This window comes from Eulemur rufifrons, chromosome 8 (assembly GCF_041146395.1).
Source record: "Eulemur rufifrons isolate Redbay chromosome 8, OSU_ERuf_1, whole genome shotgun sequence".
Taxonomy (NCBI): domain Eukaryota; kingdom Metazoa; phylum Chordata; class Mammalia; order Primates; family Lemuridae; genus Eulemur; species Eulemur rufifrons.
In genome coordinates this window covers 57,120,815-57,697,530 of record NC_090990.1, presented here as the reverse complement: position 1 = coordinate 57,697,530, position 576,716 = coordinate 57,120,815, and the positions used below count along the sequence as shown (strand labels likewise).

The window sequence follows — 576,716 nt, the reverse complement described above, 5'->3', positions numbered from 1 at the left end:
AGAACTTCCATACCTAAGTCCTGAGACTCGATGGAGAGTTGGGTTAGTTGGAGAAGGCATCCTGGAGGGAGAAATTTTGGAGAAGGAGGAGAGAGACATAAAATAATATATTTTGAAACATTTTAAAATAGTCAAAAGCATTCTTTCAAAACATGGTATAACTTCAGTCATCACTGCAGCAGCCCATTATGACTTTGAAAATGTGAGAGGAGACAGCAGCATTGCTTGTTTATTTAGGTGACACATTCTCAGGGGCAGGCAAGGATGCTATAAAACCAAGTGAAAGCTGGCCTGTATGGAGAAGTTAAGACCTTTAATTTGTTTTTGTTTTTAGGTTCTACTTACTATGTCTTGCTCAGTTTTTGGAACCTTGAATAGAACACTAACTGTATATACTAGGGTTTTTCTGTTTTAATGAAACAATATTTGCCTTCCATTTTAAGTCAGAAGGTAATTTCAGATTTACTTATGATCATCTAAACATTTATAAAAATGGGTTTGAATATTTTCTTTTTCCTGGAATTAATAGTTGGGAATCTCTCTCTGTAACTGCAGCAAATGACCATTTCACCACAATTCATAGGGATTTGCATCAGATTATCACTGTTGAATTCTTCTTTCCTACAATTCTTCTTTCCTTTCAGTCAAAGTGGGGCCTGTAGCTTTGACTCGGGCTGCAGTCTTCCAGAACAAAAACTTAGGGAGTTGGTGGCAGTGGCTTCAGGCCACAGTGTGTGAAGAAGGATATTGAAGTTTCAGGCTTCAGTGAGGAGATTGGCTCAGGAAAATAAATGGAAGGTCTGAAGTTTCAGGGTCAAATGCAACAACATGGAACACGAATCAAATTCGAGAACACTGTGGCAGGCAGCAGGAGAGCTCACTCAGGCAGGGCAGGTGGGAGACAGGGCCTAAAGAAATTCAGAGAGTATAGTCAGGAATGTGGACAGAAGGCTGGAACATTGCAAAGGAGGCATGAACAAGGGTTTGAACTCTCTGAAACTCATCTTTCTTATTTTTTTCTCTCCCACTAAAGTAAAAGGACTGATATTCCAAAGAGAAAATCAATGTTCCATAAAAAACGAGATAAAGATGCAATAGCAGAAAGAGGATTATTTTTGGAGTCAGAAAAGATGTCGGTTTGAGTCCCAGTGATGCCTTATGTGAACTTAAGAAAGTTAATTTCTCTGTGCCTCATTCTCCTCTTTCAAAATATGGGACTCATAAATACCTCCCTTGTAGGAATATTGGCACATAATATGAACTCAATGAATGGCAGCTATTGTGTATTTAGTCTTTATGACTTAACTCTTAAGGTACCTCAACCAAAAATAAATAAAATATACAGCTCAAATATAAGCAGAGATGTCCCAAACCAATTGGGAAAGAGGATGGGGAAGATGTTTCCAGTCCATAAATCAAATTCTTGTTCAATTAAACTAATCACTTTTAAACGACAACCTGTTTTTAGATTCATGAATTTTTAGAAAGAAAATTAACTTGACCTACCAATTCATGACCTCCATAATGAGGTTGCCCCTTTAAAGAAACCATGCTCTGGACAACTGAGAATTTTAGTAAGAATGGAAACTATGATCCAGAGCATTTATTCTTCTCCAGCATACTCACTCTTGTTATATTTGGGAATCTAAGGCAAACTCATGAAGCTGCATCATTACTTTGACATTGACAAATGGTAGAAAGACTGGTGAAAATCATATGGGTATTTTTTTAAATGGCTGAACATTTAAAATTTAGTCAAGCTCTTTAACCTTTGACCAGATGTCATTACCATTTTAAACCTCAATACGGCACATACGAATTACCTTTTAGGGGAATGAGAAGGTTTTAAAAGTGGTTGATTATGTTTCCCTTCCCAACACACACAGTAATTTTGTTGGTGTTGTCCTCTTTGAAAGCTTGTTGTTTTTGCTTTTCTTCCTTTGTTCTCCTTTCCTTTATTTTCTTTTTTTTCTTTGTCCCAGTGTATCACTCTGTGGGATCATTCCTGAACATTTTTTTTCTATTGGACATTGAAACAGTAATATTGATTTTGATTTATACTGAAAAAACATGTGAGGGATTTTTTTTTAATTTGCCAAGTTTTATTCAGATGGGCAGACCCTATAACTTGCCTTATAGAAAAGTAGTGGGACTCATTGAGAGCATTTGTGGAAATACACAAAGACTAGAGAGGAACTGAAAATTATATATATATATAAAAGTATGTGGGTGTGTGTATATATTAAATGTATTGCTCTATGCCTGTGCATGTGTGCACACACACATATATTCAGCCTTCTTATAATTAGGGGATAGTAGTTTAAAAAGTTTAAATGGGCTATTTGTAACTATAAGAGACTGTATTACAAGATCAAATGTAAATAAAGTGATCAGATTTCTAAGCCAAGAGAGCCTACTAAAGTACATTTGACATAGAATGTGTAACTGCCTAAATTGATAATTTAATAATACTATAAAACTCAACTCCCTTTTATTATATGAATTTTATGGTAAAAAGCCAAGTTCCTACCTGGGTGCCAAGAACTTGTGATCTCATCCTCTGGGACTTTGTGCATGATGTTGCCGCTCCTAAGCATGAGTCCAGATGGACCTCCACCCCCATCATCACCCACACAAATTTTACTCCTCCCCTCAACACCTGGCTTGTCGTTTGGGACCCAGTTTAGATTTCAGTTCTTCTTGGATACCTTTCTTGTGTGGGCATACTTCACTTCTTTGTAAAATGGGATAATAACCTGATATATAGGGTGATTTGATGATTAAATGAGATCATGCATGCAGAGCACAATAAATGGTAGCTGTTATGATTGTAGCACATCAGACTGTACTGCCATTATTTCCTTTGTTTGGCTGTCAGTTCCTTGAGGGCATCGACTGTGCTTATACAGCTTTGTAACCTTGGGACAGCACAAATCCAGGCACCTAGTAAGCACTCTGAATTTGTTGCATGAAATAACTGTACTAATCTCCTTGTGTCTGGTAGCAGACATGCTGACTGACCACCTTCCTCTCAGTTTTATCCTCTGGCCTTTGAAACACAGGGGGGGTCCTCCATACTTCCAGTGGGGGCTCTGGAACACACACACACACACACATGCGTGTGCAAGAGGGGTGAAGACGGGAGTGCCACCTGTGGCAAGAGTAGGTTCTAACAAGGGAACAGGGTAAGGAAGAGAACCATGGAGCTCTCCCTTCCTTGGGCCTTTGTGTACATTAGTCCCTCTTCCTAGAACAACCCTAATGTAAGTTCTCTTGCCTCCCCCAGACATGGCTGGGCACTTACTCAATTTCCCTCTATGGGCTCAGACTTCATTTCCCTCCTGAAATGTTTAAATTATCCCCCTGCTCCCATATCTCCATGATGCATTTCTTTGTGATACTGAAGCATGGCATATTTTCCCCTTTCAGAGTACAGGCAAATGTATATGTGGTTCATTTAAGAATAAAACATAGCTAGTAACACTATAGCTAAACTATAACTCACAGTGCCACTCACAGTGCTAAGCTCTTTACTTACATTATCGTATTTAATCCTGGACAGAAGCTGTATGACATAAGGCATTATTATTTCCCTCCTTTTACAGATGAGGAAATTGAGCTTAATAGTGATTAAACAACTTGTTGAAACTCACAGAGTAGAAGTAGCAATAGAAGATTTATACCAGATCTTTCTGATTCCAGAGGGTGGCTGGTGTTAAGTGAAAAATCACACTGATAACATGGTCTCAAAAATGAATAGAGACAGCATGACTTTTTAAAACAACCAGCTCTGTGAAACTAACTTAAACTTTGGTGAAAAAAAGAAGACAGAGACGTTTGAATAAAGCTCTTTAGTACAATTTTAATTTTTTTCCTCAAATGATATACTCAATAATACATTCAGAAAATGTGGCCTATACAGCACCATTTTTTGCTGAATGCACAATTGCTGGTAGAATCTACCCATTAGGTGTTTGTTGATTGCTCGTTGACAGGATGGCCAGGATGCTTAGTGTTGCCTTCCATGGTTATCCTTAACCAGAAGTGCTGAATATTAAAGGTGACAGTAAAACTAGTTTTGGGAATTAAGGACATCCAGAAGCACATAGAATCAAAGTTTAAAATTCTTTTAGTAAATTTGGATTTTGTTTAGAAGTAAATTGAATGAGAATGATCAAAGAAAATTTTAAATTGCATTATGAGAAAGGAAAAAAGAGAATTCTCAAATGTAAATCAGCTATGAGATTAAAGGTTAGCAATATTTTGTACTACTTGGTGATATTTATTACCAAAACTTAGACTAATGTGGTTAAAGCAATCAGGATCTTTAAGAAATGGAGAAGATGATTGTCTCTATATTGGATTTCAGAAAGCATTTCCTGCTCCCAGAGTACCTCTCTGGCATGGTTTCTGATTCTTAATATATTATAATCTAAGCTTGTGCCCTGGACTTAAGGCTTCAATCCTGTCAACATACAAATATCCACGTAAGAGGGGATGCATTGCTGTGACTGACCCTGAGATGTGCCATCCGGACCCCCCTTCATGGAAGAGCTTGCCGCCCATCTGTGGAGATGTCATCTATTGATGCTCCAGGACTTAGCATCTTCAGGGTCTGCCTCAGCTCAAGAGTACGCCCTAGGCCAAGGTCACATCCTTCCTGGGCAGTCCTCACTGGTGACTGAACATACACAAGTACAAAGGCCTCGCCATTCAGACTGACGCTGGGCAACTAAGAGGAGCAATGCTTGCTCCTGAATTCCCTGGTAGGTTGGCCAAGGCTTTGTGTGGTCTGCGTGCAGTTTACTTCTCCCTTTGCTCTGTCCTGCTTCTGCCCTTTTCCTTTCACAGGTGTTGATCTCTAATAACCATCTTGTACCCCCAAACTGGCTTTCAGAATGTGTTCTGAACAATTCTGAGAATTGCTTTCCTGAGAGTAGCTAAGATGGAAGAGGAGAATAAGGAAGCAGGGGAAGGAGGAGAAGAGGAAGAGGAAAAGGAGGAGGAAGACATTGACAATGCCAGATGGCTACTACGTTCAGGAGGGTTGTCATTTAGGAGTGAGAAAGGACACAGGAAAAGAAGGTTGGGAATGTGCAAAGCAATCTTCACCTAATTATCAATTTCACTTAAGCCAGCTCTGGATATCAGAATATATAAGTAGAATAACATGGGGGGTTTTTTGTATTCTTTCTAAAATACTGCTGTTTTCCAACTTTTGAGCTGAAAATGGATATTGACAACTAGAAAAGAATTTGAAGATCTACAAAAGGAATGATATTTATTTGTACATTCAAAAAATATATTCTAGGCATTGTTCTGTGTACATGAAATACTAGGTACTAGTGAATAGGATTGAGTTAACACCCTCGTGGAGTTTATAATCTAGAGAAAAGATAATAAGGAACTTGGTTTTGTAACACCAAGAAGATAGTGCGTGGATTTATGTGAGCCTTTTACTAAAAGAATAATAATCAACTAACCATTCTTTGAGGAATGAATAGTGAGAAATAGATTTCATTTGTAAACTCTTCCAAGGAGGAGTTTTCTGCCCAAAGGGGGGAGTTAAATAAGGGGAGAAGTTGTTCATGGTGGAAGTCTTTAAGGAGTAGTTTTAGCTGTAGAGTATTATTTCAGTTTGGTTATAAATTGGTGATGGGAGAAGGGGCATATACTCAGTAATAACTTCCAACATTCACTGAAGTTAAGTAGTTTGCCCCTGGTCACTAATCAACTAAATAATCTAGTTGAGATTCAAACTCAGAAAATCTCACTTGAGACGTCAAACTCATCTACCGTAAGGTAGGACTCCATGAAGGTACTGACTCTATCTGCCTCCTCAAGACACAGCGGGAGGATTTTGGTTTTAAAAAGATTTAGAAAAAAAAAAAAAGATGCAGAAAGAAGACTTTTCAGAGCTTCCCTTATCTCCCTAAAAGTAGAAACTTTGGGGAATGAGGCTGCAATAGAAGCCAGGGGAGTTTTATGATCGTAGGAAAAAAAAAAAAAAAAAAAAAAACAAACCAAACAACCCAAAACAAGACCTCTCACACCTGCATAAACAAATATCATCACAAATTTTATCTCTCATTTGTTCCCCTAGAAACCCATTTGTAGAAGCCTTTTCCTCCCTCCCCCTCCTATTAAATTAGATATATAAACTCCCATCTTCAGCTGTTTGGAGAGCTACTTCTTTAGTGCTTCCATATATATATGAATAAACTTTGGGGTTTCTTTCCTATTAAAAAAAAAAAAAAGATTTAGAAAGGGGCTGGGTGCGGTGTGCCACACCTATAATCCCAGCACTCTGGGAGGCCGAAGTGGGTGGATCGCTCGAGGTCAGGAGTTCGAGACCAGCCTGAGCAAGAGTGAGACCCCATCTCTACTAAAAATAGAAAGAAATTATCTAGCCAACTAAAATATATATAGAAAAAATTAGCTGGGCACGGTGGTACATGCCTGTAGTCCCAGCTACTTGGGAAGCTGAGGCAGTAGGATCACTTGAGCCCAGGAGTTTGAGGTTGCTGTGAGCTAGGCTGACACCACGGCACTCTAGGCTGGGCAACAAAGTGAGACTGTCTCAAAAAAAAAAAAAAAGATTTAGAATAATCTGGTCATGCCGTTTTCAGGCTTAAAACTTCTCTATTGTTGTCATGAAACCAGTCTTAGGAGCATGAGGCACCCTGTCTTATGGGCCATGCCTTTGACTTTTAAGCAGCTTTCCTTTTATCAGACCAAAACATCCTCCTTTATTTTCACTCCTTGTTTTTTATAATATAATCCTGCCCTTCTTGTCATTGAGCACAGGCCAACCATTTGCTTATCTGATCTCTTCTACATTTTTCTTCCTACAGGCTGAACTCTACAGGGCTTTTCACTGTACCTCATAAAACACAATTCAGTTTTGTGGTTACAGCACAACAGTCCTGGTTTGATCCTGGATCTGCCTTTAAACTAGTTATGAACTAGTTATCTAACCAATCTACACTTCAGTTTACTCATCTATGAAGAGGGAAGATAGCAGTACTTCACAGAATTGTGAGAATTAAAATACGTAGTGCATGTTATATAGAGTATATATTCTATACACTACAAACATTTAAGTAATCGCTTAAAAAATGCTGGTGATGAAAATGGTCTCCAGAACTTTCTCTTCTGCTCACCTTTCCTCCGAGCAGCCTCATTTATCTCTCTTAATTTAGATCTATTTTTCCATCAATGCATATTTTTTTAAGTGGCCACATTTGTTTTTCTGTTCAGAGATATAGCATTCTAAAGAGTAAAGCTTGGAAGCATGTACCATGTCTCATAGGCAACTGATCAACCTTAGTGGGTCCCAGGCCTACCGAACCTCCCATGCCCCGCTTTCCTGCTGCTTCATCTGTGAACACTGCAAAACCATCTTGCCAGCAGTCAGCACAGTTGGAGACCAGTCTTGTTTTTACTAGTCACTTCAAACCATCATATTAAGGCATAAATAAAATAATATTATGGTTCTCATCTGGTTGCCGTGTTAGAGTAAGCTGAGAGAAATTGTAAATCAATATTTAGCATAATTGCTGAGATCTGGCAGGTTTTGATGCAAATAAAAATGAATGAAGAATGTAATATAAAATCATTTATATGATACCAGTTCAATCACCCCCTATAAAGTGGCAGGCTGCAGAGACTCATGGTCTAATTTTAGTTGGCAACAAGTTTTCTTATAAAGGAATGGAAAATAATTGACCCTCATGTCAATTGTTTTGCTCTATTTGTCTTTCTCCAAATTTCCTCAAAAGGATATTTTGCTGCCTCTCTGGGAACTTTTTTTCCATAATGCAATTTGTAGCACACTGCAGAGGCACCATTTGGCCATAAAAACAAAAACAAAAATAAAAACAAAAAGCCCCAAACTAACATTGTTAGTAGGATCATCCACACGGAACATTCTGCATTTAAAAAAAGCCAAAATACATAAAACATGCTTTTGAACCTCTTTTGTCGTAGACTGCTTCTAGTTATTGTCCTGAAGCAGAAGAAAAGAAAGGTTATGGTCCTCACATGTGGACTTTTAAAAATGATATGTAGCAAGGAATTGGGCCAATATATTTTGTTTCCACTAACTGATTTATTGATTTACACAACAAATGTTGCCTGAATTTGTGACAGTTTACTGTGTGCCTTGCTCTATACTACACCTTGTAGGATAAATAGGGGAAAGAATATTATATGCATCTAAAGGGAATAGTTAAACATGGATGTAAGAAATTCCAGTGCAAGGCAGTGATATAAGGACCCGAGGAAAAGGATAGGTACAATTCTAGGGGAACTCCTATGACATTCTGGCATCTTATTTTTGAGGCCTTTGATTTGGGTTTATTGATGAACAAAGCCAGATTTTAGAACCTCAGTTTCCCAAATGTAAAATGAGGGAGTTGGCCAGATCCTATGTGGTTATTTTCACACGTGAGTTTCTGTAATCCAATGATGTAGTAGCTTCAAGTAAATATATTTCCAGGCTAGTAAATTTAGATCACCCATTTCAGGAAGTAGTCCCAACATTTTACTTCATGGTGATAATTGTTAGGGAAAGAAGATTGAATTCTCCAGGGTCATGTATCTTATAAGGGGTAGAATTAGAATTGGACCCCAAGTCAAGGGCTTGTAGAAGTGGGCTCACTCTCTTGCGCTCTTGTCTGTCCACCTTCTGCCATGTGATGGCTGTTTTGTCCCACTGAACCTGTGGCTGGAGTCACCCAAAAGTGGCAGAAGGAGAATTCCCACAAGAGAGTGCCACAAACCATCCAGAGATAGGGCTGGTTGGGATTCCAGAGAAAGAAGCACCAAACGCCAGAGTGATCAGTCTAAAGCATGTATTAGGGGAACAGAGTGCTGCGGCATATCCTTGCAATGGGCAGGAGAGAAAAAGAATGTACTACCTGGGTATGTCCACAGTGAGAGGATCAGGATATGGAGTCTATATGAAGGTTTAGGAAATTTGGCTCAGGGCTGGGGCCAGTTTCTTATCTGTGCCTTGGAATGTTCAAGGCCCCAGTTTGGGTTCAAGCCTGCTGGGAAATCTTGCAGCTGGCTGGGTCACAAAGCAGTCAAGGTACTCTGTGATTTTCAGTGACGACACAGAAAGAAAGAAGGGGAACTGGGGATCCTATAATAACACAGCAAGAAGGCCCTCAACAGATGATGGCACCTTGATCTCGGACTTCTCAGCCTTCAGAACTGTGAGAAAATGTTTTTATAAATTACCCAGTCTGTATTATTCTGTTATAGCAGTGTGAAACAGACTAAAGACACAGCCCGATCACTGTCACATTCAGCGTCCAGTGTTTCTGTTCCCTGGCATCTGTCATATGGGAGAAACCTCACAGTTGGCAGAAGAATGGCCCCCAACAGTGTCCAGGCCTTAGTCCTCAGAAGATGGGAATATGCTCCTTTACATGGAAGAGTTGCAGATAGAATTAAGGTTGCTAATCAGCTGATCTTAATATAAGGAGATTATCCTGGATGAATCTGAGTTGGCCCCATGTAATCACAGGAGTTCCTAAATGGAGGAGAGGGAGGCAGAAGAGCCAGAACCAGAAAGATGGCATTGTGAGAAAGACTTGAGTAGCCTGTTGCTGGATTTGGCAGTAAAAGGGTGCCAAGACCGAAGGAATGTGGGCAGCTTTTAGAAGATTGAAAGGCAAAAAATGGATTCTCCTTTAGAGCCTACAGGGTGAATGCTGCCTTGATTTTAGACCAGTGAGACCCATTTTGGAATTCTGACTTCCAGAACTGTAAGGTAATAAATTTGTGTTGTTTTAAGCTACTAGTATGTGCTAATTTGTTACAGCAGCAATAAGAAACTGATAGAGACTTCATTAATTCAGATGGGCTAAATCACAATTTGGGTTATATAAAACTAACCTGGTTGTACAAAAATTATTTTTTATTTTTCTTTGAACAAGTTTGCTAGGGAAATTTGTAGTGTAAAGCATATTGCAGGAATATATATTTAAGAGGTCAGCTGATTTAAAGATTTTAGCACATTGTTTTTATGCTAGTGATTTGGCTAATTATAAAGGAAAATTATATATTTGTTAATTTAAGCCTATAGGAATTTTCATTTAAAATTTTCCTATCTCTTTTCTGGAGAATTGGTGGAATTACATCTCTTGGTGAATATTTCATGATTCAAATTTTTCTATTATTATACTTGGCATCCTCCAGTTCCCACCTTAGCAAGATTTGATTAGTGATGTTCACTATGATTTGTTGTATATTATCAGAAACAAATTTTAGGTTATATGATTCTTGGCAAGTGACTTAAACTAAGACTTGTTTTCTTCATCCACGAAATGGGGATGATTATACTTTTTCTTATGGACTGCATGTTTGTATCTTTCTAAAATTCATGTTTGAAACCATAATCCCCATTGTGTTGGTATTTAGAGATGGGGCCTGTGGGAGGCAAATAGGTCATGAGAGATTAGTGCCCTTATAAAAAGAGACGTGAAAGAGCCTGTCTGTCTCTCTGTTCTCTGCCATGTGAGGACACAATGAGAAGATGGCCGTTTGTAAACCAGGAAGAGGACTTTCACCAAGAACAAAACCCTGATTTTGAACTTCTAGCTTCCACACATGTGAGAAATAGTGTTTGTTGTATAAGCCACTCAGGCTATGGTATTCTGTCATAGCAGCTCAAACAGACTAAGACAGAAATTGGTATTGAGGGTGGGGTGCTGCTTTAACAAATACCGAAAAATGTGCAAGTGGCTTTGGAACTGGGTAATGGGTAAAGTCTGAAACAGTTTAGAAGTTCATGCTAAAAAAGAAAGCCTAGATTGCCATGAAGGAATTTTTAAAGGTGATTCTGGTGAGTGATCAGAAAAAAAGAGGGAAGCTGGAGAGAAAGACACTCCTCTTCCTAAAGAATACATAAACAATCACATGTAGAATGTTGAAAGGAATATGGATGATAAAGGTCATTCTGATGAGGTCTCAAATGGAAACGAGGAACATGTTATTTGAAATTAGAGAATAGACAATCCTTGTTATAAATTGGAAAAGAACTTGGCTGAATTGTGTTCATGTCCTAATGTTTTGTGGAAGGTAGAACAATTGAGACAGAGGGAGGTTAAGTCACTTGCTCTCACTTACGGAGCCAGTAATGTTGGCGCCAGGATGGAACCGGAGCTGGAGTTGTAACTGCTGTATCCCTTTCCCTCCCCAAGGGTCGACAGTGTGGAATGGGCAGTATAGGGTGAGGAGGTTGGGGTTAAAGGTGCTTCAGGACAGAAGAAATGATCTATCCGTGTGATGCATGAAGAAATGTGGCCTTAATTAGGTTTTCCTAGGCCTGATTTACATTAAGCAATGATCTTGTTTTGGAGCTTTTCCATTTCAGGAAGCTGGAAGGCTGTGATAGTTAGATATTGTTCATATTACAAAGGCCTAAAAGAAATAAAGTAAGACTATGTATGTGGAAGTGCTTTGTAATCTTCAGAATGGGATATGGATATCATACTTCTTCCCCAGCTAAGGGCACCCTGTCTGACATGGAGACACTCCGTAATTATTTGTGAGTGAATAATCTTATGGTTAAGGAAGAAATAAAGTATATATACACATACACAGTATGTACATGTGTATTTCCCCACTAGATTGTGAGCTCCATGAGTGCAATGTCTGTGCCATTTCTACATCCCCAGTGCCTTACAGAATGACCTAAAATAGTATTTAATAAATTTTTGTGATTAATGACTATTATGGTGCCTCTTGTTTTAGTTGGGGTCTTTATGGGGCAGGCTTTCTCTCTTTGGGGCCAGATGGAGGGATTGGTAGGAATTACTGACTTATTACCACAGACCGTGTTTATATATTCTACATGGTGGGAGGCAAGGGTTCGAGGGTTAAGTGCTGAAAAGTGGCAGCAGGGAAGGTGACACTCCCCGTGGCTCAGCTGCAGCTCCTCTAATCCGCAGGCCCTGAAGGGATTGGGGTTTGCATTGAAGTGGGCAAAACAGGAATCAGCATAGAGACAGGGTTGCTTTGTTTCCTGGGGGACTGTTTTCCACAGTCCATGGAGCCAGAAAGTAAGTCTTTCCCCACCCAGTGACCAGGGGATGGGTAAACAGTCTTGTCCATCATGTAAAGAAGCAAACATGTTAGACTGGTCTGGCCAGGGAGTTGTGGGGCTTGATGTGAACAATGCGTCCTGTGAGTAATATAGTCACAATGGCATGGTGGTCACTGTGACCAGTGGAGTTGTCGATGGACAGGGAGCAGGGGAGGATCACAGGGCTGAGGCTGTGTGACCAGGAAGTCCAGCTTTGACAACAGACGCAGAGAGTAACATACAAAAGGAATGGAGTGTTCAAGGTGCAGCACAGTCACCCAGCCCAGAACAAGGTGACCTGATCTGGCCTATGGTTATGCCAAGTGCAAGGGAAAGAAAAGTTGGGGGCAGGAGGGAAGTGGCAGTGAATGCAGCAGCCAAAGGCAGAAACTTCAGAAAAGCTCTACTAACCTAAGTTTGCATCTGGGTCAGTAAAGCTCTTATCATCGAGTAAATGCAAAGGGAGGCTACGAGCTCGCACCACACACACAGGAGGAGGACCGCAGCAGAAAGGATCAGACAGACAACGGTGTGGTTGAGACACTGGCCCACTCTGACCATCTCCCTGGGAATGGAGTCTTCATGGTCAGAAAGAGGGTGACACATGTATACATTGGGAATGTTTGTATTGACCATTTTACCAAATCTGTATGTAATTTACTCTAGTGCAATTTATTGCTCCCAAACAATTTATTAATTAAAGTTTCAGTTAAAAAAACTGTGGGCATTGTCTGACAAAGAAATAACTGAGCCCTGGTGGACCTGCTGGTGGACCTGCTGGCTATTATTCATCCGTGTTAGCAAGGCCAGTCGTATGATGGTAGCTGTGGAAGGAGTTGCTTTATAAATGGCATCTAACCAGGGACCTGCATTTATTCCCAAATAGGAAAAGGAGAGACAACTGGTGTGTACAAAGGTTTCAACCCAACTGGACCCACTGGACCTTTCAGCAAGGCTTGAGGGGCTTCATGCACACGTCTTCATTTAGTAGGAGCCCAAGAGAGTGGAATTAAAATTAGGTGGTGCCAGAACATTGTTATTAGGACCTAGATATTAAAGAAGTTACAAAGCCTGAATTAAAAAAATAAGATAATTTATCAGTCATTAGGAAAATTGAGGTCCATGTTACCCCAACTTTTTGACCCTACTTCGTTTAATTAGGATTTTAGCACTCCCAGCTATTCCAAAACTATTGACTTTTTTTTAAAACTTGAGCCTCAGAAACAGACAAGGACTATATATGATATCACTCTAATGATTTATCTTAAGAATCTGTGAACTGTGGAATTATGATTGTTAGGACTGAGAGACACCTGCTCACCTTTCTGAAATAAGGAGCTGAAAAGATATTCTGAGATTTAGAAAGGGTAAGGTATACAATGTTGACCTTTTGGAGACAGGAAACCTTTGATGAACTATAGGACACCAAGACAGTTCATTTAAAAGATGGTTTCAAAGCGTTATCTGGGGCTGGTTTTCTATGTGCTTTACTGAAGCTCTTGGGTTGTCTTTTTACATAAACCCAGCGAAATAATGGTTTCCGCAGTTGTTCATATGTCTGCAACCCTCATGTGGCACCTTGGCTTCTAAGCTTTGTAACTGCTTTTCAGTCTCTTTTGTGGACAAAATTAAACTTTTCTTAGCATTTGACAGCATGGAACTTTCCTGCAATGGGTTGTTAGGGAGAAAAGAGACAGGAAGAGGTCACCAATACCATCTCCATGTAATTAAGGCAGTGCAAAGAGCTAAATAAAATTGTTGCTAATGACATATACTCAATTCTGTAATATGAGTCCTTGCTCTGGTCTTGGAATAAGTTAAGGATCAGCTGCTCATAAAACGTACAGATTGTAAACCTTTGTTGCAGGTAACAGGGTATGCATTTTTTAAAAAGGCAGCTTTACTTTAGGGCTGTGTTTAGGCTTGCTTGCTCTCTTTTTCTCTCTGCCTCTTTCTGTCTCTCTCTGTCTGTCTCTGTCTCTCTCTATATGTATATATCAAATATATGTACACAGTAGTCCCCCTTTATCTAAAGTTTCACTTTCTGTGTTTTCAATTACCTGTGGTCAACTGTAGTCCAAAAATATTAAATGGAAAATTCCAGTAATAAACAATTCGTAAGTTTTAAATTGCATGTCATTGTGAGTAGCCTGATGAAATCTCATACCCTCCCACTCCGTACTGCCCAGGATGTGAATTACCACTTTGTCGAGTGTATCCATGCTGTACACACCACCCACTCCTTAGTCATGTAGTAGCTGTCTTTGTTACTAGTTTGAAAAAGCATAGAAAATATAGGGTTCAGTACTAGCCATGGTTTCAGGCATCTGCTGGGGATCTTGGGATGCATCCCTCATGGATAAGGGGGAACTACTGTATATACTAACATTTATGTATATGTATTTGTATGAATGTATGAGTGTACAAGCACACATGTATCATACATATATGTATATCTGTTTTTGTAAGATACAGAATAATTAATAAGGAATAGGTTAAAACAGAGAAAATAGAACTCAACATGGATTTATAGACTTAGATTGACCATCTACAAAAGTATAGCATGTATTCAAGGAACCAATTTATCCTCCTTTATCTCTTAAAAGACCCTAAAAATCAAAATAAATCTATTAATTATTTTTTTTGGTACTGGATGTGGAATTAATGAAACTGTCTTGATATATATGAGAAAGTTAACCCTTCAAAAATGCTGAGCTTAAACTTAGAAACATAGACCAGTAAAAATAAGTCCCAAACAAAATTATGTTTTTATTTACTGGACACATTATTATTTAGGTACACAACAAATAACATCAGTAAGGATGCACTACATTGGCCTTCAAATCTAGCAGAAGAGGCTAAGAAATAAACAATTACATGTTGTGTGATGTGAAATGTAAGTCAGGATCTTATGGATGTAGAGTGGAAAGCAACACAACACACCCAGTACAGGTCAGGAAATGCTTGCTGGGAGAAGAGATGCTCATGCTATCCACCGCTGACAGGTGAGCAAAGGGCCTTCACAGCAGAGGGAAGACTGTGTCATATGCTGGACATGAGAGAGAGCAAGTAAGTTTGAGTTACCAGAGTTTAGGTATGTAATGAGAGGCTGAAGAGTTCATTGAAGGAGCCACTACTTTTCCAACAGGCCTCGTTTGTGAAGCCTTTTCTGACAACTGGAGCTGGCAGTTACCTTCTCTGTGTTCCCAGGACTTTTTGGATATTTCTATTATTGGACTTTTTCCACCCAATTTAATTGTTCATGTCTGATTTCCATACTTGCCTGTAGGATAACCAATGTCAGAACTGTCTCTGGTTCTTACCATAAGACACAGAAAATAGTAAGTGCTCAATACATGTTAATTAAACACATTTGTGAATGACTAGCTGGCCGGATGAGTGAGTGATTATGCACAGTTTGGGCATGAGAAGGTTAAGAATTGCCTTGGTTGTCAAGCACCCTTCATAAAACCTTCATGCTTCTACTTTTCTATTTCAGATTACTTGCAGCATATGATAGCCTTACAGATAAACACCTGGCTGGATATTTTAACAATACAAGGATAAGGCGGCATCTCTTGAGATCAGGGCTGGTAAGATTTGGTTTACTTTCTACTCACTTTCTTGTTTCATTAAGTCCAGTAATTTCCTACCTTTACAGGTTTCCTCTTTGAACTAATCAGTGACATCTTTCCCCTCCTCATTTTAGAAAAATCCCTTCCTTTCTAAAGTTCTGATTTATCTATTTGAGGCTGTTTCAAAAGATGGGAAGACAGGTCACACTGACTACTGCTAAGGAAACGTGTAAGTGATTGAGGAAAAGGCCCTTTAAGTTTCCAAAAGCATATTTCATTTATTTGTTTATTCATTCATTCACCACATATTTATTGGACACATTCTGTGAGTGAGAAACTGTTAGGGATTAGAGATCAAGAAGACTATGGTCTTCAGAAAAAATATTATTTTTAATGTTCACAGAATATGGTGTGGAAGACATGAACAGTTCAACATTTCCCCTTGAATTTTTAAAAGTTTTTATTTCCTGTGATGGTTTATTGATATAGCTTCAAAACTGTTCTTTTCACAAAATTTCCATTCCCCTAAATGTATGTCACGTGAAAACCTTTTAAAAATATTATAGTTTTCCACTGAAAGAAAGGGGTGTGGTTATACAAAGCAGTTAGCTGTTTAGCTTCTTGAAACACAGTGGGTTTCCTTAACTATTGTTGCCATGGTGTTGAAAGGACATGCATTGAGCTTCTAATTGTTGTTTATGTGCTTGGCACTCTAGCGGATAGATCTCAGAGAGCTTGCTTTTCCACTCCTGAGGCTTTGTTATTAGACAGAACTGGCTGACACCTGGCTCTGCCATTCATAAGACTTAGAATCTTAAGCAAATCACTTTCTTACTCTCTTAACTTTTTCAGCCCCAACTTCCTAAATTGTAAAATGAGGATAATGATACCCAGTCCTCAGGATCTTTTTTTTTTTTTTGGAGACAGCGTCTTGCTTTGTCTCCCAGGTTGAAGTACAGTGGCGTCATCATAGCTCACTGCAACCTCAAACTTCTGGGGTCAAGCTATCCTCCTGCCTCAGCCTCCTGCATAGCTGGGACTACAGACGTGTGCCACCATGCCCCGCTAATTTTTATATTTTTTGTAGAGACAGGGGTCTTGCTATGTTGCTCAGGCTGGTCTCAAACTCCTGCCCTCAAGTGAGCTTCTCACCTCAGCTTCCCAAAGTGCTGGGATTACAGGTGTGATCCACTGTGTCCAGCCCCTCAGGACTGATGTGGCAGTGAGAGGTGTGCGATAAATGGGCGTTGTAATTATTGTTACTATTAACATCACTGCTTTGGATAACGGTCTGCGAGCTTCATGTACAAATGAGAAGGACTTTGTATTTACTTACCAGCATCATTAACAAGCACTTAATGAACACTGGTTATGTGTGTGGAAACTCAAACAAGAAAGATACAGTCCTTTTTTTTGAGCAGTAGTTCAAATATAGATCCTCAACCAGCATCGCCTGGGAACTTGTTAGAATATACAAATATGAGAGCCTTACCCCAAACCCACTGAATCAGAAGCTCTGGTGTGGGGCCCATCAGTTTTTCAACAAACACTCCAGGTGATTCCAATCCAAAGTCAAGTTTAAGAACCCCTCCCCTATAGGAGCTTCCAGTCCAGTTGGGGGGGATCAGGCGTAGTCCCAGAGAAGAGATAACAATGATAAATGTCCACTGCCAAGGACGTGGCAGTCAGGACTTTATAACATTTTCCCCTAATTTGACACATGTGACATGACAATCCATGGATAACACATTCAAAGACTAACTAACTGGTTTATTTGTAATCCCAAGCACTTTCTATAACCACACCTCTTTTTTCCATTGGAACAATGTGAGAAAAGACTTATTTTAAAAAGACTATCAATAACTCATAACTTGTAGCACAACTCTAGGGGATCTCAATAGTCCAATATCTTGCAACAATAATGTTATAAAAGTATAGTTAGCAAAATTAAGAATAAAATTATTAAGAAATATATAGCTTGCATTAAACTTCAAGAAGAGGAGCAGGGTTTAAATAAGTGGAAAACAAGAAGATGAACCATTCAGAAGGATAACACCTTTTGCTTATAGGAGATAGAGAAAAATATAACAAATACACCCATAAGAAAGATTAAAAGAAAAGAAAAGTAAGTAAATAAAAAACAGAAACTGCCACTCCTGGGACTTGCAATGATGCCAATTGAAACCAATATTGAATACCTTCTATCTATAGTACTGCATAATATGTAAAATTCTGAATCACAACAAATTAAATCACATTCTGGGCTGGAGAGCGGAAGAAGAAAAAGCAGTGGGAAAACAAAATAATGAAACCAATTATTTTTAAAACAAACTGATAAGATTCTCTGCAGCTCGCATGTTTGCCCTTCAGAGCATTTCCTGTGGGATCATCAGTCCTGTGATCACTGCTCCTGTCCATTGTTCCAAGGTAGCACCCCACCCTCGTCTCCCCAAAAGTGTTCAAAAAGAGAAACGAAAAGAACACCTGGGTTCCATCAGGGGAAAATTGTTACTCTAATGAAAACCTTGTTTTAAACGTCAAGTGCACCACCTGCGTGTGTTTTCACCATGATGGGTATATGAGACTGCCTTTCTCCTTTTTGCCTTATGAAATATTCATCAAAAAGGAAAGTGTATCAGCCATAGTGGTACACCCCTTCAGGCTCAGAAGATACTGCTACCTTCTCCCTCTCCCTCTCCCTTACTTCCTTTCTCTCTCTCCCCTTCCCTCCCTGCCTCTCTGCCTCCTTTTTTTTCGTAACTAACAACACATTTCTACATTGTATTTCTATGTATGTTTTATTTATTCATGACAGATCACAAGAAGTGGAAGAATACTTTCTGAAAAAGAATACAAACTAAATATCATGAAGCGAGATCACCAAAAATATATCCGGGAGTGCTTAGCCCAGGCTATTTTCCATAAGGTTCTTGATATGGAGGTACAAATATTTACTATTTTCTTTATAATTGATATTTTCTAATATGATAATTAATAATGCTTTTGTACCCAGAAGCAGAGGAATTTTTTCCATATTTCATTAAAAAGGAAATGAAACAAAGAAATACTGTGTATCTCTCTGGGTAGCCAGCAGCCAGGAGGCTAGTGTAAGCTTTTCTTCATTTCAGTTGGGGAAAAATATGGACATCATTATATATTTTGTGGTATTTAATTCTCCAAATGTAGATTTTTTTTTTAATCCACAATGGCTACTCTAAAACATACCAGCCCTCACCATCTGTACCTCAATTTTCATTTGCTAAAAAAAAAAAAAGTGACATCTGTTTAAATATCAGTAATTCCACAGCCATGAATTATTTCAGATCTGTTATTCTTTTAAGGCTCTGCAGCTCAGCCGTATGTTAAGTTTCAAGGAATAGGCATTTTAACATCTGCTGTCCCTCCTACGTTAGGACACAATGGTCAACACAGATTCACAACCCAAGCATCAACAATTTTTTTTTTTAATCTGACCGGGCATTTTTTATGGGATATCTAGCTAATTTGATAAATTATTTCAGCCTTGCTCCATAGAACTTGTAGTTTCAAGCATCAACAGGATTTTAATCTCTGTGAAAAAATATGTCACTTCTTGGCTTGACTATACAACAGTAAATCAGAAAACTTGGCTCGTAAAACCATTGACCTGTAAGTGCAGTAAACATTTATGAACAACTGTAGGATCATCAGTAAACCAATACTAAGTGTAATGCCACTGAAAATATTTATTATTGTGTTACCATTAGAGTGAGCAAGTGGAGTGTTCACTGAAGGTGTGTATAATCTGTTAATTTAGGAATTCATTTTGTGTTTTATATCATGTGCATGAATAACATAGAATCATCGTTTATGCACCCCCAATTCACTTGCTTCTAAGTCTTTAGTTGCAACTCTTCTACTCTGCTAAAAAAATAAATAGTACAGTGTAAAATTTATCTATACCTAGTTTCAAACATAATCAACAGGCACTGAGTTCAGTATTAGCCTTGATCCTTGAAGTTCAGTTTTCCAAAATTTCATGCAACTGAAACATTGTAACACATCATAACTGTTAAATATGCTATGATTTATGAATCTTTGTGCATTCTTAAAATTTGGAATAAATATCCTAGATAATTGTTAATATGTAATATACTAAGTAACATTTTATATATAATAGAATATATAATAATTATAAGATATCTATTAATATAATAGATCAAACAAATATTCAGTTGTCACACTTGTCTTACATTTAGTTTAAGCTGATGCTGTTTACTAATATTGTTGTGTTAATAGTCATGTATTCACTCATGCAGCAAGCAGTAATTGCAAGCTTGTCATGTGCTAGCATGAGGCTATGTGTTGTAGCTGTGAGATACAATTTTTAAAAAATACTGTAGAAAGTGATTGAGTGCTAGAAGAAAGGAACAAACAGACCAAGCTCAGAAAAGAAGGGAAGGATGACTTTCCCCTGTGTGAGTCAGAAGAAGCTAAGAGAGGTCCTGCTGTTTGAACTGCTCCTTGAAGATAGCGTGAGAGTTCCCTGAAAACGCATAAAAGACATTCCAGAAGTATGAAGTTGCAGAGGTGTGAAAGGATATTGCAAATGGAAAGGAAAGCTCACTGAGGTCAGACTGCACAGTAGATTTGGTGGAAGGAGTGGCAGGAAGTGACGCTATCCAATAGGGTGGGACCCAGTTTCTGGAAAGCCTTAAATTCCCAACTAAGTTTGGGGTGTAGGGGATGAGGCAATGAGACACTTTTCAGCAGGGGAGTGAAATAAATGAGCAGAGCTCTTTTAGAAAGATGATGTTGCTAAAAATGTGAAAGATGGATTAATGAGCTGGAAAAGATTGGAGGTGGGAGGTCAATTAGGAAGCTATTGCCAAAGGGTGAAGGCTAACAGCAGCAGCAGTAATGCTGGGAGATGCAGCTGTCTACAGAGAAACTGGAGAGGGAGAAAGATTGAAGCTGACTGAGGAGGGAGCGGCGAGGGAGAAGGGGCCCAGAGCAACTAGGTTCGAGCCTGGTGGGTCAGTTGGATGTGCACCACAGGAGATCAGGAAAACAACATGGGCTGGAAAGAAACCTTCAAGTGGTGAAAAACATGCCTGATAGAATAGTGTCCTAGAAGCCAGGAGGCTCTCACAAGCTGCAGTGGGTAAATAAGGTGAGCACTGGGAGCAATGGAAATCGAGGTTGACCCAGAAGACAAAAATATTGGTGGCAGTGAGAGTAGTTTCAGTCATGGTGAAGGGTGGGTCCCTGGTGGGGGGTGACTGCAGTGAGTTGGGGATAAATGGAAGATGGAAAGTGGTGGATAGTGAATTTAATAGTTTGGTGATAAGTGGGTGAGCGATCAGAGGAAGAGGGAGAGAGGAAAGGGAAGTGTCAAGATGCGGATTGATGATACTTAGAGGAGAAATGATTGAGTCTGCAGGGTCCCAAAGGCAGCAGGAGGGGAATCAAGAATGGAGGAAATACATTTTTTTCAAAGGACCAATAAATAAAACACTCGCAAATGTGTCTGAATACTTTCAAATTGAATTGTAAGCAGATTGTTTTTACGTGAGGTTTATTTTTAAAGTATATTTTATTTTAAAGTATAGAATAATATATTACAGAAAATCTGGAAAACACACAAAAAGCATTAAAAAGGAAAATAGTCACATAGAATTTCTTCTTTCAGAGATAACTGCTAACACTCCAGGTTCAAATTATAGCTGTACCACTGATGGATGTATGACGTGGGGCAAGTTTATGATTCCCTGCCTCAGTTGTTTTGTTTGTAAAATGGGACTGCTTTGGCAGTTAGAGTTGTTCAAGAGAAATGAGCTAGCAAAGAGCCTTCCTAATATAGGGACAGACACAATGTGAGCCTGATCAATTAAATTGTGTTTCTGTGAAATTCTGGATCCTGCTTTTTTCGTGCATTATGTGCATCTTCTATTTTTAAACAAAATCTTTATGAACTTTATTTTAAGGATTTATTATATTTTATTTCATCCACGATGTGCCAAAATTGTAACCATTCTCTTCAAAGTTTATATGTATCTGCATATCTTTGCTTTAAAGAAAAAAAAAACTTTCAGACAGCAACTTTGTGCATAAAATATTTTCTTAAATTATTTTTCAGATTATCCCCCAGGTTTAGAAGTGAAATTTACTGGTTAAAGGTCATAAACACTTTTAACTGCCTAATATATGTTCAGAATTGGATTTCCAAATAGTTGCACATTGATGCTGGTGATTCTTGTCCATCTCAATGACAAGAGGGGTAATTGAGAGTACAGTTAACTATTGGACTTATTTTCCTCTAAAAAGTTCTTTGCTGTAGCTGATATGATTGTCTTCTTTATTCTTTCCTATATGCTTAGCGTTACCATCAACTTGAAATAAAAAAGAAATTGGAGACCTTAGCTAGGAAGGAGAGAATTCAGAGATTTAAGGTAAGGAGCCATATAACTCTCTTTTAATTCATAATATTATTTTATGATTTCAAAAACTAGTGGTACTATTATTCAAGTTCCCTGGGGCACCTTACTTTTGGGTAACATGTAGATGAGGTCAAATGATGGTTCCACCAAACCTAAATCTTGGCCGTCATCATTATAGAGCGTCATGACAAAAATAGGAGCTATTTGTGGGAAATAAATTTTAATAAGGCACAAACCTTTCAAAGACAAACTTGAAAACGTTCAAGTTTAAAACTTTACTTTTATGTTTTCTTGTGATAGAGGCTACAGGAATTTTATTTGTCTGTCCTAAGGTAAAAATAGATGATAATGTTCCCAGTGTGACGAAAAACAGGCTTTTTAAGAATTATTGTAGGTTTTTCAGAGTGCCAAGATGGGGAAAAAAGGAATTATACAATGGCACATTTTCACACGAATATGATCCTTGAAAATATGTAGTGGAAAGGACCTTCTTCAGCAAAAGAAAGCATAAGACATTTTAAAATTCCTTGTTTGGTTTCTATTTATTTCATATCCATTGTTTGTAGTGAACTTACGAAATACATAAATTTGAATCCAGAGATAGATTCAATATTTGATGGATTTCAGTTTAGGTTGGCAGTTTTACTCAGTTTTTTGTGCCATTCAAACTCAGATGTTTTTCTTAATTTTCTGTATAGTGTAGTGTTACAAATGTGGGGCCTAAGACATGTTTCACAAACTGATATTTGTAAAGCTTCTGCAGAATAACTTGTCATAAAAGACAGTAATTTTCCTCTCTTAACTGATAGACTCAAATCTGTTTTATCAGGGTCAAAAGATAATCTTGTTACAAAAGTATTATTAAATGACAGAAGATGGGTCAGTTTTTCAAGATCAAAGGGTTGGTGCGTAGAGATTTGTGGTTAATTCAACTTTGCTGATACTATCCTACATCAAGGACTGAGTCACAGATTCTATAATTTATCTGCTTAAATGTTGATGGAGAAAAATGGTGGCTGGAAATAAAGGCTGATTCGTATCACCGGAAGCAGTGTGAGCTGTTATGTCTGTGCTCTTCCCATGCTTGCCCAGGTTACCAGACACACTAAACTAGGTACATGGGAGTCTATAGCATTGGCAGAGATTTTCTATAGACACTCCTGTTCCTTCTCATATGATTTTTATTTGTAACAATTTTCACTTTATAGCTGCGATTGATGCAAGATATGTTTTAGGTCCCTTTATTTAATATGAAGCACTTTTTGCTTACTGGCATTATTTAATTATTTTTTAGATAGAAAATCACTACTTTCTTGTAGTCTACTGATGATAGTAGTGAAGAGTATTATGCTTTTTCATAGTGATTGTCTCAAGGCAGATTAATGAATAGTATTACTAAAACTGAGGATACGCTGCTTTTGTAGGTATTTCTTTTAGCACAGTGAAAGCGGACTCACTTTCCTGCTTTTTACCAGCCTAACTCTCTAACACAGCTGTGGAAACTTTCCTAATGACCAGGGTAGTCCTCAGATGGAACATTCTTGAAAGAAATGAGAAAAGAGTTCCTTAGTCATATACTATCTCTTACATGTCAGGCACTAACCAAACCTCGATTACTAACTATGCATGTATTCACTAAATTGCTTTCTTATTCCAGGGAGAGCACACAAGACGATTTATTGAAAATAACATGCCAAGCCTGTCTCCCCACCCCCCAGTTGGCCCAAGGACTAATCGTGGCCATAGTGTTCTGGTTGATGAAGGGCATTCCAGTCCATTAGCACTGGTGAGTCATATTAAACACTTTGTCATGCAGTTTCTCAGCTAATTAATTTATGATTTCTTATTAATCTCAGAAAGAATGCTCTCTGGGAATATGTCTGCATAATCCTGTTAGTCCTACTGAATGAAAACGTAGTCTTATATCTGCTCAACTTCATCTCTACCGAATGTCCCATCTCCAAATCAATGTCACTCCTGCAAATCCATTTTGCTTGTTGCTGCTAGAATAGTTTTCTTCAAGTGCAGATTACTTATGTCACGTACATGTCCAAATACCTTCCCTGGCTTTGTATTACCTACAGCAAAGCCCAGACTGTTTCACAGAACATTTAAGACCCTAACCCATATGACCTCAGTTTAGCTATCCCTGTATTTTTCCCCACAATTACCCTTTAGTACCCTACAGTGGAGCACAGTTGAACCACTAGTTGTTACATACACTTTCTATATTTTCTGACCTCTAAATTTTGTTCTTGCTATTCCTTCTGCTTCTACCTTATCTGTACAAATTCAATGGTACTGTATAGCATGTTGGACTAGATACTAATATCTGAGCTTCTTTCATTAAAATTATGTGCCAAACTCTGAGATAAAAATAATTAAATGTACAGAAATTCTAGTTGAAGAAGTTACACACTGATATTTTATTCTAGCTTGATTCATTTATAACCTAGAGGTGGTATTTGCTTGAAGGAAGGGAAGGTACCTTGAAATAATACAGGTACAGGAAAAGATTTGCAAAATATTTACTGGAGGTTGATAGTTTAAGTTCTAACTGAATTGCTTGATTACATCTTTATTCTTGCTTTGAACAGTCTAATATATTTCCTTGTAAGCATGAACATTTTTTTGAATTGCAAAATATTTGTGGAGAAATTGCAATGCTTTCACAGATTGTTGAAGTAGGTTCATCACATATAATGTTAAGCTTTTACATTTTTCAAAGGGTAAATATGTTTTGACATTTCCTGATGAACAGCTCCAAGTGATGAAAAGCAACTGTCTTCCCTTTGTTGTTACTTTATTTCCAGGTTTGATCTGACTGTATATGTATACAAATTCTTTTATTGGATGGCAAATTCACTAGACTCCCAAAAGCTTAACTTGGGTGAAACAAAAGAAACAATCAAGTGCCGTTTTCTGTCTTCCCACCTGTTTCAGAGAGGAAAAACTCTTGAAAGGCTTTCTTTTCAATTTTCCAGCTGAACACCCTCAATAAATAGTTTATGATACAGCCAGGAGATCTTAATGTGACAGGAGTGAGAAAGTAATTTAAAAATTACAGGAAATACTGACACCAGCATTTAAAAAGCTTTTCTCTCTGGTAAGCCAGGATTCTTCACTTGGTCACCCCTGATGGTGCTTTTGCACCTTAAGGGATACCTATTGTGGTCTTGGAATTGTAGTTACCATTTTGCAGAAATTCAGATTCCTGGTTTTGTTTTGCCAACCTGGATGCATATCCTTTAAATTTGACTCCTAACCTCCAAGTGCTACCGAGATGAAGATAGTAATCCTTTTGGGGTATTGCCATTGACTTTTTCTTTTTTAATTTTCTTGAGTGAATAAGAAAAGCATGCAGTGCAATGTTAGTGCCCTTGGTCGCTAATTGCACCTAAACTTTCAAAATAGCACACAGGCTTTTAGCTGCACTGCTCCCATTAAAACTGTGGAAAGTCATTTCGACTAATTCTGCATATGCTTGGAAAATTCACCCCCAGAGATCTTCTACTAAGAATTAGAAATGCTCAGCTAAGCTGAGTAATCACCAGGTAGTCAATTTCAATTCATATTCTGGTGCAGTTTTGAGAATGTTAAGCTACAGTGCCATATTTATTCCAAGAAAATATAACAATTTAAAATACAGCAAATTTAAGGTGGCTTCTGATGTGAACTACAACAGTTTGTAGCTCACAGCTGTTAGTTAATGGTGTAGATTTGTTTTTAGAGATAAACGTAATCAGTTAAACATTTGACTGCCACATTCATCTAACTGAATGATATCTGTATGCAAATTCAGGGAAGTAAAATTTAGAGCACAACAGCCAATAGATCATGTTCTAGTTTGCAATAACCTGCTTTCTTAAATTTCTACATTAGATTTTTCATAGTTTTGTCTTCAGTCCAGTTATTTGACAGAGAGTCCTAAAGGCATGTTTGTTTAACAGAGTTCAAAAGAATTCTTTTGGGTGATCCAATTCCCTTGATCAGAAACCTCTAGTTTAATTTCTCTTTGTGGGTTTTAAGACCTTTCACCTTTTGGTCTATATAGGCTTATCTCCTCTTTCCTTAAATCAAATGCTGCTCTAGTCAGTCTACTTGGTTTCTTATGTTGGTTGTGATATAGGTTTATGTACAGAGACCCCAAATGACAAGGGCTTGAATATTAGGGCCCTCTCCCTGTCCCAGCACAAATATATGAATCTCAACTGGTATGTCATCTCTGCTCTATGAAGTCATTAAAAGCCCAGACAATTTTTGTGTTATTCATTTTCCAAACTTAGGGTATTACCTTCATCCACATAAGCCAAAATGGTGTATCACCATGTGGATATTTTAGCCAGAGGAAAGGGGTAAAGGGGAAAGTGAGAGCACACTTCTCTCTAAGGGCATGATCTGGATGCTTCATGTATCACTTCTGCTCACATCTTACTGGGCAAAAGTGAGGCATACGTCTACACAGAGTTACAAGGGATGCTGGGAAATATAACTTTATTTATGATAGCCATGTTTCCAAATAAAAATTCTATTACTAGTAAAGAAAAGAAAACAGATATTCAGGAATATTATTTTTGCTTCTTTTGTCATGTCTTGCTTATAAGGAGCTCTCTTATTACTTGGATGTTCAAATTTACCATTCTTCTCTGTTTATCCATTTTCTTCTCTTGTTTACCATTTGGATAAAATCTAACTGCTTCTGTGAAAGTTTAATCTGTATTAGCCTCATTGACTTACTCTAAAGATTCCAACAACTTTTAGTTCTAAGCTCTATTCTCAGGTATTTTGTTGTTATTTTCTGTTTGGCAGTATTTGTGTGGTTCATTTGATACTAATTGTCTTGTGTTGCCATTAGATGTTAAAAATTACTTTTTATCCCCTCACAGGACCATGATGATAAAACAAAATCAGAGATTTAGCAACATATGACATGCTTCTTAAGATGGTGCTAAGACTAATTTTTGGTAGTAGGAGCTGCCTTATTATCATTTTTTATGTATTTACACACACTTTCTAGAGCTGAATATTTGTTGTGCACCATTCTTTAGAGTCAATGTATTAAGCCTTATTCATGAGTCATTTATACACCATCCTTCTCACAACCTTGTTAGGTAGGGATGAGTGGCAGGGCAGGTGGTTAAGACATGCAGGTGGCAGGGCAGGCAATAGGGGGATATGGTCAAGGGCTGAGGGTCAGGACCAATAAAAACAGAAAAAAGAAACCACAACAGCAAAGACTTGAGGTTGGGGACTTTTCCCAACTGGAAGCATGTGTAGAAACTAGGAGTTTAGGATGTGACCTTTCCCTCATTAACATAATAAAACCCACACCTCCTAGCACCATGACAGTTCTGGAGTCAGCCATACAAGGACAGAAAATGGGAGGGTACATGATTCCAGGGATCTCCCAGTGAGCAGAAAAGCGGTAGAGTACATAGGGGGTTTGTATTTTATCTTCCACTCTGATGATGGAGATAGAAGAAAGAGAGAAACAGAGGTCCTGACAATTCAGGAAGAGCAGAGTGAGTGGCTCTGATGTTAATCAAAATCAATTTGCTTACCTGTACAGAGAGAGTTACCCAAGCCTCTTCTATTCTGGTGTGATGGAGTTGAGCTTGTTCTGAAGCCAAGCTCTGTCCATCAGACTGAGGTAGTCCTAGAGGGTCCATGGATGTGGACGATGCCGGCACAGAGAGGCTCTGCCAGTTTCAGAATGCAAGTGTGATCTCTCATTTTAGGAAGAAGGCATTCGCTCTCCCAGCGCCCTTCCTTTTTATAGTGAGAGCAGGTGGCAGGGCAGGCGATAGGGGGATATGGTCAAGAGCTGAGGGTCGGGACCAATAAAACCAGAGAAAAGAAACCACAACAGCAAAGACTTGAGGTTGAGGACTTTTTCTGACTAGGAGCATGCCCAGAAGCTCAGAGTTTATGAGCAAAGGTAACCTTTCCCTCATTAACATAGTAAAACTCACACCTCCTAGCGCCATGACAGTTCTGGAGCAGCCATACAAGGACAGAGAATGGAGGGTACATGATTCTGGGAATCTCCACCCAATTCCCCAAAAAGACACAAATATTCCAATTCCAGCTTAACATGTTGTTATGGATTAGCATAAAGGGCACATCCTAACCTGGGATGATGCTGTTCCTTATTGGAGCAGTCTGCTCTCTACTGACCTTGAGAGTGTACTATACTTTCTATACTCTGTCTTTAAACTCAGGGTCATCTCCACTCATGGGGACAGACCTGTTTCTTTCTCCGAAACTAACTTTGCTTTGCAATAAAAGCTGCTTGAATGGAAGTGGTTCATGTCTGTCATGACTCCGTAGCACCGAGCCTGCTTGCGATTCTTCCAAGCAAGGAGCCAAAGAACCAGGACAACACCTCTCAAAAACCACACTTGACACCCTCTTACCCAAGTATGTGTGTACTCTTCTTGACAGGTTTTCTATTGTCTTATGGTAATAGAATAACTGGATCAAAATCTCCATTTTTTCCCACTTTCAGCACATTGCTAATCTATATACTAAAGTTACACAATGTTCTGTCGGTGCCCCCAAAGTCACTTCTAATGCTCCCAACTGGCACTTTTAGTATTTGCTGTAGTACAGCCCTTGACTGATGGAAAATGCATCAGTCAGGGGCTCAGCAGGAAACAGATGGCTCACACAAATAGGGTCATTAGGAAGTGTTTAATAAAGAAACTATTTACAAAGATGCAAGCAGAGTTAAGGAAAACCAACTAGGGATGTTAAGCATGCTAGGGTCAGCACATCTGGAAGCCACAGCCTAGGCCTAAGGGGGAAAGACAGGAATTGGTTATCAGAACTGGCAGCTAGTACCTGTAGCTAGGGAAGGGCTTCCCAGCAGGAGCTGTGGACTTGACTATGGCAGAGGGACCCAGCTGGCCCATTACAACCCTGAAGGAGAATAAGGACTCCAATTTCATTTTCCTCCTGTCCTTTCATTTTTGGCGAGTGCCTTTCATTGCTGGGCTCCAACCACAATCCTAAGGTTAGTTGGTATAGGCTTGAAAGGAATAACTCCCAGGACCCAGAGCAGGGCAGAGAAGGTGAACAGTAGCTCTTGAGGGGCACATAGAAAATACCCAGCACGGAAAATATATCCATTTTTACACAGTATTTTCCAAAGTTGCCAGTTACAATTTTTTATTTTTGTGTTCTTAATATTTCAAGAAAGCAGTTGAATAAATGATAATGCATTATGGTTAAGCATCTGCCTTTCCTCTTTTGTTTATATTAAATATCATGTTGTCTGCTTTTACTTCAGACCAATCTTAAGGCTTAAAGGGATTCAGAGAAGAGTTTATGTTGAAAACATTGAAACAGAAATGAGTCCATTCCAATAATATCCCTTTGCACCCCTAAAATAGGAACATTATTCAACTTAACCTTTAACTGAGCAAAGCCATTCTATGTACAGCATAAATTAAGTGTTGTCTGTGAGTTCACAGTATGAATAAAAATACAGAAACATCATAGAGGACATCTCCTTTGTCCAGCATACTCTGTAATTGTGGCGTTTAGTTATGTAGAGGACTTCAACACCATATGTTTTAACAAATACTTTGGGTCATAAGGGTATGTATAATGGAAAGACATAATTAAAGTGTAATCTGTTCAGTAAAAAGGTACCATTAATTACTGTAGGCAATTTATTGGGTTATTAACTGGTTCTGGAAACATGTCAAGATACTAATTTAAATGGAATTTTTTTCCCTAATTGTCTAGACAGCCCCTCGACCATATACTGCCCCAGGAAATATGCAGCCTCCAATTCGATTACAGCCTCTTCCCAGTAATCCTGCAGTGGGAACTGTTCCAAAGATAACTTCGGGGTCCAGATCAAAAAACTCATTGCTGGAAAGTGAAGCTCCATTTCCTGTTGGGGTAAATGTTATTTTCTTCAAGAAATATATCTTAAGTCTTCATTAGAATATTAGGGTATCAGTTTTTAAGGTGCTATATTCAATTAATCTGCACAGTGAAATTTATATTGTGCATTTATGAAGCACTTGCTATGTACTTTTGATTAATTATATCTTAGTCAAACTGGAAGGCCTATAAGTTTCTGTGTCATTGAGCAAAAAAAGTGAGAAATAGATTTGTAATAATGTATGGTGATTTCTCATTAATTTGAAAGGCTGATTGAAAAACAAAGACTTTTCTTAGCCAGATATGACTTCCATCAGAAAAGACCCAGTATTGACTCCTTCCAGATTCTAAATGCGTGAAACCTAGGAAATGAAACTTTCCAAGAATAGGTTTGCATTTGCATGCCGACTTACTTTCCCATCAGTGTATGAAATTGCTTCAAGTTTGACTTTTAGAAGGTTGAATGTAGAAGGAAAAGAATGTCCATCTTTAAAAAAGGCAGAATTAATCACACATAGGTTGACTGTTCTTCCCTTTCAAGGTCATGTCTCAGGTAATTTTCACTTATTTTAATAAAGCTCAGGAAGGAGATATGGTAACCATGAAATATGAGTTACTGAAACAGGGAGGAAGAATTAGGACATTCGGTAATAAGGAGGGTATTGTTTGCATTTCTAACATGAAGACAAAACATTTGCCAGCTTAAGAAAGAACGTGCGTCATGAATACAATTGTCATTATGTTCAAAGGGAGTGCATTATGTTCCATTTCTTATTAGGAAACACAAGACATATGAACCTGAGATATTTTTATCCTTAACTTACAGATAATCTTGATGCTGAGAAATTAATTCAGACAAATAAAAATTATTGTGTTTCACAGTAAAAGTATAAATATAACTCTAAAAATAATAACTAATATTTTAATCCACTTAATGTGTTTTTCAGCTTGTGAAGCACTTTTTGTAAGCCTTATATCAGTTAATTTAATGGTAGTTTCCCAGAAAACGGGAGAAATTAATCCAAAAGTGGTGGTACTTTGTCTAGGGTGGACTTCCTAGAGCTAGACAGGAACTTGTTGGGTCATATGTCACTTAGTTGGACACTTTCTAGGATCTGGTCTTCACTTCGAAGGCCCAGAGATTTCCTGTTTCAGCCAGTGTCCAGGAATGGACACGTCCTGAGTGGTTGTCTCAGGCTAACTTGAATAACTCACAACAAGGTCATTTCCCCCCTCCATAATAAACCAAAACAGAGAACTAAATCTTAATAAGAGGCCATTAAGTCACCAAGAGATATCAAATAGTCAAAGCTTATATAAGAAAGAAGTGCATTCTCCCCTCGTAGGTAGACCTACATGAGAAGCCAAATCATAATGAGAATGTTGCCTAGTGAGCATGGAATCAGAATGAGGGGATGTAGTGTAATGGAATGTTGATGGCATCAGGGTAAGGTGGCCTGATACACCCATTAGGAATGGGCTTGAAAAGGTACCAGAAATCTCAAAGATCTTTGGCTAACACCCTCTGTATCCTCCAGGGATACCTTTACCATTAGGACTGTAAATATTCAAAGTCCAATGGGTAGAATTTCCTCTCCCCTAGATAGCACTCGGATGGGTACTTTCCACATTTGCCAAGGTGATTGATTATATTCCTTTCTAAGTTCCTATAATTATTAATTATACTTTGATGGATACATTTTCCTGTTAATATGTGAATACTATCAATCAGGTAATATTCAAGTTCTGCTGGCTGGGAAGCATTTTTTTCCTTTCAGTTGATTTTCCAAATCTTCTGTGAGCCACTGGATGGATTTACTAATTGAATCTAGACAGGGCCTTTTCTTTTTCTGTTTCCAAGTTTTTGGGGTGTGGATTATTGAAGGATAGGCACTTGGTGGTAGTTCACAGGTGCTGACAAGATTGGGATCAGTTCCATGTTAATTTCAGCTAGCTAACACCACTTTTCATCCAGTAAATATTTATTGGACACTTACTAGGGGCTAGGTACTGCTCTGGGCATCAAGACAGACAAAAGTGACTTATTGGAGCATATAGTATAATTTACATAGGCAAAATATAGTATGATTATATGTCTTTACATGTATTTTTTCAGTGTCATTGATGAAAATAATTTAATATAAAATCATATAAATGTTTTCAATCAAAATTTGAGCTACACATGCCTTTATTTAATTTGTTTTTTACTCATTTAGCAATGAGAAATATTTAGAGAATAACTTTCCTTTCTTGAAAATAATTTTTCACTAATAAGCATCTCAAAATAAGGACTTAATTTGTTGAAAATTAGAGAATTAAAAAATATATAAATACAATTTATATTAATATTATATAAATATAAAAACATAAATTGGCATAAAACAGCTAAAAATGTTTAAATATTTCTTAAAGTTTGGAAAACTACCTCTGATACACAAAAATTACCAATTTGTGAAAATTCGGGGACTTAAATATACGTACTTGACAAATGTAATATAATATTGATTATATTATCAATTATATTATCAAAGGTGATATTGATCACCTTTGATGATATTTTTTTCCTATCCCCAATCCCGTGGTGTTTTTTAATAATTAGGGTAATACATGTTGATTAAACTTTCAGAAAATGTGAATATATACCTCTAAAGGCAACCTCACATTTAAATTCTTTCATTTTTGTTTTTTAATCAAAATCCACATATAAATTATTTAAAAGGAATGTATGGTCATGTCTCATGGTCTTTTAATGTCAGGATAAATAGATTTACATCATTTTTTATAAACTTAGTGAGACTCTGTTATATGAACAAAGAAAAGTTTAAATATCCTCCTATTTATGGACTTTTAAGATGTTACATTTTTTGATGTTTTGACTAAATGTATGTGTGCATGTTATCCTTATACACATTTATATTGGTGAACTTGTGTAGTTATCTTTGTAGAATTAATCTCTACCAGTAGAATTTCTAAGTCAAATAGTATACATCTTGAAATTTTGATAAATATTCCAATTTATCCTCCATAAAGGTTGTAATAATTTACTCTAATTAGTACATGAGATTACCAGTTTGTTCACAGCCTTGCCAACCTTAAATATTCTAATACCCGGATGGGTGAAATCAGGATATGAAAAAAGTACTAACTCCTCATTGCTAAGCGAACTATTCAGCCCTGCTTTAAAGTATAAAACTTCAAACTTCTTGATTTTAAATTGTTTAGTTGTACTGGGTCCCCATAGATTTAATCAGTTGTTGAGGAAAAATCCCCCAAAGTACTATAAAAGTGCCATCACTGTATGTTTGTTAAAAAATATACTACTTAAGTTTAGAAATTTATGAATGTTTAATTTGCTATGGATAAAGCAAAGTGCCATCTTCAACAGCCTGAAGTGTTTTGAGTTTGTCTATTGATACCAGTTGTGTTTGCATGCAATGTCAATCATACAGGCTAGTCTTTAATTTTGGGTGACATTGGGTCACTGATTTTGTTTTTTTGGTTCTTACGTCATGAAATGTGATTACAGGGCAAGAAGGCAGTGATGAAGTTCAGGAACTCCACAGGCAATTCACAGAGAATGAATCCATATCGACTTCCAAACATTAACAGTTACCTGATACCTATTCCTCCTCCACTTCCTCCCCCAAATGGAAAAATCACAAGAGAAAATAGATCTGAAACATGGAGAAGAAGAACATTTCGTCCAACCACTGCTCCAAATGGCTTAGAACCTCTCTTTACCAGGGTGATTATGGAATAAATTTTTCTGTTATTAATTTAGCACAGATTGCATTGCATTATTAGATTTCTAGATTTGCAGTAAAAGAAATTAGGGAAATCACATGCAAAATGCCTTGCATAAAGAAATATAATAATTTTATAAGTGTAATCATAAGCTTGAATGAATCTGAAACCAATGATTTGAGTAGCTCATTTGAGTAACAAATTTATTAATAGCACCGTTGATAATAAAAGAGTCAGTAAATCTTATGGTCAAATTTAATTTGAACTACATCCATTTCCAAATTACTTGCTTCTTTTAATTTACCTATACAATCACATGTTATTGGAAGTATCTTAACATTTAATTTGTAAAAATTTAGAAACAAATATATCTGAAAAACAATATATCTTATTAAAGTTTATTTTTAATGATTTATGGCAAATTTCTGTGTAATACCTAGAAAAATTTTTCTTTCAGTGTTCTTTGAAAGTATTGTAGTTTGTTGTACTCATTTCCTCAACATACTGACAAAGAAAATAGTTCTGTGGCCAGTTGGACTTTATACAGATATAGGCTAGTAAGAAGTCAAAAGATCTCTTCATTTTTATTGTGTAAATATACAAAAAATAGTAATTACATGTAACTTTTTTGATTACTAGCAAATAGCTGGGTCAACATTTCACTGATTGAACATGAGGGAGTTAAGTACCAACATGCACGTAGACTCTGTATGCTGGTTCTGCAAATCCAACCTCACTCTCAGAGACCTTATACACTCTGTGTCCCCATCTCACCCCCGGTGGCTCTCCTCACTTCTAACCCTCTCAAAAGATTGGGACCATCTCCCTCCTGCTTGCTTGAATTTCCTCTTTTCAACTCTGTTTTTACCAAATTCACTCCCTTCATTGCTGTCTTTGACAGAGCATTCTCTCCCTCTTCCCTGAGGCCCAACCTTACCCTGTGTCTTTGATTATATACTCTTCCTCTGCCTGTGGTACCTTGCACTGTCTGTCATTCTCCTCTCCAATTTGGACTTCTGGCCTTCCTCTAATATTCATCTCTGCCTCTCAACACACACAGTATTTAGATAGGGAAACCCAATCCTTTCCTTATATGTTGTAACCTTAGACTTCTATTTTCGCCTTTTTTTCATGGCAGAAGTCCTTTGAAGAATAGTTTACTGGAGCTTGGTCTAACAAATAACCCCAGGCAACTTAGCTTGCAGCAAAGGTTTACTTCTTGCTCACATTAGTGTCTGTTGTTGTTCAGCTGCAATTCTGGGACCCAGACTGCAGGAACACCTCAGAACAGAGGAGTCTGGGGTGTGTTAGCCTCATAGACAGCAAGACTATGGAATGCTTTTAAGGTTTGGCTCAGGAGTGGCCCATGTCACTGACAGTTGGATTCCATTTGGCAAAGTGAGTCTGTGATCAAGGCTGATCTCAAGGATGTAGGAAGTATCAGTTTCTCACAGAGAGGCCCAGTGAATATTCAGAGCAATAGAATCTTACTTTTGAATTCCTTGCATGTTGGCATTGGTTTCCACCAGGCCAAACAACATGCTTTCAAAGGGTGTGGCTCCCATTTAGTAAAAACAGTGATATCCTCAAACACTTGGGTGGTATGATTTTGATTTCTGATGTTAAAATGTATTAGTGGGATACACTCTACTTGGTCACACTCTTTAAAAAAAAGTTTAAATGTCTCCCAAACTATAAGAATGTATAAAATCTATATATATAATACAAGTTAAACAACAATAATCTAGTAAGCACCCATGACCACACCACTTCTTCATGAAGTAGAACTCTACTATCATATTTTGCAGAGCCCTCTCTTTCCTACCCCATCACATCCCATAGCCCTTCCCAGAGCAACCACCATACTGATTTCTATGTTAAGTGTCTCCCTGCTTTTCTTGAGAGTTCTGTCACTTATACGCATAAAACTTCATAAATGAGCTCAAACCTAGTATTGTAATGAAAAGACAATAATTCCAGGAAAAAATAAGCTGTAAAGAATCTTTGGGTCAGAGTCTGCGTCTGGTTTATTGGCAGTTTATAGAGTCCTTTCTGGGGAAGTCAGAAAGGTTGGGGAACAAGTAGGTCATGGGAAACGTGGGGCCCTCCAGAGTCAGGGTATCTGGTGAGGTCCTAGTGTGGACCAGACATGAGATGTCCAGCAGGAAGACGGTCAGGGGAATGGGCTTCTGTAGCTGGGCATGGAGGAGAGAGCAGCAACTGCTTCATCCCAAGGTCATGACAAGTGAAGCACAAATAAGCATCTGAACTGGATTCCCCTGGGATTCTGCATTCAGGTTAGAAGCACCGCATGTTGTCAGCAGGCATCCTGGCTTTGACAGAACTTGTCATGTCTGTCTCTTGAGTCGCAGGGCTTCAGTCTGACTTGGTCTTTTTTTTAAAAAAAAAAAAAAAACCTATGTTCTCTTTTTGGAATTCCTATTTTAGGCATGATAGAACTACTAGACTGAGGTGCTAATATTCTTAGCTGTTCTCTGCTACTTTCTACTTCTTTGTCTTTTTGTTCTACTTGCTGAGAGTTTTTTTTTTTTCAATTTTATCTTCCACACATTCTACTGAGTTTTTTCTTCTGCCGTATTTCAATTCTAAGAACTCCTTTTGTGTTCACTGAATGCTATTTTTTAAAAAGCATCTTATTCTTGTTCTGTATGATTTTAATTCTTTGGTATTTGTGGAGACTTGCTTTGTGGGCTAATATATATTCAGTTTTTGGAAAGAATATAATTCTTTAAATGTTGGAATCACGGTCTATAAATGTACAATAGATAAATTTTAATTATGTCACTCATATTTTTACATCCTTAGATTTTTTTTTTAAATCTACGTGGTCTCTTAGTTCTTGAGTTGTCACAATAATTCATTCTCTGTTAACTAAGGATTTGCCAATTTTTCTTTGTAATTATGCCAAGTTCTGTTTTGTAAATGTGTAGAAAATCTTGTTACATGTTCTCAGGTTTAGAATTATTTTATCTTACTAGTGAAGTGATCCTTTATCATTAAAAAATGATCCTTTTTATCACTACTTTTTATCTTAAAATTAATTTTTCTAGTAGTTCTTCTCCTTATTTAGATTAAATTAGGATTTAACTGGTGTGTATGTGTGTGTGTGTGTGTGTATGTGTCTGTATAGTTGAACCTTAAACAACACAGGAGTTAGGGGTGCCAACCCCTGCACAATTGAAAGTCTGCATATAGCTTTTGACTCCCCCCAAACTTAACTCCAATAGCCTGTTGTTGACTGCAAGCCTTACCAATAACATAAACAGTAGATTAACATATATTTTGTATGTTGTATATTATCTACTATATTCTTAAAGTAAGCTAGAGGAAGAAGAGGAATCATAAAAATTTCTATTAAAATATTAATTGAAAATATTAAGAAAATCATAAAGAAGAGAAAATACATTTATGATATAGTGCTGAATGTATGATGACATAAGTCTATGTCATCTGTTTACAAGATGAATCTTCTGTCTGAAATGGAGGGCGACCATAGCTGCAGACCTCAATCTACAGTACATACTGAGCAATTCAGCTTTTTCTTGTAATGTTATGACTTTTCTTTGCTTCTTGGGAGCACTTCCAGCAACACTAGTGGCATTTGGTGTGGGTCTTATGATGTTATTCAAGGTTTACAATATTGCACTAAGCACAATGAAAAATATGCGAGGACCACGAGAGATCACTTTTTACTATGATAAGCAATTTACTGGGGAGATGAATTATTTAAGCAGAGATGATTACTGTCACATGACATTTTAAGTGGATACTCACAACACTTGAGCTCACCACAATAGCAATAGGAGATGACTAGGAAATTATAACAATAGTATAGTATATACTGTAGTTAATTTTATGCAGTTACGATTTAATATTGCATCTTTATCTTTGTTAACATTTCTCTTGACTGCAAATGGTTCCATGTATAGTATGTGTTTGTATGCATAAAGTTTGATAAATTTTAATTTTTAATAATAGATTTGTATATTTTTATGGTCGCAAATAATAAAATACACTCATATCTACATATATTTTATGCATTCATGATATACCTAACTTTATCTTGATTTTTTGATATTTATAGGCTATGAAGTTTGTGAATTTTTTTCAAATTGTTCCAGATTTCAAAAAAATTTCCAATATATTCATTGAAAAAATCTGCATATAAGTGGACCCACGCAGTTCAAACCCATTGTTAAGTGTCAACTCTATGTATACACATTTGTGTGTGTGTGTATGTGTATTCCTTTTACTTTCAGCCTTTTGGTGTTTTTAGGTTGAAACTTTAGGGTTTAAATGTGTTTATGCAGCATATGGGTAATTTGTGTTAAATTCAATCTGAGAATCTCTGTTCCATTAATAAGTTTAGTTTTTTCCAATTACATTTATTTTACATAGTGTTATATTAGACTTACTTCTACCATCTTAGTTTGTATTTTCTATTTATCATGATTTTTCTTTGATAGCAGTATTGTGTGCTATTAATTGCCTGTTCCTTAAAACTTTCCTCTCTTGCCTTCCGTGCCATTTTACTGTTACAGTTCTTTGCTATCTCCCTTTATCACTTGTCTCACTTCTTTGTGACTCTTCTTTGTCTTCACCCCTAAATCTAGCCATTGCCATAGGTGTCAGCCTTGACTCTTGTTTTTCTATTGAAGATGTAGTCATCTTCCCACATGATTCTGATAATTTTCTGGATGTCTCTTGGATTTGACTCTAGCCCTGAGTCCTGTGATATAGAGTAAAATCAGCTCAGTGGGAAGAGTCATGCACTTTTACATTAGTACTTGAATTTATTTTGTTTAAATACAGAAAAGATTCATTGAAAGGGAGATGGCTCTTTTGACTAATTTGCACATTAAATTCACTCTTTCATTTTATGACTACTACCCCTCAAAGCATCCTTAAAAGGCTCCTAAAAGGAAGCAGAGGTAAAAGGCAATGAAATATGGCTTGCTGCTAGCCCATCGCCTATTCCTCTGTGAGTGTGTAGAACAACATGGTCCCTGGCTTCTATGATTTGTGCTTCTGGGGATGATCAGTGGAGCCAAATAACAAGGTGACAGGATTCACAGTCACCTCTGGACCCTGTTGCTTTGTCCTGTTTTGTTCCAGCACCTTCAGAATTTTATACTGCATTTACAGAATCTTTGAGATTAGTTAGATTCTGCCCTGAAGTTTACCTTACCCACCTCCAGACTTTTATATTCTCACTCAGGATTGAGAGACCTTGACCTTACTAGTCACCTGCACTACTCAGAAGCCTACTGAAAATGTGGGTAGTCCCATCAATAGCTTCTATAAATGTGAAAATACAGGCTTTCAAATAAGATCCTGCTTAATGGTTATGTTTATCTATTAAAAAAATAACAAAGTTTGTTTTTATTTCTTATATGTGTTTTGAAAGAGAGGGCAAAAAGCTTCTCCAACTATGATGCTAATCTAGGACTTTCCCAATATCCCATCAAAGCCCTATATCCAACTCTTAGGCTCCAAACGACCCTGGTGCAATTTCAGATGCCTGACTGATAGATCCTGCTGCCCCTTAAATTTGACATAGTTACAACTTAAGCCAGCTTCTCCATACAATTGCCTTATTTCTTTTAAAAAACCAGTAATTTGGTCTCAAAATCTAGAATTTCTTCTTTCCTCTGCATCACACATCGAGTTAATTGCTAAGCCCTCTAGATCAGAGATGTTCTGTAGAAATAGAAGGCAAGCTACACATACAATTTTTAAATTTTTCTAATAGTTACATTAAAAAGGTAAAGAGAAACATATAAAACAAATTTAATAATATATTTTATTTAATTAAATATATCCAACATATCGTTTGTACATATAATCAATATGAAAAATTTCAATGAGATATTGAATATTTTGTTACTATGTCTTTGAAACTGAGTATTTTAAATTTACAACACATCTCATTTGAATGAGCCACCTTTGAAATGCCCAACAGCCAAATGGAGCAAATGGCTCCTGTCTTGGATAGCACAGCTCTAGATTCCACCTTGACAATGGCTCATGTACCTGATAATCCTTTTCCATTTTCACTGCTACATCTCTAGTTCAAGCGCTTGCTAACTAACTCTTAATGGGATTATTGCAATCATCTTTATACTTATGTCCTGCCTCTAAATGAACAAATAGCTCATTCTGGCTTTTATTGATTATGACAATAATCAGCTAGGTGCTGAGGTTGCCAAGATGGGTAAAAGTAAATCTTTGTTCTCAGAAATATTGCAGTTTAGCAAGGGAGACAAATATATACAATTAACCATGATATATTGTGATGAGTACTATCATTGTGATCTAAATAAAGCACAATGGGAACACAGAGGACAGAAATACTAGTTCTGACTGAGGAGATTAGAGAATGCCTCAGAGAGAAAGTGGCATTTGAAAGGGGCTTTGAACAATGAGTAGGAAGTTAGCAGACAGAACCAGGGAACTGAGGGTGAAAGGCAAGAAGGAGAAAAAAGAGTAAGCAAAATTCATCTCAGTTTTGGCAGATTCTCATAATGATACTAAATTAAACTTTGTAGAAAAGCTCCCAACATGTTCCTCCACTGCTTAACACCTTCACTGGCTGCCCCTTTACTAATAAAATCAGGTGTATTCTTCTGCCTGGCTATTTTAAAATGTGGGTTTTATTATTATTCAGCTATGCTGAGATCTACAGATTAGGAGACAATTGCCACTGAAAAGATAGTCTGTTATTCACAGTTCCCAGGAGGAGGCGGCGCAACACGTGCATGAGTCAGAGTTCCATCCAGAATAATGTTTGCCCACCAGTCTAGGTACCATGGTCCAGCTAAGCTGACAGATAAAATTAACCATCACGCCATACTGTACAACACCACACAAGGAAGCACCAGTGTAGGTTAGAAGGAAGAGGGAGGCTGGGCGAGGTGGCTCACGCCTGTAATCCTAGCACTCTGGGCGGCTGAGGCCAGTGGACTGTTTGAGCTCAAGAGTTCGAGACCAGCCTGAGCAAGAGCAAGACCCCGTCTCTACTAAAAAAATAATAGAAAGAAATTAGCTGGACAACTAAAAATATATATAAAAAATTAGCCGGGCTTGGTGGCACATGCCTGTAGTCCCAGGTACCCGGGAGGCAGAGGCAGGAGGATTGCTTGAGCCTAGGAGTTTGAGGTTGCTGTGAGCTAGGCAGATACCACGACACTCTAGCCCAGGCAACAGAGTGAGACTCTGTTTAAAAAAAAAAAAAAAAAAAGAAGGCAGAGGAAATGGGGAGGAAAATGTGGGCAAGAGCCTTTATTATGATTTCCATGGGAAGAAATAGGAGAAGCAGATATTCAAAATCTAGAGCTCTGGTGCCTCTAGAAGGATTGCAGAGTTTCTGGGCATGTCAGGAAAAAGCATGTGGTATGGGTTACACGGTGTCAAGAATAATGAGCAGGAGGACTGTGAAAAGGGAAAGCATACTAAAAGCAAAGGAGGGAGGAGGAGAAAACAAGGCAAAACCAGCAGGAAAGAGAAGAGAAAGGGAAAGAACCACTGAGTGTAGTGAGAAGAGGTTTTCATGACAACCAGCTGCTTTTGTAGCCTTTAGGATGTGAACACTGTTCCTCTGGCTTGTGTCAGCTTTTCTGTCTCTGATGCCACCGGCATTCAACATGGGGACTGTTGCTCTTTATGGTCAGTCTGGCTTCTGTATCAACCTTTATCAAAGAACAATCACCAAAGTTGCTGTTTAATAGGACACTGTGAATCAGTTTTTATTGAGTTCCTATAAATGTAGAAAGCTTTCACTTTAGGGTGGGGCCAACCTACTGTATGTTTTGTCTCAGCAAAGGACAGAATGTAAAATGCCTCATTGTTCCATGTCTGTATCCAGTCAGATCAACGTTTATGAGGTCCTTACTAGGTGTCAGTACTGGCAAGACTCCTGGGGGCATAAAGATCAGTAGACATCACCCTTATCTACTGGGAGAGAGGAATACATTCTGATACCCAGGGGGAGAGAGATTTTGAGCAATATCAGACTAGATGTGGGGAGACTAATTAGTAGGGTGACCATACATCCCAGTTTTCCTGAAACAGTTCAAATTTCTGCTCTTTTTTCCCTCTACTATAATTACTAGTAACATTTCTTTCTCTATTTGTCCCAGTTTGGATGCTAAATTCTATGGTCACCCTGCTATTACAGGGATCCAGCTAGGACCTTATGATGTCCAGAATTCACTGGGGCTTAAGTAGAAGGAGAGGAGTTGCTGCCCAACACTTCAACAAGAGCAGGCATTGATACCTCTACTGTCTCTTAAATCTACTCCTCACACAGGCCTGGGCAGGGATAAAAGAAATCCCAGTGAAAACTTAGTATATCAATGGAATGCTAAATATTACAAATTTATAATGGCTGACTGGTTAACCACTCAATGGGTTTGCTGTTTATCTGTTAGCTCAGATTATTCTTGCCTGAGAAATATGAAAAGAAATGAGAAGGAAAGTCAGAAAGATAAGCCTTAGTTGTATAGGGGGTAAGAGGACTTGCTCTTGTTCTTGAAATGGAACTTTTTCATGGAAGGTTTTGATACTTGCTAGAGGACAGCAGAAAGGGCTGTGAAATCCTGTTAAAGTTTCATCTGTCTGAGGTCATTATAACCTTGCAAGATGGTAAGTATAGAGGCAATTTAGTGAACTGAAAGAAACAATTGTTTGGTTCCTACTGCATGTATTTAATAATGAGCTATCGCATGGGCCTCCTGTTAGAACCCAGAAAAGTTTACTTGGCGGCAATAATTGGGGAATATTTTTTGAAAAGAGAATGAAATAACTAAACTCAAGAGAAAAGAGATGTCACTATCAGAAATATGCTTTAGCAGAAAAAAATATGAATAAGAGGAAATGAAAAGGGTGAAGAGCTGCCATTCCTTTTATTTTACTTTTTAAAGTTTCTCCCTCTAGTTTCTCATTTCCTGCATAGGATGCAGGTCTTTCTCCCACTCTAATCCCACTATTACCTTGTATTTATATAGTGCTTATCTCCTGGAAGCTCACAGGCCTACCTCTAAATCCATGCCACTTTAGAAAGTATTGCTTGACAAAAGGGAGATGCTTTTATTTAATCAGTCACTTCATTAAATGTGCGAGCCGCAGCTTGGAGCTGGATTTGCTGTAGGTCTGCTGATTGTGCAGTGGGCTGCACGTGTGCGTGTCACAACTCCGCCGTTGCCCAGGCAAGAGGAAACATGAGATTATGATTTTGCAAGTGGGAGCCAGGCCTGCCATCATCCCTTTGCTTCAACTGTGATTCAGGGAGATGTTTCTAATCTGCAAAGAATTATCCAGTGTGTTGATTTACCTTTGTGGCTCTCGATGCCCCTAAAATATGTCTGTTGATTATCTCTCTATTTGGGAGCTCTTATTTCCAATAGGCAGGACAATTTGCTTGAATTTTAACTCTTGGATTTTCTCCCCCATTTATACTTTTCAGACTGTTTGTATAATTTCATTTCATCAGATTTATTTCCTCTGGTTTTTGCTTCGGAACAACAGAATTGAATAAAAAAAAAAATCCTGTGAGGTGGAAGGAGACGGTTTTGGGGATGGAAATATTTTAGTGGCTTCTTCAAAAATTTTTGTTGCAGCTTTGTTATTCTTAAAAAAATGCATGCTTCCCATGCATCCATAATCGATGAAATCAAACTCAAATAATTGCCTTGGATCCACTAAAAGTCATTCCTTCCATATTTTTCTTTTAGCTAAAAATTGATTTTTAGGAAAGTGAAGATGAGAAGCAAAGCCTGGCCTCTTAATTCTAGAGGTCTGCAATGTTCTCACTAGGCCTTTGTAATGTCTCTTGACCCTCCCAGCCTTCCCTATTTCTCTGCCTCTTCCCTCTTCCTCCTTTTCCATTTCCTGCTTCGCCTCCCCTTCCTCCTCCTCTCAGAGGTTAAACTAACACTATACTCATTCACTGTTATGAAAACACTTCAGACTACCAATTAGGAATCAATGCCTAAGACATTTCTTTTACTTTTCAGTATATAAATTTATTGCATATTTTATAAATAATTTAAATTGGGCAATGCCATAGAATATCAAATAGATTTATCAGGTAATTTTTAGGACTTTCTTGGGCATATTGTTTTGATATTAAAAACAATATTAACAATATTGTTTTTTTCTCATTGAACTGAATGCCTCACATGAATCTGGATAATCCCAGGCTCGTAACATACATGATCCCTAATCCTCAGAGTGACCGTAGAAGGAATCAAATGTGTGTATCTTCCTCTCAGATGGAATAAGGCCAGGGAAGGATATGTTGTCAGTGTTCCTTGTAAAGATAAAGCATTCAATTACAAAAACTATTGCTAAATCATAATCAGTGTCAATTCAAATTAGAACCAAATGATGTCACCAATATTTATTTAATTCATTTGTTTGAATTTTTATTTGAGAACCAGCTAAAAGAACCAAAAGCAGTTTCCTCTTACCATCATTGATGTTTTATGTATGTAACACATACACACTTAAAATAAAAAAAGACGCACTTTGAATCCCTAGTATTTACATTAAAAATACAAAGCCAAAATTTATATTTTATAGTTATTTAGAAGGATTTATTTTGTAATGGGCTTCACTTTTTTTGCAGTGTGTAAATTGCCACTTTATAAAGGTTTTGTTGGTAGGGACATAAAAGTACCCTTTTTAATTCTTTATATTATAATGTCATGTGAGAATAAGAACTCTGATTAGAAAGTAATTAGTTAATAAACCTCATTTTTTTGTTTATTCTAGGATTCAAGAAGTATTTATAAGACATCACTGCATAGTAATGCAGCTATTACAATGATCTATTTGGGGAAAAATGTACACCTATCTTGTGATAACCCAGACTTCCGGGATGAAATACAAGTTTATCAGCAGCACTGTGGTGGGGAAAATCTTTGTGTCTACAAAGGCAAACTACTTGAGAAAGGTATACATAAAACGTTAATTTGTTTTAATTGCTTGAAGTTGATGCTATAGATAAGCTGTTGTTGATATAATATCAAAATGACTTCAATCACTTTATGAAATTATGCATATCCAGGGACTTATAAACCAGCTGCCTAGAAGTAAATCTAAATTTACTGCTCCATGATTGAAACTGAAACAGCAATTACTCTTGCAGATTGTGGAAGAAAGGATTTGGAGTGATTTAACCTGGTAACAGATTAATTTTGGGATAAAGATATATGATCATTAAAATGTTGCATGAATAAGCTGTCCCCCAAATTACAAGTTAACTGTTTGGCTTGCCATAGTGAATTATATCATGCATTACTCTAAGAGAAAAATACCAGATCGGCAATTTGTTCTTTAGAGGTATGTGATAAAATCACAAATCCAATAAACTTCAGGGTGAATCACACCTAAATAACTTGGTGCAGAATTTTGCTAAATAGCTTTTTAATACATTTCTGCTTTCCTTTGATTGTAAATCCATGTTTGTCAGCATAAGATAATTCTTACAGCCAGTATATGTTTTTACAAATTATACTGTAGTGTATTTATTCAACATTTAGGTCAGAGGAGCAGCAATGAAAAGAGAGTGTGTTTATAGGATATTTGTTACTGCCTTGCTTAAGAAACTGTGTTTAGAAAGTAATATTATTTTTACTAATTAAAAGAAATGTTTATGCTTGGGTAGTCTTGAAATAGACTTAAGAATTAAGGGAGGAGTTGAGGGCAAACATGGAATTTTTACTTTTGGTCTTTCTAATTTCCCTCATCAATCAAAAACAGTGAGTATTAATTTAAAAAATTTCAAATCCTTAAAGAGAAACTGTAACTACATATAAAGGAATTACATATTTAAAACTTCCTGACATAAAAAAGAGTAAACACTTGAATGTTAGTTTTAACTTAAAACATAGTATGATGCTCAGTCATGCTAGAAATTATTTTTCCCATTTTAGATTTCTGGTGGAAATGTAATTTACTTTGTCGTATTTTGTCCTAGCACTCCAGAGTTTGTGCCTTCCATTTTGTAGATGAGGAAGATGAGACGATTTCATAGGTAGAATGGCTCCCCAAGGTCACACTCTGGGCAGTCAAGCGCAGACCCTGGCCCCCTGACTAGGTGCAAGGCCCTTGCTAAGTTCCGTGTAGCCTCATTAGCTATTCTCAGTAGCAAAGAGTTTCCTACATTTTCATAATATGACTGTGCAACCCTAATAATAGTGGCATAGATACGTATTCTTAGTTTTTAAAGGTATAACTTTCAGCTATTAATTTAGGAGAATGGCAAAATTAGCTAAGGCTAAAATTGGAATTGACATAATGAAAATTGTCCTGGATTTTAAATCACATTTCGTTCAACAAAATGTATATATAATGTCTATTTGACTGCTGGAAAAAGTGGTAGATACAAATAAAAAAAAAAAGTTTAGCTGAATGATTCTCTGGTAGGCAATATACATTCTGTGATGAGAGTGCAAAACCAAAGGTAATGGGAGAAAGGGTGTTACTTGGCTCTGTGTTTATTTTGCATACATATTGGTGCTAGAACTTTTGGTTATGGCATTGGACAGTCTTGATTAATAGGATGGAGTGGATTGATTAATAGGATTAATTGAATCCTGTCCGCATGATAATTTCATCTCAGCTTACCCTTGATTAACAGGAAAGTAATTGTTCAAAATTGAAAAGTTGGGTGGCTCAGAGTTGACTTGTGGTTCAGCAATCTTACTAGTTTAGTTGAACTGAAAAGAATCTGCCCTTTCTACAAATCAAAGCTGTGCATGATTCAGTGAAATGTGAATAGGTTTTTAGAAGATTTCTATTGAAAGAAAAAAAGATGGCATTTAATATTATTCTTGGAGCAGTAAACTCATTAAAATGTGGCAATTGTTAATTTGTCTTGCTTCTTCACTTGAAATAATAATAAAATTAATTATTTAGGAGTGTAGCAAGTGGATCGTTTATTCTTATAGTAAATCATAATGTCTTGCAGTTTGGTTTTAGACTTCAAGCTACAAGCTGTTTATCACATACACCTATGAAGTCACTGAATATTTCCTGCTACTTGTAAAGAGTACAGTTTCTTCACAGACATTTTTATTTGCCATGTTTATCCTTTCAAACCAGACATACCTTGGCTTCTTGGGTTCATGTAGATGCCAATAATGAAGTAACATTGTTTTTCTGGCCCTCTTTTAATTTCTTCCTTTTCTGCCCCATTTTCTAGTATTTTCATAACCTGATCCTGTTGTACCCATTTGCATTCCTCATGACTCCCCAAACGCAGCTTTTTTGCTGTTCCATTCATGCTGTTGTCTTGCCCTTGGTTCTTCTATTTCCTTTGTCTGAAATGCTCTTTCTTTCCTCTTTTTAAAATTCAAATCTTTCCCATCTTTTAGGATTCATATTAAGGCTGTGCAGCTGACTCAGCTGACTTCTACTCTGGTTTATCCCAATGGACCATGGCTCTCAGTCTACGCTCAAAACCGAAGCATTTCATTGCACTCTGACTTATATTAACTGTTTTTTTTTTCACTTTTCTTTTACTTATTATAAATGTATATATAGTTTTTAAAAAAGCTTTATTGAAGTACAAATCAAATGCCATAAAATTTATCCAGTGTAAGCGTATAATTCAATGACTTTCAGGAAGTGTGCAGAGTTGTGCAGCCATTATCACAAACCAATTTGGGAACACCTTCGTCGCCTTGAAAATTTCCTTGTGCCCATTGGCAGTTAGTTCCTACTCTCATTGTCAGCCCAGGCAACCACTGGTCTGCTTTCTAACTCTACAAATTTCCTATTCTGGACATTTCCTATAAATTAGGTCCTACAGTGGTAGTGTTTTGTCTTGCTTCTTTCACTTAGCATGATGTGTTTGAAAGTCATGCATTTGTACTGTCAATAATTGCCCTCTCCTTATATTGCTGAATATATCCCATGATATGGATATATTTAACACATATTCTTAAAATTCATTCCCCAGTTGTTGAACATTTGTATTATTTCCAGTCTGGGACTATTAAAAACAATGCTGTTATCAACATACGAATACAAGTTTTTGTGTAGACGGAAGTTGTCATTTCTCTTTATTAAATTCCTAGGAATAGTTTTGATTTTTTTTTTTTTTCTGAGTGGGTCACACTTTCCTGTTTCTTTACATGTCTTTAGGGTTTTTATTGAAAATTTGATATCTTAGATAGGGTAGTAAAGCTACCAAAGCTACTATGAATTCTGGATTCTGATTTTTCTCTATCAAAGGTTGTTGTTGCTGGTTTTTTAATTTTTTTTTTTTTTGTAACTTATCTAGAATAAATCTGTGAAATTCAGCCCCCAACACCCTGGTGTACAGTGAATGATTTTGGGCTCAGATTTTAAAGAAAATTCTATTTTTTTTTTTTTTTTTAGTCTGGTCTCTTAAGGTTGTGTCTGTGCTTTCATAGTTTAGTGATCATCCAGTGGTTTGCCAGAGGTTGGGCTCAAACACCTTGAGCCAGTAAAGCCTCCATTTACTACCAACGGATCTGCTTGGGGATATATTAGTTTCCTGGGGCAACGTAACAAATGTCCCCAAACTGTGGCTTAAAACAACAGAAATTTATTCTCTCAAGATTCAGAGCCCCGAGGTTTATGATGGAGGTGTTGGTTCCTACCAACACTCCCTGAAAAGCTCTGGGGAAGAAGCCTTCCTTAACTCTGGCAACTTCTGGAGGCTCCTGGCAATCCTTGGCGTTCCCTGGCTTGTAGCTCCATCACTCCAATCTCTGCTTCTGTCTTCATGTGGCATTCTTCTTCAGGTATCTCTGTGTGTCTCCTCTCATCTTTTTATGAGAACATAGGTGATTGGATTTAGGGCAAAACTTAAATCCAGGATGATCTCACTGTACCCTTCATTAATTATTATCTGTAAAGACACGATTTCCAAACCACATTCTGAGGTTCTGGGTGGTCATGAATTTTTGGAGGACATGATTCAACCCACCAGAGTGGGTTGAGTACATTCAAAGTTCAGGCAGTTTTCAAGTCTGCTCCAACTTTTATTAATAATTTCTACCAGGCTCCCTTATGTTTCCTCCATGCATAGGGGGAAAGTTCCTAGTGGGCTGGGGATGTATGAATAGGCTTCCAGTTAGCCGGGGGTATGTAGAGAGCTTACTGAATGCCTCTATGACTGCCCTATTGCTTACATTTCCCTATTAAATTTCTGGTTAGTCCATTGGCATGTTGCTTGCCTGAATGAGAACTATAGTCTCAGGTTAGTAGAACTTCTGACCTTTCCTGTTAGCTTGCTCCAAGATTGCTGGTTATTACTGGTAATGCCACAGGCCCAGAGGTTTTCATCTTCTGCTCCAAATCAAGTCAGCCCCCACTGACAATGAAGCTGCTGCTAATTTATGGCCTGCCCTGCCCTATCAGAACTGCTGTGAGGAGGTAGTGGCAGGTGGAGGGGGGTGAGAGCAGTCCCAGGCAAGAGTGCCATAGATTTCTACTGTTTACTTAAAATTCAATAATTTTTCATAAATAAGTGCTGCTCAGTTTGTGTTAAGTCTCCATTCCATTTCTAGAGATAATATTTTAAGGGGACAGGATTTGATGATCTCACTCCAGAAGTCTGGTATACTAATTTTGCCTCTCCTGCTCAATTATAACTTCTTGAGAGAAAATACCAAATTTGATATTTTTCAGTATTTTTGTTTCTATTTAGTGCCTAAAATAGTGCTGCTGACCATCAGTGAACAACAAATAACTACATTGTACAGCTATTATAAAATGCTTTCTAATTTGTACATTATATAATCTTTAAGACTGCTCTGTGAAGTTAATAGACTAGGACACAGTCCCCTATCCCCATCTCCATCTTATAGATGAGAATTCTGAATGCAACAAAGTTAAATAACTCACCAAGGGACACTCAGCTGGGTCATGGAACAAAGTTTTCTGATTTCTGGTCTATATTCTTCCCACTACTCCATGAAGAAACCATCTAGTCAAGGTTGGGAGGTGTCACTATATTTTAAAAAATACAAAATTATAAAATACTTATCAAAGAAGTAAAGGCAGAGGTTGTCAATTCTTGTTCCATAGCTTAAAAGAAAAGAACAAAATGGAGTAATAGCTGGGTGTGCTCTCCAGCCACGTGGGCATCAAATGGAAGGGCAGTCACATGGAGAAATTGATTTTCTGTGCCCATTCTCAGCATTTCCTTGACTGCACTCTCTTCCTGGACTGGTATTTAGGGAGTTATGGGGCGTGATGCTGCAGCAGAATGGATCATATTGCATGGATGCAGGATTCCAGTTTCTGTAATGAAAGCAGTCAGACTTGCTTTCTAGTCACCACTTGAAGAGTTCATCCATCATTAAGACAAGTGGACTTGTATCTTAGTTTCCCCAGACTCCAATTTTATCAGTTTTTTCTTTCCTAGTTTGTTTACTTCCATTTCACAAATACTAAGGAATAAATGATAGAATTACCTTTTTAATAACTCTATTCTTTAGAATGAATCGCATCTGATTTAGAAATACTTTTGGGGGCAAAATGTGGTATATGCACAGTGTTTCTGCATGACTGTGAAAGAAATAGTTTGTAGTAATAATTCTCTAATTATTTGGGGGGAGCCTTCTATGCCATTGCCCCTGGACTTGGGGAAACGAAATAAGACTAACTTCAGCCTTCGTAGATTTCACAAATATGCAGGGCAGCAAACATCTAGATCAGGGTTCTCAAAGTACCTGTCCCTAGACCAATAAATAGCATCAGCATCACCTGGCAAACTTGTTAGAAATGCAAATTCCTGGGCCCTACTCCGGACCCACTCAATCAGAAATTCTGGGGTGAGGCCCAGCAATCTGTGTTTTAATAAGCCCTCCAGATGATTCTGATGCACATTAAAGTTTGAAAACCACTCATGTAGCTATATTTTAATACATCGTGGTAAGTGCAACAATGGAAAATGTGTACATAATAGAGAGGAGAAAATTGTTAACTCTATTATTGTTAGAAGTGGAACAGTCCAGTGAAGCTCCTTGTTTTTGTAGGAAGTGACATAAGAAGTGTTCAGGAGAAGCAGGGTTTTGAGTCACTCTGTAGGGAATAGGGTATATCAGACTTAGGGTTTAGAACTTCTAGGTGGGACCTTTTCAAAGAGCATTGTAAGACTTGGAATGACTATAAACTATTAATTTTAGGCAGTGGTTCTTAATTTATTTGTGGGACTTTTGGGTGGTTGGGGGAGAAAGAAGAGAATCTCAAATCTAAACTGAATTGAGTGTGGCTTAGAGATGAATAGTTACTTCATTCATATGTGTATTAGGGTATTTATATTCACAACTAAAAATATAAAATTTTTAAAAAGCATTACTGAGCTCACAGTAGCCTTTTGTCATTAAGTACTTTATTAACAGATAGTATAACAAGATAGAGGCATGGAATCCAGAGAGATGTTTGGATTCAAATTATAACTCTCCCACTTACTATATAATCTTGGGTAAATTACTAAACTTCTCTAAGCCTTAATTTCCTCATCTAGAAACTAGTGATAGAAATATTCCCACTTCATGTGACGGTTGAAAAAGAACATACCAAAGATAATCAGGCATAATGCCTGGCCATAGTGAGTGCGCATATAACATTACATATTATTATTTTATTACAAATCAAGGAGTTTTATAAAGGCTTGGAGTATTTATTACAAATAAAAGTAATAGAATACATTTTTATGATTAAAAATTGTCCTCAAAAGATGATCTAGATCATAATATTGTACTTATGTACTTATGTAACTTTAAAGATGTTAGTTGATTCCACTAATATATTTCTTTTTTAATTCCAGAGACCTTTCAGTTTATTTCCAAAAGGCACCATGGTTTCCCCTTCAGTCTCACCTTTTTCCTCAATGGGATGCAGGTGAATAGGCTAAGCTCCTGCTGTGAATACAAGCACCGAAAAGGTTCCAGACTTGGAGGCAAACGAGGATACTTTGGATTTGTGTGTGTTGAGAGATCATCTCCTTGCTACAAGTATGGAAACAAATGTCCTTTGGTAGAGGGCAAGTTTTGCTACATTTTTCTTCTAATGCTTTACTAATGCATTTGTCTGCACAATTTGTTAAGAAAAATTAACATAGCTGAGCCTAAAATATGTAAGTTAACAGTTGTTTGTTATAACCCTGAGTGTCAGATTTCCAGATGTACTATATAACAGAGAAAAGCTGGTGGCATTTTAAATTATTCTACTTTCTATGTCTCTCTTTCTTCATACTGCTTTAAATTCTATTTCTGAAGAGAAGGAGAGAAGGGGTTTTTGTTTTTTTGTTTTTTCGCATTCCTCTGAGTAACTGGTTTTGGGCTGAACCCTGAAGCTTGTGCCAAACATCTGACTTACATGGTTGAACATAATAGGTCATGCATATTAGAAGTGTGCCTAAATGATGGTGTGGCCCAGTTTTCCCTCTCATCCCCCTGGTTTCAATCTCCTGCGTAACAAAATGCATGATAAAAGGTCAGTTTTGACTGGTATCAGCTCACATATTAGATGTTCGGTTTGACATTGGAAGTCTTGCTTGTGGGCTTTCTTTCATTTTTTCTGAAAGTTCTCATAGAGAGTTGTCTAGATGACAAACTAGAACACAGGAGTGAACCAACTAAAGTACATGTCTCCATGGAACTTGTTCTAATGGGGAAAAGGCAAATAACATCTCAATAAACCAGTTAATGTATGTCAGATAGTGAGCATGATGAACACAAGACAGGGTCAGGGAGATATGGGGAGAGAGGGGGAATGAGGGTCATAAGGCTGTGTGTTATATATGTAGGATGGTCAGGAAAGGCCTCTCTGATAGAATGTCTTTGAGTAGAAATAAGGAAAAAAAAGTCTCTTCCTCCAAATAGCTTTTCAGGTAGAGGAAAAGCATGTAGAGAAGGGCAGGAGGCAGGAACATGCTTGGTGTGTCTAAGCTAGTGTATGGTCAGAGCAAAAGTAAGGAATAGAACAACAAGGTAGGAGATGAGGTCACAGAGACAATGATGCCAAGTCATGTGGAGTCCGAAGGTCACTGCAAGGACTTCAGCTTTTGTTCTGAGAAGGATGGGGAGCCTCTGAGGTAGGTTTTCAGCAATGAGCTATCATTATTTGACAGTAACTCCTCTGGGAAAGATAAATTAGAGGGATGGGAGAAAGAGTGGAAACTGCTTTAATCCAGGGAAGAGATAATGGTGAAATGAGTTAGTAATTGGGTTCTAGATACATTTTGAAAGTAGAGCTTACAGGATTTACTGATGGATTGGATGCAGGGCATGACATAATGAGCAGAATCAAAGATCATTCAAAATTTGTGGGCTCAACAACTGGAAAAATGTCCAGTTAACATGTACCTAAGACGGAACTATAGAAGAAGCAGTTTTAGGGGTAGAATAAAGGGGTTTTGGTTTTGGAGCCATTAAGTTTGAGACATCAATGTGATATGCAAGTAGAGACGTTGAGTAGGCAGTTGGATATGAGAATCTGGGGTCAGTTGAGAGGTACAGGCTAGAGATATACATTTGAGAATATTTTGCATATAAATGGCATTTAAAGTCATAGGATGGGATAAGATTGATTAAGAATTGAATGCAGATAGAGAAGATAGCTGAGTAATGAGCTCCATGTCACTCTGTTTCAGAGGTAAGGGAGATAAAAGGGAAACATCTGAAGAAGGAAAGCCAGTGATTAGAAAGAGAACCTAGAGAGAGTAGTATCTTGGAAATGAATAAAATCTTTGAAGAATAAGTTCATGTTTAACCAGGTTGAATATATGGATAGGTTAAGTAAAATGAAGACTGAGAATTGAACACTGATTTGATAGTGTGTTGCTTATTGGAGATCTTGGCCCAAGTTATTAGAGTAGAGCAGTAGGGAAGTGAGCTTTATTGGAGTGAATTTAAGAGATAATTGGAGAAGAACTAAGGCCAGAGACTACTTTTAAAAGATAATTTTTAAAAACGGTTTTTGTTATAAAAAGTTGTAGTTAGATGGTAGCCAGGAGGGAGAGTGTAGGGACCCATGGGACTTTTTATTTTTTAAGATGGGTAATGTTATATTCCTATGCTAATAGATAGGATTGATATCCTAGAGAAGAAACCAAATTGATGAAGTATAATATAAAGGGGGAAAGTGCTTGAGTAGACTGAAGAAGATGGGGTCTAGGGCTCAGGTGGAGGTGTAAACCTTAAGAAGAGGAGAAGTGTTTCTTCCATAGTAACAGGAGGAAAGAGGGCATACAAGCTAGAGACAGAGGTAAGTTGGTGGATGTGCTGGGACCAACTACAAGTTCTCTGCTGATTGTTTCCAAATTCTCCAACAAGAGATAAATCTATCAGGAGAGGTTAAGACTGAGGGAGGAGGCTGTGGAGGTTTTAGGAGAGAGAATATGTATGATAGAATCATCCAGAGAGTGGGAGAGTGAATGGCCTAAGGCAGTGTAGTACCAATGCCCAGCTGTACTTAGGTTCCACCTGAACTGCCTTCCAGGTCCAATCTAAGTATGCTATCTGCTTATTTGTGGTTAGTTCATTTAATTCATTTTTGCTGTAGATCAGGTAAGAGTCAAGTCGGCGTGGTTTAAATAGGACGGGGATAGATGGGTAAGTGCTGGAGCCTTGCTTGTCTGGCCTCGTCCCCACCTGAGACTGCTTTGGTCATTTCAGAGGCGCTGATGCTGCAGAACTCCAGTGGGAGTGGAGAACTACCTCTGAGGAGACTGTTAGCACTTATATTGCATGATCTTTTTTTTTGTTACATCCATAATGATATTTTAGTTATTTTAAGGAATATATGTTAATTCTTCCAGTTTATTCAAAGTGAAATTAGTTTTAATTCATTTAAAAAATACCAGTCCCTGAAATTTTTACAATGAGAAAAAGAAGAGGGTGGTAAAATAAAACAATAGGGAGTTCTATCCCTAAAAATGATTAGGAATTACCTGCTCAAGACCCTTGGAAAACAAGAAAAGCTGAGCAGTGGTCACTTCCAAAGTGTGAAGTTCCACAATTGTACTCACCCACAATCTCGGGAACTGTTTGAAGAAGCGTAGTAGTTATTTTTAATTGCTAGAGTGAAACACAGGAAGAAGGCTTGCCTAACCAAGGAGAATGCAGGCTGCTTTGAGCTTCAGTCATCAGAATCACACCTCAAATTATATTCAGAAGTCAAATAGGTAGTCAGTGACGGGGAGAGCACAGATGTTATTCACTTTCTTTGTCCAATTCTCCCCAGCAGATGGGCAATAAAAAGTCTGTACATACAGTAGGGAGACATCAAAGCCTTTATGTAGCCACAACATAAACAAAAAGTAACGGCATATCAGAGACTCCAAATCAATGCATTTGGTGTTGCCATTGAAAAGGGAAGAGCAGCTTGAACAGAAGGCACTGCTAGTCATCATATTCTGTGAAGATTCATGACACCTTTATTCCAAGGAGAGCAATGTGCTAAGCACATCGTCATTACAGTCAGGAAATATTTATCATGCTTAATATGGGTAAGATAAGTATATTATTATTATCTCATATTTTACAGCCTGATAGTTACTTTGAGTGCAAATCCTTTTTGCTTCATTTTAGAATGAGATATTGAAAAGTTAACTGATATAACTCAGTTCTCATATTTGCTTGTTGGAAGAACTTATTAAGATTGATTCCTATGCTATTTCTAGACCAGAGATGGCTAAAATTCAGTGAAATCTTAAGTTTAAGAAATTCTCATTGGATTTGATTCAGATTTTATATATTATTCCTATTCTTCCTGGACTGACAAGTCTTGCCTGCATTCTGATCCCTTTTCACTCTCCCGGTATAGATTATTCAGTTCTCCAGCAGTTGTATAGAACGGAGAGAAGGGGCATAAGCAGTGCTCGAGAAGCAGGAATGTGGAGACTGATACCTTCCAGATGCTTTGTTTGGGTCATGGATTGTCTCCAGGCCTTGCCAGAAACTTTTCCAGATTGTGTTAGTTTTTGGTGAGAGAGCGTTGAGTATTTTCTCTGATAGTAAGCCCAAGAGTGTAACTAGTCTGTGTAACTAGTCATCTTTGCTGGTTATATCATAACTAGTAATTACAGGGCTACATTTGTAATAGAAAAATATGGTTGAGCTTCAGTGTGAGGTGATGTTGAGCTGGGGTCCAGCCCCATCACTCACCTGCTGGGTGATCTTGGGCTGCTGGAACCTTTTAAGCCTCAGTTTCTCGTTTGTGAAGTGGTGACGATAGTTCTTAATTTATTGGTCTTTGAGGTAATGAATTTCTTCAGATAATGGATATAGAGTACCCAGTGAAGAGGTTGGCACAAAGGGAGTGCTTAATAATCTTATCATTATCATAATCATCAGTTTTATTAATGTATATATTACCTTATTGTAATTCTTATTTTGATGTGAACTTGAGAGGTAGAAAAAAAAGCTATAGAAGACAATTTGTTCCCATTACTTTTATTATAATTGATTTAAAAAATTTTTAATGTCATAATGCATTCAGATTATCTGGGTGGTTCACCAGATTTGACTTGGAATGACTTTGTAACCTCTGTAAATTATTGCTATTTTCAAGGAACAAAAGCTTATTGCCAGTAAAAATTACCAGAAGATTGTAATACAGGCTTCAAAAGGCCATTCTAAAGGCAATAATGGCAGTACTATTAAAATAAGGCTGCAGACTCATGCGTTACTTACTTAAAGGATGTAACAACATTTGACTATATATGTTTCTTAAAAAGATAAATCCTATTTATTTAGAATCTTGTATGTAAGTCCTTTGTTGTGTTATTGGAATAATAAATTATCAAAGACTGAATAGCATTTTTCTCTTCTGATTATTTTTATATCTGTTTTCCTGTGTTTATAAACCAGAATTTTTTTTAGGCACATAATTCTCATTTAAAGAGTTGAAATGTATATATTCACATATCTATAAACACATATAAAATTATCTATTTATATATCTATATCTACATATGACTGTTTGTTATAAGGCCAAAAATGAGTTGTAAGGCACAAGTTTTAGTTTGACACTATAGTTGTTAGTTGATGAGTTGTTTTCTTTCTTTTTTATTATTGTGGGTAAAATTATTAAGAATGTTCTGTGTTCATTTATAAGATTTTAGTATCAATAAAGAGAAAATAATTTATTTTTAATTAACCTATGTGTACTGTAATAAAAACATTTTTTGTGTCATCTCTTACTAGAATAGGAAATAAGTGATTTAAAAAGCTTTGAGGTTCCACGGTGCTATATATAAGGGTTAATAAACATTTTATGTTCATATTTTTCATAGGTGCATTATTGCAATGGGCCTTGATAAAAAAACATCTTTACCAAAACCTCGGAAAGAAAAGAGCACTGAGAAAAGAGTGGAACCAAGGAAGGGTGAGGGGAAATCAAGGAAGGATGGAGAGTACATGACACCAAGAAGGAATGAGATGGAGAGGGACAAAACCTCTGTCTCAGACCGTTTTTTAGCTCAAGAAATAAAAACTGGGGTCAGAGAAGTGAGAACTGCCGTGGAAGAAATGGAACGTAAAGGAAAACCAGGTCAAGATGTTTGGGAAGATGACCTGGGAAATACTTTAAAATATGGTAATCAATAACAGGGTTCTTTTGTTGTTGCTGCTGTTAAGTCTTTAAATGTGGTTATCAAAATTTGCAAAAATATCCCTTAAATGTTGTTCATCAGTTGTGGGCTTTAGGCAATTCTGTGACATGTTAGGCATCCCTGATCACCTTCCTCTGCTGTTTTGTACGGAGTCCTGTGTTGCCTACCTTAGAGGAGGGTAGACCTAACCTCAGAAAGGTTGAAGGTTCTTGTTGTGGGAATGAGGGAGGGGAAGAGGAGTTGATGTCTGTGTGAGCTCTGTTAACTTCTTCTGCAGAGACCCTTTTGACCACATAGAATTTTGCCTATCTTTTTAGTTTTTGGCTGTACTTGCTTTGGTGAAATTGATGAATTGCTTTGGCATCAGGTAGCTACAACCTATATGATTATGTGGTGATAGCATATTCTATAACTAAAAGCAGTTGACATAGGCTTAAGGTCCTGGATTTTTTTGGCTTTTCTCTTTTCTCTGTTTTCTTCTCTCTCCTGCCTTCTCTCTTCCTCTCTCTCTATCTTTCCACACACACACAAACACGTACACACACAGACACACACACACACACACACACACACACTGGCATACCTCATTTTACTATGCTTCACTCTGTCGCACATTGCAGATACTGTGCTTTTTACAAATTGAGGGATTGTTGCAGCCCTGCATTGAGCAAGTCTGTTGGTGGCATTTTTCCAAAGCATGTGTTCACTTTGTGTCTGTGTCACATACATTTTGGCAATATTTTGATTTTAGTATTATTATATCTGTTATGGTGATCTGTAATCAGTGATCTATGATGATACTATTTTAATTGTTTTGAGGTGCCACAAACTGCACCCATATAAGATGGCCAACTTAATGTTGTATGTTCTGACTTCTCCACCAACTAGCTATTCCTTCATCTCTCTCCCTCTCCTTGGGCCTCCCTATTTCCTGAGACACAACAATCTTAAAATTAGGCTGATTGATAACCCTACAATGGCTTGTAAGTGTTTAAATGAAAGGAAGAATCGCACTTTAAATCAAAAGATGGAAATGATAAAACTTAGTGAGGAAGGCTTATCTAAAGCCAAGATAGGCCAAAAGCTAGGCCTCTTGTGCCAAATGGTTAGTCAAGTTGTGAATGCAAAGGAAAAGTTCTTGAAGGAAATTAAAAAAAAAAAATGCTCAGTGTCACTAATCATCAGGGAAATGCAAATTAAAACTACAATGAGATAGCACCTTACCCCAATTAGAATGGCTTTTATTAAAAAGTCAAAAAACAATAGATGCTGCCGTGGATGCCGAGAGAAAGGAACAGTTAGTTATACATTGTTAGTGGGACTGCAAATTAGTACAAACTCTATGGAAAACAGTATGGAGATTTTTCAAAGAACTAAAAGTAGACCTACCATTCAATCCAGCAATCTTGTTACTGGGTATTTACCCAAAGGAAAAGAAGTTATTTTGTCAAAAAGACACCTGTACTCTAATATTTACAGTAGCACAATTCACAATTGCAAAGATGTGGAATGAACCTAAGTGCCCATCAAATCATGAGTGGATTAACAAAATGTGGTATATGTATACCATGGAATACTACTCAGTCATAAAAAGGATGATGCATTAATGTCTTTTACAACAATTTGGATGGAACTGGAGACCATTATCCTAAGTGAAGTATCTAAAGAATGGAGAACTAAACACCACATGTATTTGCTACTATATGGAACTAACCGATGAGCACACATGTGCACAGAGGGAAGTAAAACTCAGTAGAAATCAAGCACACGGGAGGTGGGGGAAAGGGCATGGGTGAATACCTACCTAAGGGGTACAGTGAACCCTATCTGGATGATGGGCACACTTATAGCCCTGAATCAAGATTACAAAAGCAATCCATGTAACCAAAAACATTTGTACTCCTGTAATATTTAGAAATAATAAAAAAAGAAAGTAGCAGACTACAATTTATACCCAAGTTTGTTTAATTTCCAGCTCAGAATTTCAAACACTGTACAACCTTCTATTCTGTATGAGGTATCCTAGATACTCCATGGTTGTGGGTGAGGTATCCAAAGCATCAGAGAGAGAGAGCTCCCGAGTGTCCTTATTCCCAGGAGACAAAGCCTGGATTAGAGGAATGGTAGCCAGGAGTTGGGGTGAGCTGTGGAAGAGCTGGCTTCAGGAAAGGGGCAACTCCTAGGTATCTTCTTCTTTATCTCATATTGTTGCTACTCAAGAGTTTCAGAAATCTAAGAGAATAATCATAGCACCTGCGAAAGCACTGGACTTTGTGTTTGTTTATTACAGAAATAATATGTCTATCTTTAAAAAGATTTCACTCATAGCACTTTTACCCAGTTCATGTCTCTCTAAGATCCCTTCTAGTCTTTATTCTTATTTTGGACTGAGAATTTAAAAATATCTATTGCAACAGCAATCGCAGAGAGATTGACAAATGGGGTGTATTTTCCTGTGTTTTACCTTTTAAGACATGAAGGTTTATTAAAGTTAGGTTTAATAGAAGCTTTTCATTTTCTTCTTTTTTTTCCCTTAAACCAACATGGCTAGTGTTATATGTGACATACTTTATAGCTATGATAAAGCTTTTCCTGTGGTATTTCTTCTGTGCTGGCTAGTTAATGGACTTTAAATGTCCATTTCCATTAATAAAAAGCAGCAGCAAGGCTTTAGCTCTGCAGAATAGCTGCTATCAGCTATCAGTAAGGGCAGCAAGAAGCTTGAGTTGAGGTCAGTGAGGGAACGCTGTAGCTGGATTGATTTTGACCTGGTGTTGACTCACATCCTCATTAGTGAGGTTGGTAAACAACAGGCTAATTAAATTCTCTGGAAGAAGGCAAACGGGATGGGGGGTGAAAAGAAGAAATTATGAAAAAGATTTCAGAAAGCATGACACTTTTTTATTTGTAATTTTTATTTTATATAATTTTTATTTTAAGTTCACTCATATTGAAAACCTGAGTGGATGACACAAAGGTGATGTGCTTTGGGCTACGATGCTAATGGAAGGCTCTTGGTTAACAGAAGGCTGATCTTGAGATATGATGATAGTAGGGGTAGAACACAGCCAGGAGAGCCTTGAATTCCATATTTGAAAGAAAACACAGGAGCTCCTGAAAATGGGATGCAAGGACTGTTCTTGTGGTTCACTACATGTTCCTTCAATTTTGTGCTTGCTTCAATTATTTAACTGTAATTGTGTCCTAATTATGGACACTTGTACTGCTCCAAGTTTAATCAGGTGCCTCCATTAAAGTGTATTGCTGTCAGTGGAGCACACATTATGTGTGATTAATCTTGTTCTATGACCAACTCCCTCCACTACCCGATCTCAACCACTATTCCTACTAATCCCTAATATTTATTAGGCACTTGCTGTTCATGGCACTGTGCTAAGCATGTTCCATCACTTTTTGCTTTTAATACTCACCACAGTTTTGTACTATCCATGTTATGGATGAAAAAAATTAAGCTTAAAGATGGTAAACACATTGCCCAAGGTCACGTAGCTAGTATGTGTTTTAACTGGGTCCTGGGCACGGGACTGGCTGACTCCAAAACCCTCACATTTCACTACTATATAATACTATAGAAGGAATTGCAGCAATGCACTCATATTCTGTCTGGCCCTCTGCTTATCTTGTGACCAGTAGCAAATACTTGTAAAATTGTGTGTGTGTGTGTGTGTGTGTGTGTGTGTGTGTATTTTGGAGCTAACTTCACCTCCTCCTTTTATGAAGTCTTCCTTGAACCCTTAAAATGACTTTCCATCCTCCTCTGATTCCATTCCACTTACTTGACCCTACTTCCCATAATTAATCTTGAGTCCTATATAAAACTCCATAGCAATCGAGCCCAGTATTGTTGAAACTAACATTATTGCGGGCCATGCATAAAAACTACTATAAAATCAGTGCAGTGTCTCTAGTGCACCTACACCTTATTTCTTCAACAGAAACTGGAAATTCCTTGATGGCAGGTGTTGTCTTATTGTGATGTCTTTTATCTTGCAATTTTATCCTCTTCTGCAGAGAAGGCTCTCAATAAAGGCTCATTGATTGATAGTTAACTGGGCTGAGTGAGGAATTATCCTATAACTTAGCCAGAAATACTTGGATCAAAAAATGTTTGTCTTTATTAGTATTTCTTGTTTCTGTCACACCATATAAAGCGAATTCTTCCTCTTCTGGCTTATTTTATAATTTTATTTGACTGATTTCACATTTCTTGTTTAAATGTATTAAATCTCTTGTGAAAACATTTTTGTGATTAATTCTCTTTGACTTCCTTCATTACAGTTTTTGATTTCACTTTTCCTCTTACATCTCCCTTATTCGTTCTCTGCATTTACAGAGGTTTCTTCATATACACAGAGCATACATTTCTAAATTAAGTTTCTTTCATTGGAGTGCGTGGACAACTCTCAAGTAGATTACCCGAGAGGCCCCCACCACTGGAAGAGAAGCCAGAATATCTAATAACTAAAACACACAAAATTAAAAAAACGTTATTTTCCCTGTAATTTTTATTTTAAAGATAATTGTTTATTTGCTTAATTGGTTCTGCATGAGATCCCTTTGCTCTTTCTCTGTGGCATGTTGTCACTTCAAGATTTTTAGTTTTTGGTGGAAGAAAAAGGGGAACAATTAAATATGAAAGGTGAAAAATTATAACCACAGGAGACAGCTGGGGTTTATCTGATGTGACAATTTCCTTTGCCTGCTACAGATTTGCTGCACCTCTGTAGGGAATGAAGCAAATTTGTGGCCGTGACAGGAATATTCTATTTTGCATGAAGTTTTATCCTTGGAATGTAATCATTTCATTTATTGTAGGAATGCATAATGCATATGATTTCAGTTCTGGCCTAGGTATAGAATCCTTCATAATGCCTTTCTCAATGTCCATTTGGTTCCCAAAGAATGTGCTATTCACAGTGTTACTTCTCAGGGCCTTTGGACTGGATTAATTGAATTTTTCCACTTCACTATTCATTAACTTGATATCCAAATATTTTGAACATTTTTCATATGAAATATGACCTCACTGGGTATTCAAATTAACTTTCATTATTATAATCCTGTTCTCTTCATTTTTAATTTATTTCTAATTTATTGTTTTATATCAAGTTTTTCTCTTTCCATTTTGGTCATTGTGGATGACGATGTCCATTTGTAAATGAACTTTTATTAGGCTTTAGCCTTGTCATTTGGAGCTTCATTTCTTTTATGCTTTTGTATATGTAACTGATGGCAATCTTTGATCATTTGCTATTCATTTTCTGTGTTCACTAGTTGGGTGAAAAAGCAGAAGCAAAGAAAGTCTCAGAAAAGAGAGGATAATGGAGTCAAAGTTCTCATTAAAGTCAAATAGGTTAAATATTGGGGATTCTATTTTCATTCTTATAGTGGAAGTTTTCTTTTTTTCAGAATATGAAGAAGATTTTGAAGGAGATGAGGAGAAACACTATGAGAAAGCTAATGAAGAAGGACAGGCTGATGATCAAATGAATGGAATATCAAAGTCACCCTCAGATGATGAAAAAGATAATTTAGATGCTGAAAAGGAGAGTGAAACCTCATCAGAGAAGGCACCAGATGCCCATGACAATGTGAGACATGAGGATGATGCATGCTCGGAGAGTGACTCGGAAAAGGGTAAACAAGGCGAGTTGTTTAGTTTATTATTATGACAGAGACTGTTTAGTGAGTGTGCTTACCACATTTCTCTGTTTTCTATTTAGTGAGATAATCCTCTTTTAAGGGAATCTTTAGAGCATGGTTCCCTAACCAGAGGATTCCAGTCAATCAACCTCCCACAGATACCCAAATTATAGAGTCATTCTTTAATCCTTTTTCTTTTCTTAGTTTGCTGAGATTGTTAAGTAAGGTGTCAGATAAAGCTTGTAGTGCCTCATCGTCTGTTTACTTAGAAAGTTACCATTTTTTAATCCCAAACTATTTCCTTTTACATACATACACATACACACACAAATACACACATGCACACACACCTTTTTGTGGCTTTGGAAAAATAAAAAGTAATTCCTACTCAATAAAGGAAAAGTTGAGATTTGTGCCTTAGGTTTCTGTTTTTTGTTGTTTTTTTTTTTTCTTACCTTGAACATAAGATGCTGGCATATTACTAGTTTTATAGAAAAGTTACTTGCTTCCTCATAATCTTTGACTCTACATTGACTTGTATATGTTCACAGGGAAGATACAGAGTTTTTCAGGTAGAGAAAGAAACCCTTATTATCTGAGGCATACTTTAAATTTTTCAGACCTTTTTAAAGACCTTAATTTACCTAAGTTCTGTCCCAGTGAAAGAAAGAACCCACTTTCTGCTTTATCTTATAAGAGGGTTTGGCCATGGCTGTGTGGTGCCTTGGTGCATCTTGGGCATTTATCAGTAATACCAAAAACCCTCTCTTATATTCATGTAGGTGTATGTCTTCATAATTTGCTTTTAACTAGAGAACAAGATTGGTTACATTATGATGACTATTTGAGTTGCTGTTTTTGCCACTGTTTTCACCTCTCAAATATTTTGGGGTATGAAATCTCAAAATTTCAAATTCAAGATGTATATTATTAATATAATATAAAACAAGAGTAAATTAAGCAATCAGGTAATCATAAGAGCAACTGTGTAGTTTATGGTTCCACTCTCTTCAAAAAGAATTCAAGTAAGCCTATTCTAAAATTTCATGCCTGCATATACAAGGCTATAAAATAAAGAATAGAAATTATTTAGAGGAAAAGAGAAGATAATTTTACTAGCCAGAGATGGGACCATGATGCTCTGAGAAAAGAGCTTATATATTAGGCATGTCTAATCTAAGAAACATAAAATATAAGTATTAAGAAAAACTATAGAAAAGGCCTGGTTTAGGACTTTAAAAATTTCCACTGCCTGACCATTACTCCTGAGTAATTCTTTCAACTGTAATAAAAATGATGGTAAATATTATTTTCAAATGTAGCAGTAGTTAATATCATTCTAACTTTTCACATTGTGCTTTACTCTTTACTTTGACTGTCAGGAAACCCAAGATTAAATTTTTATCTTGTTTTTAAAAAGAAGAAAATTAAAAGGGAAAGTTTCTAATTTTACCTTTCTCTTTGCTGGATGGACTTCCCTACCAACTCCCAGGCCTTTTGCTTAGTTCCAGCTTGTCTTCCTCCTCTCCCATGACTCTCTCCTACCTCAGCAGCCATCACTGGGCTCTTTATTTTATGAAAACCTATCATTCAATAGTTTATTTTTCACTCATTGTTTATGTGTGTTAAATTTTGCCCCTCAAATTAATGATACAAGTTAATAACATAAAAATTAATTATACTCTGAAAGCTAGGACTGTATGTTGTTTTTGTTATTTCTCACAGAGATGATTTCCTGAAAGATATTTTATAAATATTAAGCAATTATTATACTTGGATGTCAACACCAAAAATACTCAGGTGCTTTGGTTAGTGCCATGATATCTAGTTACAATTTAGGCTACATGATTATTATTGAAATTTTTATTGAAAAAATTATATAGTTAGTAGCATTGTATAGATACAGAATATATAATATTTAAAATGGATATTCAATGAAAGTTCTAAGAACATGTAGCTAGTCCACAACTGTTGGGAAATTTAAGAGGCAGAAATTAAAATAGCCAGCTATTTTCTTTTGATGTTTCAATAATGATGTTATAAAGCTATCCTTTTTAAGGGCTCTTTCGCATCCTTGGTGTTTATGTTAAACCAGTGACATTATTCCAAAATAAAATCTCATTGCTTATTACTGTTTCCTCCACATCCAGCCTCTCTTATTTTCCATCCTTTTTTTTCTTTGATAACCTGCCCTTGTGTTATTCAAAAACATGCCTTTTCGCATGTGGAGTATCAGAATTAGAAATTTCACCCAGCAGACAAGTAGCATGTATTAAAAATGATAATGACATGATAGATTCCTTGGAACACTCTGTTGAAAAGCCAGGCAGCATTTCATTTTCAAAAGCGTAAAAGGCGTATTGTGACCACTGAATCCCAGACGCCAGTACATCCTTTTTATTGACATGATTAAGAATCTTGCTGTTAGTATTTGGATGTGTTTCATTTGAACCTGCCTGCACCTGTTCCCAGAGGGCAAACAATTGCCCAGGCTGTCACTCTTGTGACAAGTCGGCCCCATTTAAACTGCCAGCTAACAATTGCGTTGGCCCGCCTTGATGAATACACTGTGCGGAGCCGCTGGTGAGTGATAGAGTGCTACCAGCCGAAACTGACTAAGAGAGGACCCTGGTTTAGGAATGATGTGTGAGAGTTCCTATCATTTAAAAAGAACGACAGCTTCCTTTTCTCTGCATTTGTGTTGGCAACCCCAGGCACTAATTCACCAGTTGAAAATATATTGTCATAGATGAATGTTATAAGATTGAGGGGAAAAGTATCATGTCACTGAGAATATACTTTCATGAACAGTTTGGATGATAGTGTGTATGAGTAAGAGGTCAACGGGTACAAAGTTACAGTTAGACAGGAAGAATAAGTTCTGGTGTTCTAATACACAGCTGGGTGTCTCTAGCAAATAGTAACATAGCATGTATATCAAGACAGAAGAGAAGATTTTGAATGTATCAACAAAAAGAAATGATGTATGTATAAAGTGATGGATATGGTAATTACCCTAATGTGATCATCATAGAATGTATACATGCATTGAAACATCATACTGTATTCCCTAAATATGTACAATAATTATTTGTCAATTATAAATTTAAATATTAATTAATAATGAAAAAAGACTAATTAGCTCCTGATGAGAAAGAGTAGAGGTAGAGATAGAGAGAGAAAAAATGTTTCCCAGAATATAAAGAAAAGATAGCAAGACTTGAAGCAATTTTTTTTCTAGTAAGAAAGATAATGATTTCACTTGTGTTATTTTCCAGTCTGTTGAAGAAGTAGGCCTATGGACTTAAAATCCCAGAGTCACAATAATATTCTACTTACTTGACTTGCTGACTTCAAGAATCTCATTATTTTTTGGCCTGAATAAGGGCTTGAAGAGAAGCATGTGGGTGAAGGCTTTTCCTTCTGTATTGAAATTATTATGTGCTTTGAAACCACACCCTTGGATTGCAGTGGAACTTGCCTGCCCCTTGGATCAGAGAGGACTATGGGAAGATTATAGGCAGCATTTGTGTTGACAACCCCAGGCACTAATTCACTAGTTAGAGACTATATGTGAATTTTGCATGGCTAGTCAAACTTTAATTTTCTTAATGGCAAGAATTCCTCAATCCATAGTCACTTTTTCATTGTTGAAGTAAGAAGACACAACTTTCAGCTGTATAATTAAATGCAGCACTATCGAGTTCACATAAGATACTTTTATGTGAGGTATTTGTCTATAGTTTTGAATCTGCCTTGTACATAGCAAAATCACAACCTAGGCACTCAGTAAAGCCTTGTGAATAATGGGCTGATTGACTAGATTAATGGATAAATGTAAAATGATGCACACAGCACAAAGTGTCACATGGTTTGATTGCATTCTCAATATTTTAACTCTTACTGTTTAGAGAGTGAGATTAAAGGTAAATATGGAGGAAATTTTCAGCTTTATTAATGTTTTATTCTTCTGCTATATCTGCATTTACCTGTAGATATGTATTTTTGCAAAGTAAGATATATATATATATATATATTTGTGTCATCAATAAATGAGGCATTTTAATTCATGATAATAATTATCAGTAGGAGGTCATATACTCTCTCTTAAGGCAAAAATCTAGTTAATGTTTGTAGCTGGAATTTAATGATTTATACTTTTATTTTCATTAAGCACACATTCATTCTACAATATTTATTGAGTATAAAGCACTTGTCTAATTAGTTATTGTACATGAAGGATTTGACTGAGCTATAGTGTTTGATATAAAACATAAACAGATTTTTATGAACTCATGAGTATAATCAAGACAGAACTATTAATACAGGTAATAGTAGGATATATAAATTCATGTGTCATGGCTAATTTGAAGAAAATAGGAACAGCATTTATGCAGATTTTGCTGTGAGCCCTTGGACTAAGGAACAAGAAAGAGACATTTGATTAGTATTAGAGTTCAGAAGTGTACTGGATCCATTGGGTTGAAATCCATGGTGTGTCGGGATGATCTAAATTTTTAATTGAATTTTCCATTTTAGTTTGTGCACTTAAATTGAGGTATCTGTATTTGCTTCCAGATAATAAACCAAAAACAAAGTAGATAAAATCAGGACACTAATTGAGGAAATGGTAAATTTAAACTGTAGTAAAACCATGCTCCATACTAAGGGGTCAAAAAATGATTGAAAACTAAGGTCAGGACTTGTCACTGGTTTAAAACAGACAATGTGGCTACTTGTGGCAGTAAGAGTATGGCAACAGCTACTGAGAGAATTGTCCAGTCACTGTTAGGAGAATGAACGCACCCTTTAATGAACAGGTGCAGTTGATCTATTGTCCTCATGCAAAAGGAGGCATATAACTAGTTACTCTCTGTTGAGAGTGTGTAATCTACGTGGAAGCTGGGACCTGGGCTTCCTTTTTCTTGTAGTACATTGCCTGGCACATAGGAAGTTCTCAATATGCATTTAGTGGACAAATGAATCTATGTGAGCGGGTAGGAAGGTGGAGGACAACTCAGAACCTCAGTTATGAGGAGGGAGAGCAGGGCTCATCCTGAATGTTCTGGGCTGGTGTTGACTGTGGTTATGTGTGTGACTGGAGCCCTTGGTCAGGCATATATCAAGCTGGCAATCAAGCAGTATAGACAGTGGGGATTCCTGGCATACAAGCATACACACACACATGCCATCTTTGTGAACGTCCACACAGTGTTCCGCAAATATCAGTTAAGTAACTGTATGGCATGTATATGTTCATACAAATAGCATCATGGTCAATGTTATATTAATATATAAACCAGGGAAGGTTTTAACTGCTATTTTTTGCTTTGTATTTACATTGCATGCCTCAGAGTGTTCTGAATGGGCTGTGGACTCTAGAGTGGTGGACAAAATGCAGAATGACGACTAGAGAGATAAAAGAGAGGACAAACTATGTATTTCGATCTTGGGGAGAGTTTTGATCTTGGGCAGAGAACTATTTCCCATTTGTTATCTTTGAGTGATAACAGTGGAAAGCTAGCTAAGGGGAGCAATGGTGAGTCCATGCTTCCTGATTGAAGGCCTTTTAGCAAGTAGAAGGGTATTGGTTTATCATTACAAAATAAATGTTTTCGAAAACTTGCTACTTTTATAGCTAATGGACATGGTATTATTTAACCTCTTTTAGTAGTAACTTCTTTAGACCTTACTTTCTGGATCTAGAAAAAAACCGTAATAACTATTCTGTAAGATTAAATGAGATGTTTATAAAGTGCTTACCTCATTGTTTATTACACAGTAGGTGCATAATCATGATCAAGTCTTATCCTTTTTTCTCAATGGTAGCCATGATATCACTCTTAATAACACAAGAACGAAATTACAAGGAAGAAATTTATTAGTCTATACCACATATATGATGTCATAGAAGAAAAAAGACTAATTTATAAAGAAATGATTATTCCATTTGATTAGGTTAAAATTTTTCTTATGAAATTTCTGCAATGACTTATGGAAAGCAAGTAAAGTTGTCTCCATTTTACTGCCAAGAAAACAGAGGCTTAGAGAAGTTAAGTAACATAACCAAAGTCAAACCTCATAAGTAGCAGAGTTGTGATTGAGACACCTAGGTTTGTCTTACAGAAGAACATATTATTTGCTTTCAATGTTATGTTGTGTGAAATAAGATTTTAATTGTAGTGATGCAAAAGGAGGAAGAGTTATCAATGACTAGTTATCAATAACATGAAAAGGGAAGAAGGGTCTTGGGACTGATTGTGGGGAGAGAAAAGTCAGAGGCCCTGCTTAGGACATGGAACAATGGCCCCAAACCTGCTGGCTTTGGCCAAGGCCTCTGGCAATGAGTGCAGACTTTTTCTTTGCCAATAAGATCAACGGCAGGTCCTTTAAGTGTCGGTACCAGGAGGGAACACTGGAGGGACAAACAGAATTGGATAGGAAGCAGAATTGTTTACCAGCATGCTTTAAATATACTTTCCCCCTCCTAATGACAAAACAGATTTATGTATGTGCTCTCAGAGTTACTTTATATAAACATGTGCTTTGTTTCTAAAAGAATAAATAAAATTAGTTTTGAAAATCTTATTCCATGGCCCTGAAGCTTTTGGAGCTTTTTTGTAGGCAAAATCTTGCCCCAGTGTCTGTATGAAAATGAGAACAAGAAATGAGAGTGAAACTGAATTATATCATGAGGTTAGAGAGAAATTTGAAAACTGAAATGAATTTATATGGAGGTCAGGTGCCCTTGCCACTTTTAGGCCATTCATTCTCCTGATCTTTCTTCTCTGAAGGACTGACTCAAAATTGAACCAGAGTGTGTTTCAGCCCTTTGAAATAAAATAATACAATTAATAGAAGCTAGTAAAGAAAGATAGAGGAGCACTCATTTTTTTTATTATGTGAAAAACTCTCAGAGCCAAAAGTGGGAGTCATCGTGTTCATATTCAGATGGTAGGTATATTTTTGGAAGCTCAGAACAAGTATAACACTGTTTTCTAGCTAACCGTGCAATTAATGAAAACTATTGATTAAACCACAAATAACAAAAATGATTGAATAAACAACTTATGTTGCTTTTTTCAAAAAAAAAAAAAGCATAAGATGCTTAAGGTTGGGGGAGCTCATAGACCCTAAAGTTTCTGAATTGATACAGATAAGATATGGAACAATTCTCCTTGATCTGCTGTTCCCTACAGAGAGACAACATATCCAGATTTTACAAAATAGAGAATGAAGAATGAGTGGCTAGAGTATGTGATTTCTTCGAAAAATAGTGGTCATCTGGTGTTTGTCAACGTATCGGGAGATAAGAACAAATGGAATTGTACTTAAGGGGTTCTGTTGCTTAAAGGCTTTTTTTGAGTTTGTGTTTTACTGCTGTGTAGCATCTCTCGAATTTTTGTGGAAATTCTAATATGTCTCTGAGACTATACTTAAAATACCAAGGCCTGTCATGTAGCGCTGGTGGGGCTGGAGGGATGGAGAGAAGAGGATAAGGGTAAAGACAGGTGTTTCTTCCCCGAAACTGCATTAGCTGCTACGGCCATCTGTGTAGCTGCTGCACAGAAATGAAAGAAACATAAAGAAGAGTGAGGAGTACAGAGAAAACAAGAAATCCAAGCAGCATTTAAATGTAGGATATTTTATTTGAAAATGTATTCTATAAAAAACAATTATAAACACAGAGCTATTGGTTAAAAAAGCAAAAGCAAGCTTGTATTTCTCTGGCTCATAACAGTGTGTGCAGTGACTTTTATGCTGTGCCTCTTGCTCTCTAGCCAGTGCATATGTTACTTTCTTGGAGTTTGTTAAAAGATTTTTGGGTAGTACATATACCATTCTGGGCTACTGTAAGTTTCTAGACTGCGTAGCTGTAGCACCCCATCAGTATGCTGCCTAGACCTCCTAGAATCTCTTTTACCGACTGTGTGCCCAACCCCCAGCTTCTGCACCCTCTGCCCTCTTCAGAGAACTGCCTGGGCTACCAGAGGTGCTTCACCCTCCTGCACAAAGAGCCTGGAAATGCCAGAAAGTTGACGTCCTCCTATGGTTGCCCATAGCCAATGTCTGACTGATCCAAAGTACGAAAGCCCAGCTCCTTCCTAATATAAATGATAGCCTTCTAATATAAGTTACACTTCAGAGGCCCCTGTGGGATCTGGTTGAGGTTGCGATGTTGCTTGAAATAGCTTCCTTGATTGATTTCCTTGCCTTGCTTCCCCCACTCCCTTAAGAGATTCTCCTGGCACACATCCTTAATACATCACTTGCACATGAATCTTCACCTCAGTGTCTGCTTCTGAGGAACTCGAAACAAGACAAAACCTCTTTCTATACACACAAACACACATGCACAAGTATCATCCAAAAATATTTATTAAGTGTCTAGGTACTGTGCAAATGCATAGATCTTACTATACCCAGATGTCAGGGTATACTATCAATAGGATAGAGGATGTTACAGTAGGTAAAAATTTGTTTCATGCACATAAAATACTGTGGTTATACCAGGAAATAAGTGCTCTTGCTGTACAAAGGATTATTCAATTTTTTCTATAACAAAGTAGATATTTACAAAGGTTTTCCAATAAAATGGCATTCAAAAAACAAAAACAATAGGGTTGGTTTTCAGTTAAATGTGATCTCCTATTGGAAACGTCTATAGACTCATAGATTATATAGGTTTTTCTTTACCATGACAATTATGTAGACTACATGGAGAAAGGGTATCAAATCTATACTAAGCTATATTTTTAAAATTTTGGTATGATTATTAACATAATTCTTACAATTAAACTGATTGCTTTATGAAACAACAATGATGTCATCATTTTTATTTTTTGTAGATATAAAAACTACTTCATTATCCGCATTCAGAAGTCATCTCTATTCTAGTGGCAGTGAGGATGAATCTGCAGTAGGAGACAGGGAAGCCCACACTGAAAACAGCGCAGAAGAAAGTGCCAGAAGTTCATCTGTTCAGGAGCTGAGTGAAAATGATGAGCCAGGAAAATCCCACCTTCTGACTGAGGAATCCTTAGAAATTGAAATTGAAGAACAAAAAGTAACAAAAGCAGATGTGGAGACCAAACCCCTGCCAATAGAGGCAAGCTTTGAGAACATGCTTGAGGAAGAAATGGAGAAGGAAACCCAAGGGATTGCAGAGAGTTTATCTGAGAAGTCCAGGAAACATGTGTCCGAGGAAGAAAAGGAAAAGGATGAGAGTAAGCTGTGGGAAGGAAGCACTGCTAAGGTGAAGGACAAAAAGGCAGGTTTCCCTGGGGTGGAGAAAGGTGGTAAGTATGGCCATTGAGTTGACCCACCATTGTCTGCTCGCATGGAAGCTGTTTGGTCATTGCATTCTGCCAAAGCTCGGGAAATCCTATTGTGATGATGCTTTAGGGATTCAATATTTTTCTGTTTCTCTCTTTGTCACATAATCATACATGTATTTTCAGCTTGCTGTTTCCCTTCTATTGCATTTAAAAAATTATCTGATAATTCTTATATAGCCTGTTTCCTATTTTCTGTAAATTTCTTCTATGGTAATTCTATCTCAAGAATCAAATAAAGCACAATATATGTCTGAAGGCAAGGATATGTGTGGCTTTCTAGAAGTTATTTAATACTAGTAATGCCATTTGTTCTTTGCTATATATGAATTTATATATACATAGCTAACATTGATAGATGCTTAATATGTTCCAGGCATGGCTCTAAACACTTTCATATATTAACTCATCGTATCGCATCCTCACAACAGCCCAATCTCCCAGTCAGTTAGGTCCTATTATCATCATCCCTTTTTGACAGATAAAGAATTGTGTCTTGAGGAGAATAAGTACATTGCCAAGGATTATACAGTTAATTAGGGGCCTTCCAAGGATTTGAATTCAGGCAGAGTGGTTCCAGAGTTTGTAAAGATTTCCTACTGTATCTGTGTAATAAGAAATTAGATATAGTTAAAAAATATGAAAATGTTATAAGAAATCCTGAACTTCACTTTGAATTCTTCTCTGAAACTGAGTTACTAATACTTTCTGGTCCGTGGGGCTCCTGAGTGTGTACGATTGTTCCATTTGAAATTGGAAGAGTGAGGATGGTCAGGACAGTCAGGCCTCAGGACCTTAGAGATGTGGGAGGTCTGATGCTTTTCTCAACTTTAAGATGACAGTGAAAGGCGTGGGTTGTGTCCTGTGGACAGCAGTTGTGCCTGCCAGATACCTGGCTCTCACATAGTATCCTGTGTCCTGTAACTGGTTCATGGTCTTTCTACTGCTCTCTCTCCTCTGTCTCCCCTGCCTGTGCAGTGAGTATTCTTGATGCCAGGATACAATTTGCTTTCATGTTTTATTATTACTAAAATCCATCTGTGTTTTAAAAACTTATGAATACTTTAATGCTTATATTTCTTTTAGGCCCTTAAAAGCTATTATCAAACCAGTGGGACCTACTTCTAGGAACTGAGGATGTTGAATAGTTATCTATCACTCCAACCATTATTATTATTAACCTTCTACTACGTGTGCAATGCAGCATAGTCAAAAAGAAATGTGTAAGAGCGGGTTCCTCCCGTAAAATGTTAAGAGGAAGGCTTGGCACACTACTGGACAGAGGTTAGCAGTCATACGTAAAATCAGAGAAGGTACATACAAAATGCTACAGGGCTTCAAAGAAGAGAAGACCCATATTTCCTTGGAGGCTTTAATGAAGAAAAGATTTGAGAGACTTTAAGGTTAGATAAAATTTGAAAGGTGGGATACAGGAGGATAAAAACATTCCAGAGAGTCGGGTATAAATAGCAAGGAATATGACCTTTGAATAAGTCTTCAAAAATAGCTCTAGAACAGAGTTTGACAAACTTTGGCCTGTGGGGCAAATCTGGCCCACCACTATCCATATATATATATATATATATATATATATTTTTTTTTTTTTGCTTTGTTTTGCCTGCAAGCTAAAAATGGTTTTTATATTTTTAAATGGCCCACAAAGCCCTCAAAAAATTTTAACTGGGCCTTTACAGAAAAAGTTTGTCAACCCCTGCCCTAAAATTACAATACAAAGTCTCCCAACATTTTCAAAAGGATTTTGCCATATATGAATTAAGACTCTTGTTAAAATATATTTGTCACCCTTTTATAAAATAATTCAAATCTGTGATCTCATTATTAAATTCTGGTGCATATGAGGTATAATCTAGAAAATTTATACAATGTAGCAAGCTGCTAATCAAAAAGATAGAGGTGTTAAATTTCAGTAGAAACATTGATGTTATTTTTATTTATTTTTTATTTTTACTTCAAAAAACTAGATTGTTTACCTGGATTTACATAAGTAAACATCTTTTTGTAAAGTAGGATGTACATAATAGAAGTTGTAATTAGATGATTGATAGCAGAGATGTTGGATTCAGATCATGTTTCCTGGAAGATAGTAATTTTTTTTTTTTTCTAGATTTGTGAAATGAAAAGGGTATCAGTTTATTATCTTTCTCAAATACATTGAGAAACTTATGTTACTGACTTGATAACATCTATAATTTCGAAACATTTTGTTATTATCTTTTTATTAAGGTGGGTTCAACACTAGATGGTAAGGATTGGGACTGTTTATCTTCGTTAAGCTCTAATATATGTGCAAAATATTTTTATTAATTTTTTAATAACAGTAAATACACATGGAATGACATTTAGAAAATAGAGAAAAGTAGTTTTGAGAAATCACCCATAGGTTTATCATTCACAAAAAAAATCACTTCTAAAATTTGGTCAGGCATTTTATTTCTAAACTTAGGGTTTGCAAAGTTATGTTGTCATATTTTTATAAAATGTATTCTGCTTTTTATTTTAACAATATACCATAATCACTTTTTGGTATTTGTTGTTATGTTATTATGTGATCTTTATAAACATGTTTAATGTCTGTATATTATGTTTTTTTTGTGATTTTCTCATAATTTAACCATTTGCCCATTGTTGGACATTTATATTTTTTTCCTATTTTCACTATTGTTATTAGTACTTTTGTGAGTATCTTGTTACCTAAGGTAATTTCAAATTTATAATTATTTTCTTGGGATAGATTCCAATAAATATAATTTCTGCATCAAAAGTTACATTTTTTTAAGGTTTTTGATACATTTTTTTCTCACAAAAGATTGGTATAAAAGTTTAAACATTACAAAACAGACAAGAATAAAGTGAAATTTAAAGTCTTCCTTGCCCAATCTCTACTCTTTTTCCCCAAAGATAACTGTGGATACCACTTTTTTTGTGTATGATTTCAGAAATTTTATATGTATAGGTAGAGAAAGATATAGATACAGATTTAGTGATATATCACATATGTACATATACACATTATTTTTATGTATAGATGGAAACATAGATGATACATTTTGTTCTGTTACTTGATTTTTTTTCACTTAACACTGTATCTTTGATGTATTTTCACGTCAGCAAACATCTCTATTTTATTCTTATTCACCTTACATCTTGTATTGCCATCGTATTTTATAAGATTTCAAATTTTCTTTAAAGTGTGTTGCCTTCTGTGTAAGAACTCATAGTTTTGTTCTATGACTCATCTTCCACAAAACAATAAAATTCTGGGGTTATGAAGCCCAGAGGCAGGGAATATAAAGCACACTGGAAAAGAAGCCATTAATAGGTAAAACAAAACAAAGACTATGTAAAATTTTCAGAATCATATAGAAGGATTAATGTTATCAAAACCTAAGGATGAGTAAACCATAACAGTTGGGTGTTCGTGTCTTTTAAATGTAAACATTAATACTTGGGAAAATGATGCAGTAAATTTGTAAATATTTTAAACAACAGATTTAAAACGTCATAAATATTCTCAAAGTTTTTTATATGAATAAAAACTTCTAAGAAAACTGCAGATAAAATCATTCAGATCCTGCATAGATCATTATATTGATATTGATGCCAACCAAAGATGTTACAGCAAGTTCAACTTTCTTGAGTCTTCAGTGAGACGGCTCAGGAAGAGAGGGATGGAACCAAGTATGTTTGAAATGAAGGACCATTTAAGTGGCTACTGTGCAAAACACAGTTCATGTAATTAGACCAGAAGGCTGGTGAAGTCATAAGATTGAAATGTGGTTATTTTACTTAGATCCCTGACTTGACTAGAACCTTAGGTCGAAATGAAATGAGGGCTGAGATGATATATAAAAGAATATTTCTCATATATGTATGGTACTGAATTAATCATTTTTCAATTAGACTTAGAACAAAAACTGTGATTATGTTAAGGATAGACCTATGAGCTAAAAAGTTATATACAATTAATGATATTTTATAGTGTCTAAGCTAATACAATTTAATCTGAATTGTTTTTACTGAAGATCATAGCACTGGATAAATGAGTAAGTACAGTCATTGCCAATCATAACTTTTAGGTTGAGAGCATAAAGATGATATCGTCCTTCTTTTTATTTTATAATGTTTCATTTAATTGGGCTTTGTACAGTCCATCAACAAGTCAGATGAATTATATAAAATCCACTGTACGCAGTGAAGTGGATAAAGTAAAAGATTGTAATTTCTAGCTATAATGAGACAGTGTCCTTGGGAGTTAATTTGGTGTTATAGGGCATAGTTTTAATATGTTTATTTTTTTCTGTTATTTTCAATTTAAGTTGTCATAATGCATTGTGACACAATCTTGGCAATATGTTCTAAGGGTAGAACAATTCAAGTGCATTTGTGAGGTTAGTATGATTTATACATTGTAAATATGAATAATATAATAGTGTATTTCAATGTAAATTATAATGTAGAATGTATTTGGAAGTAGGCATTTTATATTTTTATGTGTGAATCAGGAAAAGGCATAGTGCTTAGCCAAACCTAAATAATGTTATAACTACAGTCAAATGTAATTTTGTCATCATGCAAGCAGGATAAAATGGTCCTGATGAAAGGACAAGAAAATCATGTGTCATGAGTTGAGGTATAAAATACATTTTCTGAATGATCTGTGGAAGGATGTAGTTGTTTGTTCCAATAGATTTTTTTTTTTGTCGATAAATATTTGTTGAGAAATATCTGTTCTCAGTGTGAGCATAACAAAGTCCCTGTCTATATGGAGTTTATATTCCAGGAGGGAGCTATGAGGTATCTGGGCTAAGTGCTAGAAGGAAATAAAACAGGTGAGGGAAAAGAGTGATGGCTTGAGGAAGGGTGGTATTTTAGGGATGTCTTCTCTAATAATGGGACACTTGAACAGACACCTGAACGAAGTGAGGAGGCAGAGGTGCGGGGAGGGGTGCTCTATCATCTGTAGGAGCAGCCCATGGAACAGAGGGTCCAGCAAGTCCAAAGGCTCCAAGTTGGGGGCATAGTTGCTGAGTGAAGGATTTGCAAAGGAGGCCAGTGTGATAGGAGTGGAGTGGACAAGTTAACGAGTAGCACAAGATGAGGTTAGAGCGAGAAGAGCGCAAGTCATGGGGAGAAATTTATTTTGAGATAGGAAATTTTTCCCCTGGAAAGAGTTGAGCAGACAAATGACATGAACTGAAAACTTTGAAAAGATTTTCCTGGCTACTACATAGAGGATACACTAGGTTTTTGCAACTGTCTTTGAACAGCTGTGGTCCTGAGTCCATAATTAATCCTGGTTTTTTTGTGGGCTATGTTTCAATGTCAAAGGTAACACAAGAACATCTTTACTGTGTAGGTTGACGATGTTAGTCATGAACTTTATCATGGTGAGTTGTTGGGGAGATAAATGACTGGCTACACAAGGAATGATCAAAGCACAAGGATACTTTTCAAGGTGACCGGGAACTTGGAATAAACTTGGATATATCTTTACTCTTATGTTCTTAAAATTCAGATGAAATTCTCAGCAAAATTTTCTTCTGATATTAAATTGCTCAGGATTTTAGAATAGTTTAAGATGGGATGAGTTTGTTTTGTTTCACAGGGCGCATAGGAGAGGGAGTGACTTGGATGTCCCCGAGGACACAGGATAGGAAATGTAAAAGATGTAATGTGTACTAAATTAGAACAGTGTTTTGACATATGGGAAGCTGGGGAAAGGAACTGATAGTGAAGATTAAAGTAAGTATTACAGAGAGTAGACTGCCATTTTTGTTTTATGGCTTAAACCATTTTTTAAAGTTATATGTATTGGTGATTCTACTTCCCCTCACTTTTCTGCTGCCCAAGCCCCTCAGACACTATTGGCTAGAAAATACTCACTACTGTAGTCCCTCCCTTACCTGTGATTTTGCCCTCTGCAGTTTCAGTTACCTACTGTCAATTGCAGTCTTACTGTGCCGTATAAATTGTTTTATTATAGGTATGTATGTATAGGAAAAAATAACATATAGAGAGTTCGATACTACCTATGGTTTCAAGCATCCACTAGAAGTCTTGGAACGTATCCCCCACAGATAAGGAGAAAAAACTGTACTCTAAAAAGAAACAATCAAACAATAAACCCCTAAAAAACCCATGATATATAATAAATTGAAATTCTTGGATGATTTCTTAGACTTTCCTTCTCACTTCTCTGCATATTTTTCTTTTCATCTGAGCTGGCCAATAATGACATCTAAAACCTTACCGTAGAGAACAGTCCATTACAGGAAAGAAATACTGTGGATTCATTCTGACCCTTTTTGCATTATTTTTAAGAAGAAAAATGGCCTAGAAGATCTGTTAAATTGTGGGGAGGAGAAAAGGAAAGGGATAGAAAGGAAAGAAATGAGCACAGAAGAATCACCAAAAAATCAGAAGAGAGGAAATTCATGCTACCCTGCAGCTATGTCCAGCCTGCACGATTACAACCCTCATCATCATCATCATTCTAAATATGTTTATTCTTTCTTAAAGTCAAAGCTTATGGTAGGGAAATCTCTCAAAGTTTCCAAATTATCCATTTAAACCATGTAAACAAACAATCATTCAAAAATCATCAGAAGAATGTTGTTTTTTATTTAGTAAATATTTATGACTTATAATTCCATTTGCATCTTGACTAATAGATATTAAAGAATCAACTTTTACATGCCACTTATGATAGTCTGAATTTTAAGATGTATTGATTTGATTTGTTTCCACAAAAGCATTTAAATTATTGCAATGAGTTTCTAAGTTTCTGCATTAACATAACAGCAAGTAATAGGAAGGCTATAAATCAACTTTTAAGGAGAATGTAAATAAGAAAAATTCTGTGAAATACCAGTCAATTGGTGATATGCACTCAGGTACCTGACATCTCCCTCCCTCTGATCTTTCTGAAATGAGGAAGAGTATCTAAAAGAAGCAGTTTAAAAGTTTTAAAAAGTTTGTTCTTTAATCTAGAAAAGGTACCATCTAGATGTTACAAAATTCAAGGAATTTTGTGGGTGTATTTAGAGAAAGACATCGGAATGTCTTTCGGAAATTTATTTTCCCATGAAAAGGAAGAGTGGCCTCATGGAAATTAAAAGATAATTGGAGACTTCAAGGATTAGAACCTAGAGGCTGGAAGCAGAGGTGAGCTGTGAGGAAGCAGAAAGACAGTGTGGCAGCCCTTTAATTCCTCTGGGTTCTTCAGTGTTGCCAACTTTCAGGAAAAGCTTGCAAGGCAACACCAAACAGACAGCTGCACTAGCAGAGAGTCTTCCCTCTCAACTCATAGAGTCTCTTCCCTAACAAAGAAGATGGCAATGCCAAGAGAGAGTGTGTGACTAAGCCTGGCAGCTCCTGCAACTAACACGTAGGAAACTAACACGTAGAATTATGTTTCTGCTAAGAGGGTTCAAAACTTCACCTTCCTTTCCTTTTTCTCTAGCTCTTGGGTCACTGAATCGGAATTGGAAACTACTCCTGCTTAACATTTGTGAGGAAGATATGCATCCTACTGGGATTTAAGAGAATCCAATAAGTTAACCTCTCTCTTTTAAAGGAAAATACAAAACTAACAACTAACAACTCTCATTTTTATATAAACACAAACAGTCCTTTTCATGATAAATAAGAAAATAGAAAAGAGGATCAATATCATTTAGAAAGTTGTTTTATCAGATAATTATTATTCTCTATGTGCCTACTTTTTTTTTTTTTTTTTTGAGACAGAGTCTCGCTTTGTTGCCTGGGCTAGAGTGAGTGCCGTGGCATCAGTCTAGCTCACAGCAACCTCAAACTCCTGGACTTAAGCAATCCTACTGCCTCAGCCTTCCGAGTAGCTGGGACGACAGGCATGCGCCACCATGCCTGGCTAATTTTTTCTATATATATTTTAGTTGGCCAGATAATTTCTTTCTATTTTTAGTAGAGAAGGGGTCTCACTCTTGCTCAGGCTGGTCTCGAACTCCTGACCTCGAGCGATCCACCTGCCTGGGCCTCCCAGAGTGCTAGGATTACAGGCGTGAGCCACCGCACCCGGCTATGTGCCTACTCTTTTCCAGCATCACAGAAGTTGTTGAATCCACATTCTATGATAACAGTGCAATAAAACTAGAAATTATTCACAAAATATTATTGACTCCCACCAAAAAAACTGGAAATTTAAAAGCAATACTCTAAATAATTTTGGGGTCTAAGAAAAAATCAACTCCCTAGATAATTTTGCAATTATTGGAACCAATAAGTGGTATTTGTCAGGTGACCAATTTCAAACTATAGCCTCAAACAACCACCCCACACAAGCTATAACAAAAAAACAGTAATGAACAACAATAGAACAATACCTATTATTACATTACTTTAAGAGATGTATAAGAAAGAAAAGCATAACACACATGGATTGAATAAGAAAAATATGATAAATGGGAAATCACTGTAAGTATTTATTACTTAGAATAGAAAACTAAGTTGAAAGATGCTGATATTTTTTGCCAGATTAAATTCTAACTTTAATGTCTCCAAATCCTAAAAATAATATTTGGGGATTTGAAAAACAACTTTAAATTAATTTGGAAGAAAAATAGTACCAAGTAATAGAAAATTCTTTGCAACAGCAACAACAACAATGAAAACATGCTATAGCAAAGGAAAACTGAAACTCTGGAGAAAAATCTGCAACATTTATATAACCAGGGTTGATGTTTATAATACAGAAAGAGTCCTTACAAATCAATAAGAAAAAGGCAAATACCGTTACAGAAGAATGTACATTATATAGCAGGAAGTTTACAGAAGAAAAGCTTGCCTACTAATATTGAAAGCTCTATCCTGGTCACCAGTTTTCAGTTACTCAATTATCAAATACAGAGAGAATTGGTAGAAATTGTGACAATAGTGCAGAGACATAGGCCTTTCAGTCATTATGGATGAAATTATTAATTGATACCTTCTTTTTTGAGTAACATTTAGAAACGTGTCAAAAGCTGCTAAAAAAGTTCATGCTTTTTGACCCAGCAATTCCAATTCCAGGAATTTATTGTAAGGGGATAGTCAGAAATATATACAAAAATAATTGTAAGTGGTATTTAAAATAGCTTTATAATCACAAAGAATGGAAATAACTCAACATCCAACAATAGACAATTGGTTAATCAAATTTTAGTAAGACTTTATTAGACTATTCTACATGTTATTGAAGAATTTTTTTTATTTAGTGATATGGGGAAATAGTCACACTATATTGCTAAATGAAGAAAGTGGGATACAAAATACTATCCATAGTAAGAATAGAGTAAAAATCTACCAAAATGTTAACTAGTAGTTCTCTCTGAGTGGTAAAACTATGGGTAATTATTATTTTCTTCTTTGTGTGTTTTTATTTTTTCAAACTTTAGATAATGAATATATATACTATTTTTATATTTAGAGAAAATACAATATATATTATTTAAAAATGCATTTTTCATAATAAAAAAACTAAAATTGTAATATTAAGCATATTTTGGTATTTAAAAAATACTTGAAAGTATCCTATATCATTTGAGTAGTAAAAAGTGATTTTCTAAGAAATTCTCTGTATGAGACTATTCCATTTTGCTACTAATGCTGTGAGAACTGACAATTACCTTTGCCTTTGGTGGTCACCTTTCTAGAGAGGTAAAGGACAGGAGCCTTAAGGGATGAAGGGCTAAATCGATAGAGGAAACAAAGTGATGTGTCACATTGCTGAAATGGGAGTCTCAGCATGCACAGTCCTCTCTTACTGTGGGTGGAAAACAGCTGAGGTTAGACCCCGACCAAGTTCTTGCTTTTAAGTTTCAGTTTCAGAAGAACATCTGAGAAAAAGACTGACCAAGTGAAGCCTTTTCTGGTTTGACCCCTAATAAGTCCTTGATACTTAGGCCAAGGGTCCCAATTCTTGCTGAACCTGAAATAGGCGATACCTAACTATACAGGCTCTCATCTACTTCCAAAGCCTAAATCTCCAGGGGAAGCCAGCAGACGTGGGCAAATGGTGACTGCAGTCCTCAGACAGAGGGACTACAAGCTTCACTATTATTTCTGAGTGAGTTATAATTTATAGATTATACTGGTGTTGTTTGGCTTTTTAGAACAGCCTTTTGGTTCAATAGCTGCTAATTGTTTAATTATTGTTTATTATTATTACTGTAAGTTATATTTCTTTATAGCCTGTAGACTACTTGAAATAAATCTAGATGTCTTGTTAGCACTGATAAAACAAAGCTCCACGTAACTGCTACTAAGTCAGACTGCTCCCCATCCCTTTGTCTGACCCTCCTTGTGATTTCTGTTAGTCAGCCAAACAAATTTCTTGGAAAGATCTAAAGTACTGCTTATTTGAACTCTCTAATGATAATATTAACATTATTATAATAGGTAAAATGATATTTAACGCATATGTGCTATGGTTATAAAGTTCCTAAAATAAAGATTGACTTGATAACAAATCCAACTATTGCATAATTGTCATGAGTTGATGTCATCTCTAAACTTTATTATTTTAAAACACTTTTTGGCCGGGCGTGGTGGCTCACGCCTGTAATCCTAGCTCTCTGGGAGGCCGAGGCGGGTGGATCGCTTGAGCTCAGGAGTTCGAGACCAGCCTGAGCAAGAGCGAGACCCCGTCTCTACTAAAAATAGAAAGAAATTATATGGACAACTAAAAATCTATATAGAAAAAATTAGCCGGGCATAGTGGCGCATGCCTGTAGTCCCAGCTACTCGGGAGGCTGAGGCAGTAGGATCGCTTAAGCCGAGGAGTCTGAGGTTGCTGTGAGCTAAGCTGACGCCACGGCACTCACTCTAGCCTGGGCAACAAAGTGAGACTCTGTCTCAACAAAAAAAAAAAAAAAACAAAAAAAAAAACAACAAAAAAAAAACACTTTTTAATTTGATATATTGGATGAATGAGGAAAAACTGATATTCAAAAATTTTTTAAAGAGAATATATTTGAGCTAGATTACGCTTATCTTTTCATTTCCATGTTTGTCCTCTTAGGATTAATATAGTTAAGTCACCATTTTGCTGTCAAAACCCACTTGAGGCAGATATTTCACTATTTATTTCCAAACACCAAGAGGTCAGTAAGTAATTGCCCCTTAGCAATTCACCTTAAACTAAGCAAGAGACTATATTCTAGTTCTGTTTTTCTCAAAGTAAAGTATTTGGATCAGCTGTGTCAGAATATTGGGGAGGAGAATGGAGGAAGGAAAGGAAGGAAGAAAGAAAGGAAGGAAGGGAGGGAGGGAGGGAGGAAGGAAGGAAGTTAGTTAGTTTGGGAAATATCATGTTCTTACTTCAAAAGGCAGATCTAGGTCCAGTTTCATTTGAAGGAGATTTTGTACCAGGAGGCGACATCATAGGAAATTTCAGGGATTTAGAGACATGGACCATCAGATAAAAAGCCAGAGATGTAGACAGGGAATTGTCAGAAACTAATGACAAACTTAATTGACTTTACAGTTTTGCCTAGAAGCATACCACATTGGCTGATGCTACTTATTATAATAGAAATGCTCATCATGATCCTCCTCATTATCATCCTCATTATCATAGCTGTTATTTATTAAGTGTGTAGGCACTTGCTAATAAGTGGAAAGTGAGCATGTTCTACATACATTACTTCATGGAATCCTCCCAAGAACCACTGAGTAGGTATCTTTTTGATAGATGGATAAACTGAGGCATAGGCTGAGGCCAAAGAACTTGCCCACAATGATACAGTTAATATGGAATATGGGACCTGAACTTCGGTCTCTGTGATCCTGAAGTCTATGCTAGTAATCAGCTACAGATAGCAGGAATTTCTACAACAGCTTTTACTGTCAAATTTATAGGAATCATGTGATAGCTTTTCTGCTTCTGTCCACATAGAGTGAGTATTGGGGTCAAATCACTAAATCTACTAATGGATGAAATGCTCACAGTGTAGTCAGCGTTAGTAGTTTTAGCAATTTAAAAGAGTGGTGATGATTGGTGTCATAAAAGCCATAACACACGTTTCTAGAAAGGAAAAGGCAACTACACTGCTTTTTTCAATCATTTCATTGCATGTGCACTTGGCAAATCTGTCACTGCTTCTGGCTATTGTCTTTTTTTAATGCAAGTATTTCTTTGCATGGATTCTTTAATTCATGACCTTCGTCTGTGCATTGTTCTCTTTGTGAAATCACAGCTTGGGAGTTGTTCCATCTTAACAGCTTTTAAAAACAAGGTCACATTTTAATGTGAATGCTTTTAAATTGACCTCACTTGTTTAAAGGATATGAAATAGCTCAGCAATGTTCCCGTGACCTGTTTTTATACCTTTTGATATTTTTTATGATCTCCAATCAGTTGGACAGATAATAACTGAAGCTGTGGCATTGGGCTGCCACAGCCACTATGACACTGAGTCTGGTGTTAGCAGCGCAGATGAGGAGTGGAAGCCCTCGAGGAAGCTGGAGATTGACACAGGTGGAGGTAAGGGTGCATCATTACCTGGGGGAGACCTTCAGAAATCCTCTGCAAAAGAGCCTATTTCCATTTTTCATCCTCCTATCCTTGTTTCTTCTTTCTGCCACCTTTTTTTCCCCTCTTTTCAACTAATGAATATGATGGCCAGAATTGGTTGACAGGCCCTAAGGGGAGCTTTAAAACTAACATCAGGTATGCATGTTGTTATTCTCTTTTGAATACATTAGTGCCTAGGATATGAAAAAAAGGACTTTAGAGTATAAAATCCTGGTAGGGATTTTGAGACCAGTCTTCTTTCAAAGCCTGCCTCTCAGTTATTTGGCCAGGCAGGTGAATTTGCCCTAACTGACCCAATTGGAGACCTCAAGAACCAAGGCCCATTTCACAAGGATTCATTTGAATGTCTGGATTTTTTTCAATTAGAAAAGAATTCATTGCCATCAGCATATGACCTATCTCTTGATGATAAGTATTCCATCTGCAAGAGTGCCAGTTAGAGAGATCCAGTAGACCACGACTCATACATAGCTGGTCAAACTTCCCATGTCCTTGAAATCAGGGTTTCCCATATTTAGTGAATGATTTTTTTAAAAAAAGTCCTGATTTGAATATATGCATGTATGTCAGGGGGAAGATATTCATTTTATTCATCATATGGTCACATTACCCCCACCTTTAATATTAAAAGACAGTCAGCAAGCACTGTCAGGCATTTGAAATTTTAGCCTACTTTTTAGCAAACAACTTAGCTAGCCACAGTTTTATGGATGCTGGCAGAAGACACAAGACTCCTGGCTCAGAGAAAAATTACATTATTATAGCAAATAGCAGTAGTCAGACTAGTTGTATTTATGCTGGTTCCCTGAGCTCCAGTTCTTCCTGGGCAACATAAAGAGGGCCAGGTAACACTTGAATATACAGTGAGCTGAGTTACAGAGAGGGACCCTGAGCTTAGAGAATCCAAATCTTCCATAGTTGGCATTCAACTAGAGAAATTCTAGTGCATTTCCCCAAACATTCATTCTGCCATGCAGACATAGTAGTTATTGCTGATCAAATCTAATTAAGGCAAAGAAAATCTATTTAATTGTAAGCAGTGAAAGGAGAATGTGGAAGAAAGATTTGTTAGGCTTTCTGTATGCTGGCCACTGTGCTAAGCATTTGACGTAAGCTGTCTCATTTACTGTGACGAGGATTCTGTGTGTCCATTATTGCTATCCCCATTTTATGGATAGGAAAACGAAAGGCTTAGAGAGGAGTTATTTCCCAAGTTCATACAGAGCTGGCATTTTCACTGAGTCTGTCTGATTCCCAAGTACATACTCATTCCACTAAATCAAATTGCCACCGTTTGTGAATATTGCTTGCTCTCTTATATTAAATATTTTTTCAAAAGCCCATGAAGTTACCATCAAAAAACATGTCATGTTCCATACTGATATTTCTCAGAAAGGCTTCAATTACTCTTTCTCCCTTGCTTCAGGCTATGACTGACTCCCCTGTAGTGTGCGTGTTCATATAATAGCCCAGCTGGATGCCACTGGCACTTTCTTTCCTAGAATGTAGGCATTGTATATTATTACATGGTGCCTAGGTGATTTTATTCCCACATTTTCCTGAATGTTCTTTAATTAATCCACAAATTTAGAGGTCAGCTTAGAAAAATAGAGGATTCTATTTAAATGTTTGTCATAACTGACTTTTTAATATACTTCATGAAGGAATTTGAATAGCAGCAGATATACTATTAAGACTGGACACATATTATTGTTTCTCATTGTTTCAATTTACTTTTGTTTTAAATCCAGTAATAACCTATAATGAAATAAAATGGACCGTATTTTCTCAGGTGGATTGGCTACTTGTTCTCTGAGTAAACATTTGAGTCTACATTTCTCTTTAGGAGCTTTTAGGTAAAATTTAGAAAATAACTGTTGTGAGGAAGATAACCTATAAAAGTCAGCCCCATGGATAGACCTGAAATATCTATTTTATTCCTTTGAAAGAAGACATGATAAATTACTTTGCAAGTACATTTTTTGAGGGAAAGGTAATATCAGCTATTATTGCCTTACCTCAAAATGGTTTTCATAGTAGCTGGCAAGAGACTGAGGGAACACAAAAAACAGTAGCCACATTTTGTTTTAGGAGAGGTAATGGAATGGTAAGACAGTCTTGGATGGGGTATAAGAATAGGGAAGAAGTAAATAAGATCAGACCATTACGTTTCTGGTAGGTTGCTGATGATGGTGTTGGGGGAAGATGGCTACCCAAAAAGGCAAGCAAGTAAAAAATAAACGAAAAAGACACATTTGCCGAATTCTTAAGTTTATATAATTTAGAAGTTAACATCCTGATATGATAATTTATTTTATAGCATCTAGTCCAGTGTCTCTTTTAAATGAAAATTAAGATGAAATGGTAGAAATTATTAAGATTACTATTTCAAAGCTCCTATCTCCCTAACGACTACTATTCTGCAATTGGGAAATTTAAATGCTTTGTGCATGTGGTATGATGTACCTTTCTTAACTTACTTTGCATGGAGCAGTCCAAAAAAATATGTCTTTGTTAAATAATAAGAAATCCATGTGAAGCCTTTCAAAAAACATATCAAACCTGTATTTATTGAAGTGTGATGACTAGTACACTCAAATTTGCCAGGGAATTATGGATGAGAACTTATAAAATACTTCAAGAAGATTATTTATGTTGATAATTTTCTCAGTCTACAAAGTCCTGACTTGCTCTGTGATCCTGTTTTGCCAAAGGCAAATCAGTTTCTGAATGCACATAAAAGATATTTTGACCTATAATACAAATTGGTGTCTTTAGTAAAAAGTCTTACCTTAAGCTACAAAGTTTTTTGATGACTAAATCTAGAAAAAGTAGCTTACTATATGGGAATAATAATGATCAGCTCACACTGTATTATGAATGTATTGCTAAATGCCCATATGAATACCAAAAACAGAGGCAGAAGATGGACATATTACGGTGCTATAGGGAATAATGATTTTTAAAAAGAAGAAATACTCACTATTTTTCTTATTGCAAGATTTTCCTGCAAGTCTTAATATTTCAAATGAACGTAGGAGGTTTGTATGTGTGTGAGGGAGAGAAAGTTAGAAAGAGGGAGATAAGAGAGAGAATGAGAGGGAGATTTTAGTGATTCTAAGACATGGGGAAATGAGGGCTTTTTTGCTTGCTTATTTTCAACATTTCTGATGTTCAACTTTCCTTTATTAAATTTGAAAGCATTGCTTTTCATAATGAAAAGTCATTATGAAATCATGATGTACATTGATGACATCACAGAACTAATGGAGAAAATGTTTTATAGATAATGTCAATGGCTTCTTGATATCACATAGAAACACCTCATATTATAAATACATGTAAGATTATAAGATCTCCTCCTTTGTCCACTTGGAGTAAAGTAACCTTGTTTTCTAATTTTATTTTTATAGCATCAAATAAGAATTTAGTGGACGAAAGGGCGGCAGTCAACTCAAACCAGGAACCCAAGCAAGTTGCACAAGAAACGTATAGGCTGGAGGAGAAAGAAGCAGTGGAGGAAGATGAAGCTCCTCAGCACAGAGATGCTACAGTAGAGGACAAAAGGGATGGAGCCCTGTGGGGAGAAGCCAGCGTTGAGGAGGTTCCCTTGGGGGAGGGAAAGCCAGCAGCAGAGCAGCCGGCATTAGTAGAACAGTCTGCAGGGGAAAGAGACAGCCCTCCAGCCATAGCAAGTGGGGCCCAGGCAGGGGCAGAAGCAGAAGGGGCAAGAAGGCTGTGTAAGGAGGGGTTAGACCCCACAGGAAAAGCAGCAGCCAGAGACACGGTGGGTCTGAATGAAGATGAGGCTCCGGAAGAGCAGGCCTTGATGCTAACCGTGCTTGAGCCAGCGGAGGCAGCTTCTGAAGGGGAGGAAGGGGAACAGGGTGTGGAGAAGGCAGCGCTTTCAAACAAGGCAGCAGCCCTGAACTTGAAGCATCTTCAGGAGGCAGCAGCAGCCCTGAGAGAGACAGGGACACCAGAGGGGAGAGAGGCTGGGAGAGGGGCGGCGGGGAGCGAGGCAGGGTCCACAAAACCAGATGCGAAGGGAAGTGAAGAGGAAGCATCCACAGACCTAGAGGACATGGGACCCAGGGAAGACACAGCATCCGAAAGAGAGGATGCTTCTGAAGAGGCAGCTCCTGGGGGTGAGGAACCAGCCAAAGAGAGGAAGGAAGTTAGGAGAACAGAAAGGCCTTTGAGCCCCGCAGCGGGAGAGGCAGCGGCCAGCTGGACGCGGGGCTTAGAGGGCAGCCCTGAAGTCCTCTGTACGCAAGATGCAGAAAAGGAGGAGACTGTGACTGTGACTGAGGCAGAATCTAACAGGGAAGATGACAGGGAAGAAACGTTACCTGAGGAATTAGATGTGGGAGGAGAGAGGAGGAAAGCTGAGAGGCCAAAAACACCTCTGAGGGAAACCGAATCTGAGAGAGAAGAGGTGACAAGGGCAAATGAACTTAAGGATGAAGACGATTTAGAAGAGCAAAGACTTAAAGGGGAAGAAGAGAAAACAGCGAAGGAAGAAAGATCTGAGGAAGACACAAAAGCCACCCCAAATGAAACGGAACCTGATGCTGAGAATGCAGCCCCGGAAAAGGAACTGTCTGAAGATTCAGGGCTTCTAGAAGATTCACTAAGAGAGAGAGAGGTTAACATGTTTGAAGCCACATCTGGATTTGAAAAGTCACTGGAAAACATAACAGTGACAGTTCTCAGGAAAGAAGGAGGGGGCAGACTGAGCGAAGCCGGAGACACACAGCGCGAGGGCGGCAGGGCAGAGCCACGGGACAGGGAGAACGTGACCCCAGAGGAGAGCAGCCCCGGGGGAGAGGGTGCCTCAGGCGCTCCTGCCAGTGAGCCGGAGGGACAGGGACAGGCCCCCGAGGTGGAGGTGTCCATCCCAGGTGCGGTGGAGGAGCCTGAGGCCAAAGACCAAGACTGCCTCGCAGGGCTGGAGGGGAGGGACCAGGGAGCACCTCTGCAGGTGCCAGAAGGAGTGGGGGCCATGATAACGACCCAGGAAGATGCTCCCGAGGGAGATCCCATGGTGGCAGGAAAGTCCAGTGAAGAAGGGGTGGATGAGGACTCAGAGGAGGAGGATAAAGAGTGCACTCTGGGGACAGGGGTGATGCAGGACAAGAACACAGAGGGGGCCTGGGGCATGGGAGGAGGATCCGCGGCTGAGGAAGATCTACACCGAGGAGGAGGAAGGGCAGCTGAAGCCGCTGCAGAGGAGAGGGAGGTGTTGGCAGGTTCCCAGACAGCTGAAGGGAAAATAATAGCAAATAAAGCCTCCCACTTTTCAGATGTTGCCGGGGAAGAAACTTGGCACCAAGAGGATGAGTTACTAGGCAAAACAGCAGCTGCAGAGAGGGTGGCGGTAGAGGAGTTAGCGCTGCCGAGCAGGGAGGGGGTGCCAGCGGTGGAGGATGTGACAGTGACATCAACACCAGAGGGTTGGGTGGGACGTCCCCAAGAACTTTTGGCTCTGGAAGGGAAGGCCCCAGGGCAAGGACAGGACCAAGACGGAGGGGCAGCGCGGGAGCAGGCAGTGACCAGGAGTGGTGTTGGGGCGCAGGAGCAGGGAGAGGCGGAAGAATCCCAGTTAAGATTATCACAGGAGAGACAGAGACCACCGAGTAGAGAGGGTCTACAGGAGGTGGCAGCACTTCCTGTGAACCCCGACTTCACTGGAACGCAAGAGAAGCAAGAGCGTATGGTGCAAAAAAGTGAGGATGCAGATGTTTTTCCCTGAGTGACTTGAAGGCGTAGGAGGCTTCCTGGCAGGCGGTGAGTTTAAGTCTGATCTGTTTGCAGGACTGAATGGAAACCCCGCAGTGGGTCTTCTCCTCGTGGGAATGGCATGTCCCCTTTATTGGTGTCTGGGCACACATAAACACATGGGCTTCAATTCCGGGCCACTTGGCCCTGGCCCGGCAGGAGAGGGGAAGATGGAGCAGGGACCAAAACCTAGGCTGTTCCCTGTGTGACCAAGTTATACTCAGAAGCAGTGAGATCCCTGTCTCCCTGACAGGGCCCGGAAGAGGAAATCCGGAGGAGACCGACCACAGAAGTAAAGAATCAAAAGTTAGTCCAGAATTCATTTCCATTTTAGTGTTTTAAAGGATGGGATGAAGGTTGTCTGTGATCATTTGCCTTTAAATGGGCTCTATGCCTTCATTTCTGCAATTTTGTAAAGTTTAATCTATATATACCTTTTTATACATATGACATAAATATTATATATTTGTTTACTATGTAATATTTAAATATACAGACATTGAAGAGTGGAACTAAAAACCAAAAAAAAAAAAATTATTTTTGCATATCCTGGTAGTCCCTTGATGCCCTCCCATCCTTGTTAGGTCTGTCTCGTTCCCTGCTCCCCGGTTCCCAGTGTCAAGAGTGAGTACTGGTACCGAATTGAGCCGATGAAGGAATGATCGCTAACACAAAGCAATCCCACACAAACAGTTTATTACAGAAAAGGAAGAAACTATACAAAGTGAAAGTAAAGAAGGAAGCTACCAAGTGAAAATACGTTCCTGAGAGAGGAACGGGTCAGTCTCTACAAGTGGAAAGGTGGTTTCCTTTTACTGGCCTGGTGCGGAGGCGGCTTACAGCAGGTGTGGGATATTACCAAACGATTGTCAGGTGTTCTGCGTTTTCCCGCAGTCCCTTCCCCTGACTGGTCCGCAGCTTCTCTGCCCCTAGGAACCACCCTTCTGGCCTACACCCACCACCAGCAGATTTGATCCCCACCTAACATCCTTAGTGTCTACTGTCTACTATTTTGAGTGATTGTATCCATAGTACTACTATTCTTTTTGTTATTTTTCAGGATATTTTAAAGATGTCTTCTGGAAGACATAAAGAACGGAGAAATATTCACTCAATCATCTCACCAGGACTTGAGATTTTATCTTTTTTTCTTTCTCTTTTTTTAATCCCTGTTTGTCTGAGGTGGTTCTCAGTCTATCAGAGCTGGTCAGTAGCTCAGTAAGCACTCTGAGAATAGCCCAGGTAGACCTGCAGGACGCTCCACAGGAGCCATGGTTCCTAATGGAGAACGGTGAGGCTGTCCTACATTCTATACGGCTGTATTTGTCTATATTCAAATACAAATGATAGCTTTCAAATGTTTGACTTTTACCAAAGATCACCAAAAGGCCCAGTCCTGATGTCTGGCGTTTGTTTAAATTCCTTTTTATTTTACGATTCCAAGTCTCAGTTTCATAGCCCCAATCCATTCGATAATCCTGATTTCATATATGGGAGTTTTATTTACAACTTGTGGCTCAGGGTTTTAATGACTTGGCCTGTGAAAATGAGCTCTAAAGGTCCTTCCAGGTACACTCAAGACTAAAGATTGCTCCAGAGCTCTAAGTCCTTCCAGAAAAGGACTCCATGGTATGTATATACACTTATACTTAGAAATATTCATTCTTTTTATGTATGCCAGAGAGTAATTTAAAGTAGAAATCTTCACTCTATCCTGGGGAACAAAGTGAGACTCTGTCTCAAAACAAATAAAAAAGAAAAAATAATAATAAAATTTAAATAAATAATTAAAGTAGAAATCTTATTTCAAAATGCCCTTTGGTTTTGTGTGTTTCTATAGTTGTGTTTCTGTAGTTCTGCTTTCTGAGGTAGACTAGAAAAATGGCAGCTGCCATTTTGTCCCTGGGGGCCTTATTTATAGGGCTACTCAAATTTAAATCAAAGTAGTAAATAATTCAGCTAAGTGGAATGAGTATAATAATTATAGCAGGTAAACAGCACATCCACACATACGCCAACAGTCTAGACTCTGTTTGATGTCATTCCTGGCAAAGAAACCTGGATTAAATTAGTGTGCTGCTCACCTCCCCAAGTTCTGTTATTTCAAAGCCATGAACTAACCTTGCACTACACTGTAAATCAACAGTCACTATTACTTTCTAAATTACCCTGATATTATTTTCTAATTGTGCATCAGCCTGCCTCCTAGGAGTTCTGATTTTCTTGAAGACATACCAGTGCCCCACGGGGCACTTATTTGTCTATCTTTTCTCTATCTGAGCAGGTGAAAGAATTTCCTAAACCCGGACCACACATTTGACTTTCTTAAATGGCTCAACCCTTGGCCCCACACTAGAGATTCAGATTTTCAGATTTCATTAGTTTTATATGGGCCTACACACCAGTATATATATATATATACACATTTTAACTTGTCGTGTGATTCTTCTATGTAGCCAAAGTGGAGAATCGCTGCCCTAAATCATCACATGATCCATGCTGGCCACCCTATACTTAATGTCCCTAGGGACCAGGCATATAATTGTTAGAAGTTTTTTTTTTTTTCATTTTGATGAATAATGGAGCCAATCAGTGATCAAAGATATACTGTTTTAGACATAATGAACCAGATAAAGGACTGGTCCCTTGACCAGGAGCATCAGCATCACCTGAAACTTGTTCCTGGCCTCTTCTCCTACCTATTAAATTAGAAACCGCAGGTGGGACCTACTAATTGGAGTTTTAATTGGTTTATCCAGTTAATTATGATGTACACTAAAATCTGAAAACTGCTGTCATGGACTATAATTGTACTGAGGATTAATCTCAGAAAGTGGATTGCAAAGCATTGTGAACTTTCTTTTTGTATGCCTTTGTCTCTTTTTTCTGTCTCTTTTGGTTTATCTATTTTCTCGCTCTTTTTTTCTTTCTTTCTTTCTCCAAGAAATGGTATTCACTATAAAAGTGGTGAAGTCAATCTTAAACTCATTTTTATTATGATTGTATGGATACATATATGAAGTCCTCGTGTTCTACCCCTTATTTAAGGATAAGTATTACTCATTGCACATTATAAATCTCCATCACTCTTATGGTTTTGAGTGGATTGCATCTACATTACAATTAATTTCATTTATTACTGAGCTGTATTACTGTGGAGCTCTATAGTGTCTGTTTCCTGATTTCAACCTCAATGCTACAGAGCACTTTGAATGCATAGCACCTTATAGGACAGATTGTAAACTTGTTAATCCCATTTAAAAATGAGGTTGTACAATGTGCTAAATGGAAATTGCATTGAATTATTTTTATATTTAACACATTCCATCAAATATTCTGTAACATAATTCTACAACCTGCATGTGGGTTCAACTGTGAAATTCAGTGTTGTGATATTTTGACTAAGTGAATTATTTCTCTGCAAATACTATGTTGATAAAATTATTTATATGTTCAACTCAACTGATCTTCCCTTGTTTCTTCAGTATGAAAAGCATAAATAAATCATATTTACATACATATGTGAATGGTTCTTTGTATATTTATTAGACTAGACTTTAAAAATTTTTTTGTATTCTTTCTTTATGAAATTTGAACTCCAAAGGGTAGAAAAGAGAGAATTAGTTTCACTGGGCTGTATTTTCGAGTACAGTTTATGTGTTTATACTGACTGCATTCATGCACATCTTTCACATACATGGGGTAATGTCAGGGAGGAAAGTTACTATCACTATTTTATAGATAAGTAAATAAAAGCTCAATAAAATCAAATAGCTTGTCTAAAATCACTGTCAATCTCAGGTCATCTAACTCCAAACACTGACTTTTTAAATCACACACACTATTTCTAGGAAGGGATACTTTGAATAGATACTAAGATTCTATATGTGAACCTCTACATGGTTTTGTTCACTTGTAGAAGGATAAAAAAATCAAACCTCATTCAAATATGCTCTATGAGAAGGGATTTATATTTCCAGCCAGTGTCAATCAAAGAACAAAGTAGATTATTTCAATAATTTAAGAGAAAAATCAACTATCAAAGGAAACATAGGTAGAATTAGGTTTTCTACTTAAATTTCCTGAGGTTAGCCTTTTCTATGGCTTTATAAACTCTTGTGTTATAAATTTAAAGTGCAGTTGAGTTCCTTAACCCTTATAAGATCAATAATTTTGTCACAATTATTGCCCTTGGAAAAATGATTGTTTGAGAAAAGAAAAGAAAGCCTTAAGGAAGCTTCATCTAGTAAGTGAAATATTCCAACAGGCCCAAGGACAGCCCAGAAGAGGCCATTTCTGACCTTGGGTAATATTTCCTCACAGTCTTCTGTACCACTCGATTATGTCATTTAAAAAAATTCCCTGTCACCATGGCCAGCAGCAAGAGGTACAAGAGAACAGGGAATAAATACAGCTGGAATTCTTTAAAAGTTGCTCTCAAACTCACCCTTCTTTTTTTCTTAAGGTTTTTTTCTTCTTTTTTCTAATATCATGCCCTATGACAAGAAAAGTGTACTCTTCAAAATATCTAGAAACTAACTCTGTAAGATAAAATGCTAGATATTTGAGAATGCACATGCTTTTTGTAATTTCTTCTAGAAGTTTCAGGCTGTTTAATCTGTGAAGCCCTTACAATATTTTGGAATGTAGCAAACCCCAATTTTTATTGGGAAAAATGAATTTCACAGATAATTTTTGGGGACAGAGAAGCTGGTGCCAAAGTCTGCCTCCTTTGTCAAATGTTTCCTGGTCTTTATTAAATATCTACCTCTTATTAAAGGTTATATTAAAGACCCATAAATTATGAGAAAAATCTTATAGTTGTCCAAGAGCTTCGTACTAATGTGACGCAGAGACCTTGAGTGTACCCCTGAGGGAAGATGAAGCTTTTCATGGCAAGTTTGCAGATGCTTGACCTCCATATGCACTTTACCCGAAAATGGACTTGAGAACTAGCTTCAAGCAGTCAAGGTCTTCCCTTTTGCCAGTCCCCCACCTTTCTTCATAATAATGGCCAATTCTTCATTCACTTACCAATTTTACTGTGATACAATGGCCCCTAGAATGACACAAATGAGACAAAGGAACAATGTGAAATATGGTGTAGAGGTTGAGAAAGGCAATGACTTTAATGATTGGGTAACAAATCCTTCTGAAAGCCAGGTAGTTTCTAATCCTTTGTGTTCAACAAAGCTAAATAAATGAGGCTCTGATTGAATAAGTCATTAAAATATTTTTTGGTATTTTATCAGTCTGTGAGTCTTGATAAATCACTCAGAATGAGTTCAAAGAAGAGCATTGCTGTACAATATAATAAATCTACTTCCATTCCCACCCACTTATTGATGTGGCATGCAAAAATACTATGTTTTTATATCTATAAAAATAAAGCAGAATATGGAATAGAACTGATGTTTAACACTCTTATTCCAGCAGTAAATAATATTTGTTCACAGATACACTAATTAAAAATAGAAATAATCTTAGAGATGCATTTCTACTTTTATTTACATGTAATGTTTACCAAAATTTATAATATATGCATGTTGCTTTAATGTGCATTACTACTAATTGCAGTGATAGCTCAGTACAGAAGAAATGTTAACACATAGAGCCTTATGGCCATAAAGGATTTATAAAAATTAAATTTTAATTTGTATAATAATTCAGTGGCAGAGAAATATGACAGGGTGTGTAGTGAAAGACTTTCGACTATAAGATTATACTACAGTCGCATAAAAATATTTGGGCAAAGTGGAACAGAAATGTAAGTTTAAGAAAAAAAATAACATGAGATTTTCTACCACTAAAGAAGAGCTTAGTCATGCACTTTTGAAAATGAACGATTTAGGTCAGGTTCCCCCAGAAAGGCTCTGGAACAGAGGTTTGTGTGCAGAAGGTTTATTGGGGTATGCTCTGGGCACAGCTCTGTGAGGCATGGGAAGCAGAAATGGGTCAAGAGGCAAGATGGGCTATAGCTGCCACAGGGGCTGCAGCCTTTCCGTGGTGAGATCAGGAGCTGGGATGGCCCTGTGGCGGTGAGGAGCCAGGCCTCAAGTCCCCACAATAGACCAGTAGCTCCATGTTGGCTGCCTCCTCAAGAGGGAGCAAAACTTTGAACTAGGTGGTCCCATCTGTCAAAAGCAATTCCTATGGAGAAACTTGGCTATTATAGCCTTCCCCAGGCAGCTGCGGAAAGAACGCATCCACTGTAAAGAGGGTACTAGGGTGGCACCCCACAGCATCCTCTGTGGATAAAGGTAATATCAAATTGCTATGGCATTTTGATTCCATTTGGATACCGTTTTACCTTAAAACATCCTGTTTTATAACATGCTAGAAACGACATCTGTAACTACTGTTTAAACTTATGAAAATTTTTAGATGTCAATAAAAAAAAAGTGTGAGGGGATGCCGACAGTTTTTCAAAACTCTTTCAGAGGTGTGTGAATAAAGATATTCTGACCCACTAGTGTAAGGGACAAGGTGACCAGCACAGGGCCATGTTTCTCAAGCTACATGGCTGGGCAGTCATCCCAAGTGAGTGGCCAAAATTTTCATTAATGTGTAAGGTTTGCTCTGACTACATACTATTAAAGTGATGTCTATCAGCAAAATAAATGAATGGGCCATGCGGCCTCATGTTGCCATAAGGAAGAAGACTCCTAGCATAGTGTGTAGCTGTTTCTAGGCAAGGAAGCACGCACCTCCAGTGCATCCGAGTACACAGGGACGTCAACAGCTGTATTCAAGCAGCATCTCAGTCCTAAAAGGCAGTGCTCTGCAACAATTTTTTGTAAAGGACCAGATTTTAAATATTTTAGGCTTTTTGGGATACGAAGTTGCAACTATTCAACTCTGCTATTTTAGAGTGAAAGCTGCCATAGACAATACTTAAAATTTGAGTTGCTGTGAGTGTGTTCCGATAAAACTTTATCTACGACAAAAGGTGAAGTGCCAGTTGGACCTGAGGATTGTAGGCCTGCTAAAGAGCTATCAAGTAAATAGCTCCATAATTATGTAGAATAATTCCCCACTCCCCAATATGCCACAGAAATTTTAATTTTCAAAAATATGCCTTAAACACAAGTATTTGGAAAGAACTAGAGTAAGGATCTAATTGACCTTTTACCATTTGGTGGCATGGATGATTTATTAGAATCTTCCTCTCTCTTGAAGACTATTACTAAAAAGCTTCATTTTAGTCAGGTTTTTTTTTTTTTCCTTAGGATATACAGAAGTAAAAGCTTATTCATTTCTCTGAGAGAGAAAGAGAGAGAGAGAAAGAATTTTTGTTTTAGTCAGGTTTTCAATCTTTCCTTCCCTTCCTTCCCTATCTTCTCTGTTACATCTGTTAGAATGCAAATGTGAGACATTGTGAAGAAGGGAAAAAGAACTGTAGAATTCTGACAATGGCATTTCATGTTTACAAGGGCTGACTTGTTCTTCAATAGAACATTAGCTCCACGAGAGAAAAGATGTGATCTGTTCTGGTTCATGTGCAAGTTCCTGTGCCAAGAACATTGTCTGGCACATGGCATGTGCTCAAAAAATAAATGGTAAATGAATGAATACATGAATTAACATGCAGATCAGGGTAACATTGTTATATGTTCTGAAAATTGTTTACGTCATTAACATTTGACTGATATTGATAGAATACAGGAAGCATCTAAATTTGTTGACTAAAGAGAAAAATAATTATTTTCATAAAATGTTAGAGTTGGTAGGGACACTAGAGATCCACCTGTCACTCTTTATATATCAGATTGAGAAAGCAGAGGCCCAGCAGGTCTGAAGAGTGGGCTACACATTTGTTAGGGACAAAAACAGGACTGGTACTTCTATCTTTAGTCTAGAGCTTATTTCACTTCAAAATGCTGTTTCTCATTAGTCATATTTTCTTTTCAGAGATACAAAATCTTCAGTGTTTTTTTTTTAGAACAGCTAATTTAGTTCTTGCCTTGCAAACATGGAAATTCATGCTTTCAAATATAGTGTAAGGTGAAACATTTTGGTTGTCTGGATTGTAGAGGTTCTTGAGGTTTGTCACTGCCCTTTTGTAGTCCCCACTGAGACTGTCAAGGTTTATAGTTAGAGAGAGACATCAGAAATCCCATATAGTAGTTATTTACACACACACACACACACACACACACACCCAAACACACACCTGTCATTGATTAATTTAAAGAAAAGAAAACTTCTGAGAATGAATGGAAACTCTCCCTATTGAACTAATCATAATATTAACTGCACCCTACTTAGCACAGAACTCTCCAGTATAATTTCAATAATTTATAAATCCAAGTATATACAAATTAGCTTAACAAACTCAAATCTAAATCACTGATTTTCAACTTTGGTTTCACATTAGAATTTTCCAGAAGAGATTTTTCAAATTTCTAAGCATCAGGACTTAATAAAATTATCTTCCCAAGGTGATTGATATGCACAGCCAAGCCATCTCCATGTCACTAAGCTAAGGGCTTCAAACGCACAGTTCTACTACAGTTACAAGAATAATGCTGGGGTCTTTGTGCTGTCGCCCAAGAGGCAGTATTTGAGTCCTACGCCTTTAGTTTACAAGATGAGATATAGCCTTCCCTTCACCACTGATGCCTCTTCTGGAGTGAAATGTTTCTCTGGTTAATCAGCTTCTGTTGTTTTTCAGATCTTAATCTCCATTTGCAAACTATAGATCTGAAAAGCTGAGTTTTGGTAGATTTGTGGCCAACTTTGCCTCTGGACAGCCATCACATGTTACATCCTGCTTCTCAGTACAAGAAGTCAAGGGATCTCTTCTAAACTGGGCACCTCTAACCTGTGTGATAAATAGCTCCACACTTGTCCAGTACACCTTGAAAAAGACCTGCCTCGGCTGATCTTAAGGAATTGAGGAATGGTCAAATCACAGTGTATATTCATTATACCTCCTAACACTTATCTCCAGGGGATATCAGGGTATAATGAATAAGAAAGGCATTGAAAAGAGAAATAAATTAGCTAAGAGTTGGAAAAGGGTTGGAAAGCGACCAAAGGCAGTCTCATAGATTATACCTGTAAGTATTTAATAGTGCTTTCCACTTACATGTATTATCGCACGTACCTTCCCTTGTTCTCATGAAGTAGATAGAATCTAGCAGCAAACAAAAGAAGATAGGGCAAGTATTTTAAATCCTGTATTACAGGTGAGGCAAAAAAGCTGTGAGATTGTTCTACCCCGTTGCTCTTAAATGTTGCATTCTGTGCAATTTTTTCAGAACTATAGGCCAATTCTTTTTTCTATTTATCTGTGTCTAATTTTCTGTTTAATGCATCCACTAAGCTTGTGCTTTTGACAATTTTATTTTTTCATTTCTTAAAGTTTTATGCTGTCTTTAATCCAAATCCACCTGTTCATTTTTGATGGTCACACACTGCTTATTAATTTTTCCTACTTTATGTATTTCACTTTAAAAATTTCTTTAAATATTTTATATCTAATTATTTGCTGTTCTGAAACTGATTCTTCAAATAATACTATCTGGAATCATTGGTGATTCTGGTTCTGTAGTTTGTTATTTCTGCTGACTCTCATTCATGGTGTTTTTTTCTTATTTGTGTGTATGTATTGAGGTAATCTTAATTTGTGGATAACTCTTTTTGGCTACAGTTTAATGTTCCAATTAATGTAGCAATTACTGTACTAATTTTTAATAAACCTACTTATCCTTATTGTTGGCTTAAGGTTTAATCTCTAATTTCAATATTAATATTCCAATATCCTCAGGGCAACCTTTATTTTTCCTTTGTGCTTACCCAGATCACTGCTGATTTTGGCACACTTTTATTTTTGTAAGAGTTTACATGTTTCCTGCAACTTCAGCAATTAAAAAAATTGTGTTATGTAGAATCTACTTGTATTATAATGGGATGTCCCTTCAAAGTATCAAAATATTAAGTCCCTGCATTAAAAAGGCAGACTTTTGACATAATCTTTAAAATAATTATATCATTTAATTGAAAAGTAAGAGAAAGTATATATTTTTTTCAAATATTCCTAGGTGCTAATATTAATATATTCATTGACACAAGTTCCCAAGAATAGGTTTGGATTGATTATGAGGACGCTAGCAATTGAGATTTAATTTTTTCAGAACTAAAACTTCTTACATTATGGTTTAACACAATTGTCTTAAAATGGTTGTGAAGAGATTTTAAAATTGCAATGCTTTTGTTACTGGCATTTAACATTGTAATACTCTTTTTAGTGCCATTTAAAACTGTAATGCTCTTGGTAGTGGTATTTCTTCCCTTATTTCAACTCCAAGGAAGGGTTCACATATGGGTCAAGGAAACAACTAGGTTGTATGAAACTTTAGAGGAAAGAAGCAAAGGAGTTAAGTATTATGAGTACCCCATTTTTTCAATCTCTTATAACTTTATTGAAACTGGCAAAATAAGATGAGCTCCTACTTAGCAGTGAGTAAAAGATACCTTTTAAAAGGGGAGTGGGTTGCCTTAGTCTGCTTGTGCTGTTATAACAAAATACAGTCATGCGTCGCTTAATGACAGGAATAGATCTAAGAAATGTGTCATTAGTTGATTTCATCATTGTGCAAACATCATAGAATGATAGAGTGTACTTATACAAACCTAGATGGTATAGCCTACTACATACCTAGGCTATATGGTGTAGCCTATTGTTCCTAGGCTACAGACCTGCACATCATGTTACTGTACTGAATACTGCAGGCAATTGTAACTCAATGGTAAATGTTTGCATATCTAAATATAGAAGAGGTACAGTAAAAATATTGCATAAAAGATAAAATATGGTACACATGTAAAGGGCACTTACCATGAATGGAGCTTGTAAAACTGGAAGTTGCTCTGGGTGAGTCAGTGAGTGAATAGTGAGTGAATGGGAAGGCCTAGGACATCACAGTGCACTATTGTAGACTTTGTAACACTGTCACTTAGGCTACACAAAATTTATAAAACAAAATTTTATTTTTTTCAATAATAAATTAACTATAGCTGACTGTAACCTTTTACTTTGTAAAGTTTCAAATTTTTAACTTAGTAACTCTTTTGTAATAACACCTCTTAAAACACAAACACATTGTAAAGCCGGGCAAAATATTTTCTTTCTTTATATCCTTTTCTATAAGATTTTTTTCTATTTTTATTTTTTACTTTTTAAAATTTTTTGTTAAAAACTAAGGCACAAACACGCCCATTAGCCTATGCCTACACAGGGTCAGGATGGCTAAGACATCACTAGGTGATAAAAATTTTTCAGCTTCATTACAATCTTATGGGACCACCATCATATATACAGTTTGTCATTGACCAAAACATCCTCATGCAATATATGACTATACCTGAGACTGGGTAATTTATAAACAACAGACATTTATTTCTCACAGTTCTGGAAACTGGGAAGTCCAAGACAAAGCTGCCATCAGGTTTGGTCTCTGGAAGGCACATTCTTCCTAGATGGTACTTTCTTGGTGTCCTCACGTGGCAGAAGGGACAGAAAGGGAAAATAAACTCTCTGAAGCCTCTTTTATAATGGCACTAATTCTGTCACCTCCCAAGGGCCCCACCTCTCAATACTATCACCTTGAGGGTCAAGTTCCAATATAGGAATTTTGGAGGGACACATACATTCAAACCAAAGCATGGGCCAATATCAATTCCAATAGATCAATGTCAGTGTCAAAACTAATGACTTCGATATTGTACTATAGTAATGCAAGTTGTTCTATTGGGGGAAACTGGGTGATGATACCAGGACCTCTCTATAGGTTATTTTGAATATTCTTGTGAATTGATCATATTTAAATAAAAAGTTTGAAAAATATCAGAGTGAAGCTAAGGTAAGCCCTAAAGGAAGGGGGATATAAAGGATGTTCCACCTGTCTCTGATGAGGCCTTAAACAAGTAGGGGAAAGGGAGCCTTCCAGGTGAACATGATTTGTTCTGGTTCTCCAAAGGTGTTGTGGGCCAAAGCCCTGAGGGGTGATAACAAGCATTCATTTGCCTGCTGTGTGCTGTGTTATGAAATCCCCGAGTGACTCAGCAAGGTGACAGGCTTTGCACCCTATGAGGGTGCAAAAAACCAGTTATCTTCTCCGTGGAGACACAACTAATAGCCCCTTTTAGATGTACAGTGTTATTTGGATAGTTATTAATGCCATGCTTCACAAGCAAACACCATGAATTAGCACCATAGGAAAAATGAACTCTATGGAGTCTATAAAAGTAAGAGAAAACATGACTTTTAAGGCAGATCATTTAAAATCATAAAGGGATAAAGTAAGATCTTTTAACCAGGCTAAGGACATTTGTAAACATTTGCAAACACTCCTGTTTGTTGTACAATGTGGCTGTGAGTAATTGCAATAGATGCTTACATTATGAAATGATTTTCGATACAGTAGTAACATTTGACAGAAAAATTGCAAATAAGGAGGCATGTCTCTGATTCTTGAGCCTTATTAATATTTTAAATCAATTAACAACTTAATGGATAGGGTGGGGGAAAGGAACAAACTAATTTAGCTTAAGCAAGCTACTTGAACGGTTTCTACTACTCACCATTTTACATTATACAGAATTTCCATTTGTATTAATAACTTATTACTTCTATTAAACATGCATTTTCCCTAAAGCTTAATGTTTCTTCGGTGGGTGAAGATCAATTAACTGGGACAGTGTTTTCTTAGCTAGCCAATTATTTTAATTACTAGAATTTTAACAAATGTGCTTGCTTTGCATAGATTTGACCAGTTGAACTCGCCCAAAGAATGCACTGACTTTGTATTCCAAGAGATGGAAGGTTTTTAGTGACTATGTGGATGCCAAAAATACTTTTAGATATCTGGGTTCTACAGAGTGGTAGACTAACGATCCTGTGTCACTATTTTATTATTTCTCATCCTAGTATTTACCTTTAACTTGGTGCCTTTCCAATCTGGCAGTCCTTTGTTCTTGTTTTTTATTCAGCTTCCTTGTTCTCTTTGTGTAGAACTAAGGCTTGAAGGATGGGCAGGCAATTACTGTAACTAAGGAGAACTATTAAATATAATGTGGTAGGTGGGTGCAGCTCCACTGTAGCAAAACTTGAGCATTTGCTTCCTTATTCCTCTGAAACTAGTGCTAAAAATGAGTGAAGCTCATGTTTAATGAATATTGATGAGTTAAAAACAAAAGTAGTGAAAGAGCATTTCATTCATTAGCCCTCCAAGGGGGTGACAGATGCTTAAAATGAAGGAAGGAGAAGCACCATGAAGACAGAGTTTGTTTGGAAGGTTGGTACCCTCCAGGCAGTGCCAGGAAGCCAGTCATTTTCATGCAAACGGCAGAACTTCCTGAAGATCAGGTAAAAAGTCCCTGCCACCTTGCAGAGACACTAAATAAGCGAATAGAAAAAAGAATACCAGTCATTATGTGAAGGTTAAATATTAATATCCTAATAAAATAGGAAAGTTTGTAAATGGATTAGTAAAATGAGGGCTATAACAAAGAAAGAGAGAGAAAAAAATCAGCTTATAGAAATACAGAGCAAAGACAGCAAATCCCTAGTAACACACTGTAGTTTTGCTGGTGATAAGGGTGCTTGCAAAGGGCGTGTAGTGCTAAGCACAACATGCCACAGGCAATAGACTGCAAAACAGGGTGAAAACGGTGAAAACAGAGACAGTAGGAGACACAGAATGGGCTGAAAGAAACCAGGCTAAAATTATAATTTTAGCCAAACAACCAACTGAACCCATTCATTTATAAATTCTTTCTTGTTCTCATTTGAGTACTGATTCATTTACTATTTCATTTCACAAACCTCTCCTTACTAAGCTGGTGGTCAAAATTCAGTTCATCTGTATATGGTCTATCCTAGCTTGGTCTCACCAGAAAGCAGAGCCTGAGGCACAAGCTCACATGCTGCTGCTGCTTTAGGGAGTGCCATCCCCTGGAAGCAGAAACCAGGAAAGTCACAGTGAGGAAGGAAAGGCAGGGAGAGCAAATCCTACCCTGTGTTATTGAGCTGCTGTGCTGTTTGGGATCCAGGGCAATTGCTGGTCAGTCTCTCCAAATTGTCTCCTGAGGCCCTAAGAATGACTGTGCCTCAGGGTAACAGGGTGCTGTGGAGAAGAATGGATTCCCTGGCTTTGGTCTCCCATCGGTCAAAGGTTGACTCCACAGGCCCACAGGTGTTAACTGCCAGCTTGGATTCCAAAGGCGCAGAAAACCTGGCCCGTCTCTCTTCAAGGCAACAGGGCAATGCTAACTACAGAGGAAGCGGCAATAGGACCTGCCCTGCCAGGAGGTGAAGTGTGGTCAGGTTGTGCTCACATGATGCTGGTTATGGTGCTGGTGGGTGACACAATGGCCAACAGCACAGCGTGATGTCGAGAAGATCTGAAGTGGCACCTAAAGGGTATCTAATACACATTCCTTGGAGATATTAGTAATTGTTTAGCTTAACTACATTGCAAATCTGGTTATAACTGTATCCAGATAAAATCATGCTTTTGTGTTATTCTCAGATTCTCTTGTTATATAGCATCAATTGGAGGATCCTGATTTAGGGCTTATCTTACAAACACTCAAACTTTCTCAAGCCGTGGTGCTTTCATTAGCATCCAAAAAAAAAAAAAAAACAACAATTCAACATGATGCTTGGCTGATTCATCTCTCAGTCATGTTGTATCAAGCATGGCCAATTGTTACGGAACATTTCTTATGTGCCTGCCCCTGTGATAAGTGATTTTCATGCATTATTTTACTTAATCCTCTCTCTGTGGAAAGAATCATTATCTCCATTTTATAGATGGGGAATCTGAGGATCAGAGAGGCTAAATGACTTGCCTATGGTCACACAGGTCACACTGTGATGGGGGAGCCAGGCATTCACCCAAGCCCAACTCTCACGCTGGTACCCTTGTGTACTACGCCTGTGCTTGACCACTGTGGTCCTAGGACTAGCAGCATCAGGATCTTCTGGGAATTTGTTAGAAATACAAAGTCTTGCACCCTACTCCAGAGCTTCTGATTCTACAACTCAAGGGGTGCCCAGCAATCTGTGTTTTAACAAGCCATGCAGTGATTCTGACATTGGCTAAAGCATAAGAACTGCTCTATGCTATTCTTTCTCTCAGAGTTTCATACCTGTACAGGACAAATATGTGTCATCCAGAGTCCCGTTCACTTGTATTTTGATCACCTCAAGTTCTCTTCGATATTGACATTGATTCTTATTCCTTAGACCAATTCGAGTTTCAGGAAAGGACACACACAAAAATATCTTTAAAGGAAAGACTGATATTCTTCACTGTGGACTAATTTTTGAAGTGGTGTTAGGCAGACCACAGATTATTATGAATAAAAAACTGAAGGACAAACCAACATTCCAATTATTTTTTATTGCATTTTGTGGTTTTGCTTCAATCTTACCCTTTCCTGATTAGTTGAGACAAAAGAAGAGATGGAGAGCAGTGAAATTAGTGAGCTTAACAACCTTCTTTAATGATGGTAAAGATATCTTTCTTCCACGTATAAGCCTATTGCTTAAAAGACAGATTCTTGAGATAATATTCTTTTTATCTCACTAATTATACATAAAGCTAGGCTGGGAGTGCTTTGGACACGTGTCCTCATCAGCAGGGCCTGGCTCTCGTGGCAGTGTTTTAATTCAAGAAGCCTAATTTAATTATTAGCACCCTGCCACCGGGTCGGTTGCTGTGCTGCCCTGGATCTCTGGCCTGAGGAGAAATGTGCAGCCCCTGCTCTTTTTATTTCCAGTTGGCCTCATAAAAGGTAGGATGTCCAAGGAGAGAGAGGAGCTTTGCTTCTCCGTCATGTTTTGCATATGGTGCTAATTGAGCTGACAGTCTTGGACCGCAGTCTGGTACGGCTGCAGCTGAGTCTTGAGCTGATACCCAGTGAAGGGATTGCAAATGTCAAATGGCTCATCTTTGCCCTTCTGGCTCTTGAACTATGGAAGGGAACTGATCAGGGGGGACTCCTCAGTCTGCATGCTTGAGTAACTGCAAGCAACACAAAACTACGAAGAAATAAGGTATCCAAATCCCACTGGTAATGGCGACACCCACTCCTCACTTTCCCTCCCCAGTGTGCTAATGAGGAAAGGAAAATGTGAAACGCCTTGGCTTCCCTAATTGCTGTGCTTTGCCCTCGTAACTTTTTTGTTCCTGCTTATCATGGTAAGAGTCTTGTTTCTGTCAATCATTTCTGGTTCTTTCTGCCTAGAAAATAACAATGCATGTTTTTTGAGCCTTGAGATTATTCCAGCCCATTCTCTTCCATAATTATAACAGGGAGAATGATAACGATGATTTTCTTTAAATTTTACTTTGCAATAATGAACCATAGCAATCAGGAAAAGGTTTGCTTTTCTGATTCTTCTCCTGTGGTAGTTTCCAAATTTTCCTCAGAACTGTAGAACTGCAGATTTGTTCGCTTTTACCACAATTCTGGATTATGAGCATGTGCTATTTTTCTACCTTTTCCTCTATCACAGTAGATGCAGCACTGTGTAGTGAACAAATCATGGACGCTAGTACAAGACAAAACTAGTCTTGAAAACTGGCTCTGTTATACTAGCTTGGATTTGTTACTTTGCTTCCCTGAGCATGAATTGCCCACTTGAAAAATAAAGAAAAAAATTCCCCCTTTCCAGGGCCATGCAGAAAATTAAGTCAAATAACATATTTTAAGCAACCTTAAAACCATTCCTGTCACATAGCAGATATTGAATAAGTGTGTTCTCTTTCTATATTCACTCAGCATTTCCCTTGCTTGCAGACTTCTTTCTAGTTCTTTTATTTGGCTAAAAAGATTTGATTTCTCTTTTGATTTTATTTCAGGTATAAATAAAATCTTCTGGATCTCGGCTCAAACTGTCTCAGAGGTGTAAGATCGGCAGCTTGCTATTTGCAAAGGTGAAGTTTTTTGGGACTTGGAAGTTGATAGTTACTTTTACAAGGGAGAACAAATCTCCAGCTTCCTCATGCTCTCCTTTTATGGTATAGTTCTTTGGATAGTGGTGATGTAACAGTAACAACAAATACCACCACCTGGTATGGTATGCCAGGAACTGTACTACATACTTTGTATCATTTGAAATCCTCATAGCAACTCCACAAGATAAATTTTATTATCACTACCTTACCGATAATAAACTGGAGCCCAGAGAAGTTAAGTGACTTGCCCAAGATCACACAACTACTATGAGAGTCTGAGGGACTTCAAAGCCAATGCTTATTGTTTAAGAGATAGAGAAAGAAGAAAGGAAAGAAGGAGAGAGAGAGAGGAAAAGAGAGAGAGAGAGAGAGAGAGATGAGACATTTCACTTTAGATGGATTGTCTAGCGTTAGCCTTTTCTCCTACCATAGCACCCATCTTTTTCCTTCCTAGTGAAATGTCAGCTGTGGAAATAATTTAACCCAAATAATCACTCTGTTGGAATAACTCTCTCCTGGTGCTGCTGTAATTTGGCTTACAATTACAGTTAATTGAACATCTTCGGAGTAAGCTTAGTACTGCATGCATGTGGAAAAAAATTTAATGTGCTACGCATGCAAAAACATGATCTTAGAAGTTCATTTTTACCAGCAGAAAAAGAAAGCAATTAGTGAGACATTTTTCAGCAAAGGTGAAAAAAAAATACTAAAAAACCTATGGTCTTGAGACAAGCTCTAAGATGAACCCTGGGCCCCATTAAGAGTACAGTAATGAAAAGGGTTTGTGAGCTACAGGTTGGCATCTGTGAAAAGGTTCTCCTTCTCAGGAATCAAGACACATTAGTCTCATTATTTGCAGATACTTGACAAGACAAGAGCCAGAGGGAAGCAGCAATATAGGAAATGCAATGTGAAGAGAGGAGGTGGCTAATTAGAGGAAAAATAGAAGGAGATCTTCAAAAATCTGTTCTAGAAAATCCCTTTCTAAAAGAGGGCATTTCAGAAGCAAACAGTCTTTCCTGTGGATGTGACCTCCATTCAACAGGAACTTGGGAGACACCTCATTTACCCCAGCACTGCCCACTGTCCTGATTGCAATTATGTATACAGTGACTCTTTTAGTTAAAATTATCTTTTTTTTTTTTTAAACTGTCTAAGGTATTCCTTTCAACTCAACTCATAAAAAGATAAAGTCCCAAAGTATCCCAGGCTAGGTGCTGGCGCATTCCCTAGAGTAGCTCGAGCAAGGGGATAGAAGGAGAGCTATGGAGACAGGTGTTCTTTAATCAGCTCCTTTTTCTCCTCTGTCTTTGCCAGAAGAGTTTATGCCTGAGCCATCACCTCAGGTCCTTGGTCCTGCTTGTTATAAAGCCCTTTGGGAACTTGCTTGGGATAGAGTACCTGTGATTCCAGAATAATTGGGTAAGGAAATGAAAAGGCCGGAGGCAACAAAAAGATAAATCTAGTTGGAAGTACCATGGTTTTAATTTCTGCCTCCGAACCTGTACTGGTCTATCCGCAAACTAATCAGAGCATGCGGGAACTTGCAATTTTGCAACTGTAGGTGGTAAGAAGAAGCTCAAAGGGATTTTCGGGGTTGCTGTTCTGATAGAAATTGCCTTCTAGAAACGTAATTTCTAATTGGCAGAGGTAAAGTGGAGGAGAGAGGAGCTTGCCACAGACACCCAAGGAGCAATCAGTACATCTGCTATCCAGTCCCATTTGTATTGAGTCCACATTACTGCAGGAGGAGGAGAAAGCAGATAAGCCTAAATGCAGCCAGTCAGAGTCAGGCTCGATATTTCTTTCTTTGCTCTTTAGGCCTCTAGCTGTCCTTTTTGGATATAGAGCAGTGGTTCTCAACTTGGGGCAATTTTTCCGCTAGGGCACATTTAGAAATATCTGGAGACATTTTTGATTATCATGACTTGGGTGTGTGTGTATTAAGATTCTCCAGAGAAAAAGAACCAATAGGATATGTTTGTGTGTATACATATTTATAAAGCATTATATCACAAAATTATGAAAGCTGAGAAATCCCATGATCTGCTTGTAAGTGGGAGACCCAGAAAAGTTGGTGATACAGTTCAAAGCCTGAGAGCTGGAGAACTGATGGTGTATATTTCAGTTTGAGTCCGAAGTCCTGAGAACCAGGAGTGCCAAGGGCAGGAGAAGATGGTGTTCCAGCTCAAGCAGTCAGGCAGAGAGGGAGCAAATTCTCCCTTGCTCCACCTTTCTGCTCCATCCAGGCCTTTGATGGATTGGATGACACCTGCCCACACAGAGGAGAGCCATCCATTTTTCTCAGTTTACTGGTTCAAGTAGAAGCAGTCAAATAGTTCCTTCTGGAAACACCTTCACAGACACACCCAGAAATAATGTTTAACCAGATATCTGGGCATCCCATGACAATTTGACACAAAACATGAAGTATCACAGAGTTGTTACTGGTATCCAGGGATCGGGGAGGGGAGAGGCCAAAAAGCTGCTGAACATCCTACAGTGCACAGGGAAGCCCCCTACAACAACGAATTATCCCATCCAAAATGTCCATAGTGCCAAGGTTAAGACACTTTGGTTTAGAGGATGCCCAATCTTCCTTTGCTAATTTTATTTCCCTTGCTGAAGTCAAAAGCAGTGATTATCATTGGAATTTTATGGTTCCCTGCCTGTTTTTTCCAAGTCTGTCTTTCAGTGGCAAAACTATTTTGCCTGTCTTCCTAGTTGAAACTAGAATGGAGGGCAGATTTCTCATTTCTTGAAGGCATTCTCCTTAGGCATTCTCCTATCACATTGTGCCAGACTCTGGTATAAATGGCAGGTTTGCATGAGAAGGCTGGTTTCATACCTGACCTGAGAGCATTTATGAAATCTTGGTGCTGACAGCAACAGGTTGCCTAAGTAGAGCACAAAGCCCTTGATATGACACAGAAAGGAGACTAAATAATTAAGTGCTATATTTTTACAAGCTTCTTGATCTGAAGGTCATTACTCCTTTTTACCAATATGTCTGTAAGAAAGTATACTCAGTGGAAGTCTTGTTGAAATGAAACACACTTCTGAATCAATTTTCTATTCCACCAAAGAATCTTTAATCACAGAGCTGAACATCAGAAGTAATATAATGAGATAAGAAAGTGAACAATATTCTAAGAAATCAAACTCATGGCTCTCAAACCCACATCTACATAATTCAATCTAAGAAAACATAATAATTGTTAAGCATCCACTGCAGACTTAGGCCCTATCTCCAAGTAATAATATAAATCTATTTTTTCATTTTCAAAATTAAAAACCATTCTTCATATACCTTCTGTCTTGGTTCTTTTGCATTTCATTCTTTAGGCACACATCCAAAGCCCAACTTGTAGTAGGGAATTAAATAGGACTAGCATAAACAAGCCAATTTAAGGAGACCTTGGAGGGTAAAATATTATAATTGGAAGCAAGCTAGCCATGATTGGAATTGCTGCTGTCAGTTTGCAGGAAAACTCTCCTTAGGTATATTCTGAATGATGTCAGCTGCTGTCCTCAAAGCTGCCACTATTCTGGCAAGAATGAAAATGCATCGGGCTCATGGGATCAAATACATAGCCTGCATCGGAAAAGAAAAGTTCAGTTAGTTCAGTTATTACTTATTAGCCTTTCATTACAACCCCCTGTTTTTCTTAACCAGCCTGACCCGGTGCAATACTCAGTTCACCGGGCAGCTCTCCCACATAATGTGAACAGAGAGTCTGGACAATGGTTACTGGTGAGTAGTTGCAAAGCAAAAGCAAAATTTATAATGAAAACAGAGAGCTGAGAACAAATGAATATAAATAAACGATGGATTGCTGATTTGGACCTAAGCTGGCCAGGTAGCATCTGGGGTTTGGAGTGAAGAAGGGTACAGTTCAGGAAAGCCGTATGTCAGGATGGCCAAAGGCACACAGGCTTTTATGTTGGGAAAATCTGGTTTTAAGCCCTGACTCCACTACTTGCTGGCTCTGTGACTTTTGTCAACTTTTCTAAGCCTCGGTGTCTTCATCTATAAATGGGAGAAATAATAGTACTTATTCATAAGGTTGGCTGTGTCCATATGACAATTAGCAGTGTCTTACACACAGTGAGTGCTAAACGAATGATGGCAAAAAAAGGAAGGTGAAGGTAGCAATACAGAAAAGGAAAGAGTCTTTCTCTACAGCAGGTTGGCTCTGTTTGTTTTCTTCTCCCTAGTAGCCAGGTTTTTAAGTGTACATCAAGGCTTAGGTCTAAATACCAGGGGCTTTTGAGACCCTTTGAAGCAATAGTCCTGGGTGTGTCCAGAGAATGGACCCCAGTGGCTCAGGATCAGGCCACTGCCCTGGAGAACAAGAGGGGCCTGTGCGGGGCCGCAGGTAGCTGCCTGTTCACCATGAAGTAAGGAAGCCACTCGTTGCGTCTGTGAAAATGGGCACATTTGTCAACAGCTATTGCTGCTTTTGCTCCCCTTTGATAGCTGAGTTTTCAGAACCGACCCAGCCATCTACATTTTCGTTAAGACAGCTAGCAATATGCAGTTGGATAGGTATATTTATTTTCCTAAGAAACGTCTCTGTCAAAATATCATAGGCAGCACATAAACTCTTCTGAGAGGAAACGCCACTGCTGCTGACACTGCTGCCACCCAGACCCTTCTGCTCACCTCTTGCGGGACTGGCCCTGGTCAGAGATGCGAGAGGTTGTGACCGGGAGAGGAGGCAGGACACACATCACTGAATCTTAACCCTGGGTGAACTAAAACACAGGCTACATCCTAGAGCAAAATATTTCCTTTCATCCAGCCTAAAATTGTGACTTCATTTTAGACATAAATGTAAGGTTGGTGGGGGGGGGGGCGTGTAGCCCCCTCCCCTGCTACAAACCCCTCTGCCCTAAGCAGTGAGTCATCTCCACTTTTCTGCTTGAACAAGCACCTGGCCCCACCAAGCCCCAGCCACATCCTGTGACTGGCAGCACACCCAGCCCCCACACTGTCTACCTGACCCTGGAGACATCATGTTGCAGCCCCAGAGACATCCTGTTTACTGAGAATTTGATAATCTACTTGAACAAGCACCTAAAAAACAATCCCCCTCCACTTGTGCCCCTCACCACATATAAGTACACTTGCCTCAGTCCCAGACGACTGCGACTTCTTGAGTCCCTGGTTTCTCCCAGACCTGGGAACCTCGCCTGGGCCCCTCCTTGGGACCCGTTACCCTCACCCGGAGCACACCAATAAAGCCTCCTTGCTTAACCCTTCAACTCTGCTCGTCTTTCTTTCTCTGGTGCCGACCATCCAGAAACCTTACAATAAATAGTTTCTTCAGTAAGCTGGTAATCCTTTTATGACTATAATCAAACTTCCAGTGTACCACAAGCAATGTTCCTGGCCTGTGATGTTCCAGTATCTCTCTTCCCACAGGACTCCAGTGGAGATCTGACTGTGAACATACATCCCACCAGTGTGAGCGGCTCTCCCTCGGGGATGGGGTAACAAAATCAGCAGGGTATTGAGGTTGGCATCTATTATTGATGCTATTATTACCAGACTGTAAGGACAGATGTGTCAGGCTTGTGTGGCCACTTAGTGGAAGGGAGACTCAACTGGATTTTGACCACAGGCTTTAGGAAAAAGACAGAGCTACGTCTGCATGGTTTGTTACTTTAGGGTGAAAGATCTCAGGTAGAGAGAAAACTGTTATGTATTTAATTTTATCTTCATTCTCTACCTCTGCTCTTTGCAGGGAGGAAGAAAGAGCTCATAAAGCTGCTGTTATACCACAATTGGTTTATGAAATGGAATTGAGGGCAATTAAAGCGTTCTTTCTTGTATGATGTGATGTTCCGAGTGGGAGATATTAAACATATCTTCTTTGTCTATATGGACTCTCACTCCATCCAAACACCGTAATGTTTTCTTCTATCCCTGGCACAGATACGCATAAGAAAACTCAACTTTTGCATTATTACATCACATTTGTCTTACTTCTCCATCTTGAGGAATTCTTCTTAAAGATCTATTTCTTTAAGAAACAAATCTTTGAGTTAAAGAAATGCTTCATCTTGAAACTTCACTATGAAAGGAAAGACTTCTGGTCAAAGCACACATTTCAAAGGGCGCCCTATATTTTGAGGTTGTGAAATCGCATCTATAAAGGTTTGAGGAAATGATATTATATCTATTAAAAATGTGATGATGTGACACTTGAAGCACATTTTCCCCTCACAAGAGTCTGTTACTGGACTGGCCAATTACGTTGTAAAGCTGATGATAAAGAGCACTCAGCTGCATTCTAGACACGTATTGGGAGTCAGAAGCACGGAGTTTCCTTTCTTTAATGTACCCAAGTAGTTTGTCTGCATCTATCCAGAACATTGTTTCTTTGTTTCTTAAAAGCTCTCTAATGCCTTAGGTAATGGTACTCGGCAGATGAGGTGAATTGGTGAGGATCCCAAAGCCCAGGGTCTCCGGGGTCTTTGGCCACCTGTATCAGAGAACCAGGCATGCATCATCCAATTTAATCTCCCCCAAACCCAGCTCTTGTAATAAATATGATCTATTTAACTGACAGACATTTTTTCAGTCGTCCATATAGTCAAAGGAAGTTGCAATGAATAAATGGGCCTATTGTGCTAAAATTCCAATTAAATATAGAGCCTCTCAGGCTTAAAGGTTGGAAAAAGGACATCTCAGCCCTAGCACATTGATATGGAAGCTGATGATAAAGGCAATTGTCCATCCTCTGGCTTCCAGAGGCCTGCAAAGAACTTTGTTAATTATTTCAAAGAGCTTTATTAATTCTTTCTGAAGGAGCCCTGTGAAATGGATCCCACCGACTCTCCCCTCACCTCCTCTCCTGCCGTTTGAAGGCATGGCTGGATTTACGCTTCACCCCTGGGTGCCTGGTCAAAGGGGAAAGAACTCTCCCAGCATATTATGTAATTGAGGAAGCTCATGTCTTGTTTCTCTTCTTCCTACCTACACACCCTATATGTGGAGCTTAGAAGTAATACACTCAGTAAGGTGTTGACAAAGTGTTTGGAATGTCACAAGAGGCAGGAGAGGCATATACACACACACACTCACACACATACACTCTCATGCAAGCCCACACACGTGCTCACACACACATATTATCAAGCTTAACAGTAAATGTAGAGTTAAAAAAGACAAACAAGATCCGATTTTGTCCTTGTATAATATAACATTTTTAAAGCATCTGTCATTTTTAAACATTACAATATACAATGATTTCTCCTTTTTTATCAAGTAGATATCACCTTCCTTAGGGTAATTTCCTTAATAAATCTAAACAATCTGTCTACTTACCATATTTGTCAATTGGTGAGTACTGAAGACTTCTTTTCATGTCCTCCAAAGACAGGCCTTGAGAGAAACATTGTCCAGTACTGGAAAATTAATGAAACACACAGTTTCACACTGTGATGATTTGCTAAAAACATTTATATTAAGCAGACTTTATTCACTCAGCATAGATCCCAGAGAAATGCCCAGATGCTACAAAGATGTTTTTATCTTATAAATTGGAGGTCTCCAATCTTTTTGGCACCAGGGACTGGTTTCATGGAAGACGATTTTTCCACAGACCTGGTTGGGGGTGGGCGGGGTGGGGGTGGTGGTGGGGAAGGGCTGAGGTGGGCGGGAGGCAGAGCTCAGGCAGTGATGTGAGTCATGGGGAGCAGAGATGGGGAGAGACTGTAAATAAAGATGATGCTCCACTTGCTAGCCTGCCGCTAGCTCACCTGCTGTGCAGCCCAGTTCACAACAGGCCAGGGACTGGGACTAGGGACTAGTACAAGGATGGGGGGTTGGAGACTGCAGTTGTAAATGACTAGTTGGGGAAGTGTTCAGAATTATTTGGTGTAAGTCAGACCTAAGTGTGAGTCCTGGCTTTTTACATAGGTTACAATTCCTGGCAGTCTAACCTTGGGCATGTCACCCTTTCTGAGCCTGTTTAGTTATCTGTAGAATGGAAAAGGATATAAATAATTTCCAGTTTGTTGTAATGATTAAGTATGCATAAAAAGGGCTATTGAATCTAAATCTGGGTTAATATGCTTTCAATCTTACTTAAAAGAAACTAAGTAATACAAAGAACAACATTATCTTAGTAATAATATAAATAAAACACATCCCAAGAAGTATTAATATTATATTGCTATTATTAGAATGAGAATTATAAAATAGAGTGAAAATAAAATTTGTTGCATGATTCCTGTGTGTTAAGCATTTATATGTAATCATCTCATTTAATCCTTATCACTATGATATCATTTTTCTCATTTACAAATAAGAAAACTGAGGCTGGACAAATAACTTGTCACACAGGTTTGGTAAATGGTCACCCAAGATCAAAACCCAAACCTTTTAGATTCCAAAGCCTATGTATTTATCCACTCTTCAAATATGAATTTCTTCCTGATTCCTACTCTTCATTGATCCTTCTTTCCCCCCCCCAACACCTCCCACTCTCTTATCATTTTGGTTAATGGAGTCACTTCCTTTCTTGTTCATCAGACTCAAAACCTGAAGTTATCAAAGCCCTCTTTCTAATATTTAATAGCATCTGTCAGTTAATTATATATCTATAATCTCTCTTGCATCCATTCATCCTTTACCGTTCTCAAAGCAGCCACCCTAGTTACACCCCGAAGGCCCTCACTATGCCCGTTGAACACTGAATTCCCAGCCCCCATGCCAGTTCTCTGCATTTCAGTTACCAGCAGTATATTAGTCAGTGACTTAAGCCAATATTCTTGGAACCATCCTTGTTAGTACCTTTCCTTCTCTCATATATTTCACTCAATTCAAGTGTTTTTAGCTCTGCCTCCAAAATATAATCCTAATCTAGCCCCCTCTCTCCTCCTTCAAGGTCTAGGGCACATACTCTTTTTCTTGTCTGGACCTCTGCAATTTGTCCCCTAATTGGTCTCCTTGCTTTCACTTCTGTCCCCTTATAATCCATTCTCCATATAATGTCCAGAATGAGCTTTTCATTCCCCTGGCTTCGCAGTTCATTTAGAATAAAATGTAAATAAGTGCTCTACCCTCACCACAAGGTTCTGACCCTGTCTACCTCTCAAATCTCACCCTGTACCTCTCTCCCCATCTTTGGCTAAGCACTTCTTTTAGCACTTATTCTTTTTGTTCTAGGAAGGCCCCAAGCTTTTTCCCAGTTCAGAGAAAGTTTGTTAACTCTGCCTGGAATGCTCTTCTTAATGAACACAAATCCCACTTGGAAAAACCTCGCCCTGCCTTCACCTCTGACTGGCTCCTCCGTCATTCAGACCTCGGTTCAAATGTCACTTTCTCAGCAAGGCCTTTCCTGACCACCATTCCTAAGTGACCATTCCTCTGCCCATGGTCACTCTCTATCACATTACATCACCCTATTTCTTCCTTTCAGAACTATGTAAAATTATCTTGCTTTTTTATATGCTTACTTATACACCCTCCATATTCTTTCCACACAGTGAGGGGAGGGGGACTTGTCTCTCTGTTCTCTGCTATGTCCTCAATACTTGGAACAGTGCCTGGCACGTATGAGAAGTCCAGCTCTTTTTAGTCAATTAATAGATCCCTAAATGATGTCCTTCCCTCCCGTCACTCAATCCTACCCCCTAAACAAGGTCGTACTATAACAAAAATCTTACCATAGCATTCCCCTGCTTTGCCCTGCTATTCCTCCAGCCCGTGATCCAAGCCCTCTGCACTCCACTCCTCCCTGTGTTCTGTGTGTATCTTGTATTCTACAATTCCTCAATACCTTTTTTAAATCAAGTTCAAGCCACACTAATAGACTTTAGATTTTCCAAACATTCCTGAATTTTCTCTTCTCTGTGATTGTGGCTGAGCTGCTCCCACTGCTCGAATGTGCTTGCTGACATCTTATTTATCCCTGACAGGAAGCAGTATGGTGTTAGGGTTAAGAATGAGCATTCTAGTGCCAGATGCCTTGATTCGAATCCTGACTCCATCACTTACTACTCTTCATCTCTGGCAAGTTATTTACCTGCTCTATGCCTCAGTTATGCAGCTATAAAATGGGAATTATAATAATACTTAGCTTATAAAGTTAATAGTAATAATTTATTTATTAAAAAGTTAATAAATTTAAAGGACTTTTAACAGTGCTGGCATTTAGTCAGCATTCAATAAATGTTGCCTATTTTTATTATTCTTCAAGGTCCAGCTCGAAGGCAGTATCTTCTTTGAAGCCCTCATAAAAACCCCCAGTCAGAATTAACCTGTCCCTCTTCCGTACCCCTCTAGAACTTTATACTCCTATTACGGGGCTTCTCAGAGTCTGCCTTGGTATAGAATGATCTGCATTTGTATGCTAGGGAATCCCATCACACAGAGAGCTCCTGGAGGTCAGAGATTCTGTCTAACATCTTTGGACCCCCCATAGGGTTTAGTCAATACTTTGTAAATAGTTAAAATAAAAGTGTGTTGAATGAAATACATTTAAGTTATTACAAAATGTACATTTAGATACATCATATTTTTCTAAAAACTAACATTAATTCACATTGATTAATTCACTTAGCTGCCTTAAAAATGACCGCATTTTTGGCCTCATTTCCTTGAACTACAGAGACGCTGTTTCTTAAAGCAATGATTAAAAAGAAGTTAAAGTTTTGGCTTCGAGAGGGACATGATGTGATCTCAATCAACATTAAATGACAATAGAATGTCACTCAAGATATTTTTCAAAATATAATTTCCTTTATTAATATATGTATCCTCTTTTGCACTCTGGCTCCTCTTAAGAAATGTGCTGTACACAGTAGTCTTGGCAACAAAGATAATGGGAAATAAATATTTTATCACCAAAATGGCTATCTGGTTTCCTATGAATAAAACCCATCTCCAAGTTTCTTTGTTTGTTCTATTGCTGAATGCAATTCATGCCAGGGGACTTAACCTGTTTGCCCAAGAGATACCACACAGGCTGGCTCCAGGCTGTTCTAGGATGACAGACAGATGGAAGCTAAGCATGCCCGGGACAAACAAAACAGAAGAAACCAGATCCTGATCAATGGAACTAGTTGTTCTCAACCCACGTGAATCCAGACTTCAGCAAGTGTTTCACAGATACGCAGAGTTTAAGGTACGTCAGGAACTCTGTTTGCTGAAGTTGTGGTCAGTGAAAATAAGGCACTTCCAGTGATGCAGCTGCCCCATGAATTCAACAAAAGTAAGTGTGAACTAATGGCAGGTAAGGAAAGCTCTCGATTTTGCAGAATTTCAGTATTTCTGGTCAACTAGTAGTCTTCTTTATGCTAAAACGATGATATATATCATAGATAGACATATATGTGAATGATATATAATACCATGTGGGTACTTTCATGTATGAATTTTGTGAGTTTGGAGTGAAATTTTCTCTTATAAAAAGAGAATAAGATAGTCTTTAGGTTAGTTTTTGTATACTAACACATTATGTTAATATATTGTATTTTAGTGCTAAAAGGTTTGTCATTTTAGGCCAAATAATTCAAATTAGCTCTGTGTATATATGTAAAGATAAATATAATCATTAGCCATTGTCTCTTATAAAGGTGCATTAGGAAATGAATAATTTATCCAAAATGAAGAATAGAACCAAAATTTAAAAAATGTATTTCTTATTTCTTATCCACATTTTAGGAGTATAGACTTCCTAGTAAACATCTGCTAATTAGGTCAGTTTGCATCCAGATCCACAATATGTAGTCTATATTTTTCTGTGTGCATGTCATTCAGGCCATGGCTTGTCGGAACAAACTGGTCTGTTTGCAACGGATCACATTTTCTGTGAATGGACTCATAAACCCCAGGCAAAGGCAGAAACCAGGGCATTTAAAACTAATGACAGCAGATCTATGAAGAATGGGAAAAGCGCTAGAAGACAGAACATATGTAACTATAGCCTCAACTCCCCAAAGCAGAGTAAGGTGGAGTCTACAAACTAAACTAGTGAGTTAATGTACATTCCAGGCAAAGCGCCAGAAAGGAATGATTAAAACAGGTTTTCTGCCCACTGATTACTAGATGCTACCGTAAGTTTGTTAAGAAAAGAAAATCATTCTAGATTTGCTTTATTTCTTTCTGATGAAGATAAATACAAAGGGGAAATCAATAGGCTAGAACATACAACTAGATTCTAGAAGGGTGTTGGATAGAGTTGTTCCTGACTGCTTTGTAAGTAAGAAAGAGAGATCTGTGCCAGATGACAAGTGCGTAGATTGAATTGTTAGTGGTTGAATACCCAGAAGTAGTGAAGACGTTCCACATAAATGATATTCCCACAGAGTTAAGTTGTGCCTTAGATATTGACAATAATTAAAATAAAACATCACATTTCCTAAGGTTAGAATTGTCCAAAAATAGATTGAGTTGTTCTAGAAAGGGGTAGTGTCCTTTCCCAGAAGGGCTTAAGTGGAGGCTGGAGGTCCTCTTGGCCCCAGATGCTGTAGAGAGATCTCAGGGTCCACCTGGAGGTCCCATGATGTGACTCCCCAGGTCCCTTCAGTACTTATATTCTGTGATTCTTTAGAAGGCATCCATGAGTCATGTAGACTTGGAGAACCTGGCTTTGGGATGTTGGAAAGGCAGAGTGAGATTACACAGTTCCCACTTGGGCACAAGATTTTTATCTTCCTTATCTGAAGTGTTTGATATTTGGCTGGGGCCGAATGCCTGATTTTCACATACATGCGATAGCATACCTGGCTATACATTATCGCTACTACTCAGAGTGGTGTTTGTAGCTTTTTGTCTGTATACATTTCATCAGAAATGGTAACTGAACCTTGCTATTTGCCTGAAGGAACCGAACTCTGTAGTGCTCAATTTCAAAGAAAGAATCACACTGCCATCTAAGATGAAGCAGAAGAAAGTGCGGAGAAACCATTTTCACTTAAACCTATCATTAAGGATTTGAATGACAGGTTGTGTAAGGCTGGTACTAGGGAATCCAGAAATGCTTAACAAAGGTTTTCACGTAAGATAAATTTATAGGATATTCATGTTGCAATGTTTGAGAGGTGGGGGAACCCTTAAAACTCTATATTATCTCAACCCAGAAAGATAACTTGTTAAGCAAGTCCCAAGAAGAAATAAGAAAAATACTGTCTGAAGAGACTGAGGAATTCTGGTGCCATCTCTCCAGAGTGGTTGGGACCAGGCAGTGTCACAATGAATCCAAACGGCCCCATTTAGAGCCTCGAAAGCAGTTGTGTTGTGGCTTCCAAAATACAGCCTGCCAAATGCTTTTGGTATTGGAACAATAAATCACGGTTTTGGCTGTGGGATTTCATGAATTCTCAGAATATTTGCTAGTGCCATAATTGCTTCTGATAAATTACATTCCAAAGAAGACTTCAGATGGGCATACAGTCCCAAAAGAAACCATTTTTTTTTTTTTTTTTTTTTTTTTTAAATCTCATTCTTCTGAGTGTGGCTTGTGCACAATTGGGAACTTTCATTTGGGGAATTATAGCAGATGTAAACTATTTGACATGACTTGAAAGCAAGAGTGAAATTAAAACAACTGAATAAAAATAAAGAGATGTAAAACATTAAATACATACTAATATAATTTCTTATACTTGCAGAGGGCTTTATAACTTGCACACACTTTTCTATTGATTACATTTTTACAAAATCCTCATGAGGTGTCTGTGAAGGCATTAATTTTACCTTTGTTCTATGGGAATAGAAAGTTAGGCTTGGAAAATTAGACTCAGAAAGTTTGAATTACTTGCATAAACTCACAGAGCCAGCAATTAGGCAGAGCCTGAACTTGAATGGAAGTCTTCAGACTTCCAGTTCATGCTCCTTCTACTAAGACACACTATATTTAGTGGCAGCACATGTCAAACTATTATCCCATGGTATTTGGAGAGCTTACTGAATTAGCTATGAGTTACAGCCTTTGGATTCTTTGCATATAAAGATGAACAACAAATTCCTCATAGAGAAACATCCCTTATCATCATAGCAAAACCAGAATCAGCTTTGTCATATGTTGCTTTGTTTGATCTTTTAAAAATAATACTTTCCCCTATCTAATATTTGCTTGCCTGTTACCTCACAGTGATGCTAAAACATGAGAAACACATGCACTAAAGTTTATAAATGATGTTTATGATTCCTCTAAACTCTCTGATCTTGCCTAAGGTTTCCTAAGCTGCATGCATGGATTCATCTTCCTAAACACAGTCCTGGCTATGTTGAACAGAAAACCGTTAGGTTATTAGTGTGATTAAAGACCTCAGGCAAAATTTTCTTCCCTTCAAATTGTTCCAATTAGTTTTTATGCAGCTAACAATGCCCTCAGGCTACCTGTATCCTGGAAGATTTAGCCATTTGGACCTTGAATAAGGCAATGCCATCCAAGGCTTCACAACTTTGCAAACATGTTTTGAGGTTTATTGCCATCTGCCATAATCATGTTACCTATGTAATAATATTAGTACAAGGATCAATGCCATATGCAACCTTATCCCCTTCTTCAAGACAAATATATCCAAATTAGGCATCATTTCTTTCACGGGAAAGGAAACACATACAGATAACATCTACCCAGAATTTTAGTTCTTTGCCACCAAGTTAAGGAACTAATACAAATAAAAGGTAAAGAAATAGCCTGCTGAGATGCCTAATAAAGGTGTTTACACTAGGAAAATAAATGCTTTGCCATAGTAAAGGCTACTGGAGTCATCTGGCTGATCCTTCTGGCATTTAGCTGAAAACAAATAGATCTATTTAAAACAGATCTGTCATAAGGGATAAATGCCTTTCTATGCTTTACAATATCTTTCTATGCAGCCCACCTTTCCTCTGGCCTAAAGAGTAAGATGACATTTCTATTAGAAATGGGAATAGCTTTGGCCTAACTTTGAAATGGTCCAGTCATATTCTTGTGAATGAGCATTTGTTAATTTATCTGTTAAGTTCAATATGTTTATTTATTCATGATTTCATCCTGGCTGTTTTCGAAGCGTTATTTTGTCTTTGTCAATATTTCCAACTTGACAATGTCCTAAATTAATACAAATTTATTGCTCCCATTACAGTGAATGGGCAATGACCAAAGCATTTAATGGGGCCAGAGGTCAGTGCAAAATATCTCTTTCAGGAAAATCAAACCCATCAGTTTTCTTTCAATGACAAATATCCCCAAGCTATAAAAGGACTGAAAGACTTGGCAACCCGGTCAGGGCTCCCTTTGAGCCATTAGGCAAATATCCAAGGTCTCAGCTCCCCCATTTTTAAAAGAAAAAGCAATTAGGCAAAGAGTTATGAATAAGGAAAAAGGCGGAGAGGACTTAAAGTGTGTGTTAATTCCTTGATGGCTCATAAATTATTAATATCCTCAAGGTAACCTAAAAACACCACCCGCTCCCAATTTACCTACTAATTCAAGCAGGTATAGATGAGTCAGTCGTACAAACCATTAGCAGGTAGACTTTACATGCCTTGACTGCTAAGACTGAAGATCATCCTCTATGCAGCAAAATCTTTAATATCCTTCACCTTCTGTACTCACTATCATCCAAAAACAGGGAAAACATTTTACATATTAAAACTAAGAGATCTTGGCATCATGACAGTTATAAAGCCCATTCCTCACTGCCCCATTTTCCTACCTCTCATTTTACCAAGAAGGAACACTGAGGCTTTGAGAAGTGAAATAACCTACCCAAGTTCATATACATCAAGGTTATAGTGAAGTCAGGAGTATACCATGGAATTCTAAACTTCTAGTCTTCTTTGATAGCTTTTATTATTGTTTTTAAGAAGAAAAGGAAAACTGAAATTTGTTGCATATCTGCTAAGTGCCAGGGACTCTACCAGATGATTTACAAACTTTATTAAGTCCTCCTCACCTAACAACCCACTTTACATGTGGGGACACCAAGGCTCAGAGAGTCTTAGTCTTGTCCAAGATCACACAGTTTTAATTCAAACCTAGGCCAGGCAGTATCCAAATTCCCTTTTCCCCCACTTAACCCTGTTGGCTCTAGAAATGATTCCCCAAATTATTACCATAACCACGTCTCTCTCCCTCTCCCCATGGTTGCTTATCGAGCACAATGACAGGAGCTGTGCTGTGTCCTAGGGACACTGACATGAGTGTGATGGACATAGACCTACCCTCTGGGCTAAACAGAAACGGAAACACGTACAGGTAAACTTCAGCACAGGAGAAGAAGGTACATGCTCTGAAGGACACTCTCCCTATGCAGAGAAAATGAAGGAAGAGCATGGATTTACAAAGAGAGGTGTATCCTGGAATAGGGCAAGGTAAGCACACGTGGAAAGACCTAGGAAATCAAATTGAAAGAGTGAATATATAAACTTTTAAAAAAACTTTTCATTTTGAAACAATCTCAAATATAAAGTTGCAACAATTGTACAATTTTTTCCCTGAATTATATGAGAGTACTTGCCAATCCAATACCCATAATCTCCCAAATACTTTAGTGCATTTCTAAAATAAAGACATTCTCCTATATAACCACAATACAGTCATTTGATTCTTCCATCTTTTCTCAGACCCTATTCAAGTTTTGCCAGTTGTTTCAATAATGTTCTTTACAGCAAAAAGGATCCAATTCAGAATCACATGCTGCATTTAGTTGTCATGTTTCTTTAATCTCTTTCAGTCTGGAACAGTTTCTTAGTCTCTACTTGAATTTCAGAACCTTGATATTTTTGAAGATGACAAGCCAGTAATTTTGCAGAATGCCCTTCAATTTGGATTTATCTGAGGTTCCTAATGATTAGATTCAAATTATGCATCTTTGGCGGGATGTGTCACGGAAGTGATGTTGTGTTCTTTTCATTGTATCTCATCACATTTTGATTTGCCCCATTATTGTGTTGTTAATTTTGATTACTTGATTAAGGTGGTGTCTGACAAGCTTCTCCATTATAAAATTACTCTTTTTTTTCTCTGTAATTAATAAGTATTTTGTGGGGAGGTACTTTGAGACTATATAAATATCTTGTATCTCAGCCAAACTTCAATCTCTTCATTTATTTATATCTATATGGATTTACAGTTATTATTTTATTCATGCTACTGTCATTTTTTATTTTGATGCTCAAATTGTCTCATAGTTGGCCAGCTGGGGTGCCTTCAGGCTGTCCCTTTGACATGTAACCATCTTTCTTTGTACCTCTTTACTTTCTGGCACAAGATGTTTCAGGCTTATTTTCTTATTTTGTATAATACATTCCTTGTCTCAGCCCCGAAATATGCCATTTCTCCAAGTCTCTTGTTTCATTTTGGTGGAGGTTAGAGATCCAGATCCAGGTGCTAGGTGTGCCCCTTGCTGTTGAAGTCCTGCTGCTCCCAGGCCCTCTCCCTCAACAGGCAAAGCTAGAGAATATGTGTAAGTAAACATGCATGTGTAAACACATTTTGACTTCACCATGCTGGGGCTCTGATACCCCATGTGGGGCCACTGCTCCTACCTCCCCTCTCATGGTTGCCCTTGTTGCTGAGAGCATGTCAGCTGAGAGCATGTTGCTGAGAGCACGCCAGCTTACTCTCCCACATGGGTGCCTTCCTTACCATACCTGGGCTCTACCATCTTGGCTGGGCAGCCCCAACTTCCTGTGGAAATCATTTCCTCCTCCTACTCTTGTTCTGACACCCTGTGCCAGATAGTGTCACCTTCCACATGAGCATTCCCCAAAGCTTACTTAGACTCTGACCTCCTGTTCCACACCCAGTAGGGAAATATACCTTGATTAACCTTGTCTAATGGCTTTGGACTAAATCATCCCTGAAGGGAAGGAAGAAAGAAAATAGTAACAAAGATGAACTTTAAAAAATGTTAATCAGATCATGTCACCTCCCTGGTTAAAATCCCTCAGTGCCTGTCCAACACATGCAGAACAACATCCTAACACCCTGTTCTGGCTGATGAAGCTCTCATAGCCTGGCCTCTGCCTACCTCTTGGACTTCATCCTGTACCACTCTCGCCACCTCCTGTCCTCTGTCCACCATGGTGGCCTTCTGTTTCTCCTCTTTGTTCCTGCATCAGGAACCCTGTATTTGCTTTTTAGCTCTGCTCAGTACGTTGCCCAGGGTCTCCCTGTGGCAGACTTCTTTTTGTCATTCACCACCCCATCTAAACTAGCCTTCTAATCGCTCTTTACCCCATCAAGCTGTTTTAATTTTTGGTATAGCACAAAATGAACATTTCAGTTTTCTTGTCCATCTATTCATTGTTTGTCTCCAACATAAGCAGATACTTAGTGCTCTGCTCATATGCCTTGATCTGTTTGGGAAGTCGTCTTCAGAGGTTTCCTTCCATATGTGCTCATGGTTTGCTGTGTCTTTCTCTGTCCACAAAAGGAGAGAGGGGAGCTAAGGCTCTCTCTCACCCACCCAAATGACCTTCAATCAATCATGAATAAGCATTGGTAGATAAACTTGCTCCCCACTGGGACAATCCTGAGACATGTTCTATACCTGTAGAGGGTACAAGATGAGATTAAGACTCAGTTGGCCACTGTAGTGACTTACTCATTAACATATCCCAAATTTACTTCCCTTTCTTCCCTCTTTCTCACTGTGCTTCTTAAGATCATGTCCTAGAAGAGCAACCTACAGCCAAATCCTTGTCTCACTGTCTGTTTTTGAAGGAACTCACACTAAGAATGCCTTCCTCCTCCAACTGGAATGCAAGGTGCATAACAGCAGGGACAGACTTGTCTTTCCTGTTCACCACTGTGCCTTGACCCCCAGTGCCTTAAACTAATTGTCTTCTGCTAGGCACCCAGTAAATATGGATTAAATGGATGACCAAATGAATGAATGATGATTCCTCCCTTGAAACTTTATTCATGTTTATCTTTATCTGTTTACCTCTGATGCTTTGTAATAAAGTAATCATTGGTCAACCTCCTTCCATTTCTTTAGCCCACGCTCAAGGACGAGCTGTATCCCCCAACTATTGCATGCATCAGAGCAGTGGCCTCTGCAGATGGCTTCCTGCTCCTATCCCCTGCATAGCCCATTCTGTCCTCTACACAATTTCCAGAAAAATCTGAGGATGGTTCCCCATTATGGCATCCTGGTCCATCCAGTGGTTCTCAGTACTGTCTACAGATATGAAAGTGAAATGGAGGATGATGGAGAGTCTCTGTTTAAACTTCACCTCATCTGTGATGGAGGTGATAGCCACAGGAAGGGTGAAGAAGCCAGAGTGGCCTCGGCACTGCTCCAGCCATTTGCTCTGGCTCAGAACTTTTCTCACATTGCAGTGAATTGTATTCATTTGTCCCCACAACTGGACTGTGGATTCTTCATGGGGAGGAAGCTGCCTTAGGAGTCCTTTGGAGGCCTGGCATCTCTCACAGCACCTGGCACTGGCTAAAGTTAATACATTGACTTCTTGAAGGTAGTCTTCATATTTTTTCATGGGGAGATAGATTTCCAATGTATACAGTTCAGGGCTATATGACTTGGAAAAAGTGGATTTTTACGTTTTTGGAGCAGAGGTCAGCAAACTTTTTCTCTAAAGGACCAGACAGTAAACATTTCAGGCTTTGAGGACCATATGGTCTCTGCTGCAACTACTCAACTCTGCTGTTGCAGTGCAAGAGCAGACGCAGACAAATATGTAAACGAATGCATGTGTCTGTGTCCCAATAAAACTTCACAGAAACAGGCAGGGAGGTGGATTTGGCCCATGGGCCATAATTTATTAATCTCTCCTTTAGAGCAGCAGGTAAATCCTATATGTATTGTTCTCCTAAACTGCCTTCCATCTTTGGGCCAGACAGTGCAATCTTAGTGAAAGTAGGATGCCCACTTACCTTCCATTTTCCTAGTTTCTCCTGGAAGAGGAATATTAAAGACTAAAATACATGAGCTAATGGCAAAACATAACAAATGCACAGTTTATATTTATTTAGCGTTTACCATATATTAGACACGTATAAATCGTATTCTCACTTTCCCTTCACTGCAACTCTATGAAGGAGGTGATATTCTTGTTTTCATTCTACAGATGAGACATTTGAGACTTGGAGGGCTCAACTAACTTGCCCAAGGTTGCACAGTTCATAAGACTTAGAACTTGAATTTGAACTCAGGTCCATCTGAGCCCAAGCTCTTAACCACTACTTTATACTCATGGCCACTGGACTATTACATAAATAAAAATCATAAAACCAATTTTATTGATAGAAGATGAAAGCAGTTACTAGATAAGAACCTACAGAGTAATACATATTCTTTTCCCCTTTAGGATTGAGGAAAGTTCAAAGGCCACCTTTGTTGATTTTAGATCTCTGGGTTCTTTTGTGTGAATTCAGATCCCTGCAAGAAATTCCATGTTCCTTTGTTCTTTATGACAGGCCAGTCTGAATGGGAAGGTTTTAAAACTCCCTAAACTCTTTGAACATGCAGAACATTGATCTTCACAAACCATTTGAAATACCCCAAGGAGGTTACAAAATTACAAGCAATTTTTTTTTTATTTTGTTTTGTTTTAAGCGAATGTATACTGAACCTCTGGGACCCTCTGCCTCGTCACACAACACCAAAGCTTTCCTCTCCTCCTCTGTGTATTCTTTGCTGTCAGACCCTGAATAACAAGATGGTATTATGTTGCTGGGGTGCCTTGTTCTCATTGAAAAGCTCTTCTCCTGCCAGTAATATGGGGACTCTTACCCCACTCTGCTGTGATGTGCTGCGATGCCTCTTTGAATCCTGGGGCAGCCCAGGGTTTGACATTTCCTGCTGAGCCGACTACTGCTCCTGCCTTCTGTGTTGGCAGGAACATGACTGTGGATTCTGTAAGAAGTGCTCTGTGGCCTTCTGCACAGCCAGACCTCCATGGTCATTTTTACACTGGTATTTATTAAGCTTTGATACACGCCACACCAGAAGCACACTCCCTCAGAACAGCAGCCAGGCTTTAGGATTTATCTCTGTAGCCCTGGCATTTGGGGCCTGGCACAGACTTTACTTGCAACACTTATTTTAAAAATAAATTGGGTTGAACTGAGCTCCTGAGCATTTCTTCAGCCTCATCTCCCAGACTCAATTTTCTGTGCAGGTTGGCCACGTGGTTAGGAACACGGGCTGTGAGCCAGACTAAGCCAGGCTCCCAGTCCTGGCACCTCCACTTCCTAGCTGTTGTCCTTGAGGAAGTTTCTTTACCTTCCGGTGCCTCACACTCCTCTGTGCACCATGAGGACAATGATAGTATGTATCATACACATGGGTCTTTGTGAGGATTGTATGAGATGATATACAACTAACGTGCTTAGAAGGATCCCCACCACGTAGTAGGTGCTCAGTAAACACTGGCTACTTAATTATTGTTGTTGCTATTGTCATTATCATTAACATCTCTGCTTGAAGCTTCTGTCCCTCCCCTCTCCCACTGGATCACGCTACCCATCCTTCAGGCCTTAGCTCCAACCCACCTCATACTCGTTAGGTGCCTTTGCTAGTATGTTCTTTCTCGCACTGTTTCATCATTGTTTCCGTGTTTGTCTGTCTCCCCAGTCCCCAGCTCGTAGCCCACGCTAAGTAAAATATTTATTAGATAATTGAACGAACAGAAAGTAGGTTTAAAAGTGCAAATTAATTGACCACCTTCTCTCCCAGTCCCAAAGTACCTCAGCCAGAGTGATCCTTTTAGAAAGGAGCCTAATCTTGTCGCTGTGGTGTCTGAATCTCTGCAGGGGCACGTGTCTCAGCCTCAGGAGACACCCCAAGTCCTGACAACAGTCTGCCCCCCTTCATGATCTGGCCCTTTACTTTCTACCTCATGGTCATTTGCCTCCATCTCGCCTCCTGGCTGCATTCTCCAAATCCACAGACATGCTCCCACCTCAGGGAATCTGCACTTGCTGTTCCCACAACCTGCAATGCTCTTCCCCAGGGTCCTGTGGTTCTCCTGTTCATCTCGTTCACAGTTTTGTTCAAATGTTGTGTGCTGGGTGAGGCCTTCCCTGGCCGCCCTGTTTAACACTGTAAACCACATCTCTTTCTCCACTCCCTACCCCTATCCCGGCTTTAATAGACCATGTAATTTACTTTTCAAAAAGTTGCCGGTTGCTCCTGTCCTACGTTAGAATAAAAGCTCTATGAGGAGGGATTATGTTGCTTGTTTTATTTGCTGCTGTATCTCCAGAGCCTAGAAATGTGAGTACTGTATAAATATTTGCTAAATGAATGAATTCAATGCCCATGGCTCCCAGAACTGAAAAAAATGAAAAATCTTTTATAAGCCAGAAGAGATTTATGTGGCCTTTTCCTAATGTATTTTCCTACACAATTTTTGAATAGGAAGGTGTCGTGTGGAGGTCCCACAGTGAGTCACCATTTGGCCCTATCTATCCCCCTCCTTGGCCACAGCCAGTGGGATTATGCAACAGCCCTGGAGTCCACACAGTGTCAGAGGCAGAGGGCCTGCACCTTCCTGTTGCATGGGCCGAGCTCCCTCGACTCCTGGCAGGCCCGCAGGGGCATCCCCTCTGCATGTTCCCATAGCCAGCTGAATGGGGCAGAGATCAGGCTGTTAAAATACCCAACAGGCTCTTCTGACTGCCTCCAAATGCCTCTGATGGCTGTTACCACACAGTTACTATGTGTTTTAAGGACTTCTCATGTAGAAGAATTCACTGGCACTTTTGTGGACACTGCCACAAAAACTGTGTTTGTGGCTGGCCACCAGTGGGCTAAATGTCAATGCTTTGCAAAGCACTTCTTTGGCGAAAGCAAGAATTTCATAGTTATCTGTGCCTTTGGAATTGTGGCTTGGCAGAATTGCCTTGTTCTCTTAGATATGTGCACAGCAAAACACAAATATCACACTAGTGATACGGTGATATATGTCATTACAAATCCATAAGTTTCATGGAAGTATCAATTGGGATCATGTCTATAAACATATTTTTTGAAATCATAAGTGTTAGAACATTCATTGCACATACATTCCCTATTTGGTCTTCCCAGAAACTGTGTGGTATAGGTGTTATTATTATATTTTTCCATGAAGAAACTGAAGGGCAGACAGGTCAGGCAATTTGCCTGAGGTCATCTTGCCTGTAAGAGGGAAAGGGAGGGTCAGACAGAACCCACACAGCAGCTCATTGTTTTTCTGCTCCACGGTGTTGCTACATTACAGAAAACTGTGTGATCTGCTGCAGTGAATGCATGGGGTTCCCCCCTCTCATTAGTAACCTGGATTTTTCAATTTCCAGTGGACAGTTGGGCTTGCAGTCAGAAATTTGGGCTTCTGGTCCTGAACCTATTGAAGCTTTAGGTCATGCAGTGCTGGATTTTATGTGTTCACAGTCTAATCTTGAATTCCCTCTACCAGCAAAGTTTCCACTAAAACTGGGGACTAAGGTAAACAGACAACAGATTTTCAACCTAAGAAAAACACCAATGTTGATCCAGATTTGAATTACATAATCAATATTCCAATAAGAAAATGAATTCTGGGAATGCTTCATTGGATAGTTTTCACACACACACACACAAATTTTAGAAACTAGAAAAATGATAACTTACATTTTTAGAATATGTGGTAAAAAGACATATTCCCCCTTTTTCGTGCTACTTTTTAAGTGTATAACACTATTAGGAGTAGGGCTTCCATACGTGTTGGGAGAATTAGTCATGCAACTCTTACTACAAATATTCCCCACGGACCATTCTGGAAGTGTACCCTTTGGTCTACCTTTTAATATGAGACACCGAGCTGAAAGGAAATCCTGTCTAGGGAATGGGTAATCTGAGCTGCTGCAGGTTCCCATAGGAACGCTAGGAACTCGCTTCCTTTATTTATGCACATTTGCAGCAGCTGCCTCCTTTAAATTCTGGCTCTTAGCAAGAGCAAGCAGCAGCTCCAAGAGCAGAACTGCCCTAAATGTCTCTCTTTGAAGCCCTTGAGTCCATAGCCTTCTATTTTGTGTCTGGCTCTGATTCATCACGGGCCTGAATGCTTCACCTGCTATATTAAGTTTCCAATAGAGCCTGAACTAGATTTTTTTTTTTTTTTTTTTTTTTTTTGGCACAATCCCTGGCCAGTGAATCTCAGCATGAGTGCATTGGAAAAGTGATAAGGCAGATAGTAATTACTTCCTGCCGTCTATCATTGGAGGGATGTTGTTATATCTCCCTCATCTGGATTTTTTTGCTCTACCTGGATCTCAGCTGCCTGTTTGGAAGATTAACAACAGCTGCAGGCAGACCCTTGTTCACTGTGGGCTCTGTAGTAGTTGTGATTCACAGCAGAAATGGCATTAGGAATAGACTAGCACCTAGGACAGATTTTAAAGAAATTCTGACTTATTCTCAGGGATCAAAACACTTAACATTATGTAGAAATAGCTAGAAACATTCACTCACCCATTTATCCATTCATATGTTCATTTATTAATCTCTGTGCCCCTTGTATCATAAAATTTATCACATTGCTGAAATGGCCTATTCACCAGCTCTACGAGGATATGGATTGGGTCCACCTTTCTGATCACTGTTTCCCCACTGCCTGAAATATAATGGGTCTTTACCAAGCATTTGCTATACAAAACAAGGAAGAAAGGAAATGAAGAAGATTTCATGAATATAGTAGCATTTAACTTGGAATGTGTACATTGTATATATGTATATATACACACACATATATACATACATGATACATTTATGTGTTTGTATGTGCATAAGATAAGGTAAGGGTTTATTGTACTAGAATATATATTTCATAAAATAGCTAATATTTATTGAGCAGTAACTATGTGCTAGACATTGTTTTAAGTGGCTTACATAGACTGATTCATTTAATCCTCACAATAACCATGAAGTAAGTACCATTATTACCCCTATTTTATAGATGAGGAAGCAAATATAAAGAAGGTAATTAGCTTGGCAAAGACCACACAGAAAATGGCAGTGCCAGAATGTGAACACAGCCAGTCCAACCGGGAGCTTGTGCTCTTAATCACTACTGTACACAACTCCCATATATATCCTAATTTCAGCTCTCCACACCTCTGTGGTGATTGAGACAGGACATTATCTAAAAATGCTGTGAAGTTGAAGCTGAGGGTTGAGCTGTTGCTCAAATGAGAAATACCCATAAGAACACTGTCCAGTCAGGGCTCCCAGAGCACAGAGAAGATGGATCTGTGCACCCACAGAGAGGACCCCAAACTACCACAGAGACCCCGGGGACTATTCAGACTTCTCTTTACCTCTGCTCCCGTGTCACCACTATTCACAACTGAGCAAATTAAAGCCCCAAGCAAGATCCCCACCCCACAATAAATCAGCTCCTTAAGTAACTTCCCTAAGTTTAGTGAGGGGCTTCATCGGGAATCAAGCAGGTGGGATAGGGGAGGAGGGAAGGGGGCAGAGGGGATGGGTAAATTCACACCTAATGGGTACAATGCACTCTATCTAGGGGATGGGCACACTTATCACTTTGACTCAAATGGTATAAAAGCAATTTATGTAATGAAAACGTTTGTGCCCTGTAATATTCTGAAATAACAAAAAATAAAACATAAATGCAAGCATAAAAAAATAACCAACTTAAGGACTTTAAAAATTGTCCTGGCCGGGCGCGGTGGCTCACGCCTGTAATCCTAGCACTCTGGGAGGCCGAGGCGGGTGGATTGCTCAAGGTCAGGAGTTCGAGACCAGCCTGAGCGAGACCCCGTCTCTACTAAAAATAGAAAGACATTATATGGACAACTAAAAATCTATATAGAAAAAATTAGCCGGGCATAGTGGCGCATGCCTGTAGTCCCAGCTACTCGGGAGGCTGAGGCAGTAGGATCGCTTAAGCCGAGGAGTCTGAGGTTGCTGTGAGCTAAGCTGATGCCACGGCACTCACTCTAGCCTGGGCAACAGAGCGAGACTCTGTCTCAACAAAAAAAAAAAAAAAATTGTCCTTTTAAAGTAAGGTAATTTGTTTTAAATTGAAGACTAAATACGCCCTCTTAGAGGATGCATATTTGTAAATGGTGTTTTTAAAAATGCACACTTTACTTACAGAAAAGAAATTATATAACAGCAAAATGTAAGGCTAAAACACTCATATAATAATTCTGAACTTAAAAAACAGGTATTACTTTGAAAACACCATTAATGATGGATTATGAAGCCTCTGTTTTTGATAATAGGTTCCCCAGATAGGTTTCAGGTAAAATACAGAAAGCACAAACTTAGTCATGATTAGTAGAATCCACTAAGAACCCTAAGCAGAGCGTGAGCTACACAGCCACCCTAGAAAGGAGGTATTTTTAGGGAGGAGTGGAAGAATCAGAGGTCCTCGAGATAAGAACAGTGTCTCAGAAGAGAGCAAGAGTCTGTAGTCACCTGTTAGATACATTGGTCTCTGTGGGTAAAGAGGAAGAAGAAAAATGCTGTGGAACTCTTATAAATAAAAACAATAAATAAAGGAAGTGAATGATAGAAGGCTATGCGCAAACAGGCGATAGAAACACACGGAATGTAGAACTCCTCTCAATTTCTATTAATGACCTAATAATTCTTCTAGCCACCCAGACTGAAAAGCAGACTGTCACATCTGACGGCTCCTTTTCCCTCAATCAATCTGCAAACCCTCTCCATCTACTCCACTGGGCCAATATTTCTCAACATCTATTACCATGTCTCTGCTTCTACTTGACTTAGCTGGGAACCCCCTGGTCCACCATCTGTTCTCAAGTACCTTATACACAGTTGCCAGATTAATCTTCTAAAAGTAGTGCTCTGGCCAGGTCATCACTTGCTGAAAAAGTCTGAATCGCTTCCCACTGTGTGCTGACCACAGTTGAAGACTGTTACATGAAACATCGCCTAGATCAGTGGTTCTTAAAGGGTGACCCCTGGATGGTCATCTTCAGCATCCCCTGGGAACTGGTTAGAAATGGGAATTTTCAACCCCACATCACACCTACTGAACCAGAAATTCTGGTGTTGAGCCAAGCAATCTGTGCTTTAAGAAACCTTCCGGGTGATTCTGATGCATTCTAAATTTTGAAAACCACTGCCTTTGTGATTGAGACCGTGAACTCTGGCTTCAGATGACCTAGTTTCAAATTCTCTTTCTGCTTATTAGCTGTCCTCCTCACACAAGTCACCTTATAAGCCTTGGTTTCTTCATCTTTGAGATGGGGCCTAACGGGGTTGCCACTGTGAGTTGGACATAGCAGATCACGTAGAATGCTCAGAACAGGGCCTATACATACGGAGCCCCCCGTAAGCACCACTATTACTAACTATTGTTATTAAAGGCTATTCCTGCACTGATCCCAAACCACCTTCCACATGCTGGCTCAGCTGACACACTTACCATTTCCCAGGCAGGCTTGTACCACTAGCACACTGCCTTGCTCAAACATGGGCTTGAATATTTGACAGTGAGCACGAATGCCAGAAAATTCTTAACACTAATTAAGTGCCCTAGGGAAGGAGCTTAGTTAGAAATTGGATGGAGTGAAAATTCTAATGACTGTTAATGAGGCATTGATTTACTATCTGACCTGAGAAAATATCATAAACCAGTTGTCTTTTATTCCCATCTGTAAAATGGGATTAATGTTATTAACCTTCTTTAAAAGAATTACCCCTACAGATATATCACACAGAGAAAGTGCCTGCAGGTGTTGAGAATGAGTCCTGTGATACCTAATAATGAACAGCATCTGCTGAAATGGGGGTAAGGGGTAAGCTGTGCATAATCTCTACTAACAGAGCTGGGGACAATGATATTTCTGTTGTGTTTTGAATTACTATCAGTGTTTCCTCATAATTCTGCTCATGGGAACACTCACTGTAAATATTTCCTTTAGACTTCTGCCACATTTGGAGAGAGGTTGTTAAAGTAAATATTGTCTATCATGTGGTTAACAGTTGCTGAGATCATTTTTGTGAATCGACAATAAGGATATTTCATCTACGTAGAATATTCTAACACAGGAAAATCCCAGAAGTAAGCTGCCTTAACCTGTCATAATAAGAGTTGGGGGAAAAGTGTGGTGTATGAGGGAACATCCAGTATTACTACTGGAGATATAAAATGTCTGCATTAGTGATGGGGGATGTGTAATGCCATCTACATGTATGATGAAAATACCATGTTATCATCTGCAACGTGTGGTACTCCCCATGACGTGTCATTCCTCTTTTGAACATAGCACGACTCACTAAAGCCTGATTCTGACAGTATTAAAACTGATTTTCTCTGCCACTAGGCAGCCCTTTCCCCTCTCTAGGCCATCTTCAGCAAAGCTCTGGAAATGATCTTCCTTTTAAACACAGCTGACCTTGCCACCTCCTGCTGAGGCCCCCTGGCCCAGGTCTCGAGCAGCAGGCCTGGGTCTACTCCAGCCTCATCACCTGTTGGTCTCACCTCACACAGGTAGGCCACATCCCCAGTGAACTTCTTGCTCGTGGTTTTCCTCACATACTAAGACCCCGAGTAAAAGGACTTGCTCTCCATTATAGCACTTAATGCATTATGTCGTACAGATTTGATAATGCCTTCCTGACTCAACCACTATCATCTCTAGTTGGGAACCATGTTTTGTTTTTTTCCCTTTATTTTCAGCATTTAGCAAAATATCTGGAAATAAAGAATTCCCTCCCCTCCCAGTAAAGTAGTGATTGAACAGATGAGTGAACGAACAAATGGACAGCAGCATTCACTGGCCAGTCTTCAACATTAGTCAGCATGTTTTTTTATGGCTAGTGAGAAATTTCTAAACAAAAAGAAATGGCCAGATTTTTATAAATATTGAGATGCTAAAGTTATTATCAATGAAAATATAGATGATTTGCACTTCAGACCCACATTCTCTGCTGAGTTCCAGCTCGAAGATGCTCAGAGGACAGCTTCACCGGTACGTGTGTCATCTGTTCCTTCCCCGCTAGCGGGGCTCCTGAAGACATCAGTGCTACCCTTTCCATTCCCATTCTTTGCCGGGGCAAGTTCCTCTTTCTCAACGGAGTCAGATTTCCAAATCTTGAGGGCAGAAGGGACGTAACTGGCTCCATGGGGCACCAGGTTGGCAAGGGTAAGGATAGTCCTTTCAACAACCCATGATCTCCAGTCTAAAGAAAGAGCCTATTGAGGAGGACTAGGCTTCTGAAGATAAAAACCTGACGTTCCTTAGATTTTTATCATACCTGTTCTTTGACCTGTTTGCATGTTCTTTTCAGATCCAGATTTTAGTTATTTCTACCAGTGTTCCGCCACCAGCCCTCACCTGTTGTGTCTGCCGCCTCAGACCACAGTCCCTTTGTCTGCCTGCATCAGATGTCAGTCACCTGCCAAACCTGAGTTATGTCTGACCTCAATTACTCGCAGTCTCTTCCTGACTCCTGCCCTAATTAGGCTTGTGGCTCTTGTAGGACTGGTTGCCAACAGCAACCATCAGAGAAACTTCAGTTAAACAGCATACCCTCTCCTAGCGTCCTTGTGATATGTATGGACATTATAAAATGTGAGAATTTCACCATGACTTTGGTTAATCATATATTTATTTTCTGAGAAGGTGCCAAAAAATATCTTTCAAGTCTCCTATGGGGTAGGTGTGGATTTTCTGTACGATCCCAAATAATGAAGAGTAAATAACACATAACAGTTACCCTCATGAAGGGCACCAACCTAACAGTTAGTCTTGAGAGCTTGTTTTCTTCCTAAGCTTTATAAAGCTCTATCAGCCCCCATATTAGTGTCCTAGGGCTGCCATAACAAAGCTCCAAAAACTAGGAGGCTTAGAACAACAGAAATGTATTCTTTTACAGTTTTGGAGGCTACAAATCCAGACTTAAAGTGTCAGCAGGGTTGGTTATCTCTGAAGGCTCTGAGGAACAATCTGTTCTGTGCCTGGCTCCTAAATTCTGCCGAGGGCTGACAGTTCTTGACATTCCTTGGCTTCTAGATGCATTGCTCCATTCTCTGCCTCCATCAACTTTACAAGGCATTTACTTGTGTGTCTCCTCTTCTTCTAAAGATACAAGTCACATTGAATCAAGGGCCCACTCTACCCTGGTATGACCTCTTATTAACTTCTCATATCCGCAAACAACCCTGTTTCCAAATAAGATTACATTTCGAGGTATTAGGGTTTAGGATTTCAATGTATCATTTTGAGGGACACAATTCAACCCATAACATCCTTTCACATTTTTGCTATAATTTTGACCTTGTTTTTATCATAAGTTCCAAACAGAATTTATTATGCTGTCCTGAAAAAAGCACACATGGCTTTGGGTTTAGTTAGACTGGGGTCAACCAGTTTCCTTACTTACTATTTCAGGGCATATTCCCTAACTGACCAGTTTTTCCATCCTCAAAATGGACATAATATCTACTTTTCAGGTAGTTTGAAACATTATATAAATAATATACATACTAGCACATAGTAAGTTCTCAGTAAACTCTATTAAGAATTTCCTTCTTCAATGAATGATTGAGATAGCAGAAAGAAAAATAGCAATTTCTATTAAAATGAACGTTTCGGTCAATGCCTCTCTTTTACTTAAGTTTTCCCCTTGATAATAAACATTTCTGTACAGGTATATATACAGTCACACCAATTGCCGAACGGAGCAGGAAGCCCTTTCAGTTTGTTAGCTTGTGAACCTCTGACAAATACACAGAGTTGTAGAAAAATACTTCAAAATAATCACTCCTAGCATTTTGTTCAGAATGTATTTTATTGACCCATGTCTCATACTTGATTGTGAAAATAAATAAGGGCATAAATGATCTGGCTTTAAATGCTCTATAAAATCTGCATTTCAGTACTCTGTTCTATGATTCATAAAGGAAGCTTCTATTTTGGTGCGCCTGGGTAAATCCGGCTGTGTAAACTTTGAGAAGCCTTTGAATTGAAAAATGCAGTTATCGTTTACTGCCTGACAAACTTTTCAAGGGGAAGAGAGGCAGGCACCGTATCACCAAAGATAACTTTACTTAATTAGTTGTTGGAAGATTAGTTACTCCCCTTAGTCTATAGAGAAACAAAGGTCTATCAGCACCAGATGCATCTGAGTTTTGCAGATGTGGTTGTGGCTTCTGAAATCTTTAAAGATTCATCTAAAATATGCTTTCAGGTCTCCTTTTTGTGAAACTTTGACAGGATAATAGAATTAGATTTGCTGAATTTCACTAAACTGTAAAGTAATGTGTCATCAGCTTCACTTACTTTCCAAAAAAATATTTCTCTCTGGTAATGCTCATCAATCTAGCTTTTCAACCCCTAAACACGAGACTCTGAAACAAAAAGGATGACTCTATCAGTTATGCAAGTGACAAGATGTTAAACATTTAACACTCCCACATAGTAGCACCAGCTGCCTCTGGATAATACAGATTTGCTTAGGTATGGCGTAGAGAAAAGAGGAGGAGGAGAAGGAGAAGAAAGAAGAAAGGAAAAGAAACTACTCTTGCAGTGGGAATGTAAAGTTCTCTGCAGATGTGCAGGAGTCTGAAGCAGGATGCACCCACTGCACAAACTGTTTCTCCCGTGCGAACACTGCAAAGAGAGTTACCACCAGTTGTCAACTCCTGTACCAGTGCCCCTGTGTCTCCACCTGTCCATGGACTTACTCTGGTAAGAGCACTTAGTGAGCTGGAATGAAATTATGAAGGGATTGGGCCTCAGTACATTTCCAAATCCCAATATACTGTTCAACAGATGTCAGTTGAGTAAATGAACCAGAAAAGCACACGTGGATCTCTGGGCCCTTCGAACTCTTTCTCCACAACCAATTCCTCACCTCAGTCAGTCACCTCTGCTGTGATCTCAGGCCAAACAGTACTGACTGGACAAGCTGTATGCTCGGTTGATTCTAACAACAAAATCCTTTGACAAAGGCTTTGTTAACAAAACTAGCATCAGTTTTGAAGAGCCAAGAGTATCCTGTCATGAAAAATGTTAGTGAGATGGCAAAAGTCACTGCAGTTTTCCATGGTGAGCCATTTACCTAGGCGAGAGGCAGAAAAGGCCAACTTGAAGTGCTCATGGTCTGCCCCATCGTGAGGCTTGTTCCTAGGGAAGTTTTTCTGGCTGAGGGAGGCCTGCTGCAGGAAGTGCCTATTTTGAAGAACGTAGTATGAAGCTCCCAACAGTGCAGACAGAGCAGTATAAATAGCACCCCGTCAGTGGTAGGTGTTCGTTCTTTCCCTCAATGAACTTTTGATGAGTAACTACCATGTGCCAGGCGTTATTCTAGGCACTAAGGGCTGAAGGCAGGCAGAGGTGGCGTGGGAGTGCAGGTGCAGGTCAAGAGGAGCAAGGCATGTGGCTGAGATGCTGGACAGTTCACTCAGTAGGTCTCAGATTCATCACCCACCTTTCAATGTGGAGATTAACAAACAACAAGCTATGAAACCTTTGGGTAAATTAATTTCTTTCCTGTTTTTTTTTTTTATGATGACTGGATTCTTTTTTTTTTTAATTTTTTTTATTTCAGCATATTATGGGGGTACAAGTGTTTATGTTACATATATTGCCTCTGCCCCACCTGAGTCAGAGCTTTAAGTGTGTCCATCCTGCAGATGGTGCACACCACACCCATTAGGTGTGTATATATCCATTCCCTCCTCCCCTCTCCCACCTGCCTGACACCCGATGAAAGTTATTACTATAAGTGCACTTAAGTGTTTACATCTTTATTTCCCAGTCCTCACCAGCTAGAGAGACAGACCCAGAAACAGTGCACAGCATCATCAGCACAGGGTGAGTTGAGTCCAAGAGCCACCCCTGCAGTGCTGCCTGGTATACACAGTTCCAGGGGCCAATCTCCAATTCCAAGTGGAGCCCTACTGTGTCTCTGTCACTCAAGTCTCATCTGGATTGCTGCATTCTCTCTATCCCCGTGTTCACTTGAGTCCTTACAATGACTCATCTAAACACAGCTGCAGAATTCATGCTCATTCAGAGTCACCCAGAGTTTTGAGTCATGCCCCAGTGCAATTTCAACAAAGACTACTGGTTGCTATATCCCATCCCACTCAGATCCTTGCATAGTCTCTGCCTGGGTGAAGAGTCTGAGGTTGTAGTGACTGGAAGGGACGCTGCGTAAAGGAAAGATGTTCTCTTTCTTCCAGTTTTCCTTAGATAATGAACCCAATTGCCTCCATATTCTTCTCTTATTTCTGTAATACTTCTGTTCACTTTAAGTCCCTAACCATACCTTTTGCTCTAGCCACACCCCAATTTTGCTGTTCCCCAAATATACCACATGGGTTCCCACTTCCCTGCCTTTGCTCCTGCTGCTTCCTTTTCCTAGGACACTCTTTCTTCTCTTTTCTGCCTGCTAATTCTGCCAAATTCAAGTTAAATAGCATTGCTTTCAGGAAGCCTCCCCTGACCCTTCTCAGGCTCCCAGAACATCCTACCCCTGGCTCAGTACTGATCTTTCTGTTTGCTTCTCTGACCTCCTCCCTACACCACGAATTCCCTCAGAGCTGGGGAGATGTCTAATCTCTCACTGTGTTTCCAATATTTTCTACAGGATCTGGCATGTAATAGATGCTTAATAATTGTTAGATGACTGCATATCCAGTGGGAAAGCTAAAGAGGGGGCAATGGGATCAGGTAAACGATGGGGCTGGAGTAATAAGGAAAAATGACACATACATTGTGTTTTTCTCACTTATAAGTAATATATTGATAATTCTGTAAATAAAGAAAATAAGAGAAATACCAAGACGGATAAAAGAAAAAAAGATAATGTATTCAGTTTGCCAAAAGTGTTTATATAAGACTAGCTATCAACACATTGGGGCTCTCTGAATAGAGCCAGACAGTGCTGTGTACCTGGTAGGGGCTCAACATGTATTTGTGAGTTAGTTGATTAATTCCATGAATTTTCCAGTTCTAGACATACTTAATGAAACTTTGTATACTGTTCAAGTTCCTATATATGTCTTTCCCTAAGATAAAGAGAACTTTATTTAACCAAATGTAACATATAGATCTTGGTAGTTTTGAACCAATTATAGTACAAGGTGCTGGACTAATTTAATGGCCAATAATTTTTAAAAAATTCAAGAAACCTGATAGTCTTTCAATAATTTCTTGTTTTTTCCTTTTATTCAGATTTTTAAAAAGGCTGAGTTGAGTCCAAGAGCCACCTGCAGGGATTGCCCTTTGTGCCCGCCTGAGGAAGTAAAAATCAGGGTGTGGGGGAGTGGGTGAATAATGTAGTCCAACTTTTCTAAGTAGCCTCTAAATTCAGAATTGCCTACCCTTTAAAAAAGAAAGAAAAATAGCCAAAAAATATACAAGCAACAGAAAACTTGTTTATAAAATTGAAATTCAGATAATTCAATACCAGAAAGTAGTGCATAGGTACTTTTCATAATCAACTACTCTATTCCTTAACATATGTAATATGTTAAAAACAACAATCAGCATCTTAATATGGTGTTTTGTCATCAATTTTTATTTATTTCATGATTCCATAATTTATTTTCTTCTATGTTCAGCTGATAAAATATTATTAAAGAGCATGACTCATCTTGCCCTGAACAATCAAGGTCTATTTTTTTAAAAAAATAGATAAAAATCATTCATTTGTTTAAAAGCAGTATATTTAGATTTGCTATTTCTCAAGCATTTTCAATCTTTTCCTTTTTTATGTAGTACTCTACTCTAGCATTTAGCAGACACATTCATAATTAACTACAGTTTTCTTTTCAGGGATTACAGAGGAAAAATTGAAATCCTCAAAAGTCATTTCCCTGATTCCTGTCATTTTTATGTAAATAGATGCTGGGTAGAAAACATCCAGAAACCCTTACATTAATCCAAATGCAACTTGACTGAGGAATGGTCAACATTGTGGAATTTGACAATCAGGTAGTATAAATAAGGGAGGAAAAGCTCTGAGAAATTTATGGGAAAAACAGCTATTTAATGAGGAAAAAGGAGTGTCCTACTATCTCAAAGAGAATAAGTGATAAAAAGAGAAGAGAGTGAATAAGGATCTTGAATTTCAGACAGAGGCAGGCTTTCGTTTTTCAGGCTCAGAAATGTGTTTATCCATCTCTGGATAGAACTATGAAATAGGGGACATTTATCTTTAATTTAAAACAACACAAATTTGCCAGGCATGATATTAAGTGTTTTGTATGTATTTTCTCCAGTCCTTGCAAAAACCAAACAAGATAATAGCATGGTTCATACTTTATTAAACCGAGGCCCAAGTTTACACTGTTTGTGGAGGCAGAAGTGGAACCAGCACACAGATATTTCTGACTCCAAGATGAACACCCTTTTCCAGTAACTCCCACTTCTGTTATCAGCAAAGTGTACCCTTCCTCCTGAGCCTCCCTGGGCTCGGACCCAGAGCTCACTGTCAGGGTTCCCAGTCTGTGTGTAGTCTCCCATACTACTGCTTTGTCACGCCAAGTCACTGCTTATCCTCTGAATGCAGTCTGCCTTCTGGCCTGCGGGCTTTTTTTTTTTTTTTTTTTTGATGCCCTTCTCTCTGCCTTTTGTAAAATTTAGTACTCAGAGCCACCAGTTCTAGAACTACTCTGGCCAGATTCAAGTCCTGCATCAAGCATTTGCCACCTGTAATTTCTTGTACCTTATTTTTTCTCATCTGTAAAATGAAAACCAAAAAATGATAAATGCTTCCTCATTGTTATGGAGATTAAATGAGATTATACATTTAGAGTACCATAGACTGTTATCTGGTACAAAATAAGAACTCAATATAGGTAAACTTATTATGGTTTTTATTAATTCCATCTGTATCTCTTTGTCAAAACTACCTTTTGCAAGAAGGTGTCCACGTGTCTTTAACCTGATGTGATCACTACCTGCCTCTCCTCTAAGTAATGCCTTCCTCTGTTTACATGACCCTAAAGTCATGTGCCTATCATCGTATACATCACATTGTACTATACATTTGGGGTCTATGTCCCATAATAACTACATAAAGGGTGGAAAGATTATATTATGTACTCTTCTGACATCTTCAGTCCCTGGCAAACTCCTGGCACAATGTGGGCACTCTGTACATGTTTGTTGAATGAACACATGATTGACTAATACAGGGAAGAAACAAAAAACTGCTTGAATTTTCAACCTTAGTTATCCCAAATGCATTTGAATTGAACTAGTTGAGGGTATTCAGGCAGACTTCCTAGAGGAGGAGATTATGGGGTTGAGCTTGGTTTCCACTGAATCCTTCATGTATTTGTATGCTAAAAAACTTGGTGTGAAGAAATTTAAAAATTGCTCTTGTCATGTGTGCTATTTGCAAGCTTCTTTGGGTCTATTTTTAAAGGTCTAGACCTTTAAAGAACACTTTGCTCGTGTTTGCCTTGAAATATTCTTACTGGATAATATGGGGTCTTGCAATCAGAACATTATATGATATTTGTAATTAAATTAAGGTAATGATTTGTTCAGCATTCCTTCCAATATGTTTTCTTCAGTGTAATGTACCATGCCAGTTGGTATCACAGATATAAAATTATTTCTCATGGATGGGTCTCTCCCTCAAGAAACTTATTCAATATAAGCATGATACCAAGTAGGAAGTAGTACATGAATTAAGATAGATAAATCTTTTCTGAGAAAACAGGGAATCTTCCCATCAAATATAAGGATGGGATTAGGAATGCTCATAGGAATAAGTAAGACAACGTTGGAAAAGGGGTAGGATCTAGAAAGAGATAAGGGTGAGGTGACATTATAAATATAGTACTCTAAAGCTAGAAGGGTCCACAGAGATTGACAAGTCCTGTGCTTATTAAATTTTAATGTACATTCACAAATCACCTGTTAAAATCTTGTTAAAATGCAGAGTCAGTAGGTCTGGTGTGGGACCTGAGATCCGGCATTTCTAACAAGCTCTTAGGAAATGCCGAAGTGGCTGGTCCATGGGCCACACCTTGAATAGAAAGTGTCCAGTTCAAATGCCTCATTATAGATGAGAATCCTGAAACCCAGGGCAGGAAGGGATTTGCTCATGTCACACAGCTGATTAGTATGGGAGCAGCTCTCTTTTCTCACACTGTAGCAGCTCAGCAAGTAGTATAAGGATCATAGACTTTGGAGTCAGGCTGATCTAGGCTCAAACTTGAATCCTGCTGTTTGCTAGTAGCAAAGCCATGGGCGGGTCATTTATCCTTTCTGTGCTTCGTTTTCTGATTTGTAGAATACTGATGAATAACTCTTACCTTGTAGAGGAGTTGTGATAAGTCAACATCATGACTGGCATACAAAAATGCACAATAGCATCTAGAACTTAGCAGTGGTCAAATGTAACATGTCTTCTATTTTTATTCTTTGGCTGGGTTAGTATTGCCATCAGTGCACTGGCGATATTATCTACATCATATCCCCCCTAGGGCCTAGGCTGTGTTAGCATCCAGTGATACTTAGGGGTGCAGTTAACATTGACTGGCAAATAAGTGCCTGATCAAGGCCAAAAACTGAAAAGGATTTCATTTTTCTCACTGTCTCCTTGGAAAAGGATGCAGTATGGTAAATACATATCCACTAGTAAATTTTTTATACTTGTGTGCAATTGAGGCCTTTCAAACACCTGCTTATTAATCAAAAATGCTCAGCTACTATCACAAATATTAATGGTGGATGCTTTTCATTCCACTTTGGTTAATACAGGAATTATTTTCTTCCTGGCTCCATGATTTTTTTCAGGTTGCCTTAGTTGCCATTACCTAAATAACAAGAAAAAACTTCAACGCAAAGGTCCCAAGAAGATAATAAGAAACAATTGGTTAAGTGCATATTTTAACAGGAAACTTACTGTTTCAAATCCTAGTAAGCAAAAGGAAGAATGTTACCATTTTTGCATATATGAGGGTTAGATTTTGGCCCACATGGAAGGTGCTAAGGGTGAAAAAAAGAAAAAAAAAAAAATCCATGAGGAATTAAACCTGTCAAACTGTGCAGTGCCATTGTAAGAGCTGCTTCAGAAATCTATTTAGAAATCATTGCTCTTGTATCTGAATCATTACAGAGACACCAGCATCACCCACTTCTTATTACTCAAACATAGCAACAGTTGCCATGCTAGCAAGAGATTTGCAACACAAACACTGGAGTCAGGAGCAAGCAGGGCGGGGCTGGAGCTGGAGTCATGGATGTTGAACAGAGCACAGTGCCACCTGTACAGATTTAATTAGGCAGGGTTGTTCTCTTTGGTCCCTGTGCTGTGTCCTGTCAGACATTTCAGGAGAGCAGAAGCAGTCTCAAAAGCAGCATTTTTGGACCAAGTGGTAGTTTCAGTCGTACACAAATGTAACCGCCAAAGGCAGGATCTGTGTGCTTTGATGTGTATTGAGAGTGGGTCTGGGCCCTCCTTTTGTGTATGAATGGAGAGGGTTTCTCTTCATTTCCAGGAATGAAAAACTCATAAAACTCTCATCATTAGAAAGTCAGGCCATTCGTTGTCCCAATATGTCATTTGATTTAATTGAAAACTGAGAAATCTGTCACCATTTATTTAGCGGTTTGCCTCTAGCAAATCTTTGCAGGTTGCCTTCATGTGGCTGGGAATTAGTTAATTAGTATTACAAAATGCTTGAAGAGGGAAATGCACTCTGGCTCGCCCTTTTGGTTAGGAGGGAGCCCATTTCAGGTTGCTAACAAGCACTGCTGAAGGATAGAAAGGAATATGAAATTACAGCATCAGAATAGCTGCAGTGAGAGCTGCATCTCATTCTCTCTCTCAGGTGGATACATTGTAACCTAAATATGTCACTCGCTCACCCTTTTCATGCAAATCTTTTATGGGTGACCATAAATCCAGTTCCTTAAAGCTTACTTTTTTTTTAAAAAAAAAAAAAAAGGTGCCAATTTTACACACATAAGGCTCTTCTCATATCTTCACTTTTATTAATTTCCCATTTTTCATCATTTCTTCTTCTGAATAGAATATTTTGTTTGATGTCCTTTCTTTTACATTTTTCACGGAGGAAGGCTGTTTCAAACTGAGGATGGTTTTAAAAGTCAAGGAAAAGATTGACATTTTTCACATGCTATTCAACTTTGAGGCTGAACGCCTTTGTTCAGCGTGAAATCTCGGAGCCTCTATGCTTAGTACAGCAGTCGGGAGGGAGGGAGGCCCCGCTCGTGGTTTGTCAACTGATTGCTAGATGGCGCTAGAGAGCAAGGCAACTGACACGAGCCGCTAACATGGTTGCTTTAGGTCCCTATCAACCCCATGGGAGTTCTTACATAGAGCCCTGTCGCATTTCAGCACAGTCTGAGTCCAGTTCTGCTGATATGTGAGACATGAGAAGCATGCAATGCAGAGGGCACTAGCAATCAATTTATAGTTTCTTTTCACTTTTTGTGCGTACGTGTGTGTATAAGGGACTATTTGCATATTTCACTATACTGCTTTCCGGATGCGGCACCAAGGGCTGCGGTGAAGAGGTGTGATGTAAATATAAATAAACAGCTGTGTTTAGTTTTTGGACCTTCATGGAAATTGTTTTAACTTCGTGCAAAAACCCGTCCCCATTCTCTTTAATTGTCCCTCTATTTTAGATGACATTCAGGGACATAACGAGAAGGTATACAAAATACTTTTACATTTTCATATCAGGGTGCCTAGCTATATACTTCTCTTCTTAGCTCCATCCCACCACAACATTAAGAGATTTCATGCTTTTGTTAATTATACAAATTTCTTGGCACCTCAAGAAGATTTGCACTTAAAAAGAAAGAGATAAAAAGCAGCTGAAAGGCATCATGTCACTTGCTCAGATTCCAGCTTCTCTCCTTTGGCTTTTATATTTTGCCACTGCAGACCCTTAATAAGCTTGATGACTGACCTTCAGCAAGCGAGTGTCATAAAAATTATAGCTCCCAGAGATGATAACTATCCTTAAAAAAAAGTATGTTGTCCTCAGTTTTAAGTAAGCAGCATCTTATTCTTCTCATTATACAAACAAGGCCCATAGGACTTAAATTACTTGACCAGAATCACTGAGTTATTAGAAAACTCTACAAGCACAGAACACATTGCTGAAGTGAGGGCTAGATACAAGTGTGATGTTTTTATAAACACTGAGGTCTTTTAAAATTTTGTAGATACTATATTTCAAATCAACTATCTTTGAATAAGTAAACAAATAGTTTAGAAAGCCAAAGATCCTATCTTTTCATTTTTTTCTTAAATTTATAAATATTAAAATAATTTCTATGTAGAATCAGCTAAAAAGATTCTGAACTCTCATTACATTTATGAATAAGAAAGGGTATGTTTCTCTTTTTTTCCAGCACTGAAAAACTCATGAAACTCTCCATCACCAGAAAGTCAGGCTATTTGTTGTCCCCAAATGTCAGCTACGTGATTCATTCTATTTTTTAATATAGTGAATACCATTGACTACTGTAGTGGAGAGTACATTTAATGAGGAAATAAAAAAAGCTTAATTTTACAATGTACTTAGTTTAATAAAGAAATCATACTAACATCGAGTTATCCTCAAAACTGGTCCACAAGTGTCCCTTCAGTTGGCAAACTCCTAAAAGGAAGAAGTTTGTTCTTTTATGTGTTCTGATTGATTGTTGCTGCTTTTAGAAATGTGGCCATGGAGTTAGGCTGATTCTGAGAGACATGATTGAAGAAGATAGCTTAAAAAGGTTAGGGTTAGCCCATTCCATGCTGGTGAATGAAGCAGCAGATAAGGAGTTGTGTTCAGGGTGGGTCAATACAGGCTGATGATTATAGTCTGTCATGAAAAGGCATAAACTGAGGCAAAGTGGCTAGTGTCAGTAAGTCAGAATGACAAGGGAAATTTCCCAGTGATCAAAGACTGTATTGGCCATAGATAGAGAATGCACCATGTTCCGTCGGATCTGGCAGGGTTTTAGCGGGAGGTAGTTCAGTACTCTGGATAGCTCCCTGCAGCTTCTCAAAGCTCAAACTTGGTCAGAAGTTTCTGGTTCTTAAAGGTGATTAAAATATGTTGGCCAAGTTTAGTCTCCAGAGATAGCATGTATAATGGAAACACCACCAGACAGGTCCAGGGTCAACTATTAACTACCATTTTCCACTATATAGTTTCATACAAATTACTTGAGTCTCAGTTTGTTTTACATGAAAAATAGAAACCATGAGGCATACTTCACAAGACTGAGAATTAAATGACATCATATTTGTGGGAAGCTATCATGTTCATTCATTCATTGCACAAAAAGGTATTAGCAAATAACTTGTACCAGATACTGTTCTAAATACTGGACATATAGCAGTGAAAAAGAGAGACATTTATGTCTTCATGATGTTTACAACCAGCATAGATACCAGTACAAAGTAAATGATTGGCTAACATTATCATTCCACGTGGGTATGTGTTATGAAGCTCTCATACTAATTCCTGCTGGCATAAAGCCTAAAATTTTAATGGATCATATGGAGAAGACACAGTGTGAGCCCAAGGAAGGTGGGAGATCAGATAAGAAACACCTTTATTAAGCCAAAATCCTTAGAGGACAACACCAACATTAGGTGAATCAGAAGAAATAAAATCCACTCTACGTAGGGAGATGCAGAGGATAAGTGTTCTATATGATCCCTGGCTCCAGGTACAATGAGAAAAACAAAAAAAAAATTAAAATATAATCTTTAGAAGTCCCATCCATAAGTCCATATGCATAGCAGATTTTAAAATACAAGTATTACACAACTCCAAGTTGAAGTTTTAAAGTGTTCTTGAGATGTTAGTGTCCCTAGATGACCAGCAAGAGCAAAAACAAATCATCTGTGAAGTAACTTAAATGAGATAAGGGCCCCAAAATCACCAGAGATAAAGGCCCAAGGAGCATGAGCTAACAACAGAACAAAAGTTTCTAAATATATGACAAAACCAGGTGCCAGGAGCAAGAATTAGTAGAAACAACAGACTGCATAATTAGACCTATACAGATAGCTGAGATTATAAATATCAGATATAGAACATAAAATAAATGTGTTTGAAGAAATAAAAGAATAAAAGTATGTAGAAGGAACAGAGATTTTTAAAACTGCCCAGTAAAATTGCAAATAACATACAACTTCTAGAAACAGAATAGAAATTAGAAGTGTTATTGCTTCTCAGCCTTTTGGCTAAGATCAAACATAGAAGTGAATTGAACTAAAAATGCAATGAACAAAATAAACAGCATCATTAGATCCAGCTTCTAAGAAAATGAGTGAACTCTAAGATAGATCTGAAAAAATTTACCCAGAAAGCAGAGGGTGAGAAATATATTAAAAAAAAAAGAAGAAGAAAAAAAAAAAGAAAGAGACTGGGAAATGTGGAAAATAGAGTGAGAACCTTTAAAATATATCTAATTAGAGTTCCAAAAAGAAAAAGTAAAGAGGATGGGATAAAGAAAGATTAGAAGAGGTAGTGCCTGAAAATTACCCAGAATTTATGAAATATGTCAATTCTCAGTTTCTGGAAGACTAACAATCACATGCAGATAAAAAAAAATAAATTTTTACCTATACACAACATAGTTAAACTGTAAGATACCAAAGACAAAGAGAAGTTCTAAAAGCAGTTGGACAGGGCAGATTGAAAACAAAAGAAATAACAAATGATTCATAGATTAAATTTTAACAGCAACAAGGAAAGTCACAAACACGTGGAATAGCATATTTAATTTATCCTGGAGGTGCAGAGTAAAAAAGTACTTGAACACCTAAAATACCATATCCACTGAATATCTTTTAAGAAAGAGAGAACATAAAGTGTTTTCAATGTTTACTTCCAATAGAGTCATGCTGAAGGAATTTTTTAAGGTGCATTTGAAGAAAAGAAAAATGATCCCGGGCATGGTGGCTCACGCCTGTAATCCTAGCACTCTGGGAGGCGGGAGGATTGCTTGAGCTCAGGAGTTCGAGACCAGACTGAGCAAGAGCGAGACCTCGTCTCTACTAAAAATAGAAACAAATGATCTGCACAGCTAAAAATATATATAGAAAAAAATTAGCCGTGCGTGGTGGCACATGCCTGTAGTCCCAGCTACTCGGGAGGCTGAGGCAGAAGGATTGCTTGAGCCCAGGAGTTTGAGGTTGCTGTGAGCCAGGCTGATGCTACGGCACTCTAGCCCAGGCAACAAAGTGAGACTCTGTCTCAAAAAAAAAAAAAAAAAAAAAAAAAGAAAGAAAGAAAGAAAGAAAAAGAAAAAGATCCTGAGAGAAAGGTTTGAAATGTAAACATAATAAACAATGAAACAGTAAATATGGAGTAAACCCAAATAAACCATAGCTGTATAAAATAATAAAGTAATATCTAAGCTGTGGAATTTATAAAATTATGATGAAACTAAAATACAGAAATGTTATATAAGTCAGGAGAAAATTACTTGTAACTAAAATGGTCTAATCTTCACTTTTGGGGGGAATAGGACAAACACATTAAGAATAGAATTTCTTAAGTTAAATAATATGTTGAATTTTCTAGGATACCCACTAAAAATAGAATAAAACAGAATGCATATTCAAATAATATAAAGGAAAGAAAAAAATAACTAATAGGGTGAGAAAAAAATTCTAGAGAGAATAAATAATATGGTAGCAATTCATACAAATTATTTCACCAATCACAATGAATGTAACTATTAATATCACAAAAAGTATATAAGAACCTCATAGAGAAAATTACAAACTCTTACTAAAAGATATTAGAGAACAGCTAAGTAAATGCAAAAATGTACTATGTTCATGGTAAGGGAAACTTAATATAACAAAGATGCCATATCTTCCCATATTGATCTATAGGTTTAAATATCTATAATCAAAATCGTATTTTTTTGTGGAAAATACAAGCTGATTACAAAATTCACTGTAGTCCCCTTTATCCACAGGGGAATATGTTCCAAGACCCCCAGTAGATGCCTTAAATTGAAGATAGTACTGAATCCAATATATACTATGTTTTTTCTCACAAATACATACCTATGATAAAATTTAACTTATAAATTAGGCACATAAGAGATTAACAATAACTGATAATAAAATAGAACAATTATAAGCAATACACTATAATAAAACTTATGTAAATGTGGTCTCTCTCTCTCAAAAGATTGTATTACACTGTATGCTAGTCCCCCACACCCGTATCAGTGGTTTTGCTTTCCATGGTCTCAGTTACCTGTGGGTCAACCAAGGTCTGAAAATATTAAATGGAAAATTCCAGAAATAGGCAATTCATAAGTTGTAAATTGTGTGCTATTCTGTCCATTCTGAGTAGTGTGATGAAATTTCATGCTGTCCCAGGACATGAATCATCCCTTTGTCCAGCATCTCCATGCTTTGTATGCTACCCACCCATTAGTCACTTAGCAGCTCTCTGGACTGTCATTGCAGTGCATGTGTTTAAGTAACCCTTATTTTATTTAATAATGTCCCCAGAAAATAAGAGTAGTGATGCTGGCATATTGTTATAATTCTTCCATTTTATTGTTAGTTATTTTTATTCTCTTACTGTGCCTAATTTATAAATTAAACTTTACCCTAGGTATGTATGTGTATAGAAAAAAATACAGTATTTATAGGATTTGGTACTATCCTTGGTTTCAGGCATCTACTGGAGAGCTTGGAATGTATCCTCCTTCTATAAAGGGGACTACTGAACTCACCTGTTTTTGGACTGAGGTTGACTGCAGGTAATTGAAGTCCTCTAAAGAGAAACTGTGGACAAGGGGGAGCTACTATATGCAGAAGGGTAAAAAGCCAAGAAAAATCAAGAATAGCCAAGATGGGACATATCCTGCCAAATATGAAAAATTTAATAATGCTGCTATAATCAAAACTGTGTACTATTGACACAGGAATAGACAAATATCTCAATGGAACAGAATAAAGAAACCAAAACCAGACCTATATAAATGTAGATTGTTAATATATGGAAGAACTACTATTGCAAATCAGTTGGGAAAGGAATGCCTATTTTTAGGAAGAGAGGAAGGACAGAAGGAAGAAAGGGAGGCAGGGAGGGAAAGTTCACGATCATTATCTGCTTATTCATTCTGTTCTCTTTATATCTGGCCTATGTCTCCTTGATCTTGCCTCTTCAGTGAAACCTTTCTTAACTCTCTCAACTCAAAGCAATCTCGCCTTTTTTAAACATACATGGAATGAATGTGGCAGTCACTTTTCTCTTCACACATCTCAGGTACCTACAGTCTATCCTTTTGTTTATTAAAAAGAAATGGGTGGATATTTAATGCCCTAATAGTGAGGGGGTAGGGTGAAAAAAAATTTGAATATCTAGGGGTTCATTATTTTTGGACAAGGACAGATTTGAACTTGACAGGAATGTAGGAGTTAAAATAACTGAATGAGAGAGTTTTATTCACTTCAATTTCAATAGTACAAAACATGGTATTCACAGACCAACTAATGATTCCCCTAATTTGTTATAAATAAAAATATTCAACACAGTTAAATTATAAATTAGATGTTGTAGGCACCTGAAGAATAACAAATGAGAAAAAATTTCTGTGCTTAAAGTATTTATGAGCTACTGGGGACTAAGACACATGATTATAAGATGAAATTATGTAAATGCATAAAATGGCACAAAGTACTGTGGCTTTCGGTGAGGCATGGCTGAGGATGGACTAGCCCCATAACAGGCTTCTTCAGGACATGATGAAGTAATTGAGATAATTACTAAAGGTTAATTATATTTTGACAAGTTGGGGACGGGTGGGGGTCAAGGTTAAAAAACCAGAATACAGTGATAGGTTGACAGTAGCTTAAATGAGGAGTTTGTATGGGAAATGGTTGAACTTCTGTTTTGCCTATAGTGTGCCTCACGAGAAATGTTATTGGAATTTTATGCAAGATAATTTTTTATTTTGTAGGATTTTCTGAAACATTGTAGGAAGTTCAACATTCAAATCCCAGCCCATTAAATACCAGTAGCACCTTCTTACTCATTGGGAACACCAAAAAAATAAAAATGTCTCATATAGTTCCCAAAACCCTAGGAAACATTTGAGTAGAGGGAGAGTGACATGGTCACTCTCTGTTTAGAACCATTGGACCATATGATGGAAATGGACATCACTGATGACTTTAGACTCCAGAATGAAATAACTTCACTTAATTTTAGAGGCAACAAAGAATTATTGAAGGTTTTAATACAGATAATATAATCACAGTTCCACATAAGGAAGATTAAGTATGTTGCCAGTAGAAGGTTCAGTGGGTTAGTGCATGGCACAGCTGGAACAGGAGAGAAGTTAAAGATGTTGCAAAGGCTGGGAAGCAGAGAGGTCAAGGTTGGATATACGGACTGGGGGTCAACTGTGTTTGTGGGAGTGTGTGTGTGTATGTGTGTGTGGTGTGAGTTGGAGCCCATGGGATTTATGACATCACAAGAAAAGCCATGGAGAAGAGGGCAGCAAAGTGTGAATTTACAACAGTCGTGAACATGGTGTTGAAACTACTGATTGTGGTGAGTTGGCAAGGGAAAGAAGTTAGGGATGAAAAATGAAGTTAAGAATTGAACAAAAGACATTCTATAAAAAAGACATCTGCACTCGAATGTTTATAGCAGCGCAATTCACAATTGCAAAGGTATGGAAACAAGTCAAGTGCCCATCAATACATGAGTGGCTTAATAAAATGTGGTATATGTATACTATGGAGTTCTACTCAGCCACAAAAAACAATGGTGATCTAGCACCTCTTGTATTATCCTAGATAGAGCTGGAGCCCATTCTACTAAGTGAAGTACTCCAAGAATGGAAAAACAAGCACCACGTGTACTCACCATCAAATTGGTATTAACTGATCAACACTTAAGTGCACATATAATAGTAACATTCATTGGGTGTCAGGCAGATGGGAGAGGGAAGGAGGGGATGGGTATATACACACCTAATGGGTGCGGTGTGCACCGTCTGGGGGAAGGACACGCTTGAAGCTCTGACTCAGGTGGGGCAAAGACAATATACATAACCTAAACATTTGTACCCCCATAATATGCTGAAATAAAAAACAATAAAAAAAAGAATTGAAAGAAAAGGGAACATTTGGGGAGCCTGAGGGAATTCCCAGTACAATGAAGCGTGTGAGAAAGGTGGCAGACTAAAGAGGGGAGTATCTGATCTGCAATGAGAAGGAGGAGACGTGGCCACTGTTAACTAGTAAACATCCTGCTCCACAGCAGCGAATGGACGCGATCTCCTGGCCACTCTCCTTTCTTCATTCCTCCTGGGAATACCAGTTTCACGGTGCTATCATCTTACATAATCTCTATATTCCAGAAAAAACTATGTGTAAATTAAAATTTTATGTTATATTCAACTTTTATAAGTTGAATTGCATTCTAAGTGCACTAGGCAAGCTTTCTATTTAAGGAAATCCTTTGATGGACCCTTTTGTAGTGTGAAAGATTAATTCCAAGTGTATCTCTTTTACAGTTCCAAATTCCGGGTCCCTGGTTTTCTTCTCCTGGACAGCTAACTAGGTCATAGCATTCTATTCTCAGAGCCAAGCCCCACACAAACACTAATTGGTTTTCACATCTGAAAGGTTGTGTATCACTTTGTCATTTCTAAATTTACGTGATGTAATCCATGCACAAGATGGGAGATTTCATACCCTGTGGGAGGAGCAAGTGCCACATGCTTAGTTTTCCAAATATATCTAGAAACAAAATATTTTAAAAGAGGCAGAACTTCAAGAGCGCCTTCCTCAATCTCAGATTTTATCATTTTGTGGTTTCAGTAGGAAATAGCGAATTTCTATTGTCTGTAGAGAAAATCTCTGATACAATTTTCTATCTCTAAATTTATTTTATGAAGAAAAATAATAATTAGAAACAGATATGCAAACAACCAAAAACCATATCAAATCAAGTATTACAAAATTCCAAACTACAGGCTATGAACTTTATAACCAAAAATTGAAAAATAAATGCACCATTTTCATCATGTTGTTGAGGAGCCCCATGTCCATACATTAGTAGGGACTACAGGGCAAAACTTATACCCATTTTTCTAAATCATAATTCCATACTAAAAATTATACTTTAACTGTGTAACTTGAATGAGAGACAGTTAGGAAGTTCAAAGATCAGAGGTTACTGGTACGTTGCAAAGACTTTTGGGAGAGACCATGTAGGTAATCAGCCTTCGTAATGTTCCCCTTTGGTCAGAGCTGCTATTTCACCTTGGCTTTCACTTTCCTCTTCCATTTATCCCATCAGCTGTGTCCCCTTCCTACAGAGTGACTGGCAGGTAGGTTAGCATTGTACCATTCTCTTAATGTTTCATATACTTGGATGTATATTAGAATCACCCGGGAAACTAACACATTCTGATGCCTAGGTGCCACCCCCTATGGATTTTGGGTTAATCGGTCCTGGGAGTTGGTACTTGTGAAAGTTCCCCAGTTTATTCTAATGTGCAGCCAAAGTTGAGAACCACTGTCTTGCAGGCTGCTAAACTTTCCCTGCTGGACTTAGTCCATCAATTCTTGTATCCTTGGGTTCTTTGACTTTAAGAACCTATTGATCATTGGTCTCACTTCCTTTGCCTTCATGTACACAATCTGGAAAGGTAGGTTTGGGAGGAGTAGCTGAATTCATTCCCAGATTTACTTCCAGAATTGGAAGAAGCCCAGAAAATACAAGTATTTGCAAAATATATCAGGCTTCTGGAATATGGCACCTCTTGTGCCAGAGAAACTCAGAAAGCACAGGAGAGTCCTGGGTGAAAATCCAGCTCTGTCTCCTACTTGCTTTCCATTAACTTTGGAAAGTTGCTTACCCTTTCTGAGCCTCAGTTTCTTCAACTATAAAAATTGAAATACTGATTTCCTAAGGCTTAATTAGATGCCTATTCAAAGTGTTTAAAATAGTGCCCAGTATGCTCAGCAGTGATAGTTATTTAAATGGAAAGAATAGAGAAAATAGTTAAAGCCTATTCACTGATTAAGCTCCAAGTCAATAGTAAGTATAATTTATTGAGCCAATTTATCTAATTATTTATTTTTTATATACTAAACAAATATTTTTTACTTATTGACTTTATGCCAATCATACTGCTAGATACGAGGGATATAGTAATGAATAAAACAGAGTTAATTTCTATCTTGGTACATTATTACAGCTTAGCTGAATGCTTTACTTATTCCTGGAGTTGATTTTAAGCAGTCCAAAGGTTGAGCTTTCCAGAGGTATGGTACAACTAACAAACTGACATTCAATTCACTTGCATGGCAAACACACAGGGATGTGCTAGGCTCCCAAGAGAAACTTATACCTGATAGACAAACACTTATCAGAGTTCCATTAACAGTCATGAAAGGCCATAAGGCTATAAAAAACTTAATGAGAATATCAAAAAGAACATCTCAAAAAACCTGATGGGTTTTTCACCGAGTTCAGGCAGGTTTTTAATTAGTAGTGGAGTACCTAGTACCTATCTATGTTCTTGAAGGCCCGAGAAGCTATTCCCTCCACCTCCAATTCACCCAACTGGGAGTGCAGCTGGGCCTCCCATTCTATGTAGCTCTTTTTGTATTAAAAATTCTGTGACTTAACTACATTATTGGAACTGTATTCTTTGCTTGGGTCTGCTGGCATCTTTCAATCAATTACTGTCACTACTATGACAAAAGTGTCTCTCCTTATAACAATCCTAAGAGCTGATATTATTATCTGTATTTTATAGATGAGATTTAAATAACTTGACCAAGGTCATTGAGCTAGTAAATGGCAAAGCCAAGATTTAACCTCAGATCTGTCTGATTCCACAGCTCATTCTCTTAACCTGTCTCAAGTGAACAAACCTCAGGTGACTGTGCTTTAGAAATATCAAAATCTGACTGTTCTGAATTTTAAAAACCACAGGTAGAGAGTAAGAAGACTAGATGGAACCAGAAGATGATGATGTGACCAAACCTAATCTAATCTTGGCCTATGGGCCCCTTATGAAATTATCATACATGAGAGACTGAAATCCAATAAAGATTGTGTCCAGTTTGCCTGGTTATCAATCAAACCTGCTGATACTTAATTTCATGACATTCCATAGATTAAAAGATTCATGATTCAGAGTCTCATCGCTTCATAGCTACAGCGGCAACTCTCGTTAGACCAGTAGAATATTAATAATAACTACAGCTAAAAAAGCAACAATAACAATTTGTATATTGTGTAAAACCCTTGCTAACTCCAGATAATCCTTTCCTATTTTCCAGATATTCAGAACATTTACTTTGCTAATGGAATGTGTGAGCGGGCATGCATATGCATGTATGTGTATGTGAGTGCACATGTGTGACTGGGCCCATGTGCAAATGCTCTGGAGCTCATGTGGAAGGAGAGAGATTTTTAAACCAGTCTTTTCTGGGTTTCTGTGGGTTGGAAAGTGTGCCTTTATAGGGGATCTATCAAACTCACAGTGACTGCCTTTGCTCCCCATCCAGAACAGAGACCCCTGGAAGCCATGTTTACATTAACGAAATAGGACCCCATCCCCACTCCAACCACATTTGCTTAGACGGAGATGGTCATTTAATCCAAAAAGGACTGATCACATTCTTTCTCATGGTAGACTGCATTTTTATTCCTAATTCATTAAGCTTCTGGTATCTATGCCTTTTGCCACATGACTTCTTATCCTTCCCACTATAGATCGAGTATATTTTTTCTCCTGATTGATGTTGGATTTAGCCATGTGACTCACCAGTGGACTATCAGAGGACACAACTTGAGCAAGGCTTTAAATGTGCATGTGAGCTGAGTGTTTTCTTGAGTTCCTAGCCTTTGTCTATGAGAAACATGCCCCAGGTGGTGCGTTCTTTTACGTGCTCATCCAAAAGGGTAAGAGACATGTGGGGCAGATCTGGACACAATCTGTAGCTCAGAGTCAAGCCTACCCCAAACCAGCCCACAGACAAATAAGCAAGAAATAAATGCATATGTTTATATATCCTTGTATTTTGGGGTGTGTTATTACACAGGATTATTATAGTAATAGGTAATTGATATCTCTCTCCTTGAAACTTTACAATTATGCTGAGAGACAAAGAGACTGCTTATTGGGGACTGCAGAGCTGGCTAAGGAAAAATGCTGATCTGTTTTTCTCTTTTCGTGACTTATCCCTTTGCTTAATTTTGTGTGTGTGTGTGTGTGTGTGTGTGTTTCCATTGAGATAAAGCTCATACAACATAGAATTAATCATTTTAAAATGAGCAATTCAGTGGCATTTAGTACATTCACAATGTTTTATAACTATCACCTCTATCTAATTCTAAAACATTTTCATCACACCAAAATAAAAGCTGGCACCCATTAAGCAGTTACTCCCAATTTCTCCTTCCTTTCCAGCCCCTGGCAACATCAATCTGTTTTTTGTTTTTATGGATTTACCTATTTCTATAGACTGGATTGTGTCCTTCCTCAAATTCGTATGTTGAAACTTTAACCTCCCACGTCACTGTATTGGAGGCAGGGCCTTTAGGAGGTAATTAAGGGCCTTTAAGGAGGCAATTAAGGTTAAATGAGGTCATAAGGGCAGAACCCTGATAAAATAGAACTGAGGCCCTTATAAGAAAATGAAGAGACACAAGATCTCTCTTTATGCCATGTGAGGACACAGAGACAAGGTAGAGTTCTGTAAACCAGGAAAAGAGTCCTCACCAGAACCCAGCCATGCTGACATCCTGATCTTGGACTTCCAGCCTCTAGAATTGTGGGAAAATAAATTTTTGTTGTTTAAGGCCATCCAGTCTATGGTATTTTGTTATGGCAGCCTGAGATGACTAATATACCTATTTTGGATATGATATATCTTATATGATATAAATAGGGTCAAAGCTCTGTGACCTTTGTGTCTGGTTTCTTTCACTTAGCATGTTTCCAAGGTTTATCCATGTTGTAGCATGTAGCAGCATTTTATTCCTTTTTATAGATAAATAATATTCTACTGTATGGATACCACATTCTGTTTATCTATTCATCTGTTAATGGACATCTAGGTTGTCCCCATCTTTTGGCTATTGTGAATATTGCTGCTATAAAATTTTTGGTTCTCAGATCCTCAATGCTGTTTCCTGGTTCCAACACAGAAATTCTTCCTTGAATTCCATAAAATATCCCCAGAATACATTCAATAAATTCCTTTTATTGTCTTTGAATAGACATTTCTTACTTAAGCTTGAGTTAATGGCTATGACTTGCAACTGTGAGGACCTAAACTAATAGAGAATAAAATTTCTAGTTTTTGGTCATAATATTATAAGAAAAAGTGGTCTCAAAACTCCCTTTTCAAGTTTTCCGGAGGGGTGGTTAATCACCTGCTGATAGTAATATCAAATCAGGTGACTGTCTTGAGAAGATTCTGGAATATGTTTTTACTGTGACACTGTTGATTAAATTATCACTTACCTTTGGGAACAGGCAGCATAGGACCTCGAATTTAGAGCATATTCCAATTCAAAACGACTCCTTAATGCTGCCACATGGCTCCGGCTAGGCCCTCCCCGGCTCACCAGGCAATCGGAAGAAGAGGAAGGTGAGAGAGACCCGCTGCTGTTACTCGAAGCAGGAGACATCAGCTGAGTGAAGGAGAGGCAGATTCAATCGTTTAATACGTCCAATAGGCAGAAACGCATAGAATGGAATATAGATTTATTTTGACTTTCTATCCTAGGATTTCTCATATTTTAATTTCTATTCATTTCAGCTTGCTTCTGGCTTTTCCTTTTAGCCTCTAATGGCAATACCTGGCTAGCCTAATTTACTTCTTTGACCCAGTTCTATGCTGAAAGCTGGCTTGTTAAACACAGGCTCATCTTTCTGAAAACACAGTAGGCTCAAATCAAATTCATAAAATATATTTAGAAGGTTATAATTCAATGATCAAAAGATTCTTCACTATGGCAATAAGATACATGGCAGAGTTCCTTTAAAATCATAGCTAAAATTATTCCCTTTATATGGAATAATTCCCTTCACATAAAATAGATTTACACACTTTTCCAAGAATATATCCATTTAATAAGGGAAGGATGCTTTAATGTCTGGCAAGTGTTCTCCCATAGAGAACAAGGCCAATCCCTCTGTCACATGATAGTTCTTCAGATGTTTAAAAACAACTGTTGGACTCAGCCTAATTTTATCTCTTCTGTGATAAGCATCCCTCGTTCCTCCAATTGGTTCTCACATTACATGATTTTCAATCCATTAACCATTCTAGTCTCTCTTCCCTAACATGTGTGTCCTAGTTTTAATTATTCTTTAAAAGGATCAGGGACACAACTGGGTACCATTTTGTTTGGCCATCTCAGATAGGAATGATCATAGCTTTTACTCAGTAGCAAAACAGCCCTTCATATTCTAAATCCTAATGAGCTTGTTATCCACTAACATTCATGATGCTTCTAAACCATTTGATACTTTTATTATTGTTTCTTCGGCTCTGGTGCAGGACATTATATTTATTCCTGTTAAATTTATTCTTATTAGACATGTCCTGTTACTTCATCCTCCAAGATATTGTAGAGTCCTGCTTTCAAATGTTTTCTGTCCCTCTCAACTTTATTATCTATACATTCTTGGAGTAGCTCTCTCTTGACCTTGGTCTAAGCCATTGACTGAAAAGTTGAAGAGTAGAGAGGATAGGGCCTTACTGAACTCCATAAATCAAGCCCCTTTAGGCTGAGTCTGGTCCATTATTTAGTGCAACTAGGCCAGCAAACTCTCTTTGCATATAGCCCATTCATCCTCTCTCCTGAGGATGTAACAAGATAAGCTAGTTTAGCAGATCCTTCCATTGTCCCTATTTCTGAAATACACAGCCAGATCTAATGGGATATATCCTCAGGCTAGGAGCAATCTTGGCCAAACACAAAGGTTCAAAGCGAGAGGATACTTTAAATCTAAGCCTTGAAGGCATCTCTTAACACTCAACTCCTCTAGCAGGTGCTTTTGTCCACAGGGACTGCTGAAGCCTCCTCAAACTTACTACTAGGTCTCCCCACTTTCTGTAAGTTTCAGGACCTAAGAGAAGGGAAAGAAGGTTTTATGTCTAAAGTCTGAAGCTTTCTTCTACACAAGAGACCTCCTCTTTAGAAGTTCCAGGAATGAGTCATGAGATAGAGCCAATTTACTGCAGGCTGCAACTGGAGACTTGGAACTCTTTTCCAATAAACTAGTGAGAATTTTTTTTTTTAAGGAAAGAAAACATTCCTTGCATGGTTCCACTCTGAGGTTTAGGTGTGCAATCTCAGGTTGATGCTGTTCCTTCCCCATTGTTACCTCTTCCCTCGATATGTAGATGTGTACGTGATCCTATGTGTGTGTTGTCTGTCTTCCTCCTTCAGTAGCACTCATTTGCATTTGGGAATATATTACTTTTGAATTAGGGCTCATGTTTTAGCTTCCTTGCCTATTTTCAAATGCTCTCTCTTGACCAAGTATATAGAAAATCAAGGCAATCATAAAGAAAATTAAATCAAACAGCTCCTTGATACTAAGGGAAGAAAATTCTATTAGCCTGATTACTAACATATATCACTTTATTCAGCACATGGGTGGTGTAAAAGCCATGCCTTCCAATTAATTTATTCATGTGTTTTAGTGATAATTTTTCCTTTTCTTATTGAACATAAGTAAACAATGGCTTAACATTTTTGCTTAACATCTCTCTGTATGTAGAAATTTCTGTATAGAAAAAAAGTATTTAAATACTTCCTAATATATATGTTATACTTTCAATTGTTACTTCTCAATTTTTGAAGCTGAGCATGACTGTGTCAATTTGCCTGCCTGATTATTTGTTGAAGGGGCCCAAATTCACTCTGAATTTGCCTTTGCCCCTGTAGATGCAGCCAGTTCTGCTCCCCCACTGGGAATTTAATGGATAGGGTAATGTGAATGGAGTTATGGACTCTCCTAGTAACTTTTCATAAGTACTGTCTCACCTACATCCCTGACATCCTTGGATATTCAGGGCTTTTTTATGGACACATTTCAGAAGGTAAAGATTTTTACCTCAATGTTGCAGAGACACTCTTCTAATTTCATAACAACTTCAGAAAACTCGGGTCTTCCCTGTAAATAGAAAAAAGAACTTTTTTTCCCCTAAGAATAAAAGGAAGGAAACTCTCTTTGGATTTTAAAATTGGGTATTTGCATTTGTAAAGAATGAGATTAACAATAAAGTATATTTTTATTTAAAATACACGTGTATTGAAGTGTTAATTGAATGTTCATTTGCTGTTCATGGAGGGATGTTGAGTCTCCCTCTGATAAGAGTTTTAAGTCAGAATTTGCAACTACATTCAGATAATGAAATAGTGGAAAAGCTTTAATTAGCTTTGCATGTTTTTAAATGGCAGGTTCTCCTCCACAAAATGAAAGAATAAAAGTGAATACTAAAAACTATTAACTATCTCAGTGCCTTATAATGTACTGCACAGTGTTTCTGTAGGAAAGGAACTGCTAAAACTAATTTCATAATTATAATAGAGTCACTTTTGAAAAGATCATCTCAGATTCAAAACTAAGATCAAGATAGAAACCTCATGACAATGCCATATTTTAGGGTTTAAGATAAGCTTTTTATTTTCAAAAACTACCATAAATGATATTGTCCAGTATGAACCTCTGTTTCAGATGAGTCTGGTTTTTTTAAAAAAGCATTTATTGTATTCTGATTATATTTCAAGTTTTGTTCTAGTTGCAAGGGATATAAAAATGATTATGGCAAAAATTCTTGGAGTTTTAGAAAGTGTTAGCCTCTTTTGAAGAAATTATATGCCTCCTTTTGTCAGATCCTAAGGACTATTTATCCTACTCATTTCTCCCTTTATGAAATTTTCACTGCCAAGAGGTGAAGAGCCTAATTTAACATTCAGGCACAGTAACCAACTAATTTAGATTCTTAGAAGAACAATTTCTCCCTTAATATCTAGCCTTCCCCCGAGGACACTGCTTCCCCCAGAGCCCTTTCAAGTGGAAGCTGTTTCCTCTTGCATGCTCCTTGTACCTCTAGGGCAACGTCAGTGGGGTGAGCCAGGACCTCTGTCTTTCTTGCTGTCACTGCTACTTCCAGTGGTTTCTCCAGTGAATACCACCAACTTGTCAGGCTATACCACCCATTGTGGAGTCACTCTCCCTCAGGTTTTAAGGACTGGCTCACTGTCATGCACTCTAACCCTACTCTTAGAATCATTAAAATAGCCTGTCCTCTGGAGTCCTTTGCTTCCTCTTCTCCCATGAGCTTGTCTTCCCACCTCCCTTAGTCTCTCAGCTCCAAGGTCGTGCCCTCATGCCCATCACTGCCAATGCCTGCAACCCCTCCCTGTTATCCAAACCCTCAGTCTTCATCAGACCACTCCCTGGGCTCCGTCTCCTTTCTCTCTAGCTCAGCTCTAGAAACCTGACTCCAACAATCTCTAACCACACTGGTGAAAACAAGCCATTTTACCACTTTAAAAATAACAAAAACAAAAACTTTTTACTGTTACATTTTCAAATATGCTCCGAAGTAGATATTATTCTATTGATCTGTCAATCATCCACCATTTCCCCCATTCTTTCTGCTCATCTCATCTTTTCACTGTCACTCACCTCATTTTCTCACTTCACCCTTACCTACCTTAGATTTCACTGGCAATCATTTCCAATTATCACTCCCTTCCACACAGCCTTAACTCTGTTGCCTTATCTTGCATTTTGTACATTTGAAAAAATTCCAACCTTGATTAAATCCATCCTGTCTGGTCTCACTTCGAGATCATGACCTTCTAACCTCAAGTGCACCCTCGGTACTGCCCAGAGAACCTCTTACCTATTCCTAGCCCACTCCCTCTCTCACACTCCAGATGGCTGTTTTGTGCCTTCTCATCTCCCCTCAAACCTCCAGCTCCCACTACTACATTGACCTGCTCACCTACGTCCAAACCTACATAATCTGCCTTCACCTTTGTTTCTATGGAGGAACTTTGCCTGATTCTGAGGCCCACTCCTTCACTTATGTGCTCCACCAACAATTTTCCCTTCTATTTTTTACATTGTTGGCATTCCTTCTCTACTGTATAATCCCTGCCAGCCTACAGACATGCTATACATTCTCCCATCTTAAACACAAACAACAAAATAAAACTCTTGACTCTTTTTCAAGCTATTGCTCCATTTCTCTGTTCATCTTTACAGCAAAATCGCTCTATAGTTGTCTAAATTTGCTGTCTCTAATCCCCTGCTCCCATTTGCCATCCACTCTAATCAAGCTTTCTCCTACAACACTCTGCTGAAACTGCTCTTGTCAAGCTTACAAAGACCTCTTCATTGCTAAATTCAATGGTTAAGTCTCAGTGCTCATCTCACTTGGCATAGCATTAAATACAAGTAATCATTCCTTTGTCTCTCAAACACTTTTTTTTAGTTGGCTTTGAGGTCATCATTTTCTCTTTGTTTTTCTCCACTCTCATTGGCTCCTTCTTAGTCTCCTCTTTTTGTTCCATTGGTTTTCCTTATCTTTAAATTTTGGATTGCCCCAGGACTCAGTCTTTGGGTCTCTTCACTCTTCTGTTTAGAGTTAATTTGTTGAGAAGTTAATTCCATCTCATGTCTTTAAAAAGCAACTCCCAGATTTCTATCTCTAGATCAGTACTCTCCTCTGAACTCTGACCTCACACATGCAATTGGTTGCATATATAGTGTTTCCATTTCAGTAAATGGCAGCAGCCTCCTTCTACTTGCAGAGGGCAAAAACCGCAGGATGATCTTTGACTTTTCTGTTTATCATACTTGCACCCAATCCACCAGCAAATTACATTGATCCTGCCATTCAGTAGCTTGTATTAGATCAACCTTCCCACAGATAACAACCATAAACTCTGGACAAGATGTAAAAGACAGCTACCTGAAGGCACTGGAGAGTGAATGGAAGCAGGTAGATCCTGGAGGAGTGTCTTTTAGAAGAAAGGAAGGGGATGGGGTAAATTTCTTATTTTTTTAATAGTATTTAACCTGAGGGTAGACTACATTTGCCTTTTAGGAAACAGTTAAAATTCTGATGGTTTGCTTGCTTGGAGAACCAGAGAACAGAATTCAAGACAACCCAGAATGTGTTAGTTATTGTTTCATAACGGATTATCACAAACTTAGTGGTTTAAAACAATGCTCATTTATTATCTCACTGTTTTCACAGGTCAGGAGCCCAGTACAGATTAGCTGAGTCCTTTGCTCAGGGTTTCACCAAACTGAAATCAAGGTGTTAGCTGGCACTGTGATTCTCATCTGAGGCTCAGAGGCCTTTTCCAGGCTTATTGGTTGTGGCAAGAACTCATTTTCTTGTGGTTGTATCACTCATGTCTCTGTTTTCTTACTAAATATTGTCCAGGAATCACTCTCGGCTTCTAGAGAATGGTCATGGTTGCCCATTACAGGGCCCCTATAGTCCACAACATGGCTCTTCACTTTCTTCCTGACTCGTGCCTCTGACATCTTCCTTGGTGACCAGCTGGAGAACATTCTCTGCTTTTAAAGGGCTCACCTGATTGGGGCAGGCCCACTCAGGATAACCTTCCTTTTGCCATATGATGAAACTAACAGGTTGTGCACACACTCAAGGGGAGGGGATTATGCATGGCATGTGCACCAGAGTACAGGAATCTTGGGGGCCACCTTAGAGTCCTGCTCATCACAGATAGGCACAAGAAAGTGAGGGGAGATACTGGAAGAGGAAACCCTGGAACTTTTATATAAACTTTGCTGAAATCTCTGGTTGATCCCTGGACCACACATGCATGAGGAACACTCTAACCAGCTGGGTAGGTATAAAAGAAATGAACTGAGATTGGATCAGCTGCCCCACACGGGGCATTGTGCTTACTATTTTCTCAACTGGAATGACCTAACTCTAATTCTCTGCCTACAGACATCCAATGCACTCTCAAGCCAACTCACAAGCCACATCCTTCTTAAAGCATCCGAGTGCTTCCACAAAATAATCATTCACTTTTATTTAGATTTACTTCATTCTTCCTTGTGTTATAGCTATGTGTTTACATATCTATATCTCTAGCTAAACAGTGCTTTGAGGGTAAGTGATCATTTATTTACTCTTGTACACCTAGCCTGTTCCACCAGATAGGTTATTTGAACTCAAATTTGTTAAATTAAATTGCATCATTATAACATTAAATAAAACACCATCCAGAATCTGCTTACCTCTCATCCTTGTCTAAACTGCATCATCTCTTGCTTGTATCAGTACAATTGCCTTCTTACTATTTTTGCTGCTTCTGTTCTTTGCCTATTTAAATGTATGTTCCCATACATTTGATCACAGTAGCCAAAGTGATCATTAAATATATACTTCAGAGCAAGTAATGCCATTCACAAAAGACTCCAATTACTTCCTACTTTATTTGGGTAAAAAGCCAAAGTTCTTTCATTCATCTGTAAGGCATACAACAGCCTGTGCCTGCTATTCTCTGACCTACACTTCCTCTTGGGCACTCCCATCTGGCCATAACTTCCTTCTTCTGTAGAGCCCCCACATCCTCAGGGGCTTGTACTTGCTGTTTTCTCTGCAAAGACTCACTAGTGCCTGCCCCTTTGCCAGCTTTTTGTTTAAATGTTACTTTATCAGAGAGTTTTTCCTTGGCCACCATATTTAGAGCCCCCTAACTAATACTATCTGCCCCTCTTCTTGTTGTATATATTCCACAGCACTTATCAGCATATGACTTAGTACATATTTTCATATTTACTAGTTTATCTTTTCTATCCTTTCACAGAAGGTGCACGCCATGAGGGTAGGGGTTTGTTGTCTGCTGCTCTGTCCCTAGCACCATGAGCAGTGCCTTGCATGCAGAAGATGCTCAATAAATACTTCTAGAATGAATAACAGCATTAATAAATTTTATGTTTTCTTTCATTTTATTTGTTCTCAAACTATCTTATTATATGGATAGAGGGTTTTACTATAATCTGCTTCATCTTTTGGGTTTTTTAAATTATGGAATATTTTGTGTATACGTGGTCTTTTTTGAACATAAAATTCAAATGACGTTCATATTTCATTGGGGAGTTGAAAAAGCATTAAAATAATGGTAAAATTTAACATTTACTAAATGCTTAGAGCATGTCATTTAACTCTTACAATACTCCATACTATAGGCATCTATTATTAATTCTATTTTACATATGCAAACTTAGAAAATAAGAAAAATGAAATAATTTATCTAAGATAGGGTAGTCAGTAAAAAACAGCAGAATTCACGGCTGGGTAGAGCTTGTGCTCTTAGTCTTGTCTTCATACTCTCTCCCTAAGTGTGGCATTTAAATCCGTAAGGAATAATAATTCGATTGTAATTATGTAAGATTCAGTGCCTAAGATTAGCTTCTGCATACTAGAAAGAACACTGGATCAAAATTTAAAAGACTTGGTTTAATACCTACTAGCTATGTGACTTTGAATGGTTTGTTAACCATTTTGAGCGTCATTTTCCTCAGCCTCAAATTGGGTTGCAAAATTAAGAGATCTAAATAAGATAATGTTTGTGCAAAAGCACTACAAACTGTAAAATGTTTTGCAAAGTACCTTAATTTTTTTTAGTATTCTCTAGTAGTGGGTGTGCCCTGGATATGAACTCTGAATTTATAGTCAAATGCTTTAACATTTCAGTTTAAATTCTATGCACGTTAAGGACTGTAGCCATGTTTACCTGGCATTTTATGAGAACACAAAGGTGTTCGTTGAACAGCAGAAATTACCAAAATGCCTCATGAGTTGTATATACTACAGTTAGGGGTAATAAATGCCAACAGTACCATATGCATTGCCCTCTACTTTCCTTTCAGGTGGATGGCTCGCACTCTTTGCTATCATGCAGCGGTTGGTGGCAGCTTGCCCTGCGTCATGTGTGGTGTGCACCAAAGATGTAACCCTCTGTCACCAGCTCACCTATATAGTAGGTAATAAAACCAATAACTCTAAAAAGTGGTGTTCAGTGTACCTGGAAAATTCATTGCCTTGCCTTTCATTGTACTGACTGCTCTCTGGGCTCAGCCTGAAAAAGGTAACCTTCTAAAGAGCCCACTTTTACAGTGACTACAGAGCCTGGTAACATTTTATTTTCCTGTTCCTGGTGGACTCAATCAAAACTATTTTAAGACCTTCAGAGGTAATTGAGATATTTTGCTATGGTAAAAGAATATCACCATTTCAAGCAGCTAAACACTTAAAAAACAGACAACTTTAATTATATTTTTGTCCATGCTTTGTGCAGATTTGAACCCTACCACCACCAGCTGAAAGAAATATAAATACATCAGAAACCTGAACTGCAATTGTTCAGCATTAGTAAGATTAACTGATGTACCAATGAAACAGATTATTATCAAAGTGCATCTCATTTTGAAAGTCTGGTCTTTTTTTATTGGTGGTAAATGAGCTGTAGAAATGTTAACAAGATACACTGCCTGTATTCATTACATATTGCTTGCTTAAGTCAACAATTTAATAAGACACCTTATTAACAAATTTGAGGAGAATGTGATTTACATCCTGATATCCAAGAAGAGATAAACAAGCTATAAGCTCTGCCAATGGAAAATTTCCAGAAACAAACCTGAGTTAAGATAGAGCGGAGGAAGATAATTTCTTCCATTTCTAAAATCCTATGACTCTGTGAGAATGAGGAGGTAGACATTATCTCCATCCCTGACAGGAGAGAGACGGCTTCAAGGCTGGTTGGTGTGTACACAGTTTCTGATCAGTATTGAAAACACTCGAATGCTAAACTCCCACCTTCTAAAATGAATTTCTTGATTTTACTACATTTTTTTTTCTGATCAGAGATGGTTGATGTCTGTATGAAACAAGTATTTTTCATCTACATTGTTGCACCTCTATATCCTGCTTCTCATTTACAGAATGTGAAGTTAGATTTCATAAGCACAGAAATGTAAATGGATGACTTGTGAGCAGAGTTTCTGTCTAGTCCTAGACAAGAAGTAATTGACAGAAATAACAGCCTCTCCATTCAGAGTTGACAAATCCCTAAAGGACTAGGACCCATAAAAACAAAACTCCTCTATCCCATCTCAAAACAATGATGAGAGGAATAAAATGCCAAACTTGCCAGAATTAACAGAATTCAAATAATTAATAATAAATGCTGAAAAAAATCACTATGATTTAAGCTTGCCTGTGCTGTGGGGATGGAAGCCATTCTTCCAAAAGAAGGCACTCTGAGAATTCTTTGTCTTTTACATTTTTTTTTTATCTCTTTGTTTCAGCGATGCAGTCTGAATTTCCTATGGGAATTGTGATTTGCTTCCCCCATGGTTGACTATTCTAATATCACCTGTAGACCTCCCAGTGACAATGGACTCCTCTATCCTTATGACACTGTCATTTGCAGTCAAAACAATTTTAGCATGATAAAGATGTGTTACAATAACTCCTGATTATAATACATCTTTATTGAGTTAAAATGCTTTGATTTCTAATGACAGAGCAGTGATAGCTCTGAGGTGATTATGGTGAAGGGATTTAACAGTTGGAAGCCCTGGGTACCACCTGTCATCACATGATGGACTTCATTGGAGGGAACAGATATTAGACAGGAGGCCAAGATGGCCCAGGCTATAATGAGAGCCCCACTGACAGATCCTCGGGTTGTCTGGAGAGAATATAGATCCTTACCAAGTTGCCAACTTTTAGCCTGGAGCTAAAAAGCACAAACCAACGCTCCTTCTCACTCCTCCCGCCCTAACCCATACCTTTATGTTTGGGAGAAAAGATGATTGACTTCACAGCATAAATATATATTGCTAGTGGAAAACTGGTTAGGAAGCTCAGACACAGGCTCGGCTCTTAGGTGAATCTCTGCTGGAGCTGCAGGGCTAGAGCAGGTCAGTACACGGCCTCCAAGGGAGGAAGTCCAGAGAGCCGCCTTCAAAATCACGTCAATGAAGATAATCCCAAACATTGAATTAGCTTTGACATCTAAACGAACAGATGGGTTTATGTTTCTCAAACAAACATGTCATAGTAACAAAGAATATAAAAATCCATCATTCTTATAAATAGCCAGCTTCCCCTTAAATTTAGAAGTCAGAGAATCATTTTCATTTTGTTTATTGCTCTTACCCAGGTGATAAGATTGCTCAGAGGGTATTGATTCTGTCTGCTCTCCTCTGTACTCCCCTCCCACTCATGTGTATCCTGCTTCCAGTCTGTGCTTTTCTTCCCCACAGCAGCCCCTGTGACCACCAGGGTTTTAATCATCACTGACGGATACCTCTCCTCTATCAAGAGCACGAACCTGTCTCTCTTGTTTAATCTTGCCCTGCTCTCCCTGAGCAGGAATGGTATCGAGGATGTTCAGGAAGACGCTCTGCATGGCCTTACAAAGTTGCGGACACTGTCGCTGGAGCACAACCAAATATCCAGTTCGTCGCTCACCGATCACACCTTCAGCAAGCTTCGCAGCCTGCAGGTGCTGGTGCTTAGCAATAATGCTCTCCGCACCCTGCGAGGGGCCTGGTTCCGAAACACCAGGGGCCTCACCCGGCTCCAGCTGGATGGGAATCAGATCACTAATCTCACAGACAGTTCTTTTGGAGGTACGAATCTCCACAATCTCAGGCATCTGGATTTATCTAACAATTTTATTTCCTACATTGGGAAAGATGCCTTCCGGCCCCTGCCTCAACTACAGGAAGTGGACCTTTCCCGAAATAGGTTGGCCCACATGCCAGACGTTTTTACTCCACTGAAGCAGTTAATCCTCCTAAGCTTAGATAAGAACCAGTGGAGCTGTACTTGTGATCTCCACCCTCTTGCTCGGTTTTTAAGAAACTACATTAAGTCTTCTGCTCACACGCTCAGGAATGCCAAGGACCTAAATTGCCAGCCATCCACCACAGCTGTGGCATCTGCAAAGAGTATGCTGAGGCTGTCTGAGACCAACTGTGATTCCAGAGCCCCCAATCTCACTCTGGTTCTAAAGGACAGAAGTCCCCTCTTCCCAGGGCAGGATGTGGCCCTGCTGACTGTCCTTGGCTTTGCAGGTATGCCATGGAGAAGTGTGTCCTTCTCCTCTCCCTTCTCTTGTCCATATTCTCAAAGTATGCTAAATGACACCTTTCTTAGGCAGTTGGGGAAGTTTGCCAGGGCTGTGGAAGGGAGAGGTTGCCAGTAGATGTGGGAGGATATTAGATTTGGCACAGGTTGCAAGAATTTTTTGTTGCAGAGAAGCTGTCTAACATGGAGGAAGGAGCCCTGGACCAAAATTCAAAAGTTCTAGTCCTGGTATAACTAGCATTGTGATCTTAAGTTAACGTGTTACGTAGACTTCAGTTTTCTTGTGTGTAATGCAGAAACAATATTTGTATTTCATCAATCATCCATTTACCAAAGAGTAGTGGTGCATTTACTATGATACTAGGAGACAGGTAATAAAAAACTGATGGGACGCAGGCCCTTTTGTCAAGGCATTCACATTTGTGTGGCTCTTTATGGTATATAGGAAGAGTCAGTGGGCTTTCACAGATGCACAAGGAGATGCCACTGTGACAATTACATATCTTAACCTTCAGTGTTTGTATAGCACAGTAGCTAAGCATGTGAGCTCTGCAGTTCAATTGCCTAGCTTTGAATCTTGGCTCTGCTTTCACTAGCTGTGTGACTTTGGGCAAGTTATCTTACCTTTCTGTGCCTTTATTTTCCTCCTGTTTGGGAGTTTTGAATTCTTCTATGATTTTTGTTTGTCCAACTCTTTCATAAACTTGGCCCATACCTGGCTATACCAAGTATGGGGAGGATAATATGCAACTTTTTAATTTTTATGGTAATTTAAAATATATTAAACTATGCATATTATCATTAGATCTCACTGGATTAATGATATAAAATGATGCTTGGGGTCATTAGTTCAAGACCAAAGACACATGAGATTTCTTGAGTAATTTACCTTGATGTGTGTTTTTCCCTATATTCTCAGCGTCTGGTGGAATCCTCTGCACCTGTGGGTAACCATGGTGATGAGAAGTGCGTGCGTGTGTGTGTGTGTGTGTGTGTGTGTATGTGTGTAGTGCTCTAAAGCTGGAACGGCAGAGGCCGATAAATGGCGTCTAGGACTGAACTGATGTATTTTGAATATGTGCTATAAATCATTGTTCCATAGCACATTTCCAGTGAATTAATTGAACATTGTATTTTTACCTCCTAACAGTTACACTTTTAATCAGGATAGATGAAGACTAGCATCAGGTCTAGACAATGGAACTACCACCAGTAATCAAACTCACTTGGAAGAAAATTCAAATTTTCTCAGAAAGAAATTGTTTTAAAAACTATGTAACCATGTCAGTGATTATATGTGCTAAGAAATAATTTACCAGAAAAAACAAAAGTGATAGGGCAGCAGAGAATTTTTACTTAAATGTGCTTTTTAGAATACTAGTTCTAATAGATGATAGATATACCAATAAAAACACACGCAGAGGCACACATAAGCAATAGGTGGTGGGTTCAAATAGGTTTGGGAAATGCTACTTTAAACAAGGTAAAATAGGCTTATTTATTGCAGCACTTCTTATAACCTTTCATTTTCTAATGAGCATTATGAATCTCTAAGAGGAAGATACAATGTGGAGCATTCCTTGAACTTAAATAAGCATGAACCTTTTTTTCACAGAAGATTTCATTGAATTCATGTTCTATAGGATATCATTTTGGAAATATCATTATAGGGTAATGTTTAGTATTTTTTAGGTTATCTTTTACATCTATATTCAGAAATATATGTTCATAAATATATTTTGCTAAGTTAACACCTCTCCATTAGTGTAGCAACGTATACAAATTCTAGAGGATTCCAAACGTTTTGTCAAATGATAGGAAGCTTAATATACATGAATGAATTATGCTAAATTATAAATATGTTTACATACATGTTTGGTTTTAGTGTATGAAATTAATTATCATACTAATGTAGTTTCATTGAGTAATTGTTAATATACTATTTTGAGAAAACGTTCTTCTTTAAAAAGACTTATTTTTATATTAATTTGTTCCATTAAAATGCCACTTCTGAAGTAAAAGTATGATGAGTTATTTGTACCTCAGGATTGTGGGGAAATGACTTAGAACTATAATTTTGGCTATGATTCCATTTTCTTCTTCAGCTATAACTAAGTAATCAAAATTCAAAGGAATATAAATAACCATATTCTGTGAATTTAAAACTAATACATGGTTATTTGGCATCAAACACTAATATCCTGACACTTACTCTGTGACCTGGTGGATGAAAAGTTTTCATGAAGCTGTTACATGTTTCTAATGCTTCAGTAAGAAGTTGTCATTAATTTTGCCATTTTTTTCTTTGTCACCTCAGAAAGATTGTTAGAACACTTTTTAAAAATAGAAACAATGCCCATGACAATGAAAATTCAAACATATTCTTAATAGCTTGTTCATCCTGCCTACAATCTTCATTTGCTGCCTTTGCTCTCTGCACTAATGGAAGGTGACCGTACCTGAATGGTTGTGGGGTACAGAAACACCCCAGTATCAACAGCTGGAGAGTGAGTGGGTCCTTGCCATTTAGACACAATTAGAGAAGAAACTTTATCCTATCATCAGATTATGTTTGCTCTCTTTCAATGGCTGATACATGTCTTTAAGAAAACTTTCTTTTCTTTATTACTTGGTTTATATAACTGCTCAGACATATAAAATATTCCCTTAATGATTTGATTTTTGGATTTTTTTCCCCTAACAGCGGAGTTTCCAGGACCCAGTAGAGCAATACAAAATGTAAACAGTAGCAGCAGCAATCATAATCATAACCACAAACCACAATGACCATTCATTGAACTGTACTGTATCACAACACTGTATTAAATATATCACATCTACTATCTCACTTAATCCCTGGGTAGTATTAATTATTCTCATTTGAGAAAGGAGGAATAATAAGGCTCAGAGAGATTAGAAAACACTCAAGTAAAAAGTCAGAACATAGTTTTTGAATCCTGAGTTTTCTTACTCCATATAAGAGATAATAAGTGTTTATTAAATTTTATCATTTTCATATTTTTTTAACATTTTAAAACCAAAATCCTTATTTGGAATAATCTAAACTCTAGAATCTGGCAGTACAAGGATTATAATCTAACTTTCGCTATAAGTTTTAAAAAATGTTATGCCTCTAATAGAGATCAAATTATTTCAATACGGTGTGGCACTTTCTAAGAGTGGATTATTGCCAAATAAATTTAAATGGATTATAAGATCTCAAGATCTGGAAATTATACAATGGTTGGAGGATTTTTATCAGAAACTGCTATTCTCTGCTTAATCTTCATCTTTAACAGAAAAAAAATGAAACAATAATGGCTAACATCCTTCCTTTTCATTCAAGTTTAAAAAAATCATGTTTTCATCAATATTATCTCCAGTTGAGAGAACCAGGCATAGAGCAGCCAAAGAACCCAGAATGCAGAAGTTGCCTCATTCACTATCCTCATTTTCAGAGGAGGAAATCACCCTAGGGCAGACATGGGCTTAGAACACAGATCTCCATACTCAATCTGTACTGACACCATGTCTTCTTAATCACCATTTTGGATATTTGTAAGATCAGACCATCCAGTGCTTTCCATTAGCAGAATTTATAAGCTGAATACTTTTTATTTATTTAAAAATATTCAATAAACATTTCTGGAGTACCTCCTTTGTGCCAGAGTTGTGGGCCCTGGAGGTAGAATGTTGAACAATACTGGCCAGGCATGGTGGCACACGCCTGTAGTCCCAGCTACAGCTACTCGGGAGGCTGAGGCAGGTGGATCACTTGAGCTCGAGTCTGAGATCAGCCTGGGCAATATAGCAAGACCCTCATCTCTTAAAAACATGCTAAACAAGATTGAAAAGCTCTGTTGCCTCACAATGCTTAATTCTAGCAGGGGAGGACAGTGAACAAGCAAATGAATAAATGAACATAACAATATGCTGTTATAAGTTCTAAGAAACAAGGAAAAGCCCTGTGATAGATAGTTGGGGTATGACTCAGAGACTTAGGCTTGAACATGTAGGTGGTTGAAGATGCCATTTGTCAAGATGAGAAAAAGTGATGTAGAAAAAGGTTAGAGTCCACACCTGGGTTTGAGAAATACTGTACCTTACAATTATTTGGAGGACAAACTATACTTATATACAACATGAAATGATAGCACCAGGAGGTCTGAGATTAGATGTATTAATACTTCCCTTGATCATGGGAGTTCATAAAAGAGAGCAATTTTTGTAAGTGGAAAAAACAGCTACGACATCAAGAAATATAGAGGTATGGTGCTGCTGGCTGGCTGCTTTTGCTGCTGCCCCTCCCCTCCCAAAAAAAGAAATTTAGAGGTAATGCTTTAGATTTTAAAGAATAAATAAAATTCAAATAAGCAGAGACAGGAGAAGGTATTACAAGCATCACTAAGGGCATACACAAAGGCAAAGAAGTGCATTTTAAGAGTAATGAATTGCAGAGTTTGAAACATAGTGTTTTTAAGAGTAATGAATTGCAGAGTTTGAAACATAGTGTTGAATGTGAAGAAGAATGAAAAATAAGGCTAGGAAGGGAGGTAATGTCCAGACTACATCAAATCTTGAATGCCAAGGAGTTTGACCTTTTTGCTAATGGGAAGCCAATGAGCTAGAGGGGTAGTGAGTCTTTAGGGATGATTAAAAATATGCCAAGGTAGGATCAATTTTTGTTTTGGGAGGGGGGGTTGGGGATATGAGAATTTTAGGGTATATACTAAATGTAGTCTATTTTTATTGAGTATGAGATTAAGAAATAGGAATTTGAGAATTAAACTGGTTTTCCATAGGCAGAAAAATAATTTTACTGCAGGAATTATTTTATCTTGAATGAATTTCAGTTCATGAAAAAGCCCTTTTTTCTACCAAAGAGATTCCAGATGGTGTTGTTTCTTTTAATTTTAATATGTATAAAGAAAGATCCAAATTGGAAAGCAGAACAATGTCAATGAAATAGCCTCTGTCTGGACTGATATTTTTCCAAATGCTGATAGACATTCCAGCCATTCTGATACCCTTTAAGCCATTAACCTTTATATTTGTGGCTTTCACATTTGGTGATTTATATGTTTCTTCCTATGATGTTATCTTTTAATGGTCTCTCTATTTGTCACAGGAGCTGTTGGTCTCACTTGCCTAGGTTTAGTTGTATTTAACTGGAAACTCCAACAAGGCAAAGCAAATGAACACACATCAGAAAACCTTTGTTGCAGAACCTTCGATGAACCCCTGTGTGCTCATGAGGCAAGAAATTACCACGCTAAGGGATACTGTAACTGCCACTTAACTCAGGAAAACGAGATAAAGGTCATGTCCATTGTGGGGTCCAGAAAGGAAATGCCACTTCTACAGGAAAACAGCCATCAAGCAACATTGGCCTCTGAGTCTGCAGCCCTTGACGGATCATTTAGAAACCTGAAAGGGAAGGAGCGTGGGGCAGACAGCACTTTTTTTTGCCTGGATGGCAGATTGCTACAGTCAGGATGTTCAGAGCCTCCTGGGAATATGGCAGCTTTTAACGAAGCAGGCTTACTTACAAGATATTGTCCAAAGACAGTTGAAAAGCTAAGGAATCTTGAGTCTGGCGAAGTCCAAATCCTGCCACAGCATGCGATAAAAACAATAGGTGAGGTTGTCTTGTTTTAGAAAATCCTACTCTGTTTAATTCTCTCTGAAGGAGGAAGCCTCCTTTAATTTCCTCAACAGGAAATGCTATAAAAATCACTGTAGTACCAGTCTGTTCTTCTAAAGACTGAAAGATGCTGGGCCTGTTTTGTGTGTGTGTGTGGGGGGTGGTATTTGGGGTGAGGTGGAGATGGCGTATCTCCACCCTCAGGAGATTAGAGTGCATCTCCTGTCTGCTAAAAGTAAATTTTGAGACCTAACATCTAGCAAGAATTTTGTTTGTTTGGTTGGTTTTTTTTTTTTTTTAAGCCTCTTAAATAGCAATAGTGCTGTTAAGATTTATGGGACAGTGAGTATCAGCTTTTATTCTAACATCCTTCGAGCTCTAATGCCAATTCTGCAGTAAGCAACCTTCCCAGAGCATGACATGTTAGAATAATGGGCCTTCTAATGCTAGTGATTCATTTCAGGAATGATGTCAAGAAACATACTTTGCTTGCTGAGCTGTCAGGGATGATAACTTCCCAGTTCAGGGAAAGTCAGGACTTAATTCATTGTCCCATGTTGGGAGCCAAGTGAATCTGGCCGTGACATCTACCCACTGTACATGGGCGATGTCAATATTTAGGTGGAGGCAATGAATTAAATGTCTTCCTTTTTCTTCCTGAATAGTGAGGCGATGCTTTCAGGCTCGGCAGTGAAAACTTTGACAGCTGCTCTGTAAAGAGGTTCCTGTCATTTATTTGAATTGGTTTACAACAAGCAGAGCTTTCTCTAAGAATATGAATGACAGAGGTGCTGTACGAAGAATTTCTTACCATGGGGATCTGGCCCTAACGATCGATTTGGGGACAATTGGATAAGAATGAAACTATATGTTATTACATGTATGGCATAAGGAATTGTGTGAGTTTATTCTATTGCATCCTCTGTACTCCCCATTCTTACTAGTTTCTAGGGGCTGATGATTTGACTCAGGAGAGGGATGGCTACTGAAAGAAACATCTGCCAAAGAAATCAGATTAGATTTGCTATATTTTATAAAGAATTAAGTACTTAGCCTTTCAATAGACTCATACCTTAGGCAGATGTTTCATTTTAGCTTTTAGCTTTGTCCAGTGCATTAACTTCTCTGTGGTAAACTCCTACACCAAAGGAAATGTGGCCTCTTAACCATTTCACACCGAAAACATTGGCTTGTCAGATCAATATGATTACTTTTAAACTACCATAGGATCCAGAAATTCCACTACAGGACATATATCCAAAAGAAAGGAAATCAATATATGAAAGAGATATCTGCACTCCCATGCTCATTCACAACAGCCAAAATATGGAATCAACCTAAGGGACCATCACCGGATGAATGGATTGAATGGATAAAGAAAATGTGGTATATATGCACAATGGAATATTATCCAGACATTAAAAAGCATGAAACTCTGTCATTTGCAGCAACATGGATGGAACTGGAGTCCATTATGTTATGTTAAATAAGCCAGGCACAGAAAGACAAATATTGCACGTCTCACTCATATGTGGGAGCTAAAAAGTTGAATCTCATGAAGATAGAGAGTAGATTGGTGGTTACCAGAGGCTGGGAAGGGAGGGGGAGATGAAAAGGAAAATAGGAATACAAATGTATCTATTACCACTAAGCTGTACACTTAAAATGGTAAGGATGGTAAATTATATATGAATGTTTTACCTCAATAAAAATTACAAAAACAGTAAAAATGAAAGAAACACCTGAAATTCTGCTACATTCCAGGCATTGTACTGGAGCTGGGGAGGGCAGGTATTTAAGGAGAAAATATCCAAGGTCACACCTGCTCCAGAATAGATGTCAGTAAGGAGACAATGCCACTCTCATCATGTCTTCTAACTTGGAAACAGAATCATAGATTTGTGGGGTTGAGGGGACTTTAAAGATGATCTAGTCCAATAGTTCTTAATATTTATCTTTGAGTCACAGAACTCTCAGAAAATCTGATAAAGGATACAAATTCTTTCCATAGAATAATTTGTATACTCCCATAAAGTTTTCATCTAGTCCAACCTTCTAATACACAAAAGTATAATAGTTTCTCCAAAGTCACCCAGAAATTGATGGCAGATCTTAGATTAGAATTAGATGCTAGACTGGAGTTTAGTTCACCTCTTCCTTTTTTCCCACTGAATAGAAATACATCTTTCTTCCTCTGGATAAAACAATTTCACAAAACAATAGAAAGCATACTGGTAGGATGTCATTTTAAATTTAATATACATTGTGGTTAAGAGAATAGGGTTTAATGTTAAACAGACCTGGGTTTAAGTCCTGGCCACATCATTTAGCTGATACGTGAGTGGGGGAAAACATTCAACCCCTCTAAACTTGTTCTTCATCTGTAAAAGTTATAAGATAATAGGACTTGTCCAATGGATCGTGTCTCTTGTGGATATTAAAAGAGATAGTGAATGTACAATATTTAAAATAATGCTTAGTTCTTAGCATGTACCCAATCAATGGTTTTACTGTTATTTTTATCATTAATATTATTTAATGTGTTTTATTAATATTATATTAACCTGTATCATTTAAAAGTCTTGGGCAAAGATTGCTATAACACAAACCAGGCCATATTCCAAAATATCTATTCATTTAACAAATATGTGATGAACATTATATTAAGTTATGGGAAATAAAACAGATATGGTTTCTGCTTTCATTTAGCCAATAGTATCACAGTATTTCTCTTTTGTTGTCTATATTGTTCTCTGTTTGAAACCTGAACATTACTCAATATTGCATCCATGTTCTTCTCAATATTAGAGGTCCAAATGGAAAAATGAATGCAGAAAAAAATTACTATGGCCACTGGAAAAGAATTTTGATATTATTCATATTTAAAGCTAATCTAACCAACAACCAAGCTAAAGATGTACCACTATGAATAACATTTAATATTTCTAATACCACAGCTTTTAAGTCAGCATTACAACTGATTGAAATGTGGCCATAAAGAGTGCCATTGCAAACATAGCAAAGTGCCAAATGCCTTTTGTTTGTTTGGTCAAAAATTAGGAAATATTCAAGAATTGCCATAATCAAAGGAGTCATTTATACTCTTTTCATAAGGTTTCTAAGCATCTGTTTGGTTGGGGCAATAAAACTCTGCCCAGTGCTAAATTCTTGCATTTATTGTTCAGCAGATATCGGCAGTGACACATTTAGAAGAAGATATGCAACATCCGCTTCAGCCTTGGCAAGAGAAAGTCTTGAAAAGCATTTAACAAATGAATCATGGCAGCCTCCAATAGAAAAAGAAGACAATGGCTTACAGTCTCACAAGCAGAGACATTTTATTACAAGCTCATCATTCAAGCCTTGTGAGCCTGAGGAACACTACATACAAAAGATCTTACAAAAACATAGATCTAAATATGATGATCCTTGTGGACTGTTAAAACAGAGCAGACCTAGGTATTTACAACCATATAATTCTCTTATCTGTAAATATGTGCCCTATGATCAATTTCAAGATTATGTGACAGAAAAAAAGCCAAATCGTAGAGAAAAATCAAAGCCCGAGAAGGAACAAATCCAAATTAACAGTGCAATAGAAAAATTCCTTATGAGCAGGGAGAACATAGATTTACCAGGGTTATCAACAAAAATCAAGAAACCATATTCCCCAAAGAAGGTTAGCTTCCATGATCCTGACTTAGTTGAAAAAAATCAGTTGGTGATGTTACCTCAAACATCAACCCACCGGAAACAGCAGAAAAATCTGAGTAACCAACTGACTAAATTAGATCTCAAAAAATGTAGCAATCCTGGGGAAAGAAACAAAGGACAAAAATGGTTTACTGATTCACAGATTCTTAAAAAGAAGAGAACCAATCAATCTGACCTCAAAGGGAAAATTAAAGGACAAAATTTAAGGCTAAAATTAAATTTACATCCATTTAGAAAAGTCAGAGTACATCCAGAAAAATCCTTGCCAGAACTCTCGAAGGAATGCAAACAAGTATTGTTACCTCCCAAGAAATTATCCAAAATGTCTGAGAAAAAAGCCAAAAGAAACCTTGTGTCTTCTGCAGATTTCCCTCAACAGCCAGAGAGTAACCATGTTAGACTCGCTTCAAAGAGGCTGCCTCTCAAACATGCCCCAAAGCACGCCCCGCATTACAAACGAAACACTAAAAGTGTCCCTGTGCTTAGTGCTAGAAACGTGTCTATAGTCAACCAGAGCTCTGCGGAAGGCAACTGCCACCCAGCCGGTCCCATTCCTGATGGAAACCCGCCAACACTGCCTCAGCTTGTGTCCACTGACACGGAGCACCGGCACTCACCCCCTCGGTTCTTAACTGAGCAAACGGAAGGTGCAACTCAGCTAGAATGGGAAGTTCCCAGTTATTTACCAACTACTACTCGGGAAAAGACAGAAAATGACGTTTTCCCATCCCAACATTCCAGGGGGGCTACTGACCAAGGGGCAACAGAGCCCACTGAGCACATGGAGCAGAACCTATCAAAGACCAGTGAGCTAAATCGGTTTTCTTTGTCCTCGAGGAATCAAACACAACTTTTAGGTGTCTACAAGACTGACACCTTGAACAAGGAATACACTTTAGACCAAAACCAAGCTTTACAACACAAAGTACAAAACTCAAGTCATGAACAACTTGGAAATGAAGAAAAAACATTAATGACAACCCCCCCAATATTACACCAGATTGTGGAAAATTGTATTACGGATAAGGAAGGAAATGGTGTAGGAAAAAAACTTCCTGAAACAGAAACTTATGATTCCTCTCTCATTTCCCAGACACAATCCAAGAACAACCTATCACTTAGGAAGACAAATTCGATTCCACACCAAAATAGAATAGAGCTTCCCAAGGATATCAGGATTTCTCCTCTTGGTAGTCAAGCCATTTGGCATCTAACCAAAAGTAGTGAAAAAGGAATTGACAGCACAAATGCATTGCCCAGAGATGATGGCACTGAAGCACTAGAGATAAAAATAGTAGCAAAAGAAGAGAAAAATATGCTTTATGAAAGCAAGACAGATTCTAGTATGTTAATTCAGACCACACAAAGGACCTTAACAGGCGCTACAAAAGAAAAGCAGCAAACTTGGGAAAATGGAAAAAGTGAAAAACACATATTTTATGGTTCAAGCTCTGCCGTGGAGAACATTACAGCTAAAGATTTGAGTATCACAAGTTCCCATGAAACCAAAAATAAAATACTTCATAGTGAAATAGATTTTCAAATTAACAGTAATATGCATAATTTGAGAGAAGTTCAAAATATTCAACCAGATAAAGATAACAATGCACGTAAAGAAGGTGCAATGACAGTGGAGACACATGAAGTGCTCTCCCTCTTACCAGAGTTAAGAGATGGTTTTGAGGCAGAAAATGAGGTGCCTCTAATTCCTAGCAGAATAAATGAAGCTGAAAACTCTGCTCCAAAACCTGTACCGTATCCACCATCTGCTGAATATGCTAATACATCACGTTTAGAAGCAGAACAAAGTGAACAAAATAACTCAAATAATAATCATTTTTTACTGTAGCTTTCTTCAAAAGGATAGACAAACACCCACTAGCCTTTGCAAACATTTCAAGTGCATCATTTTGGAGGACAAATCCTCAGGAATTCTTTGTTATCAATAAAATAAAAGCACACAGTTTAATATAATACACAAAGATGGAGCCATGAGATATGTTTGACACAATTAACCGAGTATGCTTTTCTAAGGAATGAAGAAAATGAATAAGAAAAGTTTTTCCTAGTCCTGGAAAAGCAAACAACATGTAAAACAAACAAACAAACAACAAAAACCCTCAAACAAATGAAAGATTAAATAAGAAAAAAGTATTTGAACAGATTTACATTTGATGTTTATTTTATGGAAATTATTATACACATCTCAATTAGTGGTATTACAATATTGCTTTCCACACAGATGATTATATATTCATATTTGTGCCTGATCTGTTTTCCTAATTATAGTATGAAAATGAAAATTCAGCTTTGTTTGTTAACTGTAGTCTATCTGATGTGTATATTGGTATATTTCATCTATTTTCAATTGTTCTGTTGACAGTTATCCTAGATCTTAAGTAGAAGTCTTTAAAACCTGTTATTTCTCTAAGAGAAATAAAATTAAGGATTTCCAGGGATGGGAGGCTGTTTCTGTAAATTCTGCAAAATCTTATATATCCACTAGGTGGAGATCTCAGCTTCAATCATCTTGTAAGAACAAACAGGGCTTCGAGATCAACACAATGGATCCTGAACAAAAGGAATTTTAAGGAGCTTTATTGCCAATTGTCATTAATTTAAGATTTTGAAAACCGAATAACCCATTAGCATGTAGCTTTCAAGGTTTGATCTCTTGAGTTTAGCATGCCACTATTGTTTGGTGTGAGTATACCTCCTTGTGCACCAGAATTAAATGTGCTTGTAAATATTAGATTTAAAAGCAGTAACAGAATAAACATCTCTCAGTCAAAGCCACATTTACGTGAAAAATATAGATATACTCTAAGAATTTTATTATTGACACCCCTGTAAAATGTTTAAAGCATACCTTCGCAATATAGAATATCATAATATTTCACATTTTCTAGTGGGGGAAAAAAAGCTTAAAAAGGAAACAAGCTTCCTCTTCTCCTGTCTCTATATTTGTGTAGGTCTCTGTATCTTATGTCTACATTTGGCTTATTAATAATATTATTATTAAAAAACGAGCTTTATGAAGCCTAAAAGTTTATTAGAACAACATAAATATTGTTTACATGCCCCACCTATGTAGTTTCCCTTCGTATTCAGAATTGCTAAATGATAGAACTTTCTTATTCTGAAAGTCCCTGACCTTATTACCCCTCTTTTTCCTCTTTTCTCACTAAGATTCAACATTTCCTTGCTTTTAACTCTAACTCCTCTTCCCTCTATTTTTGTTCAGACTCTCTGCCTGAGCTTAACTCCTATGCCATCTGTCTACCTTCCCCGATCTCACTTCATTTTGTTAACCGCCTCTAAGGTGAGAAGGGCATCTATACCAACCTCTTGCATGATATATTTATTCTAATTGACAGTTCCCTCAGCTTTGTAGATCAGGTTACTTTTTTCTTGGTAGCTATCTTTCCTTTTCCTATTCCTATTTTTTAAAAGCACTGTGGGGCCCTTAGCTTTGTTCTCTTCCCTCTCACTGCCAATAATATCCCTGACATCTAAGGGCCTAATGAGTTCTTGGTCACTAGCTGACTCTCAGAAGGCAGTGATGACAGTTCTCCTGGACTCTTTTCTCTCTTCTCTTTGTGAAATCCAGTGTTTCACCTGTTTATGATGTACGCTTTGAAATAGTTCTCAGGTATACCCTTGTCCCTAAATCCCCATGGTAACCATTCAACTGGATGACTGTTAGAAGCAGCCCCGCCAGCTGCTCTGACTTTAGTGTCTTTTGCCTCAGTTTCAACAGTCTAGTTCTCTACCTTTATTGGGCACAAATCACCTGGGGTGCTGTTAAATGCATAGTCTCAGGTTCCATCCCGGAGATTTTAATTTAGTAGACTTAAGGTAGGGCCCCCAAATCTTCATTTTAAAAACATTTCAGGGTAATGTGAAACGCAAAGTTTGCAGCCCACACATTAAGAAACAATGCCTAGCGATTCCAATGAACACTAGACAATAATTCAGTGTTTGATTCACTGGAGGAACTATAAAACAATTTTTTGAGTAAGTGGATAAATTCTTCATACCAATCTCAGATGAAATTTCCAAAAAAAAAATTTATTGTATCTTTTCACTGCTTTAGAGGTAAACATAACATATAACTGCCTATAATTTCATGTCCAAATTTCCTATTCTAGTTTTTGAGCTTTCCAAAATTTGATACCACCTAAGTATCAGTACTTTTTTCCAACATTTTCAGGAGGCTGGTGTTGTCACTGTCCTCTATGTTCTATCTTTATGAGTCTTGACTAAGAAGACATGCACTGGAGAAAATACTGTGCTTCAAATTCAAGGAATGAGGTAAAGATAGACATGAAAGAAAAAATAAGTAGTGACGTTGATAACCCAGAAAGTAATGAACAGGATAACATGGTGTTAGTGTCTTAGATCTAAAGATGAACTTGTTTCAAATGGTACCTGGTATAAGAAATTTAATTCCTTAGTGGCTACAGTGTTCCAATGACTAATAATCCTCTCTCTTGGGTCTTTTCTCTCAATGAATTTGCATGTGTTCTCTTCACTAGGACTATTTTTCTCTCTCACCAATCCTTCATTCAGCAAACTCGTATTATGCTTATGATCTCAGCTCAAGTGTCACCACTTCTGGGAGCTACCCTAACTCTTTGTCCTCCAACTTGCTACTTAGTATTCCTTTAGTATGTGTTCTTATAAACTCTTGTCTGCCTTAATCTTGGCATGTAACTATAAATGTGTTTAATTAATTAATCTCCATATGACTACTGGGCCTTAAACTCCATTGAAAGCACATTTCCATTGAATCCCCACACCTACCTGTGGACGCTACCTAGTAGGGACTCAATGAATAACTGGTGAAGAAAAGAATGAAAAATCGCCCATTGTTTTTTTTTCCTCACTACTCAGCCTACTGACATGGTGAAGACCTTACTGGGCAATGTAATGATGACTCAGTCATGTCACGTGCAGAAGCAGGTGGATACCACAGCCAAGCCAGGGCCCAGCTGACTGACAAGCGCAGATGTTGCCAGCCAGCTGAAGACTTTTTTTTCTTAGTAGGCTTTTTCTTCATCTTTATTCCTGAAACTCTTCACCAGAGCAAAGACTCTACGCTGATAAATTATACTGCTTAGCAGTACAACGTTTACACTAAGCAATAGACTTTTGGCCTCTTAGTATGTTTTTTCTCCTTAATAGTACCTTCCTTTGGCCCTATTCAGTTTCTGGTTTTCATTTGCCAATGTTTTGTTTGAAGCATTTGCCCATTCTACCCAAAAAAGTGCTTTTAGAATCTGCCAATGACTTGTTTTTATCTCCAAACTAAAACTTTCACATGTCCCTTATCTATAATCAAAAGAGTCAGTTAATAAATGTGAAAGAGATTCCCTTGATTGTTATTTTATGTTAAACTTTAACATAGCTCACATCCCACAGACAGAAGGAAATTCTGGATTAGGTGCTTGACACACTTATTCTCAGAAAATATACCTGAGGCTCACATTGAAAGATGAGGAAAGGCTTTTCCAAACTATTTGAGGACACACAATATTCAAGAAGGAACTTTCTGGACATAAAATCCAGATGTGGAAATCGGAGGCATGGATAAGCAATAGTGGTATTCATTCATTTACTCAACAAATATTTTTGAGCATCTTCTAGGTATGGTTCTAGGTGCTGGGGTTATAGCAGCAAACAAAACAAAACAAATAAAAATTTTCTGCTCTTCTGGAGCTAACATTTTGGTAATGAAAGAAGATTCTACAGAAATAAACATAAAATAAGTCAGATTGAATGGTCAGGAGAAAATGTTATCCTCTGATTTACTTAATCCATATCCCATATGAATCTTCATTTTTCTTCGTAAGAGTTTCTGCCTACACAAGTAGGATTGGGTATTGACTGGGTCTCTGTTTTGCCTTTAGAAACAGAATGAAAAACTTGTTTTCTCCTTCCAAACATCTGGACTAGGGCTTATTCTATTTTTCCTTTGGTGAGACATTTACTGAAATAAGAACAGCCTCACTGTATCTATTCTTTTGTTGAAGAGAGATTAAGTGGCTAGGAAGGATCAGAAACAAGGTTGTATAAGAAAAGGACAATAATAACTAGGATGATTTGGACTAGACAAATAAGAACCATTAGGCCTTTAGGTATGAGACTCTCCAGTGTGAAGAATGCAAACTAACACCCTCCATTCAGAGCAGAAGAATAGATGGACTGATGACAAAACACAAGGACTTTAATATACAACAAAATATACTGGCAGAGGGATTCTTAGACCCTGGACCAACCTATTATCAGGAGAGAAGTTGTGGGATCTCCTCTGTCAATCTCTGAGAACAAAGCAGACATTAACCTCTCTACAAACTTAAGAATTCTTTCTTACAGGCAGATGGTATGGGATTTTATTCTGTGATTATTTTCTCTCTACTCTCTTAGATCCATGATCATACTTAAAAATTTCTTTTTCATTGTTTACATATCCCACTTTACTTATTCCTTCTGTAACATTGATCCCTCCATTTGAGCCTATGCTGTTATCCACATTATCACTCAGTCACTTAGAGAGTTAGAGAAGGGTTAGGACCCAGGTCTTCTGCCTCCTGCTTGAGCCCAGGCCACTAAAGACCACTTGCCCTAAAGTCTTTGCCTGAAGGCCTGCCTCGTGGTTAAAAGCCAACCCAAATCCACCTCGTGCCAAGTTCCCTTTTTCAGAGAATGACTAAGTGTGGCTCAAGCGTAGTTAATAAAATTGCAGCTGAGATGAGACTGTGAGTCATCTGTCATACCCTGGTCTCTCTTTTACTAATCAGTTGAGAGAAACATTTCAAAATCAGAGAGCAGCAGCAAAGAAATATGAGATACTCAGACTTCTTGAGGCAATTAGAGACTAAAGAGCAGAAGGCAAATCAGTCTTCCCGCCTTGACAGTCTTAAAATACACACTGAAAGTAGACTTTGGAGTTACACTATTTGTGACAGATTTTGACCATAACACATTTTCTAAGAGGAAATAAAAATTACTCACTTCAGGACATGCATTCCACCCTCGCATCAGCAGAGAGGATATGGGCTTGGGAATGGAATAGCCAATGGGAGGTCTGATGTGGTGGTAAGCCATGTCCGCTGCTGCGGCTGCTGCAAAGCAAATGGTCATGTCAGGTTTGAAATGCACATGTTTATTTCAAGAAACATATGAACAAAAAAGGCATCAAAAATTAATGTATGCAACATCAACAGAGACTCAGAGACTTCTAGGCTGTTTTTATCCCCAATGCTTTAAGCAAAACAGTGGATAATTTGATACTGTAAGTTTATCTTTTTAATTGTTCATTCATTTGACTGCTGATTCAACAAAATAATGAGCAGAGGAAATTTACAAAGGAGCAAAGGAACATACAAAGGAGCATGCATGGATCAAAGAGTTTAGTCTGTCTGAAGTGTAATGTATGTATGTGATGTTCATAAAGGTGAAAGCCCCATTGGACATAATGTACAATGTCATAAATCCCAGGCTGAAGAGCTTATATTGTGCATAGCAAAACAGGGGATACCGCTGAACCTCGCACTTCTGAAAGCACCTGTATCACTTGGGCAAGATAGATATTTTTTAAGCTTAAATCCTATTACTGGTTACAAAGATGTTGGGATTCTAATTTTTAATGCTTATAAAGTTATTTGTTAAACTCAGACACTTCAAATCCATTATTTTAGCTAATATTACTCATTGATCAAATTCCCCAGTGCTGCCTGACTGCACAGATTTCTGAATATTGCTCATCTCAAACTCCACATCGTCTGTGTTGGGATTCTTGAGACTTCATTGTATATTCCTGATGGCTAAATATTTTTCTGTTCTGCAACCAGTGATCTCTATAGCCCCTTAGAAGCCAAGCTTGTAGCTACTTCAATTGGATACATTTTGTATCAGGCATCATGGTAGATACCTACATAAATTCTTTCAATCTTTGTAACAGCCACACAAGGTAGGTAATTTTGTGTGTGTGTGTAACTAGTTTTTAATTTATAAACATGTTATATATAACTAGTTGGTGCAGTCTTTTGTTCCAAAGTCTATGCTCTCTTCAGCACACATCATAATGAAAATATTCTGTAAACAACACATGGTGCTCTGTTTATTTCTCAGAAAAATTGCTCTGTACTGGTGGGAGGATAAAATTCCAGGTCATTGCTGCTTCCTGTCTTCTAGATTGTTGTGTTGTGAACATCTGTCTATATCTTAATGACTTTTGAGATATAACCCACAATCACTACCTCTCCTTTACTAAAATTTACTCCCATTGAACTCTGTTTATACATCTACTTCCAGATCTAGTGAAATTACATGCAATGTAATTTAATTAACATTTTGCTTTATGAATTATTCTGAATGACTATTTAATTTTGCCATTTGTAGAATTACCACATTCTTTGTAAAACTTTAGAAAATTAAAAGAATTAGAAAGAATAATATGTTATAATTTAGGGAAAACCATTGTTCAAATATTTTGCATATTTCTTATATAGTCTCTATATCATTGAGCTTGTGTCAATATATGATTATGTAATTCTTCTTTTCTTAAATTAAAGCATTAATTTAAGCAAGCAATTAAGCATATTCTCATGTTATTAAAACTCTGTTAACATATTTTAAGGACTCTGCATTTAGCATGATTTACTTAATCATTTCCCAATTTTAGGTTGTTTCAAATTTGGGTGTAAACATGTCAAAGAATACCTTTTTGAACACAGGTTCCCTATTTCATAGATTATTCATTTATGATATTTTTGAGGTGTAAAAATGATATGTGAAAGGGCATAACTACTTTAAAGACTTTGGTACATACTGATAATTTTCCTAACAGTTGTACTAATTTATATTCTCAACAGCAAGTGTGTGAGAGGGTTATCATATCTGCACCAGAATTAGGTTTTCTTATTTTATAAAAGATGTTGCTAACTTGAGAGGTAAATATATCCACTCATTTGTTGTAGTTAAGATTGTATTCATGCTTATCAAATGTGTCACTACTTATCAAATGTGTCTTTTGCATCACAAAACAACATTTTGGATTACTTTCATTGGTTACTCTTGGCTATTTTTAATTCTTTCTAGAATAAGGTAAATTAATAAACTGATGCTTAGTGATAATTGATCTTCTAACTCTGCTCTACTTTGTTACCTTACGATCATTTGGATATTGTTGAGCTGGTACAGCTATAAGCTATATAAACCAGTATAGTGGACCCATTTAAAATAATTATACACATTCTAATGGGTGGAGGAGAGACTATTCATAAAATGAGTTAAATTCAGATGCAGGTGGAAATCATCCCCCTATGAAACTCTTAGATTCCAATATAAAGTGTATAGAGTTACTTGCTTGCCTCTTGGCACTGTGGCTGGAAAATCAGTTTAAGATGAATGATATTTAATTTTTCATTATTCAAAGTAGATTCTGCAAAGCCTTGGCTTCTCCTTCTCCCCTTTGCTTTATGCACTCTTGGCAGTGATACTACTCATTAGCACCTCCACCGGAAAGTGGGCAATGCAACATGAGGGGTTATGAAATTGAAATTTGTCACTTTGAGATTGTTTTGTCAGTCCTGCCTAAACAGCCATACTACACCAACAGCTCGGAAATTTTCTGGTATTACAGATTCAGGAAAGTGACTGTCAGCCCATTAATCAAATTTTTACCTTGATTACTACAAAAATATGTTAAAGCATTTATGTAAATGCTGGTTTCTACTTTCACAAATGAAACTTTGCCATTAAAAAAGAATAAGGCTAAATTTTAAAATATCAATAACTATTTAATGAGCAACTATTATTCTTTCAACACTATCCTGTGATAATTATCAATCATTTAGTAAAACTTATAATCTAAATTTTAGAACAGGACTAATAGAACTTTCTGCAATGATAAAAATGTTCTCTGTACTGTTAAATATAGTAGCATAAGGCTTTTGAGAACTTAAAATGTGGCTAATATGATTGAGAAGTTGAACTTTTAATTTGTTTAATTTCAGTTAATATAAATTTCAGTGTAAATAGTTATGATTAGTGGTTCTCATATTGGATAGCACAATTCCAGAGCATAGTTCTCACTCCTGTTATCCTGAATAACAAGACTTGAGTTAAACACAATTTCATGAGTCAGCCTCAAGGGTCTATGTAACTATGGTGTCAATTTGTGGATTCAAGTTCTTCATTGTTTATCAATACTTTATCATAAAAAGAAGAGATGTGAATAGAGATTGCCAGTGTTATTTCTCAAAAGAATAGACTAGTGAGTTACACAATAGATATTCAATACAACATGTAATAACCCTCATTCATTTATTCATATGTCAAAATGTATTGAATGTTTTATGTAAGTGATAATAGACAAAGAAAAAATTTGGTGTTATTTTTTTCAATGAAATTTGGTAAATTAATGAATAATTATAAACAAATGAATGACTGAATTTTTCACTGCTTTTTATGGTTCAATTGTAAATTCTAAAATTTGATTCCTTTTGCTTGGAATGCTCTTCCCTACTCTGTTTTCCTTCATAACATCTACTGTCATTTAGGTCTCAGCTTAGATTGACTCTCTTTGGGTGCCTTTCCTATGTACTCCCACAGCATGCTGTACTATCGTAGCATGTGTTATATTTAATTTCCTATTTACTTGCTTGCCTTTGCATATACATTATAAGCTCCTTGAGGTCAGGGATTGTGTCTTGTTACCACTGTGCCTGTGCCTAGCATCATAACTGGCAACTAGCAGGTATTCAAAAAGTATGCAGTGAATAAATCAATAAATGAAATAGTTCAAAATATTATCTGACTAGACCATAATACAGATTCTGGTATATTGGACTCAGTAAACATTTATTGAATGAATGAATGAATGAAGATGAGGGATTAATGCCAATGAATATCTTACTCATTATTATGTTTTCAGAACAAAGCACAATGCCTAGACATCAAGAAACATGGTTTAGTTTAATATTAAGTTACAATATAATTAGGTAAATCATTGAGATCTAGTGGCAGATTTACTCAATAATATTATCTTTTGTTCAAAACATTTGGGGGGCTTCTATAAACTGAAGCAGTACAACATATTAAGAAATTCCCTTACTCAGGAAATCTAGAGGCCTAATTTTCGGTTTAGCTTTTCTCTAAACTCTCAGGGAGATGCTCATTAAGCCAATTCTCCTCTGTGAGTGATAATTTTGCTAAATGTAAGATGAAGCAGGGAGGACACAGTGCAATGGTGACAAGCATGGGCTTTGGGGACAGGGAGCTGTGCGTTTAAGCCTGACTCCATCTTTTACTAGTATATAACATTGAGCAAATGTCTTATCCCAATAGAACCTAAGTTGCAGGTGGTTATTAGGATTAAAGGAGATAATACAGAGCACCCTGGCACATTGTTGGCTCTCAGCAAGTGTTATCGGTGTTGTTGCTTTTATTACTATCATCTACAGATCTTAGGGTCTTACTGATTCCTTTTAGTCTGAACTAGAGAACTAAATATCAAAAACCTCATGGCATGTTTTCTGTTCTGTTTAGAATACCAGAAATCTTAGGTCATTTTGAGGTTCTCTTTGGCTGTGAATAACACTATTACATTGAGTTACTGCAAATTTTAAGGCTACAAACTGTCTCATCTGTCATAAGGCTCAGCCCATAATGCAATACGGCTATTATGGAGAGGATGATGATGCAGCTCTCCATGATGAACTTAATTATCTATACCCTGCTTATGGATAAATTAGTACTAGATTCTGAATTCTTAAAGTAGCCTCTCACCATTTTCTATTTTATAAAATTAAATCTAGGCATTCTCATATTAAAAAGATAAAAAGAGAGTAATAAAGTACAATATTTTGTTAGTAAGTTTTGACTAAGATAAAAATCGCCAGAATTTTTTTTTTTCAATTTTGATTGTGTGTATGTGTGTTCTGAAAAACACAACTGATTCTATTTCATTGCTTTTAATGTCCAGGGCTGTGGTGAGACAAAGCAAGTGTGTTCTACCATCCTGGAAAGAGCTGAGACACATTCTTTGTTAAACTGACACTTTTCAATGATGTATCACCAGAGTATATAACATCTGAGAGAGACCATGAGATTGTAATCTTGAGATTGCACTAAGAATGGCTTAATTTTTTAAACCACATCCCATTCTCATTACATACTGTCAGAAGAATAGATTAATTTGCTCCATTGTCTGTTCTCATTGCAATCTTTGTCAGTGTAATGAAGTATTGGAATGTTAATATCACAGAAATATCACCATCTATTGGACTGATTTGATCTTTCCAGTGATCTGTGTAATGATTGGTTGGCTCAGCTCTTCTCAGTGATAAACTGATAAAGATTGGCACAACAAACATGGGGTTTCAGAACTTTAGCTCACTCCTATTTTCCTACCACTTGTCAAAGCACAGTCCACATCATCAGTGTGCTTATACCCTTTGAGGTTATTATTATATTCATGATGCTTTAGGATCCTAATCAAATATGAAGAAGAACACAATTATCTAATATTTGAGGAGGAGTAGCAGACTCAAATGTCTATCAATATGAGACCTGTGGAATAGCTTTGTTTCTAAAGGTACTTTTATTCAGATTTTTAAAAAATACACAGGAGGCAAAAATGTCTACAAGCCATCTTTGGCTCCTGGACTTCCAGTTTGCAACTCTGAGTTAAAGTCTCAGTATAAAGTCTCACCAAAACCTGGCTAGCATAAATTGGCATATGTTCTCAATTTGCTGCTACATCCCAGACTTAGTTTGAGCCTGGCATTAAGGAATCCCAGGATACAGAGTTGAGTCTCCTTGTGAACCAGCTGGCATCACACAGGAAAATAAAAGAAAAACAAGAGGCTCTCTTTTTTGGCCCCAGACTATAATCTGAAAGTAAGCCACAAAATTGGATACCTGGTTATAAGGGAAAGAGATTGGATAAAATACATATTGATAGATTAATTCATCCCAGCTTTCTTCTTTAGTTTCTCATGATTTATCAGAGGAGACAAGCCTAAGAGAGGAATAAAATGTAGGAGGCAGGTGTTGATTTTTTTCTCTAAAATGTATCCAGGACAGCTCTTGTTTGCCAAGTTGTACCAGCTCTTTTTTCATCTTGCCTGGTGCTTTTCTCTCTGCTTGGCTTCACACCTTGGCTCCTTCCCCTCCTAATCTCATCATTTCTCTCACAAATCTGCTCCTTTTCCTGTATCTGTCATTATCCTGCTGGGTAAGCCAGAAGCCTAGAAGTCACCCTTGACTCCTCTCTCTCCCTTTTGCCCCCACCTCAATCCATTATGAAGTCCTATCAAAATCTTCCCAAACCAACCTCCTTTCTCTTCCAAAGCTATTACTCCAATTAATATCATAGATATTTCTTCTAGAAGAAATGGTCTTCTTGCTTCTGGTTTTAAACTTCTCCAATCCAGCCTTCATTTTTTAACAGGAGGGGACATTCTAGAATAGTAATAGAATTATACTATATCCCTTGAAATTCTGCAGTGACATCCATTGTTGACACACACAAGGCCTGTGATGGTTAATCTCATATGTCAACTTGAATGGGCTAAGGATACCCAGATAGATAGAAAAACCTTATTTCTGGGTATGTGTGTGAGAGTGTTTCCAGAAGAGAGAACATTTGAGTCAGTAGACTGAGTAAAGAATATCTGCCTTCTTCAATGTGTGCAGACATCATCCAACCCCTGAGTGTCCTGATAGAGCAAAGAGGCAGAGGAAGGGTGAATTAGCTCTCTCTTTTGGAGGGGACATCCATCTTCTCATGATCAGAACTTCAGGTTCTTGGGCCTTCAGACTCTGGAATTTAAACCAGCGGCCCTCCTGATGCCCAGGCCTTTGGACTGAGGCTGAAGTGCAGCACCACTTGCCTGGTTCTCCAGTTTGCGAATGGCATGTTACAGGGCTTCTCAGCTTTCATAATGGTAGGAGCCAATTCCCACAATAAATCCCCTCTTATATATCTAAATATATGTATCCTATTGCTTCTGTTTCTCTGGATAACCTTGCATTATACAAGGATTTTCTCCATCTAGCTTGAATTTTACATATACAATCTGTCTTGTGACTGATGCCTTTGTGTTTTCTGATTCATTCGTACTGAATGAATTATTTGTGAATTTGTCATGCCTGTGGACCTTGCTAATACTGCTTTCTTCTGGAACACCTTCCCCACCTCCCCACTGTTTACCTATTTAATTAGAAGTCATCTTTTTAAGATGCAGTTCAGGTATCATCTGCTCTAACAATCCTTTCCTGATAGCCTTTTACCTCCTCTAGTCTCCTTAGTACTCTGTGCTTCTCTGTGCTTCTCTCTAGTTGGTACTTATTCTGCTGATCGTACTTTTCACTCCCCCTCTTCACTATGAGTAGTTTGAGTGCCTTATTCCTCTGCATTTTACTCTTACTCTAGCACAGTTCTTGGCCCATAGGAAGTGCTTAATGGTGGCCTAAAGATAATAATAATAGCTAACATTTATTGAGTGTTTACTATTGTTAACCACTGCTTCAACCTTTTGGGGTAGGTCCTATTATTATGCCAGTTTAAAAAATAAACTGAGGTATAGGTAGGTTAAGTTATTTGCACAAAGTTGCAAGACTCATGCTGTTCTACATTATGCCAATTCTCTTTAGCCCCTACAGTGTCAGCTTACAAAATGTTTTTTCTTTAAAAAATTGCATAAATTGCTAACATTGAAAAATGTGTATATTTCTAAACAAACAAACAGAAATTAATTGATATGGTAACAGTGAGCAGGCAGACTTACATTCCTGCTCATCACTATTTGGATAGAGCTGGGTAGCAGCTGTCCCCTTGACAGACCACGTGATTTCCTATTCATCACACTGTTCTACTTTGATCGTTTGCGTGCTTCCCCTGGCCCTTTAATTTGACCCTTCTTTACTTTGACCTTTAAGGTGGTAGATGTGATGGATTCTCAGTTCTTTCTAAACTTGAGATTATCAAGTTAATTTGAATGTATACTATGCAAAAGAGACCCTAACTTTAAGATCTTCTGAACATTTACTTATCACTTGTGTAGGAGTCAATGCTAATATTGGTGTTCTACTTTTATATTTCTCCCAGGAGGTAGTCTGCTGCTAAATACAGAAGGATGAGCTCTAGAAATGTTGCTACTACCATAATTGATAATGCTGTCTCACACTGTAGTCATGGATTTGCTCCTCATTGTAAATGGCTAATATGTAGCTTATATTGAATCTGATGCTTCACATAATTTATTGCTGAACATATGCTAGATTGCCTAACCACTGCAATGATATTAGCCATCTTGTTTCTTGATTCATGGTAACTGTCCAACTTTAAAAAATTCAGCATCTATCATAAACAAACTTTCTTTCCAATAAAGTACTACACATTTTAATATCTAGGATAGTGGAATCAAGTTATTCTTAGGCAAGACTTTTAACTTTTTTTTATTAAATAATATTCTCCCTCTAAAAAGAGTAAATATTTATGGGGGTCCATGAGAAAGGGGGGTCTTTATCCCCTTGAAATATTAATTTTATAATTGGCAAAGCATAATGGAGTAGAGAAAATTGCAAAACTATGTGGGTAAAATATGATAAATACTATGATAAATGGTAGCTTGGGATATGGATGAAACTGCAGTTAACTTGATATTGGAGCATTAAGAAAGATTTTTTTGAAGACGTTATATTTAAGCTAAGATGTAAAAGTAAATTGGAGTTAGTATGATGATAGTGGGGCAGAGTGTCTCTGACAAAGAGACTCCTATGCACAGAGACATGGAGGTGAGAGGGAACACGCTGGGGAAATGAAATAGTTCCCTGTGGTTGGGATGACTACAGATGACAGGCTGCATGTGGCAAGAAGGAGATCTAGGGAGGAAGGCAGGGACGTAATCAGGAGGGGCTTTGTAGATTGTTTTAAGAAATCTTGTTTTTATCTTAAGAGCAAAGAAAAAACATTGGGGATTTTAAGTGAGGAAAGCCATATGATCAAACCGAATTTTTAGAAAGCTAAATCTAGTGACTGGTGGAGAAAAAGATGATGAGCAAAACTGACGACGGGATACTATTTAAGATACTGTGCAGTATTCTACATGTGAAATAAGGAAGTAGCAGTGGAGATGGAGATAAGTGGATGTATTTGAGAGATACAGAGTGGGAACCTGGTGTGGTGGCTCGTGCCTTTAAGGCTGAGGTGGGAGGATCGCTTGAGCCCAGGAATTCGAGACCACAGTTTACTATAATCATGCCACTGCGCTGCAGTCTGGGGTGACAGAGCAAGACCACATCCCTTAAAAAAAGTCAAGAAGGAGAAGAGTCAAGGATGAATTTGAGATTTCTATTATATCTGGGCTTCCTAGAGAATGAGAATGCCACTCAAGTATAGAATCATAGGAAGACTTGACCTTGTATTACACTTTTCCCTTACAGTTGCAGAGAGTTTCTAATTTACAAAGTTCAGTCAGAAACTTCAATCTCATTTAATCCTCATAGCATTTTTGTGGTAGTCATCATTAATTGCACTTACTAAGGAAACAGAACTCTTGAAAAGGCCTAGAGGCCAGACGAAATTCAAAATGGTACGAGTAAGATCAGAGGTATAGGATCAGGTAGAGTCTTGTAGGATATAACAAAAATTTTGAAAATTAATCCCAAGAATATCGGAAGCCATAAGATAACTTTAAGCAATGGTGACATAATCAGGTTTATTTTTTAAAGATACCATTTCAGCAGATGTGTAGAGATTGGAGAGGGAGGGGGAATAAGACTAAACAAAGGGAAAATAGCCAAAGGCAGTTTCAGAAATTTAAGTGGTAAAACCGAGAGTTTGAACCAGGGTAGTGATGGGTGAAACTGAGAAATACCTATGAGGTATATACTTTATTACTTCTATTCAACCTGGGAGTCCTTGCCTGTGCAAGAAGGCAAGAAAAAGATATAAAGACATAGAGATTGGGAAGAAAGAAATAAAAGTTTCTTTATTCACAAGATCACATAAGCATCTAGGTATTAGAAATCCCAAAGAATATACAAAAAAGGAACTAGAAAGGATAAGTGGATTTAGCAAGTTTGTAGGGTACCATGTTGTTATAAAAAATTAATTATAGGCCGGGCGCAGTGGCTCACGCCTAGCACTCTGGGAGGCCGAGGCGGAAGGATCGCTCGAGGTCAGGAGTTCGAGACCAGCCTGAGCAAGAGCAAGACCATGTCTCTACTAAAAATAGAAAGAAATTAGCTGGAAAACTAAAAATATATACAGAAAAAATTAGCCAGGCATGGTGGTGCATGCCTGTAGTCCCTGCTACTTGGGAGGCTGAGGCAGGGGGATCGCTTAAGCCCAGGAGTTTGAGGTTGCTGTGAGCTAGGCTGATGCTATGGCATTCTAGCCCGGGCAACAGAGCGAGACTCTGTCTCCCCCCCAAAAAATTAATTATGTTTCTATATACTAAAAAAGAAACATTGGACATTGACTTTTTTAAAAATAACATTTCCAATAGTATCAAAACCCACAAAATATATAGAGAGAACTCTAAAAATATGTGCAAAGTTTGATGGTAAAAGGTACAAAATACATTGATGACAGAAATTAAAGAGGACCTAAATGAAGAGAGAGATATACTATGTTTATTGAGCAGAAGACTTTACATCTTATGATGTCTATTTTTCTCAGACTGATCTACAGATTCAATGCAATCCAGTCAAAATTTCAAGTTTTTTTTTTTTTTGGTAGAAATAGACAATCTGATTCTAAAATTTATGTAGAAAAGCAAAAATACCTAAATAGACAAAGCAATTGACTGATTACCTGATTTAAATACTTACTATAAGATATCAAGGTAGTGTATTATTGATGTAAGGGTAGACATATAATCAATAGAATATAATAGAGTCAAAAATAAATACACACATATATGGTTATCTGATTTTTAACAAAGGTACCAAGTGATTTAATGAAGAAAGGACAGTTTTTTCAACAAATCATGCTGAAACAATTGGACATCCATATTAAAAAAAAGATAAATAAATATAAATAAAAGAATGACAAATTCAACCTATACTATTAAAAAAGAACTCAAAATGAATCTTATAAATATAAAACCTAAACCTATAAGACTTCTATAAGAAAGCACAGGTGGAATTTTTTGTGGTCTTGGGTGAGGCAAAAATATTTTAGATAGGACACAGAAAAATTAATTTAAAATTTTAGAAGATGGACTGCATTGAAATTAAAAACTTGTGCTCTTTGAAAGACAATGATAAGAATATGAAAAAACAAGTTACAGATTATAGGAAATTCCTTGTAAAACACATAATAGGTGAAGGACTTCTACCTAGAATCTAAGAACTTTTACAACTACATTATAAGACAATTTTGAACAACTATTTCACAAAAGATATATGGATAGCAAATAAGCACTTGAAAATATTATCAATATTGTTAGTCATTAAAGAAATGTAAAATAATAGCATAATGATATACCACATGCTCCCCACTAAAATGGCTAAGTACATATATTTTCAAAAAGACATGGCCGGGCACGGTGGCTCACGCCTGTAATCCTAGCACTCTGGGAGGCCGAGGCAGGTGGATTGTTTGAGCTCAGGAGTTCGAGACCAGCCTGAGCAAGAGCGAGACCCCATCTCTACTAAAAATAGAAAGAAATTATCTGGCCAACTAAAATATACATATAGAAAAAATTAGCCAGGCATGGTGGCGCATGCCTGTAGTCCCAGCTACTCGGGAGGCTGAGGCAGTAGGATCGTTTAAGCCCAGGAGTTTGAGGTTGCTGTGAGCTAGGCTGATGCCATGGCACTCACTCTAGCCCGGGCAACAAAACGAGACTCTATCTCAAAAAAAAAAAAAAGACAATGCAAATGCTGGCAAGGATATGAAACAACTGAAATTCTCATAGACTACTGCTGGAAATCCATAATGGTATAGGCACCTTGGGAAAGCTCATCATAAGGTGTAGTAATCCATCTGTTATGCATTTATCCAAAAGAAATAAAAACAACCACACAAAGACCTAAGTTATTTTAGTAAGTTTATTCATAACAGCCTAAAAGTGAGATTAACTCGAATGATCATAAACTTGTGTATGCATAAACAAATTGAGTCACAGCTACAATATGGACTACTACACAGCAGTGAAAAAGAATAAATTACTGATGGCTGGGTGTGGTGGCTCACGCCTGTAATCCTAGCACTCTGGGAGGCTGAGGCAGGAGGATTGCTTGAGTTCAGGAGTTTGAGACCAGCCTAAGCAAGAGCAAGACCCTGCCTCTACTAAAAATGGAAAAATTAGCTAGGTGTTATGGCATGCACCTGTAGTACCAGCTACTCAGGAAGCTAAGGCAAGAGGATCATTTGAGCCCAGTACTTCGAGGTTGCAGCGAGATATGTACGATGATGCCACTGCACTCCACTAGGGCGGACAGAGTGAGACTCTGTCTCAAAAAAAAAAAAAAAAGAATGAATTACCAATAAATGCAGCATATTGTTACTGTGTTTGCTTTGGGGGTCTTAGTGATAAATTCTTTGCCAAGGGCAATGTCCAGAAGAGTTTTTCCCATGTTTCTGCTAGAATTTTTATAGTTTCAGGTCTTACATTTAAGTCTTTAATCCATCTTCAGTTAATTTTTTTATATATGGTGAAAGACAGGAATTCAGTTTCATTCTTCTGCATGAGACTATCCAATTTTCTCAGCACCATTTATTGGATAGGGTGTCCTTTCCCCAGTGTATGTTTTTGTCTTCTTTGTAAAAAATCAGTTGGTTGTAGCTATATGGTTTTATTTCTGGGATTCTCTATTCTGTTCCATTGACCTTCGTCTCTACCCTTATACCAGCACCATGCTCTTTTGGTTACTACAGCCTTGTAGTATAATTTGAAATCTGGTAACGTGATGCCTCTTAATTTGTTATTTTTACTTAGGATTATTTTGGATATTTGTGCTCTTTTTGGATTCCATGTGAAATTTAGGATTGTTTTTTCTAGTTTCGTGAAAAATGATATTGGTATTTTGATGGGAATTGCATTGAATCTGTAAATCACTTTGGGCAGTACGGACATTTTAACAATATTGATTCTTCCAATCCATGTGCATGCATGCTTTTCCATTTTTGTGTGTCCTCTATGATTTCTTTCATCAATGTTTTGCATTTCTCCTTGTAGAGATCTTTCACCTCTTTGGTTAATATATTACTATATATTTTATTTTCTTTGAAGCAATTGTAAATGGCATTGAGTTCTTGATTTGACTCTCTGCTTGACTGCTATTAGTGTACAGAAATGCTACTGACTTGTGTATATTAATTTTGTAACCTGAGACTTTACTGAAATTTTTTATTAATTGTAGGAGTCTTTTGGAGGAATCTTTGGGGTTTTCTAGATATCAGATCATATCCTCAGCAAATAGGGATAGTTTGACTTCCTGTTTTCCAATTTATTTCTTTCTCTTGCCTGATTGCTCTCGCTAGGATTTCCAGTACTGTGTTGGTCTGTACATGAGTACCAATACATATTGTGATGCTGGTTAAGACTTCTAACTTGTTAAAAAGGATGTTTAACTAACATCCTTTTTGACTTTATCCTTTTGAGATATTGGTACAGGTGATCATTGGGAGCTAAATTAAATAAATTATATTTACTATAATTTAGTTATATTAAATGAATATAATTAATTTAAAATTTATTTGTGATTTCACTTGACAACTACTTTTCAAGCATACTAAGTTCTAGGTATGCAAAGTCCTTACAGAGATTCTTGTCTACTGTGGCAAGATATGAGAGCAATCCAAATAAAATGGAAACATATGCAGATACAGTTTACTTTAAACCAAAAATATGTGTACATATTGCCCGTGATTACATTGCTCACCTTTACTTTCTGCATGTAAGCAGAGTATAATGTATATCATCAATGGAAATTAGACTTACTCACCATGCTCCAGTTTTGGAATAAATCCCTTATATAAATACAAAATTATTAAGAAAATCAATTTTCTTTTGAATAATGTGATAAGCAGAGAACAGCACTAATAGGTTATTTTGTGTTGCTACTTTCCTATTCCTATTTACATATTAAAAGCACAATTCTAAAATCTAATCTCAATAAATATTTCATTGTCCACTTTATTTGGCCCCACATATCATGTAGCCATAGTCATTGGCTTGTTTTATTAACAACAAATAAATCAAAGCCCTAAGCTTTAACAAGATATACCTACACTTCTGTGTGCCTGTGTCTGAAATCATAGCATTAAGTCATTAAGTTTTCTGGATTGTGCACACACCTTACAACAATTTTAGATTGTTTACTTAACGCCTCCCTTGTCATCCCACTGAGAATGATCATTTTGGGAAAAAAATATTTCTTGAGGTTGTTAAAATGCAATGAACTTTAGGAAACAGGAAAACTTTGATTTAATTGCAGCATGTCTTACCGGGCTTGAGATGAGCGAATGGAATTTCGCCGGTGAGAAGTTCCCACAAACACAGAGCGTAGCTGAAGACGTCAGCTTTGATGGTGTACCGAGTGCACTGCGTGAACACCTCAGGAGCCATCCAGCGGAGGTTCTGTGCATCAGTAAACATTCACAAGCCATTTACCAAATGCTTAGCTCTTCTTCGGCAGAGTAGTATTTTCTTAGTGAGGATTTGTTAAGTGTTCTCTCAATGTTCTCAAAACAGAAATGTAAAATAACATTGGTATTGCCCTCCATGTCTGCAATAAATTTCTTTATATACATACTTAGTTTGTTTACTGTGGTTTTTCAGTTTCTCAAAGGACATCTTTTTTAATCATTGGAAGGTCATAAAATTCATAATTCTTCCCCCAAAAATTACACAAATATCAATCATCAAGTAGCTCTGCCTCTTATAAAATGATTGTCACAACAGCAGCGTTTTTTGTTTGTGAGCGTCTTTCTCCTTAGAAGCCTTACATGCTTCAGAATAGCCAACCATAGATTTATCCAGGGACCCTAGGCCTCCCTGGGAGTGAATCACACACCGTGGGAGGCACCTCCTTTAAGTCTTCAGGTTATAATTTAGGAAGTTACTAAATTAGGCCCATAAATAGTGCTCTCACGGCTAAGGAGAGAAAGGGCTATAGAGGAGTGCCCAGAATATCTCTATGAAGTAGATTTATCACCATCAGGCTCAGGTCTGTCTTATTTTCTTTGTTTGCCCAGATGTGCTATTTCTGAATGCTGTTTGTGCAATATTCCAGGAAAAAAAAAAAAAACCCTGTCAAATATTACAAGTTTCTCTGTACAAAGTTCTACCCTCTGTTTGAATGGCATTATTTACATTCTTTTCATTTGCAATTACATATTCTTCAGTTTAAAAAATTAGTTTCCATTCTGGGATGCAAATGCATAAAATTCATTTGTTTGTAGTTTAGGGTACAGAATATTAGTCTTTGAGTTAGGAGATGAAAATTCTAGTTCTGGCTCCACCACTGACTGAGCAGCTCTGGGCAATTCTCTTATGCTCCCTGGACCTAATGTTTTTACTTAAACATTAATGCATCAAGAGCAAAAGAGAGGAGTAAGCCCCTTTCACCTCTAAAATCCCATGGCTCCCTATCTTATCAATGAACTTTGCTAAACACCTTTGTATGTATACTGAACAAAACCATTATTCTTTTATTACTTTTACTGAAATCTCATGTGTAGTGCTGGCTGCTGATAATTCTTTTGAAATGTCTACCTTATTTTGAAATCATGCAAAATTTCAGCTTTTCAAGAATATCTGTATTCTGATTATGGTAATCTTATGTAATTCTTCAATCACTGAATTTACACACTGCTTTAAATCTATCTGCTTACTACTGTGTTTTCTCCACTTAGAAAATGAACTTCTTGAGGTTAAGGACTAGGTTTTTATTCATGTTTTGCATTCCTGTCCTTTTGCATAATGCCCAAACCTCAATATATGTTTAGTAAATGAATAAATATGTGTGCAAACTAATAGTGCAAAGTCATACAAAAGCACAGAGAGAAAAGAGTGTGTGTGGGGGTGTGGGGCAGGTTATAGATGGGAACCTGTTTAAAATGGCTAAAATTTGCCTGAGCCTTGTGAAATGAGTAGATTTCATCCAGGTGGGGTGCAGCAGAGGGCTTTCCAGGCTGAGGATACCACGCTGGCAAAATCATGGAGTGGAAAAGTAAATAGCATGTTTGGGGATAGCCAGGTGGTTTTTGTGCTGGGGCACAGGGGACTTGAGGAAATTTATGGTTAAAGATGGTGAAAGAGCAGGTCACAGAGGGGGCCTGGGGCCAGACTGGGGAGGGCAGGAGGCTGCCAGGCAAAGGAATTTGGACTTTTGCCTGTAGATAGTGGGGCACGGTAGATGGTTTATAAGAGGAAGGGAATTGTCTGAATAGCACTATTTAGCTGATTTACAAAGAATGTACTGGAAGGAGGACTGAAATTAGAAACCTAGTGCAGTAGTCTAGCAAAGAGGTGATGAGGGTTTCCACTGAGGCAGTGGTAAATGTGAGGTTTAAAAGGTTTGGAGGAGCTTAAAAAAAAAGAGAGAAAAAGTGATTGAGTAATATGTAAGCAGAAGCAGGAAAGGGAAGGAATGAAAAATTACTCCAAGCTTGGGTAATTAGTTATCACAGGTAGTCCAGAAGGAGAAGTGTACTTTTTGGGGGGTGTGTGGGGAGGGGAGAAGGGTTGAGGAAGTGAAGGAGAGGGCAGGTAATGAATTTAATTGCAGGCGTTTTGAGTACAACTATCCTTGCTTCAGATGTTCTAATTTACATTTTACTTAAACATTCATACTTGGCTATACTACCTATTGCCTTATAATGTTAAAGTGGAGAACTATGAATAGTTAATAGATGCTGATGAGCATCTATTTTATATTATACATAATTATGTAATTATAATATATATACTATAGTTAGTTACCTATTAAATGTTACTATAAGTAGTAAGATGATCTAAATATGAAGTGATCCATGCCCACCATGTAGTTTTCAGTTCTATTTGAAACGTACTCTGTATTATTTTGTCTGTAACACTTTCCAAATATATATCTTATCTATTTCTCTTTCTTGCAGAGCCTTGAAATAGTTATTTTGGGAGCTTACTAAAGATAAAAACATAAGACATTATCCTGCCACTGAGACAATGACATTTCTTCCAGTTAAAGCTGCTCTCATCTTTCTTCCTCTCATGCTGAGTTTACACATTTTAATTGGTTTATAATTATAGGAAACACAAGCAGCAGCAAACCCCAGGTTGTTTTGTCATGTTGTCTTCATCCAGAGACTGTAGAAATCTTGATTCTGAAGGAAAGAGAAAACAAATTCATATCAAAGGAAATATCTCAAAACTAAGGTCAAAGAACACAGCTAAAATTTTGAAACCTCAAGAAACCTCTGTCTTATTCAAATTCTCACTTCCTTTCTCTTGGCTGGGGATATCAAAGAAGAAAAAAAATAGGTATAAATGATAGACTTTCAAAATTTAGGGTCATTAAAATCTGAATGGCTTAAAGGCATATAGCTGTCAGCGTAAAATCCATTTTCAGATTCTTCGTACAATAATCAGGCACCAACTAAGAATGAAGAAAGAAATAGATGTCACTTGGAGTGTTACTCATGGAAATCTCACCTCCAAAATCTGCCACCACAGCGTGCCCATCCTCATAAAGAAGAATATTGTGACTGTAAAACAAAAGTAGACTTTGAGTAAGCTTTACTATTTCCTAATCCAATTGGCTCTTCCAGGAAGAGGACAAGAGGCATCATTTATTTACCCCAAAGATTAAATGGGCTCCAAAAAGCTAACTCCAATTTTCCTCATTTTGTTAATTCAAATGAGATATTTATAAAATATGATCATGTTCTAACATTGAAAGTATAAAGAATTCCTACTTTAGAGAAACCCTCTAAACTTGTTAAAAAGACCTATTAGCTGAAGATCAGTTTTTTAGATCCTGGGGCTCATGTGCTAACAACTGTGGTTACAGGAAAAGAGTAAAAGGCATCATGAGCCTCTTAGAGTCAGAGCAGGAGAACCGGCTTGCTGGAACCCTAGGCACAGGGAGACTTCAAGGCAAGGCCTAAAATGAAGACAGCAAAAAGACTCTTTATAGAAAATGCCTTGGACAATACAGTCTAGCTACAATCTCAGACAAAGGCGTGTTTTAAGGTCTGCAGAATGAAGTCAGCTAAACCACTTTTTAAGGTTTTGAGGAATAAAGTATAAAGGTCACCAAAGTTTCCTTTCCAATCCAGAATTCCAGCTAGATTAAGAAGAGTGTCAGAGGAAGTCTTCAATGTTCTCACCACAAAATAAAGTTAGCTATGTGAGGTGAATGGATATGTTAATTAACCTGAATATGGTAATCATCTCAAAATGTGTGTGTGTGTGTGTATATATATATATATATACATATATATATCTCAAATCACTTTTTATACCATAGATACATATTATTTTTATTTGTCGGTTATACCGGAGGGAGGGAAGTATTTTTTTAAAGAAGTAAATCAAAGTTGGCATAGTCCAAAGAGAGGTCATTCCTCCCACAAATTAGTGAATTGAGTTGTGGACTGTTTTACAGACAAGCACACGATGATCCAAAATTGTCTTTGAATGCTTCTTGTTGAATGCCGTTCTTGCCCATTTCACATTTGGCTTGCAGATGACTCATTTCAACATTAGGAGAATCCCACTGGATTTCTTTTAACGCATATAGGCTATACTACATTTATTCTGTAAAAAATTATACAATGTTCTTCTAACTGTAATTATTTTGCTTTATGATTGAGTAAGAAAAATACTATTATTACTTAGTCCTGAGTAAGTCCAGTGTGATATTGAATCATTTATATAATTGCCTTCTGGCATTTATGTGGCCTTTATAAGAAAGTTACTTTTGAATTTATATTGTAATTGTTAATGATTTTATCTTTGGAGTACAGACTTAATCTTTTCAATTATGGAAAATCTAAAATGTGTTAAAGTCACTTTTCTTGGAGTAGCCCCGTGTAGAAGTATTTGAGGACATCATAATAGGAATCTCCAAGATGTTGTCTTTAACCACAAATTACTAATTGATACATGTGATGAGAATGAGATTGTTAAGTCAGAGAACTCTACAGCATCAGGAGTGCTCTGGAAGTTCAAACGCAACAAGAAAAGTGTATCTAAATGCTGTACCACTAGATTCCTTACAGGATTTGGAAGAGTTTCATTACCACAATCCCTTGTCCTATAAGGGGATAATTAGTGTTACATTTCACATATATCCTTGAAACACATACTGAACATAGATTTACCAATCATATTAAAATTATATATAGCATTTTTTTGTTAATTTCATTATTTTATTGTTGACTTCAATTAGTTATCTAGAACAGTGGTCATGAAAACTTTTTAGCAGCATGACCTTACTATATAAAACAAATTTGCAAGTAGATCTGCTCTAGTTAAATGTAGGAAAAGGCTCACAGGACCTCTGCTTAAAAGTCCTCTTTTCTAGGCCGGGGGTGGTGGCTCACACCTGTAATCCTAGCACTCTGGGAGGCCGAGGTGGGAGGATTGCTTGAGTTCAGGAGTTCGAGACCAGCCCGAGCAAGAGCGAGACCCCATCTCTACTATAAATAGAAAGAAATTAGCCAAACAACTAAAAATAGAAAGAATTAGCTGGGCATGGTGGCGAGCCTCCCAGGTAGGGAGGCTGAGGCAGAAGAATAGTTTGAGCCCAGGGGTTTGAGGTTGCTGTGAGCTAGGCTGACGCCACGGCACTCTAACCCAGGCAAGAGAGTGAGACTTTGTCTCAAAAAAAAAAAAAAAAAAAAAGAAAAAAAAAGTCCTCTTTTCTAATATAGCAGCTCTATTAGAGGCAATGGCTTGAAACCATGGATCTAGAGAAGCCTTAAATAAGTTATACTTCTAGGGCATAGTTTATTTATTAATCTGTTTGTTTAAACTTCTTCCAAAGTAAATAACACATGTTACTAAGAATGACTATACCAGCTAGGTGGGGCATTTAGCAAAAATTTACTCTTCTATGAAAGAAATTTAAGTAAATGTGGTCACTCGGCCAGTTGGCACACGATGGCACTAGAGGCAGGCTCAGGGTGCAGGTATTGTGTCTTGTTCATTGATGTACCTCTAGAATTTTTAGCACACTGTTTATCACACAGGAGTATTCAATAAACACTTGTTGAACAAATAAATAAGTGAAACGAAACTGAACATAGATCCTACTATTTCAGGTAACAATCAGGGCTTGGAAGGGTAAAGACCGTATTATTTAATCAGAAAGTACTTACTGAACACCATTCATCAATCTATAAATAAGTATTTAAAATTCAGAGAACACTAAATTGGAAAAGGCATTAGAGGTAACCTAGTTTAACCCCCTTAGTTGCTATAGAAGTCCAAAGCTCAGAGAATTTAAGTGTATCACCTGAGGCTATACAGGTAGTGGCAGTATAGATCTAGAATTCAGTTCCTCCAAGTTACCATCTCAGGGGTTAGAATAGTGCCTGACAAATAGTAGGCAATCCATTTATATATATTTTATGAATCATCCTTCGGTCGTGCCTATGTACTTTTCCCCACAGCATGATATTTACTTTCTCACATTGTCACAGCACTCTGGGAGATGCAAAGTAATACAAGTGATGGCTTCCATCTTCAAGGAACTTATGATACGCTGGTGAAAACTAAGATGAATGTTTTAAAAGAAAATAGTGTAAGTTAAGAAAAGAATTAGCTTTGAAGTGGGCTTTGAAGGACCGTCAATTAGTAAGAGTATAAATATGTGCTGAGACTGTCATGTGCAGGAAGTTTTCTATCTACTGGGATACAGCAGTGAACGTGACAGGCAGAGACTGCACTTACACTGCAATGCAGAAGAGATGAGGCAGGAAGAGACAAAAGAGGGGGAAATTCCAAGTTGAAGGAAGATCTTGGCAAAGGGCAAGAATTGGGGATGTGCATAGTATGTAATAGGAATGATGATAAAAATGTTCTTACTAAATTGTAGGGTACATGCTGAAGAATACTGAGGGAATATTTGGGTGGAAGTGGTGGTGTATTTCTAGGGAATTTGAAAGCCACAGAGCAAGTCTGGACTTGATGCAGGAGTTAACAAGGAGCTAGTACAGGATACTATGCTCTCTGAAAGCAGAGAGAGTATTAAAGAATAACCTTAGGCTCTAGTTACCAAATGACTAAAGTAGGAAGGTATAGTAGAAAACAGGAAACAGATAGAGTGAATCCATCAAAACATCTGAGAGAAATACCTAGATCTGGAGACAGTTTAGAAACAGAGGATACAACACAACAAAACGAGCATAACCTTCAAAATTCTAGTTTGACCTTTTAACTAAAAAGCATTAATACATACAATGAGAAAGAGCCATTTTACCAGAAAGCCTGGGGATGTTTATGAAAAGGATAGTGGCTGACATGGGAGGATATGGAACCTGACTAAAGTCAAAGTTATGCTTGGCAAGATTAGACTCACAAGATAAATAACTATAACATTTATCATATTGAAATTACATTCAAAGTAAACTCCTGTATTTAACAAACAATAGCAAATCAAACAAAACAAAGGATGTAGCAGCCATTTAGGAACGCAGGGCAATGTGAGTTAGCAGCAGGATGCTATGAAAATGGCATTGCAGAATGGGAGCACCTTAGGAAGGTCTAGAACAAAATGGAATTTCCTATTTGCTTCAAGATAGTCTTTTGGATTTGTCTACGCCTTCTCCAACTACTCAGTAACAACGAGAACTACATTTTAGACCTACCTCTAAGATCCTTTCATTCGTTTTGTTCAGTAAGCCATGCTTTCTATATTGAATGAAATAAATGGAGGGGGCGAGTAGGGGTGAGGCTGCCAGAATCTGTGCTGACCCGGGGCAGCACCAGGGCCTGGGTGGGTGCTATGTTCAGAGTCAGAGTCTCTGGAGCCAGAGAGGTCATCAGTGTCTAGGGAAGGGATATCTAGGGAAGGAGAAGAGCTCGGAGCTGAAGCCAGCTAGGACAACAGAAGTGGGACAATTAGTATTAGTGATGAGTTGAAGAGTTTATTACTGTAAAATGTCATGAGCTACAAATTCCAGAAGAGTGAAAATTGTGGGAATGAGGGAGCAGTAATGGAGAGGGTGGCAGTATAGAGAGAAGGGAGTAAATACTTAGCAAGGGCCTCCTGTAGGCAGACACTGGTGTTTTCCACATTTTTCCATTACTCATGGAGTCACTATGTGGTCTGTGTTAGCATACCTATTTTACAGATGGATAATTGAGGCTCAGATTGCTAGTATCACAGTTGGTAAGAGGTACAGCCAGCAGTCAGTATCCAAAGTCTGCCCTTTTTAGGAGAAGGTGATTCCCAAATCAACCAGAGGAGGAGTCAGGGCTGCTATAATTAGACGTCTGGACAGAAATTCTGTTTAGGTGAAGAAAGGCCTACAAGCTATTGCCCCAAATACCTGTTTTCAATGTATGAGTGTAAAGTAATGAGACAGAAATCAACAAGCTGAATGGAAATAAATTTAATACATCTTTGTGCCACCAAGATACAGCAGGCAAAGACTAACATTCCTCCCTTCAAGAGACTTCATGATATGACATAGGCTCTTTAAGGGATATGTAGGTGAATGAAGCACAGTTCCTGTGAACAGGGAACTTGCAATCGGACCTGGGACGTGCCAGGCACACAAAGAGGGTCAGTGTCAGTGAGACTATCATCAGAAGAGAGAAATAGAAAAGCAATGGGAATTCTGAAACTTCTTTTCCCTCAAAAGACCACCCGTGAGGTTTATTTCTACCTGTTTGCTTTTCTGTAAAATCTGCAGGGAGAGAGAGGCAGTCTTCTGTTATATATGACACTGCAGAACACCTTCATGCACGTAGTAACATTTGGTGGAAACAGCTCTGTGAATCAGACCCTTCTGATTTGAATTTGACAGAACAGCAAACCTGTCAGTAATTAGTTGACCTAACACCTCAGTCCCAGCAAGCCCTACCATTTGGGGACAAGGAATTGAGGAGAAGTAAGGGACAGAGAGGAAAAGAGATAAAATACACTGAACAGAAGGAGGAAATGGTGAACATACTGTAATACACAAGCACGTACACATAAGCACACACACATACGCACACACACTTGCATCCTAAACCCTCCAGAAACATCTTTAAGGGTGAAGTGTCACTGAGGAATGCTCTTTAGATAGCAGTGAGTTTAGCAAAGACCATTCAAGGAACTTAAGCTGATAAAGGCCAACAAGTCCTTTCTTCTTAGAGTGATTTTTGGCATTCTGGATTTAACATTTTTATTTCATCTAAATGAGTGTAATTTCAATAGTCTATGCTGTTTGCTAACTTGTAATGTTGTTGTGTCAAGTGAGGCTTAAGCTCAGAAGCAAGTTGCTTAGTTGATGAGCATGCCCAGTCAACCCTGTGGTGTCAGCAGCTCAAGGACTTTATTGCTGCTGCCTTTGGTCGTCCATCCTGCTTTAAAGGAGGAATGACATGCTAGAATGGTGTTTACCAATGCGGGGGTTTGAAGGAATCCTCACATTTCACTGTAACTTATCTCTTCTCATCTCTTGTCCCCTATTCTTCTTGAATCCTTTCTCCCAGACGGTAGGACTTGGGCTGAAGTGCTAACTCAACCAATTACTGACCCCATTTCCTCTCTCTGCTGGGAAGGCTAAGTTCTGTGCTAGAAACTGCAGGGCATGCCTTCAGAGAGCCTGCAGTCTGACTGGGAATGCAAGGTGATCTAAAAGGAAGAAAGATCATCATACATAATCTAGAATTTAAAGTGGTTTTCACCTTTGGAGACCTACAACAGAATACAGCGAATGTAAAAATTTGTTATGAAGAAGACCATTAGCCAGGTAGAAGAAATGGTCTTAAGAAATAGTAAGGGACAGGAAGTAGTATGGAGGACAAGGACCTATAGTCAGAAGACAATGCTCAATACCTAGTTACTGGTCTTGTAATTTTCTACAAATTATAAACTTTAACTTTCTGGGACTCCTTTTCTCATCTTCAAAAATTGTGAGAGGAATGAAAGAAATTAAAAGAGATAATATATGAAATTTTGCAAATTCTGAATTCCCAACTAGGTATTCACTATTATTAATACACATAACACCTAGCTTACAGAATGTTTGTACAACTTAAACGCAAATGCACTTTGCCAACTATAAACTCATACGCATTAGGTATTAAGTGATGAATCTTGAAAGCAAAGTGACTTCCTGACTCAAAACCAACAATAAAAACTGAATTCAACATGGAATATTTCAACTTACCCCTAGAGAGTCTCTTCTCCTTCCACTCCCATTGTCTAATTCTACAAAACTATTGCTGCTTTGAATGACTGCATTTCACCTAAAAGAATCTTTTTCCCCAACTGCTTTGATACCACAGTATTTGGACTTGGCTCTAGCTTTGTCTTTTACCACGAAGCAAATGATTTGAGTCCATTGTTTATGTAACAGAAGTGAGTATTTATCTCTTTGAAGTGTCTGTCCCTCACAGATTACTTCACAATAATGTTCTTTTAACCTTAACAATGCATGCACTTAGTGGAATACGAAATATAACTGAGGGCAAGATTCACTTCTTCCAAATAAGCGATGCGAACAGAATCCATGCTCTGACCTTCAGTTCCTTCTTCCTTAGTAACACGGTTCACTTTCAGAAAAGAATAAGCTGTTTGCAATGTGGTGTGTGTATATGTCTGTGTGTGTGAGTGTGTCTGTGTGCTTAAATCTTTTAAATGTTTCCTACAGCTTTCTTTCCACCAAAAGTGAATGGAACTTAAATTCTGCTGGTTCCTTACTACAAAAGAAAATTTCCCCCAATCTCAGAACTAAATTAATTTAATGAAGTCATTATGTAAGGATCATGAGTCTTTTCATTTTAATTGCCTGTATTGAAAATTTACCTAAAGTGCTCAAATGATTCATAATCAGTTGGTTATGCACTGTAGTCCAATACTAATTGTCACTATCAATCAGACCGGCCTGATTATTAGACCATTTTCCAATTCTGATTTTCTTCCAGAGCTGTATTAAAGTTCATAGTGGCCTTAGAAAGATCAAGGTGACTTGCTATTCTCACTCTGCTACTATTAGGAGTTTTTTTTTTTTTTTTTTTTTTTTAGACAGAGTCTCACTCTGTTGCCTGGGCTAGAGTGAGTGCCGTGGCGTCAGTCTAGCTCACAGCAACCTCAAACTCCTGGGCTTAAGCGATCCTACTGCCTCAGCCTCCCGAGTAGCTGGGACTACAGGCATGCGCCACCATGCCCGGCTAATTTTTTGTATGTATATATTTTAGTTGTCCATATAATGTCTTTCTATTTTTAGTAGAGACGGGGTCTCACTCTTGCTCAGGCTGGTCTCAAACTCCTGACCTTGAGCGATCCACCCGCCTCGGCCTCCCAGAGTGCTAGGATTACAGGCGTGAGCCACCGCGCCCGGCCAGGAGTTTTAAGTTACTTAAAAATGCATAAATATTAATTCATTTTTTTCTGAATTACAGAGCCATGTAATTGCCTGTGTCAGTTGCTACTAACAAACACTAGTGTAAGGGCACCATGGCCAACCTCTCAGTGTCCTTATTTGAACAGATGATAGCCCCAGAAGTCTAAACCTAATAACGCAACTGCAATGCTTCCCGGACTTCCTATAAGCCACTGTTTTCTGATGTATCCCTGAAGGTGATTAACTCACATGATTAAAGACACATGGCTATCGGCACGCCTGGAAGCATTCCAAGGGTTAAATCAGTGGAAGCAATTAGGCTTCATTTCCAATCTCATCACACTGTGAAAGTCATTAGTTTACAAACACATCTGCCTGACAAGCAATCATTCAGACCTGATGCTGAGGAGTCCTGGAGCTGCTGATCTGCCGGCTGCCACAGTTTGCCCCTGGAGCTACCTGATGACTCAGGACTGTCTTCCTGCTACAGACCTCTCTCTGGGGAGTCCCACCTGGGTGACCTTCAGAATAGGCAACTACATTTTTCTCTTTTCTTAAACCTCCCTTGAAAACTCCTCCTGAAACTTTGCTGCTGCCAAACTCAATGGTATCCCTCAGTATAGGACCCCCATACTCTGAACTGCTTCCAACTCATTTCAAGGTGTTGACCAGATCTTTGAAGTGCATCGCAATTCACATCTACTTCTATGGGGCTTTGTACTCTTTCTTAAGAGATACTTCCGAGTCATCTAGATCAGTTTCTTGTAGTCACAGAAACGGTTTCATATGCTCCCTGTTTTGGTCTCTGTGTATTTGATTTTTTCGATCTATCTGTTCCTTACATAATCAGGTAACAACCACTGATCAAAAAGTCACTATCTTTATGAGGGGTAACTGCTGGAGGTCCTGGGTTTGAGCCCCAGGATAGCAAAGACAGTACATTTGGACTCAGGAATCTTATCTATTTATTCATATATGTTGTGCGGTAACTGGACCCTCAGGAACTACTTGAGGCTCCCCAACAACTTGGGTTGCAGATAGAAATTTGGTAACAATTGTATATTAACATCAGAAATCACATGCTTTATTTCCTAGCCCAATAAAACCTCTCCCTGCATTCTTAACACATCCTTGCACCATGGGCTCAACTTAAACTACTCCAGGACTCCTACCACGTCCAGAGGTTGTTTTGTTGTTGTTGTTGTTGTTCTTCTTCTTCTGTAAGATAAGTGAAGCCTCTGGAAGTCTGTTGTTTTAGATTTTATTTCATCAGGGCATCCCCTCTTTGCCAAAGGCCAGAGAACCCTAAGCCTAGCTTTCCCTACTAATCCCTTTGAAGGTAGTTCTTCAATAAAAATAAGAATTGTAATTTTATTTTTTCCTGATGTGGAAAGCAACTCTAGTGTGGCTTCATACAGATTGCCTTGAGATACCTCATATCTGCCCTTGGTTTTTTGGAAGAGGCATGCAGGGGAAAAGACACGGTGACAGTCTGAGAGCTCCCAAACTCATCCAGGAATAGCAATATACTGATCTTAAACATAATCTAGGTAAGCAAGAAGGAATTTACCAAAGCTCCATATCATGAACTTCTAAACACTGAAAGCCTAATTTCAGTGAACTCTTGGAAACCATGGAAACAGAAAGCTTCAATGAATGCAAAGGATTGCAGAGCCTTGATTTTTCCTAAAACAAACTTCAGTCTGTCAGTAGAAGTATATTTGAAGGCTTACCTCTAAAGCTACTGGATTTGTCCCATTGCCAGTGGGATTGAAGAGGTGGATTATGAGATTTGTATTGCGGTTAAACCCATTTATTGAGGGCAATCTGAAAAAACTCATACTCTTCACTTACTATTTGCTCAGCACCATGAAATACAAGTGGAAGGGTGATAATGACTAAATAAATCTAACCCCCCACACATGCTATTGATTGTCAGGTTTCTATGAGTAAGTGCCCTAGAATCAACAAGCAAGTATAATTCCCATTTCTATGTATGGTTACAGCTATTTCTTATTCATCTTGACATAGTATAATCTTATGAGGCATCTTAGATATGCAAACTACAAAAGCAAATAGTTTTGAATGCTGAAGTGACAATCAAAATATTAGGTTGGTGCAAAAGTAATTTCAGTTTCAGACCGTGAATTTTAAATCATTACAATGAGGCTCAAACATATCTTTATTAATCAAAATAGGAACCATGACAATCAACACATTGTTGTCAATGAGAAATATCCCTGTAGGGGAAAAATCCGTGCTTTGGGATTCCACAAACTCTTGGAAAACATTTTCTGCATCCTGCTGGTTGTGGAAGCTTTTTCCCTGCAAAAAGTTGTCGAGATGCTTGAAGAAGTGGTGGTCGGCTGGCAAGAGGTCAGGTGAATATGGCGGGTGAAGCAAAATTTCATAGCTCAATTTGTTCAACTTTTGAAGACATTCAGTGGGGCATTGTCGTGGAGAAGAATTGGGCCCTTTCTATTGACCAATGACAGCTGCAGGTGTTGCAGTTGTCGGTGCAACTCACCAATTTGCTGAGCATACTTCTCAGATGTAATGGTTTTTCTGGGATTCAGAAAGCTGTAGTGGATGAGACCAGCAGCAGACCACCAGACAGTGACCATGACCTTTTTTTGGTGCAAGTTTGGCTTTGGGGAGTGCTTTGGCGCTTCTTCTCGGCCCAACCACTGAGCTGGTTGTCACTGGTTGTCATATGAAATCCACTTTTCGTCATACATCACAATCCAATCGATAAATGGTTCGTTGTTGTTCCATTGTTGTTGTATACAAGAAGAGAAGACCACACTTCAAAATGATGGGTTTTGTTTCTGTTTTTTAATTTTTGGTCAGGTCATGAAGCATCCACTTATTGAGCTTTTTCACCTTTCCAATTTCCGTCAAATTCCAAACAACCATAGAATGGTCAGCGTTGAGTTCTTTGGCAATTTCTCATGTAGTTGTAAGAGGATCCTCTTAGATGATTGCTCTCAGTTGTTCATTGTCAACTTTCGATGGCCGGGCCACTGTGCTCCTCAAGGCTCTCGTCTCCTTAGCAAAACTTCTTGAACCACTACTGCACTGTACGTCAGTTAGCAGTTCCTGGGCCAAATGCGCTGTTGATGTGAGTTGTCTCTGCTGTTTTACAACCCAGTTTGAACTCAAATAAGAAAATTGCTCGACTTTGCTTTTTGTCTAATATCATTTCCATAGTCTAAAGTAAATATAAAATAAACAGCAAGTAGTAAGTCACTAGCAAAAAAAATCATAAAGTGAGAAATGTGCATTAAAATGATGTATAACATATCCACATTTATTTAAAAATATATTCCAATAGCAAAAGGCAAATTTCAACAATGCTGAAACTGCAATTACTTTTGCACCACCCTAATAATATCACAGGAGATAACAGCTATGTATTCATTATATGATTTGTTTTATTTTCAATTAAATTAAATTATTGGAAAATACCAAATTGGCAATATTTCTTCATAGGGTCCAACATTTTTTCTAATGCATTAGTACCATAGATAAGCAGAGGTTTTTGACTTTAGGTTATTGGTTATTAAACTTAGATTTGGGGGTCACAAGTGAACAGTGTTGGAGAATTTTTTCCCACAAAGCACATAGTCAAAACTTTAAAGAATTAAGAAAATGGCAGAAGTTATGTGGCATTAAAATATGAATAAGTAATAATTAGCTAGTTTGATTATTAAATAAAGCTACCGAACCAAAATAATCAAAACAGTTTCCAGCTTTTGCTCTTTTACTATCACCTAAAACCACTTCTTAGTCACTTTTCTGAATATTCGGTTTTGAAAATACTAAAACCTATAAGGTCCCTATGCAATCCCTACTCCGTGTGTAAGCCCTGAAATGCACTGGGTATTTACATGTGACTAGAGAACACAAGTCTTCCAAAACCAAGGACAGGCAGGAAAATAATATGAAAGTCTATGTAGCCAAAATGTGAGGGACTTAGACAAAAAGGAGATATACTGAGCAATATTTTAGAGTTGAAAGGGATATGGAAGGTAATTAAATGATCTTTTATTCTATTATAGAAAGGAAGAATTTGAAGAACTTGTTTTTTTTCCAAAGCCGCCTAATGAATCATTTGACTAATAATTGTTCTTTTTCCTACATCACTTACATCCTTTTCCCTGAACTCTGAGGATCTAAGCATGTCTTCAACCCATGTTAAGTGTGACGCTACAGGGGTGGGGTTAAAAAAAAAAAAGCGTGGAGCTACAGATGCTAAAGGCACGAACTACAGGGTATCTGCTTGCATCAAAAAGTGTCAGAGAACTCTTGTCATCCACCTTTAAGAAACCAGATCCAAGACTAACTCTTTGGCAACATGCCCAGGGACCTTCTGAGCACCTATTTAAACACCTCAGACATTAAAGGTCTGCTAATATTCTCTATTTCTTTATGTTAAAATTAAATCCTAGACACTAATGTGGAAGTGGGAAGAAAAGAAACACGGCCAGAAAGAGGAGAGAATAAGAAATGTACGAAAGACAAAAGAGAGAAGAAAAGTCTTGTGAGTTCAGCACCTCAGACACAACGGACATTAAAAAGACCCTGAAGTAGGTGTACATGAGTCAAGCAGAGGAGGGCTGAGCTTAAAAATAACAACTGAGAGGAAGGAGACCTGAGCTTTACCAACAAATAAGGTTTTCTGTATTAAGTAGAGAAGCCTCAGACTTGGGCAACTCCAAGAGAGCAGGTGGGGCGGCCCTATTGCCAACAAGCAGAGGCTTTGCTTCTGCAGAGCTTTACCTCTAAGGAGCCTCTCCTAGCTAGGAACCACAAGTGAGTGTTTAAAAATGTATGACTTCAGGGGAATTTGTTTGCAGCTCTTTGCGAAGCAAGGATTTGTAGGGAACTCAGAAAAGGAAACCACTCTTACCTACTGGACTAATCTGAAGCTACGGCTTTTCCTATGTGTGGCATCTTCATCTCCCCTTAGGGAATACAGGGAGACTAAATGCTTGTGTCTCTGCAAAAGGGCAGGTTAAAAATGTACTTAATCCCACATGCCTTCCATCAGGGACGTTTTGAAAATTCTAAAGAAATGAACAAATCTATTTTTTTTTTTTAAACCCACTGAACCATTCAGCATCTCCAGTTGCGGAGAAGAGGAGCTGTTTATTTTTTTCACTAGTCTATCCCTGTGAGCCAGAAGTATTAGTCACAGGAATGTAAGTTATCAGCCATGACGGTTTAGGGCTATTTTAGCTCTAACCCTTTGTCAATGCTGTGTGACTGTCCCCAGAATACCCCCTGGCTACTTCTTGCTTCTGTCCTTCCCTTTATTCATGTTGTCTCCTCCAAGTTTGAATTCACTTCCAACTTTTCCTCTAATATATAACCCCATTTTTCAAGCCCCCGCTCAGTGATTTCTTCTCAACCTGGCTTTCACAGCATTTGTTACCAATACGATTATAATCTCCAAAGATGCACGAATCATAAGCCAGGCAAATTGCTGGCGACCAATAAACTCTTATTGAATTAAAATTTCTCCTGACTGGAGGAAATTCTTCCTTACTGGAGGAGTAAAGGGTAAGAAAGAATGGGGATGATGGGAGAATGTTATGGGCTGGTTATATTCAGCAGCAACTTTTCTTAAACTCCATAGAACTGAAGTCTGTAATTACTCAGACCAAATTGTTGTTTCATGTTTTCTATAAAGATCCTAATTTGTGACTCAAAGGAAACTCTCTGAGACTTAAAACCTTAATTTTCCCTTTTTAGTCTTACTCCAGGCAAATTCTTATCTGTAATTTTCTATATATTCAATATTTACCCAACAAATATTTAAGTAATATTTATTTGGCTTCTACTACATTGCTGGATATTGTGCAGGATATAGCTTTCCAATAAACTCACCTTTCCAGTAAAAATAAGGAAATGAGCTGAACAGGCACTCAGCACTCTACCCCTCCGTCTGATCGATGACTGCCATGCATGAGCCCTGCCCCCACCTGCAGCTCTGTTCACACCATCTACTCCTTCCCCTTCCTGACCAACTAATTCCTAGCTCTGCTTTAATAACAATCTTAAGTCTTCCCTACTTTTTGAACTGTTACCCAAATATTCTAGCCTCTAAGGGCTCCGAGACTGAGTGCCTATGTAACACTATTTTCAGTTCCATACATTTGGTACTTAGTGTATGTTCTCTTTTCTTATAAGTTTTTTTCCATACATATCTCCTACTTTCCCAGTAGACTAAAATCATTCTTAAGCCACTTTTTATTCATTACCCTTATGACTTGGCAAATTATAGCATCTCAAGAAACACTGTGGTGGTGAATAACCAAAACAGTTACTGATATCTCACGTTGCTTCTTTTCAAAGTAGCCTTCTGAACAGCATTCTATTTATCTCTTCTTTACAGCCAATAATCTTAAAGGGTTTCTGCTTCTACTTCTTTACCAACTATCCCTTCTTTAGTCCCCTAATCCACTACAGTCTCACTTTTCCCCTACCACTCCAATAAACTTTCCAATGTGAAATACTGTGTTGCTAAATCCAATGAATTCTTTTAGTCTTTTGTACCATGTAATACTTTTTAAAAAAAAATTGTTTATTTTTAATTTGATCCCTTCTTCTTTTTGACCAAAGTTTGTTTCTCTTCTCTTAGTGCAGAACATCACCATGAATCAAGTTACCCAAATAAAAATGAGGGGATCATCCTTGATTCCTCCCTTTTCTTCACCTCTCTCATAAAAATGACACCTTGTGCTACTATTCTGTTTCCTAATATGTTCTAATCTGTCCATTATGATTTTTAGGCATTACTCAGTTCAATAGTGTGTACTTACCCCTGCTTGACAAGTCAATAATCTAATAATTTGTCTACTAGTATCTCATTTGTAGAAAAGAACTAACTATAGGAGATCTCCTTTCAATGGTAGGCATGGTGTTACATATTATATACATTATATGTAATGTTACATTATATAATAATAAGGAGAAGTAACATTCACATATCACTATGTGCCAGGCATAGTCCTAAGCAATATGTTAACCAATTCCATTGTCACACAACCCAATGAGGTAGGTATACTTATTCTACCATCTTTAGCATGAAGAAATTAAATCACAGAAAGGTTAAGTAACTTCCTTAAGGTAACAAAGCCAGATATTTTGAATTCCTCATCTCATTTAGTCTCCACAGTAGGCTTATATGGTAGGATTAATATACTACCATTTCAGTTGAGGAATTGAAGCTGAGAAGCTTAACGTAATTTTCCTAAGGCCACACATTTGATAAAAGTGTCAGAATTATGATTAGAATCCACATTTAGTTGGTTTCCAAATTCATTTACTTTCCTACACATATGCTTTGACAGGGTCACACAGAATGGTTTAAGTAAAGTTAAATTAGAAAGTATGGCCTAGATTTCTAATCTGTTGAATTAATTTGGGAACATCTGTTTTGAATATTGTTTTTAGTGGAAGCAAAGAGGATGTATGTTAGAATACTGAAGTCTATAAGTTAAAGAGAGTAAGTGCAACAAAAGACATAACAATGATGATGAAGGAGAAAAGGCTGGCCCAAATGAAGGGGAGAGCTGAGGTACGTGCATATGGGAGGGGCGGAGAGTGGAGGCAGGGGAGGTGGTGGCAGAGGGGACCTGTGGGATCTGAAGGAGGAGCTAAGCTGAAGCACGAAAGGAGGAATTGCCTTGATAGTGTTTAGAAAATCTAATGAGAATGTGTTAATAGAAAATGTGATGTGTGACTAAATAGTTCAACCACATGCATATTTCATGATGATATCTTTATGTGATCAGATTACTCATGAATCTACCAGCTGAAACAAAGCCAAAAGATACCCTGTGATTATATTCAAGTTTACCAACAGCTGCTGAGAATTTGCATGCATCATGGAAGTGACAAATGGTTAGTATTCTAAAGATGTCTACAAGCTCTCCAGCATGCCCTGGATACTTTGTATTCCACACTTTCTAAGCACTGCAGAACATTTTGTTCTTAAAGAATTTAGTGGTGGTTTTTTTTTTTCTTTGTTTGTTTGTTTGTTTGTTTTGGTTTTGATTCATATGTAGCTGTTCTATTTAACTCTATGGTAATGGAAACAACAGCCTTATAAAGATTACCCATGTCCCCTGTATAGTCAAGGTGAGCGGCTGGTCTCCAGGAGATGATGAGTTGGAGTGGTCCTAAACTCAGGCACTTGAAGTTCTGTTAGAGGGCTCTTGTGGAATGTGGAATGAGTAAGAATCTGGGAAAGGGAGCACTAGGGTTCAAATATCAGCTCTGCCATTTAGCCAACTGAGTGATCTGGGTAAAGAAACTAAGGCTGAGGCAGAAGGATCGCTTGAGCCCAGGAGTTTGAGGTCGTTGTGAGCTAGGCTGATGCCACGGCACTCTCTAGCCCAGGCAACAGGGTGAGACTCTATCTCAAAAAAAAAAAAAAAAAATGATACTTGTGAAAAAAATTTGTCTAGCATAAGCTTGTCATATAATGTTTTCTCAATAGAGAAATAAATAATGGAAATGAAATGCCAGCATTGAAGAATTAATTAATTGGTTCCTCATAAGATATACCAAGGAAGGCAAATCAAATAAACAAATGAGATATTTTTCACATAATGATAAAAAAAATATATATACCTTCACTTTATGTCATGTAAAGGGAAATGTGTGAACAATCCTAAATAGTGAATAAAAGAATAAATATCCTTAGGTAGAAATCACCTTAAGGCTTTAGGTCTTCTAGAAGGTGTTAACACTTTAAGTTTCCAAAGGCTGTGAGCGATTACATATTTCAAAAAGGTTAATTTAGTCCCCTTTAAAAAGCCCTTTCTTAGGAGGACTAAGTTCCTAAGGAGAAGCAATTGCACTGAATAAATCAAGAAAGCAGAATAATACAGGGCTCTTGTTTCTTCCCTGACTTGCATGTTACTTTGGTTTTCCCAGATTTTGCCTAACTTGGAAAGAAGCTTCCAGAAGGTTGATAGTAGAGAGTTTGGTGATCAGGAGGGCATTCCATGTAAGGTGGCTTAGGGTGGTAAGCCACACGGCGGGACTGGGCAGCCCCAGCACATGCCCCTTTAGGGAAATGGCTTATATCTTTGCTCCTGCCAGATTGCAGGTGATGTCAGTCCTCTTGTCCTTAGCAATCAGACCGAACCACTTCTCCTTGTGAAGTCTCTACCAATTTCTGCATTTTACTATCATCTTTCTTTTTGGTTTAAATTCTTAAGGCACTTATTTGTGCTATGCTATAGTAGAAAGAACAGTGAATTTGGGGAAAAAAAAAAGATTTAGACTCTAGTACAGCTCTGTCAGTAGTCTTTCCTTAAAAAAAATTATGTCAAATTGCTTATAAGTTTCTAAAGATGTTACCTCAATTTCTCTTATCTCTAAGAGCTATCTTGCCAGGCTAATACAAGGATTAACAATAAGTCTTTAAGACCTTGGTAATTTGCAAAGCACTACATAAATGTAATCATTCATCACTTATGTGTACTTCTGCACCCCTCACTTGTCTGTAAGTACCTTCAAAGCATGAATCATCCTTTTTATGTCTTTAAATCTTCAGAAATTAGAAGCCAGTATAGTTTTTGTTTTGTTTTTTAAACATTGGTGTAAATTTACACATTCAGTAAATAATATGCATGCTGGCAGTGCTGTGGAGGTTGTCAAATATCAAGAAGAGACTTTAAATTTCATAGAGACTCAAGAAAAATCCCAATAATTGCTCTTCCACCTAGAAGAGAAAAGGTAACTGATGCTAACTTTGGATACAGGTAAGATATGCTCAAGATAAGCAAAAGAGCAAAACTAAGTAAAATCCCTCACAGTACAGGTAAGAACAAACCATTTTTTTTCCTTTTAAGGTGGCACGCAAATTTGAAATCAAATAATTGCTTTCCAAGATTGATAAAAGTCACATTCCCAACTTGAAAGAGCTACCATGTCACAATGTTTTCCGACACTTATTATAGCTACTGCTAAAACTGGCATCTGTGGAACATTGCTTCTTAATGTCAACGGTGCCTTGTTATGGCTTGAGTGGAGGCATTGCAGTTTGAATGCAGCTGCTTTATGACATGATAAAGAATTCTGAAGGCTGTGATGCAGCTTGCAGTGTTCTTCCCTGATAAAGTAATAGTGTGGGAGATGTATGTTGGTATTTGATAATTTTGAAAGCTTTGAGAAAGCTATGAGAGCTTGGCAAAACATAGCTGGCCAGAAAACCTCTTTGAAGTATTTCTCAAGCCCTGTGCCTATCCTCAAAGGCAAAGTGAAAGTCGAGGAAGATACTCGATTTGGAAGCAAATTCTAGCACCTTCCTCTGGCAGTCTTTCTAGAATCCTATACTGTTCTTTTCATCCTTTTGTTTGAATAATTAGATGCATAGAGTGGATCGTGTGAAATCTAAAATGTTTATTTTCAAAGAGCAGTTTTTAAATGTATAAATTTAAACACAGCAAATGATTTATTTGCAGTTTTACTCCTTCAAAGATGTTAGAATTTCTTCTACATAATTTTTGGTTTATACCTATACAGATTTCTACCTCTTTGATAGTAATGCATGTATAAAAATGCATACAAATCTATTTATTTATTCATTTATGTCTATATATTAAAGGATAAAAATGCTCATCTCCCCAAGTGTTTTTGTCTTTTATCTCTCCTCCTGACTCCCATGTCACTTGATTTGATTCTCCAGATACTTACCACTTTCTATCTTGATGTACAGCCATTTATATCATACCCTTCTAATATGTTATGAAATCTTTGAATACAATATATATGCCCTAATTATCTCTATATTTAACATGATTTCTGGCACATCGCAGTCATTCCAGAAATGTGTATTTCATGAACAAATGAAAGAATATTTAGCTTTTGTCATCAATTTTCATTCGTTATGCTACTTTAGTAATATCCTATGTAGGTTATTAAAATTTTCTGCCTAAAACCAGAAAACTGGGGGAAAACTTTTGCCTGAAAAATAATGAATTATATCATTTTGTATATATGCTGAATACTAGGTTGTAGACACAGGTTGGTTATTGAGAAACTCCATTTTTCTTTTGCAATACCGAAGGAAAACAAAATACACACACACACACACCACAAACACACATATACACAAATTCAAAATAGCACTGTGATATACACACAGTACACAATTGCACAAACCAGTGATTAACTGACCTTTTAAAGGAAACATCATTAATTTCGGCATGGATAGTGTAGTAGTTTGAATGGCATCCCCAAAAGATAGAGACAGTATAGGAACAGGACTTGGGCCTGTCTTCTGGGAGACAACATGGGGCAGCATGGCCCAGCCTAATTCAAATGGCTTCCTTGCCACTGAAACTCAGCCCATACCCAGATAAGGAGCAGGACCTGATCATCTACTTTGTGAGTAATATTTTTCAGGGCTACTGGAGCAAGATACCAATGCAGGCCGAGAAGGCACCTGGCTGCAAAAGAACTGGACCTGTCCACATCCAAACACCTCAGGCCAGAAAAGGCCTTCACTTTGACCTTACCCTGCCTTTTACCTCATTCTAATTCCATTTTAATGCTGAAAATCATATCCAGGGGTGGAGATTTAACATGCTAATCAGACATACAATGTGTGAAAAAAACATGTAATAGAACTATGCAGATGCAAGAAAATCTCTACATGCTTACACATCACCCCTTTCCCACTTAAGCTTCTTTAAAACCTTCCCTGAACTCCCCCTGGTGAGCCAGACTGAGGATTTTTTTCCTTTGTGCTGCCTTCCTTGTGGTCAGGCGTAAGCCCCAATAAAGCCTTGCTTGTGACTCCCTTTAGGCTTCTTGGCAATTTCTATTACATAAAGAGTCCAAGGGCTTGTGCCAGTAACAATAAATCCACCTCCTAATTCCCATATCCTGTGAATATTACTTGAATGAAGGTTTTTTATAGATAACAAAGTAATTAGGTTAGATCTCTTGGGATGAGATCATCCCGGATTACCTGGGTAGGTCCTAAATCCAAGGACACATGTTATTATAAGAGACAGAGGAGGAGAAGACACAGACACATAGAGGAGAAGGTGATGTGAAGAAGTAGACAGAGTTTAGAGTGATGTGACCAAAGGGCACCAGAAGCCAGAAGAGGTGAGGAAGAAAATCTCCCCTGGAGAAATTCTCTGGACAGAGAGCAACCCTGTTGACACCTTAATTTTGGATCTGTACTCCAGTACTGTGAGAGAATAAATTCCTGTTGTTTTCAGCCACCAAGTTTGTGGTAATTTGTTATGGTAGCCACAGGAAACTAATATAGATGAACTGGATATAAAAAAATTCTGCTAACTCAAACACAGAACTTTGAAACAGCCTAACAGCAAAAACAAGAAGGAGCTATGAGAAGGCATCCAAATGCCCCTTCATGATTATCACCCACCTCCTAAATAGGAACAGTCAACCACATATAACATATCCTAGTGAATTAGAGACTGTTTCAATGGTTGAAGCTATTCTACAAACATCTAAGAAAGAAACTAAGTTAAACAAAGAAAGTTGATGATAAATTTCTATATGGTTTTTCTCTTTGAGCACCTAGAACAATAGACTAGGGAGAATGTTGTTTTGGAGGTTGGGGTGGAAATTGAGTCTTTAGTTTTGGACAGTAAGTATGTCAGTGTAAGATTGGGTTGAGCTGTAAATGCCAATGATTTTGCTTATTTTTTTAGGCTATTAAAAATGCTCTTTTCTTTGTAAAATTGCCTGTTTTATAACATTTCACATTTAAACAAATGCACTTTTGGAATCCAATATCACCTCAAATAAGTTATTGAAGATTAATATTACTACAGAGAACTCTAACATAAATTACTGCAAAAGAAAAAAGAAATGATTAGATTGAGCTAAGTAAATTGAAGACACAAACTAGCAACGTCTTAAACTAGATAGAAGTTTATTTTTCTATTATGTTCAAGAAGTCCTATAGGTAGGATTCCCGGGCTGGTTTGTTAACTCCAGTCATCAGAAACCTATCTTTCTTACTGGTTTGCTGTCTCTGATGCATTGCCTCATGGTCTAAGATGGTTGCTTGAGCTCCAGTAATCACATACACAGTTTAGGAAGCCCTGAAGGAGAGGGAGAAATAGGACAGAGTTTCTAAATTTTAGGAAGACTTCCCACAAGTCCCATATAACACAACTGCTTGTATTTCCATTTCTAGAACTTAGAGGTCAGATGATGTTTAATTGAAATGAAATTCTGGGCTAGATGCAGTGTGTCCCAAACAAAATCAGGGATCTGTTACTGAGGAGAACAGACATTGAAACAGGAAATGGTTGTCTCTTCAATTGACATGTTGAATGTGATATATCTTTTTTCATAATTTTTAAATTTTTAATTTTTACCAAATGTTCACTTAAAAAATTTCAAATCTATAAAAACTGTGCAATGAACACCCACACAGTATTCTCCTAGATTTGTCTATTATTAATATTTTCAAACATTTGCTCCGCTCCTCCTCCTTCATTTTCTTCTTCTATTACTCCACTCTGCTTATGCGCATGCACTAAGAAAATGGGATACACACACACACACACACGCACACACTTTTCTCCTGAACCACTTGAAGACATCATGGCATGTTATCCTGTTAGTTCAGATCCTCTGTGAAGCAGATGCTGGCACCGGATTAGACTTACAAATGGTGTATTGGAAAGGGGCTGTGAAAGATAAAGAGTCGGGGGAGCAGGAGAAGGCAGGGAGATGCTCTCAAGTGTGAGAGTATCTTCACCCTCCCTGTGAAGGAGAGGGAGAAGGAAGGGGATTAGAGAGAAAGAAATTCATAAGGTAGCACATTTCTAAGAAAGTTTTGGCCAGGCCAATGGAAAGTCCTTGAGCTAAAGTTGCCTGTTAATAGAGTCTCATCTCTTGAGGGCATGAGTCTGCGTTGGTACACCCATTGTGCACAGTCATTGGCTAGGAGTAACATGCAGGAAGTGTGTTCTTGGTGTACATGGGAGTACATCAAAAAGAATAACAACCAGGGCAGTCAATTTTGATCCTCCGTACAGGAAATCTGAACAGCACATTTTCATAGTTGCTACAATATCTAATACTTCATCACCTATATCGTGAGAACAGGCATATTGTTCTACATAATCACAATACCATTATTATGCCCTTGAAATGTCACCTTGATACAATTACATTCTGTAATATACTTTGAGATATATTTCAAACATTAAAGCAGAGATGAACTGAATATAGTTAGCTATAAGCTTCAGGAGTTCAAGGGAGAGTAATGAGTTAGAGACATCCTAGTCAAGCCTTTGTCTATCTACAAGTAATGGGAGGAAATGATCAGATATTCAAAGGCTCAAACTATACACACATCATGGGGTCATACACAAAGATATACTTTGGAAGAAATGGCTTAAAAATAAAAAGAGAGAAAAGACAGAAATGGAGAAGTATAGTAAAAGAGAATTTCAGAGAACATTACTACCAGTAGATCATTTTTCTAAATGAGTGTCGTGAATATAATCAAATTGCAAGAGTAAAAATTATTTTTGAAAGAGAATATATTTAATGTAAGAGTAATAAAAATATTAATTAAAATTCATGTAGCTAATTTCAATAAAATTAGAAAATATTGAGTGGGATAGACAGGGGAAATAAAAGCATTTTAAAGTCCTTGCTTTCAAGTTATAATGCAGTTCTTGGATTTGACTATATAAGCCATCTTTCCACGGTCACACCTACTAATGTAAAGCCTGTATCTCTTGAAAAAGTCTACTCCAGTAATTTCTAGGTACTCAGAACTATTAATATTTCACACACACTAACGAATACTTTTTCTCAGTTGTTCTGTGCCAATTCCACAGTTCTTGCTTCAGCTCTGCTCATTACTCTCCCTCATTAGTGTAGCTCTTCAAGGGTACTGCACTAAGGTCTCTTTTGGTAGTGCCCACCATGACATTCAAGTTTATCTTCAGACAAGAGGTTGTGGCAAATGCATCAGTTGAAAAATTGACTCTGCTTTTTGCATTCCTCTGATCTTTGAATTTCTGTGTTATGCTATGCTTCATGCCAAAGCAGGAAAAGTTCCCTCTCCCCAGTTATGTGCCATATTTGGACACTTGAGAACCAGAGATGCTGTTGCGAAAAGGGTAGTGTGACTCCCATGTACAGTGTCTTCCTCCGAAGACCTCAGAACTGAAACTTTGAAGTGGGACCCGAGACCAGTCTGAGACTGGGCCATCCTAGAAGACCTCTCTTTCCTGCCTGATGATTCTCTGCATTCCTTCTGTCCACAAAACTTCTCATGCCAACCATCTAAAGCGTGTTCTTTTCTGGAAGGAAAACCAAAATGTTTGTACACCAGTAGTAAGCCATAGCCTGGCCAAAAGCTAGGATTCCCATCTCCTTCATATTAACTAGATAAAATAGGTTTAATAATGGTTTATAAGACTATAAAGATGACCACAATTTAAAATGAAAAACAAGATGTATAAGTTCAAATCACTGGGAAAATAAAAACAAAGAAAATTTAGTCTATATGCCATAGATATAAAAAAGGAAATAGCAAAAAGTATAAAGAATAGATCAGAAAAGTAGAAAGAGTGTAAAACCCAAAAACTAGTAAAACTTAATAACAATCATGGCAATAAATGTGATTATATGAAAGACCAATATTAAAAGACAAAGATTTTTACATAAATATTAAAAAAGATGTAAGCAAAGATTTACCAGATAAACATAACAGGCAAAAACAATGAAAGCAAGGGCAAGAAAAGTTAGAAAAATAGATAGATTTCAAGCCATCACTTTTAGCAGTAAACAAAATACATAAATCTCTATGCTCATAGGATTTACATATAGTGTGACAAGACAATTAACATTTTACAAATAAACAAGTGGTATGTTGGAGAGTTGTAAGGGATGTGTAGGAAAATACAGCAGAGTAAAAGGAAAACAGGAAAAGCTTCAGGGGTGGGGGTTACTATTTGAACTACAATGATCAGGGAAGACCTTACCAATAAGGTCATACTTGAGTGTAGAAGGAAGTTAGGGAGATAGACATATGGGGTGGGGAAAGAATATTCCAAGTTGAGGGAGTAGCAAGTGCAAAGGCCTGATGTTGGGCATGCTTAGAGTGTTCAGGAACAGAAAGGATGAACTTGTGGCTGGAATGGAGTAAATAAGAATGAGAATAGTAGGATTTCATGTCAGAATGTTAACAGGGACCAGATGATGCAGGGCCTTTTAGGCAATTGTATTTTGACTTTTATTGCAAGTGATTTAGGGAGCCACTGGGAGGTTTTGAGCGTAAGAGTAATGTGATCTGACTTTTGTTTTTTAAAATGACTTTTGTTGCTTTGTTGAGATTAGAATGAAGGGTTGAGAGGAACAAGAATAGAAACAGGGAGATGAATTAGGGATTTACTGTGATAGTCCAGGTGAGAGATAAGAGTGGTTTAGATCAGGATGGTAGTTGCAAAGATGGTGAGAAATGGCCCACTTCTGGACATACATTCAAAAGAGAGTTGACAGAATTTCCTGATTGGTTAGATGTCTTTTGTAGCTGTTGATTTGCTTGTTTGTCTTCCTTATAAGCATCAAGTTCCATGATGACAGAACAAGTATATCATTCAGTCCAGATCCTTTGCACCTTTGCTTGCCTTATGACAAGCAATCAATATTTTTAAACTAAGTTCAATTTCTATATGCCAATATACAGATATATAAAAATGGGCCTGGTAGAATGGTAATAGAAGCAGAACAATGTAATATCCCCTCAACACCTCTCAAAAATTTTCAGTCCATTATTTGACATAATTTCATGAAAAGAATAACAATCCAAAGTATAACTGGAATTAAGGCTAGGATCAGAATGCCAGACACAAGGTCCTATGTTTCTTTTATTATTATAATTTTTATACAAAACTTCATGCAAATTTTATTCTTTGAAATGCTATTGGATTCTTACATCACAATGTCAAAATATAAATTTTAGAGAAAATGAAAAATATATTTATTATATAATCAGAATTGTTGTAAAATAACCAGCATGGATTGTTATATATGATCAGGATATTTTCAAGTAAAAATCTTAAAGGACTTTAAAAATGTGATTAATTCAGATGCTACAAGTACAACACTAATAAATACAACAGCTCCATTATAAAATCATTACTCTCTATGCACTTGATGATCCATTCATTTTTTTCAGTAGGTTTTGATGAGTTGGAAACTTGTAGAAGCCTCCTATTTTGCCATCACACAGAAAATAGTCACTGAAAAGGGTGTGCTCATTGTTAAATCCAATTCATCATATGCATCTTAAATCATTCTAGATGCAACAATAAATATACCAAAGTTAAATCACCTGCAATCATGTAGCTAAAAGAAGTGATTGCAACTGATTTCACTGAAATGCATATATTGTTCTAACTATACACATTATTTTCTGTTCTCTTTGAAAGATATTTTGAGCATTACTAGAGAATGACACAAAATAATAAAATAATTTGGATGCATGCTAAAACACCAAGTGGAATGTAGAACCCTACTATGTACATAATATTTTGGTACTTGCTTGCATCCAAATTATGCAATACTCTCAATGTTTATACAGAACTTAAAGGGTCTCCAAATTAACTTCCACGGAAGTTGATATTTTTTAGTTTCATTAAATGTAATGACACATACCCTTTGCATTAAAAACATTTCATCAGAAGATATCAGTTTATTTCTTAAACATTAACAAATCAGACTTTATAATATTTCTGAAATTTAGGAGGAATATGTGGCTTTACCCTAACAACTCCTTTATAATTGATTTCCACTATTTTGGAAACTATATCTTTCTTAATATAGCTTGGAATTATTTAGGATGAGGTATTAAATGTACTTTATATAGTGAGATGTATTTTGTGACTATATTGGGAAGAGGTTAGAAAAGTTAAATAAATCACATCTTCCAGTGACTGTTTTATTAGTATAAAGCTAAGATCCAGAACTCTCTGCTATGTTTCAGACACTTACAAATGTAACCAATATATCCACTTTTATTTATATGCTTTTTATAAGATCCTGTCTTATTCTTATCCCTGTTCTTATAGTGTCTGGGACATGGTAAACATTTAATACATGTTTAAATAAGTGATTACTATATGAATTAAAGAATAAACACCTAGGTGAATGAATGAATGCCTTGCCAACAGTCAGTTCATTAAGGTGGCATTCTTAATCTGACATCACTATTATAATACCTATATTGAATTTTTTCTATCCATAATGACTATCTTTCCCTGAGTTATCTACATTTTCTTATCTGGCCTACTGAGACCTCAGTAGAACAGGCACTGAGATTGAATGTGACCAAAGAACAGTACAATCAAGGTGAGACAATATTTAGTAGGGATCTTGAATACCCTAAATCTTCTTTAATCTCCTATACTGGCTGTATCCACATCCTTCTCCCTATTCCTAGCTTGGGCTTCTTCACATGATAATTGCAGTATTCCAGAGGGCAAATCCCTGTGAACACATACATTTCAAGCCTCTGCTTGTGTAAGGTTTGCTGATGTCCTTTTGGCCAAATTCAGCCACTTGTCTAAGCCTTCTGTTAAAGTGAGAGCAGACTACATGGCATGACTCTTTGGGGTAAGGGGTGGGGATTAATATAACAATCTACCAAAGAGTAATTGAATTAATTATATGTTCTGGAAAAGTTACCCTGGATGCAAAGTAGAGATCTGGTTAGATGTGAAGAAGAGAAAATTTGGGAGGCATATTCAGAGACTGTTTCAGCCACCAAGGAAGAGAAGCTGGTAGCATGAACAAAGAAGGTGGCAATGGGATAGAATGTAGTGGGTAAATTTGAAAGCTATTTATGAGTTAAAATCAAAGGCCTTGATACGATTGGATATGGAAGTGAGAAAGAAGGAATTATTAAGGATGAGATGTCGGTTATATGCACCCAGGTGAATGGTGGTACTATTTCTGAGAAAATAAACATTAGAGGGAACAATGCTGTAATCACAAGTTTGGTTCTGGATATTTTGAGTTGAAGATACCTTTTACACATCTGAGTGAAATGTAAAATGGGTAGTTGGATATTTAGGTCTAGAGCTTAGAAAAGAGCTCTGTGTTGAAGATAAAGATTTGATATCATAATTATGGTTGTGAGACTACCTTACAAAAACCACTGCAATAGATAATCACGGTAGAAATTCAGAATGGTGAGAACAGCATAGAGAAGGGAGGAGAAGAAATAGAGACAGCTCAGATCTCCAACTTTTGCCAGAAATTTGCCTGTGATAGAGATCTATCAGGCTACCTGGAGTGAAGTGTGGAATCAATGAATTTTTTCTTTTATTTTTTTATTCTTTAAAGACAGGAAAAAAACCAAGCATTTAAAAAATGCTCAAAGGCAGAAACTTGAAAATAAAAAGATGTTGAAGACACCAGCCCTTCTTGACTTACCTATCCGTCTTATTGTTAAATCTGATAAATTAATCTTTGTCAGTCACCATAAAGTGATAAAAGTACATTCAAGAGGTATTTGGACGTTAATAAGAAACAGCTCTCTACTGTTCCTAATTCCCTCCTCCTGAAATGCCCTTTCTCCCCTTTCTCTACATTTATATGTGTCTAAATCACATCTACCATTTAAGAGCAAATTCAAATTCATCTTCTCTATATCTTCTTTTTCTTCTTCCCTAATGCCTAGTCCACCAACATTTAGATGTTAATATCTCCTATTTTATCTTTATCCCTATATTCTTCTCTTCTGCCTTCTCAATGATTATTTGCTTCCATTCTTTACCTACCCTACTACCTTCTAGAGAGCAGTGATTATTTCTTATGTATTTTTCTATCCCCTCAGTGCAAGATATTAATATATAATGGACAATCTAAAAAAGGTTTAGTGAATAAATTCATTTGGCAGAATTTCATGCAGAAGTCCCAAATCTTTAAGGCCATTATTTTTGGAGAAGAGGTGTGCATGTGTTGGCAGGGGCTGGGGAGTGGGGTGACTTTCAATGCACACCATATAGTTTGTTACCTATTTGACCTACTCATTAGACCACTTTTGGCTGCATTTGTACTAAGAAAATTTCTAATTGAGGGTTGTCTCAGGATGATACCTACAAAAGCCAAGTTTTATCCATGGTTATTATCCTCTCTTTTAGATAAAAAGGTTTTATCTAAGTGTATCCACACTTAGTTGCATCCCAAATGGTTTATAATGATGATAATTAGCATTTAAATAGAACCTTACCTGTTCAGGGGCCTTACAGCCATGCTTATTATTTAATGGAACGGTCACACTATCATCCTTTATTGAGAATCTTCAAATATAAAAAACCTATAGTATATAGAGATCATAAAAGCCTAGGAGCTGATAGAGTTAGTGATGCTATGCATTTTGCCAGCAACTTCAATTTTATGGTATGAAATTGAAATATGGAAGACCATTAGTACTTTCCCAGCCCTGAAACTTACCATGCAATGTATGCTTTAAGGTATGTCTACACAAAGACAAAAAAATTCCTTCCACAATAACCCACCACTTGTCATGGAGAGAAACATTTTCTTTTCAACAATGTCTTAATCACCACAGTACATGAGTGAACACTGAAAGAAATCAGCCTATTTGAAACTCTTGGTGAGATTATTCAAAGCCAGTCTCAGGCTGTGATCACTCCTAAGACACTCCTGATTTCGAGACTACCATAAGGGCATAGTTAGGCCTTCAAAAAATAAATCTCAATTCAAGACCCTGTTGGCTTCTGACAGTTATCTCATCATCTTGGCTATTATACTGGTGTACCTTAGAAGGAATGCCAGGCTTTTTTGTTATTATTATTCTTCTATTCTTAGATGCCAGGTTTATTTCTGGTCTATCATGGCTCAATTTTTCAGCTGATGAACTCTTAGAGAAATACTAGACAAGGTTTGAAACCAAGTTGATGAAAGAACTATAGTATAACGAGGTAAATAGGAAAATGCAGATAAAGCTAGAATTTTCTTATACTGTTAGAAATTAAATGTATGTACTTTTCTATTTCTTAAGAGACACAATTATCTTCTCATGAAATTTTGGAGATTCATATTTTGAAGGAGTCTGGAATAGTGGAAAGAGCACTGGATTAAGAGTCAGAGTCAGTCAACCCGATTTCTAATCTCAGTTTACCATTAACTAGCTATGTGATTTTGGAGAAATGAATATAACCTCTCCAGAATGGCTTAAGCTCTCATTTTTAAATAATAAATTAGGAGTTAATAGCTATTTTAATTTTATATTTTAAGTGATATTCTAAAAATAAAAATATACAATTACAATGTAGAAACTGCCTTTATTGATGTGATTAGGAGTCTGAATCCTCACATATATTTTATAAGAATTAATTTATCATGTAGAATTCTATTATTATATTCATAAGTCAAGAATTATTTCAAAACAAAATTGTTCGCAAATTTATGCTTTAAATTATTCCTGCTCAACTACATTTGTTACCTTAGCATATTTAGCAGATGGCAGGGCTTGAAGCATTTTCTTAGACCCTGTGTTTTTTAGAATTTCTAGGAGTAATCACTGAATCAGTTAAAATCTTGGTACAACCTCATTCCTTGACTTTACAGTAAAGTCACTAAACCATCCATATGCCAATAAAAGATAATAAAAAAAATTGTAAAATCACTATATGAAAATTTGCATTCAAATTTGAGATATGCATAAATGCAATCAGAAATATAAAATAATATAGTTTATATATTGCAGAATATATAGTTCAAAGTGCCATGGATGGAATCTCAAGCAAAGCCAAAGAAATTAAGAACCTCTCTTCATATTTAAAAATAATTACAAAAACAAGTGGCAAAACAAATTAGAGGAAAAAGCACTGCACATTGAGTAAGGACATTTGGGTGGCTCCTTTTCATTACAGGGAGGAGCTTGGGCTCTATCTTTGGGCAGACATGGGTTTGAATACTGACCGGCTCCTGGACTTCCTAGTTACACAACTTTAGGCAATGAACATAACTTTTCTTAGCCTCAGTTTCTTCATATGCTAATCAGTGATAAATGTGTCTTCTCCGACTGTTGTGCAGGACTGTTGAGAAGAGCAAATAAGTAATGGATAGAAAAGCATTTACAAATTGCAAAATGCTATGCCAATGCAATTTTATTTGATGGAGTAGCTAATTCTGGCACTAAGAAGACGCTTCATTCTTCCAGCTATATGGAGATATTAGATGAGTGTCATCTTTTTTGAAGTCTTCCACATTTATATATAATGAAGATGAAAACTTTTCTAATTACAGAGTATGTGTGATGAGTTTAAATAAGTTTTCTACAAAAAGTACAATATCACAAAATGTCTTATACATATCTGGGTTATGAAATCATCAAGTTGAATGTCAAACTATATAATCTTTGCCCGAAGGACTTAAAGAATACAATACTACATTGTACTTGGATTTGAAGCAGGGACTTTTATTTTTAATCAAGACACACTAAATAAAGAAGGATTTAACATTCTAGGCATATGACTTGTGACTAATTTGAGTAATTGATGATCAATAGGGAACACAGAATTAAGGTGTTTATCTTTTCTGAACCTGAATTGTGGGAAGATGAAATGTGTCACATAAACTTAGATTGCTTAGAGAGAATGAATGGCTGGGAAAATCAGAACTAAAACTTGACAAAAACAATGGAGAGGGAATTGAGAAAGAAACTAACTTTTTTTTTTTTTTTTTTTTTTTTTACCTGTCTCTCTTACTTCTAGCAACCTGGAAGGTATTTTAGAGACATGTGCTCATTTATTATTCATAGGAATTCTGTGAAAGCAGCAATATTATAGAAGAAGAAAGCCAGAGTGAATAAAATGGAATGATCTGATTTAGTCCATGAGCTAATAAGTGGCATAGGTAAATGAGTTTCAGTGATCATTAAGGTTCTTTCTAAGGCCAATACTTCATAAGAAAGTCTATCCCTACTTGAAGATTGTCATCAGCTTGGCACTTAAAGTCCCACCTACACCCTGTAGAAGTCTGTGGTAGAAAGTAAGGTTGACTAGATTTATGATGTGTAAGGTTCTCATATTTAGCCATTAAATGTGTGGCGATGTTTAGAGAAAAACATTTTGTTCTTCAAGTGGTTGAGGAGGGCTTTCTAGGAGTCTCAAGATTTTTTACAGAAAGGTGGCTACTGTAAGTGGGTGGAAGTAGTGTTACAAGCAGTGGGTCAAATTCATAAGTGTGATCTATGAGGATGAGTGACACCATGCAACTGAGAGAGGAAAACTTAATGATGACCATACGCATATACCTGTGGGGCCTGCAAAAGAAGTAGGTGACTGTTATGCTACAGTTCTATCTTTATTCTAATTTAGGCATTATAAGTGGTATCTCCGTACATTAGCTTGTAGAAGATCTAGAGAAGCTAAAAGCCACACTATCTTCTCTGACTGGGACCTAGAAATAGGTTCTATTTTGTACCACCCTGTATAATTTATAATACAAAAAGATGGAGATTAGAGACAAGGTCTCTCCTCCTCACTGAAAGTCAAGTATCAGAAGATGTCAGATATCAAAAGGCATCATCTTCACTTGAGTTATAACATTCTTCATAATTAGAACACAGTGCTTTTTTATTTTAGCTATATTATTTTTCATCTTCCTGACATCGTAACTGTTTCTTTTAATCTCTGACACCACAGAATTTAGATTTACAAAACGAATTTCTTCCTTCCCAGAAATTAAAACAAAAATAACTAGAAAATGACCAAGAAATATAGGAGAAATATTTGTCTTGCTGAATTCTTCCAAATTACTGAGAATTGTGGCCTATTCTTCCCTTTTTTCTTTAACACAAAAAGAAACTAACATGATAATCCAAGTACTTCAAAATGAAGAAAATATATAAGTCTGAAAGAGAAAACAGAGAGAACCAACCCTAAATTCCACTCAACTATGTATTTTTAGAAAAATGAAACAAAATCTGTGATTGTGCCAAATGCAAAAATGCAAATCTTTAAACATAAGACCTAAAAAAATGGTTCCATGAACAAAATTTTTATAAAACTTAATACTAATTTAATTTGCTATTGATACCTGCCATAACATTTCCTTTAAATATTAGGTATCAGAATCACATTTCCTGTATCTGATATGGCAGAAATCCTTGCTGGAAGGCAGAGCAGCATGATACCTATAATAAAGGATTTGAGTTAATAGCATATTTCTCTATCTTAGAAGCCCCTTATAGACTTTGTAGTATATATTAACCGCACCATCAATACTTGAATTACTTTCCTTGTAATACTGACTTTCACTAGGAGAAGGGATGGCAAAAATGAGAGAAGAATAATCTTCACTAATTCTTCCAATAACTTTGGCTTTTGTGGAATATCATGCTTTCCATGAAAGAAAGAGCAAATCTTTAAACAGTTGGCCTGACATAGGATATTTAGGGAAGTTTTTTGCCACCTTGTAGCAGAAACAGAGAAGTTCCGCAATAAAAATGGTAAATGGCATAGGCCATTTTCACTTGGCTATGGGTTCTGTTCATCTTAATAGATGTAAAGCTTTAATATGATCTGTGGTAGGCAGAATGGCTAAAGATGCCTTCATCGTTATCCCCGGAATCTGTGAATATGTTAACTGTACATGGCAAAAAGGACTTTGCAGATGTACTTAAAGATCACAGATCTTAAAATAAGAAGACTATCCTGAGTAATCTGGGAGGTTGCAATCAATCACTCGAACCCTTAAAAGCACAGAAATTTCCAGAGCCAAAGGCAGAAGAGATGCAGCAAAAGAAGTCAGAGAGATTCCAAGGATGAGAAGAGCTCAAAGTGCCTTGCTGGCTGTGAGATGTAGAGGCCCACATGTAAGGATCAGAGAGTAATCTCTAGACAGCTGATAGACAACAACGAAACAGAGACTTTAGTCCTACAACCACAAAAACTTATTCTGTCAATCATCTAAATAACAATAGTTTGGAAATAGATTCTTCCCAGTAAGAGCCTCGCAATGAGAACTCAGCTGTCTTACACTTCAGTTTTGGCCTTGTAAAACTCTAATCAAAGAAATCAGCCTAGCTAACCCAGACCTATACAGCTGTGAGATAATAAATTTGTAGTAATTTGTTACAGCAGCAATTATTAACAAAAGCAAATAATGCTGCAATATTGAGCAGATATTTTCTAAGGTTGTGGGTCTCAATAGGTTTGGAGATAGGGGGAGAGATGGATTTTCATACATTTTTAGCGGTGATAAAAGAGATGGGAGTAAGAATTCATATTTAATGAAAGCTTTCCAGGTGATTCAGATACACATTACCTTTTGTTCCTAAGTGAGATGCATTTTCTTATTATAATCCATATCCAAATCTCCTGACTTTATAGTTATGAAGTAGCCAATCTAGCTCAGATTAAAGGACACTGATGTGGGAGTCCAGGTTCTTAACTGACACATCACTAAATAGAGAACACATAAAGAAGACTGCAGAAGTTTCAGTTCTTTACTCAAATGGTAGTAATGAGAACAGGGTGTAGGGAAAATGAAACACAAAAAGTAGAACTTTAAAAACAAATACTCAGTTTACTCTTCATCATCCGTGATAATGTGATGATTAGCACGGACTTCAGCCAAGTCTTTCAACTATGTTTCTCATTAACTATGTACAAGAATTCTTGACAATGTACACAATTTCCACGAGGCTGCATACTTGATGCCAAAGATTCATGTAAGAGTGAAAATCCATCAATTATCTAGGTGTTTCCCAAATACAAATATTTAGTATTGTATATATAAAGCCACTGATTTACTTTCATTTTTCCATGTAGATATTTTAGGAGCTGCAGTCACTACAGTTTTTCCTTTTCTCCCTCTGATAACTTGCTATTGTTTTGAATCTAATGTCAACAATAGACAAATAATAATAGATCAAATGTCTATTGAATCCCACTTTATGTTCACCAATGTGTAATTTTATTAGTATTGAGACACCCAAGGTTTGGCAGTAATACAGATGATGAAAGAAAAAAATGTTACTTCAGAACTGAGAAAATCGAGAACAAAATATAACCCTATTTACTATATGGAATTGAACTTGAAACTTGATGTGGATGAGTTAAAATCATTTAAAAGAGGATGTGATTTGAGAGTTCCACTTTTGATAATAGCAGCTACAAACTCCATCTGATAGGAGATGTAAAAATATTTTCTGAAAAATAAATCTATTTGAAGGCTCAAAAACAGCTAAAAACAGTGAAGAATTAAGGCACTAAGATCCAGGGTGAGAATGAAACCCAGAAATGTGAGCTCAGAATTAGGGGTCACATTTCCCCTTTGGAAATCATCCTATTCCATTCCTCAATAAATATTCAACAGAAGTGCATGGAAAAGACTACCAAGAGACATGTAAAAAATATTCAGAGCAGCATATTCTTATTATGGCAATAACTCAAGTATTCATCAACAATAAAATGAAAAATTATATTCATAGAATGGAATATTATAGAGTGGTTTAAATCAGCAGTCCCCAACCTTTTTGGCACTAGGGACAGTTTTCATGGAAGACAAGTTTTCCATGGACTGGGGGCTGGGGGATGGTTTCAGGATGATTCAAGCTCATTACATTTATTGTGCAGTCAAACCTCTCTGCTAATGATAGTGTATATTTGTAGCTGCTCCCCAGTGCTAGCATCACCACCTCAGATCATCTGGTATTAGATTCTCATAAGGAGTGTACAACCTATGCTGCTGTTGATCTGACAGGAGGTGGAGCTTATGCAGTGATGTGAGTGATGGGGAGCGGCTGTAAATACAGATGCTTGCCCATTTGCCCACTGCTTACCTCCTGCTGTGAGGCTCAGTTCCTAACAGACCACAGATGGGTACCAGTCTGCAGCCTGGGGGTTGAGGATCATGGGTTTAAATGGATTAATTCCCAAAAATGTTGAAGAAAAGAGGCCAGATATAAAAATTTGTCTATGAATCTACATATATAGAATTAAAAATAGGCAAGACTAATCCATGGTGTCATATGTCAGTGTTGGGGAAAGGGTAAAGATTAAAGATTTGAGTTTGGATCTGACATGCCATGGTTCAGGACTCCAGTGTGTTTCTAGAATAAAAGAAAAATGAGTTTTCCAAATGGTCCAGACCTGAAACAAGTTTTTCAGAGGGGTTTGGGGGCAAATCCACACCTAATACCTTACTATTCCTTGCTTTGTCATAGTTCTCTGTACATAAATTTCCTCAGAGATTTCCAAGGGATGAGCAGTATAATCACTATCAGGGCAGGCCTCAGGCTTCTTAGATTGCCTACCAAAATAATACCTTAATACTGTTCCATTCCATCATTTCCAAAAGTCACATAATTACTCCCAGAATTGATTCAGAAGTCAGATCAGTTAACCCAGTGGTGTTTTTGTTTCTCCACACTTGCATAATTCCTTATGATAGAATAAAATTTAGCTATCAAAAAATAAATAAACTAAAAATATGAAGGATGAGAACCCTCAGATTATTCCTTCTTGAGTTTATCATTCAATATTTAATATATACAAATCTAAACTTTGTATCATTTCTATGAATATCATTTAAGATGGCAGTAACAAGCATAGATATGAAATTGCAGTCTTCTCTCTTAATCAGCTCCTTTCCAGATGCAAATACTATGGGTGATCGAAAGCTTAGATGTAATGGAAGACCCTTGCTTGAAGAATTTAATATTGAAACATAAAATAAGCAGAGTTTTCAAATAATTACATAGCAATTTTTTTGTTTGAATTTACACGGCAAAGACGAATCTTATCATATTTGACATCTTATTTCTTTTGTTATTTACTCCATGTTAAGCTGTTATTATCTCTCTTAACCTCCTAATGGGAGAATTATATTTGAGCAATTGCCTCTCCAGCAACATTTATGAAAATGAGTATAGTACTCGGAAAGTACTTCCCTCTGAAGCTCATTAAATGTTCTTTTCTAACTTATTCACATGGAGTATGGATTATTTAGCTTCCCAATAACTGAACAGTAGAATTTACCAAACAATGGCAAGCTATTTATATATTTCCCTTTTTGTTACAAAATGCAGACATGTACATGCCTTTTCACTGATAGTGTTATTAAAGATTCAATACCACTTGTGAATAACAATGGGCTGAATTATATAGTTAAGTATTAAAACCGATAAATAAAAAGTTTAAAAAAACTTTCTTCTAACTGTGAATCTATCAAAAATATCTTTCCTTTAGCTCATTGCAAAGAACTGCACAAAATACCAGAATTGCTATGACCTGGAAAATCAACCAAATATGGCCTTTGGTATGTCATATGCATGTATACATATGGATTTGAATGATTTATGGAAAGACATCTACCTCTCTATCAAAGCTATCTCTATCTAAAAAACCCAGAGACTATCCTCACTTATTTGATCCCTTTGCCAGCAGAGAATAGCTGCTTAAAAACGGCCTTTCAGTATTAGGCTCATCGTCAACTTTGAAGAGCAAGAAAGTGAATCTTGAATGTAAGACTTTAAAACTTTCCAGTATTCTTGACACCTGTTTTCTAAGTGCTACCAAGGTCAGTTTTCTCTCAGATTGTAAAATCACTCACAACTTTCTGATGTTTCCTTTTCTTCTTTCCTTATAAAACAAGAGATTGAAATCGTTCAGTTCTCTGCAACAATCTGAATTTCTTCCCATTCTTCTCTCTCTCACTAAAGCACCAAAGGCATTTGTGAACCTTTTTTTTTTTTTCCCCCTTTTCAAATTGACTTCTCTCCTGCTAAAATGCTTTTAAGAAAAGTTGTGCAAACAGTGGTCTGGGAAATTATATGAGATTTTTCTCTAAATTCCCATAATGCTTTAAACTACTCCTGACCTGCCTCACCCCAACGGCGTTTGTGTCTGTGGTATGTGTGAGCATTTGGAGTCTTTTCTCCTGGCCCTCATGTACCTTCCTAGCTCAAATCATACAGCAATAAGAGTTTAGGTATCCCAGTTAAACACCAAATTACCCTGGCTTATTTCAGTCACTGCTATTTTATTTTATTTTATTTTATTTTTATTTTTTATTTTTCTGGCTGGAAATTTCTATTCCTTCAAGTCCCAGCCTGTCAACTCTTTCCCAGTCTCTGTGCAGAATTGGTTATATTTTCCTCTATACTTTTACAACTCTTGGTTTATTATTTGGCAATTTTGCCTTCCCACTAGGTTTAGAGCTCTTTAAGGACAGGATCTAAATCTTAGTCAAATTTGGATCCCCTCACACAAAACATAAAATAGAGTATATTTCTAAATGAATTCTTGATGAAAATGAGTAAGTCAATTAACTGCAAGAACATGGTAAGGATACACCTCTTTCATCATATAGTCTTTATAGCAGTGATGTTCAACCCATGAGTCATGGTTCTTTGGTTGGTGATAAAGTTATTATGTGGGGCTTACACAGTTGGAAAATTGTTATTTTTGCCTGTTTAGCATACACTCACACTTCTTGATTTTTTTCCTTGGGGAGTCATCCTCCTTACTTTTAGTTCATGAGGTTCATGAAGATCAAGAATTCTGAGTGTGGTTATAAACTGTCTGTCCAATCAGAACATCACATTACCCTATCTCTAGTGGTTAGTTTAAGAAGAATTATGAGGCCAAAACTAGGGCAAGCAGAGCCAAAGATATAAAATTCTAAGACGTGTTGCTAATGTGGAAATAGAAGACATCTTTCCACTGCAAGAGTAGCCACAAGGTTGAAATTAAGAACAAAGTCAACACTAATGAGACCAATACATAAAAAGCTTAGAGATGGAGAGAGAACAAGTTTTAATTGTATTATTTGAATCCTAGGTCTAGGAATGCTCAAACAACATCTACTCTGATTTTTGAGTTATGTATATGAAAATCATTTTCTCTTTTGCTTAAGCCAGTTTGAGTGAGTTTTCTGCCATTTGCCACTTTAAAAGGGCATTTAATACAGTTTAACAATCTACATTTACATTAAGCTTTGTCTGTATTAGAGATTATATATGTGCCACATATATGTATTTACTGTTATTTTTCAAATACATGCAACACTACTATAATAAATAAAATAAAGAAAATTGAAGCTCAGACTCAGGGGGATGGGGAAGCATGGGCAATGTATATAGCCTGATCTTTTGTACCCCTAAAATGAGCTGAAAAACAAACAAAAAAAGAAAAAAAAAAGAAAATTGCTTATAAGTGTTATTGAATTTAGACCAGTATAGTTATACAGTCTCTAAAAGAGATGGACTCTAAAGATACAACAGTATTCCCTGAGATTGGCCTAATTTGTAATATTAAAAAAGATTAACATTCAAAATCTTTGTTGCGACTGATTTGGAACATCTGGTGCAGTCTTGAATCTATAATTCATGTTCCATAAATACATATTGATTGATTTCAATCATAAAAGATTTCCCCATTAGCTTAAATACAGTATTATCTTGAACCATATGATATTGTTGATTTGCAAGCATTTTGATCAATATTTGACCAAAGGCAATTTTATATGGTTCAATCTAATAGAAGCCCAATAAGAATTTACTGAATGAATCAATCAATAAATCTATGCATTTTTACTATTTATATCCTGTAACTTTATGCCATTCCAAAAGAAGTAGAACTAGCAATTTTGTGTTTGTTACTTGACTCATCTTATTTTTTGTTCAAATTGGCTTGTGTGTTTAGACATAACCTACAAGACAGAAATTGCCTGGAAGATTAATTTCCATTTCTAGGTCATTTTTCATCTGCTAAAGAAATAGCCATTTCAGATGCTTGAACACAAGTAGTCCTTTTTCCACCATTTGAAGTAAGCTCACTTTTTCTCCCTCTTCTTTCTTGATGGATAAACAAGGTCTGTGTAAGGTTTTCCTTCTTTATTTATTTTAATTATATTGTATGCTGATTCAGAGAAAATGCTTGTGAATGATTTGGTTTTACTTAAGCTTTCAAATCCTTCCCGTGCTCACATTTTGTCCAGAAGCCCTTTCCACCCTATATATATCCCCATGTAGCTCAATATTCCTTTCTCTCCCCACTGTTTGAATTGTCTGAGATATCATCTATAATGAAAGTGAAGAAAATTTCCCTGCAATTATGAGACTAAAAGAAATATAAAACCAGTGCCCATTCCCTTTCACCTATACCTCTACTCCTCTCAGCACATTGTTTTCTGCTAATTGTTACAATGACAGCCACTCTGGTTATTTATTTGCCAACTTTATGAGGGCTACATGTTCTGTGTCTTTACAGTGCCTAGAGTGCTTTAAGAACACATAAAAATAGCTATAGGTGATTTATGTTTAAGCAGAAAATGTTCCCAAAACTCTAGATGCAAAAAAACAGTTATTTTGTATTCCTGAAGACACTTTTGTTCTGCTTGAACCTTAATTATGCTTCCCAACATTTGCAAAATTAAAACCTCAAATTAAACATCTCATTAATGTAGCTCCTTTGCAATTCATCCATTTGTTTCAAAAATGATAAAGGGGGAAAATTATGCATTTCTGGAGGAATTTGGTCACAATACCAACTCACGTTTATTTGAATGTCTCAGAAAATAGAAACTGCAAAGCTTGTTGTGGGAAGAGTGTGGAAAGCAGGAAGTCAACCAAGTGAGTAAACATGAAATGGAGGATTATCCTTATTTGTGAGGAATCCATTCCAGCAAGAAATTGAATCAGGAGCTTCTGCATCTAAAGCAGTAGGGCTACTGATGGAACCTGGGAGAAATGACTTTTTAGATGAGAAGTAGACTGGACTAAGGGCTGTGAGACAGCATGGTCCAGTGACCAGGAGTCAGAGATGAGGAGTTAAATCCCAGCTCTGTCACTTTCCGGGTTTAAGCAATTTATTATAATTCAGCAGACTCATACTGACCCCCTACCTCTGCCAGGCCCTGAGCCAAGTGCAAGGACTTTTTTACACACAATTAGATCCTTCTAACCTGCAACACCTACTTCTCCTCGGTACTGGATTATTCCCTCATCATGCACACATGCACTAGTATCTCTCATCCTTGAAATCACTCCCTGACCCGTAGCCCCCTCCAGTTACAATCCAGTTATCTAGTTATGATGAACTCATCATAAGTAGAAAATATCCCAAGTTGAAAATGCATGTAATACCCCCATAACCTCATCTAAAAGTTGAAAAATTCCAAGTTGAACCATCCTAAACCAAGTCCTTGTCCTACCTAAATTCTCGGATGTATTGTTTAACATAGCAGGTAACTCCTTACTAATTGAAACCCTTCTCTCAGCTCCCATGACCCTGTCTTCCCTGGTTTTCCTTCTTCCTCTTTGGCAGGACATCTCAGTCCCCTCTGAGAGCACCTACTCCTCTGTCTTAGATCCTCTTCTCTTCACCTCTCTCTCCACAGGTGATCTCATCCACTCCATAGCCTTTAAAAGTCATCTATCTGCTGAGACACTCAAATATTATGTCAAGTATTTGTATCTTTTTGAGCCCCAAATTTGTACTTCCAACTGCCTCCTTAAAGTCTCTTCTTAAATGTCTAACAGGCATCTCAAATTTAAAATGGCCACAAAGACCTCCTGGTTTCTATTTCCCAACTAATAGCTCCAAAATGTCATCTGTGTCTGCCAAGTTCTTCTCTTTCCCTCATCTCTTATATGTATCTAGTAGACTGCCTAAAAATAAATAAAAAAAAAATATCTATTGATTTCTCTCCATCTCTACTGTCGCCATTCTAGTCCAATTCACTTCATCTCCCACCTGGAAATCGCCATAGATTGTCGACATTTCTATTGGCTTCGAATTATGCCCAATAATAATCCATTCTCCATAATTCATTCAGGATATTCTTTGTAAAAAGTATTAACCTACTAAAATGTAACCTCCATAAAGGCAGGCTCTGTTTTGGTAACTGTAGTATCTTCAGTGTCAAAAAAAAGGGTTGGTGCATAATATATATTCAATAAATATTAGTTGAATGAATAAATAAAGAAGATCATGTTTCTCTCCTGCTTAAACATCTTAATGACATAATATCATATTCAAAATAAAGTGTCAACTCCATTTTTCAGTTCTTTGAGATGATTCATTAGATTAATTTGTGATTTTTCTGTCTTTTGGATGTAGGCCTTTATGGATATAAATTTTCCTCTCAGGACTGCTTTAACTGTGTCTCACAGATTTTGATAACTTGTGTCTCCTTTATCATTTAGTTCAAAGAATCTTTTGATTTCCATTTTGATTTCCTCCTTAACATGATAATCGTTCAGCAGAAGGTTGTTAAGTTTTCATGACTTTGTGTAGAGATGAGAGTTTACTTTGGAGTTGATTTCTAATTTTAGACCACTGTGGTCTGAGAAAATGCATGGTATAATTTCTATATTTTTAAATTTGTTGAGACATGCTTTGTGGCCTAGGATATGGTTAATCTTAGAGAATGTCCCATGAGCTGATGAGAAAAACATACTTTCAGTGGTTTTGGGGTAGAATGTTCTGTAAATGTCAGCCAGGCCCATTCCTTCTAGAGTTCTGTAGAATTGAAAAAGGATGAGAAAACAACCACAAACCCAGCAGAAGAAAAGAAATAACAAAGATCAGAGCAGAACTAAATGAAATCAATAATAAAAAAAAACTGTACAGAAAATTAATAAAACAAAAAGTTGGTTGTTTGAAAAAATAAATAAAATTGATATTCATCTTGCTAGATTAATGAGAAACAGAAAAAAGGACTCTAATAAGCTCCATCAGGAATGAAAAAGGAGAAATTACAACTGATACTACAAGAATACAAAATAGCATCTATGAATACCATAAAAACCTCTATGCACATTAACTTGAAAATGTGGAGGAAATGGACAAATTCTTAGAAACACACAGCCTTGCTAGGCTCAATCAGGAAGCAATAGAATTCCTGAACAGACCAATATCAAGTATCGAAATTGAAACAGCAGTAAAAAAACCTTCCTAAAAAGAAAAGTCCCTGACCAGATGTTTTCACACCTGAATTTTACCAGACCTACAAAGAACTGGTGCTGCCTATCCTGCAGAAATTATTCCACAACATTGAGAAGGAAGGAATCCTCCCAAACATGTTTTATGAGGCCAACATCACCCTGATACCAAAACCAGGAAAGGATGCAACAAAAAAAGAAAACTACAGACCAACATCCCTTATAAATATAGATGCAAAAATTCTCAAACTTCTTTCATCAGAGAGCCTTTTTCCATGGCATATCTCACTTGACTAGAATTTCAAAGCACATCATTTAGGTAAATAGTGAATTAAAGAATCCAGTGACTGCAGGAATCATTAAGATGCTTTCTACATTCTTCTCAAATTCATTCAGCCTAGTTTGGAAATAATAATGGACATTCTTTATTTTTGCTCTGCCAGTACTATTCACTGTTTGCCACTTTTCAAAGGCATCTAGTATCATTGTTCTCTCCCCAGGTATCCTGGATTTTTTATGAGTTACCCAACATGTTTGACATCTTCTCCTTTCTAAAATTCTCATCTTTTCCTCTTATCTCTGTGACTATCCCGCTGTCCCTTCTTTCATTGTTCTTCATCCTATAACAACTCTTACTTGCACTGCTATTTCTAATTAGACTTTACATGGAGTAAAGTCAATTAATCCCATAGCCATAGCTATAATCTCTTTGAAGTGTACATCTAGCCCTTTACAACTTCTAAAGATTCCAAAGGCAGTACTAACCTTGCAACAGCTTTTCAGCACGTATTATTTAGTAGGGTCTATGCTTCCTGTAATGAGACTAAGGTGAGAAAAATGGTCCTGGTCCTTGCTCTTGCCAAGCCAACAGTCTAACTGAAGTGACAAAATAAAAAGGGAAATTGCAATAAAGGAAATTAAGTCCAAAGATAAGGAAGAAAACAAATGCTAAGAGCACAGAAAGGAAGCACCTAACCTGGTGTAAGAGGTGAAGTAGATCAGAGAAAGCTTCTAAAGGTAAATTAACATTCAGGCAACTTTCAAGTGCCCTATACCATATTCTTCACAATTTTCTACAAAGTAAAGATGATTATTTCTCTGGCACTTCAAGCACTAGGGTTGAAATCAATTTAAATACCTTAATGTACATTTTAATATGTGCATCACTATCTACCTAGGCAACTAGGCTGAAATTTTGGTATCTTTCAATCCTTTCTGCTTCTCATCTTCACTTTGGATCAGTGACCAGATTTGGTCAATTTTACCTCTACCATAGATCTATAATCTTAGATTCCTTTGCTTTCCCATTGCTACTGTTTCAGGTAAGACCCTCATTACTTCTGATCTAGTATTTTAACTTCCTCCTAACTTATGGCAAATGCTCCTATACTAAGCCACTCCCCATAACGTTGCCAGAGTTTTTGTGTTTGTTCATCTGAAAATTTATCTTATTGTGACCTGAATCTGTGGTCCATTCCTTTGTCTGTTAGCTAATGGTGAGATGGGGCATGATCTCTATGTCCAACAAGTACTCTCTGTGGCATGGGTGCTTTGTGGATGGTTAAAGTTTTGTATCAGCTGTCTGCTGCAAGCAGCATGCAAATGTCATAGACAGTAGACAAGAATTTTGAGCAAGAACAGCTCCTGTTCTGTCCTGGACTTCCCAGCTGTTGTCCATTTTCAAGTCTGCAGTGGGGAGACATACCTGAGAGGTGTTCCTCGGGGAAGTATGGAAGTTTAGAATGGGATTTTGTACCTGTGGTTTGATGTTATGTTTTCCAAGAGTCAAAATAAAATAAGTACCATGAAAATGTCCAAATATGAAAGCCATTTTCATCATTATATTTTTTCAGATAAGTCAGAAGGCCTAACACAAAGTTTTTAAAAATATTCAAAGTAGCGAAGTGTCAATTCTCATCTTTCCATCTATGAATTATTTGTGCTGGCTTAATGCTTGCTTCTTACCTACCCAGATCTCAGGTGGCTAAGTTAAGGCAAGGTCTGATGTTGCAGGAGAGGTGGGGAAAGGGAGACTGATTATGCTTTGGCTGTTAAAAAGTCTGTTTTTAATACTGACCTTTGGGGTATTATTATACTTTCTTTCCCTTGCTATCACCTCTGCACTTTCTTCCTACCCCTTTTCCTCCCACTCCTTCCCCTTTTCTTCCTCTTCCCTTTCTCTGTCTTTCTCAGGATGATTCGTGAAGTTAAACAAGGCATATTATGACCATCAGGAGGAGGAATATTTGTTGAGTGGGAAGATAGAAAATAATTAAGTTTTCTTCTTTAGGGATATTCTTTGCAATTTATTTGTAGAAAAGATATGAGAGTTGGAACCTTAATAAATACACATGCAAATAAGTTACTTCTGGATCCATTTAAGATAAAGGGACCAAAAAATAACATTTATTGAATGTCTACTATGTGCCAGACATTGCTAGCTATTTTAAAACACTATGAGGTGGACATCACTATAATGAAGAAATGAATGTTTAGAAACAATTTGTTCACCACTGCAGTGTTAGGAAGCGGTAGAGCTGGGATTAAGCCTCAATTTCCCTGTCTTCAAAGTGTACAATCTTTCTACTGTACTTAGGCTCCATGTTCTCTTTTATTTCACCACTGCTCTTAAAACTTCCACCTTGATTCTTAGTCAGTGTATTGTTAGACAAAACTCATAGTAACTTCCTTTATAAGAAGCGGTACTGTAAGCTTTTGTGGGCAAGCCAAGCCCAGTTTTTGAAAGAAAGGCTTCAATCTGAGAAGTCCCAGTGGTTCTTTCTTTGCAAAAATCCCAGCTCAGAATCTTAGTCTCCAGAGCAGAAACTTCTTGGGTAGAAAGTTGTGTATTCTTGCTGGTTATATAATCACTTGACAAAAAATGACTTTCACAGAACTTTATTAATCAAATGCTCAAAATAGTAATTTTTAATTTAATTTGTTTCTTTTTTACTTGCTTTTTTTGTTTCTTTGACCTAGAGTATATCCTCCTTAGTTCTCATTATGGTAGGTCTTGCATACCAAAAAACCACACTTTTTCTTCTAATATTCTGGGAAATGTGAATCAAAATAGAAAATATATATAAAATAAGCTGTTTGTAATATCCAATTATTGAGACATTTGAACAAAGGTTAAAGTAGAAGCCAGACAATTCCAGCTTCTTTGCAGCAAAAACTGTTATCATATCTGCCAAATCAGAAAAATGAATACAGATAATACATATTGTGTAATCTGTCTATAGAAATTTTAATCTTTCTAAATAAACAAATGGCTCTCTGAAATGGCTAAACCTTTCTTGCCCTGGCAATGAGTAGAGACACTTAGTATCCAGCTAAGGTTAGTAAAATAAATAAACTACTATCCAAATGAAAACCCTCTGAGCTGTACCTTTCTGAGTCATTTGTAGTCATCAAAGGAAGATTCAGTTTATCACAAATACATTTATTGTGTTTATTTTGAAGCTTTAACATCCACATTGCTAATTTCCTTCTGTCAATTAATTTTGTCTAGTCCAATCCAGTTTTCTGAATTTGGGCTAAACTGACTCTAGGTCGGAGTGCAAATGGAAATATTTTTCACAGACTAGTTATTTGATATATATTATACATTTCCACTTATTGAAACTACCTAGAAGTGCCCTACAATTCTAATTTTGAAGAGGATGTTTGATATATTTTTTGCACATGAATTATACTGTTTATATAATCTCACTTTCATGAGCTTGATTGTAAATTAATTTATTTTATCTTTTCTGAGTTACAATACCAAATTTCATTAGAGCCCATAGATGTCTTCTCTCATAAACAATATTTTGTAAAAGGAAGAAGCTGCATCACCATGATCCATATTTTAATGCTGCATATATGATAACAAACTGTTTTTAATAAACTGAATTTTGGGGGGGTAAAATTCTTTTTTTCTTTTCAGATGTTGTATCTTCCAATTTGCAACACCAAAGAGGTCTCATGTCTTCCTTCCACCAGTTTTTTGATGATATGTAAACATTCTGGGCCTTTTCTTTGCCATTCAATGCGCACTTTCATATTTGGCTAAGGAGTTGATTCTGGCACTGAATATCCTTTGCATCAGACTAGAACCTTCAAGAATGAATGGAGTATAAGTGCATAGTCTCAAAGACGTTCTCTCATCTCCCTTCCTGTCAATGTCTACAGTGCTTGAATTAAAAGCTAACATTTTCAGACAGCTACTTTGACCTTAGAATGATATAGATTTATACTCTTTGATGGCATCTGAGTAAACCTTTTTTCTTCCAATTCAGTTATGTTTATTTTTTTCTTTTAGCTGGAATTGGTTTTCATATCCTCAGTAAGATTATTTGGCAAATGATTTTTTTCTCCTTTTTAAGGTTTTAAAAAGGACAAATACCTTTTGTTCATGATTTAAAAGGTACCAATTCATATTACTTTGCATATCTCTTTTTAAAGATTTCACTTTTTTGTATTTACCAACCCGTATTAGGCAATTTACTTGTATTCACATTAGAAGGAAGAAGTGCATGTATTTACTACAATCGGATGAGTTTTAACAGACATAAACTGTAAAACCACCATCTCAATCAAAATATGAAACATTTCTGTTACCACCAAAAAATTCTTCGACCCTTTTGCAGTCCCCCCCCTTCTTAGCCCTTAGCTCCAGGAAATGCTTAATATTCTTTTTTACACTATAGGTTAGTTTTCATTTCCTAAAATTGTCTATAAATAGATTAATATGGTATGTACTCTTTTATGTGTACTTTCTATCTCATGGCATAAGTTGAATGCGGACAGAGAATGCTGACCATATTTGAACCCATAGTTGGGATCATTCTGATCAATCAGGAGGAGTGAAGAGTCACTGGGGAGTGAAAAGGATGGCTTATGTATTTATGTTAAAGAAACCAAGGAACAATTTTATTAATATAAGTAGAAGCCATAATATATTGGTGCTGGTGAAACCACAAGGAATGTTCAAAAATATAACACAAATCCTTATCAGAGAACAACTTCTTGGTCAGCTAAAAATCTAAAGTTTTCCATTAAGGCAATAATCACTGTATTTAAGAAGCTGAGCATCAATATAAAATAAAATTGTGAAATAATTAATTTAGACATAAAGAGATTAACAAGTTCAGGAAATGCTGCCATAGTTTTTTCAGGTTCACACGAATCTGATTTTAGTTCCCACATATTCTTTTCAGAGGAATATTTAAATAATTTGACTGTGACAAGCCAAACTGTTTTGAGACCTCATTGAAAATCAAATGAAAACATTAATCAAATGCAAAAATATTCCAGTCATGCATAGAAATGCTGCAGGTTAGAAAATAAAAATGCTGCCTGTGAGAAGGAAAATCAATCGATTTAGAAGAAGCAAGTATTGGTTCAAATCTACATGGTCACTAGTGATTAGAAATCACTAGAATTTCGGGGGGGGTTCTATTTTTCTTGAGACTCATCAGATGGTCTTGGGCTATGTCTATATTGCAAAACCAGTTTGTTTGACTAACTTTTCATCACAGTAAATTAGAAAATCAGATCAGTCAAACTACTGATTGTCTTTCCTTTTCTCACTGTTTTCTGGACAGGCTTTAGTGACGAGCATGCAAATAATCACCTGTAGCACAAAATGTCCAGGTAAGTGACTTGTGGAATAGCAGTCTTAACTGAGCAAAAGAATGATTTTCATACTATTGAATGCCACCAAATTATTCAATATTAAGTGATAACTATAATACCTTCTCATTTCTGCTATGGATTCTATAAAATACAGCTCCTTTGGCAAGGCAATCTGACAAATGTATTACGTTGCTATTCAGTCAGAGCTGCCCCCGTTCTGTAGGACTAAGTGACTACACATCCTTGTATTTTGAACTATCTTACTACATAGTATAGGTAACAGTCTTAGCCTGTCACTTACTGACTTTATTACCTTGGTAATTTGCTTAGTTTCTTTAAAGCGTTTTTGTGGTTATCTGTTTAAAAATGCCATCATGAAGAGTTATGAGGATGTAATTAGATAATGCCAGTGAAGCAATGAGTTCAATGCCAGGCATAAAGAAACATTAATATATGTTAGTCTTATATTCCTTGAATTTTTATTAATTCATTCATGCATTTGACAAATATTAATTGAATTTTTATTAGGGCACGGTCACTGTGCTTAGCATTGGGAATAAAATAGTGAAAATCCACAGCCCCTGTACTGATTAAGCTTAGTGTGTGGTAGGGAATACACTCAAGTATATAAGTAATTTTAATAGAGTGAGGAGTGAGACATGCCATCCTGAAATAAGCAAGGGCATGGTGTGCTGTGGGAAACGAAGGAGGGCTTCCTGGAGGAAGCACTAGGGATAAATAGGAGTCCGCCAGCAGAAAGCATTTTGGAGGAGGGGCACAGAGGAGAAGAGCATAAGGTGGTAAAGTCAGGGCGGATGTTTCTGTCAGAGGAAACAGCATGTGTTAAGGCATATACTAAATGTGCCCTGTCAGATAGAGGCTATAGATGCACTTCAACCTACAAAGCCAAAAACCCAAAACAACAGCAGCAACAGCAAAACTCTTGTTTTCTCTCTACTGCTTATAGTGCTGAAGAACAAGCTTGGCAAATAGTAGCTCTTTAGCCTCAGTTGTATTTGAGAAGCACAAAAGAGGAAACTTTGTTAAAGCCAGGGCAGTTTAACAAAAGCTCAGTGGTAAATGTCCGCCTGTGAGGCCACCCGTATCTCAAGAGAAGGACACTCAGAATATCTTTCCTATCCTTTGTATAAAATGAAAAAAAAAATTAAAGAAAGAGGAAGAATTAGAAGGAAGCCTGTAATCAATCCTTTCCTTTACAAACCCCAGCAATTCAGGATGCCTGCCAGAGGCTAAATCTTTTAGAGGCCAAGGACAGGAAAAAGCCTATTAAAATGTGCTCCATTCCCAGAGAAAGGGGTCACTCAAGATCCTCCGACCCTTAACTCTGAATAGATTTAATGAAAGCCAACTGCTATTTTAAGAACTTAGAAGGGAGATTTCCTTCCCCAAAGAGAAAAGACGGCAGACATCATCAATGCCCTAATGCTATTTCATCTATAGCACCTGGCATGCTTTTCACTAACTTTCTGGAGGGTGTTAAAGCCATTAAATGAGAGTTTAGTGACTGAGAATACAATTCTTCACATATAAGGCTTGAAATGTAATTGATACAAAGACCATCCCTCCAGGATTAAAGAGTTCTAATCATTCTGTTCTATGCTGGCCAAGGTATTAGTACACCTTTCAGAAAAGGAGTATGTTGTTCTCCACATCATGTAGTAACCATAAAATCTTTCACCTTCAGTTAGAGAAAGATAAACCAGACTACTCTACAAGTAGTACTGACCCAGCAGCTAGATACAAAACAAATCTTAGTCCAAGACTTTCTGGCAACTCTGCTTTATGCAATTAATATAAACGATGTACAAATTTCTCTTGTAGAATCTTTCTCCAAAGTCCTCCATTCCCTATTGTCCTGATATCCATATTAATCACAAGGGTATCTCCGTGAATAGGCAGATATAGACATCGTCATCCCCGTTTTGCCCGTGAAGAATCTGAGGCAAAAAAGACTTTGAATGACGTAGCAATAGGGACACAGTAAGAACAGGAATAGAGATGAGAAAAATGATTGTCTCTTGGTCTTGTCACATCAAGACGGTGTAATGGAATGAATTCTTCTCTTTCCCTGACTATTGAGGAAAGGGTAGGGGGCAACCTTCTCAATGTTAAGTTTGAAAAAAGCCTCCCCTGCTCTTTACAGTGAGAAGGACAATTGCTGAGATGAGTCTCTCAGTGAGCCAGTTGGGTGCAGGGAAGAAAAGCAGCCTAACCACACAGATGCTCCACACATCCTCTGCAAAAATAGTCTCTCCTACGGGGACTTTTTGACCTTTGGAATGTGCCTCTGATGATACTTCCCCTTCTCTACCACTATGTTTGCCAGCAAATGATGGTTGAATGACTAAATAACTGGTGTTTAAATTGAATGTTTAAGTTTTGCGAAGGATTCCTAGGAATATGAATCACTGAGAAGGATTTTGTTCACATTCTATTCTAGATATTCATCTACCTAATGGGAGTATCAGACTGAATCCCTGCTACGAATTTGAACCATGAAGGTATGGGAGGTCCCAATGAAGGTAGTAATATATGATTATAAGATTTTGATTCCTTTGCCCCTCTTTATAGAATGAGATCTACAGTCAAATAATCCAGTTATTTCTCAAGTGTTTTGACAAGAAAAAATTATCTACCTGAGAAATTATAAGCAAAGCTGATGGTAATACAATCCAAAGGAGAGATAGGCCCTTAGAAACATTTAATTCAGTAAAGAAACTCAGGCATCCAAGAATATTAAGTAGTGAAAATATTCTTTCAAAAATAATAAAGAAGAAAAATGATAATAGTTAATGTATTTTCTCATTTAAATTCAATAAAGCAGGTATAATTATTACCATCTTAGAACTTAGGAAACTGACACATTAAACAAATTGCTCAAGGACACAGATAAGATGTGGCAAAGCTGGGATTTGATCTTGCATGATCTGGCTCCAGAGCCTGTGGCCTTCCAGTGGGGTGGTAGCCCACTCCAACACAGATCCCGGGAGATGTCCATCCTGTGATCCCAGTCAGAAGAGTAACAGTATTTGGAAAGTTGCTTCCTTCCAAGGCTGACAGGAGAATATTGAAATAGAAAATATTAAACAAGGCAAGAAAGTTAACAATTATCTGTATCTCTTTTTCTAGGCCAATTTAAGGTATACTAGCTGTTGGATATTCAATCAATTGGAAAGAAATATCCACCTATTAAGACAGTTTCTCATTTATAGCTAGAAATTTTGGCTCTAGGTTCCTAGTCTGGTTGCACACAATTGAACCTCAGAATCTTAAGAACACAACGACACAAGTGACTCTCAGCAAGCCAGGGTGGAAAATGATGAAGTGAGAAATGAACCGATTGCCACACGGCAGAATTAATGTCATTATTGAAAGGTTAACTGCTTAAGAAATCGACAAGGTGCCAAGAGGGCATTCATGGTGCCTCCCAAGAAATGAGAGCAGAGAAGAAACAAGGCTGAACCGAGAAAAGCCTTTGTTGACATTTCCAAAAGCCTACTTTATACAGGCTATATCCCCGAAGAATAGAAAATGGCAATGTAAGGAGCCAGTAACACCAGAAAATTGCAGGCCAGTAAGTTCGCCACCAGTCACAGGAAAGCATTTGAAAGGTTTTAGAGGAACAAGGGGTCAGGGGTTGTGTGTCACTTGTACTCCTCCATGCTCAGTCCCTGGGTCAGGGAAGGTAACACTGTTACAGCGAAGGCACTCCTGCCACCCTGGCTTTGGGGATTCTCAGTGTGTGAATGTTGGGTTAAGGAAAGAGGCAGCAGAGTGAACCACTTCACCACAAAATGCACTGGAATAAGAAATCCTGAATGTAGTGGCAATACTTTTTATATCAAATAAAAAGTAAATTTTGGTATCATAGAATTTCTGGTTTGGGCCAAATTGTACCTGTGCTCTCTTATACACACAAATACATGTATTTGCACACACACATAATCTTGTGTAGCATTTCAAATGGCACATACCTCTAAAATGTGAGATTGAGGGATTTGTCTGACGGGGACAATTGAAGCAAAGATTCTAATGGAGGCTACTGTGAGAGTAGGTTTGACCAAGTTTATGCAAGCAATATGACAGTGTCGGCAAAATGAATGAGTTTTTCTCTGACTTAAATATACCTGTTTTAATTTAAAGGGAGTATGTGTCTAAGGGAATTTACTTAATGGGATGTTCAGTAAAAGCACTATTTTTAGAATTGGTAAATGCAGCCAGAATTAAATGAGACGTTCTAATGGAGGCAGCTGAGAGAGGAAAAACATTTTAACTGGCCCTGGGAGGAAACTTCAGCTATTTCCATAGGAGTGCAAAGAGAGGACAACACAGGACTAAAGGATATTCTAGTGGTGGAGTAGGGGAGGGGGACCTTAACCAAAATGAAATAGGATGAGAATGTTTGGAACATAGCTGGCCCTCTGGAAACTGAGAATTGGGTGAAGAGGCAGGGGCAAATCTACTCAGAGAAAACCAGAACAAGTTGGATGGAGAATTTCCGTTTAAATAATGGGTAGGACCTTGAGAGTTAGAGAGAACTCACTGTTTCTTCTGGAGGTTTAGGGAGCTGAAGACAGATTGACTTCAAATGGAAACTGAACATGTCAGAAATAGAGATGGAAATTAGGACTGAACATGGACACCCAAGTGAAGCTCATAAATAGGATTAGAGCACTTTGTGGAACTAATGTTTAAGGAGTTCTTTCTGTTGGACGTGGTACAACAAGGTTCTCTGAATACAGTGATGATAGTCTTTCTGTTGTACTTTCACTCTTAAAGAAAAATGTGTGTGTGCGCGCTAGCGCCTGGGGAACCTGCAGCCCAGGGCAACAGAGCAGGGGCCAGGCCTGGGTCTCCTCCCATATCCCCATCTCGCGGCCCAGAGAAAGAGGTGGAAGCTGGCTTTACCTCCAGCTTCCCCAGGCTGGGTTCCAGCAGCGCCTGGGCTCCTCCAGACCCTGGGCGCTCGCCTTCCCTCCTCCCTTAGCAACCGGGATGCTGTGGATACCGCCAGCGGGTGGGGGCCCGGGAGGCTGCGGGGAGCCCAGGCGCCCAGTGGCGGCGCGGCCCAGCCCAGGTGCCCGGCGCACCGGCGACCGCAGTGGGAAGCCACCCCGCCAACGCGACTATAGCACTTATGTCCCATATACCCAACTACATTGTAGTGAATCTCTGAGGGGAAGAACCAATGCTCTTTTCAGCCATGTACAGTGCTACTTCTGCGTTAATCTGAAAACAATGTTTTATTGCTGTTACCAGACTAAAGATTGGTAGAAAATAGTCCACAAATAATATTAATAGTTGCAAAAGTTTGAGACTCTGTCATATTGAAGGCACTTACGAAACTTTTGTAAAATTTGAAGCCTTTTTGGTGCAACTTAAGCATTTAGTTTAGATTAGAAGCAACAAAAACTGTATATATATATAAACATATCTGCTGTATAGTAAATGTGCTGTTTTCACTTTTAATCAACATTTATATTTTTGGTCCTACTGTATAATAGTGGTAACAACTTTGACTTACAGGGCAACAGAATATACATTTAATAGCCCACAAATAAAGAATTACAACTAGAGAAAACTTGCAACGACCACTCATTTGCTTTAGTACAACTTGTAAAGATGGTTGAGATGGCAAAGTAATACTCCTAAAACTCAAAATCATGTTTGCATTATGCTAAGTTAACATCTAAATCTGTTTCTGAAACTCAAAGAAAAAATGTTTATTAACATTTTTTAAAAAGAGAGGTAAAGGAAAGAACTAATAGCTATTAACAACAGTGAATAAATTATTTTAAAACTAGTAAATAATTATAAATAGATTGAGTCCTATATATATGTTTACTTTCCATATCTAAGATTCTGCCACTCTCATGTCTTGGTGATTTTATCTCTCCTGTCTTTCACGTCTGTCTTTCCCTTTCATTTCCACTGCCGCTAGCCAAATCTGCTTTTCATCCCTTCTTGTCTAGATTACAATTGCCAGTTTCTTGACTTCCCCTCAAGGTGATCTTTAAAAGATGCTAGATTAATCTTTCTATAATGAAGCTCCAAATTTGTGATTTCCAGCTCAAACATCCTCAGTGCCTCTTTCTTGCTTACAAAACAAAGTCTGAACTACCTTAGTCTAGCACTCACTAAACTTTGTGCTTTTGTTCCATTGTTCTATATTTTGTTCCTTGTCCTTTTCCTATACTCCACACACTGCATACATTTATACACTTAGTATACTAAAATGAAGCTGTTCATACTTCCTATATACACCTCTAATTCTCTAATCTCATCTCTATTTTATTAATGTCTTCCCTAAACTTAGGATGCTCTTCCAAATTCTCTCTATCCTTCAAGATCAAGATTATATGTCACCTCTTACACTGAGTTGCTCTAAATTCCTCAGAAATAATTAATAGTCTTCTTTCCAAAATTTTATAGAAATTTTTCACTGTCTCTTTTCTAGAACTTATTATTTTATACCTTAAAATATATTTAGGTAAGTATTTTTCTCCTTTACTAGAATGTGAAAGCTCCTTGGAAGTAGAGTCTATGGAAGTTTCACATTGTAAGTTCTACTGTGCCAAGTATGAAGGCTTTAAACATGGTGGATGTCCAAATAATTGTTGAACAAATGGCTGAATAGGGTAATTAATTAATATTTTATAGCTTCAGAACTGTAGAGTTTGTATAAAGGACTATATACAGGACCTATATGAACTTTATTGATGAAATGAAAGTTACTGTTGTGGAATGATCTGACTTGCTTCACAAACTAGATCAGCGGTTGCCCAACTAATCTCTACAGCATCTTTTGGATTCCACAGAGGTGGCCCAGGGGTCTCCCCCCTTAGCAGTGGGAAATGGGATATGAACAGAGTTTTCTACCCCACACTCTGCCTTCAACCAAAACTGCCCCATTTTGTATATTGGCCTTTCCTATAGGACTTAGAGAAAGGTTCAACCACTGGAATACTCTGATTATTTGTTTCAAGTCTCTATTTCATATGAAATCCTCTTCACATAAAACTAGGTAAATATGCAATGGTGGCTTGGCTGAATTTACCAATGCGAAAATACCGAAATGGTAGCACAAAGTAGTGCTTCATATAATTTTGTATCAAGACCTTCTTTAACACCTAACTTTGTATGATATTATCATTTTTTAATAGTCATTGAGCTCAATACTTATGATCTGATCTTACTGACCTAGGACCCAGTTAGCTGGTGCATCTTAACAGACATCACTATCTTTCTGGACAATCTTCATACATTTGAAAGCTCCAAGAGAAGCAGTTATATAGCTTTCTATTCTTGTAAAAGACAATGAGTGGCAAAACTCTATCACCTAGGCTTATGGTAGCCTGTCCTCTTACCGACAGAGTACCCTGATCTGCAATAAATCTATAATATATCTTAGAAATTTGTCTTAGACTCCTAGTTAGTTACACAATTCTAAGTTCATTATTTAGGGAAGAAAAATACCTGTTCAAGTCACGGTGTATAATTGGCTGTGTCAGGTTGTGAAGATACTCCATGCCTTTGGCAACATCTACTGCAATAATTAATTTAGACTGCAAATCAAGAATCCTAGAATTTAAAAATAGATTTAATGAAGATGAAATGGTCAAAGCCAATGCCATATCTTTCTAAAAGAAATCAAATGGTATGTGAGATTTGTTAGTCTGTGTAATTTCAGCCCTTTTTTCCTTTCTTGATGGTTAAGCTAAAAACTCAACAAATCTGGAAAAATAGCTTTTATATATCAGAAAATGCTTAATTATAGATTTACTCAAATATATAGCACCTCTTGCTTAACGTATTATACTTGATTTTATAATTTATTTGTAATATTATACTTAATTTCTTTGTAATAATATAAAAATGGAATCTATTTTTAATCAGTGAGTGAGATCACATTCTAATTATTGTATGCATAGACCTAGGAAGTGAATTCAAATTAGACTTGGGCAAAATCATTCTTTTTTAAAATTTTCTTTTATAAATACTGTAACCCCTGGGAATTATTTTATTCTGAGCTTAAATATATCTGTTTTATCGGTGTGTTAAATTTAGCCTAATTATTTTAAGCTTCAGTTGCCAATTTAAATTCCTTGAATTTGTTACCTTCAACTGAATTCCTATTAAGAAAGCACAGGGTATTTCTATTCAATGAAACACAATTATTAGGCATAAATTATTAGCCATATTTAAATGCTGCATTTGCTAGCAATTACACATTTCAGAAAGTAAAGACTCATTCAATCAGAAAGCCTCTGAAGTGTTGCATGAGTAATTCCACCAATGTGTCCAGGGATAAATCAGAACAAGAGACCCATACCTTTTCTGTTCATGAAGGAGGGAAAAGAGAGAACCCCCCGATATGTACTGAGTGACAATGGCAAACTGGCTGGGATCATTCAAGCAGGCCCCCACAAACTGAATTACACAGGGATGATTCAGCTGGCAGAGAATGGACACCTCTCGGCAAAACATATCCACATCTGACTTGGAGCAGTAGGTGTTGGCTCGATAACTAGAAATGGCAGCAACAGGAAACCCTCAGTCAACAGGTGTATCCAGACAGGGGGCTTGCCATGCAGATGCTCCTCAAAGGTCACCAGTCCACCAGGATGCTAAATTTTTTCATTTGCATGCTTACCGTTTTATAGCCACTATTTTATTTCTGCATCGTCCTTTATAGACTTTCCCAAAAGAACCTAAAATTGTTTAAGAGAAATAATTAAACACATATTATCTTGGACTCATTAAAGCTAAAGCAGACCTGCATTTTCTTAGGTTACCTGAGCCAATAATCTCATGGAACTCAATTTCCGAGAGTTGAAGATGGAAATGTGAAGGCAATCCAGCCCTTAAGAGGAGAACATCTGCCTTCTCTGCAAACAGGAATTGTTATTTTATATTTTAAGATAAAAAGTACACATGTGGATGTGTACACACACATGCACATATATACGTAACCAAAAACATCATTTCCCAGTAACATTTAATTTTCCAACTGTAATGGACTACTTGAAGATACTAAAACCTTATCACAAATAATCCATGACCCCCTGCATTAAAAGCCAGCTAGTTTTCTGTGTCAGTTACTTGCTCTTTGTTATCAGGGCTAGGGGTTTAGCCACCCACCAGCTTGCCTGCATGACGTGGCAACCCTGGAGAGCAGACCATATCACCTCATGATAAAGGTTCTAAACTGGTCAATCCCTTCAATCTATCCCAATAGGCTTACCGCAAAGGGATGTCAATTAAATGTCAGGAAATAAACATATGAATAATTCTGAGGAAACATCCAAACCGCAAAAGTAATCATAAAGGACTTCAAATTACAAACAGTTAAATATAAATTTACAGTTGAATCATTTTTTTTTTTTTTACTTTCCTGTTCCAATGCTATTAATTCCTATGTGCAGCATACATTCAAAAAGTTTCCAAAGTATAACTTATTTAGGATATTTTGAAAAAATAATGTTTTTTCAAATATTTCTTCTAAGGCAAACCTATTCCCAATTCTTCTTAAGGAAATATTACTATTTGTAATTCATTCTAATTAAAAAATAAAAATACGTAAATAGTACTATGAGAGTTGGATCTTTAATACTCATGAAATTTTCACTGTTACTATATCTTTATGTACTGAAAGGGCATAAAGGGTAAGGTTAAATTATGGAAAGAATGGTCTGTTGGCAATATTGTTTATGCTTTTAAAACAGTTATCATTTGTAATATGTAAAACAAAACAGAAAGTTATCATATTTGAAGCAATAGTTAACCTAAGTAATAAAATGTAATAATTGTCCCATATTAATAAGTACCTTTTGTCATGCTTTTAATCTTTCCCAAGGGAGATGGAACAGACACGTAAGAGCCATCTAGAAATTAAATTATATATAATAGAGTTGAAAATAGCAATCATTTTTTTCTGCATAAAAGTTCAACATTATAAAAAGGATCAGGTGATGAAACCAAGCAAAACATAGCTTAAGGCCCAAATCTTTCTCTGGATACTGAAGCCGTACTGCAAGTATTTATTTAGAAAGTACATAAAAAGATTTAAAACAAAATCCAAGTTGTAGCAGACTTCAGCAGATTTAATTTGTGTCTGGATATGAGTATTCAGTAATAGATTACTGAAATGGAAAACGACTGTGCTCAGCTTATGCAGGCCTTCCTAGTCATGAACAAGCCTCATAAACGTCCAGATCAGGAAATGTTAAACTTGGAAGAACTGCAGATTGTTGAGTTAGAAAATAGCATAAATGGAAGCTTCTTTATGTTCAGCCTTACTCAGACATCTAAGTTTTCTTAAAATAAAGTTAATATGGCATAGGGTATGTCCTCCCTCCTGGCCCCAGAATGCCAGTAACAGAAACACAGGTTTACCTTTAGGCACAATATTGTACAACAATGAAAACTGAATAAGAAAAGGGGTACCTCCTCCAGGCTGAGAATATTCATTACAGAGTAATTCATCCTGTGGTCTCTTATAATGCTTCAGGAGAGTGACAATGGCATCATGTCCTTTATGAAAAGACAAAAAGAACAAAGGATCTTATTTTTGTTTTATTTATTCAGCCTACCTTCAAAACCAAAAAAATGATAGGAGGTAGCTTACAACATAGGTCATATCTTAAGAGATAATATATTGCAATAGGGATTTAGTACTTTCATTCATTCATTAGTTCAAAATAAGTTATTAAGACTCTACTATATGTGAGGCACACTATGTTAGGCACTATGGTGGGTCCTGGGCATACAATGGACAAGGGGACTATATGGTCCCATCCTTAACAAGCTTACAATGTAGTAGAACAAATAATTGTATGAATGATAATTTCTAAATGAGGAAATATTAAGTGCTATGGTAGTATATAAGAAGAGCACAATTAAAAGAGTGAAAAGCATGTATGGTACCAGGAAAGAGAGAGGTACTTGCTGTGAATGAGCATTACATTTGGTTCACAGTATAATGGTTTGCGGTATAATGCAGCACTAAAATAATTTACACAGGATTTTTGAGATATTAATAGCTGGCTTCCCACCAATATTTGTACTTCTCTTTCACAGGGTGATTTTGTCACTGGGAATGGCTGGCTGCTCACCCAGAAACAAAATTTCTCTGTCCATCTTGCATCGAGTTGTAACCTTGTGACATATTCTAGCCAAGGGAACATGACCAACAGTGATGTCACTTCCAGGTCTGGGCTTTAAGAAACAGGTAAGCCTTTTACACTCTCCCCATCTGCTGGCTAGATGCAGAAGGTTCTGAGGCCCTAAGAGTTGGGAGAAAGCCATCCACTGACCAGAAATGCCCACCCTGGACTGTTATTAATACATAAGAAATGCTCTTCTATTATATAATACTGCTAACATTCTGGGGTTTATTAATTGCAGTAGGGGCTTATTGTGAAGGTTAAAAAATGCTAACTGCTCCTCTGGGTAAAGCAATGATTTTCAACAGAACTAAATTTTGATACTATTTTAATGCTTTCACTATAAACATAATCTACTGAAGCTAATTTACAAAAGAGGAAAACAGTCAACCTTAAAGACTTTGCCAAGAGACTTGTAAAATACAACTGAACTCATTATAAAAATGGCAAAATTTGGGCATTAAAAAAGTGTATGTGCTGCTTCATCATAAAGGATCCATAGTTAACACAGGTTCATCATACACCAGCTAACATACAGAATACACGCTGACAGTTGCTTTTGCTTATTAAATCCTCCTTTGCAAAAAGAATTAAAATGAATAGTGCAAGTAAGATCATGAGATAGAAAAACTACGGTATTTACTAGCACTAAAAGCTTTTCCAGTGGTAACAAAGCTGAGCTCGTTCAAGACCAAAACAAAAAAACATTGGTGATTACAATCGCCAAAACTGGTAGCAAAACTTAAATCTACGTAGTTAAGAACTAGCATCCATTTTCTTTTCATCTATATCTTTCTATTCATGACTAGTGGATCTCTGATTTTCTCAAGTCATAGACATATGATGAAATAATGGGGTGCCAGTCCCATTAGCACTCTTTCTTTGGACTCTAGTGAAATCACAATCAGGGAAAACTCAATAGACTGTAATGATATTACCCAATAGGCAAATTTCTAAGGAAGAGCTTAACAGGCAAAAGGAATAGACTATGGATAAGTCACAAGATCGGTGTGAACATGACATGTTTGGGAAAGGAAAGAAGACTAGTGTCCCAAGCAAGGATGATCGTGGAACCAGACTTGTTTGGAGAGGTAGGTGAGTGCACATCATGTGGAGTAGTGCTTCTCAAATGTTTTATTATGTCTAAAAATCACTTGGCGTATAATTAAAAACATATATTCCTGAGCCCCATCCCCAGAGATTCTGATTGACAAAGTCTGTGGTAGGGTCTGAGCATTGCCTTTCTCACAAAGTCCCGGCTGATGCTGAAGCAGTCTCCACTTTGAGTATACTGATGTAGAGCTATCTAGGCAAGGATAATGAGTTCAGATTTTCATGTGGATGAGATGGAAACCACTGGAGGATTTTAGTTAGTTAAAGGATATGACTTGTTTTACTTTATAAAAAGATCCTCCTCTACAGATTAGAAACGATGATACATCCTTGTAAGAATGTTGTAAAGATTAACAAAGATGATGTATGTAACACGTCTTACAGTTCTAACATAAATGTGCCTTTTAGATCTTCCCACTGCTTTCCTCATTTACTTTTCTGCCCCAAGAATTGTAAATGAACTTGGAAACTACCTTTTTGGAACTTCAGATAAATCTACGAAATACCAATATATTCATTTTCTATTGCTGCTGTTGTTAATTACTAATACCACAAACATAGTGATGTAAAAAAATTCAAGTTTATTATCTTGTTCGGGAAGTCAAAAATCCACCATAGTTTTCTCTGGGCTAAAATAAGTTGGGCTGCATTCCTTTCTAGAGGCCCTAGGGGAGAATCAGTTTACTTGTCTTTTGCAGCTTTTGGAGGCCACCACATTCCTTGGCTTGTAGTTGCTTTCTTATAGCTTCAAAGCCAGCAATGATTGCCTGAGTTCTCCCATCATATCATGCTGACCTCCACTTCTGCCTCTTTTTTCCATATTTAAGGACCTTTGCCATTAAAATGGGCCCACTGGGATAATCCAGGATAATCTCCTTTCTTGAAGTCAGCTAGTTAACAACAAGAATTCTCCTTTGCCATGTAGGGCAGCAATTGACAGGTACCCGTGAATAGGACCTGAACATCTCTGGGGGGCATTACTCTGACTACTGTACCCAGCTGAATGAAGATTTCAGTGTACCTTGCAGCATGTTGGTCCTGCCTTCTGTTGCCCATCTCCCCTTCTCCCTCCGGCAGCTATTGTAAAAATGCCTTTGGACTTAAAATATCCCTTAAGTTGTCTTTCGCTGGATTCATAGGTTCTCAGGTTTTGTCTTCCCCCCTCCACACTGTCTGACCCCACTTTATTAGGGGACTTGTAGTGCTTTGGGAATTTTTTTTTTCTTTTTTCTTTCTTTTTTTTTCTTTTTTCTTTTTTCTTCTTTTTTACTTAATGTGGTCTTAAGTGTTTGGGGCCAGCGAAAACATCAAAAATGAAAACTTTTTTGCAATTTCTGTTTTTCGTAGGAGAGACTCCTTTGAGGAAAAAAAAAAAACAACCCAAATTCCTAGAATTTACCCAAGCACAACAAAGCTTAATTCACAGACCCCACCTTCCCGTCTATCTCAGACCCTCTGTTGAGTTGCGTCGGCTGACAGACAAGAGGGCCTCATGCTTTCCCCAGTGAAGCAGAAAGCTGCATCCTGAATCCTGAACGCCTGTGTGAGTCAGTGATCACACCCTTGATGTTACCTTTCATTTCAACAGCTCTCTTGGCTCCACTTGCTCTGAGCGGTTTTCATTTCCTGCCAGCACAGTGGCACAATTTGCTGGCATTTTCTTTGGGATGCTTTTCATCAAGAGCCTAATGAGTGCCTGGGTTCTGGCTGATGATAAGCATGAAGCTGCCAGGGAAATGCCAAGAGGCCCCCTCAGCTCTGGAAGGCATCTCTGCCTGATTTCCCACCTCCTGCTAAATGTGGGCTAAGGCACCCACGTACGGGAAATTCTCCACTACTAGAACTGCTCTGACAAGCCACTAAAGTGTATGCAAAGAAACCTGAAAACCCCCGAAGGCCCGGCTTCCAGACACTTGGCCACAAGGAGTTAAGCAGAAAAATACCTTAATGGAGCTCACTAAATGGACTTGTTAAGCCAAATTCCTGATAATGGATACACCTAGATAACCCACACACACTAATGGAACACACCCAGAGATAATCAAATTTCCACTAATTAAATAAAATGTTTTCCTATATCTAAGAATTTACTATCTACATCTAAGTACTTTACTAAAACAGGAGGTTGCTTTGTTATTAGCCTAATGCAGTTATAATAATGATTTGCACTTTCAGAGTATTATTCATTGGAGAACCTGACCGTTTTGGGAAATGTGATTTTCCTGCCAGCTTGAAATCTTTCGTTTCTTGTTCCCCATTCTTCCAGTCCTGTATATATTCTCCAAATTCCACACTTTCCCTTTAATTTGTCTACTTGTTCTCCTTTACTCCTTACATTTGATGTGATTCCCTCCCCCTTCCCAAAACTCTTTGCTTTCAACCTTCTGAATAGTTATTTTTTTTAAAACAGATTTTTGTTTAAGATGACAAGTCACCCAAAAGGCTGTTACAAAGACGGTTTAACATTTGCATCATGGTCATGTACCGAACAGAGGCTTCATAATTATTTAAGAAGTATAATTTTTTAATTTTCCTATAAGGTTCTCCCTCCATGCCCCCACCAGTTCAACTTAGAAACAATGAATGCTGATATCAATCCCTGGCTATATGAGAATTATTTTAAAAACTAGATCTGGAGATTAATGGTAAGTAACTCCAGTACTAAGATCTCCCTGACTTGGTGACTCTGAGGCCCTTTAGGTTCAAGGATAAGTAGAGAACATGGAGATCTGGTTTCGACTACAGAAGCCAAGGAATTCTTAATGACCTCATGTGTCCCACATGTCCAGGTCATCACAAGAGCAGCCTGGGTCTTGCTTTACACCCAATTCAAAGAATAAAACTTGCAAAGTAATGAGATGTATATGAGACTTTGCCCAATATTTTAATATCTCCTCTTCCCTTCATGTTAAAAACTCACTTTCCAGCCATTGAAAAGTGGGATCAGAAGATGCTTTTGATGGTTGCCCTTCTGTAGCTCATCTTCCTCCTGACAGTCCTCATCCATATACTGTCAATTTAGATCAGAGGCAACAAAAATTTCTGACTTGCTCTATCTTCTCTGGTCTTAAATCTGAAAGATGTCTTAATTTTATATAACAGGGTGGGAACTCACATCCCCTTTGACCCATTATTCTTGTCCCTTAATCACCAAGTTTAAACAAGAATGTCACTAGTCCTTCACCTTGAAATAAGAATTCACAAGCATGAATGCTTTTGCCAAGCGAATACCATATGCAAGCTAAATTATTTAGCTATCCTCCTTCTTTTTTTCTTTTTTTCCCATTTTGCTTTCTTTTTTCCTTTCCTTTCCTTTTTCAAATATTTATTGTGTACCTATGAAGGGCTAGCTCCAATAACATCTTCCCAGAGGGGCCTTCCATTATTACTCAGTTTTATATAATATCCTTGAACTTTTTCCTCACTACTGCATTTCCTTTTGATTTTATTCATAGCACTTATTGTTATCCTATATTTTCTATTTTTTTTTGTTTGTTTATTTGTTTGTGGCCTGTCTCTTCCACCTAGAAATGTAAACTTCCTAAGAGCAGGGAGATATTGTCTGTCTTACTCACTGTTTTCCCTCTGTCCCTAGTACAAAATTTATCACATAGTAGGTTGGCAATAAATTTTTGTTGAATGAATGAATGGTATTAGGTATGAGAGATACAGTGTTGAAATAGAAATGTTCTTTACTCTTGTAATGAATGCTGTCTAGTGGAAAAGAAAAAAAAATAATTATATTCAAATTTTATTTAGCCAAACTCAAGGAAGGAAAGGTAGAGGATGTGAACATGCTTAATGGTGATATCTTACAACAGTCTGGAGGAGCCAGGAAAGAGTTCTTTGAGGAACTGTGTTTTAAGTTGAGCTTGAAAAATGACAATGAGTTGATTAAACAAAAAGGAAGGAGAAAAGCATTCCAGCCAGAGGCAAAATTTTTGCAGTATCCATGCATAGAAAGAGGAGCTATAGAGCATTCTTTAAAATCTTCTGCCCATTTATTGAATATTAAGATTGTGCAGTTAATAAGAAACCTATGATATTTATAGAAATAGCTACAGAGATAACAACAGAACAGCGGTAATTAGCATTCTTGAGAACATTAACTCACCAGATACCATTTAGTGGGCCATGGAATAGAATGCTCTGTCTAAAATATCTCCCACCTCTTTCTCTATTTCATTTCAAAAAGCATGTATTGAGAATTTATTAGGAGTCATCCATTGAATTCAAGTTTTTGGAAGACAATGATTAATAGCTCAAATGCTTGTTCTCAATAAGTTTACAATTTGGTAGGGTAGAGAGTTTGAGTATGAAGTGGTAAAAACACAGAGATAGAGATGTGCATGTAATACAATAAAACATAAAGAAAAGATGTGTATGCCAGGCTGTGTGGTCTGGGAAGACTTTCTGGAAGAAAGGATCCATAAACCGAGTCTTTAAGCTGAAGTCAGAATCAGAAATTTAAAGAGTGGAGTGAGGTGAAGAGGACAGAAAGGACATAGAGGTGGAGAGAACTGCATGAGAAAAAGTCGTAGAAACATAGAATAATATGATATGTGTAGGGATGAATGAGCAGTTTTATATTACTATCATGTGACTCGACACTGCCTCACAGAGTTATTGTGTGGCTTTGACGAGTTAATATACATGAAACGTTTAGAACATGCATGGCAGAGAGTGAACACTGAATGAATGTTGATGGTCTAGTGAAGGTGACGATGGTTGTGGCATGTAGGATTGCCCACATGACAGGAGTGGCTGGACCTGAGGTTCAAGAGGTAGGAAGTGCACAGGGCAGGGAAGTCTTTGTATGCTATGATAATAAGCTGGACTTTTCTTATAGGTGATAGTTGTGTCAGAGGAGAGTTTTAAGCTGTGGAAAAATATAGCCTTATTTGCACCTTAAATCCATCATCTGTCAGTCTACAGTCGGGAAGTAGATTTTTAAAAAAGCTGAAGAGAAAAAAAGTTATGAGGCTATTAAGGTGGATCAGGAGAAAGATGACAAGGATCTGAAGTTAAATAATGATAGTAAAAATAAACAGGAAAGGATGGATTCAAAATGCACTTATTAAGTAAAATGAAGGAGACTTTTTTATTGAGTGGATATGGGTTGGGGGGAAGTTGAGGAAGAAAAAGTAGTCAAATGTCATTCGAGATTTTTGATTTAGGTGACAAAGTGAATAGTAGTGTCATTAAATGATAGAGTGAGTAAGGGATACACAGTAGGAAGAACAGACTGATCAGGACCAAAAAGATGTTAAGTTCAATTTTGGACTTAATGAGTTTTACATGTTCCTCAGATATCCAAGTAAATAAATCTAGTAGTCAGTTGTTGTGGTGCTTTGAAAACATGATTAAAGAGTCTTTTACCTTCCTTTTCAACTGTGGGGGAAAACTCTACTGTAGGAAACAGGCTTGCATATTTGTGCTACAGTTTTAAAATATTGTTTTATATATTTGCATGCAACTATGCATATTAGAATAATGGTTTTGAATTGCTTTCATAATATTTTGATTAGTTATTTTTAAAATCTCCTTGATTTTTCTTCAGTCATGAGATTGAAAAATTAATGGTATAACTTGAGCCATAAATAAGATATGTCAATATAACAAAATAACGCATGCTTTTGTATATGCTAGCTTTGTCCAGTGGTGTTTGGCAGGAATATAAACTCTTCATTAGGGTTTATAGAGGATGCCCATAATCTGAATATATCATGATTTCTTACTGTACACTAAAGCACGTTGTAAATTAGAAAAGATCATGGGATTTAAGAGTCCTGTAGATTCTGCTGAATTTCCTCTCTGCACTTACCAATAACAGCTACCACCGTTTTTATTGAGAATCTATTATGTGCCAAGCATTAATGTCTTATCCTTAATTCTCGTCAGAATTCTTAAAGTGTTTATTAATTTCTTTACTTTAAATTTAAGCATAAAATGTTAGAGAGGTTAAATAACTTTCTGAAGTTCATTAAGTTAATAAGGATGGAATTTCGGCTTAGATCTGATTTTATAGTGTGTTGGTAAGAGCTTGAACTCTGCAATAAGATAGCCCTGTGTTTGGTACCAGCTCTCTACTTAACAGCTGTGCAGGTTGGGCAAGTATGACTTAATGGCTCTAAGTCTCAAACTCCTTATTTACAAAACAAGGACAATACCAATCTAAAGGGATTTTTTTGATAATTAAATTATGTATATACACATATACATGTATATATGCATATGTGGTAGGTGCTTGATGAATGTAAGCTCTCTTCTACTAACCATTTTAACTATGTGGATTCTTGCATAGTTATTATATTTCAAAAATATTTTTCTGTATTATCTCCCTAAACAAAAAAGTTCTTCCCATTCTAATAATAGTTGGAGTTATTTTACTTATTTTTAAAAGAGAGTATCTAAACATGTAGAAATGTGGCCAGTATACCAAAAAGAATCACATATGGATTTTGAAATATCATCTAAATCTTTTGTTTAACCCTTCCTCAACCCCACCTACAATCCACTCTACACACTAAACCAGGTTTACTAAACTAAGTAACTAAACTCCAAATAGGTAAGAATTCAATGCAGAAGAAGCCTGAAAGCTTATAATCCATTGGTGAAAATTTATGAAATAATTTAATGAATCCACCTCTTCTTACTTCTACTCCTCACCCACCCTCATCTCTTAGTTTCTACTGGCTAAAAACTGTAGAAACTCACAAATGTAAGACTTCATTACTTTTAGAGAATACACCATAGTACATTTACTATAAATAATTCACACCATACTACACTTGTCAAAAGGAATGAACAAAGTATATATCATGGTACAGGATCCTTGATTTTTATTGTTTTTGCTCACTTACTTACTAATTCTCCAACTCCAGCTTCCTGTCACTGTGAATTAGAGTGCGTCTGCTGTATACAAATATTGTATTCTGGGTAATTAGATATTGGGATAGAAGCCTTTGTAAATTACTTTAACTGGCATCAGTACTGAAGCAAACAAGAAGTTTTTAGTTCTGTTTCTAGTTTTGGTTATTTTCTGACCCTAAACAGCCTGACATAAAGGAGTGCTTTTCTTTGTCAAAGGCAGCCTTTTCAAATCTAACTGCCAGACACACTATTGAGCTATGTGTTCAATTCTAATTGGCTGAGATCTTTTCAATTCAGCAGTTTCATCTTTAATGCAATGGACGTAAGATTATGTGCAGGTCTTTTCAATGGGTTTTCCATTCTGGTGATTAGGGCAGAGGATTTGAACATAAGCAGGCTGCTGGCTATTTTTTCTGGCCAATTTAAATTGATTCATACAAGTCCTTTGTACCACAGGGAAAGGGCAGAACAAATCCAAATGAGTGAGACAGCTATCGCTACACTTTCAGATGGAACAGTAGAAAAGAAGAGGGGGCTGAGACTTGGGGAGGAGAAACACTCTAAATACTGTAAAATTGGAGCTCTAAGCAGTCTGGTAGAAAAATATTGAAACTTAAGGCTTCTGTGTAGAATCAAGGTCACCAGGAAAACTATTTCCAAGATTGATTTTGACCTCTTTAGGTTCAAAGGGTCATGCAAATAGCAAGTATTCTGCATATCTGGTGCCACCAGGAGCCAAGGTGCGTAAACTCTTTTTCTGAAAGTATTCCAAAAGAGAGTAGATAACTCTTCCAGCACTCCAACACACCCCTCAATGTGCCATATCATAATAGCAGAAAGAAGGTCAACTAAAATTTAGTTTGAGTCAGGTGTAAGATTTGGCTGAGGACCATTCAAACATAGGTGCTGTTGAGAGACTCCACAGTTTTCTGTTAAGAGGCTAAACTAGGATGAGCTATTCAAGTTGGGCAGATAGACTCCTATTCAAATAGGCAGATCCTGGTTGTGAAGCTCACTTCCAGTTTCTCTCTCTCAGGATAGGATAGGGTACATGATAAATCATGGTGGGGCCATTCTTACATTATTTCTTCTATAAAGAGGGAACTCCAAGTGGAGTTTTAGTGCTTCCTCAACTTCATCTCCAAATTGCTCAGGAAAACCCTTAGTATGCCACATCAATTAATTTGGTGACTCCCTCTTCAGAGGAAAAAGGAAAGCGATTCTTTATCACAAGGCCACTTTGGTACTCTCTGAACACATGAAAACGATGCAACATTTCTCTAGCAAGAGAAAATAGCAACAATTTCATTTTGTTGTTTGACTTGCTTTGCCCCAGAACATATGCAAAACATCCATCTGTCTCCTGGGTACTAACATTCAATTTGTTAAAATTCATAGTAATAATGGAATGCAACACTGATGCTTGGCACATTAGTTTGAACAAATAAGGCTGACAAATACGGCATATGTTGCAGAGGCCAGTGGGCAATTCCTTTAAGCTGAAAGATCCTTTTTGTCATTTGGTAGGATATCTTAGGAGCTTACATGATGATACATTGTTTCATAAAAGTGTGGAATTCCACAAAAAATAAAGGTAAAGCTAGTTTTCAACTATCACTCTCAATCAACGAAAAACAAACAAAGCCAACCCCTGTGAAGAGATAGCTGTAGCGGCAATTTCTCAGTTGCCTTCTGGAAGACTAATACTTTGTAAACAGTCTCACTCTGAAACATTTTTCTTAAGAGACACTGTCTGAAAATCATTTGAATAAATGCAATGTGTTGAGCAGATAGAATTTAGAATGGCCTCCCTGAGACTTCAGAATATTTAAGATTTCCCAACTGATACTCAAATATAGAGCTGCCTACATCTTCTAAAATACAAAATAGAGGAACTTTATGCCAAACAGAAATGCAATTGTATATTCAATTAAAAACATGCACTTGTGTATGTGAATGTTCATGGCACAGTATTCTTAATATCCCCAAGTTGAAAATTATCCCAATGCTCGTGAACAAAAGAATTAATAAATAAATTGTGATACAGTCACATAACATCATACAACAGCAAGAATGAAGGATCTGCAACTGCCTACAATGATACGGATGGATCTCATAAGTTGTTGGCCAAGAAAAGCCAGACACAAAGAAGTACATACCATAATACTTCATTTATATAAAGTACTGAAAGAGGCAAAACCAACTATGCTACAAGAAGGCAGTAATATAATACTCTCCTTGGGGGAGTGACTTGAAGAGAGTGGAAATGGGATTTGTAAGGTGCTAGTCATGTTCGTTTTCCTCATCTGGGTGCTGGATGAGTTCTGTTTGTGAAAATTCATTGAGCTGTACATTTATAACATGTGCAAAGGTGTATGTATACAATACTCAAAAAGTAAAAACGATAGCAGGCCTACATCTAACTCGTTATCTAATATTCCATGTCTATTCACTTTTTCCAGCAAATTGGTTTCCCTGATGATCACCTAAGTGCACATTTGGGAATAACACCAATTGGGTATCAGAGGTGGGGGCCGGGTGGAGGGGATGGGTGCATACCTATGTGATGAGTGCGATGTGCACTGTCTAGGGAATGGACACGCTTGAAGCTCAGACTCGGAGGGATGGGGGGGCATGGGCAATATATATAACCTGAACTTTTGTACCCCCATAATAAGCTGAAATAAAAAAAAAGTAACTCCTATATCATTTTTTCACTAGTAGTCTTCAGAGTTATACGTTTTTCCTTCTCTTTATCTATTTGCTTACTATGTGCCTACAACAGCTCTTTATTTCCATTCACCAAACTCCATCTCTCTTTTCATTGATGGACTCTTATTTCCCACTTTAGGCAGAGAATTTTTATAAATAAATCAGCTTGGTAGGCTGAGAAATCTTATAGCTTAATAATTGCCTTTTTCAGGATGATCTTTTAGGATTCTAGCATTCAAAAAGATAAATATATTTCTTTACATACTTAAACATTTTAAAAAGACAATGCAGTCATCAAAAGTTAAAATGACAAAATGTTACTTTAAAGTCTGGTATATTTTACAGTATTCAGTTATAACTCTATAATTTCAATGACAATATATGCTGTTACATATCACCTAAAATACCAATTATTTGTTATTCATGTCAGCCAGTCTTCTAAGCAATTTGCACATATTATCTCATTTAATCTTTACAACCTTGTGAAGTAGAAGTTTTTGTTATCCTTATTTTTCAGATGAGAACAGTGGAGCTCAGTAAGGTTAAATAACTTGCACAAGGTCAAAGAACATGGCTGATTTAAACCCAGGTGTTCTCACACCAGAGTCTAAGCTCTCACTGCTTTGAACTTAAGTAAGTTTATTCTTAAGCACTAATCATTGACTCCCTCACATTTTTCTAGCACAGGTGTTGTCATCAGGGTTAGATCTCACAAATGTTCCTTTTTTTCCTTTGTTCTTAATCCCCTTTTTAAAAATTCAAAAACTCATCAAAACAGCCCTATTTAAGAGATAATGACTAGCTCTAAGTCTACATTAGTATCATTACATATCAAAATTTTGTTTCTCCAGTACTTAGAAATGTGACCATTCCTTTTTAAAGTTCAAATACTGAGAATGCCTTCAGCTCATCTGCAGCCCAGGAGTTGCTTTCTGTAATGATGGTCTACTGGACTCTTTGATCCAAGGCCCCAGAGACTCAAATAAAATCTACAGAAGAAATGAGAGTGTACAAGTCATACAAGCAAAGAAATTACTGATGCACTGATATAATCTATGCACCCAGCATCACTATAGAGATGCATGATTAAAAACACACCTTTTTCATAAGCCCACATCAAACATGTCTGCTCATCTTTTTCACCACTAGACCTGCTGGGATCACAAGCTACTAGATTCATATCAGCTCCATTATCCAGTAAGAACTGAACCAGGCGAATGTGACCATGGTAGCAAGCAGAGTGTAATCCTGTAATAGAAAAGAATTGAAAGAATGAAAGAAGAATAAAAGAAAACTGCAGCCCAATTTTCAAAATATATTTATCACCACATAATACCATTGTTTCCAGGGATATGAAGTAACAATTGATTTCTTTGATGAATAATTAATTTTATTATTGAGCAAAGAAGACAATACTTTAAGCAAAAGAAGTATTTTATTCTACTCAATCTTCTATATAAACTGTCTTTTGCTTAGTACAATTTCTAGTATTTGTACATCTATTGTAATTACCAAGAAAAAAAATATTAGCATCTTTACACAAGCAAAAGAACAAAGACCCCAAGCAAGTATTTTTCTTGACCACCAAACTAAGGGTAGGGTGGTGTGGGCAGTCTGTCCTTGGAGTAGGCTATAAGTGGGTGCATTGCCTGTAGATAATTTAGCATAATAATGAAATTGGCCAAAAGTCAGTCTACTTTTTATTAAATATTATCATGTCACCATCAATTCTAAATGATGCCAGATGATAAAATACCTCTCCCCATTGAGATTGACCACTCCCAATGTCCCCTTATCCCTTGGCACACCACTATGCTTGAGCATTGATAAACATCTGGAACTAGCAATGTTCTCACCACAGTCTTACCTGTGTGCCCGTCCCTTCCTTGGTGGTTGATGTTTATGACGTTCTGATCAAGAAGAAATTTAACTAGGTCAATGTTCTTTCCATAGGTACATGCACTGGAAAAACACAAAATAAGGAAAATAGAAGACCCTTGTTATAGGCTAAATTGTGCCCCACCCCCCAAATTCATATGTTGAAGCCCTAACCCCCATAACTTCACAATGTGACTGTATTTAGAGATAGTGTCTTTAAAGAGATAATTAAGTTAAAATACGAGCATTAAGGTGGGCTCTAATCCAATATGACTGTTCCCTTATAAGAAGAGGGGATTAGGACACAGGACACAGAGAGAGGGACAACCATGTAAAGACACAGCTAGGTGGCCATCTTCAAGCCAAAGAGAGACCTCAGAATAAACCAAACCTTGATCTTGGTCTTCTAATACCCAGAACTGTGAGATGATAAATTTCTGTTAAGTCACCCAATCTGTGATACTTTGTTTATGGCAGCCCTAGCAAATGAACACAATGCTAATTAAGCCAGGTTATTCTAGCTGCTCATGTGTATATAAAAGTGCCAAAGAAACAAAGAAGGAAGAAGGAAGAAAAGAGAAGGAGGTAATAAAATCCAAGCAAGCACTGTATATCAAGGGTGAATAAAAATGTGTACATACAGTGAAAAAACCCTGAAGATTCTCACATCTGGACCTTCAAGAAAGGAGATGTAAAATCTCTAGTGTTTTCTTGTCAAGTATTTTCTACAATTTTGATTTTAGTTCTTTACCATAAAAAGAGGAAAGATATCGTATTGTAAGAGCTCCACGCAGTTTAGCTGTAGGACCTGAGACTGATTCTGCAGAACAATTGAATGAGGAATCCAGGAGGCTACTGGATTTTTAGTCAAATCCAAAGTGCAGTCTGAAATTATTCCCTGGAAAAACCATCCACTGTCTCTCCAGAGACTTCCTTGACCAGAAATAACATCTCAAGGCTGTCATTTTACTGAGGGAGCATTTGGTGTACACTCAAAATCCAGAGCTCTGCTACACACTAGCCAGAGGACCTTAGACAAGTTATTTGGCCTCTTTGAGTTTAGTTTTACTATTCTATAAAATAATGATAGATGATATCTTCTCTATTTGTCAAATTGTTGCTGAAATTTCAAGTGAATTAATGCTTATAGAATCATGTTACAAGCTGTAGAGGACTGTTCATTATCAGCTCTTTCCAGTTATGAGAAAGTTTTTGTGGAAAAATTAACATATTCCAGGAACCAAAGAAAATAAGATTTTTATAGATAAATTTTACAACTAGATTTGATGAAGTGCTTAATTGAAATTCTGATTTCTACTGTTTATTAGTAAAGCTAAGATGCCTAGAGAAAAAAATTTTATATAAGATAAATCATGCCTAGTAATTACTACTAGATTTAATTTTTTGACTGATAATTCTCATCAATTTTCTCTTCCTGTAGTTTCATAATAAATGCCTCTACTTTTGCCATCACTTGAGCACGAGCAATACTCTACTTCCAAACTCCAGAGAGCTACAAGGTATGTACTGGGAGACAGGAAGGAGCTAGCACTGGGCAAAGCCCCATCCAGATCATCCCTAAGGGAACGGCACAGCAACTTGGCTCTAGAAGAAAGAGGAAATTTACTGGATATTACTATCATTTTCTCTTCCTGGGATGGCCTTGCCCAAGTCATTTTTCTTTAATCAAATACCATTCATTCTTCTTCCAGCTGAACCATTACTCCCTCTATGAAGCATTCTCATGAGCCAAAGGCAGAATTCATTGCTGTCTCCTTTGGTTCCTTGTCATTTCAATTTTATGGCTCTTATCATATTATGTTACAGTAATGAATACACCTCTGTTTACCTTGTTACTCTACACAGAGCTCCTTTAAGGAGGGAAAGGATCCTGTCATCTTAATGTCCCTACCAGCACCAACACAAGACAGGCCTTTAATAAGTCTTTTCTTGAATAATTGAGTGAGTAAAAAGCTACCATCTCAGTATATTATATCACCATTAATTATTTGCATTATAGATAGGACCCACACAGTACACACTTATTCCATTGTCTGAATTGATTCATTGTTTATTTTCAAAGCAACTACTATAGAAAATAATGAGTTTGGAATATATACATATGTGTACATATATGTATGCATTTATATATACACCGTTTATGTCATATTAATATATGTCTGCAAATATATACATGTGTATGTATGTGTGTATATACATATGAAAACAATAACAGAAATGCATTGAGTGCTTACTATGCAAAGCATTGTGATTTGTACATACAAAAGTTTGTATTCAGAGCGAATTCCTCATGTAAAAGGAGTTTCTTTTATAAATATGTGCTTAAAATGAATGGAACAAAAATATTAATCTGTTATTCCTAGTAGCCACAGGCTTACACAAAATATTATAAAACAATTGAGTATATACTTTTAACTCATTTTATAAAATTTCTCATCTAGACAATCTTCTGGAGGTGACAGTCACCTTCTGATTACAGTTGGTTCCAATTTTAGTGCACAAAGTAGCAAAATGATTTGAAAACTAGCCTGAGGTGTCAGCCTTAACAGGCATGACCTAATGAAGAAAGAGAATATCGGCAACCAGTACATATCAGTTCTGTCAATTGCCCCTTCAGGGACAGATTCCACTGATCCATTTTGACTGAAGGTATGATCTGAAGAGTTCCTGCTTCTGTTCTGTTACCGAGTGTGTAGAAAACAGATAAAATATTTTGCTACTAGAACATGAAGATATGTAAACAGCACAGGGTTTGGAATTAGGCAGGCATTAACTACATTATTTTCTAGCCATAAGTAACTTTGGCAAGTTCCTTGGCTACCCTGAGCCTCAACTTTCTCATCTGTAATAGAGAGATAATAAATCCAACTTCATAAAATTGTTATGAGGATTAAATGATTTAATGAATGCAAATGAACTGGCATATAGTCACCACTCCATAAATGATGGTTTTTCTTCACCTTCCTTTGGCTGACTTCTTTGGTTGATAAGAAAAATTTTGAAATTCATGTGAAATTTGACAGGTTGATGCCTAATGTAGAAGCACAAGCTTAATTTTAGTTCAGTATGAAAAAGAGTCTCCTCATTTCTATTATTCACCAGTGCACTATAAACATTATATAAATAACAAATTAGTCTCAAATACATTTTTAGAGGTTGCAAAGTACCCAAGAAATATGTAAGATATAGGTGAATGATCTTATATTCAAGATTTACTAAATTTAAATGACTATGCTTTACATTTATAGGAAAATAGTAACTCACTAAAAATGAAGACTTTAAATTTTATAAAACATCCACCTTCCTTTTGTACATTTTAGGTAAATATGGCTCTGAGTTATTAGCAACATTTTCTTTCCTTATCTCTTTTTTTTTTTTTATTGTAACTTTTCTAATCCCAGCTGCTCCTTCAATGTGTTTCTCTAGAGCACACTGTAAAGGGCTCTCATGGATTCCTAGAAAAGAGCTAATGTCTTCTTAGGTATCTGAGTGGCCACCCTGACTAGGCTTTTACAGGCTGACAGATGGATGTCTTAGATAGGTAGACACATTTGCACACAAGGTTTAAGTGGTAAGGAAAAAGTGTCACATTTGATGCTGATGAATTCTGGTAATGAGATTCTTGTCGGAGGAGGATTATGGGCACAGCCCTTTTTGGCAGCTTTCCACGGAGTGAAGAGGAATAGAAGCAATATGCTTACAGATGTTGATATCCCTGTTGCCGTGGCAACATCAGTCCCTGTCTTTGTGGCTGCTGCCAGGAATGCAGCATCTGGCTCCGGCCCCATCTGTTGTACTGACTGCAGCATCTGCCTTCACCTTTTCTTCTGTGACTCTAGCTTGGGCTCCCTGTCCCCTGCTCTACCTCTGCTATCGGTCTCTGATTGCAACATCTGCCACTATTTGTTCTTGCTTTATGTACACAACTTCAGGTGCTATAGGGTGTCAACTAAGTTAGTGGCTATTGCACTTAAATATTCTTTTACCTGTGAAAAGCTGTTTCACTGAAGATGTTTTCCTTAGTCAGACTTTCTGTTCCTGATATTTGGATGATTTCCTTGGCGACTTCAAATTTGCCATTGTAGCATGCCCTAGATTTGAAGAAAATATTTTGATAATAGTAAGAGGGTACATGCAGTGTACCTGGAGGACCTATGGAACCCTACATAATACTCACAGGTGCAAAGGGGTGTCTCCATAGATATTAACAACATGGGGCTGAACTTCCAAATCACTTTGGAGCAAGTACTTCACAATATCGTGGTGTCCAAATCGGGAACAGAAATGGAGTGGGACGTGGTCTTCATTATCCTGAGCATTCACTGTCAACAGCAAGAAAAAAAAAAAGACATGTTCTCTGGAATCTTCTGTTTCTCGGCCTTTGTATGTGTAGTACCATGGATATTTCTAAGTGCCTGAGAGACACCTGAAGATTGCCAATTAATGATAATAATAGCAGAAATTAAGTGCAACCAATTAAAAAAGTTATAGTTCTATTTTATTGCCTATTACCACATTAAACAGACTTTCTTCTAGCTCCTATAAATTCTAGGGAATGCACCTAATCAAATCTACCTTGCAAAATGGAATAGTTCAGGAAACTAATAAGCATCCAAAAGGTACTTGTGGCCTTATTTCCACAAGTATCTCCTTTCAAGTTGATTTTTTTTTCTCTGAAGCACATTAAAATTACAGATTCTGGTCAGAGCACCATTCCCAGAGGTTTTGGTTCAGTAGGTTAGAGTGAGGCCCTGCAATCTGTATGTTTAAAATGCTGTTTAGGAAGTTCTGACGTATACCCTTAGCTGAGAATTGCTATACTACAGTATGCAAAGCATGATATAATGAAAAGGAAGAGCACTTTAGCAAGAGACAGACCTCATTAATTGTGTTACAGGTTATTTAAAATTCAGTTCTTCACTCAGTAGTGTATATTTGTTCTACTCTTTGGACCACCCAGCCTTATAACCTCTTCTGACATTTGGGTAATTGCCTATACTGCAAGTACCGATGAGAGGCCAAGACCACGTTCTATCACAGAAGCTGAAAATGTACATTCCAAGATCTCTTTGCAGCTAGGGCACAGAATTAATGGAGGGTGCTCATGTGTTTAGGCTTGTTATCCTGGGATAATTCTTCATAGTGACTTTTTTACTCTCAACAGTTCCCTGGTTTGAACACCAATCTATAGACTCTTCCAATCAACACACCATATTAGACTTTGACTTCAGAATTTGGTAACACAAAAAAACAGTGGCAATGTGGCAGTAGTGATAATAGCTCCATTCAATTTCCACTGGTAGCAATGCCAGCCACAGGTTCAGTGACCTGTGGTGTTGGCACCAGAAGCACAAATGTTGATGTGTGTGCCTAGCAAGGGTGTCAGTGTGTCTTCAGGGGATCAGATTTGGGGAATGATTTGGGATGTTAGTCCTCACTGTGAGTATTCCAAACCTAGCTTTCTACCCTATTCTGGGCAAGATTCTGTGTGCTAATTGATATCATTTGGTATATCTCTTTTATGCTTAAATTAGCAAGAGTCATTTTATAACTCTTGAAAGTAAGAAAACTGGACTGATACATTCTGATTTATTAAATTATCACTATGCACTAGCCACTAAGCTAGTGTTGGAGGCACTAATGTCTTATCAGAAACAGTGGGTATAATAACACCATTGTTGCAGGGATGCTGAAAGGATTAAAGGGCATGTGGTTGCAAAGCATTTACCTAATATGACATCTGTTACATATTAGACATTTTAAAAAGTTACTCTACCTTTTTGCTAATTTACCCCTTACAAATTTGCTAAGTCCTAAGACCAATCACCTATAAATGCATAGAGTCCATACCCTCAAATATCTTACAGTCTAGTTGAATAGTCAATAATTACAAGCCTGAAGTACTAACAACTGAAAACCAAACTGCTTAATTCTGGGTCTGACTTTAACTCAATTTTTAAACTAAAATAATTGGATCAAGTGCTGTAAAGTGATTTATTTTATGTGTTTGATTACTTTGTCATTCTGCACAGGGTGCTTTATTCAAAATAGCAAATAGTAGACATTAACACACCCGTCATTATCATTCTCTCATACACGTATAATGGAAGTCCTCTGTAGAACAAAAAGTACTGAAGGGGAGGAAACGTTTCTTAAAAAATGATGAAGAATAGGAAAAATTTATTGTTATTATGATCATCATTTAATAATCAGTAAAGACTGATTTAGGCCTTGTAGTTGCTATATTTGTAGACAACCATTCTCATTTTATTGTCCTGCAAGATTTTAAGCCAAAGAGAAGTCTTTTACAAAGTCACTGAGTTTCTCCCCTCAAGGCTGTTAATGAAAAATAAATCTTTGAATCTTTTGTATTAATCAGTAGCTCAGAAAGACACCTTTCACTGAGAAGAATGTCCCTAGTTCTTTTGATTGTCTCCCTTTTTAAAAAACTTTTTCTTTGTTCACATTCTCTTCTAAGCCAGGGAAAGTCAATGCCACAAGTCGATGTCTGAGAACTGTTGGGAGTCCAGGGCATCTGAAGAGTCACATAAGAGTTCTTGAGGTTCAGAAGGGACATTGTAAAGCAAAATGCAGTGCAATCTAATTAATTTATAATTTGCCTTTGGTCATCTCTGGCCCCGCCCAACATTATTCTTCTCCAGTTGAATCAATAAACTTCAGAGCAGGTTATCTACTTGGTGAATTACCTGCAGTGGCCTAGACATTACCTCTATCAAAAAAGATACAAATACCAACTGAAGGGACAAGCCAGGAGACTTACGGGATCAGAAACAGAGTTTATGTATATACCCCTGTTTTTGATCTACTTAGTTTTGTCTTGAACCAACTTGCAAAGACAAAAAAAAAGTTTATATTATTATATCTTATTTCAGGAAACTTGAATGTGTGAATGATATTCTATTTTCTCTAACTTAACATCTTATTGAGAGACTTAAAGAGAATTTCAGATAAAGAAATACATGCAAATTATTAGAAAAACGTTCAGTGCCTAGTCCTCTACTTTGCAGAGAGTAGACGTTCAGTAATGTCTTCTGAAAGAAAGATTGGATGAATGGGTGGGTGGGTAGATGCTCCTTCTTCCTTATTTCTGTTTATTGACCTTAAAGATAAAATAAAAATTTCTAGATTAACCAAGTAATGACAGCAGTTCCCAGAGGATCTTTAAAGTAACTTCCAAATGTGTCTTTAATAAGCTTTCAATAACAAAACCATGTAATAGCTCCAATAAGATATATTAAAAAAACAAAAACCACTTCCTCTTACTGGGCACGCCCCTAGGAATTTTTTGTGGGTTTCTGTAATATCCAGTTCCATGTTAAAGGATTGTGTTATTTAAAAGAACCATAGGATTAAGAAGCAGGTGACAAAAATTAATAAATTCTGAATTTAAATTTTGCCATTTTCGACATTACCAAAATGATACATTTTGAGGACTGTATCATTTTTTTTCTTATGCAGTCCAGCAATATTTTTAACATTTTCATTTTCATTCAATACTTTTCTCCTTTTTCATTGTCCTAAGAGATACAAAGAAGCAGACGAGAGACCTAAACATACCTGACTGAATAGGTCAGCCTCCCAAACATGCTAAACTGAAGAGACTGCCTTTAGAACCACATTTTGGGTGATTTTGTACCTGGATTTATTTTTATTTGTGACATTCTGTTACCATGGAAACATACTGTAAATTGTACTCCGTTTGGGGTCATTCATTTAATCTTCCTCTTATGTCCATTTACCACAGGCAGGGTCTTAGCAACATTTTGAAATAAGTGAACTAACTGATGAAAGTCCTGTGCAGTGTCCATTGGCACAGCAGATCTTCTGGTTTATTTTTTGCAATTGGTTGAAGTGCAAATGGTACTTAAATATCAAACATGTACTAGAAGGAAATAAAAATACTTAAAAATCTGACTCATGCTGTCTCTTGATTTTTTAAAATGATTGGGTAGGAGGCATGAAGTACTTGTGTGAGTCAGAAAGAAAAAATTAAAAATTATATCATATGATGCTGGTAAGTAAGGGGAATATAGGTGTAGTACACATTTCAATGCCTTTTGCAGAAGAATCCTTTGATCCTGGCGACATGCTGATCATAAATGACACTCATTTTGACACTACTGAGCTTTGGAGTTGTGCAGAGGAATAAAAAGCTAAGGTTGGCATCAATAATAAAAAGAAAAAGTGATGTGGTTCCTGACCCCTTGGAAAAGTGAGGCGGTTTCAAAAACACAATTATGTGCTCAGTGGTTCACGCGGGTGCACCTCTGCCTATTTTAAACTAACAGAATGAAAGAGACTGCTTAAATAAGGTCCAAGGAACAGCGTTCCTTACATCCTGACAACACAGGTTGTTTATAATAATGCCATAAAGTAGATGTATGAGTTCTTGAACACTGGTATATAGAAAACAATACCAACTATGTTTCTTAAATTTTACAAAATAAACTGGCTCCTGTTTCCAACTTGGAAACTGGAAATTGCCCTACCCTCTTGCCACAGCTGTTTCTAAGAGCCTTTGTGTTTTCCTTATGGGTAGACGAAAACATTGATTAGCTTTATTAACTAAATATCAATCTGAATTTTGGACCAAGGAACTGGTAGTTCTACAGATTTGACAACCATGTCCTTTTAGAAATGTGTATTGTTCCTGCTGCAAAGGCCAGCAGCTCTTACAGCTGGGCTTTTAATTAGGTCTCTTGGGGGTCAATGGAAGGATGTTGGATATGCCTGAGAGAATTTAATGGCAAGCTGTAACTCTGAGTGAATTTGTGTCAAAAAATAAAGTTTTTGAAGAAACATGGAAGAATGAAATTTTTCAATACTTTTAATCAACTTTCCAAAATCCATTTTATAATTTAAAAAATTAAGGGAAATTCTATTCTGTTAACTGATTCTGACATCCTTCCGTGTATCCTAAAGCTTTTTTCTAAATTCATCACACTCAAACTCTATCTCTATTTAAAAATATAGTAATATAATATCAAATATCGGGGATACTGTGGGGAGCAATTGAAACTCTCATATATCGCTGTGGGATTAAAAAATAGTATAAACACTTTGGAAAACTGGAAATTTCCTAAAAAGTTAAACATATGTATTACTCTTTGATCTAGCAATTCCACTCCTATATACACATTCAAGAGATATAAATGTGTATGTCCACAAAAAGATTTGAATAAGAATGTTGCTAGCAATTGCATCATAATAGAGGGACACCAGAAATATTAAAATGTCCATTAGGAGGAGAATCTACATACAAATTGTAGTATATTCCTGTAATCATCAACAATATAAAAGAGCAAACTTTGATTCATGCAACAACATGTATAAATGTTAAAATCATCTTCTTAGGAAAAGATGCCAGTCACAAAATTATGTGAACTTCAAAAACAAACAAAATCAATCTATGGCAACAGAAGCCAGAACACTGATTAACTTCGGTGGCAAAGACTATTTACTGAAATGGGTGTACAAGGAACATTCCAGAGTGATGAAATATTCTAAATCTTGATTTGGATGGTTTTTACATGGAATATATGCATAAATAAATATTCATCAGGCTGTATACTTAAGATTTGAGAATTTGCTATATGTAAATTATACCTCAATTTAAAGATAAAGATTATTGAATAACAACATCTAGAACTACTTTATCTAAGGAAACTTCTTATGCTCACTGAAGCACCTAATTTATTAAGAATTGAGCTAAAGCATGTAAGGAACAATTCACATGTAGGTTAAATAAATATATTAAAAATAATAAATTATAACTTGTATAACAAATTGGTATATGATGACAGAATTAATCACCTTCAAGATTATTCTCTAGTAAGTAAGGGAAGTATAAGTAAAAAGTATACATAAAGTAAATGATAGCAAAGGTCTTCTAAATGTATAATCTTACCATCTGCTTTGTTGCCTTCTTCCATCAAGAGTTTTGCAATATTAAAGAATCCTTTTGCAGATGCCAGGTGGAGGGGCCTATCTCCAACTTCACCACTTACATTTACATCAGCACCAAATTTCAAAAGGAGGCGGGTTACCTAATGAATCCATTCATTTGAAATTAGTATCAAAAGTCAAATAATAATGCAAAGGTTTCAGCAATATAGAAAAACACATATCATTAAAGCCCTTTCTTAGGTTATTTTCATCTGGAAATAACAGAAAATCCTAATTCAATGGGCCTGAACCATAAGCCACTTATTATTACATAACCTAACAAGATGTCTAAAACTGGAGTAATTCCAGGGTTGATTAATACAACAGATTAATAACATTGTCAGAACTCAAGTTCTTTCTGTCACTCTGTTCTGTCATGAACAGTGGGATAAATCCCCTCATGGTAGCAAGAGAGCTGCAGCAGCTCCAAACATTATAAACCAAAGTCCACAGAGTAGAGTTAAGGACTACCTCTACCTTTTGGAATAAGGGACCATTTTTTTTTTTTTTTAATCTAGTAATTCCTTCCTAAAATATCTCCAGAAATCATTTTCCCATATCTCTTTGTCCTGGACTAGGTCATTTGCAAATTTCTAAAGCAATCCCTGGGCAAGGGGAAAGATTTACTGTGACCAACTAATCAAGATCTAACACACAGTAGCTGGGGATATAGAGATATTCTCTAAGTATTAATACAACCTCTAGAAGAAGGCTGAACAGTGGAATAAAATCATGAGTCTGCAAGCAAGGAAAATGTATGGCATGAAGTGGCAGTATTGCAATGATAGTTTGCCTAAGCAACCAATGGTGTCTGCTACTGACCTTATAATATTTATTTTTTAAGTTGAAGGGCAATGTAATATACTGATTAAGAATTAAGATCCAGAGTAAGATAAGAATAGGTTTAATCTAGAATCTGATTTACATCAGCTGTGTGACCTTGACAAAATTAGTTAAATTATTTGAACCTAAGTTTCTTCATATGTCCAATGTGAATCACATTATATGACTTAACTCATGGTTTGTTTTGAGGATCAAATGAGATAACTTGTTTAAAGTGCTTAGCACATGACAGACATATAGCATACGTTTTGTAAATGTTATGTTCCATTTTTATTGGTGAGCTGAAACAATATTGTTTTTCATTCTTGTTTCAGAGTTATTGTGAGGACTGGATGAAACATGAGGGAGCTTTGAAAAAGCCAAAAAAAAAAAAAATTATCTCCACATATTTTGGCTTTGAAAACCTACTTTTGCCATTTCTTCTTTTTAGTATCATTCTCTTGTTAATTTCATAATATAGATCTCCATTGTACATAAATAATTCTAAGTCACACATAGTCTTCTCTGAACAATCTTTTCCAAAGTTTCCTTTTGGCCTGAGCCAGCAATAGTTTACTTGATTCTTGATTTTCATGGCTGCTCCACATATAAACCACCACTGGTCATCTCACTACTGGAGTTCTTGGTCCTTTTCTGAATGTGTGAGTAAATGGGAGATAGCCACAGTAGCCCTGGCAGCTTCCCCAATTATCTGAGGCTCCACATCCAAAAGGACAGAAAGGTGTGAAATGATGAAGCACTTAGGAGTCTTCCTGGGATTATTTCCATTAATTTATCGGATTCTTTTGAGTCATTTACATATATACTTAGGAACTTTCCAAATAATTTCTCTAAACCAGACAATGCCTCCTCTGAGAATTTCAAAAGTCATCTCAGTGATGCTAAGAGGTAAGTTAGGATGCCTGAAGGGGAGAACCCCTCATTTGTCCTGACCACTGAGGTATCAGCACAAAAATGAATTCAAGCTCTAAAAGTATTTTTACTTTTTCTGAGTCATCAAATAAACATGTCTTGGGTAGAAACCTTTCAAGAATATGGTAGACATTTTATAGAAATGCCAGGCAAAGTATTAGCTTGGTGGGATATAGGGAAACTGATTTCCTTTTGAATGTAGTGGACAAGAGCGAGGGTTCTAGAGTCAGGCTTCTGCTTACTAGCTATGTCACCTTGAAAAAATTATTTAACCTTTTGATACTTAGGTTTCTTCATTGCTAAGATGGGAATAATAATAACTCTACCTCTTAGAGTTATCATGAGGATTAAATAAGTTATCACACATAAAGCACTTAGAAAAGTGCCTGGCACTCAATAACTGTTAGTAAAAGTGGTAGCATGAACTTGGAGCATGTGTATTTTACATCTTTGTTGGCTAATGGGCAGATCAAGACTTACTTCAGGAGAAATCAGAACAGCAGAAGTTTAGTCTCAAGAACCTTGCACTCTTAAGCAGATATTTCCACTTACACAGACTTCATAAATTCTGATTATGTGACTTTATAGCAGACAGATTTAAACTATCTCTGAAATCGATTGTCTATTAAGCACTATTATTACATACCTAGGAAATATTGCTCTTGGTACAAAACATCTACTCTTCCACTTAAAAATAAGTAAATAAACAAATGGCAAGGAACATGGCACATTAGGCACATTTATGTATTGAATATACCATTCTCCTTGTCAGCATATTTTAGCAAATGACAATAGCCTCCATAAATTACTTATGTGCTGCCTTCACACACAGAAAGTGAGCCCCTTATCATAAAAGGACCATCCACATTTTAGCATAATTTTATAAGACTGTGACTATATTTCTAGGGAAAGTAAACAAATTTAGTTCTCCATCCAACATGCACAGAGGCTCTTTATGTTTCTGCTGGGTGATGAGGTTAATCGTCAAAGAGGATGACTCTACAAATAACATGCATTGTGTATATCCTGTCTGTGCCTGAAGTCAGAAAAGTATGGAGTTTTCCCATCACTTGTGCTTTTGGACCTGTACTTTCAAAAGCATTTTCAGTGCCTACCTCTCCAGTGCACTCCAGTGCACTCTGAGCTGCACATCAATGAAATAAGCAATCTTTCCTACCTATAGGTCACGCTTCACAGGTCTGAGAGTGTCCAAGCATATGTCAGCTAGCAGAGAAATAAAGGCACAGTGACTAGAACAGCACAGGGACACAAGTAAGTTTGATTTTCAACTTGGGACCCTCAGGCAGTTCTGTGGCATGACCTCCAGTAAGGTAAAAAGGTATAATTCTACTTCATAATTGAATGAGCCTCGAGAGATAAAATGAGGAAGAGTAAAAATGGGGTATCCAAAGAACAGTTATGTTTGGTTATCCAATTACATTTGTATTTCTGTTTTATTTGATTCTTTTCAGTTCTTTGAGAATAGCCAAAGGGCAGTGTTTTAAAGTAGCGCATACAAATTTTGTCTTTCAATATGTTAAGTTTGAAAATCAATGAACTTTGGAGTTAGAACATAGTGCCTTGAATTCTGGCTTCTCCAGCTAGGCAAACTGTAAGGACTTTATAATTTGTCTCACTGATTGAAGAGGAATGAGAAGTGCTTTGGTATAACAGAACAACAAATATGGGCTTTGGGATCGGACAGACTTGAGTACATATTCCAGCTCTTCTATTTATCAGCTGCATGACTTTGATGCTATCTGACCTTACTGATCTTCATGTGTATAATTGATAAAAAAAAAAAAAAAAAGGGCAGGGGTAATAACAGCTATTTTAGGGTTGTGGCAAAATTAGAGAAACAAAATAAAGATTTTAGCATAATGCCTGTCCTATTGTATGAGCACACTCACATGGCAACTCTTATTAATTTTAAAGTTGTTGTGAAGGTCAAACAAAATTATATACTGAATGAAAGTACTTTAAAAACTTTAAAGCATTCTACATATATTATTCCTTTATTACAGAATATAAAATTTTATGAAAATGTACCTGTTATATAATTATATATTTAAAGTAAATTATATAATTAAAGCACATTTAGTGATTTTATAGAACCTTTATGAGTTGCTTTATTGTTATTGTCATTAGCATCATTACAGCAACATTACTGAGCATTTGCTAAACAATTTATATCTCATGATAATAGCAACCCTATGAGGTAGGTACTATTACTATCTTTCCAATTTTATAGATGAAGAAATGAAGATCAGAGGGATTATATAATCTATACGTGGTCAAAAAACTAGAAATTTTTCAAATTTAGGCTGACTGATTCCTGTGGCCTCAAACTTACCAATGTGGTCTGCCACCTCCTTTGTGTACTAAGATAGTAAAAATGAAGAACATGACAGCTGTTAATACTTATATGGATCTACAAGCTCCCCAAGGATGGAGCTGATGAGAATATGGCAAAAATAATTTAAAAGATATATTAAATATGCTTTTTTTGAAGATAGGACAGTTCAACAAAAGCCTGACACACTTAAGTGGCCACCTGTCCCCCCCCACCCCCCCTGCAGACTTACCTGTTCATGCCCATAGTATGCTGCGATATGCAACGGAGTAAAGAAAACTGCATCTTGAATGTTGACATTAGCTCCATGTTGCAACAGCACATCAGCAGCCTGGAAAAGAAAGAGATCTTGGTTAGGAACTTCATTTGGGGCATCTGCCCATCAAAATTCAGTTTATAACCACCATGCACACATCTTTGTCAGGAGTCAATCTGAAACTCAACTTTCTTTCACCTCCTTTATCTAAAACATGTAATATTTTGCTTTTGCTTAAAAAATAAAGACCAAAATTTCTTAGCATGACATTCAGGGGCCTTTCAGTCAGATTGTATCATTTTATAATATATTTCCCATTAGTCTCTTTCATAAACCCAATTTTATATTCAAACTGTGTCAAGTTTCCTGCTTTTTTGAAACTATATTCATACTATTTCTTCAGCCAGAAATTCCCTTCTGCCCAATATACAGATGTTTAAGCTCCAGCTAAATCTTGCCAGTTCCTCCCAGATTTCCTTGATTTCCCTCCTTTCATTGCCATCTGCCTGGCTGAAATGAAATATTCCCTTATGTTAAATCTCATGCAACTTTCATTCATGTAATTTAGAACATTTTTCTATTTATATACATGCCTTATCATCCCTACTAAGGAGCAAATTCTTTAAGGAAAAAGTGTATATTGAATTCATCTTTATAATCTTACCCTAGCATTTTTTCATGCAAATAGTAATCACTCAACAAACATTAGTTAAATAAATGAATGAATTAATGAGCAAGTTAAAACACTATCATGTACTGTTGGTCAATTATCTTCATGGAAAGCCTTAGATTAGCAATCACAGGGGAGGAAAAAAATTATTTTTCCTTTACCCATTCTAGGTTCATGAGCTGGAGCCCTATAAATTAGACTGACAAAAGATACATAAACAAGAGAAAGACAAACAGAAGTCTATTAACACGTACATAGCACATACACTTGGGAATACTCAGTGATGAGTAATTCTAAGTGGTGGTTAGAAATTGGGCTTATATTGCCCTTGCTCTCCACCCCCAGTCAGAATTTCAAGTGTGTCCATCCCCCCAGACGGTGCGCATCACACTCATTATGCATATATACACCCGCCTCCCCTCCCCGCTCCCATCTGCCCGACACCCAATTAATATTATTCCTATATGTGCACTTAGGTGTTGATCAGTGAAACCAATTTGATGGTGAGTACATGAGGTGCTTATTTTTCCATTCTTGGGATACTTCACGTAGTAGAATGGGTTCCAGCTCTATCCAGGAAAATATAAGAGGTGTTATATCACCATTGTTTCTTATAGCCGAGTAGTACTCCATGGTATACATATACCACATTATATTAATCCACTCACTTATTGATGGGCACTTGGGTTGTTTCCACATCTTTGCAATTGTGAATTGTGCTGCTATAAACATTCTAGTGCAGATGTCTTTTTTATAGAATGTCTTTTGTTCTTTTGGGTAGATGCCCAGTAATCGGATTCTGGATCAAATAGTAGGTCTACTTGTATCTCTTTAAGTTATTTCCATATTGCTTTCCACAGAGGTTGCACTAGTTTGCAGTGCCACCAGCAGTGTATGAGTGTTCCTATCTCTCCGCATCCATGCCACCATTTATTGTTTTGGGAGTTTTTGATAAAGGCCATTCTCACTGGAGATAAGTGATATCTCATTGTGGTTTTAATTTGCATTTCCCTGATGATTAGAGATGTTGAGCATTTTTGCAGATGTTTTTTGGCCATTCTTCTGGCTTCTTTTGAAAAGTTTCTGTTCATGTCCTTTGCCCACATTTTGATAGGGTTGTTTGATTTTTTTTCTTGCTGATTTTCCTGAGTTCTAAATAGATTCTAGTTATCAGCCCTTTATCGGATGTGTAGTATGCGAAAATTTTCTCCTATTCTGTAGGTTGTCTGTTTACTCTCGTGACAATTTCTTTGGCTGTGCAGAAGCTTTTTAATTTGATCAGGTCCCATTTATTTTTTTTTTGTTGTTTCTGTGATTGCCTTTGGGGTCTTGTTCATAAATTCTTCGCCTAGGCCAATGTCTATAAGAGTGTTTCCAACATTTTATTCTAGAATTCTAATAGTTTCACACCTTAGGTTTAAGTCTGTTACCCAATGTGAGTTGATTTTTGTGAGAGGTAAAAGATGAAACTTTTGTACCCCCATAATATGCTAAAATAAAAAAAAATTGGCCAGATGACTTTAAAAGATACTTCACCAAAAGGCCATAAAGACCACAAATAAGCACATGGAGAAATGCTCAATATCATTCACCATTAAGGGACTGGAACTTAAAACCACGATACCATGATCAGATACCACCATATAACTATTAAATTAAAAAAAAAAAACTTGACAGTATCATGTGCTGATGAGGAAACAGAGCAAATAGATCAATTGTACACTGCCAGTGGGAATGAAAAATGGTACCGCCACTCTGGAAAACAGGCTGGCAGTTTCTTATAAAATTAAATAGTTAAAATACATCATATAACCCAGTAACTCCACTCCAAGGTATTTAGCTTAGAGAAATGAAAACTCAGATTCAGAAAAATAACTATATATGAGTATTTATAGCAGTGCTATTCACCATCACAGAAAGCTGGGAACAACACAAATGTCCTTCAAATGGTGTGAGGACACACAGCTGTGGCACACCTATACGATGGAATACTACTCAGCAATAAAAAGGATCAAACTATCAATATGTTGAACAAAATGGACAGATCTCAAAATCATAATGCTTAATGAAGGAAGCCACTCTTAAAGAGTAACATATGGTATGATTCCATTTATATGACATTCTGGAAAAGCCAGCTACAGCTGAAGAACAGACCAGTGGTTGCCATAGGTGAGGGCTGGTACAGAGTATGACTGCCTGCAAAGGGTAGCTTGGTGACGTTTGGAGGATAGTGGAACTGTTCTTAATCCTCATTGTGGTGGGCACACCAGTCTATATGTGTCTGAACTCATAAAACTATATACCAAAAAGTCAATCTTACTGTATGTTCATTTAAAAAAAATGTTTAATTAATGCAATTAAAAAACATCATAATGAAAAAAAAGAAATTAGGCTTATATATTATAGTATCTTAACAAAAATTTATAATAAATTTTGTGGAGAAGTAACAAGAAATGGAAAAGGACTTTGAGCTTCTAGGGGCAGCAAATTGGGGGAAAGTAAATATACAAGGAAAACTAATGGAAGATAAAGGCTAGCTTTAGCAAAGTTTGTAATGTAGATTTCTCAGTCTGGTAACCTCTCTGGGCAGATAAGGGTCTTGGTCTGGAATTACCCTTGATGATTAACTTGCTCCGTGAATGAAATGGGGAACGTTTTTCAGGGTTTCGAGTATTGAAGTGACATGACTGACTTATATTTTTAAAGGATTGATCTAGCTGTTGTGTTGTGAATGGACTATGAGGGATGAGGTTAGAAGAGGGGAGACATATTATTATTAGAGTCTATTGCAGTAAGTAATCCAGTCAAGAGATGGCTTAGAAGATCTGGAAATCAGCTCAGGCACTGAGATGCTCTCTTATGACAACAATTCAAGTTCCATTCCTCCTGGTAAAGAAAGAGGAAGGTACCTTTACAAATTTATGTCCCCCTTTTAGGCAAATAGGGGGAGAGCAAAGAGCTTTTCTTACATCTGTTTCTTTTCAATTTTCTGTAGCTAAAACTAATCAATATGTCAAAGTAGCATATTTTGATGTAGCATATTTTGTTATCCTTCACAGAAAACCTGCAGAATATATATTCTCATCAGCACATGGAACATTTTCCAAGATAGACTATATGTTAGGCCACAAAACAAGTCTCAACAAATTAAAAAAAAATTGAAAAAATACCATGTATCTTCTCAGACCACTGTGGAATAAAACTAGAAATCAATTACAAGAGGAACTCTCAAAACTGCACAAATACATGGAAATTAAACAATGTGCTGCTGAAAGACCTTTGGACCAATGATTAAATAAAGATGGAAATAAAAAAATTTGTATTGAATGACAATGGCAACAAAAGCTGCCAAAATCTCTGGGATACAGACAAAGCAGTGCTAAAAGGGAAGTTCATAGCACTAAATGCCTAAGTCAAAAGAACAGAAAGACTCCAAATTAACAACCTAATGTCACAACTCCAGAAACTAGAAAAACAAGAACAAACCTAAAGCTAGCAGAATACAAGAAATAAAGATCAGAGCAGAACTAAACGAAATTGAAACTAAAAAATACAAAGAATCAATGAAATGAGATGTTGGTTCATTGAATAGATAACAAAATCAACAGACCACTAGCTAGATTAACCAAGAAAAGAGAGAGAGGATTCAAACAAGCTCAATCAGAAATGTAAAAGGAGACATTACAACTGACACCACAAAAATACAAATGATCATCTGAAATGTCTATGAATACTTCTATGCACACAAACTAGAAAATCAAGGGGAAATGGATAAATTTTTGTAAACATATGACCTGCCAAGTTTGAATCAGGAAGAAACAGAAATCCTGAACAGACCAATAATGGGTGAGATTCAAAGAGTAATAATAAAAATTATTATTATAATAATTTAAAAAAAACTCCCAATAACAACTAAAAAGCCCAGTATCAGATAGATTGACAGCCAAATTCCACCAGACCTACAAAGAACTAGTACCTATTCTACTGAAACTGTCCCATTACATCAGGAAGGAAAGAATCCTCCCTAACTCATTCTATGAAGCCAGTATCTGGCTACCACCTGGCTTGGATACCACCACCATACCACGGTGGTGGTATCCAAGCCAGGAAAGGACACAACAAAAAAAGCAAACTACAAACCTATTTACCTCATGAACGTAGATGCAAAAATCCTTTACAAAATAGTAGCAAACTGAATCCAATATCACATCAAAAAACTAATTCACCATGAACAACGGGATTTCATCCCAGGAATGAAAGGATGTTTCAACATATGGACATCAATACATGTGATTAATCACATACATAAAATTTAAAACAAAAATCATATGATCATCTAAACAGATGCAGAAAAAGCATTCAATAAAATCCAGCACCCCTTTATGATAAAAACTCATAACAGACTTGGCATAGAAAGAACATACCTCAAAATAATAAAAGCTATATATGACAAACCCACAGCCAACATCATAATGAATGGGATAAAATTAAAATCATTCTCCCTATGCACTGAAACAAGGCAAGGATGCCTACTTTCATCACTCCTATTCAGCATAGTAGTGGAAGTCCTAGCCAGAGCAATCAGGAACGAGAAAGAAATAAAGGCATCCAAATTGGAAAAGAGGAAGTCAAACTATATCTTTTTGCCAACAATATGATGTTATACCTAGAAAACTCTAAAGACCCCTACAAGACTTCTAGAACCTGTAAACGAATTCAGTAAAGTCTAGATTACAAAATTAACATAAAAAATCAGTAGCATTTTATACACTAATAACCAAGCTGAGAATCAAATCAAGAACTCAATCTCATTTACCATAGCTACAAAAAAAAAAAAAAAAAAAAAACAAACCCTAGGAATATATTTAACAAAAGCGTTAAAAGACCTGTACAAGGAGAACTACAAAACACTAATGAAAGAAATCATAGATGGCACAAGCAAATGGAAAAACATCCCTTGCTTATTGATTGGAAGAATCAAAATTGTTAAAATGGCCATACTTCCCAAAAGGAATCTATAGATTCAATGCAATTCTTATCAAAATATGAACATTATTTTTATAGAATTAGGAAAAATAACTCTAAAATTTATATGGAACCAAAAGAGAGCACAAATAGCCAAAGCAATCCTAAGCAAAAAGAAGAAAGATGATGGCATTACATTACCTGACTTCAAATTACACAACAAGGCAATAGGAACCAAAACAGCCTGGTACTTGTATAAAAATAGACACATAGACCAATGGAACAGAAGAGAGAACCCAGAAAAAAAGCCAAATACCTACAACTAACTGATCTTTTACAAAGCAGACAAAAGCTTATACTGGGGAAAGGACAAACTATTCAATAAATGGTGTTTGGAAAACTGGCCTCATGCAGAAGAATGAAACTGGATCCCTCACAATATATAAAAATTAACTCAGGATGGATTACAGACATAAATGTAAGACCTGACACCATAAAAATACTAGAAGAAAACATAGGAAATACTATCCTGGACACTGGCCTAGTAAAGAATTTATGACTAAGACCCCAAAAGCACATACAACAAAAACAAAAATAAATAAATGGGATTTAATTAAACTAAAAGACTTCTTCACAGTAAAAGATACAATCCACAGAGAAAATAGACAACCTACCAAATGGGAGAAAATATTCACAAGTTATACATTTGACAAAGACCTAATATCCTGCATCTATAAGGAAATCAAATCAGCAAGAAAAAAAAATAACCTCATTAAAATGAACAGACGTTTTTCCAAAGAAGAGAAACAAATAGCCAACAAACATATGAAAAAATGCTCAGCATCACTAATTATTAGGGAAATGCAAATTAAAACCACACCGAGATATCACTTTACCCCTGTCAGAATGGCCATTATAAAAGATCAAAAAACAATAGATGCTGGCACTGATGCAGTTAACAAGGAACACTTATGCACTGTTGGTAGAAATGTAAATTAGTACAACCTCTATAGAAAACAGTATGGAGATTTTTCAAAGAACTAAAAGTAGATTTACCATTTGATTCAGCAATCCTGCTACTAGGAGTCTTCACAAAGGAAAATAAGTTATTTTATATAAAAGACACCTGCACCTGTATGTTTATTGCAGCACAATTCACAATTTCAAATATATGGAACCAATAGTGCCAACTAACATAATATTGGACTAAGAAAATGGGACACACACATATGCACACACCATGGAATACTACTCATCTATCACAAGAATAAAATAATGTCTTTTGCAGCAACTTAGATGGAACTGGAGGCCATTATTCTAAGTGAAGTAACCCAGGAACAAAAAAACAAATACCACATGCTCTTATAAGTGGGAGATAAGCAATGGTTATGCATGGTCATACAGAGTGACTTAATGGCCATTGGAGACTTGAGGGAGGGTGGAAGGGGAACGCTGGATGAAAAATTACCTATTGGGTACAATGTACACTATTCAGGTGACAGGTACATTAAAAGCCCAGATTTCTCCACTACGCAATTCAGCCATGTAGCAAAAAACTGCTTGTATCCCTAAATCTATTTAAATTATAAAAGGGTTAAAAATTAAACAGAATACACAATTTATATGAGTTGTTTTTCTAATACAAAAATTAAAACCACAACTAACATTTATTGAAGGAACATTATGTATCAGGTCCTGAACCAAGGGTACCAATAGTAATTAGAGTCTACTCTGTTTTATGTCAAAACACAGTAAGATTGGTTCTACTCTCCCATTTTAAAGGTAAAAAAACTGACCCTCCATAATGCTAGGTAACATATTCGAGATCACTCAACTAATAAGAGACAGAACTGGAATTCAAATTCAGGTCTGTATGATCTCAACATTTATTCCCTCCAGGCCACTCCTGTGACCTTGTTCTCATTAACACTAACCTTTAAGTAGATGAACTGACTCAATCTCAATAATAGGAAGCCATCTGTTATTAGAGGCTCTGAAAGTTCAGATTGGAAATGAATGTCAGAGCCATTTACAAGTGCCTGGTATCTTAGGCTTTACACACCTGGGAGTTCAATCTCAGGAAGGCCACTAGCGATCAAGGTAGATGAAGCTTTTTACAATTTCTCTTATTTTAAATATAGTATAAAATAAAGTAGATAGCATGAATTTTTATTGTGAAAAGGACTTTCAAATGTTAACATATAGAGCCAATTTCTTAGGCATGGTTCCAGAACTTACTTTCATTCTAAAAGATAACAGCTCTTAGGCTTCAGTAAATACTTAAAAGCATTTTTTTTCCTCCTAAGTTTGCACTTATTCAGTCACTCATAAGGTCAACCTTTTGGCTGAACTTTCATTAATTATGAAGTGTTGGCCTTCTGAGAAACTGTCAAAATGTAAGTTTTAATGAAACCATACAGAGTCATTATTGAACTGTAGGCTTTATTTAGTTTTAAAATTCAAGGAAATATTTAACTATTGAGAACAATGTACATTAGAATTATCTGATTTTATTTATATGAGTAGAATGCATTATTAATTTTTATGATTTTTGCAGTCACGATAGAGAAAGTACCTCCCAGCACTCCTAACATATTGTGATGTACAAATATGCCTGGTATATGGGCTAAGACACGTACACTCATATAAACATTTAGGCTTGAACATATATCTATCAAATCATTTTACTCATGCTTCCTCTACTCCAAAATCTGAAAAATTTGGTAAATAAATTTCACACTCTTTGCACTACATGAAGCATCATGAAGTTACAGACTGAATCTATTTTATTTGCCACTATGGTAGGTATATCATAGGCATCCAATAATTATTGAATTGGACTATATTTCTAATACAGTAAAAGTGAAAATTTGGAAGATATATCTACCATGAAGCATAAGGGAATTTACACATTCATAATTAGGACCCAATTATATGACAGAAATTCTAAGTAATTCAATTCAACAAACATTTATTGATCATTTACTTCAAATTAACCTTCAGCAAACCCCAAGTGTTATTTTCATGCCAGGAACTGTGATTTGAATTTTAAATACATGATCTCATTAAGATTTTGCAGAGCATATATTCTATTGTTTTAAAACTTTTTGACAGATTACATGGTCATGATTTTTTTTCTTAAAAAAATAACAAAATTACTAGTAAAATTGTAAACTGGAAACAAATCTTATTGTAGACATCTTAATAATCTTTAAACACTAAGTATGAACTGCATCATACTTAGATTTATATAACCCACATATATACATATCACAATTATTTTTGTTATTAAAGAACTAAGATTCAAATATGGGCTGGTAACTTGGTACCTTTTACTAATGGACCAATAAGGATTATGAAGCACTTCCCATTAAGCGGTTGTTTTATGAGCACAGAAAATGAATCAGAGTTCTTTATCTTGATATTAGGGCAATTACTACACGAATACCCTTTGCAGGTATTTTTGTGTGCCAGTTGACTCTCAAAAAGATCCAAGTGAAGTCCCTTTGGTTTCTAGGTTGTAATTTAAACACTTATTTGTACATTCTGCTTTATTTCCCCTAGAATATCTTCCCTTCTCTTTCTTTGTCTTCTACACACACAGTTTCATGGCCAAACTCAGTTCCCATGTTCTCCATGAAAACCTTTTGCAAATATTTCATTGTATGGCTCACTTCTTTCTCTGAATGCCTATACAACTTATTATCACAATGTAAGCTTGCCAGTAATTACCACTGTGGATAAACCACTATTCTATAAAATTTTCTTTTTTCCCTTATTTTATTTTGAGACAGAGTCTTGCTCTGCCCCCCGGGCTAGATTGCCGTGTCAGCCTAGTTCACAACAATCACCTGGGTTCATACAATCCTCCTGCCTCAGCCTCCTAAGTATCTGGGACTACAGGTGCATGCCACCACACCTGGCTATTTTTTTCTATTTTCAGTAGAGTCTCACTCTTGCTCAGGCTGGTCTCGAACCCCTGAGCTCGAGTGATCCTCCCGTCTTGGCCTCCCAGAGTGCTAGGATTACAGGCGTGAGGTACCACACCCGGCCTAAAATTTCAGACATTTTTTTATGTTCTAAAGTTGTCTCTATAAAGTATAAGAAGTTTTAACTCCAGGTAAAAGGATTTTTTACCTGAGGTCCTGGAATTTAATCATTCTAACTAAAATAGCCAGACCTTATTGTTCAAAATCCCAGAGATTTTAAAAAGTAATGCCGTAAGAGCAAAGGCCTTCACTGTTCTTGTTAAATGTTTTACTACAGTATGATTTTAACATATTTGACTTGGTCCCATTTAGTTTCCTCTCTTTTATCTTATGAAAGTCATTGGTCAGGGATGAAGGAGAAAACAATGACCATATAAAGAGGAACTAAATGTTCCATGGAAGAGAAAGTAGAATATGGCAAATTCTAGATGAAATAAAATGGCAATCAATCTTAGTTTAAATTGCCAAAATCAAATATAGTGTCTTATACCTAGTAGACTTTCAATAAATATCTACACTTTTAAATTAAATTTTCTTTGCTTTAAGTGGTATTTCATTTCCTACTGAGTCTTCCTCAAATTCATGCTTATATCAATGTTTTCCTTAAGATTTACAGTTTATTTAAAGCCACAATTTTATCTTCCTTATGCTTGTATCTAACCTTTATTATTAAGATTTACAGAGAGCAGAACAATGAGATTGTGGTAGGATGATATTCATTTCCATTTAGTGGAAAGTCTGTATTAGGAAAGCTTTAGAGGAAAAACTGTTTTTCTAAAGTCTATGACTCATCAACTCAAAATGACCCCCAAAGACATTAATAGGGGAGTTGATTTAGTTTTGACATTTTTCTAGTTATTTCCACTTTTAACATTTAATAACCAGTTTTCAATTGCCCCCTCAAACTATTGTCCTCTTTCCTAAACTTTATAGACAGTTTTCTTTTAAGAGTAGTCTACGTCTTTTGTCCACATTTTCTTGCCTCCTAGTCACTCCTCAGCCTACTGCAATCTGTCTTCAAACTTCAACACTCCAGGAAAATTTCTCTGGCAAATGACATCAAAGACCTCCTAATTGCCCACTCTAATGGATACTTTTTAGTCTGTAGTGAATTCTTATAACTTTATGTTGCCTGAGGATTCATTTTGAATATAAATTAAACTTTCTTATACCCCAAGCAGGGATTAGTAACCCTTGACACAGTTTTTAATTCTCTGCCTCCTCCCAGTTCCTCAATGTGGTTGATTCAGATACCTGTCATATACAACCACCGCCTGGAGACCCCGTCCCTATAGGACAGCTGGATACAATTGACTTGCTCCTCTGATGCTCACACCCAGCATGAACTGAGCAGTATTCAGTGGTAACCCCCTCTCAATCACAGCATGACTTCAAGAAACTAATGTCTGCTTACTCTAAACTCACCAATTAGAACTTCCCTCAGGAAACCTACCTAGGTCCCAGTAAGGGCTTCGTCACACAGGTCTCTTTCTCTCTCTTGCTGGTTGAGTGTGTCCTGAACAGCTCCCCTATTCCCATTGGCCCTATGAAGTGTGCTGCCCTCTTCTCTCTGGGATCTGTACGTAATAAACTGCTCTTGTTATTTCTCATGCATGTTGAGTCACCTCCTCTGTGTCTCACGTGATTAATTTCTTTCTTGATCACTCTCATACAGAGTGGCTATTTGGGGAGGAATAAACTGGACAGAGGTCAGACAAGAGCCACAGGGGTGTCTGCCAATATCAACAAATTTCCTGTGAGAGGAACTAGTGACAGCTCAGACCCTTAGGCATTAGACTATCTGCCAAGATAAAGAGGTATCCTGTGAAAGTAACATTGTAAACACCTATGACCAAATCCATGAAGCTCTGTCAGGCCAGAGCTAAAGTTCATAGCCACTCTTATGAGACAGACCTTAAAGCCAAATTAAAAAGAAAAAGATATAAGATGTCCTTTTCCTTATTTTAATATTTATCTAGCATTTGTTGCTACTGTTTGCTTCCTCCCTAGGATCCTAACCTCCCTTACATTACTTGATATCACAATTTTTGAGTTTTCTTTCTACTCCTCTGCCTACTTCTTATTATTTCTACATAGAGGTGGCTCTTTCTCTGTTCATCTCTTTAATGTCGCTTTTTTCTCACTGACACTTGTGTTTCCTTTTGTTCTCTTTTGTCTCTTTTAATTCCCTTGTATTAATTAATACATACAAAGCATTTAGCATAATGCTTGGTACATGAGAATAAATGTTCCAAAAATGGTATCTATTAGCTATTTTGCTCTATGCATGCCCTGGTTGATTCCATCTATGACTATTACTGCTACTACTACTACACACACACACACACACACACACACACACACACACACACACACACACGCACACATGTGCGTTTTTCCCCAGACCCCCCGCCAACACAGGATCTACCTTCTTTGGCAACTGATGGTCCTGTTGTGTATCTCTACCCCATTTCCCAACCCTTACCTACCCGGGGCTAATAGCATCCCCTTCATTGATCTCATCTTTTTCACTTGCCCTTTGATTCTTTTTATTTTGAATGAAGCATTAGAAGGCAAAGGAATGTGTGCTATGGGTCAAGAATATCTATCTTATTTAATGCCCACAATAATCTTATGCAATTGTTATTAATAGCCCCATTTAAAAAAATAAGGACAGTAAAGTACAGAGATATACAGCTTGTAAGGAAAAGCACCAAAGTTTAAACTCAGATTTATGGGATCCTAAAGCACCATACCACCCCATGCTGCTTTTGTCTTATGCAGTACTATTTGGGGCTTGTTAGTAATTCCTTGCCATTGCAGACAGTCTGATAAAGAAGCTAGCTCTGGGTTGATGTTACTTTTCAAGGGTTTTTCCAGTGATGATCATATAGGCAGCATATTATTAAGAAGGACCATAACTATATAATTGTTTGCAATTGATTAAAAAAGTTAAACTTATTCTAAGTTATATGCTCTAAGTCATATGTTAAGGGTCTTGAAGAGTCTTAGGTACTATAATGAGAATTTTAGGATTTCGTAAGATTTTTTATCATAAGCATGTACCAAAACACTTTAAGAAAGGGTAAAACATATTTGATTTGCATCTTAGAAGGATCATTCTAGGAATAGCATAGCAAGTGGATTGAAAAAGAAGCAGGTAATCAGTTAACAGGATCCTACAGTAAGTTAAAAAAGGAGGGATAAGGATAAAATGAGCTGAAGTACTAGTAGTGGGCTGTAGGTAGAGAATGGATTTAAGAGATACTAAGATGGTGGAATCAGTATGACAGCACATGGAAGGACTGGGATGAGGAAAAAATGAGGATAAGTTGTCAGCAAGTGATAACTATAAAAGAAGAAGTCAACAAAGGAAGATTAACATGATGATAAAACTTTGTCTACTTCATGAATTTATGAAATGCGAATATAACCTACAGTTTCTGTCTCTCAAATTAATCACTTATAATAGCTAGTTTCTTCCAATTGTCCTTTGCAGTTTACTATCCTCTTAACTAACACTATAAGCTGTTTCCATTGGGGCCAATCTCTCAGTCAAGATTTAAATACAATTCTCAAGTTTTCAAACAACTGAATCAAAAGCTATATCAATTAAAGCTATCAGGAATTGCTTACCTATTTGTATTAAAGGATTACATCACTTAGCATTTTAGATGGTAGCATTTGTTTTAGCAATACTAAGCCCTTCTTCTGATTTCGGGCTCATTTTCTATAGGCTTTTCTATTTTTAATTGTATATTTACTCCTTGGCACCCATTACAATTATTAGGTACTCTCTATACTCTCTATATCCTACGGTTACAGAGTTTTTCACTTATAACATTGACTGAATATTTTTGTAAAGAATTTTTTTCCTGATATAGCTCTAATTAAGTATTTGAATACAAAACCTATTTGAAAATAGTTTCTTCAGGCTGTCACAGAAATGAGGCTCTCTCATATGATCTTTCCCTTATTATCTCAGGCTAAAATTAAATTGGATCCTAAAAATACTCAGAAAATGATTCCACAAGATAATATTATCAAAGAAATTAAAGGGAAGCTCCATTTTCTTAAGGTGTGGAGACACATTAATTTATATACATATAATAAAAGAACTTCATGGATTATATAAATTTAATGTCACTTCTCAGGTGATGAGGAACATAAGCAGAAAAGCTGTTGGATGAAGAGAATGAGGAGAAGCAGGATGAGGACAAGGCTAGAGATATGAGATATCATTTTACAGAGGTAATAACTGAAACTAGCAAATTACCTCATTTCCCCAAGGTAAGAAGAGATATTTGTGGAATATTTATGATTAAAAATGGGAAGGAGAGAAGCCAGAGAAAGAAATAGAAGAGTCATCTAAGAAGGAAGAAGAGAACAAAGGAATGCCTGTCCAGAAAGCCCACAAAAGAAATATTTTTAAGAAAAGAGTGGCAAAATTTCCTGCGTCTTTCAGTTAATCATCATCTTGCTGTGCTATTTGCTTCCCTAGATACACACTTTTTTTTCCCATCATTTCCTTATGTGAAGGTCTTATTTTAAAATTCCTGGCTGAGAAAATAGGCTTTCAACACTGATGATGTTATGAACACACCATGTTCTATGCATTTCAAAAACCACAATTTTTTCTTATGTATTTATTTATATAGCTTACCACAGGCCCCACATTTTCCACTATATTGCAATTATTGAGACTTGAAAATTGGAGTCAAAGTTATAGACTTCTCCCCCTGACATTCCTTCCCATGCTGTACACACTCTCAACATCACAATCACAGAGGAATGCAAACAGCCCCTGATAACCAGTTTTCTCATGACTTTCCTTTCCCACCCAAGTCACTAGTTCCCCTATCTTCTCAAAAGAGCTCGTGTGCCAAAGCATTTTGAAAACAAAATTGATTTGCCTCCACTTAAAATATCAACCTCTAAGTTACACTTTGAAGGTGAGTTGGAGTCAACAAATAAAACATAAAAAGGAAAATATAAAGATCTTGCCTCTTAGGTAAGGCTAAATAGTAAGAATCCTCATGAAAATTGTATCAACGGTTAATGACTTTCCAGCAGCTGGAATTTAAAAACAAAAAAGGCAACATCAACAATTAAGTCTTGGGTTCAAGGGCTAGTCCTGTTACAAGTATGTGTATAATATTTAATGTTTCCTTTTTTGAGCTTCCTCATTAATTAAGCCAGAAAACTGACTATTTGATGAACTGCAAGATACTACCTTAATTAATTTTAGGATAGCAGATGTGGATAATCAATTGTACCCTACAGGCTGTTTATTTAACAATAAAATTTAAAATGTTGATCTGTAAGAATTTTAGAAGTGACTTAATGAAATTGGTACAACCACAGTTGTGAAAATATTTAACTGATTATGACACACTATGCTTTACAGGCATGGTTTAGATATTATTATTTTCTTTCTAGAGAGGAAGTTTATCAAAATTAAGAAAATGTATCATCTTGTCAGAGACCTGCCATCTGGATAGAAAACAGTAGGCATAATGGTGGTAAATGTGTTAACCATTCCACTGGGGTTAAACCATGTTAAGGTGAATACAGGGAAGCTAATAATAGAAGCCTACAATAAAAATAAAAAGCAGCACATTATTAAGCCCAAGTACTTTTGGCTTCAGAAACATAAAGGGAAAAGATATAACTGTGGATGGGATTCAAGTCCAGGCTTCTAAATCCCAACACATGACTAGGAAATGGCAGACCCTGTACACAAATAAACTCTGACAGGCTTGTTCCAGAGTCCACATGCCTAACAAATATGCTATGTTATGGTCAAAAAACATTGCTATAGGATCCCAGTTTTTCAAAAATTTCAGACAGAGTTTTCAAACTTTTATTGAATAAACTCAGAACCAGCATAATTACTATAACAGAATTGAGTTGGGTGGTGCCTGTTGGTAGGGGACATAGGCCTAGCACCCCTTCCTTGCTCCCTGCATGACCTCCAAGGTACCACTGAGACCTTAGCCATCAGAGAATGCATAACAGAAAATATCATTCTACAAAAGAGAGTTGCTAGTTTTTGGAAAATGGAATTGCCACTACATGTACTTGCTAGGCCCTCTTAGCTCCTAGGAGAAGATGAGACCAAAAACATGAGTATAACATCATGCTAAGCTTCCCGGAGTACTGGAGTCCACATCTTTCAAAAATAACAATTCATATCTCCAGGAATCCATCTACGTATATATTTGCTATTGTCTTTAATAAAATATAAATGGTATTGGTTATATATGAGACTGAGTAGTTCCTTTTAGTATAGGCTTGACATAATGACTCATTTTTAATGACTAAAATATGCAAAAGTTATGGAATGTCACTTCCAATAATAGGTTACAAAAAGACTGTGACTTTGCCTTACTGGCAATCTCTTGATCTCTCCCTCGGATGCCTTGCTGTGAGCTGTCCCATGGATAGGAGGACCACATGGTAACGTTGATGTCTTTCAGTAGTAATAGCTAGAGGGGACTCAAAGTCAGATAAAGTCTACGTGAGTGAGCATGGAAGTGGATTCTTTCACTATCTCTCATTGACATGGCCACAGCCCCACCCAACACTTTGACTTCAGTCTTGTGAGAGACCCTAAGCCATGGGACCCAGCTCAGCCACCTTGAGATTCTTAACCTACAGAAATTGCGATATAATAAATGTTTTTTTAAGCCAAAATGTTTTGGGGTAATGTTTATATAGCAATAGATAGCTAATATACCATTGTGCTTCTCAATCCATTGTTGAAAACATCCACATTAGAACTGAGTTTTACATTGGAATAATTACCTACTTCCCACTTGTAAATAAGGGAGCAACAGTTCAAATCAACAAATAATTTTGAACACCTAGGTATTCTAAGCACTGTGCTAGGTTCTGGGGGTCAAAGATAAATTAATTCCTCAAAAGCAATATACAGGTTAGTGGAAGATGAAAACAAAATAACTAAGATATAAGGTATATATGAATTTGATGGTGATAATATATGGGCTATCATAACAAAGAAAAGAAGAAACAGATTTTAAATTTGGTCTGGGGAAGACAGAGATAGCAACAAAGGGGATGTAAACCTGGGACCTGCTGTGGGAGTTTTTTTTTTTTTTTAAGTAGATAAGGGAAGATCAAACTATTCATTCATCCCTCAAACATATTTGATTATTCACTAGTACCTGGCACTGAGAATACACTTGCCAAACTCTATCATTTCTTAAAATCTAGTTCAAAGTCTACCCTCTCCTCATGCAAACTTTTTAGACCTTTAAGTTTATTGGACTAATTAACTAGACACATGATTAAATATACTGGTAACCCAAGAGTCACACTGAGGCTTTTAAAAAGAATTTAGTATAGGTACCCTATCCATTACTGAATCAGAATCTCCAGCTACCACAAATATGCATTTAAAAAAAAAAAAAAAAAGCTCCTTGTAGACTTCCTCCTGCATCCAAGATAGAATAACAAGGAATAGATTACTCTTGCCTGAAACAATTCAAAAATGGACAAAATTTATGAAGAAACAATTTTTAACAAATTAAATTATCAGGCAATGAAGGATAATAGTCCCTAAAAGATTAGAACAAACAAGATGATCACTACAATTCCCCTGGTTTGTTATCTTGAGACAGTTTTCAGGCCATGATATAGGAAGAGGGAATTCAGGCAGACCCTGGAATATTAACTCATTTGAGAAGACATATCTGGGAGTCTGGAGAAACCCAGTGGCTTGAATTCATACGATAAATTACCAGAGACAAGAAAGCTGTACAAAAAAAGAACTAAACATATATGCAGAGGGTCCCCTGGAGGATTCAGCTGAGCATTGATTGGTATGTCAATGTGAGGGAAGTAACCAGGAAATAAACCAACAGAGAGGATTAGTGGCAATAGTGCTCAGTGGTCACACAGGTCCAGAGATAATCCCTATTCCCACCACTCAGACTGGAAAACCTCATGATTCCTGGGGCACTGGGTGAAGTATGCAAAGGAGACTCCCCTAAGTAGTATGTAATTAGCTCCACGCTGAGCACTGCTTAATTCTCACTGAACAAATCTTAAAAGCCAGACCTAAAAGGATTACATAAAGTAAGTTAACTTCATCTCAGTAGGAGTAGGGATGGGGGTTGTCTTAAAAATATTTACAGAACTCAAAAATATACATAACTCAACAACAAAAAATTGACAATATATGGAATCCAGAAATTACCAGGAATGCAAAGAGGAAGGAAAATATGACTTATGATAAAGAGAAAAAACAATCAATCAAAGCTGACTCAGAATTGATATATTCAAATTTTCAAATAAAGATAATAAACTAATTATTAGAACTACATTTCATAATTTAGAAAGTTAAATACAGGCATGAAAATATAATAAAGACCAAGATTAAATTTTTACAGATAAATGCTATATAATATGTAAAATAAAAATACAGTAGACAGGATTAATAGCATATTAGACATTACAGATTAGTAAACTTGAAGACAATAGCAATAAATTCTATATGAAATGAAATATGGAGCAGAAAGAATTTTTTAAAAATGAAGAGTATCATTGAGAGTTTGAACAAAACTAAACAACATAATATGCACGTATTAATAATTACAGGGGAGACAGAAAAATATTTAAAATGAAGGCAGAAAATTTTCCAAAGTTAATAAAAAATATAAACTTGTTGATGCAAGAAACTCCATAAATTCTGAACATAAGCAACATGAAGAAACTACACCAAGACACATCCTCATTAAATTGATCAAAATCAGTGATAAAGATAAACTCTTAAAAGTAGCTAGAATAATAACATAGGTACTGAGGGACAGAAATAAAGGGGACGGCAGTTTTCTTGTCAGAAATAATGCAAGTGGGAAGACAGTGCAACAATAGCTTTAAAGTACTACAAGAAAAAAAAAAAAGACATGTAATTTAGACTTCTATGCCTAGCAAAAATATCTCCAAAACACAATGATGAAATAAAGTCTTTTTCATTCATATGATATTATGGGCAAAAGATCTGAACAGACACTCCATCAAAGGAGATAAACAAGGAAGATATGCAGATGATAAATAAACACATGAAAAGATGCTGAACTCATCGGCCATTAGGAAAATGTAAATTGAAACCACAATGAAATACCACTGCATACCTATTAGAATGGTTAAAATTAAAAAGATTGAATATACCAAATAGTGGTGAGGAATGGAGAAACTGAAATTCTCACACATTTCTGATAGGACTGTAAAATATTACAACAACCTTTGAAACAGTTTGTCAATTTTACAAAATGTTACATGTAAACTTACCGGATGATACAGCCACTTTACCCTTAGCTATTTGCCAGTGAGAAATAAAAGTATATATCCATACTGTACAGAAATCTTTATTACAGCTTCATTTGTAATTGCTAAAAACTGGAAACAATCCAAATGCCCATCAACAGGTGGACAAATAAACACTATGGCATATCCAAACAAGGACTACTACTCATAGACTAGACTACTACTCACAGACTAGACAACTAATTTGATAATTTATCATCTAACTAACATTTACAATTTTCTCATTTATTGATCTTCAGCCCTCCCCCAACACCCCCATTCTATGCACACATGTACACATGGTCTTCTTCCACTGTTGCCCATCACAGGGAACTGGAAATCCTTTATCCCTGTGCTGAAACCAGAGGACTAGGAGTTCCTGGGACACCATCTTCTCCTGCATCCCCCTCACGTGTAACCCAGCACCAAATTAGTTTGGTTTTACTCTCCAAATATTTTATAAATCTGTTCTCATTTCTTCATTTTTACTATTGCAATCCATGCTCAGGAAACGATTATAGATTATTGCCTCCTAATACATCTTCCTGAATAAATTCCTCTAATTCAGTTTATTTTTAACACTGTAGTGTTAAAAATTCAGTTTATTTTTAACACTGTAGTGTTAAAAGTTCAGTTTATTTTTAACACAGTAATTGTCTGAGAAAGAAACTCTGATCACCAGTTCTTAATGTCTTCTTTTTGTACTTAGTAGAGAAACAGAGCTCCCTAACTCAATTTATTACCTAATCCAGGGAAATTTTGAGAGTAGAAGAGGATTCACTTCAGAACAACAGGCATAAATCAGGACTGCCCCAAGAAATCAAAAGCACATGGTCACTCTACAAATAAGTCTGCTAGTCACCCTTCTCTCCAGGCTTGCTCTTCACCACATCCCCTGACTCTCTCAGCTCCAGCCACACACCCTCTTTTCTTGTCTCCTCATTCTATTTCCTCTATCCATAAAACTTTCACACATACTATTTCTTCTGTCTGGAAAGCTCTCTCTGTACGTCAGCTTCTTACTATTAATATAAAGTGAGGACAATAATGCTACCTATTTTGCAGGGCTATTTTAAGTATTAAGAGTGAATATATGTAAACCAGTTAGTCCATAGTAAGCACTAATGATAAATGTTACTACTAGCACTGCTACCATCATTATTTCTTCCTCTTTTTAGTTGATTAACATCTGCTTAGGTTCTCCAGTTCTATGCCAAAAAGATTAAATCCTCAGAGATTCCCTTCTATCCTCCGTGACTGTGTATATATATATTCATTTACCTAATATCAATTGTTTTTCTACTATGTGCCAGGCAAGTATGGTATTAGGAACTGAGGATAATATAGAGAACAAAAAAAAAAAAAAACAAAGTCTGTGTCTTTGTTGAGTTTACATTTTAGCCAGAAGACAGACAGTAAAGCAAAGCAAATAAATGACAGACTATGTTATATACTGATTGGTGCTGGAGAAAATAAAAGAAGGAAGAAATTAGAGAGTACCAGAGATTTTATGTTTCAATTTAAAATAGGATGATCTGAGAAAGGACTCCCAGAGAAAATTACATTTGAACCACAACCTTAAGAAGGTAAGGGAGTAAGACATTCAGTAACTGAGAAAGAAAAGTCCAGGTAGAAAGAAGAGCAGTGCAAAGGTCCTAAGGCAGGAGCATGTCTGGCTTGTCCAAGAAACTTAAGGTTGAAGAGGAATGAATGCAACAAGAGTGGGAATTAAGGTTAGAAAGGAAATGAGTAATTTTGCTCTGAATGATATTGGAAGCCTTGGGAACAGCAGCATGACATGATCTGACACATTTTAAAAGTCTCACTCTGGCTACCATGTCAGAACAGGCTAAAGGAGAAAGCGCAAAAGAAGGGAGATCAAGTCACCCTCTTTTAGGTGTAGCATCATGGTGATTTTTCTCCAAGCTTTTGTTGAACTTTTATTTTATTAATATGTTTGTTTGTGTGAATATTTGATGACCAGTCTTTTCCACTAGACCATAGGCTCAATAGGGCTAGAAGTTATATATAATTTTACCCACCATTAAATTAGCAGCATTGAACATAGATCTTAGAACTTATTAGTTGCTCAATAAATATTTCTTTAATAAATGAATGAAAGAATGAATATATTTTATTATACTTGAACTTTTGATTTTTTAACAGATCCTACAAGATCCTAGATGACATCGAAAGCTATATTTCATACTTCTTTCAAGTTTCTATGACTATCCTATCTCCTTGTATATAAGTGTTCAATAAATATTTACTTAGTTTGCTGCTTCCTAGTCTATTTTTACATCTTCCACAATATAAATTTCGTTGAAGAAAAATATATAGAATACAATAGAAATCTTCTAGAAAGTCAAGATAAGCTTTAAAAAGTCTAAACAGGGAACATGAACTTTTAAGGTTTACATATTGCCAGAAACTATGAAACTCACACAAAAGAGAATCAATGATGGATTTTTTTCGTCTGTCTTTTGGGAAATAAGACTTGATAATAGAAGTTTATTTATAATCATAGCTGCAAAATTGCCTCTAGGAAAGCAATAATAATAGGGCAAGCCATCTTGTTTTCTTATAAATCCAATTAAAAAAGCCTAAAACTCAGTTATATTTGTCAAAAACACACCGAGAGAACCAAACCTACAGCATTTACTAAATCAAATCTCAGTCCAGTTTACTAACTCCCTGGCATTGTAATACACAAATGTAGGCATTAATTGGTTGACTGAAATACACAATAATAATACATTTTACTTCTTAGAAATATTTGATAATTTTTAATACATAATAAATGTATTATTCATTTTCTAGTGGTTCTTTTCTGTGCTGAAAATATGTAATGTTTTAAACACCAGTCCTATGAATAGTATTTAAACTAAACCAATAATGGAGTCTTCACTGTTTCTGATTACTTTTTCTCCTCTAAAGACACCTCTACCTGTAAAATTGCTGGTATGAGCTGTCTTTATCTATGTGACAAATTCCCATTACTAAATGAAAACAAAATTTAATTTCTTTCCATGAACAATTTATATGCAAATCATGGAGTCTATGCAGCGTTCATATAATAGAGAGGTTGCAATGAGTTCTTGTGTTTTCTGGTAATATTCTTGAACATGCTTGTATTTTGGTCACTATTAATGGAGGTTTAGTACAAAGCATTTTTTGATATTTTCATGACAGGACAAGCAGTGAGTGAGGTAGACACTGAAAACAAAAATTTCAAATTGCTTTTCTTCCTTTGACCTATTTCCCAAGTGTAAACATTGAATGGCTCAAATCATTTTCCTAAGCGCTAGCAAAATGTAAAATATAGCTTAAGAGGCTGTGGAGTCTTATCATTATTATTTAATTAAACACAGTTTTTCCCCCAAACTCTAATCAAATTTGGGGAAACAAAGTAAATACATATATAAATATTTTTATTTATTTCACTTTTAGTCTTTCATCTCATTATGATTTTGGTCATTTGTTTGCTAAGAACTTATTCAGGAATATTTATAAAAGTGTATGTGACATAACGGTGTGCAACCCATGCAGTTGCATGCTATCCCATTCTTAGAATGATCCCATGCTTAATTTAATGCTCTGCTGTTGCTGCCTTGAAATTTTTTCTGTTTTCTTTAATAAGGTTCTTTACTTTTATTTTTTCATTGAGACCTGCAAATGATGTATCCACTTCTGATAAGAAGTAAATTGATTAGTCAAATTTGTAAGCAGATCGATAATATACAAATGAGATAGAAACACATGATGAAGAAAGTGACTTTCTTTGTTGCAAATATGTTAATAAAGTTTTATGTTACTGAGTTTTAAAAAATATTTTCAGTGATAATCAGAATCGATCAAGAAAATACTTATCTTGAAAAGTTTTGAAACACAAGGCTTTTCCTTTTTTTACTTTTGCTTTTCTAATTCCTCTGAAATATACCCTTGACTTAACATTCTAGATTTTCACCAAAGCCAGATGAAAAAAGCTAGCAGAAAGTATAAGTCTCAAAAGATTTATCAATGGAGAACCTTGGGAATAACTCTTTTAAACAGCCAAACTTAGAACTTGGAAATACTGAAGAATATATATAAGCAGTGGACTTTCTCCCGTCAGTGTCCCTGAGGTAATCTTTCCAAAGGTTTCCTTTCTTAGGCTAGACAGAATATTGGTTAAGAGTTCAGTCTTTGAAATAAAATGCATAGAGGAAGTTATTGTGGAAAAAAAAAAAGAGTTCAGTCTTTGGAGTCAGACATCCTAGGTTAAAATTTAGACTCTGATAGCTGTATGATTTGGTATAAATTAGTTAATCTCTTTGAACTTCAGTTTCCTCATCAGTAAAATTATGTAAAGATTAAATGAGATGGTGTAATGATAAAGTAAACAAGACCTAACTAAAGCAAGTCCTTCATAAATGTTCATTCCTCAGCTCTAGGGTTAAAACACCAACACAGGTTACAGAGAGTAGCTTTCCACCTGGACAAAACAGGCATTGAGATAGCAGAAGATCCAAATCATGCCCATTACCAGGTCTAAAGGCAAAGCAAACCTAGTTCTGATGAGGCAACCCTGAGGGTTGAATCCATGGAGGAAGCCCAGTAGTTAGGAGTCCTGAGTGTACTACTGTAGTCCAGCAGGGAGATGATTGCTCTCTGGACAATCTGTTAAACTTTAATGACACTCTAGAAGCCAGGACTCCAGGCTGAGGAAGAAGTCTGACCAAATGAAGACAGGAAAGGAGGAGCCTAAGGATAAGGCCAGACCTGGGAATTGGTGTGAGGAAATTGTAAGTCCAGGATGGCTTCACACTGAAATAGCCAGTCATTCACTTTCAAGTGCCTAATGAGTGCCTACTCTGTGCCAAGCATAGGAGATAGAGAGGCCTGGTCCTGGATTTAATGAGTTTACTGTCTAGGGTGAGAGATACATAAATATGTGACATCAACATAGTGAAACAAGTATGCTAGAGATAAACCTGGTGTTATGAAGCAGAGAGGAAGGGCTGGGTGAGGGGGTAGGAGGTAAGTTTCAAAAAGAGGTAAGGTTTGTATTGAATCTTGTCTCTTGGAACGATGCATAGGACCGATCCAGGAAAAGGGTGAGAGAAGTTCCAAACCTCTAAAGACTAGAGGAATATCAGGCTCTAGGATCCAAGACAGTGAACCATTCTCAATTTCATAGGAAAAGACCAAGTAAAACGTGGCTGAGGCTGTTTGAATACTGTCTGCTTAGGTCCAAATTGGTCCTAAAGCAGAACTGAGCCTCCCCAGGAAAGCTCAGATGGCTCGATGGGTGGAGCTAGGAAGACAGAGGTTAAGAAACTGGGGCAACAGTAATGGGGACAATAATAGAAGGAGATGGTAGCAGGGTTGTAGGAAATACACAGTAATCCTCCACTCTTGCTTTAAGATTCCCCCCCTCTCCTATATGGATTTTTAAATTGGTAATTAGTAAAAAGGCTGGATGTCAGGGTTTCTTCTTTTCCTAACCATTCCATCAAGGTGATGAAGACAGAAATGACCAAAAGGACCATTTGGTAGTGGTTAGCTTGGACAATTTGCCAATTAGAAAGTAGTCCAGAATAATCAGCAGTTAAACTCTTGTTCTAATCTCTCCTTATTAAATAATGTAAATTCCTTTCTCTCTTGTGTTTATTGGATTGAAAATGTGCAAGACCTCACTCATCACCATCTTCCAGCAAGCCTGCAAAGACAAGAAGATCAGTAATAAATAACCTCAGTAGAAAATACCCTGTTTCTTTTTTCCATATGTTTTGTTTGCTCTTAATGTATTAACAAGGCAAATGCATTGCACTGGACCCAAACCAGCCAATGTCAAACATTGTTGGATGTGTATCACAATACACAATCACTGAGAAGCTAGAAGGACTTACAGGCACTGGCCTCTTTGGCAAGTGACTGCTTTTAAGTAAGTAAGACTGATGGTGACTTATCCTAATTTTAATAATCTCTGGGGGAGAGGTTCCATAATTTCTTTATATTTGCACCTCTCTCCTGACTTTCTTTTTATGGCCATATGTTCCATAAATTTTAAAAAAATGAGTAAACATATATAATTTTCAACATGAGAAGTATAATTAATCAGATATTCCAAGAGAAGCTGTTCATTTTTTAAAAGAATCTAAATACATATGAAATAGAAATCACAGAGATTATCAAACTTAAAGGGTGTTAATTTTATAAGTCAAAGAAGTACAATACAAAGATTCATAGTATATAATTAAAATACTTATGATTATATCAGAGTTCCGTGAAGTTTGTAAATGCCATTACAATACACACCCACACAAATATATTACACATTAGATTAGTCTTTTAGCAAAGGTCTTTACACAAGAAGCAAAGGGTTTTCTGTACATAGAAAATTTCAGTATTCAGAGATGAGCCTCAAACAAAGAGACTGAAATTTCATTTTCAGACCAGTGGCAAAACTCACTCCCATTGTCACTAAGAACAAAGATACCTCATATTTAGTCCAGATAACAGTCATTTCCTAAGTACACTAAAAACAATATACTGTTCTCAATATTTTCATAAAATGTGCCCTGGAAGTTTATTATAGAAAGAAGGGTTTGAACCTACTTTTGTTATATTTCAGGTATTATATTCTTCTGTGTTAGTATATTTCCAGTTATTTTTATAGAAAAAAGTAGGAGGTGTAACATATGTTATCCTAGTTCACTAGAATCAAGGGGACTTATAATTGGACTAATGACTTTTTTCAGTAAGGAGGAAAATAATTAAGCAATAATGATTTTTAAAGACCTCCATTGTATGTCACAGATATTTTTTTCCCTGACAGTTAGAAACATACAAGTTCTAAATTAATTTATCTGGTTATGAGAACTGAAAACTTACTAGTTAACTCACTGTAACTCTTTTTTTTTTTTTTTTTTTTGAGACAGAGTCTCGCTTTGTTGCCCAGGCTAGAGTGAGTGCCATGGCGTCAGCCTAGCTCACAGCAACCTCAAACTCCTGGGCTCAAGCAATCCTCCTGCCTCAGTCTCTCAAGTAGCTGGAACTACAGGCATGCACCACCATGCCTGGCTATTTTTTTTTTCCTATATATATTTTTAGTTGGCCAGATAATTTCTTTCTATTAACTCTTAATTGCTCCACATTTATGAAAGTAGAGAAATGATTAAAAGATATGTTTTCAAATATTAAACAGCTCTAAATTTACCATGTAGCACATATAGTTCAAAGTCAATGATTCCTGCACCTGGAGATTAATTTTGAAAACCAAAAAACCAAAACCTGATCAATAATAATCTCATCTACAATTTGAAATCTCTATCCTGAAAAGAAATAATATTTAACTGGGAATCAAGTTAGAGATGTCTAACAGTTAGCCTTGTTTTGCCTGTAAGTAGCAAGAGGAAAGTACAATGGGGTGGTAGAGGTTCTGCGAAGACGAATTTATAAAAAATTCACCAAGATTGTATATTTAGATTGCTTTGCATGTATCTTTAAGTTCTCACTTCATTCAAAAGAAACTAAAACAATAAATTGTAGCTGATCCATTATAAGTGTTGTTTAAGCAAGAAAGAGGACTACCCACCTGGTGACTTGCATTTGAAGAAAAGATTTGGCCCCATGTTTATGACAATAAATGTGTATTTATATGTTAAATTTTTAAAAAATATTAAACTATCATATGTATTTTTAATATGAGTTCTCTCCTTTACAAACTTTTTTTCAATTAACCAACTATATCTGTGTCCTGGTCACCTGAGACAGCTTTGTAGCATCTGAAGAATGTGTTACCCAAGCTGCTGGGAAAACTGATGGGCTAAGAGCAGACAGCACAGACCTTAGCTGTCTGCCCTCTCTAGGCATTTCTCTTGGCTGAAGAGAGCTGCCTTGCTCAAAATCATGTGTCCTTCTCAGGAGCAGCCAAAATAAAATTGCTAGTCACTTTTCAGGTGTAAAGGCCTAGAATCCTCATTCCAGTTCAGAAAATGCTCAAGATCATTTGGCTTCAAAGCTCTCCATGGGATTGACTGAGGTTTTGTTGAAACTGCATCACAACCCAACTTCTTCCCAGCTAAGTCCTGTTTCCTCACCTTCCCTCACAGGTGTTGATCCTGAATGTCTGCTCCAATAAACATCTTGATTCTAATGCCTATGTTAGTTAACTTCAAGCGAGTCCTGCAGTAGGCTTGTACAGTGCTTTCTCTTTAACCTGGCTCTCAAGAGCACCTAACTTCTTGCAGCCTGCCTGAGAATCAACATCTAAATTGACAATCTGACAAAACATAATACAGAGTTATAGTCCCTATCTTCTCCACATCCTTTTCCCACTTGCAACTCCTCTCTCTGTGCCTCCCCTTCCTAACCACAGGCTCATAAGAATGGATACCAGATGTCTTACTTCAGTTTACTACAATTTTCATTATATCTCATTATCATACTATTATAATTAGTAACTAAAATAGGGTAACACTAGCCACTGTAACAATGGACCCACAGATTTATGTCTCAGGTCCAACACAGACATACCTCAAAGATATTGTTGTGGGTTAAGTTCCAGACCACAGCAATAAAACAAATATTGCAATAAAGTGAGTCACACAAACTTTTTTTTTCCCAGTGCATATAAAATTATGGCAAAGGAGGAAGAGCAAGACGGCCTTATAGAACCTTCCAGCAATCATCCCCATGCAGAACCACCTATCCACAAAAGAAAGCACCTTGATAAGAACCAAAAACCAGGTGAGCAATCACAGTACCTAATTTAACATTATATCAGGGAAAGAGGAACCAAAGAGGGTAGGAAAGACGGTCTTGTATTGCCTATGCCACTCCTTCCCCATCCCCCAGCAGTGCCATGCCAGCAACAGATGGAGAGAGAATATGTATGTTTGGGGAAGGGTGAGTGAAGGGATTGTCAGACTTTTCATTGGAACTCAAGTCTGCCCTGTCACAGGGGAACACAGTACAGGGAAGAATTCTGCCAGTGTCCGTGGAGGGAGCATTTAGCTCAGCCCCCAGACAGAAGGGAATCCCCTGCCCGGGTGGTAGGAACCTGAGTTCCGGATAGCCCCACGACTGGCTGATGAAAGCATCCCAGGGCCTAGAATAGAGTTGTAAGGCAGTTGGGCCACAAAGACTACAGTCCACAGGCAAGTCCTATGGCTGTGCTGGGCTTGGAGCCCAGTGGACTTGCATTTATAGATTTGCATATGTTGAACCAACCTCGCATCTCTGGGATAAAGTCCACCTGGTCATGATAAATTATTTTTCTGATGTGCTGTTAGATTTGATTTGCTAAGATTTTGTTGGGGATTTTTGCATCTATATTCAGGAGGGAATTTTTTAGAATAGTTTAAGTAGCATTGGTAAATATTTGGTAAATATTGGTAAATATTTGGTAAATATTTGGTAGCATTCATCAGTGAAGCCATTGGGTTCTGGGCTTTTTTCTGATGGAAACTTTTTACTATTGCTTCCCCATTATTACAGTTTGAAATATTGTAAGAGTTACCAAAATGTGACACAGAACTGTTGGAAAAATGGTGCTGATGGAATTTCTCAACACAGGGTTGCAACAAACCATCAATTTTTAAAAAAACATAATATCTGTGAAGCACAGTAAAGCAAATGCTAATAAGACAAGGTATGCCTGCAGAAATTCATTTCTTGCACATTTACCAATAATCCCTAAGTAAACAGGTTGGTGGCCCTCCTCCACAGTCATTTAGGAGATTCTGCTATCTCTACTAAATTGTTCCCAAGTTTCCCCTGAGAGTTGGCTTCATTCTAGTCAACCAAAGGACAGAAGTACATGAAGGAGCAGGTATGAAGGTTTTTGGAGGCCACACCTAGAAGTTGTGCATCTCTCTTTCATTGACTATTCATTCACAAGTCCACATCAAACTGCAAGCGAGACAGGAAAAGTCAGTCTTCCTGAATGTCCAGGAAGAAAAGAATACAGATTTTGGTGAGATACTCTGCTACACCATGGTGATCTAGAGCCTTTATCTCCAGACACAGCAGATCAATTCTCTGCAATTAAGTCTCTTTTTGGGACTCATGACTAATCTATAAACTTGAACCTTACTTCTGTTGTACTCTTTCTCTATGTAAGTTTTTAATGTGATTGTTGCTGTTGATCTCTTTTCTGTTCTTACCTTTCTTAGAATTATCTGGGTTATTTCTAATTTACTATATTACCCCTTTTTACTAACACAGATAAGAGAGAAATATGCATATATATTTTATAGACAGTCATTTTCTTAACAGAATTCTTGCATATATCTCCACAGAAATGCACATCCATACTTTAGTGGAATATCTTAGCTTAATAAAGAAAGCAGAACCCCATAGATCAATACTAGTCATGGTGCTAGGTTCTTTAGTGACATTTATTGTCCACAACAACATAAAAAGTAAATCCTGCTATTATGATCATGTTAGAGTGAAAGAAATTTAGAATTAGAGATAAAGTAACCACCTCACCCCCACCCAAGTCTTGCTAAATAGCAAACAACAAAACTGGATTTAAATCTAAATTTGTTTGCCTCCAAAACGTACCTTACACTTTTAACCAATAGGTATACTGCCTCATAACTGGTGTCTATGAACCAAATACAATGTAACAGACATACAAGCTAGAAAATGACACCAGAATTGTGAATAACCATGCTCAATACCATACCAATATCTTAGTGGGAGAATGGTCTTTACTAAACTTACAGCACCAAGGCTTCGGGCTTAAAATTCTAGTGAGTGGTGGCTCACACCTGTAATCCTAACACTCTGGGAGGCCGAGGCAGGAGAATTGCTGGAGCTCAGGAGTTCAAGAACAGCCTGAGCAAGAGAGAGACCACATCTCTACTAAAAATAGAAAAAAATTAGAAGCAGGAGGATGGCTTGAGCCCAGGAGTTTGAGGTTGCTGTGAGCTAGCATGATGCCAGTGCCACTCTAGCACTCTAGCCAGGGCAACAGAGTGAGACTGTCTCAAAAAAACCAAAACAAAACAAAACTTAGTGCTTTATCTTCCTCTCCAGGCCCTCTCTTGACTTTCACTTTGCCCTCTGGCAAATCATTTATATGCTTCAATCTTTTACTCTAATACTGAAATGTTAATTCTGTAGTTCAACTCAAGGAGTTTCTATCAGGCTCAGTAACAATGGATGGAGTCAGCCAATGAGTTATGAGTTATGTTTAAAGAAAACCTTTAGAAAGCTGAGATTCTGTGATAGTGTATAATGATTTAAATATACTGTGAAATATACAACTTTATGAGTCATCTATTTAGGTCTGTTTAAAGTCAATATCTTGCACACAAAATACAAGTCTGGTGGTCCATAACCTTGATCTAATGCATGTCTGGCTAAGTAAAAGTGTTTTCAGAAATATTCCTCATTTTCACTTTGTCCTTAAATATCCAAAGTGTTGCTTAGATTTCTGCTTCTTGAAAATTATGACACATTCCATTTAATCCTATCTACAAAATTGATAAGGCAAATAAAATAGTTTTACAGCCAAAAGAGCAAATTCAAAGTGGAAGTAAATATATAGAATTTTAAATTATAAAATTAGCTAGAAATCTGGAAAACTTATTGAATGTAAATAAATGGGATGAAATCTTAATTTATATGCTATCCATAGCTTTGTTAACTCAATATATTTGCTGATATTTACATACCAGCAAATAACTCAATTTTCAACTAATACAATGTAACAAATATTGGCTTCTTGCTCCAGAAGATGACATACAAATCTCTCCATAGAAGAGCTACTACCTGGCTAGCCAGCATTATCTCGCTAAACCCTATTATGCTAAACTTCAAGGTCCAGCCACACAAAACTACTTGTATTTTTCCATATACACCCAAATTTTTTTATGTTGTTACCTTTACCTTAAATGTTCTCACATCCAATAGGTTGAGTTAATTTCCTCATCTGTAAAATGAGGATAATAATACCACCTATCTTTTGGAGTTATGAGGATATAAAGAGATAATCAATGTAAAGTGCTTAGAAAATACCTGGTGTATTGAAAACACTCAATAAAAGTTGTTTTCAAAGGTAGGTGGCTTATTCTGTGTTATATTTACTTCACAATAGTTTAGCCAATGATACACTGTTAATGTGGAAATCTACTATACCAAGAAATGTCTTTCAAGATTGATAAAGTCTACTTATTTGATATATGTTTGTAAAATATTGGGCTCACAGTAGCAACATGGTAAAATAGCAAGATAAACAGGATTACACTTATATATAGCTAAATGATCTAAATACGAATAAATCTCAATAGTCTGTCATAAAGATGCAAAAGCCAGTAACCATAAGCAGTTAAACACATAAAGTCATCACTAGTCAGCACACCTCAAGCTAGAGACTGCAAGCTACACTTACAGTGGCAAATAATTTGACATGTTTCATAAAATCAATGATTCAGGAGGTTTTTTATTTCCGTTTTTCCCCCTCTGAAGAATAGGACCTCATTCTGTCTCTTTCCACCTCTGATATAATTCAGGAAGAATATCAAGTCTTAATTTAAAATGAGTGATGTAGTACAAAGTTTCAGGCCATATATCTCTTCATAGCTGTCAGTTTCCTTTCACACTTTTCCCATATTCAAAAAACAAGTTTAAATTAAACATAGATCAACAATAAATCTGCCAATTGGTATCTTATTTACAGCACTGTTAGAAGAGACATTTATGCTCTTTTATAAACCAAGATGGACACTTTCTGATTCCTTTGGAATTAAAATTAAAGCAACAAAATATTTGACAGAATTTTTATTAGCCATGAATGTCTACTATTTTGATGATATTGGGTTTTATTCCTTGATGCATCTCCCATGTAAAGTGCAGAGAAGTATTTTTTATATAGTATGTGGGGAAAAGGCCTCAAATTTCATGGCCAAAACTTGTTAACTATGAAATTATGATATGATTTGAGTATTTAAAGAAAGAGAAATCTACAGTAGAAGATGATTGAGCCAAATAGTAGAACCATACCTATTCCAGATTTATGATATTAATACCTTTAAAAATTTAGATGATTTAACTCCCAATATCGAGTGATCAAAAATTAGCATGATGTATATCATTAAAATTTTTAAACATCAATTTGCAGTTATGTAAACATTTATATTTAAATGCAACATATATGCATATATGCAACATTTTACTTTAAAATGCTTACCTACAAATTTGTGTAAGTGACCGAGAGCCCTCAAAGCTCACTGCAGTCATTCATTACTATTTGCATTACCTAACTATATTGGGGTATTTGAGTCTTTGTGACACTATGTGCCCCTATAGAAATGACTATTGCAATTATCTATGCCTATTCCACCATTTTACGCTAGGTGCATGGGAAGCAAATCAGTTGTCTCTTTAGTTAACAGAGATTCAGACTGAGATAAACTGGAGTGGAGGAAATGCACTCAAGGATCTTCATCCACACCTGGACCTGATTTATTTGATGAGATCCTAGAATCTGAGTATGATGTGATAATAGAATGAAGCTCTAGAAGGGAAATTGGAAGAGGTGGGTGTATTTTGCATATGGGATTAAATCAAATAATTTATAGCCAAATAACAGACTGTGGAGGCTTTAATACACATTAACAACTTCTTTGACACTCACTCATTGAGAAGTAGAGTCAATTTCTTCTCTGTTTGAAATGAAGTGGACTTATGATTGTTTTAGAGTGAAAGTGATGCTATGTGACTTTCAAGGCTAGTTCACAAAAGGCCACGCAGCATTTACCTTATTTGTTGGAACACAAACACTTATAACCTCGAGGCACCTTATAAAAAATACAACTACCCTGACATGCTGTGAGAAAACCCAAGCCAAAATAAATGAAATCAGTATTTTGAAGAGATATTGGTACACCTCATTTTCATTGTAGCATTATCCACAACAGCCAAGATATGAAAACAACCTAAATGTCTATCAACAGATGAACAGATAAAGAAGATGTGATAGACACACACTCCAATGTCGGGGTACCAGCATGATCAGGTTTTTGTGAGAGCCCTCATCCAGGTTTCCTCACAGGGTGAAGAGAGAAAGGAAGCAAGCACTCTCTTGTCTCTTCTTAATTCCATCATGAGAGCTCCACCATTGTGACCAGTCTAGTGCTCAGTATTTGATGATGGCTACTGATTGAACAGTAAAGAATTTCAACCATCACAGAAATTTCCATTGGATGGTGTTGCTCTATCTCTGAAGTACAGAGATAAAGAGAAAAAGAAAACACAGGAAATATATTAACATGAGAAAAGTTCTAATATCTTTGTAATTCAAGTCCGAAGAGGAAATAAGAGAATGAATGGGACATAAAGCAATATTTGAAGTGCCAGTGCCTGAGAGATTTCCTAAACTGATGAAATACATGAAGTCACATACTCAGTTAATACTAAGAAAACTGAAGCATTCCAAATACAAAGAAAATCATTCCTAGGCATATTATAACAAAACTGATAAGACAAAGAAAAAAAATTTTAAAGTAGTGAGACTTTTTTTAAAGATACATTATTATCAAAGGAGCAACAATAAAAATGACTACTAATTGCTTGACACAAATAAACAATAGATGCTGGAATGGTTCTTAAAAGTCTGAAAACAAAACTCCTGTCCAAGCAGAATTTACTAACCACTAAATGTATCCTACAAAATTGATAGTGAAAAAGTCATTTTTTCTAACAAGCAAAACCAAATATCACATCTCTAGTATATGTGCACTAAAGGAAATACTTAAGAATATATTAAAGGAAATTCTTCAGGTAGAAGCAAAATGACCCCAAAGAGAATTACAGACATACAGAATGAGATAGGTAGGGGAATGGAATGGAATGGAATGGAATGAATGAAAATGAAATGGAAAGGGGAATGTATATTTAAAGTTAAATAAATGGACTACATTAAAAATAGTAATAATTTTAAATACATAACAAATTAAAATATGATAACAGTAGTATAAAAGAAAGTGAGAGGTAAATCATTAAAGTGTTCTAAAGCTCTTTCCTTGTTTGGGAAGTGTCAAATTTAATTTTACTTTGATAAGTACTTTTACATCATATTTTTAATGAGTAAATAACTGTACCAGTGTAAAACCACATAAAAGCTAAAACTCAGAGCATATATAAAACAATAGCACATGAGGTAAAACAAAGCAATAAGGTACCAACCAACAGGAAGAACAGAACAGCATCCCACATATCCCAGTCTGAATGCCTCACTCAAGAAATATAGGCTGGCTAAATGGATGAAAAAATACAACCCAAGTATCTTCTGTCTCCGGAAAACACATCTAACCCACAAGGACTCATACAGACTCAAGCTGAAGGGATGGAAAAAAAATTCTATGCAAATGGAAACCAAAAGAAAGCGGGTGTAGCCATTCTCATATCAGATAAAATTGACTTTAAATCAACAATGGTAAAGAAAGACAAATATGGCCATTATATAATGGTAAAGGGAGCAATTGAACAAGAAGACATAACAATCCTAAATATTTATGCACCTAACCCAGGAGCACATAGATTCATAAAGGAAATTCTACTAGATCTAAGCAAAGAGATAAACAGCAGCATCGTAATTGATGAGGACTTCAACGTCCTACTGACAGAACTGGACAGATTTTCCAAACAGAAAATGAATAAAAAAACACTGGACTTAAGTGGGACTCTAGAACAAATGGGCCTAACAGACACTAATGGAACATTTTACTAAAAAAACTACTGAGTATACATTCTTCTTATCAGCATATAGAACATTCTCCAAGACTGATCATACCTTAGGCCACAAAACATCTCTTAACAAATTCAAAAAAGTAGAAATTATACCATGTATCTTCTGAGACTACAGAGGAATAAAACTAGAAATCAACTCCAAGAGAAACACTCAATTCTACACAAAGTCACGGAAATTAAACAACCTGCTGCTGAATGATTAGATTATTTGGCCGATAATGAGATTAAGATGGAAATCAAAAGATTCCTCAAACTGAATGACAAAAGGGACACAAGCTACCGAAATCTATGGGATTCAGCAAAAGCAATCCTAAGGGGAAAATTCATAGCCTTAAAGGCCTACATCAAAAAGACACAGACATCACAAATTTACAATCTATTGACACATCTCAAGGAACTAGAAAAGGAAGATCAAACCAAACCCAAAGCCAGCAGAAGAAAAGAAATAACTAAAGTCAGAGCAGAGCTAAATAAAATGGAAAACAATAATATAATACAAAGAATCAATGAAATAAAAAGTTGGTTCTTTGAAAAGATAAGCAAAATTGATAGATGTCTTGCTAGATTAATCAGGAATAAAAGAGAAAGGACCCAAATAAGCTCAATCAGAAATGAAAAAGGAGATATTACAACTGATACCACAGAAATACAAAATAATATCTGTAAATATACTACTATGAAAATATCTATGCACATAAACTCAAAAAATGTGGTGGAAATGGACACATTCCTGAAAACACTCATCTGCCAAGACTCAATCAAGAAGAAATAGAACGCTTGAACAGTAGCAAGTTTGACATAGTAGTAAAAAAATCTATCAACAAAAAAATCTCCAGACCAGATGAATCATAGCCAAATTTTACCAGACCTACAAAGAAGAGCTGGTACCCATCCTACAGAAATTTTTCCATAACATCCAGATGGAGGAAATCCTCCTCAACTCATTCTACAAAGCCAGTATCACCTTGATACCAAAGCCAGGAAAGGGCACAGCAAAAAAAAAAAAAAAAACAAAACCTACAGACCAATATCCCTTGTGAATATAGATGCAAAAATCTTCAATAAAATAATATGATAGCTAGCCCAATTCAATAGCATGTCAAATAAAAAAATCTACCATGATCAAGTTGGCTTCATCCCAGGGATTCAAGGATGATTCAAAGTGCATAAATCAATAAATGTGATCCACCACATAAACCGAAGCAAAAACAAAGACCATGATTTCATTGCCACTCGCTCTCTAAGCTTCTTCACTGCTGGCATAAGTAAGCTACTGCTAAGATGGCAAAACTGCATTGATAGTTTAGGTGCATTCTTTAATTAATTGTAGTGCTTCTTGTTTGAGATACAATAAACTAAACTTTTGATTCAAAATTGGATATTTCATATTTAATGACCTAATGATTATTATTGTTATTTCTAATATTTTAAAAATATATAGTTTATGAATATAATGCTTATGAATCAGTTAGGTTGACAATTCAATAGAAAAATACTACTAAAAATAGAAAAGACACTTTACAAAAAGAGAATACTCTAACAGCTACATGTACATGAAAAATATTCAATCCCATAAGTAATCACTCATAAATAAGTCACAATAAATAATAACAATTAACAAGTCACAAAAATGTGCTTGATTTCATTTATATAATGTTCAAGTACAAATAACCGTATACACAAAGATACACATACACTTACATATACTTAATATCTAGGAAAGCAAGGGAATATAAATGAAAAAAACCTAGAAGAATATCCATCAAAATATCAACAGCAGTTACCTTTGGGTAGGAATGAGTGGAGAGAGAGGTGTGTAGTCATTAATTGTGTAGCCATTTCTGCAAAGCTGATTATTTAAGAAAATTTATTCATTCTAGTAATAAGACAAACTAAAAAGACAAAAAGAAACAAACTCTAAGTGTATCAGTAAAGCTTTTAAATAATATTATATGTTTTATGAAGACCATATAAGCCTCTCTCTGTCAGTGGCTAATCTTGCACGTGCCATGTTTAATGACTGCATAATATCTCATTGTATCCATGTACTGTTTTGATTTAATCAATATTTAATGCTGGAAATTTAGACTGTTTTGTTTATTTATTTTTTATGAACACTCCTCAAATTCAATCTCTTACTATTTCCATAAAATAAATTTCTAGAATGCATTCTGTACTTCCCTTTAACCCCATACCTAGTTTATTGACTCATATGTGGTAAGGTGCTCAAAGAGTGCTTGCTTAGCTGGAAATTAGTAAATTTGCCTGATTCACAGATTTCTACTTTTCTGGGGATGCCCATAAGAGTCAGAAGAAACTATTTAATAGAAGCAATAAGACATCAAACTACAAAAATCCATAGATTTTTACTATAAAATGTCATAATTCCAGATCTGGTTGACAATTTTCAAGATGTGTTATCACACTTGCTTATTGAGCACTCCCTTCTAAATGAAATGACTGTCCTTTACTGGAACAATACATTTCAATCAATTTCAACGATCAGTGTAAAAGTTTTGCATTTAGTTTGGCAAATTAGTAGACTAAAAAATATAAAAATCAAGTTGGAGAGGGACTAGACATACAGTAATTCTCTAAGTATAAGGTTATTAGGGGGAAAAAAGAAGGCAGAAATAATCTGAAAATCTTTATTTATCTTGACAGTTCACAAATAGATCACAAGCTATCAACAACATTGAGGCTGTGTGATAGCACAGGACTGTGAGTCAGTAACTGATTTTATGCCAAAGAGCACAAACCTGTGTTAGATTGGACAAAAGACTATCGACTAGAAAAGAGATTAGGAAAGTTTAGCCAAGTCATAGAGACATGCAGACCTAAAAGACTAATGATGCTACTCATGGGTGTGTTGGACTTCTTTTTTGTGAAGTGGGATAAATTTAAGCCGTGTTACTCTCTTTTATTAGGGTCAAACTTCATCATTAGATTAAGTCCACATTCATTCTTTATATTTTAGATAGGTCAAAAGATATTATACTGGGAGAGGGAAAGGGATAGGTTTTATTAAAACTTAATCACAATTTTTAAATTTAATTTTTATTTTTATCAAAGCAGCACAGATCCACAATTTTAAAAACTCAAATGGTTCTACAAGGTCAATTGTGGAAAAAAGAAAAAAAGTTCTGCAGTTTCCATTACTATTTGCCAAAGATAGCCACTTTAATTATTTTAGCTGCTTCTTTGGGTATTTACATCCATAATGTCAAAATAACTGATTTTTTTTTTTTTGCTTGAACACCCTATGTGGAAGATGGTGTAATAAATCCTCTAGTACCTGAAGCAACCACATATATTCTTTTCCCATCATTCCATATATAATTTTTAGATTTATCTATGGTCTGTTTATAAAATTTTCTTTTTCCAGCTTTATTGAGGTATAATTGATAAATAAAATGTATATATTTATTGTGTGAGACAAGATGCTTTATTATATGTATACATGTGAAATGATTACCACAATCAAGCTAATTATCATATCCATCAGATCACATAATTAACTTTTTTGTGTGTGATGAGAACATTTAAGATCTATTCTCTTAGCAAATTTAAAGTATAAAACATAATTGTAGTCACCATGTTGTACATTAGATCTCTAGAACTTACTTATTCTGCATAACTAAAATTTTGTATCTTTGACCAACATCTCCCTATTTATTCATACCACAGACCCTGGCAACCACCATTCTACTCTTTGCTTCTGTGAATTCAACGTTTTCAGATTTCACATATAAGTGAGATCATGCAGTATTTGTCTTTCTGTGCCTGGCTTATATTTCACTTAGCATAATGACCTCCAGGTTCATTCATGTTGTTGCAATGAAAGGATTTCCTTCATTTTAGGAATGAATGATATCCCATTAGATATATGTGTGTAGGTATATGTTGAATATATATATCTCTCATATTCTTTATCCATTCATCAGTAGATACTTAAGTTGTAAATAATACTGCAATGAAAATGATAGTGCAGATATCTTTTCAACATATTGATTTCATTTCTTTTGGATATATCCAGAAGTGGGATTGCTGGATCATAGGACAGTCCTATTTTGAATTTTTTGAGGAACATCCATGCTATTTTCCATAATGGCTGTACCAATTTATACACCCACCAACAGTGTTCAAGTGTTTTTTTCCTCCACATTCTTGTCAACACATTATTTTTGTCTTTCTGATAGTAGCCATTCTAACAAGTATGAGGTAATATCTCATTGTAGTTTTAATTTGCATTTCCCTGATGATTAATGACATTGAGAAAATTTTCATATACTTGTTGGCCATTTGTATTTCTTCTTTTTTTTTTTTTTTGGATTTAATTTTATTTATTTTTTTTTTCTTTTTTCTTTTTTTTTTTTATTTAATTTTACAGAATCAAAGAGTCTAACAGTATATCTTGTTAGATACAGTATGTCCTCATAATGTATACATTATTTCTTGTACAATGATATGAAATAATATGGGAAATATTCATGATAAATTATTAAGTGAACAGTGCAAGTTAAAAACAATAGTTTCATATTTTTTTCCCCACCCCCCCTTTCCCGAGTCAGCACCTTCAAGTGTTACCACTCCCCAAACGGTGCGCAATGCACTCATTGTGTAGGCATACCCCCATCCCCTCCCCCACCCCCACCTCAGTCTGATGTCCAATTGGTGTCGTTCCCAGATTTGTATTTAGGTGATGATCAAGGAAACCAATTTTCTGGTGAGTACATGTGATGCTTGTTTTTCCATTCTTGGGATACTTCACTTAATATAATGGGTTCCAACTCTCTCCAGGAGAACCATAGAGATGTCGTATCTTCATCATTCCTTATAGCTGAGTAGTATTCCATGGTATACATATACCACAGTTTACTAATCCAATCATGTATTGATGGGCATTTGGGTTGTTTCCACATCTTTGCTATTGTGAATTGTGCTGCTATAAACATTTGGGTACACGTGCCTTTGTTACAGAATGACCTTTTTTCCTTTGGGTATATGCCCAGTAATGGGATTGCCGGGTCAAATGGCAGGTCTACTTGAATCTGTTTAAGATACCTCCATAATGCTTTCCACAGAGGTTGCACTAGTTTGCAGTCCCACCAGCAGTGTATTAGTGTTCCTGTCTCTCCACACCCACGCCAACATGTGTTGTTTTGGGTTTTTTTGATAAAGGCCATTCTCACTGGGGTTAAGTGATATCTCATTGTGGTTTTGATTTGCATTTCCCTGATGATTAGAGATGTTGAACACTTTTTCATATGTTTGTTAGCCATTTTTTATATCTTCTTTTGAAAAATTTCTATTCATGTCGTTTGCCCACTTTTTGATAGGGTTGCTTGATTTTTTCTTGCTGATTTTCCTGAGTTCTAAATAGATTCTTGTTATCAGTCCTTTATCTGATGTGTAGTATGCAAAAATTTTTTCCCATTCTGTAGGTGATCTGTTTATTCTCTGGGCTGTTTCTTTGGCTGTGCAGAAGCTTTTTAATTTAATCATGTCCCATTCATTTATTTTTGTTGCTGCTGTGATTGCCTTGGGGGTCTTCTTCATAAATTCTTTGCCTAGGCCAATGTCTGTAAGAGTCTTTCCTACATTTTCTTCTAGAATTCTGATTGTATCACGTCTAAGGTTTAAGTCTGTTATCCACCGTGATTTGATTTTTGTGAGAGGTGAAAGCTGTGGGTCCTGTTTCAGTCTTCTACAAGTGGCTAACCAATTCTCCCAGCACCATTTGTTGAATAGGGATTCTTGTCCCCAGAGTATATTCTTTCCCGCTTTGTCGAAAATTAGGTGACTATATGAGGATGGTTCTATATTTGGATTTTCTGTTGTGTTCCACTGGTCTGTGTCCCTGCACTTGTGCCAATACCAGGCTGTTTTAAGAACCACGGCCTTGTAGTATAGTTTGAGGTCTGGCAAATTAATACCTCCCATTTTGTTTTTGTTGCTTAAAATTGCTTTTGCTATACGGGGTCTTCTTTGATTCCATACAAAGTGTATAATTATTTTCTCTATGTCTGTAAAGAATGATGTTGGTAATTTAATAGGGATTGCATTGAATCTGTAGATCACTTTGGGTAGTATAGACATTTTAACAATGTTGATTCTTCCGATCCACGAGCATGGTATATTTTTCCATCTATTTGCAAGTTCTGCTATTTCTTTTCTCAGTGTTTCATAGTTTTCCTTATAGAGGTCCTTTACCTCTTTAGTTAGATATATACCTAGATATTTTATTTTCTTTGTTGCTATTTTGAAGGGTATTGAGTCTTTAATTTGGTTTTCCGATTGACTGTTATTGGCATATATAAATGCCTCTGATTTGTGTATATTAATTTTGTAGCCTGAGACTTTGCTGTATTCGTTAATCAATTCCAGGAGTCTCTTGGTTGAATCCTGGGGGTTTTCCAGATATAACATTATATCATCAGCAAAAAGTGAGAGTTTGATCTCTTCCTTCCCTATTTGGACTCCCTTGATTCTGCTCTCTTGCCTGATAGCTCTCGCAAGGACTTCCAATACTATGTTGAAAAGTAATGGAGACAATGGGCAGCCCTGTCTGGTTCCAGTTCTAAGTGGGAGTGCTTTCAGTTTTTCCCCATTCAGTATGATGTTGGCTGTGGGTTTGTCATATATGGCTTGTATCATTTTTAGGTAGGTTCCATCAATGCCTATTTTGTTAAGCGTTTTTATCATAAAAGGGTGTTGAATTTTGTCAAATGCTTTTTCTGCATCTAATGAGAGTATCATATGGTTTTTGTTTTTGCTTCTATTTATGTGGTGGATTACATTTATAGATTTACGTATGTTGAACCACCCCTGCATCTCGGGGATGAAGCCCACTTGGTCGTGGTGGATTACTTTTTTGATAAGTACTTGGATTCGATTTGCTAGTATTTTATTGAAAATTTTTGCATCTATATTCATGAGGGAAATTGGTCTGTAGTTCTCTATTTTTGTTGTGTCCTTTCCAGGTTTTGGTATTAATGTTATATTGGCTTGGTAGAACGTGTTGGGGAGAACTCCATCCTTCTCAATATTGGAGAATAGTTTATGTAGGATGGGCACCAGTTCTTCTTTGTATGTATGGTAAAATTCAGTTGTGAACCCATCTGGACCAGGGCTTTTCTTTTTGGGAAGGTTTTTTACTGCTGTTTCGATTTCAGTTCTTGATATTGGTCTGTTCAGGTACTCTATTTCTTCCTGGTTGAGCCTGGGAAGACTATGTGTTTCTAAAAATTTGTCCATTTCCTCCACGTTCTCCAGTTTGTGTGCATAAAGATTTTTGTAGAATTCATAGATGATATCTTGTATCTCTGTAGCATCGGTTGTGATTTCTCCTTTCATGTTCCTAATGGAGGTTATTAGAGATTTTACTTTTGTGCTCTTGGTTAGTCTAGCCAGAGGTGTGTCTATTTTGTTTATCTTTTCAAAGAACCAACTTTTTGTTTTATTAATTTCCCTTATAGTTTCTTTGTTGTCCTTTTCATTTAGTTCTGATTTGATCTTAGTAATTTCTCGCCTTCTGCTGGGTTTGGGATCGTTCTGTTCTTCTTTCTCCAGTTCTTTGAGTCTATTCGTTAGGTTGTCTATTTGCATGTTTTCTGTCTTTTTGATATAGGCATTTATGGATATGAATTTTCCTCTCAGGACTGCTTTAGCTGCATCCCATAGATTTTGATAAGTTGTATCTCCATTGTCATTTAATTCAAAGAAATTTTTGATTTCCATCTTGATTTCTTCTTTTATAGAATAATTATTCAGGAGAAGGTTATTTAGCTTCCATGACTTTGAGTAAGAGTGAGGGTTTCTGTTTGTGATCATTGTTACTTTTATTCCGCTGTGATCTGAGAAGATGCATGGTATAATTTCTATTTTTTTGAATTTTTGAAGACATGATTTATGTCCTAGGACATGGTCAATCTTAGAGAATGTCCCGTGAGCTGATGAGAAGAATGTATATTCTGTGGACTTTGGCTAGAATGTCCTATAGATGTCAGCCATGCCCATTTGTTCTAGCATTCTATTGAGGTCCATTATGTCTTTGTTTATTTTCTGTTTAGAGGATCTGTCCTGTACTGTCAGTGGGGTGTTAAAGTCTCCAGCTATTACAGTATTGTTATCTATCATTTGGTTGAGATCTAGTAGGGTTTGCTTTATGAATCTAGGTGCACCTAGGTTGGGTGCATATATATTGAGTATAGTCATGGCTTCTTGATGAATTGTGCCTTTAATCAGTATGTAGTAGCCATCTTTGTCTTTTATTATTTTTGTTGGTTTGAAAGCTAAGTTATTGGAAATTAAGATTGCCACACCAGCTTTCTTTTGGTTACCATTTGCTTGAAATATCGATTTCCATCCTTTTATTTTCAGTCTAAATGCATCTTTGCAGGTTAGGTGAGTTTCTTGAAGACAGCAGATACTTGGATTGTATTTTTTTATCCATTGGGCTGTATTTCTTCTTTTAAGAAATGTCTATTCAGGTCTTTTGCACATTGTTAGATTGGGATGTTTGTTGTCTGGTTATTGGGTTGCTTGAGTTCCTTATATATTTTGGATATTAATCCCTTGTCAGATATATGTTTTACAAATATTTTCTCCCATTTCGTTGGTGGTTTCTTCACTCTGTTGATTGTTTCCTTTTCTGTGTAGAAGCTTTTTAGTTTGATGCAACCCCATTCATCTATTTTTGCTCTTGTTTCCTATGCTTTTGGGGTCATATCCAAGAAATCATTTCCTAGATCAATGTCAAAAAGCTTTTCCCCTGTGTTTTCTTCTAGGAGTTTTAAAGTTTTAGCCCTTAATGTTTAAGCCTTTAATCCATTTTGAGATTATTTTTGTATAAGGTTTCAGATAAGGGTCCAATTTCATTCTTCTGCATGTGAATATTCAGTTTACCCAATATCATTTATTGAAGATACTGTCCTTCCCATTGTATGTTCTTGACACCTTTGTTGAAGAAATATGCTTATAGTCTAATGAAGGTTTTCTTGTATGCGATGAGTTGCTTTTCTCTTGCCAATTGCAAAATTCCTTCTCTGTCTTTGACTTTTGAAAATTTGATTTTAATGTGTCTTGGTGAATATCTTTTTATATTTAATCTATTTAGGTTTCTTTGGGCTTCATGAGTCAGGATGCTCATTTCCCTCTCCAGATTTGAAAAGTTTTCTATCATTATTTCTTTAAACTTTTTTCCTCTTTCTCTTTCTCTCGTCCTTCTTTAACCTCCATAACACATATATTGGTTTACTTGATGGTATCCCATAAGTTATGAAGGCATTCTATACTTCTTTTTATTATTTTTTTTCATTTTTTCCCCTCTGACTGGGTAATTTCAAATGACCTAGTTGTTTTTGAGATCACTGAGTCTCTCTCTCTGCTTGATCAAGTTTGCGGTTGAAGATCTCTGTGAAATTTTTTAGTTCAGTCATTGTGTTCTTTGCCTTTTGAATTTATCTCTAGCTCTTTTTAATGGTTTCTTTTTGTTCAACTTCTAGTTTTGTTCATTTATTGTTTTCCTGATTTTTCTTGTCTGTCTGTGTTCTCTTATAGCTCACTGAACTTCTTTAAAGTGATTGTTTTTAACTATTAGTCATGTTGTTCATAGATCTTCATTTCTTCAGGGTCAGTTACTGTGGCTTTATTTTGTTCTGTGAGTGGTATCATGTTTCCTTAATTATTTATGATCCTTGTAGCCTTGTATTGGTATCTGTGCATGTGAAAAGGTGGGCACCTCTTCCACTCTTTACAGACTGGCTTTAGCAAGGAAAACCCTTCACCAGTCATCCTGTCCCAAGACTGTGAGCAGGTTATCTGAGGAGTCCATGGCAGGCTTGTAGCTGGAGTCCTCAGGAAGGCTGTCTTGCTGGCTAGGTCAGTGCATTAATGGCCTTGATGCCTAAGTTTACAGGGGTCAGCCTAGTACCTGGTTCTGTGGGGGCAGCCCTGGAGCCTGGACCACTGGGGAGGTTCTGAAGCTTGAGTCTGCATGAGTGGGCCTAGTGTTTGATTCCATGGGGGAAGGCCTGGGACCTGGGCCTGCAGGGGCTTACCTGGAGCCTGGGGTCATGGGAGCTGGCCTGGAGCCAGGGTCCATGGAGACTAGCCTATCTCTGGGATGGGCCTGGAACCTAGATCTGTCTGTGCTGACCTGGACCTGGTTCACCAAGGCCTTTCTGGCACTGGGGCAGACCTGGAACAGGCCTGGAGCTTGGAGCTATGGAGGCTGGCCTGATGCTGGGGTAGGCCTAGAGCCTGAGGCCATGGGGCTGATTTGGTAGTGGTGTGGGCCTGGGTCCTAGGCCCATGGGAGCCATGCTGGAGTCTGGGGCTATGAAAACTGGCCTGGTGCTGGGAACCACTTGGGTAGGCCTGGTTCTGGGGTCTGCAGTGGAGTCAAGGGCTCACTTTATTTTCCTCCTCCAAATGGAGGGTATCTCTCTTTGTGCTGCACTGCCTAGGCTTTGGGGAGGGGTGACATGGGTAATATAAAACTTTCCTTCCTACTCTTTTCAATGTGTCTTTTCTTATTTCTGTGCACCACTAAGATGCTGTAGTTACTCACCTAGATTTCTTAGCTCTTGTGATGGGAGTTTTGTACCAAAGAGAAACAAATTGATGTTTCTATGAGAGAATGAGCACTGGAAATTCTTATTTTACCATCTTTCTGACATCACTCAATTATATATTTTTTTACATATAGGCTGTGATGCTTTCATTTTATAGGTTTTATAAGACTAATTTGTATGAAGCAATTCATGAAAATTGCTTGTGATTTAGTACGTTACTTTCTTCATGAAAGGTATCATTATAATCTCTTCTGCCTTTATGGAGAGGAAAAATAAATTTCCTCATTCTGTACAATTTATAAAACACTTGAATAATCATTAGTTTAGTCATTTACCAAACATTTATTTAAAAACCTGCTATATGCAAAAGCACAATACTGGAACCTGTGAGGACTAGGAAGATTTCTAACATGCAGTTCCTATGCTCAAGAAAACATATATAATAAAATAATCAAATAAAACAGTCAGTGTTAAGTGTTATTAAAAAGGTACAGATAAAATGTTGTAGATGTTTAGAATATGAAAATACTTTAATATAAAGGGGTACAGCCACTTTATGAAAGTGGCATTTCAGCTGGGCTTTGAGGATGGGTAGAAAAGGCAAACAAAAAAGACTATAATGTTATAAAAGCATGGAACACATAAACGGGTAGCAGTCAATATAATTTAGGGCATGTTTTGCAAGATGAAGAGCATGAAGCCCCATGGCTGAAAAGGTAGGAGAGCTGGATCATTACCACTAAATCCCTTAGTAGGTGTATTTTGGAATGAGCAATGTTTTTGGTCAGAGGAGTGACTTTACCAAAGTCATGCTTTAATGAGCCCAATAAATTTTCAGGAGTGTTTTTGATGAAGTAGACTGTAAAAGATCTGTACATAGGCCTTATAAATCAGGGTAATATTGTAGGAAGTTCAGGGGGATAATGACAAAATGAATTCAGGGAAAATTGAAGCAACATATTGGTTGCTAACTAGGGATACTCTTGATGGTTCTGGACAAAAGATTTGTATCAATTGCTTTTTGTCCTATTTAATTTAAATCTTTTTCCAAGTCTCCTGGATAGCTCAATATATACCTTTTCAGGAGGAAGTTATGAGAACAATTCTTCAACTCCTAACAGGACCTACCCAGATGTGGAGACCTGCTATGTTTATGAGACAGCTCAGCACAGAGCTGAGTTAGTAACCTGTGATCTGCTTCAGGGCACAGAAAAAAGTAAAAGGGCAGTAAGGTTAAAAACGCAATGGGTTACACTACATTGCTTCTCAGAGTAACTCTAGAAGGCTTTGTGTGCCTTCCCTAAAAGTCTCATGCTTTATATTAATAATAACTATATTGGTCTAATGTACAATTGTGCATGAGCAAGTGATAAGAAGCAGAGGTGCCAAGTGCCCTTTAAGGACACCTCAGAAGAGAGATGCTGTAAGAGAGGACAGTTACAGAGAGTCAGTCATGGAGGCTCTACTCTCTCCTTCCCTCTACTCCAACCTCAGCAAGTTTCTAATGGGTCTTTGGAGATTCACCAAAAAGAACCATCAAGGAGAACAACTCACAATGTTTGTAGGAGAAGATCAAATACTCAAAAGCCTCCACTCCCTAAATGCCATGAGAATGAATCATCCCTGAGAGAAAGAAGGTAGCCCCCACTTGTTATTTTATTACTGTATTTGAAGGTATGGTAGAGAATATTGATCTTCCAATGTATTCCTAATTGAGGGGCAGAAGTGTAACAGTTTTTTGCCTTCCTGAGACAGGGAGCTTGGAGGCTCTGAAACTCTGAGAATGTGACTTGAGCAAGCTATAGACACTCAGTCGTCAAATTCCTACTAGGGAGTATAGCATAAGAAAAGATGCTTAAGAGCAAATGCATTAAAATACATAGCTGTTTCTTATCAACTTCTACAAATATGTAACAAAGTATTTCTACTTAGCTGATACATGCTAAATCGTAACATGATTTATATACCTACATATATACATACACATATATATTTACATGTACATACATAAATATACACATATATTTACATATATACATAAATATATACATATATTTATATGTATACACAGATATATTTAACATATACATACATATATACATACATGAAGGACCTAGGATGTAGGAATCAAATTTTATTGCATAGAAGGCTTGTTATAGAGAGGCAAATTCACACAAAACATTGCATGGTTACAAAGGGATTGCTCATTTTAGGTTGATTTGATTAGCAATAATCTTTGAATCTAATTTCTCAGGTAATGTTTCTTCCATCATTTTCCAGGGCAGCAAGCTGATGAACATCTAATTTACATTTTTATTAGCCTATAAAGCTTTTCCTGCTTATGCTCTTCTACCTTACCCTGAAAGCAACACTTAATGTTTAATAATAGCTAATAGAGCCCATGGCAAAGGCCTGAGTGCCAAAAAATAAAAAAAATAAAGGTGACACTCAAGCTAGTGTCCTCTTATATCACTCTTTAAAATTGATACGTGCTTAAGGCATTGCTCTGAGACCATAAAATATTTGATTATGATATATGATCTATGATCTTAGTTTGATCTTCAGACCAAAGCCTAAACAGCACAAGACTGCCTCCTGGCTTTTGATAAAGAGTATTCTACAACATGGAGCACATTTAGTAACTGGCTAGAGAGTTTCTTTTCTTTTCTTTTTCTTTTCTTTTTTTTTTTTTGACAGAATCTTGCTCTGTCACCCTGGTATAGACTAGAGTGCAGTGGCATCATCATGGCCCACTGCAACTCAAACTCCTGGGCTCAAGTGATCCTCCTGACTCAGCCTGTTGAGTACCTGGCACTATAGGCATGTGCCACCATGCCCGGCTAAATTTTTTCTTTTCTTTTCTTTTTCTTTTCTTTTTTTTTTTTTTTTTGTAGAAATGGGATCTCACTCTTGTTCAGGCTGGCCTCAAACTCCTGAGCTCAAACAATCCTCCTGCCTCAGCCTCCCAGAGTGCTAGGATTACAGGCATAAGCTACTATGTCTAGCCAAGGTAGAGAGTTTCTTGTTTCAACTTCTGAGAAAATCATTTTGAATGCCATAGAAGATGTAGCTTTCTTAAATTGGATCTTAGTTTTTTAAGGCTACATGTACAATGAAGATTTAGTTTCAGAAACTTAAACATTTTAAATGAAGGGATATTAAACTTTGGCATCATAGAACCACAAATCACTACTCAAACCCAAGCATGGAAACCTATGAAGTTAATGCCGATGAATGGTGATTATACCTATCAATCATTAATGACATTTACTAGAGTGATATTTAATAATTTATAATGATATGCATTGACTGGTATACTTGGCCCTTGCTATGCTTTCTGTATCTAAATTATGGTAGCCCAAGATGTTCATATTGGTGGAGAATCAAATCTAGGATTTGATTCTCCACTTGCAAAATTTTAGGAGACTCATCAGAGATAAGGTAACATTGTTGCATACTGGGAAATAATAATGACATCAAGTTACACGCCAGAGTCTTACAACAGGAGACAGGAAGAAGAGAGATAGAGAGAGAGAGAGAGAGAGAAGTTTCCAAATGCTTTCCAAGTGATTTTTACAATACAGCATAATATTTATTCTAAAATCTGACAAGGATAATTATTATGGGCTGAATTGTGTCCCCTCAAATTCATATGTTGAAGCCCTAATCCCCTAGCACTTCAGAATGTGACTCCATTTGGAGACAGTAATAGGTTAAAACAGGATCATTACAGTGGGCCCTAATCAATATGACTGGTGTCCTCATTAGAAGAGGAGATTAGGGAAAAGAGACAGAGACATCAGACATGTATACATAGAGGGATATGACTGTGTGAACACATAGAGAGAACGTGGCCATCTAGAAACCAAGAAGAGTGGTCTCAGATAAAATGAAACTTTCTAACAACTTAATCTTGGACTTTAGCTTCCAGAACTGTGAGAAAATAAACTTCTTTTGTTTAAGCCATCCAGCCTATAGTATTTTTTTATGGCAGCCTTGGAAACTAATATCATAACACACATACACACAAACACATAGACCAAATTCACTTATGAATATTAGCAAAACAAGATCAGCAACAAGCTAAGAGAATAATGTACCATGACCAATTGTGTTTCATTCCAGGAGTGCAATGATGATTCAATTAAAAAATGGCAATTGTTCTGAAACTATTAGCCAGTGCAATTAGGAAAGAGAAAAACAAGATGTTTAATTATTGGAAAGGAAGCAAAATTATTACCATATATAGGAAATTTAATTGTAAACCAGGAATTTTCAAAAGAATTATCTAAAAAAATCTGTTAAAACAATAAAATAAATCAGTAAGCTGAATGTTTATAAATTTAAAAATCAAGAATCAATGCTTCCTGTCCAGAAACTATAACAAATTCAAACATGTAATTATCATTTATATTGCAAGAAAAAAATAAAATACCTAGGAACAAACTTTAACAAATCCACAAGGAGACTATATTGCTGGAAGATCCACAAAGAAACTTGAATGACTGGAAAGAAATATCTTGTTCTTAAATAGGCAGACTCAATATGATGGGAATATTAACTTTCCTGAAATTAGTTTGTACATTAAGATTTATCCTACATAGAAGACCACATTTTGTCTTTAGAAAAAAAATCAGAAACAAAACAGAACAAATATAAAAATAATGAATGATAGCTAACTTTCTTAGAATATATTATGTGCTAGGCAATGTCTAAGCACTTGACATATATTAAGACATTTGACACATACACAACATACACGTACATGCAACCAATAAGATGGGTAATTATCCACTTTCTAGGCCCAGAGATGATAAATTACTTTTCCAAAGGCACATAGCTAGTAAATGACAGATATTTACTGATATTTAAATGTAGAGTCTGGCTTCAGAATCCATGCTATTTACCATTATACTCTAGTGCCTCTCCATGGACCAAAGCTCATGCATAACATGGGAAAATAGTCAGAAAGTTCTGAAAAAAAATGTCAAAGACCAGTACTTGTCTTTGTAGATACCAAAACATAACCTAAATCTATACTAAATAAAAGAGTTGTGTTTGATATTAGCATAAGAATACACAGATAGACTTAAATGGAATATGGTGGGGAAAATATTATGGAGTGAGTATTCAATAAATATTCGTTGAACAACTGGATAACCTTCTGGGGAGAAAAATAAAACTGGATCTCTACCGCTACCTTATACCAAAAGACATTACAGATACTATCTATTAACAAAGGGAAAGATACAATTAAAAGTACTTGAAGTAAATATTTGTGATTTCTTTTTATACAGTCTTGAAAGGAAGTAGGTTATGCTGAGAAGAAAGCAAAAAATTGGCAAATCTGGCCATATAAAATTGAAAATATTTATAAAAATGCTTTAAAAAGAAAACTAATAAAATAAGATGCAATAGATATAACAAAACCAAATTCCTCAATTACACAAATCTCTTATATGTCAGTAAGAAAAGAAAATTTAATACAAAAATAGGCAAAAAGGCAGTCCATAGGATAAGGAATACAAAAGATTAATAATATATCAGATGTTTAAAAAGGCTCAGTCTACTTTACATATGACAAGATTTCAGCAAAGATTGGTATTTTATTTTTTTATATTTTTTGGCACTTTATTGTTATTTCTTTTAACAATTGTAAGAACTTGAGACTATTAACTAAGAACTCTTTGTACACTGCAGATAAAATACTATCTGACTACTTTGAATTCTACTTCAGGGTAACTACATTTTGAGCATCTGTAAGGTTAAGAAGTAGTAAAAGTTACAAAGTTAGTGGTAGAGTCATGTTTGGAAATTAGGTTTCTGGACACCCAGATATGCATTAAAAGGGTCGAGACAACAATATGGCAAATATCAAAGAAATCACCTTAGAGTAAGAGCTACTCAATTTTCCTGTGATTTAATTATTTGTAATTAAGTAAATATTGGTAGTAAATTCATTGATGTATTGTTTGTTATGTTTAAAATAAATTTTCATCATCAGTGGTATATTTGTTTGGGGTGAATTTTCTGGTAATAGTGATAAACTTGTACAAATAAATATATTTTCAAACTATTGCTTTAGTTTTTGAGGAAGCTAATTTGGGTAAAACATAAATAGGTATTCATACTGCAAAAGTATAAATAAATCCACTTTTTGGAAGCTTTTTTGGAAATAATCATCAAAATGTAAAATTCATACATCCTTTGACTCAGCTACACATACAAGCATGAATGATCATGGATGTTCAAAGACAGATAATTCTATTGCACTCCTCCTATAATAGCAGCATTCACTAGTTAATGGCATTTTCAAAGTTCATTCATGACATAGCATATGTCAGTATTTTATCCCTTTTTATTGGAGAATAATATCCAATAGTACAGATTTACCAAGGTTTATTTATTTATCAATTAAGGAACATGTGGTCCCACTTTTTGGACACTATGAGTAACACTGCTATGAAAATTTATGTATCAATTTTTGTGTGTCTTGGGGATACATCTAAGAGTGGAATTACTGGAACTCTATGCTTAACTTTTTGAGGAACTGCCAAGCTATTTTCCAAAAGCAACTGCAGCATCTTACATTCCCATTGACAATGTATGAGAATTCTAATTTCTCCAAATCCTTACCAACCCTTAGTATTATCTGTCTTTATTATATCCTATTGGATATGAAATGGTATCTTATTGTGGTTTTGATTTGAATTTCCCTAATGACTGATGATAAACATCTTTCCATGTGCTTAATGGCCATTTGCATATCTTCTTCAGAGAAATGTCAATTCAAATCCTTAGTCCACTTTTAAATTTTTATTTATCTTATAACTATTGTGTTGTAGTTCCATCACATTATAAATTTCTTCTCATTTTAAATATTACTTCTGTTAAATTTTTTATCTTAGAAGAAAATGGGAGTAACATAGATGGAGTGCTTACATCTCTTCTAAATCTAATTTCTCCTAATACCCTTTAGTGCAGAGCCTTTTAAATTTGAATATATATGAATAACCTGGGGGTCTTGTTAAAATGATAGAGTTTAATATCTCTATGCCTACAAACTAGAAAACCTAGAGGAAATGGATAAATTCCTGAAAACATACAACTTCCCAAGATTGAACCAGGAAGAAATAGACATCCTCAAGAGAACAATAACAAGATTAAATCTTTAATAAAAACTCTTCTAACAAAAATAAAAGTCCAAGAACAAACAAACTGCCAGCAGAATTCTACCAGACATACAAAGAACTGATTTCAATCCAACTGAAATGTTACAAAAAATCATGGAAAAGGGAATCCTCCCTAACTCATATCTATGAAGCCAGTGTCACCCCAATACCAAAGATAGACAAGAATGCAACAAAAAAGAAAACTACAGATCAATAACCTTTATGAAGATAGATGTAAAAATTCTCACCAAAATACTAGCAAATCAAATCCAACAATATATCAAAAAGATAATACCACACAATCGAGTATCGTTTATTCCAGGGATGCAAGGATGTTTTAGCACATGGAAATCAATAAATATGGTTCACTACTTAAACAGAATTAAAAACAAAAACCATATGATCATCTCAATAGATGTAGAAAAAACATTCAATAAAATTCTGTACACTTTCATGATAAAAACCCTCAATAAACTAGGCATAGAAGGAATGTATCTTAAAATAATAAAAGCCATACATGACAACTAACAGCCAACATCATACTGAATAGGGAAAAGTTGAAATCATTCCCCCAAGAACTGGAGTAAGACAAGGATGCCAACTGTCACTACTCCTATTCAACATAGTAGTAGAAGTCTTACCAAGAGCAATCAAGCAAAAGAAAGAAATAAAAGGCATCTGGATTGGAAAAGAGGAAGTCAAATTATTTGTGTTTGCTGATGATATAATCTTATACATAGAATACCCTAAAGACTTCTCCAAAAGACTCCTAGATTTGATAAATTAATTCAGTGAAGTCTCAGGATACAAAATCAATATACAAAAAAATTGTTAGCATATCTAGAAACCAACAAAAACCAAGCTGAGAACCAAATTAAGACCTCAATTCCATACACAATATAGTTAACCAACAAGGTGAAAAATCTCCATAGGAAAAACTACAAAATACTGATGAAAGAAATCATAGAAACAAATGGAAAAACACCTCATGCTCATGGAGTGGAAGAATCAATATTGTTAAAATAACTGTACTGCCCAAAGCAATCTATAGACTCAATGCAATTTCTCTCAAAATACCAACATCATTTTTCACAGAATTAGAAAAAGCTGTCTTAAAATTAATATGGAACCAAAAAGGAGCCTGAACAGCCAAAGAAATCCTAAGCAAAAAGAACAAAGATCACGGGACCTGACTTCAAATTATACTGCAAGGTAACAGTAGCCAAAACATGGTACTGGTAAGCATGGTACTGGTATAAAAATAGACACATAGATCAATGGAACAGAAGAAAGAACCTAGAAATAAAGCCATATACCTTCAACCAGATTATCCTCAACCAAATAAACAAAAACATACACTGAGGGAAGACACTTATTCAATAAATAGTGCTGAGAAAATGGGTTAGCCATATGCAGAAGAATGAAACTAGATTCCTGTCTCTCACCATATACAAAAATTAACTCCAGATGGATTAAAGACTTAATTATAAGACCTGAAACTATAAAAATTCTACAAGAAAACCTAGGAAAAACCCTTCAGGACATTGGCCTAGACAAAGAATACATGACTAAGACCTCAGAATAAATGCAACAAAACCAAAAATAGATATGTGGGACTTAATTAAGCTATAAATCTTCCAACAGCAAAATAAATAATCAACAGTGTAAACAGACAACCTTCAGAATGGGAGAAAATATTCACAAACTATACATCAAAAAAAGGATTAATGTCCAGAATCTACAAGAAACTCAAACAACTCTATAAGAAAATAATAAAGAACCCCATAAAAAGTGGGCAAAGGACAAGAGCAGACATTTTTCAAAAGGAGACATTCAATTGGCCAACAAACATATGAAAAAATGCCCAACATCACTAATTTTCAGAGACATGCAAATTAAAAACATGATGAGATACCATTTTACATCAATCAAAATGGCATTATTAAAAATATCAAAAAGTGATAGATGCTGGTGAGGATGTGGGGAAAAGGGAATGCTTATCACTGTAGGTGGGAATGTAAATTAATACAACCTCCATGGAAAACAGTATGGAAATCTCTCAAAGAACTAAATATATAACTATCATTTGATCCAGTGATCCCACCCTGGGATTCCATCCAAAGGAAAAAAATCATTATATTAAAAAAATGCTGCACTCATATGTTTATTGCAGCATTATTCACAATAGCAAAGATATGGAAGCAACCTAAGTGTCCATCAACTGATGACTGGATAAAGAAGGTATTATATACACTATATAATATATGTGGTATATATTATGTAATATGTATACACACATATACACACCATGGAATACTACTCAGTCATAAAAAAGAATGAAATCATATCTTTTGCAGTAATATGGATAGAAGTGAAGGCCATTATCTTAAGTAAAATAAGTCAGAAACAGAAAGTAAAATACTGTATCTTCTCATTTATAAGTGGAGCTAAATATGTATACACGGGGACATAGAGAGTGAAATAATAGACAATAGACTTGGAAGGTTGAGAGGGTAGGACCATGGGAGAGGGTGTGGGATGAAAAATTACCTAATGAGTATGATGTACACTAATCAGGTAGGGTTACACAAAAAGTCAATACTTCACCACTATGCAATATATCCACGTAAAAAATCTGCACATGAACCTTTAAATCTATAAAATTAAAAAAAAAAATTCACTGGTTATTCTACATTACTGGTCATTGGACCATACTATAATTAGCAAGGTTTCAGGGTATAAGCTGAATACTCAGATTTTAACCACAAAAGGCTAACCTCAAGCATTAGAAACTTTTGCATTTTTATAGAGCTGTCTTAAAATTTAAAACTGCTTAAAAATCCAGAGTCAGGCTATGATTGGCAGAGGGATTGATCATCATCTGGGGAGGAGCCTTGTCCATTGCCCATGTAAGAACTGGATTGGATGGGGGGGCATGGGCAATATATATAACCTGAACTTTTGTACCCCCATAATGAGCTGAAATAAAAATAAAATAAAATAAAAAAACTGGATTGTCCATCCAGTAAGAGACCTCACTTAGCCACTTTCTTTAGTGGGGATGTTCCTAGTCTGATAATTTAGGTGCATGCTTGTGATTACAAACACAGTTGGGGACCTAAAGTTTTAGTTGAAGGCTTCCTTCCAGCATCAATTTATAATGAAAGTAGAGAAATAGTTGAAAAAGAATTACAATACACTCACAGTTGAACTATTTTGCTAAACACATCCAAATGTAATTATATAATGATTCTGATATAAACCAACTCTTTTGAATAGTATGAATCTTCACAACATTACACCAAGTAAAAAAGCCAGTCACAAAAAACTATATATTGTATGATTCCATTTGTATAAAATATCTGGAATAGTGAAATCCATAGAGATGAAAAGTAGATTAGTAGTTGTCTACGTCTGGGCAGTGAGGGGTGGGTGGGATTGATTGCTTAATGGGTATGGAGTTTCCCTTTGGGGTGACAAAAGTGGACTAAAATTAGATTGTGGTGATGATTACACAATTCTGTGACTACATAATACTAAAAAAAACATTATATTATATGTTTTAAGTGGTTAAATTACATGGTATATGAATTTTATCTCAACAAAGCTGTTAAAAATGTAATGTAGAAATATTAGAGATAAGGAATAGAGCCTAAAAGAATGAGGCCTATACAAAGAGGCACGAAAATATCTTAATATGCTTGGTCTTTGAGACTGTTCTGATCTGAGCATACAGCATGTTTTCCTGAAACTTACATTCTAAGCTTCTATCTACCATGTCCAAAGCTTAAATTCTGGTCAGGTGAGCTAAGAGGTTATTGTTTGGATTATAAGGGCAGCACAGCATTGTGAGTGAGAGCTAGCATGAGGATTAAATAAATTAATATGATTGGTACAAAGTTATTTCAAAGTGTTAACTATTATTATTTTTTACATTGTTTATTCTGATTCCAAATGGAATTCAAAAGGGACTATTGCCTATTCACAAGATTGGAGGCAGATCTGATACTGTTTAGTTATAAAACTCATGACTACCCTTAAAAAAACAGAGAGAGAGAGAGAAACCACATTTTATAATTCTAAGCATTCTCTTGTTTGTGCCTTTGGGGAGAAAACTAAAGCCATTATAAAAGAAATAACTTAGAGAGTCAGAGGCTTCTTGGTAAACAAAACTCTCTACTGAAACATTTAGATGATTTAGTTAAGAATGAATTGAAACAACATCAATTGCATTTCCTTGAAATCAGAAATAAATTCCAAAATAACTGGGAAGCATTTCTGAAGCAGTGTTGTGTAAGTGCTTACAATCTGAAAATTGGATAAGGTAGGATAGAATAAATTCAACTATAAAAATAATACCCTCACCTACACAAAGTGTATATAAAACTATGCCTTTCTGTAAAAAATAAAACACTCTACAACCTCTACACATTAAATATCACATCATTTGTTTGCTACATGCTTTTCCGTTTGCTGCCCTAAGAGGTGGCTAGAGCTGCAGATAATTTGACTTCTGATAACTGCAGAAACTATTGCATGAGACATTAAAGAGTAACAAATTTCCCCCGCTATTCTCTGAACCCATGCCAAGAGCACGGGGCATACATAAACATGGTGGGCAAGAGACACTACTGGGAAAACAGCTTGGACCCTGGGGGAATCTTAGCCAGGACCGCGCTCGGCGTGGAGGGAAGGAGCTGCGCTAAAGCCTAAAAAAACATAGGGTTGCCAAACTATAGATTTCGTTTTTGTGTATTTTTCTGCTTTTTTTCGGCGGTTCACTAGCCGGACAGCCCCAGCGGGCATCTTTGCCTGCCAGGCCCCCGGCTCCAGTGGTTGCCGAAACCGGAACGTTAATCCTCTCCAGTCCCAGAGTTCTGCGGGCCTGCGGGCGCCATCTTGAAATCCACAGCAAAACTGCTGCGGAGCCATAAGGTGCCGAGCGGCTCCCTGGGCGGCTCCCCCCGCTATTCTCTGAACCCACGCCAAAAGCGCGGGATATACATGAACACGGTGGGCAGGAGACATTACCGGAAAAACAGTTTGGACCCTGGGGGAATCTCAGCCGGGGCCGTGCTCCGCTTGGAGGGACAGAGCTGTGATAAGGTGTAAAAAAACAAAGGATCGCTGAACTACAGATTTTATTTTTTTTTTTCTTTCTTTTTTGCCTTGCCTTGCCCTGCCCTGCCCCACCCTGCCTTGCCTTTTTTTTTTTTTTTTTTTTTTTTTTTTCCTTCTCTCTTTTTACCTTCTAGCTGGGGAGCCACAGTGGGCTTCGGAACTCGCCAGCCTCCTGGCTCTGGTACCTACCGGACCCTGAGCAGTCGCCCCCAGCCTCGGCAATCTGCAGGCGCGCGATCGCCATCTTGGGGCCCACAGCCAAGTCACTGCGGAGCCATAGGGTGCCAAGAGGCTCCTTGGGCGGCTCTCTCCCCTGGTCCATGGACCCTCTATAGGGGCCCCGCCCTTGTGTAAACACTGAGTACTTCTCCAAACGCGAGAGTGTGGAGCCTGGTCCCTGGGGACATTGGGCCAGGGCAGACTTTTGCCCATGGGAGCTGCAGCAGCTGGGTTGCTGAGCGAGCGAGGGCACTGTCCACTCCCCATAGCAAGTATCTTTCCTGCGGAAAGTGACAGAAACCACCCCTATAGAGGAAAAACCAAAGAGAAACAAACAAACAAAGAGAATTTCGGTCTGCAGCTAGTGTGGACCCTGCCTGCCTACTGAAAGATCACAACACAGTGTCTTAACTTGCCAAAGCAGTCTTGGATCACTCCAATCCTCTAGAGCTGGACCCACCAGAAGCAGCCCCCCAACTGAAGTAGAAAAAAGTCTAAACAATACACAACAGTCTCCCCCTCTTGACAAAGGAAGCAACATACCTAGACTGCTTCACAGACTAAGAACAGAGTACAAAGTGTGCTGTTAACCAGACTAAAACAGTAAGAAAATATCCAACAATAAATCTAGATGGGAAGGGTGCAGCGAAAAAACACGGGGAGCACAAAGAATCAAACGGAAATCTCACCCCCAAAGAGAAATACTAGCTCTCAACCATTTGACACAAACCAGACTCCAAATACCAACATATTACAGGAAGAATTTCAATTATGGATTATAAACAAGCTGAATAATATACAAGAAACAGTGGATAACCAACACAAAGAAACCACAAAAAAAAAAAAAAATACAGGATTTGGAGGAAAAATTCACTAAAGAAATTGAAATATTGAAGAAAAACCAAACTGAACTCCTAGAAATGAAGAATTTACTCAGAGAGCTACAAAACACTGCAGAAAGTCTCAAGAGCAGGGTAGATCAAACAGAGGAAAGAATCTCAGAGATTGAAGATAACTCTTTCCAACTAAATAAGTCAGTCACAGAGATAGATCAAAGAAATAAGAGAAATGATCAGAGTCTTCAAGAAATGTGGGATTATGTGAAGAAACCTAACATGAGAGTTATTGGCATTCCTGAGGGTGAAGAAGATAATAAGCAAGGGTTGGACAAGCTATTTGAAGACATAATTGAGGAAAATTTTCCAGGCCTTGCTAAAAATCTAGACATACAGATTCAAGAAGCTCAAAGGACCCCTGGGAGATTCATAGCAAATAGGAAAACACCACGCCACGTAGTCATCAGGCTGATCAAAATATTCACTAAAGAGTCCCTTCTCCAAGCTGTAAGGAGAAAGAAACAAGTAACATACAAAGGAAAGCCCATTAGAATTACACGAGATTTCTCAACTGAAACCTTACAAGCAAGAAGAGGTTGGGGCCCCATTTTCACTCTTCTGAAACAGAATAATGCCCAGCCTAGAATCTTGTACCCAGCTAAGCTAAGTTTTCTATATGAAGGAGAAATTAAGACATTCTCAGATAAACAAAGGTTGAGGGAATTCACCAAGACAAGACCAGCCCTCCAAGAAGTACTCAAAAGAGAATTACACACGGATCAGCACAAGAAAGACCCACGAATGTAAAACTACTCAAGAGCTAAAGATCAAATCTAAGATACCACAATGGCTAAAGAGAGAAAACATAGCAATGAAGTCTACCCAACAAGCTGAACAGAAAACTGTCCCAATTTTCAGTTTTCTCAATAAATGTGAATGGCCTGAATTCCCCGCTCAAGAGACATAGACTGGCCCAATGGATAAAAAAACACAAACCAAGTATCTGCTGTCTTCAGGAAACTCACCTAACCTGCAAAGATGCATTTAGACTGAAAATAAAAGGATGGAAATCGATATTTCAAGCAAACGGTAGCCAAAAGAAAGCTGGTGTGGCCGTCTTAATTTCCAATAACTTAGCTTTCAAACCAACAAAAGTAATAAAAGACAAAGATGGTTACTGTATACTGGTTAAAGGCACAGTTCAACAAGAAGACATGACTATATTCAATATACATGCACCCAACCTAGGTGCACCCAGATTCATAAAGCAAACCCTACTTGATCTGAACCAAATGATAGATTACAATACCATAATAGCTGGAGACTTTAACACCCCACTGACAGTACAGGACAGATCCTCTAAACAGAAAATGAACAAAGACATAACGGACTTAAATAGAATGCTAGAACAAATGGGCCTGACTGACATCTACAGGACATTCTACCCAAAGTCCACAGAATATACATTCTTCTCATCAGGTCATGGGACATTCTCTAAGATTGACCATATTCTAGGACATAAAGCATGTCTTAAAAAATTTTAAAAAATAGAAATTATACCATGCATCTTCTCAGATCACAGCGGGATAAAAGTAACAATGAACCCAAACAGAAACCCTCATTTCTACTCAAAGTCATGGAAGCTAAACAACTTTCTCCTGAACAATTATTCTATAAAGGAAGAAATCAAGTTGGAAAGCAAAAGTTTCTTTGAATTAAATGACAATGGAGATACAACTTATCAAAATCTATTGGACACAGCTAAAGCAGGCCTGAGAGGAAAATTCATATTCATAGATGCCTATATCAAAAAGACAGAAAACTTGCAAATAGACAACATAATGAATAGACTCAAAGAGCTGGAGAAAGAAGAACAGAATGACCCCAAGCCCAGCAGAAGGCGAGAAATTACTAAGATCAAATCAGAATTAAATAAAAAGGCAACAAAGAAACTATAAGGGAAATTAATAAAACAAAACGTTGGTTCTTTGAAAAGATAAACAAAATAGACACACCTCTGGCTAGACTAACCAAGAACAGAAAAGAAAAATCTCTAATAACCTCCATTAGAAACATGAAAGGAGAAATCACAACCGATGCCACAGAGATACCATATATGAATTCTACAAAAATCTTTATACACACAAACTGGAGAATGTGGAGGAAATGGACAAATTTTTAGAAACACATAGCTTTCCCAGGCTCAACCAGGAAGAAATAGAGTACCTGACTAGACCAATATCAAGAACTGAAATCGAAACAGCAATAAGAACCCTTCCCAAAAAGAAAAGCCCTGGTCCAAATGGGTTCACACACAAATTTTACCATACATTCAAAGAAGAACTGGTGCTCATCCTACATAAACTATTCTCCAATATTGAGAAGGATAGAATTCTCCCCAACACGTTCTACCAACCCAATATAACATTGATACCAAAACCAGGAAAGGACGCAACAAAAATAGAGAACTACAGACCAATTTCTCTCATGAATATAGAAGCAAAAATTCTTAATAAAATACTAGCAAATCGAATCCAAGTGCTTATCAAAAAAAATAATCCACCATGACCAAGTGGGCTTCATCCCAGAGATGCAGAGGTGGTTCAACATACATAAATCTATAAATGTAATTCACCACATAAATAGAAGCAAAAACAAAACCATATGTTCCTCTCAATAGATGCAGAAAAAGCATTTGACAAAATTCAACACCCTTTTATGATAAGAACGCTTAACAAAATAGGCATAGATGGAACCTACCTAAAAATGATACAAGCCATATATGACAAACCCACAGCCAACATCATTCTGAATGGGGAAAAATTGAAAGCATTCCCACTTAGAACTGGAACCAGAGAGGGCTGCCCACTGTCCCCATTAGTTTTCAACATAGTATTGGTAGTCCTTGCGAGAGCTATTAGGCAAGAGAGCAGAATCAAGGGAATCCAAATAGGGAAAGAAGAGATCAAACTCTCACTTTTTGCCAATGATATGATGTTATATCTGGAAAACCCCCAGGATTCAACCATTATACTCCTGGAATTGATTAACGAATATAGCAAAGTCTCAGGCTACAAAGTTAATATACACAAATCAGAGGCATTTATATATGCCAATAACAGTCAATCAGAAAACCAAATTAAAGACTCAATACCCTTCAAAATAGCAACAAAGAAAATAAAATATCTAGGAATATACCTAACTAAAAAGGTAAAGGACCTCTATAAGGAAAACTATGAAACACTGAGAAAAGAAATAGCAGAACTTGAAAATAGATGGAAAACTATACCATGCTCGTGGATCGGAAGAATCAACATTGTTAAAATGTCTATACTACCCAAAGTGATTTACAGATTCAATGAAATCCCGATTAAACTACCAACATCATTCTTCACAGACATAGAGAAAATACTTATACACTTTGTATGGAATCAGAGAAGACCCCGTATAGCAAAAGGAATTTTAAGCAATAAAAACCAAATGGGAGGTATTAATTTGCCAGACTTCAAACTATACTACAAGGCTGTGGTTCTTAAAACAGCCTGGTACTGGCACAAGTGAAGGGACACAGACCAGTGGAACACAACAGAAAATCCAAATATAAAACCATCCTTATATAGACACCTAATTTTTGACAAAGCAGGAAAGAACATACTCTGGGGACAAGAATCCCTATTCAATAAATGGTGCTGGGAGAATTGGTTAGCCACATGTAGAAGACTGAAACAGGACCCACAGCTTTCACCTCTCACAAAAATCAAATCACGGTGGATAACAGACTTAAACCTTAGGCGTGATACAATCAGAATTCTAGAAGAAAATATAGGAAAGACTCTTACAGACATTGGCCTAGGCAAAGAATTTATGAAGAAGACCCCTAAGGCCATCACAGCAGCAACAAAAATAAATGAAATGAATGGGACCTGATTAAATTAAAAAGCTTCTGCACAGCCAAAGAAACAGTCACAAGAATAAACAGACCACCTACAGAATGGGAAAAAATTTTTGCATACTACACATCAGATAAAGGACTGATAACAAGAATCTATTTAGAACTCAGGAAAATCAGCAAGAAAAAATCAAGCAACCCTATCAAAAAGTGGGCAAATGACATGAATAGAAACTTCTCGAAAAAAGATATTAGAATGGCTAACAAACATATGAAAAAATGCTCAACATCCCTAATCATCAGAGAAATGCAAATCAAAACCACAATGAGATATCACTTAACCCCAATGAGAATGGCGTTTATCAAAAAGACCCAAAACAACACATGTTGACGTGGGTGTGGAGAGACAGGAACACTCATACACTGCTGGTGGGACTGCAAACTAGTGCAACCCCTGTGGAAAGCATTATGGAGGTATCTTAAACAGATTCAAGTAGACCTGCCATTTGACCCAGCAATCCCATTACTGGGCATATACCCAAAGGAAAAAAGGTCATTCTGTAACAAAGACACATGTACCCAAATGTTTATAGCAGCACAATTCACAATCGCAAAGATGTGGAAACAACCCAAAAGCCCATCAATACATGATTGGATTAGTAAATTGTGGTATATGTATACCATGGAATATTACTCAGCTATAAGAAATAATGAAGATACGACATCTCTATGATTCTCCTGGAGAGAGTTGGAACCCATTCTATTAAGTGAAGTATCCCAAGAACGGAAAAACAAGCATCACATGTACTCACCAGAAAATTGGTTTCCCTGATCATCACCTAAATACACATCTGGGAACGATACCAATCAGATATCAGACTGAGGTGGGGGGTGGGGGTAGGGGATGGGTGTATGCCTACACAATGAGTGCATTGCGCATGGTTTGGGGAATGGTCATGCTTGAAGGTGCTGACTCGTGAAGGGGGGGTGGGGAGGGGAGGGTTATATACCTACATGATGGGTGCAACGTGCACTGTCTGGGGAACAGACACGCCTGGAGCTTTGACTTGGGGGGACAAGCGGTACATGGGCAACGTATGTAACCTGAAATTCTGTATCCCCCATAATAAGATGAAATAAAAATAAATATAAAAAAACATTTATATACATGACTTTGTACCTTGTTTAGCATTAAAACATTTGTGCATTCTAACTAATATATTGAACTAGTTTGAAGTCTGGCCAAAAAAAAAAAAGAGTAACAAATTTAAAGAGTTATTTGATTAAGTATAAAGCGTTTTACACTTGGAGTGTGTGTGTGTTCACATACGTGCATTATATCTCCATGGATTCTGGTGCCCATATAGTTAGTGTCCTATAAAGTGTCTTATTAATTGATTTTCGAATCAATTAATATTCCTATAATTGTAAAAGCAGTAATACCTGTGCTTTAGACATATCCAAACATATATAGTATGCTTTTTTTTTTTCTTTCTGAATACTTTTTTGTGTGTCTTGTGGGTATAAGCCCTGTTTGAGCAATAAATACAAAAGTCTCTGGGGAAAAATTGTTGTTTTGTTTACATGGTTTCAGATTTAAAGTTAGATGGCCAGATTTGAGTCCCACCCGTCTCATTGATTTATTGTCTGGATGCTCATGTAGAAGTCATTTAACTGCTCTAGCCCTCAGTTTCCTCACTGTTAAATTGATTCTATCAGTAGTTATCTCATAGAATAACTAAATGACAAATGTTTGTGAATGATAAAGTACCACCAAATGTTAGTTTTTTGTGCCTGAGAGAACATATGACTCATGTTCCCCGAGACTTAAAGGGAAGAAGAGGGTTTAATGCATGTTTATTGATTGCTGAGGGGATCTAAGGCCTTATATAAAACAGCATATGCATATGTATTGATAAATGGATAAGTCAGTCAGAGAGAAGTATTGAAACCTGGGACAACCAATATTTTCCTGCTTTTCAAATCACAGTAAATTTAAATCTGGGTCTCAAATTGTAGTCAGCATGTCTGGGAATCTGCAGGACATGTTCTCTTCCATTATTGAAGAATGCAGCTGTCTAGTCAATGTAAATTTCATTGTAAAACTGTTTAATAGAATTCACAATTATGGGAGGACAAACACACTTCAGACACTAATGGAGGGTCTGAATTTGTGTGTGGAGACAAAGAGTACTGTCAAACTTAGCATCAGCTATTGTTTCACAGAGAAAGGTGGGAAATCAAAGATAGTGACTACTAATGAAAGGGAACTCCCACTGACCTATTGTCATTAGCCCTGCTAACCAAGATAGTAAAAAATAGGAATAGAATATACATCTAAATTTTTGTTATTGTAAGGAAATACTCTATGCATATTTTATCCCATTGTACTCAATCATTCTGCACGATTTGATACCTAGGATCCTTCAACTCTTGAAATTCTCCTAATTGCTATTGATAGTACAATATCCTAGTTTCCTCATATCACTCTGACCAATCTTTCTTTCTTCCTTCAATGGCTATTCAATAATTCATCAAGTCTCTGTGGATATTCTCTTAGGCTCAGTCCTTGGGCCATCCATTATACCCAATATACAACTTTCAGCTATTGTTATGGTTTCAAATATCACCTCTATACATATAATTTCAAAAAAATTACATTAAGCACAAACTTCCCCCATTATATGTCATTTATGTATTTCTAAATGATTAATGAACATTTGCATTTGAAAATTTGGTTGTCATCAGAAAATCAGCATGTCTGGAGTTAATTGATTTTTCTTCCAAATTGAATTCTTAAGCCAATTTTTTATCTCTATTTAATCATCATGTCATCACACTAGAATTCATGCTAAATACTACAGTCAAAGAAATTCTGTTAACACATTACTTATCAAATCTCCAATCATTCTCTTACTCAAAAACTCTCAAAGGCTTCCTATTTCATATGGGAAAAAATCCTATTTGGTTGCAAATCTCTTTAAATAGTGAGAACTTCTGTGTTCTATTAATCTTTTTATCTACCACACCATCTAGCCTTGTGGGCTGTATATTATAAACTACAGCGATTGTTATATTGAATTATACTCCTTAGATTTCTACTCTCAAAGTTTCCTTAGTCTGGTCCATTCCTAACACCCAAATTTAACTACAGGGACTCTTTGCAATCTGTTTCATGCTATAATTCTATTTACTCTCTCCTAAATGTGCTCAGCTCATTCTTTCCTTCCCATTTTTGGACATGATTTATCTTCTTTTTTGCTGCCCAGTTCTTACCATTATTCAAAGTCCAGTCCACTTTCAAACCCCCTCTCATAACTCCTTCCTTAACTCTTCTAGTCCACACTGATCTCTACTGACACTCAACTTCCCAGTGAACTACTAACTCTTCTAATTTTGTGTTCTTTGAGCTTTCTTGCTATGTAATTATCATATTTCTGATTACAAATGGTCCTCAACTTACGAGGGTATGACTAATGATTTCTTAACTTTATTATGCTGTAAAAGTGATATGCATTTGGTAGAAACCATACTTCAAGTACCCATGCAACCATTCTGCTTTTTACTTTCAGTACAATATTCAATAAAGTACATGAGATATTCAACACTTATTATAAAATAGGCTTTGTGTTAGAAATTATGCCCAACTCTAGGCTAATGTAAGAATTTCTGAGCACATTTAAGATAGGCCACGCTAAGCTGTGATGTTTGGTAGGTTATGTGTATTAAATGCACCTTCCACTTATAATATTTTAAATTTGTGATGGGTTTATTGGGATGTAACCCCACTGTAAGTTGAAGAGCATCTGTATTCCTTATTATCAAACTCACTCTCATCTTTGACTCTTTCCTATTCCTTGCTTATGGCTATATTGCTATTTTATTTTGAATTGTTTATATATTTTTCCTGAATATTCACTTTGTAAAAGGCAAGAGATTTATATGATCTGAAGAGAAACCAGAATATATATATTCACTTTGGGTTCCCAGCTACATTATAAAATCTTTAGGGGGAAAGCTATGTCATATTTTCTTATGATTTCCATATTCTTGCACTATGTTACGGAGAAAGTAGAGGCTCAAAAATATGTGTTTAATGAATGTGGGGAAAAGAAAATGATATTGACAGTGAGTGTTTATTACAATTACAGTTGACTCTTAAACAAAATTTAAACTGTGTGTGTCCACTTATACATGGATTTTCTTCCACTCTTTCACCCGGAGACAGCAAAACCAACCTCTCTTTTTCCTCCTGCTTCTCAGTCTACTCATGGTGAAGATAACAAAGATGAAGACCTTTATGATGATACACTTTCATTTAATGAATAGTAAATATATTTTCTCTTCTTTATGATTTTCTTAATAACATTTTCTTTTCTCTAGTTTATTGTAATAATACAGTATATAATACATAAACATACAAAATATGTGTTAATTGACCATTTATGTTACTGGTAAAACTTCTGTTCACTAATAGTCTATTAGTGGTTAAGTTTTTAGGAAGGCAAAAGTTATATGCAGATTTTCAACTGTACGGGGGTTGGCACCCTAACATCCATGTTGTTCAGGGTCAACTGTAATAACGTTGAAAAAAATTCTCCACCTTGAATAAGATGATTTCACATAGTTTATTTTGGACACCATTTTCTTTTATTATCTGATCAGTAACTTAATTAGTTCATTATGTAAGATGAGAATAAAGGCTAATGTATCCATACCTGTTTTATACAGTGTCAGTGATTGACTATAAAAGTCATTAAATGTTATACTTCAGCTAATGAGGGAAGTCAGAGAACCCATGCAGAATTGCAAGACAAGAGTAGAGACCTATTTGGAATTATTTTGGTAAAGTTTGCCCTAATGCTGGCAGAATCAATATGAAGACTTTTTCCATATTATTTACAAAGCAAGAAAGCAAAGATATTCGAATAGCAGATTAAAAAACCAAGCTCTTAACCACTTTGCTTTCGACACTGTTGTAATTCTATCATTCACAAATGTAATCAACTCAGCACTAGTCAAAAAGGGATATTAGATCATTTTCCTGGCATTAAAAGATCAAAGATGTTTCATTGGAGCTTAATGTCTACCTCACCAATTCTTTCACCCAGATTTCTTAACATTTACCACTTCATTTACTTTATCACTGGCCTCAGTTAGTGTCTTTTTTTTTTTTTTTGAAAAACATTTGTATTTAAGTGAGTCTAATGGGATTTCCCCTACACAAATTCACTAATATTTACAATGAAGCTCATCAAGAAGATTTATTTTCTGGGAAATAAGGTGATATGGTAAGGGGTAGAAATGCAACATAAAGGAAACTACTTTTCTCTCAATGAGATATTTTAATATTTATTGAATGTAAGAGCCCTTTGAAGTGACACTGTTAAAAGAGATGGATCACACCTATTTTATAGGCTTCATGTATGATTGCACATGCATCTCCATTTGTTCACATTGTTGTGTGTGTTTGTGTGTATGTGCGTATATTAGTGAAAAATGTACAACTTAATTTGCAACATAACTAAAAGGAAGAAATAAATAACTATTTAATAATGAGGATATAAGACTTATTACATTGTTAAGCTACATGTTGTTATCATAATTTATAGAGTGTAAAAATCATGGAGTTTTGAAGTAAAATGATCAGGATTCCAGACATGGCTCTTTTTCCCAATGGCTTTGTAATTTATAAAGACAATTACTATACAAGAGCCTTAGTTTTATATCTATCAAATGGCAGAGACAACAAAAACTATTCTACGAAAATTTGTGAAGTTAACCAAATCATGCAAATGGAAATGCTTTGCTAGTAGGGTATATAAAATTAATATTTTAACAAGTACACTTAGAAAAGATCCACAGCCCTTCTTGTAGACTTTAAAACAGCGTGTAATTCTGGCTTATCATCATCCACCTGACATTGTCTCCATCACTCTACCTCCAGCTCACTCCACTCCACTAATAACTTGGGCTCACTCATGTCCCTCAAATACTCACAGATTTTTTTATTCCTCAGGGCCTTTGCATGTGCTATTCCTTAAGCATGTGCTATTCCTTGCATGTTCTTCTCTCCTTTTATGTGGATGTTATTCTGATTTCATTCAGAGCTCTGTTCCAATATCACCTTCTTTCAGAAGCCTTCACTATGTAACTTATTTAAAATTGTGCCTACTTCTCCATTGTTCTGTCTTTATTTTATTCTACTTTATTATTTTTATGATACTTACTAATTAACATATATATTTTCTTTTTTTTTAATTGTCTGTTTCATTCTTTACAACTAAACTCTATGAAAATGGAAAATTTCCCTGTCTTTCTTGCTGCCGTCACCCTGGCACCTAGAACAGTATCTGATGCACATTAGGTGCTTAATAAATATTTATTCAAGTAATGTGTAAGTGGATGAATGATCTTTCATTTAGTCCTTACTCTGCATGAAGTAAACTTTAAAACACTTTATATGGATTACTTAATTTAATCATTACAAAAACTATTCCTATTCTTATTCCTATTTCATAAATGAAGTACACAGAGGTCTCATGAGATTTAGTAACTTCCCAAGGTTATAATAGTAAGTTGTGGAAACTGAGCTGCTTCATTCCAAAATTTAAGAGCAAATATAGCCTCTGCTATAAAGCCTCTGTATATTTAGCCATCTTTATATTAATCGAATTTTGATTACATTGTCACAAAATGGACTGAAATGACTATCTAGAGCATATTGATATAGCTAAATTTTACCCCCAGAAGAAATGAATGTGTTCACTGCCTAAAAAATAAACCATCCTCTAGAATCTTAAAAGTCATCATTTGAAAAGGGTTGAGAACAAGAATCCAAAGAGGTAGGTAACCTTTGTTTTCACAGGTAACAAAAGCATGACTTACTTCCAGGTGACCGGCTATTGTAGCAATGTGGAGGGCAGTGAGGCCACCGTACCCAACCTGCTGTATATCAGCTCCACTGTGAAGCAGGGAAGTGATCAGTTCTGCACTATCCTGTAAAGAAACACATCTTTACTGTTACTTTTTACAAATAGCAGGTTTGAAAGCTGTGCAACAGGATATATTGATTCCTTGCCTGTCAGCCAGGGTAGGTGCTCAAAGGAAACTTAAGTGTTATTTCTGGCATAAGAGCACATTAGACAGCAGAGAGCAACTCTCAGATGGTTGGAATGTAGGACCAAATGACAGACGTTCAGTTCCAATCAAGCCTCTACCATTTGACCATGAAAGACACAAAGAACATTTACCTATGGTGAGGCTCTTAAAAACTCAACTCAATCTTACATATAGGTCACTCCAATAAACATGCTTTCTCCAACAACTAAAATTAACCCCAGAAGAGGTAAAAAAGTTTACAGAAACAATTCAGAGGTTTAATTGCTTTTTTCTGTTAGAGGTGAAGATGAAATATGTCATCTAAGATGAGAGTATTGAACCAAGTGGACTATTTCATGGAAGTTCAATAATTGCTTCTTCTCTACACATAATATCATGGACCATATACATAATTAATCCATAGTGTCTTTCTTAACTTGACTTATTTTCACCAGTGAATATGCTGGAAACATTATTTGAGCCTTCAAGTTTAAATAATTTATGCAACAATCAAAATAATCCTTACTTTTTTGATACTATTATTTGTATTGTATTCTTCCTTTGGAGAGACATGAAAAATTTACAATATTAATAGCAATTAATGTTCATTGAATTTTTATTTTTAATTAACTTAATCTTGGTACATGGTAGGACTTCAATAAATACTTGTTAATAAAAAAATAAAAAATTAAAAACTAAATGATTCTCATAGCAATGCTATAAAAATTACTATTATAAACCTCGTTTTATAAGTCACAATTCTCGAAAGAGAGATGGTTAAGATCACATATTCACAAAACTCCTGTTTTGGAAGGAAATGAAAATATTTCCAAGTTTTAACCTTCAAACCACACTTCTATACTACTTGGTTGATCAGCACATCAAATGGGAAGAAAGTAAAATCTTCCCAGGATAGGCCATTGCATTTAGGAATTACATACACATAATATCAAATACTGTTGGTTAAGAAAATTCTCCCATTAAAAAACAAAATTTGATTTCATAATGCTGTCACACATCTATGAAGGTCCAAAATATGGTGTAAAAAAGTGAAAAAACTTGGATAAAGAGCTTCAAGTATGCGGCTGGAAAAGCTGCCATCCCCTTGCCCAACATGCAATGCACAGTCGTAGGGAACCTGGTGCTAAACCATCCCTAGATAACCGTTTCTGAGTCTGGGTTTCACACTTAGCAGAGCAGCTCCCTCACTGTGATCTATTGAAAGTCAGCCCTCAACACAAGGGTTTGTAAAATAATAATAAAAAAAGAGCTTCAAATAGCAAAATTAATGGCATAGTTTCCAAATCTTCCCCTCCACCTACCTGTCCTATCAAAAAAATTAAATAAAGATTGCATCATTATCCTCTATTCTTGAATTGGCTCCTTCTGCTCAGATTATAAAATTATGTTTTCTCCATTCTAAAAAAAAAAAACAAAACACATTGAAGCTAAGCTAATTTTATCTCTATCCTTGCCTTCATTTTACAACCTTCTGAAAAAAGTTATTGATTCTGCTGACAGTTCTGATCTTATTCCTTTAGTAATCTTTATCAAGATATACCCAAGTCTCACATAAATCTCAACTAAATTCACCATACTCTTTAAACATTAAACTTTGCTTTTCTCTCACTACTCTTCACTAAGGCAGACTTCTTCCTCTTTTGTCTTTGCCTTGTATTATCAAGAAAAGTCACTATGACTGTTTCTTCCACCTGGGGCATTAAGGACCTCATTACTTTCCTGAAATCACCTCCTCAGTTTCAGAAGATAAACTCCTATTTATCAAATACAATGTTTTTATAGTCATCCCCTCTATAATTAGATCTCTTTCTTCTTGAAATACATAGCTCTTTGATTTCCTAAAACTATATTTATTCCTGGTTGCCTTTTTGTTGCCTCTTCTTTTTCTCTCTGTCTCTTAAAAGTCTGTGATTTGGAAGTTTAGCCCTAAGCCACTTTAGCATTCTAAATGCCACCTTTGGTAATTCTTACACAATCCGATAACTTCATCGTTGGTCCTGACTTCTCTGATAAGCCTGATTCGCATATATTTTACCTACCAGTGGCATCTCAAATTCAAAATTGCTCTTGTAAATACCATTCATAATTTTCCCAATCTTCCCTGTCATCTTCTGGCATTCCTTATTTATGTTAATGGTGCTTTCTTATTCCAGATGACCTAGAGTCCCTTCAACTCAATGCAGTTTTAGAATTCTAGATAGGTCCTAGGTAGATAGCCAGGATCTCTGGCTCTTCTAGGGACAAGGGTTCCCTGCTTTGGTGCTGCCTCGAGCAATTGCCCCACCTGGGAAGAAGAATAAGGGCGTGTACTTCGTTTTGGCATTGCCCCACCCTTAATCCAATACCAAGCAACTGCTACACCTGGGGAAGGACTGAATGGTTTACCAACCTGGGAATTCTCCAGCCTAGGCATAATTGGATTTGGAAAGTGACCTAGAGTAACCTAAGGCTAATTATTATGTCATTAGCCTAAATTTACATTGTGGTTCATCCTCCCCTGGTAGGGCTTTTAGTGAAGGAGCTCACAAACACAGATTTACAACCTTGAGAACACCTGTTAATCATTTAGTAACATCCGAAGGCCCCTCCTTAAATTGGCCAATAAAAGGAAACAATTCAAGAATTCCCAGAGAGAGAGTTAGTCAGTAAGTCAATGAGTCAGTCTGTCTATCTCCATGTGCAGAGACAGATCTATTTCATTTTATAATATAATAAAAAGCTACTCGTATGAAACTGCATCCTGCTTTTGGTCACTCTGTTACACTGGCCCTACCTGCAATTTTTTTTTTTTTTCCAAGCAAGGAGCCAAAGAACTAGGGTAACAGTCCACCAAGAGGATGGACCTGACACTTTGGTGTGTCTGGCCATTCTTCCACCAAGAGCACACCAAGAACCAAGAGCAGACTGCCACACTGACAGTTTTAACTCACTTATGCTTCTCATATTTCTCCTTATTTCTAATATTATCCTTCATACTATTAATACATAGCTTCCTAACTAGTCTTCTTGACTAATGCCTTTTCTCATTGCAATCCATACTCCACATTGCTATCAGATAAATATCAGATAAACCTAGTTCTGATCATGCCATTTCCCTTTTCAATAAACCTTTAATATACTAAACAAATATTTGTTGAGCATATATTGTATGTCAAACTCTGTTCTGAGCAGCCGGGACACTGCAGTAAGAAAGTCAAATTCCTGCTCTCATAGAGGTTATATTTTACTATGTTCATGTAAATGAGGAGACAGAAAGTAAATGAGGAAGAAAATAGTATATAGTAGCATAAAATACCAATGACTATATGATAAAATAGGTAAATGATTAGGTGGCTACTTTAAATTGGATATTCAGGGAAAGGTTCACTGAAGAGGTGAACTTTGAGTTAAATGATGAATGCCAAAAAGAAGAAATCCAAGCCACATCTTCAAGAATAAGCATTAAAGGACAAGTAGTGCAAAAATCATAAGATGGAAATAAACTTGGTGTATTTGAAGACCAGAAACAATGCCAGTGTTGAGTAGATAGTTAAAAAAAAATTAAAGGAAAAGTAGCATTCAAGATGAGGTGAAAGATGTCCTATCTTTTAGGGCCTTGTAGGCTATGATACAGGGTATTTGGATTTTTTTTCCCCAAGTGCAATAGATAGCAGAGAAATGAAATGATAAAGAGATTGGGAGGATTCAGGAAGACACAGATTTTGAGGCAGACATAAAATACTTTGTTTTCACATGTTAAAATGTAGATGCATGTAATGCAGGGTTAAGATGCAGGTCCTAGAATTAGCCTCCATAATTAGAATTCCAATTCAAATAATGACTGTGTGAACTGGGGCAAATTCTATAATCTCTTTGTGCTAATTTCCTTGGTTATATAAAAAGTGTACAGTTTATACCTTACAATTGTTGCGATAATACATACAAAGCACCTAAAAGGTACCTGGTACAACCATAATCAATAAAATTCTGGGGCTCAGAATATCCTCAGTTGAACCTCCCAAATAGAATAGTGATTTGATTATACCATTTAGATCCTCTTTTTCCTTTCCCTTTACCCTCCTCCTTATAACTTCATTTTCTCTGCTTCACTAGTTAGTCATTCATTGAAATAATCAGAGAAATAAAACATAAAAAAGGCTTGTCCAGTACTGGAAGTTAGGAAACGTCTACTAGTTTAGCTGTGGATAGGCTGCCAGGAACTGAGCGTTCCTCCTCCAGAGAAAACAATTCACAGGAGTTAATGATCACTTCACCAATAACCTTTAATTTTGACTGATTAGTGCTAAAGGCATGAATAGTCTCTGATATATATGGAAAAGAAAGGTATCAGCTTAAAACATTTTTCCCTGAAGATGATCAGGAATTTAAATGCAGAGAAGTGGAGAAAGTCTATTTAACCACAAAATCATTTTTTAAAAAGAGGGGTAAAATACATATTTGAGCAAATTAAAGTGTTAAAAAGCCACAGTAATGTAAGGTAAGTGACAAATTGGAGGAATATTCACAACATATAAAACTGACAAATGGTTTATATGTTTAATACATAAATAATTTGTATAAATTAGTAGAAAGATGGATACTCTTTTATTCAATAAATATTTATTAATGAATGTTTACCTTATGACAAGTACTATACTAGGCTAAATTAAAACAAATTATATGTAAATCATGCAGCATATGAAATATTTATCTATCAGGCAGATTCTAGTAAACACACATTCATCCTTTCCTCAAGTGTCTTTTTATTTTCTCCTTATTTAGTCAACAATTATGGAATTAAAGAGAACGTATGTTAGGATTCCTTCAGAAAAGGCAAATGGTAAGGTCAATATTTTTTTTTTTTTTTTTGAGACAGAGTCTCACTCTGTTGCCCAGGCTAGAGTGAGTGCCGTGGCGTCAGCCTAGCTCACAGCAACCTCAAACTCCTGAGCTCAAGCGATCCTCCTGTCTCAGCCTCCCAGTAGCTGGGACTACAGGCATGCGCCACCATGCCCGGCTAATTTTTTCTATATATATTTTTAGCTGTCCATATAATTTCTTTCTATTTTTAGTAGAGGTGGGGTCTCGCTCTTGCTCAGGCTGGTCTCGAACTCCTGAGCTCAAACGATCCGCCCACCTCGGCCTCCCAGAGTGCTAGGATTACAGGCGTGAGCCACCGCGCCCGGCCGGTAAGGTCAATATTTAAAAGCAATACATTATCCTTTCATACCTTGGTTGGATTTCACAAGTTTGACCTCCGATCTAAATGCTTTTTACTAAATATTATCAAAATGGAACTTTAATATTACCAAGTTATGCTAAAGAGAATAATAAAACAATAGTTGCTACTTATAAATTGTTTACTATGATCCAAGTCCCATCCAAAATGTTTTATCTACAACTTCTCCTTTAAGCTTCACAACTTACCTATGAGAAAAAAACAAAACACCTATAGCTGATGACACTCAAGCTCAAAGAATTTAAATTACTTGTCAAAACTTAAATAGTTTGTAAGTGTTAGAGCTAGATACAAACCCACACCTGTTGAACTCCAACTCTGTACTTGACTTCTGATTTTCCATAGTGAGTTTGATCTTTTTTTGGCTCTAGTCTCAAGGAAAAACTCAAGAGGATATACTTATATTGTATTTAACTAACAAGCCCCAAATATTTTTCCCTACTTTACAGGTATATTTTGTCCTAATGGAATAATTTTAAAAGTCAGCAGTATTGTACAGACCTCCTGGAGAAAAAAAAAAATTTCTTATAAAATGCAAACGTTAGGCAAATTTTGAATATTATAAAACTGATCTAATTTATGCCTTGCACTATAGGATATATAACAAGTATTTACTATTACAACAACTTTTTAAAAGAAAGGTGCTTATCTTCACCCTCTCTGGTCACAGGCCCAAGGTGCCATTTGGGGAGTTTAAAGCCAGGCAGCACTCCATCCTTGGGCTGAGTTTGGGCTGAAACAGCTGCAGCTCTACCCAGCTGAACAGAGACACTGGAGCCCAAGCTCTTCTATGCATACCTATGGCAAATCCCATTACCCTCTACAGGCTGCTGTGAGACCAAGATGTGAAATGATGGCACTCCCTCTAGCATCTTGCCAACACTGTTTGAGGGAAGTGGCCCCATCCTCTCTGGTCACAGGTTCAAGATGCCATTTTGTAATCTTAAAGCTGGGCAGTCCCCTGCACTTGGGCTGAGTTCAGGCAACACAGCTGCAGACCAGCCCAGCTGAGGAGAAAGAGGGGAGCTCAAGCTCTCTTACACATACTAAGACAAATCCCACTGCCCCACCATGGGCTCTTGTGAGACTGAGACATGAGTGGACGGCACTCCCCACAGTTTCTTATCCATGCTGCATGCTTGAGAAGGGCCCTGTCCTCTTTGGTTGCAAGCCCGGAGCCAGTGCCATCTTGAGAGTTTAAAGTTGGGCCATACCCTACCCTGGAGCCAAGTAGAAAGTGACACAGCTGCAGCTGCCACCCATCCAGGAAGGGAAAAGGGAGACCAAGGTCTCCTAAAAACACTTAGGACAATACCCAGCCTCCTGTTACAAGCAGTCAGGGAACTGGGGACTAGCCTGCCCAATCCATTGCAGCTACCAGGACCAGCAACATGGACTCAATTTCTTTATCTATAAGATTTCAGAGTTGGGTTAAATTGTTTTCTATAGTATCCTATTTACCTCTAATATTTCCACAAGTGTCATATCAAGCTCCAAGGCAGAGTTGAACTTGGTTTGGAAAGAAGAATGAATTTGTGGATGTGAAAAATAGAGATATATAAATAAATGTCTTAATAATGTGTTTCTATAAGTATTTTTTTCTTTATCAACCCAATTTATCTAGCATAGCAGTTGTTACAGTTTGTTTGTTTAGGTAAGGAAAAAAGTACAAAAAAAATTCTGTAGACTTTAAATAATATTAAGGTTTCTTTTAGGACAAGGAACTATACAGAGCTTCAGCATGAAATGTATTTAGTTCTAGGCATTAAAATTTAATGGACTAGAGCTACCTCATATGTCATAGACATCCCCAGTGAAAGGATCCATTCATCAGTATAAAAATAACTGCTTGTGAAGGTTCAGACCTTTATGCCTCTTCTTGAAATAATTCTGAATTTATTTTCACAAAAGATACCAATTTTTAACAGTTTCAGTATGATGGAAATCCTTGACTTTGCTTGAAAGTTTGGAAAAAGAAGGGAAAAAAAAGAGAAGGAACATACTTTTGGATTGAATACCTGTATTCTTTCCAGAGTAAGGCCTCCAAATTTGCTTTTGACCTATCTTTTCTCCTCAACTCTGCCTATTCTCTTTCTTATGTTTTCCAGTTTTCCAAAATCTCTTTTTCCCTGTGGGCTAATTCTAATTGTCCTTTGAATATACTTAAATATTCTCATTTAATAATATAGTGATGATTTAACAGGAAGAGTCCAATTAGAATCTCTAGGGTCTTGGGGGAATGCAAATACATGCTATTTGAAAAAGCATATTGGATATTATAATTTCTTTAACTTGTTTTCACTTATAACATATTATTTATTTTAAAATTTAAAAAACATTTAAACAGACTGTGAATTTTTTTTTTTAATTTCAGCTTATTATGGGGGTACAAAAGTTCAGGTTATGTATATTGCCCATGCCCCCCCCGTCCCCCCGAGTCAGAGCTTCAAGCGTGTCCATTCCCCAGACAGTGCGCATCACACTCATTATGTAGGTATACACCTATCCCCTCCCCCCACCCCCCACATCTGTCCGACACCCAATTGGTGTTATTCCCAAATGTGGACTCAGGTGATGATCAGGGAAACCAATTTGCTGGTGAGTACATGTGGTGCTTATTTTTCCATTCTTGGGATACTTCACTTAATAGAATGGGTTCCAACTCTCTCCAGGAGAACAAAAGAGATTCTATATCACCGTTATTTCTTATAACTGAGTAATACTCCATGGTATACATATACCACATTTCACTAATTCACTCATGAATTGATGGGCATTTGGGTTGTTTCCACAACTTTGCAATTGTGAATTGTGCTGCTATAAACATTCGGGTGCAGGTGTCTTTTTTATAGAATGACTTTTGTTCTTTTGGGTAGATGCCCAATAATGGGATTGCTGGATCAAATGGGAAGCCTGCTTGAATCTGTTTAAGGTATCTCCATATTGCTTTCCACAGGGTTTGCACTAGTTTGCAGTCCCACTAGCAGTGTATGAGTGTTCCTGTCTCCCCGCATCCATGCCAACATGTATTGTTTTGGGACTTTTTGATAAAGGCCATTCTCACTGGAGTTAAGTGATATCTCATTGTGGTTTTGATTTACATTTCCCTGATGATTAGAGATGTTGAGCAATTTTTCATATGTTTTTTAGCTATTCTTATATCTTCTTTTGTAAACAGACTGTGAATTTTTATATCTATCCAGATGGGCAAGGGTTTAAAAAGATTGAACAGTGCTACTATAGCAACTTTCCTGTGATCCTGCCACTCCTCAAACACTGGTTGATCTTTTATTTTTTTAGAAGAGCAATTAATAAGAATTGCTTCCATTTTCCTAACTCAATTTATTTTCAACCCATTTTTATACCTTCTTGTGTGACAAATTCACTAAAATATCCCTTAAAGAGATGTCTGACAATTTCCTAATTTCCAATTCTAATAGCCAAAACAGGACATTATTTTGTCCATTGTCAAACTGATTCTACCTCCCTTGAAATAGTTTTCTTCTTCCTATAATCACTACCATAGAACTATAACTTCATTCTTTCATTTATGCAGTGCATATTTATTGATGCATATCATCAAGAATTGTTCTAAATGCTCAGAATAAGATAATAAGAATTTAGATTTGGTCCTTGTCTTGATGATGTGCATAAATATTATCAGCAATTACAAACAGACCACAAGGGCAACAGATGTATATGGCTTAGCCTGCACAATATTTATAAATAAAAGTTTGAATTAATGGCCAACATTTAAATATTGGGAAACTTCATATAATTTGTGATTCTCTGAAATTTAGGACAATAGTGGGCCTCCATTCCTACATGAAAATGATTAGCTGGAACTGAATAGGAGGTCCCTTGACATGGGGAATAAATTCTCTAACTTGTCACAGTCTCTACCAATTCCTCTTGTCTTTCAAAAATAGTGAGTCTGAGTGTTACTTTATCATTTTCTGCCATATTATCTAACACCTTCATTCATTTATGTTACCTGCCTCATTCCTGAAGACATGTGAGATTGTGACTCCTAATCTAGAAGAAGATTTTTTTAATAGATTCACAATCAGTTAATAAACTACAGTATCAGACATTTTCTGATAAGGTAAATACTGGGTGGTAAGTGAGTACATTGGAGAGACACCTAACCCAGACTTGGGAGGGGTCAGGGAAGGTTCTCCAGGAAATTACGCAGTTTAATGTAAGAATTTTAGGATAAATTAACATCTTCAGTTAGTATATTATTAACTTTTTATTGAGAATATGTTAATACAGAAATAGATTATGAAATGTTTGATTACTAAGAAGAAATGTGAGTATCAAAAAGCCCATCTTAATGATTGCTTTAGTTTATAGGTATAAATGTTCTCTAGTTTCTTAAAATAAGATCTGAGTATTAAACAGTGTTTAAAAGTCACCATGAACTGGAGAATTTAGTTAGGTATGCAAAAAATGGGATTCTTTTTCAGATTTTTTTTTTCTTCAAAGTATCTTTTATTACTATCTTGACAAATTCCCATTGAGGAAAATACAATCTTTAATTAGGAAACTTTATTTGTTCAAATAAAAAGGTAATTAGTGTTAAAAAGTTAATTTAAGTTCACGAATCTTTTAATCTGGCCTCCAAATCAGTGGATCTCAACAGGAGGTGATTTTGCCTCCCAGGGGCAATGTCTGGAGACATTTTTGGTTGTCACAACTTCGAATGAGGGAAGGAGCTATTATCATCTAGAGAACAGAGTCCAAGGATGCTGCTAAACATTTCATAATGCACAAGATGGCTTCCCACAATGAAGAATTTTCCAATCTAAATGTCAGTAATGCCAAGGCTAAGGAATCTTGGTCTAAATAGAACATTTAGAAACTATGAAACTCTTGATTTGGGTCTTGGATTTTAAGACAGTTGAAAAAACTTCTCAAGTTTGCAATGAAATACATGCGCTAAGGAGAAAAAATAATGAAGAAAAAAGATACAATGGTTTCCAGGCGTTGAGACCATCAACAAATAACACAGAGTCATGTACCAAAAAGAACTTAAGATAGTAAGCCAGGAAAACATAGGTTTGAATTAGACTTTTCCCTCTTCAATGCCCTTCCACTCTGTGATACATATATAAAATGTAATTGAAATGAGATTTTATTAGAAATTTATACGATTAAATAAATGACCATTATCATTCAATAGCCACTTTTATCATATGAAATGCTAAAAAACAGGTTGGTGAATTAAAATGCTACTTCTCATTCACTAAAGAAATTTCGTTAAGCAGCTTGTCTGTGAATTAAATGAGAGGTATATGTGAGGTTAAATTAGATGTTATAGTAGGCTTTTGTTCATTAGCATTCTCATTTAAGACCTTCCAAGCTGTATTAGACATCTCAATTTTTTCCCTAAAGTCTGTATTTCATTTTAGGAATATAATTTAAATACCATCTAGAGAAGCATGCCTCATAGTGGGTTATAAATATGACATGGATTTTGTTAAGAAAATTCATTAGGGTGCAAAAAACCATAAGAAATTCTACTTATATTTATTTATATACATAAAATAAATAATTTTTTACTAATATTTAATATGTATAGTTACATTGGTGGTCTCAGTTTATATATCAGTTAGTCATGTGTCACATATAGTACTTAAATAAATGCTTGGAATTCTAAATGGAGAAGGGCAGAAAGCTGCCTCTTATTTATTTATTTATTTGTTTATTTTTAGCTTTAGTACATGAAAATGTGCTATATTTTATGTGAGCCAAATTAAGTGGATTTATAAATTTTAATATCTAATTTTAACTGAATCGATCCTTACAAAATTGGCAGGTACTTTTAAAGGATTCCTGTGAAAAAAAGCACACATCATATACATATTACTAATTTAAGAAGCAGCAAAGAAAAAGCTGGCACTTTTCTTTCTACTAATCTGAGCTTTATCTAAGCCAAATTTCCAATCTAATCATATCTGAAATAAACGTATTAAAATATTTTGATATTATTAAAAAAGATAAAATATAGGTTTACAGACATAAACTTTAACACTGTGATTGTTCTCCAAAGAATGTATTTTGCCTTGAGCTATTAACTAATAATTTTCATTCATGTATATAATTTCTAAACAAGTATCTGCATTTTAGGGTGCTAATTTTACAGGGTGCATGATAAAAAGTGTTTGGAGTCCATTGATCCAAATATAGATTCCACTTCTTTGATGCTGTTAGGTTTGCTTTTCCTCATCTCTTTAAAATGTAATAATCCAGAAAGTCTAGTTCATTTCTTTGTTTTTTTCTGTAAAATGGCTAACATATTGGTCTCTAATAAATGCTTATTAAAATTGAAGTTCAATAATAATGGTTAATTTTTATTAAGTACCCATTATGTGCAGGTATTTCGCTAAGTACTTCATATGTTTTGTTTCTTTTAAAACTCTAAACCACCTAACAAAATAGATAATTCTATACGCTCCAGTTCAGAGATAAGGACATTGAGGGGAAGAAGGAAAGATTAATTTGCCTAAAGATGCACAGCTAGTAAGTCTTAGAACTGAGATAGGAATAGAAATGTTCTAGTTTTTAAGCTGAAAATAATTTTTAAGTTATATAACATCAACAAAAATCAAGTATTGTTGGTGCTAATAACTAGATATCTATTAATTTCCAAAAGAGTGTTTCTCAAGGATCATTTATAGGTCCTGCATACTGAGGAATCAAAGAAAAAGACTTAGGCCCAAAGCCCACATAGACTAACATGTAAAATATGCACATAAACAAATAATTATAAGTGCTATAATAAAAGATAATGTAAACTTGTAATTGAAACCCCAAAGAGAGTGCAATAAAATGTGGGAGTTCAAGAAAGCTCAATTTATCTTGGTTTAAATAAGTAATAATTTTATATTAAGCAAAGAAATAAAAAATATTTAAGCAGAAGATATTACAAGAACAAATATATGGAAGTGTGAAAGTGCTTGCCTAATTGTCAAATTTTAGCCTACAAATACATCAGCTTGGATTTTTTTTTTTAAATATCAAATAGCTGGTAACACATTATTTCTGGGTGTGGCTATGAGCGTATTTCTGGAAGAGATTAGCATTTTCCTTAGAAGACTAAGTAAAGAAGATCACCTTCACCAATGCAGGTGGGTATCATCCAATCTGTTGAGAGCCTAAATAGAACAAAAAGGTGAAGAAAGGGTGAATTTGCTCTTATTTGAGCTGGAACATCCATCTTCTGCCCTCGGACATCACTGCTCCTGGTTCTTAAGCCTTTGGGCTCAAACTGGGATTTACACCACAGACTCCCCAGGTTCTCAAGTCTTTGGACTTGGACTGAATCATAGCACCAGCTTTCCTGTTCCTCAACTTATAGATGGAAGATCATGTGACTTCTTCGCTCTATAATAGTATGAGCCAGTTCCTATAATAAATCTTTCTCTCTCACATAGATACTTAGATTGGTAAACAGATAGACAGGAAGATCCTAGTGATTAAATTTCTCTGGAAAACCCTAACTGGTTGAATAGGGGTAGGATAGGGAATGAGAGTTTGCATTTCTAAAATATTTCATTTGAGGTGGATGTTGTCAATTTTTTTACTACAATTTGAGTTGCAAAACATGAACAATAATCCTTAATACGTAAACTTTGCTTGAATCAAGGTTCCCTAGGTTGTGTGTTTAAAATTTACATTCACAGCCCACCATAGATGTACCAAATTAGATTGGGGTGAGTGAAATATTCATTTTAAATATGTAGTTACCATATAATTCTCATGCACATTGAAATGAAAAGCATTAAGATTGGGAGAGCAGAGATTGAAGGAAGAGCTAGAAAGGGATCCTGCAAAATTATGAGTTAAGGATCTTGAATCTCTTATTTAGGTGTTTGAATTTTATTATATAGGCAATAACAACAATAGAAAGTTTAAACAGAGCACTGACATTAGTGCTAATTTGTGCCTAATTCAGATCATGTAAAATTTAGATCAATGTAAAAACAGATGAGGCCAAGACAGAACAACTTTTATGAATTTTGCACACTGATAAGTAAAATCTATAAAATGGAACAAAATATTTGACACAACTGTTCTCAGGCACTGAAGAACATGAACAAAGAGCTGTGTCCTTTGGAAGAAGGGAAAGATATAAAGTGGGTCCCAGAATATCCCATGATTCCTCTGGTTTTCCTCTCAAATGCCACAGAGTGTAATATGGAAGTCTCACTGAGTTGAGAGTGGAGATCAGAACTGAATGCATGAAATGGCTGTAATTTGTGGAGCAGGGCAACTATATATCCCGTTAAGAGCACTGCAGAAGAGATTCATCATGAGTTGGGCTGCATAGGCACAGAGAAAGATTCTGCAAGGTCTAGAAGAGATCATACGATTTATGGCTCAAAGGTGAATACTGGAAATCATTACTGGAATCATTTCAATACTGGGAATGTACTGGGACATTTTGGAGTTCCAGTCAGCCAGAATGGAGAAACTTCACTGAGTAGTTTGGGAATTCATGTGAGATACCAAAAAGCCATGCCTTAGGTGTAAGGACCAGGTCCAGGTGGGAGGACCACATCCTTGAATAAGAGGTATGCCAAGAGGCTAAGTTCAAAACTGAAATAGACTTGCCCTAACAAAAAATCAAATCAAGACTTACTAGATCAAATGTATTCACCAAAAATGTAACTGCCTGCCAAAAACATAACAAAAACAAGCATTAAAAACACCCTTTAAATAAAGAGGACATGATGATTTCCTATAACACAAATACATGACAACTAGCTTGCAGTAAAAATTAACAGATATATGAAGAAACAGGAAAATGTGATCTGTAGCCAAGATAAAAAGTATTCAGCTGAAACAAATACTGAGCTAATCCAGATTTTCAAAACAGCAGATAGGCATTTAAAGTAATCTCTAATAATATGTTTAAAAACTCAAAGGAAAATACAAAAAAATGGAAAAAAAACAAATGTGTCATCATAGCAGAGAAATTGAAATTATATCTTAATTAATCTTAACAAATGAAAATCCTAGAACTGAAAAGAAAGCATCTGAAATGAGTAATTCACTGGTGGGTTGGCATCAGATGGGAGATGGCAGAGAAATGATCTATGAACGTGAATTCAAATAAATAGAAACAATCAAATCTGGAGAACAGAGAGAAAAGATGGAGAAAAATAAACAGACAATGATGTATGGAAGATTATCAAACAATATAAAATATATATTTGAAAAGATAATGGTCAAAATTTTTGAATTTAATGAAAACATAAACCTACAGATTTAAGAAATTTTATGAACCCTCAAAACATTATACAGAGAAAACCATACATAGGATTATTATAACCAAATGGCTGAAAAGCAAAGAAATTTTCTCTTCTATTATTTTCTTTAAAAGACATAAATATTTTACACAAAAATTCTAACAATATATTGGAGTTTATATCATGTATAGATATAATACATATGGCAACAATAGTATAAAGGATGAAGATAAAATGGAACTATACTATTCGAAGCTGCTCAAACTTTAAGTGAAGCAGACCAATATTAATAGGCAGTGGGCTGTGATATGTTGAAGATCTGTATTGCGATCACTAGAGCCATCAGTTTAAAAATAATTCACAAAAACTTTTGCTCCTGTTAAGAAAATGATAAGGTAAGCCACAGATGGGAGAGATTTTTTCAAAATGTATATTCAACAAAGGAACTGTATCCAGAATTGATAAAGATCTTTTATAATTCAAGAAAACAATAAACTGAATTAAAAAATTGGAAAAGGATTTGAATAGAGACTACATCAAAAAATTTGGTGTCGGCCGGGCGCGGTGGCTCACGCCTGTAATCCTAGCACTCTGGGAGGCCGAGGCGGGTGGATCGCTCGAGGTCAGGAGTTCGAGACCAGCCTGAGCAAGAGCGAGACCCCGTCTCTACTAAAAATAGAAAGACATTATATGGACAACTAAAAATCTATATAGAAAAAATTAGCCGGGCATAGTGGCACATGCCTGTAGTCCCAGCTACTCGGGAGGCTGAGGCAGTAGGATCGCTTAAGCCGAGGAGTCTGAGGTTGCTGTGAGCTAAGCTGACGCCACGGCACTCACTCTAGCCTGGGCAACAAAGTGAGACTCTGTCTCAACAAAAAAAAAAAAAAAAAATTTGGTGTCTAACAAGCACATAAAAACCTACAACCACATTGGTTATCAGGGAGAGGAAAATTAAAATAATAATGAAATACTAAAATATATCCAATAAAGTGGCTAAAATAGTAAAAAGACTGACAATACCAGTCTTGGCAAGAGCATGAAAACTCATACATTGCTGATGAGAATGTAAAAAGGAATTGGCAGTTTGATAAACAGTTTGGAAGTTTTGTATAAAATTAAACATGTAATTATCATGTGACCTAGCAATTCTACTTTTAAGTATTTTCTAGGAGAAATAAAAACATATGTCCAAAGATTCGTACCTGAATGTTCACAACAGCTTTATTTATAATAGTCAAAATCTGGAAACAACCCATGTATCCATCAACAGATGAGTGGTTAAACAAATTATGGTATATCCATTATAAGGGAATATAATTTTGCAAAAAAAGAAACTGCTGAATATACAACAACATCAGTAAATCCCAATAGCATTGTGATAAATGCAAGAAATCATATGAAAACTAAAACATATTGGATGAAAAGCATTTATGTATTAATAAAATTCTAGAAAAGAGAAATCTATAGTGACAGAAAACATATTAATGGTTTCCAGAGACCAGATGGTATGGAGGAGGAGATTAACTTCAAAAGGGCATGAGAGTACTTTTGGGTATTGTAGAAAAGCCCTATAACATGACTGTGGTGATGGTTATATGACTATATACATTTTCAAAAGTTATCAGTTCTACACTTAAAATTGTGAATTTTATTATGTATATATTATACCTCAATAAAACTGACAAAATTTAACAAAATATATAAGGGTTAACCATTCACAAGACATTAAATATTTAAATATCTCCTCCATTTTTATGAATAAAAGCAGAGATGACACCATTGGTTAAAAAATACCCAGTCATGAGGCAGCCCCAGCATGCCAGGGTGTATAATTGAAAGAGCTATTGATGTGGCCAATATAAAGATGTGTAAGTTATATTATTCATTTTGTGAGTGTTATGAACAAAATTAAGTTCAATTGCAATCTGAAAGAAATATATATAAATAACTGCTTCATATACATGAAAAATGTTAAGACCAACGAAGGGAAGGATAGGCTGAGAAACTCCTCCAGATTAAAGGAGATTACAGAAATAAGAAAACTGAAAATGCATGATTCTGGATTAAATCCTAGACCGGGGGTGGGTAGGGGAAGCTGACATAATTTCGGACAATTGACAAAATTTGATTTTTGACTGTAGATTATAGTATCATATTGATGTTAAATTTTCTGATTTTATCTTTGCATTAGATTTATGTAAGTGAATTTCCCTGTTCTTAGGAAATAAAGATTGAAGTGGGAATAGGTCACACTGTGTCCAATTTACTTTCAAATGGTTATGAAAAAACAGAATGAAAAAAATGGTACAAAATGTAAACAGCTATTGAATCTGGACAAAGAGTATGCAGAATTTCTTGTACTATCCTTGCAATTTTTTTTTAAGTTTTAACTAATATTAAAATACAAATTTATTAAAAATATATAGGAGAAGGGAACCGGATCACTAAGTGAATTAGATACTTATTGTAGTAGTTCACAAATAATTAGAACTAGATTTAATTTCTGATAGTTGAATGACTTTTTATATTGTTTTTGTGTTTAAAGTGGAATGGTAACCTTAATTTGTTTTTTTGATTTTTTTTTATACCTTTGTTAAGGAATATGCAGAATAACCATGAATTCTATTATGGCCTTTTAAGAATTTTTTCCCACTTTGTTTTCTAAGAATCTAAATTCATTCAAAGTTGTTATGAAAGAGTTATGGTCTAGATATCCTTCTGTAAAATATAAGAAAACATAAGAAATAGAGCAAAAAGAACTCTAAAAATGGAAATTTAGTTTTGATAAACAGAAGTGGAAGAAATATATTCTCTAAAGATTGTAGTACTAAATCATTCAGAACCCATTTGTGTTCCAGTGTCACGCTAAATCTTAGCAAAATGAACTAATACAGAAAGAATCTCCCAGACAGTCAGATTCAGAATTCATGGTTTCACATACTGCCTTGGCTATTCATCACCAGCTTCTTACTCCTTGGAGTTCTTCTACTTTCACCTCTTGCCTTTCAGAAGAAAGGTCAGCATCAGATGCTGTTTCCTACACCCTGAACTGAGCCTCACTGGAGTTTAGCAGGATGATTAGCAGGTATTAAAGACAATTTAGCACTTAATTGAGGCTTTCTCCCAAAAGGAATTAGAAAGATTGACTAGGCATTGACCAGACATGAATAGAGATGGAGCGTTAAGAGTATTTGCTCTCTGAATCACACAAATATGTGAATCTGAATTATGGGAAAATATGGCCCTCTTCCCTCAAATGATAAATTCTCTATAGGGTGGAGGAGGGATGTAGTGCAGAGGGATCCTGATAGAAGCAAACAGCTGTCCCTCAGCCCCAAACACTCACTACAAAACTGAAATAAAATCCTGTCACAAACTCACATAAAAAGGAAAAAAATATATGCAATATAACAATGAGATTCTTGGAATTATGAGCCAACTGTACTTGATTCTAATCACTATTCTAATATTAAGTAGATATCTAACTTTAATCTTCAATTGCCATTTCTTATTTAATGGTTAAAGAAATAATGTATATTAAACTTAGTATGATATTTAGCTCATAATAAATACCAAATAAGTGGAAACTGTTATTATTATAAATGGAGAATATACTATTTATATTATATATTATATATTATATAGATTTATGACAATCTCAAGGATCAAACCCAACACTGAATATCTCAGTTTGTCCAGTCCACTATTATATTTATTCTTCTGTCAGGTACTGAGCTTAAGTTGGATCCAGGGCCTAATGTAAGGAAACAAATAACTGCAGCAAAAAGTTTTTTAGGGAAAACTTGCAGAAAAAAAAAATACAGCTTCAATGTGCTTCTTTTGTCCTCAAATACAAACTCATCTCTCTCTGCTTAGAGGCAGCTTGGTGTTCTGATGTGGAGCACTGGCAGGAGAACTAGACTGCCTGGTCCTAAATCCTGGCTAATCAAGTAACCTGTGTTCACGTGCAGAGTTCTCATGATAATTAAGTGAGTTAAACATGGACATCACTAAAAAGAGTATGTGTCTGCTATATAGAAGATACCTGCTCAATTAAGAGAAAGAAGTCCACCCAGTAATGTAATGCCTCTGGTCACTCAGAAAATTCTCATTATTACTGGTTTGCCAAGAAAAAAAAAAAAAAAAAAAAAGCCAAGATACACACTGTCCTTGGTTCTAATACAGTATTTATGGGAATGAAAATGTCATACCTTGTAAACTGCCAAGTGCAAGGCTGTAAATCCATTTCTTGTCAGTCGAGATGGGCGGAGCCCTTTTAACATAAGGGTTCGAACATGTGACTTGTTGCCTTAGAGAGAAAAATGAAAAAAGACTAAATCATTGTGCGGGCGGAGTAAGTGACTTTAAGATCTCTCTATGATTTAGTGATAAATGCCATACTGCTGTAGGAAAATGTCAAGCTGCAGTTCTGCAGGCCATTTATAAAGTTTTCTATTAATTGACAGTCTTACTTAATAGTGAGCCTTTCTATTACATTAATAGATCTTTATATTAATGTGTATTTTGATGCATTTTTCTTACATTTTTATTTAGTAGTCTCATCATCAGATGGTTTTAAAACATAAAAACATGAAAGAATTCATTTAGTAAACTGTTAATGAAAAAGCTTAAATTCAAATAAATCTAGTTATAGAGTATTCCTCAAAACATCATTAGCAGTAAAGCTTATGAAGATTAGAGAAATAGGGAAGATATGCCCAAGGTTAGAAAGGTATGTTTAAATTTGGGAGGATGATCTGTGAAGTAGAGTCTGTTTATTGCATTTAGGAGGAATGGTAAGGGATATGGTTAGATTTGATACTTACACATTACTGTTTCACTTAAAAAGTTGAGTTTAATGAATTTAGTTTTTATTAACAAAATAAATATTAATCATTCATTATTCGACAAATTTATTCAGTGGCTACTGTATGCCTGGCACCAATCAATGAGCTTGGGATATACACATAACCTCCCAAGATTCAATGAGGAAGAAATAAAAATCCTGAACAGATCACGAATGAGTAGCAAGATTGAAACAGTGATAAAAAAAATTCTCCCAACACCAACGACAACAACAAAAAGACCCAGGCTAGGTGAATTCAGAGAGGAATTCTACCAGGCCTACAAAGAAGAGCTGGTACCCATCCTACAGAAATTATTCCATAATATTTAGAAGGAAAGAATACTCCCTAACTCAATCTACGAAGCCCATATCACCTTGAAACCAAAGCCATAAAAGGATACAACAACAACAATAACAAAAAAAACTACAGACCAATATCCCTTATGAATATAGATGCAAAAATTCTCAACAAAATACTAACAAACCAAATTCAACAGCACATCAGAAAAATAATGCACCGTGATCAAGTGGGCTTCATCCCAGGGATGTAAGGATGGTTCAACATACACAAATCAATAAACATGATTCACTGCATAAACAGAAACAAAAACAAAGACCATATGATCATCTCAATAGATGCAGAAAAACCATTTGACAAAATCCAGTAGCAACTTTCATGATAAAAACCCTCAACAAACTAGGCATACAATGAACATACCTTGAAATTATAAAAACCGTATATGACAAACCCACAGCCAACATCATACTCAATGGGGAAAATCTGAAAGCATTCTTCCTAAGAACTAGAACAAAACAAAGGAGCCCACTATTACCACTTCTATTCAACATAGTACTGGAAGTCCTAGCCAGAGGAATCGAGCAAGAGAAAGAAATAAAGGGTATCTACATCAGGAAAGAGGAGGTAAAACTATTGCTTTTCACTGAGGATGTGATATTGTATCTAGAAAATGCCCAAGACTCCACCAGAAGACTCCTGGAATTGATAAATAAATTCAGCAAAGTCTCAAGTTACAAAATCAATGTACACAAATCAGTAGCATTTCTATATACTAATAACAATCAAGCTGAGAGTCAAATCAGAGACTCAATACCATTCTCAATAGGTACAAAAGAAAATAAAATACTTAGGAATATACTTAATAAAGGAGGTGAAAGATTTCTACAGGGAGAATAATGAAATAATGATGAAAGAAATCATAGATGACACAAACAAATGGAAAAACATCTCATGCTCACAGATTGGTAGAATCAACATTGTTAAAATGTCTATACTGCCCAAAGTGATTTAAAGATTCAACACAATTCCCATCAAAATACTAACATCATATTTCAAAGATCTAGAAAAAAATAAATCTATGCTTCATTTGGAACTAAAAAAGAGCCTGAATACCCAAAGCAATCTTAAGCAAAATGAACAAATCTGGAGGCATCACATTATCAGACTTCAAGTTATATTACAAGCCTATAGTAACCAAAACAGCGTGGTACTGGTATAGAATCAGAGACATAGACCGATGAAACAGAACAGCAATCCCAGATGTGAAACCACCAACCTACAGTCAACTGATCTTTGATAAAGCAGACAACAACACACATTGGGAAAAGGAAGCCTTATTCAATAAATGGTCTTGGGAAAACTGGATAGCCACATGCAGAAGAATGAAACAGGATTCCTTTCTCTCACCACTCACAAAAATTAATTCAAGATGGATAAAAGATTTAAGTGTAAGGCATGAAACCATAAAATGTCTAGAAGAAAACATAAGAAAACCTCTCTTAAGATATCGGCTTAGGCAAAGAATTTATGTACTAAGACCACAAAAGGAAATTACAGCAAAAATAAATATGAACGGGATTGATTAAATTAAAAAGCATTTGCACAGCAAAGGAAATAATCAAACAGAGTAAATAGACAACCTACAGAATGGGAAAAAATATTCGCAAACTATACATCCAATAAAGGACTAATGTCCAGAATCTACAAAGAACTCAAAAAAATCAGCAAGAAAAAACCAAACACCATCAAAAAAAAGTGGGCAAAAGACATGAACAGAAGCTTTTCAAAAGAAGGACAAATGGCCAACAAACACATGAAAAAATTCTCAATATCATTAATCATTAGGGAAATGCAAATTAAAACCACAATGAGATATCACCTTACCCGTGTCAAAATGGCCATTATTATAAAAAGTCAAAAACAATAGATGTCGGCATGGATGCAGAGAGTAGGGAACACTTACACACTGTTGGTGGAGCTGCATTAGTAGAACTCTATGGAAAAAAATATGGAGAATCCTCAAAGAAATAAATATAGACTTACCATTTGAGTTATCCATCCCACTACTGAGTATCTACTCAAAGGGAAAGAAGTCATTTTATCAAAAAGACACTTGCACTCAAATGTTTATTGCAGTGCAATTCACAATTGCAAAGATGTGGAATCAACCTAAGTGCTCATCAATTCATGAGTGGATTAACAAACTGTGATATATTTATACCATGGAGTATTACTTAGTCACAAAAAGAAATGAAATAATGTCTTTTGCAGCAACTTGGATGGAACTGGAGACCATTATCCTAAATGAAGTATCTCAGGAATGGAAAAACGAACACCACATGTACTCTCTAATAATTTGGAACTAACTGATGAGCACACATGAGCACAGAGAGATATAAAGATCATTGAAAATCAAGAAAGGGGAGGAATGTTGAGGGGAGGGTTAAAAACCTATCTATTAGGTACAATGGACACCATTCAGGTGATGGGCACACTAGTAGCCCTGACTTAAGCATTATAAAAGCTATCCATGTAACAAAAACATTTGTGCATCCTTAATACTTTGAAAAAAAATATGTAAGCCAAATTAAACTCTTAATCTTCACTTTGATCAATCTTCATTTATAGATTTTATCTTTGGCATTTATCACTTTTCCACATACTCCTTCTACATACTGTGAAGCAACTGCTCGATGATATTTTGAGGAATGCTTTAAGTGCTTCTGAATTTAACCTAATCCCTGACTGGCATGCCCAATATTGAAGTACTTTTTGATTTCTAAGCAAACTGAGTGACTTGGTTCAGAAAAGGAGCACAAGGAAACAAATTCAGAGCTAATCAATTGGAATATCTACCCTACCTGGTAGTTATTGCTTCAAATGAAGATTATCAGGGTTGAAGGTGACAAAGCAAAAGAGAAAATTGAGTATGAATAGAATTCTCTTTTATACTATTAAGCAGTTCAAATCATATACACATACACATATGTATAACTAGTTTAAAAAGTACTCACCTCCACAAATGCAACATAAATGAAGTAGTGACAGCCCATTTTCAGTGCGGTAATTTAAATTAACTTTACTGAAGGCTTCATCAGATCTGAAAAAATATTTTACAGAGGACCACAAAATTCATCTTTTAGTATTTTGTTTTTCATTTTGAAATTATAAAAGCAAATTCTGTTACTATAAATTCAGAATTTTTTTTTTTATTTTTTGCACCTGGAGAAAAATTTTTAATACTTTATATGATGAAGAATTAAAATTGAGAGAGAGTGCTGTAGTTTTACAGTGTAGTGATGCCACTGGACTTTATTAAAACACTGATTCCAATAATTACTCCTGAATCACTGACAAGTGCTATGTGTCACAATAGCAAACTTGGTGGTTGTTTTTAAAAACATATGAAGATAAGGTCAGACATTTTCTAGGAGCCTGACTGAAAGTCACTGTGAGCATAGAATACTTATATGTGTAAAATTGATTGTAAAAATCAGAAAATTTTGCAGTTTATCAAATATGAAAGGTCAATGAAGTTCCAACTTGGTTTGAATCTGTAAGGGCAAGGGGAAAACTTCCTCTTTGTCCCTCTGAAGTTTTCTGAAAATCAACTGACAAAAGGCAGATTAATAGGAGAAAAGGCATACAAATTTACTAGATCATACTTTTAGTGACGCAAGAGCCTTCAGAATGCAGACCCAAAGATACAGGGGAAACTGTCTATTTTATGCTAAAGTTCAACAAAGTATGGATAGCTGTGTAAAAATATGATGGGACAAAATGAATATGATCTGATGCTAATAGACTGAGTAGAGAAACTCAGCAAGACCTATCTGTCTAGATTCTTCTTGGCCTCTCTGAGAAGCATTCTTTCCTTCTGGGTATGGGGCAAGATCCTCTCTGGAATGGGAGTCTTGTGATATATAATCAAACAATGTAGGTCAGATCATTTCTTTATGACCAGTTTTTACACAGAAAGGTGGAGGGAAAGTTAAAGTAATATTTTAGGTTTCATGGTTGGCTTTGAGGAAAAGGAGTTCTGGTTTCTATGACTTGCTTTGGGGAAGAGGGATTCTAGTTTCTGGGGTTTGCCTGGGGGGGAGAATGAGGAACCAGAGATAGGAGAGCCGAAGGTCAGAGATAAACTTCTGCTTCTGAGGCCTTCATTTTGGGGTATGGTTCTCTGAGCCTCAACAAAAATTATGCTAAAATTCTCCCAATATTTACACTTCAAAAAGAAAGTTATACATTCACAGTAAAGTTGGTAATAATAGTAAAAACAATACAATAACCATTTTTTGATCACATAACGTGCTCATTACTCATAACACATTCCTATAGTAAGCACTTAACCTCATTTATTCCATACAACAATACAATGTCATATATATTATTTTCTCTATTTTATAGTTAAAGAAATTATGGCTCAAAGACTTTAAATAACTTTCCCAAGTTGGAAAAACTAATTAAAAAGCAGAATTTTGAATCCTGGTGTATCTATAAAAACCAAGCTTTTAAGGATTACCTACATTGCTGAGATGATTTTTTTTCCCACTTTTAAAACATCAAAACATGGCTATGTAATATTAGAGGTACACATTGAAAAACTAATTTTCTCAGGAGTTTATTGCTCCATAGGAGCTAGCTCCAAAGTTTTTTCTTCTTTCAGTATTTGCTATTAAGTTTATCACGGTTAGCTCAAAAGAAAGTACACCCTTCCCTGTTTTCCTCTTAGGCTGCAGGTTATGTAGTTCTTTACATTAACAAAAGGGCTCTCTTTCCTCCTTTATCCCAACACTTTGTTTTCTGTCTTATGGTTTTACACGGTGTTTTTTTTCTTTGCTGGACAATAGGAGGACAAGGGAAGAAAAGCTACAGAGGCTCAGAACTTCTGAATCATTGTCCATCATGCTGCAGTTGCCAGTCACAGTTTTTTTGTTTGTTTTTTGTTTTTTGTTTTTTATTCATGGACACACTGATTTCCTACAAACTTTAGAGAAAAATTGAATCTGTGTATTTTGAAAACCAGAGTTCAGCTCTGCAGAATACCTGTATTATTACTTGGTGTCATAACCACAAAGAAGATCTCTGTGACCTGCAAACACATTTCCAAGTGTGTTTCAAGTACCTAGTTTACTTTCTTCCAAAAAAGATGTTTATAAAACAACTGGCTTTAAAGGTTTAAAAGCCTAGTTTGGGCAAAGACTACACATTTCCAAGAAACATGTTATTTTGTGAAGTTACTGCATATACCATAAGTAGCTTTGTCATTTACAATTAGGCTCATTTTAAGTTGAAGATTAAAACAGTGACATTTTTATCAGAAATAATTTTGTTTGCACCATTCTTTGAGCTGAGGGAAAGTACTGATAGAAGTGAGTTAAATTCTTAAGTATCTTTCATGAAATCCTAAACTCCCTGATATATTATCAATATTTATAAACATTAGAGTTTATTGTACTTCTACATAAGGGATTCCAAAGCAAGGTGAAGTATGTTTCTCAATATCAGTAAACACGTCCATGGACTTTGCTGCTGAGAAGTTGAACACGAAAAGCAAGAAGGTTAGTAAGGTGGAAAAGTTCAGGAATATTGTACTTTCGTGGCTATAAAAATAAACCACTGAGCTTGCTTTTACTAATTAAAGCATTTCACTGAGTTCCTTCTATGACCCTAGATTTAGAGGCTTTCTCTTTTTAGCAGTACTTGGAGAACAGCATCTTTTCTTTTTCCATTTTAAAATTCCAATAGCTTTTGATTTTCTTAACTGTGTGGCTTGATGATAATGTTCTGAATTTGTAGGACCTTTCAAGTGTAAGTACTTTACAAGTGGTATGAGTCTTTGACTCACTCACCAAGGACTGTGCTATCTCTAAAGCTGCTGAAGATTTAAATAGGCAGGAGGCAGTTTGAAATTCACCTGGGAAGCCAAGGATATGATCTCTTTCTACTGAAAAATGTACTGAGAGTGCCAAGGATCTCAAGAGGTAGAGAATTTTAGCTTTACATTTCTTTTGAAAGGCTACCTGTGGCTCTCTAGGGCCCACCTGTGGCAATGGTCTTTGTTCAGACAAAGTCAAGGATTCCATTAATAGAATCACTCCTCTTCTCACCTGGGACTATATCACAGTACCCTGCCAGAGTTTAGACCTTCTTTATCTGTGAAATCTGACTTAGTCAGAGTATGAGAGAACTTTGCTTCAGGCAGAAGTTGTAATACAATGGGATTATATTCCTTTTTCCAATCTCTTATCAAATGCTACCGTTTCCCCCCTCCCTTTTTTGGAGAGATTTCTGAATTCGGAGAGATTTCTGATTTCTGAATTTCTCCATAGAGATAATGTGAAATTTGAGGTATGAGAGAAATAAGTTTACTTTCAGATGTCTGTTTTTTATTTAGACATATTTTTTATTCATCAAAGTGCCCTGAAAGTTCAAATTACACATAGAACCAGAACTGTACACTAAAGTCTTTAATTTAAACTTGATCTCTCAAACTTTTAATATTACTGTATTTTCAACACCAGAGATATTTAAAGAACAAAAAACACACAGGGAAAAAAAAAGGCTGAGATCAAAATCACTTTATCTGAGAAGACAGAGTCAAGTGCTTTCTTATTCCATGATCAAACTTTGATGATCCATTCCATAAGTCTGGCACAACACCTGCTGAACACTACTATGTGCCCCACCTTTGCTCTTAATGCTTACTTTGGGTTGTTTTCAACAATCTTCTTGATATAAACTACTCACTAAGTCCCAGATCTTTTAGATGCATCAGTTCTAGAAATACATGGAGTAGATAGAATCCTGCTACTGACTGCAGTTATTAGTCATGATATCTAATGCTCTGATCAGCTTTGCAAAAAAAAGTAAACACTGAATAAACAGAAAACACAAGATGCCAAAGTCCATTTATTTTTTAAAAAGAATAACACTAAATCAATGTTTATTGTTTATACAAATAAAATTGAAAGCATGATGAGATTAGTGACTTTTTATTCAACAATTATTCCTTCTCTCACTGGATCTTGAACTGGTCTTCACCATCTATAAGTGACTCAGTATAAAGTACTAAAAAGTTCCTTGCCTTAAAGTGAGCTGCTGCCTGTTGCTTTTGTTCTCTTGAATTCTATCCTCCTTGAACTCACACAACTTCTATTAATGTCAACAAAATGAATCAACAGAGAATAGACTCCTGTAATATTTGGCAGTCAAGTGTGATTTTAACAGTACAATTTTTCGCTTAACTTTAATAACTGGAATGTAAAATTTTAAAATGAGAGTTACTTTGGGAGCTATATTTGAATCCTAATTCTCACTTCCCATTAACTTCCAGTCAAACGTTTCTGTTTTGATACATGTAATTAAAATAGTCACGATTTTAAAGCAATCATTCCTAGGAGAGAAATTTCATTTTCTCTTCTTTTGCCTCTTCTAAAGTAACTGTGTATGTCAAATTCACTGCCAATTGAGCATCACTTATGTATTCTAATACCCTAAGCTCAATTTATTTTTTAATTTCCCCTTACATTTTTCATCATCTGCCATGCCAAACTGTAACTTAACATACCCTAATGAGTTCATAGTGCATGCTGGGGCATGAATGAAGTTCCTAATTAATAAAGTCACCATTATGAATAAATTTCTAATAGTAAATTCTCTCCTTAATCATTAAAAATGGTAGTTCTGTACCCAAAGGTTACTTTCTTTCTTGTAGCCTAATGAATTCTTTTCTTAGCCTTTACCTTTTACCCAGAAAAGTGTGCAGTTTTGTATCTAATTAAACTTCTTTCTCATGACCTCATTCTTTTCAGACACCTGACATAAACACAAGTGGGAACTTATTAAAATGTAACATTTGAACAGTTGGCCAAAAAATAACGCATTGCTGTCTAAGGCATCCAGAGAGGTAGATACATTTTTTAAATTAATTCATTAGCTGAAATTTAGAGAAAAGCCAAGAAAGTAAGAATTTCTTATGGATTGTCTAGTTTTCCAAATTGATCATTTAGGTTTCAAATGGCTGATTGTAACTTCTTGTGTAGTTCTTTGTAGATTCTCCCTGCTCACCCCAAGCAACAGAAGTAGAAAAATCATCAGTAAGATCTGTCCCCAACATACATCCCCAAGAAATATCCAGAAAGATATTTGTTAAATATTTACCAGATCAAATCTGAAAACTAACAATGTGAACTATATCAATTCATTTATACAATAAACAATTATTGAGATATAATGGCAGATAGAGCAAGAGTTGCTAAATATTATAAACTTGGGATAATTATCTCATGGTGTTTTGTGAGTTTTAAATGGGTAAGAGCTTATAAGACTTTTATAAATATTAGCTGCTACCATATTTTTTGACTAAAGCATTGATATTGATTACTTTCACTTTTTAAATGTTTTGTTTAGCTTGTAAGAAGGATAGGGAAGTAGAAAGGAATGATGTGAGGCAGTATGGGATGGAAGAGGGGAAGAAAGGGAGGGTAAAAGGGGGAGAGATAATAAGAGTAAGATATAAAGCTGGGGGGATGGGGGAGAGAGAGAGATTGATTGAGGACCAATTGCTTCACAAGGATTTTACAAGATTTTATAAAATTATTATTTATAACTAGTTTTACCTGGACAAACAAGAAAAGAATTATAGAAGTCTATTGTCTTGGGACAATGTGAATTCTTTATTTTCTCTTTGGTTTGAGTTCTTTTTCGTAATTCTTGGGTTTTGTTCGGTTTTGTTGCTAATTGGCACAATAAACTACACAAATATGCCAAACAATACTTTCATTTTATTTTAATTATAAGATGACATTACCCCCTTCAATATTCTACTTGGTACCATGATAGAAAATATCTATTCTTCTTAAATAAGGTCATCCTGCAATGTTTCTGGGGCTATACATTTTGTAATGACTAAATTTCATAGTTGGTTTTAGTTCTGAAAAACATTTTGAGAAATATTTCATTTTCAGGATGAGTATGGTAGAATGCAGCTGGGTTCAGAGGAACTATTCAGAGGGAACATAAACAAAAAGGTACATTCAAAAAGCCTTCTTCAATTTTTTTTCCTCTCATTTTTTTTTATTTCCTCTAAATATTGTGACTGCTTTCTCATGAAACAGAGCATTCTTTGACCATTTTTGTATATTTATTAAACTATCAATTTCAAAGTGAGATAATATCATTATTGACCAAGATATATCTACCCAATGCCAAAATAGATTAAAAATGAGATAGTTTCTTTGGATTATGTTGATAAATTATGAGATTTGAAAATTATAAACTTCTCTGGAATCTCCTCATAGTGTTTCAAATTTCATATTACAGATTAAGCATAGAAAGAATAGGCTTGACAATGAAATTAGCAAAACATAGTTCTAAAGTTTCTTATGACTTAAAAGTATATTGAAACAAAATAGTTTAATTAGAAACCTTTTAAAAGTCACATGTGGAAAGCCATCATGTAAATGGTTTTCAAGGAGTACGGAAGAATAATACATCTTGCCTGAGGGGTGGCTTTTTGAAAATATACTCTTCTATTCCCACCTCCAGGGGCAGTTCTAAATACATGGAATATAGCAAAATTGTGGAGTGGCATAGGGAAAATGAACATTTTTCAAAGATAATTCTGATCCATGCCTCTTTCACCCTCCCAGGTGGAGAACCAAGATCATGATGATTATACATTTTGAAATCAAATAAACATGAGTACAATCCTAGCTCAACCATACAAGTTGTGTAACTTAGTTCAAGTCAGTTTAATTTGATTAGCCTCATTTTCTTCAGGTATAAAATGGCAATTGCAGTACCTACTTCAGAGGGTTGTTAAATTATAATGAGTAGTTTTTAAGTACCATTTTTAAGTCTTTATCATGTGCCAGACACTGTGCTAAAGCACTTTACACATATACCGTTAGGATTATATGAGCTAATGCACGGAAAAATACTTGATAGCATGCCTGGCATATGGTAGGCACTAAGTAATTAGCTTGTTTTTGTTTCAATTGCTATACATGTAGGTATTACAAATACATACAAATATAAATAAGGCTAAATAAGACAAAAAGCTGCCTTTAGTGAATACATACTGGTGGGGAGACAGACCTGAACTGGATAAAGACAACAGCATGTAGTAAGTGGTATTATACTGATAAACATAATGACTAGAGGCAGCACAGAGGAAGAAATATTCAGACAATGGTACTCTAACACACCACTTCTGTTTTTCCATCTCCTTCTGCCTTATCTTTTTCCTTATTTCTGTCTCTCATTTGTCTACCTCAACAAATGCCCAAAGTTATGAGTGAGGGCAGTTTTATAGTAGGAGATGAAAGAACATTCCATTTCCATCCTCCTCCTTTCCCACATCAAGCTCCTATTCCAAAGCTATTAATTGGCATAAGCAAGATTATAATTAAGCTCTTTTTGTCTTATTAAAGTTTAATATTATATTACTCTTTTTATATTGTGGGTAAAAACTATGCCAGGAAGGTTGTGTATTTGAGCTGACAGAATGCATTATGTAGTGGAAAATCTCTTATAATAAATGGAATTACTATCTACTAGGAATGCCATGCAGAAATTTGTCAGCAAATTAAAAAAGAAAAAGAAATAAACCTATATTTACATCAGTGATCCTTCACCTGTGACTCTAGTGTTAAATGTTTCTTTTGGAGCATTCTATACAGCTTTCTTGCTATCTATATGTTTAGAGAAAGGTTGATGTTAAGCAGCATAACACAATTGTTCACCATAGAAGTACTCTTCACATTATATAAGACACAAGTAAAGATGAAAATAAAGAGATTTTAGCATTCATTTAGCACCTAAAATGGCATAGACACTCAAATGTGATTTTATGCAATATTATGTTTAATCTTCCCAACTACCCTTAACATTTTGGTGGATGAACCAATGAGTAAGACCATTTATATTCCTCAGCACACTATTATTTTCTTTCCTGTCATTCATCATTTTATTCCAAAGAAAGAAAATACTTAGAACTCTTCCCTAGAAACAACTGCCTTTCTTTCCAGATGATGCTATCTGCCTGGATGGAATCACAAAGCAGAGTGCTCTATTTTTGTTTGTTTGTTTGTTTTTCTCTCTTGACTCTCTATAGACCACACTAGTTGCTTACTTTCTGTTCCCATCTCTCATCCCTTCACCAACATTACCTCAGGCAAAGAGTTCTCCGTGCAACATGAATATCTTTCTAGAAGCATAGTTTTCAAACTTTAGCAGAGGTATCATTTTTATTATGCATAAGTATTGTCTGGGGAGCTTGTTAAAAATTCAGGTTCCTGGAAGATATCCCCAGAGGTTCTGATTAATTTGATACGGGGTCAAGTCATGGAATCTAAAATTTTAGCAAGTACTGCAGGCTACTTTTTCCTTAGCCCTTGGAAAAACAAGATTCTAAACTGTGGGTAATTCTCTCCTCAGTTTCATTATCATCACTTCTGGCTACTAGGACATTTCTGTATCTTCCTTAATGGTTTTGGCACCAGGCTACTGGTCCTTCTCTCCAAACAAACAAAAAATGCCCCATCATTATTCTTAGAATTTGACATCCATTTTGATAAGCTGTCTAATATTCTGGTCTCAAAATTTTTCAAATCCCTTTCAATTACAACCTTTAAAAGCTATATTTCTTATTTTGCCATCATCTTAAATTGTTCTAACATTTTATATTTATAATTTTGAAAATATCCTCTTTATATAAAATATTTTACCTTTCTTCCTAACTTTTAATAAACTATTTGTTACTCCCATTTTATAGTAAACTTTCTGTCTTTCAAACTGTCCTTATTTATCTAATCAATCCAATGCATGATAACAGAAACTTCCAATTATTCAATGCCTACTATGTGTTGGGCCCTATACTTAGCATTCAATTTATGACATTTTGCACATATCCTGTGAGTTAGTTATCATTCACTTCATTTTACAGATGCAAATGAGGCTCAGGAAGATTAAGAAACATATCCAAGGATATACAGCTTATAAATAGAAGAATCTTGATTTAAAACCACATTTGTATTAATATGACTCTAAAACCCTTCCACTGACCAGCATAGCTTTCTTATTCAACTTAGATAACAAAGTACATTACTTTTTCTTGCCTCCTCTAGACTTTCTATGGTACTCATCCATTCTTGCCTATATACCTCTACTTAACTATGCTTTTTATCTAAAGTGCTTTTCAAAATTAATGAATAAATCAAGACCCAAATCTTCTTTTTGTATTTAGAAATCATCTTGTTTTTCCTTCCATTTATCACTTGTCAATGCCTGTCTTCTTTGAGTGTTATTTATATAGGTGAGTCTCCCTCAACCAAATTGTGAACTCCTGGAGCAAGAAGCAGAGTATAGTAGAAAGAGCTCCATCTATGAAATTAGGCAGAAATTGCTTCTAATCACATCCCAGCATTTACTGACCATATGATCTTGACAATTCACAATGTCTTATCTCTAATCTTTAGTTTATTATCCACCAAAATTAATATTATCCACCACACACAATTATGGTGAGGCTCAAATAATGTCCCATATATGATGTGTCTAGAACATCTTGAATATAGCTGGAAAGCAACAAATCCTGAACCGTAAGCTCTCTGACACTGACCCCTGCCTCCCACCCATAGTACTAATCAGCAAACAGAAGTTAACATTTGTTGTAATTAGTAGAAATGTAGAAAGTAAGCTATCCCAGGGGTTGTCAAAATAGCTGGTAGTTGTTGAAGTGGTATGAGAAAAAACCTACATCTTAAATTCATTTTTAAGTCTAATCCTTAGGATTGGATATGTCTAGTTTAATCTAGCCTTGACATATTTGCACAATACTTTCTAAATTAAAAAATAATAATAAATGAGGATTTTACCTTACAAAGTTGAGGAAAATCTCTTCAGTTTAGTCACATTTCATTCAGCATATTGATTTGAATCAATAGGAGCTAGAGGGCGTATAATTAAGTTTTACATTCATATCTCTTTTCCAACAAAACAAGTATGTATGTATAAATCTACTATACTAAAGTGCTGGTCACATCTCTACAGGAATTTTAAATGTTTTCCCATACCTGAGCACATGATATTTACTTGCAAAAGTCAGCCCAGTGGTATCTCATCATGTCAGTGTTGAGTTCAACATTTTGGGCCAAACAACAGAGAGAATCACCTATCTCCTAAACCTTAAATTGAACACTTGTGAAAGCCTTATTAACTCCATTGACAAATTTTATATAAACTACATTATACATGGATGATTTTATTTGCCAGTTGTGTGAGATTTATATGTTTGGTATATCTAAAATTTCTTTTGAAAAATATAATGTAATTTGATCATTGTTTTAAACTTGTTTCTAAAATAGAGGGAGTTCTTTGCCACGAGTGTGTTATATGAATAACACAGCTGTAAGTGAACGTGGCTAATTGGCTTATATGGAACTTTTTCTTAGGCAGCTAACTTTACTGACTCTCTAAAGCGCATCTAGTTTTTCAGTGTTAGATTCAATTTCTCTGGAAGGTTGTGTATACAAGGGTCCTGCTCCTCTTTTCTGAGCATTTTGTGTCTTTCAAGGTTGTGACACTATCCCAGACTACTTTTCTCTTGTTATTATGGAACAAAACCCACTGAAAGCCAGAAGCCAATATTATATGTTGTTATATGATTGTTCAGGGGCAGAATCATACTCAGTTCCATTAAGGAACAGCCTTTCAATGTCAAAAGACCAGAGGGTTTGTTAAAATTGGACTTACCTTAGCAATTCAAAGAGAACAATATGGCCAATATGCTACTACCATTTGGGAAGAGATGTCTTGCTGTTTGTTGCTGGAATAGTTTACATGAATGATCTAATTCCAGAGAAGATTATTCAGATAAGCAAAGCTTGCATTTAAAGGCCAGCCCCTAGGTTTCCCTGTATTTAAACTTTGGTGATTAGAAAATTCAAGTCGTATTTTAAGAAGGTGAAATGTCTGCACTTTGAGGACCATATCTGTGATCAAGAAGAGATAATCTGACATTCTGAGGCTTAGAACATGACTGTTTTTTTTAAATATAGAGATTTATCTAAAAATAAGGTGGATAATGAAGACACTTATACAAAGAAATAATAACTCTTACAACTTTACCCAAATATATGCCTTAGTTCTGTAAGTTCTTTTTCCTTGATCTGCAGGTCATCTTCTAATCTTTCTATTATAATAACATAAGATTCACTGACTTTCTTCTTCCATTCATCTAGCAAAGAAAAACAAATGGGATTGATTCATAGTTTTGTGTTTTAAAAAATGTAGACACAGATCATAACATACAAGTAATCAAAACTCCTTTTATTAATTCTGGATTCTACCATACTTAAATTACTGATTGTGAGTTTAAAATGAAGATGTTTATCTTTAAAATGAAATCATATTGAATTATAGTAATTAAGAACACATTTGATATTGGATAATATATTTACATGGAAGAATATATTTGACTTATTTCATTTGATTTTATTGCATTTTAATTATAGCAATATCTAGTTGCAAGACAATTTTTAGTTTTTGAATACTAGATACTTGAGATATAATTCTAAAATCCCTATATTCAGCAGTATTCTAAATTATTTTCTATAAAATTATACCAAGGAACTAAAATAATATTTTTGTAAGAAATTCTCTGTTTCTTATAAGGATCGTTCACAGAAAAATGATTTGAATTCAGAGTCTTCCCAACACTGTCATATAATATGCTGTCTTATCCTCTGTACATAAATTAACACACATTCCAATGAGTTGTTAATTATCAGTAACTATAATTGAACCATATTACATTTAAGAAAATAAGAATAATTACCAGTACAAGTTTGGGTTGGTCTAGATTTATAATTTCCCATTTGTTAGAAGTGTCTTATTTTCTTCAGTGCAGTTATTCAGGTTACAAGATTCCAAGTTCAAGCGCAGTGACCGTCCAGTTGAAAATACTTTGATAGTCTGGCTAAAAATAAGCCAACTGCCAAATGGAATGTCATGCCACAATGACAGAGAACAAAATAATGTGTGCTTTCAAGGGGAAGTATTAAAGGGAACCAATCAGCCTATTTAAAAGAGCAGTATCAAAAAAAATAAATAGCCAATGTTTCAATAGGATTATTTGCTTTTGTCAATCGATTACCCACACATATCTTCATGGGCCATTCTTTGATAAATCTAAAAAGTGATTCAGTTACATCTGAAGTTCACAAAAGAGCTATTAAAACTACCTAGATCTTCTTTCGGGATCATTTTCTCCTGAGCCAAAATAATGGCAATTAGAAAGAGTGACTGGTGATAGAATTTGTCTATGTAAATAAATAACGGACATTTTCTTCTACAATTCTTATAGTTTCACACCTTAGGTTTAAGTCTGTTATCCACCGTGAGTTGATTTTTGTGAGAGGTGAAAGGTGAGGATCCTGTTTCAATCTTCTACATGTGGCTATGCAGTTTTCCCCGCACCATTTATTGAATAAGGATTCTTTTCCTCAGTGTATGTTTTTGTCTGCTTTGTCAAAGATTAGATGACTATATGAGGATGGTTTTATATCTGGGTTCTTAGTGCTGGTGGGACTGCAAACTAGTACAACCTCTGTGGAAAGTAATATGGAGATACCTCAAAGAGATACAAGTAGAACTACCACTTGATCCACCAATCCCATTACTGGGCATCTACCCAAAAGAACCAAAGACATTCTATAAAAAAGACATCTGCACTAGAATGTTTATAGCAGCACAACGCACAATTGCAAAGATATGGGAACAACCCAGGTGCCCACCAATATATGAGTGGATAAATAAAATGTGGTATATGTATACCATGGAGTTCTACTTAGCCACAAAAAACAATGGTGATCTAGCATCTCTTGTATTATCCTGGATACAGCTGGAACCCATTCTACTAAGTGAAGTATCCCAAGAATGGGAAAAAAAGCACCACATGTACTCACCATCAAATTGGTATTAACTGATCAACACTTAAGTGCACATATAGTAGTAATATTCATCGGGTGTTGGGCAGATGGGAGAGGGGAGGAGGGGATGGGAATATACACACCTAATGGATGCGGTGAGCACCGTCTTGGGGATGGACACGTTTGAAGCTCTGACTCGGGTGGGGCAAAGGCAATATATGTAACCTAAACATTTGTATTCCCGGAATATGCTGAAATAAAAAAATAAAAATAATAATAAATAAATAAATTATGGAAACTCATATCCTATGGTGTGCAACTAATAGAAATGAATAGCAGGTTTTGCCTACATAAGATCAACAAAATTATGTTTGTAGTAAGAAATTCTCAACATAGACCATCATTAATTTACACTGCTTGATTATTCTGACCATAAGAATAATAGATAAGAATTTAAGACATTAATTTCTACATATAGAAATTCATAAAATAAATGACAAAAAGAATAAGATTAACAAGATTGAATTCTTGCTGTGTCAGACACTAGTCTAAGCACTTTATGTATATTAGTCATTTATGTCTCCTACAATCCTGCAAGGTAGATATTATTCTCATATTGCAGATGAGAAAATCCAGAGTTGGTAGTAGGTGGTGGAGTATGGAATCAATTATGACTATATGACTCTAACATCCAAACTAGACATTATTATTGATATGTCTCCTATATTTTCTCTTCAATTCATCTTTAGTGACGTTTCTCTTTATATATGCATATTTCTATTGATACAAAAAACTCAAGGTATGATGCAGAATAAATGGAAAACACAGAAAGAAAAGTTACCAAATTTTTAAATGTATATTTCTTTTAGATAATCTTAGTATACCTAGAAGGAATACATTTCAATCTTGAGATTCACATCCAGAGGACATAGTTTTCATTTAATATGTATAGATGTCATATTTATGAGCATTGAATGTTCCAACAACACTCCCTTTTTGAAGTGAATGTTTAGACAAATTTAAGATTCCCCACACCCTTTTCTCAGCAAAGGTAATCCAAGTTCCAGAAGAGAGGATTATATTATGGGTAAAAACTATACCAGGAAGGTTATGTATTTGAGCTGACAGAGCAATGGTGCATTATGTAGTGGAAAATGTTTTATAATAAATGTAAGTATCATACTTACCTGATATATTATGTTCTACAAATAAAAGTTATCTCTTATATTATCTTGCATTGTGTTACCAATTTCCTGTTTGGGACACAAATCTGCCACACTACTTTTTAGAATTTTTCGTGTTGATTTTCAAAAATATTTTTATTTTCTCAAAAAACTTGCCTTTTACAAATGAATGCCTTGGGTTTCTATGCTACCATTTATGTTATGAGTTTGAAAATTCAATCAGCGACTCAGTTGTATTCTCGCACACCCTGAAGCATTACATTTTGCTGAATAAAAAGGGGAAGGAGAAGAGAGCAATATACGAAATGCAGGAAGTATTAATCTCAATGATTACCTACAATATTAACTATTATTGAACTATAACAATTTCCCAGTTTTACAGAAACAATATCTGTATATAAGCCCCTTTTATATATCTATAGTATGTTTTTTTTCTTTTACATTTGCTTATTTGTTTTTTCACTAAAAAATGTCAGGATATGTTTAGTAAATACCTTATTTCTTCAATTATTCCTTTTTGACTAAGCTTCATTTTCTATTGAATTAAATCTAGTTTATTAAAACTAAATTTAGTTTTAATGTCTCCATCACTTCAACTGATTTATTGCACCACTACTGTACATACATAGCTATGTTGTAATTCTCCTGCAATGAGCCTATTTACATTCTTTCTGAGTTACTTTGTTTTGAGTTCATAAGATTTCTTTATCTCAATACATTAATTTTTTTAAGTGTCTGCTGTTTACATTTTAGAATGGTTTCTTTGTAAGTATTTAAAAGGATGATTTCAAGTTAAAAAAGATAAAAATTGGCCTTGGCACCTCTACCTTTATGGTTCCAACAGAGAAATTATAAACAACATGTATACCATGAAATCAAAGTGATGCACCTAGAACAATTTTTATCACATTGATAAGTGTGAATTAATTTATACTTAAAACCTAGATCATTCTTTCACTGAATATGAGCTCTTATATTCTCAAGTTTGGGGGAAGCCTACATTTTTGATGTGTTGCACCTAGTTAACAAACAATTAAGAGAATCATTGCTTTAAAAATAAGAAGCCAGAATTACTAGTTGATTTATATTTAGTTTTTTTCTTTCTTTAATATGCATTAAATGATTTATATTGAAATAAAGTCATTTAAAGAGAAATTGGGCATTGCTGAGGATGCCTACAACTATTCAAGTTTACAAAATCATTTGATTAATTTCCTTTTAAACAAGATATTTCTACATTTAAACAAGCACAATTAGTAAGATTCTTATTTATCAAACAAGTTTCCATTTTTCCACTAAAATATCTAAATTTATAGTTTGTTAGATGAAACTAAAAATCACCATCATGAATCTGAACATTGTAGAGGTAATATTCAGATTAATCCTCAAAAGTGCATAGGACTTGAGAATATATCATAATGAAAATAAATGTGAAGAAATTAATATTCCAGCAATTTAAACAGATGTTCTCAGTATCTGCCAAAATATATGAAAGAAAAAAAATCGATGTTGCTATTTTTGTTTCCGATATAGTACAACAGCAAATGCAAAGATCTTAATCTTTTCTATGACTTTCTTTCTTGGTGGGTGAAAATGAAGTAAAGTTTATTAAAGAATATAAATTAAACAGGCACAAGAGTCACGTATCTGTTATTGGCTAAAACTTATTTTCCAAATTGATAAGAGTTCTTTCATTGTCAGTTCAATTCTTCATTGATAGACTGATTCATTCATCCATTCAACAAGCATGTGTACCAGGCACTTCAAAGATCCCACAGAACAAGGGATAGACAAGTAAACAGGAAAGTGCAATACCGTACTTGAACAGAGACATACATGATTGGTAACAACAAGAAGGTCCATCCAATAAAGCTGAGATTCCAATCAGAAACAGTTTCTTTGAGGCATTAGAACCATCAGAATACTCTAAACTTCATGACTCAGGCCACTTCCATTCTTCCTTCATTCTTCTTTCTCTCCTCCTAAGAGTCAGTTGACCTGCTAAAAAAATGACATTGTGCTATAATTATAGTTCAATTAAAAACAAATTATTGATTGGGAAAATAACATTTCCATGCCTGAAGTTTCTAATTAATAAAACAAACAAACAAATAAACAAACAAACAAAAAAAAAGATGGGTGAGGAAAACAAAAATAATTTGTTCTACTTATATTTAGTTTTGTTTTCATTTACCAATTACTCACACATGGCTGTCCCTCAAAGTAAAAAGAAAATTAATTTAATATAGGTAGGACAAATTATTTAAAGGTTCAAAAAGTGGTACTGTGTAACGTGTAGCTGTTAGAGAATCCATAAACATGTATGTAGCTAACCTTATGTAGCTAAACTAGACAAACAGTTTTCATTTGGAGCTCCTCTGTTGATTTGACAACTATTTCCCTGTTGCGTGGTGAAGCAGACTCCAATGCTAGAAAAAACCATAAGCTTCTGGATCTGCTAAAGTATTCTATGGCCCCAAACGATTGAGAAATCAGTCATGTCAGTTCTTCAACTTGGAGAAATTCTAAGCCTGCATCTTTTCAAATTTTGAAGGCCTTGAGACATAAGAGCATTGTCAAAGCATCACACCTCTGCATTTATATGTATGATCCTTGAGATAGTCTGCTAAGCGATTGCATAGGACCAGTTCTTTGCTTAGTACCCCCAAAGCAGAGAGAGTCTCAGTAAGCAATTTGTCCAAACAATTACCACTATAATATAATATAATATAATGGTAAGATAGAGACATTACTCTATTATCTCTGAAGTTATATCTTCTCCTTATGTCTTCTCAATGGCAGAATGATGATCAGGTTATCATACCACAGACATTTTGACCTCCCTCCCACCATCCTTTATATCAGTGGCAGAAATGGCATTAGCCTTTTGTTGTACTCAAAAGTTCATGATATTTTTTCCATTCACATTGTACAGCTTAGCACTCCACCAATCAGAACTGACTTTGACTCAATTGTATAGTTTCTATCTATGTAATACTTTAGCTGTAGAATTAGGCTGACTCCCACCACAGTTGAAATTTCATACATATAAACTTGAATGTCCTGCATAAAAATTAAAAGGAGTTAGTATAACATTCTCTAAATGTTCCTTTAATTATCCCATTAAATTTTCCTAGAGATCATAAGTGAATAGGCATCATATTTTCACCCATGAGGAAGGATTATTTTTTTCTTCAAGTTCCAAAGGCTTTTTTGCAACTTTTATCAAACCATTTCAGACTCAAATTGCCCAGTGGCCCTTAGTGTTCGTGTTAATACATCTTGACTTTTTTTATCCGCAGTATTACGGGGGTACACACATTTTGGTTACATAATTTGCTTTTATACAGGTTGAGTCAAAATTATAAGTGTGCTTTTCACCCAGTTAGTGTGTATTGTACCCCTTAGGTATGAATTTATCCATCCCCCCTCCTCCCTCCCACTTACTTGATTTCCCTTGAGTTTTACTTCCATATGTGCACATAAATGTTGATGGATTAGTTCCTTAATGCAGATCACAGTGAGTTAATGGTGGTGCTGCGAAAAGAGCTAAAATGCTCTCCAACTTTGCCCTTTTTTGAGCCTTATGCTTAACTAGAAATTATATTTTGTTTTCATTTACTAAAAAACTTTGAAGAATGTTTTACTGTTTTAGCTAATGTCTGACTGTGGGCTATAAAATATGCATTTGTATGAGTATTTTGGTTATTGCTGATGTTATTTGTCTACTAAGAGCCATGAAACAAAAGGTTTATGCAGTGTAGCTAACTCCATAAACACATTCTTTTAGCTCTTTAAATCAGACCGATATAATAATATCACGTGCAATGTCATCTCTATACTGTATCAGTAAAAAAGCCAACTGCATACTGAATTTTTAGTTCAGCACAGATGATGATAAATTCTTATAAAGACAAAGGGTAACTACTCATGTCTAAAGAAAAACATTTTCCAGAAATATGTGTTTTAAAGGGAATATAAAATATAGGATTAAATAGTAAAGTTTTCAAATTAATATAGTTTTTTTCAGGTTCAAAGTAAAAAAGCTTCTGTACAATATTTGTACTATTTTAATTCACTTGTGAAGTTTCTCTATTCCAGTTCTCTCTTGCTTCAATTCCACACAGTTCGATATGAGCTGCTTACCGTTAAGCAAAGCTATCACATGAATCACTGTTTTTCTATAGTGTTTTATTAGGAAATGATCTGTGGGGAGACACTGATTTTTTTTGTTTGTTTGTTTCCCTATTCCTTACTCATCAAAGTCTAGAGTCAGCTTTGTCACTTGGTAACCAAATATTAGACTATTACTCCCATCTCTTTCTCTCTCTCTTTTACACACACACACACACACACACACACACACCCCACCCACCCCACTACCTCTCCTTTTCTCTGAAAGAGATTATTGATCTTAATTTGGTCAGAGTTTTAATTTCTCAAAAGGTATCTGCACACTTATATAAAAAACTATAAATTAATTTAAAGTTTAGACCTTTTCCCAAGCCACTCTTACTTTCAAACACTGCACTTCATCCTGGGCGTTTTTTAGACCCTCCTGTGCACCAGGCACTCTTGCCTCCCAATCTGCATATGTGCTATTCTCAATGCCAAAATACACTCCCCTCCATACCCTGTCTCCTCTCACCTCCTACAAAAACAGGCCAATTTAAACTCTTCCCTCAGTCTCAGTGTAAATGTCACTTTCCCTGAGAGACCTTGCCTGATACTGTAGCTTTTGTTGGCCCCTTCTGCTGACTGTTCCAATGACACACTATACTTCCTTATTGTGGCTCTAGTCACAGATTATTGTAATAATATTTTTTCTATCTTACCATCAACTAAACCGGAAGAACCTGGAGAACAAAGATTGAAATATCCCTAGTGCCTATCAAAGACCCTGGCACATAATTAAACTTCAATATATATTTGATAATTTGAAGTCAGAGAGTATATAACTGTGATCTGATTTATCCATTCTAAACAATGACCTTATTTTTGAAAGAATTTTGCAGATTCACTTTCTAATTTAAAAAATAAACATTTAGCATACTTTTTGTGTGGTTATGTTTACTCTGACTTCCTCTGTAAGAGATTTAAAGTGGTTTATCATCTCTATAGCAAGTATTATGCTCGATGCTGAGTTGTCTACTCCATCATGTGCTTTATATGATGAGGACTATAAGGGCTGAGGATCAGGATGTTTACCTTATCTGCCCTTTTTCTTTTTGCATGATCATTACATTCCATAACCATAACATCCATTATAAAAATATACCATCTATTAGTACTACCCCCTCCACCAATGTAACATCCCCTCTACTAATAAAAATATACCATCACTAGGGAAAATGTTGAATAATAAGTCAATGAAATAATACAAAATTATAGTTTATATTTCATATAAAAAAGAATAGTGGACTGATTTTTAAATGCCAAATAAAATATACAAATCATAATCACCAAGACATTGAAGAACTAAAAACAATAAAGTTGTATACACAAGCCATTTTAGAGAAAAGCTTGAACTCAGAAATATAAGTGGAATATGGAATAAGTTTTTTTCCTGAGGAATTTGCCAAAAAAACACATTTGGACTTAGGTTCCAACACATTAGAGTGCAGTCCAGGGCTCCTCCTCAGGTTGGGGATTCTTAGAGGGGATCTTTGACATATTAACCTGAAACCCCCCCAAATTTGCCTTCAAGTAAGGATCAACTAGAAGTAAACCTGTCATCCTTTATTTCAAACCAAATGAATTGTAAAACAGGCTGCCCTGCTGTTAAGCAGAACAAAAAGAAATAAAAGTAAAACAAGGTCCTTGGGTAATTATGGCCATAAATATGCTCACTATGGATTTGCCCCCCAGGCAGCAGTCCCCAACCTTTTTGGAGCCAGGGACCAGTTTCATGGAGGACAATTTAGACAATTTTTAGGGTGGGCAGGGGGATGGGGGCAGTGGTGTTGCTGAGCTCAGGCGGTGATGCCAGAGATGGGAAATGGCAGCGACTGTAAATACAGAAGCAGATTTTCTCTGTGTGCCCCTGACCTTCCTAAGTTTCATTTAGGAGGGGTGGGGGAGGGTGGGAGGAGGAGCTCTGCGGCCCTGTCCCACCTAACAGGCCACAGACGGGTACTGGTCCTTGGCATGGGGGTTGGGGACTGCAGCCCTAGTATACAGAGCCTGGTGGGCCAGAGAACTTCAGTTTTGTACGTACATAGCCAGAGGCTGATCTCAAGTACCAAGGCCTCTCTGGTCTCCTGATAGAAGCAAATGTAAAGCCTTTGTTGGAGAGTCCATTTTAGGCCATGGGAAACCTTTACAGATACTTTGGGAAGGACAATGACCAACAAACAATCAAAGTTAATCAGATATACGAGAAAGAATAGCAACATGACCTGAAAAATAAGCATCAGAAGCAGACCCACACCGACCTCAGATAGTGGAATTATCAGATACTGTTTAAGAAACACCAGTGCTTACTTACCACATTTGAAGGAAAGAAAGAGAGAGAAATGGCAATGATATATTTCCAGAGGATAGGAAACTTTAAACAGTGACATAGAAAATTTAAATAAAAGGAAAACTCTATGACTTAAAAAATAAGAAAAAATATTATTTATTCTCTCCCAAATTATGTTGGAGAAGAAACATTCAATGGTTAAATTATGTTTTCATTTCAAATTCACATTGGTGATTTCAACCTGAAGAAAAAAATATATACCCTCAAAATATATTGATTAACTTAATGAAAAATGGTTAACATTTTGTGTTATACATTTGAATTTTCAGAGACCTAAGCAAATTATTAAAAAATCATGTTTGCAAAGTTAAATTCTCTTTTTTTCCAAATACTAGCCATTCTTGCTGAACCTTCTTATTTCAGATTCCTGATATTTCAGAGACTAATAGAAAATAACTATATTTATTTTGCTGTTTGTAATTCTCAAGTACAAAGCTGGAATCAAAGCTCAATGCAAAATATGATTAGTATTGAACATCTGTAATTCCTTGACTCTTTCTGAAACAAACTTATTAGGAGTCTCTGCTATGATGGTGGTATATTTTGTGTACTTCTTGGAATAAATAATGTACAGGAATCATTCAAATGCATATTCATTGGGAAGCCATCTGGTTTTATGTGAATTTATGAATATTTTAGCTTGCTCAGCTAGTCAAAAGTAAAATCTGGCACTAGAGATTATCATGTAGATTTATAACAGTATTATAAAAAATTGTTTCTATAAATCAATGATTGACACATTTACTATAGTTTCTTCATGGATTGAGTCCACTTAAAATATGTGTAATATTGCATGATTAGTTTAGAAATCATAATTCAACTTGAATTAGAACATACAATGTTTTATTAGTTTCATATAAAAAGGGAATCTTGACATTGGGTTGGACTTTATAGATTATTAGGGTAGACACTGTGATGTGGTACTCAAATCCTTCTTCAATGAAGAGCTTGTTACTTCAGCTACTGGGAGTGCTGTCAGCCCCTTTCACCGATTGCCTCAATCACAGAGACCTATCTTGTCCATGGTACTCCTTTCCCAGGTTCCCATATCAATTAGGCACCTGAGAAAGCATGGTTGATATGTTGTATAAATCCTGTCCACTCATGTCCAACTCGGGACAACAATGAAGTACCATTCTAATATCAGAACTCCTCTTAGGATCAGTCAATTAAGGCTGTCATTGGGCTTGAATCTCAACTTCTTTCTTCTGCTCACTCTTGCTCTGTCCCGTTTCTTATACAAGTATTTATCCTAAAGGCACTCGTTAAGAAATATTTTGCATTCTAAACTGCATCTCAAATTCCACTTTCCAGGAAACCCTGCCTGCAGCCATAATGTAATGCTATCTCTTAGCTAAAACAAGAACTTCTTGGAAAAACTCTTAGTAAGCGGTCTTTAAGTCTCTTAGCTTAAACAATCTGGTATTAAGAAGCTTATTATCTCATAAGGAAACCTATTCTATTATTGAGCAACGTTTTTTATAATGTGTATAAATTTTCTTCTTTGCAAGATCTGGAACAACATAAAACCAACTTCATCATTCTGTTGGTTTCTTCATTAATTAATTAAATAAAATTCAGACACATGTTCATAATTTATAGGACAATTATATTTTTAACAGTTTTGAGGGTTACATTTTGATAATTAGAAATATAGATTTGAGAATTGATAGCACATACATGCTATGACAACAGATGATATCCCAAAGGAGTGAATGTGGGTAGAAAATTCTAAACACAAAGACCTTGATCTTCTAGTGATAAGAGGTAAGGATGATGAGGAGAAATCAGTTAAAGAGACTTAAAAAGAACGACCAAAGAGTTAGGAAAAGAACCAGTTACGTAGGGTTGCTTGAAGCCAAGTAAAGAATGCACGTCAAAGAAGAGATCAGTTGAGGCAAATGCTGCTGAAAGGGCATAAAAAAAAAGAATGTCCACTGGATTTAGCAAAACAGATCTTCAAAAGAACAAGTTCAGGGACACAGTGGTGGTGGAGAGGGGGGCTAAAAGCTGGAATTGGGTTGAAGAATGAATGGAAGGATAGGAACTGGAAAATGAAAGGACAGATAATACATTACAGGAATTTTAGCATAAAGAGAGCAAAGACAGTAATATTTGAAGGAAGTGGAGTCAAGAGGTTTTTTTTTGTTTTTTAATTGGAAAAATAACAGAGTATTTGTGTGCTGTTGAGAATTTCCCTCCAGTAAAGGAAACTAATGATACAAGAAAAAAAGAGAGAATTGCTGAAGTGGTATCTTTGTTGATAAGAATGTAAAGTTACAAAGAAATTGCCACATTTCAATGGCCATTATTTTTAAATTATGGTGTTTTGGAAAACTCAAAATATATACTCATTTGAGGATAAGCAAACTCAGGAATCATCTAGCGTATTCCTAGAACCCACTTCAGAAATTGTATCCTTCCTGGAGCACGGTATACTGCAGCAAAGACAGAGACAAGACTATAGAGTTTTATGGCATATTCTTACATCACAGGAGTAGGCAACAAAATGTTTCAAACTCAGTTGATAAGAGTAAGCTTTCATAGTTTTTGTGGACTAAAGTTATCTTCATATGACATTATTCATAGTGTTAAGTTCAGCTTAAGGTCCGGCCATCACTATAGGAATCATCATCCAATAACAAGCAGCAGAGGCTACTACAGAGAAAAGGGTTGTAAAATGATTTGTGACCAATCAGCCACTAGTAACAGAGGCACTTTTGAGTTGTTCTTCTCCCTTATATCCAACTTTCAAAGTTAAAGAAAGCAGCTGTGTAACAAGGAGCTAAAACCTTCTAATAAAAATGGATCTTGATAATAAAGAGCCCTTTGATTCTGTCCAATATCCTGGTGAGTCTGGATATGCGAAGATCAGCCCACTGTTTGAAATAGGGTCTTGAGAGAGCAGAACTGGGCAACATATTAGAATGAGAAACATACAAGTTCCCAGAGATAATCTAGATGGTGTGCACATATACAGTGAGGGGAGAGGGGTCGGTCAGGGAAGGAGAAAAAGAGTTGCCAGAGATAAATTTTGATTATAACAAAATAGTGAAGAAATTCTTGGTGATGAGACATCAAACAATTTCTAAGAACAACTATTATTCAATGTTGTGTTTTCATTGCTCTTATGTCCTTCTATTAACTTCTACCCTTTCCTCCATAGCCCCAATTAGTCAGAGAATTTGCTACACATACAAATTGTGTGAGAAGGGCTTTTTTTTTTTTTTCCTAGAGGGAGTGGGGTGATTTGGTAGGTGTGGGAAAGAGGAAAATTTGAGACTAAGTGAAAAATAGGCATTTAACTCATAGACTTGTGAGAAAAATCACATACAAACCCAAACAGAACTAACTCATCAGAAATGGAAGCTTACAGCCAAAGGATATTGTGAAGATACATGAGTTCCAGGAATTTCACAGACATTTGGGAAAAGTTTTGGACGTCTACAGCATTTGGAATAGAGCTGGAGCAATGTTGCTTACATCTAAAGGGGAAGCAAAATTTCAGATGACATCTGATTACAAATAATAAATATGAAAAAGGTAAAATAAAAACAACAAAAAACAATGATGTGTGTGGTAAAGAGATTGCAAACTATCACCAGCAAAACCTTAAGAAAAAAAAAAACTATAGAATGTTAGGAAGTATTATAGTATGAATCATCATCCTAAAAGGTAGTCTTCATGGGAACAAAATGGGATATAAAAACAGACTGAATCAGTGAAGCAAGGTTGAGATGGCCACAATATTGCGTTTCCTTTCGATGCCCAATAAAACTCAATGCCATTGTTTTAAAATATATTTCTATTGCAGTCTTTCTGCAACTTTGCCTTCATGCACAATTAGAAATATCAGATAACAGTTTGATATTACTGCATATAAGAAAGGGTTATGTAATTGAAAAATAAAGCCTACTGCATTAGCTTCGCAAATAGTAGTAGCTCAGTAGGAGTTGAGAGAATTAGATGGATTTTGGTTGTGTTTTTAATGTATAGACTGCACTTTCTGAAGAATTGGATAAAAAAGATGAAGCAAAATATCTGAGGAGACATGGATGATTTCTAGGTTTTTTCCTTGAGCAATCTGGTAGATGGTTGGGTCATTTATCTAGATGGAAAAGATCATCTAGATAAACAGAGGGAAGATTAGGGCTCTCTAAATGGAGATACCTATTTAATTTTTTCCAGTAGTAATATGAAGCAGGTGGCAGTACTGGATATATTATGATGGCTAGCAGAGACAACTTCAGAAACACTATAAATAAAACATATAAAAAGACTGTATCCTGATGAAACAATATGACTAGAGAATTTTTGTTTTTGTTGTTGCCTTTTTATTTTTGTTATGGAAAATTACAGCATGTTTATAGTCTAGAGATATAAATTGCAGATGCAGGGAACATGAATAATTTCATAAATTGCTCCGTCTCTTACTGAAAGCATGGCGAATATTTGTTTTGTATTTAAGCATTAGCAGTTGTAAAAAGTAAAAAAGAATTTCTCTAAAACTCCACTTTCTCCCTCCCTTCTCATAGGCTTGCTTCCATAAACAGCTCTTGGTTTGATTGGATAATGTCTAATTAGAAGCTCTATCAACTTTAAGCAATTATAGTGAGTAGTGATCTTTCTTATTACATTTCATTAAAAATTGATTCCAGTGATATATACTGAATTTTGTAAGTTAATTTATGACTTTGTCAGTGTGCCTATACATTTAAAATTTGCACCTGCATGACTTGGTATGATCACGATTATTTCTTTGTGTAGCAAAAGTTTCCTAGTTCTAGGTTTTACTAAAAATGTTTGAAACTTCTCTGAAGAACAGCATATTGGTGGATATAATTTACTCTCTCAAACCCAAAGGCTAAAAATAATAAGAAAGAAACCAATCACGTAAAACTTCATTGAGCAATGCAACATTTCTCAACCTGCAAATGAAACGAACACTTAACTTGATTTTAACAGAGCTGTGTTTTAAAAGATTTTTGCCTCAAGATGTAAATGCTTTAATTCTATTCTGGGCAATGTAGCACTCTCCTACAAGGAAGTGGTAAATTAAAACTAACTTGAACCATCTGAATGTTCTGCAAAGACTGGTACTGGTAAAGAAAAGAAATTAAAAAAAATCATTCACATACATAGATTCCTTAGCCACAAGGTATTGGTTGTAGCAAAATGTTAAAAGCCGTTAAGGAGGCTGGAGATTCAACAAGCAGATCAGTAACACATCATAAAACAGTATCCAAAGAATATAGACATTACAGTTTAGATTACTTCAGCAACGCAATGAGGCACAATTGAAGGAGTATAATTCTGGCACAGATAGCTAGGAAATGACACTAGCAGATGGATTGCACCAGTCTGCAGCAATCAGAAATGAATTGCTCTGTTTGAATGGTTGAAATTTATACATTAGATGGCTAAGAGATCCCTGCAGCCAGAGGCTTCGAAAAGATAGACTATTTGTCCAACCAGTCCAGAAGAAAACATTAACTGTCAGTTTCAACCACTTAGTTGTATGGACAAAAATGCCCTTAAGATGACATCTTAGACACAAATGTCAATAATCAAGCTGCTTTACAGGTGGATAATGTGACTAATTCACAGGCATCTTCTCTCTCCCTACTCCAATCCTCCAAATATAAATGTGGTAGAAAATCAGCAGCTTTCATTATTCCTTTACCCCAAATTTTAACCTGATCCAAAATTGGCAAGTTTGAAAGACATGGCAAGTTTGGTTTGCTGTGGCTCATGTCTCTTCCAGGGACAAAAGTGGTACTCTCCAACCAGACTGGTGTAACTTGTCTTTCACTATATATAAAAAACCTAATCAGAAATTTCTGTGCATATCAGCAAATGGAGCAAGAAGAACACTAGTATCGAGTTTGGCACATTGGTAATGGAGGGAAGGAAAATGTAAACCGACCCATGACAAAGTTCAATACAAGGAATATTAATAATACAGTTTCACTAAATATAAACAATAGAAGTTGTGTTCCTTAACCTCGACAGAAATAGGCACAGGAAATTTTATAGGCACAGAAGATTCAAGTAAAACTGAGTAGATAATGGTTGTTTCAATTATTTCTCTTGCACTAAGTAAATTTAAAAGGTCTTTCTTTAATAAGAACAAGTTAGTTCTTGACCCAGATAAAGACTTGGTTTTATTCAGCTGAACAACAAAAAGAGCATCGGAAATCCTTTAGATAGTTTTGAGCATATTAATAACACTTTTCCACTTTTTCTCTCCATCTTAGACATCAACTAGACTAGATTGGAGTGCCTTAATTCTGAGCTTTCAAGCTTTTCAAGTCCAGAGGGCATCGTGGTATATGTGGATGGTGTCTCTGATTTTGTGTAATGAACTGTACATGTGACAGCCATGCCTACATTTTGCAGCAGGCAAAGTTGATTTTTAGCTCTATTGCTGAATTTGGTATAATATACCACCGGGAGTATTGCTTAACAACAGAAGACAAATAGATCACCACAGGTTGTGGAATTTAACCCTGAATTCATGCCATCTTTTTTTTTTTTTGCCATTTCCAGTGTGTCATTTGGATTTTTGAAGCTTTATTTCAACTCAGTATACAGTGATACTCTTTACTTTCTGTTTTGCTTAGAGAATAAATGGTACAAGATTATTACCAAATGCTGGATTTTTCCATGCCCTTTTTAGCAATAATTAACTCATCAGTAAGTTTATGGAATATAGTTACAAACAATAAAAGGCCTTCATAAACCTGAGAGTGTAAGATTTAAATACTATGATTTTCTAAAATAAAAATTAGAAATCAAGAGAAAATGTTTAATTTCAAAGTTATACATGCAGGCCTTACTTTTTTATTGCTGATAAAATCCAGAAAAGAAAAAAACTGAATTTTTATCGGGAGGCTAAGTGAAAAGGCTGAAAAATTGTGAATGTCACAAAATTTAGTTATTTCTTATCAAAAATACTTTTCCTCTCATCATCATGTACACTACTCTTAGGAATTGAATTTAAGAATGACTTGCTTTTTTCTTTTTCCTAGACCCTTTTAGTAAAACACACACTTAGATTAGAATCATTTCCTAAGTCACCTTTTCTCTCTACATTTCAACATCCCTGAAAATAGAATGTGCCTTACAACTGATAGTGTTTTATAACAGCTATTAGCCAGGCAGCAATGGTCATGGAGTTATCTGCTAATATGTGAACTTGGTCATAGCTGTGCATGTGACTGTCACTTCAGTTATGTACACTATTGGCAGTACACATGTGCTGCTACACATCAAACAATACATCGCTAGCCAAAGATACTGATAAATCCTTTGAACAGATACTGTTTCAAAGCAATTAGAATCCACACATTGTGAAGGATTATTATTAGGTGAAATACAGTATCGAGCATTTAATGGATGACAAACACACAACATCCTCTGAAAGCTCTGCAAGTAAATAAATCTTAGACAATAAAACAATAGCTACCACATATTTTCCTCCCGGGAAGAATCTTGAAAAAAGAAAACACACACACACAATCAATATATCATACATAGTTGAGGATTGCAGACAAGTCACTTCTGGTTTATCAATTATTTTCATACTGATATGTTAATAAGACATCAATGAGTCAGAAATCTCCTTCTGACTTTGAATAGAAGCTACCTGCCTTCTAGGGACATGTGATTAAACAGGCAAAAATGAAACTGAGTTTTGTCAAATAGTAAAACAGCATCAAAACTTGCAGAACAGGCATCTGGGTCTGCAGCTTGGTGAAAAATCCAGATGCTAGTGCGGTAAGACACTCTTAGGAAATGCAGCCTTCCCAATAACTTTGATAGCACAGAGATAGTACTTGGGTGGACATAAGGATATCAACAACGCTGAGATGAAAGTGTTTCGGAAGAGTTTGACTCTTCCAAAAAGTCAGGAAGAATGTGAAGCTGTTAGAAATGTCTTGATGATATCTCAATATTTCATTTTGTTGTTACCTTATATGTGTATGCAAGAGGGTTAATTGATAAAAATCTAAATTTAAATGCCTCTAAAAGATCTCCAATGAATATAAATATTTCAAGTAACAAAGAAAGCACTGTGTCATTTTATTGGTAGTGTTTTTTCTTTCTTAGTGGAACATAAAATAATGGCGATTCTTATAACTGACGGCACTTCGGATTAGGTTAAATTACAGTATTGAACATTTAATGAATGACAAATATATAACATCCTCTGAAAGCTCTGCAAGTAAACCAATAAATGTTAAACAACAACTGCTGCTGTACTTTTGTTTTTTCCTTGGGAAGAACCCTGAAAAAAGGAAACACATACATGTACAATAATTGAAGGATTGCAGACAAGTCACTTCCAGTTTACCAATTATTTTTATATTGACATGTTAATATACAAATAAGTGGCACAGACCAGTTCTTATTTCAACTTATTCATCTTAATTTAAAACAGAAAACTCTGACAAATATCATCTTTAATTATTAGACTTTGATATGAAGACATTTCACTTACATGCTCATATCAAAGTAGGAACACATAACTTGGGATTTCAGCCAATTTTTATTTTCTTGAAGTTGTTTAATCAAGTGTGTATTATGTCAGTTTTTCTATTCTGCCTTCCTCCTGCTGTCTACCTTTTGGTCAATTATTGCTTCTCAGTAACACCAGTGTGTGGACAGAAAATAAGAAATGGAAAGTTAAATCAGTCCATCTGGCAATTTAACAGTTCTGTTAGAGGGATTAATAGGAGATGATGAACGTAATGTCCACAGTGTCATTAAATTAGTCTTCTCATTAAATTTCTTTTTAAACTAATTTCTAGAAAACTTTGCTCCCTTTAAACTATCATGTCTTCTGTATCTTTGTAGATAAGCATTTCTTCAATGGACAGCTGCTTATAGCTATTCAGGCTAACCGGTGACTTATTCTAAATAGCATTTAACATGTTTAGGTATGTTGTAACTGAATCACTCAAAGAAGAACAAACTGGGAAAATGCGAGCAGTCCACAAACTCAATTGTTCCTACCACCTTCTTCATACATAACTTGAGTTTTGTGTGTGTGTGTTTTGGTTTTCCTACGGAATAGAGATTCAGGGAAAATTTATAAGATATGCAAACACATGTTCAAGTGTATACATACTTTGTTTTATTTTGATAAGATCAACAAATGAGATACAAATTTTTATCATTAATTTTATAGCTCTTTGTATGTAGTTATTTATCAACTAAAATAATCACATTAAGCATTGATTTAACCTGAATTTGTCAGCTATAGTTTCTGAAAAACTATTTCTATAGTATTCCTACAGTACTCTGAAGACCCTAGAAAGTCATTTTTATTAATTAATCAAAATAGGATGATATTTAAGGAGATAATTGTCAATAAATACTTAAAACTTTATTGGAACCAAAGCCCAAAAGAAGGTGGAAAAATTCTTAATGTATATTTAGAAAATTTCCTTTTAAACTACTAGGGTATTTATTATGTGAACAAAACAATGCTCCACAAATCCATCATTAAAAAAATTGAAATAGTGATAAACATCAAAAAAGTCTCTCTTTTCCGAACTTAAAGTCTTGAAATATTCTTCCATCAAAAAATGTTCATTTGTATTTTTGTGTTATTAATGTTATGCTACATGCTACAGCAATTATGTTAATGCATTTTCATTAATTCACTTCAATGAAACAATCCAAAAAAAAAAAGTCTACAGAAAACGACTGTATTTGGAATCCTGCTTAAAGAAAGGCAAAGTATACAATATTTAAGATATCCTTAAATCAAATTGCTTTTTATTTAAACTAATTTCCAGGAAAATTTGCTCCCTATAAGCTATCATGTCTTCTATATCTTTGTAGATAAGCATTTCTTCAATGGACAACAGCTTATAGCTATTCAGGCTGAATGTTGACTTGTTCTGAATAGCATTTAACATCCTTACGGATGTTGTAACTGAATCACTCAAAGAAGAACAAACTGGGAAAATGCGAGCAGTCCACAAACTTAGACATGTCTTGTTTCCAGAGAACAGTTCCTCTGTAACTTCTAGATTCCAAATATCTAAGCACGACAGAAAACAGACTCCAAAGAATCGAAGTAACTTTACATCTGACAATGTTTTAACATTCTTTTTCAAGTCATCTTGCACTCCAAATGCCATAGTTGAATACTTTAGGCATCCATTCATCTTCAAGCTTAAGGAACACACAAAAGAATATGCAGGCAGGGCAGCTTTTGTTATGATATAAGAACCACTAATAATGCAATTTTCCCCAACTGTAACATCAGGTTCCAATCTGGAATATTCCACAACTGAGCCAGGTGCCAGAGAACATCTTGAATCCAGTATACTTTGAAGGATACAGGATGTTTTATCAGAACATTCTGATGTGTCTGGAAAGATGCTAAAAATTATGGACTGTAAGCCAAGCTCTGACTTTAAACTGCTATCCGAAGTAAAATGAAACATGTATTCTTCAGTTGTCCCAATGTGATAAAATTTGGAGTTATTAAGAACAACAACATTTAGTGATGTTCCTTTAAGAAGATGAAATATTCTCTGCCTCATATCTATCAACTCTGACTCTTCTTTGGTAACATTTGATGTGTTCCTGGTGTACTCCACAGTTGCTCCAGGTCCTAAAGCCTGCAGAAAGTCACCATAGGCATCTATTTCACAGTTCAGTGTGCCTATTTTTTCATAAAAAGCAAGTAATTTCTTTGCTGATGCATGATCCATGTAAAATAGGCTGTCTGTGTAGACAAAGTCAGAGTCTAATTTAAGATGGGCAGTGTCACCCCCAACAAAGTCCTGTTGACAAAAATCCCCAGGTCTACACACAGCATTAAATTGATACATCTTTTCTATACTGGGTTTATGGAGGAAACGATAGCAAGACCTGTATTCAAGGTCTCTATGTTCTAAATAATCAACAGGATCTAAGACAAATACTCCATGTGTGGTACCTACAGTCAAACTAGAAGGATGAGCTAAAGCAGTAAAGCCAGGTTTATCAAACCTTATAAACTCAGATTCTCCAATACTATAAAGTTCAATATCATCTGCACAGGTCACCAGAATCCCAGGATTCATATGTGAGGGAAAATCAATGTACATAGCTAGTTTTAATTCCAACATCTGATAAATGGGGTTACCAAGAGGCAAAGCTGTGAAAATTTTCCCCAGAGCACTTGCATTTGGAAGGCGTTGACTGTAGCCACCTATAGAATTAAACAAAATTGCCATTTAAAAAATGTGTTATTGTTTATAAGATTTTCAAAACCCAAGGGCACCATTTACAACTCAAAATATCTCTAAAGATATTTAATGTATACAATATGTTACTGTAACTCAGTAAAGAATAATGCAATCCAGATTAAAAATTCATAGCCATTTGATATAATGCAGTTTTAAAAATTCCAGGTTAAGAACGAATTCTAATATACTGTACCGCCTGTGAATTGTTTTGAATCAAATGTATAACAAATAAAAAGGACGATGGGCTAAAACATGATCATGCATCTACATTTTAAACAGTAAATTTCAACCATGTCAGACTCCTATATTAAGAATCCACTTCATAGTTACAAAAAATGAATATGCCAATTCCAAAATAGTCATATACTGCATAACAATGTTTCATTCAACAATGGACAGCATATATAATGGTGGTCCCATAAGATTACAATGGAGCTGAAAAGTTCCTGTCACCTAGTGACGTCACAGCTGTAGTAACTCATCTTGTGTTTATAGTGATGTTGATGTAAACAAACCTACTGCACTCCCAGTCATATAAAGCTATCACACATATAATTAGTATATAATACTTGATAATAAATGACTATGTTACTAGTTTATATATTTACTAGGCTATACTTTTTATTGCTACTTTAGTATACTCTTTCTACTTATTAAAAACAGTTAACTGTAAAACAACCTCAGGTAGGTACTTTGGGAAGTATTATAGAAGAAGGCATTGTTATCATAGGAGATGAGAACTCCATGTGTGTTATTGCCCCTAAAGTCCAGTGGGACAAGATGTGGAGAAGGAAGACAGTGATATTGATGATCCTGACCCTGTGTAGGCCTAGGCTAATGTATGTTTGAGTGTTAGTTTTTAACCAGAAAGTTTAAGAAGTAAAAATAAAATAAAAACTAAGGATATAAAGAAAGAAAATATTTTGTACAGCTGTACAATGTATTTGTGTTTTAGGCTAAGTGTTATTACAAAAGACTTAATAACTTAAAAAAAATTAAAAGTTTATAAAGTAAAAAAGTTATAGTAAGCTAAGACTAATTTATTATTTAAGAAAGAGAATATTTTGAAATAAATTTAGTGTAGCCTCAGTGTATAGTGTTTATAAAGTCTACAGTGATGTAATGTCCTGGGCCTTCACATTCACTCACCATTCACTACTGACTTACCCAGAGCAATGTCTAGTCCTGCAAGCATCATTCATGGTAAGTGCCCTATATAGATGTAACATTTTTTATCTTTTATATGGTATTTTTACTGTACCTTTTCTATGTTTAGATATGTTTAGATTCACAAATATAATTGTGTTACAACTGTCTACAGTACAGTAACATGCTGTACAGGTTTGCAGCCTAAGAGCAATTGGCTATACCACATATGTTTGTGCAAGTACTCTCCTGTTCACACAAGGACAAAATCACCTAACAATGCATTTATCAGAATGTATGTCTGTTAAGCCACGCATGAATATGTAATTATCTATTAAACACTAAATTTTAGTTGCAGTGTCATTTCTCAAATTATTATCTACAATTAAAGACAGTAAATTTATTTAAAAGCATTTTAAAATATATACTTGTTTTTAATTTAAACATCTTTTTCCCTTCTAAAATGAGCCTTATAACTTCTTAATTCCTTGAAAATGTTCTCTTAAGTACATCAAATATCTTCCATAATTTTTATGTAACTATAGTGAGAAGCAGCCTTACATAATAGAAAGAGTCAGACAAAAATGAGTTCAAACCTGGTTCACCACATTTTAGCTGTTTATCTTTGAATTTACTCCAAATCAGCAAACGTAGAATACTACTCACCTCTGGAAGGTATTGCATTGAAAATGCTTTCATAAGCTCAATAATACATGGAAAGCACTTGGCAATTGCACACTGTTCAACAGAGAGCTAATGATAACTCTCTATTTTTCTTTTTCCAAAGACGAGGCAATAGTAAAGTTTAGCACTTTAAGAATTACCTATTCTAATTTTTACTAAACTGGTAATAATAATAAAATTATAAAATTATAAATCAGAATTTTTTTACATTTTTCATCTTAAAACCAGAACTTAGATGCTTTACTTTGACATCATTTTTACAAAAAAATCATTGTTCTGTATATGAATCATAAGAACTGCAAAGTGTCTTGGAAGCCATGCAGATGAGTTCTAAAACACCTGTCCCCTGACTGGTGTCAGTCCACGACAAAGTTTTCATCAGGCCTCTAGCATACAGAGAAAAATAACAGAGGTTTTCATGTAACCAAAATTTTCATATAACTAAATGTATTTGATTTAATTATCCATTATTCTGAGATTATGTCCTTCCTATTGTTGTTTTAAAATGTCCTCTTTTGTGTGTATATTTCTCCCTCATATACTTACTTGTCAACTCCATACCTTGCCACTATTTCTTTTAATTTTTAAAATTCTTTTAAGCATTCTAGCCTTTGGCTACCAATAATCAGACAAAAATGCAAGACAGAAAGTTTAGGCAAAAGTCTAGTAACAACATTGCTAAAGCAGCCTCTCTCCTGAAGCAAGAATCCCCTCCAAAGCATTCCTGAGAAATGTTCACATTTGAATGAGTTCTGTGCTAGGAAAATAATTTTCTATATGTATACCAAAACAAAACAATATCCATGAAAAGTTGATGATATATGTGATCTACAATTTTTATAATAAATTTTCTGAAAATCACCATGCTACTTACCACCTAATGACACCAAGCATGAAATATTTTTCAAAGCAGAGTAACTTCAAAGAATTAAAAAAAAAAAAAAAAAGAAGAAGAGTAAAGTATTTGCAAGGGAGAAAAAAGTCCCTAAGGTATCAGAGGTAGAATGCTCAAAAGAAAATGTAAATTAGTAAAGTATAACTTTACCAGAGTGAATTAATAGGATGGTAAAAGAAGTCCATTTATCTCCATATAGCTTTTCCAAACATTGAAGGGCACAAAGTGTTGATCCTCCATTTCCTTAAAGGTAAAGTTAAAAAGCACAGTTTATTTCACAGAAACCTAAAAAAACTCTGTAATGATGGTAAATTTAGAAGTTATAACTTTAAGGCTACGGTTTTGGGGTATAATTAACTAGGGAGACATACACAAAAAGTATTGGCAAAAGAATAAAATTAAATACATCCCGTAGCAAATAAACAATTAGTAATGAAACCCAGAGAGCAGCCCTCAGTAATAAATGATGAACTAATATTCTCTCCCAAACAGTACCAAAAACAGAAGGAATGATGAATTACACAATGTGTAACACTAGAAGACTGTTAAGTATAAAGATTCATATGGAGTTACAAACTACAAAGTCCACTTAAATAATTTTCCCACATGACATAATTGAAGATACAAGTTGGATTTCCTTTCTAAAAAGAGTTTTAGAACCTGGTTTTCCAAAAATCATCTTAAATATAACCACCACACTAGTTATCCTGGGAAAATTACTTAAGTCTCGGTGCCTCAGATTTCATCTATATAATGGGAATAATAAAAGTACTGACTTTGTATTTGTGAGGATTAAAACAGCATTGGTTAATTAGACCAATGCTAATGTCATATACCGATACCCTATCTCTGCTATCAAGTGATTTCAGTTTTAAGTATCACAAGAAAAACAGCCTTCAGGAAAATTGCTTCTATTTTTATTTGCAATGGAAAGTCAAAGAGCAAAGTTGACCAAAACTGGGGTTTTAAAATAAATATAATATTTAAGCCATTAGACTGTGTTCTTTTTTTTGCCTGATTTGCTTTCTTCATGCAAGTTTCTGAAGACACTGTGGGGTGGGGAGGGACCTTAAGGGCCCTACTGATAAGGTCCAAAGGGATATTCACCATCAGACTAAAGTTTATTAATACTAATAAAATTATCTTTTAAATAACATTCTGGAAGTATTCAAAGTAAATCACAAGGGGTAAGAACAGTTGCTATGACTTTTATCTTTCTTAAAAAAATGTCCATTTACATTCAAATTTTAAAGTTTGTAAAGGCCTTGGGTGGGGATATGCAGCTTATAAACTGTAAGCCACAGAAAAGCTTTTCTTCAATGATTATTCTGCTCAGGATCTAGATTATAAACCTGACCACAAAATGCATACCAATTTTGGCTCCAGCAGGATCAACAAAAACGTGATATCGAACTCCAAGGGGTAACTCCTTTCTTTTCAGCTTTACTGACAGCTGTTGCTTATAAGCAAGTTCCTGTTTTTCATCAGCTGCTGTTATTGCAACTATGTCCCAAAATTCTCCAGCTGCCACTGGTTTGCCTATTTGGAAAAAGCAAGGAAATAAGAAAAATTATCAGAATTCTCTAGCTGTTATATGTTTATCTATTTGGAAAGGAAAAAAAAGTTAATATTTATTATCATCTTCAAAAATGTATCTTCTGCATTTGAGAATTAGGGAATAATTAATGGTCCATTAGTATGATTCAAAATAGTTCTAATGGAGATCGCTCACTTTTTTTTTCCCCCTCTCTCTTTTAGATTACTCCCTCCTTTTACGGTCTACAATCCTATTTATTTAGAAATTTTCAGAGATATGTTTCTTGATTGAGAGGTAATTTTAACTTGTCAAAGATTATTACCTCAATTCTTAAATAAAAAGAGGAGACAAAGAAATAAATGAATCTCCAGCTTTGAAAATCAATTCTCATATTTCAGGGACACTTTGTTAGCTAAGAAACATTAAATCCAAGTATCCATTCCTTCAATAATGGTGTTTATAAATGTAGGTACTTTATTTTTTACTACTTTAAAACAAGCCATGAAAGCTCACATTCTAATAAGAGAAATTCTAATTTTGTCATATTAATTGTCTATTAGAATATGACAAAATTCTTGATAATAAAGCCCCAATTTCTCGATGAACTCATTAAAAGACGGACTGCACTTTTGGAAAACAGTTAGAATTTCTTATTTATTGATAAACAAGATGAGTAAGGTTTTTATTAGTTAACAAATAGGACTTGTCAGCCAGAATCTAATTGTCTGAACATTTTTCTGTTATCCAAGTATTAGCCCCTGTATTTTTTAAGCAGTCATTGCATCAAATATATAACCACTTTTATTAGACAATTGTATAGGGAATCACAAGTGGCAGAGCCTTTTTTTTATATCAAACTTCCACTTTTTATTTTTTAATCCCTAATTCCTTCATTTTATATCCCCCCCATTAAGTGTTTACATTACGCAACAACTTGGCGAAGTAGGTAAGTGAGTAGGTAGGGGTAAGGATAAAATCAATCACTTCTAAGGGTCAAAACTCTATGCTTCAGATCTTTTAGATTTATTTAAAATAGACTTTATTAACAAGCTAACTTCACCTGTCACGTTAACTTTCTTTCTTCTCCTTCCTCCTCTTTTATTTTGAAACCTATAGCACTAGGAACAAAGTTAAAAGTAACACACAAAATGTAAAGAAAGGAGAATGATAAAATCAAAAACTCAAAAGGAATATTAGCAAGTTCTTCCTGGTCCAGTGACCCAAGCCTGCAGGTGAGAAGCAGACAGGAAATAACAGTCCAGCAAATCTCCTGGCCCGTAAAGCACCCTCCCGCTCCACTGATGAAGAGAACTCCGGTTCCTTCTTCGGTACCTCTCAATTCCGAAAACCTCCGCAGTTTTCGTTGAGTGGCTTCTCGCAGAAATACTTCTGGAGGGGCCCTGACGGCCGCCATAGCCCCCGCTGCACAGCACGCATGCGCCGCGGGATGTAACGCGTTCCTTGGTCCGGGCGTCTCTGCCCCGCCCCTTCCGTGCGCCACTCACGTAACCACGCCCCCAGAGCGCCTTGGCCTGCGCTGGAAAAGCCAGGATGGGGTGAGCCCTGATCCTTACCTCGTTTCCCTAGTAACGGTCTCTGGAGCAGATGGCTACCTAGCGATTTGTCGAACTGTGTCGGGTCTGGGCCTCCTGTTCCCAACTCATAAGGCTTTACAGCCCCATTGACCCGGTGAGTGGTTCAGGTTGGGTGGCAAAATTGTTACAACCGACCCACTAAGGTGAAGACGAAACTGCAAGCTGGTGTTTAACTTTCTCAGTTAGGCGATTCGTCCTAACTGAGATTTGTAACCCTTGACAGATTTCTACCCCGCGTCATCTGGAGCCATCTGACCCCAACCTGGTTGGAGATACACACACAGTCTGAATATTTGAAATCTATTCTGTTTAGAAACCTTAGGTTTGTGGTTTCTTTGCTCTTGCAGCTCCTAGAGAGTGAGCCACCCCACCTCTCTGTTTTGGGTTTGCTTCTTAGGCTACACATGCCAGCCTCCCCAATGTTTTCTTTGAAAATTGTATAAAATTGAGTCTTCAAACCAGGCTTCAAACATTTGTAGTATTTTGGGTGCTTCTCTGTCATCTTGTTGTATATGTAGATTAATCTAGAATATTCAATAACATTTTTAGGAATAAGTCAGCCTTACTAGATGTATTTTTGGTAGCTATGTATAGGTATTTCTCTTGTGGAGCACCAAGTTTTACAGATTAAACTCTTCCTCTATACACATAAGAAAGCTGTGAATCAGAAAGAATATTGACTTAGGGTATCACGATTAGTAAGTAATGGAAAGTTTAAGGAATCTATTTCAATATCAAAACTAGAGCTTGTTCTACTGCACCATACCATTTATTTGAGAACCCTGTTTCTTAAAGTCTTCATCAGGCATATAGGCATGGCATATAGGCATTCAAGGCACTATAAGCTCCTGTCATAAAATTTGTTTTTCTTCTGAAGACTTGACCCTGTTATTTAATTCTGTACTAAGCATTGGGGTAAAAAGGCAGATTACTCATTCATAGTTTTATAATTTAAAATTTTCCTTTTTGTTAATAAACAGTCTTATTGAAAACATTTAGAAAATACAGAAGACTTGAGTAAGAGTGAGCAAAAGAGGAAGTAGCAAGAGAGAAAGTCAGAGGTAACAAAAGACCATAGAAATGATTTCGGTTTTTACTCTTGAGTGAAACAAAGCCATTGCAGGGGTTTGAACTGATTTACCTTATATTTAAAGAGATCACTCAGAAATATGAGAATAGATTGTAATGCGGGGTGGGGAAATGATAGAAGGGGAACTTGTTTGAAGGCTACTGTAATAATACAGTGAGAATTATTGAAGACTTGACCAAGATGCTAACTATGAGGATGAAGAGAAGTTGGTCAGGTTCTGTATATATTTTGAAGACAAAAGCAATATAATGTGCTGAGGGAATGGGTGTAGAGTTTGAGAGAAAGAGAGGAGTCAAAGATGACTGACTGCCTAAGAATGAATTGGCCATGAATTGAGATGGGAAAGGTTTTGGATGGGTAAGATTGGTGGGGTAAAAGGTAGAGTCCAGAATTTGGTTTTGGATGTGTAGTAAAGAGACATATGTATGCAATGCATATGTAATGGAAGTTTGTGTATGTATGTGTCTGTGTGCATTATATATGTGAGTCTAGAATTCAGGAGAGAAGTCTGGGTTAGAATGGCTGGGCATGGTGGCTCATGTCTGTAATCCCAACACTTCGGGAGGCCAAGGCCGGAGGATCACTTGAGGCTAGGAGTTTGAAAAGTCTGGGTTAGAAGTATAATTTTGAGAATTGTCAGCGTATAGGTGGAATTAATTTTAAACTGTGGAACTAGGTGAGATCCCAAGGGAATGAAAGTTAACAGAACCTGTATGTTTGGGGACTATATTCTAATAAGGTAAAGTAAACAATGAAAAAATAATCAAATTTAAAATAATCAGATAGTGGCAAGAACAGAGGGTACTAAAACAGGGTGATGTAATAGGCTGTCACATAGAGTATTAAATAGAGTATTTCTTGGACCTGGGAAGGATGGCCATAGAAACAGATATTATTTTTTCCCAATATGACTACATTACTCACATAAAATATGCTAGAAGTAAATATGCCATAAGACCTATGGTTTTTGTTCTCCGTCTTTTCTTTCTTTTCTTAAATTTTTATTGTTAATTTTTAAATAAAAAATCAGAAAAAATACAATCCAGGAGTAAATTTCCTTGTCAGTTGATTGTTCGGGATAAAAAATCAAGGCAGTTTATTACTTTATATTTTATATAATAAAACTATGTTATGATTGTTTAAATAATCTTAAACTACCAGAGTGTTATTTTGTTATCGCAGTATTTACCACAGAGTATTTTCCAGGTATTTACGAATATTATTTTACCAGAGTAAAATACACCAATCCAGCTAGTAGTAGGCCCATTAATTCTGTACAAATCAAACACACTGGAAATAATGTGTTTAATTTTGTATTCCACATTTAAACAAGGCTGTTAAACAAACTGGGCTATAATAAGTTGAAGAATTGAAATATTCTGTGGAGGCATTTGGGCTTTTTTTTCTCTTAAAGAAGAGCTGTCATAAAAAAACAGTGAGATTTTTTTTAAACAACTTTATTTGCCATTAACTTCACTTGTTTTAAGTGAACAATTTAATGATTTTTAGTAAATTTCCTGAGTTGAGCAACCATTACTGCAATCTAGGTTTAGAACATTTCCATCAATAAGGTGTCTTTTTCCCATTTGCAGCTGATGCCAGTTAAATTGTTTTTTTATTACTATATACATAACTAATACTGTTGTGCTAGAAGTTGTAGAGAAACACATTTTAATATTCTCATCTTCTGTGTCTGAAGAAGTTGAAGCCAGATGAAGAGGGCCCTGGATTATGGACCATGGAGCTCATGGTATATGACATGATCAGGCCATGCTAGGTAGGCCTATGCTAGTTTCCAATACTTGGCTTCATCTCTCTGTTTAACCTGCTTCCTCCTTCTACTCTTCCTGAAATGCTGCAAAAGGAAACATTCTCTTTTTACAGTTTTTTTATTTAATTGAATTTATTTACTCAGCTAGCCTGTTCTCAACTTATGTATTTATTTATTTATTTATTTGTTTTGTAGGGGGTGGACAGAGCCTTGCTCTGTTGCCGGACTAAAGTACGGGGGCATCAGCCTAGCTCACAGCAACCTCAAACTCCTGGGCTCAAGCCATCTGCCTGCCTCAGTCTCCCGAGTAGCTTGGGACTACAGGCACGTACCACCATCCCTGCTAATTTTTTCTATTTTACATAGAGACAGGGTGTCACTCTTGCTCAGTCTGGTCTTGAACTCCTGAGCGCAAGTGATACTTCTGCCTAGGCTTCCCAGAGTGCTAGGGTTACAGGTGTGAACCATCAGGCCTGGGCCCCAACTTACTTCTTAAATATATTTTTCTCACTGTGCTCTGTTGAAGGAACCCTCACTTCCTCTCACCTTTCTGTAGTGCAGGGAAAAACACCCCCCACCCCCAGCCCCAAACTTCTGTTTTATTTTCTCTCTTAGTTTTCTGTAGATTTTTTTTAAATGGAATTCCCTAGGTAGTATAATCATAATCTACTCGATCCAGATAGCAGCATGAGTATTTTGGGGAGGGAGAGGACAGGGAGAGGGCAAGTGGTTGAAGCATCTAAATTAGTTGAGTCAAGAACTATAATAAATTTTAATTAGTGTAATATAATCTGTATTACATTGAATAGAAATATATTAATGGCTTAATTTTAGGAGATGGAAAATCTGTTTTTTTAATTTCTAACCAAGGATTGTTTGGGCTAGAAGTATTTGTTGTGCCAAACTTTCCTTATTAAGAGCTTGTGATTTCTGTACAGATGTTTTTCTGTGGATGTTTTGATTGTTCTATATCTATCTTCTGGCTTACCACCTTTTAGTTTTTTTAGGTTTATGCTTTGCTTTTTAAGTCTAGGGTGGAATAAAAAGAAAGTTGAAAAATGGTGTCTCATGGAAGCTTTTTTTCCTGAACAGAAATATGCAGCCTTCTATTAATAAATTTTATAAAGCTAATAAAATTGAAGAAAAAAAAGTGATTATTACAAATGAATCCTGATTCCTTGTTCTAAATGACTTTTTATGTCATTTGAAAACATGTGGAATATGCCATGAAAATGTAATGTTTCAAACTATCAGGGTTATTTATATTAATTTATAAACCCACTATGTTTTATTTTCATTTGCCAGCAGACATGTACTAGTCTGTCTCTTCTATTAGAATCTCCTCTCCTTAATTTTTAAAATATATTTTTTTCTGTGATATAAAATCATAGCAATTCTTCTTCAAAACAGAATTGACTCAATAAATCTGTTATCCAAATAAAAAGTATTTTTAAAATATAATTGCTTTGTTTTGTTAATAGAGATGGGCTTAATATGTTGCAGACATTCTAAACTGAAAATAAAGTTGGCAACCACAATGTGTAAAATATTACTGATTAGTACCCTTAGAGTTAGACTTCTAAAAAATAAAACTTAATTTTTCTTCTTTTTTGTGATTTTAATTTACATGCAGATATGTTGGCAGCTATTGTGATAATTCTGGAGTCCAGTATTCAGAATTCTATTTATTTAATAATATAGTTAATGCTTATGAAATAAGTTATTTGCATATAGACCATCAAATCTAATACTTAATGATATGCTAATTTTTACTTAAAAATGTATTTGCATTCCCAGTATCTAAAAATGTAAGTAAATGAGTGTTAAGTCAACAAAACATTTTTTGGAACAATTTATTTTCAATATTTATTATGTATTATATTTGGAAAGGAAATACACAGAATTTCTCAGTATTTAATTTACTTATTAATTATAACATGATTCTACTTCGTGTGTGTGCTACTGTTTTTTTTAATGGAAAAAGATGGGAGTAAAGATGACATTTATAATTGACTTACATTGTATTTTATAGACATGGGTTATTTATTGTGATTAACAATGTATGATAATTTAAAAATTAGCACTTTAGTAGATAACAAAACTAAGGGAAGGTTTGATGATAATGGTACTGATTTTTAACTGCAGAATTTTTTGAAGCTGTAATTAGGGCCTTGATGCTTTCTGTAATGTGTTGCTATACTTAAACTAAATTTGCTTTTTGAACATTATATTATTTGAACTTGATAATTTATAATCTGTGTGTACATTCCACAAAGTAATTGTAAAATTATCAAAGTCTAAAATGAACAAAGCCAATTTTAAATATGACCTCTTCCGTGGTCATATTTAAAATTGGCAGCAATTGGTAAGCAGGCTTTTAACTAAGTAGAGGAGAAGATACCAATTGCAGTGGTTTTTAGCTTCTCATGGTGGGCAGTAGAATCACCTCGTCCCATAGCTGCAGCAAAATGATTCAGAAGATGTGCTGTGGGACCTGGGCCTTTGTGTTTTTCTAATTATTCTCATGTGCAATAAAAATCCTAAAAGACTGCATGAGGTAGTTTAAAACAAAATATGAAAAATCCACACTTGTCCAAAATGTTTGGAAAACATGACAGATTATTTAACTGAACAGTCTGAGTAAGTCAAACATACTTTGTATTCTGAATGTAGAATACTCGTTTTTTAATGAAAATAAACTATATATATTCCTATAATTTATTAATCATATGTTAATTTTTCCTTTTGATAGCAATAACTTGGTATCATATTATAATGTTCTATTGTGGAATTCAAAAAAAAATATTAAGGTTGTTTATATACTGGCAAATAAATGTTCGTAGAGGTACATATTAATGTAATATAGAACATCAATATAAATTAATGTAATGTATGGGAAAGAATGCTAATGAGACTAATTTATTTTAGAATTCATATCACACCAAGTAAAAAATCAATTGGGAATAGTTTAAAAAATTGAATACATACAAAACAAAGCCAGTTAAGAAGAATAAAAAAATATGTTTTTAGGCACTTGGGATGAGATTTGGTATTGGAGCATTAAGATAACTTTTGAATGCCCTGACAGATAAGGAAGAGATCTTACTTTGGAGTAAGATTTATTATTATATGGTAAAAGGGAACCACAGAGAGTATTCGGGAAGCCCCTCCCCCTTCACTAAAGCTCTGAAAGGCAGGTTAGTAGTTCGTTGCCTGCTTTTTATCATAAAAGAAACTTCATGTAACCTGGGTAAAGTATTTAATTTTTATAGAGCCTATACATCTTTATGGAGCCTTCTGGAATGAGATAATGACAAAATAGCCCCCCATGCAATGTTTGAAAATATAATCAAGAATTATAATTTTTTCAAAATTCACTTACTGTATTTATTATTTACTTTTCTTCTGTTTACTTTGGATTTAATTTGCTCTTGTTTTTCTGTTTCCTTAAGATGGAAGCCTAGATTATTTTTAGATCTTTATTCTTTTCTAATGTGTGCATTCCATGCTAAGCACTGCTTTCACTTCATCCCATGAATTTTGGTAAGTTGTATACTTCATTTTTATTAGTTTTATTTTAAAATTTCTCAAAATTTCTTCTTTGACACATGTATTATTTAGAAGTGTGTTGTTTAATATCCCAAGTATTTTGGAATTTTCCACCTTTCTATTATTGATATTTAGTTTTATTTCATTGTGATATGAGAGCAGACATTGTATTATTTCTATTCTTTTAAATTTGTTAATATATGTTTTATGGCCCAGAATGTCATCTCTCTTGGTGAATGAATGTTCCATGTGAGCTTGAAAAGAAGGTGTATTCTGCTATTGTTAGATGAAGTAATTGATAGATATCAATTAAATACAGTTGCCATTATTATTTTGGACAAACTGATATCTGTTAGTTCAATTAAGAATACGAAAAATAAGAGATTTTTATTTTATCTCCACTTTTTCCTTTCCCAATGCTTTTCCTTTATGTAGATCTGAGTTTCTGATCTGTATCATTTTCCTTCTCTCTGAAGAACTGCATTTAAGGTTTCTTGTAAGGCAAGTCTACTGGTAATAAATTCCCTCAATTTTTGTCTGAGAAGGTCTTTATTTCTCCTTCACTTTTGAAGAATAATTTTGCATGGTACAGAATTCTAGGTTGGTGGGATTTTTTTTCTCAACACTTTAAATATTTCACTCTACTCTCTTCTGCCTTCATGGTTTCTGAGCAGTCAAATATAATTCTTATCTTTGATTCTTTATAGGTAAGATGTATTTTTTTCCTCTGGCTTCTTTCAAGTTTTTTTTTTATCTTTGATTTTTTGAAGTTTGAATATGATATGCTTAGGTGTGGGTTTTTGTTTTTGTTTTGTTTTTGACATTTATCCTACTGATGTTCTCTTCGCTTGCTGGATATGTGGTTTGGTGTTTGACATTAGTTTGAGGAAATTCTCAGTCATTGTTCCTTCAAATATTGCTTCAGTTTGTTTCTTTCTTCTAATATTTGCATTTCACCTACATTACACCTTTTGAAGTTGTCCCACGTTTTGGGAATATTTTGTTCTGTTTATTTTTTTTCTTTTCAATTTTTTTCCTCTTTGCTTTTCAGTCTTGAAAGTTTTTATTGATATATCCTCAAACTCAGAGATTGCTTAGCCATATGCAGTCTACCAATGAGCCCATCAAAGGCATTCTTCATTTCTATTATAGCATTTTTGATCTCTTACATTTCTTTTTAATTCTTTCTTGGGAAATCTCTCCACTTACATTATCCATTCATTCTTGCATGTTGTCTGTTTTTTCCATTAGAACTCTTAGCATATTAATCACAGTTGTTTTTAATTCCCAGTCTGATCATTCCAGTATCTCTGCCATATCTCTGTTTGGTTCTGATGAATCTCTATATCTATCTACCTGTCTGTCACTCCAATTTGGGAGCAGCAATTTGGCTGTGAACTCACTTCTCTGGCAAATCTTAGTAGAACTGATGTTCAGTTTGTTCAGCTTCTTAACGTATAAGGTCCTTTCATGTTATATTGGAAACCTCAAGTCCCTTGATTTACTTTTTGAAGTGTACATTCTATCTTTTTTTTTTTTTTTTTTTTTGAGACACAGTCCCACTCTGTTGCCCAGGCTAGAGTGCCATGGTGTCAGCCTAGCTCACAGCAACCTCAAACTCTTGGGCTTAAGCAATCCTACTGCCTCAGCCTCCTGAGTAGCTGGGACTACAGGCATGTGCCACCATGCCTGGCTAATTTTTTTCTATGTGTATTTTTAGTTGTCCAGATAATTTCTTTCTATTTTTAGTAGAGATGGGGTCTTGCTCTTGCTCAGACTGGTCTCGAACTCCTGACCTTGAGCAATCCTCCTGCCTCGGCCTCCCAGAGGGCTAGGATTACAGATGTGAGCCACCGCACCTGGCCTATACATTCTATCTTAAATTGGTAATTGAACTAGGTATTTATCTTAGTTAGTAATACACTTTATAGGGCTTGCTAAGTGCCAGACACTGTTTTGAAGCATTTATGTCAACTCATTTTGTCCACTTAAGAGTTCTGTGAATTAAGTGCCATTATTATCCTCAATTTACAGATGAGGAAACCAAGACACAGGGTACATAACTTTCTGGAGATCACCAAGCTCAGAACAACTTATATTTCAGTTCATTTTTACTCACCTAACTTACAAACTTCTTGAAAAATCGAAAAAACTTGTTCTAACCAATAGAATGTGGCTGAGGGTGAGTAGATGCTTTACCAGTGCAGTGATAACCTTAAGAAAGCCAGCAGGTTCTGCTTCTGTGCTTTTGGCAGCCCTGAGTCAAGCATTTAGAAAGTCTGGCTGCCCTATTGCAGACAAACATGGATAGATGACATGGAGAGGCCAGGTCAAGATGGAAAGGCCTTGAGACAGTACAGAGACAAAGGCCTAGTTGTTTCAGCATTCCAGCTGAATCTGACCTTCCAGCTGTCCTTGCCAAAGCATCAGACATAGGAATGAACCATCTTGGTTGTGGCAGTTCAATTGAGGTCCATAAGACTGAAGCTTCAGCCAATGTTAGTTAGATGTTTATTGAAATCTGACTTAGTTCTAGGTCCCATGCTAAAATTTAAAAAAATATAGCTAACTATAAAACAAGTTTTCTGTTCTCAACAGGCATGTTTTAGTAGGGAAGAGGAACATTAATAATAAATAAATATATAATCACTAAATTGGAGATGTGGACATGGAACCAAAATCTAAATAATGACTAAAAGTCAGCTAGGCAGTGATTTGCCAAAGAGAGTTATGCTAAGAAGTGTCATATCTTGAGTTGGAGTTTAGATATTTTGTTAATTAAGAAGCCAAACTTCTGAATTATTTATAATTTTACTCGTTAAATAAAAAGTAACATTTCAATACTACCTATTTTTCTTTACCACAGTTAATTCAATTTTTCCCATGGGATTTGCTTTAAAACATTTTTAAAAGAATTAGGAAACAGTTTTTTTTTAATTTCTGAAGCCATGAACCCTGTGAGTCAACTTAATAACCCTTGTATTTCATTCATAAAGATTTTTTTATCATAATAGTCATCTTTAATCAAAGCTAAAAATAGTTATACAAATAGGGAAAATGCATTGCACTAAGTAATATCATGAAGATTATCTCAAATTTGGATTTAATATCCCTTTAATCACACTAGTATTTAATTCTTACAACAATTTTTTTTTCTTAAAGTAAGCATCTTTTTGATTAAAGTTGAAATGTAAACTGCTGGACAAAATGGAGAAAAAAGGCATCTCATTAAGTATTATAATATCACGAAGATTATCTCAAATTTGGATTTGTGTGACACAGTAATTCTTTTCTTCCTCAGACTATATGTCTTATTTATTAGAAGTTTTCATGTAAAGTAAGAATGGCAATCAAACTAATTCCCTTATCAGTGTCTCGGGAAAATCTCAGAACAATATAGAAAAACTGCCCCCCAAACTAAGATAGAGCCCAGAGACCAAAGAATGACTCAGACAAGTCCAGGTTGGTGAGTTAGATGAGTTTATTAGAGATTATTTACACAAGGCATTCATTTGTGTAAATAATCTTTCACATGCAGAAGTTTTTTTGGCTCTTTACTCCTTGCACAGGAGTTTCCCACACATTCACTTCTCCAGCTATTTATTTCTTGCACAGTTCCTTGAACTTTCAGTCCTGGGCAGAGCAGGAGTTATTCTTCTTCCTAGAGTTAAACCCACACTGTTTACCTGTGGTGTTGCCTTAAATCTCTTTCCAGTGAGTGATGCAGAGCTCTTATTTGTATCATCACATGTTCATATTGAAACAAATCAAGCATACACAGTACAATCATGTACCTTCATATAACCTATGTTATGTTAATGACACTATAATTTTCCACTAGGCAGAGATTTTAGTATTAGAATTAGCTAAAGGATATTATAGGTCAGCTAAAGCAATTCTAAAGCAGTCAAGTCTGGTTTACGTTGGTCGCCTCTGCCTCAAGAAAGTGCTGAGGCACATCTCTTTTGCCTTGTAACTATCTTTAGGTGTTTGCTTAATCTGTTTTATAACAATTTTGTTGAGCACTCCAAGCTAGCACAACACAGTGTGCCTCTTTGTGTTGTGGGGAACTTGTATTTTTCCTCAATTATACGTTACTCATTTTATGTAGAAAAAATTTGAACATACTTAAGAATTTTGTGGAAAGGGGACATTATTTTAAGATGTTGGTTATAACAGTATTAATGTCACAAAGCTACCGACAAGGTTATTCATCTAATAGGTAAAGTTTGAATGCTTCAAATAAGTGCAGAACCTCTCATTTTGTAAAATTATTTAGTTTGTCTAACTAAAGAAAATAGAAAAAATTCAATTTTTGAATGATACCAGTAGTAGATCATTGATGTGTTCAGATGGCATATAGACATTAATCCAGAAAATGTAAAATAAATAATTGCTGATTGATGAATCCACAGACATTAATAACTGTACTTAGTTAAAAACACTTTTTTTATTATTTTAATAGATTCTGGGGCTACACATTGAATTTCATTACATATATATTATATAGTGGTAGATTCTGGGCTTTTGGTATACCCCGTCACCCAGGTAGTATACGTTGTTCCCTACAGTTAATTCTTCATCCCTCATGCCCTCTCATCATCCCCTCTGTGAGTTCCCTATGTGCATTATACCACTCTATGTGCCCTTGTTTAGCCATAGTTTAGCTCCCATTTATAACTGGGAACATCTGGTATTTATTTTTTCTGTCCCTGAGTTACTTCATTTATGGTAATGGCCTCTAGTTCTATTCAATTGCTGCAGAAGACATTATTTCATTTTCTTATCTTTGAGCAGTACTCCATAGTAGGTATATACACTACATTTTTTTAATCCACTCATCAATTGATGGGCGCTTAGGTTGATTCCATACCTTTGTGATTGAATAGCACTGTTTAAAATCCCTGAAAATAAATGCCAGAAAGAAGATAATATTTTCTACAAAGAAATTTCAAAATAAACTTAGAGATGGAATAATCAGTATGAAAAACAAATGGTTTGAAATAAAAAGATTTTGTGTGTGTATATATATGCACCCAAAATATACATAAATATGTATTTATATATAGCTATATATAATTATATATATAACTTTGTGTATATATATAAAATTTGTGTACTGATGCAGTGATGAAAAGTATAAAGTCACCTTTAGTTTTATGTGAAGAAATGGGATCTCTGATCTTCCATGTTGAGGGGTGTTGGTTATCCAAAGGTTTTGTTGAGAGTTTATGAGCTACAAAAGAACAGAAAATTAAGAAAATGAAAAATTAAGCCAGAAACTGGCAGAAAATCTTTACAAAACACATACCTAATAAAGGAGTGGTATCCAGAATAATACAAAGAACTCTTAAGATCGACAATAAGAAAACAACCCAATCAAAAAAATGGACAAAAGTTCTGAACAGGCACTTTACCAAAGAAGATACATAGATGGCAAATAAGCATGTGAATGATATATATTGCTCAACATCATATATCATTAGGGCATTGCAAATTAAGATGGGATACCACTGCACACATATTAAGAATGGCCAAAATCCAAAACCCTGACCCCATCAAGTACTGGAAAGTTTGTGGAGCAATAGGACCTCTCATTCATTGCTAGTGTGAATGCAAATGGCCTAAACACTTTGGAAGACAATGGCAGTTTCTTACAAAATGAAACATACTCTTACCCTATGATCCAGCAAGTAAACCTGGCATTTACTCAAATGAGTTGAAAATTTATGTCCACAAATAAGCCTGTACACAAATGTTTTTAGCAGCTTTGTTCATAATTGTGCAAAGTTGAAGCAGCTAAGTTATCTTCAATAGGTGAATGGGTAAATAAGCTGGTACATCCGTACAATGGAATATTATTCAGTGTTTTTAAAAAATAAGCTATTTTTGTAAAGACATGGAGGAACCTCAAATGCATATTATTACTTAGTGACAGGAGCCAATATGAAAAGAGTACATATTGTATGTCTACAATATGACATTCTGGAAAAGGTAAAAGTATGGTGACATTAAAAAGATAAGTGGTTGTCGGGCTAGAAGGTAGGGAAGCAGGGAGGAGCACCAGGGACTTTTAGGGAATGAAACAATAATGGTTCTGCATGATACAATAATGATGGATATGTCATATATTTTTCAAATCTATAGAATTTACAACAAAACGAGTGAACCCTAATGTAGACTATGGACTTTACTTAATAATGTATTAATATTGGTTTATTAATTGTATCAAATATACCACATTTACACAAGATTTTAATAATAGAGGGAGAACGGTAGGGGTTGGAGAAGCATGAGGTAGTATAAGGGGACTCTTGTTTTTTCCACTCAATTTTTCTGGTAACAACCCCTGCCCAAAAAAAGTTTACTAATTTAAAAGATCACATGATCATAAAATAAATGACACATTTCTTTGGTGTATGACTCACTTTACAGGTTTCCTGCAGAATAGTTATTGGCTTCAAAAAAGAAACTTTTGCGGCACCCAATTGTCTGTCTCGAAACTTCCCGGTGTACCCTAGATATGGTCTCTCCTAAGCCCTTATTATAAACTGTTCTGGAGTTAGCCTATCTTTAGGCCAAAATGGAGAAATAGGTCTTTGAAAGGAGAGCCTGAGAGAAGACTTCTTAAGGTATTTTCTAGTTAGGGAGTCCAAATGATGGGATGCAGTATGAATATTGCCCTACATTCTAGGACCTAATAGAGCTTAATGAGTTTAGTTTGTAAAAGTTCATTCGTATCTATTCCATATCTGGATCTTTATATTTGGAAGACTTGTTTACCTGTAGTTTAGGCTAATCTTTCTCAAAGTGTTTATGAATTGCCTGTTAAATTATAGATTCATGGCCCTTTAGCCTAGAGATTCTGATATAGCAGTTATAAGATGAGGCCCAGACATCTACCTTTTAACTAATTCCTTGTGTTATACTTAGAGTTTTGAGAATTATAGTTTTAGGCCTTGGCCAGGATATAAAAAGTAGTCAATGTCCTGAATGAGTGCAAGAGTTTATGTGGCTTTTCACATTTATTCTCATTTGAATTATACTGGTTCAGTTTACCTGCAATGGTAGAAATTGATACTTCCAATAGGGAAGGTGGTTAATCTTACAACATGCCTCTAAATAGACCACTTGAACTTGTAATTCTCTTCTCAAGTATCATTGACTTACCTTTTATGAAAGCTGAAATTACCCATAATATGGGAAAAGTCATATATATGATAAATGCAATAAAATTATATAAAAATTATATAAAAAACTTTGATACAAAAGTTGTAGATAAATTTAAATAATCAAATTTTAAAGCTTAGATTCTGTATCCTAATTGCCTGATTGAACATAAAAATAATGTAATGACAAATCATCTGTTTAAGAAACGAATATTGTTGATGACAGCTGAAAGCCTGAATTTCATCTAATCTACATTTTTCAGCCTCTCTGGCAAAGATTATGACAAAGATTATCACTCTCCTTACTTGTTCATTATTCAGTGCATTCCTTTATTTAACAGTGTCTTTTAAGCAAAATTATTATACCAGCTATGCAAGGTATAGTTTGTTGTTAGTTGTCTTGTCTAGATGTGATATTTTATCTCAGCTACTTCACTGAATTTCAAGTTAATTATTCTATGAAAGATGAAATTTTCTTCTCTTACTAATTAGTTGATTGATGAGGGCAATGATAACATTCTGAGTAGTAGTTATAGAAATCTTAGATATTTAAGATACTTTGGGATAAAAAGTAGTTCTATGAGAATTAGATATATTTCTTTAATTTCAACTTTTCTACCCATTTTTATTCTCACTATTTCTTGGCAAATTTTTGTTTGTTCTCAGATTTTTAAAAGTTGAAAAAATTTTTGAAAGCAGTTTCTCATCTTTCCTAGATGTTTCATGGAACAATCACAGAAGAGCTAACCAGTCATGAAGAATGGAGTCACTATAATGAAAACATAATAGAAGACCAAAAAGATTTTGTTTTTATGAAGTTCAGTGGCCTTCATTTAAAATCTATGGAAAATCTGCAGTCTTGTATATCTCTTAGAGTATGCATCTTCTCAAACAATTTCATTACAGATATTCATCCACTTCAAAGTTGTATCAAATTAATCAAACTTGATCTCCATGGAAATCAGGTAACAATAGGTATTTCAGATACTTGCATGTAAATTAAATTTAAATATAATAAACATGTTATCTCTTTGCAATATTTCTGTCAGTCTTTTATCTAAAATATAAACAAAATTTAAAAATAAATGAAAAATATATAAAATGTATATAAATGCAGAATTTTAAATGTAAATAAAAAAATTTAAATAAAAACACATAAGACATGATTTGGTATATTTTACTTTTTAAATCTGTAGTCTGGATTAAGAATACTTCTTCAGCTGTGCAGGGTGGCATGTTCCTGTAGTCCCAGCTACTTGGGAAGCTGAAGCAGGAGGATCCCTTGGGCCCAAGAGTTTGAGGCTGGCTGCTGTAAGCCATGATGACACCACTACACTCTAGCCCAGACAACACCACTAGACTTTGTCTAAAAAAAATACAAAAACAAAACAACAACAACAGCAAAAAACCTTTTGACTCCTTCATTCTTTATTTAAGTAAAGTATTTTAGAAAAATTTAAACAGTCAACCTAATACAAAGGAATTTTCACTGAACAAAATATATATGATTATGCATTTCATTACACTAATAATGATAACTTGATTCCCGATGACCAGTGTATGTGTTTCCTCCAGTCATCATTTGGATAATTAAAAATGCTTTTTTTGCTTATTAATAACATGTAATTTGGGAAATACTGAATTTTAGAAGATGTATAATGTTTTACCATTTTCCATGCTATTTATAGAAAAGTAATTAATATTGGAATTTAAAATATTTTTAATAATATTTCAGATAAAGAATCTACCAGATACCAAATTTTGGAGTGGATTGAAGAACCTGAAACTCCTCTATCTTCATGACAATGGATTTTCAAAGTTAAAAAATATATGTGTGTTATCTGCCTGTCCAAACCTCATTGCCCTCACTATGTTTGATTGCCCAGTAAGTTTAAAGAAAGGATATAGACATGTTCTTGTTAACAGTATATGGCCTCTCAAAGCACTGGATTATCATGTGATTTCTGATGAAGAAATCATTCAGAACTGGCACCTTCCTGAAAGATTTCAAACATGTAACCACCGACTTTTCTTTAATTTCTGCCCCGCTTTAAGAAAGGTAATTGGCTTCATTAGGATTTCATTTTAAGTAAATTTTATAGAAGTAAAACTTTACCTTATGAGACCTATCTAAGTTATATAAACTCTTTAGTATTTTTGTATTAATTATATAAAATATTACCAACCAGTAAATATATTAGTAATAGTTTTATATCTGAAAATTTCTAAAAGTTTGTATGTCTATTGCATAAAAAATTGAGTGTAAAAGGATAAAATTGTCGAGAAACAAATTTTTATTTTTTAAATTGAAAGTAGATCTCTAATTAATTCAGGTTTTGGTATATGAATGACTCATTTGGAAATATCTGATTATTTTTTGAGTGCCTTAAAGAACAATTTAGATAGACTGTTGTTGGGAGAAGATAAATTATTCAGTTCAACCATCATTATCTGTTGATTTATAAAATATTGGAAGAAGTGTTTGGGAAAACTTGATACGTAGTCAGAGGTTGCAGAATGCTTAAATTATAGGTAAAAATATAAGAAAAACATTCTTTATGACATATGAATGTTAGAACAAATAAATCATATAAGAGTTCAAAAGGGGGGTTAATTTGCAGCTGTTAGAAAAAATAGGTATAAGAGATAGTAAATAAAATATATATATATTGCAGAGCACTGTTTATAATATGTTCTAAATATATATAAATTCACATGTGATAAAAATTTATGTATATATGTGTAGAAAATTTAAGGAAGAAAATCATTTTGAGCAGTGATTACATCTGAAAGGGCATATGTACATTAAACAGTGATTATGCAAGGGAAGGCTGAAAATTACAAAGTTGGAAGAATTTTATTACTGCATATAATTCTTTAAAAATTATGAGTATATTAATGACTTTATAATAGTTTAATAAACTTAGTTTTTTTGGTGATAATTTTGGAATAATAATTTTAATTTTTTTTAAATGAGGCAGTATTAAGTCTAATGTCTTAACCTGCATTCTAAAGTAAGAATTTCATTTAGATATTCCAGTAGTGTGGTATGGTGCAATCAAAGGTGGGAACATGCATGACCACTTTAAGGACAATCAAAATGCCTGAAGTTCATTTAAGGAAGTAATGGAAAATTGGGGGATGGGTATTGAGAAAGAACTTGGATGACCTGCTAAGAAGTTTAGACTTCTTAAATACAATGAAGATTAACTGAAGTTATTTGAGTAGGAAAATTAGAATGGTTCTCTCATAGTAGGTGCTCTGTGAATAAATGGTATTGATAAAGTTTTTAAAAGGCAATCAGTCCGAAATATTGCTAGGAGATTAATGAGTGTTAGAAGACAAATGAGAGCAGGAGATCAATTACTATAGGTCAGAAATGATGTGATAGGGTTGATATAGGGAGATAGCAGTGGCAAAGAAGAAAGAAGAAGGTGTAGAGGACAGAAACTTGTTCAGTGAAAGCCACTGTGGTACTTTATATGTTTTATTCCATCATTCTTTCATCAAATATGTACTGAGTACCTAATATACGAAAGGGATTATTCTGGATCTTCAACATTCAGTGGTAATACTGACAAAGTTCTTTCCCTCGTTAAGTCCAGTGGAAAGACACAGAAAATATATAAGCTGAAAACAAAAACAAAAAGAAAACAACCATAGAACATTAGACAGTGTTAGTTGCTAAAGAAAATAAAATCAGGCACTAACACAGGCAGAAAGGGGTGGAGATTTGGTCTACATTAGCTAGGGTGGATGGGGAATGCCTTTCTGAAAAAAATATTAATATCTTTATCATTTCATATGGAAAAATATTACTCTCATTTCACAGAAGAAAATGAAGTATAGTGAGGTTTAGGAACTTACCCAATATCAGACAGATAGTGAGTCATAAAGCTGGGATTTCAACAGGTCTGTCTTGATTCCATAGTCCTGCAATCAACAATGGTATCACAAATGGCAGACAGTGCAAAGACTTGACGGGATTTTTTTTTAAACTGATTGAATGTAGGAGGAGAAGAATAAGTGAGGATATATTCCTCTAATATTTTGAACATGTATAACTGGGTTAATAACTTATTTAACAGAAATGGCAGCATTTAAAGAATTTGGGCAGAAGTATGAGTTCGTTCATGTTTATTTGAGGCAGGATATTGATGGAGAGATATCAGCTATGTATTGGAAATAAAGAACTGAAATTCAGAAATAGTGTTTTAGGCTTGAGGTGTAAATCCAGTAGTCGTTTCCTTGAGGTCATAGTTGAAGCCAAGCTTTCTCAGGAAAATAGAGGGATTGACGAAGGCTGAGAACTAAGGACAGAGACTTGGGGCACAGTTTCATTTTGTGGGTAGAAAGCAGTGGATACAATGAGGATAACAGAGCATTGATTCTCACAGGTAGGACTAAAAACAGGCATAGCTATTATTATCATTTAGGTTAAGAGAAAAAAGTGATTTAAAAATGAAGAATGTTTTTAAATGGTCAAGGAATATTAGAACTGAGAAAAAAGTATATTGAAAGGTTTTCAATTTTTAAAAATTATTATAGGTACATAATTGTATATATTTATAGGATACAGGTGGTGTTTTGATACAGGCATACAATGTATAAGCATCAGTAATTGGGATACCCATCACCTCAAGCATTTATCATTTTTTTATGTTAGGAACATTCCAATTCTACTCTTTGAGTTATTTTAAAATATATAATAAATTATTGTTAGTAATAATCACCCTATTGTGCTAATAAGTACTAGATCTTATTCATTCTATGAAACTGTGTTTTTATACCCATTAGTCATCCTCACTTTATCTCCTTCTCCTCACTACCCTTCCCAGCCTCTGGTAACCATCATTCTACTTTTTATCTCTATGAGTTCAATTTTTATTTTATTTTTTAATTTTTATCTCTCATATATAAGTGAGAACATGTGAAACTTCTCTTTATATGGACTTAACAAAATGTCCTCCAGTTCTATGTTGTTGCAAATGACAGGATTTCATTCTTTTTTGTGGCTGAATAATACTCCATTGTGTATATGCACCACATTTTCTTTCTCCATTCATCCATTGGTGGGCACTTAGATTGATTCTGTATCTTGGCTATTGTGAATAGTTTTGCATTAAACATGGGAGGGTGCAGATACCTCTTGAATGTGCTAGGTCCTTTCTTTTGGATATGTACCCAGCAGTGAGATTACTAGGTCATATGGTAGCTTGATTTTAATATTTTGAGGAACCTCCATGCTGTTCTCTGTAGTGGCTATATTAATTCACATTCCCACCAGCAATGCATGAGGATTCCCCTTGAAAAACTTTTTGATGGTGAAGAGGTTATTGCATCTTTGGAATTTTAATAGCTTGCAGGTGCTGAAAATGAATGTTAATGGATTAATCTGTAATTGCCAAATATAGGACCTTTTCTGAGAAAATTTTGGATAGAGGAAAGATAAAGCTTGAACTACAGGAAATAGGATTGAAGGAAGATTTTTGTAAAGTGAGGTGTGGTACTCACTTCAACATATTTTTAAACTGAGGAAAGTATATTTTGATTAAAAATAAAAAGATATTGAAAATATCATAAATGAGGAAATAATTTAGGAAAAACATTATGGAGAAAGTATAAATGGAAGGCAACACAAACAGAGAAGCCTTTATGAGATACAGGTATACCAGATGCTAACACAATTTTCATGGGTTGTAGAGATTTAAAGAAATCTTTTTGAATAATAGTTGTTGAGTTTACCTATAAATTTTTGTTCATTACTCCAAAGAAGATACAGGCTTATATTAACATAAAAATTTCTACATGAATGTTAAAATGGTTTTATTCATAATAGCCCCAAACTAGAAAACACCCATTCAATGAATGAATGACTAAACAAATTGATACATCCTTACCATGGAATAGTACTCAACAATAAAAAGGAACAAGTTATTGATATACTTACAATAACTTGGATGAATCTGTTGGGTCATAGTTGTCTATTCTTGGTTCTTGGTGTGCTCTTGGCTAAAGAATGATCAGACACACCAAAGGCAAGCACAAGGTGAAGTTTATTGAGTAGAGTAAGATACATTCACCACAGACAACCAATGAACCCCTGTTGTAACAGGAGGGACCCAATTATGGTCTGGTGTCCTGTTTTATATTGCCTAGGCTGGGCTCTCCTCAAGGTTTAAACATCACTAACATGGCCATCGAACCACTTTGATGAACAATTGGGAATTATATAACCTGAGTCTTAACTGCACAGGTTGCATGCAGATCTCCCATGGCCCTCCCTGAAAACCCTTTTGGAGGGTGAACTGCAAGGTAGATTTAAGCTAATGACATGATAATTAGCCTAAGGTTGTTCTAGGTTACCTTTCAGACCCTGTTGTGCCTGTGCTGCTTGGCCCATGGGCTAGGGAATCCTCTGTATTCTTTTGTAGTTGGCTTGCTGAGTTCTGATTGGCAGATTGGTAGGGTGTCCCTTCCTCTCCCAGGTGTGGCAATTGCTCGGGATGCCTACCTTTGTCCCCAGGAGGGCTGGAGTTTCCTCACTGTCTATCTAACAAATCTTCACAGAATTATGCTATTTTTGTAAAATAATTTCAATAATAGAAAAATTGTGTTCCCACTGCCTAGCAAAGTTAGCCTACTTACCTTTTTATATAACTATCATGTACTGTGTTATAGTTTTATGCATCGTTATAGTTTTATTTACAGTGTTTAATAAAACACAGCCCTCTGGTATCTGTTTACTAAGTGATCCTTAGAAACGCTGATTTAAAATTGTACAAAATCATCTGTGGTAGTGTGGGGAGTTTCACACAGACTCCCAACATTTTGTGTCCCTATTTAAATGAATACAGTATTAAGGCTACTATATATTTTCAGAAGGATAAAAAGGTAAAAATTAAATGGTTTACTTTATTTGAAATAAACACTTGTGGGATTGATACATTTTACACTTTTCAAATATGCTGAGAAAATGTGTGCCAAATTAGGAATTTTTTTGAATTTTAGTTTTGTAGCTGACATATAATGTATATATTTATGGGGTACATGATGATGTTTCAATACATGTAATATATAATGATCACATTAACATATCTATCATCTCAAACATTGATCATTTCTTTATGTTGGGAACATTCAATATACTCCTTCTAGTTATCTGAAACTATATAATATATAATTGCTAACTGTATTCATCTTACAGTGTATAGAACACCAGAACTTATTCCTCCTATCTAGCTGATTCTTCCTTTAACAAATCTCTCTATATTCTCCTTTTCTCCTTTTCCTTCCCAGAGTCTTGTATCCTCTGTTCTACTTTTTACTTCTATGAGATCAATTATTCTGATTGAAAAAAATTACAAATAAAATAGAAAAATATAGACTTTAAGGACCAGCTTTATGTAGGACTAAAAACATGGAAATAGGAAAGAAAGAAAAATTAAAAAAATAGGCATTTAGGATATCAAATTAATTGGGAAAGAATTTCTTTGCACAATATTGAATAAAATATAATTTTAGAATAAGGTTTTTAAAACTACTCTTACTGTCACTATGCAAAGTACTATCTTTTGTATGAGTCATATTACAAAAGTCCTTACTATTTTTCCTTTTAATGCCTCACTATATTTTATATCAGGATTAGCAATAGCTCCTGTTTCATTTCATGCAAGTGGTATAGATTTTTCATTATTCTATCACCTATTTTATTGATTGTTGATAGTTTTCTTCTAGGCATATGTTGTTCTTTGCCAAGTTTTTACTATAATTCCTTTTACTGAACAGAAAATGTTAGTACTAATTGTCTTTTGTAGTTGATTTATTGATTTTATAATTTTATATTATTTTAGTTTGGATAAATTTTTTAGTACATGCCTCTCTTTAGACTAAATTTTGTGAGTATCAAATATAATAATGGAAGCCCTTTGTAAACTCGAAACATTGTATCATTTTATGGATTACTAAAATCTGTTAACAGATAACATTGTTTGTATGCTTGAAACCTCACAACAACCCAGTGAAATAGTACCTTTATTATCATCTCCATTTTATAGATGATGAAAACAGGGGACAGATAGGTTATTTACTCTATATCACACAGTTAGCAAGTGGTAGAATTGGGATTTAAACACAGGTAGTTTTTCTTCAGAGCCATCATTCCTCTATGCACTACTGTCTCTTAGAAAGAGGATTCCTCCATTTGTCTTCCTATATCAAATGGTTTATGGCATTTGCACAAGTTTTCAGCAATATCTTTCTTGGAATTTTACAAGATAATTATTTTATGACATCAGCTTAAGTGTAGTCCGGAGGCTACTTGCTCTCTGGAAGGGGTGAAACTCTGCCCATAGCTAATGAATATTCTGCTTATCTCTTTAAACGGAAGGAATTATTCATGACTTAGTGGGAAACCGGACTCTCTGCTGTAGACCATAGTGTGAGCTTAATGGTTCTCTACTGATGAGAACTGCATCTTACAGGACTGCTTGAGCCTAGTCATCTAAATTCCCTCCTGTTTTCTTGTTCCTCATTCTCTCTCTCCCTCACTTATGCACACTTACATCCTTATACTCAATGTCCCTTTCACCAAGCCACATATAAACACCATGAGCCCAAATGCAATTAACAAAGAAACATAAAGATTTGTGAAGATCACCTCTATACTAAAAACCAGTAAAGGATGATGTTTTTAAAAATTACTGTTTCCTAGAGGTAAATTTTTTTTTTTTTTTGATGTAATGAAGACGGGGATTGCTATGGTCTGAATGTTTGTGGACCTTCTAAAATTTATATGCTAACTCTTAATCCCCAGTGTGGTGGGATTTGGAAGTGAGGCCTTTGGGAGGTGATTAGCTTATGAGGGTAGAACCCCTCAGGAATGTGATTAGTGTCCTTATAAAAAAAGGCTCTGTAGAGATCCCTTCCTCTTTTTACCATGTGAGGACACACCGGAGAAGCAACATCTATGAATCAGGGAATTGGCTTTTTTTACCCAATACCAAATCTGCCAGCTTCCAAAACTGTTGAGAAATATATTTGTATTGTTTATAAACTACCCAGTTTGTGGTGTTTTGTTATAGTTACCTTAATGGACTAAGACAGGACTTAATCAAAGGAAGAAACTAGGGTGGCCTGACTTTAACTAAGCTATTCTTCCTGATGAATCAAATAACAGGAACTAGAGGAAATTCTGCAAATCCTTCTATCTGTTCAAGGTAATTATGGACCAAGTGATAGGATCCATTACTACAGATCACAGAATAGGTTTCATGGAGAGGCTCATGTACAGTCAGGATTACAATAAATAGCAAACTGAACTGATATATAGCAGGACTCATCTGAGATAGAGTAGTCAGGAGCTTCAGAAAAGAGCTTAGATTCAGCCACATAACTTAACTGGAGAAGTTGACAAGCTAAATAAAAAACTCAATATGAGAAAGCTGACCTTTGACAGAATGGTTTCACCAAACTGAGAAGAAATATTTAAAATTATGAGAAAAAAATGTAAGACATGGAAGTCAGATCCTCAACTTCATATGAAGTTTTTGAATGTAAGAAATCACCAGGCAAATAGAGGTGTTGGCATGTGTGTAGAGCATCTGAGGCAGAGTAGCAGCATTTGCAAAGGCACAGAGGTATTCACAGAGGTTGGTACATTCAAGTGACAAGTAGTTTAATGTTCTTTGAGTTTAGGGGACATGTTTGGGCATGTCAAGTGATACTGGAGACAAAAATAGGATTAAAATAGCAAAGCATGTTATATGTAATACTAAGAAGACAGGACTTTGCCTTGCAAGAATTTGGGGAAATATTTCAGGCTTTTATATCACCCAATTTTTATTCTAGAAGAATCATCCTGTATTCCATAATTTTGGAGTGGAGGGAAATTGAGTATAGTGGAATTAGTGAGGGATCTATTATGATAGTTTGGGCCTTAACTTATAATGGCTGATTTAATAAATTGGTAGAGAGTATAGAGCATAGGGAACAGATTGAAGAGATATTTATTTGATAGATTTTTGTGATTTATTGGATGGAAAGGGGTAAGAGAAAAAGAGGAATGTGGATTTATTATTTGTTTGACAAGATGAATAATAGTTTTAATGACTATATAGGTAATGCAATATGAGGTATGAATTGATTCAAATGAAGGAGATAATTATCTCAGGTTTTGACATGTAAGTAGAGAAATGGAATCGGAAGTTCATTTTATAGGTCTATAATTTAAGAGAGAATTCCAGACAGGAGACATAGCTATGTGGATAATCTGCACATGTAAGACAGTAAGATGTAGCAAGGAAGGCGATCATTTGAGGAGAGTTAGCAAAGAGATGAAAAAGGAAGAAAGTCTAAGTTATCCTAAGGTTTAAATGGTTTACAGAGAAAGATAAATCAGCAAAACAGACTGAGAAATAAAAATTAAAAAGGTAGAAAAATTAACGGTATAATATTGCAGCCAAATAAAATAATTGAGTTATAAGAGTAAACTGTTTGACATTGTCACATCAAGCTCAGAGGCCAACAATGATAATTCCTTAGTGATTTAATAGTCAACTGATAAGCCAGTTATAGTTCAGATAGCTTACTTAGTCCTAGATATATGGGATGAACAGTTGTTAAACTCAGAGAGTTTGTGTGGGAAAGATAGACCAATAATTGCATTACAGCATAGGCTTATTAAATACATACATACATACATACCCAGGACTTAGTAAAGAGAGAATATTCAAAAGGCTTATCACAAATGAGAGAAAGGGGCTATTACAATAGGAAGAATGCTCTGACATTGGATCTATAAATGTCTTAAGAGTTTTGTTTTGTTTTGTTTTTTTAAGTGGGAGGAGGAGACTAGACTAGAAAGAACAAGGTATCAGGAAGTAGAATGAAGGGAAGTGGCATGATCTGATCATAGATCAAAGAATGTTTTACCCTGAAACTAGCCTATTCTCAGGAGGGGCTTTATGCTGACTTAGGCTGAGGGTAGGCCAACCATCAGGGGCCTAGGGGAAGAAGAAAATCCTAGCTAAATTTTGGCTGACAAGAAATTTTGCTCCAATTGATCAGTGGGGACCACACATTTCAGCTAATCATTAATAGACAAAGAATGGTAATTTGAAAGGTTTGTGTCTGGCCTTACTATAGGTGAACGAGAGGGGCATGCATGTGTAGTGTCCCAGTCAGGTATAGGGAAAGGGTGCCTCTTTGCAATAAACCATTTCTTGAAACAAAGGGATGAGATTTCTTAACTTTCACTGTTTTCTGGGAACACAAGGCTCAGGTAAAATTCAACATTGTTACATGTGACAAATGAGTTATTGCACAGGATAATATTGTAGAAAGATATTGAACTCAGATCAATGTCAAGAAAGGCTTCTCGAAGGAAGGAAATGAGTCTCCAAAATACTAAGATAGTGAGACAAATAATTGAGAAAGGCAGTTCAAGAAACAGAAATGGCATTTGTAAAAAGCATTGAGGTTTGGCTATCAGGTAATTTTCAAGGTTGTAAGTGGTTGGATATTGCTAAATTGAAGGTTTTCTATGTAGGTTGAAGGGAGATGACATTGAGGAGGTTGGAAGGGACTAGATCAAGGACTTTGTGGACCAAGTCAAGAAATTTGTAATTGGTCTTTCAGTGATAGATCAATGAGATACATTGAGCAAGAATTTGATATGATCAGATTTACATTTTGGAATGTTTACTCTAGCAATAGGGCATATTATGGTTTGGAGGGAGTAGGGGGAATAAGAAATAATTCAGATATCAATTAAGAGTTCTTGTTAGCAGTCCTTTATCTGATGTGTAGTATGCGAAAATTTTTTCCCATTCTGTAGGTGGTCTGTTTATTCTCATGACTGTTTCTTTGGCTGTGCAGAAGCTTTTTAATTTAATCAGGTCCCATTCATTTATTTTTGTTGTTGCTGTGGTTGCCTTAGGGGTCTTCCTCATAAATTCTTTGCCTAGGCCAATGTCTGTAAGAGTCTTTCCTACATTTTCTTCTAGAATTCTAATCGTTTCACACCTAAGGTTTAAGTCTGTTATCCACCGTGATTTGATTTTTGTGAGAGGTGAAAGCTGTGGGTCCTGTTTCAGTCTTCTACATGTGGCTATCCAATTTTCCCAGCACCATTTATTGAATAGGGATTCTTGTCCCCAGAGTATGTTTTTGTCTGCTTTGTCAAAGATTAGGTGTCTATATAAGGATGGTTTTATATTTGGATTTTCTGTTGTGTTCCACTGGTCTGTGTCCCTGCACTTGTGCCAATACCAGGCAGTTTTAAGAACCACAGCCTTGTAGTATAGTTTGAAGTCTATTTGGAACTCAGGAAAATCAGCAAGAAAAAATCAAACAACCCTATCAAAAAGTGGGCAAATGACATGAATAGAAACTTCTCGAAAGAAGATATAAGAATGGCTAACAAACATATGAAAAAATGCTCAACATCCCTAATCATCAGAGAAATGCAAATCAAAACCACAATGAGATATCACTTAACCCCAGTGAGAATGGCCTTTATCAAAAAGTCCCAAAACAACATATGTTGGTGTGGATGCGGAGAGACAGGAACACTCATACACTGCTGGTGGGACTGCAAACTAGTGCAACCCCTGTGGAAAGCATTATGGAGATACCTTAAACAGATTCAAATAGACCTATCTTTCGATCCAGCAATCCCATTATTGGGCATCTACCCAAAGGAAGATAAATCATTCTATGACAAAGACATCTGTACCCAAATGTTTATAGCAGCACAATTCACAATCGCAAAGATGTGGAAACAACCCAATGGCCATCAATTCATGATTGGATTAGTAAATTATGGTATATGTATACCATGGAGTATTACTCAGCTATAAGAAATAACAGTGATACGACATCTCTTTGGTTCTCCTGGAAAGAGTTGGAACCCATTATATTAAGTGAAGTATCCCAAGAATGGAAAAACGAGCATCACATGTACTCACCAGAAAATTGGTTTCCCTGATCATCACCTAAATTCACATCTGGGAATGATACCAATCGGATATCAGACTGAGATGGGGGTGGGGGGGAGGGGATGGGTGTATGCCTACATGATGAGTGCGTTGCGCACCCTGTGGGGAATGCACATGCCTGGAGCTCTGACTTGGAGGGATGGGCAGTACATGGGCAATGTATGTAACCTGAACTTTTGTACCCCCCATAATAAACTGAAATTAAAAAAGAAAAGAAAAGAAAAGAATAGAATTGTTGGCTTAGAAGCCAAAGTTGAAGGTAACGTCTCCAACTCTAGTGCATATTTTGAAAACCAGAATTCTTTGGAAGTTAATGGAAAACTCAAAATAGCACAGTCTGCCCTTCAGGTGTTTGCAGAGGGCTTTGAAGTGGTCTCAAATAACTGACAGTGAAGATCAGGTAGTTAACAAAGCATACAATGCAGAAGCAGGTCTCAAGGATAATTTACATTTATTTGCTGATGACTCTGAATAAACATACTTCAAACACACACACACACACACACACAAAAAGAGTTCTTTTAGTAAGTTAGGAAAGTAGTGATAAAGACATACATTAAAGCAATGGCAGAAAATAGAAGAAAAGGAGAGGTCAGATAAATATTTGGGATGCTGAAATACTGGATCTAGTAACATTTGTATACAGGGACACATAAGAGATAAGAGAGCCTAGGATGGTTTCAGGGTTTCTGTATTAGATGATTTAATAGTACCATTCACTAAAATAGAGCATATGAGAAAGCAATTTGAAGAGAGAAGATTCTTGTTGGAGACAGTTGAGTTTAATTAGATATCAGTTTGACCATATTGTTATGTAGCTCAAAAGAGAAGTCAAGTCTAAGGATAGAAATCTGAGAGTCACCAGTACAAAGGTGAGTATTAAACCTATGGATTTGTATGCAATCATTTGGATAGTATGTAGAGATTAAAAAGAAAATTCTTTCAGCATACCATTTAAGTGATGAACATGGCATGGGTAGGTCTTTCAAATTCCAGAAGTAAAGAAGAGTTAGAGGAAAACAGAGGAGTGGTATACAGAATTGAAGGGAAGTATTTCAAGGAGGGAATGTCCAATGTTAACTATGTTAAAAAAAAAAAAGTGTTCCTGGGATAATAAATGTAGAAGCCAGTGGGCTGAATGAAATATGGGAAGGGAGAGGATGGGAGAAACAAATCTGGAATTCTGTTTCAAGAATTTGGGCTTTTAATTGTCATTTCTTAATTTTCATAAGTTAAATATAAAGGATGTAGGGTTGGAGTGTGTGTGCTTATTTGTATGTATGCATTTCAAGGATTAGTGAAGCTACATCATATTTATAGATGACAGCATAGTGCCAATAGAAGGAAACTAATTAAAAATAGAGATGAGACTCATAACAGTAACAGAGCACTAATCTTGGACAGGAAAAGATGTACTACTTGTTTTAAGATTGAGAAGGCACTTCTACTCAGTATATATAGGAATATAGTTAAATTTGTAGGGAATAGAGGGGAATTAGTGGATGGAGTTCAGACTTGATGGCCCTATTTTCTCTGTAGAAAAGGAAGTGGGATGTTAGGAAGCTCTAGGGAAAGAACTTGAAAAGCACTGAATAATATTAAAGTATTTGAAGTTGCTATTGTTGGGAATGGAATCAAGCCAAGGCCAAGTGAAAAATTTACTAATAACAGTGAGTGAGTGATTTGTGTTTTGAATGTTAGAGCATTGATAATCTTCAGGAGAGATGCCTTAGAATGTAAATGTCAGCTTATTTATTTATTCCACATTCAAAACGTAAGTCAAGTGGTCAATGAGAATTGTGAGATTATGATCTGAAATTTAAAAATTTTCAGGGAAGATCTTTCTTAATGGAAATATAGAATATCTTTTCCAAGGAAATGTGATGTGTTCCAATAAAAGTATCCAACATTCTAGTTAAGCTACAACAAAATTTTAAACTAATGTAAATTATTTTATGAATCCAATATATATTGTTTTTATTTTTGGGGATCTACAGAGTACTTTTGGAATTTCCCTGGACACTTGTTCATGCCATTACCTTTCAGAGATCAGGAATGATTATGGTCAAAATTGTATATGTATGTTATCAGATTGAGAGAAGAACCTTGAATGGAAAAAGTTATTATCAAGAGTCTTGCATTTTGTGTGGAGAATTGAAATTATTTGATGCTACTAATTTTTGTTCTTTAACTCTAATAAAGTTAGTATGAAAATGCATTTATTAACTATTATGCCTACAAGACTCTATGAGCATTTTGTTAGTTTATTCATACCATTAGATTACCAAGATTGAAATATCTTTGGGAAAAATCTTCATGAAAGATAAATTATTGAATGTATTTTCTTCATACAGGGAACAACCTATGAGGATGAAATTGATAATATTAAATATATCATTTCAAAAATTAATGAAATTCTGGCTCATAATTCACCAGTTTTGATTGTTCAAAGATGGATACGTGGTTTCTTAGTTAGAAAACATTTGAGGTATGTTTTTTCTTCTATACTATATGAATATTGAAATAAGATGATAAAATAAGTAATAAAATCAATTCTCCATTAATTTTCATTTTTGTATTCTCTGTTAAAATGGTATAGAGTATTTGACCTAGTTTTAAGGAAAATACCACAGTCTATAGTAATACACGTTATAATATTTAGCATATTCAAAATTCGATATTTTTAAACTTTTTCTTTTAAATTGATCATGGAATAACCAGTTAATAAAGTTTTTATTAATAATTATCAGAATAATTCTGACAGATTTTTATTAAACTTAAAGATATCAGTCAAAAGCAAATATTGAATTTCTCTCATATAATAGGATATAATAGAAATATAAGCCATGAGCTATATAATGGGATACAATAGAAATATAAATCATGAAACATGTATATGAGGATTTTATATTTTGTTTAGAAGTGTTTGCTGAAACATCTGTTACCACATCAACCTATATTATTCTTTAGTGAGTTGTATTTTTCTCTCTCCTTGTTTCTTGCATCTTTTGGAGTAGCTAATCTTTGCAAATAAAGGGAAACTTTTCTTGCTAGAATCTTTCAATATGGTACTTGTGGAGATAAGATAGGATACTCTGTCATCAATTTATATATGTTGGTCACACCAAACATCAAATATATCAAAAAATAAATGAATATTTTCATATAGCTTATTTTTAGTTCTAAATGGTAAAATTCAGAATGTGGAAATGAAATTTGGCTCTGAAATATAGGTAGGATTAAAATTAATTTGGAAAAGGACAATGGACGTTATCTGAAAAAAACAAGATTAGTAAGTTTCATTGAAATGAAATTCAACATTCTGTGGTAAGGCAGAGATAATGCCTTCCTACATTAGTCTGTTTGTGCTAAATCATAGGTGATTGCAATAGTTCTGATGAATAGAGGAAACTATGAGGGACAGGTACCAAAACTGACCATAACACAGTGCCTGCAACTTCTGAGGAAGTAGTTTCATACACTTTTCAAACCGAGGTCAAAGGATGAGAGACGATGAGCTTGCAAGTAGGGACAAGTCAAACCATCTGGAATAAAGGATATGGAAAAGGATCAGGCAATTGCTGACAAGTGCTTATTTATTTAAAATATTATTTTTGTCTTACATTTTCCATTTAAATTTAGTATGTACTGTATATGAAATAATCATCTAATTAAAGGGACTTGTCTTAGGTTTATGCCATTGGGATTTAGTTTTTCTTTCCCAGAATCATTTCGCCTTCTGATATTCAAGTAACAGATAAAAGTTTTGTTCATGGGAACATTCTCTGAAAACTCAGAATGTGTGAGTAGAGTTTGAATGACTTTTGTGGGGAGAGATGTCAATAATAATATATCACAGTGGTTCAAGACAGACTGATTTGAATTCTTTCTCTCCTTAAAGCTCTGTTCCATTAGGTACATGACTTAACTATTCCAAAACTGAATTTCCTCATCTGTAAAATCGTAAAGAGCAGTGGCTAACAGCAGTACTTATTTCTCTGTTTGCTTGTGGGAATTGAGATTTTGAATATATGCACATAGCACCTGGCAAAAGTAGATATTACATTCTTATTAGGTGTTTTTTTTTTTTAAATCATTATTGTTGTAAGTTATATCATGTGTTTATCTTGCTATCTGTGTTATTGGACTCCATGGGAAACTTTCCTTGGATTTCTTGCTCCCTTCCTTTTACATTTCCCACAGTATGCATAAGCATTTTTTTAAATAAAAATCTAATCATTTCATTCATCAATTTAAAATCCTCCAATGGCTCTCAACTTGCTTAGGACAAATATCTGTGATATTTGCCTCTACAACGTATAACACATACTTTTGTTGTCACGAGAACTTACCTTACCATATTGTAGTTGTCTGTATAATTATGTATCTCCAGATGTACTTTAACCTCTATGAGGCATAGAGACTACATCTCTGTTTTCCACTCTGTGTCTCTAGCATTTAACAGAATGCCTGACACATGTTAGGTGCTCAAAACATATTTGCTGAATTGGTGAATACATCAATAAATGGAGAGAATGAGGGAGGCGGAATCTGAAAAGTATTTCTGGATTCATCTTTGGGAAAGTGAAAGAAAGAACTGGGAAACATGAAAAACTTCCCTGAGAGGGACGTATGGATTCCCACAACCTAGGGGTCCAAATGATTTGTCCTCTTGTATGTCTATTTCTAGCCTTGAGAAATGTCTTCCCACACCTAAATATTTTGCATTTTCCTTGAATTTTTTCACTTAAACTGCTTGAAATATCATATACAGCCTAAATTTTAAAATTACAATATTATGATTAATACTACATTCCATATGGATAAGGATCATTAAGTTAATTCCTACCTTAAAATTTAGGTATATTGAAGATAGCAGTAGCACAAGTTTCTTAAAGCAAATCCTATTTTAAATAATCTATTTATGACAACATTTCTATGGAAAATGTTTAGTAAGGTGGATTTGCCAGATATGCACAATTATTTAAAGTAATGTCTCCTTTGCATATCTTGGGGATCATTAATCATAATCTGTAAAGACAAGGTACAGATTCAAGGCAATGTTATCTAAAATTTGCTGTTTCAAAATTGACTTTACTTAGTTTAATGCTATCTTGAACACAGATTTGGTTTCTTTTACTATTTTCCTAACAAAAATTTATTTTTATTAAAATATTACTAAAAGATCAAGAACTTTTTGTGGCTGGGTAAATAATTTGAATAATTTAATGTTATCAATAAAATAGATTGTGCTTGGTCTTATATTCATCTTACCCAGTTGAATAATGGCTCTACTTAAGTTATCAGAATTGGACTGAATCATTTTCTCATTTTATTTCAATTTTACCCCAAATAATTTTAATTGCAAAAACCTTACAACATGTTTTGATTCCACTGAAACTCAGAATAAAAAAATAGACTTCTGTGTTAGTCTTTTTAGAAACAAATTTTCCATTTTCAAAAGTGGTGCTACAAGCATAATATTTTATATGTTTGCTTTCTTTCAAAGTGAATAGGCTTCTACATAGATTCACACAAGCAAGCTTTGTTGCTATCTACCTGCCCTCATTAGACTCAGTGGCAGACTGATGTCATAGAAAGATGGGTGGACTCATTCCAATGATCTATGGGTCTTCCTGCACTTAGGGCAGGAATAGCAAATCCATCAGCAGGTTTCAGGAGGTGCAATAATGATGGCATGACCTTGTTGCATGCCCTGATAATTCAAGCTGTAAGGGCTAGATCAGCTTTGTCTGCCTTTATGGATTCAAATGAGGAGTATCCTGACTCTTGTTTGTTTGTTTATTTATTTATTTATTTTATTTCAGGATATTATGGGGGTACAAATATTTTGGTTACATGTTATGTCTTTGCCTCACCCAAGCCAGGGTTGGAGGCGTGCCCTTTCCTTCATACAATGCTTACCGTGTCCATTAGTTATGAGTTTACCCACCCCCATCCCCCAGCCCCCTAGTGAATATTACTACCATGTGAGCACCTTAATGTTGATCAGTTAGTGCCAATTTGATGGCGAGTACATGTGGTGCTTATTCTTCCATTCTTGTGATACCTTACTTTGGAGGAAGGGCTCAAGCTCTATCCAGGAAAATATAAGAGGTGCTAGATCACCATTGTTTTTGTAATTGAGTAGTATTCTATTGTATACATATACCATATTTTATTAATCCACTCATGGATTGACGGGCACTTGGGTTGTTTCCACATCCTTGCAATAGTGAATTGTGCTGCCATAAACATTTGAGTGCAGATGTCTTTATTATAGAATGTCTTTTGTTCTTCTGAGTAGATGTCTAATAGTGCTATTGCTGGATCAAATGTTATTTCTATTTTTAGCTCTTTAAGCAAGCATTTGTGGCCATTCCAGACACAAGTGTGTCCTTTAAAAAATACAAAATTCAAATCAAATTGTACACAGCACATGACACTGACATTTAAACTACTTTAACAACAAACTTTGTGTTTGTGACTTTTGGATAGGCTTTGGCTACCTACTTTCAGGACAGTTTGGCCACCTACTTTACAAAGTCAGAAAGCCACATTACAGTGTAGCATTTCCTTGATTGGAGTGCCATGGGTATGGATGTGATTAATTTTGCTTTTTGAAGGTAGGTAAACACTTTTGGGAGGAGATCATTCCTAAATTGGAGCTTTGATAATTCCTGAGTAATACATGGATTTTATTATTTCATTTGATAGGATAACTAAGAACTTGAGAAACAATATTTTTTAGTAGAGTGAAAGTGTTGGTGATATTATTGGTAGGAATGTAGATTGGTGCAGCCATTGTGGAAAACAGTATGGACGTTCCTAAAGAAATTAAAAATAGAACTGCCATATGACCAAGAAATCCTTCTTCTGGGTATATACCCAAAGAAAATGAAATCACAACCTTATAAAGATATCTGTGCACCCATGTTCATTGCAGCATTACTCATAATTGCCAAGATATGTAAACAACCCAAATGTCCATCAAAGCATAAATGATAAAGAAATTGTACAGCCTTGAAAAAGAATTAGAATTCTTTAGGGAAAAATCTGGTAACTCTCAGTTTACTCTCTCCAGGATTAAATGATGAAACTGCTTTTGAGTTTATATCCTCTGTATCCTTAATAGTGGAAAACAGTAGTGGACTAGGCAAATTTTTCATAAAGCAACAAAACGAACCCAACATTTTACCAAACTAGTGTAACTTTATTTAAGATTTTTGTTCTTAGTTTTATGTAACTCATAATTTTGGATGAAAGTGACAAAATGTTTGTTAAAGTTAAAAGAAATTCTTTTATCAAACCAAATATATAACAAATACATACTTATACATATTAATAGAAAGTTTTATGTTAAATTAACCACATTTTAAAAATACCAAATACTTGATAAATATTTTAAATAATGTCTACATTGGTGTGTTCAATGCATTACATTTAGAGATTTAAATGTGTAGAAATTAATCAACATATCTGGCCATTCATATTTTCTAGCTACTACTTTTGTGACTATGGAAGCAAACTGAATTTTTTTTTTCTTGTAAAAGCCATAGTTATACTCTGGTGTAGAATATTAAACCACATTTTATAGATGTTTCCAATATTGGCACCTAACCATGCTTATTTATAGAATCATTAGTTTATGTGAATTTTCAATTGATAATCTGCCATGTATTATTAAGAAATTTAAGTATCATATATTGTTTATGTACAAATAGAACAATATATATTTTTTAATTTATTATGGAGGATATAAATTAGAATAGACAACAAGAGTTGAGCTACAAATTTAGTTCTGAACATCTTGGCAGCCAAAAGAAACACAGTTCCGTGATGTTCATATATTATTTGCTTGCTGTGTCTTAAGTACTTTAGGTGTTGGGAATACAAAAGGAGGCAAATTAGGATTCCTAATCATAAGAAGATAGTATTAATAATTTAGTTGGGGAGACAGGCAAAAAGCACAATATTTTATCTGTTATAATGAATACTATAGTAGAAAATATTCAGCTGACTTTCAGGGCACAAAATTAATTCTAGTTGGGTGAGGGCATCGTGGACAACTTCACAGAGGAGGTGTTACACGATCTGAGTGTTTTAAAATATTAAAATTTCAGCAAGTATATAATATGATGTATGTATGTTTTTTCATGGGAAAGAATGTGGTGCCAGGGTGGTGGGATTAGTGGTGAATGGTTTAATTCTAGTCAAAGTATAGCATGTGTAAAACTATTGAGGCAAGGAAGGACATTTCAAGTAGATATGATAATGATTTATTTGGTGCGAATATATCTTAGGGTGGGGAAATAAGCTTAATTGTATTGTTATAGGAAAATATTCTCTATATGATTTCAGTCCTTTGAATTTGAGTTTTATTGGGATTTGCTTTATGACCCACACTTTCACATGTGCTGGGGAAAAAAAGAGCTCTGCAGTAATTGTCTGGGATAGTCTTTATATTTTCATTAGGTCATTGGTTAGGTGTTATTAAAGTCTTCTATTCCTTACTTATTTTGTCAATTACTGAGAGAAGTTTATTAACATCTCTCATTCTGATTGTAGATGTATATTTATTTCATTACAGTTACATCAAATTTTGCTTTATATATTTATAATTTATATAACAAATTAAATTATGTAAATCTGGTAGTTGAACCTTTATCTTTGTGAAATGGCCCTCTTTTCACCAATGATCTTGGTCTTTATCACTTAAAGTTTACTTTATTAGATATTATATCTACACTAGTTATTTTGGGGTTAGTTTTAGCTTGGGATTTATTTTTTATCTATTTTGTTATATATCTTCTGTATATTTATCTCATATATATTACAAATAACATAAAATTTATTTTTTAACCCAGTCTGATAATATTTATGTTAACTATAATATTTGTACTGTTTATAGTAAATGCTATTCCCAATATTTTGGGTATTAAATGCGTTGTGTTATTTTTTTGGTTTTAGTTTGTTCCTCCAGCTCTGACAATTTTCTCCCTTATCTTTCTTGCCTCCTTTGGGATTGACTTTTTGTTGTTTCCTGTTCTCCCCTTCTACTATTTTGGAAGATACTCTCTATATTTCCATTCTTGAAGTGGTTAAGCTGGCAATTAAAATATATTTAATAACTTTAATAGAGTGTGAATTTAATCAGTACCTGAAGTCTTTTCCTTGACCACATAAAGACTTTAGAATACTAATTACGCTCAATCTCCCTCTCAACTTTTATGTTATTTCTGGCATATATTTTAATTTTATCTCTGAATTCTATAAGACATTAAGTTTTTCCTTTTCTTCAGTATTCGTATCAAGAAATGTCACCCCATTTTTTGGTGGTATTAAGCCATTATAAGTGTTTAAGCACAGAAGAGATATAATCAGATGTTATTCTACAAGTATGTGGAAAAGGGAAGGCTAAAGGCAGCAAGCTTAAGTCACTAAAATAGTTTGAGTTATTAAGGGCTTGGATTAAAATATACTTGTAGGGATTGAAGAAAAGGCATTTATCAGCACAATATAGAGAATTTGGTGAACACTTGGGTAGCAGTGGTTGTGGTAGGAAAAAGAAACACACAATGGATGACCCTAAAGATTTTAATTTATGCAATTGCATATATAGTAACCAGTCCTCACTCCTTCCTCTTTAACTGCTTCTTTTTTTCTCTTTCTTCTTCCCTCCCTCCCTTCTTCCCTTCCTTCCTTCCTTCCTTCCTTCCTTTCTTTCCCCTGGACAGTTTGAAGTCAAGTTCTACCTTTTTGTTTTTTTCCATAAAGTGACCATAAGTCCATAGTTAATGGGTTAAGTTAGATTTTACATATAGATGTTTACAGTTGATTCAAAGTTTTTGATTATATAAAATCTGCAGTAGCAATTTAGTATGCAAACTATTGTGTTTTGTTAGGTTGATTATTTAATTAAAAAGTTTCAAATCAAATAGGAGTGAATAAAATTTTTTAAAGAGAAGATGGATTTTCCCCTGTAATTATACTAGATATATGATCTATTAAGTATATGCGATTGTAAAGACCTGTCTGCTGCCCCTTAGAAGCTGATAGTTGAAAACAGAAACAATCATGAATGCAAGAAACAGACACAAATATTACAACAGTTTGAAAATGCTCAAGATATTTTCAACACATGACAGGAAAACAATAACTTGTTTAGTGCTTGAAGATATAAATAAAGAACCAGAATCAGGATTGGAAAATAAGACTTTAATAATTTCCTATTTAACTATCTATGATTTTGAGTTATAGTATGCAAATGAACTAAAATAGTTTTCCACTTCAGTCTTAACAATTTCCACTGAATGGTAGTAAAGAGAAGGGAAAGAATGAAGAATAGGGGAATTTTGCATTTACAATTAGGAAAAATAATGACTAAGGACAGGCTTCCCAACCTGCCTCTTACCAATAGACTAGAATAACCAAAGTAAAAGAAAAATTGTGAGTGGTGGGTAAGAAGATATTTAGAACTCATTAGTGCTCAAAATAAGGAATAATGCCAACCGCATAAATGAAAACTCTGAGGAATTTCTGCTATTTCTAATATATATTGAATTAGAATTAGCAGGATGGATTTATTCTTCATGGATTCTTATATGATTCAATATTCTTGAAATTGCTGGTAAGCCGCCTATTAGGGTGCTGGAGAGGTCCCTTGGAAAGATGCCCACTGCTGTTCTATGAAAACTTGCTGTGAAGCCACCATCTAGAATACTGGCAAAACAGCTTAGTCTTATAGAATGAATTGAGGTGTTTCTTCCTCTATTTCTGGAAGAGTGTGTGAAAGATTGGCACTATTTATTCCTTAAATGTTTGGTAGAATTCACCAGTGAAGCCATGCGGGCCTGAGCTTTCATTTATGGGCATATTTTAAATTATGAATTTAGTTACTTTACTTGTTATAGATCTATTTAGATTTTCTATTTCTTCTTAAGTTAGTTGGTAATTTGTGTCCTTTAAGGAATTTTTCCACTTCATCTTAATTTTCCAACTTATTGGCATAATGCTGTTTCTTGTATTTTCTCTTGATTCTTTTAGTATCTGTAAAATCATGAGTAATGTACTGTCTTATTTTTTTTTAGTAATTTATGACTTCTCTTTTTTTACTTAGCCTACCTAGAAGTTTGTCATTTTTGTTGATATTTTCAAGGAATAAACTATTTCATTGATTTTCTCTACTATTTCTCTAGTTTTCTATTTAATTAATTTCCTCTCCAATCTTTACTCCTTTCATTATGTTAATATGGGATTGCTTCACTCTTTTTTCCCCTAAGTTCTCAAGTGGAAACCTAGATTCTGATTTAAGATATTAATTACTTCTATTATAGTACAACCATTTATAGATGTAAGTTTCCATCTAACCACTGCTTTAGCTATTATCTCATAAATTTTGATATGTTGTGTTTTCATTCTATTCAAATATTTTATAGTTACTTTTTTGATTTCTTCCTTGACCCATGGGTCATTTAGAAATAATTATGTAATTTCCAAATATATTTCAATTCCACAAATTTCATTTTATTGTTTATTTCTAATTTAATTCTACCATGCTCAGAGAACATACTTTATTAATTTCAATTCTTTTAAATTTATTGAGAGCTCTTTGAATTCTACAGTTTCTCTTGGAGACAGCTTGTGGTTAGAATTTATTTTTTGTTATTTGTAATCTAATCTGAAAATATCTGTCTTTTAATTGGAGTGTTTAAGCCATTCACATTTAATGTTATTATTTATGTAGCTGGATTTACATCCACCATTTTTCTTTTTGTATATCATATGTATTTTTTCCTATATTCCTCCTTTACCACATCCTTTTATATTAAATAAGTATTTTCTAGTGTCACATTGATTCCTTTGTTGATTTGATAACTGCGTTTTTTTGTCATTTTGTCAGTGTTTTCTCTATGTATTATCATGTGAATCTCATTACATTTTACTTAAAATTAGTACTAACTTTATTCTAGTAAAATATAGAGATTTGCCTGAATGTAGCTCAAATCCCTCTGCCTTTCTTTGCCCTATTGTTGGTGTATATATATGTGTATATATATAAAAAATCTATAATATATATTATATAAGCCAAACAACATATATGATAATTATTGCTTTATGTAACAGTGTGCCTTTTAAAGATATTAAGTGGAGAAAATATATAGTTATATACTGTTTTAAATTAATCTACACATTTACAATTTCTATCATTTATTTCTTCCTGTAAATTCAAGTTACCATCTGATATCACTTCCTACCCTTAATATAGCTCCATGTTCTACCACCTATTATAATATCTTGGATGTGCCATTATTGTATATTGAGCTATTATATGTATATTTAAGGAGAAGAGAGAAAGTATATTTTTACATTCATTTATATTTTATAATTACCTCTGTAATTGCTTTACTGGTACTACTTTCATCATGTGAATTTGAATTATTGTTTGATGTCACTTCCTTTTGACCTGAAGGATTATTTTTTAAATTTCTTATAAAGCAGATCTTCTAGTAACAAATTCTCAGTTTTTCTTTATCTGAGAATGTTTTTTGTTTATTTTGTTTTGGTGTTTATTTTTTAAGGGTAGTTTTGCTGGAGATAGAATTCTTCTCTGACAGTTTTTCCTTTTAGGACTTTGAACTTCTGTTTTTTCTGAATAACCAGCTGCTAATCTTATAGTGATTTTCTTGTTTGTACTAATTTGAAGAGTTTTGTTTGTTGCTGACTTTCAACAATTTAGCTATGATGTGTCTAGGTATCAATTTCTTTGTATTTTCTCTTTTGGGGATTCATTAATCTTCTTGGATATTCATGGTTTTTTTTTTTTTTCTTTCATGAAATTTGGTGTATTTGCCAGTATGTCTTCAAATATTTTTTCTATACCTTTTTCATTCTCTTCTCTTCCTGGGATTCCTGTGATATATATGTTGGCATACCTAATGATGATCCATGAACTATGAGGCTCTCTTCATTTTTCTTCATCCTTTTACTTTCTGTTCTTCAAATTGAATAATCTATACTGACCTATCTTCAACTTCACTGACTCTGTTTTACCAGTTCAGTTTCTATTTTTCTTTCAAAGGAAAATAAATTTAGTTAGGTTTTATAATTTGTAGTGAAGTATATGAACATGCCTATTTTTCATACTGTTGTTTCTTTTTTAAATATAATTTTTATTTCAAAATATTAGTAGGTATAAGTGTTCTTGTTACATGGATGAATTATATAGTGCTGAGGTCAAGACTTTTAGTGTGCTCATCACCAGTATAGTACATATTGTACCTGATAGGTAAGTTTTTTGGTTTTGTTTTGTTTTCGATTATATTTTTTATTTCAGAATATTATGGGGGTACAATTCATTTCCAATGTTCTTTATACCACTTTAGGACCATATGTACCCATCATTTAGCTCCCAATTATTAGTGGAACACCAAATATATATGGTGTTTGTTTTTCCATTCCTGAGATAATTCACTTAGCATAATGGTCTCCAGTTCCATCCAAGTTGCTGCAAAAGACAGTTTTTCATTCCTTTTTATGGCTGAGTAGCACTCCATGGGTGTGTGTGTGTGTGTGTGTGTGTGTATGTGTGTACACACATACCACATTTTCTTTATTTACTCATCAATTGATGGGCACTTAGGTCGATTCCATATCTTTGTAGTTGTGAATTGTGCTGTGATAAACATTCAGCACAGGTGTCTTTTTGATGTAATGACTGATACACAATGGTGGGATTGCTGGATTGAATTGTAGGTCTACTTTTAGTTCTCTGAGGAATCTCTGTACACTTTTTCATAGAAGTTTTACTAATTTTACAGTCCTACCAACAATGTATAAGCATTTCCTTTTCATTATATCCACATTAACATCTATTGTTTTCTGATTTTTTAAATAATAACCATAATAACCATTCTGCTAGGTGCTAACTCATTGTGATTTTATATGCATTTCCCTCATGATTAGTGATATTGAGCATTTTTGATAGATGTAGAGCATTTTTTCATATATTTGTTGGTTATTTGTATATCTTCTTTTGAAAAAACTCTTATATCTTTTGCCCATTTCTTAATGAGGTTGTTTTTTTTCTTGCTGATTTGTTTGAGTTATTTGTAGATTATAGATATTAGCCATTATCAGATGTATAGTTTGAGAATATTTTCTCCTATTTTGTGAATTGTCTGTTTACTCTGTTGCTCTGTTGATAACTTCATTTGCTATGCAGAAACTTTTTAGTTTAATTAAGTCCCATTTATTTATTTTTATTGTTGCTGTTTTTGCCGTTAAGGTTATAATCATAAATTTTTTGCCAAGGTTAATGTCTAGAAAAGTTTTTCCTGTAGTTTCTTCCAGAGTTTTTATGGTTTCAGGACTTACATTTAGGTCTTCAATCCACTTTCAGTTAATTTTTGTATGTGGTGAGAGATAGGGATTCAGTTTCATTCTTCTACTATAGCTTCTAATTTTCCCAGCATTATTTATTGATTAGGGCATTCCTTCTTTCCCCAGTGTATGTTTTCATCTCCTTTGTCAAAAATCAGTTGGTTGTAGCTATATGGTTTTATTTCTGGGTTCTCTATTCTGTTCCATTGATCTATGTCTCTGACTTTATACCAGTACCATGCTGTTTTGGTTACTATAGATTTTTAGTATAATTTGAAATCAGATAATATGCAGCCTCCAGATTTGTTCTTTTTGGTTCAGTTTGCTTTGATTATTCAGGGTCTTTTTTGTTCCCTATGAAGTTTAGGATTATTTTTTTTTAGGTCTATATAAAATGACATTGGCATTTGGATGGGAATTATGTTGAATCTGTAAATCACTTTGAATAGTATGGCCATTTTAGCAATGTTGATTCTTCCAATCCATGAGCATGAGATATTTTTAAATTTGTTTGTCATCTATGAATTCTTTCATCAGTGTTTTATAATTTTCCTTTCTTTCACCTCCTTGGTTAAGTATATTCCTAGGTATTTTGTTTTCTTTGCAGATATTGTAAATGGTATTGTGTTCTTGATTTGACCCTCAGCTTGATGGTTATTAATATATAAATATGTTCTTGATTTGTGGTGAACCCTTCTAATAAATTTTTCATTTGCCTTATGGTATTTATCAATTCTAGGATCTTCATTTGGTTATTTTAAAATAATTTTTATTTCATTATTGATATTCTATAACTGATCAGTCATAAAGTACTTTCCTTTAATTCTTTAAGTGTGGTTTGCTTTAGTTCTTTGAACATATTTATCATAGTTATTTGAAACCTTCATCTGCTGGGTCTAACATCTTTGCCTCCTTGGATGCAGTTTCCACCAACTGCTTTTATTTCTTGTGTATGGGTCACATTTTTCTGTTTCTTTGCATGCATAATACTTTTTTAATTGAAGTTGGACATTTTACTTATTTCTTATTTTTTTACTTTATTTTTTAAATTGATAGCCAAAATTGTATATATTTACTATGTATAACATGGTATTTTGAAATACACATACATGTGGAATGGCTAAATCAAGCTTATTAACATATGCATTAACTCACATTGGACATTTTAGTTAATATATATATCAAAGCAATTTTAGATGCTGATTTCAAGTCATCCAGTGGTGATTCTTGGTTGCTGTGTATTTGTTTATTGTTTTACTTGAAATATTTTTGTGTAGTCTGTTTTACCCAGAGTGTGAAGCTACTGATATCTTAACTCAGTTTTGTTTACTATAATAGCTATTATTTTTTAGGCCTGGTCTCCTAGAGGATCACTGCTGGGCCTGTATATCTTAGTGATCAAACAATGATTGGTCAGAGGTTGTGTTTAAACTCCTTGAGCCATTAAGTCTTCCATTCTTTACTGATAGATCTGTGTACATTTGGAGAATGCATTCATAGTTCAGTCATTTTTCAGATCTGTCCTGGATTTTACTGTCTGTGTTTGCAATGTTCATGCTCAGCTAGGTATGATTAGCTTGCTAGGAAGCTCTCCAGTTTCTCCTGAGCAGTGTACAGGCACACAGACTTCAAGACCAAAAGAGTTATGTGGCATCTTATTAAGGCTCTTTTAGGAGATCTCTCACCTCACATCTCCATGTTTATTATCTAGCTTATCTATTAGTTTATTGTTTGCTCCACTCCATATAAAAACTTCAGGCTAACTGCATTGTTGGACTTCCCTGGTTGCTTGCCACTGAGATAGTTATTGTTTTCACAACACCCTATTCTTGCTCCAAATAAAGTCATCCCTCTACAGCTCTGAAGGTGTCAGTCCTCTCAGTCTGCTATGCCATGGTAATGTAATACTTTTGCATTAAGTAGTTAGCAATGGTGAAGGAGAAGGACAGCTGCTAATGGCAGGAACAGCACCAGGCTAAAATGCTACAAACTCTCCAGTGTCCTTATTGCCATTTAATACATTTTCTTCAAGAAAAGCTTTTCATTTTGTTGTGTGCCTTTCATCAATTTCTAGTTTTAAAACAGTAATTATTGACAATTGTGTCCAGTTTTAGAATTACTTTTTGGAGAGAGGAGCTGCTAAGCCATTATAGAAGTCTTGAGTCTTGCATTTTTTAAGAAGTGATATTTGGAGTTCAAATATTCTTTCTCCAATAAAATTAGAAACACCTCATTAAAAGATACCCAAATTTCCCTGGAAATTAAGAAGTACTTCCATAAATATTTCCTGTATCAATTAAAAATTTAAATGTAAAATTTAAAAAAATCAAAAAGTATTGTGTCGTTTTCATCTAAGGCAACTAGAATATGGATGAAATTATATATTTATAAGAAGGTTTAGGGCTTTTTAAACTTAAAAGAACTAAAATAAATATTAAAAGTTGGAATTGGAAATCAATACAGTTAGCAGCTAAGCAAAAACCTAAAACTAGGAAATAATGATTGTATTATATAAGAAGTGCTTATTCTCTGAAAAGACTAATGAAATAGGCCCAGCCCAGAAAAAATATTTGAGAAAAATAATAAGAAGGAAGCTAATACCACATTTGCAAATAAGGTTGAAACTTATAAATGACTAATATGTGAGACTATGAAATTTTAAAATCTAGAGCAAAACCTCTGAACAGTTTACTGTGTCATATTGACATATCTGTAAGGGGTTATGAGTTAGCAGTCAGGGCAAGCCTGGGTCAACCATAATCCTCTGCATCTTTTGGCAGTTCACTTCCAGCCACAAGTAGCTCAGTTTATTTTCACTAGTAAACAATATCATTTTATTTGTTTGCCAGGACATGAAAAAGGTTGGATGGTACTTAATTACCAGAAGAATGATATCTAAGCAAATACAAACTGTCAAAATTGCCCAAGATGAATATAATATCTCTATAGACCAATAAACAAACAGTAGAACAAAGAACTACAATTGAAAAAAGACAATATTTCTAGAAGGTTTTATTGCTGAAGTCTATCTAATGTTTAGCAAAATAGGTTATACTATTGTTTAAACTATTCTTGCACATAGAAAAATTTTTAAAACAGCAGTTCATTTTATAAAGGTTGATATAATTTTAATTCTAACATATGACAGGGTACTGAAAATGAAAATTCTTTTCCAGTATCAGGAATATGTGTAAACATAAAAATTAAACATGATGAATCATAACATCTAGCAATACATGAAAAGTTTAATAAATCATGATTAAATAAGGGTTATTCTAGGAACAGAGGGATAATAGGCAGGGACTTATCAATATAATTAATTAATGGAAAAACTCTGATCATATTAATGAGTGTCTAAAATTAATTTTATAAAATTAGCATTTATAATAAAAATAATAAAATAATACTGGGGTATTTATTGAATACCATAACCCTATATTTTGAACTTTTAGAATTAATAAAATACAAACACCACATTTTTAACATTGTTTTGGAGTTTTAAGTTAATGCTTTAAAAAATAAAATAAATCTGGCCACAGTTTTAAAATAAAAATGAAATGATTTTTGTGTATGATGTATTTATATGCATCATAAACCAACGAGATTAATAGAGTTAATATATTTGTTTGATAGGTCTCTGGATACAAAATGCTCATATATAAAAATGGATGTTTTTTTCTTTATACTAAAAAAATCCCAATTGCATAGAAATGGGAAAAAAAGTCCTAATTAACATAGTAATAAAATTGGAAAACATTTAAGAAACAGCATACAAAAAATAAAGGGCCTATGTGAAGAAAATAATAACTTCTTATCAAAGAATGAGACCTAAACAAATATATAAGTACCATTTTTCTGGGTGGGAATTTAGTATAACACAAATAACTATCCTTTTTGAATTCATATTTTGACTTAAAGTGATTCTAACTAGAATCCTGCTTTTGTAGAGATACTGGGAAATACGCTTTTAAAGTTCCTGAGGAAAAAAACAAATGCTTTAGAGTAGGCAAGAAACAAGTGAAAGAAAATGCCTTCCCAAATATTAAAAATTACTATCAAGTCACAGTAATCAATATTTGGCTGTATTGGCACAGGGATAGAGAAACTCAGATGAACAAAATAAAGAGTCCCTAAAAAGATTTCTATATATAAGGGAAACTCAAAGTATTATAGGAGTGTTATATTGATTTAATGGGGAAGGGATGATTTATTTAATAATTAATGGTGGCAAAATTGTTTATCTTCTGAACAAAATCATCCAGTTTCCCTATTGCATATCATATACAAAAATATATTTCAAACAAGTTAAAGCATAAAATGTAAAACTTTAGAAGGTAATTCAGCTGAAAATTTTTGTAACCTTGATGTGGGGGAGACTTTTTGTTAAGTAAGTATAAATGGATAAAATATATTTAGCTGCATTCAAAGGAACCTGTCTATACAAATCAAAGAATGTTAACATATAAAGAGCTCATATAAAGTAGTTGAGCAAAGGAAAATTATTCAAATAGAAAAAAATGAGCAAAGGATGTGAGTAGACAACTCATTGAAGAAGAAATATCAGTTACCAATGTATATATGAAAAAAATCTTTAACTTCATTAATACTCAAAAATAGGCATATTGAAACAGCAGTGAGTTACCATTTTCCCCTAATAGACTGACAAAAAATTTAAAAGTGGGATAATAGTTTTTACGAGGATTTAAGGGAAGGGGAATTTTATTACTGTTGAGTATTACACAAAATGACAATTTTCATTAAAGTTAATAAAAAAAAGTATTATACTATTTGTAATAGTTAATTTGACATGTCAGCTTGGCTAGGCTATAGTATTCAGTTGTTTGGTCAAATATCAGTACAGATGTTGCTGTAAAGGTATTTTTAAGGTGTGATTAACATTTAAATCCATAGATTTTGTGTGAAACAGATTACCCTCCATAACGTGGGTGGACCTCATTCAGTCAATTGAAGGTCTCAGTGTAAAGACTGAGATTTTCGGAAAGATTTCTGCCTCAAGACTGCAACATAGAAACCCTGCCTGAATTTTCAAATTGCAAATTTGGACTCAAGACTGCAACATCAACTCTCCCCTGCTGGCCTGTTCTTCTACAGATTTCATACTTGCCAGCTTCCACAATTGTGTGTGCCAATTCCTTAAAATAAATCTCTTTCTCTCTATTTATATATTTATTTCTTATTGGTTCTATTTCTCTAGAGAATCCTGATTAATACATTCTTACACCAGCAATAACACTTCTTGAAACTTATACTACAAAAATAAAATGTGTGTTTGTGTGTGTTAGTGAGAGAGAGACAGAGAGAAAGATTATGTTATTTGTAGTGGAAAAAACCTTGAAAAACTTATGTGTCCTTTGTTGAAAACAGGTACAGAGATAGTATAAGATATTATGCAGTTGTTAAAAAAATATGAGTTCTAAGATCTATTTAACTTGGAAGATTTCAGTAATGTATTAAGATAGAAAAGCAATCTACAAAAATATACATTTAACAAACTTCTGTGTTTATATAAAACAAGAACAAAGTTTATATTCATATGAGCAATGGAAAAATATGGAACCAAATATATTAGTGGTCAGTTGGGCAAAAAGAGAGGGAATAGTACTGATTGATAATTGTATGAGTTTGTACATTTTTTAATAAATGCATACATATGTTGTATATATGTGCAATTTTTTTACCAAAAAAAAGATGCCTGTTATTTTCTAATAGGCTTGTTCACATTTTCTGCAGTATTAAATATTATTCCATAATTTTTAATAGCTGCACTCATTCCTTTGAATGGGTATATTCTATTTAGGTAAGCTCTCCCTTGTTGGACATTAATATTATTTTTATTTTCTCTAAATTATTAAAAAACTAGGTAAAAAACGCCATAAATTTATATATTTATATACTCATTATAATGTCATTAGAAACAGTTTCTAGAATTTGATTTGCCAGGTCAATGGGTATATAAAATTATATTTTTATTATTGTACTACTGATTCTAATGATTTTCAATGATACAGTATATTATTGTTATGAAGACAATATTCATTTTATATTATTGCTGCTAGTAATAGTACTAATACATATAATAAAACAAAGCCTATGAAAATTTGCTTATCTTTCCTTCATACTTTCTACATGAGACTCTTGTTATTATTAAGTAAAGTCATTATTTAATGGAATGAGCCACATGAGTAAATGTGGTTTGAGATGCCACTTAAAGGCTATGTGGATAACTAATATTTCTAATTGTATTATAATAAAATATATACACCTTTTATATCTATCTGCATTTTTACTTTCAACCACTGTCAAAGTTACCTGGAAAGTTACCTTTTATCATTGATTCTGGGTTACCTTCAATTTCAAATATTTCGATTTACAAATATTCTAAAGATGATGATTTTTTTTACTGATTATGATGATTATTTTTTTCAATAATTTAATATACCTCTCTTTGTTTTACAGTAGAAAAGAACTGAAATGTGGCACTATATTGTAACTTATCATTTTCTTTTGGGGACAAATAGACCTAAAGACTAAGTACAGGACATTGTATTCTCTTAAAATAATAACTGTTTGAATTATGGGTCTTTATAAGTTTTGCTTTTCATGCTTATGCATTTTATAACTTATTAATGGTACATTACATATTACCATAATACCTTAATACTTACATAAGTGCTTGAAATTTTCATTAATATGTAAATTTAAAGCTCTTTGTAGATAATATTTTGGAGACATTTTGAAAGCATTCTAAGTGTATTATGTTCTTTCTCATTGAAAAATTATTGTGATCAACACTTCCTTTGAATTTTGATGCTCACGTCTATAGTTTTCTATTGAATCCAGGTAATTAACAGCAAACTTCGAGGACTCAAACTTTTAAAAGATCATCTAATATTTTTATTAATAGTACCTGTGTATTGAGTTGTAAACTAATAATTAATCTAATAATTTACTTTGCTATTTAATCCCACAGAGAAAAATTTTAATTTTTTTTTCTGAAATTGCTGGAGTTACTACCTGACTTTCTAGTCTTCAAATTTCAGGCCATGATAATATTCTTTAATATATTATCTCATTTTTCCAGAGTCACAAAAGGACAGAGTAAAACTCTATTACCTTAGTTTCAGTGGAGCAAGGGCAAGAGCTCCAGGTATAGGGCACTGTACTGATTTTTCTTTTTGGTCTTTTTTCTGTACTACCAAATTTTTCTAATATTAAGTACTACCTGCTGTAGAAAAAGTTCTACCTTGGAGAATTAATCTGTTTCATTGTTTTAAGCTGTAATTTCTTTTAGTTTTTTATAAATATATTTTGACAGAAGCCTCTAGTCTTCTCAGCTTGCCTCACCTAGCATGGAATCTCTTCCCTACAAGTGAGCTGGGCTAAGAGCCATCAGGACTCCAGTATTCTCTACCTATTTATTGCACCTCGGTTACACCTTCTGTCCTATCAGTAGGAGCTTAAGGGAGGAAGAAAGCCCCAGGTCTCTCAGCGATTCTTGCCTGGCATAATGCTTCTGAAACATGGAGCTGGGATAGGGGTATGAGATATACAGGTTCCTGTTCTTTTGAGGGAGATACTACTGTGTCCCTCAACTGGGACCTAGTAGGAGAGGCATCCTGTGTTCTTGACTGTACCTACTCAGAGTAGAACTTCTATCATGCTAAACTGGGGTGGGGGCAGGAAGAAAGAGAAGAAGAGAGAAAGTTATGGTTTAAATGACAAACATTCTCACTGTTAATACTAAGACAATAGATTTTCCTGATTAAATAATTATTCATTTTCTATATGCCCTTTGCACAATTTTCAGAGATCTTTAACTTTTTTAAAAATAATTTTTATGACTTTTGGTTGTTCATTGGGGAGAGGTTTCACAGAATTCTTCAGCTCTCTTTTCCAGAAATCATTTCTCCAACATAATCCATTCCAAATTCACTCTTCTGCTCAAAACTCTGCAACGTATTTCCATCTTAGTGACTTTTCTGTTCTTTAGACATGCCAAATGTGGTCTTGCTTCACTAAGAATACTTCTGCCTGGCCTTTTGCACTTGATGTTTTGTCTGACAAGGATGTTTTTCTGAGATGCCCCACTGTACCTTGTCCCTTCTTAGCAATACTACCCCAGACAGCCTATGTAGAAAACAATTTGCTTATTATATATTTTGTGTTTTATTTCTATATGATCTATCTCCGCTTACTAGAGAATGTAAGCTTTATGGTATTAGGGACTTTTTTCTCATCATAGGGCACATATTGGGAATTTGCAGATTATTATACTACTTTTCCTCTGAATATCCATTATTTTTCTTTCTTTTGGTAATTGGCTGACCACTAGAAATACTATCAACAATTTCTCTTGTGGCTGTTTCTTCTGACTACATTTTTTGTTGCATTTGAAAGTGAGCAGAAGTAATGAGTACAATTTCTTCTTCACATGCTTAAATGGTTATTGTGCCCCCTATGTTTTCATGTCTTCTTTTTTCCATGGGGTAAAATGCATTCATCATGTGGCTTAATGGCAGTGCTTTTGGGTGTGTTGAAGCAATATTGAGTGCCTTTATGCAACAGAACTATCTTACCAGCCTAGGCTAGTCATAGTGAGAGAGAAAAAGTTCTGTCTTATTTATATCATTATAAATTGTATTCTCTTCCTACATTTTATCCTAATTTGTAGGTCATCAATAAAAATATTCTGAATGAAGGAATAAATAGATAAGACCCACTTAAAATATCTGAGAAGTGAGAAGATTTCTTTCATTGTTTACTTTTTTTTACTTCTGCTACTGAATAATAGTGGTAACAGTAAACTTTCTACTTTGTTCATCATTTTACTTCAAATGACTTTGGTATTTTATCATAAAGAATTGATGGTACTGATCTTTGGTAAATCATCTCCGTGATATTATATTGTTTGTTTTTATCCACTCTTACAAACATTTTTAAACAAATATTGGTTGCTAAATTTTATCTAATAATTTTTCTGTATCTATTTATATAATCATACCTTTTTACTTCACTAATTTGTTGATATAATTAGTTTTGCAATACATGATCATAGTGTTACTATTCTTTGCTTACATTGATGGATTATTTTCATAAATATTTAGAATTTTTGCATCTATATTCAAAGGTGAGTCTGATCTCTGGTTTTCTTTTTATTGCTTTATTGGACCAAGTAGGAGTTCTAGTACAGTATTGAATAGATTTAGTGAAAGAAGGACATTCTTTGTTTTTGATGTTAGTGGGAAAATATTTAGTGTTTTATTGTTAAGTATGATGTTACCTTGTAGATGCCATTTATTGGGTAATATTTTATACATATTGGATTAAATAAAGCATAATATTAAAATTACTCTCTATTTCTTTTTATCTTTTTTTAGTGTGGCTATAGAAAATTTAAAATTATTTTGTGGCATATATTCTGTTGGACAGTACTGACCTAGAGTATTTTTCTAGTATTTGTAATGTAGTACAAATACTTTTCATGATGCAGTAATAAAATTTTTACCACAATAAAAAATGTTACTTCTTAACTGGGGAGGAAAAAAAAGACTTCACATTGGTTACTTTAAGTTTCTGTAAAAAATTTAGTCATGGTCTCCCTGCCATTATATTTTAAAATGCATAGCCTGATGTAAGTACCGAATTGTTTGTGGATTCATAGCAGCAGAAATTTCCCAGTACTCATCCATCCCTTGATGAATGTTGATGAATAAAGCTTAGTCCCTATATAGCATTATATAATCACAAGATGTAAACATATACAGTATTACATTAAATTTGCCATCATGTTTTCTAAGATGTAAGTGAACTCATGAGTAATTTTCACATTTTCCTCATTTTGGCAAGAAACTAATAAATAGTTTTTTTCCCCTTTATATTCAGCCCTTTGCTTTTGTGTAAAAAACAGCAGGAAAAAATTATTAGAGGATATGAAACAAAATGGATTTACATAACCAAAGGATATGAAGATAAACTCCTTAAGGATATCTTTTTCAAGCCTGAAACTAATAAAAAAGGAAAGCTTGCACATTGGAAACATGTAAGAATAATTACTTTATTACTTTTCTTTGAAATGTTTTTATTTAAGATGCTAGAATTATAATTTATGTAGATTAGTAAGAATTTCTTCAATTTCTCTTAAATAGCCTCCATTATATTATTAAAATTCTACTTTAGATTTTCTTTATATGAAAAAAGTCATACAACAATGTGGTTCAAATATAATTTTGTTATGCATTAATAACACACCACAACCATTTTATATTTATACTTTGTATATGTATATGTTATTTTTCTCTTAGTTATTGCAAGTGGTAATAGTGATATAAAACTACTTCTCAGAGCTTGAAAATATAAAGAAATATTTAGATTATTAAAGAATAATAATTCTATGTATAACATTTATTCAATGTTTTATGCTAAATCATATATTGCTTTGAGAACACAATGGAAATAGAAAGGAAATTTACTTACATTTATCGAGTGCCTACTATGTACCAGGCACTGTGCTAGATATTTTGCATGTGGTATATAATTTATCCTCTACAACACCATAAGCTAGGTATTTTTATCTCATTTTTATAAATAGGGAAACTAAGGATCAGAGAGGTTAATTAACTTACCAAAAGCCACATAATTAAATGACATAACTAGGATTTGACTTCAAATCTTCTGAATCCAGAGTTTGCTTTTTCTATCTTTAGAATTTATATGCTTTATACATATATAAGAGGATACTTTCAATGAAAGTTGTATATTGATAACCAATTTGTTGTATGCTGATAAGAAATTTCAATATACTGATAACCAGTGTGTGTGTCTGTTTAAATATATACATATGTATATGGATATAGTTTTATGGCGAGTGACTATGTTATGTGCATCAATAGGAATAAAATATTCATTTTATAAGGATTATTTACAATCTATGAAGCTACATAGAATATACCATTGTTAGGGCTTTCTAAGTATTTTGAATGTTATGAAATTTTTGGTAAAATATATTTATTATAAGGAGTTTTTAAAATCTCTTTTATATTATTATTAATAACAATTCTGCTAACCACATCCCTATGAATGTCACGTTTTAAGAACTATTCTTTCATAGCCTATCGATATGTACATTATTCTATGATTTTTTTATTATTTATAGCCAACATTCATAGAACCTTATAGCAATTTTCTTCAGCTCAATTTCTTAAAATAATTAAAATTATTTTTAATTGTAAGATTCACTTTTTGATAAATCATTTCTTTTTCTGCATAAAATTAACCTTCAATCTTCTGATAGCTTAATTTGTAGTCTCCTCTTCAGCTCACTTAACTGATACATTATTCTTTTATTATTTTTACCACTCACATACCTGGTTTCTTGTGCCTTGGAGTTTGGTTTGTTAGAAACTATAGTAAGGATAATTGATACTAGAAAGTGCCTAAGAAAACCCAGGATTCAAGGAACAGTGAAAGGGTCAGGGAGTAGGGAATGTGGTGAGAGTGAGAAAACATCAGTATTTAATACTGAGAATTCATTAAAAAACAAAATAAAACAACAGCAACAACAACACAACATTCTGTGAGCAGAGGAATAGAAAAGATTAGCCAAGAATGAAATTCAAGATTCAGTAATTAGGTGAAGTATAATCAGTGTCTGAATCTGTTCCTGTTTTGGGAGGAAATGTACTTCATCCAAAGGGCTTAATATTTCTCATATTCATGGTAATCTAAAGTAGAAAGAGCCAGAAGAATTAAGTTCAAGTTACAGTCACTATGAAATACCATGCTGCAAAACCAGAAGTTAAGTATAAACATTCAAAGTTTTTGGAGCAAGAATAAACTGTAAATGAGGTTACAGAACAGAAAGTCAGTAGCCATGAGGAAGCAATCTGATAAAAGCAACTGGGTCAGAATAGAAGAAACTGAAGATACGGAACAAGAACAATTGCTAGGAACATTATTTATCCATTGCTTACAGACATTAGAGGGTGGTTGCTACTTGTGCAGATTAGGCTGAAATAAATACAAAATTATAGTGGTTCAATTAGGTCAAGTTTTAGGGAAATGTATACCATCATGATAGATTTTAGGGAAATTTGGGTACTATTATAAAGAGTTTTTCTGGGACATCCAAGAGTATTTAAAATCTGCTTTGGTATATTCAATCCTTTCCCTCAGAGGTTACTGTACTGAAGAAATATGTGTACAGGGAGTATTAGCAGACACAGCAGTTCCTCACTGGGGCTTTGACCTCAAATTTCCTGTAAAATTATAGTGGCCTAGTTTTCCACTGACCAATACCTAAGTGCACATGTAGGAATAACATTAATTGGGTGTCGGGCAGATGGGGGGTAGGGGATGGGTGTATACATACATAATGAGTGCGATGCACACTGTCTGGGGGATGGACACGCTTGAAGCTCGACTCAGAGGTGGAGGCGGGGGCAAGGGCAATATATGTAACCTGAACTTTTGTACTCCCATAATATGCTTAAATAAAAAAAAAAAATTATAGTGGCCTAGGGTGGACTAAGAGATAATTTCTATATTACCTAAACTTTTTGGGCATGAATGTGTCTTCTTTCATTTAGTTCCTGACAAATTGTCTTAGTTTTAAAAAAATCTAACAAATTGTCTTCCAAAGCAGCTATACTATTTTGCATTCCTATCAGCAGTGAATAGAGTTCCTGTTGCTCCACTTCCTTGTCAGCTTTTGATGTTGCCAGTGTTCTGGATTTTGACCATTCTAATAGCCAGAATTCTAAAGCTTCACCATTGCTTTAATGTATAATTCCCTTAATGACATAGGATGTTAAACATTTTTTTCATATGCTTACTTGCCATCTATCTTCTTTGGTGAGGTGTAGTCAGTTTTCTTTTAACTTTTAGAAAATTGAGATGATTTGTCACATGGCCTATATAAAAGGAAAGAGAAGGATTAACCTTACTTAGAACTATTGCATTGCACAGCACAGGAGTGCACTTCCGTCACATTCTGTTTTCCCTGGAGTTGTGCAGAACACAGCTGGAAAGTCAGAGTGAGGTTGACGAAATTTTATACATCAAGAACTAATCATATTTGATTGTTTTTAGTATTTTACGTCTACTTTATATTCAGGCAAATATAATTCAAAGGGCAGAGGGAGAGAATAATTAGTTCCATAATATTATAAGCCAAAGAATATTGATTCTATTGTTTGCCACCTTCTTTATTTAATTTAATAGTGATACTAAGAAAATATTGAGGGGGTAATCCTACATCAAATTTAGAAAATATGGAATTGCTCACCTCATTGTAAAATATGGGGTGTTAAAAAAATCTTATGGAGAAATATTTTTATTTTTTGGTCAATTTATCTCATTGTTTTATGAAGTGGTGTGTTTCCTTATACTGGAAAATAACCTTTATTATCAATGAGCTTCTGCATTGTGTTCTAGCTTATATAATGCTAAGAAAGAAGCTTTGAAATGGCATCCTTACATATTCTCTAAAGATTGCCCTTTGTTATTGTCTAACACTCATTTTGGGGCCCCACCAGGAATATAGTTTATTTCAAACAGGTATTTATTGAATACATGCAATGCCTCTAGCACTGTACTAAACCACCAGGCCTTAAAAATTGGAATGAAGAAAGTTCCATGCTAGAACCAATAGGGGACAGAGAAGACCTAGAAAAAAACTCACTGGGCAGGGACTGATTTTATGAAGTGTGCAGTTGAAGGAGTTATACAAATTCACATACAGTTTAGTCAGTCAGTTGCCTACATCTAATGTGTCTCATCTAAGGAGCTAGAGTTGTCCTGAGTATTAAGACTTCTAGGAAGTGGAGGCTTTTAGTGTCAGGTAGAAGTATGAGAAATTTATCAGAAGAATCTATAGGGGCAGATACTAGAGCTACCAGAGGCTAAATGTAATTTAATTGAAGTTTATTCAGCATTATTTTTAAGGTCCAAAGAAGTAATATTGATGGCTTAGAAAAGAGGCTGTAGCTTAATGAATCTAACAGCACATGAGGGACTAAATTCAACAATTTAATAAACTTTTACAGTTATTCATTACATGCTTTCTAGGTATGTGGCCCTCTGCTCATCACTGATAGTAAAAGGAAGATAAGATATATCCCCTTTAATCCAAAGATTTTACTGAATTTAAAGGGGGAAGGCTTTGGACTTAGTTGAACAAGACCAGGACAGAAGCGTACAATGATAATGATAATGATAATGTTAGACACCATTTGTGGCTGCTCAGCTCTAGCTTGTGTTATAGTTTTCTCAAGGTTCACCTCTGCTTTCAAGGCAATGCCACACTATACTCTAGGCAGCCTTTGGATGATTATTAAGGCACTCTTACAAGGGCATGGTCATTTCTGCTCAGCATGGGACTGGAACTTTCAGAAGGAAAGACATTGCTCCAGAGCTCCCTGTTGGGTTGGCAAAGACCTTGGCTCTCCCTGCTTGGTCCTGCTTCCTCTGTTTTTCTTTAATAGGTATTACTTCCCAGTAAACCTTTTGAATATTTAACTCTGTCTTGATATCTCTTTTCTGGAGAAACTCACTCGTGACACCATTTATTATGCCTAGCTCCACAGATGTGGATAAGAAAGATTTGAAACCAAGTAATTGCAGAATAAGTTTTGAAAAGAAGCAAGCAAATGCTCGAATAATACATAATCTGAGACAGAAATCTGTGGGAGTTGCCAAGGGCAATTGAGAGATCACTAGGGAAATGAGAGAGTTGGGCAGAGGATTTACTGAATGTCATAATACATCCTGGAAAGAGGAAAGCGAAAAGGAAGTGCTCATAGCACTGCTCACCAAATACTTTGTGCATTGAAGTGAGGGATGGAAAATTAACTGATTTAAACCTGAGAAAGATAAGAATTAGGGAAGAGTTATAAAGAGGATTCTTATAAATTGGGCCAGATGGCAACTTTATTGGCTTCTTTTAACATCTTACTTTAAAAAGTCAGTTCTGTTGGTCCCAGCCACAGTTCTAAGAACCTTAATATCAAACAATACATTATCTCTCTCCTGGGAGTCACAAGACAAGCATAAATACAACTGTAAATAAAAATTATTTATTCTTAATATTCTTCAATGAAGTGTCCATCTTTTCTCTTATTGGAGATGCTATTAAGATCAGAACAGAACACTCATATATCTGCATGCTATCTTGACCTTCTAGAAATGCACAGTGTGAAAGGTAATCTTTTGCTCTGTGTGTAAAGACATTGTATCTATATTTCCTTGAATTACAAAGAGTAGTTCTGCCTGAGTTAATTCATGGAGAGGCTAGAAACCTACCTGGTACCCTTCAGCTTACTTCTCTTTAGTACTCAAGGTTTCTCTTTCTGGAAACTGACTCAGAAGGGCTGCCTAATTTTATACCAAAGCAGAAAACTGTCTCACATTTATGTCTTTATCTTCTAGTATGCCTCATTTTCCAGAATTAGGGCCCTAATCTCACCCTTTCTTGTTTTAAAACAGATTTTCTGGCATATCACGGTTTTCCTTCTATACTTTGGAAGCCATATCCTTATTGCACATTTCCAGATATTTCTCCTTTTGATTCTTCTTCTCCTTGCCTAGAAATGAACTAAATTTATTGTAGGTTCCTTTTCTAATAAACTCTTTCCTATTACTATAATTTCTGCTTCTGTTATGCTCCAAACTATTAATTTACCCTTTTAAATCTCATCTCATGGCTCATTAGCTTTCCTTTTTATGTCACAATTTGATGGTTCACTTTTTAAAAATTTAAAGACTCAAATGATTTTGAGCAAGTACCTATCTCCTTTGAAAATGCATAAACTAATAAACCAAAAGATTTTTATTAAGAATCATGCAGATATAACTTATATCATACTTAGTGAAAGTAAACTTTTTTTATATTGACCACCTTTAGTTCTTAGTTTGTTACTTGCCTTTGTTCATTTTCTTTTTTAATTTTGTTTATTCATTAATCACCTTGTTCATTATTCTATTGGTGTGGGGAGGCTATATTTAGGGTTTTAATCCATTTAGTTTGGAAAGAATCTTTACATTAAAATTTTTCTTTATTATGTTTTTTCCAGTTTACCATTTGTGTATTAATTTTATTTATAGTGTCTTTTGCTACTCAGGAACTCTTAATTCTAATGTGGTCAAATCAGTGAGTATTTGAAAGTTCTATTCTTTATATTATTGTAATGCTTTAAAAAGTCCCTCCCAGCCCTAAGATTATAAAAAGATAAATCCTTTGATTATAATATTTTCCTCTTTATGATTTTTACTTTTAAATCTTTATCCCATTGAAAATTATTTTAGTTTTGAATTGTAAAAGGAAAAAGCTTTATAATATTATATATACAAATTATATTATGCCCACACCATTTGTTAACAGTTGTTTTATTTTAAATATTTATTTAACTATTTTAAATAATACTTTTATAACCTATGATATTCTTCTTGTATCTACTTATTTGAAAACAATATCATATTAATAATCTAGCTTTATGATGCTTATTTTTGATAAGACAAGCCCCCCTTCATTATTATTAGTTATTCTTATCTTTTATTTCTTTAAATGAAATTTAAAATCACTGTTCATAATAAAAGATTTGTAGTTTTTAGTGGTATTAGATTTAGAAACTGATTATGTTTCACAATATTGAGTCATCCTTTGAAGGGGATCCACAATGCCAAAATAACTTAAGTGATAATACTAAGACATCATTTTTCTTTTTTATTCCCATTTTTTTCATCATTGAATCATGGAGTTTTTCCAGAGGCTGCATGACATGTGATATAATAAGAGACTGAATGTATAAGTAGATATTAAAATTTCTTCAATTAAGCCAGACACTAAATAAATTCTTAAAATTATAGACCAATCCCATACTTCTCAGTAATTTTTTGAAGTAAAATTCTGTTTTATAAAAATTTGTAATTTATATAAATATAGAATGGGTTTATTATGTTATTTTAAATAAATTAATATGTATTTTAAACATTTTATACTTTTAATTTATAACATGATGAATATTGAAAGAGTACTAAACACATAAACAGAAGAAAACCTTTGGAAACCTTATAATTTTTAAGTGTATAAAGGAGTCCTATGACTAAAAAGTTAGAACCTCTGCTGAACAACTTCATCAGATATAACTTTTTCATTTCTTTTTAAATACAACTGTATAATGATAAGGTAACACTTATATTAGAAATTCTTGGTATAAACCTATCAGTTAATAGTAATGTCCTAAATGTATTTTACATTTTTAATTTACTGTGTTTCGTATGGCTGTGGTATAGTTATGCATGACTATAATTTTAGAGTACAAAAGTACCCAGTATTGAATATGCTGTGTACATAAAGAAGCATTTTTATTCATTAGCTGTAATTCCTATGTTTGATGTAAGTTATTCATGAGACTCATTTAAGCATCGTATATTTAACAAGGTTCCTGATAGATTTCTTAGTTATAATAGTTCACAACACATGTTCCTTTAAATAACTCCAGTAGTGTTACATTTTAAAGGCAGACTTTTGTCACGTATGTCATGGATGTATATGTAAAGACACCAGTGAAAATTAACATGAACAGTTCTATGAGAGTAATAAAAGAGAAGGAAGGGAGTGCATTAGTTAGGATTGGGAGTAATCATCCATAATATCAGTGGTTTAGACTAAGTAGAAATTTTTTTTTCTTTCACATAAAATCCAGGAAATAGCGCATAGCTGACATAGCAACTCTGCAGTGTAATGTTTTCAGAGTCCTTCACTGTTTCTATCCTGTTGCTCCACCATACATGGCCTCTATTTTCAAGGTAATCTCCTGGCTTCAGCAGATCCAATCATTATACCTTCATTCTAAACAGTAGGAAGGAAGAGGGGATAAAGAAGAAGGGTTCAGAGAGATGTGTTCACTTGGTGGGATGCTCCTAGAAACTCCTATTCAACACTCTGTCTATGTCTGGTTGGCCACAAATTAGGCATATGTCTACAAGAGAATAAGAAATGTATTCTCATTCAAACTAGCCATTTTTCCAGCTAAAACATGGGTTTCTTTTATTGTAGAAGAACAGCAGAATGACTATTGGAGGACAAATTCACACAATTGTGTGAATTCTCAAGCACAGAACACAAACCTCCACCAAAGGAAACAAACCTAAAAGTTTATGCCACTACTATAGTCAGCAAAAATTCCAGCATTTCTGGGGGTAACACTGAGTCATTGTTGCTTCTCAACATCTGTTAGATCTTTTTTTTTTTTTTATCAATAGTAGGACTGCCAAATTTTAGCACCCTGGATTTATTTTCGTGTCTCAGCTTCTCCTGAAGTTTAGTGTTGCCATGTGTATTAGTTTTCTATTGGTGTTGTAGCAAATGACCACAAATTTGGTGACTTAAAACAATAGAAATTTATTCTTTTATAGTTCTCGAAATCGATTTTACCAGACAAAAATCCAGGTGTTGACATGGCTGGTTCCTTCCAGAGACTCCAGGAGAGAATCTGTTTCTTGCCTATTCTAGCTTCTGGAAGCTGCCAGTATTCTGTGTCTTGTGTTCTCTAAGTCACGTCACTCCAACCTCTTCCTTCCATCGTCCCATCTCCTACTTTCTCTCTAATGTCCTGTCTCCCTCTTATAATGACCACTGTTATCACACCAGACCCACATCAATAATCAACTCGTCTTAAGATCCTTCATTACATCTGCAAAGCTCTTTTTGTCATGAAAGCTGTTTATGTCTCCTCAAAATTAATATGTTGAAGCCTTAACCTCCCAGTGTGGCATATTTGGAGATGGGGCCTCTGAGGAAGTAATTAATGTTAAATGAGGTCATAAGGGTGAAGCCCTGATCTGATAGGATTAAGAGTCTCTCCCCTATTCTCACACCACATGCACATACTGAGGAAAGCCATTTGAGGATATGGCAAGAAGGTAGCTATCTACAAGCCAGTAACAGAGCCCTCACCAGAAACTGAATCATCTGAGATTTTAATCTTTGACTCCCAACTTCCAGACCTGTAGAACATAAATGTCTATTGTTTAAGCTACTTAGTTTATGGTATCTTATGAAAGACCAACCAAACTAACATATAAGGTACATTAACAGGGTTCAGGTGATTAGTATGTAGACATCTTGGCAGCCCTTTATTCAGCTTACCATACCATGCCATGAGTGGAATTATTATTTGGCAGATTCTGGGAAATTTCCCCAAAAGTTAGTTGGTAATGCCATTTGTCTCTTCTTTATGCCTTCCTCCATCCTGTTGTGTGAAATATGTATATCATGGTTGGAACTCCATCTTAGACAATAGAATGAAAGCCACATGTAGAGTGGCTGAGTGGAAAGCTGCAAGTACCCTGGATTATAGAAAATCGTTGAGCTGTCATATTAGCCCTGGACTTTCTACATTGGATATTCATGTGAGATGGACATAAACTCATCTCTTGAATAAGTCACTACTTGCAGCCAAAGTTAATTCCAATTGTTATAGTAGTAGATGTCTAATCTTCTTCACTTAGATGAGATATAATACCTCATGGTCTAGCAACCTACAAACAAATATATAAAGTGTCTACCCCCTACACAACTAGCGTATAAGGTGGCATGGAAACAAATAAAACCTCTCATTTGGAGAAGGGAAGAATGGAAAACCCAGTTGTTCCTGCCCCCCTAGCAGTTTTATAGGAATAGCCTTTTATAGAAATAGTCAACATGCCCTTCTTTGGACATAGAGTAATCACAGCTGGAAACTCTCTTATATCTTCCTTTTGAAAACATCTTACCTCTCTATTATTATTTGCGGCTACAGCAGAATTTGACATTAGAGGATTTGTTTTTCTTGTGTGTTGCAGTTTCATAGCCTTAATGATTGATTTAAGAGTCTGTAGGTTACTTTAGAAATTGAAGAGCCACAGGTGTTTTCAGTATAGATTTTAATTTCTTTAGCAATACATTTTATTGAAAAACTTAGTACTGTTCTAATTTATTTAATTTCAGTAGGTTCTGTGGTTAAGTAAGCACAAAGATCTTGTCTAGACATGGTTTATAATCCTGAAGACTCTGGGCTTTTACTTACTAGCTTTTGTTCTCTACCCATTTTCTTCTCTTTCAAATAAAGGATGGCTACCATAGGTGAACTTGCTGAAGCAATGGGCTTTGGAGGGAAGGCAAAATCCTAATCTTGTCTTTTCTACAGACAATGACACATTAATATATCAGTCTTATTTCTATGTTGAAGTCCTCTATTGTAACCACTTCAATTTGAGAAACAAAGACATTGGCTTTTTCATCCATGCAAGCTCCAAATTAATAGAATCTCGATAAGCTTAAATTGCAGATTGCAAAGAGTACCCGCCTTATCAACATTATATTCTATTTCCATCTCTTATTTCAGGCTGGCTAGCTATAGCCCAGATTTATTTCTCTCATAAGACTTAAATAAAAGCAATATGTAACATCTAACACATAGTCAAATATGAGATTTGTTATACAATTTCCTTAAGACCACAGACTCAGTCAGCATGTAGTCTGCTTTCCAAAGTGAAAATGTTTTGAGGCCATACTAACAAGGGTCACCGGTTCTTCAGTCTGCATTACCTTGAGTCCTTACCATCTGTCATCCAATCTCCTATACTAAGGCAGTATCACATATTTTACATTCTTTCATTTGTACCATCCTGCTTCCATCTACCACATTGTTGGCAGTTTAAATTAGGTTCAGCTATGTGTCATACAGATCTAAAATGATGCTATCAAGGTAGGAGTTTGTTCATCTCTCATGTAAAACTCCAGAGGTATACAGTCTAGGGCTGATATTATGGCACTATTTCATCACATACTTAGTGACTGAGACTCATTTTATCACCTGCTCCTCTGTGAATGGCCTCCGTTCAAAGGTTACATCATGACTCAAAATGACTGTGCTTACTCCAGTCATTAGGAAAGAAGAAGAGTTAAAGGAGAAGGGAGTGAGGGCACTGGTAGCTGTGTTTTAAGTAAGGTTACTAATCATGCCACACAACATATCTTCAGGAAGAATTTAGTCACATTGTCACATTTAGCTGTAAGGAAGGCTGAAATAGGTAGGTTTTATTTTGGGCAGGAATGTGCCCAGACAAAAATCTGGGATTCTATTACAAAAGTGAAGAAAAACTAATATTGAAGAACAAATAGAAGGCTTTGCTACAGAGAAGATATAGAAAGCAAATGGAAAAAGAGATAGGAAATAAGAAGTGAAGAAAGTATTTAATAGAGATATAATGTTATGATAAAATATTATATAATAAAATAGATATGTAAATATCAGATGGCATGCCACTTTCCACATGAATTATTAAGATATTCACCTGATATAGTTAAAGCAAAGCTAAGTTGCATTGATGCCAAAAATCTTCCTATAGGATGTTTGTTATTTATTACTAATGAACTTGTATTCTCTATTCTTCTTTTCTCTTCTCCATATTTCATTTTTTTGGTTTATCCTTGATGCTTTTTGGAATTTTTTTCCAACTACTTTTCCAGTTCACTCTCTTTTTGGCTGTGTTTAATCTACCATTAGAGTACTTCATTGTAGTTCTTAATTTCTATTTATTTATTCTTTAGTTTTATAAGTTCTTTTTAAAACTTTTCCTTTTCATTTTTTAAATTTTCTGTTGTTATCCTGCAGATATATCACATTTGCATTTTCTTTATTTAAATATAGTAAGCAGTGTATCTCTATAGTCTGTGTCTATTAATTTTAATATCTCAGGTTTTGTGCATGGCTTACTGTATTTGAAATATTCATAGTGAGAATTTTGCTCTCTAGAATGAAGGTACTTCCTCCAGATAGTATTTTATTTTCCACCATCAGGCACTGGTGATCACTACCAATATTGAACCACATTAAAGTTTAAAGCTTGAGATTTTATGGATTATCCTGGTTTCATTTTAGCTTAGGGCTGGGTTTTTACTTTCATCATGAGTCCCCAGTTGAATGTGGGCGGTCTTCTCCTTGGATAGATATGGGATTTTACTTTTGACTGCTGACCTCTGAGCAATCAGAGCTGTAGGTGAATTTTTAAGTTGTTTCTTCCTGATCTGCAACCTCTCTGGGATTTTGCCTTCCCTTAAATTTTGACTTGATAAATCCTCACTTTCTTGATTTAGACTTTAAAAAGTCTTTCATTCAGCTTTGTAAAACTTGGGAATTGTTCCAAATTTATTTTTTACCGAACCTGAATGTGGGTCATCTCTACTCTCTAAATTTTCTCTTATTAAATAGCTCTGGTACAGTTTTCTTTTGACCTGGTAACCATCTTCTTTTTTTAGAGTGCATTTTAAATCCCAAATCTGATGTAATTTGTGTTGATTTTATAATTTATTTTAAGTCTTAATGTTATCTCCTATTCCTACCACTGCAATGAACAGTCTGTATGTTATATATTACTTCTTAAGATTTGAAGCAGTAATTCATCTCTATTTTAGGGAATATGAGCCTAATAATTGTCAGGACTCCTTTTTTTACGGGTGAATTATAAAATTATTTTATATCATTTTTAAACATGTTTTGTAGGTTAGGTTTCTGCTTCTGTTCTGACTAATCTAGCTTGAAACCGAATTTATTATGACTCCATAAGTGCCACTAAATAATTTATATTTGAATTCAAAAAAGAAAATCTACTAAAATCCTATTAAGTTTATATGAAAATTGTGGAAGTATTATAGCTAATAATTAATGATAAATATGTTTTTTTCTACATTGTAATTTTCAGCTTCAATTTTATCAAATGGTAAACAAATAGTTTAGTAAATGCTTATTTACTTGGACTCCTGTTTACATTTTTGAATTATCATTAGAAACACTAAAGAATGTTACAGTTTGGAAAAGTGAGTCCTAAATTACCTGAAAAATTTTAATGATTTTCTCAGGTTTCTTTCTATTATATTATTTATTTTTAGTATCTCATATATTTAACGTTCTAAGTCTGACAAACACTACTGAGACTGTATTATCTACCCCACAATTTTTAAAAATACCTATACTGAGATATAGTTCACATAAACTTCACCATTAATCTATTTTCTGTCTCCATGAACTTGTCTATTCTTGTCATTTAGTATAAATGCAATTGTGAAATATGTGGTCTTCTGTGTCTGGCTTCTTTCACTTAATATAATGTCTTTAAGAATCATCCATGTTGTAACATGTATCAGTGCTTCATTCATTTTTATGGCTGAATATTCCATTGTAAGGATATGACACATTTTGTTTATCCCCTCATTAGTTAGGTTTCTTCTGATTTCTTACTATTGTTAATAATACTGCTATAAACATCCATGCACACATTTTTGAGTAGACATATGTTTTCAGTTTTCTTGGGTATACACCTAGTAGTGAAAGTATTTGATGATATACTAATTGCACGTTTAACTTTTTGAGGAACTAAAAAACTGTTTTTCATAGCAGCTGCACCATTTTACATTCACACCACCAATGCATGAGAGTTAGAATTTTCCAAATCCTCACCATTTGTTATTGTATGTCTTTATGATTATAACCATCCTAGTGTGTACAAAGTTATATTTCATTGAGATTTTGATTTGCATTTTCCTAGTGATCAATGATGCTGAGTATCTATTCATGTATCCATTGGCCCTGTGTATATCTTCTTCGGAAAACTATTTTAATTTTTTGACCATTTTATAATAGATTGTCTTTTTATTGTTGAGTTGTAATAGTTCTTTATATAGTCTTGCTACAAATATCTTATCACATGTATGATTTGTGAATTATTTTTCTCATCATGTGTGTTATCTTTTTACTTTCTTGGTGATATCCTTAGAGGAGCACAAACAGTTTTAATTTTGGTGAAATCAATGTATTTTTTTCTTGTTGCTTATTTTTTTTTTAATATAAGAAACCATTCTCTCAACCAAGACCTCAAAGATTTCTTTCCATGTTTTCTTCTAAGAGTTTATAGTTTTAGCTCTTACATTTAGATCTATGATTCATTTTGAGCTAATTTTTACATGGTGTATGGTAAGCATTTGACTTTATTCTTTTACATTTAGGTTTCATGTTGTCCTAGTACAATTTGTTGAAAAACATTTTTCCTCTATTGAATGATCTTGGTACCCTTGTTGGAATTCAATTGACTATATGTAAGGATTTATTCCTGGATTCAAATTTCTATTTCATTGATGTATATGTCTATCCCCCAAATAAGTTTGGCATTATAGAATTTTTATTACTTTAAAAAAAAATGTGCTATTGAAGAAAAAAAATACAATATCTTAAGAATCTCCAATAGCATAGTTTGAATATTTTCTTATACTTAAAATTTAAATCTATTTTCCTAAAATTTAAATATTTTATAATATTATACTCAAATTCAGAAATTAACATGAAAACTCACTTCTCCCATGTGTATGAGTTATGTTATTTTCTTCCAAATAATTTATTAAAAGTTTTCAATTTTTAGATTCACTATGGATGGGAAATCTATTGTGGCTAGAAAGTTTATGAGAATTGACAAATGGAAAGAATATTCAAAGCCCTAAAAGACAATTGATGATTTTTCCATGCAGAGAAATACTGATTTATCCCATTGATACATAACATGGTATAGTGCAAATATTATGGTATTCATAATTAAAAAATAAGTTTTGCTTACATACTTAACACAAATGTATAGATATAATTATCAGTATAGATATCAACATAGATATTTTTACATGAGTAGTAAAATTCAGTTTAAAATTTCAAGTTCTATACTAGAAAATCAAGAGTAAAATTTCTGAAAAATCTATAAAGAGGAGAGAAGTAGGGACGTGAACAAAGAACACCATATAAACAAAGCTGTGGAAGTGAAAATGTAGCTCTAACTATATTTAGATATTTATGAGGCAATATGTGGAGACAAGTTGGATAGGACTGTTAATGGACATTTTCATTTTCATATGAGCACTCAGAGTGATTATTTGGCAAGAAAAGGTCTATAATTTAATACAATATGTGCAGATATATGTATAATATTTAGCAAAATGCTTGGAATTAACAATTTACATTTGTTATTCAAACTTTTGTTTAGGTAACCAAATGTTAGGATTAGTATTTAATTGTGTTAATTAAGATACAAAGGAAAAAGTAAAAAGTGAAATCTTATACCCATCAATTTAAGTTTTTCTAGGTAGTGAAATGTTACAGATGACTAAAAAATAATAGAAAGATTCCTAGAGTCTAGATAAAAAGAGCATAATAGAGGCTGTAGAGATCAGGAGTTTTTGGCCTTTTATAAATTAGTTTCAATTTACTGTTTCAATGTTTTCTAGTCATTATTTTACTATAAAGAGTATATTACAACTACACATCATTAGCTTCTGTATTCATTCTAACCTGTTTGCGTCATGTTTTCTATATGTGAATTAAGCATTATCTACTTTTCACACCTGCCTAACTCATGTTCCCAGGTTCTTCAAGATGTCTTCCAGTTAGTTCAACATTCTTAAAGCTTTTAGAGCTTTTAACATATCACTCAAATTGGAACTTAAACATGTACTTTATTTAGGGATTAATAGGTCATGGTGTCTTAATTAAAACACAATAGGTTAAGCTAAGATAGAATTTGGACTTGGCTACTAGGGCAGTACAGGAGACATGATGGTTATAGTGCTAGGAACTAACAAAGAAGAGTCAGTCTGGTAGACAGAATCATATCCAGTGAGTAGTCTAAGTTTAATTCATTGTCCACATGGCTAGCAGCAGTTGATCAACTAGTATGAAAACTTTACAAGTTTACCAACATTGAAATTGCATCAGGTTAAGATAAATAGCTGGTATTAATGAAGTTTGTCGTCAGGTATCAAAACCCAGACACTATGCTAAAAGACTGTTGAAGAAGCAAACTAAGACTAAAGACAGTTTGCAGTCCCACCAGCAGTGTATGAGTGTTCCTGTCTCTCCACATCCACGCCAACATGTGTTGTTTTGGGTTTTTTTGATAAAGGCCATTCTCACTGGGGTTAAGTGATATCTCATTGTGGTTTTGATTTGCATTTCCCTGATGATTAGAGATGTTGAACACTTTTTCATATGTTTGTTAGCCATTTTTATATCTTCTTTTGAAAAATTTCTATTCATGTCCTTTGCCCACTTTTTGATAGGGTTGCTTGATTTTTTCTTGCTGATTTTCCTGAGTTCTAAATAGATTCTTGTTATCAGTCCTTTATCTGATGTGTAGTATGCAAAAATTTTTTCCCATTCTGTAGGTGGTCTGTTTATTCTCTGGACTGTTTCTTTGGCTGTGCAGAAGCTTTTTAATTTAATCATGTCCCATTCATTTATTTTTGTTGCTGCTGTGATTGCCTTGGGGGTCTTCTTCATAAATTCTTTGCCTAGGCCAATGTCTGTAAGAGTCTTTCCTACATTTTCTTCTAGAATTCTGATTGTATCACGCCTAAGGTTTAAGTCTGTTATCCACCGTGATTTGATTTTTGTGAGAGGTGAAAGCTGTGGGTCCTGTTTCAGTCTTCTACAAGTGGCTAACCAATTCTCCCAGCACCATTTGTTGAATAGGGATTCTTGTCCCCAGGGTATATTCTTTCCCGCTTTGTCAAAAATTAGGTGACTATATGAGGATGGTTCTATATTTGGATTTTCTGTTGTGTTCCACTGGTCTGTGTCCCTGCACTTGTGCCAATACCAGGCTGTTTTAAGAACCACAGCCTTGTAGTATTGTTTGAGGTCTGGCAAATTAATACCTCCCATTTTGTTTTTGTTGCTTAAAATTGCTTTTGCTATACGGGGTCTTCTTTGATTCCATACAAAGTGTATAATTATTTTCTCTATGTCTGTAAAGAATGATGTTGGTAATTTAATAGGGATTGCATTGAATCTGTAGATCACTTTGGGTAGTATAGACATTTTAACAATGTTGATTCTTCCGATCCACGAGCATGGTATATTTTTCCATCTATTTGCCAGTTCTGCTATTGTGCAACCTCTGTGGAAAGCATTATGGAGGTATCTTAAACAGATTCAAGTAGACCTGCCATTTGACCCAGCAATCCCATTACTGGGCATATACCCAAAGGAAAAAAGGTCATTCTGTAACAAAGGCACGTGTACCCAAATGTTTATAGCAGCACAATTCACAATAGCAAAGATGTGGAAACAACCCAAATGCCCATCAATACATGATTGGATTAGTAAACTGTGGTATATGTATACCATGGAATACTACTCAGCTATAAGGAATGATGAAGATACAACATCTCTATGGTTCTCCTGGAGAGAGTTGGAACCCATTCTATTAAGTGAAGTATCCCAAGAATGGAAAAACAAGCATCACATGTACTCACCAGAAAATTGGTTTCCTTGATCATCACCTAAATACAAATCTGGAAACGACACCAATTGGACATCAGACTGAGGTGGGGGGTGGGGGAGGGGATGGGGGTATGCCTACACAATGAGTGCATTGCGCACCGTTTGGGGAGTGGTAACACTTGAAGGTGCTGACTCGGGAAAGGGGGGGTGGGGAAAAAATATGAAACTATTGTTTTTAACTTGCACTGTTCACTTAATAATTTATCATGAATATTTCCCATATTATTTCATATCATTGTACAAGAAATAATGTATACATTATGAGGACATACTGTATCTAACAAGATATACTGTTAGACTCTTTGATTCTGTAAAATTAAAAAAAAAAAAAAAGAACAGTGAAAAAAAAAAAAAAAAAAAAAAAAAAAAAAAAGACTAAAGACAGGATTGCCAGAATGGAGGGAATGGCCCAAGCCATATGTCAAGTTTGAAGAAACTGGGAAACATTGCAAAGGCAGAAAGGGGTGATGAAGTCTAAGAATGAGATAAAAACCTAAATATCAGCAGTATTTGTTAGGCTATGAACAAAGGTAAATTAATAGAGAGTTCCAAGTATTAGTCTGGAGAGGCCAAGTGTTGTCCTGTCATAGGTCCTAGAATTGGAAAGAGAGTGGAATCTGCATGTTGATTTAGTAACTCCAAAGGGGGAAGCAAATGATTATAGAAATACAGCATTATTTCAACCAGCAGCTTCTTTCAAAAGAGAACTATGGCTACATATTGTGACATACTAGTATTAGAATTGAGTTTTTTAGAATTAGCTATATTTGATCTTAGTTTCTGTGAATCAATTGATCAATTATTGACAGCAAAGTCTCTTCTTTTTCATAGATAGGCTCAGCATATAAAAGTACCACTATGTGTCCTCCTCCAATTCACCTCCATTCTAGAGCATTTCCTTTTTTCTACAATTATGTTCATCAAATAGTCTCCATCTCAAAACTGGCACTGAAATGCCTTTTTGTGCATTCACCTTAATTAAGTTATTGGCTCCAAGACCAAAATCTCCCTCCTGGCACCTAATCTTTACTTCCATTTCTTTAAGAATATGATTATTTCTAGATTGTACCATTTTATCTGTTTCTCTTTTCACTTCACCTTGCAGAATTAATTAAAAAAATAAAGTCCCTGACATCCAGAACAAAAATGTATTCTCTTTTAGTAAAGTCCTCTTTTCATATTAGGGGAAATTAATTTCTCTGATTTAATTGGAGTATTATCATTCATGTTTATCTTGGGTATGTCTCTATTTAAATTTATTTGTACCCTGCCTCTTTTCATGGCAACTGTTCTATGTGTATGTCTTTCTTCTAAGAATATAAGCCATTTTATTGCAGGTTGTATTTTATTTGTTTTGCCACTCTATACCTAGCACAGTGATAGCACATAGGAGACACTCAAAAAATATTTATTTAAAATACTATCTATTGCATTTAAAATAAGTATAATCTAAGCTCTTTTTATATTGAATTATAACATAGAACTCACATAGTCATTTTAGTATATTTTCTGAAAATATTAATTCACTGTGCTACTATAAATATAGTAGCTAACAGAATCTCCTTATCATTGACATATTTGTATGTGGATGGGAAGAATGAAGAGGATCATTGAAAGATGATAGATTAAAATTATAAAATGCAAATCAAAGAATAAAACAAAGTTGTGAACTATGTAAATGAAACTATTTTTTCTCACCATTTTTGTTATACTATAACTTAGAATACCCTTGAAAGACAGAAAAGGTAAAGTGGTTACTACATACCATGGTTATTATAATAAAATTCATTATTCTGGAAATGCTATAGGCTTATAATATTAACAGACTGAAAATACATCATATAGGTAAATTAATGAATAGTAGATCCTTAAGTGTCATTAAAGAAAATTAAAATTTTTTGGTGGATAGCCTTAACTTTTCACAGCATGCTCCTTTTTTGCTAGCATTAGAGATACTTGCTATAGGGGCAATATTAATTGCCCCTGACTCAGTATGCCAAGTCATTCCTCCCTGCAGTTCTTAGGATTCTGATATAATCTTGAAAATGCTGGTTCAGAGACAGCATTAGAGTTTTATAAAGATCCACATTTTTTTGAAATTGGTATACAGTCTTTATAGGGAAAATAGTATATAGTCTCAACTACTAAATATTTGTAGGAAATACATATACTCATTTCATAAGAAAAATCTTAGTGGACAGTAGAGATAGAAGAAAAGAATTGAAAAGCATGCCTTTCCTTTTGAATTTTAACCTCTGAGCTCATTGAAATGTGGAAATTCACATTTTTAGGTTTCTAGCTATTATTTAGAAAGCTATAATTATTTGAATTCATGAGCACCTAAAAGCAAATCTTTAGCTTAGTATGCTCAAGTAAAAATGAAATGTTTGCTGATTATTGTTAACTAATGGTACAACTCAAGAATTTAACTGTATTTTTCCATCTTTAAACTTTATTGCTGTATTTTTCTTCAGGATAAAAAAAAATTATGGGTCAATTTTCACTGAAGTAGGCTGGATGTGTGTATTCACCTCTCATCAGTGTCAAAAGGAATTGTGCACATCATTCCCTCGGCAACAGGATGAAAACCTGTATTTGGACACTAGGGATATCAGCTGTACACACAAGATAAGTGTAAAATTGGAAAAAGAAACACACTTATAAATAATTCACCCAAGCCAGCATATTTTAACAAATTGAAACTTGCATAAAAATGTTCATGAAATTATTTACTTCCTCACACAAGAAAGCTAATATTACCATTTTTAAATCAAATAAAACATACCATCATTAAAAATTGATTTGCAGAGACTGCTAATGCAAAACTTTTTAAGCTGTCCATCCTTTTATAATAAAAAAGATAAAATCAATAAAAGGACCATTCTTTACTGCTTACTTAGAATGAATTTTTATTTGTTCAAGGTAAGAGAAATTGGCTATTTCAATGTATTTTAATGTTATCTAAGCCTTGAATGACAAAGATTTGTGTTTTATGACTCATCTATACATTAATAGTACTGAATTTTCTCAAAACAAATTTAGGTAGCTTGACTTGGAAGGAAAATATTAACTATTGACTTACACTGCTGCTCTCTGGTCTGCTTAAAATAGTTTTCGAGATAGTCCATCTATGCTTGAGTTTTGCTGACAATATTCACCTAAAAAGCCTGGAAAAACTCATAGTAAATTACAGGCATTTCTTTATATTTAAGTATTTTAGAAATAAAATATACAAGATTTCACAATGCTAACTTTAATTGCTTAAGAACCTAAAATAGGCCTATTTGTAGCAATAGTTTTGGCAACTACAGTTTTGAGTCATTTTATCCAGTCACAAGAATATTCAATTTGTGTAAAGAATTAGCTGTTGGGTAGAGGCTGAAATATCTCTGATCAGAGCAGTAGGCCTGAAGTTGTTAAGGAAGCTGTGCTGAATACAGTGTGAAATTGGACAGACTGAGATTTGCATCGAGGCTGTAGATCTTGCAGGCTGTCTACCCTGGGTGAGTGGTAGCATTTTATTGATCCTCAGGATATATTAATATATAGATAATATAGATACAGATATACATAGATATAAATACATAGAGATATAGATGGATAGACATGTATTATACATATGCTATATATACATATATGTATATATATTATATATACTTTTTCACTTATTATATAATCTAGCTTTTGATCAAAAGGGTCCTGAAATTACAGAGATAATATGTGGCTTTTGGGGAAAGAAACATAATTATACTACATTTGAAACGGTCATTTAATGCCTTAGTATTATGGTAAATGCTTATGTGAAGCAACATTTATAAATATTTTGAGTTCCCAAAATGAATATATTATTCCCAGTAGCGGTGGCTAAAACCTCAATTTTAGAAAATTTTATTTAAGTAATTGTTATTGAGCCAATTTGATAATTTATCAATATGCTTTTATAAGGCATATTCAAGTAGATTGCAATATGCTTTATTTTAGAGACAAATTATGTTAATTTATTGAGATGTTTCCCTGTGGAAATATAAACCCATCCTCAGATTCAAACCCCAATTTAAAACATATACACTTTAAAATTCTGGATTTGCTTAAGGTGTTTAAGTTAAAGAAGAGCAGCCTAATCATCATTAAAAGGTTAGCAGACCCTGTCTGTTGCTCTTTTCTCCTCTTTTCATAAATATAGACATTGTTCAAATACACCTAAAAATATACACTCTTGAGCTATGTATTTTATTGTTAAGAAAAAAAGGATTTCCCCCTGAACATTTTGTTTTGTTATTGCCTTTCATTAAATTTTACATTTTAAGCACTTGTCTTAGAGATTGCTTAAGCAGTATTCATATTACTCACATAAAATATGTCTCTTTCATTTCTAATTATTAGACTCACTAATTGAAAATATTATTGTAACCAATTGAGCTAAAATATGAGGTTTAATAAAATGTAAATTTTTATCAGGAACATTTTTAACATTCATCCTATGCTTTCTGTTATGTGTTTCTCACTTTCAATGCTTTTATCTTGTTTGTCATGTTTTCCACATCTACATAGAGAATTAATCATTAAATTATGAAATATTATGAAAAGGATATATTTTAAAGATTTACACATTACTTTGTACCTATGCTTATCATTGTGCCATGAGTATAGTTGGCATTCAATATGTATTTGTTGAATAAACTGATCAAGTTTCTCATCCTTTTTTGTTATTTGTGAGTTGATACTACAACAGAGATCAAGAATCCAATCCAAATGGTGCAGGGATGTTGATATAAGAAAACCACAGCCCCAGACCTCAGACCGAGTAATTTCTACTAGGGGTGAGAAATGTACATAACTATGATATAAGGTATTATATCATATAAAGACTTTGAAAGTTCTAAACAAAATGATATTGATTCGGTAAGGAAAGAAGAGCTATATTCTGTTTAAAATGTGACCTTTAGGTACAGAATTATTCTCAATCATTACTAATGGCTAGCTATTAGACAAAGTAATCAATATACTAGAAAAATAGGATTGTGAAAAGAATTGCCTTGCCATGTAAATAAAAATTCAAATATATTTCTGGAGAGATTTTCAAAGAAACAGACTCTACGCTCTGCAATCTTCCCATGTCCTTTCCCTTATTTATTGTACTTAGTATCAATTATTAGTACTTACAAACTAGCATTGCTTTTTCTCAACTTGAAATTATAACCTACTCTAAAATCTAGTGGAAATTTGTAGCATATATTTTTTTACCGGGTTTTAAAAATCCTATTGCCAAATATCCACCATGGTAGCTAAGAGTAGACATATTTTTTATGTATTGATGCCTCTTATCTTGGTATTGATAGATCTAGACCTTAAATATTCTTGAATTGAGGGATTATAAGATTTCTATGATCCGTTTTTCCAAGTGTTCTTAATCTGAACATTTGAAGCAAAATATAATATTGAGGCACCCTCATTTCCCTTGGCTATTTTTTATATAGAAGAGAAATGTCACATTTCTTTCTATATCTACTAGGTAACGCCTGTGTTTATTTGTCCAGGTTATCCTTTGTGAATTCTCTTCCCCCTGTATCAAGGGTATTATCACTTCTAGCCCTTTTTATTGTGATAAAGTAAGATTAGGTATCAAATACAAGGTAGTAGCAATTTTTCAAATAACAGTTAACTTGCCAGTCACTTAAAGGGGAATTGAAGGCTTTGCTTACTAAGTTAATGAGAGACTATGCAGCCAAACACTAGAGCTAACAATTTTCATTCAGACAAATAAGAGAAACCCTTTTTGTTTGTGTTTTAATATAATCCCTTTGAGTATTATCTGGAAAACCTAGGATCTGGATTAATGCCTTTAAAGAAAGTTGTATTGATTGGAAAGAGGAAAGAAAACAAAATGGGGTATGATACCAAGAGGTTGGTGAGTCATGATTCTAAAGAGGTTTTTGAAATGATCCTTGAAACAAAGCCTACTTACAATGAACAAAATATGATGTTGACAAAGCAAATGCTTGTTCAGGTATAGAATAGTATAGACAGTGTAAGAATAGGTAGTATAATAGTGAGTCTTTTCTATTAAGTTGCTTTGATAAAAAACTTATAAATTCCTTTAAAGCAAAAGGCTCTTATTTGCATCCTATGAGATATGAAAACAAAATCACAATCTTATAGAACACTAACTATGCTAAGTTGGAAAACTCCGAACAGGAAAAGTTGAAAATGTACCTTGAGATTGAAAGACAGAAGAGTTCAGCATAAAATATTTACTCTTGGTCTAGAAAGAACATAGAATTGTTACCACTGCTACCCATTCCTCAATTTTTAAATGATAAAGCATCGTCTGTCTTGGGAAAATAAATATCTAGTATAATCATTAATCTGATTTTTTATAACCAGGTATTTATTTAGTTTGTCAACTACAGTGAGCTCCATAGCCCTTCAGTTAATCTATTCCAATTTTCAGTAATGCTTTAAGATATTTTTTATTATGATCGGATGATATTTATTAATATATGGATGTCTCTCCAACTTCTATACCTATTATAGATTATTTTTTCTTTGCTTTTCCTGTCTAAACCATCTAAGGAGAGTTCTTTAATTGCTATTTTGGTTATTTGGTTTTTTTGTGATGTAGAATCAATACGATGGGTAGATAGATGTGTTTTAGTAAAGATATAATTATTCCTACCAGATGGTTATATTTATGCTTTTTGTGTGTGTGACAAAATCAGAAATTGATAAAGTAGAAGAGAACCTAGAAAATTTAAGGAGTCTAAGTTGATGTACATGATAAAGGCTTAGAAAGGGATGGGAGAGTTGTGAAGAGTTGCTAAGTGAAAAGCTTTGGAGTGAAGTATGAAAGAATTCAGGAGGAAAAGACGGGAGTCTTGAAAGTGTTATTGAGATAAAGTCCTGTATAAAATATAAGATAAGAAATTATGTTTCTTTTTTCATTCATGCTTCTGTTTATTTTGCTTGTACCTTTGTTAGTCAATCATATTGTTCCCACCTAAATAAGGGTTTGAGATATTCTTTGGTTAATTTTTAATTAATTAATTAATTAAAGAAAGCATGCTTTTACTTTATTTTTTCAGTTTTTTAAAAATATTTTTTCAAGTTTTTTTTTTTTTTTTAAATAGAGAGGAGGGGGTACAAGCGCAGTTTTGTTACATGGATATATTGCATAGCAGAGAAGTCTGTGCTTTGAGTGTAGCCATCACTTGCAATACACCTTGTACTTATCAAGTAAATTATCACCTCTCAACCCACTCTCACCCTCCCACCCTTCTGAGTCTCCTCTAATGTCTATTATTCCATTCTATATGTCCATGCATATACATTATTTAGTTCACACTTACCAATGAGAACATAAGGTATATGACTTTATATTTCTGAGTTGTTTCACATAAGATCATGGCCTCCAATTCCATCCATGTTGCTGAAAAAGACATGATTTCATTCTTTTTAATGGCTGAATAGTATTTCATTGTGTGTGTGTGTGTGTGTGTGTGTGTGTATCTATTGATGGACACTTAGGTTGATTATATTCTTTGCTAATGTGAATAGTGCTTCAATAAACATATTAGTGCAGATATCTTTTTGATATAGTGATACATTTTTTTTTTTTTTGCTTTGGGTAGTTCTTTGAGAAATATCCATACTGTTTTCCAGAAAGGTTGTGCTAATTTGCATTCCCCTCAACAGTGTATAGCATCCCATTTTCTCTAAGTCCTTGACATTTGTTATATTTTGACTTTTTGTGATAGCCATTCTGAATGGAGTAAGATGGTATCTAATGTGGTTCTAATTTGCATTTCTCTGATGATTAGTGATTTTGAGCATTTTTTTCATAGGTTTGTGGCCATTTGCATGTTTTCTTTTGAAAAATGTCTAGTCATGTCCTTTGCCCATGTTTTAATGAATTATTTGTTTTTTTCTTGTTGAGTTGTTTGAGATTCTTGTAGATTCTATATATAAGTCCTTTTCTAGATGCACAGTTTGTGAATATTTTCCCCCATTCTGTAGGATGCCTACTTGCTCTGTTAATTATTTCTTTTGCTATGCAGAAGCTTTTAAATTTAATTAAATCCAATTTATATATTTTTGGTTTTGTTGTATTTACCTTTTGGGTCTTAGTTCTGAATACTTTGCCTAGGCCAATGTCCAGAAGAGTTTTTCCTAGGATTTTTTTTCAGAATTTTTATAATTTCAGGTGTTTCATTTAGTCTTTAATCCATCTTGAGTTAATTTTTGTATATGGTGATAGGGTCTGGTTTTATTCTTCTGCACATGGCTACCCAATTTCCCAAACATCATTTATTCAATAAGATGTTCTTTCCCCAATGTTTGTTTTTATTGACTTTGTTGAAGATCAGTTGATTTTAGATATGTGGCTTTATTTCTGGGTTATCTATTCTGTTCCATTGATCTATGTGTTTATTTTTATACCAGAACCATGCTCTTTTGGTTACATAGACTTATGTAATATAATTACATAATTACCTCCAGCTTTGTTCTTTTTCCTTCGGATTGATTGCTTTGTCTATTTGTACTTTTTTTTTAGTTTCATGTGAACTTTAGGATTGTTTTTTCTAACTCTGTGAAAAATAATGTTGGCATTTTTGATAGGAATTACATTGAATCTGTAGATTTCTTTGGGAAGTACGGTCATTTTAACAATATTAATTTTTCCAATCCATAAACATGGGATGTTTGCCCATTTGTTTGTGTTATCTACAAATTCTTTCATCAGTGTTTTATAGTTTTCATTGTAGAGGTCTTTCATTTCCTTGGTTAAATGTATTCCTGGGTACTTTTATTGTAGGTACTATAAATGAGATTGACTTCTTGTTTTGGTTTTCAGCTTGATCATTATTGGTGTATAGAAATGCTACTGGCTTTTTAAATTAATTTTGTATCCTGAAACTTTACTGAATTTGTTTATCAAATCTAAGCATTTTTTGGAGGAGTCTTTACAGTGTTATGGGTATAAGATCATGTCATCAGTGAACAGAGATAATTTGACTTCCCCTTTTCCAATTTGAATGCTCTTTATATTTCTCTTGCCTGATTGTTCTGCCTAAGATTTCCAGTACTATGTTGAATAGGAGTGATCAAAGTGGGCATCCTTGCCTTGTGCCAATTCTTAGGAGTAATGCTTTCAATTTTTCCCTATTCAATATGATCTTGGCTGTGGGTATATTGTATATGGCCTTTATTATTTTGAGATATATTCCTTCTATGCCTACTTTGTTGAGGTTTTTTATCATTAAAGAATGCTAAATTTTATCGAATACCTTTTCTATATCTATTGAGATGATCATGTTTTTGTTTTTAATTCTGTTCATGTGGTGGATTACATTTATTGATTTGCACATGTTGAACCATCCTTGCATCCCTGGAATAAAACCCGCTTGATCATGGAGTGTTATCTTTTTTTAATGTCATTGGAGTCACTTTGCTAGTATTTTGTTGAGGATTTTTGCTTGTATATTTATCAAGGCTATTGGTCTGTAGTGTTCTTTCCATGTTGCCTTCTTGCCTGGCTTTACTATCAGGGTGATACTGGCTTCACAGAATGTGGTAGAGAGGAGTCCCTCTGTCAGGTCTGGCTTCTTGGCAAATTGTTTTCCTGTGTTTTTGGCCCCTTGGTTGGAAAATTCACAAGCAGGGCTAATGTGACAGTGACCACAGACCGGAAGCAATTCCACACAAACAGCTTTTATTGCAGAAAAGAAGGGAGCTATACAAAGCAAGAGTACATTTGAGAGAATAACAGGTCAGTCTCCACTAGTGGAGAAAGATGTTAAGAACTCCCAGGTGGTTTGCTTTTATTGGCCTGGTCTGGGGGAGGGGTTAAGGAGGTGTGGGATATTACCACATGATTGATATACGATTGACAGATGTTCTTATAACAAAGTTGCAGTTCCATAGGTGTGTATGCCTCAAAACCTTTTTGCAGTTGTTAGCTGTGTTTTCCTGTAGTTCCTCCCAACCCCACCCCACCCTCCAGCTTCTCTGCCCCTAGGAACCACCCTCCTTGCCTGTATCTGTTACCTGCAGATTTGGTCCCTGCCTAACATCTCCTCCTTTATTTTTTGGAACAATTTTTGTAGGATTGGTACAAGCCATTATTTGTAAGTCTGGTAGAATTTGGCTGTTAAGCTATCTAGGCCTGGGCCTTTTTTTTTTTTTTTTTTTTGGGAGATTTTTTATTACTGATTCAATCTTACTACTCCTTATTGGTCTGTTCATTATTTCTATTTCTTCCTGGTTCAATCTTGGCAGGTTGTATATTTTCAGGAATTTATCCATTTCCTCTAGTTTTTCTAGTATGTGAGCATAGAGATACTCATAGTAGTCTCTGATGATCTTTTGTATTTTTGTGATATCAGTTGTAATGTCTTTTTTTCATTTCTGATTGTATTTCTTTTAATATTTTCTTGATTGGTTAGTCTATGTATCAGTCTACTAAATTGTTTTATCTTTTCAAAGAACCAACTTTTTGTTTCATTGATCCTTTGTATTTTTAAAAATTTCTCTTAATATTATTTATGGTTGTTGGAATCTCTGTAAGGAATAGAGCTTCATTTGATATTATATTGAACCAAAGTCTTTAAACCTTGACCCATCCCCTCTGGTACTTCTCTTTGGTACTATTCATTCAACATTTAACTAATAATTAGTATGTATCTGTTGGGTGCCAAAGACCATTCTCAGCACTAAGTAAACAAGACAAGCAAAGTTCTTGCCCTTGTGAACTATATTGTAGAAAAAAACAAATTGTAATTCAAGTTAATAAACAAATAAAATTATGATAAATAGATAGAACAAGTAGTGTGTTAAGATAGAGAATAATAGGAAGAAAATTACTTTTCATAAAATTGTCACAGAAGGCTTTTCTGAGGGTATATTATTTAAAATTAATATCTGAAGGAAAAGGAGATAACCATGTAAAGTATGGGAAGGATAACGTTGCAGGCAGAAGGAAGAGCTTGCAAAAGGACCCGTGGCATGAAATAGCCTGTTTGTTCTGTGTGAAGTATTCAAGGGAGTGAATGAAATCCAGTGCGACAGGAGCATAATAAACCAAGTCAAAAGTAGCATGAGATGAGTTTGGCTATGTGTTCAAGTGCCATATTTTGATGAGATTTTTTAGTTCACAGTAAAGACTTAGCATCTTGAACAGCCATTAGAGGACTTAAAGCTAAGAAAAGACCAGATTTATATTTTGACAAATATAAATGTGTCTTGTGAAAGCCAGCAACCATTAGGAAGTATTTGTGGTTGACCAGAAACAGATGACTATAGCTTTAGACTAGAGAAGTAACAGTGAAAATGGAGAGAAGTGAACATATTTGAAATATATTTTGAAGGTAGAATTGCCAAGATTTGATGATGATTTAGATATAAGGTTTCAGGAAAAGAATTAGAGATCAAATTCTAAGTTTTTATGGTTTGAACAAAAAAAGGTATAATTTTTCAAGATGAAGAAGATGGATATTGGAGGAGATGAGTAACCTGAATCTCTCTTTGTTATCTTTTTTCTACACTAGACTTAAACATGGCTTATATATGTAAGATTTATTTAATACTTTCACAATAATTCAGTAGGTAGGCTGCTTTCTTTTCATGTTCCAGGTTATCTATAATCATCTGAAAATATGTTTTCCTAACCTGAAATAGTTCCTCAGCTAAGGTTCTGATCAGAAGCAAATGTAAGACTCATTTCCCTCATTCTAGATGATATGCTTAACACACCTTAGAATCACATATACAACGGACTTCTAATTAAGTTACTTTTAACTAAAATACTTCAGTTTTTTATTATTTATGTTTCTAAATCACATGATATATTCCAGTCATTACGTATATTTTCCCAACTACAATATTTATTTCTACCTAACTTAATCTCTTTAATTTGACCCATTGCTATAGTCTGTTGACATTATTTTAGATTTCTCTTAGTAAATGATTTTATTCTTTTAACATCTCATCTGAAAATTTGATAGGCATTTCTGTTACATTTTGATGCAAATCATTTATATAAATTTTGACCAAAATAGAGCTGAAAACAGATCCATGTATCATAACATTAGAGATCTCCCTTTAGGTTGGCATTATTTTATTAGTCCTCACTCTTTTCCATGTGATCATTCAGCATCTCTCATTTCTATCTAAACACAGTGTCTTTTCATAAGTAATGAAAGATTTTATGAAACATATTCCTGAATGCAAGTTTATCATACCAAGGATATTTGAAGTTGAATTAATTTGACCCTATTAAAAATGAAATTATATCTAATGTAATTAGTTTGTTGTCAATTTATACTGTTCCTTGATCATGTTTTCCTTTTCTAAATGCTACCAAACATACTTAAAATATTTTCTACATTTACTATGGACCAGTGTTAAGTGTAAGATATTATAGTTAATAGAATATACTTTCTGTTACTAGAAATAAGATCTTCATTAGATCATCCCCTGTCTTTTGATAAGCTTTTCTTCTTCATGATTGCGACAATCAATCAAAAAGTGTATATATTCTTTCTTTTCCTTCTTCCATTATATATAACAGAAAATCCCATTTTCTTTACATTGGCAATTTGTGTAAGCCTCAGTTCATTTAGAGCTTTATACTTTCTTGTCATCTTCCTATAGATTTGTTCCACTGTCATTTATGTACCTTTTGTCATGTATTCTTCTTTTATAAAAGCAAGGAAAATATTATTTTAAAAAGTGATACACAATTACAGGCAAATAATTGAAAAAAAATGGAAGTTACAGAAACTTCTGAAAGGAATGACTTAATTTCTGACCTTTTAAATTTCATAATTCTTTCAATAAACTTTATTTGTGTTAGAAATTGGATATCTCAGGTTTGACACATAGACATACATTTTTGTTTTCTTATTCATTCAGGTGAATGTAAAGGAATAAGTACTAGTTAAAACAGGATCAATGAGCATATAATGACTATCATAGGTAGGATAAAAGTGTGATACATAGAAGAAGAAATGGCCCATTTCTATGGCACACCAGAAGTTTGAAGTGATTTTTAACATGTGACAAATTACTTTGTTAGGAGAGAGAGAGAGACAGAGAGAAGTTACCAAAGCAGAGCATAATTCTTATTAGGAGGAAGATAAAATAACTTGAAAAGGAATTACAGAAGCATTTGAAGTTGAAAAAGCATTTGGAGTTGATTGTTACAGATTTGATTACAAAATACTATTCTACATTATTTTTTTCATACTTGTTTAATAGAAAGAATTGGGCCTAAATGAAAATAGAGACATTATTTAAAATTATGTCATATTTTGATATTATGAGCTATTAAATTATAATTATTATCAGAAACCTTAAGGAAAATTTCTAAATATTAATATAAAGAGAATATATGGCTCAAAAGTACCTACTTATTTGTATTTCTAGCAAAATGTAGTGATTTTGTCATGTAAAGACTGAAAGGAAATTGTCTTGTGTAAGAGTTGACGAGTGAAGGATTTTTCAGTAAAGAATAGAAACTGAGATCCATTCTAGGACCAGATTATACCTACTACCTGTAATGAGCATTAAAATATCTTTGCACTATGAGTCACTGCATAGAGACAGTTTGTTTTCAATAAGTAAATTAGAAAACATTACATATAAAATTTAAAAGTTAGAAACTTTAGGATATTTAATTAAGTACATCTGTATTGTGTGGTATAGGGATTTTGGCCAAAAATTGTAAATACAGGAGACCAGGACACACATCCCAATGTCTTTTCTGAATTATTGAATAAAGGCTGTTTACACAAGTAGACAGGTCAAAATAGTAGGAGAAATGTGAGGATGAATTCTCTATTTCAAAATTCCATCAGCTACGATATATCAGAGAGTGTATCTGACTTTTCTCTCCTCAGATGAAGGTGGTGCCATTCACCAAAACTAGGAATAAGTACTAATAGATTTAGAGAAAAAAATATGAGTTTAATTTTCTTGAGTATGAGATGTCTGTGAGATTTTCCAGGGTGAAAGAGCACAGCTTGGTTGTTATGATTATTAAATGAGTTAATATCTGTAATGAGTTTAAAATATGGCAGATGATAAACACTAAGTGCTCCATAAGCAAATATACAAAAGCAAGCATCTCAAAAAAGAGATCTATCTGATGATAAATATTTGTGAGTCTTAAGAATTTAGATCAGCATTTCTCACCAAGAAGAGTATAATATCCTGGGAAATTATTTCAATATACAAACATATACCTCCTTAAAAGGTTCTGAGTTTTTCCCTGTGCCAGAGACTATCAGTTGCCTCTCAATATCTATCCTTTTCTTCTTTCTTGGTAATAGGCCCCCAATTTTATCCCAGGCAGCAAAATACCTAGAAAAAGGCCACATTCCCTTCCCTCCCCTTTGTAGCTATGGATGGCCAATGGTATACAAACAGAAGTTATTTGAAGAACCTCTGGGAAAGCTCCTTAAGACACATGGTTTTTGCCCTTTTGTCATTTCCCGTTTCCTCCATCTTCCTGATACTATGTTTGGAGCTCTAGTACCTATCTTGACTCATAAGAAAACTTTTAGGATAGAACCTATGCAGATGCAGTAAGACAAAGATGATAAAGGAATTTTGAAAGAGCCTGGTCCCTGATGACCTGGTGATATTTCTGTAACAGTCTGGATGAACTGTGAGGAGAAAAACAGATAACATTGTATTATTAAAACATCCCAACCAGTTTATGGACATTATGCAGTTTATGTTTGACAGTGCTCCCATTCTCCATGAAGCTCCTCTTCAATATTCTACTTGTTATTCCTCCCGCACATATCTGATCCATTTGTACTTTTAAGATCTTTGATAATTCTGGTCCCATTTCTCCCTCCTTTTCTTCCTATGTCACTGCCCCTCCTTTTTCCTTCTGTTATTGCCTTTTAGTGTTCTGTGAAATAATTTTGTTTCTCTCTTTCTTACTCAGAATCTTCCTTCAGGCTCTCTGGGCAACACTGTCCTGCTTCTTTTTATTCCTTGCTTCTCCTTCTCCCTTGTTCCTTTTGTCACAGCACACTCCTGGCAGAACCACCTTTCCCTCAATCTTCCTTACAGTATTGTCCAAGGTACATCATTAACTGTTGATAGAAAGATAATTTATCAAAATTATACACAATGACAATGGAGCTATTTTTTTCTTAACTCTTCTTGCCTCACAGGTTTTTTGTTGTTTTATAAATGAAAATCAGTCATGAAAATGTATAATACATGTGAGAGCTCTTTGAAAACTAAAATACATGAGATACTATCATTGTCATTGCTTTTATTTTGTCTTCACAGAATATATATTCTCCTGTTGATTTAACAAATTCTAGTGAACACAGAAAGCATGTATTCCCTATTTTATATGAATTAAAAACAAAAGATATTTGCAGAAAATCCAAAAAATCAAGACATCTCATTCAAAAAGGTTAGTTATATGGATTTTTAATTGTATTTAATAAACATATTTTGATGAAGACTAAATAATATAATTAGAAATTGGGCATATTGATTTTGAGATATAAATACAAGAGTCCATGGTATATATGTTGAGACTTCTAGATAAAATATCCATATGTCATTCAATATTTTCTGAATATACATATTCAGAAGGTTGTTTCATGGTTATCCTGAACCTGATTTTGGGTAGAAATTGGGAATTAGGAGAAATTGGTGTTAGCAAGAATCATATTGAAATGATAGCTTTGTTACTATATGGCTATGCCAATGTTTTATCTCCTTCAGGAAATATCAAGTATCAGATTATTATAAAATTATTTAAATTAAAAAATAATATTAAATTTCCTTCAGCAGTTTCTTTTTCTACCAAGTGTTCTATAGCTTCACAGTGATTTGTCTCAGTTTTTTTTTTTATTGGTTTATTTTCACTTTATTCAATTTGCAGTGCCTTTTCAATCTGAAAATTTATGTCTCACAATTCTGCATATTTTTCTTATGTTATTTTTGTGTCAAGTATACAGAACATAAGATTTACCATTTTAACCATTTTTAACTGCACATCTCTGTGGTAATAAGTCCATTCATATTATTGTACAACCATCCCAAACATCTATCTCCAGAACTTTTTCATCTTCTCTAACTAAAACTCTGTACTCATTAAACACTAGCTCCCAATTCTTTCCTAACCCCAGCCCTGGCAACTGCCATTCTACTTTTTGTCTCTCTAATTTGATTACTTGAGGTATCTCATATAAGTGGGATCATGCAATATTTGTCCTTATGTGACTGACTTAATTCACTTAGCATAATGTCTTCAAGGTTCATCTATGCTGTATCATATGTCAGAATTTTCTTCCTTTTTAAGGCTGATATTGTGTATATATAACACATTTTTCTTATCCGTTTATTCATCAGTGAATACTTGGGTTGCTTCCACACTTTAGTGAATGTGAGCAATGATGCTAATAATGTGGGTGTACAGTTGAGACCCTGCTTTCAATTGTTTGGAGTATACCTAGAGGTAGAATTTCTAGATCGTATGGCAATTCTACTTTTAATTTTTTGAGGAACAGCCATACTATTTTCCAAAGCAAATGTGCTATTTTACATTTCCACTAACATTGCACAAGGGTTCCAATTACTCCACATTCTGGTCAACACTTGATATTTCCTGTTTGTTTGTTTAAATTGTAGCCATCCTACTGGGTGTGAGGTGGTATTTCATTGTAGTTTTAATTTGCACTTCCCTAATGATTGATAGTGTTGGGAATCTTCATCTTTTCGTTTACTTACTTGGCTACTTGGGTATATTATTTGGAGAAATGTCTATTCAAGTCCTTTGCCAATTTCCTAATTGGGTTGTTTGTATTTTGGTTGTTGAATAGTATGCTTTCTTTGTGTACTCTGGATATCAGTCCCTTATCAGATATATGATTTTCAAATATTTTCTCCCATTCTATAGGTTTCCTTTTCACTCTGTTTATGGTGTCATTCGATACAAAAAGTTTTTAATTTTGATATAGTACAACTTACTTATTTTTTTCTTTTGTTATCTGTACTTTTTTGTGTCATATTCAATAAATCATTGACAAATTAGATGTCATTAAGCTTTTAGTTTTAGCTCTTACATTTAGGTCTTTGATCCATTTGGGGTTAATTTTTTGTGTGTAACATGGAGTAAGACTACAACTTCAGATTTTTTTGTGTGTGTATGGATATCCAGCTTTTTGAACATCTGTTGCTGAAAAGACTGTCCTTTCCCCATTGAATGGTCTTGAAAGTCTTGTTGAAAATCATTTGACCATATATTCAAGAGTTTATATCTTGGTATTCTATTCTATTCTATTCTATTGATCTATATGTCTGTTGTTATGTCACACACCCTTCTGACTATCATAGTTTTGAAGTAAGTTGAAATTTTAACGGAAATTATATAGAGTTTGTAGATCACTTTGAATAGTATCTTAACAATATTAAATTTTCTAATTCATAAATATAGAATGTGTTTCCACAGACTGACTAGAATGTTCTAAACAATTTCTACTCTGCTTCTTCCATCCTCCCATACTTAGAGAGGGAAACTTGAATGGGTTACTTCTTCCCAACCTTTTCTATAGTGAGCAGGTATATGCACAGCTACCCCCAAAGGCTGAAGGAGCTGAGAGGCCAAAGAAAGTGGCTGACAAATCCAATTTCTCAGAAAGAAATATTTAATAGGGACTTACAAACAAATAATGTCTCAGGTGGCTACAAGACTATATATCCCTGAACCCACCCTCCAGAAAGAATCCTTTTTATAGCAAGCTTTTAAGGTAAAGACATGTGCAGCTGGTCATGCCTCAGACTTTTTTTCTGAAACTCATGACCACTGGGGCAATTAAATAAGTATCTTTGTGAGGGGTTATTTATGCCGCAGGCATTGTTTAATGACCTTGCTGCAGAACACCCTAGTATGCAGGAGTCAACATCATCAATCATCAGGGAGGGAGGTTTTGCTTCAAGATAGTGTCTTTCTTGCCACGAAACAGGCTGTTTTCCTGCGCAACCACACTGCACCACACTGAGAAGATGGGTAGACCATGGCAAATAAAATCACCAGAAAATATTTCTCTGTTTTGGGTATGGCTTTTTCTTAGTTGAGCATTCACTTAGTTGCTGTTAATTTTTGATTCATTTCCAGAGCTACTTTAGTCATTATCTAGTTATTTATTTGATTTTTCTATGAGGGAAACATTTTATCTTCTAATTCTGATATTTTTCAATTATGTAATAAATTTTATAAAATCCAAATTTTTCCCATTATTCCTTTTACACACACATACACACACAATGGTATCCTTGGTTCATAGATACAATATCTTCTCTATACTTCTAAGGATATTAATACTATATGAATTTGTTTAATTTTTTGTGGGTATCTCTTCTGCACACTGCATTCTCCTATTCTCCCACGTGACTTTTTTCTTAGAGCTTTTCTCTAAAATGCTGATAATCTTTGTGCATTTACTCCCATTTAAGAAGTTTCTGAAATATTATTTGAAACCTGTGTTTATGTATGTGGCTATTTTTTTTTTTTGACATGTGATCTTTAATGTAGGACAATAAGTGGGGTCCAGATGTTTTATTCTGAGATCTGAAATACGAGGTTTTTCCAACAGAAGATTGCTCTGATGTTCTACCTGTGATATATGAGAAACTGCTACTGTTCTCAGCAAAATTTGATATGAAAACTTTAATTTCATTAGCCTATTTTTAGTCAGGTACTTTGCCCTCTATCTTTAGCTGTGCCTGAAGTCCCTGAATTTAGAACCTCTCTGGTTTAACATTTGAGGAGGGTGAGACTTTAATTTCCTTCCATGGTAAAAGGGTGGAAGAGTCTCCTGAGTATGTGTAGTTTCCTCAGAGGATCAGTTGGTCTAATTATGTCTTTCAAACAATTTTTCAACCAGCTTCCAATTCCTAGCTTTTGTAGTGTCCACATTGTAAATAAGCTTTCTTCTTTGCTTCCCCACAGCAAATCTTATTTTTTTTATTTTTTATTTTTTATTTTTTGAGACAGTCTCATGCTGTTACCCAGGCTAGAGTGCCGTGGTTTCAGTCTAGCTCACAGCACTCGTAAACTTTTGGGCTCAGGTGATCCCCCTACCTCAGCCTCCCAAGTAGCTTGGACTACAGGCGTGCACCACCATGCCTGGCTAATTTTTTTTTTTTTTTTCTGTTTTTAGTAGAGAAGAGGTCTCACTCTTGCTCAGACTGGTCTCAAATACCACAGCAAATCTTAAATGTTAAATTTCTAGTGTTTCTTGTCAATTACCTTTCATCCACCTGGTTTCCAACTTCCAAATGTGTTTTTGGTGTCATTGCTATGTTCTACCTTTCTTTTTTATTGTGTTTAGAAATTTTTTTTAAAAAAAATTTTGATCTTGGTACTGGGGTATAAGTAGGGAGCAGAGAAAAAGAGCATATATTCAAAATATTTAATTCACTTGAACTCTATGTTGGTATTTTATGTTGAATCAACTTGTGTCCACAATTTTTATTACATGTATGGGAACAGGAAAAGTGAGAAGGACAAAGAAAAAGAAGTAGAAAGTACGGAATTTTGAGATACCTATCCTCTTCCAGGCAAGGGACGTCTGAACCCTTGAAAAATATCACTCATAAGTCATGCTGAGCCCTAACTGACTTTCCTCTGAAGTGAATGTTTACACATCAACATCTAATGGATCATGAAAATTAAAATGTGTTTGCCATTCCAGTGCTAGATAATGCCGCTTTGTAACATTTAATTTATTATTTCTGTTTTACAGATGAGGAAGGTGAGTTTATATAGATAATTTATCAAAGGTCACATGATCCAAAAATGTCAGAGCTGGCACTATGTTCCGGATCTGTTTCTTGTTTCAAAGTCTAGTATTGCCCTATTTCACCATTGTGCCTCCTGAGGACTGGAAATGTATTGCTATGTAATAATTAAGGCTTATTCATGGGAATATGTTTGTGGTAGAGTAAGCTATCTGAATCCATAAAATTTAATAAAATCTGTCATTCCCTTTGTTAGTCTAAATATTGTAGAATCACACATTTTACATAAAATTCTATTAGTTGTTTCCCAAGTTTATTTTGAAATTTCTGATGTTAAAAATAAAAGCCATGGAAAGTGAAGGGTATCTTACTTATCTAAAGATACTATAATTAGAAGAATTACAATAAAACTGGCATTTCATTTTTCTATATTTCTTTAATTTAAATCACAGCCAATTATACTCATTTTAACAAAATAATTATTTTAAAAGCAGCCAAAATTGTACTCATGTTGCTTGAACAGATTACTTTTATTTGGTATGAGTTTTTATCAATTCTGTATTGAAAGTCTCTTTTATTTTCTTTCATTGAGTAATATTTTCTGCCACTTTTTAATTATGTCATTTTTCTGTTTAGGATTATCTTAATTCTTTTTACCAATTTTTACATAGTAGCATATATTCAAAATCATATAGGGTGAAAAATGCCATTTCCTCTTGAAAGTCTTTCTTTTTCCTTCAAAATAAATTTTTTTCCTTCAGAATGTTGAGTATAATTTATTTTCTCTGATCTCAATTATGGGCTCAACAAATGTTAGTTTGGAAGATTAGGAGGTTTGGCAGTCTTTTTTCCACCATTTAGTTGTTAATACTAAATAATAGTGTAGCGTTAGAGATGCAAACTCTTTCTGGACTTACTACTACTAAATTGAAAGATGATTAATGCTGGCAGCACTGAGAAGAAAAGGAGGTGACAGTCCCATAAGAAGCAGCCTCTTTTAAATTTCATAATTTTCTTAAAGGGAATCATTTTAATTCTGTCTTTACCTATTTTTTTGGTGTTTGTTAAAACCTAGTTATGATCAATTTTCAGATATGTTCCATGTTTTCTTGAAAATGTATGGATTTTATAATTGTTGATTAAGAAAGGAGAGAGATATGTTGAAATCTTCTACCATATAATTATGGATTTGTTTGTTTCTCTCTAATTCTATCAAATTTTGTTTTCTACATTGATGTGATTTTATTAAGGGTTTAAATGATTGTATTTTTTTCATATTCTTGGTAAATTCAAACTTGTATCATTTATATTTACCTTCTTTATTCCTAACAATGCTTTTACCCTATACTCTATGTTTCTGATATTAATACAGCTATACAAGCTGTATTTTAGGTGAAATTTTCCTATTATATTTTTTCTATCCTTTTACCTTTGACTTTTTGCTTTATGTGTATATTATATAAATAGCATATATCTGGGCCAGCTTATTTAGTCTATTGGTGTATATTGTATTTATTGAGGTAGCTAGACCTTTTTCTATCCTCTACTTATTTTTTAAGTTGGTTCCACTCATTCTATTTTTTTCTTCTTTCTTATTTTTTCATGATTAATATCTATATCTTCTCTTCCCTTTGTCTTATTTTGAAATAATTTTAAATTACAAAATGATACAAAAATACAAATTATTATTAAATATTCTTTACCAATATTCCCAAATGATATCATTTCATATAATTATAGTACAATTCTCAAAACCAGAGAGTTAACATTGATATACTATTAATTTATCTATGAACCATATTCATGTGTCTCCAATTGTCCAGCCAATGTCCTTTTTCTGGTTCAGGAGCCAGTATCTAGATTTTCATTAGGTTATCATAAATATATTCTCTCTGCTTATTTGGTCTTACCTTTTAAGAAAAATTTAAGGGACTCTTACCAACTTATTTAATGAACTTTATGTTTTATATCATTAGCAGCATCTCATAGATCTTTCAGGGAGTTTGGATCATAATCCTGATTGACTCAGTCCCAAACACCATAATCCTGAATATTGAAATCCCAAAAGATCAAAATCCATAAAGTCTAAATCCCTAACATCTAAAATCCTGAAAATCACAGTCCCAAAGGATTAAAATCCTGAATGTTATAAAAGCCAAATTCTGAGGAAGAAATCAGTATGTTTTTGATTGTTTGCAGGATAGCAGCATTGTGTTAGTTGCTTCATTTTAGGTGGAACTATTACCTTCTTTTTGTATTTATTTGGAAATTAAGTATGGTTTAAGGAGATGCATATGGGTGCCAAATTCATAAATGGCCCTTTGGACTCAATTTTAGGTGTCAACTCTCCTAGGTTAAGGAATTCCTAGAAACCTGGTACAGCATTTTTTGGGTATGTCTGTGAGGGTGTTTCCTGAAGAGACAAGTGTGTGAGTCTGCATGGACTAGGTGGGGATGAACTTTCCTCAGTGTTGTTGGAAAACATTTAATTGGCTGGGCTCAGTGAGAACAAATACAGATGGCAAATTTGTCTCCATCTGAGAATTGGAATAGACTTCTTTTTCTGCTTTGGACATCAGAAATTTGACTCTACAAAAGTACATTATCATAATGGTTGAATTTGTGTGTAAGCATTGTGCACATATGTAAAAACATTGACACTTGATAAATAAAGAGATGTCCATTTGGTACATCTTTATTTGTGAAAGATAAAATTTCTTGTGATTTCAGCTCTTTGAGCAACTGCATATGCAGTGGTGACTCATTGTAGTTTTTGACCTATTTTGTCAAAAGACTTAGATTGTTCTTCATAGTTTTTCAGACCATAGTTATAAACCTATGTGCACACAATTGTCAACCATAATAATATGCATTTGTATATTTCCCTTTCTGACCTATTTCTTTAGAAATATGGTTCATCTGCTTGTAATTATTATTCATGTGTGACTGTCAGTGTATCTGAGTGTTTATGCTTCCAAAAATATGTATTATTTCCTATTTTATTGTGTAAAGTGTCCTATAAATTGTTTTATACGTTTCTCAAATACACCCACTTTTAAAAAGGTAAATATACTCAGGAGGCTGATGCAGGAGGAATGCTTGAGGCCAGGAGTTTGAGTTTAAATTTAAGTAAATATAATTTCATGAATTCTTAAATTATTTTTTTCCAAAATTATATTTTCAGGATTTTGATCTTTCAGGATTGTGATTTGGGGGATTTTAGACTTTAGGATTGTGATCTTTAAGACTTTAACATTCAGGATTATGGCATTCGGGGTTGTGTCTTTTGGGATTCTGATCAGCTCCCCGTTTCCTTCTCATTTAATTTAATCTTATTTTCCTTCAAAAATATTTTTAATTTGAGGTTATAGTGGAAAACCTTTTTAAATTTTATCTCAAAGACTACATTTACTCTCACATTTGAACAATAAATTGGGTAGATTTTTAAGTCTAAATTATTTTCTTTCACTTAAAAACTATCAGTTCATTGTCTTTTTGTATTTAGTATTGTTGCTGAGAAATCTGATGTCACTTGACTGTTGCTCCTATGGAAGCTTTTAAAATTGTCTCTTTGTCTTCAATATCTTTAAATTTCATTATAATATATCTATATGGGTTTTGTTTTTCATTTGTTCTCTTCTATGTGGCAAATCTTCCATTATTTCTTCATATATTTCCTTCTCTCCACGTTTATTTTTCTCTCCTTCTGGGACACCAGCTACCCAAGTATTTTCATGTCTATCTTCCATATTTTTCATCTTTTCTTTTATATTTTGTATCTCTTTATGCTTCCTAGATTTCTTCTGGGAACAATTCCTCAATCTGACCTTCAAATTTATGAATTGTTCTTCAACAGCATCTCTTTTACTGTTTATATTATCTACCTACCTAATAACACTTAGATATTTTTATTACTATTTTTTTCTTATTCTTGGTTCATATTGTTTTTCCTTCCCTTTTCTTTTTTGATACATTCAATAAAATTATTTCAAATTCTTAATCTGTCTAATTTTGCTTCCAATAATATCTGTTGCACACTTGTTATTTTCTCTCGATGTTTTATTTTAGCTTGCAGTGTCATATTCCTTGGGTTTTGGCTTCTGTGTTTGATAATGTGTATTAGGATATTATATATATGTAGAAAGAGAAAAAGAGAGTACCTCATATCTTAGCACTTCTCCTTCTTTATAAATAGTAATGTTCTAAGCATACAGTATTACTTATAATTCCAAGAATATACCACTGTGTCTGTGCTAGTGTTCTTTCCTCTACCTGGATGTGCTTCCATTTTGCCAGTGCAAAATTTTTTAATACCATAATTATGTTTATTTTCTTCATTTAGCTTCTATTCTCCTCAATAATCAAAATGAATGCCTTGGTTTTATGTATCCCATAACACTCTATTTGCGCTTTTTGTTAATGGTTATTTTTGACAAATTTTCCCTTGTCGAAATATGAATTCCTTGAAAACAACAATTGAGTTTTTTTCTTCTTCTGTCTCATAACATTCCACAGTGTATTGTGCCCACAAAAAGTATTCTTAAATGATCTTAAATCAATGTACAAATGAATTCTACATTCTATCCAAGAATGGTAAATAGTATGGCAACTGGTAAGCATGTGGATAGTAATTCCTATTCCTCTCCCTTAAAGACAACTTTCATAGTTTTATTCATTAATTTTCCCAACAAGTAAATTTATTGACTATATATGTGCACCAAGGATATAGTAATGAACAAGACAAATAGCAGTTCATCAAGGTTATAAAGCAGTGTTTTGCAACCTTTCTCAAATGATGGCACATATTAAAAATGAGATAATCTGTATGGCACTTTAAGGTACACTAGGTGGTTTTGGGGAGCATCTATATAGGAATATACAGGGAGTAAACTTATGCTTTTAACATTAAATAATTATGATAAAGAAAATAAAATATAGTATATTAGTGGATATATATGTGTGGGTGAAAAAATACATATCTTCCAAATAAGATTTTCCTATATTTTTAATAAATATTGTATTTCTGTGAATGTGAATTTTTATATCTAGTTTTATGCTTAAAAATATATGTAATTTTTGATCAAGACTTCTTAGCATTGATTTCTTATTTTTATTTTAATTTGAGAAATTTTTTTGCTTTTTAATTTTATGCTTTATAATGTTGCTTGGCTTTTAAAAATATATACATGTACTAATTTGATAAAACTAATTTAATTTTTGAAAGAATGGACTGTTCAATTGTGTTGATATCAGCTAAGGTATCTTGGAATCTGATAACAAAATAATATTTATTGAATTTGGAACATGGAAGTCAATGGTGACCCTGACGGGAGCAAATTCAATAAAGTGGCAGGGATAGGAATTATGTTGGAGAAGGTTAAGAGTGAATGGAAGTAAGAAGTAAAGACACTGCCAATATTTAACTCTTCTGAGTCATTGTAAAGTACATAATCTTTATGTTTAAAATAACCTTTAGGCACTGAAAAGAAGACATCAACCTTTTGAGTACCAGAAATCCTAAATTATGATCCAAAGATATTTTTAGTGTTATAAATACTTTATTATATTTGTACTTTGAAAATTTATTAGCTATGTATAAATTATAAAAGAACCGAATGGTCAGAATAATTGAATAAGCAAAACATTATACTTAAAATTAATTCTGGATATCACAAAGTTTATAATATATAAGTTGGTAAAAAAGAGAGGGAGAACATGGTAAAGATAAGCAATTACTCCTCCTTTCTTCCAAGGTATGGGAAATTTGAGTAGATGGCTACAAGTTAATATTTTTTTCTTCATAATATACAGTCTGCTAATAGACACCTAATTCCAACTAGCCCAGAAATTTCTTCATTAATCAGAGCATAAATGTGAGCAATTATTGCCTCATAATATGGGTCAATTCCCAGTAGACCTATCCTGTAGATACTATTCCTCTTGAACACTGATTGTTAATTTTTTTTTCTTCATTGGTCACAAATCCAAATCTGAAGAAATTTAAGAATCTAATAAAAATATTAATCTCTTTCCATTTCCAAAAATGCATATATGAACACAAACTCATTTTATTTATAATTTTAAAGAGTTCATGGAAGCACCAAATTCTCATCCATAGTTCTTAAAGCAGTTGATAAAAACAGAAATTACATAATCACATAATATACAAGATTTTATGCTACTTCTAAAATCCTCAAGGGAAGTTCACTTAAGTAGTAATGGTTCTGATAACATCAACTACACATCTTGTACATTTTTATATCTTCATAACTTGAACAACTCTTAAACATAGGCATTGTGTAAGATTCACTTGAGAAATATGAGATGTTTAATGGTTCTGACAGAGTATACATTAGTCTGAGTGCTATTCATTCCACCTGTTATAATAATTCCAACTTTAAGATATCATTCTTAAATACCAATATTTATGTGGCTTAATATAATATAAATAATGAAACTATCCATAAGAGAATATATGATTTATTAATGTTTAATTATAAGTAACATAATATGCGATATATTTTCTGATCTTTATATTGTTAATATAAAGTCAGTCAGAATAATTACTATATTGCTGAGTATTGCAACTCCCATATGTGACATCTTTTCCTACTCATTTTCTCATCTAGGCATTCTGACCTAGGCAAAACTTTCAAAATATTTATTAGATAAATAGATACACTAATGAAGGGGACCCATGCTATTTGTACCATGATCATATGTCCCAGTTTTGCCCAGCAAAGTTTCAGTTAGTACCTGTTATCCAGTGCCTTTGTCTTGAACATATCCCAATCTAAATGATACATGGTTACACAATTATGTGCCACCCCCACTTTTTTTCATCCATTGGCCAGTTTAAAATGATTGGATTGTCAAGTTAGACTCACACAAGTCAGAGATCTTACTGCAATACCAAATTTTGCTAATAATTTCAAGGATGTGATCAAGAGACTCAAATGAAGCAGAGAGAGATCTGGGACATTAAGGGTGGCTCTCTAGGTCTTCTCTTTCCTTGAAGAATGTGCACCTCTGGCCCCCAAAATCAAGTGAAGTCCCTAGTAAGGTTTATGAGTTTGCTTCACACAAAAGCAAGTGTCTACATTATGAAATACTTTCATTTTATATCCCAGAGAGTCATGTACTTTATATGACATTCTCCAGGGAGTACACCTCATAGACTGGGTTTATTTAATATAAGTAATCTTTTAGCCAGGGACCATTCTCCTAAAGGTATTCTACAGATAAGTTCTCTTCCTTCTAGAAAATATCATTTATCCAATTTTTTCTGGCATTCCAGTTGACATGGGAATCAGATTAGATCACCTGCCTTCTTTGCTTTCCTCAGGGCCATCACCTTATTTACAAAAATGAATGGATTACTGGCCAGGTACTTTAACTCATTCCTCCACCTCTCCAACAGGTTTTGAAATTCAGAGAATATTTTATTATACTAAGATTTCTTTTTATTATGTTTTAAGTTATTACTACATATATACTTTTATCAGCTCTAGGCATTCAAAATTCAACAGTAAGCAGGGTATATAAAACCTCATGGAACTTGAATATTAGTGTAAGGATGATATTATTTGTTTCAGTGGAACTTCTGCAAGAATATGAAGTTTAAAATCCCCATGCATTTACTTATAATATTAGAATAAGGTTAGGTATTATATTGTCTAATTTATATTATCAAATCAGTTAGTTGAATTTTATGTGATATCTGAGGTACTGATTGCTTTGTTGTAAATATTACCCCAAATCCTATTTTATTAATTAATTAGCTTGTAATAATAGATGCTTTTATTTTAAGTTAAAGCTATTATTCCTTTTCATTTTTATTTTATACTGCCTAACCAAATATTTTATTTTTTTCTATGAAAATGATGCTGCAAGTCAGACATTTTAAAGCAACATTATATTAATATTTCATGAATATTGATTCCATCTCAGGTTTTAAGAGGTTTTACTGGTGTTAGAAATTAAACACATACATTTCTTAATTTATTCTGAAAGGTGTGGCATACCAGATTGACATTAGTACCCTAAAAGTGTGTGTCATGTTAATCGTTTTTAACCCTTTATAGTAAGTATAGCTGTAGTATGGGCCTATCTTATATAGTTATTCTAGAACACCATTTACATTTCAGATAGTTATGAAGAAGTAAATTAAAATCCTTTATAGAAAGTGCCAGCTATTACATAAAAGACATTTCTGAGAACAAAACTGCTGCTTCCTATTCAGAATATAAGGTCATCGTGTTAATTATTTGAGGGTCATTATATCAAAGTGCCTGTGATCAGATTTATACAATCCTTAGTTATTTTACCTCCATTACATCCTTTGTCTTGCTCCAAATCCACTTATGTCTGAAATGAAGACTCTAGAGGAGATTTTATGGTTTCCATTGAAACACATTACATTTTCTGACTCCAACATTTTTCTTCCAAATTCATCCAATTTATCATATCTTGCTGATTTCAAGCCACTTGTGCTTTACACAATTTTAACTCTGCTTTGTTTTTTTTTTTTTTCCTATTCTCCTAAATTGTTTGCTGAAATGACTGAATTTTAGTCTGGGATATAAAATAGTATCAACTAAATTACTTCAGATGAGCAATTAGAGCATACTCATGCATATAAAACTAGAAATCTTTGCTACCAGATTTAAAATTGAAAGCAAACAAGCCAAAATGTCTTTTTTTTTATAGCTATATAATAGTTCAAATCGCTTTTAAAAAATTTAAATATTTTTACTACCAAGAAAAGAAGGGAGAAGGTAAAATTCAAATCAGGTATATTTGAATTTATTTTGTTATTCTAAGCACCAATGCCATATATTTCATATGCTCCTATGCGTTGCCCAACTCCCATGCTGTTATGTAGGAATTATGTACTGTTTCTCCACTTAACTGTGAACAAAAGTGAAAATTATCACTTCAGAGTAAAAGCAATTAGAAGAATCATTTTGTTTCCCTGATATGTAGCTCTTTAAGGCCATGTGTTCCATTAACAAGCTGAAAGGTCCTCCCTACCCACATTGGCTCTTAGATGAGAAATAGATAAATCTTCACTGTACTAAGTTATTGAAATTTTGGGGTTTATCTGTGATGGAAGTTACAGTTAATTACGCTGATAAATATAGAAATCAGTGCCATAACAGAAACCTAAAATATGGTCTCATCTTTGCAGTCAAGTATAGGAGATGAGAAAACTGATATCAGGAGCCGGAAAGATGGCAATCCAAGTTTTTTAGTAGCAGAGAATTTTTCTTTTGATAACTTTGAAGGCAAACTATGTTCCTACTAGTTTATGTCTCAAAGGCAAGAAGTTGGAAGACAGAATATTGATCTGTGTGTTGGTTGTACTTGACTGTATTTGGCAAGTTACTTTATAGAAAAAATGAGAGCTCAGGAAAGTAGTTGGTTTGCAAGGCAAAATAAAAGAAAATAAATAGAGAGCTCTAAAATTAAGGCCTTGCATGCTCAGAAAAGCTGTTTGCTTCTACATCCCGAAGAGTAAAACATCAAATTTAGCAAGGGTTGAAGACATCATTTTCTTAGTTGAAAATGATGACTCATAGCAGAGTTTAGATTAATTGTGTGGGCTTCCCACCTATTGTTCCAAATGGCGTCATAGTAACTTCTATTAAATTACTGGAGAGTGAGTTAAGGGAAGATATTTTAAAAAAGAAAATAGATATTAGCACTACATATGATTGCAAAGAATTGTGGGTGTGATGACTGACATATGAAACTGACAGAAGGAAATAGATCAAATATCTGCAGATTTAAGGGAAGGGTATTATCAGAGAATCTTAGTCTAAAGTGCCCTTGCCCATTCCAGACAAATATACACTTGAGTTCTGAACTTTCACCTCTAAGAAATACACTGAGAAATACACTGAGAAAGCTTTCATAGCCTCTAGAGTAGACATATCACCAATCCTCCACCTGACATATGGCTAAGAAGTGTAATGAAAAAGGAAGAACCTCTGCAAGACAGAACTCCTCACAGAGGGCAGAATCAGAGACTAATTCAGGAACCATCTGTACCTGAAGGTAGGAGAACTTGAGTTTCTCATTCTTCCCATTTGTGGTTGGTCTTTCCCTATTCCACCTTTGTATATCCAATATGTATATCGATGAGTGAGGCAGAAGTCAGATGACTTGTTTGTTTTTTTTTTTAACTCATAAAGGACTAAAACCTTATTCAGACCTGAGAGAGAATGTATACATCTAAAGACCTTAGACTTGATGGAATTTCACTTGTCTTTCTTCAGGAGTGTGTTCTATGTTTGGGAAAAAGTGATCGAAGGATCTTCAGTGACCTGTGACAATTATTTTGTTCTTACAAAATATTCTACTTGTTTCTCTACATTTCCCAGCTTTCCTTAAATTTAGCTGGAGCCATGTAATTTAGTTCTGGTTAATGGTTGTGACTCAAAATAAGTGTGTCCCTTCTGGGTTAAGGTAGTCAATCACACCATTCTCTCAATTGCTTTGCTTCACAGTTTGGGGGAACTTATGTTTTAGATGGTTTAGCTACATTATGGAGGAAGAATGCCCCATCCACTTTAGGTTTGCATGATCAAGAAATCAACCTTTGTTTTGTTAATGAGTGAGAGTCTGGCATTTGAGGCTTGATCTGCTCCCTTGCCTACTCAATCCTTGCTCCAAGGTATAGAAACTCTACCCAAAACACTCTACTCTGAGAAAATGTGGCCAAAAAATACAGGACTCCCTCTCCTTTTAGCTCCCTGGCATTTGTCATCTCCCCCAGCCCTGTGTTGTAGCTCTATTCTAGTCTGGCAAGCTGAGCAGACTATGGATCCTTTCCTCTTCTCAGCCCCTACTCATAAGGTGGAAAGTCTACCTCAAACATGTAGAATGAAAATACTAGAACCATTTACCCCCAACCTGGCTTACTCTTAAAACAGAGCTGCCACATTAGAAGGAGTAAGTAAAGAAGACCAGGGACTGCCACTCCTCCTCCCTTCCAGTACATACTCATAGAGCAGGGGTGTCACTCCAGGTGAAGTAGACCAGTGTCCTAATCCCAACTCTTGTGCAGTGAAGCAGAAGTCCAGCCTATCACAGAGCCCACATGGTGGACTTAGCAGACAAAGACTTAAAAAAACTATTATAATTATGTTTTAAGGACTAAACGAAATCATACTTAAGGAAATAAAGTTGTGATAGCAATGTTTTACAAAATAGAAAATATCAACAAAGAGATTAAAATTATAACACAGAAACAAATGAAAATTATTAACTTCAAAAGTATATATTACATATAAAAAATTATCTAGACATGCTCAACAATGAATTGGAGTTGGCAGAAGAGAGAATTATCAAACTTGAAGAGAAATCTTTAGAGACTGTATAATCAAAAATCAAAAACAGGCTTGGCACGGTGGCTCAGGCCTATAATCCTAGCACTCTGGGAGGCCGAGGGCAGGAGGATTGCTTGAGCGCAAGAGTTAAAGACCAGCCAAGCAAGAGTGAGACCTCCCATCTCTACTACAAATAGAAAAATTAGCCCGATGTAGTGGGGCACGCCTGTAGTCCTAGCTACTCGGGGGGCTGAGACAGGAGGATCACTTGAACCCAGGAGTTTGAGTTTGCTGTGAGCTAGGCTGACACCATGGCATTGTAGACCAGGCAACAGAGTGAGACTCTATCTCAAAAAAAAAAAAAAAAAAAAAATTAAAAAACAGAAAAAAAGAATAAAGAGAAATGAACAGAGCCTTGGAGAAATGTAGGGGAACATTAAGTGAGAAAACATAATGGAAGTACTAGAAGGAAAAGAAAGACAAAGAGGCAAGAAACAATATTCAAAAAATAATGATTGATTTCCCAAATTTAATGAAAAACTATATTCTATACATTTAAGAATCTCAATAAGCTCCAAGTAAAATAAACACAAAAACATTTACACCTAGAAACATCGTGATTGAAATGTTGAACACCAAAGGTGAAGAGAAAATTTTGAAAGCGGTAAGAAAAAAAAATTCATTACATACAAGGGAACTCCAATGAGATTAATAATTATCTGTTCATGAGAAATAATGAAGGCCATTATGCAGTGGGATGACATCAATATGCTGAGAGAAAAAAGAAAACTGTCAATCAAGAATCTCATATTCAGCAAAACTGTCTTTCAAAAATGAAGGTGAAATAAAGACATCTCTAGATAAATAAAAGCTGAGAGGTATTGCTAAAAGATTTGCCTTACAAGGACTGTGAAAGAAAGTTCTACAACTTAAAGCAAGTGACACCAAACAGTATTTTAAATTCATATGATAAAGCAAAGAGTACCAATAAAGGTAATAAAATCAGAAATTATAAAAGACAGTATAATTGTATATTTCTTCTACTTTTTTTAACTGACTTTAAAAGCAACTGAATAAAACAACATGTGTACATAACTGTATTGTTGAGCCTATAACAGAAATGTAATATATTTGGCAATAACAGCATAATGGAGGCAAGTGGAACAAGGCTATACCAGGGTAAGGAAATGACATGAAATGGTAACTCAAGACTACAGAAAGAAAAAGAGAGATTCAGAAATGGTAAGCATGAAGGTTAATAATAACAAACTCTATGATATATACTTGCTGTCTTTCCTTTTGTCAGCTTCTTAAACAAAAATATATATGCAATTACAAAAATGTATTTTTTGCTTTTTAACACATTATGCATATATAAAATATTGTATATTTTATATATTGTATAATATATATTTTATATATGCATAATGTCTATATATACACAAAAGGGAAGAGTGGCATTTATAAGAGTAAAGTTTACATATTTTACTAGAGTTATGTTAGGGTAAGTCTAAAATCCATTTTGGTAACTTGAGCTGCATATTTATTGTGAATCCTAGAGTAACCACTGAGAAATAATTTAAAAATGAAATTAAACAATCATTAAAGGTTTAATTAAGACACATGTTAAAGGAATTAAAATGGTATCATAGAAAATATTCACTTAATACAAAACAAAGACAATGAAGGATGAAGAGAAAGAGAAAAGCCATGAAACACAGAAAACAAAAAGAAAATGGTTAGATTAATTCTAACCAAGTCAAAATAAAATTAAATGTGAATTGATAAAGATCTAATCAAAAGACAAAAATTGCAGATTGGATTTTTAAAAATCCACCTATATACTTTCTAAAGCTAACACTCTTTAGATTTAGCTTTTCATAAAAATTAAAAGTAAAATGATGGAAACAGATACCATTCAAATGGCAATCATGAGAGAACTGGAACAACTATAGAAATATCGGTCAAAATAAATTTTAAAACAATAAAACATCACACCTAATGGGTGAGGTGCTCACTGTTTGGGGGATGGACACGCTCGAAGCTGTGACTCGGGTAGGGCAAAGGCAATATATGTAACCTAAACATTTGTACCCCCATAACATGCTGAAATAAAAAAAAAAATCCAGAAGGAAAAATAAATAAATAAGTAAAACAATAAAAATTGTTCCTAGAAATAAAGAGGGACATTCCACAATAATAGAGTCAACACTTTAGGAATACCTACCAAATATATGCACCTAACAATAGAAACTCCTGATTGACAGAAAGCAAAATCTGACAGATTTGAAGAGAGAAACAGATAATTCAACAATAAGAATTGGAGACTTCCATACTTTACTTTCAATAAAGGATGGAATAGCTAGGCAGAAGATCGGTATGGACCTAAGAGGCTTGACCAACACTTTAAAACAGCCAGATTGAATGAACCATTCAACAATAGCAGAATATACATTCTTCTCAACTATACATGGAACATTTTCCAGAAGAGACTATATATTAGGCTATGAAATAAGACTGAATGAATTTAAAGGGATTGAAATCATACAAAGCATGTTATTTCACCACAATGCAATTAAATTAGAAATCAATAACATTAAGAAATTCTGGAAATTCTCAAACATGTGAAAATTAAATAACATCCTCTATGTCTGAGACCACATCACCTTTATCTCTGCCTTCCTCTTCACAATACCGTCACCTCTTCTATGGGTACATGTAAATTCCTTCCCTTATAGGGAAATTTGTGATGGTATTTAGGGCACTTCCAAACAATCTAGGGTTATATTATCTCAAGAACCTAAACTTAATCACATCTGCAAAGACCCTATTTCCAAATAAGATAAAATTTACAGGTTCCAGTGAATAAAACCTGATATTTCTTTGACCATCATTCAGCCAACTCCAGATGGCTTCACTGGTGAATTATACCAAACACTTAAAGAAGAATAGATAACAGTTCTTTACAAACTCTTCAAAAAGAAAAAGGAGGAGGAAGAGCAGGGGGTGGAAGAGGAGAAGGAGGGAGCTGTTTCCAATATATTCTGTGATACCAGTATGATCCTAATACCAAAATCAGACAACAAAATCTACAGCCTAATATCTGCTATGAAGACAGACACAAAATTCCTCAAAAAAAAAAAAAAAAAATGCTGATGATTGGAATCTGGCGAGATAGTAAAGTATTATACATTACGACCAAGTTGGATTGATTCCAGGAATGGAACACTAATGAAACATCCAAATATTAATTAATATAATTAATGTACCATATTGTTTGAAGCTCTGACTTGGGGGTATGGGGGGGCAAGGGAAATATACATAACCTAAACTTTTGTACCCCCACAATATGCTGAAATAAGAATAAAAAAATGTACCATATCAATAGAATAAATAACAAAACTACATGATCATCTCAATAGACAGAAAAAGTAGTTGATAAATTCTAACACCATTTCATGATTCAGTGAACTCAGAATAGAAGAAAGTGCTTCAATCTGACAAAAAGCATTTATGAAGAACCTATAGATACCATCATAGTTAATATTGAAAGACTGGTCTGGGTGTGGTGCCTCATACCTATAATTTTAGCACTTAAGGAGGCCAAGGTAGCAGGATTGCTTGAGTCCAGGGGTTTGAGACTAGACTAGGCAACATGGCAAGACCTAAAATTAAAAAAAAATTATCTCGATGTGGCTGCATGTGCATGTAGTCCTAGCTACTTGGGAAGCTGGGAAGTGGAGCTTGCAGGATTGCCTGATCCCAGGAGTGTCAGTAAGCTATGATCGCCCATGCACTCTAGCCTGGGCAACAGGGCTAGAACCTTTCTCTAAAACAAACAAACAAACAAACATAAAAAAGAATATTGAAAGACTGCTTTCTTCCTAAGATTAGTTAGTTACAGGTCAGAAATGTGCATTCTTGTCACTTCTATTCAACATTTTACTGGAGGTTCTAGCCTGTGCACTTAAGCAAGAAAAAGAATGAAAAGGCATCACAATTACTAAGGAAGAAATTAAATTCTATTTGCAGATGACATGATGTTCTAAATAGGCAATCTAAGGAATCCCCTAAAAAACTATTAGAACCAATAAAAAATTACGGCAAATTTTCAGGATACAAGATCAGTATTCAAAAATCAATTGCATTTCTCTATATTAGCAGTGAACAATTCAAAAAGAATTTAAAAATACAATTTCACTTACAATAGAAGCAAAAGGAATAAAATATTAGGAATAAATTTAGCAAAAGTAGTATACGACTTGTATACTGAATCAAAAATATGACATTGTCGACAGAAATTAAAGAAGATATAAATAAATGGAAGGATATCCATGTTCTTGAATTGTATGACTTAAAACTGTTAAGATGGCAGTACTGCTCAAAGCAATCCAGAGATTCAAGAAATCTCTATCAAAATCCCAATGATGTTTTTTTTACCAGAAATGGAAATACTGATCCTTAAATCCATATAGAATGCAAGGAACTTTAAATAAACACAACAATCTTGAAAATAAAAACAAAGTTGGAAGACTCACACTTTCTGATTTGAAAACTTAGTGCAAAGCTATAGTAATTAAGGCAATGTGAAACTGGCATAAAAACAGACATTTAGATGAATGAAATAGAATTTTTTTGACAAGAATACCAAGAATAATGAGGAAAGAATAGTCTTTTCAAAAATGGTGCTGGGACAGCTAGATATCTACATGATGTTAGACCCTTACATCATACTGTATACAAAAATTAAATGGATCATAGACCTAAATGTAAGCATTAAAACCATAAATCCCATAAAGAAAAGACAGGAGTAATTCTTCATAACCTTAACTTAGACAATGGTTTCTTAGATGTGACTTTAAGAGCACAGCCAATAATAATAAGGAAAGGAAAAAAAAAGAGGAGGAGGAAAAAAAATAGAATAAGAAGATTTACCTCAAAATTTTAAAAAGCAAACAACTACTCTGGGAGGTGGAGGCGGGAGGATCACTTGAGGTCGGGAGTTCCAGACCAGTCTCAGCAGGAGTGAGATACACACACACACACACACACACACACACACTCACACACATATCTCTACCAAAAATAGAAAAAAAATTCACCGGGTGTGGTGGCACGTGCACGTAGTCCCAGCTACTTGGGAAGCTGAGGCAGGAAGATCCCTTGAGCCCAGCAGCTGGAGGTTGCTATGAGCTAGGCTGACCCCATGGCACTCTAGCCCAGGCCACAGAGCAAGACTCTGTCTTAAAAAGAAAAAGAAAGTGAAAAGAGAATTCTCAGTATGATACAAAATATTTGCAAATCACATATCTGCTAAGGGACCTGTATCCAGAATATATAAAGAAATCTTAAAACTCAGTAATACAAACAGAAATATCTGATTTGTAAAATGGGAAAAGCATTTGAATCTATATCTATTCAAAGAAGATATACAAACCATTAATATGCACACAGAAAGATGCTTGACATCTCTGACCACCAGGGAAATGCAAATCAGAGACTCAATGAGATTCCATATCACAACCACTCAGATGGCTATAATCAAAAAGACAGACAGAACAAAGTGTTGGTGAGGCTGAGGAAAAATTAGAATCTTCATGCATTGCTAATGGATTTCCATACATTGCTGGCTGTAAAATGATACAGCCAGTTTTTAAAATTTTCTTTATAATTGACACATGATAATTATACATCTTTATAGGGTACAGTGTAATGTTTCAATATATATATACATTGTATAATGTTCAGATCAGAGTAATCAGCATATCCATCACCTCAAACATATCTTTGTGTTGGGAACATTCAAAATCCATTCTTCTAGCTATTTGAAAATATACAATAAATTGTTGTTAATTATAGTCACCCAATAGTGCTATAGAAAACTAGAACTTATTCCTGTTATCTCACTGTAATTTTGTATCTGTTAACCAACCTCTGACCATACCACTATCCCTATACTTCCTAGCCTCTAATTAACCACTATTCTACTCTCTACTCCTGTGAGATGGGCTTTTTTAACTTTCACATATGTGGGAGAACATGTGGTATTTGTCTTTCTGTGCCTGGTTTATTTCACTTAACATAATGTCCTCCAGGTTCATCCATATTGCTATGAATGGCAAGATTACATTCTTTTTTATTGTTGAATAGGATTCCATTGTCTATATATACCACAGTTTCTTTATCCATTCATCTGTTCATGAACACTTAGGCTATTGTGAATAATACTGCAATAAACATGGGAGGGCAGCTATCTTTTTTACATACCGATATCATTTCATTTCCTTTGGTTATATACCCAGTGCTGGATCATATGATAGTTCTATTTTAATTTTTTTAATTAAATTATTAAAATTTTTAAATTTTTAAAAATATTTTGAGGAACCTCCATACTGTTTTCCATAATTTCTCTACTAATTTATGTTCCTACAGTGTATGAGATTTCCTCATTCTCCACATCCTGACCAGCATTTGTTATTTTTGGTCTTTTTGACAGGGGTGAGGTGATATCTCATTGTGGTTTTGATTTGAATTCTCCTAATTACTAGTGGTGTTGAGCATTTTGTTACATACTTGCTGCTCATTTGTATGTCTTCTTTTGATAAATGTCTATTTAGGTCTTTTGCCTATTTTAAAATGAGGTTTTATTTCTGTTGTTGTTGAGTTTGAGTTCTTTATATATTCTGGATATTAGCCCCTTGTCAGATTCATAGTTTGCAAATAATTTCTCCCATGCTGTAGGTTCGCTCTTTTCTCAGTAAATTGTTTCCTTTATTGCGTAGGAGCTTTTTAATTTGATGTAACTGCATTGTCTATTTTTGCTTTTGTTGTCTGTGCTATTGAAGGCTTATTCAAAAAATCCTTGCCCATTCCAATGTTATGAAGCATTTTCCTCATGTTTTCTTATAGTAGCTTCAAAGTTTTCAGTCTTACATTTAAGTCTTTAATCTGCAGTTGATTTTTGTATATAGAAAAATATACAAAATATAGGTAGGGCTCTAGTTTCATTTCTCTGCATATGAGTATCCCATTTTCCTGGCACATTTATTGAAAAGACCATCCTTTCCCCAGTATATGTTCTTGGCACCTTTGTCTAAAATAAGTTGGCTGTAAATGCATGGATTTATCTCAGAGTTCTCTATTCTGTTCCATTAGTCCATGTTTTTTATGCCAGTACCCTGATGCTTTGATTTCTATAGCTTTGTAGTATATTTTGAAGTCAAGTAATGTGATGCCTTCAGATTTGTTCTTTTGGCTCAAGATTGCTTCAGCTATTTGAGGTCTTAAATAATTTTAGATTTTTTTCTATATCTATGAAGAATGTTATTGGTATTTTGGTCAGGATTGTACTGAATCTGTAAATTGCTTTGGGTAGTGTGGACATTTTAACAATATTAATTTTCCTGATTCATAAGCACAGGATATTTTTCATTTATATATGTCTTCTTCAAATTATTTCATCAATGTTTTATAGTTTTTATTGTAGAGATCTTTTACCTTTATGGTCAAATTTATTACAAGTTGTTTATTTTTTGTAGCTATTGTAAATAGGATTGCATTCTTGATTTATTTTTCAGATAGTTTCCTATTGGCATGTAGAAACACTGCTGATTTTTTGTATGTTGATGTTGTATTTGCAATGTTACTGAATTAATTTATTATTTCTAACAGTTTGTGGGTGGAATATTTAGGGCTTTCTATATATAGGATCATGATAACTGAAAACAGGGACAATTTGACTTTCTCCTTTCTAATTTGGATGCCTTTTTCTCTCTCTCTTGCCTAATTTCTCTAGCTAGGACTTCCAGTGGTCTGTTGAGTAGGAGTAGCAAAATTGGGGCTGGGCGCGGTGGCTCACGCCTGTAATCCTAGCACTCTTGGGAGGCCGAGGCTGGTGGATTGTTTGAGCTCAGGAGTTCGAGACCAGCCTGAGCAAGAGCGAGGCCCCATCTCTACTAAAAATAGAAAGAAATTATATGGACAGCTAAAAAAAAAAAAATATATATATATATAGAAAAACTTAGCTGGGCATGGTGGCACATGCCTGTAGTCCCAGCTACTTGGGAGGCTGATGCAGGAGGATCACTTGAGCCCAGGAGTTTGAGGCTGCTGTGAGCTAGGCTGACGCCACAGCACTCTAGCCTGGGCAACAGAGTGAGACTCTGTCTCAAAAAAAAAAAAAAAAGGAGTAGCAAAATTTGGCGTCCTTGTCTTATTCCAGATCTTAGAAGAAAAGCTTTCAATTTTTTCCCCATTCACAATGATATAAGCTGTGGGTTTGTGATATATTGCCTTTATTGTATTTTGTTATGTTTCTTTTGTACCGAATTTGTTGAGAGTTTTTATCATGAAGTGATGTTGAATTTTATCAAAGTTTTTTTCTGAATCTGATGCAGCCACTTTTGAAAAACAGTTTGGCAGTTCTTCAAAATGTTAAGCATAGTTACCATATGACTCACCAATTCCATTGCTGGCTATATACCCAAAAGAATCATAAACATATGTCCACATAAAAATTTGTATATGAAAGAAGCATTATTTATAGCAGTTCAAAGGTAGAAACAAATCAAATGTCCATCAACTCATGGATAAAAAATGTGGTACATCCAAATAATGAATTTTGTTAAGCCATAAAGAGGAATGAAGTGCTGATATATGCTATGACATGGATGATCCTTGAAAACATGGTAAATAAAAAGAAGATAGACACAAAAGGCACATATTTTATGACTCCATGTATATTAAATATCCAAACAGGAAAATCTATAGAGACATAAATTAGATTTTTAGTTGTCTGGAGCTAGGAAGAAGAGGGAATAGGAAATGACTGCTAGTGGGTACCTGCTTTCTTTTTGGGGTGATGAAAATGTTCTTGAATTAGATAGTCCGGATGATTGCATTATTCTGTGATGAAAAGTGGCCAAAAACTCTACTGAATTGTATGCTTTCTATTTTTTGTTTCCTTTTTTATAATTGATAAACCTTATTTTATAGAGCAGTGTTTGGGTCACAGCAAAATTGAGCAGCAAGTACAGAGATTTCCCATTTACCTCATATTCCAACCCATGCACGACCTCCCCCATTATCTACATCCCACACCACAGTGGTAGATTATACAGTGGTACATTTGTTACAAAAGATGAACCTAAACTGACACATCATTATCACCCAAAGACCATAAAATTTACATTAAGGTTCAATCCTGGTGTGCATTCTGGGAGTTTTGATAAATGTATAATGACATGTATCTAACATTACAATATCATTCAAAATCATTTCACTGCCCTAAAAATCCTTTGTGCTCTTCCTGTTCATCCCTCCTTCCCCCTTAACTTCTGGAAACCCCTGATCTTTTCCTGTCTTCATAGTTTCACTTATTCCAGAATGTCATATATCGTATTTGGAATAATACAGTATGTATAGCCTTTTACGACTGGCTTTTTTCACTTAGTAATATCTGGGTTTTTTTTGAAATGTAGCTTATTTTTAATACCCTGAATAATATTTCATTGTATGGATGTACCACAATTTATTTATTCATTCACCTATTGAAGATATCTTGGCTGCCTCCGAATTCCCACAATTATGACTGAAACTGCTATAAACATTCATGTGCAGGTTTTTTGTGGACATAGTTTTCAATTCATTTGGGTAAATACCAAAGAGTTCACTTGCTGTATCATATGATAAGTACATGTTTTATTTTGTAAGAAACCGCCACTGTCTTTCAAAGTGATTGTGCCATTTGCACTCCCCCAAGCGATCAATGAGAGATCTTACTGCTCCACAACCTCACCAATATTTGGTGTTGTCAATGTTTTGGACTTTGGTTATTCTAATAGGTGTATAGTGGTATCTCATGAAATTGCAATTCCCAGATAACATAGGATGTGGATCATCTTTTCATATGCTTAGTTGCCATATCTATATCTTCTTTTATGAGCTGTCTATTCAGACCTTTTGCTCATTTTTAATTGGGTTGTTCATTTTCTTATTGTTGAGTTTTTAGAGTTATTTGCATATGTTAACTAATAGTCCTTTATCAGCTGTGTCTTTTGAAATATTTTCTCCAAGAATATGGCTTGTATTCTCATTCTCTGGATATTGTCTTTTGCATACAAGAAATTTTTAATTTTAATGAATTCCAGCTAAACAATTATTTCTTTCACATATCATGCCTTTGGTGTTGTTTTTAAAAAGTTGTCACCATACAAAAGGTTACCTAGGGTTACTCCTATGTTTTCTTTATGAGTTTATAGTTTTGCATTTTACATTTAGGTCTATGAGCCATTTAGAGTTGATTTTGTGAAGAGTGTAAGGTCTGTGTCTATATTAAATTTTTTACATGTAGATGTCTAGTTATTCTTTTCATCATTTGATGAAAAGACTATATTGCTCCATTATTTTTCCCTTGCTTCTTTGTTAAAGACAAGTCGATTGTATTTATATGGGTCTATTTCTGAGCATTCTACTCTGTTCCATTGACCTATTTGTCAATACTTTTGCCAATACCAAAACAGTCTTGATATTACTGTAGTTGTACACTTTAAAAAGATGTATTATTTCATATTTAAATTATATCTCAGTAAAGGTTATTTTTAAAAAAACAGGAAGAAAAGTGAATAAATTGTTAAACACTTGCTTTTAAACCAAAAATTAATTGAAAACTTCAATTAATATTGTGTAAGATTCCTATAATCTAAAATTTATTTTGCTTTAGAACAGTCAGATATGACAGATATTATAAAGCCAGAAAATATGCAGATCAAGTATATTACACAGAAAAGTTCAAGGGGTGATTTGAAATTACTGTATAATAAAAGGTTAAGCAAAGTTGATTATATCAGATAAAGATAGTAAATGTGTATTGCTTCATAGTCTACCCTAATTAATAACAGCTCTCTGCCTTGAGTGCTGTTGTTAGATTGTAAGGCCAGCATTCAGCAGGCTTTTGGGTAAATTAGAGATGTGTGCCACCATCAAGGAAATGAGAATTTATAGGTTGCAAAATGAAATTGAAAGGTGAGATAAGAAGAGTTAAATTTTTAGAATTCTTCCTATGTGCCAAACATGTTTCACCCAACCCTCACAGCAAATCTATAAGCTGGGCACTTTCATTTTCCCAATTTATAGATGAAGAAACTGTGGCAGTGTGAATTTAAATAGCTTGCTTAGAGTTATTTTCTGAAAAGCGAGGATGTGGCATTTTAGAGATAAGTGATTTTGCTTTTTTTTTTTTTTTTACTCATAACCCTACTATTCCACAGTGGTTGTAGCTGATTGGTGGCTCAAAAACAACAGAGCAATAGAGCCAGTAGAGCCAAAGCATTATTTCAGTAGTCATTGAACTAGTAAGGTTTGTGTAGTCAGAGTGGTCTAGGCAGAACACTTGTATTTGGCTCCAAGATATCAGGTACAAAGTTAATATTTTCAAATGAAGATTCTGGTGTTACAGTAAATAAGCCTGAAGCATCATTACCCTTAGAAAATTACAGAAATGGTAAGCTTGGGTAAAAGGAAATATGTAATAATGAAGAAATTGACTCACAGTAATTCAGAAACCTGTAGAAAGTTTGACTTTAATGCTGAGCCAACACTTGCTCAGTCTATTTTTTTCACTGTTTATGGCAAAACATGGAACTGGTCTGAATATTTTGTTCTATCTAAAATTATCAGACTCAAGGTGGAATAGGTGAAGAGAAACTGTATAAAAGGCAAATTTAAAGAGGGAAGAAATCATAAAGCTGCAATTAACTGTCTTAGAATAATGAAACCCATTATAAAAGATCACATATTATATGAGTGCATTTATAAGAAATATCCAGAATAGACAAATCTATAAAGAAAGAAAGTAGATTAGTGGTTGCCTGTGGTTAGGGAGATGGTGGGAGACACGGGATAGTGAATGACTCTAATGAGTATAAGATTTCTGTTTGGGGTGTTTAAAATGTTCTAAATCTAGATTGTGAGAATGATTATATCGCACAACTCTGTAAATATGTCAGAACCATTGCATTGTTACTTTAGTAGTTTAATGGTTGACTTTATGGTATATTAAGTCTTTTCAATAAGGATGTTGAAAAAAATCACATGTAGACAGTTTTAAAGCATGCTAGATGTCAACAATAGGGATATTTATCTGAAATGTTGTTATCAGTAACAAAGCCATAACATTTCAATGGAAACGATTGGCAAGCGACCTTATAAATTGATGATCAAGAAAAAAATGCTTTAACTAATTTACATATTGATATGAAAGATACTTATAAATTGGTGTTTGAGTGTGTTTTACTGCTTTAATGTTTACTATGCTTCATTTTTACTTTTGGAAATTGAATAGAGTTTGGCAGTTAACATTTAATGCATTACAATTTTCCTATGTAGAATATTTAAAAAAAAATAGGTACTGTCATAGCATTTCTTCACAGAATGTCTAATTTTCAGAAATGGATTATTGTATTAAGTGGGGAGAGAACTGTGAATCTTTGTAACTTTCTATCCTATTGCAATCAATCCTCTGTTACATGTGAGATGTGAGATTATTTGGAAATTTTATTCTTTACTATGGTGATCTCAGATCATATCCTAGATAAGCCATTTATCCTATGGTATGTATGCATGTTTAATGGGGTGGGGTGTGGGAGACTTCCCTCAAACTCTCTTATAGCACCTCTTATAGTTTCCTGGATGGAGCTGGAACTCATTCTACTAAGTGAAGTATCCCAAGAATGGAAAAATAAGCACCACATGTACTCACTATCAAACTGGTTTCACTGATCATCACCTAAGAGCACATTTAGGAATAACATTAATTGGATGTCCGGCAGATGTGGGGGCAGGGAGGGGATGGGTGTATACATACATAATGAGTGCGATGTGCACTGTCTAGGGGATGGTCACGCTTGAAGCTCTGACTCGGGAGCGGGGTGGGGGAAGGACAATATACGTAACCTAAACTTTTGTACCCCCATAATATGCTGAAATAATAATAATAAAAAAAAAAAGAAAATAGGAAGAAAATGGCAACTGTGCCATTATAATTTCAATGACATTTTTGCATCTAACAAATCAGGGAAAATTCAATACATCACAGAAGTTGATGCCACTGCTTTCTTCCTCATATTTTCTTTCTTTTTTTTTTTTTATTTTTCTCCTGTTCTTTCCTTTATCTAAACTTTCCTTCATCTATACTTTAAGGTATCAAAACTACCTTAAAGCCTATGTACTACACAAGGCTATCTGCTTGTGCTAAGATGTCAGGCAGGTTTGCGAGGAAAGCAACTTCATCAGACCCATTTGTGAACATTCAAATCATAGCTATACTGATTTTAAATAGGCTTAGACCATTTGTTTCTTCACAGATGGTTCATAAAACTGTAGTAGATTTAGAAGAATCAAACAAGCTCTGTTGACCACAAATGGTACTGGCTTCTGTGTTCCTCTGAGTTCTAAAAGATCCATGTGACAGTTAAAACTATCTGTTGAGACAAACAAAAATAGACTATGATGTGATCCAGTTGTTTAGCTCTTAAGTATAGAAGCACATATAACGTACAAATATAAGGATAATTGCTTTTTAACAAGCATTTCTTATTCATAAATAAACTATATTCAAAAGGAATCATTGTGTTTCTCAAAAAATTCAGTTTGTGGAAATTATGGCTACAGAAATGAGAATCTATACCTCAAATATTATCTGGTATTATTGACAAAAAGTATACAACAGTATCATTTTCCTCAGTTTTTACCTGAATATTGTTCAGAATCATGTAAATGGAAACAAATAGTATTAGTTCAAAAAGATTTTCTTATTTAAGCAATAAAATATTTTAAAATGACATTGTATTAATAAAAATTTAAAGAGAAGACATTTAGATATGACATTGAATTAGTGACAAATTAGTTTGTGTTTTTGAACATGAAAATTTGAACTGTAAAAACAGCAATATATATTATCATATTTCATATAATTCACCAAATCTGGTTTTTCTCCAGTTTTTCCTGTATCAACAAATGGCATCACCATACACCTGGTTTCTCAAGCCAAAATATTAGCATTTATCTTTGATGGTTCTTTTTATCACTTCTACTAAGTCATCAGCAAGCCCTATTGGCTCCATCTAAAATATTGCTAATTCTGTGTGATTGATTGCTTTGCTTTCATCCTGGCCTTACCTATCAGTAAATCTTAACCTGGGCCATCATAGTAGCCTCTTAACCAGTCTCCCTCCTTACACTTCTGTGATCCACATCCAGATCTACTGTCTTCGTGGTGAAATCACATATTATATTGCTCCCCTGCTTAAATGACTTTGAATCTTAGCATAAAATCCAAACTTCTTCCTGTGACCTACAGTGTCACACGGAATCTGACCCTCAACCTTACCTTACCTCTCTGACCCCATCTAACACCACCTCCTCTTGCTCACTGGACGCCAGGTGGCTTTCTCTCTGTATTCCTAACAGGCTAAATGCATTCCTGCCTACCGCCTTTACATTAGCTTCTCTTTTCTTCTGGAATTTTCATTCCCCAAGATTTTCTCACTGCTTATTCCTTCTTGTCTTTCCGATCAGAGAGTAAATGAAATTTCCTCTACAGTGTCTTTCCTGTCCACCCAATCTAATTACTACACCCTCTCGCTACCATTTTACACTGATTGATTTTCATCAAAGCACTTATCCCTATTTGATATTTTCTTGCTTATGAGTTTATTTTCTGTCTTCTCCCATTACAACAGAAGTTTCATGAGACCTGGGATAATGCCTTTCGTAATAAGTACCTCATCTCCCTTGTTTAGAAAAGTACCTCATACACAGCAAATGGTCAATTTTGTGTATATACTTTTCACATGTATTATGTTTATTATTTCATTGCTCAGTTAGCAAAGAAAACTTTTTTTATTAAAGAGGGATTGCTAATATGCATAGAAATATACAACAAAAAGGAAAACAAAGTTTACAGGAAAAAAATATGAGCTGGAGGGATTTTGAATAAAAACCTTTATATTTTAATTTTATTCCTGAATTATAATTTCATTTGCAAACCACTAAAAATATGAATGGGTGGATGGAAAGATAGATAGATAAATTAATAGAGGAAAGAATCAAAATGATTTTAAGAAGCTAGAAGCTATTTAGTTCTTCATTGAGATCATATGTAATTTTAAGCAGCTTCCATTGGGGGAAATTGGTGTCTGTTGTATTAAAAAACACTGAAATTGGAATCTGAGACCAAAGACTGGATAAGTGCTCCCATGGTGTTGGATATACTAGGAACATTATCCAAAAAGAAATTAAAACAGAAGAATCATTGACACATTAGGATGAAGTACAATTGAAATGAAATAAAAATGAATAGTGTGGGAGTGAGAAAAAGAAAAATGAACTCTAATATAACTATAAGTAGCAATTAAAATCTTAAATAACTAGCTTATGGTTGACTAAATATAGTATCTGAAAGTTCTGTGAGGCTTCTATTTGCTTATGTATGCTTTGAGATAAAATTGGGCCCTTTAGATATGAATTTTCTAAATATTATTTAAAGGGACTTATTTATAAATTCTTAGGGTATCAGTTTTTTGGCTACTCTGTTGAAACAGAAGCTTCACAATGTGATCTGGTCTCTGCATATTTCAACTAAAGACAAAAATACAAATAAAAGTAGGGGTGAGAGTAGGGAGTGAGGAAGTATACCTCTCATCATTATTTGAATTTTAAACACTTGTTAAATTCAAGGGAGATGGATGCATTTTGTAGTGTAGGCCTAACTTCGGACTTAATAAGTGCTGAGTTACAAATTAGTTTTGAAATAAGTGCTGAGTTAGAAATTTTAAGACACTAACACAGGAACCTATTAAAGATTATTTTAATGCCCTTTTATTATTTACCAAAACAATATTAAACTATATTTCATCATTTTGTTTTTATGTACACTCTTTTCAGCCATCTGCTTAAGAAGTAGAAAAAATTTAAAAAAAGAGAAACAAAAATATCTGAGCATATTTGAACCCTGCACCTTTATTAGGGGAAGGAAGATGTGTTGATACAAAAGTTTCCTTACAATGGAGCTTCTATTTCCAAGCATGGAGGACTTCAGGCCCTTGTGTAATATATTTGACATGGAACTCATTGACAGGCATGGCATTCAATCATGGCTTCATTATTTTCCTAGAGGAAAGTTTTATGGGCAAATCTCTTTCTATTTTTTGTTAGAAATATTTAAAAAAAACAAGCTATTGTGAATTTTGCATGAGGAGGTTTCATATTTTCATGTTATTTGTTTAATAGCTACAGTTTGATAACATTTTTGTAGCCAGGTAGAAGACAGAATTATTAATTTTATGGTGAGTTTTTAGAGAGCTTCTAACAAAGAATTTAACCAAGGGTTTCTGAGAACACTTATGTGTGTACCTGACTTTCCATCATGACCTTGATAAACTACTCTGGTCTTTCAACCTAAATGTGCAGCCAGAAGCTACTTTAATATCTCATTTTCATATAATTTTATGTTTACTTTTAAATCAGTGGCCAAGTAATTGTTATTTCTAAGCTTACAACTCAAGTAGCCAATTCTAAGTTTTTTCCTGAAAATTAAAAAAATTACTATACAAAAGAACAGTGTTAAATAGAATTATATAAACACTTTCTCATATGATTCATTAAGTTAGGTAAAGGATGAATTCCATAGAGTGTAAAGCAATGTTTGTAGTATATAATATGCATTATTGAATTTCTAGCCATTTTCCTACAGTAAGCTTGGATCAGATATGCAGTACAAAAATTTCATTGTGTCACTTTTTTCCTTTTATATTTTCACCATGACATGACAGTTGTTTGCATTATTTTAAGTCAATGCCCTTCATATCCAAAAGTGATGTCCCTTATGGCATTGCTTGCCTTTTATATAAAGACAGGTGACCTCCAGCCATTTTCACTTTGATTATATGTATTACCATTTCCCTAATTCAAAAATATAAATACCATTTTGGGATCTATTGTTATTGAAAAATTATTACTGGATATTGAGACACTCCAGATCATACAGAAACTGTTTATATATCAGGTAACCAATCAACCTCACAGATTTGAACTTTTGTATGTGTGGCTTTGTGATTATTATTCTTGATTTGTATATAATATGGAAGAATCATGAAAAATGCCACCAATTCAAAGCTGTTACATGTGTAGATCTTGTACTTGTTTGTAGTGAAAGTTCACTTTGCAATCTCCTAGACTAATGTAGTTAGTTTCAGCTGTTAATGCTCTCAGCAGGATCTAATAAAGACTCTGGCTGCCATTGACAAGGTTAAGACAGAGCCAAGACAAAGCAAAAGGGTCATAGGAAAAGGAAACAGATGAAAGTTGTCAGAAGGAGGGAAAAGGAAAAAGAAGAAGTAAATTCTTATTTGTGTTGAAGAAAGAAGTATTAATATATATAAGATTTTTCAAATTTCTCATCCTTCTTTTATACCTAAATCTTACTGTGGGACTTTTGACCCTTCTTATAAACACAAGCTGTCTGAGAAAAAAAAAAAAAATGTATTTGGAAGTACAACATGCATTTTTAAAACTCTACTTGCATAAAAACAGACACTTAGACCAATGGAACAGAATAGAGAGCCCAGAAATAAACCCACATATAAAATCAACTAATTTTCAATGAAGATGCCAAAAATAAACAATAGGGAAAAGATAGACTTTTTAATAAATGGTGTCTAGAAAACTGGATATCCATATGTAAAAACTGAAACTGAATCCTTCTCTTATGCTATACACAAAATTCATTTCAAACTGGATTAAAAACTTAAACATAAGACTTGAAATCATAAAACTCCTAGAAGAAAACATAGGGGGAAGCTCTTTGACATTGATCTAGGCAATTATTTTTTGGATTTGACACCAAAAACCCAGTCAAAAAATAAAATAAAATAAACAACTGATACTATATCAAACTAAAAAGTTCTGCACAGCATAGAAATAATCAACAAAATGAAAAGGCAACCTATTGAAGGGGAGGAAATATTTGTAAACTGTATATCAGATAAGGGATTAATACTCAAAATACATAAGGAACTCATACAATTCAGTAGCCAAAACCAAATATCCCAATTAAAAAGTGAGCAAAACACCTGAATAAACATTTTCCAAAGAATGTACAAACAGCCAACAAGTATATAAAAAGATGCTGAGCATCGCTAATCACCAGGTAAATGCAAATCAAAACCACAATGAGATATCACCTCTCATCTATTAGGATGGCTATTATCAAAAAGACAGTATAACAAGTGTTGGCAAGGGTGTGAAGAAAAGGGAACCCTAGTATACTGTTGATGAAAATGTAAATTAGTACAGCCATTATGGAAAACAGTATGGAAGTTCCTGAAAAAATTAAAAATAGAACTACCATATCATCCAGCAATTCCTCTTCTAGGTATATATCCAAAGAAAATGAAATAAGCACTCTGTAGAGATATCTGCACCCTCATGTTTACTGCAACATTATTCACAATAGCCAAGTACTGGAAACAACCTGAGTGTCTATCAGTGGATGAATGGATAAAAAAAATATTGTGAGATATGCATGTGTGCACACACACACATACACACACACACACACTGGAATATTATTAATATTCAGCCTTTAAAAAGGAGATCCTGCCTTTTGTGACAACATGGATGAAACTGGAAGACATTATGTTAAGTGAAATAAGCCAGACACAGAAAGAAAAATACTGCATGATTTCACTTACATGTAGAATTAAATATTTTTTTTTTTGAACACATAGAAACAGAAAGTAGAATGGTGATTACCAGGGGCAGGGAGGGGGGAAAATAGAGCTAGAATGATGTGGGTCAGAAAGTACAAATGTGCAATTATGTAGGATAAATAAGTCTAGAGATCTCAGGTACAGAGTAAGGACTATAGTTAATAACATTGTATACTGGAAATTTGCTTAGAGAGTAGTGTTTTGGTTCTCTTACCACACATGCAATAAGAGGTAACTAAATGAGGTGAGGATATTTTAATTTGCTTGACTGTAATAATCATTTCACTTGTATATGACTATCAAAACATCATATTGTACACCTAAATATATACAATAAAAAATAATAAACAAAATTTTAGTTTTGAGCAGAAATATTCATATTCAATAAATAGTTCAATTTCTAAATTGAAAACCGAAAATGTAGAATACTATGCTAACTCTAATAGAGGATACAAAGATGTATAGGAAATGTTTCTTATCCTCTAAAAACTAGAATTTACTCAGGGAGTTAAGATGGGCAGTTGCAGTACAAGCAGAATTTTCTACAAACTACTGTATAAGACTGGATTTTATCCCCCTGCTCTAAGACAGTGCTTGAAAATTCTTCTAGTCATGCACAAATCAATAATAATAACATTTGCAGAGTTTCCTCAGTTAAAATGGGAGGGAATTTATAATTAGTAGGAGATATATATATATATATATATATATAGTTCATTTATATTATATAATAAAGTACTATAATAAAATAGAAAGTAAATTATTAGGTATAAAAATTGAATTCATATAAAACTTCTAAATAAAGTCTTGTTACTATTTCATTTATAAACTTGAGCTTGATTTTTATGAACATAAAATTTTTATATCAGGTGCAGTGATTTTAAAATATTCGCATAGATCCTTTGACATACCTTCCTTCAAAAAGTGGAGACTAATTCTTCTCCTCTTGAGTGTGGGGTGGACTTAGTGATTTACATCTAATGAAACAATATGGCAAAGGAGATGGTGTGTGACTAATAAGACTAGATCATAAAAGGTACTGTGTCCTGCTCCATGCTTTCTCTATTAGTTCACTTGCTCTGGGGGAAGTCATCTGCCAAGTCAGGAAGACAATCAATCCTTTTGAAAGACCCACATGCCAAGGAACTGAGGCCTTCTGTTAACATCTAGTAAGAAACTTAGGCCTCTGCCAACAATCATGTGAGTGAGCCAAATTATAATGGAATTGTCCAAATCCAGTTAACCCTTTGGATAACTGCAACCCCAGCTGACCTCTTGACTGTAACATCATGGAAATCTCTGAGCCACAATCTCTCAGCTAACCTACTTCTGAATTTCTTACACAAATCAACTGTAAAATAATAAATATTTGTTGTTTTAAAGTCTTTATAGTTTAGAATGATTTATTAAGTAGCAATACATCAGGTTTGGTTTTTGGGTTTTTGTTTGTTTGATGTTTTTGTTGTTGTTGTTGTTTTGAGAATGAGACTCACTCTATTGCCCAGGCTGGAGTACAGTAGCACAACCATAACTCACTGCAACTTCGACCTCCTGAGCTTGAGTGATACTCCTACATCAGCCTCTGGAGTAGCTGGGACTCCAGGTGCACACCACCATGCCCAGCTATTATATCAGGTTTTAATGATGATCTTTTTTAAGTCTTCATAGTCTACAATAACAATTACTATGGCTGAGTGACTGATAAAAGTATGAAACAATTTTTAAAGTCATCAAACGTTTCTAACAGTTGAAAGATTCTGTGCGAAATTTTTTCCCATTTCTATTCTTGACAAATGTAATACTGGTATTGTGTGTGTGTGAAAATGTGAAGGGACTTCAAATCTAATTGAATTTTTATATCATTCTATATTTCAAAATAATGATGATACTCTAGATCAGCTGCTGGTAGAATATCAATAAAAAGGCACACCAACAAAAAATGGATAGAAATATCTGGTGTGTATGTAGTCTGGATTTGGGAGCCTCCACTCAAGATCAGCTATACCTTTGTGCCATGCTATTTAAGCACCTACATCATGAGTCTCTTGTCCTCAGTAGACAGAAGCATGCACTGTAACTCACTGTTTAAGTACCTTTTCAAAGGGTAAAATTCCTCCCACATGCCCCTGCTATATTGACTACAGAACAGTGTTGTCAGACCCCAGTTGAACTCCAAAGGCTTTAGATGAAGTTTATGACAAAAAGGAACACACAGGCTGTAGCAACCTCAGCCCCTACCAGGGTGATCAATGTCTCTGCTCTCTCCCATTATCTTTTAATAGCATACTAGTTTGCCACAGCACACGACTTAAGGAACTTTGCTTAGAAATTCAGATAAGAGGGAACTCTCTTTGTATTAGTTTGCTCCAGCTGCCATAATAAAATACCACAGACTGGGTGGCTTAAGCAACAGACATTTATTTTCTTATAGTTCTGAAGTCTGGAGGTCTGAGTTCAGGATGCCAGCATGGTCAGTTTCTAGTGAGGGATCCCTGTCTTATAAAAGGCCACCATCTTGCTGTGTGCTCACATGGCCTTTCCTTGGTATGTGTACATGGTAAGAGAGAGAAAGTGAGCTGTCTGATGTTCCTTCTTATAAAGACATTAATCCTATTGAATCAGGGACTCACCCTTATGACCTCATTTAACCTTAACTATTTTCTTAGGAGGTCCATTGCCAAATACAGTTACACTGAGGTTTGCAGCTTTTTCTTAGTCTATTTGGACTGCTATAACAAAATAACATAAACGGAGTAGGTTATAAATACCAAAAATTTATTTCTTATAGTCCTGGAGGCTGAGAAGTCCAAGATCAAGGTACCAACACATTCGGTGTTTGTTGAGAACCTGCTTTCTGGTTTATAAATGGGACCTTCTGGCTCTGTCCTCACATGGTAGTAGGGGCAAGGGATCTCTCTCAGGGCTCTTTCATAAGGGCACTAATCCCATCCATGAGGGCTCCATCTTCATGACCTAATTATTAATACCTCCCAAAGATCTACCTCAAATACCATCCCCTTAGGGGATAGTTTCAATATATGAATTAAGGGGGCACATAAGAATTAAGTTTAAAATAGGCTTCTTGGATGATAATGGGAAGTTTGTTGGAGGAGAAGATTTTAAATTTAGCACTATAGAGGCAGAAAGAGATACCATTAATAGCATGGTGAAATGGAGCTATATATGAATCATAGCTTTTTCTTCTACTCGCTATAAAAATTTGGGCAACTTTCTTGACTTCTGTAAACATTTAAAGCTATAATCACTGCTTTAGCTGCATCTCTCATATTTTGATATATTGTATTTTCATTATTATTTAATTTTAAATGTTTCAAAATTTCTCTTGTGATTTCTTCTCTAACTCTTGGATTATTTATAATTACGGCATTTAATTTCCAAAGATTTGGAGTTTTCTTATTTATTTTATTGTCACTGATTTCTTATGCAATTCTGTTGTTGTCTGATGATACAGTCTGTATGATTTTAATTCTTTCACATTTATTGAGATTTGTTTTCTACCCCAGCATGTGACCTAAGTTTGGAAAGTATAAATTGATTAGTATACATACCAAATACAATTGAAAATAATGTGAATTCTGCAGTTATAGTGTGTTATGTTCCATAAACATCAATTAGGTCAAGGAATTTTATGGTAATGCTGAGATAATCCATGTCATTGCTGATTTCTTTGACTACTTCTATCAATTGCCAAGAGAGAAGTATTAGCATCTCCTCGTATGATTATATAATTATCTATTTCTCTATTTAATTCTGGCAATTTTTGCTTTATGTACTTTGAGTCTCCATTGTAAGACACATATACATTTATGATTTCTATTACTTCATGATGAATTAACCCTTTATTCTTATGAAATGTCCCTCTTTTTCTCTGATTTTGTTTTGTCTGATATTAATGTCAGCCTTTTGTGCTTACTTGCTTGCATGTTATTACTATTTTCGCTGTTTGCTTTCAACCTGTGTCTTTTTAAAAGCATGTCTCTTTTAGGCAATCTTTGGTAGATCTTGCTTTTTTATCCATTTTGATAATCTCTACCTTTTTATTTGAATGTTTAAGTCGTTAACATTTAATTTAATTATTGATTAACGGCATTGATTATTTTTACTTAGATCTACCACTTTATTAATTGTTTTCTGCTCTATTTTGTTATACAGCCTCGGTTTTTTTCTTCCTGTTTATTTTTACCTGTCTCCTTTTGTATTATTTACATATATTTTATAATCCATTTTAATTTATATGTTGGATTTTTGGTTGAATATCTTTGCATTATATGTTTAGTACCTCTAGGAATTTTAATAGACATCCTTAACTTTTAGCAATCTACTTAATGTTGGTTTTGTACCACTTCACATAAAATACAGAAATCACACAGCTACGTAGGTCATTTAGCCTCCTACCCCTACAAGCCTTTAAGATATAATTTTCATTCATGGTATATATTTTGGATTATATTGTGGGCTTCACAAATGTGATACTCTGAATTTTGTTAGAAGAATGCCAGTGTTTTTGTTTTAGTAGGCCATTAACATCTACTTGCTTTTGTTTATTCTGGAGTCCTTGAGTATTTTTTTTTTTAATTTGGTCAAATGTTAGTCAGATATTAGGATCTGACTCCAACATATTGACTAGTTGACTTCTTTAAGCCTCTATTTCTTTTCTGAAAATTAGGATAAAAATAATATTTACATCATAAGATTGTTAATAAGACTAAATATGATAATTTGTGTAAAGGACTTTGCATGATTTGACATATAGCAAACACTTGGCATACATTAGCTATGTTGCTATAATTAGCAGTCAATAAAATCTACCTTATAAGTTGTTATCAAGAATAAAATAAATGTTAATACATATGTAAGGAATTTAGCTTAGTGCCTACCACATTTTAAGGGCTCAGTAAATGATGGCATTTATGTTATTCAAGATGAATAATCTTTTGGGTGGTGATACAAATGAGACCTTTCAAACAGGTGGGAACAGCATGCACCAAAGATAAGAACTAGAAGTGTCTAAGTCCTATTCAGAAGTAGTGTCTATTATATTTGAAGTACAGAGTTCTCAAAGAGAATAATGGGAGATGTGGAGAATATAGAAACGAAACCGAGGTAACAAAAGATTGGGAGAAAGTGTAAGTTTTTTATCAGCATCCCACCATCCAAACTGAAGAGTGCTCCTGAACTGGCCTAGTTCTCTCTAGAAAAAACATTCATTAGAAGCATATTTATTGAAAGCATATAATGCATCGGACATTCTTCTAAGGCCTTGATATAGAATGGTAAAGAAAGCTGACATGATCTCAGCTTTCATAGAGCCTTGGAGAGCTCTCAACCAAGTTTACAAACGCATTTATCTACCAGATCTTGGACTTTCTACTAGGGTCTTTAACGTAAAACAATGCAAGCAGTGCCATGTTACTCTCCAAATTCTATTCTATTTATTCATCAGTGTCCCTATAGGTAAAGGAACCATATAATTTATTTTCCAAATTGGATTGCTTCTAAAACTGAAAAAAGTTTCTGTTAATAAACTTCAACAAAATCCTGGTCATAACCTGAGTTTTTCCATGGCAAACTGGAACGTATACATATACTAGATCCCTTTAGAAATGATTTCTTTAGAAGTTTACATGTTAAGAGATCACAAATGTTTTTCTCCATTATGTTTTACTTACCTAACACATACATATTAAATGTTGATTTACCACAGGATTCCCTCCTTAGCTCTCTTGTCTTCTCTTAATTATGCTTGAAGTTTTACCTAAAAACCTCTATGATAGTGGCTCCCAAATTTATATCTCCAGATCTGCCCTTTCTTCTAACATTTAGATTCACTTTACGTATTCATCTGTTTGCTGGACATCTCCAGCAACTAATTGCTGGTAACTAATTGTAGATAAAAGCTGCTAACTTTGTATTTTACAAAACCAAATTTCACATAGTGTTCCTTTTGTCTCATCTACATCTTTTATTATGAAATTTCCTTTTTCCTGGAACGACTTGTTTCCTGTTCTCTCAACCATACCTTTTGCAAATTCATTAATTTTTCCAAAGACCTCAAACATGAACCTTATAGTAATACACATACACCAATATTTGCCACCTGATCCTGAATTCATCAATAGGTTTGTCAAACAATAAATACGTGAACAACAACATGATTCAAGTTGAGGTGGCTATGGTAGGAAATAGACCCAGAAATATACATTGATTCAAACATAACTGCCATTTATTTCTGTCTCTTAAACAGTCCAAGTAGGATAATCCTGAGTCTGAGAGTAGTTTTTCAACCAGGGATTCAGGGAGCCAGGCTCCTTCTATCTTGTGGTTCCATCATCTTCAAGGACTTCATCCTCACCTCTTTGTAATGGTCAGAAGGAAAAAGAAAACAGAGGAGGCATATTGTTTCTAAAAAATATGGACACATAGAAATGACACATAGCATTTTGCTCACAATCCACTAGACAGGACTCGGCTCATGGTCACACATAATAGCAATGGGAGCTGAGAGTTTTAGTTCCTTCTCTGTCCAAAGAAGGGAAAAACCATTTTTTATGGTAGCTATTAATTTCCATCAGAGTAAAGAAAAATAAGGTAAAACTGATTACAATATTCTTTGCAAATATGGGATAATATTAACTTTTTAAATTAAATTAAATTGAACCTAAGGCTGCCTCTGTACCTTGAGTTCTTATGTAATGAACTGAAACCTAACTTAATATATAAACCACTGAAAGCCTAATTTAGGAGTATATTTTTGTAACAAATAGATGAGTGACAGCCAATCACAGCAACCAAGTTTCAGTCAGTCACAGGTTGCCAACTGATCATACCACGTCCAAATAAGGCAAATGTTGAGCTGTAACAAATCAAGCTGTTTCTGTTTTCTGTCCATAAATACTTACTGTCCACATTTTGGAGCAGAGTTGTCTGAACCTCCACTGGTTCTAGGTGGAGATCTACCCAGTTTTTGAATCGTTCTTTCCTTCTTTGCTAAATTAAACTCTGTTAAATCTAATTTGTCTAAAGTTTTTCTTTTAGTAAACTATATGAAAAAATAATATGTATGATTAAGCATTAAATATAAGATGCTGCTATTGCATCAGTGCAAGTGTACTGTGAGAGATAATACAGAAACTATAAGAATTAGATTCAGTGTGTTTCTGTGTTAAAATGTTTTAATAGTGATTTTCTTCTCTAAAATCACTGTTAAATCACAAGTTGAAAAGGAACTTGGGAAAAAACCTTCTTAGCAAAGTAAATAACTGGTTCTTATCAACTACTAATACAGCTTTCAAAACAATTTAGACGGGAAATAAAATGTCCTTTATCTTATATAATGTGTAATATTTGTCTGCTGTGTGATGTAGGTCATAAGGAGTCTGAAGATGAAATTGAAGATGAAGAATTGGATGCCAGTTTTAGGATATCAGTGTTCAAACTACCTATACATACTTCAAGTCCACTGAAGTATGCTGCAGTACTGAAAGAGAAAAAACAAGATTCTTTTCCTGCCTATGCTCACTCATTTTCTACCATTCATCCACAACCAATAATTAAAAAAGACACAGTGTTGGAGAGGAGTATACGAAAAGAATTTTTTACAACACACAGAGCTGGTATAAAACTCCAAACATTTAGTGATATTGATAAATATTACACAGAACAAAAGAATCAGGAATGTCATACAGAAAAAATAACAGCTATAGCTATGGCACAAGTTGCCCAAAGACAAGTTAGCCTAGCTGTTCATGAAAATTTGAATAATAAAAAATATGCTGCACAAAAACTAAGTGAAAGAGATAATGAGGCAATTGAGAATGGTTTACAACAACTTAGGCAGGACAGATTCAACTACCTTGAAAAAGTTAGAGAGAGAAGAGCTATGTTTCTAAAAGAAAAAACCCGAAAGACTACAGAGCGTTTATTAGTTCAAAACTTAAATAATGAGTGCACTTTTTTGGCGAAAGGAATGTTTAAACTCAACAGACAGAAGAAGAATGAGGCTCTCCTGAAAGAGAAAAGGCTGACTGTTCAGCAAAAACGAAGAACAGAAAAATATCGGAAGAAGTTACTTAAACAAATGAAGGAATGTAGGTAGGTAGAGTTTAGATATAATAGCAACTTTTAAGTCAATTTTATGTGGACATTGCAGACTAAATGTTGAGATCTAATAAGTAATATTTTGTTTATAACATAATACATTCTACTTTGAAAAATGCAACAAGCAAAAGGACAAATTATGTACTAATATATTACCAAAGATTAAACCAAAAAAATAACTGTTGTCTTTGTCATCCAACAAAGCCTGCTTCCTAATTACTATTTGTTCTTACAAGGGGCAACACTGTCAGTGCTAGAAACCTTGAAGTCCTTTACAACTCAATCCCCCTCATTACCAACATCTAATGTTTTCCTACCCATTTTACTTCTAAAAGGAGTCTCAGAAAGATCCTTCCTTTTCAATCCCACCTCTCTTATTCTAATTCAGACTCTCATGGTCTTTCTAAGAATTCACATTATTTTTCCAATTGAGATCTCCTTCTCCATTCTCTGTATTTTCTTCAGCCCATATCTGTTCTGTAGCCAACAAACCTCAACTGTCTTTACAATGAAGTTCTAGCACGTCATTTCCTATTTAAATAGGTTGATAGCTTGTAATTTCTCACAGAATAAAATCTATTTTATCTCCTCTGAATGCCATTTCAGACATCATGCTCTATTCTATCTAATCTAGACTCATCTCATACTAAGTTTTCTGCTGTAGAAAATTCACCTAATAGCACTCTCTGCTCTAGACAGACTAACTTATTCTCCACTTTGTACTTTCTTATCCCTGTGGTTTTACTGATCCTATCCCCCTTTCCCTCAAATGTGCACTCTTCAAGGCAAGTACAAGCCCACAGTGTTGCTGTTGTCTGCATATTATTTATTATGCAACACAAGCCTCTAAGTTATTGTGCGACTCAGAATGCTTTGGGGCATTCTAATTGGTGAGAAGGTAGGGCCTAGATGTAAAGCAAAAGACATTTTTTCCTTCAGAGAGATGCATCACAAGTGGCTGATGCTTGGCTGTGTGGCTGTTTCACACCTGTTTGCCACCTTCATGTAGTACACAAATTACACAACCACTGGCAAAATTTCTCCTTTCATTATCCATCCTTTAATAACCAATTCAAATGGCATTTTCACTTTTAATCTATCCCCATTGCTCTTCCAGCCTGAATTAATCCCTTTAATTTAGTGGTGATTCCATAGCACTTGATTTAGATCTCAATTCCTGCAGTTGTCACAAGACAGCCTATAATATCATGCTTTGCTTGTGAAGCCTTTGTAACGTACTTTGGTACATTTTTCCATTTCAATGCCCAGTGCAGTACTTAGTTAACAAATTTATTCAACAAACATTTATTAAGGAAAATAGGTAAAAATTCCCAATTAGTAATGGTTGGATATAAACCCATTTAAGTCATATAATAGCCACTGAGAAGAGTGAGTGTTTTTTATGTATTTTTACTTAATGGTTAAGCCATTGGAATGAGAAACAATGCATATTTTTCTTTAAATGTTTCTACAATGAAGATAAGTAATCAGAGTTATTAAATGTATAGCACAAATATAATTAACCAAGCTATTAAAATAGTTTCACTAGTCATTAGAAGAGCATAAGTGCTTATTTCATGGCAATAAATTTGTCCTCCACATTTTTTCTGTCCCTCTGTGATCATTGATATTTCTACTAAGAAGTATTTACCTTCAATTCAAATCATTCAAGTAGTAATTCACTTCTAGCCCCTGAAGATTCCTATCACAGGTGATGTAGAGACATAAAGATCATTTGGCCCAAGAACCTGAAAATCTAGGTGAGAAATAAGGTATCAGACCATAAGACAACCAGAGTTAAATAATACTACAAACAATAATATAAGCCCTATCAAGAGAGAATTAAAATTTCTGATAGATAAACAATTGAGAGTAATCTAGGAAACTGGAGGGACGAAAAGATTTCTTTTCTCAGACAAAGAGAGATTAACAAGAAAAAAGCATAGCAAATGTATTTAATCAAAATTTTACATGACAGGAGGGCCTTTAGAAATGAAGACCCAAAGACCCAAGGAAAACTGTATATTTTATACTTAGGTTTGAGGAGGAATGGACAGTTGTATAGAAGCATGGTTGGATAAAAAGAGAGTATAACATAACAGTAATAAACTGGTAGGAACTTGGCAAGGCCTGTTTGTTCAGATTCTTTTTGGCCCTTCTGTGTAATATTCCTTCTCTCTGGGTATAAGGCAGGATACCTGTCCGTCACATTAGTGCCTCTTAAAGAGATGGGGCAGGAGAAGTTCAAAGCAGTCTTTCTGCTTCTGTAAATTTCTCAATTTCCTTCAGTTTAAAATACTCACTATGTCAAGGTGCTATATTTGGGGTAGCCTTTCCTGCACCTTATCAAAACCTTCAAAGAGAAGGCTTAACTGAACATCAAAGTATTCATTCCAATTCTCCCTTCCCTGTCATACAAAGATGAATAAGATATTATTAATATTCTAAGAACTCTCAGTGCAGTGACAAACATAAGCATACATTTGAATTAGTACAAAAAGAAGTAGGAGAAGCACAATTGCTGTTAAGAATTTGGAAAAGCAGAGAGATGAGGGGAGACCATTTGGGGCAGGGAGAAGAGAAGTTGGTAAGTTCAGAGTAGGTAAAGTATGGGGGAGAAGAAGGAGATGGTAAATAGTGCTGCACTTATGGCAGAGGTTTATGAAGGAGGGCAGTTGAAAGTGCAATTTCTTTGGAAACATGAACTTGATTAGAAAGGGCCTCTAACTCTCAGTGGACAGTTAGTTGCATGATAAAGACCAGTAGGACTCCTACCAGAAAGCGACATTGCATTTTAAACATGTATCTTACAACAAAACCTTCTTTTCCATAAATATCTCAGAAAATAATCATTAGGACACACTTTGGACAAAGCTTCCTCAAACAAATGCAAACATTTTTAAATTGTTCCATAATGATTTTTTTATTTTAAACTAAACTTAGTGAGATGGGAGCTCTGAAAATTAATATTTACTCAAAATATTTTAACCTACATTTGCTAAATTTGAATTTCATTAGTTGTCAAAGGATATTTTTAATAACATAAAACCATGACCCATACAAATATACAATGAGAACATGCCAAAGATTTTATTTAACTCATTAATGAAGAAACCAGTGAGATATTAAAGCCAGGTTAAACGAGAATTCAAAGAGAATACAAATATAAATCAATATATCTATATCTATCTATCTATCTATCTATCTATAGTATATGTATATCAGCAATCAGGAATGCCAAAATAAATTTACAAATAGATTCACAACCAGTAAATATCCACTGGGCTATAACCAATTATAACTTAACTGGACAACATTTATTTATATTCTTATAAACAAGACTCATTTGCATTACTTATATTTTACACATTGGTTAAACTGCTTGAGAAGACTGAAAGGCACAGATAACTCTGAAGAGTGCACTAGCCAGAATCCCCAGTAATTCTTTTTAAAAAAAAAAAATTTTTTTGAAAGCCTTTCACACATTTTTTTCTAATATTAGATTGAAGCTTATCAGCCACAGTTTTATCCTTGTGATATTTTAAGTGGCCAAACTATGTATATCCATATGTTTAAGACTTATACAGAAATACTTAGAGATCTTTATAGCTGCTCATTTTATTTAAATTCATTTAAATGGTGTCATTTCAAAAAGAGTTTGTGCTAGAAAGGAGTTTTAAATAAGAAAGCATTTGCCTTTTCCTAGTTATAAGCCATTTTCAGCTATAAATTTACTGAGGTGCTTTATATAACACCTTCTTAAGTATAAAAATATAAATTATACCCCAAATTTAAAATAATTTTCCTTAATGTACACTTTATATGTATGTGTATATGTGTGTATGATTTTTGGACATAATTTTTCATAATTTATTTTAATACAAATATATTTTGGAAAAGAGAATGAAAATAGTCTGGTATATTAAAATACAGATCTAGTGCAAATCAGTGTAATTTAATCAGCTTAGTTTTTATCGCAGTAAATTGACTGTCCGACCATAATTAATTTGCAAAGGATACAGAGTCCAGTGAGCATCCTAATGTATCCTAACTGAATTATATTCTTTTGTAAGCTTCTGCAAAGATATTATCCTTGAAATCACACAGTAATAAGGCATGGTTTTGGTTAGGTCAGTAGTATGTCACAGAGGGCATTTTTGAGTTTTACTCTAAATGTTTCCAGATAAAGGTTGGGTATCAATATGCAGAAAAGAGCTGTGACCAAAAAATAAAGTTTGTTTAGAGACTTCAGAAATTTTTCAATTTTGATAATTTTTCTGCTGTTGAATCTTCATTCACCTGACCTAAAAGCATTCTGATGAATTTCAGTAACTAATGAAGTCATTGCTGAGAACGTAGCTCCCTGATTCTGTTATGTGGAATGAAGAAAAATAAAAGAAAAAAGGGGAACCATAAGACTCTGATTTAGAAAGTTGATAAAATATCCACAGGAATATTTAAGCATGAATTTAAGGGAGACTTTGGAATGAAAGAGTATATACATCAGACAAAAACCAAGATATTCTTGTCTATACTCTGAGAAAGTGATATTACTGTTTAAGACAGAACAGCAGGGTGTCCATATTGAAGTTGAGTATCAGTTAGCACAGAAGATCTAGAAAATAAGGTGGTTATCCAATTACATCATCTTCTATTTGTCCTTATTTGATCATTGATTGACCTATACCACCTTCTTCATTCACTATGGTCTTTATATCCTGATTTATAAAGATGTTTTCTCCATCAAACTTCTGCCATAATCATAGTTAACTTCCAAATTCATAAGAACAACCCTCCCAATACCCTAACACCAACATTTTTGGATCCTAGCAAACTTTATGCCACCTAACTGTAAAAAGCTCATTTCCATAGACCCATAAAGACCCTCTCATCACTTAGAACTGCCCCACCTCTTAAATCTTAAACTCTTATGTATGTGTTTATAGCTAAAATCTTCTCTCTTCAACTCCTTTCTTGTTTTACTTTCACCACACATATTCTTCAAATATATGGTGATACCTGTCCCTCACATGAATACCTTCATACACTTTTCATTTCTAGTGTAGGTTTCAGTGTTCGTGAATGCAATTATTCTTTTGTCCATTCTGTCAGTGTTTCTGAAGTCCTTTCCTGTCATTTCTTCCATTATACTAACCAGCCCTCCCCACCCGGACCCCCGCAGCCCTACCTTGGAAAAATCCAACTATCTGTCTTCACTTCTTGTATTCAGGTAAAAATAGCTAAAAGAAGTCACTGACCTGTAGATTTATGTCAATATTAATTTTATTGCTTCCACTTTTAGCTGCTCCCTCCATTGCGTGCTTATTCTCTCGTTAACTACAAGAGCAATTTCAAACCTTCTCTAATTGTAGAGCTTTTTATCTAAACAACACTTATGGCCTCTCCTTCTCAACAAGGCTCTTTATCTGCTTCCCAAATAAATTTTAGGCCTTCAAGCTTTAATTCATTTAACTTTCTATGTCCATATCTATAAAATTCTATATATAACACATTTACCCTAACTTCCTTTGCTAAAGTCCCATGATTAGGTTTACATTTCCCTGTTAAAAGCTAATAATCTCTCTACTTATGATTTTTGTAATCTTTAAAATCAAGTAACATAAGGCCTTTTTGTAAGCCAATGTATTTATGGTACTTTGTTATACAGGATACAAAATAGAGATTCCAATGTCATTCTCCTTTTCCCAAGATTGTTTTGTTTGGTTATTCTAGGACATTTGTATTTCCATATCAATTTAAAGTTTAATAAATTAAAAAAAAATTAAACTTAATTTAAACATTTAAAATAAATCTAAATTAAACCTATTATATGTTTAGAACAAATTTAACTGTCAATTTCTACCAAAAAGATTCTTGGCTTATTAATAGGGATTACATTGAATCTATAGATATTAATATATTGGGGGAGAATTGACATCTTAATAATATTGCCTTACAATCTTTGAACATGGTATAACTTTCCATTAATTTAGCTATCCTTCAATTTCTTTCAACAATATTTATTACTTTTAGGTATAGGCCTTGCATATCTTTTATTAAATTTATGTTTAAGTATTTTATGCTTTTCTGATATTTTAAATTGAATTGATTTCTTGATTCCATTTTCCAATTATTTGATGCTGATGCATATAAATACAATTGATTATTGTATATTTATCACACTTCAATTATTTTTTAGATTTATTTTTTAATTTTTATTTTGAAGTAATTATAGATTCACTAGAAATTCCAGAGATGGTGCGGAGAGATCATTCATTTCCTTCACCTAGTTTCCTCCAATTATTTTAAATAGTAGTTCTCTTTATAATTTGTCCATAGTTTAAAATTCTTATCTGTAGGAGAACTATTTCAATACACTTCTTAGACTTAATTAGTACCCCTAATTACATGTATAAAATCCTTTTTTCCATGATTTCTATTCTGCTACATGCCCAGACATGACTACTCTCCTGAGCTCTAGCCTCATGATAGCAGTCGCTATCTTTTACCTTCCCCATTTTTTCTTCCCCATATTCAATAATTTATTCTCTCTCGAGAGTTTAACTCAACCCTCTACTCTAGGAGTAGCTTTCATTGAGTGATTATTAAGTGCCAGGCACTCTTTTAAGAATTTTAAATTTATTAGCTTACTTACTTCTTAATAAACCCTATGAGTTGGATTATCCTCTTTATAAAGATGAAGAAAATGATGCAGAGAGAGCTTAAATAGCTTGTCCAAAATCACACCATCAGTAAGTTTCAAAGCTGGGTTTTAAACTCAAGCAGAATGGCCTTACTATCTGTACTCTTAACAACAAGCCATTGCTTCTCTCATTCAATTCCCTGGGCGTGATCACATGGACAACCAGACTTTCTAAGCCCAACATTACCAAAACAGATCTCTAATCTTTCTTCCCATCTGGTCACTTTCCCTACATTTACTATTCTGATGAATGCCACTATTATCCCATCCAGTAAAAGTAATGATTAAATGTCAGGCATTTCTCTAAGAATGTAAATGTATTAACCCATTTAGTCCTTTATTAAACCATATAGATTGAATTTTTTCCATAAAGGTGAAGAAAATGAGATAGAAAGAACATAAAAACTTGTCCAAATCACACAGTCAGTAAGTTGCATACTTTCTAGACTTAAGCCTTTCTTCCACTCCTCAATTCCAGATCTGAGTACACCTACATATAAATAAAGTACTCCATGATCTTGTCTCAGTTGGTTTCTCCAGGCTTTTATCTGCTCCTCTCTTCTTTCCAAAACCGTATGGCCCCATTAGAGGGATATCAGTTCCTAGAGCACGCCAAGCTATGCCATCCTCTCTGCCTTTGTTTTGGCTGTTCATGCTACATAAAATAGCTTTGACAAAATTCCCCTCCTCCCACTTTCTGCCTGGAAAATACACGTCTTTAGAGACTCAATTTAAAACTTATTTTAACTCTAAAGCCTTTCTTGCTTTCCCTCTCCCTGCTCTCTAGGAGCTGGAGGCAGGAAGTTTAAGATCAAAGTATCAGCAGGTTTGATTTCTCTGAGGCTCCTCTCTTAGATGGCCACCTTCCCATTGTGTCCTCACCTGGCCTTTCTTCTACACAGTCATATTCCTGTTATCTGTTCCTCTTCTCATAAGGACCCAAATGCTAATCATATTGGATTAGGAATTACCCATATGATCTCACTTAGCTTTAACAACCTCTTAAAAGCCCTGTCTCCAAATACAGTCACATCCTAAGATATTGGGGGTTAGGACTTTAACATATTAATTTTGGGTGAATACATTCAATCCATAAAATTTTCCTAGACAAAGCTTGGATTTAGTTAGGTTTAATTAGAAATTCTGGAAATCCTGATATAGGGTTGTTTTAGATGTTTCTTTGGGAATCTAAGACCTGGTTTATGTGATTTCTCAGTTCTGGCCAAGAGAAATCTTATAAATATTAGTCCAAAAGGAATATTATTTAATGATATAACAAAATTCTATAGAGTTCTTTTTCCCATTTGTGTCTATTTTGAAGATATATAATTATTGTCATTAATCTGATTACTATAATGTTAGTAATTTAAACGTATCTAATTCTATGACCTTTCTTTTTCCTCTTAGGGCTGAAGAAATATATAAAAAACACTGTGAAGAAAAATTTGTTACTGATATGATTATCTTTCAAAAAGGCTGTGAAAGATTTCAAGACATTAAAGCAAAAGTTGCAATTGTGAAAACTGGTTTACCCTATCAATTTCCTGATGGATGACAAAATGATGCCAGATCACATCCTATGACCATCTTAAATTATAGCTATTATTTTTAGCTGAAGGAATTTGTAATAATACTCTGGAAAAAGAACTATTCTATTCTACAATATGGATTTATATGTATGTCTTATAAAAAATATAAAGAATAGTTTAAATGTTTCTCTTATTGGTCATAATTTAACTTAAACCAAGTTGACTTAGCCCCTTCAAAAGGTTCCTTATATATGCAGATGCCCAAGGGACAATTAAAACTGACTTCATTTTTTGCAGGCAATATTGCAAAGTCACCGCTTACATTCATTCTGTTGCATATCCTCTCTGAATATAGCAATTTGTAAGCTATTTTCAGTTTCTCTGGCAACCTTAACATAGTAGTTTCTACCCCTACTGCTGACTTTTATAAGATACTGTGTACTTTGATTACTTTCATTACCTGCTTTCATATATTTAGTTATATTTCCTGTTTATTTTGTTAAAACAATTTCTGAATTTGTTTTCAAAATAAAGTTTTTATTATTGTATCAGCTATTCATGCTCTTATAAAAATTATAAAAATATAAACTATGAAAAGTAAATTAAATATTCTTATCACCTTCCTTGATGATTGTAAGATCTCCGTATATTTACTTTTAATGTATTTGCCTTTTTTGCATATATTTGGCTGTGAAGATGGGAGAGAGAGAGAGAGAGAAAGGAAAGAAGCAAGAGAGAATACATATAATTATATAATTGTGATGATAAAGTGTACAGAAGTCATATATATTAACTTTATATCTACTTAATGCATACTAATGGTAGAAAATTTGAAATATAAATAAAAATGTTAAAAAGATATAAAAATTATTTGTAAAATTTACATTTTAATCAATTTTCAATAGTGTTTTTATATATCTAGAAAGATAAATAGCTTACTATAATTAGTACATCACTCACTAAATACAATGTGACTAAGGCCATTCACAATTTCTCTTTAAGACTCATCAGTTATGTATGGAAGCTTTTCAAGCTGTGTTGCTTTAAAATTCTCTAATTTTATCAGTCTATGGTAAATTTCCAAAAATTAAGTATTTTATAACAGTGATTATTCAGTCGTGCTTCTATGTTGGATTGCTAACAAATGCTGGTAGGATTTTCCTAATTTTCCATAAAATAATAGCTGTCTATTTAAATCAGTGGCACCATCTCTCACTTTTCTGTTAATTACTGGGTAACTAATGAGAAAGTCATGTTGATATTTCTAATTATTCTGCAAAAAGAACAAAGGGACATATCATGGGGTGGTAAAATGAGTGACGGACTTAGGTTTCCCATATCAAGTTAACTAATCTCTCTGTTACCCCAGTTTTCTGTTCTGTGTTTGTAAATAATATATATATTTTAGAGAGTTACTTTCCACAAAGTAAATATTTAATAAATGTAACTGTGTGTAGTTAGTGTAAGAAGTTGTCTTCTCTGTGTAGTTATGAGAGGATTTGTCAACTATTGACATGAGAAGATTTGAAAAGTACCATCAAAGAATAGTACAGTTGTTTGTGTGATATATTTGGATATAAGTCATGCATGTGGCCAATACATTTATTGAATGCTTGTTGCTCTTCCGCTAAGCTCCCAGTTCATGCTGTGAATCTTTTATAGCTTTTATTACACAATAGGTAACCAATAATTTAATTGACTATTTCCAGTTAACTCTGGCTTGAAGATAAAGAATATTTTACTCATCTCTATGTCTCTGTTACTTTGTAGTAAGATAGATGTGTTATTCACAATGCTTTTTCTGCTTATAGCCCTCTGTTCCTATTTATGTAATGTCCTAAGTCAATCTCATGACCTTTACTATTATTGTTTATGGTTTGAAGAATCCAAAATCTTTGTTGCTAGGTTATAGCTCTAGTTTTGATATGTCTCCTATATTTCCAAAATACATGCTAGACATCTCTACTTTGAAGGCCTGAAATATTTTTAAAATCATACATTAAACTGGAATTCATTTTTATTTTCTTAATATTCTCCTCTACTCCCCCACATCTTGCTTCTCCTTCTATGTTCACCAACACTCATAGGTTCATAGCCATGTACATGGCTTCCCATAACAGAAAGTTAGAAGATATCTTTGACTCCTTTCTTTTGCCTTACCACATTTTACTAGATATTATGTCCTATATGTTCTCTCTACAGAAGGTCTCTGTGGTAAAGACTGGCTAGCTTTTCACCAAATCCGTTTTTTCTTTCTCTCTCTTGGACATAACTAATCTGTAATCACTATTCTCCCTTGCAGTTAATTGAGGAACATGACTGAGTCCTGTCCAGTGGAATCTGAGTAAAAGTGTTGGGCACCCTTCCAGGTATGCCCCATGTACTTACTATTCCCCATGACCTTTCCTCTACTTTGACCAAATTGGAACATCTGGTCACAGATGACTGACCCACTAAATGGAAAGAACCCTGGCTCCTAAATCACTATTTGGAGTAGAATCAAGAACATCTGTTTTGTGCTTTACATAACCCAAAAGAAAATTCAATTACATTAAGGGCTTTATAACCCCATTGATTACATTAGACCAGCAGATAACAAAGATTTAATCAATAGCAAATTGGTACCAAAAGGAAGAATGGTACCATCACAAAAGCCCAACATAAGTAGTGTTTGCTTTCCAGGGTAGTAAGGAAACCATTATTGAGATTAGAAACAAATAAAACCAGGTTTACTGACAGTGTAGCTCAAGAGTAGGCAAGCTTTTTCTCTAAGGACCAGGTAATAAATATTTTAGACTTTGTGGACCACAAGGTCTCTGTGGCAACTACTCAACCCTGCTGTTGTATTATAAAAGCAGCCATGGACAAAATGTAAATAAATGAGTGTGGCTATGTTGTAATAAAACTTTATCTACAAAAACACAAGGCCAGCCAGCTTTAGCCCATGGACCATGGTTTTCTGACCCTTGGCATAGGTAATTGGGCTTGCAATTTTTTTAGACCTTATACATGAAAGGGTGCTAGGTCCTCTCTTCCAACCTAATACAAATCTTGTAAGACAACAAATTTCTTAAATAAGCAACTACTATAACCTTATTTGTACTAATAAAGCCACCCTAAAGTGTTGTTACAGATTGATATAAATTTGTTTACACACACTAATAATACTGAAGTATTGGCTTAGAAAGGGAAGTGCCATCTTGAAGCCCAAGGTATCAGGAAGAAGTAACAGCGAGTTACACTAAAAAAGGAAATGATAGAAAAAAAGATTAGAACCAGAGAAATGATATACTGTGACCTTTTCTTTGAAGAGTGAGATACTGATAGAAAAAAACAAAAAGCTTCCTTTTCACTTCTTTCTAGAGTGTCCTTAAAACAACAAGCAGTGGCCACTGCAGTCCTGTAGCAGCATTCAGGGATTACAGCAGCGGCACCTCATCTTAGAAGGGAATTAAAATAAGTTAATTATAACTTTCTCTATTTTTTTTCTTTGAACCAAGAGTAAATCTGTGTTTTATGTTCAATGATCAATTTATAAGTCCGAACTGTGTGACAGTGCAGAGCAATAATTGAAAGCACAGGCTTTGGAATCAGAAAGACCCGAGTTTGAATCCTTTGCCACATTTTATTAATTATGTAACAAGTTATAGAAGCTTTGTATAAATTTCAGTTTCTTCATTTATAAATGATAAAATGTATATAAAGCATTTAGTACATTACTAGGTCATGGTAAGCACTCAGTTCATGGTAGTGATACTCATGTACGAAGCCAGTAGAGATTTCATGAACTCTCGAGAAATGACTCATTCTCTTAAAATTCATTTAGTGTCTGCTGTCTTATTGATACCTTTGGCCTTACAGTGTACTTTGAAGAGAATGTTTCCTACAGTTGCATATGTACCTGTCAGCAGGAGTGAGTCTTGGAATTGCAGAAGATAATAAGGCCTGACTATAGTCATTTGGCACGGGATGGACAACAGCAAGAGAAAGGGACCATTGTGCCATTATAGGGTCCTTCAGGCAATCACATAAGGACAAACTTAGAGAGTCTAAAAATGTTCCAATATAAAATTTTCAATCTATTACCTGAGCATATATTATTTACTATTAGATCTGAGTATCTATAATGTGTCCACAGAATGGATGACTCCATGCCCAAAACTCCAATCCGGATAAAATTGTATTTTCTCCACAGATTTTGTTGTTGTTGTTGTTGTTGTTAGCCTTAGAACTCTTTCATTGTCTTCAGAAACGTTTTGAGATCAGTTTCACTTTCAGTTAGAATGAAGAAATCACATTTTCTCCATAACAACTAGCCACAATGGATATTCTCTCTCTCTCTCTCTCTCTCTCTCACACACACACACACACACACACACACACACACACAAACCCCCCCCCCCCGCAAAAAAAAAAAAAACCTGGAGAGCTGTAGATACAAGGAAAACTAAAGGTAAATTTCTGATAGGAAGGAGCCCTTTCTAGGGATGCAGAGATGCCAAATCTGGGCGTGGGTGAGCAGAGACTTAGACCTGTCAGGTAGAGATTTTGCTGAGTTCATTTAAAATTTATAAATTTATAGTTTCATAATTTACAAACTTACAAAGATTTTTGGGCTGACATGATAGATTAGAATCTATAGAACCTCCAGATGCAGAACTAATTCTCCTCACTAAGTTTCTTCAATGAAGAAGTTTCCACTAATGCAGGGAGCTGGAAGGCTGTGCTGTCATGGAGAGAGAGAAAGAGAGAGAAGGGGGGGAGGAGAGATATCCTTGTAATCCTTAAGTGTTTAGATTCTGAATAACTGCTGGAAGGAGGGATTGGAAACAGAGATAGGGTAGATTTCACTCTCAAACCACAACAGACATCTACTGAAGCTGCAACAAAAGCCAGATCCAACTCAACCGCTGATTAGATAGAAGTGATCAATTCCTTATTATAGCATCCTGGAAAAGCTTGTCTTCTTTAAAAAAAAAAAAAAAAATTACTCTACTTTCTGCACAAATTCACAATTCTACTCTACTTTAAACACAATGTCTTATATACAAAAAAGAATGCCAGAAGACATATGAGTAAGTAAAGATGAGAAGACCCATCATCAAGAGGAAATACAGTAGGATCATTCCCACAGATGTCACAGATGTTGGAATCAGTAGAAATACTGGGTGTTAGAAGGGCTAAGCAGACAGGATGTTGCGAGGATTAGGCACCAAGAGAAACCTGGGTTTGAAAACTTTTTGGTGGATCTCAGATCTTTCACTAAATGATATCCTTTTCCATTTAGCTTTTAATAATTTTAAACCACTATATTGAGATATGATTAACATGGAAAAAGATGTATATATTTAATGTATGTAACTCAATGAGTTCGGGGATAAGTATACCCCCATAAAAACTATCACCACCATTAAGGTCCTAGACATATCCATCACCTCCCAAACTTTCTTCTTCCTCTTGTTATTAATATTATCATGGTTTGTGGTAAGAACACTTAGCAAAAGAGCTACCCTGTTATAAAATTTTAAGTTGACCATACAGTACAAAAACTGTAAAATAAGTTTTATAAACATGTTTGAGAAATTAGAGAAAAATGGGTCAAGCAGACTAAAAAAAATGGAGAATTTCAACAGGGAGATAAAAATCTCTGTTTAAAAGAGAACCAAATCAATATTCTAGAACTAAAAAATGCTATATCATAAATTAAGAATTTGTTGAATGGGCTTAATAGGAGACTGAACAAAGAATAAGAAAGAATTAGCAAACTTGAAAATAGTCAAGAGAAATTAGAAATTATCTAAACTAGAGCACACAAAGGAAATATATATTTATAAAAGAAATATTTGAGGTTCTCTCATCTAGAAGAAATTCAAGGTGACAGAATATTGAGAAATAGAGAGTTTATACCAAATGCCTGTTTCGCATTTGTCTTACAAGTAATTACTGAGAGCCATGTAGTTTTAAATGTTATTGGCATCAGGTGTTCATCTCCTATGCTGCCTTGAACTTGGATATTTTCACATTGCTTATGTCTAAAATCAACACATAAAAGTTTTTTTTCAGTTAAATTTAAAAAGCAATATGTATATTGTTGGTTAAATTGTTTTCCTACTCCTACTCTTTTAGCCAGCACATTTAAAAAGATTTCATAGAATTCTGTTGCACTCTTTCATAGAATAACTCTTGCCTTTGATGGAAATTCTAGACTTAAGCAGAATGATTTTTTTTTTTATTTCACACACCCACAGAGGCACAGATTACACATACATACAGACACATATACAAAAGAAAGTCTAAATAACAATATCTGATCTCTACCTCAAATTCTCTCTTTAGAATACTACCATATTTCTTTTTTCTTTCTTTCTTTCTTTTTTTTTTTTTTTTCCTTGAGACAGAGTCTTGCTCTGTTGCCCATGCTAGAGTGCTGTGGTGTCATCATAGCTTTCACAGCAACCTCAAACTCCTGGGCTCAAGTGATCCTCCTGCCTCAACCTCCCAAGTAGCTGGGACTATAGGTGCTCGCCACTAATTTGAGCTCAGCTAATTTTTTGTTTCTGTTTTTAGTTGCCTGGCTATTTTTTTTTTTCTATTTTTAGTAGAAATGGGATCTCTTGCTCAGGCCTGTTTTGAACTCCTGACCTCAAGCAATCCTCCTGCCTCAGCCTCTCAGAGTGCTAGTATTACAGGCATGAGCCACTGTGCCTGACCCTATCATATTTCTTGATTGTTTCTAGTATTTATCTTCTACAGGTTGAGTATCCCTTATCTGAATTGCTTGGGACCAGAATTGTCAGATTTTGGATTTTTTTGGACTTTGGAATATATGAATATATATAATGAGATATCTTGGGGATGAGACCCAAATCTAAACACAAAATTCATTTATGTTTCATCTGCTCCTTACACACATAGTCTGAAGGGAATTTTATACAATATTTTAAATAATTTTATGCATGAAACAAAGTTTTGAGTGTGTTTTGACTGCAACCCATCACATGAGATCAGGTGTGAAATTTTCCACTGTCGCATCATGTCAGCACTCAAAAGTTTCAAATTTTGGAACATTTTGGATTTCAGGTTTTTGAATTGGGGATGCCTACCCTCTACTACTGTAGTATTCTGTTACCTATGCCCCATTCAAATTAGAACACTAAAGGTTCTTGAAAACACCATGATTATCTGACTTCCTCCTTGACTCTGTTTATTTCTCCTCCCATCTGGTATGCTCCATATCACAAATGTCACCTGCATACTTTCTAGAGAAATCTAATACCCCAACAATGTGACCCATGGAAATTTGACTAATTCTTCCAATTAGATGTATTCTATACCTTATTCTGAACCACTATATATTTTAAAATATTGTATTTAAATTATAAATCAGCATCCTTTTTGAAAAGTATAAAATATATTAAAATTTATGCAATGAAATTAATAGCACTGAAAAGCCTGTGGCCCACCGATAACTACTGTTAACAGTGTGGGATCTTTCTTTTCAGGTTTGTGGGTGTGTATGTGGGTTTTCCTGTTCACCAATCTTGCTTTCCTGTTTTTCATCCTACTCCTCCACCCAACTCTACCACTTTCTGGGTCCCTAACACATATACGATTATTGGCTGAGCTCTTTCTGTCTCTGACTTTACCCATAATTCTATGGTAACTCTTAACATATAAAACAAATGAGGCTAATATCAGCACCACCCTACACATCAAAACATGTACCTTTTCTGATTGTTTTATTGTAATTAATATGTATGACAATAGATGAGTATATACAGGGTAACTCAGCAGAATTTTAGCTAGCATAAATGGTAGCACACACATACGTTGGGAAAGAGATATTATACTTTTATGCTGGTATAGATCCTGAGTTTGAACTAGGATGTACTAGTGAAAGAAGGATCAATCTTCTTACCTAATTTTAGGCAAGTGAGGTTTCTCTGTTTCATGAGACAAAGTACTGGTTGGCTTTGTGGATTTTTAAGGAAGAAAGATACTTAGCATCAACAATGGGCAGTAAAGGTATCAGACACCCTCTCTCCCTACTCTGTCAGGCAGGGTGTGGGTTCATGATCAATTTTTTATCCTTGCCCAAGACTTTGGATCTTTAATAAGTATTGCCAAGACAGAGATGGTTGGTAAATTATTCACTGCCATTGCAACATTAACATTCCAGAAACAGCAGCTACGAGTTTCTTAGGGTAGCAGTACCAGAAATTCTCACCAGATTCTTCCTGTAGTGTGACTTTACTTTTTTTTCTTGTGCTGCATAGATTCTCCAACTTCCTGCTCATACCTTAAGCTGGGCGTGTCCAGCCTTTCTTTCCCAGATAAATTTCTGACTATCAAGAGGAAATAATAGGTGTATGGAGTAGTATGTATAGAGTTCCAGCCACACCTTGGAACGTCTCCATATACTTCCATGTCTAGAGCTGCAACACTTTACAAGCAAGAGCTCATGTTTCTCAGGAATGAATATTTGGGTAAACCTACCAGGAAAAGCCACCTGTCCCAGTGAATTGTTGGCTGAAGGCCACCCATTGAATGGGTGGTGGAGGAGGGAAAATAATACAGTTTATGTCCTCATAAATGCATAGAGAAATAAAGATCACAATCTCTATTCAAATTGCCTTCATTTTATGTAATAAATATATTTGTATAGTTTAATGTAGCTTTTCTTCCTTTCCATTTCCCCTATTCCTTACTGTATAATATTAATATGATACTGTAACAGGGCTAAAGTATAATGGACATTGTACAGTGATCCTGGGCTCCAAGTTGGATGTAGTAACCAACAGAACTTTGATTTATTCCCCTCAAGTAAGTGGATGTATGTTTTTTGGGTTGTATAAAGAATACAGATATTAGGATTGAGCCACGTTTTGGGAGTAGTGAGAGGTGTTAGTATTAGAAGAAAAATGTAGGTGGACATTTGTCAGGTTCTTTTATTTGTTTTTATCTCTAAATCATCTGAATGTCCTTTTTGGGGGAAATATCCTTTGGCCAAGTCATGTTTTGAAGTGTGGATCATATCCTAACACAAGTTTAGAGGGATCAAATAATTTCCACCCAAACTTCTGGTACACAGAGTTAACCATTCAGTGCTCATGCTAGCACTTTTAATTCTAAAGGAGTGGTGTTAAGACCAAAGACAATTAAGAAGTCACTCACAGTGGTGTTGAGTCTAATAGAGGCAGCAGAAAATTTCCAGTAATAGAAATGCAAAAGACAGAGTTGTCCCGTCTGGACTCCTGCTACCCAGTCTCCTTTGGTATGTGCCCATTTTCTGAGCTTGGTCTCAAGATTTCTTCCTTTAGATTCAGGAGTTACCAACTACCCTTCCAGTGAGTATATTTATTGTTTTCACCATCAATTATCTCAGTTGCACACAAGCATAAGAAGAATTCTAATATATTTAGTTCATCTCAATCAACAGGAATTTTCAAGTGTAAATTATTTTTCTAAAGTTCACATAATAGACTTTTATTTCCTTAATCATCTATCAAATGGGTATAGTAACAATATCTATCATAAAAGTTTTAAATGTTAGTAAATGTAATATACCCAGAACAGTGCCTGGGCCATAGTAAGTCTTAGATAAATTTTTCTATTATTATTAATCATTTTCAGGGATTTTTCCACTTTGGGGAAAATTGAAAGGTAATGCATCAGAGGCTTCTAATCAGAAGGCACATTAAATTGAAAGTCAGACATGGTACTTTGAGTCTACAGCCGTATGGCACTCACTTTACCGTACTTTTTATTCTGGTCATCTGTCTATTTATTTAATTGCTTCAGTTAGGTTATAAAATCTTTATGGTCAGGAAATGTATATTATCATCTCTCTGTTCGTAGCCTTCTCTGGAAGTGTCCCATGAGCCACAATAGTCCTCAATAATCATTCACTGATGTCTTTCTTGGCTGTGATTTAGTGAGTAACTAAGTTGAAAGACTTTGCTTAGAGTCTACATGCAGAAAGAACAGAAAAGCTGTTTATATGTTTTTTTCATCCCTATTATAAATGTATTGAAATGATTGAATAATTCCTCCCTCTTTGCTGTAGTTTTCTACCTGTCCCATTTGTCACCTTTACTGGTTCCTTCTCTGTTAAATATATACTTTCTCAGACCACTCAAAACTTATCTAAACACACAAACATTCTGTCCTATGTTTTACATATCAATCCTATAAAATAAGACATTCATTCCCCTTTATATCACTGTAATGAAAACATCTTCAACAAATAACCTCCTATTTTCTAATCAAATCAATATCCTTCAGCCCTATTTTTATGGAATTTGCTGAAGCATTGGATACTATTCATTTTTCCCTCTATGGCACATCTTTTTGCCCCTCAACTTCCATAACACATGTTGTTCTTCATATCCTTCCATACTCTTCTGACTTTTTTTCCTCCTGTTACTTTTATCCTTAAATGTTGGTGTTGTTAGGTTTGTCAACTAAAGGTTTACCAACAAAATTTATATGTTGAAACATAATCTCCAAAGTGATCATACCTAGAGGTGGGGTCTTTAGGAGGTGATTAGGACATGTAGGAAGAGCCCTCATAAATGGGAATAATGCCGTTATAAAAAATGCTCTGAAGAGTCCCCCATCTACCATGTGAGAAAATAGCAAGAAGATGCCGTCTATGAAACAAGAAGTAGGCCTTCACCAGACAAGGGATCTTCTAGTGCCTTGATCTTGGACTTTCCAGCCTCCAGAGCTGTGGGAAATGAATTTCTGTCGTTTATGTGCCACCAGGTCTATGGTATTTTTGTTGTAGCATCCTGAAAAGACTACTACATCAGTTTTCCACCTATACTCTTCTTCTCCATTGATGTTTCCTGGTTCATAGTATGTATGGCCATGGTTTTTGGCATCACCTATATTCTAACAGGTCCTAACAGCATCTGTCCTGAGCTGCAGATATATTCTTAATTATTCTCTGCACATGTTCACTTGGATGTTCCACATGGCATTCAAACTCAACATGCTACAATCTAAAATCATAATCTTTCCTTTTAGAACAGTACCTGTGGGTCATCCCCACTGTCCCTCTCTATTTCATGCCTCATATAACCACATCTTGTCTGTCCTCTTATCTCATTCCTCTTAAAACTCTCCTTCTCTGAATCTTCAATAACAATGCCTAATTCAACTCCTATTTCCTTCCTCAAATCTATCCTGCCCTTGCATATCCTGAAATGCAAATCTACTCTTTGATTGTATTCTCACTACAATAGAATAAAGTCAAAACCCTTTTTACCTAGCAGAAAAAAAAATTAATGAGTTTTCCAGTCCCTACCTTTCCAGCTCCTCTTGCCATCAGCAATATCAAGCCCAATGTTCCAGCCATCAGACTATTCAATTCTCTAATTCCACTACCTGGAGTGTCCTTGTTGTATTGTTTGATTAGACAACTTCTGATTGATCTTCTAGAGTCAAGGGGTATGCTCTGTGTTTTATCATAGTATGTCTGGGCATGCCTCTATTGTATTGCATATCACATGGCATTACAACAAATTGATTACATATTGTTCCACTCATTTGACTGTGGATTCCCTGTGTTTTATTTTTGTATCCTCAGTACTTAATAAGTCAAGAAAGTGAGATATTTTTAATTTCCTGTGTGTACTATTTAGCCCTTAGAATGGTTTCAAGAACAAAGGATAACTCTTTAAAATATTTAATTATTTTTATTAAAATGTTCTGTCCTGTGGTAGAGGAGACAACCGATTGATGAATATATTTTCCAGGCTGGCAAAACTGGGATATAAGCATTCAGTGACACTAAAATTTCAAGAAGAGAACTCTCCCCTGTCTTCTTTGAATTAACTATCTCAACTATTCTGCTGAGGAATCAACTTTTACGTTAAAAGCTCCATTTATAGTAATTTCAAAAACCTCCCACTCTTTCTTCTTTCCCACATTTAGAGTAAAAAAAAACAAACTTGAAAGCTGGCTTTTTTTAAAGAATTTTATTTCTTCTAAAAATGTGGTTCTTTAGATAAAGAAGAAGAGTGATTATGAGAGTTAAATAAAGAATGAAGCACTTTATCATCACTTCGGAAAGAGTTTCTAACGCGCTACCTGCATGTGTAATTGTTCCCCACGCTTTTCCCGGCCTCTTCTCCCTCTCCTGCAGCTATATCCTCAGCCAGATTGCAGGGTGCAGTCAGCATTCCTATGAAAATTTCAGTCGTTCCCATGTCACAACTCTCATGACTTACAAAGTAAAGCACTTTGAAGAGGAAAGTCACCTGATAATCATACGGATATTGGTTTTAGTCCATTTGAGGAGCCAGGGAGTTTCAGCTCCAAACATCCGTCAGCAAGGAAGTTGTTTAGTTAATTTGTCTAATAATACAATATGTAGCCTTTGTGCTGAGCTGGCCCTTGTGAAAATGGCTGACCTGCAGCAGAAATCTTTAGACACTGGCCACGTTCTCCTGATAGTAATATGTAGTAAAGGTCTCTTATAAAGTCATCTTATTATATGAAAAAATAATCATACCATAAAATGTGCTTTCTGAGTGTGCTCACAGGTCTGCGGGTGCGTGCATGTGCTTCCATGTACCTGTGAATATGCGGGTGCCGGTCTGCATGTGCAAATGAGAGCTTCCGAAAATGACTGAAGCTAACAAAAGCAGTGGGTTAAACACGCAGGCAAAGGAAACATTGCTTGGGTCTAATAACCTAAAGCAGAAAAATATGCATGATTACTGTGTAAGGCACAAGGAGAGAAGGGCTTTTCATGGTTTACTTTTGGAAAGCAAGGTAAAAGCAGAAAAATAAGTCACAAGGAGACTTCATTTCAAATATTTGTGTGTGTATGTATATTCTATTATACAAATATATATTAAGCATATTATATACACATATTAAATAAACATATATTATATATGCATATATATTTTATATATGCACACACAGTACACACAGCAGGTTCTCAAAAAAATCAATGTTGACAAGGGCAACTGTCTGTGTGAAGTTTGCATGTTCTCCCCATGTCTGTGTGGGTTTTATCTGGGTACTCTGGTTTCCTCTCCCATCTCAAAGATGTGCACGTTGGGTTCACTGGTATGTATACATGATCCCAGGGTGAGTGAGTGTGGGTGTGCGTTTGAGTGTGTCCTGCAATGGGATGGCAGCCTATCTAGGCTTGGTTTTCACCTTGCACCCTGAGCTGCTGGGATAGGTTCCAGCCACACTGGACCCCGAACTGGAATAAGCTAGTTGGAAAATGAATGCACGAATGAATACAAATTATTATAAAATAAGAATTTGTAAAGTCTATGAAAATCATTACACATGCATGACAACAAATGATGTAGTACAAAAGCACTCAGCAAGCCCACCCTGTCTGTGCTTGTTTCTGACCTGTGCAGTGATGGGAGTGCTCTCTACAATTTTTTATCTACACCCCCCCACCATCATTCACTAGCTCATCAAAAACTGAGTAATTATCTTACTAGTTTTTAACTAATCTTTTATATATGTATGTATAGCTCACATTTATTTCAATGTTTAATATTAGAAGTGTTTTCAGTCCTTATTTAGAAGTTTGGTAATGTTTTTGTGAACAGAAATATCCCACAGAAACTTAGCTCTTGTTTATATCAATTAGCTTGTGGTAAAATTGGTTTCCTTATATGTTGTTTCACTTAAAGTCACAGTTTCCAAGAACCTGCCAACGATGTTGTCAATAACATAACATTAATGACTCACTGTATGTGTGTATATATATGAGTGTGTGTACATATACATATATATGGAAATTTAAGATCTGTGTCATTTATATTTGGTAATTACTATAGTGATTGGCATATAGTGAGCACTTAGAATGTAGAATAAGTGAGTGAATAAAGGAATAAATAAATGGCTGCATATCACTCACAATGGCTATAATTCTTGTAAGAAGCAAATAGGAGGCATGTGTCCCTAGAGTATCCAGAGGAAAGCTCTAATACTATAATCTAACTCTGTGCTTTTGCCCTATATCTCTTTTCACAGGTCTGACCTGCTTGTGGCTCTTACTAAATAAAATTTAGACTTCAAAAGTCTTATATTCTGCCAAGTGAGCTAAGTTTAGCAAAGAATTTGAACTCAGAATGCTTACTAGGATTGATATATTTTTAAACAAACAAACAAAAATTGACCTTGAGAAGTTAAATGTAAAGAAAAATAACATTAGGCCCGGGGAGAATTTGACTGCCGGCTATATAACAGATCTCCATGGCACTTGTCTCACAATGGGCTGAGGAGTAGAGCCAACGAAATGGAAACACAAAAAATTATTATGTATATTTTCTTGGCCTCGACCACCTAAAGTTTTCTATAGAGAGGGGAATTATCTAATTCTAATACGTAAGTTTCCATTATTATTATTTTTTCAAATATCCAAGAATATTTGCTTTGGGTGATAAGTAGATTTAGTCACTACTTGTGCACCAGTATGTTTTTAAAATATATTTTTCTCATTCTGTATTTTTTCATTTGTAATATTATCAAATTATTTCTTTGTCATGAAATTTTATGAGTTATCAACATTTAAAATGAATTTATTTCTGTTACAATGTATTTTGTTTTTGTTTTTTTATTATTATTATTTCAGCATATTGTGGGGGTACAAAAGTTTAGGTTACGTATATTGCCCTTGCCCCCCGCCCCGAATCAGAGCTTCAGACGTGTCTATCCCCTAGACAGTGTGCATTGCACTCATTAAGGGGATGGGTGTAGAAGGTATTTTGTAATGGTGAATCTTATAACATAGCTTGTTGCATGACAGCACTGACTGAGGGACCTTTAGTCTCTCACTGGCTGAGGTCTGTCACTTCCCTCAAATGTTGCTTGTGTGTATTTTCCCCTTCATTTTCACCACTGCTTTCCAAAGAATTGCAGGATCCAGCAGGGTTTACCTGATTTTGCCTTTCCTTTCCTCCTATAAATTACAGGCAAAACCCCTGTTCTCAACTACTGGCTTTTCTTTGAAAAGACTAGCTTGCACCCTTATTTCATGGTGTCTGAGCCCATCACCAAATGAGAGCCCTGGGGAACCATTTCCACTAATGGACTCCACACTCCCCAGTGCAGCTAATTTCACCCTTGTGGTCAGAAAGAGTTAATATCCTTTGCTACCAGGGTGTTAGCATAGACACTGGGGAGAAGATGATACCCTGTGATTTTGCAAAATGGATGTCTTAAAAGTCATTAACAATTTTATCTCCCAGAAGTTTTCACCCAGTTTTTTTCTTTTCTTTTCCTTTTTTTTTTTTTTTTTTTTTTTTTTGTCTCTAGAAACTTTAAACTTATACAATATGCAACCATCGCTCTTTGGAAAGGGCATCTCAACAGATTTGATATTCTTATATATTTTTGCCTTTCAAACAACTTGATGAGTTGCTTCATTAATCTCTTGGTCTCCCTGCCTCTCCTCCATCTGGCATCACTAGCAGATGGAGGCAGAATTGCTCAGATATAAAGGGACAGACTCCAACTACAAATATATCACAAAGATAGTAAACAAAGATACTTTGTGATTATTGGACAGTAAAAATGACATAAATTCCATCATTATTTCATGTAGCTGTTATTAAATATGGGCTTTCACAATTTAATTTAATACCTAACGTATGACCTAGTGATTGTGTTTCATACTTTTAGTCAACATATGTCAATTGCTTACCTACTATGTGCCATGAAAGTAGCTTGGGATAAAATGAGGGTAAAATAAGACATAATTTTTGTTTCCCATAAATATACAAATAATAGTTTCTAAGATGCCAAGTATTTAGGATATACATTAAAAATTCTTAGGGCAGATGGTTTTTCATAAATGCACTATGCTGCTGCCCTTCTACCCTTCACACATAAAATCTTTGTGAAGCCCTCTCAAGTAAACATTATCCAACTTGACTCAGTATATATTAGGGCCAATCTATGGCAATCAATCAGTCAATCAATCAACACATTTGCCAAGAAATAAATCCACTGTCAGCAATATATTGTGCTTGGCTTGTGATGAATGTGAGGATTGTAAGTCAATACACCTTCTCTCAAGGAATTAAAAAAGGCTGTAACCAAATGCCCCCTCACCTCCTCCCCCACCTTGCTGAGGCTGCTCTGTTCCAGGGTCCACCATCCAAGGCAGACAGTGAAGCATCATTCTGGGTCCCACTGCTTCACTGTTCCCCCTTTCTCCTTTGTCTAAACAATTGAAGTCTATGTCCATCTAAAATGTGTGAAATCCATTTCTTCTTCTCCCCAACCCCCATTAGTTCAGACCCTCATCATCTTTCACCTGGAAATACTGCAAAGCAACCTCCTTTCAGCTTTTTTGGCCACCCCGCAGATATATTGATCTTTCTAAAATAGGAATCTGTAACTGTCACTCCATAGCTAAAAAATAAACCTTTAATGCCACCTCATTGCCTTCAGATTAAAATCCAAGCAACTTAGCATGGAACAGAAAGCCTTTTAAAATTTAGGTCCTGCCTCTGCCTTCAGCCTCATCTCCACCTGGCATTTGCTCCTCTGTGCTCTGGTTACACACAGCCCCTCGGAACACAGTGCTCCCATGGTGCCTGGAGTGTTCTGCCCCCACCGCCTCGTTGTCTTGGCTTACCTATATTCATAACTAAGAGACTGCCTCTATGTACCTTCCTTGAAAATTTCTCTCTCTATTCCATCCTTTCTGCTTCCATCTGAACCTGGTGGCCCTCCCCTATGTGTGTATGGCCCTATACATATCTGTCATTATTTTTATCACGTCATAATATATTTACCCATTGACTTTCTTCCCATATACTATAATGTTCTTGAGAGTAGAGACCTGTCTTCTTATGTTCTCATCATCTTCCCTGGTTTTATGTCCAATATTTAAGGTCATTTCTCACTCTCCAGAGCTTCTCTGGTTTTTATTGACTCTATTCAACAAATGTTCATCAAGTTATCATTATGTATCAGGTACTATGTGGGTTACTGATGAGAAAAAGGAGCTTTATAGATTGGGGAGGGTATCAATCTCAGCCTGGTAAGGCATTTTGGAAACAAAGGTGGTTTATTTTAAGATTTGGGATTTAAAGAATATTAGAGGAGCTGAGGGGGTAAGGTCTGAAAGGTGCAGCTGGACAACCATCACTAACTACTATGGCAACCTGCCAACCTGAAGCACGGGTGGAGACGCTTGTCCCCAAGCAGCTCGGGAAGCTGTGGTGCCCCTGCTGCGTGCAGTGGCCTTGCACCAAAGCACAACGGAGTCTTGGCTTCATTTCCTCCAAATGGCCCGGGAGCTCCTCTGGATGGTAAACTGGGTCCGCACTCTTGGAGCTGACCCTGGGAAACCTAGTTCTCAGCGCTCCGGGCGCTGTGGCGCTGCTGCTGATGCTGGTGGTGCCCTGTTGATAACAGCTAGTGCAACACAGAGAGAAAGGCACAAAGGAGAGGGGAGGAGATACAGTCTGCTGAGATCAGAGGGTAAACATAGGCAATATAGCAGAAAGAAATGGTTCAGAAAAGTAGACCAGCTGGGTGAAGCAGCTTGAGAGGCTGTGTGGGGAAATGAGAAAAGCTTGGTCTTTGGAGTTGGAATAATTTGTTTCCAATCTGTACTCTGCCGTTATTCGCTATATAACCCCATTCAACACTTAGTTTCTCTACGCTGCGGTTACCTCATGTGGAAAACGGGGACAAACCCTGCAGGCAGGGTTGTCGTGAGGACTGCGTGAGAATGCGTGTAAGTTCCAGGGCTTGGCACCCATTAGGCATTCTGTAAAATTAACTACCATGCTATCCTTAGAGATGCTGGGTTCTCTCACGGTCCTTTTGAAATTTATTGTCTCTAATATTATTAGCAATGGAATCCTAATGGATGTTTTTCAAACGAAGAAGTGGAGATACTGCTCTATAATAATGAATTTGGCAATTAAGCTCTTTAAGTATTTATAGCATGGTTCTCTAGTGTATCATACGTTTCCATGAGTGTACATCATACAAATTTCATGAGAGTGCAGGTTCACTGAGGGCAGAAACAGAGTGTCCATCTTCCTATACCTTTCCACAGTGCCTAACGCAGTCTGATACTGTGCACACAGTTGACAATTGCTGAATATTAACAGCAGCAACAGTATCAATTTCTGTCTCATACCAGCTATAATAAGTTTCCCAAGCTGGAAATGAGAAAATTTAAAAAAATGGAAAGAGGAAAGTATTTTCTGTATTTGAAATGAGGAGACCAACTATGAAAAATAGCTAAAACAGGTAAACAACATGAAGTAAATTGTATCTATTCAAGTGTGAAAAGGAAACACTTGAATAAACATAAAAATAACTTGTTTGCTTTTAACCTTAGCTAAATGGGTAGGCTAAATTTATCACAAGAACATTTTTCAGATGACCTTGTCCTACTTAAAATTGTAAAAAATATCTATGAAATTTTTCATCTTTAAAGGTCACAGCGGCACTTTTTTTTATACAGTTTAAAAAAACCACTTTTTGTTAAAAGTAAATCTGTAAGAAGTAGATAATTATCTGTTTTCTGATCAATTGTTTTCTCTCTATTGCAAAGCTAGATCATTCAGAGAGGTCACATTTGTCTTGAGTGTGTGGTATAATTGGGCAAATATGCACAGAGGCTTTAGCTCAGAATTCCAAGTGATTTCCAAATGAAATGTGAAGTCATATTTATTAATAAAATGGAAAATCAACAACATAATGCTATACAGGCTTAAGATTTTTCTTAGTTTTCATGATATGCAAAAATTTTTCTATGAATAAAGAATTGATTTGTTTGGAAATTGAGCAAAAATACAGAAAAGAAAAGATGGAACTCTGGAACTAACCATCATAAAAGTGATTAAATCTAAAATTAGGCACAGCTGCAATGTACTGCATCATCCATGGAATATCTTTTTGTTCTTTCATTAAGTGAATAAATATGGACATATACCAAAGATTTGGCTTTATTCATTTCTGGTCTCTTGAGCTATAGTTGATTTACTTTAACCTTGGCATGTCATCATTGAACCAGTAGACTAGTAGCTCTTATGGATTTAATTGACTTATTAAGGTAGTAGGACCATCTATATCAGAGGCAAGAATATAATGAAAGCATAGAATTGCTTGCTAACAAAACAGCAAAGAAGACATACAACATAAAAATATCAAAAAATGTCCACTAAATCAGATGAATGGGCTAAAACAATACTTAAAAAGTACTTTCTAACTTGACTTTAAAATTTAGCCGCTTTAAAAAGCCTGTGTGAAATAAGATAAAAACAACATATGCAGATCATAGCTTCCATGGGATCTGCTCTGCATGGCAGGCAATGAATGGATAGACGGGGCCCATTGTAGCAGGTGAGGTTCTCTATAGCTGTAAGGAATGTAATTTGGAAAGCAAAAAAAAAACACATCCCTTCTCAACAGACCTCATGATCATCCATGGCCCACTAAAAAGCCCACATTGAAAGGTTCCTTGGGACCATTTATTTCATTTCATTGTAGGATCTGGTGCTAAAATATGTGTTGTGAGCACTCTGTCTCAGGCATTATCCTGTACAGGATGCCAGTTGTTCATTCAGCCTTTGTCATCCTTGCCTGCTCTTGGGAAGCCATTGAAAGGTGTGCCTTTTGTCATTGTTACTTAGATAATCTGGTCGCTGCCTACTTTCAGTGTTATTTAATCAATCTTATCCAGAAAATGAAGCAGTAGCATTTTCTCCTCCTCTGACATTTCTAAAACTTATCAGGAATTTTCTTCTGCTTCCTATTGTAGTTATTTGTGAATGACTTAACATTACATCCTTCATTGTATGACCACATCTTATTATCAAAAAGTATAGTACTATACATATGCAAAAATACATACAAAATGTGGTATAGTACCTTATATACACCAAATGCTCAATAAAGGGTTATTAAATTGAAGTACCCCCTGGTGATCTTTAAATTGTATTTCCCCAGAGGATACTTGCCTCTCAGACTCAATCAGTTCCTTGTTTTGCATTCTAACATCCTTTATTTCCTCACAGTTTTCATGATGTTAACCAATTAATTGATTAATTAGTTGTAATCATGTACTTAATATCTGTTTTCCTAGTAGATTCTTGAAGGCAATAACTGTACCTATCTTAACGACCACTATTCCTACAGCTAACATAGAACCTGTAGGCACTCAGGCGATATTTTATATATGGCTGAAAATGCTTAACTGTTAATAATTACTACCTCCTTTCACAGCTACAGAGTCTAAATTTTTACTCTACTGCTTCATAAGACCTGTTCATTTATTCTCTCATATATCGCATAATGTGTTAAAGTATATATCTCATAATATATTAGACTCTGTGTATGACTTACACCCCAAAAGGACAAACTTTGGGCTGCATTTTATTCACTGAAATAATCCTCCCCCACCTCCCTGCTCACCTCATAAAGGAGTATTTTAGTGTCAATAATGCAGCTAACACATTTTTCCAGAGTCCTTATTACTGCTTATTTTCTCTCTTGCTACTCAGCTTTTGGTCATTTTCCAGTTCATTAAAACATCAACTTGAGGTGAAGTTGTTTTGTGAAATTTGTTAGAAGAGGGTTAGACAATGGAATGATTTGTAGATTTAGTTATCTTTGCTATTGTCTACACTCTGTTTTTTTAGATAATCAAGAATTGAATATATATCTAGGAGAACAATTCCAGATAAATCTCATGAGATATTCTAATGGCAAACTGAGATTAAATTAAAAATCTGGTAAATGCAGCCATAAGAAATATTTGATTTATTTAGTTAGGTCACT

General features: G+C 35.5%; 5 protein-coding genes across 7 annotated transcripts; 3 read left to right on the top strand and 2 right to left on the bottom strand.

The window, feature by feature from the left end:
* Positions 1-15,603: 15,603 nt before the first annotated feature.
* On the top strand, positions 15,604-90,679 carry ERICH3 (glutamate rich 3). The gene is made up of 13 exons (XM_069479186.1): positions 15,604-15,690; positions 18,488-18,613; positions 22,032-22,103; positions 23,749-23,877; positions 29,844-30,002; positions 33,514-33,732; positions 44,526-44,706; positions 51,565-51,751; positions 57,037-57,338; positions 62,785-63,021; positions 71,868-72,326; positions 84,748-84,873; positions 88,338-90,679. Exons 2-13 carry the CDS (start codon positions 18,539-18,541, stop codon positions 90,677-90,679), a joined length of 4,488 nt encoding a protein of 1,495 aa, XP_069335287.1. The 5' UTR covers positions 15,604-15,690; positions 18,488-18,538.
* A 20,067-nt stretch (positions 90,680-110,746) lies between these two features.
* Positions 110,747-395,554, bottom strand: TNNI3K (TNNI3 interacting kinase). Its single transcript, XM_069478078.1, has 25 exons — positions 395,450-395,554; positions 394,741-394,849; positions 383,619-383,704; positions 379,672-379,769; positions 360,749-360,859; positions 291,322-291,420; positions 286,944-287,082; positions 281,193-281,337; positions 281,002-281,106; positions 276,984-277,078; positions 276,215-276,364; positions 263,700-263,786; positions 263,081-263,137; positions 262,049-262,141; positions 261,907-261,964; positions 261,586-261,780; positions 260,730-260,834; positions 205,791-205,843; positions 205,410-205,462; positions 202,604-202,736; positions 188,146-188,255; positions 162,716-162,775; positions 160,109-160,278; positions 115,015-115,094; positions 110,747-111,273 (listed from the first exon to the last, which is right to left on the bottom strand). Exons 1-25 carry the CDS (start codon positions 395,487-395,489, stop codon positions 111,197-111,199), a joined length of 2,508 nt encoding a protein of 835 aa, XP_069334179.1. The 5' UTR covers positions 395,490-395,554; the 3' UTR covers positions 110,747-111,196.
* LRRC53 (leucine rich repeat containing 53) lies at positions 140,017-183,454 on the top strand. Its single transcript, XM_069478077.1, has 5 exons — positions 140,017-140,102; positions 168,539-168,652; positions 170,942-171,757; positions 176,899-177,408; positions 180,600-183,454. The coding sequence occupies exons 1-5, from the start codon at positions 140,090-140,092 to the stop codon at positions 182,975-182,977; spliced, it is 3,831 nt and encodes a 1,276-aa protein (XP_069334178.1). The 5' UTR covers positions 140,017-140,089; the 3' UTR covers positions 182,978-183,454.
* Positions 395,555-413,752: 18,198 nt separating the features above from the next.
* FPGT (fucose-1-phosphate guanylyltransferase) lies at positions 413,753-421,177 on the bottom strand. 3 transcript variants are annotated; one of them, XM_069478080.1, is made up of 5 exons: positions 421,096-421,177; positions 419,598-419,765; positions 418,377-418,469; positions 415,399-415,464; positions 413,753-414,636 (listed from the first exon to the last, which is right to left on the bottom strand). In XM_069478080.1, exons 1-5 carry the CDS (start codon positions 421,175-421,177, stop codon positions 414,008-414,010), a joined length of 1,038 nt encoding a protein of 345 aa, XP_069334181.1. In that variant the 3' UTR covers positions 413,753-414,007. The 3 variants fall into 3 exon arrangements, with proteins under 3 accessions (XP_069334181.1, XP_069334180.1, XP_069334182.1); XM_069478079.1 differs by having other exon boundaries at positions 413,753-415,464; XM_069478081.1 differs by lacking the exon at positions 415,399-415,464 and having other exon boundaries at positions 414,431-414,647.
* A 160-nt stretch (positions 421,178-421,337) lies between these two features.
* Positions 421,338-555,943, top strand: LRRIQ3 (leucine rich repeats and IQ motif containing 3). The gene is made up of 8 exons (XM_069478076.1): positions 421,338-421,452; positions 435,654-435,902; positions 436,673-436,996; positions 450,290-450,423; positions 472,221-472,377; positions 505,001-505,130; positions 546,953-547,679; positions 555,796-555,943. Exons 2-8 carry the CDS (start codon positions 435,654-435,656, stop codon positions 555,941-555,943), a joined length of 1,869 nt encoding a protein of 622 aa, XP_069334177.1. The 5' UTR covers positions 421,338-421,452.
* Positions 555,944-576,716: the final 20,773 nt, after the last annotated feature.

Excerpts from the sequence above, each read along its gene's own strand:
- FPGT (XM_069478079.1), bottom strand. The coding sequence starts at position 421,177 with ATGGCGGCCGTCAGGGCCCCTCCAGAAGTATTTCTGCGAGAAGCCACT. Across the intron at positions 419,766-421,095 it reads GAGGTTTTCGGAATTGAGAG|GCAAACCAGTGGCAGCTGGA; the intron begins GTACCGAAGAAG and ends TTTTCCAAATAG. Across the intron at positions 418,470-419,597 it reads TCCTGCTGGAGCCAAAATTG|GAAATGGAGGATCAACACTT; the intron begins GTATGCATTTTG and ends TTTACCTTTAAG.
- LRRC53 (XM_069478077.1), top strand. Across the intron at positions 168,653-170,941 it reads CCAGCTCACCTATATAGTAG|CAGCCCCTGTGACCACCAGG; the intron begins GTAATAAAACCA and ends TCTTCCCCACAG. Across the intron at positions 177,409-180,599 it reads GCATGCGATAAAAACAATAG|CAGATATCGGCAGTGACACA; the intron begins GTGAGGTTGTCT and ends TTTATTGTTCAG.
- ERICH3 (XM_069479186.1), top strand. The coding sequence starts at position 18,539 with ATGAAGCGAGATCACCAAAAATATATCCGGGAGTGCTTAGCCCAGGCT. Across the intron at positions 22,104-23,748 it reads AGAGAATTCAGAGATTTAAG|GGAGAGCACACAAGACGATT; the intron begins GTAAGGAGCCAT and ends TTCTTATTCCAG. Across the intron at positions 51,752-57,036 it reads AGATCATCTCCTTGCTACAA|GTGCATTATTGCAATGGGCC; the intron begins GTATGGAAACAA and ends TATTTTTCATAG.
- LRRIQ3 (XM_069478076.1), top strand. The coding sequence starts at position 435,654 with ATGTTTCATGGAACAATCACAGAAGAGCTAACCAGTCATGAAGAATGG. Across the intron at positions 472,378-505,000 it reads AGCTTGCACATTGGAAACAT|AATATATATTCTCCTGTTGA; the intron begins GTAAGAATAATT and ends TTGTCTTCACAG. Across the intron at positions 547,680-555,795 it reads AAACAAATGAAGGAATGTAG|GGCTGAAGAAATATATAAAA; the intron begins GTAGGTAGAGTT and ends TTTTCCTCTTAG.
- TNNI3K (XM_069478078.1), bottom strand. The coding sequence starts at position 395,489 with ATGGGAAATTATAAATCTAGACCAACCCAAACTTGTACTG. Across the intron at positions 205,844-260,729 it reads ATACACCGTGACTTGAACAG|TCACAATATTCTTCTTTATG; the intron begins GTATTTTTCTTC and ends TTTGTTTTACAG. Across the intron at positions 188,256-202,603 it reads ATTCGCTCATCTCAAGCCCG|CAGCCGCAGCAGCGGACATG; the intron begins GTAAGACATGCT and ends TTTGCTTTGCAG.